General features: G+C 42.5%; 1 protein-coding gene across 7 annotated transcripts; it reads right to left on the reverse strand.

The window, feature by feature from the left end:
• Positions 1-15,777: 15,777 nt before the first annotated feature.
• Positions 15,778-338,420, reverse strand: znf536 (zinc finger protein 536). Of its 7 annotated transcripts, none has more exons than XM_079554661.1 (9): positions 337,979-338,419; positions 294,215-294,307; positions 273,638-273,788; positions 223,253-223,352; positions 184,137-186,394; positions 132,922-133,164; positions 116,637-118,223; positions 89,240-89,328; positions 15,778-15,824 (listed from the first exon to the last, which is right to left on the reverse strand). In XM_079554661.1, the coding sequence occupies exons 5-9, from the start codon at positions 186,391-186,393 to the stop codon at positions 15,795-15,797; spliced, it is 4,206 nt and encodes a 1,401-aa protein (XP_079410787.1). In that variant the 5' UTR covers position 186,394; positions 223,253-223,352; positions 273,638-273,788; positions 294,215-294,307; positions 337,979-338,419; the 3' UTR covers positions 15,778-15,794. The 7 variants fall into 7 exon arrangements, with proteins under 7 accessions (XP_079410787.1, XP_079410782.1, XP_079410783.1 ...); XM_079554660.1 differs by lacking the exon at positions 15,778-15,824 and adding an exon at positions 29,637-29,823; XM_079554662.1 differs by lacking the exon at positions 15,778-15,824 and adding an exon at positions 54,722-54,870.
• Positions 338,421-576,716: the final 238,296 nt, after the last annotated feature.

Genomic DNA, 576,716 nt, shown 5'->3' on the forward strand with positions numbered 1-576,716 from the left:
AGGTAATTACACCTAGCTCAATGTAATCATTATGATCAAAATGATCACATAAACATCCATATGGCCTGCGTCACTCCCAATACATCTACACCTGCATATTAAAAGCCAAACGAGAGTGGAAGTTAAATTTGTGAAAGATTGCTTTCAAACTGGCTAAACTGTTCATCTGCTGTGAGTACTGTAGTCTGAACACGTGGAAGTTCAAATTGTCTTTTCAATATATGTATATACACTAGGGTGGTCCATCAAAGCATGGTAAAAATGAAGTGTCAGATAACCTCGATTAGAACCCTGCATTAGGTTTTGGCATCCGGAAAATGATTTAGGAAGAAATTCTGAAGAAAATGGAAATGTTTCAGAGGTGGCACAAGCTGCTCAAAGTTTCACAGGTTGTTTCACTGTGATTGAAAGCACGCTCGGACGAAATGTTCTTCACTGTGCTTGCCGACCTCACACATCTTTGATATAATCCTGCAGAAAGTCTTTATAGCAATAAAAGTAACCAGATCTTTTGCCACATATGCTGGTGCAAGTGAGCCCATTCATGGCAAATAACAATAGGTTTTCAGGCATCCTAAGTGAGGTGGTACATGGCAGCCAGTCAAATTCCAGGGGTTGCACCCCAGGCCCACCCTCTAGCTCCGCCCCTGATTCATAACATTATGAAAAGCAGATCACCAGCATGAGGCGTTTTTTGAAACTATGGATCTGCCACAAACATCGAGGATTCCTCCAGCAGACTAGGCTAATGATGCAGACTCTCAGAAGGCTAAATTGTGAATTCCAGGAAGATTGTCTGTTGTTGAAAAGGGGATGAAGCTTATCCAAGACATCAACTGTGACAACATTGAATGAAGATCAGAAACAGCACTTACTCCATGGTATCGAAGAGCACAGGCACATCTTGCAACAAGTAACATGTTTGTGAAGGCACTCATTCATCAGGGAGTATCCATCGTAGAAAAAGGTTAAATCATCGACTGGACTGGGTTTTGTAAAGTTGAGAACGTTTTGCTTCTCATCACAGAAGCTTCTTCATAGCTCAAAAAAATGAAAAAGTGGCCTCAAATAAAAAAAGATATGTTGCAAGATTCCGTTGGACTGCCTTTGGCTTCAGCATTTGCTGTGGCATCGTCTCAATAAGCTCCTGCAATGCCAAAAGATTAATTTTCATCCAGCGTTGGATTCATTTTTCATCATTTCAAGATCTTGTATTGATGACGGAAGAGTGTGACCTCTAGGCTAAGCCTTCTCCAGCACATCCCAAAGATTCCCAATGATCTGGATTCAGTGGTGGACAATCCATATGTGAAAACAACATCTCATTCTCCCTGAAGCACTCTTTCACAATGTGAGCCCGATGAATCCTGGCATTGTCACCTTGGGAAGAAGAAATCCGTTGGACTGGTCATTCGGGATGTTCAGGTCTCCAGCTGATCTCATTCTTAGGAGACATAGTGTTGCTGAACCAAGACCAGACCAACTGCAGCAACACCAGGCCATAACAGTTTGTTAAACCAAGGAAGCAACATTTTTAAATGTTTTTTTGGTTGGAAAAGTTAACAATCATTTTTAATACATTGCAACACATAGTACATAAAACAAGGTAATCCATGGATGTTCTGTTTACCCATGTTAACTACATTTGTAACTACATGTTAACTACATTTGTACATTTCTGTCTCCAAATCCAAACTGGATAATGATTGATTAGGCCTTAATTCATAACCTGAGCGTGACTGATGGCCACATGACCTCATTTCCCGCTCTATATTTCCCTGTACATTGCCAAGGTCACAGGTAAACACCCAAGTTTTCCTCTTTTGTCCTTCCATCGTCCGCGCGTCCCTCCCTCTCCGCCTCCTGATGGCCCCATGAATCATCCCGTCTTCCCCATCGAACTCTGCGACGCGTCCTGCCCACCAGCTCCGGGCCGACTTCCCCGATCCTTCTTCATTCCCGCTAACAATTTGGTAATGAAATATTGATTTTTAGTTAGATTCAAATGGATGTTATTAACTTTGCATTGATAAATCGTTCCCCCCCTTTTTTCCCTCCTTCACCGCGCCCTCTCTGTTTTGGATAGAGTGTCGGTACGAGCACCTGATTCACAATAAAGAATTTACTCTATGACCTACACTGTTCCTTTGAGAGACTCTTCTAATACACATACACACATACAAACGGGCCGCTTGTGTTGGGAGCTGTGAATATATACTGATTACCCATGGTGGTCAATGACAATGGCTTATACCGTATTTATTGAATGTTGTGAACTCAGATGAAGTGGCCTTTTCAGAGTGAGTCATGCATGGCATTGCAATGTCCTCTGCAGCCCCAGACAAACGTGATTACTCTATCACAACACGAGGGTCTGCTGCTTTGCTTCTGGAAAAAAAAAGAGAGACCATATCACTGCAGTGTATTTCTGTAACAACATAGACTTTTCTGCAGACATGGAAATAAAAGTGCATTACTGAAAATAAAGTTTTATATTTACAATTATTTCCCAAGACATGGCTATAATTATATTGTCTAATGTCACAATATTGATATTATACATAAGCAGTAATTAACCTGCATTAGTGGAGTGACATTACATTGCAAACAATTCTAGCATAGTCATGTCAATCTGGAATGGCTCTCATTTCAATTGTTTGAGATGAAAAGAGACTTAGCGGAGAATTTGCTGATGATCGGATCAAATGTACCGGTTTTTGGTCAGTCACAGCAAAGTCTCAATATAACTGTTATGATAGCGATCCATTATATATATACATATAATAAAAAAAATGTAAGTGTGCAGCATCATACATTGCTTTTTCCTCCCATTTTTCATCGTGTTGTTGTCACCAATAGAATAGATTTGTTATGCAGATGAATATGATGGTTTGGTCAAGGCCACAAGACACACAAGAAACATAAAATAAATCATCATACAATAAAGTAAGGAGACTATAGACGGAGTTTAAAAATCATTAAAATCATGTATTTTCTACCCCCTACTTGCTCCAGCCATGTCCTAATGTGTAGAATGAGCCCAGACCTATTCACCACAACTGCCTCTAAAATCCTGCACTGTCACTCAAAAAGTTGTTACTTCGGGGCCGAAACTGCAGATACGCGTAAGACCTGAGGTGGCAGTAGCGAGTATAAAAATAACAACTTCCATCTAGTCCCTTTAACAGCCAAAAACCATATGCCCAGCATCAGTTACCAGTAAGAATCCAAGCTTATTGTTATTGTACAATAATGCCATTGTTACAGAAAGATCCATTATGCTAAAACAATAGCCTGGCCAACCAAGACAATTTTCTTTGTGTGTGTCTCCCTAAGTTCCGATGGGCGGTAAAAACTGGCAGTACTTAATTGTGCTTCATCGGCCAGATCAGCAGGTGAAGCACTACCCATTGTTCACCATAGATGAGACGTTATAAAGTTTGCTTCCAATATAACTATCTTTGTGGAATTATCTTCTACCTTTGAGTGATGTCCACTGTTTAAACCTATTCTCAGATTCTTTTGTATTTGGAAATGGCCACTAAAGCAACTAGCCATACATTGAAACTGCATATATACAATGACGTGGTAATCCATAGACATGCTCTCGGTTAACAGTGTTTATACTCTGCGTGCCCAAAATGTTGAATACAGCATGATTCCCTGTTTTGCTTGTGCCACTCCAGTCTTCAGAATGACTGATAACTTTTGAGTTTGGCGGCTGACATTGAAATCTCAGTGACTGTAATTTGTTCCCTTTAGATGTGTTTGTTTTGTCTCTGACAGACTTGGTGAAATGGAACTGTCAGGACGACGACAGACTTTGAACAGGAAGGCTCTCATTTTAACGAAGGCTCCAAATGATGTTCCACGATGCATGCTCAATGGATATGTTTATTGGCACTCTTCACCTGACTTCAATCACACATTTTTGACACGCCCCGACAATGACTGGCTTTTCTGATCTTTTGTCATTTGAATTGTACAATCAGTACAAGAGCAAACCACCATATACTCAAAATTTTGGACAATGATCAGCATCATCTTATAACCAATCCAATCCATAGGTTAATCTTTCAGCTATAGGTATATGTCACCAAGTTCTTAAAGCTGCATTACCCATTTCCTGAAGCTGTTGATTGTCTCACATAAACTAATGCCCCAAGCTCTGTCATTTATCTCAAACTCATCCTGATTGTTGGATGCTACACATAGAGTATAGCAGAGCACTGTTCTGACCTCAGCATCTTGGGTTCGAAGCTCACCTCCAATTTACTGAGGATCTCTCCCCATGCTGCCCTGTCAAATAATGCCTACGGGCCAAAGAAATCACAAAAATAAAGCACCATATTGAAATAATCACAGCACAAAATGCTGCATTAAAGGGACTATACAGAGTTTAAAAATGTTTAAATTAAGTATTTTCCTCCCCCTACATGTTCCAACAATGTCCTAAGGTGTAGAATGAGCTCAGACCTGTTTACCACAACTGCCTCTAAAATCCTGCGCTGTCACTCAAAAAGGTGTTAAATCGGGTCCGAAGTGCCGTCATGCACAAGCTTAATATAGAAGGTGCAGTTACACGTATGACCTGAGGTGGCAGTAGTGAGTATAAAATGGCTAGCTTGCATCTAGCCCCTTTAACATATAGACAAAAAACATTTACTACAATATATGTTTGTTTGGTTACCTCAACTTTAAGATCTGGAGAAGGGTTTTGGCATCCAGATCTTTTATCAAAAATCTTATCTGGAGAGGTTTCTGATAGGTTTCCCTGAAGTAGAATTACAAGTTGGGTCAAATGCAAAGAAGAGTCTTACAGGGTAGCACAGTAGCACAGCACTTCGCTTTCCTGCCAGTTTGTGGGTGTGGGACAACATATGGAAATAGACCTTTGGCTACAATCTGTGGTGACGCGTTTACATGGATCGTTTTAGCAGGCACAGTTCGATATTTGTACACAAAGAAACCAACCTTGTCCATAGTTATTTGCCCTTCTCACTATAAATGATCTATATCTTAGCTGACAACTTCAATCTGGATCAGTCGCCAAAGGGAGTGTTCTTGCACAATGATTTTACTCAAAATTACCACCATTTCATATACATGATGAAACCTCCAGTTTCAAGTTTCTAAAAAATGAGCAAAACATATCATGCTTCTTGTAAGTTAGTTGCTGGATGCCCGGTTATATCCTCTTATTTCCCCACACACGGCAACACATACGCCACTCCTCACTCCCCGCTGCTACCCCCATCCCTCTTCAGTATTAAAACTTAAGATTTGACACAAGATGGACGTGGTGGACAGGCCCGAGCCCAGGGGACAGCACCGGGGTTGCATATGAGGCGTCCGTTACTGAGAGGGCCATTTACATTTCTCTCCGTGCGTTCTCCTTGACAGCGACACAATTTCCTGTTCCGTCTGGCGAGCTCCTGACTGCGAGCGAGGGACTGAAATGTAATCTTTGGGGCTTGCGGCGCGCTCGGCCTCCCCAGAGTATTTTCTCCAACCAAACCCTTGAACTCTTGCACTGGTAATCTTTTATTCCTGGACCTATAGTGCGTTTTTAGCCCGGGAAACAGTCAAGCACTCAAATACAGACCGGCTAATATCCTGACCATGAGATTACTCCTCTCGCCTCTAGCAGGTTGGATTATGCACCCGACGCATGGCAACAAGCGGCTACCTCCTCGTCTGCCTGCCTGCCAATCTCCTCCCAGTGTTTCCATATTTGCCCAAGTTTTAATATGTTCCCAGCCATGCATGCAGCAGAAGATTGCAAAAAGAGAGAGGTGGATTATGTGTCTAAGAGTCTCCACCATGACCTGCTACAGTGGCAGGGGAGCACTGTGTTTGAGGTTATGTTGATTTCTCAGGAGAATGGCCCTCGACGGACTTCCAGTAACAAGGAAACATGGTCTCTATCTGCTGCCACTGTGATTTATGTTGAGACAACAGATCACGGTGCCAGACAGCCCTACACAATATGACACAGTGCACCGGATACTGCCCGGCTTGTTTGTGACAGTGACTGGCACTATTTAAATAGATGTGGGCCTTATCTGGGCTTCCATACCGAATAACACAGCTGCTTCAAGGAGGAAGGTTAGGGTTGCTGGTATGGTATAACGTCTTAAATATATTTTTAACAAAAAATAGGGGTACAGACAATCCAGCGTCATCCATTTTTTGTTTTTTTTTCTTTCTTTGAGACACAAATTGCTTCCAAAACCATTCAGAGGTGACACTCTTGGGATTGTTTAAAGGGCAAAGTCAGATTTAAATCAGGTTAAATATTTGATGGATCTACGCTAATGACAAGACTTTAACCAACGAAAAAGTGTCCCCACTGATCATTGCTTGAGTTTTTTTTGCATATTTAAATTACAGTACGTGTTGAAGAACCATGCTACATTTCAGGATGTTCAGGTCGTCATTTGATCTCATTCTTTGGGCGCATAGTGTCGGTGGATCTAGACCGCTGCAACCCCAGATCTAAATCCAGATGGCGGCTCTCTTTTGGTCAGGTCAGACTCGTTTCCAATCGCCATTGTTCCCATTGATTAACCATGTGCGTATTTTGGGTGGGTTTACAACTTTGTCAGGTGAAGTGAATCAGGCCAGACTGCTCGAGAAATGGATCCCACATATCACTGATGTAGACTCTTACTTCCACGTTAGCGATGATAGCGCTGTATTTAGACAGTAACATTTAGATAGATAGAGCACTAATCCAGAATTGGTGCAATGAAAACCAAATTCATTTTCGCACTGCTCAATACGACAACAGCAGCCGCCTCACAGGGCTTACTAAATATGGCCCACAAATACGCTTGTTAAGTGGTGACGCCACAGCTCTACTTCCGGGTCCCAAGATGTCCCAGAAACTACAAAAAAACCTCTTTAATACCACAATCAATATTTCTGAAACTCAACGGAGAGTTACTGAACATACTTATTTATCAGGCCCATTAGCCAAAAATGCTGTACCTACTGCTACAAAAGTAATATTTACCAAAATCGGTACATCCCGGTTAGCGGAGATAAATGCTAACGGCGCAGCAGCTACGCTAACCCGAAAGTTGTGACTTAAGTAAATATTACTTTTTTAGCAGTAGGTGTGGTATTTTTGGCTAATGAGTCCTAGAAACAACCATCAATATTTCTGAAACAAATTTGCCGGTCTGCTAGTACCCGGAAGCGGAAGTCGTGACGTCACACTGAACAAACGTACAGGTTTTTCCACAGTTTTCAGAAAATAACGTTTATATTAGTTTTGACTAAAAACGAAGCAGGCCACTGAACTATTTTCTATTTTCATTTCATGGTTTATTAAAAGCAATCTTCAGTGATGTACCAAAGAGTGTTCAATTGTGGATTTCCTTCAAAACACGACGCTAATGCTAACTAGCTAACCTGATGTTAGCAAGCCTATGTGTAACTCTGTAGATCTACTCCTAAAACTGATTGATGGACCCTCTGTGGCTTCAACAGTAATGCAAGTCTAATTCTCCCTGGTCACATTGATATTTCTCTATTATTAATTTAACACTATGAATTCCATAAATGTTTAAGACCATCGAGTTAGCGATGAACGCAGTCAACATCGGCACAGATCTTGTAGCGCTTATAGCTGCTTTTTACGATGCCGTGACCTTTGCTGGGCTTCAGAAGATCTACATGCCCCTTCACTTCTCCTCAGCTCGACGCGATGAGGACATATTAAATCAAGATAGGGCCGCTGTATTAAGTAGGGAGACTGTCTCATGCTACATGTAGATAACCTTGTGTTATTAGCTCCCTCATGGCCAATCAATACGCCACTTCCTCGCCGCTGTGGATGAACCAAGTCCCTCACCTAGATAATCATCTCGCACTGTCTGATGCCGAATAATTGGTAGCCTCTCAATCCCAGCCTGCTTGACAAGGCTGGTTTGCATATTAAAAACATTGCGCTAACAGTCTATCATTCTGAAGAGAGAGAATAAACATGCATATACATAACATTTGGAGATAATTGAGCTGGGATGCATTGCCAAACCCAGAGGAACAAAAATAGCTTGATAAAGAGCAGCAAGGGGGACGGGCCTGTCTTTAAGTACGCCGCTGATTACTGCTCTGATACGCATGCACAGTGAGTGAAGGATGGTGTTTATGACTGTTGGAGAAATGATCGTAAAAAATAAGCATGAGAGCCAAGACCAGCGGAGTCCCCGGTGTGAAAGTCTCAGAGGAGGGCAGGCATCATTTTCCCACTGAGCTGTAGAGTCCTGGTGGACACTGCTCACATGGATGATGAAGGCTGTCATGTGTAAATGGAAAACGTGTGTTTGACCATATGTCCACATGCACAGTTCTGCTCTCCAGGTTTGATCTCCGTCTTTATCATAGTTGACACTTGGAATTATCATCTGCTTCTCCGGTGAATACAGTTTGAATTATCATCTGCTTCTCCTGCGTTGCATTTACAACCAGGCTTTTTGATGAAATTCAGTCATTATTTCTGATTTGGTTTGATCATTAATTACAAATTTCACAATACTTCACCATGCTAGAGCCACTGCCCACATCTTTCAAACACTAGTTTTCTGTCTCATTCTGGAGATTATCTTAGAATTGCCTCGGTGACTGTGCAATGTTCAACACCTGTGCACTAGAGTATGTTTATTTATATTCACTCTAAAATGATAAGTATATAACTATAACTATACACAGTGGCATATGAGATGCGGTGAATAATCATTCATTGATCAGATCTAGGTTCCGCAACACTATGTGCCCAAAGAATGAGATTGGCTGACGACCTGAACATCCTACGGGCACAGGCATATTCCAAGATGACTATGCCAGGATTCAATGGCTCACACTGTGAAAGAGTGGTTAAGGTTAATGGGACTAGATGCAAGTTGGTCATTTTATTCTCACTACTGCCACCTCAGGTCTTGTGCGTAACTGCAGTTTCTATATTAAGCTTGTGCATGACGGCACTTCGGACCCAAATTAACAACTTTTTGAGTGACAGTGAAGGATTTTAGTGGCAGTTATGGTGAATAGGTTTGGGCTCATTCTACACCTTAGGACATGGCTGGAACACATAGGAAAAAGAAAATCCATCCATCCATCCATCCATCCATTCATCCATCCATTTCCTTCCTCTTGTCCGTTGCCGGGTCGTTGGGGCAGCCGTTGGAGCTGCCCAAATCAAATTGCACCAGCCCCTTATGGCTCCTCCAGCAGGTGGTGGGTTCACGGGAGGACGGGTCCATGGGAGGATGGCCTCAAGATTAAATGGGCCTGTTGGTCTCTCATAAGGGGCTTCTGAACCGCTCTTTGTCTGACCCGTCACCTAGAACCTGTTTGCCATGGGATACCCTACCAGGTCCACGAAGCTCCCGACAACAGAGCTCCCGGATCATTCGAGCGCTCAAACCCCTCCACCACGTTAAGGTGGCGGTTCCAGGAGGGGAGGAAAATACATAATTTAAAAAATTTCAAAACACTGTATAGTTACTTTATTGTACCAGTAGGGAAATGTGTCCACTGTATTTGACCCATCCTTTGATGCTGCTGGGGCAGTACAGGGGGATCCATCTCCAGATGTGGAGACAGGCTGATGGCCGGAATCACCTGGCCGAAGGGTTAACCTATTGTTGATGGGTGAACCCAGAGCACCTGGAAGAAACCCCTCCATTCACAGGGGTAGAAACATGCATTGTTTTCAACAACCCCATTGAGGATTTATGGATTGCAAATTCATACAATTTCTGGCACATTGAGTCATTGTTTAATAAATTATTTATTAGGTTGGGAAAGAACTGTTAATGAACATGTGTTTCATGCATGAAAACACTGCATGGGAACATTGCATTGGATGAAGCTGGGAAAGAACCTCCTTCCTTCAGATTAGAGGGCAAACTGAGCCAATTTCTGTCATACAAAGGCATACAGAGTCGCTTTATTAAAACACATTTGGCTATTTTGACACATTCAGGATTTTGGTTTTGTGAAAGTTGTTTTTTAAATGAGTTTCTTTTATGCTGTAAATCTGGCAAATCAAGACCAATATCCCTTCACCATATTAGTTTCATTTTGATAAATAATGTAACAAGCATCATGCTGTAAAGCATGTCTTGCATTATCCTCTGGCAAAGATCTGCGTATTCCTCCAAGTGCAATCCATTTGAGCTGACACTGCTCTCTCATCTCCCTGGAAGGAGGAAAGCAAACAGAACAAGAATCAAAACACTTTTTTTTCCAATTTTTGAAGGACTGCGGCGTAACCCAACACTAACTCTGACCTCCTTTGTCTAGACAGAGGAGATTTGAGGTCGGCCACTCTATCTTTGTGGCTGTCAGGGTAAACTTCGGATATAGCTGTCACTGCGTCCCATGGCGGTAGCGAGGGCTTGTGCCATTCTCATGCGGGGCAACATGAAGTCAAAATGAAGTCCAAAATTCTGAATATATGGAGAAGAAATGGATGATTGGATGGTGGGTCGGTCGGAGGCTGACAGCAAGCAAAGTGCTCACCCACTGGGGGCCACTGTTCCTGGGGCAGAGCTATGGCCAGGCACCGGGGGACCACTGCATTGGGAACATCCACATTTGAAAAGGGTGCGAGGGTGCACTGCTGTCATGGGTGGATCAGAGGAAGATGCCGAGACTTGGACCTAGGTTCAACCAGAAACACCCGAGGGACGGTTCAGATGTGTGGCTGTTTGTAACCTCTGTAGCGGCAAAGATGTGAAGAGGCAGGCGAGCAGTGTCAGATCAAGTGTTGATGAGTCAAAGGAGGAGAACTAAAAATAGATGTAGCTGGAGAAAGTAGAATTTGAACAGTTGTTGGATATAAGGCCAAACCGTGATCAAACCCAGGGTCCTAGGTCCACTCCTGAGCCATTCTGAGACAGGCCTCTTCTCTAAAACAGTTCAAATTGAGGCTGACAATGGTTCTATTTAACTGTATTCATCAGACTGTCCTCTTTTTAATTCATACCGCCTTTGCTCTGGCTAATTCTGTCAGATCTCGGAAGCTAAGCACCGGTGGGGGAAACTGGAGCACCTGAAGGAAACCTAGCCATTTCCGGGCTCTTTACATTACCTTGCCTTTCTTGCAGCACTCTCGAGCACAAAGTTGACATAGGCTGGTTAAACAGTGGTGTTTGTTGAAGTCAGGTGTGACCGTGTGGCCACTTGTCCGTGTCTCTGAGAGTATTGACAGTGCTGTGACAGGATGTTGATTATGGAGCCTGCGGGGGGGCTTGAGCCCGTCCGCACGTCAGCTGGGAGTCACCGCAGTCAGGAGTGATGAGACAATCACACAGAGGGACGAGGACCAGGCCATATGTCAGCACATAGCAGGTGACAATGAGCTGTCCATCTGCACTGACAGCTCTAACGTTATCAAGACCGGGCACAGCAGGAGAGGCAGAGCGGGACAGCGTAAACAAAACTTCAGTTTTGATGCGAAACAGACACGGCATTTTCATACACTCGGTCTATACTAAGCCTTTGTGCACATGTTTGTGTAAACTCTCATTACTACTAAGGGGTGGACGATATCGTATCGGATATCGTTATCGCGATTTAATTTGTTTTATCGTTGTGGAAACGATATATAATTTATGTTACGCTCAGCTCCATCAGAGCAACATAAACACTGACTGGAGAACACGGTGAAAGGTGCTTAAAAAGTTAAATGAAATGAAGGATGTAAACTGCTTGAGTAGATCATATTTGCGAGGAAATTAGTATGCCGTTATAATCACTGAATTATCGTCCCAATAGGCGTAAAGCTATATATATTGTGATATAGATTTAAGGCCATATTGCCCTGTCTTAATTACTACATGAGTTTTCTTCCAAAGAAAAGTTTTATTTCATGTAGGTCTACGATTCCGTCTCCCCTCTATGTGACCTTTTCCACCCACATAGAGCATAATCAATCAAATAAGACTGAGGCATCCCCGAGGTCAGGACAATAGTGAGTAAAAAAAGAAAAAAATGACTTGAATAAATCTGAAATGCATTTATTGAAGCTTTCATAACTACTTTATACCCTTTTTGTAGTATAAACTAAAATAACTTGCACATCTAAAGACTTCCTTCTTCTACACTTCCTTCGTTTGTGCTACCGTGACCAGAGCTGCATGTTTGTAACTTCTCCACACGGGCTAACATGCTAATCAGCACGAGGGAGATAGTTTAGCCACAGGCAGGATCAGAACAAGTTTGGTGAAGGAAAACAGGGAGAAACATTATGGAAACCTGACGACGTATACAGCAGTGGTGGAGGCCACATTTTGAGGACTCTGCAGGATTGTAAAACACACACGAATAACTCCAGGTATGTTTTTGATGAGGCTTTGACATAACATAACAGCTATAACATGGTTAAAACCTCAAAGTTCATTCTGCATGATACAGGCTTTCCCAGTTGAGAAAGTTTGCTTATTGTGAACAGGTTTAAACTAGTCTCGTTCTTTCACCTGTATTGATTCAACACGTTGGAAAGGAGAAAAGGCACTCAATGTAATTAACATTATGTGTGAGTGTAAAAACGATGGTCTGACTCATCCGACAACAAACTTTTCCTACAGGTGGCCAAAGTAATGAATCCCTAATGTTATGAGAGATGAGAGATATGTTTCTATGATATCTCATGCTGTTGTAGATGAGCAGTAGAGATGACGCCAGTGAATGAATCAAACTCTCCAATAATCCAGACTGGACTTTAAAAAGAGTTTCCGGCTGCATTATCACTGACCATGCACAGTTAGCCTTATTAAAGAAAGTCATATTTTTAATCATTTTAATTAATACAGCATTATTTCCCCCTCATTTACATTTTAAATTTTTCTCTATTGGATTAAAACTTGAGGAAATGAGCGTGTTCCATTATTTGCACTATAGTCAATTATTCATAAGCTCTGGTGCGCACATTAAAAGATGCAACTAAAATGCTCATTAAATTTGCATAAGTGACAACATTTAAACAAAGTGCAAACACATAGGCTGGGGTCATTTAGCACCTCACAGACACAACGGCAAAGGGCGTTAGGAGGAGGACCTGCTTCTGAATTAAGGCACAAATCTTCAATTGGACTCAGTTGTTCTGCACAGGCTAATTGACTTTTAATTAATCCCACTGATATTTCATCAAGCACAGACGTAGGCACAAAGGTATTTTTTTTACTACTCTTACTTTTGCAAAAGCCTTAGGTGATCATTTCATTTGAATGAACAACTTGGGAAATATTGTGGTGAAATAGCAGATGAAAAACATGTTTCCAGAGGCCTTTAATGGGCCTTTTAAGTTAAACCATTTTCCCTTGGACTACAGTAAACATTTTATATCCCTACTGGTAAAAACAGTGACATTTATATATACAGACTATGCTTTACATACTGTAAATCTGCCGGGCAGCTCGGTGGCGTGGTGTTTAGCGCTCGTGCATCACAGCAAGAAAGTCCCCTGGCCGGAGGAGGCCTTTCTGTGTGGTGTTTGCAAGTTCTCCCCGTGGCAGCGTAGGTTTCCTCTGGAGGCCAGGATGGATGATGTGCACCTGAATGAATAGTGGTGGGATGGTCTGTTGCAGCAGCACTTTTGCTGGTCTTGCTCAAAGGGCAGCCATGGCTACAAACAGCTTACCACAACCACGGATGGAGTGAATGTAAATTGTCCCATGTAGAGGGCTTTGCTTGTGAAAGGTGCCACACAAATAATGTACCTGTTCCTGTCAGTGCAGTCAACTTTCCCAGACTCAAAGACAAAAAGCGGCATCTTAGCCATCTAACCCAGGACATTGTTACCGTCAGATTCCCGGATTCTCCGCGTTCGCCCCGTTCCACTCCGCCCCGAGCACCGCAGCATATGAGCAGATATTTTAACTGTTAAGAAATATTCCACATCGTCCACTCCGCTCCAAGGGGCCGGCGTCGCCAGCCCGCCTCTCTCCAATAATAATACGGATCAACTTTATTTTCAGTTCAGTCAGCGCCCCGTCAGCGTCGGCCGGATCAAGCTCTACATTGCAGACCGCACCAAACAGGAAAGAGAACAGCAACAACACTCGGATATTCAAAGTAAATATCCTCTGAGCGCATTTTATTTTAACGGAAATGTCACTATGTTACACATTGTATCGTCGATATTTCCCTCTGTAGGAGTTTTTGAGAAACACAATCATACGACCTGATTCAGCTTCTATTGGTCTCATTTAGGTAACTTTTGTTAGACCCTCTCTCCCTCGTGCAGGACGGGAAAAAAAATCTTCCGAAAGTGAAAGAGAAGGAGTCTAGCTTCAACGTGATCTCCTCTGTAGTTTATAGTTTGGTTGCCCCTAAATAGTTGTTTATTATTTCATTGGGAGTTTTATTTCTCTGGGCGCTATGCCGCTGCTGTTCGGAGGCAGGGAGGAGCGGTGCGGAGCTGAGCGAACAGGCGGAAGATGTGGAATACTGGGGTTATTGTGAGGTCAGGGGATGTAGAAAGCCTTGACAAGTCCATAAGTGATTGTTTTTTACTCTGATACTTGGACTCGTCTAACCATTAGTATCAGTGCAGTTAGTGTAAAGATAGAAGAGTTAAGATGGAGCACAGAGGGAGGAGAGGAGTCCGAGATAGTGATAGAGAAGTGATAGATTTGCCATCAGATTTCTTGACACGTTTGTCAATACTCTCTCATATAACAGGATTCAGCAACATGCAGGTATGTCCGTTTCACTTCCCATTCATTTCCCAGTATGAGCATGCCAAAAGGCTTATGTTCTTTGAAGAAAAGAAACAGAAGGTTCCCAAATGTTTTCATCCGGATTGGAAAAACAACCTTTATCAGTGATTAATGAACCAGTAAGTTTTAGTTACCTTGCCGCTTCCCCAGACGGGTAGACAATGTGGTTTTACCACGCATGATAAACTATAAAGTACGGGATTATGCAAGTTGCAGTGGCCACATGACTTATGAGGAAGCAATCTCTCTTCGAAAGCAAAATATTGAATGGATTAATTTGGGATATATGTTTGCGTATACTGTATGTACGTCGGTCGTCGGATCATTCTTGTGTTGATCGAATTTGATCTTGCCAGACAGGTGAACAAAATGGCAGCCTTTGTCTCATGAATACTCTCCTGCATCAGTGGACCGCACTGTCTGATCAGTGCTGGCGTGAGACTACTGCAGAGTGTGATTGACAGCTGGCAGGTGCCGGGTGAATGAAGTTGTCAGGCTGGCTCTGATCACCGATGCGTCGCCGGAACAACAGCTGAAGGCTCAGCTGGACGCGCGCCTGAACTTGAAGGTGATCCTTTCGCTTACTTCTATTTGAATGAGTGGGTCTGCTCTCCTAGTTCTGATATGTTCAGATGGTTGCGTCCTTTGTTATCTACAACAGGATGTGTTCATATCTACTTAATAGTGAACTCAGTGCGGTTCTCAAACCCAGAGCCTTAAGGCTGCGAGTTCTAACCACTTCCAGAACTGCTCAGACCTTGTTTTCCCCCTTGCCTCATTCTCCCGTCTGACAATCCACCGATCTCACCCTTCTCCCTAATCAAATAGCTGACCAGACACAGTGCCCAAAAACACCCTTCTCTTGTCCCCTCTTCAGATTGTCCCAAACGCTGCACTGAAGAGTTTCAAGAGAGAGTTGTTTGCTGTCCCGCTCTGTGGTGCCTGCGGTATCTATTAGAGGACCCAGGCAGCGCTCTCTATCACGGATAAGACACCAGATGTTGCTTGCATCTCCACTCATTGCCGACGTAATGGGCCTGAATGCTGTAGTTTGCGACTTCACTGGCATCCATCCTGTGCAATGTGGCTCTGAAGAAAAAAGAAACAGGGGAGAGGGACACAGTGAGCCAAAGCAAGAGAGAGGGAGAGAGAGAGAGAAGTAATTATCTCCCATTACCACACACTCTTTTATTCCCCCCAGCAGCAGCAGCAGCAGCGGAGGAGAGGCTGGCGCAGAAATGACAGCTATCAAAGTAAAGATGGGCGTTGTGTTTCGGCCGCTGAATGGTGATTCACTGTCTGCCTCCACTCTGTCACTGAGTTTGTGTCTATAGACGACGATTAGTGTGCGTAGCCATGCGGTCTTTTGGGGAAGTTGATAAGAAATCCGACTGCATTGGATTATGTGTTTTCTTTGTGTATCATAATTTTGGCTTTGGTAATAATTCCCAGGGCATGTTTTAAGTAAGCCACAAAACCTTGCCTTGGAAAACCCTAACCCTTTGTTAAAGTTTAAGATGACTATTCACCTTATTCAGCCCCGCCCACATTTGTGGTGCAAACATTTCCTGTTTGGTGGTAGCACTTCCCATTTCAATTGTGGTCAATCAAAGAAAGTGACTAAAGTAAAATGGGAATAAATGGGAAGCTCAAAGGAAATACATTTGCGTGGCCACAGGCTTATTACATGGCATGAAAAAGTGATTATTTTTCGTGATATTTTCATGTGCTTTCTGTTGTGACTCTGCATTAAAGGAATAGGCATCCTTTTTTCCATCTGAGATATGATCTTACCTGAGCTTACATGAGTTGATATGTACCTGTCTGGTCTTTACGCGTGCACTCAGTCACACAAAAAGACCACAGATGTTGTTAGCATTTAGCCTCTCCTCCTCTCCTCTTAGTTAGAAGCGACCAAGCACTTCCATGTTTTCCCTATTTAAATACGGTTACGGGAGTAGTAACATGATCCAAGTATAGTTACACTACTTTAAACATGTCGATTTTCTAAGCGGATAAAAAGGGGTTCTATACTGTAAGGTGTAATAACGCCTGAAGAGCACTTTAACGTCTGCGTTGTAAAGTGAAGATATTACTTGTATCGTGTAACTTCTCATGTAACCGTGTTTAAGTAGGGATCACGTGGAAGAGCTCGGTCGCTTCTTTCACCCCTGTTGGGTCCGTAGAGGAGAAGAGAGGCTAAATGCTAACAACAGCTTTGGTCTTTCTGCGTGACTGATCGTACGTGTAAAGACCAGACAGTTACGCATCAACCAGAATCAGAATGGAAAAACTGCGGCCTGTTCCTTTAATGGTTTGAGGATCTGTAAAGAACTGATGAACTGTCAGAAATGTCTCATGTTGCATCAATGTCATACATTAAAGCCAATGTCAGTTTAAGTTAGACCTGCAGTCTGGCCATGAACACAAGATGGCGCTGCCCACCGCGAGTTCCTGAATAAGGTGAATATAAGGGCTGAAATCACTATGTTTTCATTATTGCTTTATGTGAAGATAAGGAACTTTCTGGTATGTGGCCAAGTCCGTATTGATGCTTTTCATGGTCAACCCTTGCCAGGAGCAGTGGGGCCTCAGTAGTTTTTTGTATTAAATGTAAAATGAACATTACCATTAAGAAATATCATCTATCATATAATTTTAAGAGGAATTAGCTAAATGTCTATATCAACAGTATAAAATTGTAGAGAGAAGATGGGTAATGATTCTTACCACGGGTGCGTACCTCATATGTTCCCCGGGTGTGATTTTTTTTTCCCGTTGGAGAGTTGGTAGCTACATCAACCAATCATATTTTTTTTTGCAGGTGAGTTGGTACAACAACCAATCACAAGTCATGAGAGTGAAACGTTATACATAAATCAATCAGCTTAAACCTGCCCTGCCCTAGCCACTAACCTTAAGGGCAGTGGGCTGTTGGCTTATCTTAATCAATTTAAGTGGGGGAACATAGGTACCGGTGAATATATGTTTTTAGCACACCTCAAAAGCCACATGAGGTGCAGTCTGTAGGTCAGTCTCCTGAACATCATTGAGTATCTGTGGATACTGGACCTCCAAAGAGGAGTGCGTGCAAGACAGCTCTGAAATCTCTCAGCTCTGGAGGACTTTTATAAGGAAGAAGGGGCAAAAATCCCTCAATTTGGAATTGACCATTTTATTGATCTGGGGTGCCTAAACTCCCGCACCCCTACACGGTAGCTTTGTGCTGTTTCGATCCAAAGGAGGCCACTTTGGCAGCGATCTGTATGTCATGCACAACCCTGGCCCCAGCAGACGACGCATAAATCTCCTATTGCGTGTCGCTGTTATCGCGCTTCACATTTGATCTTGGAGGACGCGCTCGCAGACAATCAAAATCATAATTATGGATACGGTGCATCGAGGGGGGACACTTTAAAATGTTTCCGAGGTGACCAGCGCTCATCTATTTATTTTTATAGGGGTCTCAGCGTCGGCAACAAACTTGATTTATTTCCCTGTGCTTTTAAGGGTGCAGGACCCAGACATTCAGAAGCAAAGTGGGACGCTGCTGAGAATTTCAAATGCACTTTTAATACATCCCCCTCCTATTGACGTTTAGATGCGAATCTGTCTTTTTTATTTCTGTCATCGCAAGCTTGTATGTGTGTGTTGCAACATTTGTCCGCCCAATCGCGTGAGGATTGAGAGGGGAGGTATGGGTAGGGTGGGTAATGGTGTTTTTTTTTTTCTTTTTTGTGACAGCACCCTGGGTCTAGAGTGGCAATAGCAGAGGATTTTGAGATTGATCTGGTCTGAACTGCACACACACAAGCCCTGAAGAAGATATGCTATATGGATCGCATCCATCCCCCTCTGCTTGCCCTCCCTCCATGCAGCCATTTGATTAATGATCCAAATATGTGAATAAAAATATCAAAACAACTCGTCAAACCCGGGGGGTGCTAGCCGCTAAATGGCTTCAGGAGGGAAGAAAAACTGGAACATTGGCACAGGAAAACGATAATGTTCTTTCCCTGAATTTGTCTGTAGTTTTATTGGATTGTCTGGAATATATTGTAGACTTTGAGTAGATTTGTGTTTGCTGTCGTTTTTATTGATCCAATGTTCATACAAGCAAAAAAAAAGACGAGCTAAACATAGGATGCAACTTTACCACCTTTGGACTTCATAAAAAGTTAAAGGGATGTGACCTGTTCCTGCTCACAAGAATGCGCTGTTCCTAGTAGGCTGTGTGTGACTCTGTTTTGGCTCAGCAACAATGATCTGGACAGGGCCTGTTTGGCCAGCTTTCCCATGGTGAAGTGGACAGTGTTACCTCACAGGGAAATATCTCGCACCCGAATCACAGTCTCTTCAGTCCTGCAAGACTTGAGAGTTCCGTACCAGGTCAACTATCATAAATGCTTCATCCACAAGACTGTCGGGAAGCTGAACTCTCAGCTTTGTGAAGGGTTTGGGAGGAGAAGAAGAAGAAAAAGAAGAAGAAGAATTGACAATAAAGCAAACAGAACTGAACTAAATGTTGATAAAGGGCATGTGTCATGATTGCTAGGAATAAGTATAGAGATTTGGGGGAAATGTTGTTTTTCTTTTTCAACTTTGTGAATTGTTTGGTCATCATGAGAAGGAGTTTGGGAATGGGAGAGTTCAGCTTCCCAACAGCTTGGTGGATGTAAAGTCCTTCAGTCATTTGGACTAGTTTAAGACTTCACAGTCCTTTTTCTGATGACAGGACTTAAGGGGTTTAAAGATCTCTGAAATAATCCTGGAAAGCCAGTCGAACGAGCATGTTCCAGATTATTGTTGTTGAGCCAAGTGTCCATTTACACAATAACACAGTCTTACAATCCAACGCAGGAGTTGATGGTTTGTGTGGATTAGTCGCTGGTCTGGCTCAGATGGCTCGGGCGTGGGAAACTTGCTGGAGGCCTTCAAGCAAAAGGGCTTTATAATTGAATGCAATGTAAAAAGTTACTTGGACTGACTTTGTTTTTGTTTGTTCATAGTGCAAGACCCAAAGTTGATGCAAGTCGCCGTTTTCAAACTTTCTTTACTTGGGTGTTTTTTCCCATACTCTCTCTACTGCCTGGTTAAGAAACCTGATATCACAACACAGTCACAGGATGTTTCTTTCAAAAGCCACAGCGAAAAAGCATAAAGATACACTCCCATCTGAGGAAAACCCATTTTTAAAAAGCCGGAGACAAAATTAACCTTTATTAACAATCCTGTGAAGTTCTAAATTGCATCTAGGGCTTGGCTGGCTTGATAGTTTGGTGTTTGTGCCTGGCCCCTCTCCCTTGGAAAGCGCATGTATGCTTAATTTACAGTGGTGCTACTCTTAGCCCCCCTCTAACAACACGGACCACTAATTGACATTTTCATTAACAGCAAATTTATGTTCCTATTTCTGTCTGTGTTAACGACCATTTCCCAAGGAGTGCTTTGGGCCCTGCTAATGGACATGGAATAAAGGCGGAAACTTGTTTAATTATGATGGAGAAATAGGTCATTCTCGACGTCTCCTCCAGAGTGTCAGCGCGGTGATGGCTCGAGGTGGCACTTGATTGAGATGTTGGGAGAGACCGAAGTGAAAAGGACATCGACTGCTATAAGTATGCTTTGCTATGAGAACTCTGATTGACGGAAAGAATGTCTTGTGGCAAGGTCTACATCTTAATAAAAAAGTCTAACATTTTGTGTCAGCTGCCTCATGTAAAGACATAAAAAAAGTATAATACTGTACTGTATATGCCACGTGCTTAAGTGGCAACAGCTGCACTTTGTGGTTTCCTCAAATATCTGTTGTTTTCAGGCACTCAATACCATGAACTTTATTCAAGATGTGGAGATTAGTCACTGGGTGCTAATGGCATTGAATGATGGGTCAAACACAGATGAAAAGCTCTCGTCAACTGAAAAATGTTGGTCATGTCATTATTAATCAAAAACAACACAGTATTTCATTTGATACAAGACAGATACTTCACAACAGGAATGTCTTGGGTTTGATACTAAGATCTTTAACATCTTGTTTGCAAGAAAAAAGGAAGACTGTATTGATGTCGCACTGGAGAAAAGAAGCCAGGCCAGGAAGCTTTTTTTTTTTTTTTTTTTATAAATCAGCACCCCCTGCTGTCACATTTCAACACATTTTACAGTTTAGATGCTTCATATACAGGATTATAGACAAGAAATTTGGAATAATCTGCCAGAAATATCTGTCAAAAATATCGGCTGTGCATATCGGCAATGGCCAACTAAAATCCCAATCAATCCCAATTAGTAAAACCCATATTGGTTGACCTCTATATGAAACTATTGTCTTGTAGTAGAGTAAACTCCTTTTTGCACCATAGACACAAAGCAGGAAGTCAGAGGCTAAATTAGCACAGTGTTAGCTTAGCAGTCCACTGTTGGTCTCAACCCTCTATCTTGCTGTGATCTTTGGCTGAGACCTGCTTCTATTTAATTTGGTGCAATGTGATTTAGGCTGCTCCAACAGCTGCCCCCACGACCCGGTAACGGAAAAGTGGAAGAAAATGGATGGATGGATGGATGGATGGATGGATGGATGGATGGATGGATGGATGGATGGAACAATCGGGATGTGCGGTGGGGCTTGTGAGAGACATTTAGGCAACAGCAGAAAATGTGCGCTTTAAATATTTCCTTATAATTTTAATGTCCATGGAGAATAATAATCCGCACGAAATTAATGATTGCTTAATGGTTCATTCAGCGTTGCGTGTTGTCCATAAGGGAAGGATAATGACAGCAGATAGCATTATAGGGCCCTCCTCTGACGACAGTAATAGAGACGTCAACAAAATACCCACTCTGAAGAGACGACACTCATCCTCTCACACACACGTACACACAGGCACAGCAGTCCACTGGAGATGCACGAGGGGCCGACATGCGCATAAACAGTGAATTAGATCAGCATCATCCCCATTCAGTGGAGAGGATTTTATTTGCAAGACCACTCCGCCTTCTGATGGTCTTATTGGAAGAGACGGTCAGTCCGGAGGGATGAACGCCACAGGGGTCATTCTCATGAAAGTGTGCCAATGTAGACACGCTTTGTTTTTTTCCTCTACTGTTGGAATAGTGATTTTTGGTCAGCCATTTGTGTGTGCCATTTGTTGAAGTGTCTGATAAAACAAAACAAATTGCATCCATTCATACAATATGCTTAAAAAGGGGGTATTATGCTTCATGCAGTTAAACACATTGTTATCTCTATCTTACCCTATGTGGTTTAGAAAATACAATATTGATCGAAAACAACAAAACAAGCATCGCAATATCTCATTATCACTTCCTGATTTTCACACTACCCTTCATGCTCCCCTTTGCTGTGCAGCTGTTTCAATGAAAAGAAGAAGTAAAAAGGTCTGTAGTCATGGACTTATACCTGAATTTTAAAGGGGCTAGATACAAGTTTGCCATTTTATACTCACTACTGCCATTTCAGGTCATACATGTAACTGCACCTTCTATATTAAGGTCGTGCATGACAGCACTTCGGACCCGAAGTAACAAATTTTTGATTGACAGTGCAGGATTATAGAGGCAGTTGTGGTGACTAGGTCTGGGCTCAGTCTACACATTAGGACAGGGCTGGAACATGTAGGGGGAGGAAAATACATCATTTTAACATTTTTAAGCTCTGTATAGTCCCTTTAACAGTCATATTAAGTCCATTACGTCAGCGGCCTAGCACCATCTAAAATAAAAAGCATAGTGTCTAAACAAGACTTGGAGAGATTAATTCATGCGAGCTGTACATCCAAAATGCTGCTGCTCGAGTCCTGACCAAAACCAGGAAATACGACCACATTAGTCCAGTGCTCCGGTCTCTACACTGGCTTCCTATCACTCAGAGAATAGACTTTAAAATAGCTCTGCTTGTGTGTAAGTCTCTTCATGGTCAGGCACCAAAGTACATCTCGGACATGTTAGAGCCGTATGAACCACCTCGGGCTCTGAGATCCTCAGGGAGGGGCCTCCTGGTGGTTCCCAAAGTCACCACCAAACACGATGAGGCTGCGTTTCAGTTTCACGCAGCAAAAGTCTGGAAAAGCCTCAGTGAGGACGTGACACAGGCCTCAGCTCTGACAATGTTTATGTCCAGGCTGAAAGGACACCTTTTTACTGCTGCCTATGGCAATTGATTGTATTTTAACACATTTTAAAATATAGATATACATAATTTTGTTTTTTTTAATGTAATTTTTAATGTATTTTTTGTGTATTTGTTCATGTAATTTTTCATGTAATTTTTAATTTAATTTTTAATGTAATTTTATTGTGTTATAAATGCTTTTTATTGCATTTTTTATTGTGTTTGGGTGTCTGGTGTTGCTGTGAGGCACATTGAGTACATGTATATGAAATGTGCCATACAAATAAGTCTCTTCATTGCCTTGCTTACGTGGGACCTCGGGAGTTGTTAGAGAACGGGAGGAGCATTTTGGCAGCTGAGTGAGTCGAAACCCAGCTCCAGGTTTTTTTTTATAAGAGAACAACATTGTAACATGGTAAAAAGCTCTAAAAAATAAATCTTTAGAACAGGGTTTATCTCGAAAGGATAACAAAATATTTTACAGATTTTATCAAGTTGACTAAACCTAATGTGCGTATGTTGGTGGGGGAAACCTGAACACCTACACTCTGCAATAAATGCCAAGACAAAGTGCATTGCATCAAAACCTTCTTGTTATAAATCACATAATCTCTGAAGGCGTCCCATATCCATCCTGGTTGTATTTGTCCCTGGTTGAGATTGCTTCCCCGGCATGTTGTCTGCATTCTTGTAGCTGCTACACACTTGTCTGTGCACTAATGGGAAAACAAATATGGGATATTTGTCTAATTCCGGAGACAAGGACACAAAACGCTGTCATGAGGAGGCATCAGGCAGCCCAACGCATTCATCTCACTTTATATGAATAAGCCACTCTCGCTCATGCACCTTACTCATGTGGCCACAATTATCCATAAATTAATAAAAGCTGACTGGTTATTACTTGGAGGGAGCGGGAAAGAGAGGGGAAGAGACAGATGCGGAGTGCGGGGATATTAAGGGCCATACAGTGAACAATCTCCGCATAATTAACAGGAAGATAAACAAAACATAAATTTGGATATTGCATTTATTTGGACTACCACTCAAATATGCGTGAACCACGTTCTTTTAATTAAAAGATAAATCTATGTGACATGCTGCTTCCCAGTTAATTATTCAGTGCTGTACAATAAAAACAAAACCCATTAAATATGCCACGCACTCTATTTCTCCATTAACAGTAAAAAGCGCTCATCCTGGGGACAACATTTCAGATTCAGCTCTGCCTTGGGTTTTTTTGTTTTGGTTCACCGCTTCTTTTCACCCTTTCCTTGTTTCTATGGCTTCCGTGCAGATCACAGCCCTAACTTTTTGCTATTCTAAATATTTGTAAATTACTTCTTTTTTTTCGGTATCTTTCAATGAACTCACAAACATGCCATTATGTTTCCATGTATTAGTTTAAAATGGGACAATGCCCATCAGAGTTTACAAGTAAATATGCCAGAGTTCGTTTTCTAGCTCCTAGCAGCTGGCTGTAAGACTTTTCACAAAGCTACATGCATTACCAATGGTTAATAAAAGCAGTTCATACAAAAGAGTCTGAGAGAACTGCCTTGAGAAAGCTTTCCTCAGAGCGTCTCCATGACTGAATATTTACATTGTTTCAGGGTATATCCCTATCTGATCAAAATAACACAATCTAACACAAAAAATCCTAACTTTATTTGCATCCTTAAAGTTTCAATCGAACTTTATGGATCCAAATCCCCAATGCAGGGGCTCAAGTTACAATTTCATTTAAAGAAGAAAAAAGTAACTTATTTACCATAATAAATCCTTTCCGTCGTTCCTCTGGGGGTAATACAAGTGTTAATGGGATGATTGGGGGGTGTTTCATCTCCCCCTGTTGTCTCTGGCCCGAAAACTACAATTGCAACTTTCTTGCCTCCGGGTTGGAGTCACCAATACACACTAAGGGAATCACGAAGAAGAAGCTAACAGGCTAGCGGGCAAAGCTAACTGTGGGCTAGCGCCACTTTAGCTGTGTTTACAGCTAAGTTTGAGTGAAATAAATTATCTCCATTGTGTAACTGGGTTGTGGCACAATGTACATCATTCTCTCCCTTTGTCTTTTCTGTCAGCGTAGTATTTACTCTCACGGACAATTAATGAGTAAAAAAAAACGCAACATGCTACGACGCCTGCAGTGGTGCTTATGGCCTCTAGAGGCATGAGCTACTTAGTTAGAATTTCCAATCTTCCTACTCTGCTTTTTGATCATGTTACAGTCAATTCTAAACCAGTTTGATTACAACATATATTTCAATTTTTCTGTATAAATTCTGAAGTAAGTAGTAGTAGTAGTAGTGACATTATTTTTTTATTTCATGTATTTTTAAGTGAAGAAAATGGATGAATATAAAACAATCACATACACCATGTTTGAGAGGTAGAGGTTTTATTGCAGAAAAAAACACCAGCGGGAAATGTGTAAAGATACATAGGACTGTTAGGCCTTCAAATGCATAAAGTATCTGCCCAACACATGTGTATAATAAATAATGAACCTCCTTTAAATATATCTAAAAAATATATTAGAGTTTGCAGCAAAACCCCTCATCTCAGGGCTTCACTTATTTTATTATTATATTTTTTTTTTATCTTGGGATTGTGGGCTAGGATCGTAAGCTGAAATAAAGTTGCGATAATATTATTTTCTCACTAGCACCAGTGATTAGAAAAGCGGCGTGTTTAGCTCGGCGAGGATCAAAGAGCGCGGGGACAAAGGGATGGATTATTTTGGGCTTACAGCGGGTAGGGAAAAGCCAATCTCGCACTCAGAAATGGACAAGGACAACTAGTCACAGAGGAAAGACGACAATCGGTGTTGATGATTGCCTCATATCGAACGGGGTGACGAAACCGCCCCGGATCTGCATGCTTTAGTGAGCTCCAGAAGTCACTGGTGCCAACACGGAATGGTTTGGAAACTTCCTTTTGTCCCAGCAATTCATATTCAGTTCCGAACACGCGTAAATGGATGCGTACATTCAGAAAAAAGGCATTGACAATACGCAAGAGTCGCAATGTGCACTATACAAAGTCAACCAAACCCTGTGGCGTTATATTTGTGAGCAAAAAACCTCAACTTCAGCCAGAAATAACTTATATGCAAACAACACAAGAATAATACAACATCACCTTGTGAGTACAAAAGCCAGGGTGACTGAAAGTAACTGCATTGAGGGAAGGGTCACTCCTAAACAATCACCTTCTTTGCATTTGTGTTTGTGAATAAGGAGTTTTCCTACTTTTAGGTTTGTCAACTTTCTAAATTCAAGCGTACGACATACTGTATCTTCACAGTCTTCTTTCATTCATAACCTCCTATAATTCCTCCATCCTTTGACACTTACTCTATCCTCTCCTCCAGGTTGTACAGCAGTGGTCACTAACCTGTAGTTCGGTAGTTACAGCTCGCCACCCCTGGGCAGAAAGCTCTTTTTTATGGTCTTTGTGAAACAATTCTACAATGCTGGTCATATAACTTCTGTACATGGGCTTTTCGTGCACTTAATGATTGAGAATTAAATACATTGAACATAATCATAAAGTAGCTCAATCTCCTTCTCTTTTTCTGCCATGTTTGGTGGTGGTGCTTAGTTATGCTAGGGTGGCAGCAAAGTCAGGTATGAAAAAGTTATTATTTTTAGTGACATTTTCGTGTGCTTTCTTTTGTGCCTCTGCATTAAAGGAATAGGCCACAGTTGTTCCATACTGAGATATGTTCTTACTTGAGAACAAACAACAGCATTTAGCCTCTCGTCCTCTCCTCTATGGACCCAAACAGGGGTGAAGTTAGAAGCGACCAAGCTCCTCCACGTTTTCCCTATTTAAATACGGTTACGTGGGTAGTTACACAATCCACGTATAGTGACACAAAATGAAACCAGCCATTCCGCCTTTGCTCTGCCAAACCCCTCAGACCTTGGAAGCTATGCAGGGAAGGGCCTGGTCGGTACTTGAATGGGAGACCGTTTGGAAACACCAGTAAGCCTGGCGAACGTAGTGAGTGAGTGAGTGAGTGGTGGTGGTCGGAGGGGCCGATGGCGCAGACTGGTTGCCTCGCCTCCGTCACTCTACCCCATGGCAGCTGTGGCTACAATAGTAGCTTGCCACCACCGACTATGAAACCGATGCATTAATTGTATTATTACTATATTGTAAGGCGTAATAACACCTTAGGAGCACTTTGACATCCGTGCATTAACAGTATACAAGTGTTACATCAGTATGGAAAAACGGTGGCCTATTCCCTCAAAAGAGACATATCACAGAAAATAGTTTTTTTGTTGATTACATTAAATCTTATTCAGTCAAAAACATACAAAGAGTACTATTTTGATTCCATCAAGCAGTTTTGAGTGGCAGTTTCGGCTGTTTCTTGCACCACTGAAAAACTTTCTGTCCTATACATTTTTAAAGCCCATAATCCCTCACATTCTGAGCAGTTCTCAAAGTGTGTGCATCACTGTGCCATGGATTTGCTAAGTTCAAGTTAAAGTGAATGTTTTGTATGTTTTAAAATGTGTCCTGCAGAGGGAGCTCCCGGCTGATTCGAAATCCTGACCAGCTTTTCTTTATGTACCAATGAGGGTATAAACATGTAATTGCATTCTAATACATTCAGATACATACTTTTGATTATGTCCCCATAGTGGCTCCTGAAGAGGTGGTCCGAGTTGTGACCCTGCATATAAAGCCCCAGGGTGTTCCATCCCTCCCTCACTTCCACCTCTGTGTGTGTGTGTGTGTGGTATCGTGCGGGAAGATATTGACTTTTTCTCCAAGTCCGGATCATTTCTCTTTATCAAAAAAACATTAACAAAGCTCCCCACTCGCCCCTGTAACTCCCAGCCTCCCTTACACCACCAACACACACTTAACAAAACACCATATTTAGTTCTCCTCATAGTACCAGCAGCCCCCGGCACAACAAAGTACAATCTATTTCTCTCTCTCTTTCTTTTTTTTTTTAAGCTCAAGAACCTAGCGTGATTTGTACAAGATCAAAAACAGTCTTTACTTTCAATGATTTATGTGGTTTTTGCCCCTTAGGAACTGGGCCCACATGAATTCAAATATACACACATAAAGAATTGTTTTGTTCAAAATAAAAGAATAAAAGGTAGCATGGTTAATTGGGGATGTGAAGTTTGAAAGTGATGATTATTTTAGCTTCAAATGCAACCAAAGCTCAAGGAAAACTGGGGCATTGTATAAAATGTTAATACATCACATAAATCACAATAAAATAGTTTAGACAAAAGTGAATCTCGTGACATATCCACCACAAAGGTATCGAGGCTGAACTTCAAGTGCATGTTGCTGATTGGATCAAGCGTGCCTTGTTTAAGCCAATCACAAGGCAGCCTTAGACCGCAGCGAAACAACGCGTTATAATGATAACGGAGTGCCATATTTGGTTAAAAGTCAAGACTGTAAAGATGGAATTCAGATCTCTTGACAGTCAAGCTTGTAGCAAAGTAGTTAGCATTGACGGAACTATTATGGTGATGCACTATAACCCCCATTACAAATAATATCTGCTATGCAACTTACAATGACCATTTGGTTCTTCACATGCTTTTGTCAGCCTATTCAAATTGAACTCTTTTTTTAAGTAGTAAAAAGTTGAGTTTTTAAGTGTCTTCTTTCCCCCATATGTGTGTTTTTATGCTCTTTTGCAAATTACCCTTTTGTGACTGCTTGATTTGTATGGAGTTATAATTACATTTCACACGTTGTCCCAATTGTCTGGAGTATACTATGTTACAGCTTCTCTTAAAGACTACAGACCTTCCGTCTCTTTACTACCCCTACATTGTCATCCATCATCATAATGCCCAACGGTCAGTCAAAGCCCCCTTGACATGGACGCCAGTAAGATTACCCCCCCATCCATGAAGATGCCCCGAAACAGGCCCATAAGATCGGCCTAATGGCTGCTTTAAATACATTCTTTGATTGATTCTTGCGGATGTTACGAAGAAACTAAGGCCGATTGGACAGAAGAGGTGATCGGAGGGGCTGTGTCCAGCTGATGGGACTACAGTGCTTGACCCCCCCATCCCGCCACAATGTACCGTTATGGGGTCGGGTTACAACTGTACGGCTCGTGAGTCGTTTGAATTGATTTCCTCTGCAATGACAGCTCCAGTCAGGCTGGCACCACAGACCCTCCCTTCCCCAACCAACAGGGAGACACGCCACTATTGTCGCCAGCAAATCACAATATGCGCACAATGGCAGAAAACCGGTGTTATGTTCGAGTGTACAGTTGGTCGTGGCGCACGAGTCCATCCCCCATCTTACAGCAAATCTCCCAAATCGTTTGCGCAGATCATTTTTCTGATAAAAGCGTTATTTTTGGAAGGAAAAAAAAGTCTATCTGTAATGATTTTACCCATCCGACTTCCCTTTAGCTTCCCGGTTTCCCATCTGTAGTGATTTGCCTTCAAAGTACAGTTTCAACCTTGTATATCATCTACATTTAGTGGTAAAAATAAAAAAAAGCTAAATCACCATACATAGAATATGATGTTGCTCTGTAAATGTCCACAGACTTGCAAAACACACAAGTTTCATAGTTCTATTCACAGCGTTGTCCAACATTGTCTCGCCATCTTTGGAAACTTCCTTCATGCCTACACCAACCTGCAATCTTTATCACAGCATCCGAACTAGACCACCGAATTCAAATGTTAGTCCAGCTTTGCACATTAGTTCACTCTTGAGCGTCCCCATTTCCGTTAGCGCTTCCGTTTGTCCATGGACCGTCCTGGCTCCTGTTCGTAGACTCCGATTCGTGACGGGAGCGTTTGAAGCGCCTGTCCGGGTACTGGCTGTTGTCAAACGGCATGCGGTGGACGCAGAGTACATGGGTCTTCAGGTTGCCCTTCTGCGAGGCGCCGTAGGGGCAGTAGTTGCATTTGAAGGGGCGCTGGCCTGGAAAAAAGAAGACGAAATTTTTCACGATTAGTCACGTTTTGAGATGTGTAGATTCAAGATTTCAAATTTTTTTATTTGTCGTATGTCCCGCACAAAGTATCAAGTGACTGAACTAAACCTTACATCTTCACGGAACAGGATTTTTTCATTGTACAATACAGTATTTTGATTGATTCATTTGTACCTATCCATAAAATAGGGCTTTTGGTCTGCACAAACTTATTGTAAGGCGGCACGTTGGTGCAGCGGTTAGCGCTCGTGCTTCACAGCTAGAAGGTCCCGGGTTCCATTCCCACCTGGACGGGCCCTTTCTGTGTGGAGTTTGCATCTTCTCCCTGTGTCTGCATAGGTTTCCTCCAGGTACTCCGGTTTCCCTTACCACTATAAACATGTACAATAGGCCAGGATGAATGAGAGTGTGTTTGAGAGTGCGAGTGTGGGACAATGGATGCAAATTAGCTCAAGGCTACAATCTGCCATTGCGTCTTCACATGCATGAGGCCCATTTGTGTTCATTAACATGCACTGACCAGACCAAATAAATAAATAAATAAAGTCAGCAAAGTTTGAAAAAATAAATCTTGGAACCCCTGTGTAAAGACTATGTAATGTAGCTGTTATTGTTATCTTTCATTCCATCATTTGTTCATTGGCAGAATCCTGGAATTCGGTTTAAGCTGTAAAAAACTTGGGCCCGCTCAGGCCATTTACCCTTGAAAAAGTCAGAACAAATGTTCACAGCAGCTTGGTTGACTCCATGTTGACCTGGCTCAGTTTTGTTCTATAATGAAAAACAAATCCTCCAACGCATTATCTCCATTAATCCTCCTAATTGTGTACAACAATGACTACAATACCCATAGTGTAGGACGCCACACCATGGTACTCGTTCAATAACATAACGGATCTCCGCCACAAACAGAAGAAATAAAGGGTGAAGTTAAGGAGAAAGAGCGCTGTAGTAATTTTCTTTTCAGTGCCACCCCAGACGCATCGCCTTTGCTTTTTTTTATTGAAGCAAATACATCCCTCCAAACATTACCCAACACTACACTCACCTCTCTACGCTCCAGCCAGAGAGAGGCCCGGGCAAATTCATCAAGCGCTAAACTTCGCCCAGGAATCGATATGCATCTTCGGTAGAGCATGCATACATCTAGTCTTCCTGAACACAATAGCAAAGTATGTTTTTTTTTTCTTCCTCTCCATCTCCCCGGTCGCCATAGCTCCTGCACAGAATGTTCCTCTTAGATTGAATCTGATCATCACTGCAGCAAAACACAATGGCCCCATAATAGCGGCAGCCGTTTGTTTGAGGGATGCCGATTACACTGCCATCATAACCCACTTCACTTAGCTCATTCACCGCATAGACAAGACAGAAAAGACGCAATGGAGAGACAGAGGAAGGAAAGGAAAGAAGCAAGGAGGGGGCATTGTATAGAACAGTCGTTTCCACACTGCAGAGGTGTCCCCGGGAACATTGTTTGGCCGAAGGTGGAGGTTTTCGAAATCATTGTCTGTACAAAGAAAGCAGTCAAAATACTTCACACGTTGGTAGGTAGGTAAAAGGGAATTTACAGTAAGTCGAACCCTTTAGCTATAAAGATTGATACTTTTGATGTGAGATTCTTGCCTGCTCAGACATACACTCCTGCTTTTTGTGTCTGTTCAAGAGCCAATCAAATCATGAAAAGTGTTTTTATATCGATCCAATCACAGACCACGTTGTCACAATAGGAAGACTGAATTGACCGCATGTAAAATGGAATCTGAAATATACATAACAGGAATCACGGAGATTGTGATTGTTCAGGTTTACTTTATTAGTACCCGTAGGAAGATTAGTCTTGGAGTATTTTCTTCTTGTTGCCGTCTATTGAAAGTCTTTTGACTGAACCAACCATTGCACATTCGTGTTGATTTCTCCTGTGTTTAAAATCAGAAATTTCTCCTTGCACTCTGACAAAAAAAACGATTGTTCGTTTGATGCAACATTAAAAAAAGCTTTTCTCTGATAGGTTAAAGCAGTGCTAAGTAACTTGTTTACCTTAATAAATCATTTTCCTAGTCCAAATGTTAATGGGATTATTGGGGGGTCTTTCATCTAACCCTGGTGTGAAAACCACAATTCCAACTTTCCTGCCTCCGGGTCAGCTCCACCAATACACACTAATGGAATCATGAGGAAGAAGCTAACAGGCTAACGGGCAAAGCTAACTGCAGGCTAGTGCCACTTAAACAGTATTTACAGCTCAGTTTTAGTGAAAAAAAATATCTCCATTATGTCATTGGATTGTACAATATCCCTCTTTGTCTTTTCTGTCAGTGTAGTATTTACTCTCACGGACAATTGATGAGTAAAAAAAACACAACATGCTACGACACCTGCAGTAGCACGTTGGGGCATGAGTTACTTAGTTCTGCTTTAATATCCCCGTGATCCCAGACGACATGTCTTTGTAAAGAATTACGTAGGAAAAGCGTGTATTCTTGCTGGCCAAGCTAGTGGGAACCATCAATACATCAATATTTGGAATGAATCTGCTGTTTTTAATTGTTGCATGTATGGATTTTATTTGCTGTGGGCTTGGGGGCATTGGTGGAGACGGATGGGAAGCTTCCAAGTGAAAAGGTTGGGGACCACTTGCATATAGAAAAGCAACTGAAGTACTGCCGGTTATTAATAATAGTACATTTGCGTTTGACTTTTTTTTTTTTTTTTTCCTTGTGCCTCTTATTCGGCTGGAGATGCTCTAAATCAAATTAACATACGGGGCTTAAAAGAGTGCTCCGGATAGGTGCGCTGAATATCAATAGGTTGGAGGAGGAATTAAGGAAGTCTATTTCGAAGCGGCTAGCGCGCACGCAAGGTTGGTGGCGCGGCCGGCTTCGATGGACACGCCGGCGGAAACACGTACAACTGCATATAAGCAAAAAGGGGAGATTTGTGGGGCTACTTTGTGTAGGGCAATCTGACACCAGCTTTGAGAGGCTTGAGATATTACATTGTTTGCTCCCGAGCCAGACAAAGGGGATTGCGACAAGTTTGGAGGCTTTGGATGTTCCAGTTGTCTGAGTTTGCCGATAAGCGAGTCGGCGACACACAATGAAGGGTCCTCTTTTATTCGCCCGCGCTTTAATTTCACACTCGCTTACATTACGGTAAGTCCGAGAGGCAGAAGATCTCATCCCATTTTACACTTAGAGCGAGTTATGCCCCTCTCCCCCCCCAAACAACTCTACTTGTTTTTGTTGTTTTGTTTTTTTTCTTCCCCCGTCTTCCATTCCCTGTTCTATTTTAACTGTTTGTCCCCGCGGACTTTGAGAATAAATCTAAATAAAGCTTTTGGGGATGTTTAGATAAAGGAGAGGAGATTGTGATTTGAGAAGCACGGGGCGGAAGGAAGTTCGTGCCAGATGCATGCACTTCAGTAGGATTGAGATTGCAGTTAACTTTTCCCGAACTCCGAGATGTTATATGCTTTGCTATGGATTATATATTAAAGGGTTTTCGTACACGTATGGTAAAGGCCCTTCTCAAGCCACACGGACGACTCCAGTGAAAGGGCTTGATTTGCCGTCACTAATCTGTGTCCACTGGTTTGAGCTTTTAACCCAAACAGCTTAAATACTTCAAGCTCACTTTTCTTTCCCGAGATTTGTGCTACTTTGTGAACAAGCACAAGTTTTGTAAACTTTTTTTTTTGTCTGTCATGTGCAAATCTTTGCTGTTCAATTTTAAATCACGATCAAAATCTTTGAAAATGACAGTGAAAGGGAAAAGTGCAGTCACAGCCTGTGTGTGGGGTAGGAAGCTCAATGCAGCTGCTCAAAAACAGAACTTAACACGAAAACAAGAACTCTACAAGCAGAACGATTCGATTAAATTATGCTGGGTTGGAGACACACGGCACAGCGATACCTCGCAATGTTGGCCTTTTCTTAAACAAATTTCCTCTGTATAAGCCCATTTTAAAAGCAACGAAAGCAGCAGGAGTACTGGCAAAAGTATGAACTTTGGTTTCATCTGGAGTCCAGGTCCATTCTACTCTCAGACCGAGGCTGCAGCTCACAGACGGGACAGGCATACCAGCTGTTGGTGTTCCACCACCTCCTAAAGTCAACTTTAACCTCTGAAAACAACAAACAACACAGACCACTATGAGCCAAGTTATGGCACCAAAAGAAGTTAATTTTTACTGTGCTTGATTATAGCTGTTGTTATGTGCAGGGGATAGTAGAATGGTTAATTCAAAAAGTCATAAATCAAAATTTGTCTGAAATCTAGACTGTACAGCTAACAAAAGAAGAGCCACTTTGGAGCCAACTCTTTTTTGATGAGCCAATCCAAATGATCAGAAAGAGCCAAAAATACCATCACTAGAGGATGAAGTTTGAGTCCAAGTCTGATTTGAGTAATTTATCATTATTGCCTAAAACCAGGTCCATGTCACAGACAAGCCTGTCTAATGGAATGGAAGTTCATTTGTTTAGCACTTCTCTCATGACACAAGTCACCCAAAGCTCTTCACATAGTGTCATAGTTCATAAGAACATGCACTCCCAGTCCCAAGTTATCAGCCTGTACACAAAGATTGGCCCAAAAATGTTCCACAAGTTGAAGTTCAGCACAGTTAACACGTTGTTGGTGACATTTGTACCAGCACTTTCAATTTTCAAAAGTGAAGACACAAAATGCTTTACATCAAACAATCAAAAAAAATGCTTAGGGATAGAGGACAACCTTGACTAATTCCTGTCCCATTTAACTGTGGATTTATGTTAATATTGTATGATCCATGTGCAATAGAAAGCACATCTGTAGAAAAAAATATATAATAAAATCAATTAAATGTGCTCATTTCCTGTGAATAAACAAAGTGATGCCAGACATTCAACAAATTTAAACCTCTTTATGCAACAGATTAGACATTGGAATTTTCACTTGTGTATCATTCATTTTCATTCTTCTTTCCTGTAATTCCATCACTGTTTCCAGAACAACAAGTAAGTAGTTTTACCCAAGCTAAACTTTAATGTCAAGGGAATCAACAGCTTCTATTGCACACATGAATGGTCACACAAATGCACGCTCTTTCTAAAACCTCTAATCCTTATTTTTGCTTATTGTTGCATGACTCAATTATGATTTCCACAGATATTGTTGAATCTGTTTGTAATCTTTTTTTTTCTTTTTTTTTTGTCCTGTCATTTTGTTATTTCCACTTATTTACAGGCCTGGCTGTGTCCAAAATCTTAAAATGTGCAAGAAAAGAAAGGAAAAAAATGGATAAGGGAGTTGGGAACAGAATGTGGAGGCAGTGGTCTTGTTTTCATTAGTGTGGCATTATCTGGGCCTGTTAATTAACCCCCTAAGGCCCTGGTGAGGAGATCAGACGAGGAGCGGGTGAGGAGGAGAGAGGGAGGGAAGAGAGGGAGGGCATGTTGTGCCACCCAGCAGAGGTGTGGGTGGGTGAATTAGAGCGGGGGTGGATGCAGCACCATAAAATACATCTGACATCACTGTACATCATATTTCATTCATATTATTGTACATCAAAGAGTGTATGTGTAAATGCTGGGCCAGACATTGCACCATAACCAAGAAATGACTGTTGGATGTTATACATTCAAACTATTATACAATGTTTTATTATTAGAACCAGACACATGTAAGAAGATAACCTCTTTGTGGCCTTACAATGATAAAGTTCTGTCTGAAATTTAGTTATTACATATATTCCTTTTTCTGAACCCATCATGTACACTAAGGGGGTCATTTACCAAGAGTTTGTTTATATGCAAAATGAGATGCACGTGCAAAAGTGGACCAACAGCAGAATCATTCACTCCGTACTCAGTTGTGGTAAGCTATTATTGTAGCCACAGCCGCCCTGTGGTAGACTGACAGAAGTGAGGCAACCAGACTGCGCCATCGGCCCCTATGATCACCAACCACTCACTCAAGCACTACATTCCCTGGGCTTCCTGGTGCTACCAAACGGTCTCCCATCCAAGTACCGACCAGGCCCTTCCCTGCTTAGCTTCCGAGGTCTGATGGGATCAGGCAGAGCAAAGGCGGTATGGTCACCATTATTATTTAATGAGCAAAACCATGTTACCCATTTACATTTTGTTCAATGAGTTGTTAAAACTTTAAACCTAAATATGTCAGGACAACTCAGAATGCAGACAGAACCTTATCATTATTCACATTCAAAGAGACACAATGTTTCAGTATACTGTTGTGAACCAAAGTCTGTGTCCTTTGTGTACGCGTTGCTTTGAAAGACACTACATACTGAAATGAAAACAACATAAACACGACTAGCTTAATGTAAAATGATACACTTTACTGACAAACGTCTATTGACTAAATAAAGTGAGAGATAATGAAGGCAACAGCGGATTTTCGCTCGTATCTCACTTGGATTTCATATTTGTTGGTTGTGACAATATGTTCAATTAACACACAGTTGGATCCCAATGACAAAACGAGGCAATAAAAGAAGAAACATGTTGCTTTCAGAAATCGGCGAGTTGATTTTTGTAATAACTATAATAAAGTACCAAGAACTGTCTCTCTCTCATCAGATGAAGCAAAACACTGAGATTGTAACAGATGTCGGCAGTGTTACTAAAGATAAAATAATTTAATTACTTTGTTGTGTCTATGGAGGAAAGACTCTTCTTTTAAGGAATGTGTTTTGGAGCGCCGTCTTTTGGCAGCAGTGAGAATTACACATACTAAAATCAAGACGCAAGCCAGCATTTTTAGCAAGGCTTGTGCTGTAATAATGGCGGTTTGAGTGCAGATCTTTTTAGAATGGGTTCGGTGATGGTTCATTGATTTAAAAAAAATTGCAGTGGACACATTTTTGAGCTTACAACATGATTAAAACTAAAAAAGAGGATTGATCTTGCATTTTAAGACAGCTCTAAATTTTTGAACCACTGACTCTTGCACACAGAAAAATTGGCCTTCTCCCAATTTCTTAAAGATCTGCAACATTAAACTGCCGAGATTGTCTGCGTGGAAGAGTTGAAATGTTTCCTGAGGACAACCTCAAAGTGGCGCGTGAAATAAATAGCAGCAGTGACACATGGACAGAGATAGAGACCGGAGGAGAGTGTGTAGGCACAGCCACAGAAGGTGTGAGCAATTAAATGTGCTAAACCATCTGTCCAATCACCTGCATGCATGCCCCGCTCCCCCTGCATTACTCAGCAAAGTGCTCCGAAACACGCACAGCAAAACGCACATATAGGCTAGATTCAAAAGGATAACAAGATGTTTTCCAGTCTCATCCTCTAGATTCAAGGATTTCGTGTACAGAATTGGTTGACAAATTTCAGTCATATTTTTTTGTTGATAAACTTTCACATTTACACAGATATTGGGAACATAAATTGTTTTTCAGCCAAACCTATGAATTTAATAAATGATCATGGATGTTTAGGGTCTATAACATGTTTAAAGCAGTACTAAGTAACGTGTTTACCTTAATAAATCTGTTTCGTAGTCCCTGTGGGGGTAATACAAGTGTTTATGGGATGATTGGAGGGTCTTTCATCTCCCCCGGTGTCTCTGGCCAGAAAACCATGTTTGCAACTTGACTGCCACCCGTGCGGAGAAAGCAATACACACTAATGTAATCACGAAGAAGAAGCTAACATGCTAACGGGCAAAGCTAACTGCGGGCTAACGTCACTTTAAACAGTATTTACAGCCAGGTTTGAGTGAAAAAAAATATTTCCATTGTATAATTGGATGCACAGTAACCCTCTCTCCCTTCGCCTTTCCTGTCAGCGTAGTATTTGCTCTCCAAGACAATTAATAAGTTAAAAAATCGTAACTTGCTACTACACCTGCAGTTGCGCTTATGGCCTCTAGGGGGAAGAGTTACTTAGTACTGCTTTAACATTCTAATGCAGTTATACTAAACACCAGCAGAGGGAGCACTTGTTGCTTTTAGGCACGGGTGATCATGTCAGTGATGTAAAAATACAAATCTGGTCGAGAAAGAGAGTTTTACCACGGACTGGATCAGGTCAAGTTTGGTGAAGGAGCTTCACCAAAATCTCTGTATGACGTACACTGGATCGTGGGCTGGCATTTTTTTTATGTGGAAAAGGGAGAAAGACTGAATGTGCAGGATTACTGGAACATGTGTGAATGAAACACCACTCCCAGCATGTTTTTTGAGGATATACCATAGTCAAAACCTCTTAAATAAGTTGATTTAGCATGATATCAGCCCATTGAGAAGGATTTCTAGCTACATTCCTTGGTTGAGTCTTGGAGACAACCCTTTCTAGTTTCCAACAAACCTCATCTCTTCCGGTGTTTCTGGGACATACACTGACAATAATTCACTCTTGCGTTCACTTAAGCAGGGCATTTTAGTCACAAGTTCACCTAGCTGGATGAAGGGATGGAGCTATAACAGACGCTTGGAGAAAACCTACATTGACGCAAAAGCACAAACACCACCCATGAGAGATCGCACATCAGAGATCCCACACATTCCCTTGCTGGGGGGGAAGAATACCAAATGCAAGGCTATTAACCCCATTCTTCTTCTTCCACTGGGTGTCATTTGCTTTTGGTAAGACAAGGTAAGTTAAGACACACTCTTTTGTCCCCTAGAGAAATTTATCCCGCAATTTTGACCCATCTTTCAAAGCAACTTGTCAGGGACTGGGCGCCCTCTGAATAGCAACCAGGACCCCTCAACAATCCAGGTCCGCCAAACTCCAAGATTAGCCTGGTGGTGTTTTATAGGGAGATGCAAATAGAATGTGCTGAATAGGTCTATAAGGATGTTCTCACCTTTTTTACTCAACAAAGCATTCTACAAACAAAAAGTGAAACGTCCAAGATCAGACTTGTTCAGCTTGCCTGTCAGAAGACTTACTACATCACATGCTTAATTCTTGGCAATCGTCGTCTGATTTTTCCCGATACATATTTTTAACTATCGCTTCTCCACCCACACCCGTCTCTTTAAAAATAAATACATTTACATGACATCAAACAGCCTGAAGGGACTCGCTATCCCGCTTCTGATTCCCTCCGATGAATTAAGAGCATTTCCCACAACGTTCCGCCGCGTTGAGAGGAAATTGGCCTGAAGTTTTGGGAATAGGAGATTTGGTCGAGTTCCGAGCTTTAACTAGAGTAAAAAACCAACACGCAAATAACACCAGGGGAGGCACTTAAGGAGAGCCGTGGAGCGAAGGGGAGGCGGGGGGAGAGAGAGGAAGCAAGCTCTTTCAGCATCAAAGCCGCGGCTAAAACGTCCCCACCAGGGAAACAGTCCCAAGTTAAACACTGAGCTGGATTATTAATTGCCGCACCAGAAGGACCTGTTAATAAGGGCCCAAAATAGCAGCTCCTTCTTTAAACTCTCTTCAGCCCTTTCTTCTCCTCTGACTTCAGGCATTGTTTCTCAGGGTGATCTATGCCTGTGCTTAAAGTTCACGTATTAATTAGACTAGTTTTACTCACTCATATCATCTGGATCCAAAGGCGGCTTCTCGAGGCGTCTTGGCATGCCTGTAGTTCGAAGTCAAAAATCACGTTGTGCCTTTGGTTATGTTACCTTTTTGTAAAGAGGGGTAAAACCTCTATATCCACTCTAGTTTCACTTCTTGATTTTCAACCGATCTCACCGTGCGGGCGAGTGTTTTTGCTTTGAGATGAGAGGATTGAGCTAGGCAAGAGATCGAGAGGTGATATGCCGGACCATACGTGTCAAGTTTTGGGTTTGAAAATACAGGGCATTTTCTAGCAACCGCTACAAGCCGTCCCACCAGCCCATTCGAGCCCCAAGACGGGTCACAATACGGTTGTGTCCCGGCCAAAGCGGGAGACTTGACAGCTACGAAATCTCGCAACAACTGCCACTCTGGCTTCTGCGGGTGGCAATTCTCGCAAGGCTAGTGACAGAGTTCAGTTTGGGGAGACAGATGCGTGTTTATTTTTCCTATATATACCTGTATATGGCAGTATGAGTGGTTGCCTTGCGGGGTATGAATAGGGCAGCATTCCTCTCCGTTCGTCCCACCTGACCTCAACGCCGTGACGTCACCCGCCGACCAGGAGCTAGCATGGCTGTGAGAGCTGCATAGTAAAATATAATGTGAAGAATGTCTCTAAGAACAAGGAAATGTCACTGTCTCAAGGCGTCAAGTCCAATGTTCGGAGCTTTCGGAGTAGCATGTGCTCTGTGAGTGGCAAAGAGATCATTATTGTTCATAACTATTGGCTGTGCGCTAGGGTAACTCACATTGTTTGTAGCTTCTAGGCTGTGCGAGGTTGGTGTCCCGGCTGTAGCCCTTGTGTGTGGGAAGAAGGGGCCAAAACGGGACTCTTGACAGCTAGGTGCAGGACCTCAGAAGGAACTTTTTGGGAGCTGCTGTCGTGGTGCTAAGAATGGCTGAGGAGGATTCAAAGATGACTCAAAGATGCGTGAGTGTGTCGAAACACAGCTGCCGCTCTTCCACTATGGTGGCTCCAGCTTCTTTTTCAGATGCCTCCCTGGAAAGGAACCTTATAGGGCATGTGCTACCGGGCAGAGCCTACTGCAGACCAAGGACATGATGAAGGGACTCGACTGTCCTGGGGAACGCCTTGGAATCCCCTCAGAATAGCTGGTCAAAGTGCGCTTGGATAGAAAAGTCAATTTCTGCTCAAACTGCTGCCTTCAGAACTCGACCCTAGATAAAGCGGATGGAGGGCGTGTGGATGGGCAGCCAATGCAACATCACAGTCCAGATCTCGTAGTGTTGGCATGCAGAGCTGTTGATAGTTACTAGCTCTTTTAGAATAAAGATGGGTGGAACCAAAACAAGGTAAACCCCTTTGCTGTAGCAGTACTGTATGTGTGTTTCATTTTGATGGGACAATCCAAACTGGTGCCTCCTCGCTGCGGTACAAAAGTGTTCACCGTCACTCCATTGTGCCGAATGAAACCCCCAAAACCTTTCCCTCGCATGTGTTTTCCCCTTTTCTCTCCCCGCTGTTCTGAGGCGGGCACATCCTCCCATTCCGCCGCTGACCTGCCACTGTACACAGATAATGGATGTCCGATCGCCGGCGTGTCCATCTCCCCTTCCTCGAGCCAGTGTTTGTGAGAAAGCCCGAAGCCTGTCAACCATGTCTCGCTGCAATAAAGACAGAGAAAAGAGACGAATGCCACGCCGGGAAGAACGAGGAGGAGGGTGGAAGGGGGGCGGGGGGGTTGATAGATACGGGGGCCACCTGCCTCTCACTCACTTTCTGACACAAAGAGCATGAGCGCGCCAGGAGCATTAATCACGCTGAACTTCCCCTGACCTCTTTGCGCGGCGATAACAGTTAAAAGTTATGGAAACGCACAGCAACAGATGGGCAGGCAGCCTGAGACACTCAAGAGTCTGTCGCAAGGAACCCCCCCCCCCCCCCCCCCCGAGAGCGGAACACTTTGTTTTTGTTGTGAAGATTACTTTCGGAGAGGTTTGACCAGGGGCAGAAGATGTGAGAAATGAGGGGGGATTGATGGAGGTAAAGTGAAGTAGTGTTCGAGATCAAACAAACAATGAAAAGTTATTATTATCGCAACCTCTTTCGACGGAAACTGAGGACGCCGGTGAATTTTACACTTCAGACTCCGAGGTGTTTGTAATCCCAGGAGAATAGGGTTCAAGACGCGCAACGGCAAGTGCACCACAGCTACAAGATGTTGCACTTTGGTATGGAAGTTTCAATATTTCGCCACACGTCCGTCGCTCTTGTAGGTCTTGTAAATAAAGGGGGAAAAAGCATGGCGTCTTATCAGGGGGAGGAGCGCACTGCAGCAGGAGAGCGCATTATCAGCTCATAGAGTGTGTGAGTCTGACCATAGCTGAGCAGGTGTTCCTCAAGAACTAATGTGCAAAACAGGCAGCGCAATGAATGGCAACAATTGTAATGTACGGAGTTCATGCAGACTATTTCGCAGCCTTTTGAAATCTCTACAGAGCCAGACGAGAGTGGCCTTCAAGTAAATTAGTCCGCTATATCCAATTCTGATGGCGGTTTACTGCATCGCGCTCAAAGAAATTGCGGAGAAAATGCTTCAAATGCTCAGTTAATGTGTCAAACCTGTGCCTCGTTTTTTTCTACTGCATGGTGAAAATTGTCTTCTTTTTTTTTTCCCTTATCCGTTATCCTCAATCATGTTATCTTCATGAAATGGGAAACTGGAAGCTTATTTGGCTCACTAGATTAAATTCAGATCTACAAATTTGTCTGCAGGCTTACCTGTTTGCTCAAATCACGTGGAACCACTGTAACCAAATAATACATGGGTAAAATACAAAAAAAAGCATTGTCTCTGTTTTTCACTGAAGGTACCAACAATACTTGTTTTAAAAGTATGACTTTGTTTGAAAGGCAGGGATCTCCAAGCAGTAGCTCAGGTGCCTAATATTGCAGTATTTTTCCACCTTCCAACCAGCGCCCCAAAGCATTTTGTACATTTCTACATCTGCATGATTAGCCGACCCTTTGAAGCGTTCCCTTTTTTGTTCTTAAGATCTTGTTGAACACCATCTGCAAACCTTTGGGTAAATGTAATAAAGTATAAAGGGTCATGTGCGTCAAATGTTCTGTGTAAAGTGGAAAGAAAAAACAGATTTCTTGAAATGACTTCTCAAATCAAGGACGAATGATTTACTTATCTAAAAAAAAGTTACTTATATGTTACTTATATGTACTTATATAATCCCCGAAAAGAAAATTAGAAAGTGAATTAAAGTAAAAGTAGCTCATGAGGTGGAGAAACTTCAAACCTTTAAAGCAATGCAACAAATGGAAAGAAGAGCTGCCAACACGGTTATAAATATGTATAGATGCAACACACAAATGTCAGAATCAGAAATATACTTCTGATCAGTATCTTGACCAATACCTTTAAGCAAAGCCAGCGTTCTATTGTCATAATCCAACACGGCACTGCCGCCCCGGAGACTCTCGCCCGGCTCGAAGTACCGCAACTTTTACAAACCTTTGCTTACTAACCCCCTGCTCCATGTCGCCCCCTCCGCCTCCCCTCCCTCCCCCATCCTCACCCAGGGAAGCCTATTTGTCCGCTTTAAGTGAAATCACTCAATTCTCAGAGACTTCGGAGACCTGCGGTGTCCAGAGGAGAGAGGGGAGCCGGCGCGAGGAAGAAGAGAAGTGGAGGAGGGGGGGGGTGGAAGGCAGGAGTATACGTGTGTGAGCGCGCCAGAGAGAAAGAGTCCACCTTCCAAATAAGTTCCATTAATCATGGGCCAGAGTCTAATGTAACTAATATTTTACAATTAGAGGAGACAAGATGGAGCTGGGGGCCATCTATCTCCCTTACACCGCGTGATCATCGATTCATAAGAACGGCGGAGAGAGGGGAAAGCAGGAGGAGGCCGACGTTCAGCAACAGACCACAAGCCCAGGCAGTTGTAATCACAGATGCTGAGGAGCAGGCAGCAGGATGCATGAGAATGAGGGGACAGGCTGCCACATTAGCATTTGTTTGTATACATTATGGTCGCGAGCAGCGCTTGTCGGGCAGTTGCACGGTCGTCTCGTAGTTTGGCGACTGCCGTCTTCCGTTGGAGCGAAAGTGAGGTAGAAAGGGTAGAAAGTAACAGTAAACTGAATAGTCGAAATTGGAATCTTTTTGGTGCAGGTGACGTTGATAAAATATACAAGGAAGAAAATAAAAATAGGGCCGCTATATATAACGGCAAATTATTGTTATTGCAATTTTAAGTGACGCTTAAAATTGTCCATTTCGCAAAGTCGGAGGTCTAGACTGAGATTTAGGTAAAAATACAGAGCATGTATAACAAAAACGGCCAAAGATTAGTTTTAGTCTTCCATTCAGCTCTTAAGTTATGTTTTGACACAATTAATAATGAATTAAGAAGTACGTATATTCAAAACATACAGGTTATTTGCGCTCTTCGTGAATAAGATTAATTTAAATTCACTTTTAATAACTGGGAAAATACAAGTCTAAGTTTATAAAGTACACTGCTTAACTAACATTGGTATACAGACGTTTGATTCTATGTATTGCTCATTAGTTATGCACATATTTATTGTGTTATTCAGATTGGATTGAAAACAAATGCGTCAAAGATAGAACATTGAAGTCTAGCATATAAAAAAAAGACACATTTCAATGATGCTTTATACAATATTTTCATGTTGACTACGTGAGGTTTGAGTGCAACATAATGTTGATTCTCTGTATGTGCTTGACAATATTCTTTGCAATCAGGTGCTGAGAAGTGGTTACAGAAGTGACTCCGAAAGCCACATACAGCAGTGCAGAGAGAAAACAGAAAAATGCATCAGCGTTTCAATGGGGAGCTAAGAGAGACACTTAAATGTAGGGCTGCAGCCTTTTGCAAAAGCACTCTTTTACACCTTGTAGATTTAGGACAAAAAGAATATACTGCTTTTACTGCAAAACTGCTGCTTTCAATTTGGACTAAATAATTGAACATAATTGTTGTGTGTTACAATCAAATATTTGACACCATGCGTGTGTCCACATGTTTTCTTTCCTTTGTTGACATCCCACTGTTTTGTCCTTTCATCAGCAGCATCCATGTGAACACACATTCTGAAACATGTTTTAAAAAATATGGCAACCTGTAACATGAATGATCCTCAATGCAAATAATAACTGGACTTCCTTTGATCCCGCACCTACAGACTCCAAAAGCCACCCCATAACCTGGTCTGCTGGGCCCTCTAGTGGCCCGTCCCCTGCACTGCGCCGCTCCTCCTCACACTTCCCCCTGCCACTCTAATGTAAAGGAGGAGAGAGGGGGGAAATTAGAAGCAGCTGAACAAATGAGCAGAAAGAACGGGTTCACGCGCAGGTCACCATCTGCCCGGCGACCAACCCGACGCTGGCGCACTGCAACAGTCATCTAAAAGACATCAATCCGCACGTACGCACTTCGGAGTGCCGCGCAGACAATTATTACAAGGGACGCACGCGGCCGACGCACACTTGCACACGCCGCTGCACAACACGCATGGAGGGAAATGAGAGGAAATGGATACTGAGGAGAGAGAGACAGAGAGAGAGCAAATGATGAGAGAGCGAGTTAAATGAAGGGCAAAGAGCCGTGTTCATCACGCGCTGAAAGAGGTGGCTTCAAATGTTGGGATTGCTTAGGCGAGCTGCAAATGTGCACGAGGGAGAGAGACATGGAGAGGGAGAGAGAGAGACAGGGCCAAGGAGTGAAGGATGACCCCATGTGTCTTTAATCAGACATTTGAGACGACACAAAGATACTCCGATATATGGGCCTGTATACTGTAAGAACATACAGGACGCGGCGGTGCTGCAGTGCTGCGCCGCAGGTTGAGGTTAGTGTGAGGTGTTGAAAAGTAAAGTGCACCAGGAGGAGGTTAGATATGAAATAAGAACTCAAAAAGCAAGGAAAGTTGTCAAAGAGTCCGACCATCACAGTCATGCACTGATATTTGCACTGTGTGACTTATTACCATTTGCAAATCCTCAAATTCATGCCCCTGTTCATTGGGTCTGTGTGTGTATAATTTGTTTATTCAAACTTGAGCTAATTTTACTATATCTTGCTCCTTTATTTGCCTTATTATTTATTTTCTTACTAGTTTATGCTACACTGACAATGGTGTTTTAGTGTTTTGATTGTGTTTATGTCAGTTTTTTTTGTCTATTTGGGGGGAAAAAAGAGAAACAGTGTCAGCCCCACGATATCATATAATATCATGCCTTGTTTTCGATTGTACTGAGGTGCAGCGGCAGTGAGCAACCGACCGTTCCCAGGGATTATAAAAGCAGCTTCAGTCTTTGCTCCAGTCGTGCTCCACTCATGCAGTTCAGTGCCTCATCGCACAAGTTACTGAAATCATAGGCCGTACCCGCACCTGCAGCACACCATTCACTTATTCTGATGTCATTTAAAAAATGATTGTATATTTTCTAAAAAGCAGGTTAATCGACTTGTTGTGTCCACCCCTTTCTTGGTTGTGGCTTTACGTGCTCTAGTGGGGTTTATTCCACTTTATGTAGTGTGTGGCAAACAACTATTCTTAAAAAAATAAATGTTACTAAAGTAAATGTGATGAAACCATTTCAACAACAGATAAGTGCCATTGGGTCATTATGTGCCAAGCAGTGTTGTTAAATGCCTGTTCAAATATAGGACATACCTGTACAATGACACAACATTTCAGTCATCGAGGTGGTTAATGCAATCGTGTATCAATTAAAACAAAATATTAAGTCACTCCTTATTGATCAAATTCACGAATCTTAAGTTGTACGCATATAAAAAAGAAGTGGAGCTCAGTTCATGCAAATGCGCTGTAGGCCAATATTTTCTACCATGTTTAATCTGAACTTTACAAAACTATATATTTCTTGCAGTGGAAGACTGTTTTGACCCGGGCGAGGCATCCATGTTTTCCCCACCAACCACATCTCCTTTCACTCAAGGGAGTGTGTGGTTAATTCTGTCTATAAATGAGGGATATATGTTCAGTTTCCATGTTTCCAAGACCCCCAGATTGACTTCGGCACCGCTCACTGTAACCATTTCCAGCCTTTGCATTTTATAGAAAGAACCCGCTGTACACCACAAGCCCCTGACAGGCAGTGAGCTCCTTCAGTATATCATACGAGCTGTGGAAAGGGTCAAAAGGCCCATGTTATGCCTACACGTTCCCATACGGGCACAGGCGCACTTGTAGAGCACATGAAATACAGGCCGAGCAAATGGTATCCAGACCAGGGCCATCTATAATATCCTCCGTGTGTGTGTGTGTGTGTGTGTGTGTGTGTGTGTGTGTGTGTGTGTGTGTGTGTGTGTGTGTGTGTGTGTGTGTGTGTGTGTGCGTGTGTGTGTGTGTGTGTGGAAGAGTAAGGGCTGGTCGAACAGTTACTTTCTCCGGATGCGGGCTTTATTAGAAGCAGGCTTTAGTAAAGGTCTGAGGCAGGAGGACCCCACATCTGGTCCGCCGCAGCTGATCCGTTTAAAAATTAGTCAGGCATTGACCGGGGCAGCCCCCCAGCAGCCAGGCGCACTGCAAAAAACCTGAAATTGAAGGAAAAACACTGCAACTATTGTGATTATATGTCTACTATTCTTTCACCTTATTGGCCCGTTTTTAACAAATGCATTCATTGGTGCGGTAACAAATGTACAACAGGTTTCACGTGACATCATGTGATTCTGAAGAGGAGTGTGGCCTTGTGAGACGGACTATGAGCATTTTTAGCACGCACAAATAAAGTCAAGTTAAAATCGGGTCATTATGAACTTTTTTGTTTTGTTTTTTTGTTTGTTTGTTGCTTTATTTGTCATTATACATGAACTGTACAAACAAAATGTGTCCTCTGCCTTTAACCCATCCCTCGATGCCACCGGACGACCTGTAGGGACAGCAGATTGTCCATTAGAAGTGAAAAACTGGCACTCGAAGCTAGCATTAGCATGAAGCTAACATTAGTATTACGTTTAGCCTTCACTGTTACATGTATTTGTGCACTTGTACAGGGGGTTAGTGTTGGGGTTACGGTTATGATTAGGGTGATGTGTTTCACTCATACAGGTCTCACAGATATTTTTAGAAACTAGAAGGTCTTGGCTTTCAAATGAGGTATCACACTGGCATATCGGCTGTAAGCTCTCCAGTCAATACGCTTTGAGCTTTGGATATAAATAATTGCTAACCCTAAAACAAAACCTAACCCGAAGCTGGCATGTAAACAGGTTAAACCACTGTGTTCCTTCAGTCTTTATTTGGTAGAAAAATCCATCCATAATTCAACATATGTCTGTCTGTATCTGCGGTTTAAAACTGAAATGGAGGGCAGCTAAGAAATCTATGGTGGTAACTATGGTAACCATTCAAATGCTGATTATTGTGACTTGCTTTAAGGCAAATATCTCTGTAATTACTAGGATAATCATCATTTTCTCATAAAAGCGTCAAAAAGTGGCGACAATTTTCAAAACATGCTTGATGCCAGTAGAAAGGACTTTCAGCCAAAAGATGAATACAGCCGGATTATACAAAGATCCAATCACGACCAAAGTATGACCAGGTTCAACGTTTTGTAAATTTTCCTTTTGGAGATTTCTTTCAAACACTGATTCTCTCCCACAGAGTTGCATTTGACCATTCCGTGTGTTCATGACAAGGGCACACCTGTGGAACTTTTGTTTCTTTTTTCAGGAAAACTACACAACACAATAATGAAAGATATTCCTGCTTTGTCCCGTGCTTGTGCTAAACATAAAATCAACAAAAGAAGTGCTGGAATTCATGTAAAGACCATTACTGATCTTAATTTATTCATGCATTCATACATATAGTTGTGTTAATGTGTGTCTGCATTTTCATTAGCGATAAATGGGACCTGATAAACACATTTAACGGATTTAATTCCTTGCAAATCATTCGAGTTAATATTTGATTTCTATTTATTCAAACTAAAATGTTGGAAAAATAAGACACTCAACCAAAACAAGTTTACAAGCTGTTGCTTCTGTAATTATAGAGCACATATTTATACGATTGGATGACTTGAAATATGCTCACAAACGAGTAGCAAGACCCGACTCCTAAAGAAGGCAAAGAAGTGGTCTGTAGGAAGGATCCTGGCACCCGTTCATACACAGACTCATGATCTTGCTTTCTTTTTGAGGAACACAGAATTTTGACAATACCGTCCTGTAAAAAAATAAGGCCTGTAAAGTAGGCTCGCATACTGTCAACTGTTTACTACAAGGCTTCTGCTCATGGGCATTAAAAGTCATTAAAAAGCATTGAATTGGATTTAAACTGGCATTTCACTATATAAGTTCATCGAAAATACCAACATTTTGCAGTTTTGGCTGAAATTGACAGCATATTTTTGCTGAAAAGTTGTCAGTTTTGTCCAATTCTCTTTCCTCTGTTTGCAAATCCTAAGAAATTAAATATGCGCTGTTTTTTTTTCCTGCATTTGTGCCGATATAATATACTATTTGTGTAAAAACCCAGAATTACCACAATAATGAATGTGTTTCCCAATTGAATTTATCGGTAGCACTTTTGTTTTACTACACTGGCCTATAAAAGCATGGAAATATGAAGGAAACAAACCACTCACCTAATTTATCTCAAGCTAGTATAATTGATCATATCTCTAACCCACAGATTGTCATTTCTATTACCAGGTTGTTACTGCGCTGTAAGATTGTATTTTACAGTGCAGCCTTTGGGGTCCTGCCGCTGGATTAACACCAGCACACGGGCCACGGATCGAGTTTCTGAACCACAGAAAGCGAGAGCAGAAGGTTGGGTGGGGGGGCAACAGGACCGTAAAATATGTGGCCCTTTGAAAAAGCGACTGCAGGAAGCATTACATTAGCGGTTACGTTTGATGTGTAGGAAGCTTCATGTTATTTTTAGTCGCTGAAAAGGGCCTGTTTTATTGAATGTATACACGCTGTTGAGGCACTTTAACTGGAGCCTGATCTACCGCAGACTGACGCTGATCTCTTTGAACTGTGCAGGTCCCGTGTTTACGTTTTAACATCCTCCTTATTGCAGCATCGGATCAGGAAACAACGCGGCTCTGTCTGTGCCTCATATGTGAACGCCGTATAGATGGATGAGCCGAGCCACGCAAAATCCATGCCAGTGCGGAGCGTGTTCTAGTTTCACACCAAACTTAAGGCATGGGATAAATACATGCAAGAATGTAAATAATGCTATTAGTTAAAAAAAAGAAAATGAATTGCTGTATTCTTATTGTATTATCAAATCCTTTCATTTGTTCCCACAGCATCATTGTGAAACGGATTTTGTATCAAATCTGAATGAACGGCATCATCTCTGTTTCATATATTAATGTGCAGACATTTGCGTGTCGTGTGAGACTCATCTCTGTAGGTTTGGGATGCAATCTGCCCTGCTGCCACTAGATGATGCCAAACGGGTCATACACAGTGACGGATATACAGTCTATCAAACACTGTCTTAAGATAAGAGTTTATATCTTAAAGATGTTCATGGGAAAATTCATGGTCATCCAAACTTCTTTTTTAAATGTGAAAATATAGTATGTACATTTAAAAAGCTTTGGAAGATGCAACTGGAACTCTCTGTGTCTCAGCAGCTGTAAATCGCCGGTAAAGCATGTGTTGTCGCTCAGAACCTGCACATAAAACACTTTGCAAGTCATTAAATTTGGCTCAAATGGTCCAGACACATGCAGGGCTAAACCATCTCTGTGAACGTGCAGCAGACCATGTGTTGTGCTTGTGGACATGGCCAGGTACCAAGTGCAAAAACTTAGCAGTAGCTGACTACAAGTGAATGGAAATGCTCTCGTCTGATGACTGTGTCATACTCAAATTTGAAATAATTACTGATGTATTTTTTAAAGATTTGTCCACTATATTATTATATGCAAATGAGCAGTACTCAGTTACATTTATATACATAGGTCTCATAATGAGGAGTGAAATAGTTTGTTTAGAGCAGTGTTCTCGGAAGGACTAGCACCTCATTGTGTTCTCTGAAGGACCAGCACCTCACTGTGGTCTCTGAAGGACCAGCACCTCACTGTGGTCTCTGAAGGACCAGCACCTCACTGTGTTCTCTGAAGGACCAGAACCTTACTGTGGTCTCTGAAGGACCAGCACCTTACTGTGTTCTCTGAAGGACCAGCACCTCACTGTGTTCTCTGAAGGACCAGCACCTCACTGTGTTCTCTGAAGGACCAGCACCTCACTGTGTTCTCTGAAGGACCAGCACCTCACTGTGGTCTCTGAAGGACCAGCACCTCACTGTGTTCTCTGAAGGACCAGCACCTCACTGTGGTCTCTGAAGGACCAGCACCTCACTGTGTTCTCTGAAGGACCAGCACCTCACTGTGTTCTCTGAAGGACCAGCACCTCACTGTGTTCTCTGAAGGACCAGCACCTCACTGTGGTCTCTGAAGGACCAGCACCTTACTGTGGTCTCTGAAGGACCAGCACCTCACTGTGTTCTCTGAAGGACCAGCACCTCACTGTGTTCTCTGAAGGACCAGCACCTCACTGTGTTCTCTGAAGGACCAGCACCTCACTGTGTTCTCTGAAGGACCAGCACCTCACTGTGTTCTCTGAAGGACCAGCACCTCACTGTGTTCTCTGAAGGACCAGCACCTCACTGTGGTCTCTGAAGGACCAGCACCTTACTGTGGTCTCTGAAGGACCAGCACCTCACTGTGGTCTCTGAAGGACCAGCACCTCACTGTGTTCTCTGAAGGACCAGCACCTTACTGTGGTCAGTGTGCACAGACACTGGAGGTGAGGAGAGGGAAGTGTCTGACCCACCACACCCTGAGGGATCTTCTGATCATGAGACGACCCGCTCTCCCTCTAACTGCAGCAGTGTCTTAATCGGCCAAAGTTTGCCCCGGGGGCCAAATACAGCCCTCAGATTGATTTTTGGTGGCCCTCAGGCTTCTTGTTGAATTAGCACGCATCGCCAGAGATGGTACTTTTTACTACAAGTTTCATAATTCTACACATTTAAAACTTAAAAAAAAAACGTTTATATTGTGGGAATTAGCTGTTTTTCAGGTTCCTAGCCTAAATAAAGGTGTCGAACAAGGGTTAAAACTCTGCTAAAGGCACTCCGTTAAAATTTTCACTGATCTGACCTCTGATCTGTGGCCCTCCACACCATATACACTTCAATATATGGCCCTGAATGAAAAAAAAAAAAGTTTGGGCACCCCTGGTCCAGAGCCCTGCACCGTGACAATACAACTTCATTTTATGTAAATTTTAGGCTGATTTGGTTTTCATTCAGAGATTTATGGTACTTTGAGTTATAAAAAGGGACGCTGGAGAAGCAGACTGCTGTGTGCACCTTGGAGTTACGAACATAATGTTGTCCATTTAACTTACATCAAAAAGCCTACATGCAGATCGAACAGAGAGGTCTGACCTGCCCAAAGTCATACGAGTCTCTGCGCAATCTCTGAATCTGAAGGCACCTGAGCTCTATGCTGTCTCCTATTGTGTGTCAGTCCAACTTAGACACATAGACCAGGTGACATGTAAACCCAAAACAGATGGATTGGCCATATAATACTGTTTGATAATTGGAAGGAGGAACAAAAGTCGCTTCCCTGAAAAATAATGAAGTGTACTGTTGCCCCGAAGCCTATACCTTTAGTAACACTGACTTATCTGAGAAGTTATCTCCCTCACTTTCCCTTTACACCCTGTCATCCTGCAGTCCCCCTATCAGTGCACCTGAGGGAGACAAAGTGAAGCAGCTTGTAATTTACTGCCTCTTCCGCTCCATGATCACAGTCTATGAAGCTTCACCGTCGGATTGACTCGGAGATAATAACTTCTCCAAACAGTTTAGCTCATTCTCATCACATCGCGTCGCTGTCTATCTTCCCATCCGAAAACTATACCTTTGCTGCGTAAAAAAAAACAAAAAAAACAAATCAAGAACCACACCACTGCGCCGTGACACAACACGTCTTTCTTTTTTTAAAGTTTGAATACATTTTATTTTTATTATAAGTACAGTTCAGTAGTTACAAAACGAAGCATCTGCCATAAGGATACAGCAAAACAGAAAGTGTAGAGCTCACAAGACGCTTTTGTACAGAATATGAGGAGTGGAATGCTCTTTTTTTTTTTTTTCAGCTGGTTTAGAGATGGAGAAAGAGCCCAAGCTTTCAGACCCTTACCGTTAATTGTCTCGACTGGAAAACGCCGTTAAAAAGGCCGACGGATCTGATTCTGGTCAAACCGTTGTTGTTGTTGTCGTTGTCGTTGGTGTTGTTATTTTTCCAGAACTCCATACATTCCAACACAATGTTACAATACACTATTATCTTTAGATGGAATCCCCTTCTTGGCATACGGAAATGGTTAGATAGAGTCTATATATATATATGTAAATCAAATATGATATTCGGAGGCTGCAGATCATAGGAGGATTTGCATACGAAACGAAAAAAACGAAAAGAAAAGAAAATGGCGGAACAATTTGTCAAAGCCACATAGAGGAGTATAGAAGTGGAAAAATTTGGGACTATACACGCCGCATTGGATTTATTGACTTTTTTTTTTTCTTTTTTTTCTTTTTTTATGTATTTTTTTTTCTTCCTCACAAAAGATGACGTCGAAACGGTTCACAATGCCAAAGGGACGCACAAACACACACCTTCAGTTTAGTTAGTTTAGCTAGTTTTGTACTGTATAAGTTGGTTTTCATAATACCGTCACAGTGCAAAAGATACTTCGGAGAACTCAAGAAAGTTATGGAAAAGGTGGGGGAAAAAAAAAAAAAAAAAAAAAGGTAAAGAAGTCCCTCTATGCGTAACGGTGTTTTTGGATATACGGGGGGGAGGGGCGGGGCGAATATGCTTGCAGCACAGAGACGATTGTCATTTTTTTTTCCCATTTTTTTTTCATTGATCAATACATGGAGAAGAAGGCATTAATGTACAGTACATATTGAAAAGAAAAAAAAAAAAAAAATGAAAACTTAAATCAACCCTACATCCTAAGCTAGCACGACTACATAGCTTTTTTTCTTCTTCGCGTAGAAGCGGTAACAGATGTATCTAAGGCTATACACAATATTTTTTCCAGTTTTTTGTTTCTTTTTTTTCCTTTTTTCTCTTTTGTTCGTCGTCTTTTGCACTCAGCGTAAAGTAAATACACCAAACCGTTTTTTTTCAGTAGTCAGTAACACTGTGCAACAATGATCGGTGGCAGTATCTTACAAACGTCACGAAAGTCCTTGAGGGTTGTTCGGCGTGAGCGAAATTCCAACTAGTTTTACTCTTTTTCTTCGCTACGTCGACAACGTGGCCGTGTAAACTACTTCTTCGATCTCGGTGGATGATTTAAAAATGTTTCCGTAATTTTTTAACTTTTTTTGTTAACTACTACCGTATATCTCTCTATGTACAGGAAGCGTCTAGAGGCGCCGTGAAACAAAAGCCTTCACATCGCGGATAGGCTCGAGCGGCCATCGCTGACCTGGTTATAGCATTGTATTTACACTGAGGGCAGTTTCAAATCAGTCCTTTCCTTTCGCCGTCGTCGGAAGCTAAAACATTGCTCATGTTTTTTTTTACTGCCAGCAATTGCGTGTGATTCCGAAATTCCGGAGTTGCAGATTGTCGTCTGTCCATTTCAATCAATGGGAGATGATGGAAGCCACAATGTGCTTGGTCTCGGTCAACAGTTTTTGTTCGTTTTTTTTGTTTTTGTTTTTTTCAACAGGAGAATACATTCCAGGTTACAATGCAATGGAATTCCGTGGATACATGGTCCTTTTTTTTTTCCTTCTTCGTCTTTCCCACTTCTAAGTCATCAAGCGCTATCGTTGAAATGTCTTTTAGTTGGGGGGAAGAAAAAAGGAATAGGGTCCCAAGGAATGTTTGACAGTCTGTTGGGCCCGGTACATGGATGAAGTGCTAATCGGGGTAGTGCCACTAAAAAAGCAAAATAAAAACATCATATCATAGGAAGACCGACAAAGACAAAAGCGGGAGGGAGGGACATCCAAACCACAGGAGACAAAAACAGGAAGAAGCTGCGGTTACTTTTTAAACGTCCTTTTTCGAAGTTCGCTATAGGTCCGTCGCACAAATGGGTTCCCCCCCAAGGAACTGTCCACGCACAACCATTCTTCATCTCCTCGGACTCTGACGGTAGTATGTGTGTTTCAGTTTTAAATAAAGTCTTTGTCATAGTGTGTTCCTTCATCAACGTCATCATCATCACCACCACCACCTCCAGACTCCGCCTTCCTCTCCTCGTGTCCGGTCGCACGCGGGATCCGAGCGAGGTGCGGTTAGTCATTGAGCGCAGCGTCGGGGTCGCCTAGGTTACTGTTGTTAGGGTGGTTGTTGTTGTTGTTGTTAGGGAGATCGCTGTTGCTGTTAAGATGGTTGGGGTCTTGGGCCATGGGCTGCTGGTCCTCCTCTCCTACCCACAGATGCACTAAACGGTCAAATGAGAGAAAGAGAGGAAGATTAGCGTTGGGGCCCACACACACACACACACAGACGCAAACACATATCAACATCGGGGAGCGAATGTGTTAGTGTGACTTGTTAGATCGCTGTTGTGCATTTGTGGTGCAATGGGATATTCAAATTACTCAGATATTGGCGATCTGTATGGCGTAACGGTGTAGGAAAAACAAAGTTAAACCTCCTTCAGATTTGGCGTCTCCCTCCAGACTTATGGCTCATTTACACCAGCCCTACCCTACTCTACTCTACTTAGTTTGGTCCTACTCTACTTGGCCTGGTTGTGTTTCCATTACTCTGTAGTATCTGACACTGTATGCACCCATGGATTTGGCTCTGCTTTTGGCTGTATCCATGGAAATTGTACCTGCTTGGCCTGGTTAGTACCAGGGCCAAGCTGGTACTAAAAAAAAGCACCAGTTAACTGTAAAATGGACTGGTGGAAACATTTCAAATGCAGGTAAAGTAAGTGGAAACGAGTAAGTGAACACAACAGCTATTCTGGTCAAGATGCTCCCAACACACTTATAATGCTTAATATATAATTAATTATAAAACATTTACAATCTTTTCTACTCATGTGTTAATCATTTATAAGCACTTGAGTAGATTGTTTTTTTGTGTTGAGGTAAGGAAAAGGGTTAGTTGTTGGGTCTTAACATATAGCCAGAGCAACAAAGCAAGCCTTTTTGAAGGCTGGACTGGACAGAGTTTAGTCGAGTCGAGTAACCTTCCTCAAGAGCCGTTTGTTTCATGATCTATGGAATCACATCACCCTGTCTGTATCCGAGGTTAAAACGTAGATGGTTCCTATAGTTCACTAACTTCTTGGCAATCTTCTCCAGCTTTTGCACTACTGAGAGAGCTCCATTCCCGAAATCGGTGTCAATATGTTTGTGAAGGCTCTCATACGTCCAGGAGATACTCAACCAAACTCCAAACTGAGCTACAATAATGCCAGCAACAAATTGTGTGCTTATAAATGATTTACGAATGATGAGAAACGCTTTGTAAATGTGTAATAGCGTGTGGTTATTATCACCAATGATTTTCGAATCACATCACATTGGTTTTTGAAGATAGTGTTGAAAATAGGGATCTTTCTGGTGCTAAAATTGCCACAAATAAGAGTTATCAGTACAAGACAATGCGGTGGTCGGCCATGTGAGCTGGTCACCTCCATGTATCGAGAAAATCTGAAATGGTACGAGCTGGGACTAGCAACAGACTGTGTTTTAATACCGCTGTTAAGTTTCGATACATCTGAGCAGTGGTGGTCCGGCTTTAGCATGTCGACCGCCGCATAATGCTCTCATATATTAAACTATCTTTACATATGTGCATTGTGCGGGTATGTCGCTGTTATTGTTATTCCGCTCATTGTCTTTCCTAATGGAACAATATCTCCTGACGGCGCGAGGTCAGCGGATCCGTGATTGCCTCCTATCGGGCCTGACAGTGCGGCCGCGCCGTCTGTGCAAAGTCCTATCTGTTTTCCCCTTCTTAATTCAATCGGCGGCGTCGCTGTACACAGTCTCTCCGACGCGGCGATGGGGTGTTCAGCGAAATCATCATCTCCGTAATGCTCTCAGATGCTAACACATTATAATTGTGACAACTCGACTCGTTTCGTACTTGTTCCGAGCGAGTCCCGCCGTAAGTGAGACAGAGGCTGGCGGAGTGAAGTGAGTAAATCTAATAATAAAAAGTTTTTAAGAGCGGCTGAGAAATGCTCCAGTGTAATTAGGTCCCACAAGCAGCGGGCACTAAATAATACAAGTTGTCCCCCCAGCCCGTCCCCTCTCTCCTCCCTCTCCTTACACTTTCATTCCCTCAGCAACTTCTCCGAAAATTATTTTGCAATAAAATGCCACGGAACACATTTGCATGTCATGTTCTTTTAAAGTGGCGTTATGAATCTGACAAAACCAAATTAAAACACGGCTTTATTCGCGACGTGCCTTCGCCGGAGTCGGGAGCGGATCGAAATGAATGGGAGGGGGAGGGGGGGGGGGGTGTGCCACGGTAACAGAGGGGAGATATTGAACTAATAACGTGATAAAGTGCGTGCAGATGCATCGCCGGGTAATAACTCCGACTGTCTGTCTGAACTCTGCTGCTTTTAATGCACTCCGCTTGTTTTAGAGGCAGACTATCATCGCTGCGGAATTATTGCCCGTTTTGCTCTTGAAATAATAAACCTGCATTCTATCATTATGTTTACAGCGCGGCAGAGGCCTAGAGCCGCATGCCGCGTAGCGTTTCATTAAAAAAAAAAATAGAATAAAATACAAGCATTGGTTTCATTACGGGGTTTGTTTTATTGGTGGGGAAAATACCGTCAATCTTTACACTCGACTCCCAACTCTGCCGGGACATCACCAAGCACGAGGTTTAAATACATTAGGTCTTCATCTAAAATGCTTTATTTGGATAACCCACGGCAAAAACATTATTGCCAGAGTCCGGAGGAGCCTCATGGGGCGTGTTTGTGTCGCTGGCCTGTTTGTTTATGTATCCGCAAGTTCTCAGAGTTTCGTTTAGCATCGAAAGCATCCGAGAATGTTCCACAGTGTGCCTTTAAACTCGCAGCTGAATCTGGTTTTGCCTTTAGCTCAATCTAAGCTGGACATGGACACTGTTAAGAAAGCACAATCTCTAGTGCTAAGTCAATGAGCTTCAACGGGAAGGTTGTTTGCTCTTTGCTGCTACTTTTTTTTTTTTACTAGTAATGGAATAAAATCTGTTTTGTCCTGCAGCATAAACACAGACATTTGTGGACAAAAAAGGTCTGTGTGTGCTCATTAGTGATTGGATCTGGCAACCCAAAGTTTGGGGCTAATTCTGCTTGGCTCGACATGAAAAACTCCCACACAATACTCCATTCCATGTATTTTCATTGTTTTGTTCAGTACGTGTGCGTTTTCTATACACAAAGAGCTGTTTTATTTTAGTGTAACCTGTTTTATTATCTCTCTCTTTATTTGCATGTTATTCAAATGTCATACTTTATCCTCTTAAGGAAATGTCATAGCCTGAGAACCCTTTTCCCTGGCAATAACTTAATAAACAAAACAAAACCAGTCTGGTTCCTGCCATTTGGATTCATCTGCCATGCCCACCTTTGGCCACAAGGAGGCAATGCAAGCCAGTAAATAAGCCCTGGTTTCTGCCCTCACGGTTCGGTACCTGCACATACATCTCCGAGACTAATTCCACCCATAAAACATTTATGTCCTTAAAAATAACTCAATAAGAAGCTAATTTGCCCGAAACTTCAAAGATGAAAAACAATGTCTCCATTACTCCGCCATTGCTCCCTAATTCTACAACCCATTTATAACGTTTTATTTCTCGCCATAAATACAGCAAAAAATAACAAAATGTAGTTTGTTCATTTCTCATTTCCCCCCCTCCTTAAAAAAAAAAAAGGGAAAAAAAAGAAAGAAATCTCCCCAAGGGCATCTTCCTCTCCCTGCCTTTGACTTCCCTGTAAAGAAAGTTGGTGTAACGAGCTCCAGATTAGGCGGCCATATTTGATTTTCACTGTTCATTAACTAAGCCACCTGGAATGTTATTATTTAAGCGCGCCGCTCCTTCTCCCCAAACAACTGGCGCGGCGGTGGGGGAGACATTTCCCGGCCAACTTTATACATTTAGCATAACTTCCCACTCGCAGCTTTTAATTTCCCATTCGGGCACGCGGCAGATGCACCTCAGACAAATCTAACCCCCCCCCCTTAGAAAAAAAAAATGACAGAAAGAAAGGAAGGAAGGAAGGAAAAAAAATCGACCCAGAATTCATTTATCACATGAATGCAATGTGCTATCTGTTTGAGCGATAGGGATGTGCGAGCGTAGCCTTCGACTTTGATGTGCCGCGGTGACATTGTTATCTATATTGGTAAAAATATCTAGCCATAATGATGTTGGGTAAGAGCCAAAAGAACAGGGATGAATATTAGGAACGGAGGAGTGAGGAGCTTAAGGGTGAAAAGAGCACGGTTTATATACAGTTTTAGAATCAAGACACTATCGACGTGACGAGGTGAAGATATACAGTAGAGTCAGACCTGAACTTAATCTTGAATTTATAGAGTTCTCACGCTGTTTGTTGAAGCACAACATTCTTGGATCTCAAAATGGAATAACCAAGGTGGTTGTGAAGGCTGTTTTGTTTGCTGCAACGCCAGAGATGAGCTGGCACCCAGCATGTAATGTTTTCAAAGATTTTAACACTTCTTAACCCCCACCTGAACCCATCACATTTTCTCCTGTTTGGCTTTACCCAAAGCGTCAAAATGGCAGCAAAAACAAGAAGGAAACGAGCATGAAAACACGACAAAAGAGAGATAAGAATGTGACGAAGAGCTATAGACAAAAATTAGCAAAAAAGTGATGACAACGCGAGGAAAAAGATCCATTTAGATGTGTTTTGTAGTTCTTAGCTTTCAAAAGAGGAGTGACACAGGCTGTGAGCTTTTAGATATAGGTCAAGCTGAACTGAAAATGTGCTCGGTTAAGAGATTGAATTAAGAAAAGGCTTTTTTTTTTTTTTTTAGATGCAAAATAGAGAATGTTGATGTAGTAAGAGTGCCTTGGTTTTTCCTTAAGACAGAACAATTGCTGTCACTCATCAGTTTTTAGGTACATTTATACACGACCATTTATTAAATCAATATAAAATCCAAAACCCTATGAAAGCAAGTTAAATCTTAAAACTATTTCAAATCTTATGCTTTCTTTACACTCCGACGCACTGCCCAGTATAGACAAATCTCTCGCAGTTCATGGAGTAAGCCTGCCCTCTTGTGGCTGGATGTGAGAATGCGCCGGAGTGGTTATTGGAGAGAGGAGAGGGCCTCGGAAAAGCAGACATATGGTGTGAGGACACGCAGCTCCAGGATGCATCCACTGTTAATACATGTGTCACGCTTAACAGAATGGATAAATGGGAAGGAGAGTGGAACAATGGCATACCAGTGCATTTGGAGGATGTGCCACGGGATGGAGGAGAGAGGGAGGGAGGGAGGGGGAGAGAAAGAGAGAAAGGAAGAAAGAGAAATTGCAGAAGGAAAAGGAAAAGAAGAGGAGAAAAAGAAGGAATTAAAGGAATAAAAAAAAAACATGGCGGGAGAGAGCGACGGGAGAGCGTGTGGTCTCACCGGCTACACCTGACATTAGCCGTCTGTGAAAACATGGCACAACAGCCACGTGCCAAGTGAAGCTGGCATTTCGCAGTTGTGCCGACTGGTGCGACCGTGGCGCGCCGGAACGCGGTCGGCAGCCAACACAAATGATGGTGATCAGTTTTAAGTGTCTATTTTTTTGAACGCACCCAAAATGTTACCGCCGAGTGCGTTCCAGGGCTATTATTTTCTGACAACAAAAATACCGCCGTAGGTGTCGTCGGCCCGCAGTGCCATTTTACGTATCGGGAAAATGGCGGCCTGTTACTCGTATATATTGGTATTATTCCAAATTGCCTGAGAACTATAATTTTAAAGTAAGCAATGCTGCTCTCAGAGCTCCGGAGTAAGACATGTGGAAGGAAAGGGTGTGGGAAGACTTGCCGGCATTCTTACAAATACATATTTTAACTTAAGATTTGGTATAAAACATGTAATGTGATAAATCTGAAAGATCTAAGTGTCTTTGGTAGTAGGGTTTTGAATGATGTTGAACTTTTATGAACTCAGTTACTTTGTTTTGTAAAACACCGTGTTAAATATCAACCCTATATATTTCATTCCAGAATATTAACCCTGCATTCTGGAATCTGAGGACTGGACGGTCTGTGATCTTGGCCCGTCTGCTGAGGGATCCTTCGGCCCTGGGTCTCTATAGCCTGTCCGTCTATGGGAGTGGATCTCTCCTTCTGTGGTTTTCCCCAAGGTTTCTCTTTTCTCCTGCCGGGTTTTTGAGTTTTTCCTTGCCGTGCTGGAGAGTCTAAGGACGGGGGACACCCACGCCGCTCGTCGCTACCTCCTATTGGACATTATATTTGCCATTATATTTACCTGAACTTTTAATTGTCATATTTATTGCTCTGTTTTATTGCCTTGATGTTTGGTGCAGCCCTGTGAGGCGACTTCTGTTGTGATATTGGGCTATACAAAACCATTAAACTTGAAACTTGAAATTTGTATAGCTGTGGCCCAAAGTAGTTCCTAATGTTCTTAATGCATATTCTAACACCCCCTTTCCTGCAGGGATGAGTGTACTGTATGTTTCACGACTTTCATGGAGCAATACTGTCACCGTGATGTTAACAACCAACATCCTTCTAGTTCACGATCTCTAACATCTCTAACATCAACACTAAAGGCCAAAACGAATTCCATTCACTAAATCGAGAGAAAAGGGATCGGTTCTTTCGCTGAGGCAGCACGTTTTGACGATGCCACGATGACAGAACCAGACCAATGTGGCCTGGCGCCTGATCATGTGACCCCTCAGTGCCACTGAAGGCACCGCGGTCCTGCTCTGCTCCCCTTCCCCTTCTGCATCCGGGCCTGCACCAGCAAAAAAAAAAAGCAAAAAGCAACAAAAAAAAAGAAGAACGCAGCGCAGCATGTTGTTTCTGGCACCGTCCCGTTTCATTGTACAGCCCGGTGTTTAGGAATATGTAAATACGAACAGCACCAGCCATTCCTGCGCGCCTCGCTTCTCCACGGCGAGGAGGAAGTTAGCACGTGCACCCCCCCCCCCACACACACACACACGCACCCCTCCTTTCTAAAAAAAAACATATTTTTAGATGGTTTTAATGAATACAGGATGTTTATAGTTAGCATTCCCTGTGATTTCACACAAAAGACTCCACTTCCACCCTGGCAAACCCTCCCCTCCTCCTTATCTCACCCTCCTTCCCCCGTCCCTCAAAGCACAGCTAAGGAAGAAAAAAAAAAATTATAATAAAAAAAAAAAAAGAAGCAAATTTGTGGCGAAACGCAGCGGGATTGTTGCGCTCTCAGCTCGCGGCTCAGATCCATATTAGACAAACAGACTGCGGTGTTAAGGTGCAACAAAGAAAGTGACACCAGAAAACTCAGATAGAGAGAAAGAGCAGGAGAGAGAGACGAGCTTACGCTTCTCAAAATGCCACATCAAGGGCAATTTGCGGCTTGTATTTTATGAAATCGCAAAAATAATACCAAAGCTGAATCAATATGAGGTTACCCGGTTTTGTCTCTTCTCTGATAATCTGACTTCGGGGTATGCGTCGGGCTCGCGTATCGCGTCTTGTTCGGCAGCGGGACTTTGAAATGGTATGGTGACACACGATGGAAAAAAAAACGAAGTCGGAAAACTTCAGGTGGAAAAACAGTTCCGTCTTTTGTCGGTCCTTTATGCGTGTTCGCCGACTCGCTTCATCGACTTCGTTTTCAAGCGGGACTTTTGAACTCTCGCGGGGTTGAACGTATGGTGCCACGGAATGGGAGGCGTTTGTCGAAAATGGTGCCCAAATTGGAATAAGAAGGTTGCAGGTTGAGAATTGACACATGGCTTGTCTCTTCTCTGATCTCGCTTCGTACAGGTATGTGTTGACTTTGCTCTGTCAAGTCGAATCTGCTGTGGAACTCTAGACGCCTTAAAGCAGTACTAAGTAACGTGTTTACCTTAAGAAATCCTTTTCGTAGTCCCTGTGGGGGCAATACAAGTGTTTATGGGATGATTGGAGGGTCTTTCATCCCCCCTTGCTGTCTCTGGCCAGAAAACCAAGCTTGCAACTTGACTGCCACCGGACCGGAGCAAGCAATACACACTAATGGAATCACGAAGAAGAAGCTAACAGGCTAACGGGCAGAGCTAACTGCGGGCTAGCGTCACTTTAAACAGTATTTACAGCCAGGTTTGAGTGAAAAAAATGATTTCCATTGTATAATTGGATGTACAATATCCCTCTCTCCCTTCGCCTTTCCTGTCAGCGTAGTATTTACTCTCCAAGACAATTAATACGTTAAAAAAATCCTAACTTGCTACGACACCTGCAGTTGCGCTTATGGCCTCTAGGGGCAAGAGTTACTTAGTACTGCTTTAAAGACGACAGACGATAATGGCGGTAAGTCAAAAGTAGAACCAGTGTTAAAACGATATGTGCGCTTCGCTCCGGTGATCTGACTTCAAGCAAGTTCTATTTACCAACTTGTTTTCGCGGATGAACTTGGAAATCTCATGGCGTGGGAAGCTTTGGTATCACAGGAGGGAGGATGATCAATTTTCACTTTTCTTTGATACTTAATTCATCAAGTTTGAAGCAGACCTTTGCGATCTAGCACCGTCGATTGTTTTAATGTGCCTTTAGGGAAGAAGTTAGCCACAAACAGCCTTGGAAGAGTCCTCAAACTGCATGGAACATTTTTTTTGAGTCAGGAAGTTCAATCTGTTTCAACTGATCCTACTTTCTAGTAATCTCCCAGGATGTTGTTGTTTGAAAGCCAAGGGTTTCCTGTTTCGCCTCTTCTCTACAATCTGCCTTAAAGGATGAACTGGCAAAAAATTAAAAAAATACAAGCAAATGACGCAATTATTATTATTATTTTTTTACTTCACGGCTGCATCGTCTCTCTTAATCGATCTCGCCGACTCTAAAGTGACCTGCAAACACTAGAGCCTGCTCGTTTCCCCCTGTGACAGAATGTGAGAAGTTAGTCAGAAAGGATTGGGCAAAGCAAGAATGATTGCAGTCGTCGTCGCCGCGAAAGCACAATGGAGCGAACGTTAGTGGCCCTCCTCTTTCTATCTTCCCTCTGCAAAACTGTTTCTGAGGCTAAAAGATTGCCGGCTTGATAATACCTCCACTGAGCAATTTAAGCCCAAACACTCCGATGCTACAATCTGTCTTCTCTGCCTGATAGCGCTTTTCTCCCCTCTCCTCTCCAAATTACTTTCTTTCATATCTAATTATATTTGCTAATGATCTTATAAGAGAATAATGGAATGTGCTTGATCTATTACCTTTTCTCCCCCCCCCCCCCCCCCCCCCTCTCTCCTTCCAATACATAAATACAATGCGGGGGTAGAGCGACTCGCGGAGACAGAAGGAGATGTTTTTTGGGGATGTTTTTTGATGAGGGGGAAAATGGGGCTGGGAGCGGCTGGGTCATTAATGGGCGATGAGCGCAGAGGTCATCTCTCACATTCGCCGTGACATTTCTCTCCCCGTCTGACGTGCGCCAACAATCAGGAGCGCCTCAGCCTTTCCCCCCCCGCCTGCCCCGACTGTTACAGCAAGGGGGAGATTCAGTCGCTTCTGCTGTTTTCAGTGGGAGCTGCGCGTCGGTGTGGGATAAGGGATGTGGACACGCCATGGGTAATCGAGGACTGTGAACTTGCTTTTGGGGCATTGACATGTCCTTTTTTAAAAATATATATATATATATATATATATATGTGGGGAAAGGTGCTCGATGAGTAAGGCCTGCACTTGTAAGCGTCTCCCGTCTTGCTTGAGGCGCCCTCCGGTGGCAGCAGGGAGATTATTTCAGAGTGAAATAAAATACAAGACACCATTTTTAGCCAACAAAAATAATGATGATGTTGAGATGTTCTGGTTGAAGTGCATGTGACGGGTTTTAATGCTTTTGAAAATATGACTTATTTAGAGAGTAATATCTGTTGTAAGAAATAATGATCATTGTATTTCAGTGAAGCAGAAATTTTAATGTCCATAAGAAATGTTATTTTTATTTGATTTGTTAGGCTAATGACAGGAAGTGACATAGACAGAGCATAGCAGTTTGACTCACTCATTTCCCATTGACATAACATGGTCGGCGTGGCAACAATTGTTTGCCTTTATCTATGTCACTTCCTGTCAGTGTCCAATAAGGAAGTGAAACTATAAACATCGCAAAAATGGACAAACTAAAGGAAAGCTGGGTACTTTTTTTTTTTCTTTTTTAGCAAAATCTCAAATATAGTTGTGTTAAGTTTTAGCAAAAATATGTCATATACACTTAAAGCTTCAAAGGGCATGGAAAATTAGTTCTATCTGTTAAGCAGGAAATCAAAATATGAGACCGGCCATTACTGCTAAAAATATATTTTGCACAATTTGCTTCTTTAATGGGACATTGTTACACACTTTCTTAATGGTTTGCTGCTTCCGTGTGTCGACCAATTGTACCAACACATCGCACATTATGACACGCCTTTTCAAATGTTAAGAAAAGTTTTAGGGAAGTAACTTTGAACCATCTGCTTCAACACAAGAATGTTAAAATATTTAGCAATGGTAAAACATGCACTATAATATGGACTGCAATATCAGCAGCAGAAATGCATAACTAACTTTTGTGTGGGAAAGGTACACTAGCCTTTGTAGATTACTCACAAAAATAACTCTGAAAAGTCCATTTGAGCTTCAAACCGACTCATTATCTTGTGGTTCTGCTGTCCCCCTACCCCCCTCCTCCCTCTGTCATCTCCCCCTAGGAAGGGCCCGGGACAAGCCCGAGCCATGAAAGCCACTCTGCCTGCAAACCCCACTGCACCCCTCCTTCGCATTAATGGAAGGAAATGGCATTCGATCCCTGTTTGATCTGCTAATCATTTCTGCTGAAATGATAATTAGTGCCCTTCCAATCCCTCCACAGAAGGGGGGAGGGAAGTGGGCGGGGTCAATGCGGGGAGTGGGCAAATGCATACATCAAAAATATGACCCAAAATACGCATAAAAGTGAGTGAAAAAGTATAGCAGCTAAATGGTTCTACAACAGTTAAAAAAAAAAGATATGAAAACCCTCAAACTGAATAAATGTAAACAGATGTCAAAAGATATCAAGACAACTATTGAAATTCGGCGTTATTTTATGCTGATTTTACACTGGAGGGCAAAAGAACCCGCTCTCCTTTCTCACAGGGTGGCTGAATGCTGTGCTTGGCGACGGCGGTCTGTGATTCTTTGGGGCTGACATAATCCTGATTGATTCGTTCAGCAGATAAAAACTGGGTCCACTTCTGCCCTTTATACCGAGGGGGGGCGCAACATAATACTGCCTTTTATTCCGCGACAATGTAACATAATGGCGATGGAATGTGGAAAGGGGGGGAGAGAGGGAGAGAGAAAAATAGGGCCACATCTTAAACGTTTGTGACACACTGCGCTGTGAAAGACTAATGTAAAAAGAGAGAGAAATCATTAGAGGCTGGATTACCCATGTGTCCCGGTGCTAACGGGGTCAAATGCAAGGCGGGTCATTTTTTTGTGTTCTGTATGCATTTGTGCTATGTTTAAAGATTGTCTCTCAAACAGATTGTACCTCGTTTTCTCTCTACACAACCCATTTGGTTTTATAATATCATGAAAGAAAGTAATTAGAAATGTGCTTTTTTTTTTATGTCTGCGTGCATGTCTTTTTTTTTTTTTTCTTGGCCAGAAGATCGTCATCTCAAGACAATAACTTTGTCCAGATGAAAACAGTTTGAAAACGTCTTGCTGCTTTTTTTTCCCCCCTCCTTAATACAATTGTATATATTGGAAATGCATCACATCGGAAGTCACATGATACATTCTAACTTAAGTATCTCCGAACATGAGTAGTTATATACGAATGAGTACTCCACACTTGGGTAATATTATTATACAGGAAAAGCCTTTGAGTTCGATGAGTTCAGCATTTAGTTTTATGAGAACTTTCCTTGTAATGAAATCATATCATTGTACTTCTCTCCGCTACACACCTCTGCCATGTGCAACCTTTGCGTTCACAGACAGGCGCTCTCGAGTTTCCGCTTCGTGGTGAGTACTGTCTGTCGCTCTGCACAGAGGAAGAGCTGTGGTCATCTCATCGGCGCAGATTTTGCTTTTCGACTGGAAGATCCTGTGCTTGCAACATGGACTTCCTTCCTTGCCGTTAAACAGGCAAACATTCAGGCTATGCAGTTATACTGTAAATATGAGTTTGACGCTGGAACGACACTGGAATTTGTCTTCAAATGTGTTTTTTTTCCCAGCAAATGTGACTTTAATGAATGTTTGAAATTATGCAGGTAAACATCAGCAAGGAAAGAAGTAATACTACTGTATAAAAAGAGGATAACAAAGTACCGTGATAGACCCTGCAGTAGTTTGATGCATGCATACAACATTACATTACAACATAATAAATTGCATTTCAATAATCACAGATTCAGGCCTGTTTTCCTGCACTTTATGCTGGGACATGTTGTGCTTTGTCCATATAGAAAAATGTCAGATCAAAAGAGTCAATGTAATGTAAGTTATAATTGAAAATCAGCTTGAATTAGATAACTTTTTTTCCTTAATTACTTTTAGTTCCAGGTTTAGGTTTCATAGAGAGAAAGACACAGCAAGTTGAGTTAGATCTTCTGCTCTTCTTTCGTTTAAAAAAAAAAAAAGGGGGAGTCACACGGGTCACATAGATTATGAAGAAGCGTGAAGATGGGGCAGGTACATGCAGATAGTAGAAGAAGTGTGCAAGGAAACTGCTGCAAATAGAGCTTTATATAGGGCAAGATGCATATAGGGCAAGAAGGAGCTCCGCCCTGATCGAGTCTATAATGTCTGCAGCCAACCTCCTTAAACACCCCGCTTCTCATTAAATTAATCATAGACCCCATTTTACTGAGTGGTGCTTGGGTTTTGTAAATTGAAAAATGTGAAGGTTAACTAAAGGGTGAAGCAGTTACTTAGTGGAAGTTTTGGGGGTAAATGGATGTGTAGTATGGTAGTGTTTTCAAACTTTTATTCAGCATTCCTGGCACATAAAAAAAAATGTGTAAAGGTTAAGTTACTAACAGTTGCTAACTACCATGTGTGCTCTTGCTGAGTTAACATAAACCACTCCATCCCTGAAGAAGTCACATGGCTTGTGCGAAATGGTTAGCATTAAATCAAATGAATCAAGCAATGTATACTGTACAGTTTGTTGCATTAAGAGTCCTCACTATTTACTAAAAATACTACATTTAAGTGTTCTTTATTGTTATAGGCACTTTATTGTACCTAGTTGAGGGTTGCCGCAATATAACTCTTTGCACCCCTGTTATTTGTGCATCGGGATTACAATACACAATCCATACACTGTTTAACCTGTGTAGTGCAACAATTCCCTGTATATGAACAATACAATATACAAAAAAACATGATCTCAACTGAACAGAAGCCAGGCGTCTTCAATGGCAAATTAGGCATTCAGACAGAGCCCCAATCAGACAGGCTGTAATGACAACCTATCCCCAGCTATCACAACCATCATTTATAATCACAAAGAACCTGTCGCTGCTCTTCCCCCCCCATCCCAGGGCAGGGCTGAGGGGTGCCAGGGGGGAGACACGGCAGACTTCTCCTGAGCTCCACAACGCCACAATGGAGCAGAGAAATAAATGACAGCAGTTTAGGATGTGGGGATGGAAAAGGCTCCCAGGCCCAGGTGGTTGGCTGCTACCGACGGGAAGCAATAGAAGATGAGCAGATAATGCAACAGACATTAATTTGCTATACGGAGGTACAGGCACTTGCCATATGTTAAAGCTCAAGTTAGGAGAGCAAAGATTGATCTCCTTAGCAGCAAAAGTTAATGCTCGCGCACGCAAGCTGCAAGTCAATGCGTTTGGAGGTCATGTTCAAAAGTGTAGGTAGACAATTGTACACATTTGGAGTACACATTTGTTGGTTTAACCTTAAACACAAGTACACTTTCATTACGAATTCCAATTCATAACATCTATAAACGCCTTGCCTTTGGATAATGCATATGAGAAGTGGAAAGGCATTAGTCTAGAGTGTTTTTTCTACACGCTCAAAGTTGCTTTACAATTCCACACATTTACTCCTCAAACTCAATGGTGATTACATGCACTGGGCATGAGCGAACCGCAATAGAAAGAGTTTACAGTCTGACGTTCTATCACTGAGATACTGAAAAAGTCAAACAATTCCTCATAACATTTGGACAATGCACTATTTTAGTATTTCAAATATAATTACTAATTTAATGTTTTAAAATGAGTGAGTTTTTGTAGGCACAGAATGATTAAAAATAGAAGCTGGTAATTAGGCTATTGTAGAAATAAACAAAATAACACCCCAAGAAATGTTCTCCACTTATAATTTAACTTAGTTTTTGGGATAAAATGTGCATCATCAGTCCTTCTAATGCCTTCCCTCCGCACACGCAGCACCCGATCGTCACTTGGGCTTGTACATAATGTGAGTGAGAAATAAAATATGGAGCACCTGGCTTCTTCTTAACATGATTTCACAGGCTCTCAGTGGTCTCTGATGATTCAACAGTTGCTGCTACAAACATCTGCTGCCTGCTCTTAGCAGATCTCAATTAGGCCTCACAGCCGCGCACCATACCTTATTTATGCCACACACTTTTTCACACACGTTTTTTTTTTTTCCCTTTACAACATGGAAGTTAAAAAAGAATGCCTGGCATATGTTTTGAGTGGAGATAATAGAAGTTGCAGAACCTCTATGTTAGGGAGGTTAGACGTGTTGGCAGGAGATTTTTAAAGAGCGTGTCCTTGCCAGTACTCACAGTGCTCGAACAAATAAGAGAAAACAGCAAACGCACAACAAACAGTGACAAGCCGCAGCCTAAAGCCTGTTCCTTCGGAGAGCGCGGCTACGTGAATTAGCATGTGTCTGTGTTTTTAAAGAAAAGGAAGGAGCCGGTGTTGATATGATTATGTTAATGTAAACAGGATTTCCTGCCGACTGGAAGCCGTTCCTCTCTCTCTCCCTCTGCCTGACCCGTTCTCCTTGCAAATCTTCCATTTAAGACGAATTCCCCTGAGGAGGCCGCTGCGCCGTTACTTAACGGGATAATTATGATATACGAAACCTTTCCAAGATCAGCCTCCCTCACCACCCCCCCCTCCCCAACTCCACTTGTCTGTGCCTTCTGCCCAAATCTCACTGTTTCTCTGTCTGTGTCGCACACTGGGGCACTCACACATACGTCTTCGGCCTGTACTTTAGCCAGGCATGGGCTTGTGGAACTGTAGCCTTAATATGAGCTGTCAGATTAATTCATTATTCATTTAAAAATCAGGATTCTTTGTCTTTGAACCATCATTATTATGTATTATTTATTAGTAGTGTTAAATAATGTCAACATACAAAGTCTACAAGTCTATAAAAGACATATACACTTCTACATTTCTGTACTGTATATAAATTGTATACTCGTTACGGTCATTGAAGCCATTTTAATAGTCTACTAATAGATGGACTGATACATTGAAACAACCGGACGTTCCTTGTTTCAAACAGACGACCTTTTGTGATAAACTTTTCCAGGGCTGATGTTAGTGACTGATAATCTCACAAGAAGTGACGAAATGCTAGACAACCACACACTGAAGCAACTATGCATATTACTTTAATCTACCTGGATGCTTGAGAATGCCTGTTTTATTGTAAATCTTAAAGTTGTCATATTGTTTGACTCATTTTTGCCACAGGTGCTCCGACAACGCGCCAACTCTTGTGTCACTATCTTGTTTTTATTAACTGCACTACGTTTCCCACTGCTATATCAAATCTCCCATATGCCTTGGCTCTTCACACCATGACCTCACCCTGGAACAGATGATCTTTATATTCCACTTATAACCGCTCCCATATCCCTGTGTGAATAATAGACCCCTCGCCTTTTGATCTCAATCTGCGGCAAACAAATCCAAAATCGCACATGCACTTTTGATATCGCGGCTTGTATAAAAAAAACACACAAAAAAACGCAACAATAGTGAGCAGAAATCACCGTACTCCAAACATCTTATAACCCGGACGCACAACTTAATTGCCATTCGCCGTGGTTGTTTGGTTCCTTATTTACTCGTACAACTTTGTTACCGAGCCACACGTCAAACTATTTACGGCCAGCGTAAGCACTTACGGCTACGACTCTTTAGCCCTGACAATGCGCGTAAACAGAGGAGCGGGAGATCAAAAGTGTTCATCACGGACCATGACAGATGACAGATACGCGCTGAGATTTTCCATGATCCGCGGGAGTGGGTGATTCGGGAGGCACGGCCGCGGACATGGGGCTACTTCATGAGATGGAAAAAGAATAATGGTTAGGGAGATGGAAACGTATGTTTTCTACCACATGACGTATAGGACCAAACCCAAAGTTTAGACTGCGATATAAAGAACAGTGTGTTTACGCCAAATGGTTATTTTCTTTTCAATTGTTCTGCCTTTGTTGTGTGGTATGTGACCTCAGTTCACCAAAGAAGCCGAACAAAAAGTGAAACACGGGCATGTCTTTTTTCCCCAGATTGGTAAGAAGACTTTCTGCGAACATAGGAAAATGTAGTGTCTGCGTTCAACCTATAAAGATTACAGATGGAGGATTATCCAGTGCATGTTTTACCATTTTACTGTGGAAGTTGATGGAAGACCAAGAGCAATCGAATGACACTTACTAAGACAACACACCTTACAGTCCTTGTAGACAAACATTCTGAAAGCGTCAGTTCTGTATTTCACCTCTCACCTCAAGACACTTTGTCGCTGATGAAGCTTTTTGAGGTGAGAGGTGAAATACAGAACCGACGGCTTCAGGATGTTTGTCTACAAGGACTGTAAGGTGTCTTAGTGTCATTGGATTGCTCATGGAAGAGCAAGAGCAATCGAAAAACAGTTACTAAGACAACAAACCATACAGTCCTTTTAGACAAACATCCTGAAACCGTCGGTTCTGTATTTCACCTTTCACCTCATGAAACTTTGTCGCTGATGAAGCTTTTTGAGGTGAGAGGCGAAACACCGGTAGCACAAAAGCAACCCAGATGATGGATTGAGAACGTTTGTCTACAATGTCCACCTAATCATCTTACGGTGCTTAATTTCAGTGTTATTATAATACATTCAAGTATCCAAACTGAGTCTTGTTGGTGACTGGACACCTGGTTGGAAGAAGGATTGTCTTTCAGGGCTAGTCGCTGTTCCTCCACATTAAGAGATCGTTCGTGTACTTGTTTTGAAAGCCTGGACGATATGGATTATTGACACTCACACAAGGCCTTGGACAGAACAGGCTTGAGTTGAACAAAGCTGAAGAAAACTTGTTCTCACGGTGACTTTGCATTGTTTTGTGTTTGAGTGTGTGTGTGTGTGTGTGTGTGTGTGTTGCGCTGGAGAATATGGCACTTCAAAGCAACAAGAACCATCCCACTCCCAATCACCCGTCCAATCAATTACACACCGCCAAACAGTGCGAGTCGGCGGCAGGAGCGCGGTGACTAATTCAGCCGGTTATTTTTCAAATTGCGTCGGACATGTCTTCTCTGCCAACCATTAGTTTGTGTTCTCTGCTAATTGTCCAGTCATAAATAACGCAGATGTAACCAAGATCTAACTTAGCTGGGATCTGCTTGACTCCTTGACCTTCAGTGGGCGACGGGTGACAGATGACACCTCCAATAAGTTTACTCTAACGCTGATGTATCCTCGCCCTGAACTCTCGCAAAGATCACATGTGCGCCGCGCCATAATAGACTATTAAAAAGATGGATGCGCCCAAACCTACTCCCCACTTTGATGTGTAAGGAATTATTAATACGCCTTTCTTCCTTCAACTTCCCCCATTGTTTTGAGCTGAAATCCATAACATTTCTTTGTTGCCCCCCCCCCCTCCCGTTCCGTTACAGCTTGCACTCTTATTTTCCCAAGGCCTCGAAACTTCAGACATGAGAACCCCTGATATAAAAAGCCAGGGAAATTTACCTGGGATTAGCAGCCATTGACAAATAACCTTGCTGATAGATGCACAGTAGATTTGGTTCAAAGCTCTCTCCCCGGCAGCCTCAAAAGAGATTAGTTCACTTCTTATCAGGTCAGCCGCGTCGCCCGGGAAATGTGTTTAAAGTCACATTGATTTATTGAAAGATTCCCCAATACCAAGATATCTCTCGACTTAAGGAGCGTGCGTGTCATGTGAACGTGTGCATCAAATAAATTACAGCCGCTTTAAGAGCCCCGACACAAAGGCGCTTTCGACGAACTTAAAGAGGGGGGTATTACGCTTTCCACTGCCTTTTGAAAGCTATCTCGGTCACATCTAGACCAGAATTGTGTTATTTAATAACCTTAGATTGGATGTTTTGCAAAACCTTTTCAATTCTTACACATAAAAACAGGACAAATGGCCTGCAGGGGGCAGCAGAGTACAGTTCTGCCCTTAAAGGAGCTATACCTGATTGTACAAAGAAACAGGGTCACTTAAATCATGGCTATGTATTTTAAACCTTTTAACTAGGAGGAAATTACTGCTTGTTACTATTTTTTTATTTCTCACTATATTGTAGTTTTTATTTTTTTGTATTTGTTCTTTGGATTTTTCTTATGTATGCTTCTTGTGATGGACCCCAGGAAGACTAGTTGCTACCCTGGTGGCAAGTAATGGGGATCCTAATAACAAATAAACAAATAAACTCACATTTCAAATTGCTGTTTTCTGGTCCAAACTCATCTCAAACGTTCCTAATGCATTTACAACATCAAATTTGTCATATGGACTGAGTTTAAACCAGGTTTCACAACTTTCAGGGAGGAAAACTGTCACTTCACTGTAAAAAATACCTACTAGCCTGACATTTTATGACTGTTTAAAAGGCTTTAAAACCAGTGTTTTTTGGATAAATGTCTGCTTTTACCATAAACTAAAGGACAAAACAAATTTTATTCCAATAACAGAAAATTAAAAAAAAATCAAGGATAGCTCATTGCTTCCCCTAAAACCTAAACACATGGGGTTTGCGCTGGGGCCAGGATGAATTAGAGTGTTTGTGAGTGAAAGCGTGGGACAACCGATGGAAATCAGCGTGGCGTATTGAACAAAATTGATCTTTAAATTGATAAAATAATATGACTTCAAGCAGACTGGATGAAGGATACTAACCTAAACATGCATGAATTACACAAAACACAATAGAAGGTATGTTTTTTTTTTTTAGATAGGAACAACATCATGGGACAAAGTTCTAGGGGGAAAAAAAAGCATAAGAAGCCCATTTACCCCCCCCCAAAAAAAGATAATGCCACTAGGGAGAGCAAAGAGGTTCCCATTCACTTGATTCACTTGCACTGTAGCCCCATTTACCGCATGCTGAAAACAGTGATTGGACAGTGGCGAGGCGCGCTGACAAGGGGCGGTAATAAAGACGCTTTGTTCATCTCACAAGGGCAGAAGTAGCTTTCATTTACACCATTACCTACTTAAGCGTCATTACCAGGGCAAAAAAAGAAAGAACGAGGAAAAAAGGACTGTGGGAAAAGCCAGCGAGGGGAGATCTGACATGTCGCTCAGCACATTCATATCATGGCATTCAATATTCCCCCCTTTTCAATTTTAGGAAATCATTGTTTGGTCAAATTCAATCCGACTGTAATTTTTGGACATTGCGGTAGCCAAATCAGATCATGTCACAAATGATGATTATTTCCGACTTTATTATAACAAGGGAGGAGATGTTTTGCTGCAGAGGTGATCCCGAGCAGGTGGACAGGCCAAACTGGAGCCAACTGAACTGAGATAGCATCAAGGAGAAAGAAAAGGGGGGAAAAAGACCCTACGACAAGAACTGCATATGACATAAGCACAACTTTCACTTTATGTTAACATGGCGCTCCTCATTTGAAAGCTAAGAACCTCCTGAGTCCAGTCATTGAGCTTTAACTAGCATGAGCACCAATTGGGACATGGTCGGGGAGAGGTGCTGGGACGTTTATAGTTAAAAGGCGACTTTTACATCAGGGAAAATGTGTTTTTGTTATTGTGAGGAGATCAGTCTTTAAAGGGACACTGCGTAACATTTTGGACAATACTGTTGCCATCAACACAAAACATGCTCCAGATGACCAGTCCGACACAGAAAAGGCTATTACTGCAGCGGGTAATCAAAGAATGGATTTGGATGAGAACCTAACCTATTTAAATCTCCATGGAGACGAACTAGAGACGTACCCACTCCCAACAAAGTCAAATCTAAGGAGAGCTGAGCCGCTCACAGCAAAAAAAAACATGTTTGTTTGTACATTTATGAGGAATTTTTCAATAATGAAAATATCTGTTATGAAATAAATGCTTGTATTTCAATTTTATTTATTGGGCCAAATTCTGTGCATTGTGGCTTTAATTGTTCAGTAAACCCAATATTTGATACGTTATACGTTCATACGTTTATGAAATGTTTACCAAAAAAAAAAAAAAACATACATTCCCTTTGCTTTTATTTCAAATCAAATGATTTATGCAACATATGGTCATAAAGTGGTTACATTTCAGATTATTTTAGGAATATTTGGCTTCCGGTGCATTCTTCTTTTTCGTATTTCAAAAGCATATTAGTAACTGAAATACAATTATCATGTGATGCCAAGACGTTGTGAGTTGGCGCTGGCTTCATATTCTAAGCAGTAAGAGTTATTTGTGCTCCAGAACAATTCAAAACGAACTACCTTAAACAGCCCGTATATATGCTATTTTAAATCATTTCGTTTAAGCTAATTAACATAGTTTCTTTACCACCCTTCCATTCTCTCTCGTGCCTGTCAGTTCTCCATGCCTTGTCCCGCGCATCCGTCTCTCTCTCCCGCTGTTTGCTTTTAACTCTTGAGGTCAGGCGGGACCCCCGGGCAGCCATCCCGGAATACCGCGCCTCGCTAACGTCCCGCCGAGCTGCCTTCTGGACGGGCTGAGCGCAGGAGCCAGGACGCCAAAGCTAGCGCCGAATTCGGACCGTGCCTTCAAGCTGCCGCGTACCCCGCACAAAAAAAGCACACACACAAAAAAAAAAAAAATCTTCAAAGAGTTTCCGAGCGAGGGTTAAAGTACTATGCGGAATAACCGAAAACAATGTGATATTAAAAAAAAAGCGATATTACGTGCAACAGCAGAACATCAAGGAAGCATCGGCACCTTCTTTTGAACGCATTAGTATAATTACCCCAAACAAACAAGCGCGACTGGCAGCGCTTACTGGCATGTAACGTGCGCCATTGTGTGCCAGATTCCTTTTTTATGCTTCAAAATGATCACTTTAGAATATAAAGGGAACGGGAACAAATATCCAGTTTAAAAAAAAAAAAAAAAAAAGCTCAGGGTGCATTTTAAACTGTAAAGTAAACAACATGGGAGTAACTTTAGCTTAAAAGATGTACAGATAAGGGTTTAAGGACGGATTGTGCTCGCGTCTTTAGTGGTCCACACCTAGCTCGACTTGGATTACAAGGTGGGGCGGATTAAAACAGGACAAAAACAAGGAAAGAAAACTTACACGCAAGTTCAATGTCGCCTTCTGACTGGAGTTTGAATTTGTCGTGTCATGAGGAATCAATAATTCGACACTTAATCTCATGATAATGAAATATTACGGTTAAACTTGTCTGGCTTGACCTGACTTGGCTCTGGGATCAGGCCAAAAGAGACATAACAGGGATGTTTGGAACATCCTATTGGATCTAGTATATAGGGTTTAAAGTATATAGGGTTTAAATTGTGTGTTTTAACACTTTTTTAAAATAATGTCTATATAAAGACAAGACCGTAAGAAGTGAAACGATGGGTTTGTCAGCTACATCCAGGAGTGGGAAAGACTAAACAAAACAGTGAAAACACACTTCGAGTGCAGAGCTGCTCAGAACAGGTCTTGTGATGTGTTCTGGGCTTCAAAAATGTGGAGAACAGTCTTGTGTTCCTCTATGATAGGGGTGTCGAAACTCGTTCGGGTCGGGGGCCGAAATTCAGCCCCCACGGCGGGTCGCGGGCCGCATACATTGTAAAGGACTGAGGCCTCATAAATAACAACATCTTACACTTATTGCACTTTATCAGCCTGTGTCACATGTTTCTCAAAGTGCTACATGAAGTCATTATTCATTCACTTCACACTCTTTGGCAGTAAGTCATTATTGTAGCCACAGCCGCCCCGGTGCAGACTGACTATTTACCACATGGCTATAATATGCTGTTTATATCTACATGGCGGCAATATTCTGTTTATATCCACGTGGCTTTAATATGCTGTTTATATCCTGATCTCTTATTATGTCAGTGCCCTCTGCTGGACACATGTGGAATTATTTCCTTTTTTTTTAATTTAAGCTGCCCCCTAGTGGCTGGAGTGAGCAATATTATTTCGTTAATAATCCATAACTCTGCACAGGAATGGGCTAGAGACTTACTTATTTTTTTGGACATGTTCAGGAATTCATGCTCCTCGAAGAGCCACATTAAATCATCTTGTGGGTCGATTGTTGACCTTGACACATGTGCTCTATGATGTAATAAAATCTGGGAAATACAGATCGGAGCACTTCAGTGGAAAGAAGAAACAACCAAAGTGACAACAGACTTTCTCAAAACTGTGTGAATAGCGAGATACTCCTGATATGGTTTTACCCAGGGATTGTTATAACATATTAAGCCTAATTGTTTTTGATCTATCTGTACTTTTGCAGATTTGAAGTACTTTCCCCAATTTGAGATTTGAGCCCATCAGCGCAGTAAAAGTATAAGTGCAAGTAAAAAGTAGTGACCCTCAAAACGTTAACAACAAGTCCGCTGCCTTCCGTCATTGGTAAAGCAATATACGGGTAATCCACAGCCGTAGTCGCACTTAACAAAGCTCTGAACCTACACGGGGATGGGGATGATCGCGAGATGACAGGGAATCACTGCCCAGACGTCAATACTCAAACGTCGGCGCGCACTGCCAACGCCTCACGGAGATACAATGATCTTTGTCCAAGTGAAAGGCCATGTATGAGCGCACATCCATAAGTGTCCACCCCAGCAAAGATAAGCAGCCAAGACACTGATCGATACATAACAGGCACGCAGTCAAAAACAATATGGCAGCTCGGAGCGGACGTCTATAAAATGTCTTTGTCTGATACGAGAAGAGTCTTAAGTCCGGGAGATAAATCAATCCGAATGTGCGGCGTTGGAACAAATGAGGCGGGGATAAGGGCAAAGCAATTGGCGAGATATGTAGGTGAAAGTTTGTATCATTAGGTATAGTGCGAGCTGTATATACAAAAAAAGTTATAAACAGTACATGTTCTTGACTTAATTGAGATTTTTTTTAGGTCTTAGGTAATTCAAAAGGCAAACGTGATCGTGGGACGTCATTTTTAATCGCTTTTTTCCTGAATTTTGAGCTTTTCTTTTTCCCAAGCTATTGTTGTGTATCTTTATTTACAATTTAATGTCTTTATATTTTTTGCTATTATAAGCAGATGCGCGTTTAAGTCCCTAACCAATGTTTTGGAAGCAATAAATGAGATTATTCATCTTACTTATGCATACATTAAATTTAGGCATTAATTAAAATTCAAAAATAAATAGCCTTTAGTTGCTGTTGGGGGAAATGAGCTCAGCTCATTGTTATTCTCTGTTATATCTAAAACAGGTGTACGTTATTAAAAATATACTTCCTCCCATGGGCGCAATTAGGGCTAAGTGCATTATTTAAATTGTGTAACGTTACAGATAGAGATGTCTGGTCAAATTAACATATAACAAATATGAGATTGGATTTTTTTTCTTCTTCCTTTGGGCGGCAGTGGAAGATAAAAGGTTCCATTCCTGCCTGACGATTTAGACGTCTGTATGAGATTCCATGTCCAGAAAAGCATGGACAATAGAGGATCGTGATGTTATATCGCTAAGCATCGTGGGATTTGCAGAGGGCTTTTCCCATTGTAAACTAAGGGAGATTTAACCTCTTAACCCCCCCGCCTTAACCGAGCATGTTCACTCGTTTGGCTTTACCCAAATCTAAAAGCATCTTGGAAAAAGGCGTCAAAATAGCGACGAAAACGTGCCAGAAAAGCAGCAATAACACAGTAAAAAAGTGACAAAAACACGACTGAAGAGAGATGAAAAAGCCACAAAAGAGTGACAAAAAAACAGGACAAAAATGCAACACAAAAGCAACAAAATGGCGATGAAAGACTGACGAAAACAAGACAAAAAAGCAGTGAAAAAACAAGAAAAACTACAACAACTGCGAAAGCACAAAAAGAAAAGAGATAAAAAGGAGACGAAAAACACTTGGGATAAAAATGGGATAAAAATGCAGCGACAAAGAAGTTGCAATCACCAAACTGGAGAAAATGTGCTCAGTTATAGGGGGGGTTAAGAGGTTTTCTCCACTTTTTATACTGTTTTTAGTTCATGTTAATCTAAGGAAAATGCTTGCAAGTATAGTACCCACAAACATGCCGAATTTCATGGTAACAGTGAATTTATAATACTCCATCCAAAACATGTGTATTTACAGGTTTCTTCAGCCCTGCCTCATGACTTTTCTAGGAGCGGGACTTCATCCGTGGCTTTACTTTGACCACAGGTACACAAACACGTAGTTCAAATACATTAGATCCACTTCCAGAAGATTTACTTGTGATAAAACGCAGCACAGTCGGTTTGATCATTAGCAGCACTTTGTGACAGCTCCGCTCCCCGTGTAACACAGAAACATTATAACCTGGAAAGTTCGGCACTGGGGCTTTAAATAGGTTGACTTTTAAATCAGAAATATAAGCACCGAAGAAGGCAGCAGCCCCCCCGAAACGATCTTTAAAAAAAAAACTAGCGTATTCATTTCATTCTTCGACTGTTATTGTCACATCGAGACAGTGGCTTGTTGACACGGCTCTCGCTGCGTATGAAATCTATCTGTCTATGCGGCCGCGCTGGTGGTTATCACAAAGGCACAGCAGCGAAAGAAGTGGCCAACACAGAAAGAAGAGAAATGGGGGGGGGGGGAGAAAAAAAAGAAAACGTTTTGCGGATCTAAAAAAAAAAAAAAATAAGAAAGAAGAAGAAAAGAATCAAAGTCCTTTGCATCCGAGCTTTGGACAATATCGAGCGAGTGTCAAGGAGGAAGTGTGTGTGTGTGTGTGTGTGTGTGTGTGATGATGATGATGAACCGAGTCGCGGTGTGGCTGTGTGCCTCATCAGAAATAAAAAATAAAAAGGTTTTCCAAATACGCACTCGCACATAAGCATAAATATCACTGGCTGTCAGTCAACTTCAAACAATGCATCGGTAATCTGTGATAAATACAAGCAGCTGCGGAGCCGGAGAAACAGGCGCAGACTCTCCCACCATTACAGCGATATGGAAGTTGAAGCACAAAGTCAGTTAACATGCAAAAGAAGGGATGATTGCCATTCTTTGGAAATTGAAAGGGCAGGCTGCTGTCGAATCAACCAAATTTGACCTTATTTTTGTTTGAATGAGGTAGTGTTTTTTTTTTCAGTTTAGAATGAATGGAAACCCTACACAGATGGTCACATGCAGACAGTGCTCACCCTGAGTACCTGCACCATTAAAGGCAGTCATGGACAAAGTACATAATGTTTCGTGAAAATACAGACATAGGCTTTTTTTTCTCCATATGTGTCAGATCAGAATTACTTTCCTGCAGATTTTACATTCAACTACACATTATATGGTGTTTCAACCAAATTTCTCGTCAAATTCTTGTATAAAGGTACAGATACATAAAATGTACTAGGAAGCAAAAAAGGTAACACTTTATTTTACACTACCTTCATACACTGTACCAAACTAAATGTTGTGTAATGTAATCTCCTATGTAACAATCTGTAATAACTTGTACCTATGGGTTAGATACACAATGGAATAATATGTATTTGTAGTTTGTAGGTACATGATGTCATAAGACATAATTCTAATTCTAACCCTAACCTTAAGCCCTAACCCTAAGGGTCTTGTGCCTTATTACATTATATACTTACAAAGTACTAATACAAGTTATTTCATTGTGTATGTACGACATAGGTACAAGTAACTACAGAGTGTTACAGAGTACATTACATTGTACTAAATTTAGTAGGTATCAAGGTGTAAAATAAAGTGATACTGGGTCTTACGACCTATTACATTGTGTACCTCCAAACTAAAAATACATGTCAGTCCATCTTGTATGTAACTCATAGGTACAAATTATTACACATAGCACATTACATTGTATTAAATTATATATCATAGAATGTACTCAAATCCAGCTTCATTGCACGAGTAAACAGAATCCATCCCAAATGGAGGAGCTAAATTTAAAGATTGAATGGTGTAAAATTGACACAAAATTGGATTCTTTTGCCTTTTTATTCCCTCATAATCCTTCAAAAGTGATTCTCTTTTTCATTTGGCTTCTCTTTGTTTGAATGTCAGTGCTTAAAAAAAAAAAAAAAGCATAGTAACTGCGCTTTGAAACAAACCTCAGTATAGTCAAATAAATTGCTACAAGAACACATACTGCTCGCCTCTTTACACCCGAACACCTGCTGAACACATTGAAACGACTCATGCATGATTAACAACTACAGCTCCCATCAAGCAATGAGTAAACCCTCGCGTGTAAAGTGGTGAGTAGTAAAGTCAAAAAAGGTCACTGGTTCAACTCCTCCGCTGTAATCTTCCCGGCGGTCCCACGCGGCGCGAGAGTGCCGGACATGTAAACAGAGGGAGAACTCCACGTCCCAGAGGCCTTTGCAGTTCTAACGGAGGCGGCTGAGGGGGTCTGCCTCTCATCAATAACGCGGGGCTGTCAGACCTCCCTGTCGACATCACACACCCACACACACGCGCACACACACGCACACACACGCAAACACACATGTACACGCACGCGGCGGCTTTGATCTCTCCCCAGTGGATATATTCTATTTCCTCTCGCCGTCATCACCTGGTTTTGATTTAGAGGTCGGGCCGAGGGAGGGAGCGGGATCTGCTAGGGCTAAAAAGCTGTCAGTCACAATCCCCCTATAACCTCATCTTGCTTGGCTGCGTTTCCTACAACTTCCTTTTCGGTTTCCCTTTTCTTTTCTTTTTTTTTTCGACTGCGTGTGTGCAAAATGTCGGTAATCCCGCAGCCTGTGTGTGCGCACTTGTGGCTACGAAAGACTCGATAAGTGGTTGTAAAGGGGAAACAATCATATGGTGTGTGACAAATCAGGCAGCCAGGGAAGTTTGATTTTTTTTTTCAATATGGAAGAGGAGATTGAGAAGTTGAGTCTTTCTGTGTGGAGTTTGCATGTTCCACTTGTGTCTGGGTGGGTTTTATCCTGGCACTCTGCTCTCCCACATCAACCCAAAGCATGTACTGTAGGGATGTACTTCTCGCACTTGATGAATTCATTTAGAAATATGTAGGACTTTTAGAAACATGACTAATAGTGTGTTTTCTGATGTGTATTGCTGCTGCGATTTTATGTTTTGTTGAGTACTGGCTTTAAACATGTCAAGGAGCATTACCATCTGAGAGAAAAGTATTATTTGATCCGCTGTGGAAACCCCCCCCAAAAAAATGCTTGCATTTCAGAAGATATTTGTAGAGGGTTAGTTGAGCCAATATGAGCCAATGAAAACTTGGATTATTTGTGGTTTGCATTATATAATATGACCTCGATTACATCAGTTTTTGCTATTTGCTTCTTAAGAATATTTAAATTGCTATTTAATTTCAATGAATTATGCAAATGTCTGAAGAAGAGTCCAATACTCCCTATCCACTGCTCTTGACTTCAGTGACACTGAAACAAGGGTCAAGTACAGATGCCAAGTGTATCTTAAGCCAATCTCAACATCTTGGTTTCATGCAAAACCTAAAAAAAAAAAAATCCAAATGCAATCATTGTTCCGCAAATATAAAACCGCATTGGCAATTTCACAGTTTCCTCACAAAACAGCCCTCTCCCTGAAATAAATGTATTTTAATAAGGAAACCGGCATTCCGTGTGTGACAAATCCAGCATTTCTCAACATGAGAAAGGAGAACCGTATAATTCCACCGTGCAGGGAGGCGCAGTACCTCCGGGTGGCCTCTAGATGGTGCTGATCAGTCAGCTGTGGCGGCTCTCGTGTGGCCGCGTGTGTGCCCATGTATATAGATGAGGGTATGTCGCACCGTGTGTGCAAACAACCTGTGCACATGCCATTACGTTTGACGCTGAAAACCACCACGACTTATTACGCGCTAACATTAAAATGGCACGAGCGCAGACCTGTGCTTTAATAAATGAAAGCGCGTGTGTTTGTTTGTGTGTGTGTGTGTGTGTGTGTCCTAATATCTTGTTTTTTAGTAAGACAATAAAAACATTAATTTAGCCCGAAATGATTCCTGACGTGAATGTACAGCGGTGCCCATTGGAAGCCAGTAATGAAGCATGCGCCATCTCGCCGGCTCCTAATTTGACTAGTTAAATGACTCCATTACGTGTCTAACAGACAGAGGCAAATCATTTCTGGTCAGTTGAGGCTCACTTACCCGCATCCTGGAGTAGGGAAATGTCTGCGTCTATGGCTGACTGACTGGTGCTTTTCATTCTCGCTTGCCTTCTCCATTGGGATGGCTGTGCTAGAAATGCAAAAGGGGGGCCTATTGTATTAGGAAATTGTTCTTTAATCTAAGATGTGGGGCCTTTAGCGTCAAGGTAAAAGAAGTGGGGTTAGGAAGTTTTAAATTCAAATAGAAAATGTCAAAAAAATTAAGGTGAGCCACTGAAATTAAATCGGGTATGAATTTGAAACTTGTGCTGTAGATTACTCACATAAATATAAGGGAATGACATGTGTAAAAATGGTAAAAATTGAATATAATAGTTAAGACAAAATCTGAATAAGAGGATAGCGAAAGATTCAAGTTCATGGGTTTATTTTTTTGACATTTTAGATACAAAGATTGTCTTTTTTTGGGCGGGAAAAACACAACTTTCATCTTTGTTTTTGGAGTTTACAGTTCAACAAAAACAGGCTTTTTTGGGAAATCCTTCCGAAAAAAATGTTAATGTTCAAGACTGGAGAGGTCGGTGCCTGTAGGGGCTTCATTAAGTGATGATGTACATTGCGAAAAAAGGCCCTCGCAGTTAGTATTTCCCACATAAATCTGGAGAGGCATTGAATCAGTGAAAAAGCTAAGCACCTCAGAGATGTGGAGATTAGGCAGTTTATTTTGTTTCCAGGTGAACGTGCCTCCCCTTAAGTAAGAAGATGTGTTGAACTTTTCCACTCTCAGACTTTCATCAGGGGCATGAACACCTCCGCCGTAATCGATGTGTGCGGCGAAAGCAAACAAAAGCGCATGTGGCCCCGGCATCGGATTCTATTTTTTGATACCCATTTGTGTAATCATATCCGCTGTCACAAGTGTTATTTGGCTCCTGACAGACAGACAGATCCAGCGGCAGCGCGAAATTAAAATATATTGAATTATTAAAAAGACTACCTGCTGTCCATCACTGTCACTTAGCGCATGTAGGAAGTGAAGTGCCGTCCCAGCAGCCAGTGGGTGGACATCTGTTAACACACGGTACAAAACGCACACACAAATGCCACCCCTCCGAAAATCGCTGCGTTCCGACTTCTTTTCATTTTTTCGTGGTTCGATTTTTTTTTTTTGTCTGTGTGTGTGTTTTGTTTATTGTTGCCGGATGTTCACACTCGCGCACACGGATCACCTGCCATCGCTGCCCATTTCCCCCGGGACTGCGAGCGCTCCCGGTCCAGCCTGTCTCCACTTGTCAAAACCAACATGTGTTACTTCTTTTCTTCATCTCTTTTTTAACCGCGAGGAAATTTGTGTGTTTGCAAACGCTATCACCTTCGCGTCCCCCCGGTTCGCACCCCCCTTCCCCCCCCGACACAATAACTGCCAGGGCGGGCGAATCAAACAAAAAAAACCCCGCCAGAAAAAGCAACATCTGAGTGATGTCAACTTGCAAATATGATGTAAAAGACAAAAAAAATCTTGTCGACATTGGGGTCTTTCTGTGTCTTAAACCTGCTCTCTAGATTTCAAATATACAGTAATTCAGACTATTCTCAAATGTTTTATACAGTGAACTTATCATAGTCTAACTGTGGTGTGTTCCTTTCAATATAACACTAGAGTTAATTTGGTAATGCGTTCACGTGTGGGGGAAAAAAAATGAAAAAAACTAATGCCACAATTTACTCAAAACTACATATGATTCTATGTCTAACAATGCAATGTGTTTTTTTTTTAGGCTGGGCTGAAAATATAGACTACAGAAGCGCAATCTGAAATGGACATGTAACGAAGAGATGAGGCGACATGGGACACCCCTGCCTTGCTGATACACATCTGTCCTATCAAAGCAACTCCCAGTTTTTACATGTTTAAAGCTGAAGTCTTGATTTAAAAGTTGTATTCCAGTTAAAAAACATGTTTCTATTTTTCAGTTTGGAGTTTATTTCATGGGTCAAGTTGTTAATGAGAAAGCATTAATGTGTACCAAATTAACACATAACTAACTGATTAAGAAATGTGGCTGTACGTAAGGGAGAATTCTCAGGTTAACCGAATTTCCACAATCATACCATATTTGGCTTGCCAAAAAGAAGCACTTTACACTTAATTTTTCTCAACCTTTTGCTGCTTTATCAGGTAAAAAATATGATTATATGATTATATTATATGATTATCACTGCCTTCAAATTCTGCACTATAGCAATGCATTACATTAAATATAAATCATACTTCACATCGTCTTTGAAAACATGCAGTTATTTCATCATTTTACTCATGGAGGATGGAAAGACCTTTGGAATTCAACTAATCACATTATTGCAACTATGTCTGCATTTTGTAAGCCATCTGCTTTGTGTCGCACTGTCAAACAAACCAAAACATTGCATTGCCATAGCTTACAACGCCTCTCCTTCAAATCGCATATCCATCTCCCTCTATTTCACTCTGTTGCCCCCCCCCTTCGGGCACACTGTGTATCAATACTGCTCCCAGCTGCTCCTCCTCTGCTCTGCACGGACATCTCCATAGCCCCAGACAGCCGTGGACCCGCACAGACAAGACAGGCAGAGAGACCCGGAGCGACAATGGCCTAAGTCTGCCGGACAGAGAGGGCTTAATGCGATAGGTAATTATGCAGTCTGATCTCACGTACAGGATTTAAGAGCTAACTATACCCGGCGTATCCTGGAGACACAACTATAAATATCAACCCCCCCCCGCAACCCCCACCCCCCGGCGCACAATGACAATGAGCGACAGATAGATGGCCCGATGGATTGATAGATACAAGCGGGGAAGGAGAGAGACGGGAAAGATGCGCGGCTATTAGGCCACTTTAGCCGCTAATAAGCCCCGTGTACGCAAATAAAACAAAGGATTTGATCTGGAGATGACAAGAGTGGAAGGCAGTGCACGAGATAAAATGCTCATAATGGTGCGCGGTTTACTTAGAAGAATGTATCGGTAATGGAAGCAAGTGTGGTGATTTCAAAGATAACGGCTAAAACGTTTGGCCCTGTTGTCACTTTATTTCCTCCTCTTTTTTTCGAGGGAACAAACTGGCATGATAGTTTGAACGTGTGTTTTTATTCTAATGATTGTGGCTTAAATGTTTGTATGTCACACACAAGAAATGCCTTTGACTTTGACTAAATCTATGCTGTATACACTTTTACCCTTTACCTTTTCATTAAAACAATTTTTAAATACCTGTAATATTCTAATATATTTGAACATGAACCATTTGAGTGAGTAATCTATCACTACTACCTTAAATCTACAAGAGATTTACAGCCTATGTATAAACTTAAATAAACTTTGCTGGCACAACTTTTTTTTTATCAATTATAAATCTTGTCTATGAGTTAAAAATATGCTTATATGTAGGTACCTTGATCTTGATTTAAAAAAAAGTGTGCGTGCCAAATGAAACAATTACTTACAGTGTAAACAAGGCAGACAGTAAGTAATTAATAATTAGACTTAGCTACAAAACGTTAAATAATAAACTATCAATTTGCCAAAGCTAATCGAGTATCTGCCCACACTTCACTCATCACTTGACAATTCGCACGCTATTATGTGCATTTTTGTTTGGTAATTTAAAACAATAACAATGTGTTTCGTATAGGCTTTGAAATACACCACACCGTGGGTCAATTTTACCCCGATTCTAGCGCCGAGAAATGGCAATTGAACAGCATTCCCTAGCATTATTCAGAAAAGGATGTTTACAATTCACATCAAACCATACACATTTTTGTTTTCAACTACCAACACAGGATAACGCACCCACTCCGTCGCCGGAGTGCCACCTGTTGCATAAGCCCCTCTCCTTTCTTTCCCTCTTTTCCCTTTCTGTTCTTCATCTTCTTCTATCTCCCCGTTGGTGAGTCTGTTGATCCGCTGAGAGGACAGATCAAATGTGTCTGCTCCGGCGTGCGGCGGTGAAGTGACGGGGGCTGACGGACGTTTCGGCTGGTTTTTGAAGTCGCGAACAGAGTGTCTTTGAAATCCCCCCCTTCCTCAAAGGCGTGGGCGGGGGTAAGGTACAAGCATACGATGAATGGGACAGGGCCTGGCAGCAATTGAGAGAATTTTTAAGTTTGAACTTCAACATCAACAGGTGCTAGAATGAGGAACGTCTGTGGCCGGTACTGCCCTGGGACTCGCTGACAAAAGATATGGTTGCTTCTATGAATCAACAGCTTCTTTCGCTCAAAAAAGTTAGGTGAAGTGTCTCGCCCAAGGGTGACGGATTAACAATTTGATTATTTGGTCTTGGATAACCCTGAATTTCGCTTCTCTTTAAGCTTGTTGCTCTTTATTCTATTTTATTTCATTTACTGCTGTGGAGTTGGAAGCATCTTTTCCTCTTTCTTCAAACAACCTCAACTCAAAAAACAACCCAGTCCAGTTGACGCCTTTGAAAACCACAATAGAATAATTCAGAACCACCATTATTTGTGGACCACAGGCTTGACCGGACAGTGTGAAAGGCAATGCATCATATTGTTACCCTTCAATTCCAGGCTCTTTCATTCCCATCTTTCGCACTTCACACTTACGTCTAGCCCCTCCCCCTTCTTTTTTCCCGCTGTCCCTAAACGACTTCACCCCCCCCCCCTCAGGTGACTCCCCCCGGGCCGGAGCGGAAAGCAGCGTACGCCGTGCCTGTATCCCCCGGAGACGGGCAGAATCCGTGTCATCACAGTCATTAGCCGTCATCAGCCAGCCTTGCCCCGCTTTTAGAGAGTGCCTCGCCTTTAGAGCGGCCCTTGTCCAGCATTTGTTACCGCGCTGAAAACCCCCGCCAAATTAAGGTAAACAATCAATCGACGACTCCGAGAATGCCACCCAGGAGCTCCCGAGAAGAAGTAGGAAGCAGGGGAGGAGGGAGAGGGAGTGGAACTTTAAAAACACCAAATGACAAGCTGGAGAGGTTGCTCGAAAAGGGGGGCTGCCGTTTGCATTCGTTTGTGACGAACTTAGAAAAATGTGACAATTGAAAACGGGGTGAATTATGGATGTACGGGGATGAACAAAAGGAAGACGCACATTGTTTTAGTTTAAGTTTGTGGAGAGGTGTTTGCAAAAAGGCCAGGCCATTCCAGCGGTTTTGCAGAAGTGGAAGAAACTGCTCATTTGACAGCAACTATGTGGATAAAAAGTACTACCCTTCGGTCGCAAAACAGTTGGCATACAGATATGTCATGACGCATTAGACATCATCTCTGGAAGACAACGTAGTCACAGGTATGAAATCTTTAAAGGAACAGGCCTCCAAGCTGCAAGGCCCTTCAATTTGATTTATTACTCAAACTCAAACAATCGGATCTGACTTGGACAAATATACTGTACTTGTGCTTTTGAGCGATCGCCTTGGACGATCCTCAAAGCGAATTTCAAAGTTCAGCCCGTAGGTTAATTGCTTATAGTCATGCAAGACGTTTCGGACATGCAGAAATAAGAACAGCTTGCTTTCGCCATATGCTTGGGAAATCCGACTCCAAACATCGTTGTTATGTCACAGCTCCTTTCCATGAAGTCGACTATTGGCGCCACGCCCCGTTTCCAAACTATCATCCCCCTTTTCTTTCCCCCTCCCCGTCTATATGATCTACACATATACGTACGTCTTCCCGACAGATGGCTTTTGTCGAACCCGCAGTGCAATAGTTAACCTCTCCCTCCTCTCCCTCCTCCTCCTCCTCCTCCTCTGCCTTCCCTTCTTTTAAATGTCTTCCATATAAACAGATTTTGTTGCTGCTCAAAGTGGGCTCAAAATTAAAGCGTATCGTTTTACACACATATTGCATGCATATTACCGAGCCCCAGCTGGTGGCGGGCTGCTCTTAAGAGCCTTATGATTAAGTTAGAGGTTGGGGTATCCGATAAGATTCCGGGCCCCGCTCCGTCGTCTCGCTTTGCCTATTTTAACCGCAAACTTATTAAATGATGAAAACGACGTTATTTTTTTTTTTTTTTGCCTTTTTTTTTTATTATTCCAAGTGTATATGTAATTATTGCCACACACCTGTGACTCCCTGCCATTCGCGACAGGAGAGGAGGGGGAGAGAGCGGTGGGAGGAGGGGGTGGCGTTGTCGTTGAGAGCAGCAGGAGTTCTTGCATAGAGAAAAGGGGGGTGTGGGGGGGGGAGAATATGGGAGGATGGAGAGAAGAAAGGGGGGAAAAAACAAGAAAGCGCGTTAATCAGGCACTTTCTGTCACGGGCTGGAACACTGATATCCTAATGATTCACGCCGCGATGCTGACATCACCAGACGAGAGTGACGAGAGAGGGAGGGAGGAGGAAGGAGGGAGGAAAGAGCACAAACAGGAGCTGACAGAACGGACATGTAGTTAAGCTGCAAATGAGGAAAAACAAAAGTGTCCCGCCGAATCTGTCGGCGGAGACAAGTGGAGACGTTTCAGTTCTGTCTGATGATACGCTGGGTTTTAACACGCAAACAGTAATTCCATTTTCTCACACTGTGTACATAAGAGTCGAGCCGCAAGAAAGTTTGCGTAAAAAAAGGTTCTCATGCCGTCGGCTGTACTGGGGTGGATTGAGCGTTGACGAGGATCGTTAGAAACTTGCAATCTTTCAGCAGCAGATTGGACAAACTCATCCTGTTTTCAAACTTCTGCTACATTATTGTAAGCCTTAGTACAGGTGACAGCTTGAGGACCTTTCTCTACTGCAAAGGTTCTACTGTAAACGTGTGATATCTCTTTTTTAGTGCATGTGATGTTTGCTTTCTTAAAGAGACTAGATGCAAGTTGGCCATTTTATACTCATTACTGCCACCTTAGGTCGTACGCGTAACTGCACCTTCTATATTAAGCTCGTGCATGACGGCACTTCGGACCCGAAGTAGCAACTTTTTGAGTGACAGTGCAGGATTTTAGAGGCAGTTGTGGTGAATAGGTTGGGGCTCATTCTACACATTAAGACATGGCTGGAACATGCAGGGGGAGGAAAATAAAAACTTATCTACAAAACCAATACTAAAACTCACACAAAAACAGTCCACCAGCTTACTTTGTCTGTAGTTTGCGAAATCTTTTCAAAGACTTTCCTGTACCCATGTGCTTAAATATCACTGCCGACATCAAAAACAGTAGGCCTTAACACTTTTGCCATACTATCAATTAGTAGTCTGCAAAGTATTTTTTTTTTCTGCAAGATTGCTATATCCCGAACCCAGATAACAAAGTCTACAATCAGCATGACATCACCATAAAATCACTGCATGTCGAACGAAGTTAAACGAACGCATAAAAGACACCGCCGTTTTATTCCCTCACATGCTTTTCCAGTCCGGTCACATGGCTTATTCGTTCCCTTTGCAATTCCTTACGTATAAACACGGCAACTCTCCCGTAATCCGAACAACTCCCGCCGAAGTTTTCCCCCTGCCAACTTTTTTTTTTCCCTTCTTCTCAAATGTGTAATTTCTCCCCTGCACTCTCTCATTTTATTTATACGTGTGTGGCTGCTCTGCTCGCCGGCTTCCACGAGCGCAGCGGCGGCGGCGGGACCACCCTGACGAGAGCTACGGCGCGCGATACCATCCTCGCAAGACAAAAGGAAATTACCTATTAAGCGCAAGGGGCCGATCTCCCTTTAGCCGCGCTCCAAAAAAGTGACTCACGATGTTGTAATTGTTTACCTTTGACTTGGCCCATAATTCCCCCCGCTCCCTCCCCTCCCTTCTATGCGCACTGTAACATAATATTTAGCCGCAGCCTTCAGAAGCCCTCTACGTTCTTTTTTTTCTTTCTTTTTTTCCTCCCCTCCCTTCTTTCGCTATCTGTTCTAGCGGGACAGATGTCATCGCCCCAAACACTCTGAGTCATTGTCCGCCTCCGCAACCCTGAAAGAAGCAAGGACATCAGCAGAAGAAGAAGGAAAAAAAAAAATGAGAGAGAGCGAGAGAGAGAAAAGGGTGGCGATTGTAATTTTACAATTCCGACGTTTTAGTCACGGCAACTTGAGCAGCGCGTTAGTGAATTGCTCAAGGACAGAAAGGGCTGGAGGGATGTGATATAGAGATATGAATCAAGAAGACTATGGCACTTTATGTGGTTTTTAGTCATTGTGCCGAGCGCCATAAAGGATACTTTGTCATTCATAATTTCTGAAGACTCTGCTGGCACACGGGCGGGGGGGAAGGGGAATCTGCAATCTACGGGAAGGAGCAAATAGGGCGGTTTGCGAAATCTTTTTCAACTTGCGATTGATCAGGGAAGTCAGTGAAGTAAATCATTCAAGTGGGTGAATTAAGAACATGACATTGCGTTCAATTTGGGGCTTTTTATCTTAATGTAAGATAAGATGTTTTGTGGATAGTAGACTTTTTTGACTTCTTGCCCCCACCTTAGCAGAGCACATATACAGTAGAAGCTTCTCGACTGGAGCTTACAGTATAGCCTTTAGGCCAGTGTAACGCCTCAATTGAAAGCTAAGGCCTACACATTTTTTTCGTTGCATGTCATGTCATGTTTTCCTCACCTTTTCATCGCTTTTTTGTCACTTTTATGATTTGTTTTTTTGTTGTGTTTTCTGACGCTTTCTTGTTGCGTTTTCGTCACATTTTGGTTGTGTTTTTGTCTCCTTTTAAAAAATGTGTTATTGTTGCTTTTCCGGCATGTTTTCATCTCTATTTTGACCCTTTTTTTATAGAAGCTTGAAGATTCACAAACTAAAAAAAAAAAAGCACTCCGAAATAGTCCGAGCAGCATTTCCACCAAATTGTACACTGTTGCTTATTTTTTTTTGCTTTCAAAGACAGTTCGAAACTTCGTCAAGAAAGAAGAAGAAGCGCCAGTTTTCAGTTTCTTGTTTTTCCTTGCTGCTAATGTCTTCAAAAAGCGAAGGGGGGAAAAAAAAAAAAAAACAGGACGGAAGTGGTTTAGTCAGTGATGGTGGAAAAACATGGGCTCACGGCTCTCGATCGAAACTTCACTGAGACAAACGAATTGGGCGACTGAACCCAACAAACTTTTCGATGGTTTCTCAAACACTTTCAGCGCAAAACAAGTGCCCTTAGAACTGTAAGAATAAATGAATCTGGTAAAAATGGAGGAGGGAAATGACATGGAACTGTTGAAATCTTTAGGATCCAGCCACTCTTTTGATGTAACAAGTGGGTCAACAGTGGGCAAAGTCATTGTCTCTTGTTTACGATCCTACACTCTTCAAGACACTCTTCGGACAATCTAAGGCAAAACAAGTACCCTTAGATTGTCCGAACTGCAAGAATAAATGAATCTGGTAAAGATGGAAGAGGGAAATGACATGGAACTGTTGAAATATTTTGGATCCAGCCACTCTTTTGATGTAACAAGTGGGTCAACAGTGGGCAAAGTCATTGTCTCTTGTTTACGATCCTACACTCTTCAAGACACTCTTCGGACAATCTAAGGCAAAACAAGTACCCTTAGATTGTCCGAACTGTAAGAATAAATGAATCTGGTAAATATGGAAGATGGGAATGACATGGAACTGTTGAAATCTTTTGGATCCAGCCACTCTTTTGATGTAACAAGAGGATCAACAGTGGGCAAAGTCATTGTCTCTTGTAACGATCCTACACTCCTGAAGACACTCTTCGGACAATCTAAGGCAAAACAAGTGCACTTAGATTGTCCGAACTGTAAGAATAAATGACTCTGGTAAAGATGGAAGATGGGAATGACATGGAACTGTCGAAATCTTTTGGATCCAGCCACTCTTTTGATGTAACAAGTGGATCAACAGTGGGTGAAGTCTCATGTTACGATCCTACACTCCTCAAGACGTTGAGGTTATCAAATTAAGAAAATCACATTTTTCCTCACACATTTTGGCCTCGTTCTCCACGTCACAATCATTCCCCCAGATTTATTCGCTTGGAAAAATCTCGACTTTGCGAACGTCTGTCATAATTCCAGTCAAACAGATTGATCCCGAAGTTTAAACAGGTGTTAGTTTAAAAAAGATTGCTTCCCTATTCCACATCTCACAAGCTTCCAAACCACTTCTTTCCCCTCCAAGTGTTCTTTTTTTTTGTTTTTGTTTTTTTGTTTCTTCTCCATGTCTGTCAGCGCACTTCTGTGTTTTCCACATTGATAGCTCCGCCGCTCAATCCCCGCTTTCCTTTTTGATGTTTCTAGTTAGCTGCGAGAGTTCGACGCGACTCCAAAAAGGTTGTTTGTCTGTGCCAATGCAGCTTCTCTCCCCCACCCAACCCAAAAGATTGCGCGGATCCAAGAAGTTAGGGAAGGAAAGAAGAAAAAAAAAGTCTCGAAATAGCATCTCGGAGTCAGTGTGTTGCTTGGCTTTTTAGCGTAATGTTTTAATAGAAAGCAGATGGTTACAGATGTAGAGGCCCGACAACAAATCTTTAATATTTTAGAGTGGCCTTAGCCGTAAACGTCAAAGCAGCTGTTTGCCCAATACCGTAAATTTACAGCGTTGTTTTGGATTTCTCGTCTTTTCGTGTGAGTGGCAGCTATTGGTTTTACTGTAAATTACAGAAATTAATATGGAAAAGTGATGAAAACGCAGTGAAAAGAGGAGGAGGAGGAGGGGGGCTTTTTTTTTTTTTTTTTTACATGTGAACGCGCTCTCCAACTGTTTGCCACCGAATCAATTTCTCCCCCCTCTGCTCCCCGATCCTGCTGATTCTCCTCTTATTTTAGTTTGTTCCTGAGCAGATCGTGCACTGTTGCCCGTTCAAATGTAAGAGTGATAGTCAGGTAATGAGCGAGAGAAATGGGGAGACGTAAAGGCACGCAAAGGAGTGTGAGAAATATGCCGTTGGTCCCGTACTGTACTTGACATTTGAGAGTGCAGGAAAAACGCAGTTATACAATTAAAAAAGAACGGGATTAGAAATGAGATTGCCGTTTGTACAGCTCAAAGACAAGTGGCTCTTTCTACAAATACTAAGAGTTGCTTGAAATGTTTTCCACCATTCACTGTCACCCACACAAAGGGGTGGTCAGAGTGTCTTGCCCGAGGACATAGGGGCAGCATGCGGTGGAAAATGTGTCACTGTAATGCACATTGTCTCTGCTACTAGTGGAAAAAGGACAAATGTGTGGTGAAACAGAACACTGCCTCTGTGAACTTGATGTTAACGAACTAATTGTTATTTGTGCAGCAAGGTGAGTATGACTTGGGATGTGTTTTGTATGTATCTGTATTTTATTTTCGTATTTAGCTATAAGTATTTGTGTGTGTGTTTTAATGAGTTCGACCCCAGGAAGAGTAGTGGTGTTTCGGATAGGTGTAAATACAATGAACATGGCAACAATATTCAAAAGTTAAAAAAAGGCAGGAAAACAAGGAGCGAGAAGCGAGACCGGGGAGACTTATCTGTATATTTGTATTGTGCTGGTGCTGTGGCCGCTGCTTTAGTTTTAATGTCAGACGGAAGAGAAAGACGCCTTTTCACTCACGCCTCGGCGTCCAGGTGATTGTCATCAATCCACACGCTGGCATTTAAAGCGCCGTCTTCAAATACGACTATTTGAAATGCTAATACGGCCTCGCACGGCCGGACAAATTAAAAGGCACATGCGCCTGTTGGAGTGGGGAAGAATACATGTTTGAAGTTTTAACTTTTCCCTTGTTTGGGTTCATTGGAAGAGTTCACACTGTCAGTGCATTCTCATTTGCGTGGAAGATAATGTGGCATACAGCTATTGAATAATACCTTTATTTGCCATTTTTGCCAGAACCACAAGCTTCTTGCGATGTGCATATTGCATCGTCTGATATTGTGAGGACGAAAAATGTGGGGTTATATTGTGCAGCCCAGAAAAGCAGTGTTGTCTTGACAGAGCCGTTGCTGTCTTTGTGGGGGCCCTGTGCATTGTCTATCTGGGAGAACGTATTTGCTTATAGAGCACAAAAGGCTGCAGTTGCTAATGTATTGTAACAATATTGTCCGTCAATTAGAATCACTGTAATTGCATTGTTTGTCAGTATTTCTTCTTTTTCTTGTAGTAGACTAAACATTCAGCCTTTGTGGGCCCCCTTGTGGACGCGCGGCCCTGCACATTAGCGTGAAAGGCTCTTGAGTTTTGCGAGAGAAGCGCTGCCGTCCCATCCATGTCCTCAGCTCCGGTTTGTGTGTGTGCGTTTGTTGTGTTTCGATTCTTCTCTCTTCTCTCCCCAAGACGACGCGCTGGAGAAAATATGATTCACATTTTTCCTCCCCTCTCTCCATCTCCCTGACGCTACAGTTATTTAAACATCAATAGCCATACGTCTTCTTTAGCGCGCACTCTTTCTCATATTGATATTTGTATATGATCATTACTTTTGGCCCTCTATGCTTTGTTATACAGCGTCAGCTTCAATAGGTGCGCGATCCAATACTGCAAACCTCGGCAGTCAACGCTCAAAAAAAAAAAAAAAAAAAACCCGATAGGCCGGCGGGATTCATTGTGTGCCGAGTGGGAGATTTAATAGCTCGGATGTTAAGGGAAAAAGTTGCATGAAAAAAAAAAAAAGCTTTGTAAACTTTTAAGGCTTAATGGGAGCCGAGTGGTGTTGTGGTGGAGCTAACAGCTTGGGAGAAAAGAAGCCTTGGAAAACTTCAGGTGGAAGCTGACAGGGCTTTTGTTGCACAAGACATGGAAAGCAAAACAAACATTAAAAAGTTGCACCTTCTGTTTCATTTGAATTTGTTTTTCAGAATTAACTAAAAAGGCCCTTCTGCGCAGGAGATGAAGGGACAATAACTCCGGGACTGTTTGATGTAAAAACAGCAAACAGGCCTAATGATAAAATCTTTTCTTTCTTGTCTAATTCGTTTATTTGCTGAATACCTAAAATGTAGAAAATTATACAAAAGATCCTTCCGAATACAAGGGTCATATGTCACTTGTCATCTGGATAATGGATATATATGTATGGGTTTGTTCTGTTGACATGTTGGAAAGAAAGATGGATTTAGCCTTTCAATAGTTAACACTGACAAAAAACTAATCATTTCAATCAATAAATAAGGCAAGGAATTAGAAAGGAAAGGGGATCTTATTTGTGTATATGACACAAGACACCCAAAGCGCTTCTATCAGCAAGTCTTCAAACACAGTTCAAAGCTCATGGAGATGAAAATTATACATTTTGAGAAAACGGCCACTGAAGTTACAATTTCCCATTTAAATCTGCACAGCAGCGTCGAATCAGCGCAATAGTAAAGCCATATTCTTTGTCATTTAAATTCAATGACATAATGATTCACATTACGGGGAGAATATTCGGTGGAAGCGTACTTTACATACAGATTACAATTGCGTCGTAACACCTCTCTCTTTCAGCTACGGTAGCCCCGCTGGGACATGCTGTTGTTTATGAGCAGAAATCATCGGAAGTAGGTCTGTGGGAAATGACACTATAGGCGTGTCGAATTTTTTGGAATATTGTTTGAAACCACATATCACGTTGGCTTGATACTGTTTTCAAAGGCAAGCTGTTAATTTCCACTTCAGGTTCAGGACAGATGCAGTGCCTATATCTCGATTTTCCTGTGTGAAACTATTTGCATTTTCTTTTTTTGCCAGATTTCTACAAGTTTATGTACCTATTATTGACTTTTTCGATCAAGTGCGGCATTCTCCACTTCTATTGTTCCATTTCCTCGACTTTTATGTGGTCTGTATCGGTCTACAGCAGTGTTTGTCAAAGTTTTCACACCACCTCATAAAAGAACTGGCCTTCCAAGTACAACCAGGCGTAGATCAAGATCAAACCAGGACACAACCAGGTCTTAAAAAAAAAGAGTCTTGAACAGACCTAGATTGGACTAAATTGTGAGTACACCTTGTCTCAACCAGAAACATGTTACTACTAAAGCATCAACGAAATGAATGAAAGGATTGAAATTGCAGATGATCCTGAAGAAGCCAAAGAACCAGGGCCCCCACAAGACTTTTCAGATGGGCCCAAAGATATATTGTTGGATGTGTAAGTGTTGGAAGGAAGGGAGATGATAACCAGGCATAGATCAGGATCAAATCAGGACAAAACCAGGTCTAAAAAAAAAGAGACAGATTGGACTAAATTGTGAGTACACCATGTCTCAACCAGAAACATGTAGCTACTAAAGCGTCAACGAAATGAATGAAAGGACTGAATTTGCAGATGACCCCGAAGAAGCCAAAGAACCCCCAGTTTTAGAACCAGGGCCCCCACACTACTTTTCATATGGGGAAAAAACTGGATTGTTGGATGTGCAAGTCTTGCAAGGAAGGGAGATGATGACCAGGCATAGATCAGGATCAAATCAGGACAAAACCAGGTCTAAAAAAAGAGTCTTGAACAGACCTAAATTGGACTAAATTGTTCTACTAAAGCGTCAACGAAATGAATGAAAGGATTGAAACTGCAGATAACCGTGAAGAAGTCAAAGAACCACCAGTTTTAGAACCAGGGCCCCCACACTACTTTTCATATGGGCCCAAGGGAGATGATATCCAGGCAAAGATCAGGATCAAATCAGGACAAAACCAGGTCTAAAAAAAAAGAGACAGATTGGACTGAATTGTGAGTACACCACGTCTCAACCAGAAACATGAAAGGACTGAAATTGCAGATGAGCCCGAAGAAGCCAAAGAACCACCAGTTTTAGAACCAGGGCCCCCGCACTACTTTTCATATGGGCCCAAGGGAGATGATATCCAGGCAAAGATCAGGATCAAATCAGGACAAAACCAGGTCTAAAAAAAAAGAGACAGATTGGACTATATTGTGAGTACACCACGTCTCCACCAGAAATATGTAACTACTGAATGAAAGGACTGAAATTGCAGATGAGCCCGAAGAAGCCAAAGAACCACCAGTTTTAGAACCAGGGCCCCCACACTACTTTTCATATGGGCCCAAGGGAGATGATATCCAGGCAAAGATCAGGATCAAATCAGGACAAAACCAGGTCTAAAAAAAAAGAGACAGATTGGACTATATTGTGAGTACACCACGTCTCAACCAGAAACATGTAACTACTGAATGAAGGGACTGAAATTGCAGATGAACCCGAAGAAGCCAAAGAACCACCAGTTTTAGAACCAGGGCCCCCCACACTACTCCTCATATAAGCGTTGGATGTGCGAGTGTTGCAAGGAAGGGAGACGATGCGGAGGGGAGGCAGGGGGCGACTACCTGCGGGGATCCGGCATCCAAATGAGAACATAATAACAACATCAGAGCGCGCCGAGAGAGGCCCTGTCTGCGGCGCGTGACAACGGTATTACAGAGAAGTCACATAATTAAGAAACGCACTTAGTGTTTTGTCAAAAGTGGCCATCAGCGCGCCGGAAGACGGACGCTCTCCGGGCTCGACACGTGTGCGAGTGTTTGTGTGTGTGTGTGTGTCGTTAGCGCGTTCCCTCAGCTCCGTGCACGAGACGGGACGATAATGAGAGACAGAGAAAGAGAGAGAGAGAGAATAAACAAGGATGAAAATCAATCAAATGATTTAAACGGAAAGTTGCGTTCTGCCCGCGCGCAACAAAGGCACTCTAAGATCTTCAAACGTTTGTCCCTGTCCGGTGTTTGGCGGCGGAACGAGATGATGGGAGGAGAGAAAGAAGCACTGGCACAGGGGAGGAGGAGGGAGGGGGTAAAGGGCATCGATTGTATGAGAAAGGGGGGAGTGTTGGGGGGCACAAAAATAGACCCGTCTTTCCATCTGATGAGCAGCTTGTCCATAGTAAGGAATCATTATCTCTTGCCAAGTCCCTTTCCGGATGTGTAGATATAGTATGGCAAGGTTCGGCCCCCAACTGATTGCTTTTGCCTTCGCTCTAGAATCAAAATGATATATACGTTTCTTGACTTTCCTGAAAGCGTATTAACAAGCTGTTAATAAAGTGATTGAGTAAATAAGTCAAACGCCAAGATGGAATCGATTTAAGCTATCGGTGGTTCCGTCAAGTGACAACCCACTCGAACACAGCGATATGCATTCCTCTTATTTTCCCGTTTTTTTTGGTTTTTTTTCCGTCTTTTCTTTCTCCAAACTACCGGACAGATGATGCGGCCATCTTGAGATCGTTTGTCATCTGTCGAGCGGCACTGACCTTGCAACGCATGCCGACCGTTGCTCTGATATCATCTTTTATGGGCGTGAAAAAAAAAAAGAAAAAAAAAATCTGATGGAAGGATATTGAGGAAGACAGATATAGATGGATGGACGGAGAAGAAAGGGAGGACATGTTTTTTTTTAATCTTTACTGTGATAAAGACATTTACGCGGCAGTTAAATAACACGGAAATCCATTACCGGATACTTCTTAAAAAAAAAAAAAAAAGTGTGACCAATCCTTGTTTAGTACATTAGCATGTGGAGAAGATGATGTCTGTCTGTTTATCCCTCGACATGGACAGATCAACTTGGATTTGATGACGGAAAGAGATTTCTTTCTTTTTTTTTTGTCTTTGCTGTTGAAATGACGGGGCAGCGCAGCCAAACCCTGCTTATCTCTTTTCTTCGTATACAAAAGCATTAATGCGCGCGGGTATGTGCTTGGCTATTGTTCGGTGTTTAAAAGCTTAAAAAGAGGCAATGCTGTTGGTATAACTGGCGGAGTTAGCGACGGCGTTGGAAATCCAGCATCAAAGTTGCGAGGAAGGGGAGAAAAAAAAACAAAAAAAAACCTCGAAATCGTCGTAGAACCGTAGTTACAATGAGCAGCCGCTATCGAATAATCCAGGATGAGTTTTCACATTATAATAGCTTCGTCTTTAAGTATAGTGCTAATCCTATACTTTTAATCCCCCCGAGTACCCCTCCCGACTCCGGCCTCTTTTCTTTCCTTTCCTATCCTAATAATAAAAAATAAAAAAAGCCAACGAAACCATAAATTTCTTACAATTTCTGGAAACTGGCAAATGCGCGGAGGGCTGATTTTTACAAGGATTCCTGGCCAGTGAATCACGCTGCTCCGTGGGCTCATCCTTCTCACAACAGATTATTAAAGGAAAGGGAAAGTGTGGGGTGCAGCGGAGGGCAAACAGGACAGAAGGGAGAGAGATGTGCGATTGGATAGAGATGTAAGGGTGTAAATCTTCATCGAGTTCAGATGGCATGAAGACCGGATTTAGTGTGTGTGTGTTTTTTTTTTCCCGTTGAAGGAATTGGCTTAATGGCTTTATATGGAGAATGTTGTAAAAGTATTAAGTGTTGGGTATAAAGTATTAGCTGCCAAATGTAATACACTGCCTGACAAAAAGAATCAGGCGCCACAAGAATAAGGTCACACGCTCTTATTATTTCCGGACCGGTTTTAGCTTTGATTACAGCAGCGTGATTGTTTCAATAAGCCATGTAAAAAAAAGATCCAGTGTTGCGTTATGTTTTCACCAGGATCTTGTATTGATGATGGGAGAATGTGACCACTGCACAAAGCCTTCTTCAGCACATGAAAAGGATTCTCAATGGGGTTAAGATCTGAACTCTGTGAAGGCCAATCTTTTCACAACGTGAGCCTGGATGAATCCTGGCCTTGTCATCTTGGAACATGCCTGTGCCATCAGGGAAGAAGAAATCCATTGATGGGAAAAAAACAGAATCTTCAGGAAGTCTGTTGATCTTTGGGTACACAGTGTTGCAGTTGTTCAAGTCGAGGTTCAGCTACAACATTATGTGGCCACCATAGAGTCCAGACCTAAACATTTAGATAATGTGGGATGTTATGGAGAAAGCTTTGACTCTCCTCTAATGCAGTACTGGATTAAAATAAATATTGTGACATTGCAAAAGCGTTTTATAACAAAGCTGAAGGCAGTACAGCGTAATATTAGAGTTTGTGACCTTTCTTTACTGTGTTGACCTTTTTTTTTTTTTGGCCCAGAAGTGGAAAACTGAACAACAATGGTATTATTTTGTAGCCAAATAACAGCCAATATCAAAGCAAAAGGAGAATTTAGTGGGTTAGTTGTATACATAGTGGCATATGGTTCCAAAGATCCCACTGAAACGGCCGATTCTAGGTTCCGCTCCGGTAAATCCCTTATTTCCCGATCACCTCACCGGTCCTCAAGACGACTGGACTAACGCAGCTGAACTCGTTGTTTTTTCCATTTCCATTCCAAAAGGTCAAAGCGCGTCTCATCATTTTCAACTTGTGAATGAGCCCGTGCCCCTCCTGCCTCCTGCCCTCATTAACGCATGCACTGTCCCAGTGTTCCTATAGCTGTTCCCATGCACCGAGGCCTGTTGATGCCAGCGGTGAGCGTGCGCCAGGGGCTATACTCGTGCTCCATGTCACCACCACCCCCTCTCCAACCCCAACCCCCACCCAACATGTCACCCAAGCCCGTGTCCACTGCAAGCTGCTCCCACCGCCAAACATATGGGTGCACCGAAACTTCTGTGCCATCCATGAATATTTGATTTCCCGTATACGTGTGCGCCAACGAGACAAAGCCAAAGTAAAGGACAAGCGAGAGAGGGGATTTTTCTTTCGTTCTTTCTTTCTTTCTTTCTTTCCCGCTTGTCACTGCTGAAACGGCTTACTTTGTGGCGCCCTAATTGCCTATCCTGAATGCGGATCTCTCAGCGCTAAACACATGAAATTGAAATGACAAAATGGCAGTGTAATCAAATATATTCAACGATGAAAAATTAAGAGTTGGGGTTTCTTCCGAGACAGGGATCAGGGGGCAGTTATTACCCGGGGGCTGCCTAACAAAGGGCCTTAGTGTTGGAGGGCAGCTTAACGCTCTTCTGCCAGTTACTGTACCTAATATGTAACCATATCTGTTTTAAAAGGACGATTCATATTACTGTGAATGCATGAGAAAACTTGTTCCCATCCTTTTTGCGAGCGGAAATCCGAATCCTCGTAATGGCCCAAACAAACGCACATTCAATTGCGGGTCCCCGGCCTTTTCTTTGTGGCCAAGCGCTTTTTTTTTTTTTTAAAGATGGGAACATTGTATTATTTTTTTGTATTGATATAAAACATCTTTCTGGACAGGACAATGGCGCTCATTGTGAGCGCGGATGGCTCCAAAGGTCAGCAGTGGATACGGCCCCGGCAGACAAGGGCGGCACTGAATGTAAAATTAGGTTATATGTGATCAACTAAGTTATTAATCGCATTAAAATGGATCCCCTCCGCCGGCTGTTTAACTAGGCGGGCGCAAGGGGGATGGAAAAGTAATATAAAAAGGAACAATGGCGCCGTGTTGAAACAAAAGTCATTGTTTTAATAAGCCTGATTTCTACTAGACTGTATGTTTTTTTTCCTTTAAAACCTTTTTATAATGTATAATGTTTATAATCACATCCAAAACATGGTAGTCGCTTTCTTAGTAATTTCATTTTTAAAATTGCCTTCAGGACAAATACAGCTGGGGTAGCAATTTAGTAGTAAAGTACATTTCTATTGCCACAAATTGTTAGTTTTAAGTGTAAATACAGCCCATTTTGATCTATCGCTATCATGAATGTGTGAGCTTTGTCTCTCTCCAATGTGGAAGTGAGAGCCTGGAGCAGCACATACAGTAGTTTTGATTTCTATAGCCCAAAATGTGCATTCAGTATCTCCATGTGAAGTATAGGGAAGTGCATGAGGGTGTTGCGAGAGCTAGAAATGAGTTGGGAAAGCAGCTTTGAAAATGGGAAGAAATTGGTTGTCTTATTTGAACCAAGCGCTCCCTGATGGCAACAGCGGCGTGATATATGCCGTACTGCGTTACTTTTCCATCTTTTCCCTACACATATGTTAACTTAAAGCAGTACTAAGTAACTTGTTTAACTTTATAAATCCTTCCCGTAGTCCCTCTGGGGACAATACAAGTGTTAATGGGATGATTGGGCCAGATAAACATGCTGGCAACTTCCCTGCACCGGGTCGGAGTCACCAATACACACTAAAGGAATCACGAAGAAGAAGCTAACAGGCTAATGGGTAATGCTAACTGCGGGCTAGCGCTACTTAAACAGTATTTACAGCCAAGTTTGAGTGAAAAAAAAATATCTTCATTGTGTATTTGGATGTACAATATTCTCTCCCTTTCTCTTTTCGGTCAGCGTAGTATTTACTCTCACAGACGAGTAAAAAAACGCAACATGCTACGACACCTGCAGTGGCGCTTATGGCCTCTAGGGGCATGAGTTACTTAGTACTGCTTTAAGTTGTACCACATTAATACAAAAGTTAAGTTGTCCGGGTTAAAGTATTTGAAAAACCCTAACATAGGGCCTTTAACTGTCATATTGCATTGCTGTGTGAGCTGCCTATGCCAAAAAAAAAAAAATGGCATGCTTTTTCAACCCTGTCCTGGGCCTCAGCGCTTCATCCAGGTAGCCACCGTAATCCTGATCCGAATCCCTGTAATCAGAATGTGCTGTCTTCCACACGACCCCGCCCTCCGCCCCTCCATAAAACAATGCAAGCTGTTTTTAATCCAAAGCAATGGGGGATTTGCAACTCCACAATGCAGTTTATATCCATCTCTGCCTAGGAATTAAGTGTGATTCTCCGAGCGCTAATGTTATAATGTTGCGAGCTTATTTGTCTCGGCGCTTCTCTTTCTCCCCGACGCGCCGCGGCGGCAGCTTCATGTATTCCGTCGCTGTTTTCCTAAAAAAAAACCTCTCTCTTGTTTATTTGACGTTTATTTATTTGCCATTTTTTTCTGATGTCGAAATCAAACATGTTTTTAGCGAGCGCTGGTCGGGATCACCCCTTTCGCGCCGGGAGAAGCGCTACAACTTATTTGTCGTTAATTGCCGCAGCGCTTTTTTTTTTTTCTTCTCAAACACGGCAACTCCTCTCTCGCCGGAGTGTCTGTCTCGCTCGCTACCTGTGTGTGTGTGTGTGTGTTTTTTTTGTTTTGTTTTTATTAGTATCGCGGCATGCCTCCATTGATGTGGAATAACAGAGGGAATAAAAGTTGACATAGTTTTCGAGTTCTTTTTTTTTTCTTCTTCTTTTTCTTTTTTTTTTGTGCGTGTTGCCCTCCTCCCAATCTCCTACTTTGCGAAGCACCCCCTTCTCTCCCCGCTCGCCTTGTTGTTCTTTATATATCCGCGCGTTTTCCTTGAAGTCGCGGCGGTATTGTCTCATTACTTGTCGACTAGCTGCGTAAGTGTAGTTATTATGCCGACTCGTCTGTGCCTGGCGGTGCAGCTCCTTGCCTTCTTCTCCAAGGCTGCCTTCCCTGGGAGCATGAGATTTTTCTTTTTTTTTTTTTTTTTTTTCTCTTTTCCCTACAACTCCTCAGAGAACCCACCACCACTGAACCCCACCACCCCTCCTTCTTACATCTCCGGGGCGCCTTGGGAAAGGGGGGGGGGCTCGCATTGCTTAAAGAACTCAAAAAAAAAAAAAAAACCTGCAACAAAGTCTACAGGAGTGGCATACAAGAAACGAAACAAACAGCGAGCTAACGAGACGGGAAGCCGAGATCATGTCAAATATATCGGCTTGGAAAGGCCAATTTATAACCCGCCGTTTCATGTTTGGGAGATATCGCGTCGACTAACGTGGCGATGCGCTGGGTGGTAAGGCTAGGCAGGCTTGCATATATACATAAAAGCACTTGATTTCGTTGTACCGGCGTGATCCGAAGCAACCGCGAGAGCAACGCCGCACTCCGCTATGTACCTTCCCTGTTTCCCCCGTCTTCTCAAATAATGAATAGAATAATTGTCATGCAACTTTTCCTTTTTTTTTTTTCTTCTTTTTTTTTGCTCATCATCTCGGCTTTCTTCGCGAGGGCAACTCGACACCGGCCCTTATTCGCTTCTACTGTCTTTCCAGGAAACGTCATAAAAGGCCAATATGATCAGAGGTATTAGCGGAGACAGTTGAGGGAAAGGGGAACCACATGGGAAGAAAATGAATCTTTTTTTTTCCTTTTTTTTCTCCCCTCTTCTTCTACTTCCATCAAACGCACCTTTCAGCAGGTGCTATCTGGGGAATTAGCAAGTAGAAAAATATTTTTAGAGCGAGCGGCGGAGGAGACGGGAGCGCGAGGGAGCAACAGGTGCCTTCTTTAAAGGCTTGACAGCAGCTATTACACTTAATTGCCCTTTGAAAACGACACTATTTGCACTTTTGGGTGACAAGGCGTTAATTCACCTCTGCTCAAGTTAAACTGGTAATATCGGAGCGCACGTGAAATAGCACCTTTTTGCGTTGCCACCCGTCAAGTTGTCAGGTCGACGAGGCAGCGGCGCCGCGCATACCGGCTTTTCCAGACGGCGAGATGTAATGTGTTCTTTAACTAAGAATAAATGGCCGTGTGGGATGTTCGGATCATAAATGTGATATTATGTTATTTCTAAAGGGAAGGTTACAAGACAGACTGTACGGTTTTCAGGGCTTTATATCTTTAAAAAATGACTTAACCTCTAATCCCCGCCTGAACCAAGTGCATTTTCTCCATTTTGGCATCACCCAAATCTAAAAGCTTCTTGGAAAAAGCTTCAAAATAGTGAGGATGGAAACGCAAAGATGACAAGTGGCAAAAATATGATGAAAAAAGACAAAAATGTGATGGAAAAGAGACAAAAATGTGATGAAAAAGAGACAAAAATGTGACGGAAAAGAGACAAAAATGTGACGAAAAAGTGACAAAAATGTGATGAAAAAGTGACAAAAATGTGACGAAAAAGAGACAAAAATGTGACGAAAAAGAGACAAAAATGTGATGAAAAAGAGACAAAAATGTGATGGAAAAAGAGACAAAAATGTGATGGAAAAAGAGGAAAAATGTTTCGAAAAAGACAAAAATGTGATGGAAAAAGAGACAAAAATGTGATGAAAAAAAGAGACAAAAATGTGACGAAAAAGTGACAAAAATGTGACGAAAAAGAGACAAAAATGTGATGGAAAAAAGAGACAAAAATGTGACGAAAAAGTGACAAAAATGTGACGAAAAAGAGACAAAAATGTGACGAAAAAGGGACAAAAATGTGACGAAAAAGAGACAAAAATGTGACGAAAAAGTGACAAAAATGTGATGAAAAAGAGACAAAAATGTGATGGAAAAAGAGACAAAAATGTGATGGAAAAAGAGAAAAAAATGTTTCGAAAAAGAGACAAAAATGTGATGGAAAAAGAGACAAAAATGTGATGAAAAAGAGACAAAAATGTGATGAAAAAGAGACAAAAATGTGATGGAAAAAGAGACAAAAATGTGACGGAAAAGAGACAAAAATGTGATGAAAAAGAGACAAAAATGTGACGGAAAAGAGACAAAAATGTGATGAAAAAGAGACAAAAATGTGACGAAAAAGAGACAAAAATGTGACGAAAAAGAGACAAAAATGTGATGGAAAAAGAAACAAAAATGTGACGAAATGCAACAGAAAAGCCACAAAAAGTGATAGAAAAAGTGACAAAAATGCTTTTAGATTTGGGTAATGCCGAACTGGAGGAAATCTGCTCGGTTAAGGGAGGGGTTACGTGATTAATTAATGTACAAAAAAAGTAAACAACAAAGCAAAATCTACCAAATATAGTGCCTTGTTGTTTATGGTGATGGGCCCTACCAGTGATTTCAGATTCAATCCAATACCAGGTGGGATGGTAATTATATTTATACAGGGGGATCTATTGATATTTTTTTATTGATCCACCCATGTGTAGTTTTTTTTTTATTTTGGGGGGGGGGGGGGGGGGGGGGGGGGGGAATCATACACCCATCCTCTGACATGATCATGATTTGGGGATGACAAAGAAAGAAACGCTGGTTATTTTACAACAGACAAACTGCAGGCAAGCTAGGTTAAGTGTCTCGCGGGAGTCTACACCTAACGTTCGGACAGCCACTTAGAAATTATGTCAGCACCATTCAGTCTTCACTACGAGACAGCCGGGGCTCAGGCTCGAGGAGCATTACCCCGCAGCTACAGTAGGAGAAGAAAGAGTCACAGATAAAGGACCAGGACTGTGGGAAAGCTGGACAGTGGACATGTGAGGAAAGAGCAGAAAGGCATGGGTGGGAGGGGGGGGGAGACCCCTTCGGATCCAGATACAAACTCCAAAACTCTGACCCGACTTTAATCAGTTTAAGCTGTTTACAAGAACCTGCAATTAGATCAATGATGAAGAAATCATTTAAGTGATCCGTCTGGTCCACTGACACAACACAGAGCGTGGGCATTCTCGGACACCCAATTATGTCAATGCACGTCTGGCTTTGGAGAGTGCCATATTAAAAAACGGGATGTAGAGGTCTAGGGCGCATTTCCTATGGTCCCGCACTTGCAATGTGGCTTTTTTTGGGGGGGGAATAAACATTGCGATACTTTCTCTGTTAAAATAAAGTCACCTGAGTGTCTTTTTGTATGTCCCAGAGCAGCTGGAGAGGGAACATAGAACAACTAAATGTAAATCTGTTTAATATAATTGCAAAATCACGCTCCTCTTCTTTTTTCCACTTGAACATTGAAGTTCAATATGTTTCAAAGGTCAATCAGTAGCCCTCGCAGCTTGTCAACACCTAATTTTAGCTTTACTTGATATTACCAACCCTGTGAATAGAATAGAATATTACCAATTCTATTTGGCTCAGCATCACACGTGTTGTACACCTAAGCATCTCCCGCCTTTCTAAGATCCCCGGGTGTCACCTTTGTGCAGCGAGTTCCTACTTTAAGTGCACAGAATAATTACTGGCGTGCAGGTAAGCTATCCGTCTCTCTCATTAGTAACCGCGGGGCTGTCTGGGAGCAATAAGGACGCAGCCCTTTCCACTCGTCAAAGCAGTTTGCATGTTTATATGTGTGTGCGTGCGCGTCTATGTTTGCCGGAGACAAATAGCAACCAAATTCATGGTAATTAACCACCTGATGAGGACACTATTACTGGCAATTACCAGGTTTTGCGTTATCACAAGTTTTAAATGTGTGCATGTGCCGCTGTGTGGTGTGCGCGCATGCAGGTGTTGTGCTCTTAAATGCGGACAGGAATAAAACGCAATGTCCTCCCCGGGCGCAATGGTTGTAATGGTCAGTGTCTCGGTTAAGGTTCATGTACTCTCTAATAACCGACCGGGGAACTGTGGAACAAAGGAAGTAAATGGAGGGGAGAGAATGGCCAGCCAAATCACTTTGCGCTATTCAAAGACAAGGAGGAGGCTGTGGATCCAATTTTGTAATACTGTATCGTCTTTTTTATTTTCTGACTAACTGGGCAAACAAAAATCAAGTGTGACTCTTTTGGGGTGGTTGTCACAAAATACATTTATATCTATTGCATTATCTTTACTTTCTATCTCTGCTGTATTTCCCTGTAATTGAGAGAAAAAGCTGTATTAACTAGATACAGCTTGAAATGCATCCATTGTGTCCTTCAATCCACACTATCAATCAAAAGATCCAGCATGTATGGTTCCTTCGTGGTGGCCATATCACCTTGTGAATGCCCAATCCTGTCAGGTCCTGAAAGCGAAGCAGGATTGGGCCTGGATAGTACCTGTGAGGGGATGCCAGGTCGATTGGGAGCCTGATTTATGAATGAGTTGGTGTTCAGAGTGTCCGGAGTTGCCGATATGTGCGGCTGCACTTCTGTCGATCTGCCCAGTTAACCCCTTGGGCAGCTCTGGCTACATAGGCACAAATCATTGTTGATAATAATAAGAGTCCTTTACCCAACTTCCATTCCTTTAGACTTGTCTCGATGAATTGGAACACCTTGGCGAAACCAGGCCCCTTTCTCGACTGCTGGGTTTGTTGGGGTTGGCCCATTAGTCCGACCACCCATTAGTCCGACGTCTAGGTTGGGGCAAGAGTCCACTGACCTTAAGGTTAGGGCCAGTGGTTGTATATGGCTCTCTAAAACAAAACACAACTAGGTTTGAGATGTCAGACTCAGATGGCACCACTGCTCAATGGTAAATTTTCGGAATAATAAGACATCGGACTAATGGGTTATCAGACCAATGGCATGACACCGGCGAAACCAGGACCCTTTCTTGACTGCTGAATTCGTTGTACGCAAACTATAAACACAGGTATATCATCGGTAATAGGCTTGATTGGATGGGAAGACATCAAATTTGTTCATAGCTAACGTCAACCCTGTGGGAAACTCAACTAGCTGCACAAACGCTTCAATAACAGTGGGTTCTGAGGCACACTTTGATTGAGAAAGTTAATGTGACGAACTCGCCCGGCTATCGGACTAAAGACTGCTACACGAAACGGCATGTAGAGCTTACTCTTAAAACACGAATCACAACTCTCGGTAAACAAGATAAAAAGTCTGGCTCCCCTTTAAAGAGCAGCTTAACATGTTGTCTAATCAGAGCGAGTTAGCTTCAGATCGGCCAATTTAGCTCGTGTGCGCGCGCGGTGTGTGCGTGTCAAAGCAACATCATAATATGTGCGGCGTGTTTGTTTTTCCAATGCTGTTCATTTGTTGAGCCTACCTTTCTTCCACTTAAAGCAGAGAAAAGTGGAAATTACACCAGTTACGCCAACTGTGATCCGCTACATCTGCGCTTCACAGCCAGCCCACCAAACCCGCCATATGTCTTTAATTACCACTAGTGCTTTACGGAACCTGTTTCCCACACACACACACACACACACACACACACATTACAAACACATATCTGCTACATCCCTCCCCCCCCTCCCGTCTCCAAACACTGTGCAAAGACCGGGGGATCTCCGAGCATGATGTTCCGATTTGACCTCCGCACTTGTGGGTTCAAATCCCTCACAGAGAAGGCAGGCAGCAGTCGGCTTCCTTCTGACGGGGGTAATTGGCCACTAGCGACGGGACGAGTGCCGCAATTAAGATGAAAAGGCCCAACTTTAACCCAGAGAGCTACGCACTACGGGAGGACAAAGAAAGTCACGGGGAGTCAATGTTAAATCCAAGCCAGTGGGGATGCTTATTTCATCGTTCAGCCGCTGGTAATAAAACCGAAATCTTTCACAGTATCGGGTTTCCAAAGCGTAGTCGTTCAGACAGTCGTGTTTAAAGTTAAAGACTTTTTATAGACTCCTCTCATGAACTTCTTGTTTCACTTTTGTTAGGGGAGGAGTGAGACTTAAGTCCATTAGCCTTTAGTCCCAAATGATTTACTCGATGACAAGGTAGGCTAGGGCTGCTTGATTAGTGAAAAGAATCACAATTATTTTTGTCATAATTGAAATCACGATTATTCAAACGATTATTTGTTGACTTTAAAAAAAGGTCTATTTTATTTATATATTTATTAATAAAAAAAAACTATACTGAATATTTTCTGATTTCTGAACAGTCATAAAAGTACAAATGATTCCAAGTATGCCTCGATTAAGGAGAGATCTCTGTTTCACACCTGCCCCCTGCTGGCCAGCCCTCACACCTGCGCAAGTAAACTGAGCAGCGCGGCCTGATGACATCATCACACAGCGCTGTTTGTTTTTATGTCAGGCAAAAGCATGAGCCATGGCACGTGAAATGCGAAGGGAACATAATCCCCGCGCCATGAAATAATGCAAGTCTGCTTTGCAAAAAAAAAAAGAACGTTTATGCTAATTTTGTAATCTTTTAGTGTAATAATCGAAATCGTAATCGAATTTCGATTAATTGCACAGCCCTAAGGTAGGCAATGTCAGGCTCAGGGCCCAAAACATAGAACCAAAGACTATTTAGAGAAATATTTAAAAATCAGAGATCAAATCCTTTCCTAAATCAGAAAGACAATTGTTTGACGATGAAGAGAATCGGCCCTTCAAAAAACAAACTTGCCGACTCCTTCACAACAACCTGGTTCCAACGCGATTCCTGAAAACCTTTCCCACTAAGGAGACCTCTCGGACGGCTGTGCTCTTGTTTTCAATTTTTCCAGATATGTGGATCAAATCGTTAACTGTTAATTGAGCGCATATCAATACTGCCGTCGAAATTTTGCGCTATAATTTATGTGCCTATTTTTATGCACGCGTCTCTTTTTAAATGGCACTAATAAATCCTCACTTTCATTAAAAAATAAAGCAGGGAAATCAATTGATCAATAGCAGCATATTCATTTTGATGGGTTATTGACGAATGGAAGCCTTATTTTAATAACATGTGCCTGCCTTCTATGCAACTTCTAAAAACAGAGGGAAACTGATTAGTCAGATCTCACATTATTTGTCAGTATAATATGTCTTTCATATTTTTTACTAAGTTTATATACTGTTTGCGGATTTTCTAAATCATGAAAGGAACCCAATGTAAAACTGTATTAGCTGGCACGATATTGCACTCCCACCTGCATATCCCAAGGAAAAACATCACATATTTGATGTTCCAAAAACACATATTTTGAATGAATTTGATTAATTACATTACTGCTTCTAATTCAGGCCGAGAACAGCTCCGGTGAGGTCATGCGTATCCACCAAAGCAAGTTACCTCATTGGACAAACAGGAGGAATTGAATTTTATGTTATGTTTGGATTGCACTTAACAGCTCACTTTCTGCCATTAAAATTTCGAACAAGACTCGCTGGCACCGCTGCTGCTACTTTGGGCGCACCTGATGCTATGCTAGCGACACTTTGGCACCACCACTCTGCGCTTATCCTCTCAAGTTTACGAAAATAGATAGTGTTTTGGTGTCATCTAGGTGTCTTTTTTCCCGGAAAACAATAGCACTTGGAGAGAGGACAAGAGGGTGCTTGTGAATTGGAAGTAATAGCTCTAATTGACGCTAGGATATACTGCCTTTTTCCGTTTTTTGTGTGTGCTTTTTTTCGATTCCACTTGGAGTTATCTGAGCCTACTTCTCAGATTGTGAGAGGTGCTTGGCCGTGAGCTTTGCCACTCTCCCCTCTGAAAAGTGCTCCTCCAAGTCCTACGCTGGTATCGACACTTCCTCTCACACCTGTCAATCTCTCTCCGCCATGTCACACCTTGCAAAGAGAAGTGTACATTAGACAAACTTAACTGTGGCTACGAACAAAGGAAAGTGGAGCAATGTACAACGATCTCTTTTGGTTCAATCCAAGAACCAAAGTGCAACCAAACCTTCAGAATGTCTTTTTCTTGGAGAGCCCTGGACCGAGACACAATGAAAAAACTTGTAAACTCCACTCTGTAAAGCTTACGTGGTCTTGTAATCAAACCCAATGACCTTTTGGCTGAGAGGTGAGAGTGCTAACAGCTGCGCCACTGTGTTGTCTTCCATTGACTTTACATTACAATCTAAATCAAAGGTATTGGGCAACACCATAACTTCCAGGAGTACCAGGTTTGAACACAAAGTACATGACAAATGACTTCAAGAGTAAATGCTCATTCAACATTCATTGATCATCTGTCAAACTCTGATGCCTTCTTGTTCAGCCATTCCTTTATTTTGGTCATTCAATTGAGAAGTAATCTGGTCGTACTGGCTTGTTGAAAAAGCGGCCACAAAAACGCCGCTTTCTCTCGCCTATCGAAAACTTTTGACCACTGCTGCGAACGGACCGGGGTGGGGCGGCGAGCGTGGAGGTAATTTGAGTAAGAGGACGTGAGGAGCAGTGTTCGCGAGCAGTCACGGCATGTACACTGGTGTTTGAATAATGTAATACTTCATGTTTGATAATGCGCGGCTATAGATAGGTCTCTGGCCGCAGCCAAGTATCGATCGCGTTAAGCACATCTACGCTACTGCAAATAGTGCGGCTTCATATCAATCTCTGCGCGGCGCACGCTCGCTCTGACACCAGATCCAGGTCTGATTACACACACCTCCAGGCCACCGTAGCTGCTAATGACATTATTGATACATCCAATCCCACTGCCAATTTGGGAAGGTGTGGTTTCTTACAAGAGACGTGTGAAATGCAAAGTGTGTGATTTTTTTTTTTATTCTCTTGCATTAGATGTGAACTATTAATTACAGTATGATGTAGCTGTAATAATTAATTGTACTCAAAGGTTCCAACTGAAGCGTATAGATCTGGAAGTATGGACTTCACTATGGACTTATCTGGTTTGACAATCTTCTTAAATCTAAAATGAGCCATTTTTCTCTTGTCTTTTGCTATATACTTTCTATGTCTATAGATATGTTGGTGACACTTTATTTTACGCTACCCTTGATACATTGTACCTAACTAAATTTAGTACAATGTAACAATGTGTAATAAGTTGTATCTATGGGTTAGAGACACAATGGAATAATATGTATTTGTAGTTTGTAGGTACATAATGTAATAAGACATAATTCTAACTCTAGCTCTAACCTTAAGGGTCTCGAGTCCTATTACATTATGTACTTACAAAGTACTAATACAAGTTATTCCATTGTGTACGTACTACATAGGTACAAGTTATTACACATTGTTACAGAGCACATTCGATTGTACTAAATTTAGTTAGGTATAATGTATTATGGTAGTGTAAAATCAAGTGATACCGATATGTTTCACCGTTATGTAAAATAAGAGCAAACGCTATAACAGTTAGGATTTTAGAACAAAATACATCTATATTTAAATGGTAAAAAACTCAAAATGGTATCCGAAACAGAAAAAGTCATGTGATTAAACCCATCTATCTGTTACGTTCATGACATTCCAGATTATGATGATTAGCGCCCTATACAGTATGGTCAATTTACTGTTTGTTGAGCAAAAAATAACCAAAGAAGATGAAAAAGGCACACAAAAAAAAAACAAGTGCACCATTGTGACTGGTGAATAATCAATCATCTTATTTCATTAATGCCACCAAAGAAGAAGACATAGAAGACACTAAAAACTCTATTCTGTTTTTTGTTTCAGGTGGATAGACCCTGTAATTGCAGATATATTAACCATAAATTAAAAGTCCAATTGAATTTGTATCTGTCATCCACATGAATATAGTTCATGAGAGCACACTGACACTGGCTAGGTCTGCCCCCGTGATGTGAAATATTTCTATTGGCATCACAAGATTTTCATTAGGTCAGGGATAACTGTGTGCGAGACCAAGTTTAACTCAACAATACGTCTTTGCTCCAGCTTTTTTAGGTTGAAAACATTGAGGGGAATCAAAGAGTGACGCAAATATGTGTCTCATTGGAACCAAGATGAACGCTGGCTGTGCTTTAATGTACGAGTGGATATCTGTTCTAAGTCACAGCGCAGGTAAATTCAGGTGCATTGTCCCCTCCAGGCCTCCTCTGGGCATACTAATGAAGAGACGGCCACTACAGACGTGCGGCGCGTGCCCTACAACAGCCCGCGCACATTCACCGGAGAATTTCGATATTAATGATTTATGCCATATTTGCATACAAACCTAATGCAAACCCACTCCAGATAATCACATTTTGCCAGGTCAGAATTGAGTTTTATGGATGTCTTTGCGGCCCCCACCGTCCCCACCCGCCCAATAACAGCGGAATGTGTGGGGCTTTTGCTCTTCACACGGCGGATGACCCCCCCCCCACACACACACACACACACAACACAAGGGGCTCACAAGTGGACACGGAAAGAGGAGCGGTAATGGTGCATTTTGTAAAGCGAAACAAGGAGGGCTATTCCCCCCCCCCCAGCCCCAAGCGTGATTTGTAACGTGTATTGAGAATTTACGGGATTTGAAGGAGTGTATCTGGCTGCTGTCACAAAAGTAGCTGAAAAATGGAGCCTATTTACACTTGAACATAATGTAACTATTATAATATCTCTCTAGTCTATGTAAAATACTGACATGCCGACTTCCACCAGGTTAGGAAAAAAAGATTACAGGAATCGGGAATCTTTTTGTGCCGCCCAAATGTGTGCATTCTAAGAAGAGGCCATTGAACTTATTGAGTTTTGCGTCACTCAGGGTCATGCTGCTGCATCCATTCTACCAACTAGAAAGTACTTGGAGCTTGCAGATTGTGTGACTTAACTTGATGCATTTGATTATAGTAAGTAAAACTAGGTGCGCGTGAAATGATAGGGAACAAAGCAGGTCAGATAAGGCAAAATGACGCTCATACGCTCAATTTCACTTTGTGCCCTATACGCGCCTTTGTCCCCGCCACGCTATCATTTATATAACGCCGGGGCTATCTTCAGTGGCATCCAGTAGATTGGCATGATGAATATCTAGTGCCAGGATGTAGGAAACATAATAACTTGTTGCGTTTTCTAATTACAATGAAGCCTGCCTCCGACCAGAACAAAATAACAACATGTAAGAAAGGCTTTTGTTCCACAGAGAATGCCTTATCTAAAAAGGTCAAGCATTCCTAGTTGCGAGGGAACTGCCCACATCGCGTTGCCTTTGCTTTTCACCAGCTCACGCAGACAATAAGTGGGGCATTCTCACACAAAGACATCTCTCCTATTCACTGAAAAAAATAAAGTCACTCTTTAGATATTGTTACCATATGGATCAAATGTTTCACTGCGTCGAGAGATGCATGGAGATCGGTGCCATGGCGACGGCTAATGTTTTGTCAAACGGAAAGGTCAGGCGAACACATGTATCCGCAATGCTTCATTATCAAAGCGGGCCACTGTTATTATAAGTTAATACATTTCCCATATTGTATAATTGAATGCATGTATGTAAATTACTGCAATATGTGCTAGGAAATGTGTTTTTTACTCAAATACAGCCTTTACGGTTATATGGTGGACCTATACATTAATATATCCATCAAATCAAAACCGTGTCTTTTTAAATAAGCTTTAATAATAGTATTTATCAAATCGGGGGGAAATGACCAGATAATTCTAATGTAATGTGTATTGATTCTAATGTACAATGACTGATTTGTCATTGGAAGGATTTTGCTTCACTGCAGCTACACATAAATGGGTTTTATAGCCTTATCTTTTTCGCACACTTTTTGTAGGGTTCCAAACTCAGCATAGACTCTGTATCTTTTTACTTTCCTGCTATACAGACACTTCGCCAAGCAGCCCCTAAACTGTAAAAAGACCATTGTAAAACACTGAAAACAGAAAAAAAATAGGACTTCTTTCTCGCGTCTCAAGGAGCGGCTGTAACCTTAGCAGAATCATGAAAGCTGACAGTTCATTTTTCACAGGGTCATAGATCGACGAGTCTTATAAAGTAATGGGCTTTTGGGAGCCAGCTTTATGAGAGCTAAGATAGTTAAGAGACATGTGGAGGAGATGGCACGGGGAGCTGAGGTCCTGCTCCGGCTCACCCGAGGTTATTCCCCCTTGCACTGCGCGGGAGGGGAGGCGCTGCACTCCCAGTAATATAAACGTGTAATAAAGATTAATCTGTTGCTAGTCGCCAGCCTGATAGCTTCTAAACTTGCTTGAAATAAGGCTGAAATCACTTCAGAGCCAATCTCGCGAACCTTTAGTGAGCGTCTGCTCTGCCTTTGTGGGTGGCATGGTAAAAAATGTATATCTGTTTGTCTTTGTGCGGTTAGAAAATTGAATTTGGGCATGAGACGAGGGCTGTGTGCGAATACGTCTATGTGTGTCTGTTTTATAGCTATTACGGTGCTGGGAGAGGTTAAACACACACTTACCGGATGCATCTGGCCTCTTCATGCCCCCTGCGGACGCTCCTCCCGCGCCGCCTCCCAAACCGTTGAATGCCGGGATGTTGTCGTTGCTGTAGGCCCGGAGGACAGACAGCATGTTCATCTGTTGCTCGATGTGCCCAGAAGGAGGACCACCGCCAGGAGACATGAGGCCCAGGCCCGAATGCCACTGCTTGTCCATCGGAAGCCCTTGGTTCAGGGAAAGTGGGTTCATGCCCCCCAAAGTGCCGCCACTCCTCGGGTCGTCATGTTTGTTGTGGTTCTGGAGATGGTCCGATCGGGGACTTCGCTCTTCGTCCTCCTCCATTTGACCATTCTCATTCCGGTCACCATCCTCTTCAGCCATCCCCCTGCCATCCTCCAGTTCATCGTCAGAGTGGTTCGGCTGCCGTCTTTTGGGGGTTTTAGCGCCCTCATCATCTGATCTAGCATCCTCGGCTGCGCCCGAAGACCCCCTCTCACCCATCTCTTCATCTCCAGTTGGAAAAACTGGATTGGGAAGGTCACCCTCCTCAGCTGATGCCCCGTACCCCTGCAGAGCCTGGTTGCCCTTAGGGGAGCCGTCGTACAAGCCACCGAAGCGCCTGTAGAAGTCACTCTGAAACGGGTTGTACGGTTGGTCCACATGGTTGTTCCAGCCAATGGGGCCTTTCTCGCCATCGTCGTCTTTGTCAAAGATGCTCTTGCCAGACATAGTGGGCGATGCCTCTCTGCCTGGTTCTGCTCTCTGTGGGTGGCCTTTCCCAAGGTGGTTGGCTTGAAGGTGTAGGGCCATGAGCTCCAGAGAGGGAGTGGAGAAGGAGCAGAAGAGGCAGCTGTGCCATGCCACATTGTCATGGATGGTGAGGGAGGCGCCAGGAATGGAACCAGTAGCAGACTCAGGCCGGACTGACACGGACAGGTCCAAGGGTTCGTACTGGGAGCCAGGTTTGCCAGGCCTAGAGCTGGGCTTGCCATCAGCTTTCTCGTCCCTGTCTTGCTCAGTGGAGGCCCTCTTGGCTTTGGGCTCGCCATTATCGTGATAGCGCTGGGCCTGTAGCTGGATGGGGCTGTCCTTGTGGTCCTTCTTCATGGAGCTGAGGACAAAGTTGTCCATAAAGGCCTGGAGGGAACCCTGAAAATGGACGCCGTTCCCGATCATGCTTTGGTAGGCCCGGCTAAGGTCAGAGAAGCTCGCCGGGTTCTCCGATGAGACCAGAGGGGATGGTCCGTCAGTCGGCTTCATGTTCTCAGTTGAGGGGGAGTCAAAATGGCGGTCGATGCGGTCTCGATCGTGAGGTGACATCATACTGCCGGAGCCCCACTGATGTGGCAGCAGTGGTCCTCCCCTGAAGTCAAGGTTGGGGGGCATGCCTTTGAATACATTTCGCAGGACATCCGGGCGAGCAAAGATACCCGCACTGTTCTTGTTGTGGTCGTCTTTGTGGTCATTGGAGGAGTTGTGCCCGGTGGACTGGCCTGAGCTGGCAGAGCCGTTCTGGCGCTCGCGGTGGTGACGTTCCAGGTGGTACTTGAGACTGGCAGACTGGGTGCCGGCGTAGTCACAATGAGGGCACCGGTAGGGTTTCTCTCCTGAGAGGCCAAAAAAGAGAAACAGAAAGAGAAAAGAGTGAATCATTAACCTGATTATTAGATTGACTGGATATCAAAAGCTATTTATTGGAGCAGGGAATGTGGACCCTAGGGTCATGTAACCTCCCTGAACAAGAAAATGAGGTCAAATGAGAAGAGCCTGCAACAAAGATATGCATTTCATTAACTAGTATCAAAAAGTCTAAATTGCATTTTCATTTAATCATTAGCATTCAACATGACCCCGGGTGTAGAAGGTCAGGATTCATAAACTTTTTTTGCCCTCATTTAGCTCTGTTTGGTCAGTGAATTTCGATAATTGCTTCATCATGAATGTATAATGAGAGAACATAGTCTTAAAAACCCCAATACAATTTGCAGTGTACCAGCTAAATCTCCATCATTTTTATGCCATATTTAATTCTGTGTACACGTTGCTCCATTTATCAACGTTTATGTCCATAATAAACAGCTTAAATAGTAATCCAAATACTTTTATCCTAATTAATAGCACAAAACAGACTCTTTCGCTTTACCTTTGAAGAGCTTAAATAGTTTTTGACACATGCAACATGATGAAATAAACTACAAGTGAAAGTAATAATGTGCAACATGGTGCGTTCGACTAACAGTTCCCTGTCTCTGTTATCAGCTGTGCTCTATTTCATATGTTTGTGTGTGTACGGGGACAGCAGAGGGGGGGGAGATGTGGGATAGGCATCTGAATATGGGTCGATCCAGCTACATCCAGCCCGCCAAGTGAGCCATCACTCACATCAACACCATAAAAACATTTCACCATATGGCGCTTTCAGTCCACTACAAGAGATAATATTTTCATCTGACAACAAAACTGTCTCGATCTGATCTGGGTTTGCTCACTGAAGGCTGGAGCTAGGCCTTGGTGTGTGCGTGTGTTCCTTGCCGGTTGGTGTGTGCAGACTGCGGGCTCACTTCGCTGCTGTTTTGGCCTTGTCTGTGACTTGGCGATGAGGGTGCAGTTTCTCGGACATTGGCTATTTGCAGTTTATCTTGAGGAACATAAATCAGCCGCACTACAAGATTACAACAACTACTGCTACACGGCTCCGCACCAACAAGGAAATACGGATGACACGCTCCCATACAAAAGGAAAAGGGGAAAAAAGGTTTGAGTATTAACAAAAAGTGCTGGAACATATGCGGAACACATGCTTGTAGAGGAGAAGCTTAACCATAAAGAACAATATGAATCACTTCTGCACTCACAGATCAAAGTGATTTATTTCATGGTAAAATAGGGGTGAATCTATTGTCTAACATTTACATATATTTATTTATGATGCGAATCCATATTCATGAATGTACTTGATAATAGTATAACACCAGCACATTTCTGCCAGAAGTGGATCTTCCATTGGAATGATGCTTATGTTGAAATAGAACACATCCTGCTAGCAATTATAATAGGCTTGGAGTCTGAGCCAGATTTGGATTCATTAAACAATGAACAGAGAAGGGAAAATTCTAAGCCTTTTTTCCTTTAATATATACACGTATAAAAAGTTCCCTGCATGGAATTTCTGTTTGATTGTTAATGGCGGTTGTGTGAAAAGAAGAGATTAGTGGAAAGAGAAGAATAAAGTGTGTTTGTTCTGCACTGTGTTTATGTGTGTGGAAATGCACATTGCTGTATATAAAGTATATGAGCATGAAGTGTTTAGATTATACACATGGAAACCATTTTATACAAGAAAAAAGGCATTGTTACGCAAGGCTGGTTTGAATGATTTAAGTCGGGCTGTGTAGTAAATCATGGATATAATTAGCAAATGGCATACTGCTCAAGTAATTTATCATTATTTAGAGGGCACCATTCCAGAAAAAGACTCTGCGATCTGCAGACCTACTGCAGAGTTCTCAAATAAAGGGCCACAAACACTAACTCAATACAATATTGATACCGCAGAGAGAAGAATAGGAGGCTATACAAAAGAGAAAGTGAGTGGAAAAGAACAGAGAGGAAAAAGGTTAAAGCGGGCGGGTGGCACAGACTGATCACTTGCACTATAGATAGAAAGACAGTGATTTGATGTTGTTTCTCTTACACTAGAGTGGCTATGAAGCATAGAGTATATTTAAAATAAAGCACATGAGATGAGCTTTTAACCCAATAAGTGCTTCTCCTGTGAGCTGCCGAACAGAGGCTCAGCGCTGATTTAATAAGGAAACGTCCCTGATGCAAATGATCATTCTCAATTCCTCTAACTGGACAAAATGATATTCTAGGAGCCAAATTAGACAGAAATTAGACTGATCTGATTTTTCTCCCTCCACTGTTTTTTTTTCTTCTCTCTCTTTCCTTATGCGAGATTGTTAATGTTGGAGGGGAAAATAAAGATTAATGTATCATCTACATATCTGAAATGAGAATGAAAAGCAGAGAGGATTGTGGGCTTGACACTGCCTTTGATGTTTACGCAAACTAAATGGGAACGCCCTGGGAGAGTGATCAGCGGATTGCAGTTTTCCATTAAAATTTAAGCGTTTAAATATATCTGGAGCGAACGAGACGGGCCGACAAGCGCGCCCTCTCTCCCCCCATGGTGTTTACGTACGTGTATACGCGCGCCATTTGGGCCCGAGTGTGAACACATGTTGGTGCGGGCGTGAGTGCGTGTGTGTGTGTGTGTGAGCGCGCACGTGAGCGAGTGTGCACGTGTGTGTGTGTGTGTGCATCTTGGAGGGCCATTTGGACTGGCTAAGACATCTGCTCCATCATACGTCAGGGGCCTGGTGTGACATCTGGGGAATATACTGTATCCTGCCTTGCAACATTACACACAATTTACTGCTAAAGGTCATTATGTACCCGTTAATCCACTTTTAATTGATATCAGCGCAAACAGCACAACCTCCCAGCCACATGACAGATCACCGCCGCCTCCGAAACCAGGAAATTACTATTTGGGAGTTAAAAATAGAAGGTAAACTTTCTGCTGTGGTGGTGCTGTTATTTTTTTCCTTACTCGGGGCAATTGTATTTTGGGGTGTAGGTGAAGAATGGAGGGTGGTGAGATACAACCAGCTTGCAGCACAAATTAGCATTACATTAGTATGAAGATTGCAAATCCCAACAACAACATATTTCCAGATTTGGCAAAAGTGTTGTTTGCTGGAAAGTACAGACTGTCTTTTTAAAAATGTTTCTGAAAAGTGTTGTTGTGAATGCTCAAAAAAGGGACCTTGCAATGGACTTTAACAATACGTATATGGCTATTAGTAGCTGGTCTCTTTTCAACTGCAGTCAGTGCAATGCCAGTGGAAAAGAGAGTCATTTTGAATGTCTAACCTGTTATTTATGAACTACCTTAACGCAAATACAGTTATTTTTTTATGTATTTTGATTCCAAGAAATATAGATGTATTTTGTATCTGGTATAAAGGGAACAGGTCAGAGAAAATGTGAGGTAGTGAGCTGGAAATCGATACAGGCAACCCGGGAATAGCAACTTCGATTCAAACCATTATTTATTGCTCTAAACCAGCGGTTCTCAAACTGCGGTATGTTATTCTTCTCCACGTGGCACTATAGGAGCCATTTACAATTTTTGAACTTATTCATTCTGATTACTGACAATAATCATGCTTTAGCTAGCTGTTTTTTTTTTTTACATTTTATTTATTCACATCCAGTTTAGTCCAATTCAGGTCTACTTTATCCTGATTTGATCTTGAACTCCAGTAGGCCTCTGTGGTATGAAGTCAACTCTGTCTATATTCATTTTAGTATAGTCGCTTCAAAACGTAGTAATCTTTTCTAAAATAAAATATGAAAAAAAAAAGTGCATATTGATCACGTTTAAAATAGTCGATTACCCTTTCTGCCCGTTTTACTCGGGACCTTCTTCGCACACAGGTGACAGATAGGAGAAAATGCATCACTGCAGCTATGCTATCTCCAACGTGAAAAACTAGCGCTCATAAACATCAGAGTGACGCCTCCGTGGGAATAAATCTTCTTTTCCCTGATTGCCGCGCCGAGTGTGCTCCGTGTATGGGATGTTTTCACTTGATGTTACAAGCACTGATTTCATCTGGCTTCGTACGAACCGTGGTCATAGAAAGAAGTGCAGATAAATTCCCTGAACCTGTACAGAGGGGCAATTAAAACGGCTTAATAGATATGACATACTTGAAGATGAATTTCCTCTCGGTCTGGAAAAAAAGGGGGGATTTTGTCGAGGTTGGATAAGGCGAAAGGGGGCTGCATTACATCTGTTTTAAGTATATCTTTATTAGTAGAGGCCCGTGCTCTTAATGGAATTTGCGGATCAAGTGTAGAATGTAAGGAGCTTAAGGAAAGGGTCAGCGGTGATAAGGTCGTCAATGTCAGGAAAGAAAAAAGGCCACGCTAAAGGAACAGCTATGTGTGCTAAATAGGATTTTGGGACGTATGGAATTTCACCATTCAGGATTATCTAACAGTAGAATTATTTTACATTATATCACACACTGTGTTAATGCAGTATAGAAAGCCAGATGAAAAAAAAAGTCTTTCAGAGGAGCCAGTTCAATTGTTTTAATACATGATTTTAATTCTAGGCACATTGTGCAAAACTCGGCTGGAGTTAATAAGTAATATAGTTTGTAATACTGCCGGCATAATCGTCTTAGACACAATTGCTGTATTTTGAAAAGACATTAATTAAAATTTTGTATATCGTCCAAATGGAGTTGGTTCTATCACTTTTGCTTTTGGTAGTAGACAGTGTTGGTGAGAAGATGAATCATTTTTTAACTTTCTCTCTTGTTTCTTTCTCTCTTTATTTTGAGTCATGGATAATTACAGTCAACATACCCTTGTATTTCAGCCATAGTTTAGGGAAAAACGCATATTCACCAGGAAGTCACAAAGACTGCATATTGTGTTTGTAAAAGTACACCAACGACATTTTTACTCAGCCATTTCTACATTCTAACACGTTTTTGGCTTCCAGTCATCCAGGAGCTTTCCACTGTAGTAGAGGCTTTCAAAGGCAACAACTGTTACTTGCCATGAGGGGGCTAGGGCCAGGGTTAGGGTAAGCAATTATGCATATCCAAATCTCAAAGCATATTTATGGAGAGCTCACAGCCTATATGCCAGTGTGATACCTCATTTGAAAGCCAAGACCTTCTAGTCTCTAAGTCTCTATGTGTATGATCTGTGTGAGTGAAACACAATTTGCATGACATTTGCTGTTCCAAACCCTAATCATAACCCAAACCCCTGACCCCAAGCAGGCAGATAACAGGTTAAACTGTGTTATAACATCGTTCTCTCGTCCAAACATACCTGGAGTGGTATTTCACTACATTTACACAGCTTTGAGTAATCGTCAGTAATCTTGTTTAATTTAGCGGTTTCTTATTCTATGGTGTCAGCGCTTCGTTCCTGGATACAATTGCTGTTGTCCACATTTTAAATCCCATAATCTAACATTATGCCGGTTCAGCGTGTTTATCGCACCGTGCTAAAGCTGTAAACCAGGCTGTAAACTGAATGAGGAAGTTAGCTAAGTTATTCCTGCAGCTGCCACCAGGAGGAGCCCCAGGCAAAGTCTTCACCAGCTCTAGTGCCTGTATTTCATTGTTACTATTTCATTCTTAGAGAGACATCATTTCAAATTATAAAACATAAAATATCAATGCAGAGGCACCCAGAATAATGTGTTTGAGTCTATTTTCAAGCCCCATATTCATAATGTGTCCACTTTAATCTGAGGACAGTTAAAAAGCCGGTTTTAGATTCTCTTTATGAGATGACCCACTCCACTCAAAGACTTTGAAAAGCTCTACAATGACACATACCTTGTTAAAACATTTCCAACACTAGATGCCCCTCTCCCTCTCAAACAGCAAGTAAATCTACACTTTCTATTTCATTGCTCTCTCTTTTCTACTTACTTCCCCCTGCACTCCACTGTAGCTACTGCGTTGACTCTCCTCACCCTCCCTCTTAAACAGCGCGCCTTTAAAGCCTAATACATCACGGGAAGCGCCGTGGCGAGGGCGCTGAGGATGCACTAGATGAATGTTAGGGAGGATCACAGGTCTGGCTTGATTCATCCTGATTACAAGGTTAGGGTAAGGTTAAGTGGCATGGGCAATCCCTCCCTTTCCACCCCTCTCCTCTTTGTCTCCTCACACTAGCCATTTAAAGGTGAGCGGCGAGCCTTATTGCTTATGCCGCCCCGCCTGAAGTTATGTGCGGCTATTGTCAAGAGCGTGGACCTTTTTATTTTTTACTCGCAGCTGCTTACTGCTAAATAGTGCCTTGTCCAGAAGGGGACAATCTGGGCCTCTAATTGCTGTCACTGAAGCCTAGATTCATTATGTGACTTTCCCATTAAAATGTGAGCATTAATTTGTATAATGAAATATCACCCGCTGCAGTGTGTTCATTATGGCCCACACTGTAGCGCCACAATGTTAGCTACCTCCAAAACTGCGCTTAATTTTGCTAATGGATATTTTCCCACTCGCTCTTCAAGGGGAAATTAATACTGTAACGTTAGCTCTTTAACTTTTGTACGAATTCAAATGCACGCCGCTCCATTCACGCCGCCGTTAGCCGTGCATTAATAATCTAAAGGCATTGCGACGCACTGTGCCGCCCGGGCCCGACCCGCCGTGGCAAGCAACTCCATTGTACCATTCATGCTGCGTTAAAGGGCCTGTGTGCGGGCTGTTTCATGAGTGGAAGGTTTGGTGGTTCAAATACCTGGCTCCCGCAGGTGAACTGGTGTTGTACTGTAGGGCAAGACACTTCACCCATCGTGCTGTGTGTCAATGCAATGTAGTGTGTGAGTGACTTAAAGGAACAGGCGACCGTTATCCCATACTGAAATATGTTCTTACCTGAGCTTAGACGAGTTGATACGTACCTGTCTGGTCTTTGTGTGTGCCCTCAGTCACACAAAAAGACCAAAGATGTTGTTAGCATTTGGCCTATCCCAATGTATTCTTATGGCCCCAAACGGGGTGAAGCTAGAAGTCACCAAGCTCTTCCACGGGCACGCACAAAGACCAGACAGGTATCAACTCGACTAAGCTCAGGAAAGAACATATCACAGTATGGAAAAACGGTGGCCTGTTCCTTTAATGGTGGTCAGAGGGTGGAATTGTGACTGGCAGCCTCGCTTCCGTCAGTCTACCTACAATAGCAACATACCATCACCGAGCATGGAATGAATGAGTAATGACTACACCTAGTTGTTTAATTTTTGCATGTTGAGGTCGTTTGGTTTCCTTTTGAGACTAAAAATACTCAGCTGATGTCATGTCACTCTTCCAATAAGTGCTCAGTATCACTCAGATTGCATCCACTACGAAGCATGTCTCACAAGTGGCTAGCTTTATTGTTTTTTTGCCCTATTCTAGACTGCATTATTGAAGACAAAGCAACCAACAATGATGTTTATGAGCACAGAGATCAGGGCTTAATTACTGTTTGTCCGTTTCCCATTATTTTAAGTCCAAATGTGCTTGAAAAAAAGCTGTATTAGATGTATCAGAACCTTTGCTTTTTTGAGAAATGCATGTCATTTAGTTCCAGCCTCCGTTAGCCGAGCATAAATCTAAAAGCACTGCCGCTTACAATGCCTTCGTAAGCAACTCCATTGTGCGACTCACGCTGTATTAGAATGAAAAGGGGTATAGCCGGGCTGTCAAGCGCTAGTTCGGCTCTCGCATTGTCGCCAAAGCGCGCGCACACGAGATCTTTAGCCGCTGTAAAAGTCATCTGCTGGATGTAATCAGGATGTCACAGAGGAGCTTGCTATGATTAGGTTATAGGGATGATTTAAAGGCCACATGTTGGGGATGCATCAAGCTGTTTTTCCCCCATGTGTGGAGGGCTACTAAAGCTGTGCTTAGATAGGCTGCCATCCAGGGTGCGCTTCAGTCCAAAGAAAGCAGCTTACTCGCGTTTGCTATCTCCAGACTTACAGAGATGTTGGTTAACCCTTATTGTCCCCGTTTGCCATTGCCCATGCCAAAGTCATTTTCTCTGCGTTTGGCCAATGAGCCGTGTTTTCAAAGCTAAAAAAAAAGCCTTACATTGAATTTGAGGAAAGAATAGGTAGAATTAAAGGTTCTGTGCTGTATCCAGGCTTTTTTTTGGGGGGGTGGCGTCTTAGCCATGACATTTTTTGAAGTCTAACTAAAGCTACATGTTTCTTTTAAAAAACTATGTTGTAATGGGAAATTGCTAAACAAGGCACAATGGTTACCAAGTTGCTTCACAGAAAGGCGTTCCCAAAATGTTTGTGGTTGTCTTTGGGAAGAGATAATGTGTCCTTCACGTTGTCTGGCTAGATTTCTTACAGGTTATCCAGCTATAATTGAATACACCAACACAATGCTTCACTTACAGTCAAAAGTCGGCACTTATGTGATCTGCTTCATAACTGAAAGCCGTGCATTCAGTTGAAATCATCATAGATTTAGGGCACATCAGCTGCTAGGGGTTAAACTAAGAATGAAAAATGGGGGGGAAATGTTTATTTTCTTAATAAATTAATCATGCCATTACTAAACAAATCTTCATGGACACCAAACATGTTTCAGCTGTGTGTGTGTGTGTGTGTAACAAAAACAAAAACAAAAGTATTACAGCATGCCCCGGTGGTGGATCGCTTTGATAGACATAAGAGTAAATGTAATGTCCGACGTGGAAATCAAATTCCAAGTTGAGCTGATTTCATTTAAGGCTGTTAAGCGCAGCGCTGGCTCTTTCTTACACTAGGATTAGGACATGAAATGCAGGCCAGATCAGAAGGGAGAATGTGAAATATATAGTGCGGATGAAATTAGATTGTCTGTGTGTGTTTTGCCAAGTGGATTAACGTCAGGCCTGCAAACAGGGCTTCCTCTGTGATAAAATACAGTTCTCACGGGGATCTGCGCCGTACCAATGCACATATAACTCACAAGCGCTGAATGCACCACGGCTACACACTGGATCTGCAATAGTTTGCTTCAGTTATAGAGGGATTTTACTGTAAACAACGCAATGGTCTCACTGCGAGAAGGTTCTAGTTTTAACCCTAGATCACACGAGCCATTCCTGAGGTTTGCTTTTTGACTTTTTATGCACAAAGAGAACATATTGAAGGTTGGATTTTAAAGGCAAATTGTGAAGCAATTTGGATTATTCTTAATATTTTCTTTCCTCATTTGCACACGGGTCAGTTGCAGTCCAAAATATTAATATAGATGCAGCGGAGACATGAAGTTCCGCTTGTCTAGCTCTATAATGAAAGGGCCTGACTACTTTTTTTTTTTTGCAAGACTGTACCTGACAGTGGACAATTTTCTTTAAGTTTTTTTCTTTGGGTGGTTTGGTTGTTTAGAACCCACTGGGATGAACATAAATCGGTGCCTATGATGAGGACCAAACCTTTTAAATCTCATATTTGGCAGCCTTTAGTCAACATCTCCATGGAGATGTCTATACAAAACAACTTGATTTGATTTGTCCCCGCTCCCAGTATAGTTGCAGACAGGTCTGAGAAGAGGTGAGCCGCAAAGACATGCTTGTTCAGTTTTTAAATGTATTTTTTAATGACAAAACAAATAATTAATAAAACAAATGTTTTTTTTTTTCTATTTTTGCGAGTGAATTGTGGCTTTAAAGCAGTAACTCTTGTCCCTAGAGGCCATAAGCACAACTGCAGGTGTCATAGCAAGTTGCGATTTTTTTTTGCTCATTAATTGTCTGTGAGAGTAAATACTTCGCTGACAGAGAAGGCGAGGGGGAAAGAGAGATATTGTACATCCAATTACACAATGGAGATAATTTTTTTCACTCCAACTTTGCTTAAATACTGTTTAAAATGGCACTAGCCTGCAGTTAGCTTTCTTGTCTTCTGCGTGATTCTATTAGTGTGTATTGGTTGCTCCGGTCCGGTGGCAGACAAGTTGCAATTGTGGTTTTCTGGCCAGAGACACCGGGGGAGATGAAATCCTCATCCCAGTAACACTTGTATTACCAAGTTACTTAGTTTTGCTTTAAATATAATTATCGGACCTTTTCTTTGTTAATGTCCCACTGACATTCAGAATTCATGCTCCAAATGGGACCCTGATGTAAAGGAGGAAACCAGACCCAAGGAGAAGAATCAGGAACTGAACCCGGGACCTTCCTGATGAGAGGCGACAGTTGCCTAATCAAACTGTTTAGAGACATGGTTCCCGAAAAAATATCGTGATTTTCAACCATTTCTTGCTCCAACAAACAACATTCGCCACAGCTCAAACATCTTTTTTGTTGCTTTTTACTGCATTGGCACTCTTACAACAACTGGGAAAAGTCTCCCGTACTTGTCAGTATAAACCGCGCGCTCAGCTTCCACTCTCTGGCCCGGATCTGACCTGGGTGTTCTACTTTATGCAGGGATCCTCATTATTTGAGGACACACCGGCTCTACACGGCTTTTCTCGTGTAACTCAGATGTGAGGTACAGTGAGTGCCTATTATTAAAGCGGAGCAGAGGGGGCCAGCGGCGCGGGTGGTCTCTCATTCTGCCTTTTAAGTGCACAGAGAAGGAGACTTGCGCTGAATGAGGGAGAATAAAGAGCAAAGCCAGCATTGATTTTTCTCAGCTGTGAGGGATTTCCATTTGGAATTGCGAGTTGTGGTTGCCGCACGTCTGCTGGCACTCAAGGATTACTTGTAAGATACAGTGTGACAAAAAGGTTGGGGATAACGTTGTCAAGGACATTTAAGGGAACGGAATAAGGTGCATTGACAGGGGTGGTTCTAGCACGGTGGGGGCCCAGTGCAAACGGCAGTTTGGGGCCCCAGATGTGTGAAAAATTGAATGAGGTAATCTCTAAGTTATGACATTATCAATTTTCCCTGTCTAATTATTACTCAGTTTGATGGGAGAATGTTGATGATCTAGCAATTTTACAAAGTGATGCCGAAAAAGTTGAAATTCTTATGTTTTAAAATGTAAATGACATAGGAAAAGGGAGAAATCCACACATATTTATAACAAAAAACAAAATAAAAAGATGACGGATATTGTGTAATCTTTGTGTTGAGAATGAAATCTCTGGACAATCCTTTGGAAGTTATAAAATATCAGCTTCAGGTCCCCCAAGTAGATGTGGGGCCCTTTTACCTACCTATATCTGGTTATAGAAACGGCTCTGATAAATAAATAAAAAAAAGAGAGGTTACAAAAGATTCCAATATGATTTGACTTTGCAGTCGGCTGACAAAATACCGATGCCTTTTGATGCTAAAATAAGAGATTCTCAAAGGCGAACCAAAGCTGAATAAAAGTTGTAAAGAGGGGGATATTAAAACTGGTGCATAAAGCCCTGTTTTATGTGTTTGGGATTCTATAAAGATGGCTTAATTTCAGTTAGTGTTTACTGGCTTCCTGTCGGCAAACATTTGGTAACAGCATCTTTTAATCACGCGATTACCATGCACGGGATGGTGAGCGATTTCATCAACTGATCAAATACATATAAATAAACTGTCATTAATCATTAACCAGCAACAGGGAAAGCTAGTTTTCATCTTATCGTCTGCGGATTGCATTTCTATTAGTGTGAAAACCCAGTGGTGTGGGGCGTTTGGTTGTCAGGTCTAATCTTGCAAACTGAAAAATAGGTTTGGTTTGCACAATATACAGCTTTTAATGTGAATTTTCCGACATTATCTAAATCGTTGACCCTGTAAATAAAAAAAATGGCATAAATGATAATATTTATTGAGTTGCGTTTCATATTTTATTTTTATGTTTTGCTAAATAGATTCAATTCATCCCGACTTGTCAATCTGACCTCGACCTTGCAAAGCTTAATTGTTTCGCATATCTTTCCGGGGCCCATAAACCGAACTACCCTAAAATGTTCACTATCACTGTACAACATTTTTTACACAAAGCACCTTTGTCACCCGTTTTATCTGTTTTCCCAGAGTGCTATCACGCTTCTCCACTCCTCTGACAGTCTCCATAACTCACCATACATCCGCCCCCCTCCACGTGGGACCGGGAACCCCCCTCCTGAGACCCAGAGCATGCCCCCCCAAAACTCGGGGCATCACCTTTTTTTCCTCGCGCCCTGCCCAGTCCGGGGCCCTCCGCTCCCAGCCATTGTCCTTTTGCGCGTTTGTCGTCCTCTGCGCGGTCTAATTGTGACTTTAACCTGGATAGTCAGTGGGGCGTTCGTAGCTCGCAGAGAGGGTCGGAACTTTGGCCGCCGTCCACTGTCCACATCATTACTCCTGACTGCTGCCTTAACCTCCAAGCAACAAACAAGGGAGCGACGGATAGTTTGGAGACTCGCTGTTTTTGGCGGGACACGCTGGGTCGCGGGGTCAAAAAATTTCAGGGGGGGAAAAAAAAAGGAAAAGAAAGAAAGCTAAATCTATTGGGTTACATCGTCGCACGCATGTCCCCCCCCTAAACTGTGGACAGGCTAGCTTTGTTTTGGCTTGAAAGTTATTGAGAGTTAGCGAGTGTGAAATTGCCCTCTGAGTGATGTCATTGGAGGACACTGAACCCTTGTTGTGTTAATTAGAGCTCAATGGAATGATGAGTCGGGGAAAAAGGGGCATAACAATGGCCTTAAGCCTTGATGAGGGAGACTGTTAGCCAGAGCGGATTCCTACTCGTGAATCGCTTTATTTATTCATTTTTATGTGCAATTAAAGAAACGGCGACAGGGGGTTTGAGTAGGGGTGGGGGTGGGGGTGGTGGTGGTGGGGATTCGGCGGGAGTGTCGGCACCAAACCGGATTCGGAGATGTAGGTGAGAACGAGAGTGCGTGGACTGATGAGCTGGGATCACTGACTTCTTATGCTTATTTCCAGGACACTGCGATACTGTGATTGGGAAACTGTGACCATCTGTGCGTCACACTCGAGAAGAGGCTGGATGGCGTAGGATTCTCACTACTCCAGTGTCTGCTTGGTTAGATGTGTGACATTCGGGGAGCGATGCTACGTTTGGAGATCAGTTCGGACATTCTAAGAGACCTATTCTATGCTCAGCTGGCTTTAGTGTTTTTTTTTAATCTATGTTATGATGTGGTTTTCTCATGGGCAACATGTCTGGTGTTTGTTTCTTTCCATGTATTCAGTCTAAATCCATCTGAAGAGCTCAAAACAGTCTTCCTCAAGAGTTGATGTACTCCTTTTGCTGAGCCAATTATTGATCATTTCAACCCTTTCATCAGCTGTTGTTTTGTCGTTTATTTCTAACCTATTTTCCATGCGAATTATTTTAAGTTATAAACCAAAAACTGCCAGTGTTAAGCTGTCCAACAACTTTACTAGAATAATGCACAATGTAAGACCTTCAATAAGAAACATGTCAAAGTTATGAGCTTTCATTTGGTATGTCAATTTTGCCCAAAATGTCTCTCAACCCAGTCAGTAAGACAAAAATGTGTCTATGAGGGCTGGCTATCCTTTGTTTTTTTGCATACCGATACTTTAATAATACTGATACTTTTTTTTTTCAATACTGTTATGAAAATATTTGTCATCTAGAGCCAGAAATCATAACAATAATGTAAATGTATTCCGTTAAATACTATTTCTTTTGATTTGTATCATTTATTTGAACTAAAACAACCATATAACTTCCTTTAATGCTGTCCCTGGACCCAACAGGCCTCAAAACTTGGAATCTAAAGATGAAATATATTTTATTTGGTACCTGCTCTCGATACTTCAATATCAGTAGTACCTAAACTTTTGTTTCCATACCACACTGATATCATGTGACGGTACCCAACCCTACTAATAAGACATTTTTTTCTGTATGATCTGATGGAATTTTCTGTGGATCACATTAAGGCTGAAAGATATATCGTTATCGTATTGATGGCGAGAGATGAACATTCAAAACATTCAAATTATAAACAATATAAATGATATAGATTTTCAGCAATAAAACTGCACTCTTTTGTACTTTGTTTTTATTTGTCTGAAAAATGCTTGCTAACCCATAGTTATATCGTATCGATATCGAGATATTAAATTTTGTCCATATCGTTCAGCCCTAGAACATATTGTAAATTCTCCTGTTCCTTTCTGTAATCTTTCCTGTAGCTCAAACGCAACTCAAACCAACACTTTTTCTTCTCAGCCTGAGAAGTAAACTCATACTAAAAAAATATACCTTATTTTGTTTTTTAATAAAGTTTTGTGTATGTTTGTTTTGTCACTTTAAATAGAATCAAGATTTAAACTGCATTAGTAGGTGCAGTTATCTGACTTTTTGCTACACGAGACAAAACTTGCAGGCGAATCTTCATCACGATCACATTCATGCCGCGATTTGTAAACTCGCCGTCTGAGATGCCACAATTCTATCTCCGCATCCATCTCCCTGCACACATCGCTCCTTTCGTCAGGATGTATGCAAATGGCTGGTTTCCCAAAGATAACAAATGCCCAATTCATCAGGTACAGAGCTAATATGCAATCAATTAATCCGCGAGAGATCCATCATATCAGGAGGCAGACGCACTTCAATATGTGATTAGGCCAATGTTCATATCGCCATGTATCAGTCTAGCCCCAGAAGGGATGTCAGTACAAGCGCTAAAGTAGATTTTGCACGAAGTTCAATAAATGTTTCCGTCGTCGGGGGAAGGGGGGGGGGGGGGAGAACTCGCCGATGTCTGCGTCGCACATACTGACCTGTGTGTATCCGTAGATGGACCTTGAGGTGATGGGAGGTGCGGAAGGACTTTCCGCAGTAGGCGCAGTCCTTGGAGGAAGAGGCCAGGCTCCGCTCGCGATGCTGGGGCACAGGGATCACCGAGCTGTGGCCGTTGTGGCTGTTGTTGTTGCTGTTGGTAGAAGCGGCGATGGAGGTGGGGGCGCTGGCGTTGGGCTGCTGCTGAGCGTTCCCCGCCGCCTTCCCCAGGTCCTCCCCGGCATCTGGAGACGAAACAACAGACAAAGAAAAAAAAAAACAGAAGGTGTGTTGAGTGCCACTTTTTTTTCGGAAAACTTGCAAACGCGTTCGAATGTGCGAGCGCAAAGTCAAGACGCATCAAAAAGGGTTACAATTCCCCCCCCCCTGCCCCCCGCCCCTCCCGCCCGTCCTGACAGGAACGCTGACAGTTCAGAAGCTTTTCAGATTCCTAAAACATTCCGGTCTTTTGCGCACGACTTTGGCGTACTCCTCCCACTTTTTCCTCCTTTTTTTTTGTGCCTTTTTATCATATGAAAATTAACAATGTGCAAAATCAGACGGGGAGGGGTTGGGGGGGGGGGTGTTGGAGGTTGGAATCGGCTGTGTCAGCATGGCGGGATCTCCTCGCATCTTGTCGGCGCGACCCGATTTTGACAGGTAGTTGACAGAGATATGATAGGGTGATAACGGATTTGACCCCGCCCTCTTTTTTTCTGATGAAAAAAGAAAAAGGAAATAGTAACAAAAGAACAGCAAAATGATGACACGGGGTTTAGTTATCAACACGTTTGGCGGAGCACGTAGCTAAGGATGACAGCTCGGGAAGGCGTCGACAAAGGCGTAGTGGGAGGGGATCACCCGGATTGTACTCGATGGCCTTGTTGTGCGGAGAGAGAGTTAAGAGTTTTGATGTTCTGACAGTTTCAAGGTGGTTCACGAGCGCCGCGTTTGAAATCCCCTGAAGGACCCCGAAGTAAAGTATAGTCAAAGCCCGCTCGCTAACTGGTATCTTTGCGCCGTTAAACGCAGAACGTCTGCGGCGGTAATGGCGGTGCTTGACGGGTGCCACGACGGTTCAGCGTCACGGGAAGTGCCAGGGAACTGTCACGTCAGATTTGAGCGAAGCGGAAGCGATATCAAAAGCAGCAAATCGGCGAACGTCGTGTCTCGAAAGGCAGCACTTGATCAAACATGCAATATTGTAATAAAGGGGATTCTAAAGTACACGGTAGTGATCTCTATGTGTCAACCGTATTGGATAAAAGGAACTGTTCTGTGCTTATCTGAAAACGTCAAATACCTACATGAGTTTTTTCTTTTTTTCAATTCTACATGCCATGTTGGATTACGAGTGTGCCATTCTAAATATTTTAGCCATGTGCGATATTTGTAATTACAATGGGTAAGAAAAACATGCATACAATTTTAGACTAGCATGATTTCCCTATTTTTCTGTCTCCTACTCTGACGTACTTCCATTTACTGTATTTGCCGTAACACAAATGTGATAGAAATGCACATTGCTGTCTGAAATACTCCATCCCGAGCCGTGTTACTCTATTTACTGTGTGTATAGGCCCCGTGGTAGTCGCACTGGTGTGGGACGCACGGAATACAGCGAGCGGAATCAAAATTCGCCAACCCACTTAGGCAAGGACAACACACAATAAGCAGCATTTTTTAACAGTAGCCTAATCTTTCTTTTCTAACCCGGGCCTATCCCGCCCCTCCTCTGTCGGGCCAGTCAAATCGGGTTTACAGAATGGAAAGACCCAAGTCAGCAAGTCCTCTCTTCCACATTGACACTAAACACACGACTCCATTCAGCAGCGGCGCTATCAGCCTGAAGGCTATTTATCGCAACTCAAACTGAAAGGCAACCTAAATATAAGTCTGGGACAATGCACAGATACTAAATACCAGCTGCTTCTACTTGGCCTTGGCAACTGTGCACTTTCATTTAGTGAACGGCCGAGGACGGGGAAAAGCCCGCAAACGCTTTGGGTTTAAAAGCAGATGTTAAACTGTGCATCGTGGTGTGTGAAATTACCTCTTTATAAGGTTTCAATCAGAAGGCGGTGGGACACACAAAGAGGAGGAAAAAGGGGACTTTGGCGCAGGAGAGAAACCGGTCATATTAACTGTTTAGTTTTCTATAAACGCACTGACATTGGTGCAGGAAAGTGTCGCGGAAGAAATAAATGTCCCTCTGACTCTATAACAACGCCATTTATTTTCCAAAAGCCCCAGCCTAAATAAATTTGAAAACATGCTGCGTTTGCTCAAATTTAGAGCTATAAAGATCATTGTGCCCACCATAGGACTTATTGCATGGCTAGGTGCATATTAAACTGAACACATTGTATGTAAAATATCAAAGGTGAAAATTTAATTTCCTGAATAATTTCACTTGTGCGGCACCCCCATAACTTCATTTGCATTTTCATTTGAATGCATTTAAAGGCTCGCAGACAGCAAATAAATAAATAAAAGCGCTACAATTCCCCCAGTGCGCGGTCCAGGGCCCCACCATACTGTCGCCATAGTGGCCTGCTCATAAACATATTTTGAGCAGTCTACTGTACAGATCCCTTTTTGGCAAAGATTCCTCAGATCGTGTAACAGACACTGGCCCACCTGCCCGCCCCAGATGGGCTAAAATTAAAAAATCTAAAACACGCTTCAGAGCAGGACGACAACAGAGTGGCACACGCCGCAGTGTAGTGTCTGTCTGCTGTCTCTGTCACTGTCTCACATGGACGCCCTTGTGTGTGGGGTCAACAGTGCGCCTGTAATAGAAGACTCACCACTGAGAGGATGAGAGGGGCTCTCCTGGCACAAAGCACTCCTTCAATAATAAATGTGCGCCGGCATCCTCACACAGTCAGGCGGCTCAGACAGGCACTGCTTTAAGGTGCGCGTCTGCCGTAAACCTGATCGCCGCACGTGCCTTTGCGGGCGTGCACGTGCGGAGCCCGGCCTGGTCCAGCCTGCAGCCGCTGTCCTGCCCGCTTGTCTTTAATCAGTTGACTGATCTGCAGCTTTTAATGCGGCTGTTCCAATTACTGTAAAAGTCATCCTGCTCCATATAACCACAAATATTGACACTTTATTGCACAACACATTTATGACATTTTGAAGGTCACCCGTATATTAGGCGTCATCCTTCACAGCTGGGTGTGTGATGTGTGGGCAGACTCTCCCTCGCCTGTTGACATCCAGCAGTAACTATCCGCACTGTATTGATTTCCACTCGCTCGCCTCCGTCTTTTTTATGCAAAGAGGATTCACTGTGGGAGACGCAGCATTAAAGTGATTGTCACAGGTGAGCCTTTGGCTTTATTTATACAAGCCCGTAAAGGCCAGACACTATCATTCTTCCTATTTACATTCTTTTATACAGCGGATATTCCAGTCTGCGCCATCTGTGTGCTTTTATTTGATAAATGAGAGAGACTAATAGACATCTTTAACAGCCGGCCCTTTCATATTTATTTCACCACTTGTGTCAAGAAGTACTTTTAAGTCAAGTTGACAAAACAGTTTAAAGTTTGACAGAAATGGAGCTTCCTTTGTATCAAAGGTAAAGCCCGAATTTCTTAAAACAAAAATATTCTTTAAAGGGAGACGTTTTATAGGCCATTGTCACACTTTGACGGATGCGTTGCCATCCCCAAAAAGCCCCCATGCTGAGTCGACATGTTTTATTTCAGCCAGTCCCTTCTTTAAACAACGCGACTCGTATCAGGAGCGCGCGATCGCTAACGCACATCTCTGAATGAAACATTAAAGCCACTACCACCGCCTCTCCCAAACTGCTGTCACAGAGCCCACTGCTTTCAAAGCGCTGAAGTCGATCCCTCACGCTGCGCCTCGGCCGTCTCCTCCCGACATGACAAACAGAGGAGTGTGACAGTGCTGCGCCGCCGATATCACAGAGGGGGGAAAAAGAGGGATCCATGTATAATTCAGCTGTATCTGATGTGAGACCAGCTCCTCTCCCCTCTGCTTTTACTGGTGTCAAGGCAGCCTAATGGAACATGCCAGAACAAAGGCCCGCAGATCAGATTGGAGCAGAGTTGAGCAGGCCATCTGGGAGGCAGGCTGAGTATCAGTCACTGTGCCGGCTGTCTAGAGCACTCGCACTCATGTACACACACACTTTCCCCACGACTAAATGTGAATGCGTTTGTGTTGTCTTCTTCTGACATATCACCAGGATCTTGCAAAAGAAAAAAAAAAAAAAAAAGAAAAAGAGGAGACCCGCTGCCTCCCCGGGCCACTCTGGGAATAAGCCACCTGGGTACAATTGAAATGTTAAAAAATTGCACGCCAGCCTTCACGAACACTTTTGTCTCCTGCAATATTTAGAAGGCCCAATGAAAACTGGAGGAGGATGAATCCAGCTTGTAAAAATCACAGTGACTGATGGTTATGGTTCGACATCAGGCATCAGGAATGTGGGTATATTAATATAAACATCTGGACGTGATCGTAAAATGCTCATTTTAATAATATTAAACAAAATGTATGGCATGCATCTCTTCAAGATTGCATTAAAAAATGGCACCTTTGCAGACTTCCTGGCAACAATGGCGTTATTTGGTCCATCCTCTACACCACAAAATCAAAAGAGTCGATAGATATATTCCTTACATTAAATTAAAGCCACACTCTGTAACAATTCACCTAATAAAAAAAATAAAAAAATGTCTGTACTGTCAACAGGTCCACCTCTCCTCAGACCTGACTAGTAACTTTGCTCAGAGCGGGACATCAACAGCTCGTTTCCATGAAGATGTTACTGTTCCTTTGGCAATCTTCTAAAAGCGTTATTTCGATTAAAAAAAATTCATTTTTGTCTAGCTGATTCTTAGGAGCATGTTTGGTGTTTTGTGGGCATTGAGTTTTGCAACAGTTGCTGAGGTGACCTTTCAACATAGGACCGTATTATGGCTTTAAAGTGCATGTGACACATTAAACACAATCTCTGCTAAAACATAAATAACTAGTAAGTTTTACTAAGTGGACCTAGTTTTCCTTAGTTTGAATGTGTTATAATGTTTATTAATTCACTTCCTTATAGAACAGGTGACATTTTTTAACTGTTGCTGTGCCAACCACGTCATAGACACACGGCTTCCTTGGAAACAGTCATAAATGGTCATGTTGAAGAGGGAAAACGAAGAGGAAAACGAACAAACTCTCTCAACTTTTACTCCAAAAGCACAAATGTTGAAATATGGATGTATTTTCTGTATTTTAGTTACCGAGACTCAACGCAAAGTGGTTCCACTCAATATTTGCACATATAACAGTGAATGCTAATCGTAATTCTAAAGTTAGCTTTGTGCTAATGCTAATCGCCAATTGACTTGACTTTATCTGTGTTTGCCAGACATGTTCATAGTCTGCCAGAAAACGTTTAAAAGGGTGAAACGATTATGATTTCACGAGGCCACGCCCCCTAGTATGACGTGCTGCTGTCTGTATTTATACCAATGATATATACACTAATTGAATTAACTTTTCCTCACAACTTTTCTTCATTAAACTACTGCAGATATTATCCATCAAACTGTGTCATAATTGTAAAATGATTTAAACCTGTCATATGCCCTTTAAAGACGGTCCAATAGTTTTAGTTCGAGGTAATGAATTAACTCCTATTTATATGCACTCGCCAGCACCACAGAGGTTAAACAATATAGGCTACAGCTGTAAATCAGGCCAATGAAAATGTTATATTTTACATGTAATGCAGTGGACTACTTCAGTGTCCACTTAACACTGCAGTGGTGGTCCCAATAGGATAATGCTGCTTCAATATGAGCTGCTAGGACATGGCCCATTTTTGGTTGAAGAATACCCGCTGTAAATCACATGCGGGTGCTACGTTCAGTGGGTTTTGGGGTGCGAACACGGAGTGACTTTTTCGTAATGGAATAGCTGGAGGATTGGTCCAAAATGCAGGGGACACATTTCCCGTATACGAGTACAATAAACTTACAGCTTGTAAGTATTTTTAGGAATGTGTTTGACATTACCACAAACAGGAATTGGAAAAATCATTGAACATTTGGTAATCAAAGGAGTTTAGATTTGTTTCTTCCACATATTATTCTTGGATTACTTGTTGCAACTTATATTTCTGAAATGCCTTGAGTGAGATAGTGTCCACATTTCATCCCATGTAATAGTTTTTTCATCTAAAGTAAGAAAATATAAGTGATTAACATCCAAATGAAGACTAATATTGTCAATCCAAATCATTTTAACGGTGACATTCAGGCCTGTCACAATAACAAATTTGAAGTTCGATGTATTGAGGCAGGAAAGTATCGCGATAAACGATATTATTGACTCTAACGATACTAGATACTGTCAACTCTCAGGCATGAAAATGACAGTAGACCTTTGTTCTAAAAGTGCATCATCATATCCTGAAATACCTCACAAGCTGCAGTAAACATGAAATATAATATAAATATAACTCAATTTGCTTCAGTTAAAGTTTTACAAAGCTGATAAATAAACAGACGATAAATATCGAGCCCCAAAATATATCATTTATCTGTGATTTATGGAACGATAAGTCGATATAATAATTATCGCGACAGCCCTATGTGACATTATATTATCTACTTGACCGATATTGACCATACTTTCTCGGTACGAATATGCCTACTTAAGGGGGGGCTTTTTAGAGACCACACCCATGTCCCATTATGTAACAGAAGTATTGCAATCATACCCGCAAAAACATCACAAATAAACAGCAAAGTCGATGGCCGGGCTGGCGTGCGGCGTGACAGCGGACCAGTTCCTTAATGGTTCTCTCTCAATCACACTTTGCACTCTAAACGTTCCGCGGTTTTGATTAGTATGATATCACTTTCAGGAAATAAAAGTCGGGGGGGTGGGGGGGAATGAGAGAGAGAGAGACGTGAGAGAGAGAGAGAGAGAGAGAGAGAGACGTTCATCAGTCATAAAAACACACAAGATGTTTTTTGCTTCTTGCCCCGGCCATTATTCTAATGCGTCACGTGACATGCCCGCCTCGTGTACGACCGGCCGGGGGAAAGACGACGAGAGAGAGAGAGGGAGAGAGAGAGAGAGAGAGAGAGAGAGAGAGGGAGAGAGAGAGAGAGAGAGAGGGGGGGTTAAGGTTGACGGAAACAGTTTGAAAAAAAAAGGAGAGATATTAAGAGTGATTGGGCGAGCGAGGGACGAGAGAGAGCAAAAATAAAAAGAGGGGAGGGGGGGGGGAGAGAGAGAGAGAGAGAGTAAAGCGTGATGACATCATTTGAAAGGCATTAGGCTTTTAAAAATGCGCCCGGGGGGACTTGATTTCCTTACAGCAACACAACACCATCCGGCCTGATGCTCCCTCCCTCCCTCGCTCGCTCCCTCCCTCGCTTGCTCGCCCTCTTTCTCTATGTCACCCCCCCACCCTCTCTCTCACTCTCTCTCTCCCTCTCTCTCACCCAATCCTTTTTTTTATTTTTTTTATTTGGACCACTGCCATCTTTGTGCACGTCTGGTTCATGCGAGTTAATCAATTTGAGGTTTAGTTACACTGCTGATGCTAGCATTCCAGCCGCTGCTTTTTTTTTTTTTTTTTTTTTCTTTTCTTTTTTTTTTTTTCAATCCGAACTGGGCAAGAATTTATTAACCAAACACCAATTATCATTAAAGACCACTGCATTATCCCCCGCCTTTTACTACCTGACAAGGAGTACTTAATGAAATTTTAGATTAAAGTTATTTGGGCGCGTGATTTATGGCCGTCGAGAAGAAGTCCTAATGCGGTGGCTCTCGTGGAGTGCAGATGCTCCGGCTGCTAAATATTTTTTTCCCGACGAGGAGCACGCACACAGGGGGATTGGAGGGGGGGGGGGGATAAAGTCTCCAAGGTATTACAACAACCAGGTCTAGACCAAAAAAAGAGAGAAGAAGAAAGGCATGGGAAGTATAAAGGAGAAGGGAAAAGTGTGCAATGAAGTCAATGCTGCTTCCAGAGCTGCACGATATATCGCCAAATGATCGTTATCGCGATATGAGGCGACACGATATTCATATCGCAAGAAACCATAATCGGAAAATAACAGCAGTCGCCTGAGGTCTGAGATTTACGAGTTTTTGCAAATACAGTCGTAACTCGAAAATGAGTAAAAATCATGATTTTACCCATTTCCATCTATAATAGCCTTATATTTGGTCCTGATATCGTATTTTTAAATCATATCATAACACATTTAGATGAAAAAAAAAGAAATTGTGGCTTGATTGGAACGTATCTTGTTGAAAAAGCATTGCAATATTAACCGCAATATCCAAAGATAGTCATCAAATACCACTTTTTCCTCACACCGTACAACACTAGCACGAACCTTATCAGGCGACAAATAGAAAGCGCAAAATAAAATGAAACATCAAACAAGTTTCAAGAAGCAAAAAGGGGAAGAAATAGCTCAACGGCACTGGTTGTTTATCCCTCTCGTGTTTGTGAGATGAAAACAGCGGCAGAATGTGTTACATATAAGGCGGCGGGGTAAACAGGGGCACCAGATGTTCTTTGATGTTAATAATGGCATTTATTATTAATATTAATTAGACCGCATTCAGCAATACATTTGGGCCATTTCCAAGTCAATTAAGCAAAATGGCATGCGGGAGATGTTGAAACGACATTTTAAGGCAGGTGTTCGCCGGTCCCCTAATAAAACATTTTCGCAGCTCCTGAAAAACAAGCTGTTTTTTTGGGGAGGTTTTTATTTATTTCCTCTTTGTTTTGCGCTTCCTCTGTGTTTATGCGTGTGGTGTGAAAGCGTATCTCTAAAAAAACATATTGCTAATTTGTGCTTTTTTGGACTTGTATGCATTTGTCTAATTAAAAGTATACAGTATGTTGTGATTCTGATAATGCGTGGAGGGCTGTGTCCACGCCCAGACAAATGCCTTGGCGCCAGGCGGTCCGCTGCCAGGGGCAGGGGGGGTTAATCCAGATATGGAATCACCATTAGAGCCATCATGATGATAATAGAGAGGAGACTTGGAGGATTAGTGAACAGTGTTGTGAATGACCCACTTCACACTGTAGCTACATCCAAATTTACACATTTTGTTTTGATATGAACAATTGTTCAAGGGAGACACTATTATTATTAAAACTTGTATATTTTTACTGAATAGTGTATGTTTTACAACAGATTTGATATGTTTTTTCGTGGTTAACAAAAGTTTTACTTAGTAACTTCTGTGCTCATGGCTCAATATGTGGCTGGGTGCGACAAGAAGGGCATCCTGCGTAAAACAAGCCAACATATCTTGCAGTTTGCAGAGTTTGCTGTGGCGTATCCCTGATTTAATAAAAGATTATAATCCATATTACAGAGTGTACAGATTGTCACACATTCATGCTAGCTACATCACATGCTAGCCACGCCACTTGCTAATTGCTAGCTGGTAATTAGCAGTTGTGATGACTGCTTTGTGAGGACGGCACTAGGGCGGCCCCTAGTGCCATTGCTCCGCCTTTGCTGTAGTACCTCCATATAGACGCTAGTTCCCCATTGAAATGCATTGCACTTTTGACACATTAAAAGCAACTTTACGCAAGGGCTGAGTCTACAGTGAAGATCCCGCCCTTATGCCCTTTTTAGGAACATGCTTGAGCTGGGGAGGAGGAGTCTGTAAATCCGCCATGATGTACCCCTCGAACGTGGTCACTGTGGTAAACGGGGAGGAGTGAGGAATGACGGTCTATTGAAAATATGTCTATGGCTAAAATGTATCTAAAGTTATATTATGACAATAATGGGTCTAAATCAAGTGTAAATCAAGACAGGAACAAACCATGCAATTTACTAAACCAAATTGAAATTTTACCATGTGAAGAAACCCACTTACCACAGACTGAGAACAAAGCTATAACATATCCCGCCAAATATGACCCTTTGGCAGACCATAACAGGCATTATATATTTATATGTATATTTAAAACAGGCATATAATTACTATGTTGACCAATAAAGTTACATCTATATGTGCACATGTGCTTTGACTTGTGAGAAAGCTAAAATACCAGTAGATTAAACCCACAAACTCTTGCTATAAATTCCGGGAGCCGACTCCTCCGCCACCATGCATTACTAATTATTCATCCTCCTTCACATTATCCCTATCATAATCTAAATCTTTAAATGCACTAAGATATTATATCTCCATTATTTCCGACTCCCATTGTGAGTTGCTTCATCATTCCCACCCCAGTCAAAACGCAGCGTGTCTTTTATAGACAAAGCACACCCATATGGAGATCCAAATCGTCTGCTTTATATGGAAAGCCTAGTATATAAGTGGCCCATTAGAACAGGGGGCACCTGGTGTCATATTTAGCAGCAGTCAAGCCAAATCCCATTTGCCAGAGGCCTCGCAGCGGGGGGTGCCTTGTTGGCGTAATCTAAATAATCCCTCGCTATATGTGTAAGGATAAAAGCCCATAAAGCCCCATTCAGTTTAAATGTAGAGCTCGGAATAGCATCCTGCCACACCTCTCGCCATTCTGTGTGTATGCCTGCCCGTAGCGGTGCCTTTGGCTTGGCACCGGGCCCCTTCCTCTCCTCTCTCCACTTCTTTTTTTTTTTTTTTTTTTCCTCCAAAGCTGCAGCCTTACAATGGTACATTAACAATCTGTGCGTTCATTTATCAGCGCGCGCGATTTGGACTCTCCGTTCATGGCGCGCTGCACTTTTCACGGCTGAAAATTAATGAACAAGCCTCCCCTCGCAACAAACATGCACCTGTGCCGCAGAGATGCTAATCACAAACATTTATATTTATTAGTGAGCGCCCGCACTAAAACTGGAGTTGTGGCGAGGGGAGAGAGAGCGAGAGAGAGGATGGAGGGGGGGGGGGGGGGGGGGGAGAAAAGAGGGTACAGGGGGAAATAAAAGGTCTTTTCTTTAGTTTAGTTCCGAAGCGATTTGTCCGACTGTTGAATGAAAGGGGGTTTTCGCGAGGTGTCTGTTTACGGGAGTGCACGATGCTCACGCTGGGAAGATTATTCCTCCAAAACTATCAGGTTGAAGGGCACTGGAAGACTCCGAGCGCCCGCCCATTCCAAACGCAGTGTCTCCCAGTTCATTTACAATTTTTGTGGTGGAGGTAGGGAGGAGAAGACGGTACAGGTGAGCGGAGCAACGGACAACGCTGACAAATGCGCTTCTAATTAGAGTGCTTATTCTTGTCGACTTTCGCTCCCCATCAGTCTTATCCACCCTATCCCTCTCTCTCTCTTTTTCCTAACCCCCCCCCACCCCAACCACACACACACACCCCGACCCTCCCTCCCCGACTGACAGAAGGTGCCTCTCGTGCTCGGTAAAGGGCTATGCCTCTATGCCCGGCTATGGGGAAGAGGAATGGTGCCATAAGTTTCTCCCTGGCACAGACCCACCTTTGTTTACGGCAAAAAAGGAGGGCATAAAACTATTGGAAATGGGAAAAAAAGCACTCAAGATAAAAACATTTTCTGGTAATGCTAGTGTCATGACTTGGTTTTGAAATCTGCCATTTGGGATGAGAATCATTGGTCGCACTTTACTTAACAGTGCAGTGCGAACATGAATGGAAATGGTAAACAGGGATAATGACGGATAACACGGTTTCCTGCTTCTATATCATTACCAAGAAAGTACTATGTTTCCTGGTGCGGCCTTTGCACTTTTGATACTATGAAATAAAGTAGAATGACAGGTGTAAGCGCTGCTCCCATAAGTAACTACCTTGTAAGTACAGGGATCATTGTGTTGCTATATATATTTCAAGTAACTAGGCATATCTTTTGTCACATTCTCCCATTGACTATTTTCTTTTTTTGGTTCTATCTCTACATATATAAAAACCTGCCCACTTTCACTTGCATGAGCATTGCTGGAAACGTCTCGGGGAGCACTGATGTCTCACTAACTTTATCATTCTAGCAGGGTGATCATAGCCCCGTGGAGAGGCTGGCGTGCGGCGCTCGAGTGCGGGTAAAGTGCGCGCGCATTGTCCACCACTGTCTGGCAGAAGGAGCCGTCAGGAGGCAGATGGGGACAGAGGTGGTCTTTTAGGACAACTGCGGTATTATTAATGCGAGCGCGCGTGCTTTTCGTACACAGATTTATTGTGCGTGCGGTTTTGTGTGTTCGTACGCGTGTGAGTGTGAGTGGAGAGAGCGCCGCGGTGCTATAATAATCAGGGAGTATATTCATCATGCCCCCTCTCAGTCTGTGTTGGCAGGAAGTGGTGTGGTTACCATTAGTGAAGGATGACTAGGTCTCTGTCTGTTTTACTGGGTATTCTGCTGGGGCGCTGTGCATAGGCAAGGGGGAATGCATATTTAAAACAGTGTTGCAATATAGTAAAAAAAAAAAGAACAAAATGCCTTGTAAAGTCATCTCTTATGCACAACCTTTGATTTTGTACATGCTCGGTGGTTTGTATTTCACGGTGGCTGACTGTTTAGTGCTCTCCTCTCACAGCAAGAAGAGTCCATGCTCCATTCCCGGACCGTTCAGAACCTTCCTGTGAGGTGAGGTGTTCCTTCCGGGGGTTCCAGTTTCCCCCATCAACCTGAAACATGCACGAGAGCCTACTCCTCTAGCTAGGTGCTCCTGACCAAAACAAAATGTAGACATGGATTCCTGGCAATTGCACTGTGCAATCCTCTGTCCCTGACGGGTTACCCCCTTTAGCACTGATGAACAGGGCCTTAACCTTATCATTTGTCAAGAGAAACAATTCCAATCAGCACTCAATATTCCTGAAGATAAATTCACGTCAGAGCAAAAGGTTCTCTGACAATCCCAGGTGTGCTCCACCCAAAACCCTTAGTTGGCAATGGGAGGTTCATGATTGTTGTAACCTATGACATGGCAATAGGCCCTTTTCATGGTTGCATCACTATGAGCATGTGCACTAAACGTTAGTCATTGGTTTGCCTATGGTTTAAAGATAAAAAAGATGCAGAAAAAAACTACTTTTACAAACACAGAGTCGTTAGGTGAAGCTTCCACGTCCTGCAGACAGTTTAAAGGTCTTCTAAGTGAATATCCCACTGAAACTTGCTGTCCAGTGCATAATTTTAGAATATTGATTTATTTGCTAGAGATTGGCTGGATTCTCCGTGGGCTTTCACAGAAACCGGGAAGTCGATAGCACTGCATCTAGAGAGAAAAGCAGAAGCATGACGACACGCGAAAAGGGCTTATAGAAAAATACAAGAGATTTACAATGGTCAGAGTTAAAAAAAAAAAAAGAAGTCGTCCCTCCTTCTTTATGAAAACACACCTAATAAGATAAAATATTAGTAGCTGTCACCGAATGCGTGGCATGGGACAGCGCGCCGCTGCATCCACATACATCCCCGCCACCTAAACGTGACAGCCACCCTGTTGCAGCGGGCCATTATCGCTGAATAAAGTGCAACACCTCCCTTAGCCACCATTGATTTCCTATTCATTCCCATGCATGCTAAATCAACAGCCGGCACAATAGGCCCAATCATCAACCTCAGCCTCGCTACTACTGCCACTTCTCCAACTACTATCCCGCCCTGGCCCCACCTGGCACCGGCGCTGCCTCCCTCCCGTATGTACAGTGCACGCTCTGTGGCATCAATGGCGCTCACACCGCAGCCATTAGCAACGATAGTCTCCATCAATGAAAATGAATCAATTAGGCCTCATCAAGGGTGCATATTAAGGTGGAGTAATTATCGGGCGGGGAGTGTACGGTGATCGATAGCCCGGGAGCGTAAATGTGCACTTAAAGACATATATTACCGCAAGGGGCGATGAAGACTTTTAACAAGGCCAGTGAGGTGGAGGAGGCAGCGTAAGTGGGTAAATTTGCTCCCCGTCCTGTCGGGGTGTGTGCGTGCGTGTGTGGGTGTGTGTGTGTGTGTGTGTGGGGGTGTATAGTATATGTGGGGCCGCGTGACGGAGAGACTATAGCAGAACAGGCAGTAAATCCCAGGACCAAGGACGCGGCCCGTTTTTCCTCTTCTATGAACTTGTCCAGTGTCTCGGAAAATGAAATAAAAAGATTTATACTGCGGCGGCAAACATCCCGTCCGCGTGTGGGTATACAGTGTCGGTGGGGCAACGGGACGGCGGCCATTCGCAAAGGGCGGTAGAACGTAGTAGAAGTTATGTTTATGCTCAACTTAATGGGTAGTTTAATTCCCCAAAAATGGTAAAACTTTTACCTGTGTGTTTTTACGTAGCAATACTCTCACTTGGAAACAACATTAACTTTACAACACTTTTCCTGGTCTGCTGTTCACAAGCTGTTACTTTATACCTTTCATGGTTTGTGCCACAGGTTTACTGATTACATAAATAATGCATGACATTCACTATGTATGTTCCCAACCCTGTTATTATCTTTTTCTTTTTTCTTGCTACAGAATCTTTAGCTGATGATGCTGACTATAGTAAGGTTAAGGAATCATCAGTGGTCTTCATGGTGGGTTCCTGTCTATCTTGTACACCCTAAGTGTTTCTGAGAGCTGAATGTAACAAGTAAAGTTCTCCATTGTGAGATCAATAAAGGCTATCTTATGTCTTCTTATGCGTCCCCGAGGTTCTCCAGATCAGAACCTCAGTGATCACTGTCAGTCTGGATACTGGATGGTTTCCAACCGGAGGCACCGCAGGCCCGTGAGTATCAGTGCCCATGGGAGCTTCCTCCACATAAGCTTTATTGTTTTGTTTTTGGAACATTACCTGAGGGACGGAAACACGTCGTGCTGCACAGAATGGTGGATAAAGAACAACAACCTGTGTTTCTTAAACTTTTGAACGTCTTCTTTCTGACTCCAGGGAAGCGCACACAATTTCCAATGGACTTGTACTATGCAAATGGCAATACAATCTATTCTAAAGCCAAACACAGACCATAAATCACGACTTTTATGGTCCGATGAGTGTTCTACATTTCAATCTCCATCCCTGTCTCAATGTACGGGGATACCACATTTACACATGGTTTTGGAATTTAACCTGGGACTGTCTTCACGGGCCAGAGGTAGACACTTGGCACCCCTCCAGTCTTTTTCTGACACTAACTACGCCTTAACTGTTCTGCCTTCCAAGGTAGGGCTACAATCACCAAATCAAAACCAGAGATCTGTGCAAAACAACGGGGATGGAGGATTTGAAATGCTGCAGACCATCACCCTCCGGCCACGCACACACACACACACACAAGCGACACACACAGGCGACACACACTCACAATCCCATGCACAACGCCTATTAAAGAGCACGCTCTGTCCCAGTCGCATCATTTTAATTTGTTATGAAGGTCATTGACAGCAAGTAATAATCACCATTGGGGATCTAACAATTTGCCATTTCGGAACATTGAGGCACTGATGACTCAACTATTAATAGACTGGAGCCCTGCGCGCCCTCGGCCCCCTCCTGCCCCCGCGCCCCCCCCCCCCCCCCCCTCCCCGTCTTCTTCTTAAATGTCTAAAACTATTGGGCTGTTTTGGTACAATCATATCCCATCAGTCAGACAAAAGGGCATATGCGCTTATCTCATCCATCTCCATTTATTTATGTTTTGGGGGGCATTAATTGACATTTACATACAAGGTGGCAAACATTTCGAATATCCAAAATTTCACTATGTTCCTATAACCTTTCTTTCATCAAATCGCCGCTTCATTCACTACCGCTCTTACATATGGAACTTTCCCTATAAATTAATATCACTTTTTAAGGCCATTTAAACCGCTTCTTATTCTAATTGCTTCCTAATTTGTATAGTGTCTGGGCCTGCATATTCCTGCTAATGAATTGACGCTTTTACCCCCTCGTATTTATCCAAACAAGAGACACAATGACAAGTTTTATTATAGCCCAACTCATTTAGCCCGCGCTTTAGCATTACCCCGGCCATTCAGACACGCTGGCATTTGTCGGCAAACAAATAAGTCCGAGCTTAAGCTATTTTTATCAAGCGCTGGCGCATTTGTTCTTTATAAGTGATCGTCAGCGTTCGGGGGGGGTTGTTAGAATGGGGCTTGGAATCCTTTATCTTTTTTTTTTTTTTTTTTTTTTTTTTAGAGGCTCAACAACTCAAGACTAATTACAAATTAATCTGAATCTGGGTATCTACAATGAGAGGGCCCCCAATAAGAACTTGTGGCTTGCTAAGAGGAGCTATCTGTTTTATATTTATGGAAGAAAGAAAAAAAAGCTCAACGCATGGAGAGGAGGGAGCGGCCGGAGATGGAGAGGCAGCCAAAACCCAAAAGAGACAGTTGCACATAATTGCCTGCTTTCTGTATCCAAGCCGCCACATCAAGGCAGCGGATTGTGGATATTAATAATTGATCGTTAGCTTGATAGAGAGGGAGAGAGGAGAGGAGAGGGGAGGCTGGCTCAAGTTTTCAGCGGTGCAAGTTTTGATGGTCTCTCTCCGCAAGGTCTCGAGCGCGGCGTTTGCTGCACTTGTGGGGAAGGTCAAGTACGGCTCGTTGCGCTAAATGAAACACTTTGGCCTAAACAAAAGGAGGTCATATCAATACTATCGCTTGAAACGCCTGTTGTGCTATTTGCTCAAGATCCGCCGCCATAGAGCACGATTTAAGACGCATGAGTTTGGATGTCAGAGGAATGAATTAGAAACACTGACGCTAACTTTCTCTGGCGTGGTGAGTGATTGCTTGTAGATGGCCTTCTATCTGTACCGTTTTGTAAATGCCCGTCTTGTCAGATCTGCAGAAGCTAAGCAGGGTTAGGCCTGGTTAGTACCAGAATGGGAGACGGCGGTGTGGGAATATCCCCAGGGCAGTTGCATAAGTAGATTATGGAGTGAATGAAGAACTGACCCTTGTGGAACCCTTATGATTGTTGCTCCAAATGACTTGTCAAGTTCTCATCTTTGTTCCTGTTGTGGGGATTTGCTTTTGGCCAAAACTGTCCCTCCTCAAGAAGCAAGGAGTACGCAATAGGACTGAGCTAGAGAAGCATCCTGGTGTGTCTTTTCTAGGTTGATTGTGAATGCCCGAGAGAGGGAGAGCGTTCAATTACAACAAATGACTAGATAAAGGTTAACGTCTGATTTTCCTGGTCTACGCTTCGACTTAGTGCAAGAAGTTTAAGGCGGTCACAGAGAAGCTTGTTATTTCCATTTTTAAACCGCAAAATGAGCTTGGTCTCTCCGGCATCGACCCGTGGTCTAATAGCATTGACTGGTTATATTATTTTACAACTCCACATTTTACATTTTTAAGTTCATAAATTTGAATGACTGCCCAACTCGCTGACTTGTTTGCGCACTTTGCCAAAAAACAAGCTATTAATTGGAGCCATGATGAATCACGCAAGAACATAAACGTCGACTGTAAATGCCCTCGGTAGAGCCGTCTAAATCGGGGGCCTTGGTGCTATAAAGCCACACTCCTCGCTTTCTTACCACTGCCTGGCGCTCCAGAAGAGAAACCACCGAGACTTAACAAAGCAAAAGGGGACAAACACGTCTAGTTGATAATGTTTTAATGTTTATATTCCCCATTAGAGCTGGGGAGTATACCAAAAACACTGACATTAAAAAAATCAAAAGATAATTTGTGAATATTTTGTCCAATGTGTCATATGCACAAACGTCTAGACTTAAAGTGATAGTCTGTAAGTTTGCAAAGTGAGGAAATTTGAAAGTAAACAATCAATTCCTCCCCTCTTTAACCAGAAAGCCCTTCTTTATTTGTAAAATGAGGAGAGCAGGAGCAGAATTTTTTGAAAGTAAACTATCAAGCTCCTCCCCCACGTCTCCTGATTGGACGTGACTGGCCTCTTCACAGGAAAAGCTCGTCTCATTGGTCAACGCAGGAGGATGCTAGACTCTGATAAGTTACTGAGATCCGGGAAGGAGGGACTTCACAAAAAAAATAACACATATATATTATGACTAACTTAAAGGGGCTGGAAGCAAGTTCGCCATTTTATACTCACTACTGCCACCTCAGGCCATATGTGTAACTGCACCTTCTATATTAAGCTCGTGCATGACGGCAATTCGGGCCGAAGTGACACATTTTTGAGTGACCGTACAGGATTTTAGAGGCAATTGAAGTGAACAGGTCTGAGCTCATTCTACACATTAGGACATGGCTGGAACATGTAGGGGGAGGAAAATACTTAATTTTAACATTTTTTAAACTCCTTATAGTCCCTTTAACATCAAAAAGTAAAACCAGGTGATCAATTTTGCCCATTTTATAAAATTTGCAGCGCATTTAGACTTCCAGACAATCACTTTAATCCTGGCTCTGTCATCTTGGAACTAATAAAATCCATACTTCCAAGTGTTCCCATGACTTCTCCATTTGCTGTAGCACGCACTTAACCGTTTGCTAAGCTAAATCCGGGTCCTGTCTTTTCTTGGACACGGGCAGCGTATGCTAAAGCGCCAATCAGCGGAACGCGGCGCGTATCGGCAGCACTAAAAGAAGTAACCTGCCTCGCTTAATCACAGTGGGGAAAGTGCCTGTGACTGGACCGCGGTGGGCGCGAGTTAACTTCCTGCTGGGGAAATGAGCTGTGATTTGCTGCCTGGTAGCCGGGGTCCGCTGGTCTCTATTACTCACTCTGTCTGCGAAGCTACTACATTCACCCCCCCACCTCCTCCTCTTCCCGATACCCCCCCCCCCCCCCCCCATCCACTCCGCAAAGTCCCAGGGTAAGCAACCTCTGGGCACCTTGACTGTCGTTTAACTGCTTGTGGCACGCGGCAGCCGAGGAAACGGGTCATTAAATCCAACTAGCCCGGGTTAGCCCCCCCAGTGGCCCAGATCTGTTTCCAATCAGATAGGCTTCTTTTACGGAGCAGGCAGAATGAAGCCCACAGCAGGCATTAGTGTCAGAGCGGGCCCACGCTACTAATAGCGGCTGGCTAACAAGGACCGGGCCGACGCAGGTTTTTACGTTGTGTTCTTATTTATGCATCATCCCAGAGGTATCTTAATGCTGAAATCCCTTCAGTCCCTCTGTGGATTCTTGGAAAATGTGGTGCACACCTGGCTCCGGCGCAGTCCCTAAAAATACTTTAAGTGTAAAGTTGACCATAAGTTGTCCGTGGATATTAATTACCGCTGAAAAGTACAAACTCTAAATAGGTTATTCTAGATATTTAAAATCCATGGGCTAACAAAGGGAGAGCATGTGCTGTGCAGCCTATAAAATGATTGACCAAATATCCTTTAAAATTTTCTCCTCCATTACAGCTGGGGCACAGTCTGATTTCTTGCATTATTTGCCTATAGATTCGCATAGGTTCCCTTCCTGATACAAAAGGCACTTGCTTGGCAACTCTTGCATAGTAGAACAAGTAGCTTTCAAAGAAGGATCGCACAATGAAAACCTCTGAGCTCCAACCCATACAAATTCCTTACATATATCTATTCTGACGAGGGATGCCCAAACGCCCAAATAACTATGTGAACAACACAGGAACTCTTATTGTAAAACATTATTGGCTCCTGTCATAATGTAAAGCAGCAAACTCATGATAGTATACTTCAATAGTGTGCATTTAGTCAGTTTTGGTGACAGTTGACCCCCATTTCCCCCATGTGGGTCCTGAATTGCCCTTTGAGAACTCCTAATTTAGATAGTAAACATCTCCTATTTCAGCAAACTTAGCTTATTCTTTAAGGAAAACTTGTCATATGTTTAATAAGCTCTATTTTATTTCCAAATGATGTTTTGATTTTGTGCATGTTCCTTCTTTTTCTTAATCGCCACCGACATTGGAGTGAAATGTATCCGAACACAGCAACCCTAAATCCTTTTCTACAGCAGGAAAAATCTTTTGCTGTTTCTACAAAAGCGCTTAATAGAATATACTTTAGCTCTGACTCTCGTTTAAGGTCCCGCCGCTCGTCTGACTTTTATTTTTTATCTCCGAACGGAAAAGGGCAGTCGTCTTTCTTTCTTTCTTTTCCTTTTTCTTTTCTTTCTTTCGCACCACGGTAAATACTTCAAATGTTAGCTCGGGGATTGTCTTCGATTTGTCCTTTAGGAAGATACTATTGTGTGATGCGTCGCGCCCCGCCACCCTCCTCTTCCTCCCTCTTTTCATTCATTCATCCATACTCCCTCCCTCGAGCTCCGTCTCCGCTTCCCCCGTTCGCCGCTGCAAAAAAAGCGCAAGAAACGGCGATATAAGAGAGAGGGGGGGGGGGGGGAGAGAATACACACTTGTTGCTCGGACTTTATCTGCGTTATACGCCGCTCCTTCCGTCCATTTCAGGGAATAAGATAAATGAACGACGTACATTTCGTGCACCTGTCCTCCCCTCCCCGCTCCCCGCGCTCACCCCCTCCTCCCTAACGATAAGGGATTTCATTAACGTGAGAATGCTTGGGCTGAAAGAAACATAATTGCTTCAGTGTTGTTGTCCTCTCCGCCGCCGACGCCCTAATTTCCTCCTCGCCTTATACTTGACTGTTAAGTGATCATTATATCAACAGGGGATGGGCCAAGGGTAAAATATTGACAAACTGCGGTCATGCAAAACACAGGATGAGAGGTGCTAAGGCGCTTGGCCATTGTGAATATGTATACCATAAGCAGAGAGGGGAAAGGGTGGAGACTACGAAGAGGGGTAGATTCTGGAAAATGTGTGGACACCTGAGGATTTGGGGAACATGCTTTCACTGTGTATTGTCCTGTATTGAATGGATGCTTTTAATGAATACTTTATAATCTCTCATTCTTTTACATCTACTATCTGTTTTTCTATTTGGTGAGGTTGAAGTGTTGCCATGAATCATTGAAGCAAATAAAGTCAGCTGCTTTTTCAGTGGTTCACAGAACACATTTTAACAGCCAGGACTGCATTGGGACAGTATTCAAGACTGAAATTGGACTTGATGCGGACAAAACCAGGACTAAACCCTTAACAAACGCAAAGCTGTGCACCATGTAGCTCAAAGTTAAAGGTGGACATACTGTATCATGCAAAATAGAGCTTTTACCTTGTTCTTACCTTGTTCCCTCACCAATACCACATCTGGAGTAGTACTTTGTGCCATTCATACAGGTTTGTGTAATCGTGTTGACTTTAGTTGCTTCTTCTTCTAGTGCCAGAGTGCGATACTTCCTGGATTTTGTTTTGCGTAATAAATGGGAATCCATAAGTGGCCTCTGCATTTTCAAATCCCATGAGCCATAACTGAAGCAGTTCTGCACCCAGTGGCTTTAACTTGTTAGCAGCCCGTTAGCCATTAATGTCTTGTGTACCATGGTTAGTTCCACCTTGTGCCAGGAAGGGGCGCTCCAAGCAACAGCATCTATTACTGCATGCCTGTTTCCATGCACACACATTCATTTTAACATGAGAGACATGAGTGAAGTGCTTAATATGTCCACTTTGAATCAGATCTCTAGTCTCCTAGTTCAAACGCTTCAGTTCGGAATCATTTTAAACATATACTTTGTTATTTAAAGCTTTTGCGTTTGCGCAATTACATGCAACTGTTTTAATAAATGCCCATACTTTCCCCACCACAGGCAATGAAACATTTTGAATTAAATGAAATAAAGCATGCAGGGGAGAAGGGCAGAGGACGCGGCGAGGGAGGGGCCGGTGGGCTTGCGAGCGTGGGCGGAGAGAGGAGGAGACCGAAAGGCGCTAATAGAGTGACAGCGGCGAAGCAAAGTGATATGATCAATCGGGAAAGATCACAGCGTCCGCTAATAATTTAAACACCGGGTGCGATCCGTCAGCCCCGCCGCCCTTCCCCTCCTCCGCCCGCCCCTTCCCCCTGATGGATAACTGTATGTAAAAGATACATAATTTTTTGACTTGCCATTTACACAGCATTGCACCTGAAAGCCGGCCGGCATAATAGACAGTTTAAAATGTCAGGGAACTAAGTAAGTAAGAGAGACGGCTCGGCCAGCGGAATCTTAATTAGACGAGCTGTTTTAATGGCGATGGATACTCATACTGAATGGGCGGGGGGGGGCGAGGGCGAGGGGAAGGGAGGTTGGGAGGGTCCAGTGGATACGCAAAGAAACACCACACATGCTGCAGACAGGAGGGAAATTGAGGGGATTCTGACATGACTGGCAATTGGTATTTTTTTTATAGAATAAGGGGTAAAAACAAGCCTAAATTTGAGGTTGTTGTAGACAAAGGTTGTAAATCACCATCTATACTGGACTGTTTTAGACGTTGTTGATGTTCCACCCATCTTTAGTCAACAAAGCTAGTCTCATCTCTCTCAATAGCCTCTAATGTGTGGTGACGATCGCTATCAACCTTAGACTGTAGAAGAGCGATAGACTAAGTGAGAGTGGCTTCCCCCATAGTGTTAAGTGCAGGCTAACTGAAGCTCGTTCATGCTAGCAATTTGGCAGCTTTTTAGAATAGGGCAAGCACATAGGGGTAAGAATGACAAGCCTATATTAAAAAATTAGTTTCGGAATTTCGGACCTGGCCCCCATTTCCTGTTTGGCTTCAGCAGCTAACAGCGATGCTACGTCCATGTTTTTCAGTCTACCAGGTTGATCCCAACACATTGCAGGCTATTGGACAAGTTGAGAGTAGTTGTTAAGAATACTTACAGTATGGTTGGAGTCAATAACAAGGTAAACCACACCCTATATGACAGTATGAGTCCAGCCTGCTGCTATAAGATTGCTGCTGACGAAGCTTGATGTGAGAAGCGTGACATCCGCAACAGTAGAAAAAAAATTAAATCTGCATGTGGAACATTGACGACGACTTGAGAAACAGTAGGGATGGCACGATGTATAACATGATCATCGGGATCATCGTTTATAAAAATAATCGCCACACAAACACGGCCGCACATGTCAGCCTTTTTCCCTTTAACTCACCAGTGACTATTTCAGCTTGATCCAGGTGAGATAAATTATATTTATTAAATTTGGATGTATTTTGTCATTGTGCACCAAATGGTAAATCTATGGACACATTGACCCCGTAATCTGCTGATATTTTCTTAATATGTTCTAGCAAAGTAAAAATAGGGAGTTTCATCACAAGGTATTGTTCAATAATTATCATGATAATACGGTTAATCGTGAAACAAATTTTAAAAATCACCCCATTTCTAGTCTAAAAACAGTCTTTCACAAACATAAGAAGCCATTCTCATTGCAAATAGACCTTAAACCATTCAGATGAATTTTCATTAACAATTTACCTGGAGGTTAGTTTATGGTGCATGATTCAGGAAACCAACTCTAACAAACGCACACAGAGAGAGACATGATCCAGGAATGGAACCAGAGAGCATCTTGCTGTGAGGTGAGAATGCTAGTCAGTTCTCTACTTTCATATGCTATAATGTCATGACTTCAGTGTTCTAGCCATAGACAGCTACTCCACACACACCATCGAGCTCATATTCAATTACAGATGAACAAATCTTCGCACAAATCCACCTCAATCTAATCAGAGCGATTAGGTAAAAGATCCCCCTGTTTTGGTGCGTCACTTCCCGGCACGCGGGTGACCAGTCGGCGGCCGAATCTTGCCGGTTGTGGCGTGGCATCACAGGAATGTTCAGTGGTCGTCTGGAAACGCATGTATAGGATTTACCTATCTATCCCCGAGCAGACCTGGATGTTGAGCCCGAGCCAGCGCCACATGATTGTGTTAATTAATCTGCCATTGTGAGCGCGGGGAACAGCTGCGCGGGCTCTCGTGGCTGCGTTGTCAAAGCAAAACAATGCAATGTTAAGCTTCCCCCACTGAATCTTCCATTACAAAGGCGCTTCCACGACAGGGCTAAATTCATAAATCCACAGATCAATTTTTACCAGCATTAATGGCTGACCTTTAGAGTATTTTTTTTTCTTTTTTTTCTCCGTTTTTCTTACATGCTTCATTTGGGTTTGAAATATGGTCAGAAATGTGATACCTAGGACGCGGGCCAAGTCCTGCCCCTTCTGAACCCCCCCCTTTCGGAAAAAGGAGGATGCGTACAATTGAATAGTAGCAGTGAAGTGACTTTCACAACACAGCTTTTGACTGGCTCTTCAGTGCGAACCATTTGAAGGGATCTCTTTTGTGAACAGAGACAAATCGTTTAAATTCTATTGTTTTATTAAATCGTAAATCTATCCTGGATGAACACAGGAAACTGCACACAGGGCTAAGACCAACATCTTGAGTTGGTTTAGTTTTCCATGTAGGTGCGTCAGGACACAATTTACAACTGTCCCAAAAACGCATAATAAAAACAGGGTTAAATGCCAATGCTTCAGCTGATTCACATGATTCCCTTCTTCCCACTCCCTTTGAAGCTGTTTTGTATGAAAAAAAAAAGCACACACAAAAAAATGTATATGTTATTGCTTGAATGAGCTCAAAATAATCCAAACCAAGATCCGAATGAAATCCAATACACGTTTTAGGTGCCCCCAAACTCGTCTCAGTCTGGAGTTCTTTTTACGACTACGATAAATGAGTCTGTTTCCAAATGATCCCTAAATCCCCAAAATTGCTTTACTTTTTCTGACTTTAAATCAGATTTTGCCGTATATCCCATCACTAATTTTTACCAGCATTAAAGCCACACCGCGTAAGATTTCACCCAAAAAACAAAACTGAAATACAAGCGTTTCTTTTATGATAGATATTTTCACCATTGAAAAATACCTCAAACAAACATGTGCTTTTGCTCTGAGCGGCTCACCTCTGCTAAAACATGACTATACTATATATATACTATATAACTTTACCAAGAGTGGGTGCGTCTCCAGCTCGTTTCCATGGAGACGTCGACTAAAGTCAGCCGAATTGATAGTTAAACAGGTTAGGCCCTCATCCAGATCCATTCTTGCATTATCCATGGCAAAAAATAGCATGTTCTGTGTCGAGCTGGTCATTGAGAGCATGTTTTGTGTTGATGGTGCAGTATAGTCCAAAATGTTACGCAGTGTGCCTTTAATACAACCTTTAGAGTCCCACTAGCATTTGGAAAAAGAAGGATGCAAGGATTTCAATAGTAGAGTTGGCAAGCATAGGATATAAAAAACAACACTCACACACACACACACACACACACACACACACACACACACACACACACACACACACACACACACACACACACACACACACACAAAGCGAGAGAGAATGGAGAGAGGAGTCAAGCAGATGAGAGCATGGAGTCACCAGCTGGGCTCTGGTATTTTAAAACAAAACGTCTAACGCGATTAGCAGGGATCCATCGATCGTGTTAGGTGGCGTTAATTTAGACTCAGAAAAAAAGAGGCATAGAAACAGTGAGAAAAGGAGTGAGGGGGAAAAAAAAGAGGCGCAATAAGCTTTACAGGTCAAATCATAGGAGGATAGCGGGATTCCGAGAATGATCGATGCCTTGGCAATTAGAAGTTATCAGGCAAACACATTCATTACCATTTCTTTGAGTCTAGACTTTTGTGGGTCCAGTAAACAGAATGGATTAGCCCAAACACAGCGGAGCTAGTCTGGTAGGCTTGCGTTACTAATATAATCCTAGCATTAGAGAGGCAAAATCTCGCATTCATCGGGAAATAACATTGACCATGGGAATACATAAATAAAATTAGGTAAACCGAGCTGCCATTGCAAATTACGTCCGCAATAACCGGCTTTGCAAATAAACGCTTTAGCGCGTCTAATAGAGTTCGCGAAATGTTTCACAAGGCAACCATTTTGGAGTATTCATCACAGTTTTCGGCGGATTATATTTCTTTATTGCGCGCGGAAATCACAGCGTTTGTCTTGAGCGTGGCAACCCGAATGCTTCTTCTTCTTCTTCTTCTTCTTCTTTTTTGTTGTTGTTTGTTTCCAAGATGGCTAGGAAAGAGATGGGGAAGTGTGTGCCGTGCCCCCCGTCTGAGGCGCTCTACAGTGGATGGCATGGCCTTGGTGCACACTTGGCGCGTTCCGAAAAGATGGTGATGCACCCCGAAAAAATCATCAAGATGCCTGGCTCCTCGCCCCGCTCCGCAGCCGAGCCCTTCTGTCTCGCAAAAAGCCCTCCAACAGCCCACTGAGCAGGCAAGACGCTAGGAAGGAGACGACCACGGCGCGCAAGCTTTCGGGGAAAAGGAAGAGACGCTTAAGGTACGCTCTGTTCGATGTAAATCAGGTGGAGCTACGTATAATTGTTGGGAGTACGTTATGTGAGGTGTTTGCTTAATAAAAATGGGAGGGGGAAGGAAAAGGGATGGCAGATGAGGAAGGCAAGACTTTTCCCGACTCCGTGTGACACTGTCTCTCAATCTGCGCCCTGTATTAGGCTGCCAAACACCAAGTCAAATAGTGACACTGAATATGGCAGTGCATTCCAAATCAGTTTGCTCGGGCGCCATATTCTTGATAGACTGGACAAATGTTCTTTTTTTCTGACAAGACGTCTCTGTTTCTGAACATACAGCAAAAGAAGGAGTTGAGAAAGATGTCACGGCCGCGGCAAAGGAGCGCGCCGTAAATCTCAAAAGTGGTGATGTATTGTTGGACGTTATGCTTTTTTTTTGGGGACTCTAAATCAGTTTGCGACGGCTCTCGTTTTAGGTGCTCTGTTTCAGTGGTTCAGAAATGGGGCCATTTTGACGACCACCTTCAGCCTATAGAGCATGAAACACGTATAACGACAAATTACAATGGTTACTTTCTTTTATTTTTTGGTATATATTTGCATTTGATTAAATCTAGGCAAAAAACATGCTATATTAAAACAAATGTTAACTATGGCAAAAGCCTAGTTTTAGCAATATAGTGCAAAACACCTGTATCTACAGTACCTACAGTGACTTTACCTCATTCAGTTTTTAACTCAAAAGAAAATGCCATATTAGATCATTTTGAAAGTCTCAGTTCAGCATCAATTATTTTTTAAGTCAATTTTTTAACATGACTTGTGTTGATGGAAAAAAGTCGGAAAACTGGGAAAGTTGATGCTACAACTCTCTCTGATTGATAAACAGCACAATAGTGATTAATTTTGCGAAATAGTGAAACAGCGCCCCCATTCTGACGCTGGTGGCCATAAAGTGTACTGCATCCATATTTACCATTGAGAATGAATGGGAGAGAGTTAGTATTAACCACACGCAGCGCAAACGTAGGTCACTCTCTGACGGGCCAACAGAATTGTTTCGGCGGGCCCCACTTTGGGCACCCCTGCTATAGAGGTAAGTTGTGGTATAAAAGAACAAAAAAGTCATATTATAGGAAAGACTTCTGTTGGTTCTCTTGTTTTGGACATTGATCAATTGGTATGATAAACAACCAAGTCAGTTTTGGATCTTGAACCACCAGTTGAGAACCACTTTTTTTTATTATTATTTTTGCCAAAAATCAACAGTTAAAATGCTGTAAAGAGTGCATGGCCATCTCACAACCAGAGCTCTATTTGTTCACTGATGAAAATAACAAAAGAAGCAGCACACTTGAGGCCTGCGAGGTGAAATTGCTTGCATTTGATGGGGAGACACTGCTGGCAAATCTCTATTATTTAATAAGTTTCCCCTTATTTGGTAAAGATTGTCACCTAGCATGTTTAGAGACAAACAAACCAAACAAAATCATAAATATTTGACTCTATATACGTCTCTCAATAGATATTTAACCTGAGAAATTGTAACTTCAAAAGGCCATGGTCAACATCTATACCTTATCACAGAAGAATGCATTTGTTTCCCTTATTCCTTGGGTACTTTCTTAAGTTTCCAATCCCAAAAAGTAAAAGGCACATTTTTGGATTGTTACAGATGTTTCCAGTAATGAGCCCTAATATTTGACGTCCCCATAAGCAGAAAGGCTGACTGGCTCTTGCAGCACACATCCCATCACACATATCAAAGATCTCCCGGCCGCGCACGTCGGCCCTCACTTGCCAGCCATACAGCGGTTTTTGAAGGCGTGCAGATGGGGAAGGGTGACACGGTGCTAACTCCCGTCTCCAAAAGTGACGCACGCCGCTGCATATCTCACCTGTCCAACGCCATTTTCCCTGTTTATTCCTGGAGAAACCATCAGATGTTTGAATTTACCGCAACGCTGAGCAAACTGGGGAGAGTTACGTGTGATCGGCCCAGGCTTCCGTGCACTTACACTTGACAACTCAACAGGACACTTAGTCAAGCTAGATCTGGGACTTGAGCAACCAGAAAAGAAGGTTGATATCTTGACGCCGCATCGTTTCTCCCTCATGGCTTTGTTAGTGTTTACCGCTAAAATGTTACAGAGTGTATCAAATTGGAAGAAGGATTTTCTTTCTTTTTTTTTTTTCTTGCGCGGTGCTGTCGGCTCCCTGATTGTCGGAGTATAAAAATAATCGTCATGGAAATAGATCTCATTGACAACGTGCCATATTCACACTGTGAGCAGCTTGTGCCTTGTGAACGTTATCCAGAAATGGCCTCCAAAAACTTTTTCCTCCGCAAACTTCCAATCCCTTATCCTCTTTTTGTGCCCCGTCTATCCAAACTAAAAGGTGCCAATTTTAGGGAAGACAAAGAGTAAATTCTGTGTCAAGTATTAGCAAAACAGGTATGAGGAGAGGAAGCAGAAAGATCACAAGGTGTTAAGAGAAGCTAGGATTCCGGGGGGAAAAAAGGGAAGGGATTGTCCAAAACAGCTTTAGGAAAATCCAGCGTTCATCTCTGTGTCTAATATGAAATACCTGATTCTGGCCCGGAGAGGACTGTGTCGGCATGATTACACCTTACAGCTACAACCCGCGCCAGGGGAGGTGGCATTTTTTTGGCCGATCCGTCCCCCCATGAGGGTGGCTGGTGGCTTAGCTCTCGACTTAGCCTTAGCATGTCTTAAGAAGGGGGGAAAGACTGGGAATGAGGAGGACCACAGGGGACAGATGCAGGGAGCAGTCTCCGTGAAAAGCCCCGGATAAACCTGTGTCCTCAGGAGGGAAGAGGGAAGGAGCTGACTGGTGTAGCAGCTGGATGGGTGCCCAGGGTGAGAATAGGATACCTTGAACGGTGGCTTTGGTAAAGACAACTGGAGCAACTGTGGCTGAAAGTTATTCAAACTCGTGTTCTTTTATATGTTTTTGAAGTTGTTCCACACTTTTACTTGCTAGCCTTTGTTTGTTTCCTTTATATCACTGCTTGTTTTTTATCATGCTGAAAATGGAGAAGACTTTGCCAACTGGATTTAACTTCCTGACTGTTCTGATCTGGGGTTGCTGCAGTTCGTCAGGTCTAGGTTCCGCAAAACTATGTGCCCAAAGAATGAGATCACCTGACTACCTGGACATCCTGAATGACCAGGTTATTCTGTCAATGGATTTCTTCTTCCCTGATGGCACGGGCATATTCCAAGATGACAATGGCCAGGATTCATTGAGCTCAATGAAAGAGTGGTTCAGGGAGCATGAGACATAATTTTCACACATGGATCGGGCACCGCTGAGTCCAGATCTTAACCCCATTAAGAATCTTTGAGATGTGCTGGAGAAGGCTTTGCACAGTGGTGACACTCTCCCATCATCGATACAAGATATTGGTGAAAAAGTAATGCCACACTGGGTCTTTTGATTTCAAACAATGGCACAGGGAATGTAATCAAAGTTTAAGGTGGGCCAAAGAAATATTATAGCATGTTCTTTGGTGAGGTAAATGCAGTTGCTTTACATACAGAGTTTGTCACATTTTAATTGAGCAATATTTAGTGTTATCTAACAAAAAATGTGTCAAATGAACCAAATTATTTTGTGAACCTCTATTCTGTACCTTGACGTTGAATATCTCTTTCATGTATCATGCATTGTGGTGTAAGAGTTGAGATTTAACTCCTAATGAGTTGCAAATGGACAAAAATATACACAGTATACACTGTACTGAACTGTTGAAGGGAGTGTGTTTATTAAGTAACACAGACCTTTTGAAATGTGCTCTATTTTTATTGTTGAGGAGTATTGTTTTCTTGAACCTCTACTCCATGTCCTGAGGTTAACTACAACTGAATTGGGATCAAGAAAGTTTTCTGAATTTGAAACATCTATATTAAACATCTATATATTCTCCAAAGAAAGAAGAGTGCTTATTAATAGAATTGCTGCAATGACGATTCATTTTTAATGCCTTTTCTGGGCACCCAAAATAATTCCGTGGAAACCTGGAAATCCTCGAAGTATTGCTTCCACAGACAATAGACCGCAGACTCTTTCAAGAAGATCTTAAATCTTTGAGTGATTTATGCGCAGAAACCCAAAGCTTAATCTGAGTCTGAGAACGACTCTTAAGATCTTCCCATGAAGGTTTACGCTTTATGCGAGAGACGATAAGAAAGACATTTACTTGCTAAAACAACCTTATCATGAGCGCAAACATATGCTCGCTGTGTGGGCCGTCGGGCAATGGTAACTGGAGGGCAGATCAAAAAAATATAAAGGGAACGAGTGCGGCTGATGAGGGGAGCGTTCATTAGGAGAGTTGTAAACCAAAGTGTTGCAAAGAAGCTCATCAAGCACATGTTCGCCGCCGCGTCCATAAGGGAGCTGTACCTGGGGCTGTCGCGTTCTGAGGTGTTACTCTAATAAGACAACAGTCGCTTTTATTTACAGCGAGCACGAGATGACATCAAACATGCATTAACACATCTTCCGTTGTGCCTTTGGTGAAACAGACACCTTTGTTATTTTGTAAACAAAACATCCAACTAACAGCCCCTTTTCGCCGAGCTGAAGATACATTCAAAATAACATATGCTCTTGACGGGGAAAAAAAGAGAAAAGAGGGTAAAAAAAAACACGCAATAGGTGTAAAGCGTCTAAATTGCGATTGCGCCGCATCTTGGAAAACAAACACTTGGCTTTTGTTACCAAGACAACTGAGACAATGCGATTCCGGCGGCATTGTCAGAACTGCTACTTGCTACGCTATGTGTGACAAGCTTAAGAGTAGATCTAGAGGCGTGAACGCACAGATTCCGGCTGCGGTCCCATTGTGGCTCCAAGATAGTCCGGCGAACCGTATTTGCATGCGTAACCTTGCCAAAGACTTAAGCTTTAGCGGGCTAATGTTGTCTCCACGCTTTCCGACAAAAACCCCCAGTTTGAAGTCAGCAGCAATGTTAAAGACTCCATAATGCATTTTTTGCAATTTGACAGTTTGTGTTACTGTCACATCCAATGCTAATGCCTCCGAGCGCAGCCAGCCGGCAATTGCGGCGCTATTCAATTGGAGGATTTAAATGCGATCAGCCACAGCATTTGTTTTTTTAATATATCTATCTGGGCAAACAGCATTTCCATAATAAACCCTTACAACCGGTATTCTCGCCGTTTCTCTTTGCTTTTCTGTATGGCCACAAAATGAATTCTGCTCGGAACCTAATTAATCCACAAAGGTTTCATGTCTTAATCCCCAAAGTCAAGGGGGTTATTGTCCTCGCAAATGAGGTCAGTGTTCCTCCCAGTGGAAATAAGGGGTAGACGCGAAACACGGGGAGTTAAAGGAGAGACTGCAAATGCCCGTGTAGGCCTTCTCCTTCTGTGAATGGAGGCGAAAGCGAGGGGCAGTAGGCCACGGCGACAGATCAGGGCAACAGGACACCGGGGTCAAGTAGTCAAAGAGAAAGGACTGCGGAAGGAGTGTGGAAGTTTCCCTTAACTGGTTGAATTCTGAACAGCTGAACTAATACAGGTCTCATATTCTGCATTTTAGAACTTTGTAGGGGTCTAATCTTCTGGGCACATTTTACACAAAATAAGAATCCATGGAGACAATGTAATAAGGATAACGTTCAGCCAAAACACAGCAGTCTTGGCGATATGCTAATTGAGGCTGTTGCGATTTTGTTTTTGATTGCAGTGTTAGGTTAGGTCCATCAATATGTGTCCAAAAACTTGAATTTGTGTGACTCCACTTGGGGACCAGACTCCAATCTATCAAGCTGCATCAAAAACATTATGAAGAATTGAATAGCGAGTGTACCGTGAAAGCGACCACCGAAACCAAAGCTGGCGCTCGACAGAAGTCGGAGAGGGAGAGCGGAGCGCCTGCCAATCTTTGCTACACCGACCTTTTGATCCAGGTGCACGACAGAACTGCTTCTCATGGTAATTGTCACTAAGGCAAGTCACTGTCAGAGCGAGGCGAGGAGGCATCATCCAAGTGTGACAGGACCAGGGCCACCATACAGCCCTCCGTCTGGTGGATGACGGGAGGGGGGACGTGACACACACATGCCCACACCAAGCTGCCTCAAGCCCAGTCACCACCAGCGGCCCACACGGGGTCTCAATGGGGGGAAAACCCAGGGAATATAGCGCAGAGTCCGCCAAATGCTAGTCCGGCATTTTCTCCACCCGGGGCGCGCGGCGGGCCTTGTCTCAACGGACCGAGCGGGCAGCCAGGGGGGAGGCAGGGACGGTTGACCGTGATAGTCTACATCTCTGTCCACATTTAAGGCCATCCCTGACAAGAGCTTTCCAGGGATCCTTTCGAGTCGTCCAATCAAGGCTTGGCTAAAGGCGTGCGGGGCGGAGGTTGCTGGTCAATGAGGACTCGGTTGGTGACGGGGTTAGCCAATAGCGGGCATGTTGAAAGAAGGGTGGGCCAAAATTGGAGGCTAGCAAAAAGAGTAACGTCCAAGATGACGCTACCAACAGCTTGGCGAAATCTGTCGCAGTCAAAGTTCGGCCACTGTGTGCATGGCCAAAAAATGTATGCATGAGAGAGACCAAAAGAATCATTTGGTGATGTGAAACTTTGTGAAACAATGTTAGAGTTACTTTTACTGTATCGACGGGGTATGCAACATGAAGCATGCGGAGAAACACACAAATTGCTAGCATTCTGTGCAACTGATGGCGGCAACAGACAGTGTCATCCATACATCAAAAGCATCTGTTGAAAAACCTGGAGGTTTTTGATCACCGATAATTACCGTATCTGCACTCCAAGAAGACTTGAGCAGTAAACAAACAGACGTGTTGGAAGAAAAATGGGGGAGACAAAAGAGGGGGGGGACGGAGGGAGCTTTGTAGCCGACGATCTAATTTCCAACTTTTGTGCGACTTGTGGAATAAAGAGGTTTACATTGTCATCTCCCTACTGCTGAGTTTGAAATATGAGTTTAAACTGACACAGGGAATTAAAATCTGTAAACGCTCTTCTCCTTTTCATTTCTTTTTTTCTTGATGCCTAATTTGGAAATCAGCTGTCAATGTTGGTGTTTGTTGATTTTTATCAACTCAAGGGTTATTGCATTTCAAGAATGTGACAATTAAAAATCCCTCAATCATTTGCGTGAGCTTTCGCTGTTTGGCATGCAAGCCCAATAGGAAGTGATGTAAAACTGCCGTGTGAGAAAACATTGTTTCATCATCGTTATTATGACCACTTCAGGCAAGTAGAAGGATGTTTACTATGATAGTTTGTTAGTTGAAATACCTTAAAGTCTTAAAATCTATCTATCTATCTATCTATCTATCTATCTATCTATCTATCTATCTATCTATCTATCTATCTATCTATCTATCTATCTATCTATCTATCTATCTATCTATCTATCTATCCATCCATCCATCCATCCATCCATCCATCCATCCATCCATCCATCCATCCATCCATCCATCCATCCATCCATCCATCCATCCATCCATCCATCCATCCATCCATCCATCCATCCATCCATCCATCCATCCATCCATCCATCCATCCATCCATCCATCCATCCATCCATCCATCCATCCATCCATCCATCCATCCATCCATCTATCTATCTATCTATCTATCTATCTATCTATCTATCTATCTATCTATCTATCTATCTATCTATCTATCTATCTATCTATCTATCTATCTATCTATACCTACACTAAACCTTTTTTTAAATATATTTATTGTTTATCTTCTTAAAAATCTGCGACCTAACCAAGTCTATATTGCTCACTTCAATAGCGCATTGATAACAGCAACTGACTGCAGCGCCATAAAAAACAAGCAGTAACTAAGCTCTATGTATTTTTCTAAGCCTGCTCTTTTTCCCTTATGCTGTGCACACAGCCGCCTGCACGCCTCCCCTTCATCTCAGAGGATATATAGAGGAGAAAAAAGATTTAAAAGGACTGGAAAAAAGCTCAATTGTTTATTGATTTTATAATAGGCTTAGTGCAAGAGAAATAAAGTGGGGGCTGGTGGGGCGGCGTGGTCAACCAGAGGCGATGGCGTGACAAACACTAGGCTTACGAGCAGGTAACAGCGGCGCAAGTCCAAATGCTTGGATATATTGGTTTGAGCCCTTGCAGTTTTTTTTCTCCAAATGCCCGATTGTGGAATTGTTATCCTGCCTTTAAACCAGTGTAGACATAATCGCTCGGCTCACAAACAGGGCACGGCCCTCTGCGTCTTAAAGTGTGTACTTGTGTGTGAGTGGAAAAAAGGAATCAAAAGCTCCTTAAGTGAGTGTGGCCGCATACATCGAAACCGTCAATTTAAAAAGGAATGCAGTGAATATGCCCGGGTTTTCTTGTAATTTCTGATCAAAGCGGACAAGTCCATTTATTTACTTTATGTTTTAGAGATAAACATGTAACAGGCTTATAAAAGTATATGCCTTTGAACAGCGTATAGAGCCGGGTGAGGCAGAAACTGTGTGTCTGTGGGTGCACGCATGGCTCTGTGTAGGCCTGATATATGGATGATAACACTAATTAGCTCGTTTTGTTTGGGGCACAACACTCATTAAAAACCCAGTGGGGCCATTAAAGTTAGCGTCCCTCCAAACCGTCACTACTGCCGTATCCATCTCCCCTGCACTTAGCTCCCTTCTCTCTCCTCTTAATAGCCTTTGCTTCAGGTTGTTGGCTTGAGCAAAGATTAGCTAGACTTGGATGACACCCATTTTACCTTTTGTGCCCTGACAGACCAGTCTTTAACTTTTGATTACCATTTCCCCTTTTTCTAAGCTGCCCCACCACCCCATCCATGCTCTGGGCCCCATCCGTACTCTAATAAGTGTTTACTGAAAAGAAACTGGGGAGGGATTTGCCCCAGTGAGGAGGGGGTGATAGTTGTTTTCAAGCTTTGCACAGCGATGTCGCTGTAATACCGACAAACCTCCCCGTGATTCAGCACGGCTTGCCGTGCCATAAGGCGTCCGTTACTCTGCAGCGGGAGAGACTGAAGGCACAGGCCTGCCAGGATTAGATGAGCAGGTGTAGCATCCCGCTAACAGATACAACACAAAGCCATATTCAAGCCTATTCTCTCTGGGGCTAGCTGTGCTAAAGCTAACAGCTTCTGTTCAACTAAAAGGGGTTTCGAGTCAATCCACAGCACATATTACTGTCAAAATCATGTTTCAGATGGAGGAACATCAGGTGTCTGGAGTGTGGTCTGCACTGGGGTTGATTTCAATTACTAGGTACAAATGAAAATGGGCAAATATGATTCCACAGTTTCATGATGAGAAGACACTACCCTAGAGTAATAGACCTACATTGTCGGTCATGACTGAAGTTGTGACCATTTCAAGTTAATCTATGCACCAACGCTGTCATTGCATTATGAATCGAACACATATTACTCAGCCTGTGACGTTGTTGGAACCTCATTGTTACAGCAAACAACAAGACATACACCTCCTCTTTTCACAGTCTCACATGACCTCAGTCATGCACATAGCTGGCATGGAACCTAACTGCACTAAGTGGCTGGTCATTTCCCCTCTGCCCTCTTTGCCAGGTCGATGAAAGGCAAAGCTCTGCACTATCCAGGTCTCAGGTCTGGATATTAAGAGTGTTGATTAGATATATGAGTTTGCCATTTGCCCACGGAGCGTGGAGTGTCTCCGACAGAGCTGGGGACCATATGGCTGGTGAGAGATTTCCCCCCTCTCTTCCTCTTCGCGCAGCCTGACAGCTGGATGGCTGCTAACTGGGGACGAGGAGGCTTGGCAGCTGCAGCTGAGAGCAACGCTTTGATGCCGCTCACCCTTTTTCACTGCTCTCTCTCCAGTCCTCCTCCTACTCTCTATCTCTCTCACTCACACACACTTTTGGAAGACCTGCTACTACACACCCAGCAGCCAGTGTCAACTTATTCAAACTTTTACAGGGTGGACAAGGGAGAAAACGGCCTGATCTTTGGTTAGCTGTTACCTTATTTGGGAACGTTAGCAGTTCTTTCTTAAGTCCATGACATTTGGGTGACATGTGATTTTTTAATAATTGCAAAGTGCTTGCTCTTGAGACGTGTGAATGCTCTGTCAGAGGGATGACGATGTGAGATAGAAGGGAGGGCACCCATGGGTGGGAGGTGTTGGTCGGGTGCAGTTTGAAGAAGCGAAGGGAGCGGGGTGAAACGCCTCTGGGACCATATTAAGATGTACATCTGGGAAGTACAAAAACAGTCAGCCTGATTTCAACTCTTCCCCAAGTCTTTTGTCTTGCAGTATTTTCTCATTTTGTGTGATAAAAATAATGCATCCCCTGATGTTTACAGACAGACACCTCAACACATCCAAAACCTTCCTTGAACCCTTTTCCAAACTCCTCTAGTACAATCCATACACCCTTATGACACATACATTATGCTTGAGCCTGTTCTAAACAATAACGGCTTTCTTCGCCCAAATGACCTTTCGCAGTCATTCCTCTGCACTGCTGCCAAAGTGTTTTAAATCGTGCTTATTACAAAACAGCTTAGGCTTAGCTGCAAACAAAGGGGTGGACTGCAAGTTCAGGAGGGTTGTGCACTTGATGGATTTCAGGCAACATACTTAGCACTGACCACAAATAATACAGTCTAAATAATGGCAGATTTTTACAAGGAGTCATGCGAACCAGACATCTGCACGACCACATGTCCAACTATTTGAGGCCTGACAGATTCCAGCTAAAGGTCAGCTGGGAGCAAATCCAGCGCAGTTTATAGTTCCGTGGCCATTTGTTAAATTAAGTATTATTCTCCCAAAAAATGCATTACATGTGAGAGACGTGTGACGAAATGGGCGTGTAGAAAGTGGATGAAGTTGTTAAAGAGAAGCTGAGTCACTGCTACAGTTGCATGTCAAAGTAATTAGTATTGTGCAATAGAGGTTTGGTTATCAAAGGTGGCTGGCGACCAAAATACAACTACTACTTTGCTGAAGTAAGAATATAACAGTAACAAAATAATAGTAACGATATATGTGTAACTAAAATGTCGTGACCTAAAGAGTTACCAGAAGAAAAACAGAAGAATCCATCAGAAAAAAAAACTGTTTAAAGGGGATAGTTGCAAGTCAGCCTCATTTTGGACTCACTACTGCCACCTCAGGTCATACGTGTAACTGCACCTTCTATATTAAGCTCGTGCATGACGGCGATTCGGACCCGAAGTAACACCGTGGATTTTAGAGGCAGGATCTGGGCTCATTCTACACATTAGGACATTGTTGGAGCATGTAGGGGGAGGAAAATAAATAACTGTAACATTTTTAAACGTATAGTCCCTTTAAGACTGTTTTGGCTCAACAACAATGATCAGGACAGGGCCCCTTTGAGCGGCATTTCTGCACCAGAGCCACCAAGGTTATCTCCGAAGACTAAACAGGCTGTCAAGACGCTGAACTCTCCTCTCCCGTCCCTCTGCTGCCCTCTTTTGTGTACATGTTTATGGTTTTTGCCTTGTGCATCGTGTTTCTTTACGTGCAGTAGACTTGACAATGACGCTAACTCGACCGAATTAACTCCACCGCTTTTGTCACGAAACCCAATTCCCTCAATGCTCCCTCTCGCGTTCGCAGCGATCAGCGCATCCCTCCCACACCACTTGCCCTAGTGCCCTTCTCGTGCTTCCTTTCCCCCCTCCCTCCTCATACAGTAACCCCCCCCCCCCTCTCTCCCCACTACATCCATCTGACTGTCTTGCCTCCTTCCTGCGCCCCCTCCTCCTCCTCCTCCTCCCTCCTCCTCCTCCTCCTTTGGTCCTGTTGAGCGCGGGCCCCCTGTTGCTGGCTGCTATCAACCAGCTCTTAACTGGTGAACATGGAGGAGAAATGATGTAGCTATAGCCGTGGATACGAGGAGGAAGAGAGAGAGAGACAGACAGAGGGGGGGGGGGGGGGAACAGAGCAAAAGGGGAGAGAGGGGCCGGAGCCGGAGCCAAGAGGGGAGCAGCTGGGCACGGCTAACAGCGAATGATAATGACCTCCCAAATCTGCTCTCCGCTCCACAACAATAGGGTGCTCAGTCGCCTGGAAAATTGTGTTCATCAGCTAGCTCTGCTCACTTACTAATTGACATTGCCAAATATTTTAAGAACAATTGGAATGTGGCAGGGCGAGAGGGCAGAAAAGACGGGAAGGGGGAAGAAAAAAAAAAAAAAAAAGCTTAGAGATCTTAATCCTCGGACTTAATTCCTCCCGTAGTGTTTTAGTTTTTTTTTTTTTTTTTTTCTCCTTCTAGTGGAGCCGTGTTTTAGCGATGAAGAGATAGCAAACGAGTAAGAGGGGAAGAGAGGCGGCATTTCTCATGTGGCTTTCTGCTCACTGTCAGCGCCCTGATGTTGACACAAAAGCCTTTTTATGTGACCTGTCAGAAGGGTTAAGAGGAGGCGATGGAGCGGGGAGGGTTGAAGGGTGAGAGGAGGGGGTGGGGGGCAGAGGATGACGGAGCAGCGGAGGCGGCGAGAAAAAAAAAAAAAAACGGCAAAAGAACGCGGGGTGGATGAGGAGGAGAAAAGGCAGATTCCACAGTCATGGTATCACATGTCTGGCCCTCCATTTTTAATGAGGCAAAGGTCAATGTATTCTCTTGCTCTTTCACGCGCAGGACGAACCCCAATCATGCCCAAGTTAACTTGTTCAAACAGAGCACTAACCCCCCCCTCCGCTCCCTCCCGTTTCGCCGACTCTCGCCCTCCCTCCGCCGGCCGTGAACCCCCGAAAGCCAATCCAACGTCGACTTCACTGCACTTGCCTTTTCCGCCACTGCCTTGAAATTTGTCAATAGCTTGCTTGCCTATAAGACTTTGTAGAGGATAAAAAAAACTTAGCAGTGGCTAAAATTGATACAATCATTGGGAAAACTTTCACCATGTATTGAAATTAAGTTGCGGAAGTTGCGGAATGCACTTTTTTGTGCCCCTTTTTAGCACTAAAAATGGCCCAAATGTTACGAAATCAAACCGTGTCTGCTCTCAATGCATCTAAATTTCTTGGGATAGTTTTATTGCAATCTATTCTGAATGGAAAGCACTAATCATTCAATAGAAAGTTACAGAATTCTTCTTGATTTTTGCTTTTTGGACTCCTTAGCCTTGGTACTGGTGTGTAATTTAAAAAAAAAGCATCCCTACTCTTGGAGACATTACTTAAAGGAACAGGCCAACTTTTTTCCATACTGAGATATGTTCTTACCTGAGCTTAGACGAGTTGATGCGTACCTGTCTGGTCTTTGTGCGTGCGCTCAGTCACGCACAACGACCAAAGATGTTGTTAGCATTTGACCTCTCCCAGTATATTCCTATGGCTCCAAACGGGGTGAAGTTCCACGGGCACGCACAAAGACCAGACAGGTACGCATCAACTCGTCTAAGCTCAGGTAAGAACATATCTCAGTATGGAAAAATGGTGGCCTATTCCTTTAATGTACTGTAGTTATAATCAACACCAGCAGAGGGGGCTCAAAGGGCCTCTGTTGCTAGAGGAAGTGAATCAAATAGAAAGAATGATTGACCTTAGAGGCAGGCAAATATGCTAATCCATGGACAACATTAGGGAGGATCCACTGGTGAGCTGGTGAGCAATTACAGTAGTACGGATCTTTCCTAATTTTTCCATTACACTTGCTTTTTGATCCAGCACACTGGCGTCGAATTGGTCTGGAGTCTGGGGGTTCGTGCCCCCCTTACTGATCTGAAGATCCCCTGGGGTCCCCTACTACCAATAATAACTCACCTTTTTTCAGAATAAGCGGTTTTGCACTTTGTAAAAGGTTCATTCTGTCTTCTTTGATGAAACTATGACTATTTGACAGAAAGGTTTGTTTACCTGCTTTACTAGTTTCGATCACTTCCTTCTGAGGAAGATCACAGGAAGTAAACAAACCTTTCTGTCTTACCAAAAGAACAAACAGTCATAAGTGGCTTTGCAGCTTAAAAATACATACAAATATAACTATAGTGTTGACTTTGGTATCAAAATACTGATCTTAAAGCGGTACATTTTAAACTCTTTCAAACTCCAATTATTGTCATTGTTATTATTTGGTAGGAAAGCATTAAGGGCCCCCTAACAGAGCCTATGAGGCCACCCAGACCCTATACTTTGGCAAGCAGTCTGCTAATCTGTGCAGGGAAAATAGCTTGGCCACAGAATCACAGAATCAGAACAAGTGTCTGGACTTTTATCTCCGAGTGTGGGCTAGCAGAAGAGGGTCACGCATGAAACAAACATCATCAATAACAGGTTTGGTTAAAGTTTTGCATGATATCGACGCTTTGACTATACTTATCCCCAAATAACACTCTTTGATGCCCCGCCCACCCCCCCTCCGCTGCCCTGACCCTAAACGCCTTACCCAACCATCCTCTTCCATCCATTTGCATTCCCCTGACCACAGCCCTGCCTCATTTCACAGGAATCCACAGCATTGACGGAGGCAGACAGCTGTCAGCAGACACAGAAAAGGAACTTGGCATTCTCCCGCCTGGCCCCCCACCACCACCGCCACCCCCTCCCGCCGGCCCTCGATCGCTCCATCTGAACCCTCTCCTAAGTACACATAAACAACCACCGCAACTTTTACAGGCCTTTTTCCCCCCGGCTTCCTTCATGTGCAAACTTACGCCAGCCTGCTCCAAACAACATAGTCATCGCAGGCGCCCACTTCCAAGAAATTCATGTTTGATGGGAATATGTGCAAAGACAACGGTTTTACAAAAGCAGAAACAAAGGGGCAAGAGAAATAAATACCATGCACATGTTGACAACGCACAGATTTCGCTCACGACATCAAACAAGTGTTTCAAATCCATAATCCGACGTTGTTGTTTGATCGCTTGACAAATTAGTGATGCGTGTGGCTTGGACGCAGACACGACAGGACATGGCTTTAACTTTTTTTTTCTTTTTTTTTTAGGGAAACTGCACCTGAATTCTGAAGTCAAGATGCGAATAAACAACAAAGTCGACCGCTCAACCGCTAACGGACATTTCAAAGCAAACTTGTCACTTTGAGCTACAGAATTTCCACCACTTAAAACCATCTACGCGCAGGTTGCGGGTGCTCTGAAGACCGACATTTGCAAAATTTGGGAGAACATAACAAACGTCACACCTTTAAGCCAGATGATTCCGACAGATTGTGCGTGAAATACTTCCGTAAACCGTCATTTCTATGTGCATCTTAAAGGTTGCCACTTGAAACCGCACTCTCCAGTGTGTCTTGACTCCGATGCTAATTTTACGTCTCTCTTTTTAAGCCTTTCTCCTCTACAATTCCAATCTTCTTTTTTTTTTTTGTTGCATTTCAAAACTCAACGTAAAGCCTCCCGCAAAAGACAAGTCACCTTCGCTCCCTTTCCGACTTTAAGCAATGACACCGGAGCAGATAGCTTGTTGATGTATTAGGAATATTAATATGCAAACAGTCTACCTGACGGAGTACGGCAGCCTTCTGTTGTGGAAAGATAAATATTATGTTTTAATTATAAAAACATAAAACAGAAAAAGAGAGAAGGGATGAAGGTGATGGGAAGGGAAGCATGCAAAACAGGGGCTGGTTCCAGGAGAAAGTCGAAGAGAGGATCGCAATGTGGGACTTTTCGGAGCTTTTAAACACACTTTGATTCTGTTGCACCGGCTGTCATCACGGGGGGGCCCTTCTTCTCTTAAAAGTGTCAGTCTCTCATTTTACTAACCCATAATCCGACCCAAAGGTACACAATATTGGTTTTAAAAATGTTTTCAGCCTGTTTAGACTTAATTTTGTCCAGTTTTGCCTACTTTGATTCTGATTTGATTGGAGTGGTTATAGGCCAGGTGGTACTTGGAAGGTCAATTGTTTTACGAGGCGATACTTGGTCTGAAGAACTGCGGATTTGAATCATTTCAGTACTAGGATGGCTGTGTTGCTGTGTTGTATTGTATTGTTTTGTTTGTGTTGTCTTCATGGGACCTAGAGTCTTATAAATAAATAAAGATGAGAAGATGATCCGACATTCTCTATAAACAATCAGATCAGTGGTTACAAAAGTGGGTCATGGAACCGTTTTCAGTGGGTCACAAGCTTTTCCCCCAAAAGCTTTTCTATAATAATCACTGAAAAAGTATAGAAACACCACCTGTGTCTGACAAACGCTCTGCTTCAGAGTTGTTCTTATCATAATTTTGGCTTTTAAAGCTTTTTAATGATTAATAACAATGATTTGTGGAGGAAAAGTACCATATTTTACATTATATATAATAGGTTACATTTATTTGGGTGGCGGGTTGTCATCTAAGGGTGATAGATATTCAGTTGCGAAACATAGCTATGCATCATAAAGGAACAGGCCACTGTTTTTACATACTGGGATATGTTCTTGCCTGAGCTTAGACGAGTTGATACGTACCTGTCTGGTCTTTGTGCATGCCCTCAGTCACACAAAGCGACTAAAAATGTAGTTAGCATTTGGCCTCTCACAATGTATTCCTATAGCTCCAAACGGGGTGAAGCTAGAAGTGGCCGAGTTCTTCCACGGGCACACACAAAGACCAGACAGGTACGTATCAACTCGTCTAAACTCAGGTAAGAACATAGCTCAGTATGGAAAAACAGTGGCCTGTTCCTTTAAAATCCAGTAGTTTTGTTTTATCATTGGATTTATAATTGAACTACCTGGATGTCGTTTCATACATAACAACTAGTTTATTTAGCCGTTCATTTTTTGTCCTGTACAGTGTGACCATGTGCTGCCTCCTTACTGCGGTGCTGTTTTTTACCCCAGTTTGCAAACTGCATTTGCTGTCAACAATGCACTTAATGCCCTGCAATTAAAGCTGATGATGAACATTTAGATTTTCCATACATTGTTCTAAGTTATACAACATAAAATGCCAGTGTCGATAGATAAAAAATAAAAAAAAGGGCTATGGTTAATGCAGGAAACGCTCAGCTGTGTTTTGGCAAAGCGCAGATAGATAGGGTGCTTCAATACTGTTTACTAAGGAATGCATTGCCCTGTCATCTTTCACTCCGCTGCGCCGTCTGTGGCATTTTCTCATCTCCCCGGTCTCTCAACAGTGCATTTTTCCCCCTCTTTTCTTTTCGTGCCGGGGCTTCATAACCGACCGAGGGATCCTAACGCGATCATTAGGACATATAAAACGGGACTGATAAATGTTTCATAAGAGACAAAGCTAGCCGCTGATAGCCACCCAGGAATACCGCGGAGCGCGAACGCCGGGAGGCCTCGAGGTTCTTTTTCCTCGATCAAAGGCACTTCCTCGCAAGACAATCGGAATTCTTGAAAAAATATATAACTAAAAATGGGCCTTGGCTAATTCCCGCCATGGGTAATATTTACAAATTGAGTCTGAAAGAGAGCGAGAGAGGCGAGGGGTGGGTGCGGGGGGGTGTTGGAGAGGAAGGAAGAAGAAGAAAAAAAAAAAAAGGGGACGAGCGAAATCAAATGAACAGAGGAGAGAAAGAAAGAACACAGAAATAAATTGGTCTTTTATATTGTGCAAGCGTGTACAAAAATACTAAGTCTGCATTTATCCGCGACGTGTCAATCAGCGGCGCACACTGACAATTAGTGCATTTGAATGGAACTTTTTATCGTTTTAGCAGACACCAGAGTCCTGACCTACTGTACGGGAAAATACGGCGAGGCGAGGGAAAAAGGGGTGGGGGTGGGGGGGGTGAGAGAACGAATGTGCCCGAAAAACACAATGACTGTCTATTTAAGTTTGGTGACACATAAAAAATAGAGATATGACATGCCAGGCTCCGGAGGATGAGCGGCGGCGGTGGTGGTGGTGGTGGGGAAGGGGTAGGCAGGAGCAGGTTTTGTAACCAGTCAGTTGGGTGATTATAGAGGGGAGAAGAATGGGCCGAATAGGGGGGAAGTGGAAGAGCAAACGGATGTCAATTACAAAAGCAAGAGTAATTTATGCAGAAGAGAGAGAGACATCGGTGGAGAGAGAGAGTGCGAGGCGTGCAGTATACGTTGTGTTTTACGCCGCGCGGTGGGATGTGTCACGAGGCGTTTGAATCGAAGTGGCTGTTTTGAGCAACATACAGTATAAGGTCCTCAGCCAACAGTGAAATCTTCCTCTGTGTTCATGGGTTCTTGTATCATTTCTAAAACTATTCAAATCAAATATTTAAAGGGCACTCTTCAAGCTTAATTAACTTTTTGCAGCTTTTACTACGGATGAAGCTGCTCCCCACAAAAGAGCTGTCACGGCCTACATAAACATACCAAGAGTTTTGTGTTTGGGATGCTCAGTCCCACCTGTTGATGTCACAAGGTGTTGTCAAGTAAAGACAGTTTCACCCTGACCTTCTGATTATCTCAGCAATCAAACTGCATTGACTACAGAATATACATTTCGAGACAAAAACAAGCTTAAAGGATCAGGCCACCGTTTTTCCATACTGAGATATGTTCTTACCTGAGCTGAGACGAGTTGATGCGAACCTGTCTGGTCTTTGTGCGTGCGCTCAGTCACGCAAAAAGAGCAAAGATGTTGTTAGCATTTGGCCTCTCCTAGCACATTCCTATAGCTCCAAATGGGGGTGAAGTTGGAAGCCACCATGCTCTTCCACGGGCACGCACAAAAACCAGACAGGTACGTATCAACTCGTCTAAGCTCAGGTAAGAACATATCACAGTGTGGAAGAACTGTGTGCCCTCAGTCATGCAAAACGACCAAAGATGTTGCTAGCATTTGGCCTCTCCTAGTTTATTCCTATAGCTCCAAACGGGGGTGAAGTTAGAAGCGACCAAGCTCTTCTATGGGCACCGACAAAGACCAGACAGGTACATATCAACTCATCTAAGCTCAGGTAAGAACATATCTCAGTATGGAAAAATGGTGGCCTGTTCCTTTAAGATGTCAATGAAGACTTCCTGGACGAATGAGAGCCAGGAAGTCAAATTTCGCAGGTCTTTCTGTTTGTGTGTTTGAAGATGTTTCTCTTTTTTTTCAAACAGTAAAAAAACTTCTCCCTACAGCAATCCTGGCCTCTGGTATTTTCGATATAGCATGATAACTGCACGTGTTTCAGCATTCACTGATACTTCTATTGGATCTGGAGGCACGTCCATGCTCGCCGGCGTTCATAACCTGTTGAAAACGGCGCCGGCGGAGTGACTCGTTAATAGCCTCTCGGATCAGGTTTGTCACCCTGCGTTTTGCGGATCTCGTTTGGCGCCACTTTATTTCTTAATGACATAGTAATTACAAGTGTAACAGTTTGTCCGCATGTGTAATTACGCCCCCATCGTAACGACGCAATTAGATGAATATCCGCGCTTTATAACCTTAGGCGGCAAGTCGGCAAATCCAATTTCAATTTGTATGGAGTGAGCATTTTGCCTGCTTGTTTGAGCCGCGGTAAAGACCCAAGGATATACAGGCTAATCCCCGCCATGTTAAACGCTCTTCCTCCTCGCTTTTTTTTTTTTTTTTTTTTTTTCTTTAAATAAATGTAGACAAGGGGGGATTCTCAGTAGAGACTGAAAAGAGAGAAAGCCAGAGGGAGAGCCCTTTACAACCGGGAGCAGAGGTAGGAGTGGGTTTAAGCAGACTAGTATGTATTCCTTTAGGCCTTACACGCGTGTGAGCAAAACCTCTTTCTACACAATTAGTAACATTTGTATATGTAAGCATTGACTAGAGGGGCATGACTGGTGCCAAACGATCACTTAAGCTATTTTAAATGTATGTTTGTCTTGTTTTCTGTGATGCGTATGTAAATGTCAGGACGCTTACAGTAATGAGTTTGATAAAGCTCTAAATTGAGATGCATGAATGTAACATAGATACATACATTTTTTTTCTTCTCTAAGTCAAATGAGTATGAGGTTGACTGTACCACTAAGTAATGAATATGGAACTGTGTCTTCTTTGTTTTTTCTTTCTCTCAGCCTGACGGTGGTGCATGCAACACTCTGGTTAGAAAACTTGCAAACAGCCCGTTTATAGAGCCTTTCAAGTGGGGACCTTTTGTGTGAGATCTATGCAATGTGTGAGTACATCAGAATGTAGAGCACACTCTTTCTGCTGTACAGTATACTGTCTTGCTCTGTTGAGATGTGATTGTCAAAATTCCCTGACGTTTTTCAATACTGTGTCACTGTTTGGACCAGTCAGTCGGTTTAGCGGATACCACACTTTTGAGTGTGTGTGTGAATTTGTTGGAATTTTCTGTCTTCCTTGTAAAGGGTGTTGCTGATTATGTTGAAAGTTAAATCTAATAGACAAACAATTCAAAAGAAATGATCGCGAATATTCATACATTCTTGTATTTTTGCTTCGGTACAATCAAAACACCTTTGCTTTTGAAAAATAATGTTCAAAGATGATTCAGTTTCACTTATTTTTAAATTTGAAATAATTCCAAGCACCCCCTGCTATGTCCTCACTCACCCCCGGGGGTCCCTGTACCCATGTTTGGAAAACTGTTCAAAAGGAATAAGGGTGCGCTAATGGGATATAAGGAGCACTCTTTTCATATTAGTGAATTCTGAAAGGTAACTCACTTATTCTATCAAAAGTGATTGAGCGCTTGATTCAACTGAACATGTCTTTGATTAAAAACACACACACACACAAAAATCAACTTATTTCGCCGATTTCAACAAACAAATTACCTGCTACGGCTGCACACTCAGTATTCGTGCCCCGGGATCACAATATCAAACAGAAAAAGCGCCGGATTTAGCTCGCACCTATTTAAAAAAAAACGGAATCCTGCGAACCCAAAAGTGTGCGCCGTGATTTCATTTGCTCCGATCACAACACTGTAACGCGCGACAATGGCGGGTTGATCTGAGGATAGCAAACAAAAAGACAGATGACGGCGCGCATAAATGTAATTATCTCTTTGTTTTCGCTCCAAAAAAGAATAAGGAACATGCTCAAGGTTAGCCGCCGAGCTACGCTATAATAAGAGAGGTCTGTGGAGGACATCGCTGACACAGGGCTGCCCATTTTCCCCCCATCTCTTTGCGTTTTTTTTTTCTTCTTTTTCCCCACCCTATTTTTTTTTTTTTTTTTTGTGCGTGTTTTTCTTTCTCTTTCTCTCACTCATCGCTTTTAAACAAGTGCCGTCTCAAAGACAAAAGCGGCGGACTTGACCTTCTTTCACGGTTGAGATGTTATTGTTGATTACTATAATTTAAGTTTAACTCAGAATCGCCGTGGGTAGGTGGCATGGCAGAGCGGGAGGTGCGTGTGCGCGGGTAACACACATGCTCACGCTTTTGGTAGAATTGCTATCTTTTTCAGCAAGAGAGAGAGAGAGAGAGAGAGTGGAAGAGGAAGAGAAAGAAAGAGAGTTGTGATATTAAGATAAAAACAATGGTACAGTAGCCACATCCTGTAAGCTAGAGAAGGCGTGCACACTTTTATAAAGCCTATAGCACGGCATACGCTCGCGAAAGATAAACCAAAGACGCACAAGAAAATAAGCAGGCAGAACTCCGGCACCTTTTCTCTGCATGATATTCAAACACATTTTTCTCACACATCAAAGCTTTCTAATTTGAGAGTCCCTGAGCTCCCAATGAAAATCACTGCGTCTAAGTTGTGAAGAAAAGACAAGTTTTTTTTTTTTCCTTCCTTTCTTCATCGTTGCTACTTGATGAAAAAAAAACAAAAAAAAACAGGAAGTAGCAAAGAAACAAGCATATTGAAGATTCATTTTCGTATCTGTTTACTTCTCACTTCTTCTTTTTTTTCTTTTTTGTCACAAAAACCGCAACTCAGTCGGTACGAGAGCTGCACGGCGTCTAATTATTTGGTGCAATTTGTCAGATCAAAAAAACTGTCTTCTAAAGATTGTTTGCAGAGATTTGGGCAGTGGGATGGGTATGAGTACGATATTAAAATGAAAGACACTTAAGCTGTTTCAAATGTGTAGGAAGAAGATGCTTTGGGAACGTTCTCACAGAAGACAGACATGTTGTTTATTTCAGCTTAATGTAGTTCATTTTCAGACTGGATGCATTCGGCGGGTGTGGGTGCTACTTTAAGTGTAGATATTGCCCCCATAGAAGGAGAGGAAACAATTGTTATTATTCGTTTTGAGGAAAAGAGCCTTGTGATTTTTCATATAAAGATAAAGAAAAAAGTCTGTTCCATGTAATAATAAAACAGACTATTGTGCAGATTGGCCTTTTTTTTCCCCAGGTGAAAGCTGGCATGTTCAGAGACAAATCAATGTGTTACTTGCAATGTCTCCCCTTTAACTATACTATACCTTGGTAACCAAATCTTTTTTAGTGAAGTAAAATGTATCTCATCTATAAAGTGGCAGCTTAAGACTGTAGCATTCATACATTTAAAGTAGAAGAAGAACATACAACAAGTGGCTGTGGCATGTATAACAAAGCAGTTACTTTGTATCTGATATTCTCCTTTTACTGCCAATTTGTTCCACATATCACAGGATGAGGTTGAAAAAAAGACTATCCATTCCTTACTTCTGACACATCTGTCCTTGAGGGGGATATCCTTGACTTTGCTCATAAACAGTTACTCAAGAAGTTGCAATAAACCGCCAATACAGGTTTTTTTTTGTGTGTGCGTGTGCATGGTTTCACTTGAGAAAATGCCATCTGGTGAAAGGTGGATACTAATGTGCTCAGTCCTTATTAGAATTGATGATAGCTTGAATATAACTTCATTCCCTAACTCTGGAGCTATAAATTAAGTCGAAATTTGCAGTTTTAATAATAATTTCAACGCAAGAGTTCTCTGCACACTCACTGTCAAAAACTCAATCAACAACTCATCTTTCTTAACACGGGGTTGCATTAGAGCCATGCTATAGGAAGACGGATACCCCATGCAGACTACATGCAGCAAGATAGACTCCCAACACTGTGAAAAGACAATTTAGACATATTTTTCACCGAGTGTTGTTGTTTTTAATCCTTCCCTCCTTCCTTTAAAGACATCGCCTCGGGGAGAGGATTTAACCACTTACAGCTAAATCAAACACGCCTCATTATACTTTGCTAACATTTGCTTTAAAAAAAAAAGAAAGAAAAAAAACCCATTGCTTTTTTTTTATTTGTCTCTGATTATTTTAACCCTCTTATTTCTCTCCCTTAGTATTTATTAAACTGGGTGTTAACACAGCACTTCTGAAGTTGTTGAAACGCCACAAGCTGTACTCATCAGATTCAAAGCGCTTAAGTCAAAAGAGACATAGAGAGAGAGGAGGGGGGAGAGAGAGATGGAGAGAGGCCGAAAGAAAGAAAGAAGGAAAAAGAGAGCTGGAGAGAAAGAAGCAGTGAGAGAGGGAGTGAGAAAGACAGACATTAAGAGAGAGAGAGAGGGGGGAGAGGGAGATGAAGAGAGACAAACAGACATGGAGAGGGAGAAAGACGTGCAAAGCAGAGAGAGAAAACGAGAATGCAAGGGGGGAGAGAAACCGCGATGGAGAGAGAAATAAAGAGACAAACAGAGAGGGGGAGAAAGGATGGAGAAAGGCAGACAGGCAGAGAGAGAATGAGGGAAAGAGAGACAGAGGGGGGAGAGAGAAAGAGGGAAAGTTGCAGCATTAAAATTCAGAAGATAATTACATCCGCTACACCCCCACCCTGTTGAGAAAGTGTTATGTTTAATAGTCTCTATAAAGAAAATAGGTTTTTATCTCGTTCTCATTTTCATTAATTCCTAATTGGGGTGGGGGGTTGTCTGTTATTATTTCTTAGATTAAAATAAACATAGCCCGTCCTATGTTCAAACCCATCGCACTACACGGGCACGATAAGGACTTCATGCCTCTGTGAATAAATAAACAATCCCGTCTCCACTGGTGGAATTAAGTTGCTTACCGCCTTAAGCTAAGCCACTGATTTATATTTATATTATTTATATATTTTCCCCCCCCTCCCTTCTCTCAAAAGACTTAAAAGCACATAGCCGCTTTGGCAAATGAAGTTCGCCGATTTCTCGTTTTTGACCTGCTTTATATGTATATCTTTAATTAGTGTCTTGTTTAGCTTAAACCGGCTGATTATCGCGCAGTCGTGACCCAATTACGGCTCGCGCTTCTTAACGCCGGCGCGGTGCCCTGAGGAGCCAGCGAAAGTTACCTTTAAAAACTTGTGTAATCATTAGCAACGAGCCTCCCTTAATCCCACTAAACATATACTTATCTAGCCCCAGCCGGCCCCCGTGTTTGCCGGGGAGAGAGAGGGAGAGGGAGGTGGGGGGTGGGGGGGGGGGGCGCGGCTGTCTTCTCCAACGCGTTTATTAAAGGCATTTATTAATCACTCTGCTTAAAAATGAGTCGGTCCCTGCGCTCCTAGTCTTTACTCATGTTCCGGGGGGGACGTAAGCCGGCTAACCTGCAATGTGGAATGCGATGCCAAAACAGGTATCTTTGAGCGAGACTTGAGGTTTTTCCGTTTAATTTGATAAGGCTCAAGAGTGGTATGGGAATTGGTGTTTTCTTTACTTACAATTTAGAGGGTAACTTTGGGAGAAAATCATATGTGTAATTGAAAAAAAAAAAAAATGGGACAACTATTCAAAGATATAAGTATGAATATTCGCTTGAGTCCAGGGGCGGGTCTAAGGGGTGGCCAGGGGGTAGTAGGCCACCCCTGGATTCTGACCAATATAACAAATATGGAAATTTCCTTGAATAAGCATGAATTTGTGTATGCAAGGTAACCAGTGTGTAGAAATTTAGTTTGAATTTATGCATTCAAATGCATTTTAAAGCTTGGCCAAAGTCAAAACTCTGGGCCACCCTAACTGGGCCACCCCACTCTGGTCCACTCGACAAAAATCCTAGTAGGGGAAATGGCCTGAAACCCAATTCCATAGACAGTTGCATTATTAATTAAAAAATGCAGTAATTCCCAATATAACCAATATGTTACTGCAATGGATCATGATTTTATGGATTTGTGACTTAATATAAAAACAAGACAGAAAGGTTTAGTGATAGAGAAAAGTTCTATAGAAATGTAATATTGACTTTCTTACCTGAGGATGGGGAAGATGGGTGTGGGCTGTCGTCCTGGACGCTGCCTGTCTGCGAGTGTGCCCCTCCCATGGCGCTCTCCTCAGTCACGTTGGACGAGCCAGGGGTGGTGGAGCGGCTGATGGACTGGGACTCCGGGTCGCTGGCGGACCCGCGGCGCTCCTCCAGGGCCTCCTCCATGCTCCTCCGGTCCTTGCCGTGGATGCGCGAGTGGACAATCATCTGGTGGTAGGTGCGGAAGACGCGGCCGCAGTCAGGGCACTCAGAGGGCTTCTCCTTCATGTTGGAGATGCCAAAGTCCATGTTGGGACCTCCTAAACCGGTGAGGCCTGCAGGTGCCTCCCCAACGCCGTGGTGGGGCAAAAGATCACGGTGACCGTCAAAGCCCCGTCCATCTTCCTTCATTGACATCAGAGCGCCAGTGCCGAGCTTGGAGCCCTGCAAGGCTTCAGAGAGTTTGTGTTTGGAGCTATCAGTGGAAGTCATCATGGAATAGTCGAGCTTGTCTTTAGAATAGGGTGTCATGGAACCACCGTTCTCATCATCCTGCCCAGTGTGCATTTGGTGCGGAAGCTGCTGCTCCTTTGGCATGAAAGCTCTGTCCATAGCCATGCCACGAGCCATCAACTGCCAGGCCTGATAGTTATTGAGAGAATCCATCTCAGCCACCTTTGCCGCGGCTTGAAGTCGCTCCATGCAGCTGGACTTGAGTGGGGGCACGAGGTTAAGGCACCCCAGAAGTGAACGCTTTTCATTCTCATCCAGACCATGGCCCATGCCGGCTGCCATTGGCCCCAAGAGCTTTCCTAGCATCTCTTTTTCTTTCATAGCGATGCCTGCTTTAGCCAGCATTTGATGCTGTTCACTGAGGCCCTGCTTGTCTGGTGAAAGAAAGCCTCCTTGCAGGCAGGAGATGTAGCGAGAGTACAGGCTAGCATGGGCTTCCTGAGCGAGACTGCTCATGCTGTTGACTGAGGCGATGTCTTGGTCACTGGCCTGCGGGGGCTTGTTCTTGATGGCGAGCTTGTTGAGATGCACCTTCATGTGGTTCTTGAGAAACCATGGCTCCTTGAATCGGCGGCCACAGATCTGACAGCAGTGCTCGAAGGAGTCCTTGTGCTTGCGCATGTGACCCTTGAGGAACCAGGCCTGGCTGAAGACCTGGCCGCACACCTCACAGCGGAATTCTGTGGCGGCCTGTGTTCCACCAGACCCACCGGAGCCCCCGCCCTGTGTGGATTCAGCGGTGATGTGGGCCTTCTCAACGTGACTTATCAGGTCCTCTTCTTGAGAGGCGGCAAATTCACACAGAGTGCATTTGTAGGGCTTGTGCAGTATGCGGATGTGGCGGTCAAGCTCTTCTTTCTTCTTGAATTTGCCTTTGCAGAAGGTGCAGCGGAAACCTGTGGCTGGGTTCAGCTGATCATCCTGGGCACCAGCAGGCTTTGGTGAAGAGGAGGGCTGGGAGAGGGTCTCCGGAGTGCCCATGCCCGACGGTGGGAGCAGGCCACAGGCTGAGCCGAGCTGTGGCTGAAGGGTGGTGCTATTGCTGAGGCCCATGTGAGGTAAGGGGGGAGTGGGGATGATACTGCCACTTCCTCTCATTTGTTTGTCTCGGAGAATGGCCCTTTCCTCCAGCTCATGAAGGAGTCTGTTCTCCTCGCGGACACGGCCGCGGCCCTTGCCTAAGTTGCCCAGTTTGTGGGTGCGGAGATGAATCTTCAGGTTGCCCTTCTGAGCTGCTCGGTGGTCACAGTAGGGGCATTTGAAGGGCTTCTCGCCGGTATGTGTGCGCATGTGCAGGGACAAGATGCTGTTGAACCGGAAGCGTTTGCCACACAGTGGACAAGGATACTTTCTGTTCTTACGGGCATCATCTTCAATATCATTCATTTGGGACATGATACCCAGATTCTGACCATTAAGGAACTGCTGCAGATCAACACGGCCATTTAGCCCACTTAGGGCTGCTGCATCCAGGTCGCGGTTGAGCTGATTGGCCAAAAGTGCCATCTGACTGCTGATCGGTTGATTGGCCAGGGCTGTGTGGTGGGTCTTCTCATCCAGCGGGGTGGCTGCCTTCTCCTCAGGGATAGGCTGTGGGCGGTGCAGGTTGGGGAAAGCGTGGCCTAACTGGGCAGTAAGCTGATGAAGCTTCTGACTGATGGGATAGCGTCCATTTAGAACTGCACTGTTGAGATGGGCTTCTGCATCAGGCACTCCTGATGACACACCAAGGCACAAACTCGAGTCTTCCATCCTGCAACAGCAAGCACACAACAAAAACAAAAGGTTACTGAGTATATGAGATAAACAATCCATTGACAGAAAATATGGAGACAGGTTAGACTGGATGTCTGTAGATTGATGGACTTGAAGGACTATATATCAGGTATTAACAAAACTTACAAAATGTGGCGCCATTTTAGATATAATAATTACTCTGTAAACACGGTGAGCAGTGTATAATTAAGCTACTTGTGCCCATCCTATCTGAATTCCTCCAATTACACGCCTTAATGAAAGGAAGCAACCGCATTGTCAGGGACGCACTGCAATACTACAATTATGATATCAACAATAGCACTTAAAACCAAGGGGTTACTCTGGTAAACACTCTTATCTCGCTGCCATGACACTTGTAACGGTGCAACACTCTCCGAGAGCAAAACTACATTTGATGTGCATCCTAGGTTGATTGATTTTATTTAGTTCTTTATTCTGTGGGGAAACAGGTGCAAGAAATGTGTTTTGTTTGAGCAACAAAGTCAAGTAAAATTTGAGGGACCGGCAGATGTACAAGCCCCACCACACACACACACACACAGCACAAATGTGTAATGAGAAGAGCTTAGCATCTACAAACAAGCTTTCTTTCATATGTGTAACATCAGTGCTTAAATAAAAAGAACAACGGCCTTAATACTGTTCCATCTGCTCTCCAGATGGAGAGGTAAACATGTATGTGCACACTTCCTCTGGCTGCTGGCAGGGGTCAAGTCCACAGAAATAATAACCACAGTTCTGCTTTGGTCAACAAAATATTGTATAATATCTCATTAAGCTGATTAGTATGCTGCCTGGTAACAGTGGCAGGCTCTCTGCTTTAATGCATGATTACAGTGAACAAAAAAAATCGTTTATAGCAGGGCAATATAAATGCATGTGAGGAAGGTGGTTCTCTCTTTAAAGAACTATACTGTGTACCATTTTGTATCAAAGACAGAGAGGGGCAATAGAGTGTCTGTAACGTCTCTTGCCCCTCGTCTTCCTCCCCCAGTGTGTCTTCACTTCTTGGTCAATGTGTCCAGTTCATTTGTTTGCACATTCATTTGACATTTTTCTCTCGTTTCTCTCCCTCTCTCTCTCGTCAGTGGGAAGTTAGTCGACATAAGGAGTGCCTGTTCTTTTAGACCTTGTCCCCTCCAACACACGCTCCATGGTGGATTCTTATCTCTTGGTCATGAATTAGACACTGTAACAAGCTTCCACTTCTGTTTAAAGGAATGTGACACTGGTGGGCTGCCCTTTGAATTTGTCGCAAGTCTCGTAAAGCAGTTGAAGTGAATTCATCTCAAATATAATGGCCATGCTATGTTCACACAGGCACTGACTTACAGTGAGACGTGCCTCAGTCAAAGCCTACTTAAATGTATGGCTTATCTTATGATCTTATTCTCATGTGACTTGAATAATTCTGTCCTCATTTTAATAGAGCTTGATAATAAAAGAGTATACTGTGTACATTTTCGTTTGGAGAAAAGGATAAAACTTTGTGGGACTGCTTGAAATGACGCAAGGTTCTAAATTGTATTTATGTGACAGTAGTTTTATCAGCAGGCGTGCTTATATCGGGAGAGACCTTATTTGAAAAGGCTCTTTTTACAGAGCGGCTGCCTTTTGGAATAGAAATCTGTGATTTAAACTAGGCTGATGAGCTGTTGCTCATTTGGGGAGATAGCAGCTTGCCCTTTTCTTCAATTTGATTTCTGCCTTTATCTTTAACATATAACAAAGGCAGATAGACAATGGAATAATGTGAAATGAACTGACGAATCCAGTTTGTGTTTTTTATAAACGTATCCTGGCTGACGAGCGTATGCAAATGAGGCACATTAATATGCTCGCCTTGCTCCCAAGTCATTTTATATTTTTTTCCCCTGATTAAAAAGGACATTTCTTATGTGACATCCCCCTCTGCTCATATCAACACACAAATGCAGGGGAATTTGAGGGCGGTGTAGTGAACAATGCACACACATCCAACTCCCCACAACAGTTCCACAGCAGAATGTCCTCTAAAAGACACAGGGGGTGTGTTGTCATCAGACGGCTGCCCACAGAAGGCTTAACAAGTCTATCTATTCTGTTATACTGTTAGACTGCTAACATCCGTGCTGTTACCACTGCACTGCCAAATCATATGTACATACAGTACACAAACACCCAAAGACTCGCATTCTAACAAAACGGTAAATTGCTTTCTTACCACTGTTTGGAGAAGTCTTTTTGTCTGTCACGGAGCTCAGTGCGTCTGCCATGCCGGAGTATTGCGAAAACTTGTCTGTGTGGTAGCTATGTGCTGTTACTCGAACCTGTATAACCTTATCATTTCCTGGCATGAACACTCTGCTGTCTCATTAAAAACTATTGGCTCCTCGGATACCTCTAAAACCACAAAGACTTCCTTTAGCATTTTCTCATGAAGCCTCAGCTGTTGTCTTTATCGTTGCCGCTTTTAATATTCAGTAAAGCTCCACGTGCACCCCCATAAACACACAGTAACGCACGCATTCGCACAAGTGAGTCCTCTCTGTTACTCTTAATGCATTTTTCCTCTCCATTCCTATTCTCCTCGAGCCTCAGCTTAATTATAAGTGGTATCTGTAACACAATGGAAATGTATTTCAGTCGGCATTTGAATGTGCTCAGTTCATTTTGGTCTTATCAATATTAGCCTGCATCATAAATGCATAAGGGATTTATATGTGCTGCGCTCTAATTGTAACCTTATAAATTATTAAAGTGTATGAAAGACAGTTTCAATATTAGGGATTGCCACTAATAATAAATTCATAAGGAAAGCTTCTTAAACCCACTGCGCGTTTGGCCTGTTTGCCGCTGAAGTTCCGTGTCGCCAAACTTTGCCCTGACATTTAATACGAGAAAGTCGAGAATCGAAAAGCCATTAGTTGGACTTTCCTTTGTTATTTTGGCGTGTATCGACACCGAACCCATCGACTAATCACAATGCAATAGCTCATTAAGTCCTAATGAACAAATTCATAGCATTAACAAATCAATCATTATTCACAATGCGCTGAATTCCATCATATTTGCCGGCGAATCATTACCGAGATGAAAGGCGCCACCACACAGGCAGCGATCTGATATTGGAAGGGACAATTTGGATATTTACCATATGTTACACGCGCTGAGATTTGAATGCTAAATATTTAGTGATTACACAAGCAGGCAGGGACATCGAGCTGCAATCAAACGCCTTCAGTGTGTTTTTCAAAGTACAAACAGAGCTTCCTCCGTTATTTCAAAGATCAATTACCTCTGGCTAAAAAGAGAGGAAAAAAAAAAAAATGTTTTAGTTTTGGAAGAACAGCCCAAGATATGAGGGGTGTGTGTTTTTTTTTTTTTTTCCTCCTGCCTGGCTCGTGTTTTTGCCTCTATTGCAGGTGGTCTTTGCGAGGCGTCTAATTAATCCAATAAAAAAGCCGCCTTGTTTTGCTTTTCCCCCCTTCACTCCGCCGCTCTTTTGACTTCGATGCATTATTACTTTCTGTAATGAGGCGAAAACACAGTGAACTGCACATGGAAGACAGTCGCGCGATCCCTGCCAGACTCAATCCCGACTCCATCGCATGCCTAGAGCCTCTTGATCAAAACTCATAACTCGGCACTATCAAAAAGAGATGAGGCTTCAAGAATGGATTGTGCTGTTTCTTTTACAAAAAAAAAAATACAAAAAAATAAAGGAGGAGAAAGTATGAGACAGAAGCCTGGCGAAGGGATCACTCGGAGTAACTTTCCTGGCTAATGTTGAGAAGTACTTGGGAAATGTGAGCGGCGGTGGCAATACACAGATGTTTTTCTTTTTTTTTGAGAGAGAGAGAGTGCTGCAGGTTCTGTGTGCTCTGGGCAGCACTTTCGTCGCAAAGCAAGAGGATCCTATAAGGCTCGATTACCGTGCGCCGCATGCTACTGTCATTTATGTGGGGAATTTGCTGGTACACTTCATTTTTGGGTGGATTTTCGCATACAGGAACAGGCCACCGTTTTTCCATACTCAAATATGTTCTTACCTGAGCTTAGACGAGTTGATGCGTACCAGTCTTTGTGCGTGCGCTCAGTCACGCAAAATGACCAAAGATGTTGTTAGCATTTGGCCTCTCCCAGCATATTCCTATAGCTCCAAACAGGGGGGCGGGATCAACTCGTCTAAGCTCAGGTAAGAACATATCTCAGTTTGGAAAAACGGTGGCCTGTTCCTTTTATCGAGTGCATTTTCTCCAGCGTCTCAATTGGAGCTTACAGCCTATTGGCCAGTGTAACGCCTCATTTGAAAGCTAAGACCTACAAAACTGATTATATATTGACTTGTTTCCTTGTTGCCGCCACTTTTTGAGGGTTTTTTCGATGCTTTTTTTGCCCCTTTTCAGCATTTTCTTTTCACACTTTTGAACCTTTGTTCAAGGGGCTAGATGCAAGTTAGCCATTTTATGCTCACTACTGCCACCTCAGGTCATACGTGTAACTGCACCTTCTATATTAAGCTTGTGCATGACGGAAATTCGGACCCAAATTAACAACTTTTTTAGTGACAGTGCAGTTGTGGTTAATAGGTCTGGGCTCATTCCACACCTTAGGACATTGCTGGAACATGTAGGGGGGATACTTAATTTTAACATTTTTAAACTCCATATAGTCTCTTTAAGATGTTCACTTGACAAACATTAACCTCAACTAAGGATGCTCAGGTACAAATTTGGCTTGATTATTATACTTGTTCAAGGATGGGTCAAATGCTCTATTTTCAAATTGTCTAACATGGATCGCACTATTCCTTTCACTCTGAAGCATTTAGTGTTATATTTCATTTAAACTAAACATCTTTACTGTATCTATTATTTACGAAAGTGAGTGTCTGGTATAAAAAAATAAAAATGATAAAATCAATACATAACTGCCCTACAGTGCCCCGGTTGGGATCAGTGGGTGCAGTAATTTGCATCCACAAAATGCCCTACCTAAAACTATAAACCAGAAGCTGCTTGTAAATGGCAGCTTTGTTTCAGGACGAACGGCATTCAACTTTCTTGGCGTAGGGCTATCATAAAACAAAGGCTTGATTCATTTGAGTAAAACAAAGAAATTTTTCTTTTTGCCTTGCTAAGAAGTATTGTCCACTCGAATCCATTCAAATATGAGCTCGCTCCACTTTTTAAGCCCTTGCTCCGCAGCGAAACAACAGGACTACTTATTTGACAGTATGACCAAATAGGCAAGGTACTTTTAGGGCAGTGTTTGTAAGGATTTGAATATACTGCACTGATTTCACTGCGACCCCAATGTTAAATGGCCTGCCGACACATTGGGTCAGCTGAAGCGGTGTCTCAAACCGGCCAACTTTCCTATTGGGATTACATCCTAAAACTCCTGCGAACTTAGATCTAACCCCCCCCCCCCTCTAAAAAGCGCCTGGTAACAGCAAATTAGGGCACCTCTGCCTCCCTGGAGACCCGGGCCTGCCTATGCAACAAATACCCATGGAGGACCTTTCTTTAAAAACTACTGTAAAATATGATCCCCACATTCAAAGACATGAATAACTCCAGATTAAGATAAATCCCCGTTCTTTCTACAAGCCCGAGAATCAAAAGAATCGGATGAAAACATGGGCTCAATACATCAGCGCCGAATATGAATGGACAGGAGCCTGTGTGTGTGCCTCTCCCCTTTCTTTTTCTCTTTTCTTTTCTTTTTTCATCCCCCTCCCTCCCTTCCTTTTTTTTTTTTTTTTTTTTTTTGCACAATATGTCATTGAGGGGCTGTTTAAGAACCTCTGTCAACAGGTAGTTCAACTTTCAGCTCATCCCCGCTGATCTGCCGGGAGCCCTCCTGACGGCGAGGAAAGAAAGACGCTGTAAGGGAGAGGAGAGAGAAATGCCTCGCTCCTTTTTATCTGCCCGTCGCTCTGACAGCCTTTGCGAAGGGGGATGCCATGGGACGAAGATCAATGCCGGACAAGCGGATTCCCACAGTTCATTGTTCCGGGGCCATCCGAAATCATCTTCCCAAGACAGGCGGGGGCTCCGGGCTTCAGCCCTTTATGATAGCCATCCCTGGTATTATTCCCCCCACCACGATGATGATGACCTGCCGATGTCAGTTATGCGTGTGTGCGTGTATGAGCGAAACGCGGGTACAATGGAAGTCACAGTCAGCGCTGACCGACCCCCACCGCAGGCGAATAAAGCCCCGGCAACGGACGCGGGATTAATAGCGCCAAGCATTTGTTAAGCGGCTGCCTCTGTTTGGGTAAAGAGCGCCCGACCGGGGCCCGGACAACAAATCAAATACAAAGGGAGGAGAGAGAAAAAAAAAGGGGGATTCACGGGGTAATGATGGCGGGTCAAGGGGAAGGGTCCACCTGTGGTAACAAAGCGGCTGGTGGAGATGGGAGGTTGATTGAAAGGGCACTCGATGGGATTCTGCACATGTCTGAGGAGAAAAGTGGTCGATTTTGGCAACATTTGGTAATACGGACCACTTGTAATGTCGAACGATTAAAGTATTATCTTCAATTATAAATCAAATCCAATGGGTGATACCTACTTTTTATACTTGGTGAGAGGGAAATCCATTTTTTACCCTTTTAGTATATTGTGTGGTACCGCTGCATGGTGTCTGCAGCATATTGTTAGCAATGGTAAACCTAGAAGCACCAAATGCGGGAAACAAATAGCCTGGTGGGGGCTTATCTGTGTGTCGCACCGCTCCCTGGACGCTGTGAATAATGCTTAAAAACTCATCCCCGTTAGGAATTGGGATTGTAGGAATGTGTTGGGGAAGTTAGGCATAAGTTCAGACGACAACTAAGAATTCAGAATGAATCAGATCCATTTTGAGGTTTGAAACAGGAACCTTTTTTTACCCCCTCTTTGACTTTTAGTTCAGCTTTACCCAAATCTAAAAAGCTTCTCGACTGGAGTTTACAGCCTGTAGGCCAGCGTAGCGCCTCATTTGAAAAATAAGACCTACAAGAATGATCATATCTTTTTGTCGAGTTGTTGCTGCTTTTTTTTTAATCACGTTTTGCTCTTTTTTGTGCTTTTTTCGTCATGTTTTTGTCGCTCTTTTGTGGCTTTTTTGTTGCTTTTTCATTGCTCTTAATCATGCTTTTCTCACTTTTTTTGAAAGTGTGATTGGTGCTTTTCCGGCACGTTTTTGTCGCTCTTTTGCTGCTTTTTTTGTGGAGTTTTTCATCCTCCTTTTTCATCGCTATTTTGCCGCTTTTAGATTTGGGTAAAGCGGAGAAAATTTTATTGGTTCAAGTCGGTGTTAAACGGATAAGTATATCTGTATATAAAACCATTTCAACGTCATACTGAGCTAGCATTAACATAGTTAGCATCAGTTACCATTAGTGAAATATGTTTATGAATTCATCCCTGTGGCGAATTGGGACGTTAAAATGTTAGAAAAGTGTTAGTTTTATTGCCTCTTTTTTGGTCATTTTTAGTATAGAATTAGCATAATTAGCATTAGCATAGTTAGCGTAAGTAACATTAGTGAAATATGCTTATGAATTGGGACGTTAAAATGTTAGAAAAGTGTTGGAATGAGAGTCCATACTCCTTCACCAAATTGCTTTAACTAAATCTTGGTGAGAAAGAAAGCACAACTGGCTCGACGTTTAAAGTTGACTGAGAGATCAAACAAATAAGTCAATAATATCAACTGCCTGCCCCTGCTAGTGCTTCGGCTCGCCACTCTGCAAGGTCCACCTGCGTGAGCCGCTGTCAAACACATTGTACAAGCCGAGCACAATGGGCACAGTGTGGAGAGGGTATGTGTTATGGCTACAGTCTCTCTCATCACGCATGGCCAGTCCTCACAGAGAGAGAGAGGGAGAAAGAGAATGACCACTGTGTATGTGCCACCGCTTACATCAGCGTCACCCTTCGACCTGCATGTCAGCGCGGCCGACGCACAAAAACAGCAATGGACGCACCAAACAAAAGTCAAGACGTCATCCAGTTAGTGTCGAGTCACCGAAAATGCATCAGCCAAAGTCACAATAAAGATTTACACTTTGGCATGAGGTTTTTAGTTGGAGTTTGAGTTGGAAAATCAGACGTGAAGGCCCTATACCTGATTTCAATGTTGTTGGTATGTCATTGTTTGTAAAATTTTAACATTTAGTTGTGTCTAAACTCATTCCCAACATTCCTGACACATTCATAGCATCCAAATTCTTCACAGGGACGACTGTGAAGGGATGAGCTTGTTTCACAACTTTCAGGGCCACTTTTTCAGGCTCACTGTCACAACAATGCCAGCAACAATTTAGGAGGGAATGTGAATTGCACTACCTGGGTAAAATATCAGGTATATACTGTGACCTCAGGACTAGCCACGGATTGTTCCCATAATACCACCGATAGAGTATTACAAATATGACAAATATTTATAGTCGTCATTACAGAAATGTTTAGGGTTCTCACAAATCAAGGGCACATTGCACGAATGGCCCTACACCCATTTTGTTTATTCTTGAACAGTGTTCTCTTTCAATAAAGCCTAGCAGATATTTGCGAAAAAGACAAAGCCTTGGCGTTAATTCAACCTGGGTGACCAATTTCAGCATAACCTACCTCCAGCCAATGATCGCTTCCGAGAGGGCCACGCCTCCACCTCAGCCCATCAGCGTAAGAGCCGCACCTCCGTGACAGCCAATCATCTACCTCGGCCCTGCTTTTAAGCCTCTATCAATCATTGTTCGTTCGCTTCCCAGCTGCGCTGTGACCCACCTCCACCCCCCACCTCTACCTGCTGCATCTTCACGGGTCTCCTGTACCACCTCTAGTGTCCAGGCTCCGTGGGAAGACATCCCTAACTTCAACCTGTCCCACCATACTGACTTCAGTTCTTACATCGATGTCTACCGCCGGGGTCTGATCACCAAAAAACATTCATGTTAATAAATCTTCCTAATTGCTGCTTTTGTCAGTCTGAGTCTATCCGGGTTGAAATCTAGTGTATCAAATTATAAAGCATTTGTATCTCTCGTAAAACTAGTTAGCATTAGCATAGTTAGCATCAGTTACCGTTAGTGAAATATGCTCATGAATTCATCCCTGTGGAGAATTGGGACTTTGAAATGTTAGAAAAGTGTTGGAGTTTGTACCACATGCTAACTTGTGTAAACTTGCGCCATCTATCACTGTTTGTAAACAACACAAAAAAACTGGTACAGGCCCTTTAATTTCTTGCCCGTCTACCAAACCAAACAAAATCAGACTCTAACCATGAGAAAAAACAGGACCTTAACCATAACGGGCACCACGTGATTGAGAACCACTAGTCTTAATCCCCGAATCAAAATGCACAAAGGGCCGTCTCGCGCGCCGAAGCTAAGACAATGCCGAGTTCAATCTGCTCAGGTGGCGCGGGGAGGAGAAAACAGTTGAATGTCAATACGGCCTAAATAGCAGAATATCAGAAATAATTGCTGTTTTCTTCCGCTCACGCTGGGCCCGTTCTGCCGGAGTTTTGCATAATGACTACGGTGTGGGGTGGGACGGGGGGGTGGGGGTGGTTGTTGTGACAGGTGCCGAAATCAAACCAAGGTGGAGGGAGAGGGGAAGACAAAGGTTCAATTTACTAAGAGGAGACTTTAATTGTTACACGGCTAATTAAGAGAAGAAGAAGAAGGATACGTTTTTCTTTTTTTTTTTTCACACACCGCGAGTTGGCGAGAGCTGAGAGCGCATGGATCGAGTCGTGCCTTGTAGCGAAGTAGGAACGCTGCTGAAACAAATGTAGTTGTTGTGGTTTCTGATTCATGATGTTCAACACTGGCATTTAAAGAAAACATTTCTTTCATTTGGGCTACAGTTTTAAGTTTTGGCCCTTGCTGTTTTGGGGGTTGAACACAAACTTAGATTATTGTTTTCCTAAGCTCTCACTACAGGAGTCTCTGACGGTAGACAAACATTCTTAAGCCGTCATCATCTGTCTTTGGTTGTTAAAGTGTTGCGAAGAGTTTGTCTCTCATCCAAGAAGCTTCGTCAGCAACTAACAAGCTTTATTGGGCAAGCAGGCCAAATATATACTCGTCTGTGGCGGGGTTTAACCTCTTAACCAGCGCCTTAACCAAGCACAGTTTATTCCTCATTTGAAAGACCCGCAAATCTGATCTAAACAGATCTTTTTCCTTGCATTTTTGTTGCTTTTTCCTCACTTTTGTTGTCATGTTTTTAATAATTTTTTGTTGCATTTTCATCTCGATTTTGTCACTGTTTTTAGGCGGTAGTTAATAAGTTAACTTGCAAAGGTACTGCCCTCTTTTTGGAGTAGAAGAAATAGAAAAGGGTTAACATTGAATCATCTCTCATCCCTCCTGTAGAGGAGCTGAGCAGCTCTTTCAGTGGCAGACTGAGACGCCCTCAGTGCAAGAAGGAGCAGGTCCTTCATCCCCACTGCTGCTAGACTGTACAATAACTGTAAAGTAACATGTGCAATAACCCCTTTGTGAAACTACGTGCAATAATCTTTGTATCAGCGCCACTTATTGACAACCTGCTCTTGGACTGTAAACTTTATGATCTGTTCTAATTTTTATCCTATTTTTATTTATTCTTATTTCCTTATTGTTATAATTCCGCCCCTTAAGATGTTTGCTTTTACTTATTGTACATAAGATACCTCTTTGTTTCTACTATTTAACTGTTTGCACATTTCCTGTCTGTTTTGCACGCTCTGAGTGATCTTATTGAATGCCGAATGTAACAAGTGAATTTCTCTGCTGTGAGATCAATAAAGGATTATCTTGTCTTGTAATCACACAAACGCAACTTGTCGCTCAAAACAATTACGCAATTTTAACTTGTGTAGCCCACCCTGTACCTCAAATTGCACCTTCACGTATTCAACTTTTTTTTATTTCTAACATGTATATGCGGTGTTAGCTCCAGCTTCACGGCTCCTCCGCTGTGGGGAGTTTGGGACTTTGTGCTTTCTTTTTTTTTTTTCTTCAACTAAAACAAAAGTCTATGGCTAATTAGCGGCGCTCATTACAGGAAGCGAGTCAGGTAATTATTTTACATCACGCCGCCGATAATTGAATGATTCTTCAATGTCTGACTGTCGGTTTGAAACTATCTCTTCTTCTTCTCCTTATACACTCCCCCCCCCCGCCCCCCCCCTCCCTCGCCTGTCCTCCCGCTTTGTCTTTGAGGCAGATAAGACACGGGGCTGGATACAGGTAGCGCTGCCATATGCTCTTGAATGAAAAAGCGCTCCTGTCGAAGCAAATGGGATTTTTAAATATTGAAACCGCGCCATGTCTTTTTAATATGACCGTGTTAAATCTCTCTTTATTCTATCACTTTGATAAACTCCCCCTCCGTTCTGTCTCCGTCGCTCGGCAGCTCACTAATCTGAGGACTTTTTGAAGGGAACTTTAGCTCTTTTTTTTTTTTTGGAGAAGTAGTCAAAGTTGTTATGCAACCGTGATAAGTTCACTGCAAAAAAATAAACCACTTATATTTGGATTATTGCTTGTTATTTTGACTGCACATGTTTATGTATATTTTAAGGGGAGACACTACTTTTTTTTTTTCATTTTCAGGGCTTGAGCCAAATTGGTCTCTTTCATACAAAAAAATACCTAATCTTCACAATAACATGTTTAATGATTGTACTGATTCAATGTTTCCCCATAGATTAAATTTCAAAATGCATTTTTCTCGCATTGGTGCAACAATACAGTGGGAGGAAAAAGTATGTGAACCCTTTGGAACTTCTTACAATACATTTCTGCCTAAATTGATCATAAAATGTGGTCTGATCTTTATTAAAACCACAAGAATGAGTGAACAGTGTCTGCTTAAACTATTACCACCCAAACACACGTTTTGTTTTTTTTTCTAAACATTCAGAGGAGAAATTCCAAAGGGTTCACATACTTTATCCTCTCACTGTATCTCCACAGAAGTAGCACCTCCTACAGACTTCACATTTTCCAGCCTTGGACTAAACAATTTCGTCAATGGAAATATGGGAAATTGTGTGTATTTTTAGGCATAAAAGGCCTTATTCTTATATGAAAACAGAAAATGACAGAAAAATTGCAATACAATTTCCCCTCATATTCATGCCTGTAATATACAGCAGAAGTTTCAAATTGATATCTCCAAATTTGAAAAGTTTCCCTATTCACCTGCAGTGTCTTTTACAACAAACTAGCCTTAATTTCAACATGGCAATACATTTTCACTGTTAGGAATGTGATGTTTGAGATTTCGATCTAAATGGGATTTCCTGACCAGATAAAACAAGAAGCCTGAATATGTGCCATCAATGTGAACAAACCATAAGTGCGGAATTAAAGACTCTATGCATGTTTTTTTTTTATAAAGTCTGTGCTCAGCTGAGGTCCGGGACTCTGCCCCTGGCACTGGAGACGGGACGATTTCACTCGGTCCCAGAGGAGGAGCGGACTTGTTGTTTGTGTCAGTTAAAGGATATTGAAAATGAATTACATTTTGTGTTTTATTGTCCTTTGTATTATGAACCGAGAAGGCAATTATTTTGTAAACTGTCTGATGTTGCTGTACATTTGTTTGAAATCTCCGATGAGGAAAGGCTTAAGTTCTTGTTCAAGTATAAGCCATTTCATTTGTCTAAGTTTTTGTTAAGCGCTTGGCTTACGCGGAAGAGGACACTCTTTGTTTAATGTTTTTCCGACGTCTGCCTGCATTTTTGTGTCTTATAAGCCCATGCGGGCTGGGCACCTTTGGGTGCAAGACACCAAATAAGAAATAAACTAAACTAAACTAAAACTACTATAAACAAGTAATATGTATCTAAGGAGGTTTATATTGTTAGTTGTAGTCTATAAACTCATTCTTAACTTTCCTGACGCATCTCTAACACCTCAGTTCTGCACAAGAATGAGATCATAGGCACATTACGCAACTTTAAGAGAGCAAAGTGGAGCTTATCAAAACAAGCCTGCTACTTCAAAATAGATAAAACTCTGTTATAACCAGATGCACAGTTCCTAAAAGTTGTTTTTGTACAGTAACTTACAAAAACAAATTTCCTTTCGCTACTCGAGAAAATGAGCGCAGAACCTTTAAATTATTCTCAAATGTTAATCTATTTCAATGTACACAACTCACGTTGCTTTAAACACAAGATAGTTGCACAATAACTTCAACACTTTTTTTTTTCCATTCTCCCTTAAGCAGTGATCTTACTTCCTGTTTAAAAAAAACACACAAACTAATCTTATCAAAAGCAAAAGGAAGTTGAAAACTCCAGTTGGAATGCTAACAATTCTCTCACAACAATGCATTAAAAAAAAAGCTATTGTCTTCTTTTTTTAAGCTTTTTCACATGACTGGATAAAAAACACGATTCTATTCCAATGTAACGCTTCTTAAAAGTGTTTATCGGAGCCAAAAAGCATTATCTACTTTAAAGGCCAGGGTGTATTTATTACGGACTAATTGTAGTGGAGGAAGTGCTTGAGAGGGTGAGCTCCCTGGAGAAAGGGCGGAGTGTTGGTGGTGGTGGTGGTGGTGGAAAAGGGGGGGGGGGGGGGGGGACACTGGGGAGAGCAGAAAGCATGTTTGTCTATATCAGCCATCATCAGAACAACACCAGGGCGCTGCTCTTAACTCCACAGATGGGATGGGATGGGGTGGGGAGGTGCGGGACAGTGGGAGGGCGTTTGTACTCGTGCCAAAAGAGCAGCAGTGATTAAAGCAGGAAGAAAGTTGGGTGAGACCTCGTACGTGTGCGCTTTGGTCGTTTTTTAAAACAGGGTTTGGGGAAACGGACATCAAAGAACACTGTGAATCGTGTTGAGTGAACGTGCTGATCTAATGAGCGAAGTGGAAGTCGGTTTGGGTTTGAGCCTTAAGTTTGACAATGGAAATCACTTGGTGTCAAAAGTTTAAGAACCACTGATATAGCCTAAGAATGTTTAAGGCCATTGGTTTGCACAGAGTGAAGCTTCAGCAGCCACTTTTCCTTCTATCGCGACAAGCTGTGACCCAAATAAACACATTCACTTCAAACTGGATATACAATATAATACAATATAAGGACATACAGTGGGAGGACAAAGTGAATTTCTTACATTTCTGCCTAAATTGCTTATAAAATATGTTGTTATCTTTATTAAAATCACACGAATGAGTAAACAGTGTCTGCTTAAACTAATACCACCCAAACATTTACATTTTATCATAAAATGGCGGTAACATGTAAACATTCACAACTGCGGCAGTTCAGCGAGATTCCCGGGTTCACTTACTTATTCCACGCTGTCCTGTGAATGTTTGCATGTTGTGCCCAATAAAAATATGATAAAATGTAAATGTTTGGGTTGTGTTTGTTTAAGGAGACACTGTTTTCTCATTCTTGTGATTTTAATAAAGATCAGACCACATTTTATGGTCACTTTAGGCAGAAATTCCAAACGGTGTACTCACTTTTTCCTCTCACTGTGTCTACAATTACTTTTTTGGTGGTGCGACCCACTTTTGGACCCCCACCTCACTAATTGACGGCCACTGTTTTAGATTATATGAAGATTTGACTCTTTTTGATGAGTCCCAAGCAAACATTATCAACGTCTCCAACAATATAACAACCTTTTCTCAGTGCATCACGTCCCGCTCGTACTTGCCTGGAAAGTAATTTTGTATCATCACAATGTCATTTCTTATGAGCATTAGTCATAAAGTGCCCCGTACCGTCAAAGTATCAGGCATGGCCTGGCTATTTAACAAGACTAAAGCTGCTTTGGGCATAATGCTCATGGGGTTTGCAGTTAGGAAACAGTGATGTCAGATAAAGAGCTTGTTTTAAACTTATCCAAATCTCTCTATGATTAATACTTGTTGTTGTTGTAGGGAAAATTCGGTTCCCGGAATCAAACCAGGACCTTCTTGCGTTCATTACTCCATATTGCCACCTTTCTGTTTCTTATTCTTTCTGCGCTAATACCCAAAATATACAAGTCTCACTCAGTCTGGGGTGTTTAATTTCACATAGCCCACTCTGAAGTGCGTAGATCTGTGCATTTCTCTCATTCGTCTCTGCCCTCCCTGACCTTCCGCATCATCACCGAGTTATCCGGCACAACAAAAGCTACAGCGGCTACACAACTCATTAAAAAAGACACACATTTTACTATATGGAGAGTGTGCGTGTGCGTTGCGCCTGTGAGGTCGCCAAGTTCATTAAGGCACTGGGTGTTTTATAATGAAAAATGACCTCTGTGTAGTACAAGGGCTGAACTTCTCCCCGGAGACAAGTACAAGCACCTTCTGTGGATAAACTTACACAGTGAGTGAGCGCATTATGTAAAGAAACTGCAATAAATAAATAAAATACAAGGTGAAAGCGTGAAAGGCCGAGGATTGTAGACTGTAGGAAAGCCATAATGTTTTGCATAATATGGACCCGCCTATTAGTTTAATGAAACACAATTAAAAAAAAAGTGTGGCTTAGCTTTACAGGACGACGCAGCTGTTGCCATTAAAATCAAGCGGGTTGCTAAAGGTTGCTTGGACTTTCATTGTTCATAACCAAAATATCTTGACATTTACAGTAGCATTATGAAAATGTCCAACACTGGCAGATGAGCCAAAACAAAACCACCTCGCCCGGCTGCTGCTAACTGTGCATGAGCGCTGGAGGGACCGCATCCACTTCCACTCACCTTCATGTACCTCAAGTTTGTGACTCTAGCTACTTAAGGTTGAAGTGGATAAGGTTAAGGTGGCGCGGACTGGCAGCCACGTTTTTCGAATGAACGAACACCAATCATCAATTCAGCAACTTCACTTCCATTTTTTTTTTTTTCATCAACCACACATTTACTCATATCTATATTCTGAAATGAACAAACCTATAGGTGACTTATTCCTTCCATTTCATGCATCAGTAGAAAACATCAGCCTGGCAACAAGTCAATCAATATCTAAATAAAGAAGTGGTTTCAACATTTCTAAATAAATAAATAAAAAATGCAATGTTAGCCAATACAATTTCAACATTTGAACTCCCAGCACCATGTTTCATGCTGGTCCGACTGGCTATATAATCTGTGTCCAGTTTTCGCTCCAGACATGGGTGAGCATAACTACTGTGCCCACTGCAATCCCCATCTTTGCCCCCTCTCCCCTCAACCCCCCCCCCCCCACACCCACCCCACTACCACACTCCTCCCCCAATCCCTCTCCATATTTTTCTCCCCCTGCATCTGATTAAGTTAACAATGTGCTGTTATTTGCATGCTGATTTTTGCAGACCCCCACCCCGCCTCTTTTCCCCTCCACCCTCTCTCTCTCTCTCTCTCTCTCTCTCTCGCCTCTTCCCCCCTTTACCCCTCAGTGTCGCTCGCCCGATCCTCCGCTCTCTCTGACAAACAAGAGAGGCAGGATCAGGAGTAATGTGATCGCGCAGCAGCCAGCCAACGCAATCTGCCTCAAAGACCAGGTGTGCGCAATCCACCTCCCTGTTAATTCCTGCCCCCATCATTGCACTTGTTTCATTTTTTTTTTTTTTTCTCACACCCCCCCACCCCTCCTTTCCATCCCTTGTTCCTTTGCTCTCCGTCTCCTTTCCGAATCGCACTCTCGCCCGTCCCCGGCGTGTTTATAAGGTTGTATTATAATCAAATCTTGCGCGAGGGAGGCCTGTCTTTTTTTATTAATTACGGGCCGCAGCTGATGTGAATGCAATCCGAAAGCATCTTCAAAATAGGTCGGCGGTACAGTTTGCTATTCTTATCACATTTAAATGTCAACATGGTGCAAAGCCCTACAAATTAGCTCAGGCAGGCTTCAACCCCCATTTAACATTTAAAAAGCGCCATTCAGTATAGGCCCCGGCGAGCGGTTTCAATCAGTTTACATATGCGCACGTGACCGTACATTACGGCTGCTGGATTTAGGAAAAACATATCTAATTGTGATTTTTCTGACAGGTATCACAGTGGGTTTAGATTTGTAATGTTTGTGTATCAAGATTCATTTCACATTTTAAACATGTCCAGGAGCATTTACTTTTGAGATGACCAGAAGTTGATCATCGTTGGTAAGGTTTTTGAAGGTGTCAACAGGACTTGAGTGGGCTTGGCTCAGACACTTCTCCACGTTCATAATATTAGACTTGTATGGAAGGTGTTCAGAGTTTGATAACCAACATGGGCATCATCACAACAGTAAGAAGAAGCCTATGAGATGTGAAACAACCCAGTTCTGTTGATGACTTTGAAAACATTTACCACTTTGAGAGAAGACTTAATGTGGAATGCACGTACATTGTAAGCATGGACAATGTGCATGAACAGAGCTGGGACCCACAATCACCAAATTATGATGAAAAAAACTAAATTTTAAAGGAATAGGCCACTGTTTTTTCATACTGAGATATGTTCTTACCTGAGCTTAGACGAGTTGATACGTACCTGTCTGGTCTTTGTGCGTGCGTTCAGTCACGCAAAACGACCAAAGATGTGTTAGCATTATCGCCTCTCCCAACGTAGCTCCAAACGGGGGTGAAATTGGAAGCTACCCCGCTCTTCCACGGGCACAAAGACCAGACAGGTACGTATCAACTCGTCTAAGCTCAGGTAAGAACATTATCTCAGTATGGAAAAACGGTGGCCTGTTCCTTTAACAAATTCATGTAGTGATTCTATACTTTTTCAGTACATAAATATAAAAAGGGTTTGATGACCCACCAGTTGAGAACCACTGGTCTACGCAACAGAGTTAGTTATTTTAAATATAGTATTACCCCAGGGAGAGAGGATTTTACAAGTCTTTACAATTTGCTAATTGCAGTTTCGTCTTCAATAGCGATTAAAAGTGAGGCCCTACCATACGCGTGTGCAAAGATTTCTCCAAAATCGCCTTTCAAACTTCTCAATTCAGACGTTTAGCCGCCAAGTGCCAACCTTTTTTTTTTTTCTTTCAGGGTAGAAATGAGCGCAGAGGAAGAGAAGAAGAGACGGAGAGAGATGGGGGAGAACAAAAAGAGATATAAAACAACAGAAACAATGCATTAGCTTTCATGAATAATAAATCTAGCTGTCTATCTGAGCTGAAAAGATTCTCTCCTCTTTTTTTTTTTCCCCCCTTCGTATTTTGGGCGCTTCCGCATAAATCCACTGTCCGAATGAATAAATCACAACGAGGGGGACGTTTTCTTGAGCTGGTGCCGATCACTGGTAAATAACAACAATGATTTGAAACACATCTGTTGGCGTGCCGTGCCAGCTAACCCCTATAGAGCGAACGCGAGACAATGGCAGCAGCGGCACTCTTGTTCGACATCGCTGTGGCCGGGCATACCAAATGGAATTTAGCCATCGCAGACATACGCCATCGGAAACAATCAATTGATATATAAACAAACAACATCAGTGAGTAGGAATCGCGTAAAAAACGGACATAAAACGTGCCGCCGCAAACATGCACGCACGGCTGTATTATCCCTATTTCAATAGCAATGCTGGGGATGGATGGAAATGAATTAAAAGCTCAATCCGTGGGACGTGACAGCTGAATATAATTGGAAAAGGGCAGTATTAGGAAAATTAAGAAGCATGGATGGAATTGCAGAAGTCAAACTTTAATAAGTGACTGGACTTAATGAATGTATCATACTTTCGACACTCGCAGTTCATAGTCTTTGCATGTCATTGATGGTAGACGAGGACGAACGTGTTGCCAGAAACCATTCCAACAGCATTTTATATCCGTTTAATGAAGGAAATTGGTCACCAAGTTTAGATTTGGAGGTTTTCTAAGTGTTTTAATTAATACGACAACGTGATGAACCAATTATGTTTGACACCCGTTTCCTTTTTGCAGCTTTTAGACGGAGGCCTGTAAGGGTATTAAGTTGCATTCAACTACATGTCATTCACCAGAAGGAATTGTGGCACAGTAGGTCAAGTTTTCACTCACTGATGTTGCCTTGTCCATGGAAAAGCTACGTCATGAAGCTGCATTGTCAAGTCACAGTTTATTGGATGGATGCAATGGTAAAGGCAAGTCTACAAATCTGCAGAATCTCAGTGTTGCTCTGCTGTGGCACATCTAACTGGATAAAGTTAACAGATAAAACAAGTCAATACAAGCATTCCTCACTCACTGGTGCGGGACTCCAAGGGGCGCCCCTTGGAAAACCAAAGTGGAAGACATGCAACATCTTTATACAAGGCTTTGACAATGACCCTTCCAGCTTTCTGCTAATTCACATCTCATCAACGCAATCAAATCCTCCCTGATCTTCCATTCTTGCCCCCCAGTGAAGCCGGCATCGCACAGTCAGTCTAAACCCTGGGACTAAGACTCGCCTTCAGGACATTCTTGCCTTGTCAAGCTGCTTCACGCCATCCCTACATAGGATCAACTCCATGGCCCAGGAGACACTCTTCCACACATACGAACACAAGCCTCCGAGCAGCTTGTTTCAGTACTTGCTCCGCATCGTTACACCACTGACCTCGGCGAATGTCTAGGAGGGACTGAGTCGAGCAAACAAAGCAGGCAATAACAGATTTAGATAAGAGGATGATAAGAGAAGGCCCCTGAAGGGATATTCGGTACACTTAAGAAGCCTAAATGGTCATGGACAACACTAATACACTCCTATATTGAGTTGGCTCCATATAAGTTACGTATTAGTTAGTCTATCGTTACACTATATAAGAGTTAATATATATTAGGTAGGCTTAATAGGAGAACAAAAGAGCACGTATGGGTCATGGCGAGACTCGCGTATCAACTTACAATTGCCCTATTACATCAGCATAAGTAACTGAATCCTAACTGGCTTATAAGGGAGGCTCAATATCCCTTTGACTTGTCTCCTACCTCCAGGCCTTGTCTATGGTGATGACTCCTTCCTTCCCTCAACCATCGCGAGCTCAAAGCCAGAATGCTCTATGGGTGTGCCTAATGTGGGCTCGCCGAAATGTCAGCGCGTTATATATCCTTTTACGCACAGAGAGGCCCCTAAGGGTTTAATCGACTATGCTGTAAAGTGAGTTTGAGAGCCGAGAGAGAGTGCGATGAAGATGAATATGTTTCATTAGAGGGCAAACACAGCCCGATGCCTGGAATTGGCAGAGAGAAAGAGAACGAGAGAGAGAAAGTGAGGTGCGACTATGACGGAGAGATACTTTAGTTCGGACGCAGTGAGAAGTGCAAGTCTTTGTCTAATTGCTTTGCGAAGAGTTTGAAGTTCGGGGCTTGCTGCTTTTCTCCTCAAACTGTGCAGGAGTTTTCTGAGGTAGACAAAGACTCTCAAGCCGTCGTTTGTACTAGGTTGTTTGAGCGGTGAGGATGGTTCAATCCAGGACATGGACCTCTTGAGAGAGACTGGAACAATGATTTCAATATTTTCTAATGCAACCATTTTAAAGTTGGCAATGCATTCCTGGGTAGAACTAACATTTTGGAAGAAAACAAGAAAAAGCAGCTACAAAGCAGGATATAGTGGAGGGATGGTTGGTATTTCTGGTCAATCTGGCCTTCCAATGATATGTAGTGTTCTTTGGAGTGTTTCGTATGACCCCTAGTTCCAGACATTAGACAGAAGAAAAAGAACATGTACGTAAAGATAAATTGTACATTTATTTCTTAGAATATAAGGCAAATGGTCAATCTGCTTCCCTGTTCAAGTGTTGGAACTTCTAAAATGAATGAGCTAGGTTGCAATAGAAGACCACTTGTCCTTGAAAGTCATAGAGGAAAGTCAAAGCCATATACGATTTAGATTCATCTATGGCTATCCATTCCCCATTTACAGTAAAAAGTCCGGCGCTAATGTACTTACTACTATCACTTGGAGAAAACTTTTCACATTCAGACTCCTCTCATGTTACGTCTCCTGGTCGGCCCTGGATCATCCCCGCCAACCAGACAAGGAAGCTTCCAGCGACTACATGGCGACTTCAAATACTTGTCAAACAAAGAACAGAGCAGAATACGGGGGGAGAGAAGACATGAGCCCCTCCACTATCCCGCGGCCCTCGTTTACCAATTATACTGAGTACCTACTGACAGGTGGGTTGTCACTGTGTCTGCCTAGCCACCCAACAACCCCCCACCACCACCACTACCTCCTCCTCTCCTCCCCATCTTCATCACTTTCCACGGAGCGCAGCAAGAGTTTAGTAAGAACACGCGGCGGAAGAGAGAAGAAACCGCGTAGCTCCAGGCGTGATCACAAGAGAAGAGAAGAGGAGGAGGAGGAAAGCCCAGAGTTTAGCTCCCAGACACCGGCTTTGATTTCGGAAACTGCTAAAGGAGAGTCAGGACAGGTGATGGGGAAGAGAAGGTGAGCTGGATGTTCGAAGAAAAAGTTCAAAAGTATTGCCTGTTTTTTTGGTCTGCTACGTCGAAGAACGATGCACTGAGGAAAATGTTTATCAAAGTTCAATTCGATTTCATTTGAATTCGGGGCCCCTTTGTAAAGTCAGTGGTGAACTTATGAACTTAGGGCCTGAAACGCAAGGCAATATTTGTCACTTATCATAGAAGAAGTTTGCAAAGTCACCAACTGGTCCGGATACTTTGTTGGGGAAAAGAAATGGCCAAACAACCTCAACCCAAGGCGAAATTGTGCAGTACTTGTAGAAGGACTTCACGCTATAGCAACCTGTTAATCTACGAAGATTGTTGCTTCATAGGTCGACTGATACATACAGTGTACTACAAATTTTACTGATTCCAAAATTAATTTATGTACGATGAATTGTATTATCAAAGAATGCTGCTTTTAATGACAATCTTCTTCTTGTTCTTGAGACACTTATGGGAACAATTCATTTGCAATATAAGACAACAAACACTTAAGCATGTCATTTTTTTAAAGGCTATACTGACCAATGTCTCTAATAAATAATATGAAGTCATTCCTTTTTCATCAAATCTACTTGACTTCAGTTTCCCAGGTCGTAAAATATACCATGAGTGTCTCTTTGTCTACAGTTTCCTCTCCCAAACTTCCCAACGGCGCGCAAACTTTCCCGTTGCACTTTTCCACTGACAACTCCGCTAGGTTTACCGACAGGGGTATCTCCCCCACCTACCCCCCTCATCTCTCCTCTCTGTCTCTGCCATCTCACGAAGTCAGCCAGCCAACGAACATGTCGGCGACAAAACATAACCATAATGGCTCATTAAAGGGAATGGAGACAACTTAGGCAAACAAAGCAGCCTTCAGAGGCCTGTCACCGAAACTCCTGTGATGGTACGTCCAAACCGGCATCGGCGACAGGGAGGCAAGAAACTCTCTTCTTTTCCTCCCACGGCAAACTCCCGGCAGTGTTTTGACGGCACTCGACGTGTCTCTATTTGTTTAGTGACAAATCTAATGTGTGCACAGTGGAGTGATAGACTTACCACTGAGCTCCGGAGAGAGGACGGGACGCGCTCAAGACGCTTTCATCCCCCATTTCTTTGAGACAAGGTGTTATTCAAAGGGATGACTCAAAAATCACAGGTTTGTAAGAAATGGCTACACGCACTTGGCGCTGCAGACGATGTTTTATAGGTGTTTCCAATTCTGAGAAGATTCAAGCCGGCATGTGACGGCGTGATTCATAAGAAAATATTTGGTGACATGCAAGTGTAAAATAATTAAACGCTATGAGTTATTGTCGGATGCTTGCGTCAGGTTGAAAGAAGTGATTATGCGACTTCATAAAATGTGTGATTGTGTTAAATTGAAAGAATCGGTCTCAGGCGTGCTCTGTTGAAAAGGTACTATGGCGATGTGGAATAAAAGTAACATGAATTTGTCAAAAGTATGTGGAAAACTTTGACTTGGCGATTGCTTGCCAAGTTCCAAGACGTATATATATGATTTGATCAAAGCAAACTGAAAAAGCGTTCAAAGCAGGCGATCCGTAGCCGCCTCAATAGTAATTATCAATTTAAATGTAGAGGAAACGTTTAAAAAATGCAATTAATTATTAAGACAAAACGACAACACAAGAATAAAAAATAGGAGTTCGTCAAGGCAAGTGTAATTCTAAAGCCAATTAAGAAAGTAAATTAGTCTGGCATTGAAAATAATATTGTACATACAAAACAGCCTAGTTCCTGTTCTCGTGAATCAAGATTACACTTATAAATGCGCCGGGTTTTCTTCCTTAACTCTCCATGCTTAAACTCAATCATCAGCATTACCATTTCCTTCATCATAGCGCACTTTCCATTCTCCGTATTTGCTGAGCTGAAGCTGGTGTGTTGCTAATCCCACAGGCCTCCACTGACCCAGCACCGGCGTATAGTGAAAAGTACAGTGCTATCAGCTCACCGATCCTGCAGTAATTAAAGAAGGCCTGCACCATGTCTAAAGCTCCTCTCCCCTCCCCTCTCCCCGGGCCGGTGCGCTGTTATGTCTGCCGCGCCCAGACGAGCAGCGCTAAGAGGCTTAAAACGCATGTACCTGGATGTTACCGCGCTGCTCTTCAAGTGTGCGCCCACAGGGGATTAAGGAAGCGATCGTGAAAGTTCTATTAGCCACCGTCGTGCAGTGGCCTTGTGACGAGCTTCAATAAAGAACACAATCAATAAAGAAGATTTCCATTGTTTAGAAATGTTTGTTAAGAAAAAAAATATGCAAAAATCTTGAATCTGATTATAAAGGTGCTGTGCCCTATAGGTTATAACTCAAAACATTTGAGTTTGGGCTTCAGAATAGGTCTCTTAAATGTCACTCCTTCATTTCAAGCTGCCGAATGTAATCGATAAGGCTGCACGATATGAAATTCGATGTTTGGAAACTTTCAATAGAGACAGTGTTGCGACTCACTGCATTTAGATAAAATGCTTGTAATCTTTTTCTTCACATTCTGTCAAAACATAATACCAAATCAGGTCCAGAACATGGATAGATTGACTTATTCGTAAAACCATGGTGCAATATAGATATCGTAAAAATGAGAATTTGCAGGTAGTGCACTAATAGAGCATATATGAGTGAAAGAAACATATTGGAAAGGATCAAAACAAAGTGTTCTGAGTCAGCCTGGAAAAGGATGTGTATTATATGTTCAGTAAGATGTTCTATTGGCCTAAAAATCTCCATTAATCACTACAAGAGAAGTCAGATTGTTTGTATTTCATCAATATTATTTGAGGGCACGGCGGCTATTTCAATGACATCTAGTTCTGTGAGGCAAAAAAAAAAAGGAAAAATGCTATTAATACCTCACAAACTCACCAAGGGAAAGAGATCAAACTTGTAAGGGAATACACGAGGATGACCACAGTCTGAACGCTTGGAGAAATTGGGGGGAAAAGTATATGACCTTTTTATTTTGATGATCAGATTAAAACTGATATCACACGCAAAAAAGAAAAAAAAAAGATAGAAAGACGAGGACAGGAAGAGGAGGGGAGGGGAGGGGGGGGAGACTGAAGTGAAATCAAGACGGCCAAAGGGAATTGATGTGGTGAATCAAAGTTCTGGGGGCAGTTGCATCACGGGTAAATAAGACTGGGGCTCAGTAGTGGTGTTTGTATAGAGTACAGTGAACAGTAGTTTGGTAGTTTAGTAATGGTAAATCACATTGTTTTAAAAGACTGGTAAATATAAGAAGAACAATAGCAAGGATAAGAGAGCTTCTAATACTTAGGTAGACATGGGTGATGCTCTTTTTGCTGTGTATCTAACATATAAGCATATCATAGTGGACTGCAGTGAAATTGCATCTTGATAAGTTAAAATGACTGAAGATACGGATATTTTACCTAAATTTAAGTGGAATGCAAGTTTTTTTTCTTAATGTAAGTGCAATACTATTTGTTCCATGGGCAGATTCATACCTTTCTTCCCTACTCAAATCAAGAGCCTATATACAAATGTATTATTGCACTGTGTTCCTTTAATTTTTGCGAATGACATTAGACTTTTGTGATTTTGCGCAACTCGGGGGGGAATAAACTTCCCAGGCCACGTTGGTATTTTCGTCCGACTTGATGTTAACAAAACCTGCTTAAAAACAGTAATACGCGAGGCTTGGCAATCACGGATGCAGGAAGTCTAGCCGTGTTGACACTCGGAGCTTCCTCTACACAAAGACTATTCAAACAGGAATCAGTTATTTATACAACACTGTGTTTCTATCTATTCTCTGCGCGCGCGGTGTGTACGTGGAGAAGGGCTGCCTTCTCCAAACACCACTGTACAATAACAGCGCAGACAAATGGAATATGGTGTTTATTCTAGGGTTATAATGCTAGGTCAACTAAACATTTAAAATAGAGCTGGGAAGAGAGGGTTGGGACGCGCCAAAATGGAGGCAAACGTCTGTCTCGTGACATCTCGCTATTGTGACGGGGTTTTGAATCTGAGTGGATGTTTTTATTGTTTTTATTGTGTGTATTTCTGTTGCTCAATGGGATACATTGAGGAGGACACAATGGTTGACGTTGACAAGTTTGCCTGGGCACCTCTCTCACATCTTAAAGGAACAGGCCACCATTTTTCCATACTGAGATATGTTCTTACCTGAGCTTAGACGAGTTGATGCGAACCTGGCTGGTTTATGTGCGTGCCCGTGGAAGAGCTTGGTCGCTTCTACCTTCACCCCGTTTTTGCGCTATAGGAATACATTGGGAGAGGCTAAATGCTAACAACATCTTTGGCCAGAGCCGTGAGAAGATATTTTAGTCAGGGGGTGCTGAGGGACAAAATTTACCCCAATAACGCGCTTTCTGTGCATATTTCATATTTATTAATATTGCCTGCAGTTCGCCAACTACCCACCAGGGGGGTGCTACAGCGCCCTCAGCACCCTGGGTTCCCACGGCCATGTCTTTGGTCTTTTTGCGTGAATGAGGGCAAGCAGTTCTTCCATTCTGACATATGTTCTTACCTGAGTTTAGACGAGTTGATACGTACCTGGCTGGTCTTTGTGCGTGCCGGTGGAAGAGCGTGGTAGCTTCCAACCTCACCCCTGTTTGGAGCTATAGGAATATATTGGGAGAGGCTAGATGCTAGCAACATCTTTGATCGACCAAACAGGTACGCATCAACTCAGCTAAGGTAAGAACATATCTCAGTATGGAAATACGGTGGCCTGTTCCTTTAAGCGTGGTGTGGTCTTGACTACCTTGATGATTTTGCCAATGTGTATGATTTAGGTTGATTGTCGAAACCGGAACAGCCTGGAGAAACTAACAAGACATGGAAACTTCACACAGAAAGTTTCACATAACCTGAAAATTGAACCTCCAGGGAGATCAGTCACCGCTATCTCAAATTATTCTATATTTCAATGTGGTTCCTATTGAAAGATGCCAAATTAGAAAGTAGAAAACAGTTCTTGGCCTATTTAGACACATACAAGGGTCAAACTGTGATGCCTAATCCTTAATTGTTGATGTAGAGAACAAGTGTAACATCCTTCCTTTGCGATTTTCCTTTTTCCAATACAGAAGAGACCAAAGGTGTGAAACATTCCGTCGGATTCCAACTCTCTCCGTGACTAATTCGCCGTTCCCTAATCTAAAGTCGGTGCCAGTGTGTCAGAAAACATAACATAATTGTCTTTCAGTTTGAAGAAGAACTAAAAATACCGAGACAATGGAGCGCCGAGATGAGCAGAGGCATGGAGGGAGAGAAAAGAGCAACACTGTTTTGTCCTAGAGCTCTGTTTTTTCCCCCCACTTTCCCAGCCCCATCGCCAGTCGCTGCAGAATCAACGGATATGTGAATTAAACCCCATTGTTTTAAGCCCGATCTGCCGCTAAATTTAGGCCCCCCGTTCCCGTGCGATGTGAAAGAATTCTCCGCTTATCTTATGTTTGCGTGTTATATTTTTCTTGCCTTTTTCCTTTATCCCGCATTGTCATCTCCGAGTGCGTGCATATTGTTTGAACAAGTGAGAATGGGCGCCGCCTCTTTGCATGTGTCAAGGGGGGGGAGCGCGCATAGACACACGCGTATAGTTCAGCCATGCGATTTTTGCAATTAGAAAAGACACAAAAATAATTATTCTGCCGCGCAGTCACTCGACATATCCTGAGTCGATGATGCACGGATCACGTGTTTAATAAAAAAGGTTAATCAGTTGTTAATCAGAGGATTAATAACACGTTATTTTCTTTACAAAACCATTAATATTATGCCATAAATATTTAATGTTGATAGGTCTGTTTTTTTGTTTTTTTTGTATATATATGGGCAGGGGGACTGGAGGAAGGCATGGGGGTGGGCGGAATGTGTGTGGTGATGCAGGGCAGAGTGAGCAATACCCGGGCATTAATGTGCATTAATCATGCTTTGGTGAAGACAAATAAATTCATTCATGTTTATTAATACAACCTTGGAGAAAACAATACTCTTTACATTATGCACCCATTTATTAGGGAGAGGATTTATGAAGGCGAGGACCACAGGAGAGCGGCCGGTGATGCGGGGAGACAGTGGAGACTTGATTCCCACTCTTCATATTGTTGCTTTGTTTCGAGGCAAAACATATCGTTTTGAATTGTTTTCAACAGGCTGAGCAACACTGATCTGGACAGTGCCCGTCTGACCGGTGTGGTTATGTCAAAGGGAGACCCACGCACCTGCTGTATTACTCAGGGGTTCCCAAAGTGCGGATCGTGAGCCCCTGGATGAGCGATCAGGGGGCTGGGTTAGGGTTAGGTTTAGAGTCAAGGGTAAGGGTTATGATTAGGGTTAGGACTGGTAAATATGATGTAAGTTGTGTTTCACTCACACAGATCTTACACATAGTTTTAGAGACTAGAAGGTCTTGGCTTTCAAATGAGGTATCACACTGGCATATAGGCTTTAAGCTCTCCTGCCAATGCGCTTTAAGATTTGGATATGCATAACTGCTAACGCTAACCCTCAGATGGCAGGCAACAGGTTCTACACTTGATTTGGGAAAAAATTTGGGAACCCCAGTATAACTCGCAGCCTTTTCAGTCCTGCCATCAGAGAGAGGTTTATGGAGTCTCAATCCGTGCCATGCCCAACCGACTGATGGGAAGCTGCATTTAATAGGCTGTCGGGAAGCTGAACTCTCCCGTTCCTGATTAGGTTTTGGATATGTGCTTTACAAATGGTAGAATGAACCAAAGAGCTGACTAAACTGAACTACTAGCGCTGGAAAGAAGTTATTTAAATGAAGTATAGTAGTAGAAGTAGTTGTAGTAGAACCGGATCAAAATAGGCCACAATGAGCCGGGAGCAAAAGTTCATTAATGTCTAGGATGGAGAATTTACAGCATTTAGTGAAGCAATTGTGAGTGTGTGCGGTCCACTATACCGCATGACTGAAAGGCTTGGGGTTAAACTCTGAGATTTCAGCCGTCTTTTCCCCCCCCTTAACAAATTACCCTGCCCATTTGCTAATCAAAGCAAAACAAATATTGCTTTTCATCCGCTCCATTTGTCTGAACGAACATACAGACGCTCCCAAAATACTCGTTTCCCAGCTCAAATGTAATTAAATTGTGCCTTTAGTGAAAACATGCAGTGGTACTCCAATTAGTTGTGTTTTTTTCTGGGATTTCTTTTTTTTTTTTTTGTCGTCAGAAAAGAGAAAGAGAGGAGAGAGCGGCGTTCGTTTGGGCGTGCCCTGGGCTCCTCGGCTGTCCCGGAATAAGAGTGCGGATGATGATGCTGAAAGGGAGGTTTGAGACCCGTTGGTAATAACATGAAAATGGGCTCTTTCTGGAGAAGTAATTGGCAATATGACTTATGAAATTTGATATTAGGTTCAGATAAGTGATGTGCGGCTGGTGTCTGACTTTCTTATTGGCGAACATCAAAACAATTGTTAACTTTTAAAATGGATTTCACACTTTTTAGAAGTCCATGTTGAGAAGTCCGAAGCAAAGCTGAACTGAGAAAGGTTCACAAAGGCCTAAACCGGGCAAAATCAGAGCCGTTTTGTCTCATTCCTGCGTCCTAATCCAGTCTCTTTTTCTGGATGCACTGCTTCCAAAAGTTTAAAAATGGCAAGAAATGAGAGACAAAGCCGCTGTTAACAATCATCCATATGGTTGATGTACATTACATACAGCACCTGAAAATGTCTGCAAGCAATTATCCGCCGGCCAGTCGGAGATCCAGCGTTTGTTGAGAGACATAAATTGCATTATAAAATGGCGTGTGCGTTTCGTAAGATGGCAGACGCGTCGATGCTTTGTTCATGCGCATCTTTTTGCCTGTATATGCTCTTCCGCTCGCTCATCCCGTTGTCCTCCCCCTGTCCGTTTAAACGCTCTCCCTTTGTCTTTGTCTTAAGCTCCAAATTGTGTTTCTATCGAAGGCTTCTATAGATCGGCCGGCAAAATGTCATCCGTCAAGCTGTCAATGAATCCATCCTTTCATTTAATGATCACCCCACCTGATATGCATTTTACATGGCTCCATATACCTTTAATGGGAATCGATGGAAAGCAAATAACGCTGGAAGCCAGTAAGCTGCATGTCTGACGGACGGATGTGGACGCCGGCCATTTGTCAATACGCACTGCTGGGTTCTGTGCGGCTTTGTACAGTGTACGCTTCGTAACGACAGCGGCCTTGGAGTGCTTTTGTTCTGTTTGTAGTTCTAAGGGATCACTTTAATTCAAATTTTTAGAGTGTTTGATATGAAACTATGAATCTTTTCACTCCCTATGTTAAAGGAAGTATGCCTGCCATCCGTTATGATGAGCGTCTAGAATCTTTCCCCACAAAAAAAGCTTCTCTAACATATATAAAACGTTGTACTTGTTCACTGTACTGTACGTGATTGGGCGTCCACTGTTGCCGCACGCCAACGACAAATCTGAATTCAAAGGAATCACGCTAATTCTCACTTTAAACTGCAAATCAGTCTGTTCGGTATAGCCGCTTGATCTTAAACCCCTCAAAAAAAAATCTTTTCTGATATTCGTAGCTGCTTCCGTCCAGAGCCGCCCCTGATCTGCGGCTTTAACTACAGGCACTGACATGAGATGGCGGAGGATTATTCAGACAAATAATCGCTACAACAAGCCTTTGTCAGGCCACATCCACCCCGATCAAAGTCAGATCCCAAATCGGGCCAAAAACCCCTCTGCGCGTGTCGCCGAGGCCAGCGCGCACGCCTGTCGATACCTTCTCCCAGTTGTCTTCATAAACTAGGAGAGAAGAAGAAATTGAGCGAAAGCGACAGAACGAGCGGCGAGGTAAATGATGAAGGCAGAGAGAGGGAAAGAAAGACAATTAATGGAGAGCGGAGATATGGCGAGGGATGCGGCGGAAAAGGCCAAGGAGGGGAGGGGATGGGGGGGGGGTGGAGAGATGGTCGCTTGCCGCGGGTTCGGTTAAATACTGATTTCATCATACGACCGGGGAGGAGGAGAAGGGGGAGAGGAGGAAGGGGGGGGGCTCGGCCACTGTGGCAGCTCTAAAACACATAACTTTTGTACAAAGTGAAAATCAAATATTAAAAATGACAGGCCTTATAAGTGTGCTGAGTGAGCCCGGGTCACGCAGGGAGGGAGGCGCGGGCGGCTTGTCAGCTACTATCTGTCAGGCCGAATTAGAAACAATCAGGGCCGAGTGAAAGGGAAGGTGATTGTTATTAAGCGGCGGGGCCCAGCGAGCGGGCGCCCCAGATGTGGCCGTGCATATAAAAGAACAGGAAGCCCGCGCTTTAATTCAGGAAGCGCCGCCACAGAGGGGGGAAAGAGAGGGAGGGGGGGGGCGAGAGTGTGTGTGTGTGTGTGTGGGGGTAAGGGAGGGAGCTGGGGCGTCTTATCGTTAACATGCTGGAAGTTACTTTGATAACGCATTAGGGCCTTTTGTGGAATTGCCGGGATGATGCACCTTAAATTTTTCTCCCCCTTTTTTTTTTCTTATTTTTTTCACACACACCCCTCCCCCAGCGGCTCATCAATCTCTGTCTAATGCGTCTCGGCGAAGTGGCAGGTCGGGCCCAGTGAGTTAGGGGGTGAAATGTAGATACGTCCGACCGCATGTAGCAGATGAGCGAGGGGGAGTGACAGGCCCGGCCTCCATATATCAATTACAACCCCAGCACGGGCAAGAGGACGCGCGCCTTAAAAAAAAAAAAAAAAAAACTCTTGTGTGTGTGTTTTTTCTTCCCTCGAAATCAGAATCACCTACCGGCACCCGCTTTGCTCCGCGGCCCAGTTTTGCCGAACGGTGGCTGATTAACATGGACACGACTCGGATTTGACTCCTTTGGGTATGGCCTTAGCGATCTGTCAAGTTGCCTGCCTAAAAGTCCTACGAGACGGGACTTCAACGCCCACAGCTCTCCCCCCTGTCAGGGAAGAAAAAGAAAAAGGGGGGCGCGCTTGATGCCTACAATATGCCACTAAAGGACAGAAGGGGAGGGGGGGGTGCGTCTGACTGATAGAGAGCGACAGTAATCAGCCGAGAGCTTTCCAATCAAAGGCGCATTGGCCGCAGTGATGAAACCGCGACGGCAAACGGCAATCGGCAAACAACTAAAGTCTTACTTAACTTTTAATTAGCCGGTTAATGTCAAACACAATGCGATCACGCCGATGCGAGTGATGGGAAGAGACAAATGCGGCGGTTTGATTCCGCCAGTCAGCCCGAGCCGTTCGGAGAGTCAAGTGGATCCATTGCTCTTCCCCCTCGTAGTTTCACTTAACCTCAGTTACGTGAAATCAATGGGAAGCAACGGCGGGAAGAAAGCGCGCAAATGAAGGAGGTTGTTGAGATTAGTTACTTTCATATATGCGCCGCCGCCTCTTAGTTGGGGGGGAGCGCTTTGATTTGTGTTTACTTTGTAGTAGAGATATCACTTAGAATTACCCCGTGCTTTTAAGGAACACTCATCAGGCGCTCGCAATGAAGCGGTCTTGTCACCGACGCATTTCTCTTTCTCTCTCTCTCTCTCTCTCCCTCTCTCTTGTCATTTTTTATCACTCGGGATCGCTGGAACACAAGGCGTCTCGAGTTTCCACCTCCCAGGTTCTTATTTTTTTTTTTTTTTTTCCTCTCTTGCCTTGCCTTTCCTGCCTGCCTGACTGCCTGGATGCTGTTGCCGCCGATGTAGCGGAGGTTATGGAGTTAAACACAGAGCTGCTAAACGTTCCCCAAGGTAATAACAGGAGGTGTATATACAGTGCACCGCTGTACGGCGACGCCAAGGAGCTGCCGGCGAGCAATAGAGATGTACTGGTGGTATGGAATAGAGAGAGGAGCGCAGGCGGCGGAGACGGGGAGAGAGAGGAAGGAAAAGCAAATGCAGTTATGAGTGAGACAGAACATGGTGGAAACAGTGTAAATACAAATGAAACACAATTTGTTAGACTTGTCTCAAAAAGTGTTGTTTGAACTTACTTAGGAATCTTCTTAGAGACTACTATGCACTATATGAATGATTGGGACAGAAGTCTTTTTCTTTTCTTGCAGGAATAAGACTTCAAACTGGCTAAGGACGTTGCCTGTGATACCGAAACTAAAACGTATCTAGGCAATTATATAAACATTATCTTCACTTGAGGAAATGTATTTCTTGCAAGAGTGCTGTCAAAGCCTTTTACTTGAGTGACTGTACTCTCGCCACTGTATATAGGCGTGTAAGTTGGGCATCATAAAAGCTTTTTATTAAGAAGCTAAATATCCTTAACCTTAAATTGTGTGTGTGTCTGACTTTATCAATGCCAAGTCCATAGTTATTTCACATCAACACAGACATACAGTATAATGAAGACCGTCCTATCCTTGTTCTTTTATACCAAGTCAGATCAAAGTGGAATGGGGTGAGTGAGTAAAAATAAACGCAGCTTGGGTACGTTCAAAGCGTTGTGCAAATGCAAATAATAGACGCTGGCGATGTGACGTCAGGCTGATGTTTTTGGCTGAAGTGTGAGCAGGTGCCTGCACTTTACTCCTGATTCACTCGCGTGCGCACTCAGCGCGAAGGAGTCGATAATATATACACTCTGATGTGAGCATTTTTGTAAAACACCTGTCAACTGATAATGAAATATATATGTACGGTTAAGGCTTAAGTTTAAGAGCTCACTGGTCTGGCATGGTTCAACAAAGTACGTCTAACTTTCGACTGTATACAACCTTCATACAAACTTGCCAGCATCTTATCTCAGTGTGTTGTGCCGTGAAATCTGAGCTAATATTGTTTAAAATGGAACAGAATGTAAAGTTTGCTTTGCTGAGTATTGTATGTGTAATGACAGCTGGCATTTAGGTCGCTAATCTGGATAAATGAGAATGGAGGAAAGCGCTACTCCAAGTGTACACTTTCTTTTCGGGTTGCTCAGCAACGCACAGCTCAGTTATTTTGTTAGTCATACATTCTAGGATTCAAACTCAAATGTTGAAAAGCAGAGGTAACTCAGACAAATTGCTTTAGTTTTCAGGATGTGAAGAATTTGTCCTGGGTGGCGTATAACTGTGAAGGACTTCTACACGCACATTTCAGATGACTTCAATATTAGAAGTAAGATAAAGGTAAAAAGTAATCACAGTGCTGCCATGTACTAATTCATCAATGAAAGTCCTCTCTCTGGTACAAAGAGACAGCAGATTGCATACATGGTGCTGCCAGTGCATATTGTGCTGTTTCTTATTGAATTCCTGACCCTTGCTTTATCAAAGACAAGTATTTCTCTGAGTGTCTAAAGGTTTCTCGTCGGACATTCAATAAGCTTCTTTTCAGTAGGTCTTGTGACCATGTACCTATTTCAGTGCAAAGGAATGTGACACGCCAGAAAAGTATGAAACCACTGTCGACCCTCGTTTAAGTTCAACCCCCGCCTTTTATCGCACAGAAGTGTTAAGCCACCAGAACGTAGATGAGATCTGCTTTATCAAAGCACAAATGTCTAGTCAAATCTGCAGCAGTGCCCCGGGCTATATATCAGCATCTGTTCCACTATGACTGTACAGTAGTGTCCCACAGACTATGGGAGGAACAGCTGAGCCCTCTCACACAGAGCTGAGAGGCAGACATATAAGGTGTGCCCCCCTGGCCTGGGCTCCTCACTGCAGGAGGAGAGGTGAAGCCGGGTGACCGTAAAACCCCACGGCCTTCTCTTAAGAGCTCCTGCATTCCACCGTCCTCTCTCTCCCGCCCACCCCCTCCCCGCGCCCATTCTTCTGGTATTATTTTTTTATTTTTTTTCTGTACTATGAATAAATTTAGTCTGTCCCGGACATGAAAATGTCAAATACCTAAAATACACCTAGGCTAAATAGCATATTAATTTTTAATGCCTGCTCATCCTATGCTGCTATTCTCATATCAGGCCTGTCTGCCAACAGCTGTTGCTGGCTCTCCGGCTGGGAATTTATCATCCATCTAGCTAAAGGAGGGAGAGAGTGAGAGAATAAAAAAAGATGGCAGACATTGTTCCCGAGACAAGGAATAAGGGGAGAGATGCATGCACGTTTTCATGGATCCCTACCTCGCATTTATATCGCCGCCACCTTGCAACTTTTCTTACTTTGATATACGAGTGGGATTCAATTACTCTAATGCCAAACATAAATTGTTGGAGAATTTGCCGCCTTTTTCGGGCCGATGATGTGCACAAGCCCCTCATACATAAAAGAGAAATAAGGAGGCGAGTGGTGACATTGACGCTGGAGGTAGTGACATTGGGGAAAGCGGCAGAGGGAGGCGAGGCGCACTGAAGCAACGTGCCAGAGTGGGTGTTGAATGCCACCCATGTGTGTTTTTAGGTGGCATGTGGTGGATGATTATCATAGATTATCACAATCCAGATTGTTACAAGTTCTGTCGGCGCACATAGCAGCAGTGTACTGTAGCTCAGTGCCTGCGTGTGTGTGCGGCGGCGTGTGTGTGTTGTGGTTTAAGAGAGTGCCTTTGGGGATAAGACTAAATGGTGAGTGAATGACGAACAGTTGGAGTGTGTTCCTGCGCGTGTGCCTTCGCCCGGTGTCTGTTCGCTCGCCGTTTTATCCGTACTGTAAAAAGAACCAAAAGCAGCACAGTTTTGCAAATCAGATGTGGCTGTGTAAAGTTACCAACAATCAGTGATCCGTGTATTCCAGGGGAAGGAAAAAAAACAAAAATTAACATACGCGCCTTCAAGACAAATGCATTATGCAAAGGTAGAACCAACTAAGACTTTGTGTATTTTGGTTCTCGAAATGTGATATCGTGTGAAGACTTTCTATTTGTCCTGACAAATTTCTTCATTTTTTCGTGATTAAATTTACAAGGCACTACGAATAAGCTTGTTATTGTTTATTCTTATTTACTTTGATGGGATACAGTGTGTGGTGAGTCTTCATCATAGTTTTAAGTGTCAGTTTTGTGAAGAGACTTTTTGTTTCATGTAGAACTCAAGAGACCACGGAGAGACAATTCCACATTTAAGTAGTAGAGATTTTGACAATAAGAGCGAGAAAAAGCTTGTGAAGATGGGAACGAAATGTCCTTTGAAAGTCTCTACTTCAATGGATGATCCCTGGATGAATGAGAGCCTCCAACAACATTACCCATATTCCATGGACTCGCACACGACCCATATACACAATATGGTTGTATGGCAGAATGTTCACCTCTTACCTCGCTTCCAAAGCAAAAAGTAAAATAATAAACAATAGAGCTGAGAAAACTATCACTATGTGAAATCTGAGCAAAATCCATAATAAAAATTGTTTTGACAGTCATTCAAAACCAAAATTGTGAGACTATGCGGCTCTATGAGGTATACCATCGATTCAGCTGTGAGCTTTATCCAGCCGTGAGTCGTGATTGGTTGAAAACTATCACCTCCGAATCAATAGGAGATCTTTATCCAGATGTAAAATGACAGTATTGACCTGACAGAGCAAGTGTAATGCCTTCCTCCTCATAGACCTGACCAAAACACGGTGATTCTCAGAAGTAACCACTTTTTGGATCGGTTTACAGATCAATGCCATCAGTCCATCCTCCAGTGGGAAGGAATCATTTTATGTCCCAACTTACCTCCTTGTTCACTTGCCACTGGCAAAGTGTACTGCTGTTGCGGCGAGAGACTTCACAGTCCCTTGTCTCTCTCGGTGTGTTAGTACATAAAGTGTGAGTGGTTGTTTGATGCAAAGTGCTTCGTGTCGTCACAAAAGGAGAGACGCCATGTTGCTCCTGTGATGAGAATACCGGCAGATTTGAAAATTTGAGGTCCTAGATTTGTGTCCTCCTGCTCTGTAAGACTCTGGTGTGCTGGTGTGAGTGCGGACTAAATACAGTTTTCCCTTCTATGATTCCAAATTATGGAAGTCACAACCCGGAGTCACAATTTTCAAGTCAAAATTAGACCCTTCTTTGTAGAAAAGCCTATAACTAGATTCTTCATATTCATTTTTATGATGTTTACTTGAAATGCTCATTTTCTCTATATGCAATAATCTTTTTTTTATTGTGTACTTCAAGCTGTACTCGTGCACGAAAGGTGCTTTAGTTAAGAGTTGGGTTTCGTTCTGCCAAAAGGTAGAGCTTTTCCTTGCACAGTACAGGTTTGGGAAAGAGTATCAAATTGTACATTTTCTGTCGAGTACGACGTTTAGTACTGCACGTCTAAATTTGTCTTTGATTATGAAGATTCAGATCACGGTGCCCCTATACTGACCCTGTCCAGGAGCATTAATATTTGTGATGTCTGAAATATGGCTTCCTAAAGTAGAAGTCTAAAGCGTAGGGTTGGCAGGTTATAAACTCCTGGAAGACGGGGACACCTTTGCGATTCCCGTGATTTATCATCCAGCCCTGACAGAAATACTTTGTGTACCCAGCCTTAAGTGAAAAATACTCTGCTCTTTGAAGGCGTCGTGGAGTGCGATGAGTGCACGGACGTACCTTAACACGCCAACAGCATACTGGACTGAAGCCGCCTGTTAGGATCGAGTGGGCCCCTCTCAGTCACTCCTCACTGGCTAGTGCTTACCGGGATGACCACCTGGAGGAAGCAAGAGGGAGACGAGAGGGGGGGGGGGGAGATTAGCGCCGGGTTGACAATGAAATATAGGCCTGAAGAGGAAGTAGAAGAGGAAGAGTGATGCGGTGTTCGTGACCAAACCAAACGGCTCTTGAATGGTTCGAAAGGACCTCACTTGTGAAAAGGACCCAGTGTTTTTTCTTTCTTTTTGACGCCGTGCGAACACAAGTATCAGCAGAGCAGGCAACACGAGCGCACTGAAAAATGATTCGACGCCGCAGTGGATGGAGGCCTGTTTTCTTTAATTGTGGCACAGTGTTTTGCTCTCGTGACGTTTTGCAAATTGCGCGTACAGTTTCGAGAGAGAAGAGAGGAAGACAGAAAAACACAGAAAAAAGCTTCATTTGAACGGCTCTTTCAAATGAACCGATCCCAAAGATTTGACTCCCATTAAAGAGCCACAAATCCCATCACTGGAGGAGCGTGTGGAGTGAGGAGGAAAGGGATTGGGCGTGTGTGTGTGTGTGTGTGTGTGTGGGTGGGTGGGTGTGTGAGCGTGCGGCGGGGGTCGATGTCAAGATGAAAATGTAACAAATTCAGCCCGGGCGAACGCTGCAGAGGTCAAGGCAACGCAGCCGAAAAAGGTTAAAGATGAAATCAAAGCCGGCGTGCTGCGGTGCCCGGAGGCGCAGCTGAAAATCTATCCCTCCAAGGCAAGGCCACCGCTGACGCGAGCCAGACAAGAAGCTAAATACTGCACGCCACTCGGGGATCTTTCATTTTCAACCGATCAATAGGGGCTTATATTTATCAGGGCCCTCCGAGCAGCTGCCACGTCTGACAACCTGCACTTCATTTTCGCACTCCTCCCTCCTTCTTTCGCCCTCTTCCTGCGCTGACAACACGCACTAAATTGAGACTCATCGACCATGAAAAGGGGCAGGGACCCTGGATTGCCATTAACCCCCCCTGTGTCACCCCGAGACCAGCCAGACGCACTCGCACACTTATTGGCACGTTTGCCCCGGAGATACAATTCTGCTATCATGCTTTGGTGACCATTTCATACACAGAAAAAAAAAAAACATATTTAAATTTCTCCTTTATTGGTTTCCAGTTGCTTCTGTATCTTTAAGACCCTTAAAGTGATAGTCTGTAAGTTTGCAAAGTGAGGAGGGGTAGAGTGAAATTTGAAAGTAAACAATCATGTTCCTCCCCCTTTGACCCAAAATCCCTTCTTAGTTTGCAAAATCAGGAGAACAGGAACAGAATTTTCAAAAGTAAACGGGCAAGCTCCACCCCCTCCCTCCTGATTGGCCCTGACAGGCCGGTTCACAGCAAAAGCTCGTCTCATTGGTCAAAGCAGGAGGATACTAGACCCTGATTAGTTGCCGAGATCCGGGAAGGAGGGACTTTTTGTATAAAATTACGTACTTTATATCAAAATGCAAGAACAGGTGGTTGATTTTGCACAGTTTATACAATTTGTAATACATTTATAGACTTCCAGACTATCACTTTAAGACCAGGGACAATCTAACCTTCTCTTCTTCTTCTTCTTCTTGTAGCTACTGTAGAGCATCGGCGCTGGTATCAGAAGGTACTGCAGCGTGTTGTGTGCTAGTCGTGAGAATCTGGTGGGTATTTTTTGCCCTCTCGTTTCTCTGTGGTGGAAGGTTAAGCAGCGCGAGGACTCAGAGTTAGAAAACAGCACTTCCTGGTTACGAAGGAGCCCAGACGACGAAACCGAGGAAGGTCGAAACAGTAGTCGCCGCAGCAGTGTCAAAGATTACACAGGACTCGAGGTATGTTTTGGATGAGGGAACACCGATGTATAAAGTGCAGAAAGCCCTGAAATAAAGTTGATTATGCGTAATACCGCCCCCCCTTCATCCGCCGCCACTCTTCTTAAAAGAAACATGCCCGATCATTATGGCCTTGGCACGGACACCCTGTCTCCTCTTTTGTTCCTCAAGCTGCCCATGCCACCCCGGAACACTTAAGCGCACATGTTTAGTAGTGCACACATGCTAGCGTGACAACCGTTGATTTGTCTTGGGGGTGGGGGGATGGAAATTTACCTAAAAATTAACAAAGCGTCATGAAAAGATAAAACCGTGTTTTTAGGGGTTGTCTGAAAATAACCGGCTAATCATCTGCACAACAATTTTAGCTGTAAGGCATTCTAAATAGATTATCGCTAGTCCATCTGTGTCATCATTGATTTATAAGGCATTAAGCTGCTTGGGGAAGAGATACGGCCTGGCTCGGTTTGCCGTTTAAAGGGGCACGTAGTCGAGAATCAGGGGCACTGGAGCTAGTTTGGCTCGGGGTCTGTAACCTCCCCTTTAATCGCGAGTGGAAATAGAACGGGCGCCGCTTTTTTCTTCTTTTTTTTTCTTCTCGAAATAGGAAGTATGAATCTCTAAATTTCTGCAACTCGTTTTTTTTGTTCTGCAATACAAAGAGACTGGGAGGAGGGGAGGAAGTACGGCGAGGGGGAAAAATGCACGGAAACAAATAGAAAACACACATGCACATACACACAAGGAAGGGGAAAAAAAAACAAAAAAAAAACAAGGGGCGTCATTAACATATGAATGCTATATGCAAATACTGGGGAGAGAGCAGATGTTGTTGCATTTAATTGACCTATATGTGAATTGCATCCAAACCTTTCAGTGTGTTTTTCGGGGCCCATTGAGTACAGTTCTGACTGGCTTTGCTACTAGCACTCCTCGCAAACACACGAGCGGGGTGACAATGACTTTAGCGCTGTTTAAACATAAAGACAGGCATTGTTATGAAGTAGAACTGCCTGAGTGATATTGGGATACGGTAAAGAGAGAGGTGCTTATCGCCTGAATCAGTCTATTGTGTATGTTTTAAAGGGGACATATCATACAACATTGACTTTTTGAGCTTTTAAGCACTCTGATCTCAATTTACCATCATTACACAGCCAAAAACTAATCTTGAAATAAGTGAAATGTCCTTGAAATATGTCAATTTGTCTTTGATTTGAGAGTCTAATTTCAAGAAATCTGTCCATTGAGTGCAGTGATTTTTTTTAATCTTAATTTAAGTGTAAATATCTTGCCCCATGGACAGATCTCCTTGAAATTAATAATAATTCATCAAGAAAATGTAACTTATTTCAAGATTATTTTTTGCAGTGTAAAATGGTAAATGGTAAATGGACTCAACTTATAAAGCACTTTTCTACCTTTATCAGGCCTAAAGCGCTTTACAGTACGGAACTAGACACCCATTCACTCTCTCATTCATACACCAATGTACGCAGACACTGGAGGCAAGTAGGGTGAAGTGTCTTGCCCAAGGACACAACGACAGTGTGCACTTGCGGGAGCTGGGATTCGAACCCACGACCTTCCCGTCACGAGTCGACTCGCTCTACAATGCACCACCGTCGGCCGTTCTCTACTGAATTTACACTTATCACAAAGCCATTGATTTGTTTGCATGCCGTTGGGTGAAAAAGGAGGCTCGCATATTGTTTAATAACTCCTCCTGACAGCGGACATCGCTCCAATCAAACTTTAAGACACTGCTGTGATCACTGATGAAGTGCAGTAATTAGTCATGAAAACTTCACTTTAGTAGCAACAAAATACCATTAAATGAGGTTATTTATGAACTATTCTGAAGCTACTCTTTTAGCCACAGCTGCCTGGGATTACGTTGTGAGAAACAGGGCTTCTAATATGTGCCAACAGACTCTACGACCCTCCCAAAAGGCAAGGTGTGGTGAGTGTGCTGCCCAATGACACACAAACAGTATGCATTGGTTGAAGCTGGCATTGAACCAAAAACCTTATTAAGCCTAAACCAGTTGTCATGGGAACCAAAGAAGCAAAAAACTACACTCATTTTACTAATCAAACCCTGATGTAAGAGTGCTATAGGCCATAGTGGACATATCTTATAAAACTAATTCCAATGTATAGCCTAATGTACATCTTGTTTTGTTGACTTGACAAATGTTTGTGGTAGAAAAGTTGTTATCACACTTGAATTAGCTACTACCAGTTGAAATAGAGCCCGGTTTATGTGTTAAAGTTATGGTTGCACCTGCGCTAACCAGAAGATGCGAACCAGTCAGTTTCCATCGCAAATGTTGGTGGTTGATGTGAATTAGTGAATGTCGCGTACTCCGTGCTAACAGCAAGGTGCGTTTTAACAACATGCATTTTGGCAGTTTCCGCACCGCACCACCAAACCTGGGACGTTAACACTTCCAAACTGTCCCGCTGCCAAGGCCTCATAAGGCAGAGTAATCTAATTATTCAAAAGTGGAAAACTAACACCTTTTTTATCGTAACATTCACAATTATTTCAGGTAAAAGTATAGTCGGGTTACTTTTTCTGTGGGCTCGATCTCATGAAATGTTGCTTTAGCGTTGAATACTGTTATTGTGCTTGATTTGCATATGTGCATAAATTAAGGTTGCAAGTGCTGCTTGTTGAAATTAGTATGCTTTTTTCCCCCCTTGGCAACATGGGGCAACGGGGAAGTTCAGTGTGAATTAACATGTTATTATTTATCATTATTTTATTTTTTTGTCACTTGTAGCGCAGCGTGAGTGACACCTGTACCACACGCTGAGCTGGTTTAGAGCAACACCATCGCCTGTGCACAGCAACCAAGAAGATCCAAAAGGAGAAATAATAGCTTTAGTTGAAAGGTTTTGAAGAGTGAATTGTGTGTTGCACCGATTCACAAAGAATGGGTGTCGTCTTATTATTTGAGAAAAGTTGCATTAGGGTTTCGTAAACACTTAAATCATGATGGTCACTCTTGGTCACTCTCTCAAGAGCATAAACCAACTTATGAATATGTTTCCATGCTGATGTAAATGATGTAAAAAGCAAGGATTCAAAGCAAAATATTATATCTTTAAATAAAATGTCCTCAAAAAGGTGTCCAGAAATGGGAAAAGTTTTGTAATTGAAACCAAGGGATAACATGATTCAGCCATAGACTATAAAAACATGGACATAGCATTGCCATTAGCTGCTGAAGCCTAATAGGAAATGGTAGGCTCCGGAAGTTCCTTGTTGTAATGGACTTTCCATTAAAACTTTTTGCGCCTTTTTAAAGTCATTAGTTCACACAGTGTTGTCATTCTTATCTTCATGTGTCTTAACACGCACAACATATTCTAAAAAAAATAACAATACAGCTGGTTTCAATCCAGCCAAATTGCTAGCATGAACGAGCCTCTATTAGCTCGTGCTGAGCGCTATGGGGGAAGCCACCCTCACTTAGTCCATCGCTTTTACAGTCTATGGGTTCAGCATGTGGCATTGCTTCTATCTGCTATCTGAAACAGGTTTATATTTTGTATTTTTTTTATTTCAATTTTCCAGAGAGGACATAGTCACCATTTACAACAATGTATATCTTTTCTAATATTGGCCTACAATTTTTTTTTTCTTTTCAAATTTGCAATTATTTTTTCTCCCCCCATAGATTTGTTCATTTGAATGGTTTGTCTTTTTTAAGGCCACATGAAATCCTCTGTTCATCTATGCAGGCTAAAATGAAGCTAAAAGTGGATAAATGACATGGCAGCACAATTACAAGTACAAAGTCCATTATTCTCAGTGACCTGCATAATTCAATATTAAAAACTAATTCCTCCCTTTCCTTACTGTAAAAAAAAAGAAAAAGAAAAACATCTTTGCTTAAATAACAGCCGAGACAACTTATTGGATGGGCCGGATGCCAGGGCCCAGATGGATACCCGGGTCTGCTCCCATACTTTATCAACGCCGCTGAATACACGTAGTGGAGCAGGTAGGGACGACAACACAACAGAACGGAGGGAGAGAGAGCGTTCACGCATTCTAGCCCCGCGATGTTTGCATGAGTGAGCCATGAAAAACACAGATGCTATTTTCATCTGGGCCTCTCTCTTTCAGATTTCTTTTTTCTTCATTCCTTTTTCTTTTATTTTTTTATTCCCAAACCTTCTCTCTTCCTCTACGCCACCACCACCCCCTCCTCCTCCTTGGGAATGTCATTAAATTGTATTAAATAGCCTTTTGTCCAGGGGGCACGGACCACCCGATATGTGATAATACATTAAGGCCCCAGTGTAGCAGCCAGTGAGCCGAGACCATCTTAAGAACAAGTCTCTAGTGTGTGTGCGAGAGCTGAAGAAGGGGCTAAAAAGCAGAGCTGTTCATGGGAGTTTTTTTTAAATGTCGTTCAGACCTAAGTCTTAGTTACCTTGTTTAGCCCCTGGTTTCATCACAATTTAAACCTGGGTTAGCCGTACTTTGGCACAACCTTTTGGACCTGGTTGATTGCCAAAATAACATAGATTGTGCTGTTATTGAGGCCTGAATTAGCTCTGATTGAATCCTGGATTATTCCTGTTTCAGGACTGGTTCTGTTGATCTCACCCTAGTTTTAGTTCCAACTGGGTCCAGGCCCTTTTCAAACTTACTTTTGTCTGGTTTACATGCGGTTTAATTTCTGGATTGATTGACCCTGTTTGTGTTGTTTTGTTTTGAGATTTAGCACTACTTTTGACCTGTTTTGTTTTTGGTTTAGGTTCAACTAATTTTACACCTGATCTTGGCTTTGAGAGTTGGTTTAGTCCTTTGTTTAAGATGATCTAGATTTACTTTTTGATTCATAGAACTGATCTTTTTTTCTTGGTTTTTCAACTTCTTTAGCACAGACTACTCTCTGTTGAGAAATGATGAAGTCCTGAGCCTGATGTAGCCCTCATTTTCACAGTAAAATACACCAGAAAGAAGCTTCTGTCCGCTCATCTGTGACCTCCGTACAGCAAAAACATGTAAATGAGAAGTTGCGGTATAGAAAATATAAAGATGCAGTCCAGAAAAACCTGGGCCTGGGGTGGGGTTTGACTGGCTCTGACTGGCTGCGTGCAATGTGGCTCCCCCTAACAACTGTGACACATACTAATAGAAACATACCTAATAAATTACAAGCTTTCAGGGTCTGGCAAGCTGACATTTTCGGCGTGTGTGTGCGCGGGACAATCTCATATCTGCGGCGGGCAAAGTCGAGGGTCTGCCTCAACCAAATTGCATCACACGGAGATGCCAGCGGATTAGCATAAAAATTAACACTTAAATTTCGGCGCATTGTCAACCCCACTCCTGCACCGGCTGCCTCGACAACAATCAATTCCTCTTAGAAATCTGATTACATTCCATGACGCTTATTATCCCAGTCATGTCGGGCCTGCCTGCCTTGCTTCCATAGCCCCCACCCACCCCCAACCCCCATATCCACTCTCCTACCCTTTTCCACACACACACACACATGCACTCGCAGACTATTGGCATATCTAAAGCACTCACCGATACGCCTGCCCCGGATTGTTTAAACAGAATTAAGGAAATGTATGTATTGATAGGTGTGGCATTTCTGGTGACAAATGGTGTTAAAATCCCATCCCGTCACCGAGAAATTTTCGCCGCTATCTAATGTTTCCGTGCATTGCGTGGTGTGGAGATACTATATATACACAGCATATGAACCTCTTACCCCCTGCCTTTTCTCCAGGTCAGCTTTACCCGAATCTAAAAGCTTCTTACAGCCAATAGGCCAGTGTAAGGCCTCATTTGAAAGCTCAGAAACATGATGTCACATTTTTGTCCTCTTTCGTCTCTTTCTTGTTTAGTTTGCACAGTTTTTTGTTGTGTTTTTGTTATTTCTTTGTCGCTTTCTTCATTGTTTTTTTTCCCATTTGCTTTTTGACATTTTTTGACATGTTTTTTGTCACGGTTTTGTCTCTTTTAGTCATGTTTATTGTCACATTTGATTTGTATTTTTGTTGCTGTTTTGTTTCTTCTTTGTCACTTTTTTGTGGCCCTTTTTTTTTGCCTTTTCAATCGCTTTTTAATTGTGTTTTTGTTGCTTTCTTTTTGGGGTCTTTTTTTGTTGTATTTTCATCCTTGTTTTTTGAAGCTTTCAGATTTGGGTTATACCAAACAGTGGAAAATGTGCTTGGTTCAGGTGGGGGTTAAGAGGTTAAAGGAAAAGGCCACCGTTTTTCCATACTGAGATATGTTCTTCCCTGAGCTTAGACGAGTTGATACGTACCTGTCTGGTCTTTGTGTGTGCCCTCAGTTAGGTACACATCAACTCGTCTAAGCTCAGGTAAGAACATATCTCAGTATGGAAAACGGTGGCCTGTTCCTTGAAGTGTTTTGTAAAAAAAAAAAGAAAAGAAAGGCAGGAGAGGTGGATGTTCTCAAATATAGGGGCTTGTGCTTCATAGCTAGAAGGTCCTGGGTTTGATTCTCGGATGGGGCCTCTCTACGTGGAGTTTCAGTCATTTTATGCTCATTACTGCCACCTCAGGTCTTATGCGTAACTGCAGCTTCTATATTAAGCTTGTGCATGATGGTTCTTCGGACCCGTACTAACAACTTCTTGAGTGACAGTGCAGGATTTTAGAGGCAGCTGTGGTGAATAGATCTGGGCTCATTCTACACATTAGGACATGGCTGGAACATGTAGGGGGGTGATAACTCTGTATAGTCCCTTTAACTGACCACATTTTCTCCAGTTCAGCTTTACCCAAATCTAAAAGCATCTCAGCTGGATCTTACCGCCTATAGGCCAGCATAACGTTGTATTTTTGGTGCTTTTTTGTCATGGTTTTGTCGCTTTTTGTCAACTGTTTTGTTGCTTTTTAATGCATTTTCATTCAGTTACGTCTAGTTTTTAGATTTGGGTAAAGTCAAACAGGAGAAAACGTGCTCCGTCAAGGCAGGGGTTAAGAGGTTAAGAGTTGAAGCATGGCGGTGCCACAAATCTTCCTACGCCAATTATTTCCTCAATGCTTTGAGTCACGGCAACACAACACCCGTGTATATCTGTGACACCATTCAAATAAATCTGCATCATGTTCCCGAATAATCTGTATTCAAAGAGACCACTCTGCGAAAACGGTTGATTCTCTTCTCAAAAAAAATCCATAAAGTCATTGTGTTATTATGCTCTTGAAGTCACCGCGGCAACAATAAAAAAAAAGGCAGCGGCATATAATATTTGATGCGTGACGCTATTGTTGATACGTAACATTCTTGGAGAAATAATAATGAGCCGTAAATTCCGCGTATTTATAATCAAACGCCCGGGCTCGTTTGAAGCATCTTAATTTTAACCGCGCGTCCTCAAAAGTGAAGCGCGCCGCATCACATCAATCCGAAACGATCACTAAAGCTTTATGTTTACAAGAAGAGGATGGAATGATGCAAAGAGAAGAGAGATCGAGCTGCGCAGTTCTCACGAGGCTGTCGCAATAAAATATTTGTCAATAACACTTCTTTTTTTTTTTTTTTTTTTTTACCCGCTGGAGGAGCGTTGCACAAGCATGTAGTAAAAGCACACACACACAGGCGCTCACGTTGGGTGGCTTTGGTTAAGGCTCGTGATTGTTTAGACAAATGGCAGTTCATCGCATCCAGATGTCTTTAAGCTGTGCTCCGCCGCCATCGCCGCTTTCCAACGCACAAGTCGAATGTATACAAACATCTTCTCATAACTGCATTCCTCATCTGGGCCTGCACACGTCACCGGCCTCGCGCTGCTGCCGCTGGACCGTGCAGCCAACAGAGGTGATACTATGAGGATTGGGGTCTCGTAAAATCGGGACTGGAATGTCAAAGTCTTAAAGCTAAAACCTGGTGTGTCGAACCTGGGTGAGTAAAGCATTCACGATTCCCAAAAAAAAAAAGCATTCATATCTGACTCCAGTATATCAATGCCAGACCCGAACGATCTAAATAATTGCAAATGTTTCCCATCTTTTGTGTAAGTTTTGTCCAAACAGCGTCATTGTTATTGCGTTCTTCCTCTTTACAGCACGCTCGGGAACAAACTTTGAGGCAGCGAGGTGGCACATTGGCAGATCTCTATAGCGTTACCCTTGTGTCATGGCGATACAATAGCCCAGAACGTTAGCCAGCCGCCCACGGGCAGAGAGGAGAGGCACCCGAAACGGCCTTCTGAAGTTGTAAGTGGATAACAACTGCTCCTGCTACACCGCAGCAGAGGCGCGGAATAATTTCAACCAGCTACCAACGCCCCTCCACACACATACCCCCCCCCCCCCAGTCTCCCATTCTTATGTTAACACTGCTAAAGAGGAGAGGGCCACACACACCGAGAGAAAAAAAAAAAAAAGTAATCCATGATCTTACACTGTAGCTTTTCAGTTGGCTATTTGATTTCCTTCAGTAAGTCTAAATGATTGGCGGAAAGGGAACTCCCAGTTTGGGGAAGCGGACCCAAAGATCGTGCGGCAACTCTTTGGCGTAACTTGACCATTTTCAAGATTCAGAAATTCTAGAAAGAATATTGTAGAGAGTCCCTGTTTTGGGCCCTTTGCCCCATGTCTCCGTGGATGGGACATAGTTGTGGCTACATCAGGTGCTCCCATGTTCTCAGTGACTTTGGGCCCTGTGTATGTCGATCGTGAAGTATAAACCAATAAGAAAGCTCAACTGGTCCATGACACAAACAAACAAATAAAAAGGAGGTCATGAGTTTGGCCCCTCCCCGCAAATTACCATCGTGCCCCAGTTTGTAATTCAGAAAACCTGGCCACCTTATGATAACAGATTTTTTTTTTTTACAAGCTCTCCTTCAGTCATCTTTGTTTTAGCAGAGCTGTCGGAAATGTTGCCTTAACATTTCAAAAACAATGACGTGCGGCTGATATTTAAGCTCCAAAGAAAGAGGCCACAGAATGAGCTGTTGATACAGGTTTTGGGGCCACACAATCAAAGGCGGCGACAACGACATAAGATTAAAAGTGTTTTGCGGAATAAGCAGTACCCAAAAGCTGATCAGATCAACGATCGAACGAAAAACAGTCCAGCCGAAGAGTACAAGATTAGTACAATTTGAGATGGTACACTTTCTTACACTTTATACAATACTTATCAACTATTATTTTTATTCATGGTTTGGAAATTTGTTTTAGATACTTTAGCCTTGATTTCCCACAGTTTATGTGTCAAAAATACACCTAGGACGGATGTTATGTAATGCACTTCCACAAAACACCATTAGAGGGGGCACAACCTGCTCCTTTTGTGGTAGGTCTGCAATAAAAATGATGGAAAGAAGCAACAAGGCTCAGGACAAGCTTGGCAGTCTCAAGACTTCATGGATCACTCTGTATGGCGTGTATCGGAGTGTGAGCTGGCGTTCTGAGTGCAAAGTACTGAAACATGTGCGGATAAAACAAAACAAAATCACCACATGGTTAAATGCTAAAGAAAAAAAAGGCTGATTTTAAAGCCCGGGACTATCCCTTTAACTTCTGGTGCTGGCAATGGGGGAAGAAAATGAAACATATACAAGGGTGGGGTGTAGATTTGGGCGGAGGGGGCACACATGCATTTGCTTTGTCTTTAAAGAATATTACTTTTCAGAACCGAGTTTGAAGAATAATAAACCGGGTGCTTAACAGGCCTATTTTCCCTGACGGCTAATGCCACGCAGCAGCGAGGCGGGGGCGAGAAGAATTCATAAGTCTTTAAACGCAGAGTAAACACTGCTTTCTTTGTTGATTGTACAGCGCTGTTGTGTTTTTGCAGATCTTTTTTCTCTCTCTCTCTCTCTCTATTTTCCCCTCATTCTTTCCTGCCTTTTCCGTCTATCTCTCGCTCCCGATCTCCTGCAGAAGTGCGGCCGCTGTTGTGTTTGGTCTCTAAACAGCACATGCGAGGGGCACACCTCGCTGACATTTTATAGGTTCAAACCCGAGGAGTGGGGGCCGCGGCGAGAGTCATATTTTATACCGGCGGTTTATTTTAACGGGCGCTTGTAATTAACGCAGCATGTCCTCTATCTCCCAGCCATCTATGCCCGGGCCTTTATTTAAACAACTTTATTGTGAAATGTTTGCGTTCTCAGCGTTCGGGACGGGCCCACACACAGAATATTATTTCATACTTCAAGGGGAAAGTGGGGTGGTAAGGAAAGGCGGGGTGGGGGGTGGGTGCGCTGGAAGAGTTCGGAGTGGTTATTGTTTTTGATTACAGCAAGAGTCTCTTTAAAATGGATCAAGTGTGGAAACTTTGCACACATACACATGGGCCGGGAAGCTGTGAGGGGCCATGTTTGGAGAAAGGGTGTGCAAAGGAGGGAGTAGCTGAACACTGCCTGAAGTAAGTAAGCACTGAACAATAGGACTGTGATACACCAAACACCACTCTTCAGGTACATTTTCGTCTAAAGTTACGAAATGAAATAATTCCGTAACATCTAACGTCCTGCTTGTGTGAAATCCGTGCACTTGTGTCCAAAATGAGCGCACTTGTGTAACACCGCTCCGGGGCCCCTACTCCTTTATGTTTATGTTTTTTTGAATGGAATCTGATGGAGCGATTGAGTGTTTATACTTTGTCAAAATGACCCGCGGCACAACAGGCCGTTCCCCAGATACAAAGTACATCAAAAAATGGCGGCTGCAATCATCCTGTCGTGAAGCGCACATGTGGTGAGCAGCGCCGGGTCAACACATGATACTTGTTTATTCGCGCAACGCTAAATCTGAGGCGATTTCGCACAAAAAAAGGAGGGAAAACTCCATATAAAGACATCGATCTGGAGAGGGGTCGGTGGTGGTGGCGGTGGTGGAATGGGTGCGGGCTGTCAGCACATTAGCGGCTACTTTCTCACTGCTTCTGATTGGACTTGTTCGAGGAGGTGGATGACCCCGCGAGTGCTAACAGCCAAGAGGTAAAGTACCGGTAACTGCTCCAATATGTCCTTTCGGGGGCTACTATGCAAAGGTGTGGTTTCGGAGCAAAGAGTTTGACAGTCTACAAACGTGAGATTCCTTACATGGCCACATGGCTAGAACTGATTAGAAATGTACATAATTCATATACAAGAGAGATGGCCGGAAACTTTGCCTCTTATTCTACTTCTACAATCAGTTGATATACAGAGTTTTAAAATGTGCTGTCATCTTTCCATCGGGACAAATAAACTGTATAAGAAGTCACAAACATACACCCAAACCAATATGTATTGCTGGGATTTGCTGACAAGGGCACACATTCTATTTTTTGCCAAATAAAAGACCATCAGTTAGCTCAAAGTAGGCGAGATGAGGACCTGTACTGACTCACTTGGCCCTTAAATTTCCACATTTCATACATGGACTATAACACGGACGTGCATATGCATAATATTCAAATGCTCTCAACTCGAGCACTTTCTTATTCCACTCTTTGACCTTGATAAAACCCCCATTTTCAATCATTTTCTTATCATCTAATAATAGGGCATCCTCTTTCATAATATCACATCTTGCAGCGCTATAAGAGGCATTAGCTAATAACCCGCTCGCCAACAGATAAGATCAATCTGGTGGATCTTATGGGAAGCTAACTTAAGTATATCCTGCATTTAGCACTATGCGAAGACAGGCCAAACCCAAACACTCAAATGGACCACGTCCACAAAAGGCTAAGTAGAGCTAAGAAGTCATTGGTCAAGATTACTTATGCGCTTACGAATCCATATCCATTACTTTGATTGATGCAGCAAAACGTACTGAGGAGCCCACTTGGAAATCGCGTACGCCTGTTAACTCGTTAGGCTTAACTTGTTTAAAGGCGGCCCCGGCTGACAAAGGGTGTTAAAGAGAGCGTCAGAAGCCCTCTCAACATCAGGGCCAGTGTCCTAACCCCGGGGGGGGGGGGGGTTGAACCCCTGACCACGACCTCTGGAGACCAGCTGCTAATGAGTAACAAAAGGATGATTTATCAGGAAAATTAGGCGAGTTTACCATTTGACAAGTCATGAACGGAAGGAAGAGATGTATAGACCCTCTTAGTGTTTGAAGCATGTTTGAACGTTGGGCGCACAATGTTGAATCAGTATGTTGTGTTGCAAATGCCACAAAATTAGAAATATTGCTTGGTTATCGACATAGACATTTCTCCCGGAGCTAACACCAAGGAAAGGAGTATCCCAGAGTTAACCAAAGACAAAACTCATTCCTAACTTTCCTCACTCCAACATCTCGATTCTTCAAGTAGATGAGTTTATAAGAATGTTTAACTTTCAGGTGGTAAAGCAGACCTTCACTGCGCCGACAATGCTAACAACAACTAGCCTGCTAACAGCAAATAGGTGCTACTTCCAATGTTGTGCTACAAATAGTCCACGATACAGTACGATGTAAACAGTGCAAGGCAGTCTGTTTACCACAAATTTGTCCTCATACAATACAGCAAGGAAGCAAAATCATAAAGTTGGAGACTAATTTTGTCTTTGAAGAAGTGCACACTGAACACAACTAGAGTCTTGCGAGAAGATTTATAACCGAGCCAGTTCTCTGGGTTTCTCTCTTTGAATTCGACATCAGTGCACGAACCTTAGGCTTCTTCGTCCGATCGCTCCCCTGTGCTTGCAGACATACATGGCGTTCCAGCCACAATATTTATCGCATTAAATGTTTAGCGATGCTGCCGTGTCATCATGAAGAAAACACATGCAAAAACATTCCAATTCCCCCACCGGATACGAGTGAGAATGTGGAAACCGCGAGAAGACTTGATTAATGATTAAAAAAAAAAGTTGTGCTCTCTCCAGTCCATGCAGAACACAGTTGAACACCTACAGGAGAACAGAGAGCCTTGCCCCGGGGAGAGAGAGCCAGATAGTCGGCGTGATCGAAACGTGAAACGAAACGCAACGCCGGCTATTTGTCTGGGAAATACAAGCTAAAGAGAATTAAGGCCGTTGCGGAAGTGTTGCAGTGTAGCGCCTTCGGAGACACGTTATGTATCTTTCCAGACAGTACAAATCTCTCAAGCAGGTGGGAGACTCGCGCTAAACAACCCCCCTTAAAGGTGTGTAGAGCGTCTGTGGATGCACGAATAATCTCATTTGCGGTGTTTAACCTCAATCGGGAGAGGCAAAGAAATGCAATTTTGCACCACACCTAAGCCCAGGGAGAAGCTAACCGAGAAGTGTAGCAATAATAGGGGAGTTAGATTACGCTCCCAACCTTATAAGAGTTATCAGCGGCGTCCGTAAACATTTATTTTTGTCGGTTTATTCTTAGTTCCTCACGCAGTCATTGCTTTTAAGGGCATCTCTCGCCACTCCTTGGCCAATATGTTGTGGCGGGAGAGGCTATAAGAGACACTTCTTAAGGGGCGGAGGAGGCCAAACAGATCGAAGAGCAAAGAGCACCTGGATGCAGGCTAAGCTGCTTTATAAGAACACTTATCCTCTCCAGCCTCTCTGATCATCTTTCCTCCACCACTTACTGTCCCCGGACCACTCTTCTTTAGTCTATACTACTTCACTAAATGAAATGGATGCGAGAGCTCCACTGCACACACAGGTAACTCTATAGGAGGGAAACATCAGCCTTCAGGTTAAGTAAGACAATTTTACTTTTTAATGAAAAGGATAGTGAAGACTTTAACTCATCTTCAAATTAAGATCCAAAAGGGTAACACTTTACATTACAGGTCAGTAAGTCCGTGGTACTTACAGTGGTAATTACTAGTAATGACAGTGGTACTAAAAGTGGTAATTACTAGTAATGACAGTGGTACTTATTGTGGTGCTAAAAGTGGTAATTACTAGTAATTGGGGTTAGGGTTAGGAAGTTACAGAGTTACCACTGTATCTCTCGTTACTACAGAGATACAGGGGTAACTCTTAGTAATGAAGGATGTACTTCTATTTACTATGGTACTTACTGGTAATTCAAGGATACTACAGCAGCAATTCATAGGTAGTAAATGAGGTACTTCTACAAACAGAAGTAATTTCTTGTGTGACTATAAAACAACATAAAACAGCATTAGGGAAAACAAGAAGAACAACCTTCATTACTAAGAGTTACCACTGTTTCTAGAAGTACATACCTTGTAATTCTCACTATAGTATCCTTTAAGTACCACGATAAGTACCTAGAAGTACCACTATTATTACTAGTATTCACCACTGTAAACTGCAATGAAGCTCAAGGCTCCCACTCATCCACTTTCAAGTCCAGGTTTTAGGAAAATTAAGGACACTAATCAGCTATGTAGTAACTCTTAAATCCAAACTACTTTGTGTGTTTTGAATATCCTTTTGTTTTAAATGATCAGGCTACTCTTGCCTTTGATACATATTTTTTTAAGTTACACGTTACACCCGTCAAACAATGCTTTGCAGCTTCAAGCCTCCGCCCTTTGTTTTATAAATCACTATCATAAAGCCTGAGTGAAGCCATTTCGGCGGCCCAGGCCTATCTTCACAGTCTATTTGACTCAGTGGCTATTTAAAGGCCTGACACGCACAAACATATCATTTATTTCAAGCACACCAAACAAGGCAGGTCAACAAGTAGAAGTAACCGCTATTCAGTGCCGCTCCATTGATCGGCCCTTTCTCTCTCCAGCGTGTCAGTCAAAGCTTTTCCATTTTTAATCACTGGCCTCTACATCAGAGCTGCTCTCTGGACTGGCACGGGCATGTCCAAAGAATGTGCAGGTGCATATAAAGAGCTGATTGATTTTGTAGAGAAAAAAAAAGACAGAGTTGCATTTCATTTTTTTTTGGGGGGGGGAGATTGTGATTAGTTTATGATTGCATTGAGGATGACAACATATTGTGACTTCTTCTTCTCCTTTTTACATGGATTTTATTTTGTACTAAAGTTGATTTTTTTCCCCCCCGGTGCATAAGTTGGTGGCTATAGAGCATTCATCTTATAACCTGAACGCCAGCTTTTGAATGACAGTACTTGTTTGTGTGATTCTGGTGTGTGAGAGTGATTGGTTGCCATTGGGGCAGAGTGGTAGCAAGGTCTCTGTCAGCTCGCCTCTGGCTGTCTAACAGAAGCCTGTCGATATTGAATCACATTGCTATATTTATAATTTTATAGGTTGCAAAAATAAGGAAAGAATGACAGGCACTTTAGAACATGTTCAGAGTAGAGCATAGTGGCTGGGTACCGTTAAAGGTGCATTATGCAACTTTTTATGTCGGGAAAAAAAAGTTGTGGTTTGTGTGTGTTTGACCTTGTAGTGTCAAGTGGCTGTATGAGTGGTCAGCATGGCGCCTTTACTTTCAATCACAGTGGCCTTACCTCTACAACGCTCCAGAATCAAGTTTTTGGAAGGTTTCCACTGCTGACGGACCTTTTCACCAGAAAACCTACAAAACAATTGATCCTGGAGCGTTGTAGAGACCACTGTGATAGAAAGTAAAGGCGCCATGCTGACCACTCATTCAACTGCTGGGTCTCTGCAAGGTCAAATACACACAAACATCAACTTTTGTTTCCGACATAAAAAGTTACAAAATGCATCTTTAAGCGATACCAGAAAAAGGTTTATGCACTAAGTATCAAAAGCAGACACCAAACAATAGTGACTTGGTTGTTTCACTATTTTTTTTTTTTTCAGTGTTATCGTTCTATATGATGAATATTTTAGTATAGGTATTGAAAATAGTATCGTTAAAGTACCAGTATTAAAAATATTTAACTGTGCTCAGCCCTTATAAGCAGGTTTTCTAAGGTTAAAGGCACACTGCGTAACATTTTGGATTCCACTGTTGCCAACAATACAAAAAGTGGATAATCAAAGAATCGATTTGGGTGAGGAACTAACTCATATTTGGCTGACTTTACTCAAAATCGCCATGGCGACGAGCTGGAGACGTCCCCGCTCCTAGTAAAGTTACAGTCAGAATATCTCAATAATAAAAGTATCTATAATGAAATTTAAAAAAAAATCTGCTTAGTGATTTGCCTAAACAATACATTACCAATTTCTAGTAAAACTCTCCATGTTACCAGTCATGTTTTAGTGGTGCTTCCCCAAAACGTGTATTTATTTTGCCTGCTTTGTCTCTATCTCTGCTCGATCTCTTTGTGTGTGTGGCAGCGAGTGTATCATGAGGCATATAAAACCAGTGTTATCGCGCAGCCCTGTCTATGCCCAGACTGTAGCCAGCTTTGACCTTGGGCTATGCCATATTCATTACATCATTAAGTTACCTCTTCATTAACTTTTCATTGTTTATGGGGGAGGCATCGCAGGGGAGCGACGGGGGTGAGGTGATAGGGGCTTTTAAAAAAAAAAAAAAAAAGAAAGAAAAAAAGTAAAAGTATCCTGCAGTTTGCTATTGTTGCATTGTGTGCTTTAAGACATGGGCCTGTGTTCACTGGACTGTTCTTTAGTGTTCTTCATCTTCTGGGGACAAAGTGGCACAGTAGGTTGAGTTTTGGCCCACGAACTTGAAGAAGCCAGTTTAAAAATCTCTTTCATTGTGTCCATGGGCAAGACACGTCACCCACATTGAGAGCAATTCTGGCATTACAAATAAAAAGCAACACTGATTGGACAAGGAGATACTCATAAAGATTGTAATATATTGTAATGTGAGGAGACCTACTTACATTACTTTACATTACATTACTTTACATAGATATCAAAAGTCTGTACTTGTTTTTTTCTGGTGGCAGGGTGATTTTTCTTTTGCCCTATTGTAAAAGCAAACATTATGTGCACTGTCTATAAGCTAATTCTAAAATATTTAATAAAAAAGAGCAGTGGTTCTCAAAGTGGGGCTCGTGGGACACTGAAGTGGGGAGAGAATATTTAGAATTGTATGTATTTTTGATTGAAATGTTGAATGTTTTAGTGAAATTAAGCCAAATCTCTACTTACCCTATTCGGTAACACTTTATAATGACTACAACTCATTGAATTCATCATGAGCAATTCATTAGTTAAGAATGACTAACACTTCATTCCTAATTAACTACTATGGTTAATGCCTAATTCATAATGAATAATTGTTAATATGCTTGACTTATTCATTGTCAAGTAGTGTTAGTCACACTTAACTCATGAATTGGTCATGATTAAGTGTTAATTCATTCTTTATTAAAGGGGCTAGATGCAAGTTGGCCATTTTATACTCACTACTGCCACCTTAGGTCATACATGTAACTGCACCTTCTATATCAAGCTCGTGCACTTCGGAGGCAGTTGTGGTGAATAGGTCTGGGCTCATTCTACACATTAGGACATGGCTGGAACATGTAGGGGGATGAAAATATTAACTTGTAACATTCTTAAATACCGTATAGACCCTTTAAGTGGTGACTCATCATTTATCAAGGCTAGTGCAGTTATTATAAAGTGTTACCCAGTATTCAAACGAACAACATTAATACAGATTTTACCCGAGTTCCCCAAATGTTTTCCCCATTTGAGCGAGCGTTCATGTGCATTCTCACACTGGAGAAACATTTTCCCAAGTTGCCGAGCACCGCATGAACGCGGCCTATCATTACGAACATTTCTTTTGTGTATTTTATTTAGAAATTGTCTTGTTTGGTCCCTCTGTTGTTGTCAAGCTCTTTGAATTGTAATTGCACATGAGAGGTGCTCTATAAATAATGACTTGACTGGTTTTACCGGTTTGTTTGTCTTTTTTTGTCAGAAATCGGATATCGGGCCTTAAAGAATTCGTCCTCTGCTTTGTTCCCCTTGGAAGCCCTTTAATTCTTGTGTGTTAACAAGTACTGTCTTTCACTTTGTTGGTTTCCCGGGCTATTTTGGGGATACGACAGTTTCAAAAGAACTATTTTTATGTGTCCTCATTTTTTATCAATTTTGCGCCTCTATAGTGGATGTCATGTTTGCCCACTGAGAAATAGTTTTTTTTTTTTCCTCCACACATTGGCCCCCAGCTGCTGCAGTGTTTTAATGGCCAACGCCTGGTGAGAATACGGCCAAATGTGTAAGGGCTGTGTTGCTGGGAGAAAAAAAAATAAAATCCCAAGCAAGCTCAGTTCAAAGATTGTAAATGCAGCTTTTGGCAAATGTAAAAATAAGCACTTAGGAATTAAATGTACTTGCTTTTTTGTTCTGATGTGAAAGCGATTGATGCATATGCTATGGGAGATGTGATAGCAACATTTTTTGGGGGGCGAGCTGGCCTGGTAACCACCACTTTGGCTTTCTGTCATTAGCAATGCATCGACCCGACCACAGGCACAGATTGTATTTTTTTTATACGAGGGAAAAAAAAAAAAAAACATCCTGGCTGTCTACCATTTACTATAGTAGGCCAATTTTAAATGCCTGTATACAGCATGGCTCACTCAGCCTTTTAGTGTTGTTTTGAGAATGTTTGGTCGGGTTCCATCGCCGCTCTTCTACGACATGTGCGGCAGAGATGTGTACTTTGTGATACAAGGCTAGATGCTTGTTAGTTCAAATGTTTTCCTATACAAAAAAGAAGAGGAAGAAGAAAGAATTAGTTAGAGCAGGGCTAATTCAAACGCTGGCTGAGAGCAAGAACGTTTTGGGAACATGCATGATCTTTTGACATCGTGGACTTGAACTAACTGGACACTTTCGGGGGTCTCTTCATCAAAAGAGCAGCATCTTTCCCGGTCAGCGAGTCCAGCAAGTCTCGGCCTAATGTATCTGTGAAACTTAAAAATCCTTAAAAAAAACACACAGTGGGCTAAATGTTGATCATTCAAAGTAGTATGTAAAAGCTAATTCCTTTCTAGCTCACTTTCTTCACATATGTTGTATAGACAACACTTGGGAGATCCCCTATAGCGCATCACGGAGGGCCAACCTCACTATTGTAGCCTAAAGTTAAGAACCATTTTCTACAAATGCCAATGTTTTACGTCAGTGGTTCTTAAGTGGTCCAGCTCTGAGACCCGCCATTACCTTAATGACAAGCTGCGACCAAAATAAAACTATAATTTGCCATATATTGAATAAAATATTGTATTTACCACACATTTTTTTAATGAACAAGCCGTAGATTTGCTTTTAAAACTGAAATTATGTTTAAAAACAACCCAATAATATTAATTTGAACAGACTCCAGTGTGTTTCCGTGTCCCGACCCACCAGTTGAGAATCACTGCTTTACATTATATATGACCGAGTGGGATGTTCTGCAAGGACATTTAAAAAACACTCTATAAAAGACACTATTTCTCGCATTTTTAGAGTACTGTAATAGGTATTTGATCCCTTATTTGCATAATAATATTTCTCAAAATCATATTGGTAGCCAGAGGTTCTGTGCTGGAGGGCCGAAATTGGCCCCCGGGCCTGACGTTGCCTACCCCTGTCCTATAGTCCTAAGTCTAAGGTCCCTCGAACCACTGGTACAATATTCAGTTTTTTTTTACCTGGCTTAACCTGGTTTATCTACCAGTAACTTTCTCCAATTATGCATATGCAAATCTCAAAGGTTGATATTAATGGTGTCCCCAAAAAACTTTGCCACCAACTACAGAAAAATTGAATTTAAAATCAGCCAAGAGATAGCGTGAGTAGTGAGTTTTATCAAAAGTATATGCGTGAACCACACACATGCAAGCAGAGCACAATGAGAGTGATACTAGATATTATCTTGCAGAAATGTGCACAAGCTGAAGTTGCGTGCAAGTCATCAAGTTTAGTCAAAGATACATGTAACTGAAAAGAGATAAGGCCGGCTTATCTAACCATGTGCTTTACTGTTGCTCTGGTTCTGATTTGACTACAGCGTAATGAAACAGGGAGTTTTTTTGTGTTTTTTTTTTTCTTCGTTTTTCCTCGTATAAGAATGCACAGTGATTGAAGTAAACGGCCACTACTGAGAATCAGGCTTGACTCTGAACTGTGCTGTGAGTATTTACCAAAAAGCAACTTATTCTCTTCACTAAAAGCAGCTCCCACATCATAATTACCGCTCCCGCCTGCAGCTGCCATTTTAGCTGCCAAGGTGCCAGGTTGGCTCTTGCCCCTGAAAGATGTCAAGGTCTCTGTGTTTATTGTAGCCAAAGCGCTGTCCTCGTCCTGCCGAAAGCACATGCAACGGCGTTTTCCGGTCTCGGTAACAGTGAGCGAGCGGCGGAGGGGTGTCGGAGTGGAGCGAGGAGATGGATTTTGTCTCTCTGACAGGTTACATCCAACCTGTTTCCCTTCTCCGTCTCCGAGACAGTTGTGTCTGCCTCACAGCATTACTGTCAAGCTGATCTATGACGGAGGCACTCAAACTTCCCTCTTCTCCTGTTAGCCTTTTGGCGACGCTCACGCAAGCCAGGTGACTTTTTTGAGTATCCTATTAGTGCTATGGCGCAGGTCCAACCAGTAGGGGTCAGCTGTCAGTGCAGGCTTTGTGCTGCTCCCAAGCCCAGATAAAAAGAGAAGCCATACTGCCATTTCATTACTTGAGTAAAAGTACAGATCAAGTATTACTCAAATGAAAGTAAAAGTTGCTAACTATTATGTAAGTGAAAGTACAGAAGTATTTAAAGGAGCACTTAGTAACTCATGCCCATAGAGGCCATTAGCGCAACTGCAGGTGTCGTAGCAAGTTACGACTTTTTAAAGTATTAATTGTCTTGGAGAGTAAATACTACGCTGACAGAAAAGGCAAAGGGAGAGAGGGATATTGTACATCCAATTACACAATGGAAATATTTGTTTTCACTCAAACTTTGCTGTAAATACTGTTTAAAGTGGCGCTAGCCCGCAGCTAGCTTTGCCCGTTAGCCTGTTAGCTTCTTCTTCGTGCTTCCATTAGTGTGTATTGGTTGCTCCGGTCCGGTGGCGGACAAGTTGCAAGCATGGTTTTCTGGCCAGAGACACCAGGGGGAGATGAAAGACCCTCCAATCATCCTATCAACACTTGTATTACAATTATTGATTGTACATCTGCACAGCGCCCCCTGCTGATCTGGAGTGTTCATTATTAGGCTTTTAAAATGAACACATGGTCAAATTTACGTTTTACTTTGGAGTCTTTATAGAAATATAGTGGAGAAGAGATATTTATCTTTCAAATGTAGTGGAGTAAAAGCAATAGGTTTTTAAATGAAGTACCGTAGTTGCTGGTGTAACAGATTGGGAGTCACACTTTCGTCTGTCAGCCCCTGGACAGCTGTGGCTATTTTAGTTGCTTATACTACTGGCCTGCTTGAGTGAACAAGAAAGTTATTTATCTTCCCCCATTAAAGTTTGCAGAAAGAAAATTGCTAGAATCTTCCAGGGTAAAAAAGAAATAAAGAAAAGAACATAGTTTGGATTATTGTAATTATGTACAGTACAGCGTTTTCAAACGAAACTATACTGTGTGCAAAAAAAGCAAAACAAGATTTGGAACGGAAAGCCAAAAGATTAGATAAAGATAAATTGAACAGAAAATGAAAAGTTCTGATTCAGTTGCTAAAACACTATTATTGCTCATTAAAATATGGACTAATTGGGAATAAGAGAGGGATTATAACTTTTCAACTTTCATTATGATAATTTTAGCATCAAAGGACAAAACTGCATGTTTATTGACTCATTTCTCAATTAAATGAGCTGTAACTTTTACGGCAAATACCGATGATTGGACCATTTCAGAAACGCAAAAACAGTTCCAGAAGTCTTTTTTTTTTCTTCTCTCTCTCTTACTGCATGACTTTAAAACGTTCGGGATGACGCACTGCGCGGCCTGGCTCGGAATGATTTGGACTTGGACGGCGAAAAAAAAACAAAAAAAAAACGTGTAGGCGGTTTTCACAACTGGAAATGCGAGTTGGAGGGCGGCACGGGCGGAGGTGACGAGCCGGATCGATGGCGTTAGCCCGGGCGCTAAGTGTACGGCGTGTCGTCATCAGACCGCAGGCGGACCTCACGCGTAGCCGCAGTAATCAGAGTGCAGCTTCCCCTATCTTGACAGCCCCGCGCCACTTGGGAAATGGGGCGGCGAGCGTGCGCGTGGGGAATATGTGTGCGCGCACTCTAAAAAAAAGGAAACGTTTAGGAGGATTTGTTTAGGGTTAACTACTGGATCTACTTACTTATTTATGTTGTACTTGTTTTAACACATTGCTTCTTACTGCAAGGAGAATTATCACAAGTTAAAAGTATTGACCGGAATGGCTGAAATACTACAAATGCCATGTCAGAAGATCCATTCATTTTCCACCAAGATCTTGTTTTGATGATGGGAGAGAGGGACCACTGTGCAAAGCGTTTTGGGAGGAGGAGATGTGGACTCTGTGGTGGCCAATCCATGTGTGAAAATGATATCTCATGGTCCCTGAACCACTCTTTCACAATATGAAATGAATCCTGGCATTGTCAGCTTGGAATATCCCTGTGTCATCAGGGAAGAAGGAATCCATTGATATTGGAATAGCCTGGTCATTCAGGATGTTCAGGTCGCCAGCTGATTTTATTCTTTGGGCACATTGTGTTGCCAAATCGAGACCAGACCAACTCTTTCGACACAAAGATTTACCCAGTGTGTTTTTACTTGAACTTTATTTTCACTTAGCAAGATCATTAATCCCTTCCTGGAACCGCCACCTTAACGTGGTGGAGCCGTGGTGCAACCGAAAGATCCTAGGAGCTCTGTGAGGCCGTCCTTCTTTGGACCCACCACCTGCAGAAGGAGCCATAAGGGGCTGGTGCAATGTGATTTGGGGATGGATGGATGGATGGATGGATGGATGGATGGATGGATGGATGGATGGATGGATGGATGGAAGTTATAATATCTAAGAACGTATAACGACATCCTGAGGCAAACTTATGAAATCACTGCTGCCAATCAGTTGCCTCACCTAAACGCCTCCAATGACAACGATTGGAGCTTGAATCGAACGGACGACCTCCGGGTTTGAAGGCAACAAACACTCTACCGCTGAGCCACGGCTGCCTCGTTAAATCATGTCGATTTTGTTTTTTGCAGTGCGAGACTGAGAGAAAGCGAGAGAGAGAGAGAGAGAGAGAGAGAGAAAGAGAGAGAGACCTCCAAGCCCCAGGGGTAGTGTGTCACATAAGCTCCATCACAAGGCTGCTTTATTGGGGCTGGCATGGGTCAGACCCCTACTGTCATCTTCAAATATGCCTGCCACCTGCTCACGCACCCATATGTGTCCACCGGCACACACTCATGCATACACAACGCGGCGCACATGGCTCAGGCAAAAGAATCCATCCGCTGTTTCCTGGTTATAATTGCGACAACAAGCACCGAATCTGGACGTGTCACCGCCATTTCCCCAGGACCCCGGTGTTGCCTAAATAACGCCGCTTTCAGTTATCGCTTTCAGACCTTTACTCTCACCATTTTGTTCTGCAATTTTTTTTTATTTTCCTACCCCATCTTTCATTATCTTTATAGAGCCCGACACGTGAAAGATTGTGCATTTTGGTGTGGCTTTGTTCCCACTGTTCCAAGATATGCGATGTAAATGCATGCAAATCCTCTCTTGATCATGAACCTTTTCCTCAAAGTCTAAAGGGGAATCCCTGGACGCAACACTAACCTCCTCATTGACACTGAATTATGTCTCTGGTCCATCTTATGTGCAAATCATAAAACAATATCTTCCTTTCAAATGCATGTAACAGTTCACTCCGGTTTGTCCTGTCTCTGTAACGTCTACGACACACGAATTGGAGTCTATTTTTTGATGGATCACGCAGGGGCAAGACTGGCAGTGAAATGCCACATTAAGCTAGATAAAAGGGATGAAAAAAACGGTATAATTGTCCAGTTTTAATCACACTTCAGAGTCTAAAGGCGGAACAAACAGCGCTAGAAGGGCATCGGATCCATTTCAAACACTGGTGAAAAGTTCTAGTGCTGCTGCAGGGTGTCTCTTGGACATATTCAGCTGAAAAAGATCGAAAAAGGGCCCATTAAAGGCCTATGGTTGCGATTCAGTGTGACTCTACACGCGTGAGGCTATCCTATGTATTCATTTATTTGCATAGTTTACAATACAGTTTTACATGTCTTATCTAGTCTTTGATTTTGTGAAGTTTCCATCATGATATATATGCTCTTACTTCCAGTATTTTCCCTCTCTCTCTCTCTCTTCCCTTTAATCGTGGGGTTAGGAAACAAGTTTCAGAGCCCTTTCCAGTTTTCTTATTTGCTTAAGAGACTCAAAGCTGTCTGAAATTCTTTATCTGTCTCCTCTCTGGGAGCTTATGCCACTGTGCCTTCAGATTCCACATGTCTAAGATATACGCCCGGGCCTGTGTGGCATGTGCCAGCCACTTTCTCCGCCAATAATATAAATTAGCAATGCAATAAGATTCGCAACAGCGCCACAATCAGCCCTGAATGCATAAGCAAATCAGTTTTGCCTTTCAACCCTTGCCAGTTTTCCCTTTTATAATTTAAACACACATGAAAATGCATGGACGGAACAAACGAGAAGTGTGTAATTATTTGTCTAAGAGTCGTTTTTTCGCGCCCCCCCCCCCTTCCGCTGTGTTGATATATACGTCGTCCCCTTTGCTCTCGTTTGGTCGATGTCCGGCGTCCATCGCGACCCGAACGCGCATTGATTTTTTTTTTAATTTTTTTTTGCACGTGCGCGTGATGTGCCTTCGCCGCCCGTGTTTGTGCGCTCCCTGATGGAGATAAGTCTGAGTGGTTAGGAGCGAACAGATGTCAGGTGGTGTGGGTTGCCAGGAAGACAGCACAAAGCCAATCACGACCAAGCCAATTCCCCTCCAAAAAAAAAAAAAAGAAAAAAAAAAAAAAAAAGAAAAAGCAGTGGCAAGAGGGAAAGACCTGCATCTAACAACAATTTATGGCATTAAGACTGGCGCTTGCCACCCTGCCTGAACCCCGCTCGCCCACAAAGCAGACAGAAATACACATGCGCCCGCCCCGCTTGTCATCAGCCTAATTGGGAATATGTATCTGCTGCGGTGGTGGTGCTGGTGGTGGTGGGAAGATATGAAAGATTGCGAGAGGAACTAACAAAATGGCGTCTGTAATATGATCTGCCCTTGTTGCTACAGTGGCTTAATCATTCATAAGCTTGTACAATGGAGGGGCTGGCAGGCATTGCGCAGGCTGCACCGGGGTCTTTTGTTTCGGATTGTGAATTATTCTTAACTTCTTTGGGAATTCATAAAGCCAGATGTCTCAAGTCCCATTAGAAGAACATTAACCCCGTGTGACACGTACAGTGACCTAGTTAGATGCATATGACAGAAAATAACAAAATATGTGTGAAGAATTCGTATTTTAAATGGTGGATGTTACCTAAACATGGCAGTTCAGTTTACAGCATTTGTTTCTGAACTTTGTTGTTTTCGAGATTGACTTTCTAACACAACATAGGGCACCGCGATCCAATTTAAAAATGTACCTTTCAAACAAGGTATTATGCATATAACCCTTTAGCATTTAATGTCGATTAGAGCAAAGATTTTATAGGCTAAAACTATCCAAACTCTTTAGCAACAGTCATTTTTCGTCCCACTGAAAATGGTCCTGGAACCCACATTTGGGTCCTGACCCTCCAGTTGAGAACCACCCGCTCTAAAGAGTTTCATTCTTTCAAACAATGTTGATCCAAAAAGTAATCGTATGCAAAAGGGCTACACAAAGCATTGTAAGTGTGCTGTTCTAAAAACTCCTATTTTGCCTATAAGCAAGGCTGCGCCACAGAGCTTTAATTCTTAAGCTACTCACTGCTCCTAATCACTTTTTTTTGTTTTTTTTCACTTCCTTCGCTCAATCTCTCCCACAATCGTCAGCCTATTATTCTTTTCCTTTCTCCATCGAACACAATCATATTAACACTAAGTTCCTTCATGCGCTCGGATAAAAGTGTAAAAGCTAATTTGGGCGCGAGACACACAAATCTTAATTCTTGGGAGGAATGGGGGGAAGAAGAAGAAAGAAAAAAAAAGCAAAGCGGGTGAGTCATGCAGAAAACCATATTCGCCGTGTATGATAAACAATAGGATTCGGGAGAAAAAGACGCCCACATGCGCGTTGGAATAAACACGGGCATATCAGGAAGAAATCTTCGCATGTCCACTACAATGCGAAGATGCCTTTAATGCCGCGTTTTAAAACAAAGCAAGAAAGCAGCTAAAGCCATTCCAAGTAGCCTCCCGACACTGATAAACTGTAATCCCTCCTGTTCTGGTAGCCAAAGCTTCATCTCTCGCGCAGCAGTCCCAGTAGGATGGGGGGGGGGGGACAAGTAGACACACATGTATATCCCATTGGGCAGGGTACTAAAGGGCCCAGGCTGGAGAAGAATTGGCCTGCGTTGGACTCTGGGCAACAACAAAAAAAAGGCACAGCAGACTGCATCGGGCGTCCCATTTGGGCACGAGGAACAGGGGTGACTGGCAAGACGGAGCAAGCCTGGATGGACTTGAAGCGGAGTTTTGGTCTGATTGTGATTGTCCAAATAATTAAAGTCTCTAAGTAATGTCGACTGTCTGTTGGGTTTGAAGAACGCTTAAAGATGTCGGTTTTAAAATGCTTTTGGGGGAACACTCCAGACAAGGAGATTGTAGACAAAGCTTCAGTTCTGGATGTTTTGTCCTTCACCTCAAAGGGCTTTGTCGGCAACTAAAGAGCTTTAAGCAGCAGGATGAACGTGTTCGATTCGGGAGGGGTTTACCTTTTAATTGGTCTCACCGGTCACTATTCTCAAAAGCTACGGTTTCTTCACAAAAATGGCCTCGTTCATACCTTTTTCAAACCATCCCCTTGGCTACAACTTTCAACGCAAGATAGCAACTCTTTGCTAACCGACGACTTAAGCTAGCAATTATATGTCCGATGTTCAAAAGCTCATTATTATCTCAAACATAGCCAGTTAGAAGGTTTTTTTTTTGTCTTTTATCATTTTATTCATTCATTTGAGATTAAAAGTATTAAATCATAATGACTAGCATAACTTATTTAGCCCACTTTAGCGTCCTCTTAATTATTTGTTTTTGTTGGTTACGACTTATTTTTTCCCAGTCCATACAGCAACACTTGTCTTAGCGCTCTATAGATAAAGATAAGTCACAGTATAGCCATGACTGACAGTTCCTCAGAGATCGCTTGTAACAAATCTGTTGGCCTCCTGACCTTCCTGGTGTTTTGAAGGCTTCGTCGGCAACTAAAGATCTTTTAGCAGCAGGATGAACGTGTACGGTTAGGGAGGGGTTTACCTTTTCATTGGTCTCACTGGTCAATATTCTCAAAAGCTACGGTTTCTTCACAAAAATGGCCTTGTTCATACCTTTTTCAAACCATCTCTCCTCCTCCAACGGAAGATAGCAACTCTTTGCTAACTGACGACTTAAGCTAGCAGTTATATATACTCAATGTTAAAAGGACGTTTTTTTTTTTTGTCTTTTATCGTTTTATTCCTTCATTTGTGATTAAAAGCATTAAATCATAATGACTAGCATAACTTATTTAGCCCACTTTAGCCTCCTCTTAATTATTTGTTTATGTTGGTTACGACTTTTCCCAGTCTACAGCAACACTTGTCTTAGCGCTCTATAAAGATCAGTCACAGTAGCCACCACCGTCCTTGCCCATGACTGACAGTTCCTTAGAGATCGCTTGTAACAGATCTGTTGACCTCCTGACCTTCCTGGTGAGTTGTAAAAACCGCCGCTCCATTCCTTTTAACACTTTAACGGGCCGCGCTCGCGCTGCGTCGGTGTGTGCGAGCATATGCCGTAAGTGTGGTGTAACCCTGAGGTTAAAGAGCAATCTGAAGCCAATTAAGCGCTTCACTACTAGAGCCCTGCCTCCTGGAATGCACTAGGAGAGAAAAAGAAGAACAAAAAAAAGCATTGACTCAGTGCTTTTAAGGGCCCTGCGCAAGTGTGCGAGAGTGTGTACTTGTGGTATCTTGAGACGTTTACAGCGCAGGTTGGCTTGCTGGTAACAATTAAGTGTCAGGGAGCTAATGTAGGGGTTTAAAAGTTCAACACACTCTGAGGTTTAGCTTTCCAGGAGCTTAGAAGCAACAGTTGGGAGAGATACCACCAACGGAGAGCGAGCGAGAGCGAATTACAACATGAATCTGTTTGTCTCCTTGTTTGGGCAGCCCATCAAAGAAATCACAGGGAAAAAAGAAGAAAAAAACACATCTCTCCACCCGCTGCCCTTCCCTTCCTTTCCTTTACCGTGACCCTTATTAAAAGATGGATGCGTGGATTGTCGGCATCTCACTTTGATCCGAACTTTTGTGGTATGCCAGTGGAAAGCGCCACTGTACGTGCGGAAGGAGCCTGACAGCTGCTTTGTTCACATTGTGTCGGTGAAAACGTATGAAAAACTAAAGGAAGCCGAGGTTCAGTCAAGTGCAAAAGTGCAATGAAAGAAACATGAAGGCATCAGTGGTAAAATTCCTTGTTGTTGCTGTGTCCTGGGGCAAGACAGTGCAGCCAACGAGGTGAAGAAGTTGCGGCAAAGCAGTTAGCACTTTCGGCTCACAAGGTCTTGGATTCTATTCCCCCCCGAGCAAGAGACTGTTCGAACTTTGCCTTGCATAAATGTGGCTAATTTTCATGTGGCATTTTCATAAAGACAGTACAGTTCTGCGCTGTTAATAAAACTCTTAAGATAAAGAAAGAGCGAAAATGTATTAACTGCACAAACACTGCCTGCCGTGCTCTTTTATTACACGAAATGAACTTTTTAAAAGCAAACAAAGGGTAAGCTTATAGGGGAGACAAAGTCAGCAGCGAAAGGGCACGCGAGGGGAAGCCAAGGAGGGTTGGGTCGATGTCCGTCCCGCTCCGGTCAACCCCCAACCCCCCCACCCCCCCTCACCGCGCTCCTTCTTTTCCCCCTATCCTCCTCCTCCTCCTCCTCCCAGAAGCCCTCGCCATCCATCAGAGCGCAGGCGGAGGGGATCGGGCGCAGAGTAATGAGCCGTAGGCCCCCTTACACGTGTTGACGCGCCGCTAAATAAGATCCATTTACCTAGGCCTATACGGCATGAGCAACCTCCCGTCGATACTTCCGCCACTGTCTTCAAGACTTGACTCGCAGTAGGGGGGCGGGGGGGTCACGCCACGAGAACATTATGTGAAAACAGTCAAGACGAACGTTGTCAGAACTTTTGTCCACTGCGTTTGATCCATCCTTGAAATTGCCAGTGGGACAAACTGACAAAACGCAGTGGGGCTTGGGGGGAAGCCCGGGGAGCCGTTTCTTGCTTGACGTCGGGCCAAACCCACCAGGACATGAGGAGAACATGCTTCGTCCGGAATTTGAGCATGGGATCACTTTAATTCAACTCGCCACCAGTTGGTGAGGAAACAGCAGTTGTACAACAAACTATTTGGATAATTTGGTTCATTTTGCCAAATTACTCCATGTTCTTTTCTGTGTGTCCGTTGTTTCTCTGTAATAAAAAGTCAGCCTCATAATATACTGGCTCACAGGATGCAGTTTAAGCCTTTGAGGAACATAAGGGGACAAAACACATCCGAGACTACATAAAAGCGACAAAAGGAGACAATGACACTTAAAAGGTGAAGGTTTGGAGAGTAGAATGACGCGATCTGGCCCGGAAAATGACTTGAATGTCAAATGAATCTATTATTGTTCAGTCTGTTTACACCTTAATCCTAGTGCAACAGGAACAACAGGAGTGGCATGTGACTATGACAACCTCTGATGCAGTCCTCTAGGTCCTCAACCCACCAGCTGGATGCCACGTACTGACTGACTCGCTCGGATTTAACTGTAAATCTGGATGCGCCCGTATAAGTGTTGGTGAGAACCCGATCCCCCGTCTTCTGAGCGCGTGTGGGTCACAGCGGCAGTGGCAGTGCGTGGGGATGTGGTGGTGGAGGTGTGTGTGTGTGTGGGGGGGGGGGGTTGGCTGTGGGCAGGAGCGCGGCGTGGCGATCCGGTTACCCAAGACAGACAGAAGCAATCGTTCTCCGGTTACAGCGCGCTCTCCGAGACTCTCAGGGCATCACTGTCAAGTGTCGGGGCCATCAGGGAAGTCTCGCTTTAGACGATTACACCCGATCTGCTACTGATGCGGCTCTGTGTGGCTGTGGATGTGGATGTGTGCGAGAGCGTCAGTGTGTGTGCGAGGGAGGGAGGGAGGGAGGGAGGAGGTGACACAGGAAGGGGGGGACAATTTGACCTCTCATTTGCAACAGCTTTAGTCCATGGTGGTTACGACAGTGTGGGATTTCACGTGGAAGTGTCACATGAAAGGGCTGCTGCTTATTATTTCAATCATTACTGATTAAGTATTTCAGTTGTTTTGTGGAAAAATAAGTCAATTGTGGCCATACCCTCTGATGAATGTTCAGTCTCAACCTACACCAGGGAGAGTGGGGTGTGAGTTAGTCTGTGGTGTTTCCTGAAGGGTCAGTCAGTCTACCCCAGGGCAGCTACATATGTGGCTTACAATTAACAAGTATGGATGGCAAAATTGTCCTTTGTGAAACGCTTTGAGTGGCATGTTTCATGTGAAAAATGCTCTTTCCCTTTACAGATCAGAAAGGAAGACCAACTACGAGACTATAGGTCAGTGGTTCTCAACCTTTTGGAGCTGCGACCCCCATAACAACAGTTAAAGGGGTTCGTGACCCCCACTTGGGTCACACCGTGTATAGGAATATTAGCCTACATTGTATATAAAAACAAAGAAAAAAAACTACGAACAAATAATGTCACTAAAAATAAAATAGCAAACACATGCTACAATAAAATATTAGATTATATGCTAATGAGAATATGGCTATTATATCTAAATGATCTTGAGACCTACCAAATTTGTCTCACGACCCCCTGGTTGAGAACCACTGCTATAGGTCATTGGTTCCCAAAGTGGGGGTTTTGAATTTGAGATGATTTTGAGACAATTCTTTTTTCTGGCATTGAACATGATATATCTTTGATTGAAAACAGTTAAATATCAAAAATACAGTGTTCCAACTAAAATTAATAAACCAGATTTGAAATGTTTTGCACTATTATTATTATTAACTATTATTATTATTAACTATTATTATTATTAACTATTATTAAAGCTAATTTTACATTTTGCAGAAGGGGGTTCCGAGTTTTTGATTGAATGATTTTGGGGGTCGCGGCCTGAAAAGTTTGGGAACCCTTGCTTCCCTCTTCATATTATACGACTTGATAAAGACATGTAATGCATGCATTGATATGTAAAAGATACATTTATATATTTTTTATTGAAAGTTGTATTTATATCTTTTTTATACTAGAGCTCACTGATCAACGAGTGTAGAGATCACCCAAACTAGGGCAACTAGTCATAAGATATTAGATTAGTTGCAACATCTTCACACAATCGGTTGAAGCAGAGATTTCCTCTCAGACACAAACACAATTATGGAAAGTATGGCTTTCACCTATTTGCTTCTTTTATAGAGAAAAACAAATCTAAAAATCCATCTTGAAAGTTATTGTTTGATAAAAGTAATGCATTGGAATGTTGCCTGCGTGTTTTGTCTGACGCCACTGACGTTAACTGTACAATTTGGAATCCCAATAAAATGCATATGCGATTTTCATACCAGTCTTGGAGGAATAATACATTTTAGGGCACAAGCAGCTGGTCATATAAAATCTGACCTTGAGCTGAGAATGGATTCCAATGAGCCAGACTTTTGGACCATAAACTACATTTTTGTGTGTTTTTTTTTTATTTTTATGGCAACTTTCAAATGGCAGATATTTGAGATCTCTCATTTTCAACCACGCCGTCTAATTTGAAGTTACCGATAACGTCATTTACACTAAAGGACGTGAGACTACGCGGACCATTCTCATCCCCCCCCGGTTTCAAACGGTCCTTGTCCCGCTCGGTTTGTCTGCGCGTCCACTGTCCTGCCATTTTCACAGCAGCCTAAGTGTCTAATGGTGCATTTCGAGGTGGCATTAAGCTGAACAGGAAAAAAAAAAAAAAAAAAAACGAGGGGGAAGGGACAGAGAGGGGGGGAAGACAAGAGAGCAGCTTGTTCAATGCAACTGGTTACAATGGTAAAAAGGTGTGCGTCATAGCTAGTCAAAGGGGGCCACTGTACCGAGGCGAAACAATGCAGCCTCTCATGGCAAACATGGCATAGATACGTGGATGGACCAGGGTACTTTAAACTCTTCGAGATCTGTTTGCTTAGTGAGTTTTGATATCTTAGAATTGAAAACAAAAACAACAGCTAGGGTCAGAACATTTGCTTCATTTCAAGTGCAATGTACAAACACCTTAACTAAACAGGGGGATCCGGATGTCCTCCCTCCAAAAAAATGTTTTTAAGGAATTGACAAAATCTTCCATATTTGTGAGTACTTTAACAAGAGTTTAGCTCAACCGCTCAAAAAGTTTGGAACAATATCTGATCAACAGTTTTCCTGACAATGATTGCAATTGCCATTCAGTTTGCAGTGCATATTTTAACCTTTGAGAAGGAGACTGCAATTAGCGCAATATGAACTGCTAGACTCATACGATCACATGCATTCCAGGACATGTTTTGTGGAGGTCGAAACGACACGATTGGCAGGTTTCCGGCTAACCTTGTAGTTCAACATTACAGGCCCCATGAAGTAAAGTTGCTTTGTCTGTTATTCGCTTGATCATTACGCCCGACATTAAGGCGATTTACTGTCCAACCCTATACAAACGACACATAAAAACTACACAAACCTTTCTGAATTCATGCCGTCTGAGGTAAGATTCTTTTTCGTGTAGAATGTATAAATTGTCAAAAAAGGAAAAAAGCGAAAAAGGCAAGTGTAAGGGGAAGGAAGAGAGAGGACGGAGCAGCGGAAACAGATGAGTGAGCAAGCCTTCCGTGGCGCTGTCGGGGCCAAAGAGAATGCCACTAATAATGAGATGTCTATTTTACCCACCAGCTCTGTGTGTCTCTCTCGCTTGCTACGCCTGTTTTCCTCCGGCCCCCATTATCAGTGCACTTGAACCCGGGGATAACAATGAGTTCACAGAGATTGAGAAGTGCCGAGGTCCTTAATTGTATGTATTTAGTCACGCAAACAGAGGCAATGGCCTGAGAACGCCTAGTTAGCCAATGACATCATTTAGCCACACAGCCACTTTAGCTCAATGGGGGCTGCGGTGGCGTGCGGCTTTCTGTCACTACACTGAGCTACGGCTTCCATGCTTCAGCTATCAACAATTATATCCGAAGCTATGTGTTTTATAATGCTCATCGACAGTAACGGCCCACCGGAAAAACCCGCTGGAAGAACATTTTCCAATCATCGTTTTCCCCACAAATGCCTTTCAAAAATAATTCCGTTAATAATATTGACATTTTTGGAAGAGTCTATGAGTATTTTATTTCCAAGAGTAGACATTTACTGAATATGGGAGAACAAAATGCTGAAGAAAAAGATTAGTTGTTCATTCAAGAAAAAAATAGTAACAAAAAGACATGCTTTTACTTTCCGTTGCTAATTTACTTGACTTGCCTTGTACAAGACTGTTCGGACCTAAATAAAATAAACTGAACTTTAATTTACTCGGAGCAAATTGATAAAAAAAAAAGCACTTTTTATTTTTATGGCAAGCGGCATTATTATTCTTCACGTTCAACACAATTACCGCACATTGCAACGCTCCAAAAATGGTGCCAAAAAGGAGATAAAGAATGAGTTTGGACATGGCTATTGTTTCAAAAGTTTGATTTCATTATTGATTCAGATGATGGGCACTTTCTGAATGATTACTTGGATTATTAGTATATCAGAAGAAAAGGACAAAATGTTCGTATTAATCTTCAAATTAATCTCCAAGCCCAAGTTGTTAAATAGTTCTCTTTGTCCAAAAAGTAATCCAAAATGTGTTCACTTTACAAAGATTGAAAATTGAGAAAATGACTAGTGTTACAATTGAGCGGTTGCCAGCATCAAATGGCTGGCTTTATTCACTGATAATTCGCTGTTCATTTCGTCGCGTTGTTTTGGTTTCGCCGTGGCCTCAATCTCCGTCAGCCGAGGCGCTTACACGTGTGGGTCCAGGTAAAGGCTGACCCCTCGTCTGGAGTGTGAGCAGCCTGTTTGTTTGCATGCATCGCGGTGACAATCAATGGTGCTTTCTGGCATCACAAAGACGATGATGGCAGTGTGGTGTTAGTGTGCCTCACTTGTTCGCCACAAAGAGCCTATGTGTGTGTGTGTCTGTAAAGAGGAGGGGTGCTTCTCAAGCAGGGATGTCAGCACTTGAAAAATCAATCACCATCTGGGCTCATTTCATACAAAGGACAGAGGGAAGAGAGGATAACTCACAAACGCACGCACACACTTGCAGCATCTTTCATTTTGAGCAAAGACAACAGAGGGCAGGGATGCAGCAGCGAGGTGCCCCACTCGTCTGCCGCCTTTCAGTTTTAAGTGAACACTTGAGTCCAGCCCTGGATCCCGCTGCTATAAAAGCAGGTGCAGTTTCCCCGCGGGCTGGTCTCCCTGTGTGCGGCTCAAATGGGAGGTTAGTGCTCTCTGGGGGAGGGCAGCCTGAACAGGGGCTGTTTTGGTGGAAAGTCCTGGCCGCGTTGGGGCCTATCTAAGCCATTAGGCCAGTGCTATGTGAACACAGAGCATCAGGCCACGGCGCAAGGTCACCCAAAGCAAACAGGGATAAGAGCAAAGAAAAGCAAAGATTCATCTGCTTGAGTTGGCACCTCAGGTCAATGGGTTTAGCTCCTATTCACCACAGCAACATTCATTTACTGATGCTGCTTTAACACGTTCACAACTTCACATAAGGCACTTCCATAAGAGAAGTGAAGGCTTTATACAAACAGGATTTTTTTGAACTATGCACAAAGCATCAGAGGTTGAATAGTGTGTGTGTGTGTGTGTGTGTGTGACAGCGGCGCTGCTCCTTTCAGTAGCACAGCTGTGTGAGAAATACCAGCGACAGAGGCTGCTGAGGCAGCGAAAGCATTTAATACTCCACAAACAGTTATCTAAGCCCATGTCCAATAGCTAGACACCACTGTAATGTGACCTACATACTAAGTGAATAAGAATTTTTTGTATGATGGTCGGGTGCAGCGGGAGCACAAGGCACAGGGGGAGGGGGTGGGAACGCAACTCATTCAAAGGACACTAATAACACAGCGAAGTATTGCTTTTAGATTCCATTTTGCCTCTTTTGGTGCCTCTCTTTTTACCCTTACTGGGCAAAATATAACAAAATATAATGTAACAGGACACAATGTGCCTTCCAGCGCTTTCAGCTCCAGCTTTTTGTTAAAGATGCCTTTGAAAAGTTCATGCAAGTCAAACAGAGGCAGGTTTTCTTTACAAATAAAGTAAGTGGACTTCTGCATGGGATTAAAGCTGCTGAATAAACAGCAGGTATTAGAAGTGAACCACATCCAAACTTTTCATTTAAAGTGTAACAACATGAGGGAGAGAAATTCAAATCATCGGCAGGGCCTTCATATAATGAGACCTTTATGACGTTATGACGCTGGGGCTGTAAAGGTCTTTGTCAGTCAGTTGAATGACTCTCAGATAATGCTGCTCATTGTGGAACTTAGAGCTCGCTTTTACTGATTTTAGATGTCCTTTTCTGCAGCACAGTGGCTGAGCGGGTAGCACTCTTGCCTCACAGTAAGAAGGTCGCGGGTTTAATCCCCTGATCATGCAGGTTTCCTAAGGGTACTCCGGTTTCCCCCAAAAATATGCCCAATAGATTAATCCTCCAGCCAGTTGATTTGGCTCCACATCTGGATTTGGGTGCTGCACTGCGGTCGCCCACTGGTCTATACGGGTTGCCCTCGCGAAGGATCTACACCTACACCTTAACCTCATATTACATTTTTTTTTTTTAAAGTAATGTGTTTGTCAAGTATTTTGATTGAGGTGATTTAAGATTTCAAATTTAGATTCACGCTGCACTTTTTTGAGAAAAGACTGTAAGCAGGAATTGCTAAACTACAGTTCAGGAATCATTGTGTTTCGGAATATGTTTCCAGAGATCTAAACAACAGGGGTTAGCAGGTTTAAAACATAATGAGGCCCCATGAAGACAGAACATATTGTTATTTGCACAGGATACTGCAAGGCCTGAATAAGTGTGGTCTTGGCCATTTGCTGCACTAATGTGTATGTGTACAGAGCTTTTCTTTCTCAAACATTTAAGTGATATCATTCTTTACATTGGAACCCATATTTCCCTATAAGTAAAAGGCAATTTCTCTTTTCAAGTTGCGCTATTCTTTAAGTGACATAATAGGAATTCTTCCCGCTCGCACTGCCAAACCTTGAGAAGGGCACCGTTTGGGCGAGTAGCAGGGCAGTAAATTAAAAGCCCATTATGCATAATTTGAGGCAGAAATGGACAGATTCACTTCAGAACAATTTTGATAGGTTTGGTCCCAGCCTCGGCCTAAAAATTGATGAATGAATAACAGCGCACGTGCACGCCGCTCACACAAGCGCGCAGCCAATCTGCCTGGCCACATCCACAGAGCAGGTGTCCTTAGTAATGCACCATCGCGCACTTGGATCCCCGCATCTCCGAACAGAGGGAAAAATGGGAGGAGGGAGGGAGGGAGGGAGCAGGGAGCGGGGAGAGGGAGGGGAAAAAGTACATGTTGTCTGCCTGGTGTTTATTTGAAGGTTACAGAGTTGTTTAAAACCAAAGATGTCTCAGTGTTGCCTTATTTGTCTTGACTGACAACCACAGCTCGCTCGACTTGTTATGGAACGTACCTCGATTCTTTGCGGAAAGCTTTGGCCAAACGCCTACTCTCATTATTTTTGGGGGGGGGATGATCAAAAACACTGACAAGTTATATTTTCAGAATCTATACAAATAATATTTATTTACCCTCATCCGCCCCACACAAAAAAAAAACAGGCTGACAGGGAATGGAATAAGAACTACTTAGTAAAGACCATGCTTTTTGCACCCCGCTGCGCCTCAGCTACATGCTACATAAATAACCATTATGAATCACGCTGTTTGGTCTCACCCCGCCGTTTCTCAAACAAGATGCAGTCTCCATTTAGGCACAATGGTGACGAGGGAGCCTCCTGTGAGAGAGAGCGCGCGCCGGGCCAAACGGTACGACAAGTAAAAAGCGCAAAAAAAAACATCTATTTGCCTTTCATTTGGGGGGGGGGGGGGAGGAGAGAAATCGGAGAGGAATTGTTGTGCCGCGGCAGCTTTTTTTGGGCTGCAGCCGCGGTCCGCCGTTTGCCGTTGTTTACTTTCCGCGACTAGTCTGCCTAATAGGCTCGAAAACCTAAGAGAGGCCAGAGGGCGCAGCGACTACAAAACAGCCAGATGAAAAGACGGAAAACGCTGCACAAATTGCTCTCCTATTAGCTTACACAAAAGCAAGGAGTTTAAGAGGTTAGCGAGCTATTATCACGAGGAAGAGAACCGGTCCTTTGCCGTTGATGTTTGCCGAGGTCAGGCGCGATAAAGTCAGGTTGGAGGAATCCATAATGCCAATTAGGAGCGCTAAGTCATGCCATTAACCGTGTCAGGGAGATGCACGCCTGTGGTCGGGAGCGTCCTCCTCCTTGGCACCGGTTCAGAGGGCAAAACTTGGGTGGTTTTCCCTCTCTAAATGGGGTCCGCGGAGATCATATTGTACTCCGCCCGGCGCTACGTTAAGGCGACGGCAGCGTAAAAACCGCGTAACAGAAATCAGGCGCTCCATTGAAGACATTCTGTTGCGGATTCTGCACTTAAAAAGTTCAGGATTGTCCGGCGAGCTCGTGGGTGGGTTTCCTATTCTTTAGCCATTCTTTCTGTTTCACTTTGTCCCGGCGTCTTTTAGCGCATTAGGAGCCATTGAAGTACAACGGCTACTATAAAAATTCATCAGGATTAAAATGACCTCACACGCAAAATTAAAGTTTCCTCAATGGGCTACAATGAGGGGCTGTATCTTTCTTAAGACGTCCAGGGCTTCCTTGGGAACAGGATTGTTTCTCGACAAAGTGGTCCCCTACTCAACAATGAGCACCTTTCAGACGCACACAGCGACTGCCTTTAGAGCCGCGCCGAGAGACGGATTTCACATATCAATCAAAAGCGCGAGGGAGGGGTGAGAAAAGAAGAAGTAGGCGAAGGAAAAAAAAAAAAAAAAAAGGGCCCTCGTATTGCTGAGAGTGGGTCCTTCAGAAACACAGGCGAGAGGAGTATATGCTTTCTCTCTCGCCGCCAGCGTTTATAATACCAGAGAGGAGTGAAGGGGAGTCCTCCTTAGCACCTTCTTTTCTTTTTTTTTTTCTTCTTTCGTTTTCTTTCTCAACTCGTCCGCCCTTTTATGGAGGCTGACTGAAGCATGGTTTTGTGGACCGGCCTTGAAACGCTAAGAAATAAGAGAGCAACGGATGTTTGGTGGAAGTGGCGAGAATAAACGGAGCAAATGGAATACTTCTCGTGATCGAAAAACGTTTGAGGCGGGGCCCTAAGATGGCACCGTTTCAAAGAACCTTGAGAATGTTGGCCACGGCGGGTCTGGAGAAGTCGCGGCCCCTCCGGAGGAATTCGGTTTGGATACATTTAAAGTTGGCACAAGCAATTTAAGGCATTCGCTAACTCCTATTGAGGTCACAAATGATGGCACTCGATCCCATAAAGGTGAGAACAAATAAACAAAGCAGAGACACTGTTATGCTTTTTCTCCTGAAGAGTGTCTCTAGACCAGTGCTTCTCAACTCTTATGGCATCAACACCATTGCATTTTGAAAGTCTCACGACCCATTGAAAGCGGTTTCACTTCTCGGTCCCGACCAGTTGAGAACCACGGACACTCTTAAATGACTGCAACTCTCCTACCAGACAGTCGCCTTCGTTTAGAGCGAAAGGTTGCAAAGTCAACTCCAGTTAGAGTTCAGTGAGAGGAACAAAACAAAAAGTAAAAAGCTTTCCTATGTGGCAAACACTGACGAGCGGCCAAATGAGGAATAAAACAGGACTTTTGACTTGCCTGACTCGGAAATATTACTCTGACAACGTCTTTGACCTTTTCGAACAGTTCATAGGTTCTCACCGTGAATACGCTCGGATACCATCTCTCTTGCTTGTATCCCGTCTTGCCGTGGGGGTGGGTGTGCCATTCTTCCACCTGCGCAGTGTCATAATGAGCCCATGAAGTGTGTGCAGCGGGCCACAGCCACCCACTGAGCCAGCCATGCACACCAGCGCGGCTAATCACACTGAAAATGAATAAGGTGTCAGCGCCGGTAATTCACAGCTGTATTAAAGGCACGCCAGCCCAGATATAAGCTACATAAAACAAATTAAATATAGTATTCTATTATAAATATAGACTGCTTTTGACAGCAGGATGAACGGGCGCGGCTTAAAGGTCCCCTTAATAGGTCATGGGCTGCGAGGTTCACCCTCTACACCTCGGGTAAGAGAGTATACGCCAAGGAAGAAGGGGAAAGTTGAGGGAGCTTAAGCCTAAAATAGCATTACTTGGGAAATTTGAGACAGCTTTACAACAAATATAGTTGAGATGGCCGGGATATTTCAAAGGTAAACAGTGTCTGCAGTTGGTTTGTTTGAAGGTCATGTGAAGAACTGGAGAAAGGTTACGGACATACAATGTGTCCTTCGAAGACATGGCCTGGAATCCACATCTCCGAACCATAATGATTTACTAAGGCACACACTGTTTACAGGTTGTGTGTGGGATAAAGATGCAGCCAAATGGAGGTGAATCTCAGAAACTTAGAACTTAGAAATGAAAGAAGCCCTCGGAAAAAGAGGCGAGGAGATACTTAACCTGGATATGGATGGGAACCGACAATGGGATTATTTAAACATCTACTAGTTCTTATCACTCTAAAAGAATGGTAAAACTTTAACAGCTAAATGGAAGGTAAGTTCCATGTAGTTTTCTCTCAATTGAAGAAAGATTTATGGCATGATTTGTGAATTTTGTCACACTGGCAGCAATAGAAGAAAAAAAACAAAGGAAAACTATGCAAACTGAAAACTTTGGTCCTTTTGGAAAGTACAGTTGGAGCTAAACAATTAAGTAGAAAGTATAAAATGTTTGTGAGTTCTGGTCAGGTTTCAGTTTGTATTTCTTGCAAAATAAATGATGTAGTTGTAGTAGTATGTAGTAAAAATAAACACAGTCCTCAGAAATATGTCAAAAGAGTCATTTGTTTCATTTCAATCTAAACAGCAGAGGAATGTCCCGTTGGAATGGTTTGTGAAAAGAAACAAGTGCTTTTCCAACTTTTCTTCAACTTGATTCCTTCTCAGTGCAGCATCGCACCCACTGTTATGTGTGGCAAAGTGTGCTATTTTTAAATAAGGGATGCGGTGCGAAGGCGTTGAATTGGGGACGAGGCAAACTTGCACCGGGCCATGACACAGACTTATGTTAAACCTAATTAGATCATGATAATAGCTTTAGGGCCCCAGTGATCAATGCCAGAGCTCTGCCACATGAACTTTTCCTTAAGTTTCCCGCTGCGCACCGCTCCGTTCGCTCATTTTTAACGCAGACACAATGCTGAATATGCAACATGTAGTGTATACTGTGGAAAAAAAGACGAAACAAAGGCTCACTTTAGCTAATATGGCTTGAAAATGTTACGGTCCATGTAAGCAGTGTGGTTTGGATGGATTTATATATTCTGACCATATCTTGAAGAAAAATATATATAATTACTCATATTGTGTAGCCTATGGAGTTGGAAAGCGGGGAAAAAATTTACTCCACTATTTATAATATATATTTTTTCCCCATTCTTATAATTAGATTTACAAAAAATGATCGTAATGTTCTCGCCTTCAGCTTGGATCGCATGTTAAATCCATCCAGGTCCATTTCAAATCATCTCCCACACCCAAGTACTTACAACACAAAAATACGCGGCTGATTGCAAAGTGCTTTCGGACAACAAAACTTGGAGTCTGGTCTGCCGCTTCCAGACTTCTCAAATCACTCGCCGCGAAGGCAAAGAGGATTTCTTATGCCTCCATTACAATCCATTATTATCTAATGCAATTTGGGTAATGTAATCTTTCAACACATCTGTGTCTGCTGACATGCTAGCTAGCTAACTCGTGATTAGTCCTGATACCGGATGCTTTGGGAATCCCTGGCCGTATCGGTTGTGCTTGTACCGGTTATGAACTCCCGGAGAGTCTTGCTCGGATTCCAACTTAGGAGAAAGTGTAGGGGAGTTATCGGAGAGATGAGAGAACTAAAAATAAAAATGACAAACAAAGCAATAGCATCGACTGAAAGGTGGCATGAAGCTAACTGATGTGATGCTATACTTGCTAATGATCCTCACTTGCTAACAATACTTTTGAGAATACAAGGCTTTCACTGTCTTGAGCCTCGGGGTTAATATTGCACTCCAAATACCCCTTGAATCTGATAGTGTTTTTGTAGGTACAGTTATGCAAAATACTATTACACTATGTTCTTTTTTAAAACTAAAATCCTACAAAAGCATAGGTCTACTTAAAGGAACAGGCCACCATTTTTACATACTGAGATATGTTCTTACCTGAGCTTAGACGAGTTGATGTTTACCGACCTGTCTGGTCTTTGTGCCCTCAGTCACGCAAACCGACTAAAGATGTTGTTAGCATTTGGTCTCTCCTAATGTATTCCTATAGCTCCAAATTGGAAGCTACCATGCTCTTCCACAAAGACCAGACAGGTACGCATCAACTCGTATAAGCTCAGGTAAGAACATATCTCAGTGTGGATAAACAGTGGCCTGTTCCTTTAAAATCAAATCAAATCAAATTTACAGCAAGGAATGATGAATAAAGAACTGTTTATGCACAGAGCAGGTCCTATTGTTTAAATGTAATGCTTTTTGAAGCAACTTTATTGTCCAAGACGCTTTTAATTAAAGCACAGATTTGTGGCATTTCATTATCAAAGACGCTTTAGATAATAAAAAGCCACAGATCTATGCATTTATTATCTCTAACAGAGGAATGAGGACGGGCAACTTTAGAGGAAAGATTCTTAAGAGCCGATGGATAATTAACATACATTTTCAGCAAAACATATACATTGAATGTGTTTTGGACCAAACTTTTAGTATTTGCTGAACCTAAATTCAATCCCAGCTGAAATGATGGTGCATTTCATTGCATGACTTTTAATGCTTTTGAATTCCTTCAGGAAATAATGTTAGTGTTCCGTTTTATCTTCTTTTTTTTTATTCTGAAATGATACCCCTTGCTAAGTGCCAATGTACTCGCAATGGTACCAATCCCCCAGGTTGGGAAACACTGATGAAAGGAACTCAGACCAGGCCAACCAGAGCCATACAGTGTGGGAACTCAAGACTGCATGGAGGAAACATGCCTTGAGAATATCCTAAATAAACAGAAGCCAGTTCAACAGCAGTAGCGTTATATAATGATGTGCTGCTTTGCCTTGTATATTTGGGTGAACACAATGTCTATGCTTGCAGAGGCAGTATTTGTGTCACTAACCGGGAGTTTGTTTTGTTGCTATTGCTAAGCCTTTCTGCTTTTCAATACTCGGGCCTAGTCTCCCATGACATAAAGGATTTCATGAACAATATCTGCCAGAGGTCAGCGTGATTCATAATCTATTAGTGTTGGGTCAGTCTGTCTTTGGGGGGCAATGCCGGCTCGGCCCGTCCTGGTTTGACGTGCAATAGGCCCAGCTGCACTGAAGTGACCAAGGCAATTGTAACAAAAACATTAAAAAAAAAGAGGATGAAAAGTGGCGAGCTGATAAAAATATGACTTTGCAATATGTCCTCTATAAATGTATGAATACGGGATGTTTTGCCCCCTGATGCATCGCGTCACTAAACTGTAAAATTGTCAGTTCATTTATGGGATGAGGTATAAAATCTGTCTTTTGTACAACCAAATATCTCATCCTCGTGCACTATCCGTACTTCTATAGGATCTGGGCCACTTTGTTTATGTTGTAACTGTGGAAAAAAGTGGCTGGTGGCTCACAAACGCAAACACGCCACCAGACACACTTCAGTCAGGCGGACTCCGGGCAGCCGTGGCTGACTGAAGAGCGAGTGGCTAATTCGCGAAATTGTAAATTGGCCTTGTCTTTCTGCGTTTGACTAATAAAGGTATTCAGGAACATCACTTGCTTTATAGACTTAGCTGAACGAAATCGACCAATCATATCCAAAGTGGGCCTGTCCGCAGCTATCATCTCCTGTCTAGACACAGGTACGGGGGGATGATAGAACGACCCCCTCTAACCGCTGAACAAATGCGGGTTTAACGTCGTTTCAGAAACAAAGTCCCTGACAAAACGCGCCATCCGTCTGTTTAGCGCCGCATTAAGCTTTTTCCGAGGCGACATCTATCTCTCGCCACCACCTTGAGGGCATCTTTTTAGCAGAGGAATTTAGCCATTATGTGGCATTAACCTCATTAGAAAACACTCTTTAGCTGCTCCAAGATAAAATTGATTTACAGCTGCCATTTCTACCAGTGCTCTCGATCAATGGTTAAACTATCCCTTTTATGGCCGCGCGCACGCTCTCTGCTGTTCCTTTCCCCGGGTTTTCTTTAACTGCGCTTTAATTTCACCCCCCCCCCCCCCTCCGCTCCTTCTATACCCCCGCTCCTGTCCTTGTGCCAGGTATGCAGTCACCAAACGGAGCATGGCCTTTTCTAGCGAAGGGATTGATGCTTTTCAAAGGTCCTGTACCTGATTTCTCACATTTTGAAACTGTGACAAAGGAAGCAAGATAACTTTAAAGGGACTAAATGGGACTAAAAATGTTAAAATTGTGGATTTTCCTCCCCCTACATTTTCCAGCAATGTCCTAATGTGTAGAATGAGCCCACACCTATTCACCACAACTGCTTCTAAAATCCTGCACTGTCACTCAGAAAGGTGTTACTTCGAGTCATGCACGAGCTTAATATGGAAGGTGCAGTTACACGTAAGACCTGAGGTGGCAGTAGTGAGTATAAAATGGCCAACTTACATCTAGCCCCTTTACACTGTAGGCTGTGGTCCATACTCATTCCTGACTTTTTCCAAACATCTTCAAAACATCCGGGTTCTTCACAAAGATGAGTGTATTTCACAACTTTCAGGGAGCAAATGGGAGCGGCACGGACACGCTAATGCTAACAACAACTAGCCTGCTAACACTGCTAACACATCCAGGGATTTAATCGCTAAAAATAGTTCAAAACACTAGTGTTCTTCTCTTGATATTTCACAAATTACTGTGAATAGAATAGACTTCAAAGGGCAAAACATTTTTCACTCCCCTACAAGCAAAATAAAAAAAAATATACAGTCCTTTTTAATGAGAGCTGAATCCTGAATCTCATTTTGATCAATAATCTGACTCTGTTTTTCAGTAAAAATATCCACGCCATGTTTTTACTACAAACATGCATGTCAATACAACGTAGTGACACGATTAAATAAAAGCAGATGCCGACTCCTCACAGAAAGGCCCCATCCAGTCCGTTATTCGAACCCTTGACCCTTTCGCTGTGGGGTGAGAGCGAGAGCGCACTCAGCCACCGTTTTTCCTCCTGGGCGGGCAAAACCGGCTACTCCACCGCCACGTCTAATCACTTTGAGTGCAAACATTTTTCAGCGGTGTTGACTGCTATGCTGATATGTTGTTTCTTGTTTTGATCCGCCGTACGTCTGTGTAATGCTGCACTTACGAAACCAAGAATGAGATCAGTTCGAACCATTCATGTAAAAAAAAAAGGAAAAAAATAAATAAAATGGGTAGATCGAGATCAAATACAGCCATGAACGTCACATCCTTAGCTTTTTCTCCGTTCCCTCCCGGTCAAATAGCGGTGGATGCATGTTTTTAAGTGGATAAACATGATATGATCCTTGAACCAATTAAGCGTAAAGTGGCGGAGTCTTTAGCTGCATGTCGGCACGCCGCGCTGCCGATGCGTGGGTGGTCTTAATTGGGGTTACATCTTAACAAAATGTTGTAGTGTATTTGCTTTACGCTGTAACCCGGGTCGCAGTAGTTATTCATAATTTAGGAATGCGATGAGCCTGAGCAGCTGCATGGCTCCGTGTTTAAAAAACATGTGCTCTTGGATTGGAGGGGCTGGAGACACAGGGGTGAGAGCAGTGTCAGGCTGTGGAAAGGAAGAGAGAGGACGAGATAATGCATGGTACAAGAAAAAAAAAATGAATCATTGAACTATAGAATGTCTTGGTGCATTGGGTAAGTGGTCTGACTGAAAAAAAAAAAAAAAAAGAACACCCAGTCTTTGACCAAAGCGTGCCCCAAGAACATGACAGGTATATTGGCCATGCTCACGGCCAACCCAAGCAGAAAATCCTCAATATCTTCCAATGTCCAAGTGTGTGTCCAAGCTGTCAGTGCCTGCCCTCCCGCCTTGAGCCCTGACAGCTCCGGCTCATGTGGACGTTTAAGCGAAACACGCAACGTTGTATTTCTTTGACGAATCAATAACTCTGCCATTTTCAGCCAGGCGCTCACCTACCGTCCTCCTGCAGCTAAGGGAGGCTTCTTTCCAATCTCCCCCTCCTCTCCCCCCCCCTGTCTGTGAGCATTGATCCGACGGAGAGGTATCAAGCACCGGGATGGAGTGATACGCCCCGCTCCCCTCCTGCCATGCCCTCCTATACTCACGGCATATTTGGACACATGAATAAAATATGGGCTTTGGCTTTTGTTTCATTTCACCAGAATAAAAAAGTCATAATAATAGTGGTGATAATTTCAAGCGGCTTGCCTTACATGCAACTACATTGCAAGTAACCTGTGTCCCTTTACGATCTTTTTTACACACTTATTACTAGGGATGCACCGATACCACTTTTCCTAGAACCGATACAAGGGCGAGTACTTCGATTTGAGTACTTGCACGACACCGAATACCGATACGAGTACAAGGCACTTTCTTCAACACACTTTTTATTTTACATTCAATATTGTTTTTCATTTTTATTGCACTGCCCATCATACACAGAACAGCCCATATCCAAAAGCTCCCCAAGGCTTGTGCTTTATTCATGTATCTATTTTTATTTAACAAAAGATGGTTGAGATGGTTACTTATTACTGCAGCTAAATGGTCTTTTTTCACCTTTACTACAGCTCTGTGTAGATAGAGCCCCTGTGCCAGAACTGTTAGCCGCTAGTCAGCCGCTAGTTAGCATCATTAGCCTGTATCTTGGAAACACTCCACACAGCAGCACAGACAACATTTAGCTCTGGTTAAATCCAGCACAGACTCTGATTTAGGGAGTTTAGTCTGTCATAAAATCAGCTCTATGTGGAATATTGTATTTCCACTAAAGAATTCTCTAGTTTGTTGCTGTCCTGTAGGAGAGCCGGCCACACGTCAAGTGGTATCGGTTTCTGGTATCGGGACTTCATGAATGAGTACAAGTATGAGTACCGGTACAAGTATGCATTACCCTCGCTAGCTGTCAATCTGCCTCTTCTGGCTTGTTGTGGTCAAATGCCAGCACTAGAATCAGAAAAGTGCTGCAGCTTATTGTGTGGTCCAGTGGATGTTCTTGGAAGTCATGGCGAAGGAAATGACTAAAAGTAACTAAAAACAGAGTCAAAACAGATCTCCAGGTATGTTTTTGATAGGTGGACAACAATGTAACATGATAGAATTCTTAAGGGTATCGATTTTTCCTTTAATATGTGAAAATAGGCTCTTTTTTGGTATTTCATGTTGAGCGATAATGAAAAAGTTGTTCTTCATCAATGCTGAAAAGCAATGCAATAGAAATGTCTAATCCTCAGCCTGCAACAGTGTACAGAGTGCAGTTCAATTATGGCTTAAAACAGATCAGTCTCCCTCAAAGTTGATTATTCATGAAACATAATGCATAGTGAAGGCAATTTGGGGGCTGGAATGGTTGGTGGAACAAGGTTTACGAAACATTTTCTACCGGTGGAAGAGAATTCTCAGCCCTTGAGGAGAGGGAGACAGCCTGAGCGCACAGGATTACTTGAAAGGTGAAACCAAACACAATCCCTGGTATGTTTTCAGTAAAAGAACAAGCGGGAGTAAAAGATCAAAAATGTTAGTTTAGTAACACGGGAACTGTGAAGCACAGCCAGACAACGTGCGGCTCGTCGGCCATCCCTGACAAACTCCCCTTCAACTTTTTTTTTTGACATTCGAAAATAATATCGCCGCTAAATTACGCGGACATTTCTTCTTTGTCGCGCGGCCCCGTTTTACAAGCGCACACGGGCGGGCAGGGAGACACATGTTTCCATCCTCCCACTTGCATGTGAATTATGGCAAATCCATTTTAGTGCCGAGGTCCAAATTTAGCAAAGGGGATGGATGAAGGGAAGGTGCTAGGAGACAGCTTTGCCATGCTACGTTTACAAATCAGGACAGTCAATCTGAAAGTTTAATATCATCGAAATAAATCACTAGGTCATGCTTGCACGCACCTTAGCCAGATATGCACGCGATAACGGCCAAGGCATTTATCACAGCGGGTCTAGAAATAGCTCTTGTATGGACTAACCTCTCTGCACAGGGCATGGCCGGGTCACTTCGGTTGGGGTCAGATTTGGAGAGTTTCCCAAGCTTCAGTCAATTTCCATTTTGCAATACGGTAATTACGTACTCATCACCTAACTTATATGTATCTGAAATGGTAACTAGATAGACAGCAGCAGGCAGCTTGCACTTGAAGATAGCCCAGATAAGTAATTGGGATTAAGTAGGTATAATCTGTTGATATGCCAATGCAGACCTTCTGTAGATCCACATACAACGGACGTCCCGGGCCAAATGTTCTGTGCCACTCCATACGTGCATGTGCGCGTGTGTCAGTTTAATGATGATCCCTAAAGCATTAGTGGCCATCGCCCTGTGCAGCATGACATCATGGGACAGTTAGCACAAACCTGTTCCATTAGCTTATTAGCGCACATGGGCCCAACTGTTTAGGTGTTGATGCAATATGTGGTGTTTGGAAAAATTTAATCTGGATCATTTCGTAGATAGATAGATAGATAGATAGATAGATAGATAGATAGATAGATAGATAGATAGATAGATAGATAGATAGATAGATAGATAGATAGATAGATAGATAGATAGATAGATAGATAGATAGATAGATAGATGTGAATGCAACAATAGCTGTTTAAAGTTGAATAATGCACAATATTGTGTATAAGTTAATGGCCACAATTTGGTCCCATATCTTTACAAGGAATAAAGTTAAACAATTTTGCATCCTATCGTCCCTATTGATACGATTTTTTTTGTGATAGAGCTATTTGAAAAAGTATTTGTTGTCGGCCATACACTCAAGCACAGGACTGTACATTGAAGACATGGGTGATATATCACTTAAAACCACTTGTATCTCTTCTCTTCCCCACACCTACATTACCCAGCCTGCCCCCTCCTCCCTCTGTCTACTCAGCCTCCATCCCTCTCTCTCCCAGTCTCTCCCCCTCCCTCCCTGGTTGTTCCCTGAAAGCCCTTAGTCACCTCAGTCGTCTGGGGTTGGGGTGGGGGCGGGTGCGCGGGAGGTGGCGGCGGTGGGTGCTTCCTCAGACAGCGTGACAGTGTGCTTAGCTTCGTTAAGCCTGCTACCGCTGCTCCTTCTCCTCAGCTCCTGGTCGCCGCTGATCGGAGAGCCCTGGGACACACACACACACATACACATAAGGGAGAAGATGAGGAAAGTGCTGAGTTCACTGCCACTACCACCCCCCCACTCCCTCCCTCCTCCTCCTCCCCCAGTCTCCGATCCACTGAAGGGGTTTCCCTCCTGGAAAGAGGAGGGGAAGGTGAATCGACTGCTGCACTGCTGGTAGTAACCTCGCAGTGCCTCGAGAGCGGCACTGGCTGAGGCGCTTGTTCAGTGGCCCGTAGGTGAACTCGCGCTTCCCATTGTTACACACTAACAGAATAAGAGAATATTGAGAAGAATGACAGTAGGTGTCAATTTTCTATAGATTTTGAAGAGTTCAGAGTATAGCTAATATATAATATAAAATAAAACTATGCCTACATTTTCTGTAAAATAGAATAAGAAAAAAGGTGATTCCACACTTTCCCTGTGTGAGAACTACGCCAAAACCAAGGCCAAAACCAGTCTTTCGTCATCCAATTTCTCAATATACATTCTGTTTATAAGACCTTTTATTTTAAGTGACTAATAATCAAAAATATTCAAAAACATTGCATGCTGGGCGCTAATTTATCCACCCAGCTCTTTTTGATAACATAAATTACTGTGTTTCATGAATCTCAATGAGTGATTCCAAACCTTGGGCTCAGGACCCAAATTGTGAGTCTCAACCAAAGAGGGCCTAACCATGGAAAATAAAGGCATATATTTTCATTAATTATTATTGCAGATTATACTTTGGAACTATTGAAAAGACTTTCCATAATATCGAACATTTTCTCAGGTTGGGAGACAGTGTTGGTGTTGCAAATGTGTCAACTGGTAAAATAGGGGAACTAATAATCTAGTATAAAAAATGAGTGAATGTATGTTGAATCAACTATTTTAAATGTGGGTGAAAGTACGTACTTTGGATGTTTTTAGTAGGAGACCATGGGAGCACAATGCAACAACAGAGCCACAGTGGACAGGTGAAAATATGTAAAAGAGTGTGCACAGTCCCCACTTTGCGACTAAACTCAGCGGCATCAACAAAATCGAGTGAACTGCACTTTAATTAAAATAATAATAAAATAATTAACAGCACTCCAAACTCTATAAATTATTTTAAGGTGATTTGTGCTGGGGGCTTAAGATAATAGCATAATTAGTTTTAGATAGAGAAAAAGGTCCCCACTGGCACTTAATGCAATGTTAACATGCTCGACTTGTACACCTTAAACTTGCCATTACGGCTGCGTTTAAAACATTATGCTGATTGGTACAAAGTGCAACACCGAAGTCTGTCTTATCAGTTCCCCGCCAGCGCTGGCTCCTCGCTAAAGCCCCCTCATCCAGAAAGTTGTTTTAAACGTCTGTGGTCCCAGCGCGCATTAACACACCGCGGTAAAAAATGCCTCCTCTGCCGGTATATATTTCATACAGTAGATCCTCCAGGCCATTAAACAACATTGTGACACCGCGGTTATTTACTATCCCGGGCGTTTTCCCCCCGCCACGTTTAATCAGAATTACCTAAAAACCTGCTGAATCAGAGACAAACTGGCTTTTTTCATGCTTTGTTTATGTCTATTTTTATGTATCTTTGCTTACTTAATCTTAAAAAGAGCATTTTTATGGAAGGATATGTTATGGGGGAAAGAAGAGTCACCGGAGACGAAGAGAAAATTACAGAAGTAGTAAAGCAGGGGTGCAGGTTTGTCAAATACAGAAGTGTTTATAGTCTTTATGATAAAAGCTCTGGTTGGTTTGAGGGAATTGGACGATGTTTCAAAAGGTAAATTGCACTAAACAACTCTAAGGTCATGTACTGTTAACAGGTAGTATTTGAAGTAGTTTGTAAACTCAAGTCGCCAGAGAAAATCTATATGAAAAGGAGAAACAAGTTCTCCTAAACTGTCCAAGAATGCTTATGTTAATACGCGAAAAGTCGAGGAGAGATTGGGTAACCTTGCCTACATATGACGATGCTATGATCAATTAAAATCTTCACTTTTCTGGCATACATTGTGCTTCTAATATGCTAAAATACCTGTTTGGAATCAATCTCCTTGATACATTAATGGAAATAAAAGCACCTTTACCAGTTTTTAACCAATCAGGTAGTTTACAGGAAGTATTTGAAGTAGTTTGTAAACTCAAATCACCATAGAAAATCTGTATGAAAAGGAGAAACAAGTTCTGCTAAACTGTCCAAGAATGCTTGTGTTAATATGCGAAAAGTTGAGGAGAGATTGGGTAACCTTGCCTACACATGACGATGCTATGATCAATTCAAATCTTCACTTTTCTTACATATATTTTGCTTATAATATGCTAAAATACCTATTTGGAATCAATCACCTTGATACATTAAGGGAAATAAAAGCACCTTTACCAGTTTTTAACCAATCCTGTAGCTGTATCCTTTACTCAGACTGTCTTATTTAAAGGATCTCAGAGTAAAGCAGTGCTCTCTTTTTCTCTATCTGTCTTCTTTTTTTTTTTGGCCTTAGAAGTGGTTTACCTTCGATTTCCTTTGCTGGGAAGGGATCACTTGAGACAGTAGGAGGAGGCGGATTGAAGGGGAATAAGACGTGGCTCGATACAAGTTAACTTTAATGGCGCGCGGAGACGAGATGGAGGGATTTGCGCGGCACGGCGAGAGGGGGCCTTTTCCGCGGCGGTTGCGAGAGTGTTGACAGCTGTGTTTGGTGCCGGGGTCAGGTACGCACACAAACAAGCGTTCACACGGCAGGGAGAGATCAGCTGTCTGCCGCTGAAGGAAAAGCTGGATGGAATAATGCGCTCCTCACCATAGCCATCTGATGTTAATTTCGCGCACGGGCCAGACCCTCCGCAAGCTGGTCCCTAAGCTGCTACCAAACACTGGGACACATGTAAAAGGTGTGGCGTCCTCTGGAACTGATGGGCCTGCTCAGACTGGAAGCATTGCATAGTCCCGTTTTGGTAATGGGGGTGTAACGATCTGTAAAATTCGTCTTTTCTCCAAATGATTTCACTGTATGAAATTGCAAACTTTGTGTCTTAATAGCCGTTCAAGTTCAAGTAGTAAGAAATACACAGACCTTGAGGGTAATTTTCTCCATTTCTGTAAAAAAAAAAAAGAATTGTCTTGATGTGCGCTTTTTCCGCCGGTGTTTCTCTATTTCGCTATTGTCTAAATAAGGTACACCTCGGATGCGCTGTGAATCTACATACGCAAATGCACCCTTTATTCTCTCTCCCCCTCTCTGTCTTTGTCTCGCCCTGCCACTCTCCACACACACTCATGCACACACTCATGCACACGCACACACGCACACACACACACACACACACACACATGCACACACACGCACTCTCTTCCATGGTACACACAGTGGGATAAGTCATGAGGAAATTGATGCCCATGTTTTGTGGGACCACCTGTTCATCCTGGATACAAGTCTGAGAGCCCAGTAAGGGTTAACTCTGTTTGTGGGAGGGAGCCAGGAGCACGCCGCCGCCTGTGTGTGTGCGTGCGCACGGTGGCCACAGAGGCGTGCGCGTGAGCGAGCTGGCACCGCCCCCGTCTGAAGCCTGCCCCATGAGTGGCAGACTGGCTCGGGCTGTCCGGCTGGGAGGGAGCCTAGCTATGGCTGGACCACCTCCCTATCGGCATATAGGCGCACAAACACACACCTAATCTCCGGCACATTCCACCGGGAGCGTCAGGCCTGGCCTTTAGACACAAAAGTTCTTCCATCATCTGTACTTCGTTGTACTTGGTTTCACCTCTCATCTCAAGTGGCTTCATCAGCAACTAATAGCGATTTAGCCAAAGGTTGTATCAATTATATACCGATCTAGCAGGGAGAGGTTGGGGTGGTACCAATAACACGGTACATCCCTCACAACTAAATATGGAAATACTCAGCCTGCTGTTAACGGGTCCTTAGTTGCTGACAAAGACTCTTAAGGTGAAAGGTAGACACTAAAACATCCCAATAAAGATGACAGCTAAAGATTGTTTTTCAACAAAGGAAAACTCTTCTACAACTGAGCGCTTACGCAAACAGCCCTGCCCTTGGCCAACCTGAAGTAGCGGCGGAATAAAAGAAAATATATGGATGTCAACAGAAGACGCTTATCTGTTCACCTTGAAGCTGGCGGCATATTGTCTTTATGTTTAATTACTTTGAATGTTTGCGTTTTACGGCCAATCTGCTGTTCTGTTGTGAGCAAATCTACACAATATTGTCTTTTCGTCAACCAATTACATTTATTTGTGCTTTGAAATGATTAACTACACGTTCATCATTGCCCTTGTGAAGCATCGAATATGGGATTTTGTAAATGGCCTACGGGAGACTTAACTCGGGCAAAAGGTTATAACTGTATTTTGAAAGAATTAATATGGACATCATTTTAGGGACTGTTCTGTGTGTAAATATCTAAGGAAGTAGAAGGTCATCAGAAGGTTGGGGTTTTTTAAGGATAGACTCCAACACTGACACTGTAATAGGCCATTTTGCTCTCTTCATCTGAAAACAAATAAATTGCCTGATTTTTACATGAAAGCTGCCTAATTAGATTTACATGGGCAATTGTAACTTTAAGATGTCCCAAACTGTATCAAATATGTCAACAAAATAAAGTTCCTCAATGCAATAGTCAGATTGTCGCCACAAATATGGCATTTTTTTTACCACTGTATTTAGTTCAAGGCTTTGGGGTGAAAAATGTGATAGCGATATAGCCGAAAATATGAAGAGCACATGGTATATGTCCAACTCTATAAAGAGGTAACTCCCTATTTATAGTGACGCCCTGGTGGCCTCCTTTAGAGCAGGTGCATCGTGCAACCTGAATTCAAAGTTCAAGTAATTAAGGCCTTTTTCCCGTATGCTTCCACTTACAGCATGAAGGCCAAAAACAGTAAAACTATCAAACCTGTACCATAAAGCATAGACCCGAAGCCGAATTGCTATTGTAAACACAGACTGACCTCCTGTCAGCCCCAGACAAACACCGGTGCACCGGAGCCACCTGAGCAGACAGCTCTCATCATTCTCTTAAACAGAGGCGTACCACACACAACAGACATCACCTCCAGGGAGGCACAGATGCCGACGGAAAAACCTGCAATCTCGTCTTTAAACGAAAAGGGGAAAATATTTTAAGGGGCAATGAATTTGGTGGAGCTGAATAGGATGTTGCTACATGTTTTACTAAAGGAAATATAATGGCAGACTATTATTAGATCACATTAATCACGAGTGTGCCAACGGCAGTGACAGGCGCGCTGAAAAGGATTGAAAACGCTGGTAATGGATATAAATTACCCATTGTGTGATAAAAGGATTTTTTCTTCACTAAGAAGGTAAAAGGAATAAAACAGTGTGAGAGCCACTAAACGCCGGGCGCCTGTTTGTGTGTGTGTGAGTGTCCTGCGCGTAATATGTAATAATACCGGGTTATCAGAGCGGGATTAAAATTTTAAGGGAATCAGATAGTGACAGTGCGGCCCGGCATTAAAGACGTCGCGGCGGCAGAAGAGAGGGGGATTAAAAACAGATGAAATTGGTTTGTAGCGCGCAGATGAAAGCGGAGGAAGGAGCGGGGGAAGGAGAGTGTGTTTTGACGGAGGTCTGTCAGGGCTTTTGGCACCGTGATAATGAGTCACATCTCCCGTGTACTGTTATTTATCGCCGACTTGGCTCGCAAACAAAAGATCAATAATTTTGAGCAAATCTAATGTTGTCCTCGCCGCTAATGCGCTCGTCCATCACATCTGCCATCCCCACCAAGGAGATGGACTGATTCCCTGTTTATTTGGAGATCAAATGCAATTATATCACATGGCTTTAATAACAGAGGAAGCCCACCCCCAACCCCAACCCCCCCCCGCCGCCCTCGCGTAAATAAGTGCAGCGCCTTGGATCACGCCGTGCATATGTGTTCATAGGATATAGACACGCTCAGAGGTGTCACGTATGTGTAAATGATAATACATGTATCCAATGGGCGACAGGATGCGCTGCCATTTTCGCGCATCAATCTTCATTTCTCGCTCAGACCTTGCCGTTGAAAGATGAAGTGTGTCAACGGGCCGTCCCCCCGCAACACAGAGCGCACAAACATCCGTCACCGCAACGCCGCCCGATGTTCGCCGGTTAGCCCCGCAGCACACGGGCGCGAGCAGACAGCCGATCCTTCACTGACAACTAGCCCTGGGTGAGACACTTTCCAGCCACCTGAACTCAATCAGGCCCCAGTAGAGGAAGCATTTGGGTATTTCATTTCATCTCCTTCCCCTTATTCACTGCAGCTACATTTGATTTATCTCTCCATGCCGCGCACGCCAACGCAAATCGCATTCAGAAGTCACTTTGAGTTCACTTTGTTTCCGAGTTGCTCCTCCACTGATCCTGCGCCGGTAATATCACAACTAACCGAGTTTAAGGGCCGATCCGCCGCGTTCCCCTCGGAGTCCAAGACACAAAGTTACTCCCTATCTTATCCGGCGACCATTTGCTGCAGCCCGGCATTAGTTGGAAGCGGGTCTCCTGATTTGGCACAAGTAGATCAAGTGCGCCCCAAGCCAATATCTCCAGTCGTCCCACAATAAAGGCGGTGGCAGGTGTAGGCCGCTAAGCTTCTTCACTTCTCCCCGGGTGAGGTGAGAGGAGCTAAACAATGACAGGCAAAGGTCACCTGGCCCACGCCGCCCCGTCCCACTGAGGTGTTGACCCAAGCCATGCACCCCCCCCACCAGGGGAACAGAGGGGGAGGGAGGGGGTGGCAGGAGCCTTGGAGAATGTCAAGCAAGAGCTGTTGGAGAGAAAAGCTTTGTAGTCTGATGTGGAGGCATTGATCTGTGCTCTTCGGGCCTGTTTTGATGCTAATAACTGTTTGCAGAGGAAATTATCTTTGGTCTCTTCATTTATACTTTATCTTCTTTATCTTTCTGTTTAGGATTGTGTGTCCTATCTTATTATTTTAGGATCACAAATGCAACCAGAGTATCAACGTTCCTCACAATTCATCATTTTGTACCTCTGTATTGGCATTAGACATGATGATATGGCACCTCAGTTTTGCTTCCATTCCAAACGAAGCTTTATGACTAATGGTAATCACATCTAACCTTAGAGTAAATTAAATTTCTTCATGACTAAAGCACGCACAAACAAATTTGAAAAACAGAGCGAAATCCTAATTGATTGAGCGAACGCAAAGCACGCGGTAACAGTGGCATCACTACAAGAGCGCAGTTTGCCAACAGGCGCTTGTATTAAAACCCCACCAAACGCCACACTTGGTTCGTGCCGACAATGCCAGGCGCTCAGATCTGGTAAAGCAGGTCAGGACCTTGGCAGAGGGAATAATGAAGGCTTTGACATAAGGCAGAGAGCGGGGGGGAGGCACACCACGCACCAAAGCAACCCCAAGAAACTCATTCTCTCCCTGGCCTCGGCCCTCGCAGCGGCCTGCCTCCCCTGCGGTTGGCATACCCAGACACCTTAGCAGCATGGCACGCTTCCGACATGCGCGGGGCAGTGTCAGGGCAGAGATAAAGGTCAAGGTGTCCGCAGGGTGAGGAGGAAGAAGACTTGAAAAGATAAGCGTTTCGGTTATTGGCTGTGATTTGATGAATTCATTCAACAATACATTTTATTTTCCTAATACTGTATGCATTCAAACACCAGAAGTTTCCTGTGTTGCACAAATGAGGTGGGCATTGTCACAGACCTCCTACAAAAGCGGCACGAATCGTCATCTCACTATGTCAATGGCAGAGATATAATACATGCAAACAGACTAACATAGTGCTAATGACACAACCACACATGCTCATCACTCGAACAGTATGACTCAAGCTAACACAAGCTAACAGGTCAGCCCCCTCTGAATCAACCAGAGCGGATAGAAAAATAGGTAATACTACACGCTGGTTTTCATCTGTCTGCCGAAATATATTTACACCTCAAGGTTGAAAGACGTCAGAGCTCCGCAGTGACACGGATTCGATATGAGAAAGCTTTTGTAATCATCATCAACACTCCCGGTAAGTAATCACGCCGCCACATTTCCCAACATGAATATGGCTGGGGCCGCGATGATCAAGTGGTGTTAGAGAGAGGTTCACGCCGACCATTTGTGACAGCGGAAAATGCCGGATTTTGTTTACGCACGATAACGGAAAGATGTGGGCTGGATGTAAAATGGACAGGATGGTGGTAGTAGCATGTATTTGTCATGCGGATGTACAAAACGTTTGTGGCATAGAGGTTCACATGGCAGAGCAAGGTTTGTTCTTGGTTGCAGCCTGATCGTGTCCAAGTCAAAGGTTGGTGGTGCCTCGTACAAACTGCAATGTTCTTCCTCACATGCTCACATGGGGTCTGAGAGCCCTTCCCCTGCAAAATCTTCACTCAAGCATTCTTATTCATTTTAGAGTATTTTAACACCCCTTTGATATCCGCTCTTTGTATACCCTTATTTCTCGAAATCCTCCTGAAGATAGATCTAGGGGAGGGCGCATTTGGCCCATAGTCCAGACGTTGCCCCTGTGGCAGGTGATTCAAGCCCGGCATATGCTAATGTGAATCAACTTTTGCCGATGACCTGGTTTCATTTGACCGATTGAATTTTGGGCCAAGTCAGCAAGATGCCAACCAAAATTTGGACACCCCTGATAAGGCCTCGAGAACAATTGGTGAAGTAGGAAGGACATGTGCGTCTTCTGTATGTTTCTTCACATCCTCTCCTCATTAAATTAAGAGACGACAGTGGTGCAGATGGGTGGAGTGGATCGTCTCGTGAATGGAAGGTGGCGGTTCGAATCCCGCCGGTGCACACTGCCGTTGTGACTTTGGGCCAGACACTTCACCCACTTTGCCTCCAGTGTCTGACACTGGTGCATGAACAGGAGTGTGAATAGGTGTGTGATTCCATGATGTAAAGCTCCTTGAGTGCCCTATTGAAGGTCGACAAGTGCTATACAAAGGTGACCATTTAAATTAGTGTATTAAAGGAACAGGCCACCGTTTTTCCATACTGAGGTATGTTCTTACCTGAGCTTAGACGAGTTGATGCGTACCTGTCTGGTCTTTATGCGTGCGCTCAGTCACGCACAATGACCAAAGATGTTTTTATCATTTGGCCTCTCCCAGTATATTCCTATAGCTCCAAACGGGGGTGAAGTTGGAAGCTACCACGCTCTTCCACGGGCACGCACAAAGACCAGACAGGTATGTATCAACTCGTCTAACCTCAGGTAGGAACATATCACAGTATGGAAGAACTGTGTGCCTTCAGTCACGCACAATGGCCAAATGCTCTCCAATATACTGGGAGAGCATTTGGCCTCTCCCAGTATATTCCTATAGCTCCAAACGGGGGTGAAGCTAGAAGCGACCACACTCTTCCACGGGCACAAAGACCAGACAGGTACGTATCAACTCGTCTAAGCTCAGGTAAGAACATATCTCAGAATGGAAAAACTGTGGCCTGCTCCTTTAACGCATTACAATTAAAATACCTGAATATCTACATCAATCCCACGTCATCTGATCAAAAGTAACTGAAATAAGTTGCTATGTCTTTCTTCAGAACGTGGAAACAAAGCGCGTCGAGCGTGTTGTTTTGGTTGCCTTTCTCCCGGTCGCGAGCTTCCGTTCAGTGCTGGGGGATCCTCTGACATGTATTATCTAACGGCAGACTGACAGGAGGCCGCTGTTCCCAGTATCTCTGCCTCTCTATCTGAAGCGCAGCATTCGGAGAGCTCTCGCTGCCGACTGACACCATGCCGCTTGCCTTTAGTTCCCTTACACCTATCTCTCTCCCCTCTCCCCGCGTCGCCTGTGGGATTTGCGCGCACTAAAGAGCCGTGTCAAAGAGCTCGACAAGGGCTGACGACTCCCTCAGCCAGCCCTGTCATGTTCCCCGCGCGCCTTATGCATCCGCTCTCTCTCTCTCTCTCTCTCTCTCTTTCTCTCAACTCCGCAATCCTCTCTTGACTCGACTTCTTCCCAAAGCATTTTAACTTGTCACTTTTTTTTTTAAACACACATATCAAAGGCTAGGATAAAGGAGGGGGGAAAAAAAGAGACAGATGTTTTATTTTTTTTTCCCCCTCTTGTGCCATTCTCCGGGAGCACAATGCGGCGTTTCGGAGAAGAGAGCAGAAAGTAAGACGAGCCAAAAAGAACAATTTGCCGGGATCCCTTCGCAATCCCCACTGCAAAGGCGACCGGCAATACATCATTTGTATCGATGCAATATTAAATTTCAATATCGCATGTCAAAAGGTACAAAATGATAGATCATAGCCTAAGTAAATGAATTATTAAAGGGCGTACGCCGTCTGCGCTATCGGCTTCTCTTACAATCAGCTGTGTCAGAGGAGTAGACGTGGCGATACCGGCGTCGTTACAAAAGCATTTTGTTCCCCCGGCTTCTCTATATCTTTTGTCACTTATTAATGTTTGCAAATCCTCAATTTCTGCATTTCTCCGTAAAAGCACAGCGTATATGAAAGTGTTGCAGATAAGAAAATGGCAGGGCTTTTTTTTTAACGACTGTTTGGACTACAAAGTGGTTCTTTGGTTCTCTAGAAAGGCGGCCTGTTGAACATCTTTACGACCTAGTTTAAGAACCGATTTAGTCCTGATTTAATGCTGCTTTTCCCCCCGGTTCAGTCCTCACACTTGTGTTAAACGTACACAATTGAATTTGGTGTGCGGCTCTTTGCAGAAAAGAGAAAACAATGGCGATGTGGACCCCAAAAAGGAATTGCGGAATCCAGGGATGAAAGAGTATTTGAGTGAAAATGGCTTGTCTATTGGTCAACGGTATGTGGGGTTTCATGGTAAAAGGACTCATTAAACTAAGTGTGTGAGAATACAGGACTACTTTGACATGAAAGAAGCTATTCCAGGTGTGTTTTAGATGAAGAAGCAACATTTGAACATATGGCATCAATGCTGTTTTCTCAGGTGAACTTTGAACAGGCTCGTGTTTCATAGTCAAACACTTGCTAGTCTAGACGATTCTGTCCTCATGACTTCTTTGTGGAGATCTATCAATTGAAACGAACCCCTCTGGATATGTTTTCGAAGAAGGGACACCGACATGGTAGACATCTCAAAAGTCTTGTCCAAAAAGTAGCCTCTTTACGCCAGGAAGTACCAAGCAACAGCCAGTTCCTGTATGATTGATGTCGTCTTTCTTCCAGTACGGGCCCCGTGAGCTTATCTCTGCACTCTCCACTGATAGACCCACTTGGCTCGTCGCACCGCTGTGGCACATTGCAGCGGGTACGGAGGGGATGTAGTGTTTTGACGCTAATTTACAGCCGGGGTCAGAGTTCGAGCGGCTGACACCACATCAAATGGAAGCTGACAGGTAAAGAGGGGAGCGAGGAGGGAAAGGGCGACATGATGGAGAGGTACAAAAATGCTTGTCCGACAAGCTTCAGATCTTTTTTTTTTTTTTTACACAAGTGACACGCGACAGGAGCGGTTTTACAACATCGACCGAAAAATGGGGGGGAAAAATGAAATTGTGGGTTGCGAAGTGAAGGGAGAGGTAAGAATTGAGTTGTCCCAGGATTAGGAAGTACACAGTTTTAGGAAGACTAAGTGTCTGCTGGTATTGACTATGACATATATTACCTTGCAATAGTTTGTTTTGGCTATGTGGGTCTTAAGTAGTTGGTCCTCACTCATAGTTCAGGACTCAAAAGTGGGTCAGGAAACCATTTTTAGTGGGTCGTGTGCTTTTGTCCAAAATGTATAACTTTTTTTCTCCAATTATTGTAGATAAACTGCCTGACGCTACAACGAAAGGTCACACGCTTTGATATTTTGTTGAACCGCCATAGCTTTGATTACAGCACTGTGGCATTAGTTCAGTAAGCTCCTGCAATGTCAAATGATCCAGTGTTGCATTCATTTTTCACCAAGATCTTCCGCAGCACATCCCAAAGATCCTCAATGTGGTTGAGATCTGGACGATGGTTGGTGGCCAATCCATGTGTGCACATTATTTTCTTGCACCCTGAACAATGTGAGTCTGAGGGAATCCTGGCATTGTCATCTTGGAATATGCCCAGAAGAAACCTGTTGATGGAATAACCTGGTCATTCAGGATGTTCTGGTCATCAGCTGATCTCATTCTTTGAGTGCATAGCGTTGCTGAACATAGACCTCACCAACTGCACCGACAATAGATGATAACAGTTTCATCCAGGTAACGTCGGAATCACAAAGAGACCAACAGAAGGCGAGATGTGTCTCCATGTTCTGCACTCTGTTCCTTCTCAGAAAACATATCGTTTCTCCAACTCTTCTGTCACTGAACTGTTGAATTCTGAAGGGAGTGTGTTTGTTAAGTATTACTGACGATTTGAAATGTATTGTCATAGAACTATTGCTGATCTTGTCTGAACTGTTGGGACTGACACACAGCGTGATGTGTTAGGCTACGTCATATGAATTGACCTTTGGGACCAATAAAGTTTTCTGAATCTGATCATACTGGTCTTTGTCTCTTCTTGGATATGACAAAAGGGACTGCCGTACGCTTTGCCCGCTTTACCCACCGCCCACTTGCAGCACCAAGTATTTTCTAGCGGAAGCCGTTCTCACAACCGGAGCTTTTGTAATTTTCGCCCCTTGTGAAGATCCATCTCTCCGCTGTGTCACAGGCTGTTAATGAAAGCTGCCCTTTAGTTCAGTAGGAGCGGGAGGTCTTTATACTTATGTCCGCGCTGACCCTGCCTGCGCCCGCTCTTTACCATCGCCGGTGCTTGCGTGTGTGTGTGTGTGTGAGTGCTCTGTCCTGATCTCTCATTCCCGTTCCCGGGGGGGTTTAATTGCCGCGTCCAGATTGCCGGGCCTGGTTAGTCCCTGGTCGCCCCCAATGAGGAAGTCACAGCCTCCACTTAGCCTCCCAGATCCCGTGCAAACCAACACAGGGCCCCTCCGTGTTAGCGTGCTACGGGTTGGCAAAAATTCAATTTCGCCCACCCCCCCTCCCTCACAGTCATTTTTGTCTTTCGTTCTTTCTCTCGCGTTCTCTTTCTTGTGTATTGTAGCCTGCCGTCTTGCCCTTAACGACGCTACCCCCATTCTCCTCCCGTCTCCCTTCGACAACACAGTGGAGTCGTTAGGACCCTCTCTTCATTACTTCAAAAAACCAATCATTAGACACCAGAGTATATACGTAATTAGAAAATCACTTCCTTTGCAATCCCGGCTAAGTAGTTTACATACTGTAATTACAGGGACAAAATCAATTTTTAATCATTTCACTGATTGGGCTCATCAGCTCGGTAGGAACATTGTATCCTGCTTGTTGTGCGAAAGCAACATCTGGGCTAAAACAATTACCCTTTTGTGTTGCCGAGCGCCTCTGAAAATGCCTTGCTGCCACTTCCCCATGTCGTGGACGCGCCGCTCCTGCCTCTCCTCTGCACTCGTCTTCTTCACTCGTCTGTTCCACTCGCTCATTCGCTCTTTCTCTCCCTCTCACTCTCTGCCCTTGACTTGGACATGGAGGATCACATTTAAAGCTTTATAAATCAATACGCTATAATAAGCTGCTCTTGACGGAGGGTGGGGGGGAGTGAAAAGCAACATATTGCGTTTTTTAACACCTCCCGTGTTTGGTGCGCGTTCTGGTGCCCTTGTTGTTATTGTTGTCATGTTTATTTTTCTGCCTTTTTTACATTGTTGCCTTTTAGAAAACAGATTTTGTTTAGCCCTGGAGAAATATCACTTTATTACCACGTTTGCAGAGCCTACAATATGTGCAAAGGGGGATGTGAAAGAAGCTTTTAAAGAGAGTAAGTTATAAAGGCGGGGGAAGGCGGTGCAGTGTGTTTTTATTCAAGGAAGACATAAAAACATAACGTTAAACTATGTCTTGTGTCTGGATGTCTCACCCTTCAGCGGCTAATAAAATGCTTTGTATTCTTGTCTGAGAGAGGCCTAATCGATCCACATTAGTCTGAACTCTCTCTCTCACTTTGAAAACTCAGGAAATCTGATTTCAGAGGGATAAAAAATCGGTTAATGCATTGATCACTCAGGCTGTATGCAAATCACATTTGCCTCAATTTTTTTGCCGATCAATAGCATTAATTAACGGCTTCGTTTTAACAGCACCCCACAATCCCGTTAGACTTCATGTCTAACCCTATCCTTCTATCTTTCTGTCCCTTTATCCTTCTATCTTCCTATCTTTCTATCCCCTGTCTGTATCCATGTAAATGAAGCGTGTGTGGCACAGGACATAAATCAGCAAATTCAATTTGACCATGAGCTGGTGCTAACAGTAAAATACGAGCGCTAAGGCGCGCTCAGGTAGATCATCCAGATTGGCCTTAATACCATTTATTTATCACAGTCTGAGATGTGCACTAGAGGAGTTTACTTCTGTACCTCGGAGTTTCGCTGCCAGCTTCAGTTAATTGAAATAATATGCATGTGTGTGCGCACAGAGGGAGTGCCCTGTGTGCTAACTAGCCTAGCTGCTGCCAGAGCTGTAGTGTGTGGGATTAATAATGGACGCTTTTTGAAATTATTATTATTCCCAAAATGCTCTTTTGTGATTTGCTTTGAAGGGCGTGCATGTACATGTGTATGTGTGCTGAGGGGGTGTTAAGTGAGTAGGGGGAAGGTGCTTTGTGGAGGGGGCTTGCTTGCTCATTTGGAGAGCTTTTCCAATTATACAATTAGTGAGGAATGTAGGCCAGCGGCCTTGGTGTTCTCCTCTGCCGACCCAGGGAGCAAGTGCTTTACTTTAGATTCATCTGCCTCATTCACATTTATCACAATAGCATGTAGTTATACACAGTGCTGCTGCGAGGAGCGCTTTGAGATCTGTAGTTGTTGATGTCACCACAATGAAACCCTGTATGACCTATTAAAGCACACTGCGACCCCCTCTGACCCCTGGGTTGCATGTGAAGTGGGTTGCCTGTGAACAATCTGCCAGGCCACACTGGTGCTGACAGATAAAGTCACAGGGTCCGGCCTCTTTGGTCGAGTCCTGTTTGTTTAGTTTTTGTGAATCTGTTTTAGTAAACCAGCAGGCCGCTCCTCTGTGCCACTTCTCCCCGTGCACACTGAACACATATGTGTGTTAGTGGGACACTCGGCCGGCCACTGGATCTCCTCATTACGGCATTTTCAAATGCACTGTATTGTACCATGATTTATGAAAACACCAACATGTTTTATCATTTCTGATCTGCACTGGGTTTCAAACTAGCAACAACAGCCAAGTACCATCTGTTAGCATGCGGATTTTCTCTAATCTCTCTTTACTGATTACGCGAACCTCTTAAATAATTATCCCACAATGTAAAAAAAGCTAAATAATTATAATCATTAACTCGCACCAAGGCTGCCACTCCTCCATCAACTGCAGGCTGTCAGGAGAGAGATACCACAGCAGAGATGCCAATCACGCCTTATTTAGACCAGCGGGAAGGAGGGCACACAACATGACAATCTTAACCCAACTCCACTCAAGAGGTAACGGTGAGAAAATGGACCCTTCTCAGCCCTCCGCCCAGGCACCCGCTTCCCCTTTTGAGAAGGTTGTTTATAGAAACAGGAGAAAATGGAGCAACGTTCCAGTATCCAAACAAATATTTTTTACCGAAGTGTGAGTCATTTTGAGAGAAAAAAAATCACGTTTATTGCTGGGATTAAGGAACATTTCATTTTTTTCAATATTAGTTCTTTGATGCTCATACCTGAAAGACACTTTTTCTTTGAGCAAAACCATCCTTTGCTAGATGTTTTAATAAAGATTTATTCCAGGAAAGAGGTTTATTGTTTTTTAAACTTAACAAAATTGCTCTAATGCACTTGTGACAGTCATAGCCTTGGAATATTAAAGAATCATTGAATCTTGCAATACATTCAGGCAAAGAGCAGCTTGTTTTCTTCTGCTCCCATTTTACGATGAATAAAAATCTACATCCGCAATCTATATTTTTTTCCCCCATATCTTGTGTTCAATCTATACTCAACCATTGTGCGGGAGGAAAACTTACTGTTCTGGTGACAATGCCGTGGCAGCAGAAGTCAAGCAGCCTTTGTGTAACAGGTGTGGCTTTGTCATTTACAAACGCAACCTATTCATTTCGAATTAGAGCAAGACACTCAAAGTTCATGACCTTAATCAAAAGGCATTCTGGGAAATGAAGGAAAAGTCAACCCGCTGATTACAAAGCGCGTCAAAAAAAAACATTGTCTATTTTGATAATACCTATTGGCCTTTATGTGACTTTTGAAAACGGCACATGTTATGATTCCTGCATGGGAATAGAAGTGAGATAACGTCTGATATCTGAGACACAGGAAAAAATGCATTCATAAAATAAAAATGGGGTCCGAAACTACTTATGCTACTTGTAGATCTAATTGTAGGGACTGTGCATGTCATTAAATGCACAGAAACACTCAAACATTCAATTGTATGTGGCCTGTTCACATCCATGACTTCCCCTCTGGGCTCTGGGCCCAGAGGGACACTAGTGTACACACAGTGTACGTGGTTCCATTAGTGTGTATTGGGGCCTCCGACCCAATGCAGGGAAGTTGCAAGCATGGTTTTCTGGCCAGACACCAGAGAGAGATGAAATAATTATTTATTAAGGTAAAGGGGGGAACTGAAACACCTGAAGGAAACCTCCATAGGCACTGGAAGAATATGCTACCTTAATTTTATTCATATTGCACTTTACATCCCCCCCCCCCAAAAAAAAAAGTCTTGTACACTCTCATTGGGCCATAAAGATAAAATTAAACTAATAATCAAACCCGGGACCTCTTGCTGCGAGGCAAGCTCCCTAACCGCTGTGCCAAGTTAGTTAAATGCATCTTGAAATGTGATAATGCTTGTTATTAAAGCAGTACTAAGTAACTCATGCCCCTAGAAGCCATAAGCGCTACTGCAGGTGTCGTAGCATGTTACGTTTTTTTACTCATTAATTGTCCGTGAGAGTAAATACTACGCTGACAGCAAAGACAAAGGGAGAGAGGGATATTGTACATCCAATTACACAATTAAGATATTTTTTTTCACTCAAATGTGGCTGTAAATACTGTTTAAGTGACGCTAGCCCACAGTTAGCTTTGCCCGTTAGCCTGTTAGCTTCTTCTTCGTGGTTCCATTAGTGTGTATTGGGGCCTCCGACCCAATGCAGGGAAGTTGCAAGCATGGTTTTCTGGCCAGACACCAGAGAGAGATGAAAGAATTATTTATTAAGGTAAACAAGTTACTTATTACTGCTTTAAGTGAAATAACAGCAAGCAATACAGAGAGCAGTTTAGTCAAAGTTGTGGGCCAAGACAATGTTCAAACTAGCTGGCATTCGCAGTTGTAGTTATAAAATGTGCACAAAATGTCTCATTTAAAAAAGAGCCCAAAAATATAAACTGTATCATTATAAGTCATTGCTAAATCAACCAATTTACAACCCAAATTTGCATTAGCCTTAGAAGTCTTATCTTCATGAGGATTTTTGAATCACTGTCTTGCACATTCTTTCCCACATAACACGATCTTGACTTGCTCTTATTCTTGCCTTTATTGACACATAAGCCCCAAACCCTGTCTGTTTCCCTCATATGTGCACTATCTTAAGTTTACACGCGCAGTTAAAGGCATGCCTTTACTGGCCTGATGTTTTACACAGGCCAGGGGGACAGCTGCCTTATACATCTGAAACCGCGGCGAATCTTTTTCAATAAAATGTTATAACATGAATTTTCCAGTTCCAAGAGAAAAGGTTTCCATTGATTAGCACTTTACAAGCAATCAATTTTTACAAACCGGCCTGACCCCAACCTCTTTTTCTCTATTTCTGCGAAAGTGGAGTCTCCGGACGACGGCGAATTAAAAAGAAAACAGAGAGCGGAGCGGACGAGTAATTACTGGAGAGAGCAGGAGGAGGAGAAAGACAGTGTGTGGGGTTTTTAATAGAGGCGGGTGCAGATATAAGCACAAAAGCAGGCATGCAGGGAAAGTATGTTTAGAAGTGGCCCGATGGGGGCATGAGGGGCCTGTAACTGTGGGTTTGGTTGGAGAATATGGAGAATATGGGGAACAGGGCGATGTGGTCATTCTTATATCTGATTTTGTGGCCACTAAACAAACGTTCACTTGCTTTGTTGAAAACCACATGTATTTATTTTGTTTTGCACTTTTACAGATTAAGTCGAGACTCTACATTATATTAATCTACTTTAGTTTTGTCTTATAAAGATTAGGCGTTTAATGCAAAAATATGGTCAAAATTGTGACGAAATCTATATAATGAATAGAGACAGATTGGATAGTACATTGTAAACATTTTTTTCAATTTCAGCTGTTTTAACTTAATAAATCAGTCTAGAATTTGGGTATTCAAAAATCACTCTAAAAGCTAAAATATTGTTAAGTACAAGATTGGACAGTTGGAGTCTGCATCTTTCGGCGAAAACGGGCCCTCAAGTTTCTTTGCCGTTTTCACCAGCTGTATCTTTCTTTCCTTTTATTTGTCTTTATCTTTCATTTAACCAAGAAAGTCCCACTGAGATTTAAGTTGTTGTCCTTTTTCAGAGGAGTCCTGACCCCAGAGGTGACCCTATTGTAGGCCTTTTAACGAATGTCCCCCCAAAGGAACCATTTACGCAATGACACCGGACCTGCTGTACTTTGATTTTATTATGTATCTACTAAATTCCTCATCTGTACCTTGACATATGTATGAATCATGGGCTTCGGTTAGCTCTCTCCATCCTACACATGGGATTGGGGGTTTACGGACTACAGCAGCACTGATTACAGACAAGCGCGCCAAGTGAGCCATCCAAGACTCACCCTCACTTGTACCTGTCACCTAGACTTCCATCGCTCACACAAGCCCCCATAAGATTGAGGAAAGATGGGGCCTTCTCCTTCCGTAAATGGCTCGCACCTGTTATCCACGTCAACTCCATCTCCGTGTTGTCTGCTCGAAGGTTTGAAGGCGTTCTGGCTTCGTGACAAGCAAAGGGCCGTTCATAATACGAGCTCATATGGAAACTTTTGTCCATCATTACACGGTATAAACGTGATGGTTTGATAATTTCATATCGTTATTATTGTTAAATTGCACATGCGCTCATGAAGGATTGTTATTAGCGCGAGAGGAAGTAGGTTGCAAAGCTGAATTCCTGGAGTAATGAAGAATAACATACAACGTAATAGCTTCCATATTAGAAGAGAATGGGGAGTGTGTTTTTTTTTTTTAAAGGTGCACTGCTAACAAAAGGGGAAGGATACAGAACATCTTTCCCGGGCGACAGTGGCCCTATGACCCGAAGACTGGTGGTTGGATCCCAGTTTAACTCTGTGCTTATGCTGTTGTGTCATTGGGCAGAACACTTCATCCTATGAACAATTTTCTCTCAAAAAACTCAACAGAAGACATTTTTAGTCATCGTTAACCTGTAACTTGCCATCCCCCTGATCAGGGGTCTAGGGTTAGGGGTTAGGGTTATGATTAGGGTTCGGAACGGCAAATGTCATCTAAGTTGTGTTTCACTTTCTCATATCTCACACATACTTTTCGAAACTAGAAGGACTTGGCTTTCAAATGAGGTATCACACTGACATATAGGCTGTAAGCTCTCCTGACAATATGCTGTGGGATTTGGATAGCTGCTAACTCTATTCCTAACCCTAAGATGGCAGATAACAGGTAAACTCCTCTACTCTCACAAGCAACTTTGGCCACTTTAGTTTAACAAAATCTACATCTGCTTTGTTTATAGTGAGAGAATTAAACATGCGCTGGGCCTAGATACCTGACTTGATCTGATCTTGATCCAGGGCCTTGTGGTACTTGGACGGTTGATGTGAAAAGTTTGAAAACCACTGATGTAGATAACTCTATGTACATACAGCAAGAATCAATCCATTTCTAAATAAAGTGTTGCTATACTGTGGCCAGTGAGCAAAAAGAAAAGGCCCTTCCAAGCACACCAATGGCGCACACTCAAACAGAACATTCACTCATTGGCAAAGTTGGTTGAAGTGTCGCGCCAAAGGACACGAAGCGACAGTAGATGCCGCAAGTCGGAGATGCATGGAACCATCAACCTTTGGAGCTGTGGCCAAACGCTCTAACCACCATCCCGTTAGACAAGCATGAATAAATCAGTATCAGTAGAAAAGGCTTTACCTGTCATTATGAATCGAAGTTATTACATTTTACTTGAGAAGATCGCTTGCTAAAGAGGCAAATAACTCTCTGACGGAAAGCCTCGCCAAACCAGTCAGCCCATCCGATAGACTTTTCGCAGATAAACAAAAACAAACGACGTGTTCGCGTTCGGTGTGTGGGCGAGAGTGAATGTGACAGACACCTTTAATATCCTCCGCTCTCTTTAGCGCCCGATCGATGGGTGCGATCGTACCTGTTTGACGAACCCGATCGGAACGGCGGATGTCAGGGAAGACGCTTCGCGGGACAGCTCCGAACAGAAGGCGTTGGAGAGACGAATCCAGATCTGCAAACACAACACACACCGGGGGAAAATTCACGGTTAGAGATATTTGAGGCGCGACAAGTTTGCGACAACATGCTATACCAACCCACGCGAATTCAGCCATTTCTGGGAGTTCCTGTGTTAAGATTTCCCGTTTCGCATGTTTACTGGTAATCACATAGACATAGATAAGGTTCAATATCACTCTTTTGGACTGATTGTTGGTTTGAGATCACTTGAGACACCTGGTCGAGCAAGGCTTGCAGCAGACGAAGAAGAAGAGATGTAAATCAATCATTTTTCAGCCCCTTATGAGAGACCAACAGGCCCGGTTTGAACCATGGCCGAAAATGGATGGATGGATGGATGGATGGAAATCATGACACTGCGCAAAGCCTTCTCCAGCACGTCCCAAAGACTCTCAATGGGGCTAAGATCTGGAAGATCCATGTGTGAAAATGCATTATTGACTTGGTAGTTCAAATTCAGGTGACAGATCTTCCTTTAGGGACTTAAAAGCATCAAAGCAAAACCCAAGTCATTACCATCTTCAAGCTACGGCATTACATGTGTTACGTCATAGAAAAGGAGCATCATCCAGGAGTCTTTGTCTATAATATGGTTTACGGGAAAAATAGCACCACGGTAAATAAAAACAGGAAGCTCTCATCTCCCAGCTGCCAGTGAAGCCCACACAGCAGAGCAGAGAGCTGTTATGTGATCCAGCCTTGAAGCCCCGCCGCTAAACTCCACAAAAATAATCAAGTCGGCACAAAGTATGCACGGAGAAGGCTGCCACTCCCCTTTAAAGAAGAATGGAACGCAGAGGTAAACACAGAGGATATGAAGTTTGTGCCGCGCTCCCACTTCAAAAACTAAGCTTTGTTTAAAATTCATATTTCCTTACAGCTGCCGAAAACTCCCTCGGTTTACTTTTCATTCTTTGTGACATTTACTTAAACCTGTCGGAGTTTGCTAAGATAATAATCGGCGACGGTTCCTGTTTTGTATGTTGACGTGAATCTTAAGTGCGAAATTGCTGTTTCTTTTTTGCATTGCAAAGCGAATGAATGCATGTCAATCACGCTCTTTTTTAAAAATGATTATCAGATAGACTAGTATAGCCAATGAAAATTCAAAGTGATGTGTTATGCTAGGTCCTGTAAAAAAAATGTTAACTAACATGTTGAACAACTTTAAATAACCAAAAGGATTGTGGAGTTTGTACCGGAAAAAGAAAACTTGTTTTGGTGATCCACAAATTGCATTGCTGGATTCTGTTCTGTTAGGTGTATTTAGTATTAAGTATTACATATATTCGAAAGCTGTTTTGAATAAAGCATTAACAATATGTTACAAAACCATTTGAACACTGTATGTTCCATAACATTTGAGCAAAAATCCTTGGAAATGTTTTCATCAAATTGTGGCAAAACAAGACTAAAATGGAACTAAACTAGGAAGATCATGACTCAAACTAAACTATTGCATATTCTTAAGTTTCCCTTTTTGTTTTTTGTTTTGTTTTTGGCTTTATCAGGAAATAAATGTGTTAATCTCAGTCAAACAGAAGACCTCAGTGATTTTGCGGGGGAAAAAATGCAACTATTGTGTCACCTACTATTGTGTTGATATATTGATATATTGATATCTTGGTGATATATTTATATATACATTTTATATCAGAGTCCACTAAATCGATAGAGCTGGTCATTTCTAGATTCAGACAACCAATGGTCTCTCTCGAATTGTACTTTTTATATAGCTTTTGGCAAATTTTAATTAATCAGTCAACTAGAAGACATTCAATCCGTGTCTGCAATTACTAACATGGCAGTGTTTAAAAAGAGGACCTGAATTCTCTGGATATTGGGGAAGCAGAGGGAAGGGGGGGGGGGCTGCACAGATGTGGAGGGTCTTCCAGGAGGGCCACCCAGATCCAAACTGCACTATCTTTTTCTTTTTTCCTCCAAGGCAGCATCCCGAGGAGAACTCCAATAGACGCCAACACACGCGCTCCCCTCACACTACTCCACAACGTTGCCTTAAGTCACAAACTAAATTGGCTCCCAGGGGCATAGCGACTACCTTGTTCACCAAAGGCATTGTGTATGTTTTGCGAGTGCTTAGCATATGCTGCCGTAACCTGAGCTCGCTCCCTCTTTCTCTCTCTCTCGCGCTCGCACAATCGCGCACGCTCGCTCACACACACTCGCACTTGCCAGAAGTCGCTCTGTTTTCTCCCTTTTTACGAATTTCCCATCAGGCCCTTAATTAAATTTAAAATAGTTCACATCTACCTATTAAAGCATGGAGCGCAAAACCGCCCACCAGACGAACCTCGACAGAGACACCGGGTTGATGGAGGCTGAGGGGGGTGGGGGGGGGGGGGGCACAGGTTGACGTTAGAAAGCAGCTCTCAGATCACACGCAATAAGGAATGTCACGTCGGCGCTTGATTCTGTCATAGGAGATTCTGAGGCGTAATATGATGTATGTGTGCTCAGTGCGGTGTTGTTTCAATGCACTGCCGGAGCTCGCGTGGGTCGGTTGAAAGGGCAGCGCTGCTTTAAAAGTGCATTTTCCCTCCTAAATAGCGGTTAATTGCTGTTTTATAATCAGCCTAAATGCGGCGTTATTAAAGAGGTTCGCAGACAGCGCTCAAAGGGAAGCGGGGCAGACAGGTAATTGTTCCCGCCGAGTGAAATATCACAGCTGAAGCTACTGACACTTGATCGAATGTGCAACATCTATGATTTGATATTAAAGCGCAGTCTGCAGTAATGAAAAAGGCTAACGTTTTAAGACAGTGTAACCTTTGCTGTGTTTACCTTATTAAAGAGTGTGCTAGCGCAGTGCACACAGGGGGAAAACAATGTGTATAAAGCGCCAGTGTTTAAGCAGGCGAACAGTAAAGTAATAGGCAAGAGCAGTGAAGTGTTGATTCTACAAAAGATGTGAAGGGAAAAATGCACCTTAGCACGCACGCACACACAAACATACAAGTAAACAGCCCCCGCCCCCTCCCCCCCGTCTCAATATACTCCCACCGCACGGCCCGCTGCCTGGCAGCCCAAGTTAACATTTTCAGAGAAAATATTCCTTGCCTCCAATAGTCCGATGTAATTCATTTTCCATCTCTGTTCATTAATCATTGTTAAAATTAGTGATCCATTTCTTCCACTCTGCCATCTGCACTCAGCTTCCTAACAAACATGACACCTCAGCGCATAATAAAAGCTGACAGCTACGAGGAGGCCTTTCCAAATAGCTTTCTGCATATGTGCACCTCAACGACTGATGCTGCTGTCAGACAAAAGTAGGTTATTTAGGCCGCTGGCTGGAGTCTCGGTGCAGTCACGCACATGCAGACGTGTAGGAGAGTATACGGACATGCACTTGTGTTTCGTACATGTACAGATTTTTTTTTTTTTACGCCGCGCACGGAGAGGCCAAAATCACCGGCGCTAATAATCTCCCCAGTCACAGTCACATGTAGCCTTTTCAAGCACATACACAAAACAACAGATGTGCCTAATCTTCAATGGAATGTGCTAAAATCCCGATAAGGAAAATCTCACTCATATTTTTTTTTCCTTCTTTCGAAGGGGGCGAAGTGAGGAAAACTAGAACACCAAACGCAGCAACATTGCAAACATATTGTAACTTTGCAAGAAAACATGTTTAGAGCTACGCAATCGCTCTCTCTTTAACAGTACTTTTCCATGACAGCTGAAAGTATTTTATCTGCTCGCTTCACTTTTAATTCAATTTTACACAGATTCCTCAGTGTTATTTTTTTTGTTGCCGTTGTTTTCTGGAATTGTACATCCAGTTTTTATCAACTTTGCTCTACAAATGAACTTGCCCTGCTTGTATACAGTATGTGAGCCTGAAAAGTGAAAAAGAAAAAGCCATTCTACAGAGGCACTGCCCTGTGGGGTCACTCCGGACCCATAAACACCTCTCTAATTCTCATAAAAATACTTGGGAAGGGAGGCAGCATAAGGTTGCAATGCCGCACGCACACAATCCAGCGACAAAGTAGCAATAGAAATCAGACTACAGATTCAAAATCTCGACATTTTACAGAATCCAGGATACTTTCAAGGTTGGGTAAAGTGGGATCAGCAGGTGGGTCTCAATGTGAGAATGTTTGACACTTTTAAGGATTTTTTCTTTCTTTCCTTTTTTTTTTTTTCCCTCTTACACTCTGTTGTAACTCATTTAGATCCCGATGTGTTACTTACTGCACCACTTTCCATTCGCGCTGCATAACTTTTCTCCCGCAAACAAGTGCCAAATCAAAAAATAATAGCAAATCATAATTCATGTTAAGAAATGATAATGGAGCAGATGACGTGTCTGCGCATTTCTCTCTCCTTCAAGTTGATTTTTTTTTTCTTTTCTGTTTTTTTTTTTTAGGGGGCTAATTTGGACATTTAAAGCGCCATTTTGTAAACCAAAGCGCTCACTCCTGTTTACTCAAATGCATTAGAAGAAGAGGATGATTAGTTTTAAGCATTTATTGACACACACACACACACACACACAAAAAGGAGGTTTGTGTTTGTGAGATGATTTGAAGAATTTTGATGAAGAGCAGCCCGGGTTGGAAAGCACAGATTTAAGTCAGGAAATCTGTTTTGCTACAATAAAAGGACATTATTGCAGAGGCAAATCCGCGTGAAAAAAACATAAAAAACTCTTTAAAAAAAACATTAATATTTCTGAAAATCAACGGAGAGTTACTGAACCTACTTATTTCTCAGACTCATTAGCAAAAAATGCCACACCTACAGCTAAAAAAGTCATATTTACTAAAGTCACTACTTTCGGGTTAGCGTAGCTGCTGCGCTGTTAGCATTTTTCTCCGCTAACCTGGATGTACTGACTTTGGTAAATATTACTTTTATAGCAGTAGGTACAGCATTTTTGGTTAACGGGCCTGATAAATAAGTATGTTCAGTAACTCTTTGTTGAGTTTCAGAAATATTGATTGTGGTATTAAAGAGTTTTTTGTAGTTTCTCGCACATCTGCGGACCCGGAAGTAGAGCTGTGTGTGTATTTTATGTTTGCTAACGGAAACGGAGTCAGTTGGGCATTTAATGTCTGCGTCTGTGACAGAGGTGGGTTAAAAGATATATTTCATGTGTTTAGTCAGGTTTAAAGTGTGTTAACTATAAGTTCCCAGCTCAGTGTATTGCTATTTATGCTAAGCTAATTCTAGTATTATCAGTTATGTGCGTAAATAACTAGCTACTCATAGTAATAAGTGTCCCCTGTTAGATCACCAGACTTTAATAGCAAATTGAAGCAACATTAAAAGTTCAAGGCCCTTCATGTGTCCAACTTCGCTCCTTTATAAGAGTGTTGGCTGGATGAGGAATCCAGAAAATGAGTTTATACAGTCCTACAATCCCGAATAACGTCACTGTTGTAAAAGTAAAAATTATGATTACACTAATCACAAGCATTATCCCGTCAACTTAGTAACAATGAAAACCTGTCTTATCCACTCTGTATTTGTAATATGATGGGGACATTAGCCAAAGCAGTCGTGCAAATGGTGGTAAAAGTACATGTTTGTAACACATGTGTACTCAGTGTATAGTATTTTCTGTGTCCTAACCTTTCCACCTGTGTCACTCTGGTTGACCAGTTCAGCCCACATCGAAGCCTGCTCTATAACGCTCCGCTGTCGCCCCTTCCTCTCCGTCCACGCGCGCCAAGGAGGTGTGTGCGTGTTTGTGTGTGTGCCCCGAGGTGCTGCACATCCATCTATATAATGCCCTCAAAGAGAAGGCTTTTTCACACCGCTAACTGCCAAGGACTACGAGGGGCAGCGGCTCAGCCATGATTCAGCTGTTAGCCCAACTGGCGTACTACACTAACTCCTCCCACACACACACACGCACGCACACACACGCACGCACACCGTCCCACTAGCACCATCAACCACAATATGTTAGCGGGGAGTAACACTGGCAGTGCAGGCAGAAGGAACACCTCAGTGAAATCAGAGAAGGTGGGAAGTGGGATGGATGTGGGAGATAATAGTGGCATTGCATTTATGTACAGCATAACCCATCATGAAAGGGACCTCGAATTAGCTGGTTCTGATGACGACTTTTTGAAAACCTTTGCAAAACACAGTCAAATCAAGGCGGATTTTTTTATGCTGGATCCCCTTCCTGTCACGAGCAGCTTAATTACAGTGACGATAAGGGTTTAGCTTTTAGATGATTAATATTTGTTTTGGATTGTGGAGAAATTTGTTCACTAAGGTTGTCACACTCCTTGCCAGTGTGAGGGTCTTACATTCTTATATTTCAGTTTATTTCACAGAATATACAGTGCTAGCTGAAATTGGCAATGAACCGTATATGGGCACAAGTGTTTTGTGTTGAGAACTTCCACGAGGTGCATTGAGTTGCCTTGTGTGTGAAATGCGCAGTATAAATAAACTTGTCTTGCCTACAGTTGAAAGATTCATCTAATACTTCCTACTCTACTACATCTCTGTAATGTAAAAAGTAAATTTGACCTTGTGTTTTGTTTATTTTAAAGGCCTTACTCCAGAACAATAGGTCGCTCTGTGCAGACGTTCTGTCAATGCCATTGGCTCACAACAAGGAAGCAGGTTTGTCCCCATAGTGTTGCCTTAGGGGTCGTAATTTCAGGCACAATTTTTGTGTTTTTGAAGCTGCAAAGACCTTTTTCATACTACGTATTTAAACTGATTTGTACTTTCCACTTCGAAGAACAGTAGTATCTGTACTTTAGCTCAAATAATGAAATCAAGAGCTTTGACCACCTCCGTCAGCCAGTCTGAGCCCCTCCAATCACTCACCCACTACATTCACGCACAGGCAAGATGGATGAAGTGTCTTGGACAAACTGCTCCACCATCTGAGCCACTGTCGCCCCAAGTCCATCACCTCAAACCACCGTAACGCTTAGGCAAAGGTGCGGCAGTTTCAAACGCAATAACCCTCATCGACAGTAGCCGGAAATGTTTTCTTCTCTGGATCACTGGGAATAACCGTGATAACAATTCTCCGAGGCTTGTTGCAACATCTTCGCCTGAACATAGTTTACCAAAAAAACGGCACCGGAGCCTTTCAGACAGGAACCCTCTCCAGCCTCGCCCGCGCTGATTTAATATTCATTTGTTGCACCGAGGCCACAAAACAGACAGCCTGCAGCGGTGATTGGAGGGCCAGTGCTCAGAGACAGACGGCGCGCACAAGAGCAGCTAAATCATCTTGACATTCACCAAGAAGTAGCCACACAGAAAGCTAGCGCCGCCGCGAGTTCCCCCATCCACTAATTTGGTTCTACTTAACCCCTAAACACCCTAGCCGCTCGCGCACAAACACACACACACACACACACACACCCACACCCACGCGAGCGACACGGTGTCACGCGGTTCGTCCCCAGCGTTCCCAGCTCGTGTGGATCGCGGCGGGCTGATGAGGCAGAGAGGTTCAGGCCCCTCTGGACTGATTAACATCATTTAAGAAAAAAGAAAAAAGGTCTTCCTTTAGCTTTAGCGGCTCGCCTCTGTGACCCGTCTCTCCCTGGGAGGCTCCACTGCTCTCCATCACTTTAACAGCTCGGCCCAGCGACTACAGCGATGTCACTGGGCCCATGAGATGATGGGTATCCCTGCTCGATCAAGTTACTATATCTACTCTAATTTACTTACGCTGGCATGGCGGTTAGCTTTCAAGATGGGTTGGGAGATTAGCCGCTGTGGAACCAAAATTGCACTTTGAAATATAGATCTTTGTTCAGGTCGCGGCTTGTCTTGATATGTTGACAATGGGTGCCAAAGTTGCACCTTGATATAGATCCTCAACAAAATAATTACGATATATATATAAAATTCCTCCGCCTGGAACCGCCACCTTAACGTGGTGGAGGGGTTTGAGCACCCAAATGATCCTGGGAGCTCTGTTGTCAGGGGCTTCGTGCCCCTGGTAGGGTCCTCCAGGGCAAACAGGTCCTAGGTGACGGGTCAGACAAAGAGCGGTTCAGAAGCCCCTTATGAGAGACCAACAGGCCCAGCTAGAACCATGAGGCCGTCCTTCTGTGGACCCACCACCAGCAGGAGGAGCCATAAGTGGCTGGTGCAATGTGATTTGGACCCGGAAACGGACAAGTGGAAGAAGATGGATGGATGGATGGATGGATGGATGGATGGATGGATGGATGGATGGATGGATGGATGGATGGATGGATGGATGGATGGATGGATGGATGGATGGATGGATGGATGGATGGATGGATGGATGGATGGATGGATGGATGGATGGATGGACAACGAAATTGCCGCTAGCTGCTCTTTAGACCTCCACAAAGGTGTTTCCCAAAATGCATACGATTCTTGGAGTAGTTTAGCCGATCATGTTAACGTCTTAGCTCCAATACCAATGCCACAAGCTAGTTCGAAGATATTTTTCACGATATCGTACATCACTACAATGGTGTTTTCTGGCACTCTCCACAGCTTTGCCTCCTCCTGGTGCCGCAATTCACCTCATCAACCTCTCAAGATCAAAGTGGGTTCCCCTGGCACACGCCGCTGTGCTCATGAGTTAGGATTGTTACCTGACTTGACTGCACTAATTGTCAAAAAAAAAAGATGAAATGAGTTGTAAAAGAAAAGTTAGTGAAACCTATTTGGCGTCATGCAGAATACGAAGCTCTGTGCAAACTCCAAGGAAGGCATTTAAAGTTGTAATGGGAAAACTGAGAAGTATGGCACTTGACCATCGTATTTGAAAGACAGATGCCCATCCTAACACAGCCCTGCCTTTTTATTTGAAACTTGGAAAAATGAAGATCTGCTCGGGTTTTTTATGCCTCCTTGACAGACTTAAAAACCTGACTGGGAAGAAAACTACATGTGTTGTCTTCCCCGACTTTTGCCAAATATCTCCGCGCTAAATTAATTTACCACATGACTCGCCTGCTATAATCTCTATCACTCTTGGTTGAAGAGTAAACTTGAGGCACTTTGGAGAAAAGTCTGGGTTTTCCCAAGACGGCTGCCTGTTAGCTTTGGATGCTGTTTTTGAAAATGCGTGGACAGAAGGACACGCATCCGTACGTCAGGTGCCATATGATGCGCGCCTTTTTCCACCCGCCGTGTAGAGTAAATAAAACTAGGCCTGTTTTATTTGTGCGTCTCCCCCCTCCATGTAAATTATATAAGCCTTGCACATGGCTTAAAATTTTGTAAAGCTTTTCAGAAAATCCTACTTATGGTTGCCATTCTGTGCCAAAAAGTTCATCTGGCCTGTAAATTTAAGCATGGATTACAAATATTCAAATCATGAGCTTACTGTTCAAATAAACATCTCCAACAGGGAGGGGAAAAGTTGCAAGGCATACACTTTCGGCATAATTCCTTCGCTGGCACCACCCCTCCCTTTGCTCCTAATAAAACAACCGCAAAAAATCTCAGGGGAAGTCAAGAAGAAGAAGGGGTAGAAGAACAAGGGGAGTTTGGAACTTGGTGAGGGCCTTGTGCAGAATGCTGTTTGGGCCAAATAAACCATTAACTATTAAATAAAATCATAAAACTCTTCAATCTTTTCACAAATAAGAATGCAGTCGATAGAGTCTTGTGTACTTACTACTTTTTAATTGAACCTGTTACTTGCCGTCCCCATTGGGGAGTAGGGTCAGGGGTTAGAGTTAGGATTAGGGTTAGGAAAGGCAAATGTGATGTAAGTTGCGTTTCACTCACAGAGATCTTACACATAGTTTTAGAAACTAGAAGGCCTTGGCTTTCAAATGAGGTATCACACTGGTATATAGACTGCAAGATCTCCTGTCCATACACTTTGAGATTTGAATATATAAATAATAGGAGAAAATAACTATAACCCTAACACTAACACAGATAACAGGTTAAAAAAAGACTTTAGTTGAGTTTATTAAAAGGTCAACTTTCATGTTATGTGCAATACAGTAATCTGTAAAAAATAACTCCAGACATTTCATACAAACAACAACATAACTCATTTTGCCATATTGGAAGAAAATGTTCGGGACCCCCTAACTGACATGGGACCCCGTGCATTCGCCCAGACCTGCTATGTCAGAAACGTCCCTGAGAGGAAAAAAAAACGCAACAAAAAACAACAGAGTTGAAAGTTCGGATCCTCCATTCATCGCGCTGCTGGATAAACACAGTTGATGAAATATGCAATTAATGTAATTGTAACCACCTATGCAATTGCGGAGTTGCGGGTGGGCTGGAGCGGCGGCCTCTTTGCTCCGTGCCACAGGACAATAGTGCACCTTATTACAGTTTTTTAAAGAGGGGAGGGAGGGGGGAGGGGGGGCTTAGCCGGTCAGCTGCTCGCCACATGGTAGAAATAATAGGGGCCGAAGTCACAATGATTTGAGTTTTTTTTTTTTTTTTTTTTGCCTTTAGCTCCGCTGATCGCTGCACTTTATGCCCCGGACAATGCAAATACCTGGTCAGCTATGGGATCTCCGAACGCTATTATCTGCGCTACACTCATAGGCTATTAAAGTTGTGGGGAAAGAAAAGAAAAAAAAGAGGGAGAGAGACAAAAGCATGAGTCATCAACTTATGCACAATGAATATTCTTGTATTCTTAACACATGACTGGGCGCGCAGAATGACCTGCTTTCACATGAAATTAAAACCAGCAAAGGGGCTCAGAGGAGCGGCTCTCTTACATGCTGCGCTGTGTAGTAGATTAAAGGAGGCAAATGTGGTAGTGTTTGCGGACTAAAGCCTTATATACTAGCAGCTTAGTGCATGAGGCGGGGTGAACGTTGCTGTTTATGGTATGGTTGTTTTTGATGCAGGGATAGAATACCATAAACCGCAGTGCATCATACCAGGTTACAGAATAGATGGTCGTTGCACTTGCAGTCACTGGGCAGGTTGTTGTTGCAGTCTATAGTGGAAGTTGAAAGTTCTGTCTTTATTGTGTACCAGTTAAGGCTCGAATGCAAGGAGATTCATATATGTTTTGTCTGTGGTCTTACTGAGCTGCAGAGTGAAACTTGCACTAAACACAGAAGCAAGGACGATTTTTTTTCAAGTTCTCTCCCAGTTGCCAGATAAGGGGTCACGTCTGGATCATATCACGGCACAAAACTGTACGATTGTATTCACTTTAAAGGAACAGGCCACCATTTTTTCATACTGAGACATGTTCTTTCCTGAGCTTAGACGAGTTCATACGTACCTGTCTGGTCTTTGTGCGTGCCCTCAGTCACTCAAAACGACCAGAGGTGTTTTTAGCATTTGGCCTCTCCCAATGTATTCCTATAGCTCCAAACAGGGTTGGAAGCTACCATACTCTTCCATGGGCACGCACAAAGACCAGACAGGTACGCATCAACTCGTCTAAACTCAGGTAAGAACATATCTCAGTATGGAAGAACTGTGCGCCCTCAGTCACGCAAAAATACCAAAGATGTTGTTTGCATTTGGCCTCTCCCAATGTATTCCTATAGCTCCAAATGAGAGTGAAGTTGGAAGCGCCCACGCTCTTCCACGAGCACACACCAAGACCAAACAGGTACGTATCAACTCGTCTAAGCTCAGGTAAGAACATATCTCAGTATGGAATAACGGGTGCCTGTTCCTTTAAGGCCATCAAAGTTGGTGAAACGAGTAGAGCGTTCGTCCCTTTTGTGTGACAATCCTTTCACTATTGCTAAACAAAACATAATCTGCACATGGTGTTTTCTGCCCCGTTTTCCCAGCTTGTAGCGTCTTCCTACAGCTTCCACATCCGCGCACACAGAAAGCACGAAGTATTTGCGAGATACTCTGGCTGGACTCGCGGCGCCCGACGGACCAGGCCCGATCGCAGACTGACAGCCGCTGTTATCCGCGGGATTAAAATAGCCTCTTCTCCGCTGCCCGCCCCGGCCCGCCATTAAAGTCTTCCACATTTGCAAAATTGCAAACAGATGCAACTCAAGTACCTGCAAATAATCTGCCAAGACCAATTTCAAAAGGGAGATTTCAGAATATGTGGGAGTCATTAGAGGGAGTATTATTTCGGCGATGAGCGCGAGAGGGCCAGCCGTGGATCACCCAACCAGATGGGTTCTGCTGCTGCCTTTTATTCGGCGAGAAAAGACGCCGCCGCCGCTCGCGCTTCATCTCGCCCCCCCCCCACACACACAAATGAAGATATATAGCACGTATGAAACAATTACGGCGGAATATTGGAAGTTTCAGAGGCGACCAAAGAATGTCAAATTTCCCTTTCGACTTTCTCAAAACAGTCTTTTCATCTTCTTCCCAGTGAGGATGCTTTGGAGCGAGGAGGGGCTGCATGGCGAGGAGTTGTTTTTTTTTTTTTCCTTTTTCCTCTTTTAGTCTGTTGTAAACGTGAACACAGACACAAAGATCTAAGGCTTTTTATTGTTTGCTATTGAGTGTAAAATATGAAACGGAATTAAAAGGTAAGACGCCTTTAAAGAGCCCTGTGGCGTATGTAAATGAAATGTGTTCCGCCGCCCGTAATTTGCAACCGCTGCTGTTGTGTTGTTATTTTTTTTTCCTTTTCTTTTTTTCTCTCTCTCCCCGTCGTGGCGTTATCTGAAGTTTCTCCCGTCTGTAAAGTGATGCACAACAAAGCGCTCCCCCCCAATTAAAGATGATTTTAACACCAAGAACTGCGGCAAAAACTTTATTAGACTCTCTAGCCTCGACAAAAAGCCACCCGCAAACACATCGTCTTAAGCGTCAACTACTGAATTATGCATTCATCAAAACACTTTGCCTTTAAAAACGCTTATATCAAATGCGATCTGATTAGGTGACTGGTTATTATTGCAAGTAGAGAGAGAGCGAGAGGGGGGGAGTAACAATCGGGGGGCAAAAAAAACAAAAAACGCACTTTTAAAGAAATGATCAAAATCTCGCAAGCCCTTGAAACAATGCACATTCAATCAAGTTCTTCGTAATTGTAACAGTAGGAAGCATTTTAGGCATTCCACCCACAACAAGCAGCCTTTGTTCTGCTGTTATGAGAGAAAGTGCAGGGACACAATCAAGCGCGTGAGAAAGTGGAGGATTCGAAGGCAATGCCACCCCGGACTTTGTGTACCACTATCAGGACCATGCAACAGTATGTGTATGTATGGAGCGGCGCGATGATGGCAGTAACATCGCAGTACAGAGTGGAGTGTGGGGAGCGCATTGTCTCCAGTTCGGCTTTACCCAAAGTGAAAAGCTTCTCGACCTGAGAGCACGACTCATTTATAAGCTAAGGCCCACAAAGCGTTTTTTTGTTGTGTCTTTTTTTTTTTCTGTTTTTGCCATATTTTTGCCTTTTATTAAATTGGGTTATAGTTGCTTTTACAGCAGGTTTTTTTGTCATGTTTTTGTCACTTTTTTGTCACTCTTTTGTAATGTTTTTGTCACTCTTTTGTCACATTTTTGTCACTCTTTTGTCACTTTTTTCTTGAGTTTTTGTCACGTTTTTTGTCACTCTTTTGTCATGTTTTTGTCACTCTTTTGTCATGTTTTTGTCACTCTTCTGTCATGTTATTGTCACTTTTTTGTCATGTTTTTGTCACTCTTTTGTCATGTTTTTGTCACTCTTTTGTCATGTTTTTGTCACTCTTTTGTCACTTTTTTCTTGAGTTTTTGTCACGTTTTTTGTCACTCTTTTGTCATGTTTTTGTCACTCTTTTGTCATGTTTTTGTCACTCTTCTGTCATGTTATTGTCACTCTTTTGTCATGTTTTTGTCACTCTTTTGTCATGTTTTTGTCACTCTTTTGTCATGTTTTACTTGAGTTTTTGTCACCGTTTTCTGTCACATTTTTGTCACATTTTGTCACTCTTTTGTCACATTTTTGTCACGTTTTTTGTCACTCTTTTGTCATGCTTTTGTCACTCTTTGTCATGTTTTTGTCACATTTTTGTCACTCTTTTGTCACGTTTTTTTTGTCACGTTTTTTTGTCACTTTTTTCTTGAGTTTTGTCACTTTTTTGTCGTGTTTTTGTCACTTGTTTATTGTGTTATTGTTCATGTTGGCAGCAGTGAAAAGAGGTAAAGGATCATGGGAATTGTAGTTCACCTCTTTATCGACAAGCTTCAGGATTACGGTGAAAAGGTTTCAAGTGAGTTTGGGATTTTCATGATAGTCAAATACACCTGCAAAACTTGTTTCTTATGCAAAATCAACTTTTTAGAGCATTTAAAGCGTGTTACAATGTTATTCTCTCATCAAAAACATACCGGGAGCGCATCTTTGAGAAGTCTTTCCACACCTCTCCATCTCTTGCTAAACTTAATCCTTTCATCACGAAGTAAACACACTCACCATGACATCACTACAGCCACCCGAGCCAGAAGGGACTTTTTTTTTTTTCATTCCTTTTTTTTCTTTTGTCTTTATTGAAACAGCTGCGGAGGGGCTTACGGCCAGAACGTGTGAAAAATCCGGAAGTGAAAAGAATGGATTTTTTTGTTGTTCCTGTTTTAGATAGCAAGATTTGCATTTTCTGACCAACAAAAAATGGCAGAAAAGACAAAGGGTGAGAGGGATATTGCACATCCAGTTACACAATATTTTTTTTCCACTCAAACTTGGCTGTAAATACTGTTTAAGTGGTGCTAACTCGCGGTTAGCTTTGCTCGTTAGCCTGTTAGCTTCTTCTTCGTGATTCCATTAGTGTGTATTGGGGCCTCCCACCCGGTGCAGGAAAGCTGGAAGTGTGGTTTTCTGGTCATAGACACCAGGGGGAGATGAAAGACCCCCCCCAATCATCCCATCAACACTTGTATTACCCCCAGAGGGACAACGAAAAGGATTTATTAAGGTATACAAGTTACTTAGTACTACTTTAAACCTCTCAATTATCGTCTATATCACATCCTTTACACTTTACCGTCTCAAAATGAATGCTATGAACATTCTTTCCTTCTTCCACAATCCCAGCATCTGTCCTCAATTGTGTCATAATGAGCGCTCGAGAGGCCAAAAGTTGTTGACTGAAATCTAGAGGTTCTTAGCTTTCAAATGAGGGATGGCATGTCCACTACATAGTGAAATTGAAGCTTGTGTCCTCACCAGTTGCCGTGCCTTTCGCTAAATCCTTACGACCACATGCTAAAAACACTACCTTTACATATTCTTGATCAGATTGAGATGATGCGATTAAAATGCTAAGAGTACCCTTTTGTAAAATATGTATTCGTAATCCTTGAATCCCTTTCTCCCTTATGATATTGCCACCCAATACCCTCTTATGCCGTCATATCCCATGCCGCAGCGATTTTCTCTCTGTCTGTCTCTTTTTGAGGTCACCAGTGCGATTTGATTCCCGATTCTCGCAGCAAACACCAAAAAAAGAGAGAATTTGTTAATTGAGTGGTAGTGAACATGTGCCCCCCCCCCCCCGCTCGCGAGATGACAGATGGATTATAAAAACTTCAAAGGCGAGCGTTTGGAGCACCGGGGGAAGAGATGCTAGGTATTTGAAGCATCATTCTTTACCCAGGAGACAATGAGTGCCTGACACGGTGCATACATCAAGGAACAGCGCTACGCCACCAAGACGTACAAGCCTACGAGCCCCTCCCGGTATCCTCACTTCCTCCTATATACTCGCGCTATATATTAAACATCCTGTTTGGTGCGACTTGGTTGGTGGGAATATCGCAAGTTGGGGGTAATGCCAAGAATGGAACGTGGAGAAACTACGGTAAACAAGGTGGAAGGTTTTGCTCAAATGCTCCCTTCAATAAATCTGACAAATATCTAGAAATAAAAACAGCTGATAGGTGTCTTCAAAACCTGCAATAAAAACAAATCTGTTTCTGGATTAGCTGGCCTTAAATTGCCACATTTTCCTCACTCCCGTGTTTGCGTACAGACGAAGAGGGAGAATGCCGTGTGGCGATGCCTATAATCATCTTATAAGCATGATTTATGTAGAAGGCCATCTGCTTTGCCTTACTTAAGCACGGAGGCAACCTTTAATAATATAAGGACACGAGGAACGGATGGGGGGCACACACTGGCGACGGGATTTACGGCTCCTTTAATGGGGGACGAGGATTTGGGCTCTGTTTATCGGAAGACTGGCTTATTTTGTGTGCGTCTACGGCAGTTTGATCACTTATTTTATCAGAGAAGATGGGTGCTGTCGGTAAAATAACGGACTCCAAGTTTTCGCGGCAATGCAATGTTAGGTGACGCAAGAAACTACAATATATCACAAAATGACTCAGGTTTTACAACTTCCATTCAAACAAGCATGGTAGCTTGAAAACATGCAAAAGTTCAATTTTAGTCAGATTTTATTGCCATGCTTTGGTCCTGAACAACAACATATTGCTTAGGTTAATGGTTTACATTTAATGGAATGTGGTCAATGGGATATCGCACATTTGTCCCTCATAATAGTAGTAGAAGCTATATTAATAGGTGCGGTAGTAGCAGTGGGAATAGTTGTTGTAATATATCACATAATGGAGACTTTAAATATCCAACATGAATAAGTTCTCTCTCTCCCTCCTCCTCTTCCTCCCCCTCCTTCCCTCCTGTCCATGATCCTCGACAGCACAAGTTCAGGTGGCCGCTAATCACAGCTGACCCCTCCGCGGCACCGTTTAACCCCGGGGCCCCTCCCCGTGACTTGACCCGGGGGGAATTAGCCGGATGACTGTAACACACACCCACTTGTATAAGAAAAGAGAACAAGTCGTCATGGTTACTTTGGTCAGTTTGACAGAGCAACGGAGAGGCATGAGAAGAGCTCACAAAACTGGATATCACGTTCGAAATATTGAAATATTGAAAAGTGGGGGACATTTTTTACTTACTATTTTGTGAACGTTTGATTTAGAAACTGCGATATTGCGAACTGTATTGAATGTTGTGATATTTTAAATACATGAGGATGAAAACAAGGCTAGAATGTGATAAAATGGGGAAAATGTGGACTAAAATTGGACTTTCTGTCACTTTCTGTCATATTGATACTGATATGTTGTGGCATACGTACAATACTGTGTCACCCAATGTTGTGATCATGATAATTTGTTGATATATCGTGCAAAAATTTTGATTCACGTACATTTCTAAGACATTTCTATTCCCAAGTGTGTCCACATCCTTCCCATTTGTATCTTCTTCAAACTCCAAGCAACAGGCGAACTATCAAAAATCTCCCACGCCTGTTCCGGAACACGAACGCCTCAAAGCCACACGGCGTTAACTTGATTGACATCCGCGGTCCCTCCGCTAACCTCTGACCTCACCGTGACCTGGAAACGGCTCCGGGGTCGACCTCAGCTGCGGTGGTAGACAGGGGGGGGGGGGGGTGTGAGGGTGTAGGGTAACCAGCGCGCTATATTCTATTAAAGCAAAAAAAAACGCCGCACACGCAGGCTCTCCGTGTGGTCACCTTTTCACTGTCCATCAGGATTGTGGCTCTAATCCTAGTGGGATCATCTCATCAATGCTCGGGCTGTTTATGTGTAATGGATCTCGTCTAAACCCTCGCCCCCCCCCCCCGTCCAACTCTCCGCTCCCAGACCACCTCCGGCCATGTCACTGGGAGTTCGAGCTATGCGGATACATCGCATGCTTGACATTGTAGCCTTTTAACTGGGCATGGGCTGTGAGACAAGTAGGATATGCTTTACTGCTGTCACTCCTGCCGGGTAAAGGATCTTGGTGACGGCGCTGCCGACAACTGGACTGGGTTGTTTGACAATGTCTTCTAAAAGTCTTCTTCGCACAATCTTAATAATTGAGCTGGTTTTAAGTGGTCTTCCTAAGCGTTGGGGTTAGGAATCCACAAACTCGCCGCATCTGCATAAAGAAGCCTCTGAGAAGAGAGAGACGAACCTTACTTTTTCCTTGCAGTGCAGTAAATTACCGTATAATTATCAGGCATATTTAAAAAAAAGAGGTAATTTGTGAGCGTACTGAAGAGCGCACCGTACTTTCTGCATCTTATTATAAAGGACTTTGATTGCTCGAGATCCGGAACAAAGAATGGTTTGCGCACAATGGTATTACACAGCGTATGGATGATCCTTTTCGCAAGTCGGCGGCGAAAAAGAAAATGTACAAGGATGCGAGGAAGGGTTTGTGTGAGTTAGAAATGAGTCGGAACAGTTCATTCAACTTCCTCAATGTCAAGGCGTTTGAGAACATCCGGGGACAGGAGTTTTAAATTTGCACCATCTATGAAACTACGAGATTCCGTTACACGACAAATGTCATCTCCCAATGACCTTCCGGCAGAGGAAATGGAGCGCTAACCACTGTGCCATAACCCAATTGTGCAGGCCTACTATTGAGAGTCATGTGAAAGGTGCTTGTTTAGGGTCCACAGGCCACGGGACAGTTTAGGCGTGAAAGAGCGTGAAGGCCGGATGGAATACAGCAAACTTCACGATGCTACTCTCAAGGTGCATGCTCCCACAAAAACTGCCTGTTTTCACATAACTAATATTCATGTTCTAATTCCGCCTCAAGCTCCATTGATGTAATTTTATGCCTGTTGTTTTCTGCCTCCCAAAACAGCCCATTGTCTCCCCTAACAATCTTTTAGCATTAGCTTTTGTCCGTCCCTTAGCTTTTGTTAACTAATCACACGGATATAGTTATTAAGTCTGCTCAGAAGTTGACCCTACTTCTTACACCACTTAGTCTGGGGGCGGCAGGACTGAAAATAAATTCAGTCCCGCTGTATAATTTTCTTGACAAACCTGTCATAGAAAGTGTATAATTGTTTGTCCTTCCTCCCCTCTTTTCCCTTTCTCTCGCTCTCCTCTTCCTCCCTCCCTCAAGCCTCGCAGCGTGGGTAAAGCGGCGGCGCACGTGCTTCTCCCCTCGCCCTCATTACCAGCTAACTACGCCGTTTGATTAAAAGCGTGTACGGAGAGGAAGAGCGAAACCGCCGAGTGAGGAAGAAGGGGGGGGGGGGGGGGGGGGGGTAGAAACAGGCCGAACCTCCATAATTAAGATCACTTCACAGATTACCTCTGGCAACAAAAGCGCGGCGAGCGGCTGCCCACAGACACAGAAATTGGATGAAAAAGAGGAGTTGAGGAGGAGACTGACCTCCGCTGAGCTCGGCGCCGAACGGGGGGGGATCAGATGGCCCCCCCGGCGCTAACACTCGCACGTATAAATACACACGACAGGTACCGGTGTAGATGTGCCGGCAGAGGAGACAAACCGGGCTTCTGCTGAACTAACGGGCTGCATTTGTGGGAAACCTGCTCAAACCGCTTACTGGTGAATGGCTGTGATAATGGTTGGTATATTTTGGTAAGATTTGGGGGACTTTGATGGTGAACGAGCTGCCCAATGGATATCGCAGTACCAATTTAATCCCGATATTTTGCAAAACCGTTTTAGCGCAATCAGTTCCATTGAAAATACTTCATCAAGCAAAGTTTAAATCGAACTTTACTTGGAAGATCGAACGAAAACTTTCAGATGGATGACCTCAGTGATCCCCTCATGGAACCGGCACCTTAACGTGGTGGAGGGGTTTGAGTGCCCGAATGATCCTAGGAGCTCTGTTGTCGGGGGCTTCGTGCCCCTGGTAGGATCTCCAGTGGCAAACAGGGCCTGAATGACGGGTCAGACAAAGAGCAATTCTGAAGCCCCTTATGAGAAACCAACAGGCCCGTTTAATCATGATACCGTCCTCCCGTGGACACACCACCTACAGGAGGAGCCATAAGGGGCTGGTGCTGGTGGATGGATGGATGGATGGATGGATGGATGGATGGATGGATGGATGGATGGATGGATGGATGGATGGATGGATGGATGGATGGATGGATGGTCCTCAGTGATTTTGTGATATATCATGGCTCTGTGCGTTATGGTCTTCTAGTATCATGACAACGATAATTTGGCAACAATGAAATGATGGCTTCAGATTGGCCAAAAAATGGCAAGCAGCTGCATGATGAGGCTGCACAAGAATCCCGCTTGAATCGAAATACCTATGGAGTCTTATTATGTATAAATCCTGCCAACCCTGTAGTTTAATAAATCACAAATCCAAGAGCAATCATTACCCATCAGAGAGCATTCAATTCGAACCCCCCCCCCCAAAAAAAAAACCGTGCAGCCCTACCAAATGACGAGAAGCCGGGACTCGGACCTCAAACACAAGAAAGCTGTGTATACACCAGCAATAAACTAAACTTGCTCGAAATTTGATGACACGGCGAATTCCCCATTGACCAGTGATGACTCATATAAAGCTCTTTTCAAGCTCCGACAAACTCTCCCATGCAGCCGGCCCACCCACCCACAGCGCCAGGACAACGTCACGGTAGAACTGCTCTGGATTAGCCATCGGAGATGCTTCCTCCGCAAATGTTGGGTTGAGGTGGGGTTTGTTTCTCTTCTCCCCTGGACCCCCCCCCCCCCCTCCCTTGTCCTGATTACCCAGCGGCCCCCGAGGGCTCCCAGGCGCTCCGGCTAGATCCCTGTGATTAGAGTCAATACCCCCCCCCCCCCAACCACCACCAACCACCTCAACCCATCTCTCCCGCACCTCCTAATTCGCCAGCTTTGCTTTGGTTCGCACGGCTGATGGAGGCTGTAGCTACAGTAGGCGGTAATGGACACTTTATTGAGTAACTTTTTGAAAACGAAGTGTGTAAATGACATTAAAAAGCGTAAAAACTGTTTCCAGTAGTCGTCCAGTGGTATTTAAGTTCATGGCATTGGAAATATTGTGTCAAGGGCATTAAAAAGCTTTCTATTTTGACATTTTAAAGAAATTTAAGATTGTTTTTCTTTTGTTTCTTGTCAGATTACATCACAACTAAGACAATACATCAGATTTTCTTGCTCAAACACTCCTTTCAACACTTGCTTTTTTACCCTGGAGTTATCATTCAGGTCACTACTTTTACTTCTACTTCAGTAAAAGCATTTCAAATGAACGGTACTCTTATTTTTGAGGACAAATCGCGCCATATCTACCCATCTCTGACCGAAGCAGCGCAGCCCAGAGCAGAGAAATGCGAAGGAGAAACCGGTTCACACAAATTTAAGTGAAAAAAACAAGGTGCGAGAGGTTGATGACCGGGCACAGTGGGCGACAATGGGTGACAAGAGATTAGAGCCTAAAAAGTCTCCTAAATTACATGAAAAGGAGTTGCTTTAGCCTCTTGGCGGCGATATAAAATAAGTATTAGGGGGATTGCGGCCTCATTTAAAGTTATGAATGGTGCGCCGGAGCTAAAGGTGAAGCTTATTATAGCCCTTGTAATGAAATTTACAAATGTGGCCGAGTTGCTTTTTCCTCCCAGAAAACATAAAGGTGCTACTGTGGAGATTTATATAGAAAGTTATTGCAGAAAACGGGTCTCCGCAAGAGGCTGGACACAGAGGCAGGGATTGCAGAAAATACATACACATTCAGGGAGTGGAAGTAATGTTTTTTGCATAAGGAGGTGCACATAGTCCGTAAATTATTGCATTTTAATTGCAGTTGAGTCAAAAACTGCTGGATTTACTTGAAATAATAGATGATTTTTCTTGCAAACAATGTGTCTTCTTCAAAGGCTGGACTGTTTTTCCACTTGATGGACTTAATAAAGAAGAAGTTGTTTATCCTGTCAAAGTTAAAGGGGAGGTATTATGCAATTCGAGTTTTTAGAGCTTTACAATCTCATCACAAACAAACCTGGACCTGTGTTTCAACCCACTTGCACAGCTTTGAGTAATCTTTGGATCCAAGCTCTCAAAAAAAAAACTCCCAAAATGCTCCTCCTGAGGTCCTACGTATTGAGGAAATGCTCTCTCCTTTGCTAACCTTATCCCTCATCACAAAGTGAAAATGCTTGCCGTAGCATCACTACATATTGATAAAGATGTGTGTGACAAAAAGCAATCTTACAATCTTGACTTCAGGCTGAAAAAGTTTTGCCTAATTCTGTAATACAATGTCCAAGTATGGGATAAGAATCTTGCCCCGGGATACAACAACAGTGTGCAATGCCGGATATCAAATGAAACAGGAAAGAGGCCAGAACTCACCGGCAAAAGCTCTACACGACTATATCTATAAAATACATGAATGACAAACTCGGCTGTACAATGTCGCGCCACGCGCCGCTCACTGAGATAATGTTGGACGTATAAAAGTAAGTTGTTCTTGGCTTGCACTCCAGCGCCGAGTCCATCCTGCGATCATTGATGATTGTCATTCATCATCACTCTCCACCCATTTCCTGTCATCCAGAGCCATCCCACTAATAAAACCGATGTGACAAATGATTTTAGGGCGAGAGGTGAATCTTTAGCCGCTGTTATAAAGCAATGAGACGACGGGCCAATTGACACCGGGGTCTAGGCTCACTCCGGCGCGCGGCGAGATGGGTTTGGTGGAAAAGCAGCGCTGCGGTCGTGAGCGCGGCTCTGTCTATGGGAACTATGTTTTAATCATGTTTGGGAGTCATCTGCTTTTGATTAAGACAAAATATGGTGTGTGACACGGGGATGCGGCCAATTTTGAGACTATGAGGCTTGCATCGGCTGCTGGAATGAATTACCGTTGTAGGAAACTTTATGCAACGTATAAAAATAGCTTAGGAGCCATGCAAATGTTTGACTCCATACATACAATTTGTTTGCCGTGCATGGACGACTTCAGTGATTACTAAGATTTCTAGATGCCAGTAAGTGTCTTACACTTTGTTGGTTAGAAAACGATAGATTTATCCCAAACTATACTCAGTCCAGTAGCTGTGAATGACTTCTGTCCCTTTAAAACCCTCCTTCCTGCGCTCCCAAACAAAATAAATTCACCGGCTCCATGGATGCAGCAACTGTCGTATATCGACGTTAGTATTAGAAGCTTGTTGGTGGTATTTTTGGTAAGGGATGGGTACGCTGAACTATGAAGTGGGAGTTGGTCGAGAGTTTCCTGGTTACACCATTGAATACTTGCATCAGAACAATCCAAGATTAGTCAAACTAAAATGGCCAAGTCCAAGTATGTGTTTGATGAGTAAAACACTGTAAAAAGGACAGGAAAAGCATTTAGGGTGTGGGATTTTCCATGATGGGAATGAAAAATCTGTCGGAAAATGCCCAAAGAGAACATTCCATAGAGATAGCAAGATTTCCAGATAGTTAAATGGTTTAACACAGTCCTCCATTAGTTGGGACAACAGCGCAACTTGATTGAGACAATCTCCTACATCAACTTTTTTTTCCAATCCTGGCAATAAAAAAAAAACAATCGTCAATCTGTACTTAGTTCAACCCCAGAACCTAAGACGCCACACCGCGCTTCGAATTAAAGCAGTAATCAAAGGGAAAAAAGTGTGCTCACTTCTCTTGTTCTCTCTTTCATGGCCACAGCAGAGTGACAGAAGGTTACAACTCGCAGATCTGTCGAGCACAAGTGACCCCCCGGTTTTGGGGACACACATTGCGAGCGGCTGAGCGGGCGAGGAAGGAAGAGCGAGCGAAGTGTGATTTCACTCCCACCCTTCGAGCCTATCAGTGTCATCAGCCACACCATGGATGCAAACGCGCGGAAAAGCTGCGTGTGCTTGTGTGGACTGCAAAAAAAAGATTGAGATTCAGCACGACTTTCCAATCAGAATATGTAGTTTTGTTTTTGAACTCGGGGATTGGCATCTTCTTTGTCACGTCTACATCTACGCAACGTCATCGTACTCGCTCTAAGTAAGCACCAAGTTGAGCAAAGTACCAGAGATTGCTGACTCTTTTCAATATATTTCTTTGCATAGTAAAGGATCGGCCAATGAAGTATCAGAAATTGCATTGAAAATAATTGTTTGGTCTTCACACGTACGGTATACGGTGTACGGATCATGAAAGTCCTCGGAAACATCAAGAAGCCACATAAACATACCTTTAAGCAAATAAAATCGACTTAATCCAAGAAGTTATTTCAACTTGCGTGGACTTTCTTTCGCAGTGTGTTGCTTTCTGCCAATGCTGTTTACCAAAGCCCATCCACAGACCCCACTTGTCTACTCAAGTCTCCCTTATTACTCCGATTGGTGCGCTACATAAGAGATGAATTCTGACGCCAAGAAAACAACTGCGCTTCACCATCACAACCAATAATAACAATAACTATAAAGACAAAGTAAAAAAAAAAAAGAAGAAAGAAGGAGGCGGAAGAGCCTAGCGGGGAGGCGACGCTAAGAACTTGATAAGGTGGGCGTTTTTTGAACATAAAATTGTCGCAAATCGCAGGAGATCTGTGTAAAGGCCTCTGTTTCAGCAGGGGTTGGAGCTCATCTTCTTGACTTTAAAAGAGGTATTAAAGCGAAAAGGTAAAAAAAAAACAAGCACAGCGTCAGGGGAATTGTCTCACGTCGCGCCGATCCCTCTCCTCGGCACACTCAACCTCGGTAATAACGCGGATAAATAATAGATAAATAAGTATTTAGCTCCCACCTTGAACGCCGCCTGTTTAAAGTGGCGCATGAAAGGGATGACAGCGAGCGGATACAGGAGAGAGCTCGCACCAAAGCGCACATGTAAAGTCTGTTTTGCTAATTAAATAAAACGCCAGGTGGGGATGGCTGATTGTTTGCGCATATGCAGAAAAGGGTAAGGGTAAAGGAATAGGAAAAGGAAGCAAGGAAAACATCAAATATTGACAAGGAATTCCATTAAAGAGCCCGCTTTATGCAGTAATCTTACATGTGCAGTTTGTCTGCCACGTCCACGCTCAAAACGCCAGCCCACACTCTGATGTACGTCAGAGAAATCAGCAAAGCCCCTCTTCGACTTTAAGTCCGGACACCTTCACCAAACTTGATCGACGCAGATTAGAATGTTTCTTTGTCCAGATCGTAGAACTAATAGTCGGCTAGTCTACTTTTCAGCACTCGTTGGCCTGCTCAATGTAATTTACGCTATAGCCGTTAGCATTTAGCCATCAAACATCGCAAATGGCAGATGTTTTCAGGTGTTGGTAACCCGCTGACCACATTTAAGGGATGTTAAAGCCTAGTTAGAAATCATTAACGAATGTACAGATCTTTTGAGATTTTACTTAAGACAAGAATTAGCGTATAAAAGTGGCATCTGAGCTAAATGCTAAATCACATTCAGTTAAGTTTCTGCTTTTTGTGGGCTCGGAAACACATCCAATGGCCACTAGACATCATGTTATAATGTGTTGAAGCAGTACTAAATAACTCTTTCCCCCTAGAGGCCATAAATGCAACTGCAGGTGTCGTAGCAAGTTGCGATTTTTTAACATCAATTTTCTGTGAGAGTAAATACTACGCTGACAGAAAAGGCGAAGGGAGAGAGGGATATTGTACATCCACTTACACAACATAAAATATTTTTTTACTCAAACTTGGCTGTAAATGCTGTTTGAGTGGCGCTAGCCCGCAGCTAGTTTTGCCCGTTAGCCTGTTAGCTTCTTCTTCTTCGTGATTCTATTAGTGTGTATTGGTTGCTTCGGTCCGGTGGCAGTCAAGTTGCAATTGTGGTTTTCTGGCCAGAGACACCAGGGGGAGATGAAAGACCACCCAATCATGAAGAAGAAGAAGACGAAGAAGACGAAGACAAAGAAGAAGACGAAGAAGAAGAAGAAGAAGAAGAAGAAGAAGAAGAAGAAGAAGAAGAAGAAGAAGAAGAAGAAGCATCCCATTAACACTTGTATTGCCCCCAGAGGGACTACGGGAAGGATTTATTAAGGTAAACAAGTTACTTAGTACTGCTTTAACTATAGAGAAACCACAGAAATTGTATAAACAGACATGTCATACCTCGCCATACTTTAATATAGGGACTGGCTTCACCATTCACTATTTCAAACAGGTCCGTGAAGTCGTTGGGTAACAGATGTACACGTTTGTAGAAACAAGCTCATACACCCAACATCGTTTCTCTGATTTCAAAGGTTCTTGTAACTAAAGCATGATCTGGAATGTTCCGCAGTGTGGCTTTAACTGACGCTAAGGGGTATAAAGTAGTTGTAAAAGTCTGAATAAAGCACAAAGTAGGACCCTTAAGTTGCAAAATTTTCCGACAGTAAAAGGTCTCTGGCTGTTTATGCGATGTTAGTGATCTCCCTGCCCGAAAAATAAAAAAAAATGTCGGGGCTGTTTTGCTACGCCATGTTTCCAAATAGATGCAAAACACAAAATATATTTACTCTATAAAAACTGAAAAAATAAGAAAAAAAGCTGGCCTGTCTGCGCCCGTATACGGAGACGCGGTCGCAGCCAAGCCGAGCGTTTACAGAAGGCTGTGTGTTTAAATGCCCGGAATGCTCATTTGCCTTTTGGCCTTATGTGTTTACTTTTGCATAAACGGAGAACAGTAATGTGGTATTAAAGGAGGCTCCTCCAGGGGAAAGTTTCTTCAAAATGCAGCCTTTTTCGCTTAAACACTCCCTCCAGTTCGCTATATTAAGAAAGCGCCGTGATTAATGCTGCATAGATTTTTAATGTGTCTTGATTAAAATTAAAGAAAGGAATTAGAGGGGAAAAAATAATTTGCGGTAGGAGACATCCGAGATCCCCCCTCAACCTATTTCTATACCCCCCCACCTTACTCAAAATCCTGCAGACTCAAAACCAGCACTGTACTAAAGCCACATTTTGTAACATTGTGTAAAAACAGTTCAAAACATAACTGCAGCCTGTGATAAAGCAGCATTTTGACATGATCTTCTCATTAATGCAATCACTTACTATAGAGTATGGTAACATTTATGGTAACACCTTCAAGTAAGCATTTGTAAATACTAATATCATTCTTTTTATACATTTGCAAAGCTTTCCTAATAAGTTGTGATCATTTATAAGCACCCAAATACTCAAATTATTACCTTAAATGCTCACACCATGAATGTCATCCCTTTAGAATTATACAGTTCTTTCTGTGGTCGGAGTAGTTTTGAGAAAAGTGTAAAGTTTTGAGCATTCATAGACCAAAACAGAAATGGTAGTTTTTCCTTGATATAATGTACAGAGTAAGTGCTGAACAAGAATATGTGAATAACTTTTGGCAAAACATTTTATCAGATAGAACCTCACAATTCTGAAGGGAAGGCATGTTTAGATCCTGCAGAACATCTAGTTTTCCTAACATCGATGTGCATTGTTGCAATGGCTTATAAATGATTAACTAATGCAAAACAAACTGTTTAATAGTGTGTAGTTACCAAATGTACTACAAAATGTGGTATCATAACACAACGAAGTGAAAACTGAACTGTTAACTTACACATTAAAGGCACAATGTGTAACATTTTGGACTATACTGTTGCCATCAATAGAAATACTCCTAATGACCAGCTCGACACAGGAAACGATATTTCTTTTGTGGGAAATCAAAGAATGGATTTGGATGAGGACCTAAAAAATGTAAATCTCAACATCTGCTGCCTTTAGTCGACATCTCCATGGAAACGAGCTGGAGACGTACCCACTCCCTGTAAAGTTACAGGAGAGGCGCTTGTATTTTAATTTTATAAATTGGGTAAAATACTACACGGTGTGGCTTTAAGGCCCAACAAGCATCTAGAACAGCGGTTTTCACTTAAAATATATCAATTCAAAAATAAAATGGTTGAGCTTTACGCCTCATGAAATATTTGACATCTCGAGTGCCACCAGACCTGGATCAAGATGAAATCAGGACTAAACTGAGTTGAAATCAGACTGAAATGGGGAAAACAAAGTATGTCTAAAGCAAAAAAACACAATGACGCACCACGTGAAGAAGCCCAAGCACAACCACTGATCTTCAAGTGGGAAAAAAAGAAGCAAATAATCACAAAATTCCACATAGCGAGAACTAAAACAAAAAAAACCTGTCACACGACTTCCTCGATCTGCCCGATAATCTGCCCGGGCTCCCCCGCGCCGCCGCGCTGTCAGAGGGAATAAAAAGCTAAAGTGTTCGGGGCGTGCGATTGAGTCTTTAATTCAGCCCGATGTGACATTAAAACGCCTTGCTTGACTTGCACCGCCGGTGACAAATGTACCGGCGGCTAATAGAGGTGCGCAGACAGGCCCGGCATTTGGGTGACTTTTATCAAACCGAATTTCAGGAGGCGACGGCGCGCTCCCGGGATCAGCCGCGGTGGCAGGAGGGAAGCCAGTGGAGATAGTGTTAAGTACATTGTTCCTGAAGTCTATGGCTGCCGTCGTTGGTGCTGTGTCTCTCTATCGCTGTCTCTCTCTCACATCAGTGTAAGGGGAGGTCCCTCGCCCCGGCCTGTCAGCGCTCTAAAGTCATTTATCTATGGGATCACAGTATCTCTCATTCCTCGAGATCGCTTTGAAAGGGAATGTTGGTCAAAGGAAAGCTTTTTTAGCAATAGTAGTGGTGGTAGTTAGGGTGACCACCTCTCTTTGGTCTCACTGCACACACTCACTTTATTCCCCCCTACTCAGATAATAGCCCACTTTTTCAATAAAGTTATAAAGATAGATTTACATAGAGAATGACAAAGCGCTGTTTCCGAGTCATTAATGGATTTGTGCCAGAATGCAGGCCTTGAAATGTCACTGAAAACCATTACAGTCGTTTGAAGTAGGCATTAAATCAACATTTCTTGGTCTTCTATGCCATATATTTATGAAAACTACAAAAAGTATGGTCCAAAGCACTTTCCAACTGCATGTTTTGATGACATTTTTCAGTGTTAAGTTTGTCCATTTAACACAATATCAAAATTTGACTCCATGCCTCGGCTTAATCTAATGTTTTAGAAATGATGAATGCCATTGAAAAGAGCTTAATTTCTCATAAAATGTAGAATATCGTGTCCTGACTTTCTTGATTGCAATATTGCGTGACGTTGTGGGAAAAAAAATATCAAAGGAAACGCTTCGATGCTGTCTTTTCTTTTAAAGTGATAGTCTGTAAGTTTGCAAAGTGAGAGATAGAGTAACATTTGAAAATAAAATAAAACAATCAAACTCGTCCCCTCTTTAAGCAGAAAGCCCTTCTTAGTTTGCAAAATGAGGAGAGCTGGAACAGAGTTTTCAAAAATAAATGCTCAAGCTCCTCCCCCCTCTGTCCTGATTGGACCTGACATGCGGGTTCACAGGAAAAGCTCGTCTCATTGGTCAATGCAGGAGGATACTAGCCTCTGATTAGATGCGTTGATCCGGAAAAGAGGCACTCAACAAAAAATTATATATACTTTTAATTCATTTACACCAAAATGTAAGACAAGGTGGTCGATTTTGCACATTTTATAACGTTTGTAAAACATTTAGACTTCCAGACTATCACTTTAATCTAAGCTTGACTTTCTCATGTCCCACCGCATCACTTGACCTGTCCCACTTTCACTACTATTTGAGGTCAACCCAGTAGCAGCAGTAGCAGCAGTAGTAGTAGTAGCAGAAGTAGCAGTAGTAGTAGTCATAGTATACAGCACTTGCAGGAGCTTGAAGGAACCCCGACCAACTGTTGCGCGCACCGTGACTCGAGACCCTTCCACTCAACCACCCAAAGCTCTCCCCTCAGTGTCGGAAAGTGCGAAATAGCCGCGATGTGGAAAGCTGGAGCGCGGAGTAAGACCTGACAGGGAGGACGTAGGAGGTAGGAGAGAGGAGATAAGGGGATAAGGACCCTCGTGAAGGGCGCTCGGAGCGGCTGGGGCTGCTCAGTGCCGCGGTACTTGAACTCATGTGTAGTGCGCTGAACTGTGGGCCACCTGTAAAGCGCTTTGACACACGATCCACTCCCGGCCACGCGCAAGTGGGAGAAAGCGAACACACACACACACACACACACACACACACCGGAGAGAGGAAGGGAGAGGGAGCGAAGAAACAGTAGCTCAGCGCAGTAAAACCACGAAAGCATTGGTAAAGATTTAACACCCGATAAGAAACGAGACTGACTGCAAAATGGAGGAGGGAACTTCAGCCTGATTCAAATCCCCTCAGAATCGGCTTTACCGGCTTGGGAAAAAACAACTTTGTCCACTTAGAGGAACGCAGAAACATGGTCGAAATGGCATCACGCAAAGGAACAATGCATGTTAGACTGCTTTTAATACATTCCTGTCTTTGGAAGGCACTTTGAATTGACTCTGTGTGGAAAATGCGCTTTACATTACAACATAAGAGGTCAAAAGAATCCCCGGTTAAGCTGAAATGTACCTCACAAGACTTGCCCTTTTCATCATTATATAACATTGTGATTTTAACCTCTTAACCCGCCTTAACCAAGAGCATTTTCTCTGGTTCAGTTTTATCCAAATCTAAAATGTTACAGCCTATAGGCCAGATTTGAAACACAGATTCTGCTAAGAAAGCTAAGACCTGCATAACTGATCGAGAAGGATCTTCATCCTCGCATTTTTGCCGCGTTGTCGTCACTTTTTTGACACTTTTTTCATTGCTTTTTTGGTCCGATTTTTTGTATCTTTCAGTCACTTTTTTGTCTCTTTTTCATCACTTTTTCACCCCTTTTTTTGCCACGTTATAGTCAAATTATTGCCTTTTTTTCATCACTTTTTCCATCCCTTTTTTGTCGCTTTCTTGTCTCTTTTTCATCACTTTTTAAAATCTCTTTTTTGCCTCTTTTACATCACTTTTTTGTTGCTTTCTTGTCTCTTTTATTTCTTTTTCATCACTTTTTTTCCTCTTTTTCATCACTTTCTTGGCTCTTTTTCATCACTTTTTCCATCACTTTTTTGTCTCGTTTCCATTACTTTTTTGCCTCTTTTTTTATAATTTTTTCATCACTTTGTTGCCTCTTTTTCGTCCCTTTTCTCTTGCTCATTTCTGGCTTTTTTCTTGCACATTTTTGTCACATTTTTGGTCCGTTTCATATGGCTTTTTTCATCCTCATCGTCTCATTTCTGCTGCTGCTTTGACACTTTTTCTCAACAAGCTTTTAGATTTGGGTAAAGCCAAACTGGACAAAATGTGCTCAGTTCTGGTTCAGAGGTACCTCTTTCTGAGACGTTTTAAGACAATGAAAAAGCAACAATGTCACCTGGAGCCGGTTCCCACGAGTCAATTTAACAGGGTTGCTCGATTTCTAATTGCAAGAACTAACAGAACTTAAACCACATGGTAAGCAGGTAATGACTGTAATGAGACTCCATGGAAAGTTTTTTGTTGTTGTGTGGATTGGATACTGTACTCCCAATGCGTTTGACCTTTACGGAAATAAGTCACTCATATATAAGAAACCAACAACCTGCGCCGTCCCGCGACCGCTTTTGTCCCATGAAACCACAAGAAGCCACGTTTTCGCACCACCAAAAGTCAAAGAGAGGAGCGACCTGATATTTAATTAAGCTCTTTAAACGGACGCCCTGCTGCCTCGGAATTACCGCGCACAAAGGAAACGCGAGTGCAAACTTTTATGGGTAAAACAGAACTGGGGGAGGACAAGCTATCAACGCGCCGTGCAGGTAAGAGGCACAAAAGAGCAGAGCCAGAATAAAAAAAAAAAAAAAAAAAACGGTGCTGCTCCCTGATCAGCCATTGTCAAAATATTTGCGACAGCGGAATTCCAGCCGGCGAGCGCGAAACGGGCGCACACACACACACAGATGAGGAAAAAAAAAAAAAAAGAGGGGAGCCGTCTTTGCCGCGTAACAAGTACGGGGGAGCAGAGGAGCCTAAATCCCCCCGCGGGCTACAGAATATCCCGCTATTGTAGTCCTGACCTGGCGGGGAATGTACCGCTTTCACACTCACTTCTCATCCCATTTGTAGCAGCGCCGCTGACGTGCCGCCGGGCAATACGAGGCAGGGCAGAGGGGAGGCGGTTCTGCTGGTGCGCGGACACAATATGACGATTAAGTAATGTCTGAAGAGCATTGTTCACCTTCACTGTAGATGAAAAGAAAAAATGTTTTGAGTAATGTTAAGTTTTGTGCCCGGTTTGTCTCATTCAGAAAGAAACCGATCAACTTTTGCCACTTTTCACAGGGTAGTCACATGTTTTGAGATTTTTTTTTTACAAGGAATCGGCTCTTTCTCATCAGTATCGATTGCCAAATTTGGGTCTCAACTTTAACTTTTTGACACATTCACCCCTTTCAAACATATAAGACGTGCATTTATCCACCTCATGTTATTCTCTCCCCCCCCACACACTCACTTCGCTCACCAACACCTTCTCCCTCTGCTGCCAAACCACTCTTTTTTTCCTCCCTCCCTCCATCTCTCTGTTTTTTTTTTTTTTTTTTTGTATTTTTTTGTTCCACGAGGCAAGTTTCATTAAAGATCCAATTATGCAAATCAGGTGCTGGAGAGGCAGTTGAATATGCACTATAATGGCGTACAGTAATCGCCCGACACAATGTACGGCATCCGGGGCTAGATTTACGAGCGCAACAGAACCCCGCAACGCCTCCGTCCTTTTGGTTGAAAACCTCTTGATCATAATTAAAGGTGCGCTCGGTTCGCTCGCCTTCTCCTCCCTCCCCTGTCCCCTCCATCTGCGCTCGCTTCGGCGTACTTCAGCGCTGAGCTTGTTATCGGGGGGGTGGGGAGGGGGCCTGTCCGGCGGAAGTTTGCGAGAGAGGTCGCGGAAGCTAAGAGTGGCCTGTGAGCTCAGAGCGTGTAGGTAGATGTACTCGCCTTACAGGGATATGTATTTACTGGAGTAACTTAAAAGAACATTCTATTGGGAGAAGTGGTAGTGTCTGAATAACTTTTCTGGTAATTATACTTTGGTAACACTTTATAATAACTACACCTTATTTAGCCTTAATAAATAATGAGTGAACACTTAATTCATCATGAACAACTATAATTAACACTTAATAACTACTTAACAGTGAATACGTGAAGTATGTGAAGAACTATTCATTATGAGTTAGGCATTAACCATAGTAGTTATTAAGTGTTAGTCACACTTAACTATTGAATTGTTCATGATTAATGAAGTGTTAATTCATTTATTATTATGTTTTTTTTACTTAGACCTGATTAAAAAAAAATAGTATTTGAGTAAATCTACTAGCAACAGATTTACTCAAATCTACTAGCAACATCAGTGTTAATGTCATCTATTTTGAGGTATTTTCTTTGGAAATATGTTTTTTGTTTACATTGTTTTTATGCTATGTCTGGGAATAAAAACATTAATCCTAATGATGTCAGTGCTCAAGTAGTATTTTCATGTTTCATATTAGTATTTTTGACTTCTACTTGGGGGAAAACAACATTGTTTAATTTTTCGGGACAGTTTAAAGCATAACAAAACGAGTGAACCAGATGAAACATTCAGCAAAACACAGAACCACAACTTCATTTTTTCAAAACTGCATATGTGCTTCAACTTAACCACTAGGGCTGTGTGTTTGTTAAACAGAAGTTTCCCTGCACGGACAAAAGTTTGCACGGACAAGAGTTGTTTGAGTGTTGAGGAACATTTGGCTTTCACATCGAGGAGCTTCATCAGTAACTATCATTTGGCAGCAGGGTGCATTCATTCTCAAACGGGGAGGAGTCTACCTTGCAATCATCCCGCCCATTTTTTTTTTTTTTTAGAGCTACTCTCAACCAATCACAAACCACAAAGAAGTTTCACACTCATCTCCTCACAGCGTCCGCTCACTTGTTGGATCCATGTCAGTTCTAGTGGGACTTAACAAGGGGTCAAGGAAGCCAAAAGCGCACTACAGCGAAGACACATCAGACCGGAAAAAAAAAAGAAAAGAAAAAAAAAAAAGCGCGAGCCTCCCCTCTCATCAGCGGCGGCGGAGGCATTTACCCGCGTCTTAGTTAGCGGAGTGCGTCAGAATGCCAAGCAGTCAACAATTCTCTGCTTCCTAGAGCCGCTGATTGATGTGTGCTCGCCTGTTTGCGTTAAGCTGTTGTCTCCGGAAATGACACGCATCGCAATTCCGACGCGTCAAAGAGAGAACGGAGGAGGGGGGGGGGGGGGGAGAAGCAGGAGGAGAGGCTACTGACAGTGCATCCCGAAAATCTCCAACGCTAACTAACTTCTAAGATAGGAGAGAAGAGATAACACTTGCCGACGCCGAGTGTGGGAGATAAAACACGGAGGATTCCACAGGGTTAAGCTTCTCAAGGCTGAAAGTGGCGGACGGGCAACTCCCACGTGCGCCCACCTGCAGCAGGAAACTTTCCCTAAACTTCTCAAGCAACTCTCCCCTGTTATCTCTCTCCTCTCCTCTTTGACAAATGTGGACACTATTTGCCTAGATTATGGCAACACTTGAGTTTGAAGGCAGTGGGAAAAGGACAGGCATTTGTTGAATGGGGAATACAAGTTAAGGCTGGTTTAAGGGGAGACACTACAGGCAAAACTCATTTTTTTCAGTTTTCAAGTTTTGGGGGTGAATTGGTCTCTGAACATATAAGCTTTCACCTGGAAACAAAAAATATACCTAATCTTCACAATAACATGTTTAAATATTGCTTCAATGTTTCCCCGTAGCTTTATAGAGGACAATGCAATTTCAAGGGCATTTTTCTCTCATTGTGGTGACACTATCTCCACGTCAGTAGCTCCTAAAGACTTCAAATTTCCCAGCCTTGGACTGAACGATATTTTGAAGATTTTTTCAGAGGGATTTTTTTAATACATAATTCCTAGCCTGATTTATTGAGTTTTGAATGTCAAAAAATATGGCGAAAATTCAATTTCTTACACATTTTTCCACTAAAAAAACAGCTTATTTTTAAACTTAACAAGATATACAAAATCCCTCTTTCAAAAAGTCTTGGTAACTAATTTATCAATAAAATAAAACCATACATTTGAATGTAGCTCAAACCGTTTTCAGATTTCGTCGCCGAATAGATGGGAAATTTGGGGCAACACATTGACAGAAAACTTATTGCAATATTTTTTTTTTCTCACATTTATGCCAGTAATCTACAGCAAAAGTTTCAAATTGATTTCTGTAGATTTACATTTTTTCCCTATTCACCTGCAGTGTCTCGAAAGTAAACCTGAATTCTGAGTAGTTGGAAGCTACTAGGGTTGTAAGGTGTGTTACATACAGGGAATGTGCTCGCGCCAACCATTGAATCCAGTGCAAGATCCCATAGAAGCCAAATCTTAGTCTTTGTCTTATAATACTGTAGATAAAATCAGCCAACACTGCAGTTTAGACATCTTCTAACCTGTTCTGTAATGCATGTGATCTTTGGGTTAGACGTTCACCATGTGTTCAATGGTAAATGGTAAATAGACTCAACTTATAAAGCGCTTTTCTACCTTTATCAGGCCCAAAGCGCTTTACAGTAAGGAACCAGTCACCCATTCACACTCTCATTCATACACCAGTGTACGCAGACACTGGAGGCAAGTCGGGTGAAGTGTCTTGCCCAAGGACACAACGACAGTGTGCATTTGCGAGAGCTGGGATTCGAGGATGAATCTTGATTTGAAAACATAAATGAACGTCAACTTCAAAACTTTTTGAGGAAAATCGCAAATACCTTTGATGATAAGAACTACATTGACGGTCCTATATGAGGTGTTAGACATAGGTTTTGTGAAAGAGTCAGACTGAATATCAATGAAACAAAACTCCAGGTCAGTTCATGAAGAAACAACAACATCACACGATCAAAAGTTTGTATGAAATAGATTTAGCATCGGCCCTTCAGTAAAGACAAACAATGCCAGTTTTAGCTACTGTGGACACACATTACTATAACAGACTTCTGACTTTCTTCTCCTCTTGGGAATCGTCCAAGCCCCCCCCCCCAGGCTCCACCACCTGACCCCCCTCGGACATCTCCCCCTCCTTAACCCGTCTCCTCCCCTGCCCCGCGGGCAGACAAACAGACGCTCCCGTGATGGCACCCCGGCCTGAGAACCGGCGAGTCCTGCCCATCCATCAGCAACACGTCTGCGCCACACTCTTTATTCTTAGATCAAACTCACCTCCGCCATCTCTCCTTCTCCCTCTCCAAACCCTCTCACTTGGACACACACAAAAAAATGATAGCTAGAATAAGAGTGCAGACTTTTAAACAGCCGTCCACAAGCTTTTGAGCCTCCGAGACCTCTTTCAAAACGATCGCAGCCTACCTAACTCGATCTAAACTCGAGAAAACAACGCTTTGTCTTTGAACTCGCTCGAGCAGATGTGTGGCTTTGTTAAATACAGGAATCGAATGTCTTTTGGAATATGTTTGTAGGTGTCCAAACTACAGGGCCGCCTGGTTTTATACACAAGAGACGCCGGGACGTTCATTCTCTGCAGAAGAATTCATAACACCGCCTCGCCGATTTGATCATTTCAGTCCGACAATTGCATTTGAGTTCATACAAAAATACAGAAATGAACAGAAATGACTTGTTTTGTTTGCCTAAAGGTGTCAAATCGTATTCGAGAGCAGTGGTTCTCAACCTGGGGTTCGGGAAATTGACGATGTTTCATTTCAAAGGGTCGCTGGATCATTTGCATCATGAGCTTAAACAGGACTTTACACACTGGAAGAATTGCCTTACATAAGAAAATGACTTAAAAGGGCTTGACCTGAGAGTATTGGAGATTTGGAGTATCATAAAAAAATATTTAAAAAATCCAATAGAACAAGCATTCTTTTTCTCGATTTTTGTGTCTGTGTACATTAAAGGCACACTGTGCAACATTTTGGATTCTACTGTTGGCACCTCCTAATGAACAAGATCGACACAGAAAATGCTATTTCTGCTGTAGCTAATCAAATAATGGGACCGAACCTCATATTTGGCTGACTTTAGTCGACCATCTCCATGGAAACGAGCTAGAAACGTCCCCGCTCCCGGTAAAGCTACTCAGATCTTAGGAGAGGTGAGCCGTTTGGTCAATCCTTTTAGTGATTTTTCAATGATAAAACGATCCGTAATAAAACATATGCTTAAATTTTATTCTATGTATTGGGTGAAATGTTACGCGGTGTCGCTTTAAGCTAAGTTTGGCTAATAAACACTTGTTCCTATGACAGTCTTTCTTCAAAATAGTCCAAACCTACCACAAAAAGGACATTTCTAAGCCACTTCTCTTATTTAAGACTCCCATCTGCTTCAAACCCCAGCGTGCCGAGAATAACTGATAAAATTACAACTATAAAACAGGTTGAGAAGCACAGTTTTAAAGCGGTTTTCATCTCCTTTTGTCAATGAGATAATACTTCCTTGCGCACAAAAGACGGCAAAGACCTAAAGAATACTTCATACCCCCTGCTTTAAACACCAACGCAGCGACTCCAAGCTTTGATATTAATTGACAGCGCATTCATTTCTCCCCGTAATGTCCTCCGCATCTCTGTTTGCTTTTTTTTTTTTTTTTTAAATGCCGTTCGATAATGCCGTCAAGTCTTCAAGCACTTTCTTTTCATCTCTAAACTGCAGCACGGCTTTGCTTGCGCTGGTGATTTTCAAAGAGCAAAAACGCATTCCCGGTTAAAGCTAAACGGGCAGTATAGTGGATATCACCATCGTGGCCGTTTACAAATTCATTTTTTCCCCCCCGAATCACACCCTAAAAAGAAAAGAATGAAAAAAAAAAGAGGAAAGATGGGTGGGGGGGCTAATCACGAGCAAAGGGCAGCCGCACTAACTTCATAAAAGTTTAAGGTCAGACATGTCTCTTTCCATTTATCACCACAGCCGCATAAATCAGAATTGCAGCTCCTTATAAAAGCAGGACATTATGCTCGGGGGGTGATACGCAGGAGAGGAGGGGAGGTTTTATCTAATTATATGTTTAAGATGAGAGGGATGAGGACTATTCTTATACGGCGCTCAGGATCAAGTGCACTGTATGGCATGAGAGTTGTCAGCACTCGAAATGAGACGCTTGCAATGGCGTCGCACAAGGTCAATTTTGGGATTAGATTCAAGTTTTTGAAAGGGGGAATCCGAGCAGCACGAGATGAGGAATAAATGGCAATATATACAACAACAACTGAACAGGATATTTTAGCGTGAAAAGGGGATGAAGCCAGGAGTCGAGTGGCCCTGAATAGAAGCTACAGGCAAAACCCCAAGGCCATTGTGTTATTCCATTATTCCATGTATTGTAGTCATTCCATAACTTTTACAGGAGCTTTTTTTTCTGTCTGATGAATTCGAAAAGTTGAAAAGGTTTCCCAGCATGTCGTTTCAACCCATATTATGACATGGCTCTAAGTCTTCGACGCGCTCGCTGTGTTCGCCTCGCGCACTCCACAGTCCCTCCCCGCTCCCCCGGATCACAGGGTCACGGCGCTACAAGTCTCAAACCGAACTAACGCCTGCCTGCTATACAAGCCTCGTTTGCACTCGCCGTGCGCGGACGGACGGGCGGGCGGGCGGGCTTACGGACGGAGGGAGTCCCCGTAGAGCGCAGTGGAAATGAAAGGAGAACCACAGGCTCAATGATAGACCCCCCTCTGGTGTAGTCTCTGCCCAGGAGGTGTAAGAGTGGAGAAGGGGGAGAATAAAAAAATAAGTTAATTACGGGCTAATCAAAGGCCATTTTTTTAAGCCCGTGCCGAACGATTTGGTTTTGGGGAAGCTCTTTGATTCCTTCTTCTATACACATCCTCAAATATCTACTTTCAGTCATCAGTCGGCTTTATTTTCTCTTATTTGTATCTATTTCAAGCAAAGACGTTTTAAGAACAGTTAAAGGCCGTACACCTGGTTTTTCGGTTACAAACAATGAAAAAGAGAGCGAGTCAATTAAAAATGCCAGTGGAGAACTTCTGACACATTTTTAACATCCCAATTCTTAACATGGATGACATCATGGGTGCGTTTCACAACTGGCAGGGTCACTTTTCAGGGTCACCGTCACAGAAAAGCTAGAAAACCAGCGTGCAAGTTCATGAAATTGATACAAATGCTATGTAATTAAACGTACATTGTTTTACAGTACACTGAATTAGGGCAAAACTAATAACAACAAAAATATAGGTATAAGGCCTTAAACAAAATACAGTTTTAAAATAGTATACCAGGTAAATCTTGTGCAACTCACTGCTGCCACTTCATTGCCATAGCACGAGTCTAACTATGATCTTACATATCGAAATAACAATCCAAATGTGCGCAATAGTGTGCCGCAAACCCAACTGTTTTGACACAGCAATTAGTCATCTAAACCTTTCCAAAAACTGACCCACAAAAACCCACTTGTCCAGCCACGCTGCCATCACCAGCACAAGGTATAGAACAGACCAAACTGAGGAAAGGAAAAGGAGGGGGGGGCGGAGAGAGGGAGGGGTGCCTTCACAATGACTGCACATATCAATTAATGGCCGTATGATGAGCAGAGCTGGCCTGATCTGGCCTGCCCACCGCCGCCCGGGTCCCAGCGGAGCGGGGAGCACTGGCCTCCTCACAGGCTGTGCAGCTGGAGCCCGAGCCCCTATAATTACATGAGAGGGTGGTGGCGGTGGTGGTGGTGGTAGTAGCGGAGGGAGGGGGGGGGGATCAGCGGCGAAAACGCAACCAGCCACAGTTCAATCCGCTTGTTTCGATGTATGACGTGCACGTGTGTGTGTGTGTGTGTGTGTGCGTGTGTGTGTGAGAGAGAGACGCCCCACCGAACACACATGTACTCTTTTAGAAACGACGCGAAACTGACAACTTGCCATGCTCTTTCTGTGGATTTTCGATGTATATAATGTGCGCGTGTGTTTTACCGTCGAAATGATGTTTGCGAAAATCGAGTTGTTTCACGTTTCTCCCCAAAAAAACACAAAACAAAAATGAAAAAGTATCCGCATATGAAGCACCAGGCGCTCCTTTGAATATATCTATACCAACGTGTGTGTGTGTGTGTGTGATGCTCCCATTGGAAAACTGATGTATGTTTTTTTTTACATGACAAAACCACCTGTGTATCCAAATAGACAACTTAAGACTATACCCACAATGCAAATAAATATATATAATCCACTTCTATCAATTTAACAATGACCGCTGTGACCACTAAGAACATACAGTCAGCCAGTGTGAACCAATGCGTCGATTTCAGTACATAATGTGCACTTCACTTTCACATCACTTTGAAAATCCAAACCTCCGCTGTAGTTTTGCTCCAAACGCATGCACTGAAACACCCATCTCCAGCATCTCCCCCCATCACAACATGAAAACTAGACGCCACAATGAATTTGCTCGCCTAATACGTCCCACTATTGACGTAGCTGCTGCTTTTCTAACATAGGTTCTTTAGAAAAAACCTCATTCAAATTGACCTCTCCCACTGCCAGGTTACTTTGCCACAAACGTATATACGGGGGGGGGAAAACTATATGATTGCCACACACAGCGCCACAGCGGGATCTTCCTCTCCTCTTTCCAAGCCCAAGCTCATCTCCCTTTGCTTCACGTTGAATTTGTGCGACCGTTTCTAAACGCTTTGGTCTTCATCAGAATAATTGCACCTGTGCTGGAGCTGACAGGGCTTTTCGCTGCGGATTGACGGACAGCGGCGTTTCGAGGAGACCCGCAAACTGACTTGACTTGGTGCCATCCTTTTTTGCGTGCTCCTCTCCTTCTCCTTTCTCTATTCTATTCTGTCATTCTTTGTGTGTGTGTGTGTGTGTGTGTGTGTGTGAGTGTGTGAGTGTGTGTGCGTGTGTGTTTGTGTATGTGAGTGTGTGTGTGTGAGAGAGAGTGTATTGGCGCAGTCAGTCACGGCCCGTGGACCTTTTAGCAACGCTGACACACTCACAGGTGGGAGATCAGCTAATGTCGCCTGGTAGATTGCACTGTTATGGGGAAGGGAGGGGGAAAAAAATAAATATCACAATGTGTTCGCAAATCTGACGCCGCCTTCTGAAGAAATCCATCTCCGCAAAAAAGAAACAAATTCATCTTTTTTGGGTCCGATATTATTTATGATAATGAATATGTTGGGATGCTGTTCTAAAATTTGTTTTGTCGTATTCGAAACCCCAAAACAAGCAGTGTTCACGAAAAGTGAAAAGTGGCCCTAATTACTGTTTCTTAAATTTTTAAAGAAGGCACACACACAATTTAAAAAAAAAGGCCCTGGGAAGGAAAAAAAATAAAAATCACAAAACATATGACTCTGATGAGAAAGAGTCTGGGAACAGTGTTGCTTTCCAAATCCTATCATCGTAAAAGAATGACAACATTTTTCTGCAAGTTGCAGCAGCCTCAGTGCAGGAAAGGGCGCACAGGTCTCGGCTCATGTCTGTGCTGTCAGCTGAGCAAAGGGGACACTGATCTATCGCCATTTCATCTGCAATAAGGCAATAAAAGGAGCGGACACACACAAAAAAAACGCGTTTACGCCCAGACACTGTTTCAGACATAATATCCGCCCTGTGTGCATAGCGTCAAACAATGACAGCAATCTAAAACTATCGCCTATTTATCCGCACAAACGAGCGCACAATGATGGAAAAAGGCAACAATAAATGGATGGGTTTAATAATTCTGGAGAACTTTTCTTCAGAAACGGGCGCTGTGGACAGGAGTTGGGTGCTTTTGGAGGATTCGGGGAGAGATGATGACACGTGTGGCGGCGGCTATAAGTGGCCGAATGAGCCGGGTCAGAGCACCCAGAGGTCAACTCCAAGGAAAAAGAGGTCCTCCCCACCCAAGGCGTGCGTCTCACACACTGGCTGCAAATGGGATTACAAGCCTCGTATCGCTAATGATTCAATACGGGGGGACACGGGCGTGTGTGGGGACGGGTTTATATATATATATTCAAAAACAAGGAATAAAAAAGTCGTGGTGGAAAGGAAAGCGCGCGCCAGGGGAAAACATGTGTCAGGGGTGTAAAGTTTTTTTTTGGAGAGGGTGGTGGTAGGAAATGAACAAGTGCATCGGACTCGTCCCTGACTCTCACAAACACACTCACGGGGGGGAAGTCAAGCTATTATTACGCGCGCCGTCATTTTATATTTCCAGTCTGCTACACTCGTGCCACAAATCACCCTCAACTTTCTTTCCCCCTTCTGTGTCCTTACAAACATTAAAAGTCGCGTTGGGGGGGGAACGAGCAGCGGTTTGACCAGGAAAAGGGGGGAGAAAAAAAAGAAGAAAACACGAGGCTTCTCCGTTCGCGACACGTCCGCTATATGTCTGCATGTCACTCCTCAAAGCGTAATGCAGAGGCAGCTTATTCATAACAGGGGTCGATCATAGCACAAAATGGCAGGTCTCAGCGACTCGTCCTCTCGCCTTCCATCTCACAAGTTGTTGTTTTTTTTGACACATGCGGCTCCCCAAACTTTTACGGTCCTACCTTTAACTCTCAGTAGACTTAATTCTAAAAAAAAAAAAGAAAAAAAAAAAAGTTTTCCAAAAGGCTGAACTCACTTCACTTTCCCCCTCATTCGGCGTGTGTGAGGCGTCCACGCGAGCAGCCCCTGTTTTATGTTTTACGCACGGGGTTAAACAAACGTGTTAATTGCGCCTTGGAATTAAAAAACAAAAAAAAATAAAACGCGTGCCTTCGTAAGGTTGATGCAAAGCGGTCCAGACCTCGGTCTCTCGTCCCCAGCTGCTGCTGCTGCTGCTGCTCATGTTGTAAAAAAAAAAAAAAGTCGTTGTTTTTTGACGCTCGACACACGCTACGGATAATTGCACTGTTATTTTCTAATCATGATTGGGGAGACGCGAAGAGCCCCCGCTGCGATGCTCCTTTCGCGCACAAACAAGACAACAAAACTCACTTTCCACGCGCACTCCCGTCCTGTAAAAATGAAGTGTAAAAAAGAATAACACACATCCAACACTTTCTTCTTACCTTCTTTTTTTCTTTCAAATTGGCGAGGTGCCGGCGGGGTTTAAGTCCTGCGCGTCAAGGCTGCGTCGCGACTAGTGTTCTTTGAATAATGAAGCATGTCCATATGATTTGAGAGGGGATCATATTGTTGCCGGATGACGGGAGGGGGGTGTTGGAAAGTGCGCTTTTTTTTTTACAGTTCGGACCTGTCCACTCCTCGAAACGCTTGTCCCTTTTCACACAACTGCTCCACCATGCAGCCCGCGCATCCACCACTTCTCTCCCACCACCACCACGCTGCTTCTTCTTCTTCTTCTCCTTCTTCCTCTTCTTTACTTCCCCCCTGCCCCTCTCTCTGTGTCGCTAAAAGGTAAACGTTTGCATTGATCCGCCAGGGCACGCATCAGTGGCGACAGCAGCAGCAGCAGCAGAAGAGCCCCCCTTCATCCATTCAGCGCGCACTGCCCCGGTCTGTTACAGCGAACAGGCGAGAGGCACACACACACAAAAAAAAAGAAAAAAAAGAAGCTCCATTGTATAGTGCAAGGGGGAAGAGGAGCGGACTGGCTTTTGGATACACACAGCCCCGGCTCTTGCGGTATTCGCCTCTCTCGGAGTCGCGGGGTAAAACGCAGCAGCGGCAGCAGCAGCAGCTGATGAGCCCCAGCGGTGAACGCGTGGAGTAACCTCTATGTCGCCGCGCTCTCGGGAGGGAAAGGACCTTTTTCTTTTTAAACACCTCTTGTTTGTGTCGGGTTTGTTGACCCCGCAGTGAGCGTAAACTCTCTATCCATGTTTAAGAAAAAAAAAAAAACCGTTGCCCTATGACAGAAGCCATCACCGCACTCTTCGCTTTGGGCACCGCGCGTTTTCACAAATCCCAACCTATATACTTCTCCTTTTTTTTTTTATGCTAAAACAGGGCAGCACACAGTAAAGGCACACTCACAAAAAGTCCCCCCCCCCCCCCCCTTAAAAAAAAAAAAAAAGCTTACCTTTAAAAGTCAACTGTTTGCAAGCGCCGGTCCTTCTTTCTCCGCGTCTTTAGAAAAACTCCAGGATAAATGAGCGGTGCATGCGCGTCCTGAGCGTCAGTCAGCGCTTAAGAGAAGTAATGAGTGATAAAAATGACGCTCATCTATCTGCACTGTAACCTTGTGGCGTATTTAATGTAAATAAGCCCCGTTGTGTTGCCAATCCCCGCGCATACAGACGCACAAGCGCTCCTCGGGGACTCGCTTTTGCCTTTTTTTTCCTTTTTTTTTCCCCCTTCTCTTTTCCCCACACTATGTATTAGCGATTTATTCCTTTGCCTCGGAGCGCGTTATAAAAAAAAAAAGAAGAGAGAATAATTATTTGAGAATGTGATATATCAATAATGCTACACACCTCTCTCTGAAGATTGTTTTGGAGCGAGCGCGCTAAAGGGAGGCAACCTGGAGAGATTGCTTTATAGGTTTTTTTGCGTTATTTCCAGCTGCAAGAAGTTGGCACAACTTTTATGGAGCGTCAAAAAAAAAAAAGAGAGAGATATGGAAGAGTGAGAGGGGGGGGAAAAGGAAGAATTAAAGACGTCCCTCATAGGCCGGACTGAGGGGGGCAACTAAAATACCTCTCGCCGGATGGTTTTGTTATAATATGCTTCTATAGGGGGAGGAAGAGAGTGAATAATGCAATTACAGATTCAGTGTCCCCAGCCTTGACAAAAGACAGGGCTTCAATGGGGGCTTTGTTAACGGATTATATAATGATTATGGGGTAATTATGGGAACGGTTTGGTCATAATAATAATAAAAAATAAAAAAAAAGTATCAAGTGCTTCCCCTCCACCACCACCACCATCACCACCACCCCCCCGTTTGCAACTTGTTTGGTGGACAGTGTAAGAGCAGGAGGGGGAAAAAGGATGAGACTGACAGAGGGGCAGCGAGACAGAGGAGAGGGGGCAAAACGGTGCTGCTGACAGCTAGTGGCAGGATGACGGCAAACAGCTCTGCGATTATTCAAAATGTCGAGCCGAGAAAGAGGGAGAGAGAGACAGAGAGAGAGAGAGAGAGAGAGAGAGAGAGAGAGAGAGAGAGAGGAGGGGGGGGGGCGCATTAATGCCACTCACAGTGAGATGTGTATCAAATGCCCCGAGAACCGGACATGGGCCCACAATGGAATATCTCGGGGTCATATTCATATAACACCAACACCCCCCCTCCTCCTCCTCCTCCTCTGCTCCCCCCCCCACCCCCAACCATCCAGATTCTCTCCTCCCTCTCCCTCTCTCTCTCTCTCCTCCGTTTTTACGCACGACACCAGTCTGCGTCCCCCCTTGCACTTGCCACTTGTGCCATGCTGTATGTGTCAGAGGGAGGAGGAGGAGGAGGAGGAGAAGGAGGGAGAGAAAGAAAGGGAGGGATGAATGGGGTTGGGGGGGGGGGGCACATGGAAGTGGACACTGTCTGACACTGAGCACATGACACTCCATCTGGGGGGCTGAAGAGTGTCTGCACCTTACGCTGTACTATACAATACAATACAACATAATACAATATAATACACAACCGGCGTGTTCAGGATGTTTCTATAATACATTTTCTCATCATTCTCTTTTTATTTATTTGATCAAAGCAGGAGTGGGCGGGCAGTAATTAGGCCCACACTGGACACTATTCACATTTGACGATCCATTTACCCTATCATTATGATTGCTTTATTTTGATATTAATTTGCTCCAGTGCTTTATGGAAATCAGGCCATATAACGCGCTGTAAACAAAGGTGTCCAACGGTTTAGACACATTTCTGTCTTCTGTTGCTTTTAACCGATAAGTTTCTTTACTTATAACAACTTCTACAAGAGAGTTGCTGTTGTGATATAGATATAAATATAAAAGACATTTCTTTCTTCTTAGATGTAAAGGTTTGGCTGTTGCACTCAGGTGGACTGATTCTCTCCATATTTATTTGAGTCTTTATGTCATTGTACGTTTGTTTCTCTTTCATTCTTTCTTTGTTTTTTTCATTTACCAAACTATGCATATCACTGTATTTGTGCTGTTGACCATCAGTACTAATAACTTACCATTTGACATTCAGAATGTGGTAGTGTGAAGTGTGTAAGAAAAATGTATACAAAGAAATAAACAGATAAAAGTAAAATGCGTGAAACTATTTAGACGACATACCGTATTTCAGTATGCGCATTTTCTCCAATTCGGCTTTACCCAAATCTAAAAGCTTCTTGACAGGAGAGCAGTTTGAAAGCCTAAGACCTACAAAAGTGATCGTAACTTTTTTTGTTACGATCGTTTTGTTTTTAGTCACATGTTTGACGTGTTTTTGTCTCTGTTCTTGTCATGTTTTTGTTGTTTTTTTATTGCATTTTCTTCACATTTTTTGTTGCTTTTTGCCATGTTTTTGTCTCTTTTTTTGTCACATTTTTATTCTTGTTTTGTTGTTGAAGCTTTTGGATTTGGGTAAAGCCGAACTGGAGAAAATATGCTCGGTTCAGGTGGGGGTTAAGAGTTTAACAAAAGCGATTTTTACACACACCAAAAAACAATAAGATTAAAAAACATATTCCACAACTGTCTCCGTGCAACCATACTGTGCTTAAGGGCCAGGAGTGAGTCTCACGTGTCCAGACACTTTATTTTCATCTTTTCTTCATGAAATTACCACTTCACTGGTGCAAAACTATGATTAAGACTTATTACACTATCAAAGCAACAACTTGAAAGACTGTTGATAAAGTAAACCTTTTTTCCGCACAGAAACATCACTGTCTCCAGCTGCTCAGATTCATCAGATCATTTTAAAGACACACTGAACGCAGAAACTTCACTGCGCCACACATTAATAGATAGCCTAAATAACGTCTTTCTTCCTCTTCTCCCTCCGTACGTATCTCTCCGCTCAGAAGATACCCCACATTCATTATGCACTATGAAAATCTAATTCGCATGCTTTTGCTTTAAATGCTTATATACGCAATTCAGTTTGATGCCTATGAAATTTTGTTCCCCTTCTCTCCCTCTCGTCTTTATTGTTATTAGTATTATTATTATTTCTGAGCATTTCCCAAAGTAAAAGCAAGAGAAAGACGGAGAAATTAGCATAACCGTTCCCCATCAATAATATGGCTATCTCTATGGGAGCGATAGCAGCCGAGCAGTAGGGGTGTCCCTTTGGCCGATTCTCCATGGATCACCAGCGCGTCCTCAGCTCCTTTTGAACTTGTTATAGCAAGTCAAGTGATTCTTTATCGGCTGACAGGCCCGACAATGCATCGGGGATGGGAAAGCAGGTCAAAAGGAAGTGGCCATATGGACTTAAGCATGCAAATCTCTAACAATAAGTTTTTTTTTTAGCTGAAGGCCCTGTACTTGGTCATATATCTGTGTGTGTGTGTGTGTGTGTGTAAGCAGCATTCCACAGCAGGGACTGATAGTATGGTGACAATGGGTTGTACGATAGAATAAGAACTTGCAATTTATTTAATATTCAAGACTAGACTAAGACTTAAGACTTTTTTTGTTTGTTTGTTTAGAAGCTACGAAAGAGGGAGGGAGTGAAGTCCAAACTCTTAACTTTCTAACTCAATTCAGTTCACAGGATTATAAGAACATTTCATAACTTTCAGGGAGCAATGCTGTCACGCCAAAGTAAACAACAATAACTAACTTTACAATCCATGATCAATATCAAGGTTTTATACACAGAAGTGGTCTTCTTTTACACAATCCTGAAGGACAAAGTAAATGCTGTTGGGTTTTCATATGAGTGTATTTTGAGGATATCTTTCTTTAAAACAAAAGTAAGTCATGACAGGTTTTAATTTGTCAGTCAAGAAATCCAGCTCAAGTAAAGTATTTTACTTAAATCTAAATACACAGCAAAACAACCATTTTGGCTGTTGCTGTTACAAAGTAGGGGTCGCGGGACACTGCAGTTCGAGAGGATTTAATTTAAATTCATAACATTGAATTTGATGTATTTATGATTGAGGACAGTGTGAGAACAATAACCACTTAACTGCCACTTTAGGGTTAGGATTAGGGTAAACCTAACATCCAAAATCTCAAAGCGTATTGACTGGAGAGCGTACAGCCAATATGCCAGTGTGAAACCTAATTTGAAAGCCAAGACCTTCTAGTTTCGAAAAATATGTGTGAGTGAAACACACCTTACTTTACATTTGCCGTTCTTAACCCTAATTATATCCGGATTAGGGTTAACTAACCCAAGGCCCCTTGATCAGGGGGGACGGCAAGCAACAGGTTAATCCTAACATCAAAATATATCCAGACATACATTCCTGAAGACGTTGAATGTTTTGCTGCTGAAATGATTAGAAATGCTATTTACAGTTTGCAGAAGGGGGGCCCCCAGGTGTTGGTCTGGTCATTTTGTTGGTAATTTCCCGAAAAGTTTGGGAACCCCTGCTCTACTTAACCTTAAGTGTGAAGTTTTAGCTACTTTTAATGGTTGTACACTGTGTACACTGCAACAGGTGCAACACGGCATATAACGCAAAAGAGAAGGGGTTTCGTTTTTATTCTTACATTTGTATCTTCTTTCTTTCTTTAAAAAAAAAATCAGGACAATGTACAATTACATTAAGCCCGAGAGCAAAGATGATTGTCCCAGACTGTAGTAGCCTTTTCAAGCTAAGTTCCATCTGGACATGGACATGCCTACGCGTTTCAACAGCACATGTAGTGTCTTTGTCAGGGATTCAAGTCAAATGCATATACAGTAGCTATAAAGTGTTTGTGCGGGAAAATGTAATGTAATCATTTCACATCATTCAAATAAACAGTTTTGAATCCCATTGTACCATTTCTTTATGTTGTCTCTATGTAGGATTACAAAGGAGATATGAAAATGTGTTATTGTGGCCCTGGAAACACATTTCTTTCAGATGAGTATATATATACACTATGAAGTAAAGTGCATAATTGGATCATTATTTTACCCTTTTGTAAAATAGTGAAGCAAGCAGTTTTGTTATGAATATATTATGTAAAGATGGGCTGGACTTATTGGTCACTGTCAAAATAAAATGCCCTCTTGCGACTTTTATTTCATAACAGAGAAATCAAAGCAGGAATACGGTAAAAAAAAATCAAAGCTGGTCTTTATTTGGAGCACCACCATCTGTCTGTCCAATGTAAATACGATGTCTTTTTCCCCCTCAAACATATTTTTGGACTCGTCTTGATAGACACATTACATTGGGGGGGGGTTGGGTCGGAGTCATCACAGATTTGGGTCGTGCCGTGGGGATATTCGGGCGGCGGCGGTGGAGGAGAAGGAGGAGGCACACATTGGCGGGCCGTCCTGGGAGGGTCATCGCGGCCTTATTACTGCCGTGTTAGTGCCCATGTTTCAGCTGAAGAAGAAGATGGCTCCGCTCCCTGCCCCTGCGCTCGGGCCGCCGTCCAAGGCAGCGTGCTCCAAAAAAACAGAGACACCACTGTTGAAGATTAAGATGTTATTCCACCAGCCCTGGCCCGAGCGCCCATCTCTCTCTCTCTCTCTCTATACTCTCGACTGGCGCGCCCACATTCAACACATGCCTGCTGCTGCTGCTGCTGCTGCTGCTGCTGCCCGAGTCCGCGGCCAGAGTCCCCAGGGGCGGCGTTGCTAATTTCCACTATTAGCGAGATAGACAAAACAATCTTAAGAGCAGCACCGCAACATGATAGCAAGTTTTTTTTTTGTTTTTTTCAAATGTAAAAGTGATGGGAAGTACACAGTGCATTAGCAGAGTGAGGTACATTTAGTTGATTTTCACTCCCCAATCTACTTTTTATTGTTGTATAAATATTAACCGCTGAACCGAGCACATTTCCTCCAGTTTGGCTTCACCCGAATGTAAAAGCTTCTTGAAAATAAGTGAAGTGACAAAAAAACGTGCCGGAAAAGCAACAATAGCACAATCAACAAGTGACAAAAACACAACTAAAAAGAGACGAAAACATGGCGAGAAAAGGCGTTGAAAAAGCACTGACAAAAAGCAATGACAAAGTAACAAAAAAGAGACAAAAACGCAAAGAAACAGTAAAAAAAAATACAAAAACACGACAAAAACACTTCAAAAATAATGTGACATTAACGCGACAACACAACAAAAAAGTCCCAATCAGTTTTGAAGGTCTTAGCTTTCAAATGAGGCGCTACACTGGCCAAGCTCTCCAGTCGAGAAGCTTTAAGATTTGGGTAAAACACTCAGGTTCAGGGGGGAGTTAAGGGGTTAAAAACAGCTTCAAAATAGTGACAAAAATGAGGATGGAAAACCTGACAAAAGAGTGACAAAAACGTACCGGAAAAGCAACAATAACACAATAAACAAGTCACAAAAATATGACTTAAAAGTGATGAAAAAGCCAGAGAAGAGCGACTAAAACATGCCGGAAAAGCATCAATAACACAATAAAAAAGTGACAAGAAAGCAATGAAAAACATACCCTACAAATAAACTATGAAAATACGACAAAAACGCTTCATTACCCTGGCCTATAAGCTTTTAGATTTGGGTTAAGCCCAACTGGAGGGCAGGGAGTAAGAGGTTAAAATCATTTTTAGTTCAACTTGACGTCACTGAGTGTTGTAGTTTTGAAGTAGCCACATTCAGTACAATTGTTGATGTGCCTCATTATTTCCAAAAGTATGACATCAAAATTCATTTATCATGACTAAAACATGAATAAGCTTGTGTCCGTGGTGCTTCCCATAGAAATAAAAAGGAGAAGCGGCGTTCGATCCAAACGTACGCGGACAGCTAGCAAGGCGGCATGTCAGAGTTCGTTCTGTTCAATGTATTTTTCCTAGTTAGCCATTAGCCATCAAACATCGCAAATTATGAACCATCCAGATATTCTCAGCTGTTGTCAACCCATCGACCTTATTTAGGTGAGGTCAAAGCCGAGTTAGAAATCATCAATGAATGTACAGATCATTTCGGATTTCACGTTAGCGTAGCGTTAGCGAATTAGCACATGAACGTGCCATCTGCTTCATGATTTCTATGGCACTACCTGATAAGTTTTTTACACTTTCATTGAACAGATTTGACCCTTACAAAAGAAGAGAAAGAAAGATTTCCCTCAATGCAAACCACCTTCCTAGAATGTTTATGAATACAGCCTGCTGCTTACAGTTATAGTTGCTGATGAAAGCCGCCTTTTCGACTATGGAAAACTCATTGATAGGGAATTTACAGTAACATGTTGGTACAATTTTGGCACCTCTCTACACGTCTTAATTTTGTTTTCATTTTATTAATTTATTTTGTATATCTGAATGTCTCAAAACCTTCACTCTATTTACCTTCATCCTCTGATTTCTCTCGCCAAACGCTGCCCTCACACTGTCCGTGATGACTTCATATTGTTCCAGTTAATATGCACACACACACACACACTGGAGACTTTGGCGACAGAGGGAAAATATGACTTTCATTCCCTTCAAAGTTGTTTCACAAAGCCTAATTTGTCGGCAGCCTCTGACGATCAAATGTTTTCAGTCACTCTCCTGCTTTAATGAGAAGGGACTGAGTGCAATCTTAAACACTCCCTGAACCCGCCTTAACTGCAAACCTCTGACAAAATTAAGCCTCACAATTTGTTTCCGTTTTGGCTCTCAAGTGGCGACAGACGCTTTAAATAAAAGATCCAGGAGCTCCTCTGGCCACCGCGATCACTCCCATAACTCTCCGCTCTCCGATACGTTTTGGCACTTCTTGTCATGGGCTGCTATACAGTGGCCGGGTCAACGGGGCTGCCTGTTTGTCAGCTCCCATCGTTAATAAAGCGCTTACACAAATACGTCCCAGGCAAATGTTTAGAGCCACGGACTGAAGATTTCATCACAGACGAAATGTGTGATTCTTTAGGGAGCGATGTATGGCTGTCCTTTCGGGAGATCAAACTCGCCCCGGGCCTGATGAATGCGCAGGGGCAGGAAGCGCGGTGGCTTTGAGCGATAACTGTGTGATTTTTAATTGAAATCATATGAATCGAACGTCTGCAAGGATAAAATATATCTAAGTAGAACCAGCTGACTCGCATTGATGAGGAACAATGATGAGCGGCTCGTGGAGGACAACAATGTGCTTGTTTTGATACTGATGCAATTTGTGTTTTTTTCCATGACTAAGGCAAAGTTTATATTTAGGATGTGGGTTAGCGGTAATGGGTTCTCAAAAGATTACGAAACAAAACTCTTCTGCCCATGTCGTAAAGCTTGGAGTTGGGTTTGAATTGTCCAGATAAAATGGTGTATGTAGTCCATGTCCAAAACTCTGTGTGTTTAAAGTTCATACACCTTCACCTTGTAAATATTAGCACTCAAATGTCCTTTCTTTATGATAGCTTGAGGATGAGACAATACTGGGCTGAATTGATATGACTTACTTTTACATATTATTACATATTTCTCAAACATACCAATGCTTAAGAGTCAGGTGCCCCATAGCCTAATTGGTAAGGCTGGGGCACATGTGCGGGCAGCGGTTGGCGCTCGTGCTTCACAGCTAGGAGGTCCCAGGTTCAATCCCCAGCTGGACAGGCCCTTTCTTAGCCAAAATATCACAAGATATATTTAGTCTGGGAACCACCAATTCATTTTTTCGTTGGAGAGGTGTGGTTTACGATTGCCCATAGCCGTTTATTGGATGCTATGAATGTCTCTCATATGCGCCTGCACGTAGCCACAGCCAGTCGTATCATCGTATCCGATGACGTATGACGTACCCACTGTAAACGTTCGAGCGAAACTATTTCGAACAGGGTCTAAAGCTTGATCGAAAGATGGTGTCGCGTCTGCGGCAAACTACAAGCTCCTGTATGTCAAATAGTGCGTCATTGTGCGTCATTGCCGTCCCTCCTCGTTCTGTGATTGGTCCCCAAATCCATGCGGCCATGGTCCCCAGGCTGTTGTGCAGTGCAACAATGATTCGAGCGCACCGTTTCTGTGTGGAAATTTCATGTTCTCCTTGTGTCTGCATAGGTTTCCTTCGGTTTCCCCTACCACTAAAAACTTGTAGGTCAGGATGAATGTTTGTGAATGCAAGTGGAGAGCAATGGATTGAAATTAGCCAATGGCTATAACCCAGCGAGGCGTCTTTACAAGCATGAGTCCCATGTATGTTCATTGATATGTACTGTCCCAACCAAATAAACAAATACAATATATTTTTTAAACATATTCGCTGGACTGTCACCCTTTATTCATCTGTTTATTGTTTTATAATACTTAAAGAATGAAAACAATCCCCCCGCTTCTGTCCACCAAGAAATCAAATGTGATTTTTTTTTTTAGCAACAACAACAAACTATTAAGAAATTAATGTTGGTCTGAGGTCAAGACAAGTCAAAATGTTCAATGTCTGTTCAATGTCACTTTTTCCCTTTGATTGAATGCTAGAGATTTTCAGGTGGGCAGTAAGTCTTCCTGCACTGTACTGCCCAACAAAACCCTAGAATTTGCATCAACAGCGAACCAAATACTTTTATGACATATGGTCTAATTCAAAACATCTCAGCAGTTTTGGATTCTTGATCATGACCAAAACAACAAAACCGCCATCTTGTCGCAGCTCAGAGTAGCGCCGCTGCTCCTCCACATCGAACAGAACCGTATTTCAATCTCAAGCGGCCCATTCGTTGTTTGTCAGTCCACTTAGATCAACCACCCAAAGTTTTATGCCCATATTCATCCCCGTAATTACTCATGTATCACTGACATTAAACGAAGTGACCGCCATGATTTATCCAAAGGTGATCTGCGCTTGTCATTCCAACTTTGCATCCATTACGGCATCGTCCTCTCTCTACTGTAAAGCGACGCCGGCCGCTTTCATAGAGCTGCGAGGTGCCGTCTCCTGTCCCTCACCTTTCTAACAGACTCCATATTTCCTGAATAGTGCGCCATCATATTTTACTATTACCTATCAATTGGTTTCTAATGGTGGTAACGAGGCAGCTAGCGGGATGGTGACAGAGCGCTAACGGCCTCGCAGGGAACATTAAGGAGGCCGGGTTATGCTGTGGGCCGTTAACTACCTACAGGCGCTGGCTAATGGCTCCAAATGACCTCCTCAGTGGCTATTAGCACATAATTAGAAGCTGCAGACCAGTGGTGACCTCGGCTGGACACACGTGATTACTCCTCTCCCGCGCTGGCCCTTTAAGATGACTGCTCCCTGCACTTGGACACTTCTTATGGCTCTTTCTCCAAACCTTTGTCGGATTTGTTCAGTCCATTATGGGAAGACGATATAATGTACAGTGACAAGGATGGTAAGCGCTCTCAGAAATGAAATTATTACTGCTAAAGCCGCTGTCAAAGTTGTGAAGGAAGAGTGACAGAAGCGTTCATGTCTGGGTGGGGATTTTTTTAGTGGTGCTGGTGTTCCAGTTGCCACCTCTGTCAACTCAAAACATGCACAGTAGGCAAATCCTCTGGCTGGGTGCCCTTGACCGAGGGCTGGAGATTGATTTCTGGGCGCTGCACTGCCGTTACCCACTGTTCCTGAAAGGTAGGACATGGTAAGGGTGGACAATAAAGAACACCTTTATAGATACCTTTATATTGGTATATATACCAATATACTTTGTTTCTGTAGCACGTTGTAAAAGACACTATTTTCAAAGGGCTACAAAAATGAAATAGCACCGTTCTCAAATTGGTGTGGTGGGACCCAATCGTAGAGTCATGGGGAGGAGCTTGGTCGCTTCTAACGTCACCCCTCTTTGGCCCCATAGAGGAGAGGAGGAGAGGCTAAATGCTAACAACATCTTTGGTCTTTTTGCGTGACTGAGCGCAGGCGTGAAGACCAGATAGGTACGAGCTCAGGTAAGAACATATCTCAGGATGCAAAAACAGTGGCCTGTTCCTTTAAAGAGGTGGACGTTGGTGGGTCAAGTCTACTTTCAGCAACACTATGTGCCCAAAGATCAGCTGACCTTAACTTCCTGAATGACCAGGTTATTCCATTAATGGGTTTCTTCTTCCCAAGATGAACGATGTCAGGATTCATCGAGCTCACATTGTGAAAGAGTGGTTCAGGGAGCATGTGACATCATTTTCACACATGGAGTCCAGATCTTACCCCTATTGAGAATCTTTGGGATGTGCTGGAGAAGGTGGTCACACTCCTGATGATGGGAGAGTGGTCACATTTTCACTTTGGTGAAAATGAATGCAACACAGGATCTAGTCCAAATAGGTTCATTTGGTCTTCTAAAAATGATGCTACTTTTATTCTTAAGAGGTTGTGAAGGTTGTATTTCCTTTTTCCAAGTCTGGTTTGCTGTGCAAAGAAATCATAACGCCGAGGCTTCTTCCACATGTAATAAAACGCCACACTTTCTATAGACCTAGTTCTCACCTTGTTGGCTTGAATTAAATGAAAATTTTTCCCATAGGTTTTCAATCTCTGTTCAAAATTTCTACATTCCTCTTAAGAAGAAATCGGTACAGTTGTAGCCGAAACCACCATACCAACAATACGGTCTGGCTATAAGAATAAAAGGAGCAACACTGGATCTTTTGGCTTTGCAGAATGTGTACTGTAATTGAAACTAAAGGTGGTCCAACAAAATATTAGAGCATGTGATCTTTTGTGGCGACTCCTTTTTTTGGTCAGGCAGGGTTTGTTTTTGTTTTTTTTCTGTTTGCTCTGCCCCATAAAGCTTGGGAACCCCTGCATTACTTCCACAAACTTCGTCGTAGATATTTGAGCCAGATAATCCGTACAAGCCGTCTTTCCCTACTCTTAGAGATCATTGCTTCCTCTTTAGATATCCAGTTGTATGTATGGCTCAACAACAATGATGTGGACAGGGTTCTTTCAGAGATAAACACCACACAGTCATCTCATATTCAGTCCTGCCATCGGGAAGAAGACTGCAACCATCAAGATAATGCCAAACCAAAGCTGGCAAAACAAGCATTCAAGTGGCCCTACTGAAGTGGCCGGATCAATATTCCAGAAGCTGAAGTAAGCTGGTACTATAGACTTGGACTAGAATGTCTTTTGAGCAGTACAGTGTGCAACCTATATCCAGGGAATTACAGTCAGTTCAGATCACATAGCAGCACTCTTAAGTCATTCTTGTCCATTCCTCCTCCCTCTCCTCTCTCTCTAATGCTCGGCAGGATTACACCGGCTCCCCAGTGGCACGACTACCACTAAAAATTAATCTTTTTATGGTGCCCCGGTACCAAAATACTCCTCTATACGGCGAGTCTTCGAAAATTACCTCCACTCCACTCATACCTAGTCTTATTATGGGTGCAAAAAGGGTTTCGGCGCCAGCGGAATTGTCATTTTTCTTAAACCTTGCTCAGGAGTGCTTAGAGGGCTTGCAATTGCCGGCACCTCCTTGACCTGATTCGGAGAGCGCTTCCTTAAATCGGCAGATAATGGGACGTGAAAGGAGAAGCTAAACGGCGAATAAAAGCTCGCAAAAGAAGTGCTTGGACACAGTAACTATCAATGTACACTTTAGCGGGAAGCTCCGGTTACCCGCGCAACAAAGGCAGCGTTTTACTGGGTTAGCGTCATTCAGCGGCGCTAAGCAAACAATAGGAAAACAACAAAGAATGTGCTGATTTTTTTTATGTGTATAAAGGGGGGGGGAATGCAACACAGTGCTTTAAATTATCAGTGAATTATCTCTGAGCCTGTGGGAATTATGCCGGCTATTTGTAACAAGCAGTCAAGGACAAGCAAGCCTTGTGTTACATCTATGGCACTGAACACAAGAAATTCCTAGCCGACATTAATCTTACCAGGCCATCTCCTCGAGCCTTGAAAAGGAGGGATATTCAGCTTACGTCAGATCAGAAAGTTTATCCTGACTTGATCGGGTTTTGCGAGTTTATTTACGCACTTAAAAACAAGAACAACATTTGACTTTTGATGTTCCTTAGAAGAAAGGCATCTCTCAGTGAAGTAGACTGTTTTATATTGCCTTTTGTATATGATAATATTAAATACATGAAACACTCTATTCCTGATTTTTCTCTCTCTAATAGTGTAATAAAAATAGTTTTGTCTCTTTTTTGTATAAACAAATACCTTTCTGTGCATCTATTCAGTGCATCTAATTATAAAACCTTTTGTATCAGTAATGAGCCAGCTGCCTAGCTCTTGTTGTTTGGTTAAGGTTAAGAAACTTTATTAATCCCCATAGGGAAATTCATTCGCTGCATTTGACCCATCCTAAAGGAGCAGTGACCTGGCTGGAGGATTAACCTATTGTACATGTTTTACATGGTAGGGGAAACCAGAATACCTGAAGGAAACCAGACAAGGGGAGAACATGCAAACTCCACACAGAAAGGCCCCATCTGGGGATCGAACCCCAGACCTTCTACATTGCCATGACAGTGTGTATTGCTCCCTGAAAATTGTGAAACATGCTTATGAAGTCATCCTTATGAGTGTTGAGACGTAATTGCTTTAGGAAAGTTGGGGATGAGTTTGGAGCACAACTAACAATTTATATTTACATTTTTGATTTGTCTGTGTCGTCTTGTTTATAATGTCTTTTTACTTCCCTATCTGAGAACAGCAACCTGCCCTGGGACTACAGATGAAAATGAGCCATTGTGGCTAACTCTGGCATATTTACATGTGGACTTTGAGGACTCATGTTAATTAATATGCACTGTCCCGTCTTTAATAAATAAATACATATATATTTGTAAATAACATTTTCTCTCTTTCATTGTTATAGCAAAAATATACGTACAGATGGCAACGAGTCCTTGTTTTTTCCCTCTTTTAAGTTGTTTTTGGTGGACAATGAGCATGTTTAGCACACACAAACAAAGTCAAGACAAAATCGGGTCCTTATGAATGTTTGTATGTAGAAGTAAAAACAACACTTGAAGCAAAGCATTAGCATGTAGCTACCATTAGCATTATGGTTAGCATACTGTGTGTTATGATGTACTAATTTGGGTTGTTAAACCACTTTGTCCTTCTCCGTGTCTCTGCATCTTTATTTGGTAGAAAATACATAATTCAGTGTTTGTTGAAGTAGTTGTGGAGCTTTAGGTGAAAGAGTAGTTCCTTTCCCTTCATTGTTTTCCCGCTCTGGAAGCTTCGAACTAACCATTTGTGGGCAAAGATGCCGTCTGTATATATAATGAAGCTGTGAATGATTTCATTATTGTAGTAGGGTGAAATACATTGTGCTCCCAGTGTGTTGTGTTGCAGACATTTGTGGGGGAACAAAAGAATTGCTGTGTGGCCTATGCAGTGTATAAGTGTAACGAATATAAACATCAAATCATACAATTTTATTTAGAAGGCAGCAAATTTCGGGCAAAGAACTAGAACTTTACATACAGAATTGTTTCCTACTTACAGCCCTTTAGGAGTGGGAGAGAAGAGAAAGGAAAACAAACGCAACTGGCACCGCCACCGTCTGACACAATGCGCCCAGCTGTGGGTCACATGCTTGGCACAGAGCGGAGATGTGAGGGGAGGCCAGTGGTGCGCACTTAGGCTCCTGTGTTGTCGAGTTCTTCAAACAAATGCACGGGAATAACATGAGGGAAAAGCAGGTCAAGAGGTTTATTGAATAAGTCAAATTTCATCCTCTGAAAATGAAAAACCTAAAACATACACAATCAGACAAACATTCAGTGAGGTGCTTTTTGGACCGCTGTCATCCGCTGCTCCTGGCATGTGGCCCCAACAGTGGTGAAGAAATCATCCCAAAGTCTGAAATCACTGTAAAATTGCTTTGACTTGTCTATTAGTTATGATGTCAATCTAGATAATAATAATACATTTTCAGAGAATGGTTGCTATTAGCGAGTCACAAAATATGCTTTGCAAACAACAACATAATCACAGACTTGACAAACATGTTCTGATGTCATTCTTGGATTTGCTTTGCAGTTCATATTAGTATGTCTTTATTGCCCATTGCTATATGATTATTTGTTTGTTTTTAACCATGGCATCTCAAGCAAAACGAAAAACCAATGTGTGGACTGTAAAAAAGACAAACACTTCCAGTCTTTTCCTGCATGTCTTTTCCTCATTAGCAAACAAGCATGTACACACTGCATGAATAAACTCTGCATGCCTCCCTCTCCGCACTCCTACAAGTGGACGCCGCTAAGACTCTCCTCCACACAGCGCTCCCCGGAGGCAGAGCAACACCGCTGCAGCACACGGGCAGAATCGGGGCAGTGAGGGGGCGTGGCCTTACACGCAGGCCCCGCCCATTTGAGGCCTAGCCAAAAGGTCTCCGGAGAGTCCAGACATCCTCATTTCCTTTCCCGTGTCACTGGTCATAAGAAGCTCTTTGGGGCATGAGCTAACACACACACACACACACACACACACACACACACATAGTTGCACACTTAACCGCAGCCTTGACTGAATTAATTTGTTTTCATTTGCCCTCTGTCAGCACTGCTTGCTTCGTGTGCTGCGGAGAGATCTCTTAAGCAAAAGGGCTCCCTATCAGCCTGTTGGATTTCATCTCCCAAATTACTGCTTCTGCGGCTGTGGCAAATGTCCTGCTTTCGCAAGATATCACGTTTAAACCACCGTCAGTGGAATAAAAGCCATGTATGCTGTGCGGATGTTTTCCTTCCAGATATTTCCTTCAGATATTTTAGAGGTTTTAGGCGTGATTGTGCAACTGTGGTTTTAGCCTTAGTTTAATACTGGTTCCTCGTGGAAAACATGGATGTCTTGCGGAGGCCTTCTCTCAGAACGTGACTCTCGCTTCTGTAAATGATATAAAAATGTATCGTGGTCTAGTCTAGTCTTTATAGAGCGAAATCCATTTGCCTACTATGCAAAAGTCTGCGAAAAAGAGAGATTGCTACATTATGTTTGCGCCACATTATTATGTGAAATAAGTAGTTCTAAACATTACCACACCGCTCTGCTCCCTGAAAGGTGCTTATAAACTCATCCCCACAAAGAATCAGTACGTTAGGAATTCTTTGAGAAATTTAGGACCACAACTAACAATTTTCACTTAAGTTGCTCCCTCTTTTTATTTTGAAAAAGGGAACATATGCTTTGTTTGGAACAATGTAGTTTTATCTGCATGGGATTTAAAGGAACAGGGCCACCGTTTTTCCATACTGAGATATGTTCTTACCTGAGTTTAGATGAGTTGATACGTACCTGTCTGGTCTTTGCGCGTGCCCGTGGAAGAGCGTGGTAGCTGCAAACTTCACCCCCATTTGGAGCTGTAGGAATACATTGGAAGAGGCCAAATGCTAACAACATCTTTGGTCGTTTTGCATGACTGAAGGCACACACAAAGACCAGACAGGGACGCATCAACTCGTTTATAAGCTCAGGTAAGAACATAACTCGGTATGTAAAAACAGTGGCCTCCTCCTCGAATCACCACCTTAACGTTAAGACCCCTTCTTAACGTTAACCCCTTCTTTGAGCACCCAAATGATCCGGGATCCCATGGCAAATAGGTCCTATTTGACGGGTCAGACTAAGAGCTGTTCAGAAGCGCCTTATGAGAGACCAACAGGCCCAGTTTAGAATTGTGAGGCGGTCCTTCCGTGGACCCACCACCTGCAGGAGGAGCCATAGGGGGCTGGTGCAATGTGTTTTTTGGCAGCTTGAACGGTTGCCCCCACAACCCGACAACGGACAAGTGGAAGATGGATGGATGGAATTTAAGGCTTATATATGTTTCTGTATATGCAATATTTCAGGCTATAAAACACTGAGGCAAAAGTTTCAGAAAGCAGATTAATAAATAATGTATTATACAGAACCTTGAAGATATCAAGTTTAAACAGCCCATAACCACAATTGTCAATGAAATAACAGGCATCAGCTGAGGAATCCCAAAGTCGGCACATTCTTTCTCCAGTACCATTTACATAACAGTGCTGAATAAAACACTATAGAGTAGTGTGTTGGATGGTATGGCAAGCGGTAATGGGGGCCAATTATTGTGGCAAAAGCACTGCGTCCAAAAATAGGAATTGGTTTGGATGTGTCCACTTTTCGGTGTGGGGGGGGGGGGGGGTGTCTAACAGAGTGTGGCAGCAGCTGTGCAATGTGTGGCTGGTCAAACATTAGTGATGCACATAAACAGACACCAGTGCATAAGAGTGAACAGGAGACTGATAATAAGCATCTGGACCAGTGAGTCTCCAAGATATGTATCTATCTGTCGTTCCATCTAGGGCCATGAGTCCAGGCATTTCTGCAGACACACAGCTAGAACTTAAAACAATTGCTGCCAGCGATTATCAAGAATTGCACTGCCTGGCCCAAAAAATGGTCACCACAGAACAGAGGTCACTCGCTCTGATATTTAGTTGGACCGTCTTTGATTACAGCACACGTTTGCTGTAGCACTGTTTATATGGTAAATTGTCCTAACTTATATAGCACTTTTCCAAATAAATTAGGCACTCAAAGCCCTTTACAGCAAGGATCCACTCACCCATTCACACTCTCATTCATACAAGGTGGGTGAAGTGTCTTGCCATAGGACACAACGACAGTGTGCACCTTCAGGAGGAGCGATTTGAACCCCCAACCTTCCGATCATGAGACAACCCTGCTACCATCTGCCCCAGTGTCAAAAGATCCAGTGCCGCTATTAACTTTTCACCAAGATCCTGCATTGATGCTGGGAGAGTGTGACCAATGAGCAAAGCCTTCTCCGGCACATCACAAAGATTCTCAAAGGGGTAAAGATCTGAACTCTGTGGTTAGGGACGAGCAGTAAATCGAAATCGCAATCTCTACTTTGGTCAATATCAGTAATCCACATGGGGCTTAATAATCGTCAGGCATCGAGTTTTAGAGTTTTGATGAGACAATCGTAAGGGTTGACGGGTTTGTATGAAAGGTCTGTCCAAGTTCAGTTTGTATCAGCTACATGTACTACTTTTTTAGTGTGATATAATAAAATCTAATCGAAAATTGAGATCGAGCAATATGAATCGGGAATTCTTTTTTTTTTTTTCATATCGTCCAGCCCTGTCTCATGCTCCCTGAACCACTCCTTCATTGAGCCCGATGAATCCTGGCCATTGTCATCTTAGAACAAGCCCGTGCCATCAGGGAAGAAGAAATCATAACCTGTTCAGATGGTGAGTGATCTCATTCGTTGGGCACATAGGCTTTCTGAACCAAATCCAGACCAACTGCAGCAAGCCCAGATTATAAATGTTAGTTATAAGGTGACTTTTTTGGGGGGTAGTGTACTTTGTCATTGAGGAAATTCAAACAGTGATAAAGGAAACAAAACACACGTCTAAGTACAACATGTTATTTTATGCAGGATCAACAACATCATTATAGAGCTGTCTCAATTTATGCGATGCGATTTTGTCAACATCATAACACTGTTTGTATCCACACTCCAAAATGATCCAGCACAACACAGATCTTTGAAGAAACAGCACTAGTAGACATAGGCCCTGCAATGTTTTCACTCGCTGAATCTGTGCTACATCAGCGACATTATGAGCACCGAGCACTGACTAACTGTTATTTCCGCTTTATAGTCCCCGATGAACAAATATAAAAACACACATATCTTAATGTGGACACTCGTAAAAATTAGATAAAGGTTACGTCTCGAGCCGGGGATGCAAATCCAAAGAGACAAATGTGGCAGAAGGAGCGCTTCAGCCGGTAAGAGAAGAGCGAGATGTCGGAAATTGCACTTCTCTGCCATCTATTTCCTGGCGATGGCCGCAAACCCCTGGACACACTTAATCAGGAAAAGGGCACACCTCCGAGTATCCATTCTTTTGTAATGGCATTACACGGCACAAGTAAGATTTAGAGATCCCTTAATGTGCCCGAGTCTTCTGCATAAAAGTATATACAAAGGTTAATATAGCAATAATATGTTCCTGGAGGGCATTGTAATCATTATCTCTCTGGTGGTATCAATTAGAAGCACTTTACTGCAGGTAATGACTAAGATTCCGGTACAAAATGACATTATTATTATTATCCCCATCTATAATTTCAGAGTGGATACACAAGACATGGGCGAGGGGGGAAAAAAAGAGAAGCATAAGTTCAACCAAAGGTAGGCTTAAAAAGTGAGAGGAGAGAGAGACTGCAGTGGGAGGCAGGAAACCGGAGCCGGGCTGGGGGCGTGCACGTGCGGCGGCGGCGAGGAGAGTGCACGTTCCTGGATGTGCTGCCGAGAGTTTCAAAGGGCCCAAATAATACACAAATAAAAAGCTGCTTCCTCTTATTCATAGCTCCAGTGTCTGTCCCAGTTTCCTCAAAGCAGCTTGTGTGTTGTGGAAAATGAGGAGCAAGCAAAAAGGAAAAAAAAAAAAAAAAAAAAAGCAGGCGACCTAGGAACAAATATTTGTATTTCTCAAAGCAACCAGCCATTGTTCTTACTCTAGCGGTGGTGTTTACGTCTGATTTCGGTGTCGGGAAAAGGGTTTCAAGACAGTTTCTTTGAGTCTTTGGCTGCGCGGTTTGAAAACCTTTGCATTGGTATTGTGAAGTCACTCTCGATTCCTCCTCGTTTGAGCAAAAGGTCTGAGTCATTAATAAAATGTCTGAGTCGAGTCATCAGAAAATGAATTAAAGAATCTTCTCTTTTTTCTCTCTCGCTACATTCGCTCCGTTCGTTCAGACCTGTCCAAAAATAAAAAGATTGCACACTCTAATATTTTGTTGGACCACATTTAGCTTTGTTTGCTTCAATACACTTTCTATACACTTTATTTCCATTCAGTGTTGCATTCATTTTTCACCAAGACCTTGTGTTGATGATGGAGAATGTGATCACTGTGCAAAATGTTCTCCAGCACATCCCAAAGAGTCTCAATGGGGTTAAAGGAACAGGCCACCGCTTTTCCATACTGAGATATGTTCTTACCTGAGCTTAGACGAGTTGATGCGTACCTTTCTGGTCTTTGTGCTTGTGCTCAGTCACGTGTTTGGCCTCTCCCAATGTATTCCTATGGCTCCAAACGGGGGTGAAGTTGGAAGCTACCACGCTCTTCCACTGGCACGCACAAAGACCAGACAAGTACGTATCAACTCGTCTCAGCTCAGGTAAGAACATTTCTCAGTATGGAAAAACGGTGGTCTGTTCCTTTAAGATCTGGACTGTGTGGTGGGCAGGACATTTGTGAAAATGATGTGTCATTCCCCGTGAACCACTCTTTCCCAATGTAAGCACGATGAATCCTGGCATTGTCATCTTGGAATGTGCCTGTGCCATCAGAGAAGAAGAAATCTATTGATGGAATAACCTGGTCATTCAGGATGTTCGTCATGCAGCTGATCTCATTCTTTGGACACACAGTCCTGCTGAACTTAGACCTGACCGACTGCTGCAGCCCCATCAGAACAGTTAGTTACATCCAGGAGATGACTTTCTGTTTTTGGTCTGGGAGTGTAAAAGATAAAGTTATAAAAGCATGTGCAGTGCCAAGAAGCAGTATCTAGTCCAATGGCTGGCTGCTTTTTGGTGACAACACTAGGGGCCGCCATTGCTGTAGTACCTCCATATCGCCGCTTGTCTCCCATTGAAATGCATTGGACTTTAGACACGTGAAAAACCCTTTAGAGCCTGGTCCCTACTTTTCTTAAACTTTCTACAGCTAGATATTCCTCCTGTGATAACGATGGGTTAGTTACAATTAAAGGGACCAGGCTGGTTTTCTAAATTTTTTCAAAATCTTGTAGTAATGAGGGCCGGACTGTTAGCATTGGAGCAGCGCGAACTACACGTCACGCAAGGGCCGAGTCTACAGTGAAGATCCCGCCCTCATGCCCTTTTTAGGCACATGCTTCGTCAGAGCTGGAGAGGGGGAGTCTGTAAACCTGCCTTGATTTCCCCCTCGAGTGTAAGTGAGCAGGAGACCTCTATTCTTTTAAACGGTCTATGATCTAGTCCAACGCCAAGTCGTCAGCCCACAAGTTGTTGTCCAAGTCAATCGTCTGAACCTCAAGTCGAGTCACGGCCACTCAAAAACCCACACGGTGTGAGTCGAGTACCAAGTCCTCAATTGTGTTTGAGTCGAGCAAGTAGATGAAAAGCCTGAGTGCACAGTAGTCACAGCCAATGGGCCAAACCAGGCACTTTGTCCTTCCTGCTCAACACATGATTCAATCAGGGTTAACCAATGCTAGGTATATCAGTCACATAGTAAATGGTATGCCAAATGCCCACTGTGTTGCCCGGGGGCACAATAGGCACTTAGAGGTAGGTTTGAAGCAATAAGATCGAAGAGCTCCAGTGTTTCTTTGCTCTGATAATTTATTTGGAGTTAGTTTGAAGCAAAGCTGTTCATGGCCATACTATCAAGGGGACTTTCCTGGTTCAAAAAAAGCACTATATTGAAACATAGTATACAATATGGAAGTGTTTTCATAAATCGTTTCCATACAGAGCTGAGATGGCGACTGTTATTATGTGTACAGTTTTTCAAGTATCACAAAACTCTGATTTGCAAACCCTTTTCGTCATCTCTCAACTTTTCTTTCCACTGGCATCAGTTATCGCTCGTTCTCTGCAACAGCTTTGCATTTCTCCATTCCATCCAAAGACAACAAAAGAAAAGGTCCAAATAAAAAGTTGCATGTTTATGAATGCTCGCGTCTTGTGACCTTTGCGCTTAGCTCCAAACATTCATAACGAGTGCTCTTCGCCTTATTGACCCCCTCATCAAAACCACGAGAAAATGAGGAATACACAAGACGAGAGCTCGGGCTCGTCCTGCCCGGCATTAAGCACTCACTTTTGATTTAGCTGTTTTATATTTAATAAGCACACACAAGAGCCTGGCGGGCGCCTTTTTTTTGTTGTTGAGGAATTTAATTGGACGTCGGTGGCATCCATCACAAGGTTGTCATGGCGTTGACCTTTCCACCGGGGCTATTCATAACCAGGAAGTTACACGAGCCGGCACGCTGCCTCCTCCGCCCCACCCACCACACTGACACCCTATCAGTCACAGCATTTGCAAATTATGAGCGCACATGGTCAACTCATCTGCTCGTAACGCTTAAGATAATATTGGAGTGGCTTCCGATGAGGCGGCATTCAGAGCAGAGTGGAATAAGTTTGATTGATTTGGCGTTCCTGTGTCAGGCCAAATTGAAGTGAAAAGTTAGTTAAAAGAAATGCTTTGGATTTTAGAAAATAATGGTATTGTTTTTTTCATTTGTAACGTGACATTTATGCATTTTCTGTTTTGACTTTTCTTTCAAAAATTTCACATTAAGAAGGGTTCGTTCCTGGGCAGGGCCTTTCCTATGTTGGGTTTACATGTTCTCCCTGTATCTGTGAAGGTTTCCTCTAGGTACTCCGGTTTCCCCTATCACTAAAAACATGCACAATAGGTTAATCTTCCTGCCAGGTGATTGTGATCATTAGCCTGGCCCGACATCTGGAGATAGGTCCCCGGGTGCTGTGCACAGCTGCCCACTGCTCTTTATAGGTTGCCCCATGCAGCTGCATCACATGTAGAGGACACATTTTCCTACTGGGAATGTATCAGCACTTCTGATCACATAATCTCTGTCTCAGATTATGAGGTCTAACCTGGCAAGAGCCAGACTGATTTTCTATTACTAATACCATTAACATTGATTTCAATCTGGGATCGTTCCAGCACAAATCATTTGGGGAGAGGACAAACTTTTGGCCAGCGTTTGCAGTTGATTGGATCAAGCGAACTTTGTTTTAGCCAATGACAGTCAAGTGTCAAAACAACAAACCACAAATCTATTAAATATTAAGTTTTCAAATATGTAATGTGTTTGAAAGTCTGTGGCAGCATATCTGCTACTCTGTCTTTGCTGCACTGTTACTGGCAGGTGATTTGCCCACACCTATGGTGGTTTGGTTTCCAAACAGATTGGCAGCAGCAGCACAAGATGGATTTGCGGGGTGTTTGTGAACTCAAAAATGCCGTGAGATTTCAGCTTGCAGACAAGGTTATACGTGACCAGCAAATTGTAGAACGTGAACACACCCTACTGTCCTCATGGTTTGAAGACTGCCATAAAAGTGGAATCAATCTCATACATTTTTAATTTTTCTTCAGTCTTTTTCATTTCTCATTTGGATTATTTTTTTCATTCTGATTGGATTTAAACAGAGAACTGGATCCTCTTTTTGTGTCGGAACAAGAACTTTAACATTGTGGTTATAACATATCTTTCAGGGGATTGGGATTGAATCTATGTTCCTACTCTCCCACAGAAATGACTTCCCTCTATGGAGTGTCTGAACATACACCTTGCGACTGGGTGAGGTGCTCACTCACTAAGAGGGAACTCAGAGTAGAGCTGCTGCTCCTTCTGCACATGTTGCATTAGGAGAAGGCATCAGGAAAGAGCTAAGACGCCCTGGAGAAACCATGTCACTGATGATTATTCTTGCAATTACCCTGGTCCTGATCCTTCTCACTGACATTACATTTAATCTGACCAAAACACGTGTGATGTGGCTCATGTTCGAGCTCATCGCAAACACAGCCAATCTATCTCCACATCACATTTAGACGCTGTAGTTATTTTACTCCCCGTACGGATTTGCTTTTTGCAGGAATTGGCCTAAAAGGTGCAAGGACACGGGCATTAACTCACCAAAGCATTCCGGCAAATCCCCGCATCTCACATTTATCACTGGAACGCCATTTCCACTTAATGGAGTCAAAGCTAAGCAGTGACTGATGAGAGCCCAGATATGTGGTCAGTGTGAAAAATTTATATTAGGTTCCTAAACTATCAGCTTAGAGGAATGTAGATAAGAGCCTAACGTAATTAAAAGTTTAGGCCAAGCAATGCACTACGGCGAGGCTCATCACAGAACAATTTAAGGAGCACTGTAATCAATTTTTGCACACGTAAATCGGCAAAAATGCTCAGCGGCTTCTAGTTTTATGTGCTGCGATTTTTCATTTCATATATTTACTCAGCTACTTGTGGGGAGCCAGGGAAAGCTGTAAATACAAGAGCATATTTTGCATTAAATTTGCCAGACGATTTTTTAATAAATCCTAGTGGTTAAATAGTATAAATTCTGCATGGTCCTTGTCCAATATAAGCTGCATATAAAGGCAGAGGTGGAAACATTGGGTTTAACACAAAGGTTGACTGAGGCTGCGTTCTGACTGCAGACTAAAACAACCCAAAGTTGATGTATTTGTTTTTTATTGTTGCCTTATGTGACTTGAATTCAAAGTTTCCATAACAACACAGATCTGATTTATTAAAAAGCAATCCAGGACTCTTTCATATGTGCGTCCCAAATCTGATATGTGTCTGATCTTTTGCAATGCGACTTCAGATTATATTCATCTGACCAACAGCTGTTAAAGAGAAGCGCTCTATGTACTTAAATGTCAAGATGTCAAGATGATTGGCAATATAAGTGCACCATAAAATTCACTTTACTCAAATCAGGTGTCAACCGAGATGGCATAAAGGTGATGTGCTGTCATGACAGCACATGCCTGGTTACCTGTGTACCCCGTGACCTGCAGGAGAGGACACGGGGAACACCCTGGAGGGGGAGCGCCTCGGAATCTAGAGGAAGTTTGCCTGTGATGACTGCACTGCATATAGTGGAAGCAGATGAATGGATGGAAACTCATTCAATGGTATTTTATTCTTTGTATAAATATAAATTAACTTAAAGGTGCATTATGCAACTTTTTTATGTGGAAAAAAAAGTTGAAATTTGAGCGTATTTGACCTTGAAATGACCCCGCGGCTGTATGAGTGGTCAGCATGGCACCTTTACTTTTCATCACAGTGTTTTCTAGGACACGCCAGGATCAATTGTTTGGAGGAGGGTTTTCACTGCTGATCCTCTCACCCGAAAAATCTACAAAACAAAAGTGGACAAATTGGAGCTCTTTCTAACCTACTCTGGACCCCTTTTTTTTCTTACCGAACGATAATGTCACGGATAATGTCACGGAGAAAAGCAAATCTCTTTCGGGATTCGGCGACTATCAGCCAAAATAGTGTTTCTCTGTGACTGTCTCTTGATGGATGTTTGGCGAGTCCCATAATGTAAACACCCGATGGAGCGGCCGGTGAGTCAATAGAAGTGTGTGTTAGCTTGTGTGTTAGCTTGTGTGTTAGCCATTTACGAAGCTGTGTTGCAGATGTCAACTCCATTCAACTGCATTGTGAAGTAACTTCTCTTATTGCTTTGATATTTATATTTCTTTTACTGCTAATGTTGCATGGGCGGATTAGCTCGGAGAGAGGGGGCGGAGTTATATTTCTTACAAAAATAGTTCTCCATAGAGTGCTCCATAGAGGTACATTTTATGATATAAATGCCTATACTTTATTTTGGGATGGCTAAAATAGCATGATACAGATCCTTTAAGTCTGTAATTCTCCCTCTACCTTGAAAAGAATATAAAATTGTATGGCGACGTAGCTACTTTTACCGAAACTGCTACCTTCCACCTGCCAGTAAAGCAACAGTAACAGAGACATTGATATATTGTTTTCGCCCTCTTTACTTGCAAAGGCCAGCTCTATTTTACAGTAATATACTGAGGCCAGTGAAAGGACACTGAGCCCCTGTGACCATGTCAATGTCATAGCCCCATCGCCACTTCGCATGAAGTAAACAAAGTCAGTCCGTAAGCTAGCTCTGCACCACGCAGTCCTATTACGCAAACGCAATTATCCCACACGTTCTGCAGAACTTCTGGGATTGGAAAATAAGATTAATCACGCTAAAGTGCTAACATCTGGATTTGCTCCCAGCAGGATTCTGTCACAGAAGAACCTGTCCTTTAAACAGATTCGAAACATCTATGTTGTGAAAATACGCCATCAGCAAGTTCTTCCTTTGAATTAGACACATAGGAGCAGCGTCTGCTTCTCCACTCACGTAAATATGCTTTTAAGTGAACCGCAGGGTGCAGGCAAATTAATGTAAACACTTCATAGTGGGTACTTTGATGTGCATAAATTGTCATGGTAAGATTTGCTAGTTTACATTAGTTTATATAGAATAGCACACCAGCTGGCGGCTACGGGCTAATCTCCTATACTCCCGTATAGCCTAGCGCACATGTGTCCCATTGGCTACGTTTCAGCCTTCCCCTCTTTATCTAAGCACTTTGGCATTGTTTGGTATACGCTGTCACTCCCCGCACTGTTCTCTAAGAAAGATGAAATTGTTGCTGACCAGTGCACCTGCAGTTGGCGAGCAGATGATTAAGCCAGCGCTGCGTTCGCTGTCACACAATGCTTTGAAATGCCACACATCAAAAATCCTGTTTGCCAGACTATGTTTATAACACCGCAACAGTTTACTCCACAGCCCGAGCGATGAATACGTGTTTCCGACCCTCATGACGAGCATTACTCTTATTCCGGGCCGCGTTTTTAATCATGGTAACGTGAGGACTATGGGAACTTTGGAAGTGGAGGGGGCGGAAAATGGCGTGGTGACAGGTGGCGTGATTCAAATCGGCCGCATGTGTAGTGTTCGGCGTGTATACAAGAGATAGGTCAGCCATAATAAAGTGTCTGCGTGCGGTTTACGGTGATTCAAGGAGAAATGATGCTCTCCAGATTGGAACCCAGCGAGACAAAAGCGGGAATGCTACTATGTCTGTTATGAGGCTTGTTCCAAATGTGGGGGCTAACGTGAACAATCAGAAAATGGTTTGAAGAGGGCAAATCAAAATCACGCACAGACCCGAGGAATGGCACGGACGTCTGCGCAATCAACGGGGAGAGACAACAACAGGGCCCGAAGCAGAAAATGTTACGGGTCATACGCTAATAATTTAACATGCTCGCACACTTCCTCAATTGAAAGGACTTGAGAAAAAAATACATATTGTAGGCATGATCCCGAAGACGAGAGGCAGAAATGACACACATGTATTAACAGATGTATTAAAGCAACCTTTGTGCTTTGGGGTTTGCCAGCAATTTGCTAAATAACTCCCAACTCTTCACCTCCTTTCACCGTGAGACAAACTCCTTTAAACAAAAAAGAGTGAGACAGAAAATGAAGATTATAGCTCTCATTTCAAGGTAACATATCCAATGCATTTGACTAACAGTGATGAGAGTATTATGTATTATGGGTCTGTAAGCAGGCTAAGTCCCTGTAATTAGAAGGTCAGAGAGACTAGTTTTTTGTTTGTTTTTATGGGAAAACAGCTTTGGAAATGTGCACAGCAGACATTGACGGTATTGTGTGCAGTTCTGACCCAGGTGCAGCGCCCCAGTGCCCTCAAAGCACAATGCTTAATGTTATTTTAATCTGATAACTCCTGTCTCCATCTGCCTTCTCATGTTTCCACGTCCTGGAGAGAAGTGTCCCTTTCAAAGTCTATGACATTAGCAGGAAGAGCCGGTGTGGGTTACACTGTCCTTAAGACATTAAAGTCAGCCCTTTGTCTCGGACTGAGCTTTAATGCCTAATGCCCGCTGTGGTGATGAGTCACCGTGAGGGGAATGTGTGGGAGACTGGCACATGAACATGCTGAGGGATATTAAATATGTTTTTGCCACTTGGATGTTATGTGTGTGAGCCTGATCTGGGTGGTTGTGTCTGTCCCTCAGAGATGATAACCACCTAAGCTCCTTCAACACTGACTTTGTAACTCTATCTGTCCTTACCCTCCCAAAGAAATAATATCGCTGCAGCTACTCCCTACATAAAGAGGAGGCAAGCCTCGCATAATCGTTTGCGACCAGGACAAACTTGGCCCATTGATATCTGTGTATTTATTACGCCTATGGCAATATAAGGCCGAGCCGAGTGAGATATCAGCTTACCCAGAGAGCTGCGAGAGCGCGAGTTTAAGATAAAGGATATTTAATATCCCGTGCACGGATCTGCGGGCCCTAAGCCTCTAATAGCACTTGGGGTTTGTGAGCAGGTAATGCCTTCATCTTTGTCTAAACACACTTTTATGGACTTTAACTGTAATGATATAAAGAGAGAGGGGTCACAGATAAATGTAGCGTAATGGCTCAAAGCCTGAGATTAGCCATGTATCCTGTCTGGGGGATAATGCTTCAAGGCAGTTTCTCCAAAAGGTGTTATCTGAAGCTGAAGAGAGACGAGCGGGGAACGCGCACCAGCGTATACACGCCACACACACACTATATTCAATAATAACCTCAGCTTCATCACTGTCGTTTTGCTGCCTTTCTTTTAACCACGTTTTGCATTTTGTCACATCGCGTTAGACTCAGCGCCGCTGACGTTCACTGCTGTAATGAATGTGTGAAGCCAGTGCACATGTACATTATTGGGACAAACATTACCAGGAGCCCGCCTGTATTTCAGGATACATTACCTTCTCTTATTTGGTGTCTAAATGATAATGAGCATTCAAATGATAGCCTATATCATTTACATGTGAACATGAATTAAAAAAAGAGCGGGCTGAGAGTGCACGAGAGCACGCCCTGCTCGAGAAGCACTCCAAGGCCATTTAGAGAGCGTTTCCCTCAGATCAATCAGGTGGCCTCTCATTCCATTAAAATGGAGAAGAAATCAAACAAAAGCTTCATAGTTTTGTGAGTGTGGGGAGAAGAATAGTGTTGTTGTCCTAATTATGCGGCAGGGCCATGCATTATTTACACATTCAACATACATCAGCGGGCCGGGATATGAGTAAAATAATTTATGACAAGATCCTTCTCCTTTTCTCCTCACTCTGTCCTCCATTTCTACTCCCCACCCCTCCTTTTAAATCAAACTTCAATAAAATGCACCACCCCTATTCATTTTGCATGAGGCTCTTCTGAAAAACATCCAGGACGACGAGGGCTGTTATTCAAAAATTCTTCAGACAGCGCAGGGTCAAAACAACAAAACAGTAGCTGAAGAGAGTAAGCCTGTACCTCACCTTGGTTTGTTCTGCCGCGGCCACATGCACGGGCTTCAATGGTTAGGGAAGTAAACCTGGATCTTTCCAGAGCAGAAATGTGCCTGATCAGCATGTGTCAGGTGATTGTAGATGTGCACTGGGTAACTTTTCTGACCTCCGCATGGCTCTCACATAAAGTATCTAATAAAGGTTTGATTCGATTTGTAAAGTCAAGAGGCCACGCTGTACCTGCTAAACTTCATTCACAGCCCACTGTGCAATGACATAATGCCAGGACTGTGAGGGGTGGACCCATTCAGTGGCCTTTTCAACTCTGAATGCGGGTCAGAACTATTGCTCTTAAAGATATAATGGGAATAACTGAGCAATTTATATTCTATATACCTAGAATTTGTTTAAATTTTTTTACTGGAATAACATGATAATAATTAAATGCTGCTAGGTTGGTTGGCTGGTTAGAGATATTTTTTTGTAATAAGGAATTTTCAAAGCAGAATCTTAAAGGGTGGGTACTATGCAAAATCGACTTCTTATATCTTTTCACCATTTCCTCCAGTGGAAACAGCTCCCAATAAGCTCCTCCCGGGCCTTTCTGTGTGAAGGTTGCATGTTTCTCTCAACGTGTCTGATTTCTAACCATCAACTGAAAACATGGTAAAAATGGTAAATGGTCTCAACTTATATAGCGCTTTTCCACCTACTTTAGGCACTCAAAGTGCTTTACAGCAAGGATCCACTCACCCATTCATACTCTCATTCATACACCAATGCACGCAGATACTGGGGGAAATGTGGGTGAAGTGTCTTGCCCAAGGACACAAAGACAGTGTGGACTTTCAGGAGGTGGGATTCAAACCCCCGACCTTCCGATCACAAGACGACCCGCTCTACCATCTGCGCCACCGTCGCAGATGGTAGAGCGCCACAGTAAGTGAATCCTCCAGCCAGGTGATTCTGACCAATAGCCTGGCTCCACATCTGGAGATGCCTCCCCGGACGCCACTGTCCAGTGGCATCAAAGGATGGGTCAAATGCAGAGGACAGAATTCCGCAGTTGTTACATAGTGAGGAAGGAAGCACCTTAACCCCTTAAAGGAACAGGCCACCGTTTTTTCATACTGAGATATGCTCTTACCTGAGCTCAGACGAGTTGATACGTACCTGTCTGGTCTTTGTACGTGCCTATGGAAGAGCGTGGTTGCTTCTTACTTCACCCCGTTTGGATCTGTAGGAATATACTGGGAGAGGCCAAATGCTAACAACATCTTTGGTCTTTGGTACGCATCAACTCATCTAAGATTAGGTAAGAACATATCTCAGTATGTAAAAGCAGTGGCCTGTTCCTTTAAGGCTAGTAGCTAGGGCAGGGTCAGGATTAAGCTGACTGATATATGTATGATGTTTCACTTGTGATTGGTTGACGTACCAACTCACCTATGAAAAAAAAAAAGTCACACCCAGGGAACATAGGTAAGCATCCATTCAGGTGGGGTTTAAAAGGTTAACTGGATGTGTGCGTGTACATATGTGCATATATAGTATATATATATATAATTGTGTTAAAGGAGAAGTCCATAAGTTGTGTGAGGAGATGAGGAGAAAGAGCCTGATCTGACCTGAAAGCCCCTCCTCAGTCCCTATGCACAAGAAAGCTCATCTCTTTGGTCCACAGTAATTCCAGCAAGACTCCAAATTTGAAGCTGAGATCAGCGAAGGGAGGAACTCTAGAAAAACATATACATAGTTCACATTACTTACGTTACAACAAAATGCAGGCACAGAAGGTCAGTTATGTGTGTTTGAATGTGTAATACATTTACACTTACAGACTGTGCCTCACGCCTGTGGATAGATGCGACTTCACGCGGACACATTCTTACTGTACGCCTGGGCCACCTTTGGCGAATGACACATGCAATAAAGTATTTGTTAGGGATGGGCCCATCTATCATGTCACGTAGGCTCAAAAAAACAGGCCAGCTAAAAGCACTGGCGAGTCCCCCTCCCTTGTACCCTGCACACGGGGCAGAGGGGAGGGGCGGGGTAACAAAATTTATATCATATTACACTCTGAAATGTGACCTGCTAATGACATCAGGGAAATTCAATCAAGTCCTTGCCTCAGTATTACTTAAGGAAAACCAGTGTCCTTCCTGACGATGTGGAATCGGAAAATTGAATGAAAAAGAAGAGAGAGAGAGAAAAAAAAAAATAGCGTGCTTGTTGTTTTTGCGTACTGCCTCACTGGACGCGAGTTTGATTTAGAGTGACACGGGCACAACGCGGGCTTCCCTCTGAATAAACAAGACTACGGTGGTCGCTGGATGGATTTGTGTCGTCGTGAAAGATCGGGTAAATCAAATCCACAGACCGTGCGTGTGAGCGTAATATTGTTTTTGGGTAATGGCAAAAAGGAACATATTTTGTATTATTCATTAGATGCATGATTCTTAGGAGAAAATGTAATGGATCCTCCAGGACATTAAAGGATCTTCACCCGTTTTCAAGTCGTGTCAAGTCAGAGCTGGTTGAGCCTGTTAGCTGCTGCCCCGACTCGTTTCTAGCTCTCAAAATACATGCCATATATCCTTCTTCTTCACGTGAATAAGATGGCGAAGTGAAAGAGGGAGGATTGTGTTTTGAGCTGGTGTGTGATTCATATCTGTATCATTACTGGGCCAATTATTTTGATATAAAAAGTGACACAAAGCTCACGAGCGTCGACATATATAATCTTTTATTTTACTTCAGTTCAACTTTACCCTCTAAAGTCTTCTTACAGCCTATAGGCCAGTGCCTCATTTGAAAGCTAAGACCGGATCTATTTCCTTACGTGTTGTGGACACTTTTAATGGCTTTTTTTATTGGGTTTTCCCCCATGTTTTTGGCTGATTTTCATCGCTTTTTTGTTGCTCTTTTGAGACATTTTTTTTGGTGCATTTTTCATCCTCGTTTTTGTCACATTTTACTTGCCTTTTCATCGTTGTTTTTATACCCTTTCTGTTGCTTTTTTGTCACATGCTTTTTCATTGCTTTTGTTGTCACATTTATGTCATTTTTTTTAAGCTTCTATTACGCTTTTGTGTTGTGTTTCCATCTTTGTTTTCATCTCATTTGTGTTGCTATGTTGGCGCTTTTTATTTGACCAGGAAGAAGCAAGAAGTTTTATTTGGGTAATGCCAATCCCCAGTGTAGACAGGGGTTAAGAGGTTAAAAAGTGGTGCCATTATTCTAGGATACGTGAGCAACTGCTGTCAGTGGAGGGGGTCTTTAAAGGGACTATACAGAGTTTAAAAATGTTAAAACTATGTATTTTCCTCCCCCTACATGTTCCAGCAATGTCCTAATTTGTAAAAAAAATCCTGCACTGTCACTCAAAAAGTTGTTTCCGTCATGCACAAGCTTAATATAGAAGCTGCAGTTACACGTATGACCTGAGGTGGCAGTAGTGAGTATAAAATGGCCAACTTGCGTCTAGCCCCTTTAAGACCGACCAGATAAACGAATGAATATGTTTTTTTACAATACCTAAAATAATTATGAGGCTCAAACAAAATATACTCTTTATTTATGTATAACATATTTTAATTTCTGAGCATGTATAGTCTTTGGAGAGTGTGCCCGTATTTGTTTCAGTGACAGACATGAATATCAACCATGAATCAGGTCAGAACATTTGCATTGTGACGCTCAGTGAACAGTAGACTATTAAATTCCATCCTGTTCTTTACCTCATTTAAACTGTTGACCCGTAATTCAAACCAACTTTATTTGTAAAGCACTTAAAGGTAAACAACACAGTCAACTAGAGCTGCATCCAAGAACTAAGATACAATAGGCCTATATAATGCCAGAGTGAACCCCCCCCAAAAAAGTAACAAATGACAAGTAAGATTACACAAAGTCAACATGTCGAGCTGTGTTTAAAGCCACACAGAAAAGGTGCATTTTAAGAAGACAAAACAGACAGTGACTCAATCTATTAACCTGGCAAAAGCCTGACTGATACATCGATCTGAAATAACTCCTGCTGAAGTCATTGTAAGTCAAACATTTGCTGCAAATTGATTAAAAAAGTGAAGAAGGTCCCGGGTTTCATTCCCACCTGAACAGGGCCTTTCTGTGTGGAGTTTGCATGTTCTCCCCGTGTCTGCGTAGGTTTCCTCACCACTAAACACATGTGCAATAGGTGACTCCTCCAGCCAGAGGTTTCTGACCACCAGCCTGGATCCACATCTGGAGATGGTCGTCAAATCAAAGACAAATTTTGTTGTACATTTGTTGTATGACAAATAAAGCACCTTCACTTACTTTACTTTACCAGTCAAGAACCATTACATAGTTAAAAACATCAGTGTTAAAGGGATAATTCAGGATTTTTGACATGGGGCCTCATTTCCTATTTATCCAGAGTGTTGTTATCTGAAGATGTATTAATTGTTATTATTCATGCAGTCCTTATATTTGAATAATTTAGTGGTGCTAGGCTAGTGCAAGGCTAGCGCATGTCTGTGGTAACTAGTAGCCTGCATTAAAAGCAGTCTGACCCACAGTGCACCAGAGGCAAACCACTTATAACACCAGACTACCCATATAAATGCCTGTGTTGACTGAATCAACAATTTAAAATAACTTATATTGAGAAGCATCAGCTTCCTGGTTGTAAGCTACGCAGCGGCGGAGTGATATGTTGGGTTACCAGATCTACAGTTTGTTTACCTTGTTTACTGCACGTGGAATTCACAAAGGAGCTTTCTACAAATCAGATATGGCAACGTTTGGAGGACTATCCCATGATGTTGAGGAGGTTTTTAATGCAGGTTACTAGTTACCATAGACATGCACTAGCCTAGCGCCACTAAACTCTTCAAATATAAGGACGGCATGAATTTAAAAAATAATAATATCTCCAGAAATCAACAACACTCCCACAGGCCCTATGTCAAAAATCCTGAAGTATCCCTTTAATGTGGATCTGGAGAAATAAATCCAGCTTGTATTGCACTGTCTACAGTTCAGAGTCAGATCGTTACAAAGTTTAACGTAAACTACTGAAAGAGAGTGTGTCGGGCGGCGCGAGTCGGACAGATAATGACTCTGTAAAGTGTTCAACCAATCCATTAAAAACTACACCTGCAGGAATGACAGTGACAGGCAGCTAAAGCTAAAGCAGCTGAGCACTGTAGCACGTTTGTGACAGCTGTGATCAAACCAAGCTCTTCACCAGGGGACTTGCATTCGTCGCCTTTTACTGCTTCAGGAAAGTTTGTGTTTTGTTGCACTGTTTGTACGCTGTTTGTTGATTTGAGCTTGTTTGTCTCTCTGCCTGTCCGGCGCTGAACAAGACGAGCCGGCGGGGAGTTGCGATAGCGGGCATGCACGCCGCGCCGCCTGTTGAATCACATCATCCGCCGCAGAAAGAGAAGGAGGGGTGGGGGGAGGGGGGGGGGGGGGGAAACCGAGAAGAAATGAATATTCCTCACCTGTCTGCTCGTGTTGACTCCTCTTGTTTGGATTTCACAGTGGGGGAAAAAAATAAAGGCGTATATTTACTTTTAATTGAAAGGAAATTAAAGACGCATCCACATCCGCGTGTGACAAAGGCAGATCACACGGCGGCGGAGCGATGATAGCTTTTGTTTAAGATGGATTTCATAAAGAAAACCCCCCACTGATAATGATGAGGGGAAAAAAAATATCTTGGACATTTCTCCAAATACAATTACCTCGGCATCACCTGATTCAATCAAAAGCATTTGCATTCTGTTTGCATGCAGTGTTCCGTGAACCGGTAAACAAGCAGCCCGAATAAGCCTGATGTCTTTTCATGCTTACGGTTGCTCCTCTGTTTGCTACATTTTATTCTGAATATTTGAATCCCTATGAATTGGTAAGTGACTTGCACAGACGTACACAAAGACGAGTGGAGGAGAGAGCGCAGTCAAGTTTGAGTTTGATTTTGTGATAGATAAATAAACAGTAGTTTGATAATGTTTTTTTGCCAACGTGTTGTTTTTGCTGACACTGATAAAAAGTGATCTTAAAGAGTGATGACTTATGAGTGAAGTGTTATTCAGAGGGGTATACTATGAAGCTGGATTAGAGGGTTAGCGTGGTAAATTTGCGGGATTTCAAAGTTGTATAACTTTCTAGAGGGGTAGATCTCCCTGGCCAGGTTTAGTTCCCAGCTAAGATAAGAAAACAGTTTGATGACCAGAGAAGAGAATCCTCCGCTTTCTCACCCGAACTTTGCAGAGGGGAAAGACGAGACAATTCCTTTTAGGCTATACCAAAGTGTGCACGAATTTTATGAAGTAGGGACATCGTGTTGTAACTTTTCCAGCACATGTGGCTGATTCATATTGTAGATGATTATATGAAAACAGCATTGTCGTTCTCATAATACTGGAGAGAGTTGTAAGTAAGTTGCAATAAAGGTTGTTAAAGGAACAGGCCACAGTTTTTCAATACTGAGACTTGTCTAAGCTCTTACCTGAGCTTAGACATACATACCTGTCTGGTCTTTGTGCGTGCCCGTGGAAGAGCGTGGTAGCTTCCAACTTCACCCCGTTTGGAGCCATAGGAGTACATTGAGTGAGGCCAAATACATTGAGAGAGGCCAAAGACACGCAAAACGACCAAAGATGTTTTGCGTGACTGAGGACATGCACAAAGACCAGACAGGTACGCATCAACTCATCTAAGCTCAGGAAAGAACATATCTCAATATGTAAAAATGGTGGCCTGTTCCTTTAACAAATCTAAACACTCCCTATTTGTGCTGCTTGGTTCAGACTTGTGCCGTTCATGACATCGTATAATATATTTGTCATGGTTTAGAGATAGATTTTGATTTTTAGATGATGTCTTCAGTGATTGGCCGCATGGCGCTGACTCCTCCTGTTTCACATGAATGCGCTCACAAATCCTCCAGGGTCAACTTAACCGACTGCTAAAGCGCTTTGTACCACTTATCCAGAAGCTTCATGCCTTGGTTTGTCGACCCGGGTTAGAGGAACTAATCCAGGACATGTTCAACCAGCTTCCTAGTATAGCCTTCTGAGATGGTAAGGTTCTCACAGTATGTAGCCACAACTGCTCTGGGGCTGACTGGCTTAATCATAAATCATAAATCAGATCCGAAAATTATGTGCCCAATGGCCTCTGTGCTCACTCGCAAGCTCACGGCAATTTGGGTGAAGCATCTTGGCCAAGGACACCACAGTCGTTACAAATGATCAAAGACAAGACACTACACGGAAGTGAGAAAAGACATAGAGCTCCAAACAGTTTGGATTTAAATATTTCCTGTATTAAAAACTTGTACTTGTGGATCGTATCGCTGTACTTCCTGGGCCTATCCACAAAAACAGTTTAAAGGGGCTAGATGCACGTTAGCCATTTTATGCTCACTACTGTCACCTCAGGTCATACATGTAACTGCACCTTCTATATTAAGCTTGTGCATGACGGCAATTTGGACCTGAAGTAACACTGTTTTGAGTGACAGTGCAGGATTTTAGAGGCAGTTGTGGTGAACAGGTCGGGGCTCATATTACACGTGAGGACATTGTTGGAACATGTAGGGGAAGGAAAATACATAATTTTAACATTTTAAAACTCCTTATAGTCCCTTTAACATCTTCTCTGTGTGCAGCTATGGTGACAATATTCTAAAACATGCGCCTGATGTCGGCCTGTTGAAAGAAATTCCCACCAAAACATTCATTTGGCAGGTGCTTGGATCCATTCATTTGCCAATTTTATGTTTAATAAAAGTGTCTCATGCATAGGGTTACATGGGCCCCTGCTCTCCATTTGAAATTATAACATCATGGAATTTCTGAAAGGTGTTGGCATGGTAATAGGATAGAAACAGCATGGTAATAACTTGGTAATTACATTGAAATAGGACATAAACTGACAATTTAAATGGTAAATACTCCCTTATATCTTAAACCTTGTGCAGTATAAAGACTTAAGTGTAACAGTATACAAACAGGTCTGCAGTGCATTGTCCATAATTCCCCTTCTACCATGCAACTTCCAACCACCAACAATATTATGAGGAATAAGATGAATAATGCATTTTGTTTAATAAATTCATAAGACATTTAGTAACTTCAGTCAAACTAAATCTTTAAGACCAAGACAAATATTTCAATTTGTTGTCAAACGTAACCCTGGTTCGAGGGCAGCTTTGCGGAAGACTACAAAAAGGAAGCGCGCATGTTGCCGGTGTCCCCATGTCGCTTGGCCGCCACGCATGGCAGATTAATATTTGACAGAGCCTGATGTGTGCTTAAGTATGTATCAAAGAAGACGCGGCGTTCCCGGGCCTACCAGGGGATGTTGTAGCTGGCAACGCGACAAGAAGCACACGGCCAGACTTGGCAACCAGACGATCGTGTGCTTACAGCAGTAGGATACACAGGATACAGGGGGAGAGCGGGAGGAGAGAGGGGAGCGAGTGAGTGATGAGAGCAATGTTCACCGCTAATCCCTGACCCTTATCTCCCCGGACATGAAACACAGAGGCCTCTTTTTTTCAACCAACTTGGTAACACGTGATACTGCACAGAAAGGCAACGGCGGTCGAGAAAATAGAACAAGCAGAATGCAGAAAGGGATGCTCGGAACTGTTTCTACAAAGCATCGATATCTGTCAGTGGATCTTGAGCCGGGTTTGATCATTGTAAATGGTCAAAAGTCCAACAAAAGGTTTCAATAAATGAGAGTGTGAGACAGAAGCCTACAAACAGATTCCTTCCCTTTTATACATTCTGTTTGTGTGCACTTATAGTCATAATTATGCCCATCAGGCTTATAAAAAGGTGCATTATTACTCAAGGCTTGCTGATTGTGAGGATCAGAGCTGCTAAAGAACAGACTGAGGAGTAATTTGACTGGTTATTCAGTGTGGAAGGAATTTAAATGCAAAGTAATGACATGGTAATAGGATGGTAACAAGGGATGGCAAGAGATAAGTCATTAATGCTTTATAAGGCAACTGACTATTTTTGTTAATTTCAGCACACTTTACATATGGCCTCCTCCTGCACATCAGTATATGGTAAAGAAGCTTGTAGTCCTCACTCAGCCAATCAGAAGAGATCACCCTACATCACAGATCCCACCACTGTGGCATTTGACCAATCAGCAGAGACCGGTCCCGCTCTTAACTTCCTGTTTTCTCTGTTTTCTCTGTAAAAAAGACCCAATTCATGGTACATTTCTTTACATAACTTGAAAACTAACCATGGTATGTTGATGAAAGTCACACATTTTATTGGTGGATAATTGTGCTTAGTGATGATATATGTGTTGGTTTTGGAGGATGTAGTGAAATAAGTGAAATTACAGCATGAAAAAGGCAGGCACCATGTTTGATCATACGCCCTGTTCACTTAAACCTAAAGTGAATTATTAGGTGCCCATTGCACCTATTATTCATAGAATTCATTTTATTATTTTTAGTAAAACTTTTAGGCAAACAATATTGGAAGTGACTGACCCCGCCCACTGCACGTAAAGCACAATCACATTACAAAAACTCTTGCCTATGATGAGGTGTGATCAATCAAACATCAATATCACAAAGCACAACGTTTCCGGAGACCTGAAAGTACTTTTTGTATATATGTTGTATATAAACCTTTGCATTTCCTTTTACTGAACTAACTTTGTTTTTTTTTTTTTACCAGTTTAGGGCAAGGAACCAAATATGGTAACTTTGTTTTCTGCATGACACTGAAAAATTTAGAAAAATGTTACAACAGAAATACACTTGTGTTATGTCCCCAATAACACTCTTAAAAGGAGCTATCCTTGATTTTTTAAATTTTCTGTATTGGAATAAATTTGTTTTGTCCTTTAGTTTATGGTAAAAGCAGACATTTATCCAAAAAACACTGGTTTTAAAGCCTTTTAAACCGTCATAAAATGTCAGGCTAGTAGGCATTTTTTACAGTCAAGTGATAGTTTTTCTCCCTGAAAGTTGTGAACCCTGGTTTAAACTCAGTCCCTGTGACGAATTTTGATGTTGTAAATGCATTAGGAATGTTTGAGATGAGTTTGGACCAGAAAATAGCAATTTGAAATTTGAGTGACCCTGTTTCTTTGTACAATCAGGTATAGCTCCTTTAAGCTGATAATACCCAACCGTGTTTCCTAGTAATAACAATCTTTCACTTTTGAAGATTGATTTTTGTCCATATCTACAAACAGTAAGATCTACGTACTTAATTTATCTTTTTACGCCAAAGCATCCCAAAAGTATTCCATTCCTACAAATCCATCGCAAATTAAAACCTCGAATTGCAATGTGTAGGATTGTCATTTTTCTCTATCTTCCCGTATTTGTTGTAATTATCTCGTTCCTCCTCGTCCTCCGCCCACTCAGAGCCGTCAAGCCACTCATCTCCATCGCGCCCCGGTGCAGCCGCGCTCCGAGCGGGTCAAAGGTCATATTCATCTGGAAACACTATCACTCCCCTCGATCTGCGGTAATGATCGTGTCCGCGCACTCTTCAGCTGATGGACGCGCAACGGAGCACTCACCGCGCACCATGACTTGTGACTTTACGCTTATTTAATGGTACGCGGGGAATGTATGAGCTGCTATTCCGCTGTAATCATGCTAACGGTTGATAAATAATGTCGCTTTACTTTCAGACGACGACCCAACTGCTTTTCTTCCTCGTCTTTCCTAAAGCAGTTTCAAAAATGATCGACTTATTTTGATATCCGTCGATCAATCTGTCTTCTTCTGCTTTCCACGGATCGTCTTTTGCAAGGAATTCATTTCAAGTGCATCATGATTTGATAGTTGGATGTGCATGCAGGGAGTCCTTCCTACATTTTTTTTTTTGGGGGGGGGGATTTTTGGCCCAAAGTCTTTATTTGATGGAACAGAGTGAGCGAGGGTGAAGGACATTCAGAAAATTCTCAGAAACCCTGGACTTCATGGTTTCTACAGGTGGCAGCAAATCCACTGTAATGCATATTTCATTTGTAAGAGTTGTAATTTCGAGCGAAAGATTTCAGTCAGCACTGCAGCTTCATTTGTTTCATTTTGTGTGTGTGTGTGTTTTTGACAAATGTGTGCAGGAAAAAATAGTTGAGCAATATCATTGAGAGGGTTCTGTCTCGAAGGAAAAAATATTAACTTTAGATGTAAATGCTTTTTAAATGACTTTTAATGCTTTTTAATGCCCTGTAGAAACCCTGGATTGACAGTCTGGCAGTCATACTCACTAGGATATCGGGGCAGCAACGGACATTTTCAGTGTCTCAAGAAACACATAGCAACAACCCAAAAAAATGGTTTTGCAATATAGGGCTAAGGACTTGGCGATATGACATGATGTGCTTCTCAACGCAGCTCTATATACTCAAATACTGAGAGTTTTCCACAGTCACCCCTCCTTTACACCTATACGTCTGTGTCATGCTCTGAGAGAGTGACGTGTCAATATCAGCACAGAGAAGCGTGAACTTTCAGAAGCAGCAGATATTGCAGCATTAGCTAGATAAGAATGATACTTCTTGCACATGAATCGTGATCAAACTGGAAAAGTGATAAAGTGATAAAGGAGCAGGCCACCGTTTTACATACTGAGATATGTACCTGAGCTTAGACTAGTTGATGCGTACCTGTCTGGTCTTTGAGAAAGCGACCAAAAGATGTAGCATTTGGCCTCTCCCAATGTATTCCTATAGCTCCAAACGGGGGTGAAGTCGGAAGCTACCACGTTCTTCTACAGGCACACACAAAGACCAGACAGGTACTCATCAACTAAGCTCAGGTAAGAACATATCTCAGTGGCCTGTTCCTTTGAGGCGAGGCACTGCAGGTGAATAGGGAAACTTTTTTACATTCAGAGATATGAATTTGAAACTGTTGCCTTTGGATTTCTGGCAGAAATAGGAGAAAACAAAATGTGTTGCAAGTTTTCTGTCATTTTGCTTATTTTCAGTGACGAAATCTGAATAATGGATTGAACCTGGTTTAAATTGATGGTTTTATTTTGTTGATATATTAGTTAAAAAATACTTTTTCAGAGGGGTTTTTATCTTGTTATCTTGTTTAGTTTTAAAATAAATTGCATCTTAGTGGCTAAATCTGTAAAAATGTAAATGCTGCCTTGTTTTGTTAAAGCACTACTAAGTAACTCATGCCCCTAGAGGCCATAAGCGCAACTGCAGGTGTCGTAGCAAGTTACGTTTTTTTACTCATCAATTGTCCGTGAGAGTAAATACTACGCTGACAGAAAAGACAAAGGGACAGAGGGATATTGTACATCCAATCACACAATGGAGATCATTTTTTTCACTCAAACTTGGCTGTAAATACTGTTTAAGTGGCGCGAGCTCGCAGCTAGCTTTGCCCGTTAGCCTGTTAGCTTCTTCTTCATGATTTCATTAGCGTGTATTGCGCCTCCGACCCGAAGGCAGCGAAGTTGCAATTGTGGTTTTCTGGCCAGAGACACCAGAGGGAGATGAAAGACCCCCCAATCATCCCATTAACATTTGTATTACCCTCAAAGGGCCCACGAAAAGGATTTATTATGGTAAACAAGTTACTTAATACAGCTTTCAATTCGTAACTCAATAAACCTGGGTGGGAATTAGAAAAATCCCTCTGAAAAAGCTTCAAAAAAAGTCGGTAGGTGCTGCTCACGTGGAGATATTGTTACACCTAATGTGAGAAAATGGCCCTTGAAATTGCAATTGTCCATAATATCTGTGGAGAAACACTTTATGGTGAAGATATTTTCTGTTTCGAGGTGAGACCAATTTTGCCTGTAGTGTCTCTCCTTAAACGGCAAAAAACAAACATCAGAAAGAAAAGCAATTAAAAAATAGTGAAAATGAAACAAGGTGTAGCCTTCACAAATACTTTCTTCACGCCTCACTGTACTGTAAATGGAATTACCTTGAGAGCTCACAGTGATGTCTTCCTGATGATATTACGTCGGCTTAGGCTCCATCCACGTACATTACATTACATATTGAGGAATATCAAACACGTGGCCCCGGGGACTGTGCACATTATGAATTATGAGCATAAGAGCACACGCTTATATGGGACGGGGAAATGAAAGAGTAGATATAATTTTACGCCTGCGCTGCGCATACTGGAGAAGGGAATCGCGTTATGTCAACTACTTGTGGATATTTCAAACACACCTCCGCATTCCCCCGTGCATTCTATAGCAGCTTATTTCCAACACAATATGGCTGCCTCCTTTCAAGATCAAGTCCCCAGGCATTGAGAAGTAATAGGCTCCGATATGCTTAAGAGGAATGAAAGACAAAGGGGCGGTGTGCGATATCATAAGACAACTGTTACTGTTAATTGGTGCGCGTTGCACAAAGAAATGTTTTAAGTTGAATGGCGCCTTTGAGTAGTTTAAATCTCCCCTCTGCGCCACTTGTTGTGAAGGCGCACGAATAAATGTGGCAAATTTATGCTCTTAAAACATCAGAAAGCCTAAGGGGCCCATATGATGCTAAATTACTCCTGTTTTAGCTTTAAACCATGTTTGATTGTTGTTCCTGTCTAGGAAAAAAAAAAAAAAACACACCTGGGTTGTGCTTTGTTTACAAAGTGTGTGTACCGGTGAAGAGCTCGATATGCTAAACGGCCAGTGTGTAGAACAGAAGAAAAGCAAAGAGAAACTTTGAGTGCGCTGTTTTAGATCAATGCAGCATTTTCTAACCAACAAAATAAGGTAGTGATCAAGATGTGTCGGGAATTAGTAAAATGTATGGTTTTCATTGAAGGTCAGTAACTATGGTGTCACACAGTTTTGAAATGTTTAAACAAAATACATCATGGAATAAAGAATACATTTTGTGGGAACTTTTTTCCAACATAAAGTGTGACTAAATAACTGGCCGTGCTAATGACAGACATTTAGCGATCTAATCCTTTTCCTTCAAATGGAAATGTTCTCTATTCCCATTGAAATGAATGGAAGAAGCCGGTCCCTATATCAAAGTATGGCAAGGTATGACATGCCCGCTTCATGACATTTATATAGTGTCTGTGGTTTCTCTATATCATTAACATATACAATGTTTCGTGGTTATTGGATGTATACCGAACCCCACAAAAAGCAGAAGCTTAATGGAAAGTAAAGGAAGCTCTTCAATCCGTTCTGGCTCGACTCCCAAATATCCAGAAATTAAAATTGAAGCCTTGGAATGCGCAAGGAAGATAGAGTTATGATAGAGTTATGATAGAGTTATGATAGAGTTATGATAGAGTTATGATAGAGTTATGATAGAGTTATGATAGAGTTATGATAGAGTTATGATAGCTGCTTCACTCACGCATTACATACGTCACGACCAAACGCTAGCGAAAATCAGATCCAATCGTATCAAAGGAGTTCCCACCTGATAACGGAGCTCAATTGTGAAGTTCTAGACCCTTGTATGAAACACAATGAGCACGAGGGTATGGTAAAACCAGGCTAACAAACACCCAAAGACAACTGTTTGCTAACACTAGCATGTGAGTTTCAGAGAGGCTTTATACAAATCAGTTCGTCAGCTCACTTGTCGTATTTCTGGGCCAGTTCTTTCTGACAAGACTAGGTTAAAAGGGACAAGCGGGACGATGGCACAGCGGATAATGCTCGTGCTTCACAGGGCCTTTCTGTGTGGAGTTTGTGTGCTCTCCCTGTGTCTGCATAGGTTTCCTCTGGGGTGCCATGCCATTAGTCTGACGCCCCATTAGTAAGACGTCTCATTAGTCCGAAAATGTACCATTAAACAGAGGTGCCATTAGTCCGAAATCTCTCTAAGCCAGTTGTGTTGTGGATTAGAGAGCCATATGGAACCACTGGCCCTAACCTTGAGGTCAGTGGACTCTTGCCTAAACCTAATTTTATTTTTCAACCTCTACTCAATGGGACATTTCTGGACTAATGTGACGTCGGACTAATGGGCCAACCCCTTCCTCCGGGTACTCATGTTACCAGCACCACTAAAAACATGTGCGACAGGTGAATCGTCCAGCCAGGTGATACTGACCATAAGCTTGGGTCCCCAGTCGCCCACTGCTCCACGGGTCCAGTGGCATTGAAGAATGGGTCAAATGCAGAGGACAGATTTCCCTACGGAGACAATAAAATGAATCTTAACAAAGCCCAGACTTTTGCTTAAAAGTAACAACAGTGCTTCAGACAGTGCAAATGTTACCATGGGGAGTGTTAATGTTTTGACCTCCAAGAACGGCACAAAAAAACGACAGCCCTTTCGAAAAAAAAGCATGAAACCCTTATTGTAATTATTGACACTCAATACCAAAGCTATGTTGTCCCAAAGTATTTTAAACAGCCTGACTAGTACTTAACAAATAGGACTGAAAAAACATGGTGGCGTGTGATATCATAAGACACACTGTTACTGTTCACCCAATGCAAAAGAAAATAATCGTTTTAAGCTGAATGGGGTCTTTGAGTCGTTTGTCTAATCTCAATTCCCTTATTTGCTACTTGTTGTGAAGAAACAAATAAATGCATATTGCGAGTCCATCATGTTAAATGCACTTAAAACATCAAAAAGCTTAACCACAGTTTGAGCGAAGAAAGAGGGGGAGAAAAAAACAGCTGAATTGACGGCACGCCACTGAGCCGTGGTGTAATAACTAAGAGGACTATTTACCCTTAATTGATATGGCCTTTCTTACCATGAAAAGAACAATTATTTCTCGCGCTGCATGCCTCTTATGCGCACAGTAAGCTATCAACACAAAAGTGCCCAGAGTGGAATGGAACAGAAACCACTAGCTTAAAAAAGAAAAAAAAAAGAAAAAAAAGTCATTGGTCTTTTAATCTCTCTTTCCTCTCATTTCCGTTTGATATAAAAAGCGGCGCACAGAAACAAGCGCGGAGATGATAAAAATATGGCGGCGTAGTACAAATTTAATATATCAATGGTATTTATAAGGCATTAAAGTCAATGGCACATGGCAGGCATAAAACAAAGAGTCCTTGTTAAAAGTGTCGCATAATTTGGGTGGGAAGGCGACGTTCTCAAAGTCATCCAGTGAGACAGAAGTGGGGGAAGAAGAATGCAGTGGCCAAGTCCCAATTCAAGAGATGACTCTATAGAAGTGAACTGTATAGTCATCCAAACATCGTAATGAAATAAATGTCTACATGCAATTTTATTCACTGGGCTAAGTGCTGTGGCTTTTGAGCATTTAAGCATTAAAGATGATTTATTTTAATATTCTTTATGCATGCCCTATAGGCCAACAGGCGGCCCACGAGATGATACAATCCAGAGTATGTGAAAAAAAAAGTATCTAGGCCATTCCTGTGCGGAGTTGTAATTTTCTAAAGAAATAACCAGAATGCTCACTCCAGCCACTAGGGGGCAACTTAAATTAAATAAGGAAAGAATTCCACACGTGTCCAGCAGAGAGCACTGACATAAGAAGGGATCAGGATGTAAACAACACATTATAGCCATGTGGTAAATGGTAAACAGTCTGCCCCATGGCGGCTGTGACAGGGACTACGAAAATTATTTGTTAAGGTAAACAAGTTACTTAGTATTTCTTTAAGTGTAATACAAATGCAAGACGAGGATACAGTTCTGTCAGGCTCATTATTATTCATTTATTGAGAAAAGTTTCCTCAATAGTATTTTCCCAATCAAAACATATTTCACTGGAGCTTTTGTTTATGGACCCCGGAGATACACTCCCGATATATGCCTTATAGCTTTATAGTTTTAAAGTTTTTATAGCTTATTTTTTATCTAAATTCTGTGTTGTATGTTTTGTGAACCTGATTCTGATTATGATAGGCTAATCGCACAGCAGCTTATCCACTCACTGAAAGGACTCTGCGCCTGCAAAAAACATAATTATTGCACAGAAAGAATTACCTTCGCAGTGCGTCCATGTAGTCTTTAGAGTAGAGTCAGAACTCTGGCAGAGTCCAATAGCTATAATCAGGAGAGCTGAAGTAGCTACTTTTGTTGACGCATAGTAAGTAGCCATGTGCTCAAGCCTTCAAAGTAATACAATAGAACAGGGAAGGCCTTTATACACCAATAGGACTGGCTTGTGTTTGGTGCATCTTCTACTGCTTGCTGTGGTGTTTAAAGAGGCTTAAAATACTACTTGCTGTTGATACGCATTACTTTGTATCTCAACAAGATAAAATGGGCAGATTCTGAACTGATTAATAAAAATGAAGGGAGGAGAAAAGGGATATAATAGCAGCAGTTTGCATGTGCATTCGTCTATGGGACTAATTGAAAAGATGTTGTGTTTTTTTTTTTAATAAATGCTGCTTATTAAAACTAAGCGTTGGCTGATTGTAGGACCACGGGGTATCAGGTAATTACACGTGGCGGGGGAAAGCCTCAATGTTAAAATGAATCCAATGTGAATGCGGCTCAAATACACAAGAATATTTTTAATGCGGTGTGTGGCAAGATGAGGTCTAAAAAATATACTTAGGTTAATAAGCTGCTCATTGCAAAGGAGAGGCGTGAGGTGAATTTGGTAACCCAGGCTATGTGATGCAAGTGGATACAGGAGCCAGAAACATTTCTCAGAGCAACACATAGGCCAGAATTTAAGCTTAATTTGGGAGTGTTCAGTATTGTCTTATTCGTCAGCAATACATGCAAAGGCCATATCGCCTCTGCAAGATCTCGTCAAGCCTCGGACACTAAGTGAGTGAGTGAGTGAGTGAGTGAGTGAGTGAGTGAGTGAGTGAGTGGTGGTGGTCGGACTGGTTGCCTCGTTTCTGTCAGTGTACCCCAGGGCAGCTGTGGCTACAATAGTAGCTTATCACCACGGAGTGATAAGCCATGGAGTGAATGAATAACGCAATGTAAAGTGTATTTCAGTGTCCAGAAAAGCGCTATATAAAACTACTATTGTTATGTTTTATACTGAATACAAATTATATTCTTGGTTCTACAAAGTTAAAAAACACAATTTGCATATTGCAAAAATAACGATTTTACAGCAGGCGTATGGCAACAAAACCTATTAAAACAACAAAAAAAGGTTTTAAAACAATGCACCTCCTGAAACGTTTGTCGACTTCCTCACGTGATGGGATTTATGGCTGTTCAGAAAACTGTCCACATAGTGACCCGCTTTGCACATATTTCTTAGATGTCTTAGAGTCTAAGAATAATTTGCTAAGAGGGTCCTTGTGCCACAATTAAAGGCTAAATTAATTCAGAAAGAATATTAAGACACAAGAGCTTTTCAAAACATCTGGTTTGGTGAGAGACGTCACATCACTTGACCTTTGAGCTTAACACCAGCTGAAGCTCACTGCCCTAAAAGAACAACACACACAGAACCTTTGTCATTTTTCCTGACAGGCACCAGGGGAAAAGTAGCGTGAGAGCATATTGTATCATATAGTGGTTTTAATATCGCCCCACTAAGCATCTCTGTTAATGACCGGCTATTCTTAGTGCCTTTAAGTGGAGGTCTCCCTTTGTTATTAATGACACATGACTAATATTATGCAGCTAAGCTGATGAGGAAGATGATTTATTTGAGGATAAAACATTTATGCTGTGCACGTATATGTAAGAATAAACGACAAACGGCAACTAAAGGTCTTTTGCCAGCATTTTGTTTTTGTATTTATTTATTTATTTTTGTACTTAAAAAATAAAGTCTATTTTTATCTACTGTATGTATCATTTCAAAGGAGAAAAAGTCCTCAAAGGCTTGTCGATAACAGGGAAACGGAAAATGACTAAACATAATGAGACCAATGACACCATTTTGAGCACTTTCCTCATTGAAAAGAAATAATATTTTTGATTTGAATTCTATAGTGCTGTGGAAATCGTTTTTATTTTACATCACCCGGAAACCCATTGATAGGACCCAGACCAGTGCAATGGGGTAAACGAAATTTAAGTATTGCCCATTTACGAGTTGTTTAGATTTGATTTTGTTTTTTTTATTGTTGTACATTAAAAAGAACTGTCTGAAATGTAAGAATTGAAATAAGGTAAATGTGGTGGCAGTATGAAAAGTTTCCGAATTTCAAAATACAGACTTTTACAGAATATTGAATAAGCTCCCATTAGGCCGATCATTCCGTTCAACAAATACTACACGAAAAGCTTGTTATCTTTTTGTGCTGCTCCGGATACAATCTAAGTGGCAAAAGTGAAATTATGACTTTTCTGAGTTTCCGTTGCGGTGTCCTCACGGAGCCCCGACCATGTGATCCCCGAATGACACCGTCATTTGGAGAATATACAGTTTTGAAAATTGAAGTTATGAAATGCTTTTATTAAATAGGCCTGATTCGATTATAATTAGATTGCGCCATTGTCCGTGTTAAGTCACGAGGCTGCGGCTCTGCCTTGTACACTCCTCGCATTTGATCACTTTATTTACTTTGCGTGCGAGTGGAAAACGCGGCGAACATAAAGCAATCAGTGACCGTGATTTTTTCTTTTTTTTTTTACAAGAACCTGGGCCTATTAACTGAACCGCAAGAACAAGAGACAACACAAAATGGCCCCTCGATTTGATATAATGTATACAATGAGCTATCTCCGTACAACATCTCCCGTGGAAGAAATGAAAAAACAAAACAAAAAAAACAATTAAAAGAGATTGATGGAGAGAGACTGAGGAGGAGAACTGGGTGGGGTGCGGGTGCGTTGGATTTGATTGTCTGTCGCTCCCTGTTTGCGTACCTCCTGGTGGCACAAATGTCAGCTTTGAGCAGTTTGCGGACTCCCCACTAAGCTCTTGGACAGGCGCGCTTCCAGGCCCGCTCCGTCTTCTGGACTGTTGGCACTCTTGACCACCCATGTGTCATTCAAAGCGGTGCCACTCACTCATACGGGCCGTGCTAACGGGGTTAGCGGGCAGCAGCCGGGAGGACACATGCGTGGGGCGTACAATGGAGTTTTGGTGAGAGGAGAGTCTTTGCGATTGCTTTTCGAGTTGTTGTGTTATAGACAACGGGGATAATTAGCTTGTTTGCAGACCCGCGTCCCTCCGTCAGACGCCGTAGCCTGTGTGCTTTCATTACGCGGCTTTTGAAAAAGAGTTGCACCTGTTTTCTTTGAGGTGAGCCCCGTTATTCATTTATTTATACATTCATTTGTTTATTTGGTCGGGACAGTTAATGAACACACACGAGATCCATTGACTCCGGATCGTAGCCAAGTTGCTAATTTCCTTTTCTTTTCTTTTTTTTGATCAACTTTTTATTGGTGTGATGCCATTATTGCATTTACAATTTTATCAGTATACAGGCGTAGCACACTTTTTTCCCCATTTCTTTTCCCCAATCCCCCTTGAGATGGGCATCATATCCATTGAATCATCAAATGATACCAAAAACAGATACACTGAAGGCAATTCCTTAAAGAAAGATCAAAACAGAACAAATAGAAAAATGAAAACACGAGGGAAAAAAATAGAAGATAAATTTAAAAAAAGGACAATACAAAAAAATAAAAAAATAAAATAAAATAAAATATGACCCTGTCCAGGATATACAACCACAAGTGCATTGATATATTATTTGAAATACAAAGTGCTAATTTCCTCCGTCAAAAGACATCTGCGGAAATAGCAAAATATACATAAAGTATATGTATGCCAAGTTGCTCATTTCCATCCGTTTTCCTGCACTAACCAAGCTCATCCTGCATGCTATTGAGCAGTGGTTCTCAACCTGGGGGTCGCGAGACAAATTTGGGGGGTCGCCAGATCATTGAGATAAAATATACATATTTTCATTAGCAAATAATGTAATGTCTTATTGTAGCATGTGTTTGCTATTGTACCAAAATGCCATTATTTGTTCGTAGTTTCAAGAATTTCATTTCAGCCATTTGTTTTTTTTCTTTGTTTTTTAAGAATTATGGCTAATGGCGAAGGCTAATGTTCCTATTTCCCACGGTGTGACCCAGGCGGGGGTCACGAACCCCTTTACCTGTTATAATGGTATTGAGGTTGCCCTGTTGTACATGTTTTTGGTGGTAGGAGAAACTGGGGCAGTCAGAGGAAGCCTACACGTGCACAGGGAGAACGTGCAAACTGCAGAAAGGGCCTACATAGATTGTGAATCCTATAACCACAGCAAAAAGAAGACTAAAGCATGTCTGATATAAACATTACAGATATACAGAATGTCAAAAGTCATCTGAAATGCAGCACAAAAAAGGAAAATGATACGTCATTGTTATTGTAATTGCAACTTTTAATAGACACCAAGGTCAGAGAAAGAAGCAACCGGCACTAATCAATGCATATAACTTAAATAAACTCAAAATAACTATAATAAAAATACTACCTACTATTATAATAATCTGCGCTCATTCTCAAAATGAAAGTTCTGATAATGATAAAAAACAAAATATGTTCTTCAAAAAGTCTAATTGCAAAGTGTGACGATGTTGGCAGCTTTCATCCATTGCAATAATTAAAAATCAACAAGGACTTTATATTTGATTCACTAGATTTTTGAAGAGTTTATATAAAGAAATAGCCTATTTTCAGATTCCGTATTTTTAAAATACTTTGAAGCCAAGTTTAATTAATATTTTGACATTTCATTGCAAAATTCATCATTATAGTTGTTCCTGATTAGCCAACAATGAAACAAATGAGTCGATCATTTTCAAAAATAGACAGTATGGATGATCGCAAAACAACAAGAGGAAATGACTGCTTTCGTCGCATATTTTAAAAATATTGTCAAACAAGACAATCAAAAATCCCAAAGTGCCGAATCCGATACCAGATTTCCGCTTGAATTAATACGGCCCAACAATGCGGGGAGACAACAGCTCGCAACATGATGCGAAGGGTTAAAGGCTATAAAAACATTTAATTAGCCGCGGATAAGAACAGGCGAGAACAGAGCGATCGGGCGGATTGGACGGGACGGAAGCATTTGTCTCGGAAACGCGCAAAGTTGGTACACAATGTCCCAACAGAAGGAGCGGAGCACTGATGAGTTTGGTCGCCTTGTCCAAGTGATCCCCCCTAGATAGCACTTGTTGGGCTGGGCCAATTTTCCACTGGCTGGCGCGGAGTCACGTTTGTATAGCAGAATGTATGGGAGAATGTGGGAAACAACACAAAGTGCAAACGGCAACGCGAGCAAAGCTGTGAAGCTCAGGCCGGACATGATGAAGGGGGAAAAAAAATAATAATAAAAATAATAAAGTGCTTGATTGGATCAGACTTGGCAAAAGGGCAAAGTGATCGTCAATATATATAAAAATTAATTTTAAAAAAACCCATAAAACTTAAATAATTCAATTAAAATCATGATACAAAAGGCAAGTTCAAGCTAAAAAAAAATGAATCTAATGGGAATAAAATCTAGGAGATAAAAAGAAAATGTCAGAATAGGAGTGGAGGGAAAATATCATGTAAAAATGGTACTTGCATATTATATTGTTTAATTATGTATTATTTAATGTATTTATGCACACATTCTTATCTTTCCATATAGCAAAAAACAAAAACAAAAAAAGATTTTCTTCCTGTCCCAACAAATTACGGCATAATAGTAATACTACTACTACTACTACTACTACTACTACTACTACTACTACTACTACTACTACTACTACTACTACTACTAATAATAATAATAATAATAATAATACTAATAATAATAATGCATTGGTTTCATATTCATGCATTTCTGGACACTCAAAGACGCTTTACATTGGTGGTGGTAAGCTACTATTGTAGCCACAGCTGCCCTGGGGTAGACTGATGGAAGTGAGGCAACCAGTCTGCGCCATCGGCCCCTCCGATCACCACCAACAACTCACTCACTTCATTCGCTAGGCTTCCTGGTGTTCCCAAACGGTCTCCCATCCAAGTACCGACCAGGCCCTTCCCTGCTTAGCTTCTGAGATCTGATGGGATCAGGCATAACAAAAGTGTCTTGCCCAAGGACACAGTCACAACATGTATCAATAAAAGAAAAAGGTTGATACATTGGCATGTGCTCTGTGACTGCTATATGTTATTTACTTGTATGTTCAAGGGTAAATGTAATTTAAAAACCAAAGCAATCAGAATTTCAAATAAATGTATCCAAATGTAATTCTATTTAATCACATTTTTATTAAGTGTGTGGTCAAAGAAATGTTCAATGTAAATGTCGTGAAATGAACTGAACAAACCTTTGGGAAATGGCGACACAGCAGAGCAGGCAGGGCCTATAACTCGACAAATTCACCCAGCAAATCTAAAAAAAAAATAAACCTCTCCGTTGAAACCAATTGCTGTTTGTCTCATCTTTTCATTGAGGCATTAACTATTGAAGACAACTGCCAGCAAAAGTGATGATGCCAAAAAAGAAAGAAAAAAAAAAAAGGTAGGGAGAGGAAAATAGAGACACAGCTAAAATAAAAAGTGCTGCTACTGTAAAACGCAGGTATTGTTTAAAGATAAAGAGGGGGGAAAAAACGGGGAAGAAGCAAAAGAAGGGAGAGGAGTGACAATGGCGTCGATAAACTGAGCTGGCAGGAGCGGGAGGGGAGTAAACACACAGCTTTAAACCCGACACGGCGAAATGTTCAAACGGCTACATGTGTTAAGGTTATGAGCTCTGATAGTCTTTATCGATATACTCGGCTTGAAAAATATTCATTATTTTATGTTTATCTGTTTTATCTGTTTATCTGTACTATTGAAAACGTTTTAAGTCTACTTAAGTAATATTTTAAAGGAGCATTTAACTTATTTGGGAAAAGGTTTTGGCTGCTTTTCCCGCCTCATAGATTTCATCATTGTGTGTGTGTGTGTGTGTGTGTTTTTATTATTATTATTATTATTATTATTAAAACAACAATATGCAGTCGTACTGTACTGTACTGAATATTTGTCTCTCATTTTAGTTTAACTTGGTCATATGTTAATTTTTTCCTTATTTTTCTATCTGTGTTTTAAAGCCACACCGCGTAAGATTTCACCCAAAAAACAAAACTGAAATACAAGCGTTTATTTTATGATTGATATTTTCACCATTGAAAAATACCTCAAACAAACATGTGCTTTCGCTCTGAGCGGCTCACCTCTGCTAAAAACATGACTAAAACTTACCAGGAGTGGGTGCGTCTCCAGCCCGTTTCCATGGAGACGTCGACTAAAATCAGCAGAATTGAGAGTTAAGCAGGTTAGGCCATCGTCCAGATCCATTCTCTCATTATCCACTGCAAAAAAAGCATTTTCTGTGTCGAGCTGGTCATTGAGAGCATGTTTTGTGTTGATGGTACAGTAGAGTCCAAAATGTTACACAGTGTACCTTTAAATAGCCATCTTTTTTCTTTTCTTTTTTTTTTCGGAATAAACAATAAAGGATACACTGAATAAACCTTCTTCAAAATGTGTTATGCAAAACGATTATTGTGTTTATTGTTTGACCTTTGTTGATCTGTTGGTCATTTAGATGATTAGGTGATTTGAAATGACTTGGCAAAATGTTCAAGATGTTGCCTAAATACTAGGGCTGAACGGTATGGACAAAATTTCATATCTCGATATTTATGCCAGATATCTTGATATCTATGCGATGCGATATAACTATGGGTTAGGTGAAAAACAATAATGTTTCAGAAAACTGAAAACATAATAATAAAGACTGCAGTTTTATTGATAAAAATCTATATCGTATATATCTTGCTTTTTTTTTATTTTAATGTTTTAACTGATGATCTCGATATCGATACGATAACGATATATCTTTCAGCCCTACTAGACACCACATATTTTGAGAATATAGTTCGGGCATCTCGACCACATGTGTATGTTTGAGGAGACATAAACCACTGTCTGGCGGCCTTTGGGTTAGGTCACAGAGCCATGCCCGCCTTGGCATCGTGAGATCAACTCCTCGCTGCGATCCGCAAAATACACATTTCCTCTTTTTTTTCTTTTTTTTTTAAATGGAGTAGGTTGAAGCAATAAGTGCCTACCCCATATTCAATTCAATGTACATCTGCATAACATAATAAATGATAAAGTCTAGATGACATTGACTTCAGATACAAGCAAGTCCTTCCAGAGCACTGTACTGTCCTCCCACTATACTGTCCTGAACAATGAAAGAAAAAGAAGCAAATATGAAACCACTCTAAATCTTTTGCCATAAAAGATACAAAATATGTAAAAACAAATATTGGTCACACATTTTTTTATTTTTTTTTTACAGCTAAAGCTTGGTACCTAACAATGTGATAACATGGCAATTGTGGTAGCAGCACTGAAACAAGACACAGACGGAATTTCTTTAGTGTCATCAATACAAAATCCGATGCACCCAATAATAATAATAAAAATCCGCTTGGACGTTGCTGCACATCGAAAACTGGACCAGAAGAGTTTGGATCGGACACATCGGAGACTCTCTATCTCCGTGTGATCCTCGCCGCCAACTCCAATAATCAGCTTCTCCTCCAAGTATTTATCAGATCGGGCGCTGACAAGATTACATCGGGAGCAAATATGTGTCCCTATTATCCTGCCAAAAAGGAGGGCCGCGGCAGACTGACAATAGCGAGAGGTGACGGAGGGAGCCCGCCGAACGAGCCCAGGCATCGGGGAGTGTGCAACCGATATGTACGGGCGCGCGGGAAGGTTGTTGTCAAGTTGGAGAAAGAGCGGCAAAAGCGGCAACTCATTATCCCAGCGCCAGCCTCTAAAAAAACATCACACGCAAACACACTTAGCTCCTCTGTTCGCCGCTTTTGTCTGCCTCTCTGTCTTTGACTTATTTATGAGACTTTACAACTTGCCTGGCGAAGATGCCGAGCGTAGCAGTTTATGTCTAATTTAGTAAATATCCTTTCGCCAGTCAGGCCTGTCAGCCATTGTTTTGCTCTCTTCCTCGTGTTTTCGTCTCGCTGAGGGGAAGAAAAAAAAAAAGAGTGGAGCCAGGATTTTGACGGCGATATTCTCTCTGATTGCTGCCGGTTTTGTTGTCTGCGCTCAAAGTTCAGCTCGCGAACTCTGTTGACGAGACGGTGAATGAAACATGTTTGGAGGATTGGGGTGGTGGTGCGGAGAGTGTCGACCCATTATTGTCATTATGGAGGAATAATTACAACTATTGTTTGTGCTCTTAGTCGTACTGGAGTTTTCCAACAAACCCTAATGATGTACTGGCTGACTGTGGGTCTCCTAACAATGAGGTGTGCTTATATTGGTAGTTAAAATCCCACAATCATTTTGTTGTATCCTTTGAGACACTTTTCTTTGCAGTTGAGGTGAGAAGCCAAGCTGATTGCTGGATGGCCTGTTGGATCAATTTACTCAGACCCTCGACCATCTTTGTGTCTCTGGGCAACAGCAGTGATGCCAAAGATGCAGCCTGTGGGCCACATCTGGCCCCCAGACTTTTAAAATCCGGTCCCCAAGGCAGTTGACAACTTACAAATTATATTTACCGACTAAGACATCGTGCTGTAACCAGTGGCCCGTCCTGCTAGAGATTGTCACGACTGATTATCATGACGAGGCTGTCGGGATAAGGAGAAAAACGTCATACTTTTATGATTACTGTTGCACATTTAAGTCTGCTAGCATATAAATGGTAACTGGTAATTCAACCTGGATAGACTCAAACTGACAAAAGCAGCGATTAGGAAGATTTATTGACATGTATATTAGTTTTGGGGATCAGACCCCGGCGGTAGACATCCATGTATGAAAGTCAGTATGGATGAACAGCTTGTAGTTAGGGATGTCTTCCCCGGGAGTCTGGACACTGGTGGTGGTATGGAAGACCCGTGAAGCTGCAGCAGGTACAAGCTGTGGACGGAAGAGGTGGAGATGGGGCGGAGGCGGGTCGCAGCGCAGCTGGGAAGCGAACGAACCATGATTGCTGGGGCTTAAAAGCGAGACCGAGGGCGACAATTGGCTGCTACGGAGGTGCGGCTCTTACACTGATGGGCTGAGGTGGAGGTGTGGCCCTCTCGGAAGCGATCATTGGCTGGAGGTATGTGATGCTGAAATTAGTCTACCAGGTTGAATTAACGCCATACGGACTCAACTTATATAGCGTTTTTCTACCTTTATCAGGCCCAAAGTGCTTTACAGTAAGGAACCAGTCACCCATTCACTCTCTCATTCATACACGAGTGTACGCAGACACTGGAGGCAAGTTGGGTGAAGTGTCTTGCCCAACCTTCCGATTACGAGACGCGCTCGAAGAAGAAGAATCTTTGCAAATTTTCCACAAACCACATATGCCCACATGTACTTACACAAGATTATGTGGCGTACATATACTGACCAAAAGGGTGTGGGCTGAAGCTTCTATTTGCCACCTTTGTCCACCTCTGGCCTATAGCTACATGGGTAGGCACCCTCACTTCTCTTGCACAGGAATAAGAAAAAGAAAATGTATGATTTAACTGTGTGTGTCATCAGAACAGGCAGGAATAAAAGTCAAGAATTTCCCCCCTGTATTCTCTCTGATTGTTTTCGCCATCTGATCTCAAAGTTTAGCTTGTGAAGTGCGTCTCCAAAAAGGGCAGGTAAATGATGCACGGGCTCGCTGTGCAAAACGCGCCGCGCCCTCATTGTCATTTAATGCACAAGGGCGGATAACAGGCTGCCAAACAGACAAGTGTCTCCTTTGGCGTAGCCTTCGTTAGCGATCGGAGCGCCGCAGTGTCGCCGTACAAAAGCCAGGCAGGAACAAAGACGAATCCCGAGTCCTGCAGATGAAATGTATTTTGAATGTTTTATGGCAAAACAATCTGACACAAAGTAATATTCATCTCCCCCCAATCCAATATTCTTTTTGGAATAGCGTTAGCCGGTATCTATTATATCTTCCATTGTGTTCCCATCTGCCCTTTTCACGATCTAAATTATGTGCATTAGTACGTAAATGGGCTAATGCCTGTCTGTATTTAGCTGGCTACATGCCGCGAATATATTCTCTGCTTCAAGAAGTAATTGGTAATTACAGTGGTCATTTAGGCAATCACTGTCTCGCCGAGATTCATGTCATTCTTAAAAATAACTAGCTCTTAACCTTTGACAGAATCCTACAGAAACTCTTCATCATCGCCCCCCGCTTTGATTAATTTCCACGCACACACACGAGAGAGCGGGGCACAGAGATGGACGCACACCTAGACAAAGTACAAAGCGCATATAAATCTTGGGCTGTAAAAGAATAGAAATGAACCGTTTTCTTTTTTTTTTTTTGCCGAGAAGAAGAAAGAATCTCCCACCTCCGACACCATTAGTTCCATTCCATAAACAGTAAGACTACACATATATACAGGTCATTTAACTTCCCCCAGCCCCCTCCTCATATAATCCCCCCCCCCCATCTATCCATCTCCTCTGGATCCATCTCACCTCATTGACAGTAAACAGTCTTTTCATCTTTTCCATACGATCTGCAATGTTTGCTCACACCCGCCTCTCTCCTCCACCACTTTGAAATCCCTCTCAGGTCAGACACAGTATGTATGACTTTTGCTAATACCTTTGGAGAACTCTGCATCGGAAAGTAGAGGTTTAAAAGGAGCTCTCGCTGGTCCTCATAGGCCCCCGGGAAGCTTGTGTCCAAAAGCACTGCCTGCTTTTAAAAACTGCTGTGCGCACATGTTGTTTATTTGTGTAAAACATGACTTTTCCATCTTCAAAATGTGTCCACTGGTCTGCTGCCATCTTGTTCAGTGTTTACACAGACCAAAGCAAATTAGTGTTTTTTTCTTTTTGTTTTGTTTTTTCAACTTTAAAAATTGTGAGAGTAAATACAGATCACACACAGAAGGTCAAGTGTATGTCCCTTTATGTTTGTAGAACAATATATTAGTTGGAATAATAAATGTTCCATTAATGCCTTGCAACATAACTACAAATGTATCACTTCCTCAGCCCTACAAACTGTTAAAGGGGGGGTATTAAGTAAATATCCCTTTTTTAAGCTTTTTATCGTGTTAGTGTGTGATTCCCTCCTGAAAAACACACCTTCAGTGTTGCAACACATTGATTCATGTATTTTTGAGTAATCTTTGAATCTCCTGCCAGCAGCCATTTTCCTGCTGTTTTGCTGGAGGGGACGAGGCCCCTCCCATGTTCTCATCCTCAGTTCAACCCACAGCACCCGCCCCTGCAGATAAAACTTTTAATTTATCTATTCCAAATACTTTTGTAAGAAACCCCCAGCTCATGTTGTCTGTACTCATTTAGATATGCATAAAAAAAAGAATAAATTTAAAACGCATTAAAGGGGGAGTGCTCATGGGCGTGTCAGACAGGTACAGAGTTTCTTAAAGAGACAGAGGCGAAATCGCAGCGTCAGGAACAGTGTTTTTGTTTTTTAATATTTGCTGCATTTTCCAAACAATTTTGGGTAGCATAGTTATTTGAGTATGCTGTAGACTGGTACTATGTGCCTGAAAAAAAAACATAATACCCCACCTTTAAACTTCTTTATTCTGTTCAATAATATTAATTTCAGGCATAGACCCCAGTAGCAGTCATATTGACATAGAATGAAAATGCAACTTGCATTGAAAGTAAAATGTGTTTTAACTGATGCATTATAAGGTGTTGTTTAGTGAGAAAACCAGGCGAGAAAAATGCAGTAAATATAATGTTAAAGGGACTATACAGAGTTTAAAAATGTTAAAATTATTTTTTCCTCCCCCTACATGTTCAGCATTGTCCTCGTGTGTAGAATGAGCCCAGACCTGTTCACCACAATTGCCTCTAAAATCCTGCACTGTCACTGAAAAAGGTGTTAACTTGGGTCCGAAGTGCCGTCATGCACGAGCTTAATATTGAAGCTGCAGTTACGCATAAGACCTGAGGTGGCAGTAGTGAGTATAAAAAAATTACCAACTTGCATCTAGTCCCTTTAAAATGTTGATCCACAATGAAAACTTAACCTCGAGTCATCTTTGAGTAATCCTGCACATTCAGTCTGTCTCCTTCCCTCCAACAAGAAGGTGGTTAGAGCTCTTACACCAAGATGGTTCTAGGTTCAATCATGTGTAACAAAATGACATTCTACGTGTGCAGTTTTCTATTAGTACCTTGAATGACAATACAGCTATCTATCCTTTTACCGACCGTCGTTTTACTGTTGTGCGTTGCTTTTATTGCTATTTTATTTGCAAAGTGCTTTGAGCTGCTTAATCTGTTACCTGCCAGTTTAGGGTTAGGTTTAGGGTTAACAGTAATCCAAATCTCAAGGCCTATTGACTGGAGTTTACAGCCTATAGGCCAGTGTGATACCTCATTTGAAAACCAAGACAGGCACTTCAACCTTATAATTTCACTGCTCATTACAAAGCATGACTATTGTTACTAGCGTTGGGTAAAACTCTCCAACGTGCGTTTAATTTAAGACAAAGGATAACAATTCTATGGAGTCTGGCGGCATTTTGAAAAGCACAAATAACGCATAATATTGGACCCTTAATTTTCCCTATAACCCCCCCCCCCCCCCCCCCCCCCCGCTGCAATCGCCCCCATCTATCCGTCTCCTCTAGATCCATCTCACCTCACTGACAATAAACAGCCGAGTCTTTTCATCTGTTCCATCCAGTCTCCTGTATACTCGCTCGCATCAACCGTTTCCTCCCTACCACTTTAAACAAGACTCTATAGCCATTTCCGTGCATAATGATCCCCCATATATACACTGTTTGCTGCTTACCATGAGGGCGGGCGGGCGGGCGGGCGGGGGAGTTTGCATTGCATGTAAGGGAACGCCGATATTACCATTGAGATACTTACTCTGATGCCCTCCATTATGAGCTCCAACTCTTTTAGAATGCGGGAAAAATGTATCATCGTTTTCTTCTTCTTTTTTTTTTTTTTACACCAACGGCATATCAGCAATTTTACAGTAATAAGCCGTCCGAGTGACGGTTTCATAAATCCCGCACATTCTTGGTCTTATGAATGTTTAATGCGAGGGCAGATGACCCCGCTCTATGATATATAGGCTAAATGGCGCTGGGAGATAACATCCGTTTAGGCGGCCGAGTGAAATGTGTTGATGTAAAGCTTCCCCCGCTGAGTTGTTTCCAGCACTTTATTGGCATTTGTGGTGATTTCTGATCCCTCTTAATTACCCCGACAAAAAATGAAGTATGGGCTTAATCGTAACTTGGGGGATTTGGGGGAGTTTTTAAAGGTAACGCGCAGAGAGGTGAGTTATCGCAATGGTTTTAATGGCGTCTTCTCTCTACATTGATGACACACATACAGTATTCGCATTGAGGTCCCGTGGGTTCAATTCCAAGGCAGTGTCACTGTGGAGTTCGCTCGTTCTCCCTGTGTTTGCCTTCCCCAAAGTAACTTAGATGAGCTGCTAATCCTTGGTGCTCCTGACCCCCGTAAAATCTGGGCAAAGTGTATAATGCCAACAACAATTACAAAGGGGCTACATTCACACATAACATAGCATTATTCATACACTTCATACATAGATAACATCTGTGTTTGCTCTGTAACTTACACAAGAGTAAAGTAGGGCTGTCACGGTATGAAAATTTAACCTCACCGTTATTGTGACCAAAATTGTCACGGTTTTCGGTATTATCGCGGTATTTTTTTAATGTGTGTTGATATGTTCAGAAAGCATTGATAGTCCTAAACAAACTGAAATAGTTTCAAAAAAGTTTAACAGCGCTTATTATATAAAAAAAAAATACAGACAAAGCCTTGTGCAACTTTTCACATCAAAGTAAAGTAACTATAATGATGTGTTGTTGATCGTTTCGAGGGTATTACATGTACTATTTATAGCACCAGAAACTAAGAATATTTTTGAACTAGATAAACCGTCTATATCAGGAATATTGTTCTCAGTTTATGTCCTTCCCGTGAGCTTTCGCTTTGCAGATTTGGGAAAATGCCATCAGACAGTGATCATTGTTAAATTCATAATACTGCGGCGAGAGTGAATCTATTGCAATCTGCCACTGGGAACCCCTAATGCATTGTGCCATTGTGCGGACTGCGGAGGTATCCGGACACGGCTTATATGCTGGCGGTGGCGGTGGTGGCGACTCGTTACATTCTCCCTCAACATGAGGTTCGAAGTATGGTAAATGGTAAATTGTCTCAACGTATAAAGCGCTTTTCCACCTACATTAGGCACTCAAAGCGCTTTACAGCAAGGATCCACTCACCCATTCATACACAAGTATTGCTGCCTTTAGCAAACACTTTTTCCTGCACGTTCCGCAAATAGGAAAACGGCCTTCTATCAACTGTCCTTCAGCTTTCTTAAAATACCCAAAATGTGTCCAGACTTCAGCCTTGGTCCTCTCTGAAGGCTGATAGATCCTGCGCGTTGTCGTCTCGGACATGATTCCAGCTTCGAGAAAGTTTTGTTTTGGCTGTAAGCTACGGAGTGCGCCTGCGCAGCAACTTCAGCAGATGAGACGGCAGTGACGTTTTGGGCCTCAGCCCTTCATCATACTTAAAGGGACCAATGGAGTTTAAAAATGCTAAAACTAAATATTTTCAGCCCCCTACATGTTCCAGCCCTGTCCTAGTGTGTAGAATGAACTAAGACCTATTCACCACAACAGTCTCTAAAATCCTTCACCGTCACTCAAAAAGTTGTTACTTCGGGTCCGAATTGTCGTCATGCATGAGCTTAATATAGAACCTGCAGTTACGCATAAGATCTGAGGTTGCAGTAGTGAGCATAAAATGACCAACTTGAATCTAGTCTCATTAACAAAAATGATAACACACATATACATATAGATTAATTCATTTTGAAAATTATACCTCGAAGTAATCTCGCGACCCGAGCTCATTGCCTCGTGACCCCTCTAAGGGTCCTGTCGCCCACTTCCCCACCGAGAACCCCAGTGATGGTGCAAGTGTTTCGCTGGGGGCACGATTCAAACAGCCCCAGTTCAGCATTGCCAGTGCATTGTGTGAACTTTCGCGTCCTGTTGACCATGGAGCTTGGGTGCTCTGTCCGAGAGAGTGTTGCATTGGGGTCCCTGCCTGGGAGTGTGTCATGGCACAACGCTAGCACTTGGCAGTACAACCAACACTGTCTTGTCTTTCCCCTAAATCTGATGTGTCTGTTTGGGATTGGGTCTGTCCAACAGTCAGCTGAGAAAGTCAGAGACCGGTTGGAGGACTCCATGTCAGCAATCTGCACAAACCTCTTCACACACATTATAAACTCCAAATAAAGACAGTTCTCTATATTGTAACAAACAGATTTTATTTAACTCATGGAACACTTGTGCTTTTTCCCTGTGTGTCTTCAAGCGAATAAAATCTCAATTCAACGCACATACTGGATTAAAGAATGGGGCAAATTAACGACAAATTTCCAAAGAAGGACGATAAACTTCCACGTGAATTTGAAATCCTTGACTATTCAATATTTTGTGAATGACGAAAGAGAAATAAATGTCCTGCATCGAGCATCACAGAAGGATCTTGAGAGAAAGTTTGTCAACAAGCAAGCAGCTTTTGTGACAACAGCAGGATCCAAAGGCAGAAGCACACAGAGATAAACTCAAGATAGACAGATAATATTTACAGTGCTTTACTTATGCGCTCCATAAAGGAACACGCTGAACTAATGTCTTCGGGGGGAAAATGCCACAAAACAAGGTGAAACAGGGTAATATCTGAAAGTAGCTTTAAGAAATAAAACAACGGAGTAGTCCTTTTGTACACTGAACCTGAAAATGTGATTTGCACAGCGTATAATCCCTGCCTTCTGCACCGTTTGTCCTCACTCAGTCGGAGAAATGAAATGAAGTCAAAGAACAGTCCCTGTAATATTAATGAGCGAGTGGAGTTTGCATGCTGTCATTTGAAACCCTGCACTCGGTGATATACTTCATGAATTTTTATTGTACTAACTTTACAAAAAACAACGAAAAAGTACTTGCTACATGACTGACATACAATGATTTAAGTTTATCTCTCTTCTTACCACCACCACCACAGTGTCGAAGCCCAAAGGGGGAGATAAATTACATTCATAAAGACAATGACAGCTGGACAAAGTATTAAAGTTATAGTGCACAACGTATAAAAATGTGTGTGAGAAATTTCGGGACGGCAGACCTTATTCCCTGTAGAAAACAGTCAGCACATCGTGGTTTGGAGAAGTAAACAAAAAAGGCTGTGTTTTATGTGTGCTTCTTATCTGGGTCAGTAAAACACACTTTTATAACTAACAAGGTATGAATAAAAAACTGAAACTTTGCTAAAATGAAAATACTTTTTTTTTTTTATGGCAATTTCTGAAAAAATAAGCTATTTATTAATTATTTTTTTTCATCAAAACTGTTCTGAAAATACATTTGGCTTTTAAAAATGTTTAGATCGCTAATGCTGCGTTCCAGGCAAGCAGTAACTGGTAAAAACATCACAAATTGTATTCTACTATTTTACTTTAGATACAAATTGTCAGATAAAAGTGACCTCTGAGCTAAATGCTAAATCAAATTCAGTCAAGTTTTTGCTTTTTATGGGGTTGGGTACACATCCAATGGCCACTAATGGTGCGTTCCCAGCACCAAACTCGGAGATGACCAGAGTGCTCCGAATTCAGAAACGAGAAGAGTGCAGCTAATGACAAGATGACAAAATAAAACCTCTGCACCATTGAAATGAACTTTACTTTTGGTCACGGCCTTAAGTATAACGCTATGTAGCATGTTTTTAATTATAGTATCTAGTCTGTAGAAACCTTCATTTAACATTAGCATCTCATTAGCTAACTGTTGTAGCATTATCCGTTTTGTTTACATGTCAGTGTATTCAGCTGGAACGCTCTAAGGTCATGAGTCGCCATTTTCAGGTGGGAAAAATATGAATTGACATAAATATTTTGGCGATCAGACCCTGGCAGTAGAGATCTATATACGGATTATAGTTAGTATTGATGGGTAGGTAGAGTTAGGAGCCTGGACGCTGGTGGTGGTATGGGAGACCGGTGAAGGATGTAGCAGGGTGAACCCATGGACAGAAGAGGCAGTGAAGGGGTGGAGGAGGGTCGCAGCACAACTGGGAAGCTGACAAGACATGAACGCTAAAGTTTAGGACCGCGGGCGATGATTGGCTGCGATGAAGGTGTGGCTCTGTGCTGATAGGCAGAGGTGTGACCCTTGCAGACAATCATTAGCTGGAGGTAAGTGATGCTGAAATTATCATCTAACCCTAACCCACATGATCCAAAGATACGTTAAAATAAAAAGAAATGATCATGATAAAGTAACCACAGACATTATATAAATGCCATGAAACGGATAAAGCGTACCATGCCATACTTCAGTATTGTACCTAGCTTCCCTATACATTTGTATGGGTGTATAAATGGGTCAGAGATTCGGTGGCAAACAAAATGTACACATTTGAAGGGACAGGCTCAGTTAGCTAAAGGTATTATTACAGTTGAACTACATTGCTTCTGTAAGCCTCGTGCTGTTTACCTCATATAGGTCCAGTTTATGAAATATTACTCAAAACACCCACATAACCAACCTGTCCGAGTATGGAAAACTTTTTGTTCAGATTTTGTCTCTGCATCAGTCTCTGCTTTAATATTAATGATAGTTTCACACAGAGTCACCACAGTAAACACAGTGAATATGAAAGCCTGTGTTTATCTCCCAAATCCAGCTCATATTATCAATATTAAACCATGATGACAGTGCTGACCTTTGATGAGACAGATAGCCGGTATGCAAAAGGGAAGAGGCTTGTGCTACACTTTATTGTACGCTGTTGTTATGAAAGTTCACTACATTTCGATTTAAACACTGTTGAACATCACAGCATTAAGGACATCAAATGAAAAATATATTGCAATTACTGTAGAAGATTAGTAAATTTGAGATTTTACACCAGTTTTAATCTCAAAGTGTAAAATCACACAATAATAAGATGTTTATTTTATGATACTTGTTGGATTTTGCTCTGATAAAAAAAAAAACAAAAACACAAAGACATGACAAAGCTGGTACCATTGTAGTGCTCTCATTCTCCTTTCCAGAAGGAAAACACCATCTATAATGCAAATATGGCAATCCCCTTTGTGGAAGATATCAACCACAGAACGTTCTTCAGTCAGGAAAACTTTTTTTTTGGACTGTACTTTCATCAGTACAAAACATGCTCCTGATGACCAGCTCAACACAGAAAATGCTATTGCTGCATTGGGTTATCAAAGAAAGGATTTGGATGAGAACCTATAACCTGTTTAAATCTCAAATTCTGCTGACTTAAGTCAACATCTCCATGGAGACGAGCTGGAGACGCACCCACTCCTGGTAAAGTTACAGTCATGTCTTAGTAGAGCTGAGCCGCTGACAGCAAAAGCACATGTTTGTTTGTTTGGACATTTATGAGGATTTTTTCAATTATGAAAATATCATAAAATAAATGCTTGTATTTCAATTGTATTTATTGGGTAAAATTCTACGCGGTGAGGCTTTAAAATGTGAAACTAATATATGATATAGACTTATTACAAAGTGACATATGTCAAGCCTTTATTTGTTATAATTTTGATGATTATGATTTACAGTCCATTTTCAAAATCAGTTTTAATTTGGGTTTTTACAAGCTGTGAGCCAAAATAATCAAAATTATAACAAATAAAGGCTATATCTCACTGCCTGTTTTGAGTTTATCCTATATTAGTTTCACAGTTTAAGTTGAATAACAGAAGTGAATGCACTTTTTAACGATATTCTACTTTTCCGAGTTTCACCTGTAAATATAAAAGAAAGATGGAGAAAAAAAAGCAACTACTACCACAACAACTTAAAAACAAAAACAAATTCTAGTCTTGGACTTACATTTTGCAGGATTTTTACAATATGTTTCACTAAAAACAACTTCACTCAAGCACGAAACAAAAATATCAAAACTAACTACAAAAACACTACCCTAAAAAAATCTTTGTATCTAATATGTCAGCAAAATAAATCCAAGCATTAAAGGTGCATTATGCAACTTTTTATGTGGAACAAAAAGTTGATATTTGTGCGTATTTGACCTTATGGTGACCCAGCGGCTGTATGAGTAGTCAGCATGGTACCTTTACTTTTTATCATGGTGGTCTCTACAACGCTCCAGGATCAATTGTTTTGTAGGTTTTCTGGTGAGAGGGTCCGTCAGCAGAGAAAACCTTCCAAACAATTGATCCTGGAGCGTCCCAGAGACCAGTGATGGAAAGTAAACTCATACAGCCGTTACTACAAGGTCAAATACACACAAATATCAACTTTTTTTTCACATCGAAAGTTGCATAATGCAGCTTTAAACCTGGCACTTTCTAATATACAGATTTTGCCAATGAAAATATATAAAAATGCCTCATCTCCATCTGATAAAGTGAAGTTTTTCGTTATATTTATTTCAGTAATCTACTGCAAAAGCCTTCAGTCTCTTAATTGAATTTGTGTTGCCTTTTCACCTGCAGTGTCTCGCCTCTTTTCATATTGTACCACACGAGTCTGAGTCTGGAAGGCCATAGAGGTGATGGATGTGACACAGCATCTGACTGAGAGGGAGACCTTTTTGCAGAAAACGTTTATGCATATGAATATTGATAAATGCATTGTTCTCACGACCCAAAACCCCATCGTAGCGTTTGCAATTCAAGCAATTCACCAAATAACAACATGTACTTAAGATCGCTCTGAGTTAATACCATTATAGCATTTTCTAATGAGAGCCAGTGATCAAGATGTGTTTGAAATCATCGCCAAATATTTGCAAATAAGCACTATACCCCCGTGGTAAACTCGCGGTTTAGACAGCGCAGTTATCGCACCTCGCTCTCCGTAAATGCTGTAATCACTCTTCCTCTGCACAGTCCAATATCTGAGCCTGAAAGGTAGTAACACTCGTGCTCACTGAATTCCCTTTAGAGGGGGGTGGGGGGTGGGGGGGAATTATCACTGATGGATATAATTTTAGAGTAAAAACGAGTCAGAGAGGCAGCGAGCGGATATAAAAGCAGATTATGTTTAAGCAGTAATCAGGACGGTGAAGAGCTGGGGAGATTTTAATATGTTTAAATGTTCTTAATTGGGCGCGGAGTGGAGTAGGGCCCCTCTGAAAGTATCCACCCAAAACAGTGCTCTAAAGGTAAAAAAAGGCAGATTGGCTGTTATTGAATTGTAATGAGAAGTGGGAAATTGGATGTGAATTCCCTTCGCGCAGTGGAGGAGGAGGAGGAGGCAGCGGTATCGGGGTCGGCCGTTTGAAGACGCGCCGCACCTTGTCTTTTAAATAAGGTAAAGGGGAGGGCCATAGTTAAAACTTAATGGAATGTGCACTCGGTTTGTGCGATGCCAGGGGACGTGTGCCAGCGCTGGTGTGCGTTTGGCGCACGCACACAAAGAAGCAACACAGGAGAGAGCAGGAAGGAAGTAGTATTTACTCTTATTTATGATGCCGGCCTATATAGGACATAAAAGTACTTAGATTTGCTGGTACCTTCAAAATAGTTCCCGGATCGTTTACCGCAAAAAATAAAAGAGAGAAACGGGCGAAAGTATTCTATTAGGGGGTCAGGCCAAGCACCGGTTATTGAGACTTCACTGAAGAGCGGGATTAGGAGTTGAACTCATGACACGGAGTTAACCAGCTTCATGACATCACATACATAACCTTTGTTGGGACCTACAGTGTTCTTCTGAAACACTAAAGAGGCAGCAAGAGCCCCCACACCTGCAGCACAGTGGAAGCGCTACAGGAAACAAGCAAACGAGGAGGTATCTGGGTAAGACTCACAGCTAAGCCACACAAGTGTCTTCTATTCTCACTTATACTTCTACTATAAAATGGATTATGTTTGCCTGCTACACTCTTCGATGGTGAAAGACTGTTGTGGAGCCGAGGGAGCTGCAGGAGGAAGAGGAAGGAGGAAGTGGAGGAACTGACCAGTGCAGGACACCACGCTCTGAAACAGGGACAAACCCAGGAGGCGGTGCGCCGTTTCAGACGAGCCAGCCGGGTTTTCTCCAGGTTCTCCGGTTTCCTGGTCAATTTGGCCCACAAAGGCGGCGCAGGACTGACTGAACACCTGAATACAATTTTGTTGTACAATGACAAAAAAAGCACTTACTTACTTGCCTTTGCTCAAATAAAGTTACTTAGGATTTGAAGATCTGGATTTTGTGTATGTTACTTTTTGATACAAGTTCTATTTCTGTTTAGATCTAAAATATGCATAGCCTTTTATTTGCACATTATGTCTGTTTAAACTCATTAAAGGTGCATTATACAACTTTTCATGGGAGGGAAAAAAATTATATTAGTGCATATTTGACATTTCAGTGACCCAGTGGCTGTATTGGTGGTTAACATAGTTCTTTTACTTTCCATCCCAGTAGCCTCTAGGATTATCCAGGACCAATTGCTTTTGGGTTGCTGGTAGGTTTTCACTGTTGATGGGAATGAAAGCCACCCACACACTCACTTAAAGGTCAAATACGCACTAATATCCTGATGTGCCTTTAAAAGAACAAAGCATTTAGAATTTAACCTGTACTGCACTTAAGCTCATATTAAAAAGGGTATAAAAGACTGTTGTGGAGCGGAGGAAGCTGCAGGAGGAAGAGGAAGGAGGAGGTGGAGCTGACCAGTGCAGGACACCACGCTCTGAAACAGAGACAAACACAGGAGGCGGTGCGCCATCTCAGAGGGCAGCCAGCCAGGTTTCTTCTGAGTGCTACAGTTTCCCCATCCTCCGAGGTCATGTGGGTCAGGTTGACACACAGTGGCAGCGCGGCTCAGCTGCAGCAGCTCAGGCATAGACTGTAAATATAATGGACGTGCCCTACTCACTCCTCCCCGTTTACCACAATGACCACACTCGAGGGGGAAATCGTGGCAGGTTTACAGACTTCCCCTCCCGAGCTCTGACGAGGCATGTTCCTAAAAAGGGCATAAGGGCGGGATCTTCACTGTAGACTCGGCCCTTACGTGACGTGTAGCTCGCGCAGCTCCAATGCTAACAGTCCGACCCTCATTAGTACAAGATTTGGAAATTTGTTCTTACGAAAACCAGCCTGGTCTCTTTAATTGTAACTACCCAGCGTTATCACAGGAGGAATTTCTAGCTCTAGATCATAGGTGTCAAACTCTGGCCCGCGGGCCAAATTTGGCCCGCATTGTAGTTATATTTGGCCCGTGAGGCTATACCAAATGACTACTCGAGCTGGCCCACCGATATTATACTTTTTTTTAAGTTATATATTGTATAGTAATAAGTGTTGCTTGTTCCATATTCAATGTTAAAGCAAATCTTGTTTGGGTCCATATTAAAAGGTTCATTTGTTCAATGGTGGCCCACGACTTTGTTCAAGTTTTACATTTTGGCCCACTGTGTATTTGAGTTTGACACCCCTGCTCTAGATAGTTCAAAAAAAATTGGGACCAGGCTTTAAAGTTGTTTTTAACATGTCTAAAGTCCAATGCTTTCCAAAGGGGGACTGGCGGCCATATGGAGGTACTACAGCGATGGCGGCCCCGAGTGTCGTTGTCAAAAAGCAGAGCAGCCAGCGGCCATTGAGCTCAGGACTAACACCTGAACACTATTTCGTTGTACGCTTGAACAATAAAGCACTTACTTACTTACTTATATAATAGGTTTTATGCTTGTTTGTTTTCTCAACAAAACAAAAAAAATGTCTGTGATGAATCGAATCGTAATCATAGTATCTTCAAAAAAAACTTCCTGTGCCCATGTCCATCAAAAGAAGTGTATTTATTTAAAAAAAAAATACTATACTGCTGTAAACGGGATGTCAAACCTACAGTATCTCATGCACTTTAACTTTTGGCCACCCGGCTCTGATAGACTTGCAAGATCATGCTCAGAGTTGCCACTGCCATGTCCTTATGCGGGCCTTGCGGGAATTACACCCAGAAGAAGCGCTCCAACACTCTCTGATTCTCCACTGTGCCGGATATTATCAAGATGTCACACAGGGAGAGGAAATATTAGTGTGGCGCACATCACTGCCAACACAAACTCTCGTCACAAAAAAAAAAAAGGCAAATCGCTGGAATCACTGCTCAAAAACCCAGCGTTTCCATGCACTCTGTCCTTTTTTTTTTTTTTTCTCTCCTTCTGAATTGTAAAATCAGCTTGGCAAAAGGAAGCGGCACCGTAAAATTCAGCTGTGGTTTTCTTTCAGCCAAAGCGCTTTTCTTTTGTAGGATGGTGTGTGGGGGGGGGGAGGCAGGGGAGGGGAGAAAAGCCTAGGTCTTAGCAGTGAGAGCAAGAGTGTGGGGAAAGCATGGGTCCATCTGGCAGCCGGTGCAGGGGGCTTTGCGGAGATGGGTTCCAAGACACAGCGCTACAGAAGGGTCCTCTCACACAAACACCTGCAAGAATACCTCCGAGAAGATCGCATTGTTCGACACAAACGGCCGGGGCGCATGCCGCTGCTGCCACCTCTGGACCTGGGCGACAGAGGGCAGGCGTCGTACATTACAACTGGACATGTTTAGTGGGGTATCAGGAGGGGGAAAAAAGAGGACATTTTCGAGGGGAAGTGGCTTCAAAATGTACAAAGAAATGTTTAGAATGAAAAAGAGGAAACCTTCAAGTCTCTCACACTCCAGGAACATGCCACCTCTACCATCACTGTCCACTCCATGGGAACTCGGGGATAGAGGAGCGTATTATGTTTTATGTGAGAACTGGGTAATTAATTGAAATTTATTTGAAATCGCCATCTTGACTTTGGTCAATCTCTATAATCGTCGCGGGATTTTATAATCGTCCGATTTACAGCCATATATTTGGCAGAAACAGAGCCTAGTTTGGACGAGACAATGGGAGATTTGGGGTGTTTAATGATATTAGAGGAAGGCACTTGGTTTTGTTTGAGCTGAGGCTTGAATAAAAGGTGCATCTTATTAAGAGAAAATCTAATTAAATGGACAATTAAAGAAAAAAGATTAATTATTTTTGCCATATCATCCAGCCCTATGATATCATAAAGCAAAAGATAAGACTTGGTGGAACTTGTCTTATTATTTGCAGTAGAACAAGAGGTCAGCAAGTAGCAGAGTCAAGTAGTCAGCAAGTAGTAGAGTCTATTTTGTTTTTATTTATTTAGTAGTTTTGCACATACTGCAAAGAATCCATTATAACATTAAGATATACTCATAAAAGTGCAGGAAGAGGCAGAAAACCAAAATGAGCTTATAATGACGCCTCCACCTATATAAAATTAGTATAGTATAGTAGAGTATAACATTTGTTTGAGTTGGTGTAAGGGTTAAGGTCAGGGTTTAGGATTGGCCATGAATAAGCGTATTAGTAATGGCCTATTGCTGGGTTGCAGGGTCTAGAATGTGATGATGTCACCGGACCCAGTGGGGGACAGGAGCCAGTTTTTCCTATTAACAACATTACACTTTCACAAGTCGTAGCTAAAAAGAAAATGTAAATTAGAAAAATGATCATTAAAATCAGTCACTGTGTCCATGATCTCTCTGTACAAGATCAAAAATGTCCTCAAAAACAAATAATTGTTTCCTCTATAAAATATTATAAGCCCTTAGAATGCTGTGATGTCACCTGAAACCCAGCAATTAGTATGTTACCACATAAAAGTAGAATTAGAAGTGTATTAACACACGGCTTATTATACTTTTATCTTTACAAGCATATTATTAATGCTTATTATTATTAATACTTAACAAGCACATCTTAATATAAAGTGTTAAAGCGTTTTTTTTTAAACATTGAATTCAAGTATTAACACTTTACATGACGACCCGGTAATTGCTAGTAATTGCAGTAGTAATTACTACTGTAATTACAGTAGTAATTACTAGCAATTACAGTAGTAATTACTACTGTAATTACAGTAGTAATTACTACTGTAATTGCAGTAGTAATTACTAGCAATTACAGTAGTAATTACTGCTGTAATTACAGTAGTAATTACTAGCAATTACAGTAGTAATTACTAGCAATTACAGTAGTAATTACTACTGTAATTGCTAGTAATTACTACTGCAATTACAGTAGTAATTACTACTGTAATTGCTAGTAATTACTAGTATCTAATATCAATAAAAGTGGTATGGTAATTAAAAGAAGTAGTTAATAGTATCTCCCAATAAATGCTAGGTATTAGCTTTGTAATTACTAGTAATAAATATTAATAAAAGTGGTAGTTCTTCTGTAACTAAAGTAGTTAATAGGTAGCTATGCAGAAAACCTAAAAAGTATTTGCCCAATAAATACTAGTAATAAACATAAACAAATGTGGTAGTTGTTGGGTAGTTAAAGTAGTAGTAAATAGTAACTCTGCACAATAACTGCTAGGCGTCTGCCTTGTAAATATTAGTAATAAATGTAAAAAGTGGTTGCTATTTATTTACAGTAGTTAATAGTAATTTAGTTATACTGGCACTTCATAGTGAATTGCATTGGTGCCACCTTTGTAATTAAAGTAGTAAGGGTAAATTATGTTCCTATAATTAGTACATAGCTACAGTAGTAGCTATTGGGCAATTAATGTGGTAAATAATTGGTGTTACTAGCACTAATGTAACTTTTCTATCTGCATTAAGGTGCGGAAAGCACACTGGTCTTAACAATTAATAATGTGCTGGATTGTGTGAATGTGTGGGATAAATTAATTGAAAGAAAAAAATTTGATTTATTCATATTTTAATAATATTACAAAACAACACTGCAGCAATAACAATTTAGAAAGATATTACCATACATTTCAATGCAATTCTACAACAAGAAGACCTGTATGCCCAACTAATAAAAACAACTAATGACAACAAACAACTACCAGTAACAACATGAGTACGTACCACATTACTATCTGGTAGTTACTACATTTCCCGGGTCTGCCGTAGGACATACCATTAACTACCAGTAACAACATGAGTAGGTACCAGAGAACTATCTGGTAGTTACTACATTTCCCGGGTCTTCATCTGACATAGGACATAGTGGTAATAACCAGTAACAACATGAGTAGGTACTAGAGGACTATCTGGTAGTTACTACATTTCCCGGGTCTTCATCTGACATAGGACATAGTGGTAGTAACCAGTAACAGCATGAGTAGGTACCAGAGGACTATCTGGTAGTTACTACATTTCCCGGGTCTTCATCTGACATAGGAGATAGTGGTAATAACCAGTAACAACATGAGTAGGTACTAGAGGACTATCTGGTAGTTACTACATTTCCCGGGTCTTCATCTGACATAGGACATACCATTAACTACCAGTAACAACATGAGTAGGTACCAGAGAACGATCTGGTAGTTACTACATTTCCCGGGTCTTCATCTGACATAGGACATACCATTAACTACCAGTAACAACATGAGTAGGTACCTGAGAACTATCTGGTAGTTACTACATTTCCCGGGTCTTCATCTGACATAGGACATACCATTAACTACCAGTAACAACATGAGTAGGTACCAGAGAACTATCTGGTAGTTACTACATTTTCCGGGTCTTCATCTGACATAGGACATACCATTAACTACCAGTAACAACATGAGTAGGTACCAGAGAACTATCTGGTAGTTACTACATTTCCCGGGTCTTCATCTGACATAGGACATACCATTAACTACCAGTAACAACATGAGTAGGTACCAGAGAACTATCTGGTAGTTACTACATTTCCCGGGTCTTCATCTGACATAGGACATACCATTAACTACCAGTAACAACATGAGTAGGTACCTGAGAACTATCTGGTAGTTGCTACATTTCTCGGGTCTTCATCTGACATAGGACATAGTGGTAATAACCAGTAACAACACAAGTAGGTACCAGAGAACTATCTGGTAGTTACTACATTTCCCGGGTCTTCATCTGACATAGGACATACCATTAACTACCAGTAACAACATGAGTAGGTACCTGAGAACTATCTGGTAGTTACTAATTGGTATACAAAAAAGTACTGTTATGGCACCGGTGCCGAAAAGCAGGCATCATTAAAGTAGTGTTTTTTGACCCAGCTTTGGGGATCCACTGTACAGCTGTGATCTTTTTTCTGGTTCTATTGCTTGTCAAAACGATGGGCAGCCAACGGAAAATAGTATATCCAGTCATCATGTCTTCCTTTCACCATCATGGCATTGCTGAGTAGGCACAAGTGAAGCTGTTCTCTGGAATACACATAATGTTTACAATGTAAAGTTCATGTTGAAACAACTATGTCTTTTGGAATACAGGTGTTTTACTTACTTTTGCTTCAGGGTTGTTGGTGTGCGTCTTTAATCAAGGATCCAGGATAAAATACAAAACCTAACAATTGAAAGCAGAACATAGGTAAGAAATTAAAAGTTTTTACTCAAATTCTCAAACATGTGTTGGATGAGCACATGTACACAAAGTGGGAAGTAATATCCCACTGTATTTACATGTATAGTCCTTTTATTTTTGGTTTACTGTGTATACTTTTTGTACACCGTTTGCCCCCTTGAAGTGTGTGATGTGAGTCACTGTATACAAGATGGCTCTATTTACTATATAATGGTTTGCACATTTCGTGTCTCTTCTGCACACCCTGAATGTTTGAGAGCAGCATGTACCAGTGAATTTCCCCATTGTGACTAAAGGCTTATATAATCTTACAGAGGTTTGAGTAAGTCACCAAATGCAAGTCTCGAGTCAAGTCCAAGTCGTGAAGGTCCAAGTCTCAAGCAAGTCCAAGTCAATCGGTCATGGGGTCAAGTCAAGTTAAAGCTTTTGTCAAGTCAAGTCAAGTCTTGCTTTAGCCGGCAAGTCACCTCAAGTCACAAACGCCAGCGTGTCTACTTTTCATGTGTTTAATCTTGAAAATAATAAGTGCTTTCTCAAGATACTATAATTTAGGCTAAAATCAAACTTTTTAAAATCTCATGGATTTGGATTTAAAGTCTAATTAATATTTAAACGCCAAAACATTCCAAATATATGTATTATAAATAAACAGTCTATGTACAAAATTGCTGGGACAGCATTTTAAGGAAGGGGGCCCGGGGGGGGGGCGACTTAAAAAATATGAAATATAGTATTTTAAATATGAGCTGCTTTTCCCTGCAGTCTGAAATATAAATATAAAATAATATTTTTATTTTTCTTAGTTTCTGGCAGTTTTTCTGTCAGTGGTTCCCCTGTAATGCCCCAGCCCCTGTATACTCGGATTCGCCCCTGCTCAAAATAGATTCCGCGTAGCCTTCAGTCCCGCTGTCACTGGGCTGTGTGCGGATGCGTAAACTAGTCACTAAATGCTGTAAACTGTGTGTGAACGAATTAAAACTTCGAAAAGCCCCGAGATTTCTGTTGATTTATCAGCTCTTACGCATCGTCGTTCTGGAGGCTCCGTCTGCGCTGTAGGTACAGCCCATTGTTTCAAACGCTTTCCTGTCCGTAACCTCTTCACTCTGTTTAGAAAACTTTTAATGCACGTATTTCGACGTCGTATTTCCTCCTGCCTGTGAAGCGCTGTGTTGGGTAACCGAACACGCATGTGGCTAATTACCATATGTAAACATAGATGCGCCGCTTTTACGCAATGAACCTTGATCTTTCGACAGTTTATCTTTAATGCTGGTGCACCAGCAATTACAGGTGGTGAAATGTTTCATCTGAACGTGTCTATTTCAAAATGCCCCCTGGCACAAGATGGGCATACCCCGTGCTATGTTACACCCCACTATGAATGTGCCAAACGAATCTTCTCAACTCGCACTGTGCCAGGAGCAGCACACAATGTATGGAGCGAAAACGCGCGCGACTGCCCTGCTTGATCCCATTTCATACACTCGTAACATCCACCAGCGCCTGTAAACACCCATGCAGCTATCAAATAGCTTTGGCTAGGCTAACTTCAGCAATATATGACATGTACTCAAGCTTAAAATTATCCAACCGCTCGCGATTTTTTCCCCCTAGGATGAGAAAGGTCACATTTGAGACACCGCTAGTTTAAATTGATCCAAACTACCCGTTGACCTAAACCTAACTCTAACCTTAAAAACAGTAAAATTAATGGAAAAAGCCCTGTCCCATCCTTGGAAGAAAACAATTTATGCAACCGCTCACCTGTCTACACTCCACCTAGGTTCCCTCCTTCAGGCGCCTGCAGCTGTATTTTACCATGTCCGCATTGCGTTCGTTAGGCTTTAGCTGCGCTAACACCGCGCCAGGACCTCACGACTCGTGTAAAATATACAACATGTGGCCAAACGCTGCCACAGAGCTATTTTTGTCATACTTCGCTGTGAGTAGTTGATCCAGCGTCGTAGCATTGCAATACAGAGTAAGCCTGCCCGCTGTAGCGCGCATGCGCTTTATCCTCCCGCCGAAATTTTGAATTGTTTCAGGTTTTACGTCACAATAAAGTACATCCGCGGCAACAATACGCAACAACTGACCATATAGTTCTATGACCATCACGCACGCCTCTGAAGATTCATACTTTGTCTATGATATGGTGTTTTGGGCTCTATGCCGCTTTACTTCTTCCGACACTTCCGGGTTCATGCCATGAACATCTTCCACTGCTAACGCCCCCTACTGTGTCTGAGCGGAAAGACACCAACAAACTTTCTCTCTCCCCATTTCGAGAAAGCAGAGATACTTCAGCATCAGCGACATTTGATTAGATTTGTAATTTATGCACAGCAACAACAACAACAGCAAACAATGTCTTTTCAAAAACGATTTTTATAAAAGTTAGAGGAAACACTGAACAAAATGAAATTTTCACAAATGAAAAACAAAAAAATGTTATGTAGCTGAACTCTTTCAAATATATTACGTGACTTAAAGGAATAGGCCACCATTTTTACATACTGAGATATGTTCTTACCTAACCTTAGCCGAGTTAATATATATCCGTCTGGTCTTTGTCCGTGCGCTCTGTCACGCAAACGGAGCACATACTCAGCCTCTCCCACATGTCATATAGCTCCAAAAAAGCTCACAATAGAAGCTACCAAGCTCTTCCACGTGTTCCCTATTTAAATAAAGTTACGTGAAGTGTTTTCATGCAAAGTATATTTACACAGAAATGTAGCACTTCGATTTTATAAGCAGATAAAAAGGGGCACTATATTGTGAGGCATAATGATACAGGAGCAAAACGTCCGCGCAGTAACTCCTAAAGACTTCCCCCGCTCACTTCCGTCAATAGAAGCTGCGTGACTTGTAGAGAGCTCGCAGAGAACAGTTAAAGAAGCATCGATAACTTGTGAACAATGCCTTTTACGTGCATCGTGCCGGGCTGTGATAATAAGCAGAAAGTATATAGTGTAGTAATGTTTCACAGATTTCCAACTCACCCCGGACGACGACACAGGACTCAGGACCTCCTCCATGAGGTAGGAATGCGAGAGCACTTTCCGAAAATATATTTTCTGCTTGTTGTAAAAGGCTCTCTACAAGTCACGCAGCTTCTATTGACGGAAGTGAGCGGGGAAGTCTTTAGGAGTAACTGCGCGGACGCTGTGCTCCTCATATCATTACGCCTCACAATATAGTGCCCCTTTTTATCTGCTTATAAAATCGACGTGCTACATTTCTGTGTAAATATACTTCGCATGAAAACACTTCACATAACTTTATTTGAATAGGGAACACGTGGAAGAGCTTGGTAGCTTCTATCGTGAGCTTTTTTGGAGCTATATGACATGTGGGAGAGGCTGAGTATGTGCTCCGTTTGCCTGGCAGAGCGCACGGACAAAGACCAGACGGATATATATTAACTCGGCTAAGGTTAGGTAAGAACATATCTCAGTATGTAAAAATGGTGGCCTATTCCTTTAAGTCACGTAATATATTTGAAAGAGTTCAGCTACATAACATTTTTTTGTTTTTCATTTGTGAAAATTTCATTTTGTTCAGTGTTTCCTCTAACTTTTATAAAAATCGTTTTTGAAAAGACATTGTTTGCTGTTGTTGTTGTTGCTGTGCATAAATTACAAATCTAATCAAATGTCGCTGATGCTGAAGTATCTCTGCTTTCTCGAAATGGGGAGAGAGAAAGTTTGTTGGTGTCTTTCCGCTCAGACACAGTAGGGGGCGTTAGCAGTGGAAGATGTTCATGGCATGAACCCGGAAGTGTCGGAAGAAGTAAAGCGGCATAGAGCCCAAAACACCATATCATAGACAAAGTATGAATCTTCAGAGGCGTGCGTGATGGTCATAGAACTATATGGTCAGTTGTTGCGTATTGTTGCCGCGGATGTACTTTATTGTGACGTAAAACCTGAAACAATTCAAAATTTCGGCGGGAGGATAAAGCGCATGCGCGCTACAGCGGGCAGGCTTACTCTGTATTGCAATGCTACGACGCTGGATCAACTACTCACAGCGAAGTATGACAAAAATAGCTCTGTGGCAGCGTTTGGCCACATGTTGTATATTTTACACGAGTCGTGAGGTCCTGGCGCGGTGTTAGCGCAGCTAAAGCCTAACGAACGCAATGCGGACATGGTAAAATACAGCTGCAGGCGCCTGAAGGAGGGAACCTAGGTGGAGTGTAGACAGGTGAGCGGTTGCATAAATTGTTTTCTTCCAAGGATGGGACAGGGCTTTTTCCATTAATTTTACTGTTTTTAAGGTTAGAGTTAGGTTTAGGTCAACGGGTAGTTTGGATCAATTTAAACTAGCGGTGTCTCAAATGTGACCTTTCTCATCCTAGGGGGAAAAAATCGCGAGCGGTTGGATAATTTTAAGCTTGAGTACATGTCATATATTGCTGAAGTTAGCCTAGCCAAAGCTATTTGATAGCTGCATGGGTGTTTACAGGCGCTGGTGGATGTTACGAGTGTATGAAATGGGATCAAGCAGGGCAGTCGCGCGCGTTTTCGCTCCATACATTGTGTGCTGCTCCTGGCACAGTGCGAGTTGAGAAGATTCGTTTGGCACATTCATAGTGGGGTGTAACATAGCACGGGGTATGCCCATCTTGTGCCAGGGGGCATTTTGAAATAGACACGTTCAGATGAAACATTTCACCACCTGTAATTGCTGGTGCACCAGCATTAAAGATAAACTGTCGAAAGATCAAGGTTCATTGCGTAAAAGCGGCGCATCTATGTTTACATATGGTAATTAGCCACATGCGTGTTCGGTTACCCAACACAGCGCTTCACAGGCAGGAGGAAATACGACGTCGAAATACGTGCATTAAAAGTTTTCTAAACAGAGTGAAGAGGTTACGGACAGGAAAGCGTTTGAAACAATGGGCTGTACCTACAGCGCAGACGGAGCCTCCAGAACGACGATGCGTAAGAGCTGATAAATCAACAGAAATCTCGGGGCTTTTCGAAGTTTTAATTCGTTCACACACAGTTTACAGCATTTAGTGACTAGTTTACGCATCCGCACACAGCCCAGTGACAGCGGGACTGAAGGCTACGCGGAATCTATTTTGAGCAGGGGCGAATCCGAGTATACAGGGGCTGGGGCATTACAGGGGAACCACTGACAGAAAAACTGCCAGAAACTAAGAAAAATAAAAATATTATTTTATATTTATATTTCAGACTGCAGGGAAAAGCAGCTCATATTTAAAATACTATATTTCATATTTTTTAAGTCGCCCCCCCCCCGGGCCCCCTTCCTTAAAATGCTGTCCCAGCAATTTTGTACATAGACTGTTTATTTATAATACATATATTTGGAATGTTTTGGCGTTTAAATATTAATTAGACTTTAAATCCAAATCCATGAGATTTTAAAAAGTTTGATTTTAGCCTAAATTATAGTATCTTGAGAAAGCACTTATTATTTTCAAGATTAAACACATGAAAAGTAGACACGCTGGCGTTTGTGACTTGAGGTGACTTGCCGGCTAAAGCAAGACTTGACTTGACTTGACAAAAGCTTTAACTTGACTTGACCCCATGACCGATTGACTTGGACTTGCTTGAGACTTGGACCTTCACGACTTGGACTTGACTCGAGACTTGCATTTGGTGACTTACTCAAACCTCTGTAAGATTATATAAGCCTTTAGTCACAATGGGGAAATTCACTGGTACATGCTGCTCTCAAACATTCAGGGTGTGCAGAAGAGACACGAAATGTGCAAACCATTATATAGTAAATAGAGCCATCTTGTATACAGTGACTCACATCACACACTTCAAGGGGGCAAACGGTGTACAAAAAGTATACACAGTAAACCAAAAATAAAAGGACTATACATGTAAATACAGTGGGATATTACTTCCCACTTTGTGTACATGTGCTCATCCAACACATGTTTGAGAATTTGAGTAAAAACTTTTAATTTCTTACCTATGTTCTGCTTTCAATTGTTAGGTTTTGTATTTTATCCTGGATCCTTGATTAAAGACGCACACCAACAACCCTGAAGCAAAAGTAAGTAAAACACCTGTATTCCAAAAGACATAGTTGTTTCAACATGAACTTTACATTGTAAACATTATGTGTATTCCAGAGAACAGCTTCACTTGTGCCTACTCAGCAATGCCATGATGGTGAAAGGAAGACATGATGACTGGATATACTATTTTCCGTTGGCTGCCCATCGTTTTGACAAGCAATAGAACCAGAAAAAAGATCACAGCTGTACAGTGGATCCCCAAAGCTGGGTCAAAAAACACTACTTTAATGATGCCTGCTTTTCGGCACCGGTGCCATAACAGTACTTTTTTGTATACCAATTAGTAACTACCAGATAGTTCTCAGGTACCTACTCATGTTGTTACTGGTAGTTAATGGTATGTCCTATGTCAGATGAAGACCCGGGAAATGTAGTAACTACCAGATAGTTCTCTGGTACCTACTTGTGTTGTTACTGGTTATTACCACTATGTCCTATGTCAGATGAAGACCCGAGAAATGTAGCAACTACCAGATAGTTCTCAGGTACCTACTCATGTTGTTACTGGTAGTTAATGGTATGTCCTATGTCAGATGAAGACCCGGGAAATGTAGTAACTACCAGATAGTTCTCTGGTACCTACTCATGTTGTTACTGGTAGTTAATGGTATGTCCTATGTCAGATGAAGACCCGGGAAATGTAGTAACTACCAGATAGTTCTCTGGTACCTACTCATGTTGTTACTGGTAGTTAATGGTATGTCCTATGTCAGATGAAGACCCGGAAAATGTAGTAACTACCAGATAGTTCTCTGGTACCTACTCATGTTGTTACTGGTAGTTAATGGTATGTCCTATGTCAGATGAAGACCCGGAAAATGTAGTAACTACCAGATAGTTCTCAGGTACCTACTCATGTTGTTACTGGTAGTTAATGGTATATCCTATGTCAGATGAAGACCCGGGAAATGTAGTAACTACCAGATCGTTCTCTGGCACCTACTCATGTTGTTACTGGTTATTACCACTATCTCCTATGTCAGATGAAGACCCGGGAAATGTAGTAACTACCAGATAGTTCTCTGGTACCTACTCATGTTGTTACTGGTAGTTAATGGTATGTCCTACGGCAGACCCGGGAAATGTAGTAACTACCAGATAGTAATGTGGTACGTACTCATGTTGTTACTGGTAGTTGTTTGTTGTCATTAGTTGTGTTTATTAGTTGGGCATACAGGTCTTCTTGTTGTAGAATTGCATTGAAATGTATGGTAATATCTTTCTAAATTGTTATTGCTGCAGTGTTGTTTTGTAATATTATTAAAATATGAATAAATCAAATAGTTTTCTGTCAATTAATTTGTCCCCCACATTCACACAATCCAGCACATTATTAATTGTTAAGACCAGTGTGCTTTCCGCACCTTAATGCAGATAGAAAAGTTACATTAGTGCTAGTAACACCAATTATTTACCACATTAATTGCCCAATAGCTACTACTGTAGCTATGTACTAATTATAGGAACATAATTTACCCTTACTACTTTAATTACAAAGGTGGCACCAATACAATTCACTATGAAGTACCAGTATAACTGTAAATTACTATTACCTACTGTAAATAAATAGCAACCACTTTTTACATGTATTACTAGTATTTACTATGCAGACACCTAGCAGTTATTGTGCAGAGTTACTATTTACTACAACTTAAACTACCCAACAACTACCACATTTATTTATGTTTATTACTAGTATTTATTGAGCAAATACTTTTTAGTTTTTGTGCATAGCTACCTATTAACTACTTTAGTTACAGAAGAACTACCACTTTTATTGATATTTATTACTAGTAATTACAAATCTAATACCTAGCATTTATTGGGAAGAGATACTATTAACTACTTCTTTAATTACCAAAGAATACCACTTTTATTGATATTAGATACTAGTAATTACTACTGTAATTACAGTAGTAATTACTCCTGTAATTGCTAGTAATTACTACTGTAATTACAGTAGTAATTACTGCTGTAATTGCTAGTAATTACTGTAGTAATTACAGTAGTAATTACTACTGTAATTACTAGCAATTACCGGGTCGTCATGTAAAGTGTTACCGTATTAATTTAAATTATTACACAAAATATTTGTGGGGGCTGTTTGCATGACAGATTATGCACTGTCGTCACGTCTGAGGCTTTGGTAGACAACATGTGATGATTGATAATAATAATAATGTTCATCTGTTGTTGATCTGTGGTTTAAATTGTGTGTAGCACGCCTGGTTTTTGGATTAAAGGTATCCAAAGAATGGAGGGGGTTTTTGAACAATTCTCAACACAAATAAACAAATAATGTCACAGCATGACAACAGAAGCCCGATACGTTTCAACGTTGAGTTATGGAAATTGTCATTATTTCATCTGCTTTGATACTCCAGTAAAGGTTCTGTTTAAAATGTAAATAATGAAAATCTTTTATAATTTGACAAAAAAAAAGAGGCCCAGTAGTTGCAGCAGTGCATCATACAATTACATAAGCATGTGCTAACTGCAGATAGCACCAGGGTGGTTTTGGTTTACCATATAACAAAAAAAAAAGTCGTCTTATTATTTAACAAGGAACAGGACAGCATTGTAAGAATACTGTTTGTACAATAAGCAATAAAACAATTGTAACCCGCATTTCCTGAAGCAGTTTTTATTTTGCGGGTCTGCTTCCCGTGCAGCCACAGCCCCGTTTCCTTTTACCTGTGGGGTTAATTCCAGGTCGGGTTTTTTTTGCAAAGAACTGAACCATCACAACCTTTCAAAATGTAACCTTTCAACTTTCCACTCTTATGATGGCGAGCTATTGACCTGCCGACGCGGTAGAATTAATCGAACCTGAACTGAACTGAAAACTCAAAGAAAAACAACCTCTTTGAGATGCATTCTGCATTCTTGTTTTGTTTCATTCCACATTTTTGTTTTGTATTGTTTCGTATTGTTTTGTAATTATCAACAATATATATACTTTCACAACCTCCTATCTTTATTATTATATACCATATATATATCAATTGAATACTATATTATATTGAATACTTGAATATGTTCAATATACTTTTTGAAATGTAATTCCTTCCTGTGTATGTGTTTTTCATTCACCCACTCTGGCTCCGTGGCCGAATCTTCTTCTGGCACAGTTTTACAGTCGATCCTTCTAGCCTTAAGGCGTTACACAATTGTTAAAGCAAAAATATAAAGTTCAAGTCATCCCTTTGCCGACAAGTTCTTTCCTTTATATTAAATAACAGCCAAATGTCCAGCAGTGAGTTCAAAAGCAAGTGTGTGTGTGTGTGTGTGAGAATCAGACGTGGGCTTTATTCCCCCTCGCGCTGGACTGGCCTTGTTAAGAAGAGTGAGCACACGAGGACCGTGTCGCCCAATTTGCCGTCCCTCTATACTTTGTGTGCGTCGTCCATCGATTTCTGTGAGTCATTTCTCAGACCGGGCTGCCATCATCATCCTCTGCTCCCCGTCACTCCCCTCACTCTTCTCCCGGTCCTTCCATTTATCAGAGCAAACTCTCTGTACGTCTCAGCCACGGCATTACTGCGAGCCATAAAAGCGCGTAACACAGGCGTCGCATGTGCTCGGTACAGACAGATGTTTTATGGAAATTAGAAAAGCGGACATGCTTCAAGCGCACTGATGACAAATCCTCTCTGAGCTTTAATTAGGAGCGCTGTTTAAAAAAAAAGAAAAAAAAGAGGACAGTCTATGGGCACGTACAACTTTTAAAGTGTATTAAACGCCGCAATCATATTTAAAAACGTCATAATCTGGCTATATAATTAGAATTTTATGCGTAATTGAGAGTGCGAGCCACAGGTCAAGGTGAGCGTTAATTCTCGCCGCACGACGACGATGCCGGCGCAGTTAGATTAATGAAAAGGGCAAAAAAAAGTGCTATTATTAGTATTAGGCCCGAGATGTTCTGGTGCACAAACAGCAGCTGAAACTCAATCTCCTTTTCCAGGCTCGTTTCTCACGTTCACACAGAGATAATATGGAAATGGATCTGTTTTTAGACTGATGCGCTATTGATTAAGCGGCTGCAGCTTTCTATTTTTGTAACGTCAACTCTTAGTGCTCTGTTCAGACACAGTAAACTGTTAAGTGTCTTTAATGTTGTTATTTTTATTGGGACGCACTGGTAGTGGTTGTTTTTTAGTGGAGAGATTTACTGTCACTTTGATACAGCCAAATATGAGGAGTGAGCAGGGGCGGATCTAGAAAAATAATCACGGGGTGGGCAAGCAGGGTCTGGGCTCATTTCTGGGGTGGCAACATATTTTACAATGTCGAATATTTATAGCGGGGATATGCAAGTCAAAAAAATAAATAAATAAATACAAATAGCATTGTTCGTAATATAAGTAGGGGGTTTCTAACTCTAAAGTTGAAAAAAGTACATCACATGGCATCAACGATGAGGCAGCTGGGGTGGCAAGACCTTTACTAGGGGAGGCAGCTGCCACCCCGTGCCACCCCTCTAGATCCGCCCCTGGGAGAAAGCATTTTATTACTCTTAGATATGAGACAATTTTATGTAAAACATAAAAATAGTAAAATAATGGACGCTTGTTGAAACTACAGTGCTATTGTGCATCATCACTAAGAAAGAAAGAAAGAAAGAAAGAAAGAAAGAAAGAAAGAAAGAAAGAAAGAAAGAAAGAAAGAAAGAAAGAAAGAAAGAAAGAAAGAAAGAAAGAAAGAAAGAAAGAAAATAATAATTAGAGCTGCATTTATTTCTTTCCTTTCCTCTTTTTCCATATGAATGATGAGTATACTTGCAGAACAAAATGTAATTTCATGTAAAACAAATGTATTTTCAAGTTCCCAATGTCATTTTGATGCTATTCCGGCTCTGTCAGAGAGTCTAAATCTCGTCTCTCAGCACATAGCATGCTTTGGAGTCATAATTATGGTTTTCAATATTCATAAAATTTGGTTTTAACTTCAAACCATGCATTTTGTGATGAGAATTTTTATTAAAAAGTGTGAATAGTACTTCAGGTAGCACTTATTTCTTGTTGACGTTTGTAGTTGTTATATAATATTTATTGTCATAACGTGTTCATTGTCTTGTTTGTCTGCAGTAAAAAGAACAAAAATGAACACAAAAGTCCGACCCATGCCAGAATCGCGTCGGTTTATAGAGAATTGCCTCAACAGTGAACTTTACACTCAGAAACGTTAGAGTAGAGAGCAATAGGAAATGCTTATCCTTGCACTGCCAGCCTCTCTAAAGGCTTAAAGAGTCCTACAGAGTGGAGTAAGAGCAGCCTAAAACAGAGCAGTGCGTATCAGGTGACCACTCGACACGGGTCAAGCTGCTGGGACGATCCACTGGAGGGGACGGGGCCGCTGCTAACAAGAACACTTCTGCTCTTCATGACTTTAAGTGCAGCAGCCATTAGAGGAGCAGTGTTCACTCTGACTCAAGTGTGAAATGATATGTGTGGCGGATGAGCGCATCCAGCAGCGATTCTCAAAACGTGGTACCGGTCCCACTGCTGGTATGGAGGCCGCTCCTAGTGGTGTGCAGTGTCCTGACAACTTCCAAGTATTTATTTTCTTGTCGAGGTAATTGTATTCATCTTTTCGCTCTCCCTAGTAACAAAACGGGAATCAAAGTAAATGCAGAAAGGCACAACTGCCCGGCGATACTTCCTCTCCCTATTGATCTTACCACAGCTCAAACGGTCCAGATAGCGGCTCTACACTTCTCCCAGGACCCTGCCCATCGTGTGGCGCAAGATAAAGGCTGGCCAGGCACGGCAAGTTGCGGGCCAAAAGTTTGAGCTGAAGAAGAGCAAAGACGGAAAAGAGGGAAAAATTGAGGAAGTTTAAGCTGTGGAGCCCCTTCCCCTGAAGGCAAGCTGGCCTGCCATCTGTGCAGGCTCTCTAGCCATCGCCACCACCCCTGGAAGAGGGAGGCGAGAGGCAGCCAGGGATGGAGGGAGGAGAGGAGACGGGCTGCGAGCATGAGAGGAGGAAGAGGCTATCGGAAAGACCAAAGCAAACGGGGCTAAGGTGTGATCTCTGGTCAGCGCGAGGTCTTGGGTCAACATTTGGATATGTTTTGTTGTGGAGATTGAGGAGATAACCGCATCACATCATCTCCAGGGCGGCAAACTTGGGACGTCTCCGCTCCGGGGGCCCTGACAGCGGACACCGGCTTTTGCTCTTCTGCCTCTGCCACTGACTCCACTTTTTAACCAAAAGGATCCTAGTTCTGTTGCCTTTTTTTTTTTTCCCCTTTTCCTTTACTCCCCTTTCCTGGGAAAATCTGCCAGAGCTTATACATCGAAGCCAACACATGAACTTTCAATCAGGGATTAGCCGGATTTTCCAATGTGGATCTTCTTTTGTGAATTTGGCCAGCGTCGCCTGTGTCGTTGGCAAAGGCAACGTAAATAGAATATGATCCCTGGGCCAAGGGGATTGCCTCGCTTATTTCAAAGAAAGACTTCAAACCCTGGTCCCACTTACGCCTGCTCTAACCAGTGTGATGTTTCTGCCCCTTTTTTTTTTTTTTGAAGTGCACTCTATGCATCAGACCACCAGAAAAGGTCCAAGCACGCGACACGGAGGGCAGGGCTGCTGGTCGCGCACTCCGGCCCCTGAACCAAAGACGTAAGCGAAGAGAACATTGCGTTGTGGAGAGTCGAAGTCTATCTAAATGTCAGTCGCTGTTGAGTGCGGTTCGGAGTGCTACAACCCCGCTATCTCTATCTTCCTCTCCACTCACCACTGTCCCCTGCTCTGACGGTCCAGTCTTCACAGATCTAGATGCTAATCCAAGCTTACCGTGCTGGCGGCTCCGATAAGAGGGGCCCCGCCATAGAGCTGCGGCTGTAGACTGCAGTGCTCTATCAGGCCGGCCCATGTGTCCGAGGCCACCGCTGAAGTTGGACCAAGAGCGAGCGAGCGAGCGAGCGGGCAAACGAGGCTTTTCCGCACACAATCAGGCGGCGTGTGGAAAAATCGCGCGCGCCAACAGAAAAGCGCTGGGGCCGCGTGGGAAGACGTACAGAAGAAGAAGAAGAAGCACATACAAAAAATAGCAGATTTAAACTTCCGGCGCGGGCAGAAGTTTTATCTTCCAAACAAACAATGGGCGAATATGCCACCCAGCAGAGCATTGTATTTGTTCTTTAAATGTCAGAGTGAAAATCCCCCCCCTTTTCGACTTTGAAGCTTGATAGGCCTTTAATCAGGCTGCTGTAGCGCTGGTGCATCCGCCGCCGCGCCGCTTTGGCTGGGGCCCGCGCGACAGACTTAACAAACACTCTATGTTTACTCAACGGCAGTAAAAAAGATTATCGGGAAAAACTCGCCCGTCTCTCGCTCTAGCCGTTTGCTTTTTTTTTTTTTTTTTCGACGGTGTTTCTTTCGCGCGGCGTCCCGTCAGCTCGCCGCGTCGCCCGCTGAGCCGGGGTCCTCGCGCTCAGGTAGACGGGCGTCCCGCTGGGCGCTCGTGCCGCCGCCGACGCTCCTGACGGGTTCGGACTTGTCACTTCGCGAGGATGATTAGGACGGGCCCGGGCGGCGGAGGGTTTGATATGCAGATGCGGGCGCGTTAAAGGCAGGGGCCAGACAGGAGGGCAGAGTGGAGGAGGTTTTTATTTTTATTTTACAGGGGAGGCTGACGGGGAGATGCAGGGGTTAAAGATATACTCCCGTCCCCTCTCACCTGCTCCTGTCCCTGATTCGTCTTTATTCAGCATGGAGATGTGTGTCACAGATATAATTCTTTATTTCGTTTGTGCCGGTTCTCCATGTTGACTATACTGGGATTTGAAGAGGACATTTCCTGCACAATAGGCTCTGTGCATGGATTGTTTTTGGCTAACTTCAGGTTGGCTAGTGTAGGGGAAAGACTACTTCCTGTACACATTTTAATGTATTTTTTTATTTACATAATTTTAACGTAAATGTAAAAAATAATATAAGATTTAAAAGATGGAAGAAAACTTAAACATTAAGCTTAAGAGACACAAACAGGAAACACTTGTTACCCTTGAAAGTTAGCCTCATGTTGCTATGACACACTCCGTGCCCTGGGGCTGATAAATATTCTTTTGTTTTGTTTTTTGGCAGCCCTCTTAGTTATACTTATAGGGCCAGATCTTGTGGCGGCGCACGGGGCGGCGCAGGCTCTTGGCGAATTATTTTCCGAGTGGCGGCGATATGTGCCATTCGCCTCCGCCACCTGTGAGGGGGCGTCACAAGAGGAGGTGACTGCACTGATGGAAACACGGCTGACATTCACTTCCTCGTTTACATTGCGCTGGCTTGCGTTCTTTCTTAAGCCTTAGGCTCTCACAGGTCAAACTAAAAACTTTATTTACCCCATCGTGAGCTAAACGACGTTCACGTCTCGAGAGAAAAAGAGCTACAGCGTCCGCTGTGGCGCGGATCGGCCGCGCTTGGCGTGAACGCGATGCAAAACAAAAGCACATGTTCACCCCACACAACCACTCTCCTGGACGCGGAGTCGATCTGGTTGGAGGAAAATGTGTATGTCTCAACCCACTTAAATGCGCTAAGTCTGGAGTGGCAAGATCACAAAGTGCGCCCCGACTGAGCGCAAAATGTCACGCTATCGTCTCCGTTTTGATGCACAAGATCGGGCCCATAGTCTTTTGGACGTTTTGGGAATTTCAGTCAAATTTGTCAAAATGTGATCGTTTTGGGTGTGTACGTATGTTCCCCGAGTGTGATTTTTTTTCGTAGGTGAGTGGTACATCAACCAATCACAAGTCATGAGAGTGAAACGTCATACATATAACAATCAGCTTAAAGGAACAGGCCACCGTTTTTCCATACTGTGTCTTACCTGAGCTTAGACGAGTTGATACGTACCTGGTAATTGTGCCCGTGGAAGGGCGTGGTAGCTTCCAACTTCACCCCCGTTTGGAGCCATAGGAACATGTTGGGAGTAGCCAAATGCTAACAACATCTTTGGTCGCTTTGCATGACTGAGGGCACGCACAAAGAACAGACTGGTGCATATCAACTCGTCTAAGCTCAGGTAAGTACAGATCTCAGTATGTAAGAACAGTGGCCTGTTCCTTTAACCCTGACCCTGGCCTATAGCTATTAACCTTAAGGATAGTGGGCTGATGCCTAATCGATTCAACAAAAGTAGGAGAACAATGGTACCGGGGAACATAGGGCTGACCCCGATCATTAAAAAAGTAATTAGGTACTACTATTACAACAATTCCAGGTCAATAAGTACGAAAATAAGTGCCTATACCAGCCTGGCTTGACCACTGCTCTGGACGGGTTGCCCCGGCGGCATCGGAGGATGGGTCAAATGCAGAGGACAAATTTCCCTTCGGGGGGACAAGAGAGTACAGCTTAATGGATATTTAGTGTTGTATAGTTTGAAATGTCAGGGCTGGACAAGATCCTGAATTTGCCTGGAGTGGCTTCTGCCGGCAGTCATGGGAAGGAAAAATTACAAAGAGAGTACGGGCCACGTGCCGGCACCAAAACATCACATTCTTCACTGCAAAAAGTGAATTTCAAGCATTGGCTTAAATGAGTTGCATTGAGGAAATGTATCTTGTTTTGAGCGGTTTTCACTCATTTAGACACTTTTTCTGATCGGACCAAGTTTACTTTGCTTGTTGGAGGACATTTCAGACCAGTTCTAAGATAAATCTCGCTTGAAATAAGAAAGTAAAATTGCCAATGAGACAAGACCAATTTTCTTACCCCATTGGTAAAGAAAATGACCTGAAATAAGGACGAAATGTATTGAAACGAGTCAGAAACATCTCAGGACAAGTGAAATAATCTAGGACAAATGCCCAAGAACTTCTTAACTAGTCAAAACAGCTAAAATTTGGATTATTGTGCTCAAATTGAGATGTTTATACTGATCTAGTTAATTACTTCTTGCAGTGTTGATATGGTGAGAGTAAATTTAAAAAACTGGGTATCGCTTTAGATTAAGGTGTGCTCAGTAAGTATTAATAAGCATTAGTAATAATTTTAGGGTAAGGGTTAAGGTCAGGGTTAGGTTTAGGGTTGGCTATAAGCGCATTGTTAATAGCCCATTAGTATTTTAACAGATAAAACGTATAATAAGCAGTGTGTTAATACTTTACAAGCATATTTCTAACGCTTAGTGCCTTATTAATACTTATCGAGCACACTTTAATATAAAGCGTTATCCAAAACTGCTGTAGATCCTTTTTTACATTTTTACTGTTGCTTCATTTTTGGATCCAGCTTTACCTTCTTTGGATGTTCATTTCTAATAAAGGAAAAATGACAAAACAGTAAAAACGGTATATATGCCACTGCGTTTGAACACATTTTGGGCTCAGAACAGGTCCGATGATGATTATGAGCTTTAAAAATGTAGAGGACAGTTCCATGTATCCTCTATGACGCAATAAAATATGGAAAATAGAGATCGGAGCAGTAGAAGAAGAAACAAACTATAAGAACAGGAATACTCAAAATTGGGTGAATGAGACAAAATACGGCTGTAAGTTTCTGACAAGGGAGCGGCATTTTAACATGTTTAGTAGATTTTGCATCGACAAACTGAACGGAAGTCCACCCCATCTCACCCACGGATAGATTCAGTGTGAAGTTTGCACGTTTTCTCCTTGTCTGTGTAGGTTTTCTAACTTTTTTCGCCAATGCTAATACAAGTGTCTGATTAGTGCCGTGTTTGCTATACCGCTCTCTGAAGCTCCTTTTGGGGCCTTAGGGTGCGCTCTGTCTGTGTGTGGGAGTGCAGCGAGCGAGGGACCCTCCTCTTTGCCCACCTATCTCTCCCCGGCTCACCCCCCACTCTCGCGCGAAAAAAAAAAAAAAATCGACCACCTCCAGCACGTCTCGGCGAGGGGTGGGGCTGACGGATTAGGTGCCACGGCTGAAAACCGCACTAAATTGAGCCCTCAGTGTTTATTTTTACACTTTGCATTGTAAATTAAAAAAAAAAAAAAAAAGAAGAAAAGAAAGCACGGGGGGGGGAAGAGCAAAATAAGTCGGATGGAATTTTTGAGACATTGTCTGCGCTACATCTTTTTTCATATTTGTTTCCCTGCAAATGAGATTGTTCTCCTTGACTAAGAAAGCAAATGTTACAGCCCAGAGCACACAGGAAGACGAAGCATGAGAAATCTGTGCAATGTGTATCCGCGCCTGCGAGAGTGTGTGCGTAATGGCGCCGCTCAAATGCACTTGATCTTTTATTTGGTAGCACTTTTCCTCCAAGTGGTGCTCACATGCAATTATAAGGCACCATAAGCACTTTCTAAATAGATTATGGGCAAATTGTAATCATGATAATCTGTATGTAATATCAAACGCTACTCAGTGACATTTTGTTGGGGCAACCTTGGAAGATGTGTTTCTCTACAACAGGCGTGGTGCGTTGAGACTTTGGGAAGAGCAAACACTGTGTTTCCCAGTCAAGGCCAGACAAGGAAGCACTTATGGGCACGTCTGTAATAACTGTTAGATTTTTGTTCAAAGGGTGATGTCACTTTGTGTTATCTGACTCAAAAGTGTCACAAAAAGTAGTATAAATCATGTAGTTTGAGTAACATACACTTAATATGTATGTATGTTCAACTTCATGAGGTGAACAGTTCAAATTCAAATGCCAAATATTTTCTGACAGTTTTTCCAATGATTAAGAATTTCTGCTACACAACTTGTTGCAAGGAAAATGCTGGTGCGACGTACAGTATGTACGGCATTGTTATTTGGTTGAACACAGCCCATTAAACCGAAAACAAAAACTGCCACACAACTTTATTTGTCCAAAAATGGTAAAAGTGGCAAAAAGCTCTTCAATTAAACAGACGTGATTTTATGTGTGGGGTGACAGTGGCAGAGAAGGTTAAAACGGTTGCAGTTTGACCTGAGATCAAACCAGTGCATACAGTTGTGTCCTTCAGCACTTTACAGGCACAAAAGGCAGAGATCATCGAAAATCAGTGTCTGCGATTGGCCAAATAAGACCTGACCAGAGCCTAGCCTGGCCAATGCCAGACTGCTGTGTGTGCTCGAATCACTTCCAAATCTTCGCATGGATTTGGGGACTAATCACAGAACGAGGAGGGACGGCAAGATGATGACGCACTACTCCACATACGGAAGCTTGTAGTTTGTTTAGAGATATAAAAAAAAATGTTTTTAAAGTTTATTTACAGATCCAACATGACAGCAGCAGACGCAACGTCATCTTTCGATCAAGCTTTTGTTCTAAATAGTTTGGCTGGAAAGTTTACAACAGGTATGTCATACGTCATCTGATACAATGATACGATTGGCTATGGCTACGTGCAGACGCATGTGATAGACATTCGGAGCGTCCATGGACAATCATAGGCCACACCTCTCCTTCGAGAAAATGAACTGGTGATCCCCAGACTAAATATAACTTGTGATATTTAGTATTGGTGTTAGCCAGGCAAACCGGAGCCCACTTAATGTATAGAAACATAAGGCATAATAACACTAGATTTTAAGTGAAGTAAAGTCATCAATAAAGATGTGCAAATGAAGAAGAAGGAGACAAAAATTAGAAGTCTCTCAAATTTAGAGAGGAAAAAAGTGATCGCTTCAGTGGTGGAATATGTAGTGAAGGTCAGGTGCTCTTCAGGATCAAAATAAACATTAGGCACAAAAATCCAAGGTATTGGAGTGCCTTGGATTGTTCATGTTTTTTGTCTCTCAAATGTATTTCTGTCCAGCTATAACAAAATATTAACACAGAAACAGCTATTTGACTGAGTGCTCTGGTGTCCAAATGTATTCCAAAAGTTTGTATAGGTGCTCTGGGAGAGGGATCCAAATTGCAAAAAATCAGCAAACCCAGGCACTCCAAACAAATACGAGCAGCACGAGGAAGTACTTAAACGGCCTTTATTTATATGGCCAAGTCAACATGTTTCGACCACCAGGTCTTCATCTGGGCTTAATATAAAATTAACGGGTTTCGGGTGTGGCCCTAGATGTTCGAGCAACCACGCCCAAATCAGTGTGCCACACAGTAAAAAACTACAAAGACACGGACAACAGAAAACAGACACAACCATAAAAAAGAAAAAGAAAAACTTATTACAAGGAACCAGATAAATGGAAGTCCTCGTTCAAACCCAGATGTGTACAAGCTTTCAATGTATGAATCCAGAAAGCCTCTGATTGAGTTTTAATAACCTATCCCCACCCCCTTTCCAGTGGTTTAACAGTTCAAACAGAGAGTTAAGTCTCAGTCGCTGTGTCCTTGGGCAAGACACTTCACCCACCTTGCCTCCAGTGTCTGTGTAGACTGGTGTGTGAAAGAGAGAGTGAATGGGTTCCTTGATGTAGAAAGACGCTATATAAATGTATTTACTATTCAATACCTTCAATACACAGCAAAGAGTCAATCGGCATAATGTTGTTGATTAAAATACCATTGGGTAGTTCTGATTGTTAACTCTAATCACTTATTTGTGTTCTGCCTAAAATGTTAACACACTTCATGGTCTCTGCGGCAACTGCAAATGAAAGTAAACTCATCAATTTCAGTAAAGTGATCCTCAAACTTATGAATCTGAACAAACTTATGGCAGACAGGAAACTAAGCTACGCCTGGAGTTGGACCCAAGTCGTTCCAAACTATTGCGATGATCAAATCTTCTCCACTATTACTCAAACACGTGCATCATTTACATGAATGAGACCTTAAGGAAACGTTAAGTGATCAGATTGCACATATTCATATTTTTTCATTAAAACACGCCCTTCGGAGCTACGCTATAGTATGTTCACACACGTACACTTAGCATTGTTTATGTTTATGACTCATTTCACCAAATAACTTTAACCGTCCGCCGTTCTCTCCCGCGACCCAAGCGATCACACATGTATCATTCATATGTGACACGTATGAAGAGCTTTATCTCCGCGTCGCTGTAGGGATGACTCTAATTATATAATGCAAATAGTGGCTGCCTGCGAAAAGCAATCACACAAACAGCAACGCCTTGCCTTGTATGTTATTCCATATGCCTGCGTGGTGCGATTTTTTACAGATCGTCCCCATTCCGCCGCTGACACTGGGAGCGCATTATTTCATGTAAATGTTTTGATAATGCGCCTTGGATATAGAGCTTAAGGAACGCGTGGGGTTCGTCATTACGCTTGACATATGGACGTTAATTTTTCCGCTCGCTGCCGCTATTAAACAATGAATGAAGTAAAGAAGAAGGGAGGAGAAGAAAAAAAAAAAAGAAAACACACAGCGGAAAGCCCCAAAACAAAACATGAAGTCGTGATTGAGCGCCGAGTCTTAGCTAATATGTACATGTCGGGGCGTGAAAAATGTCTCTCCCTCTCTATTTTCTCTCCTCCACAGTTTTGTGTATGCAAGCAAATGCGCCGTGTGATCTCAAACGCCAGCGCTCAAAGTATGAGACCCCCCCTCTCTCTCTCCGCTTTTAAATTAGCGACGACAACTTAAATATATCCCCCCCCCCCTCCTCCCAAAAAAAGAGTTGATTAGGCAATTCAAACGCACACAAAAGGCAAAGCGTATCAACCGTACTTAAGATATGGGCCAAGATGTCTCTCCACTGTTACTCCTCTCTCTCTCTCTCTCTCTCTCTCTCTCTCGCCTTTTCCATCTCTCCCATGTTAAGAGGCGTCGCCAAATAAGATACTGCTCCTAATGCGTTCAACTATATTACTCTAAATGCTTTCATCAGACGAATGCTGCAAAAATATGCGGTTTCATTATCTTTCAAATCGCAACGTGATGAATCCACGCCAAAGGGGCCCTCCCTAAACTGCGCATTAGCATCGCGGACCCATATATGTGCTTTGATTTTCTTCCTCCTTTTTCTTTTTTTTTTTTTTTTTTTTTTTTTTAATAGTCTCGGATTAGAAGTAGGAATCCGCAATCACTCGATCTCTCCGTAGTTATTTGTATCAACGTCGCGCATCACTACCTTAAAGTCTCCATTAATCAATCTCCCCTCTCTCTTCTTCTTCTTCTTTTTTTTTTATTGTATCATGCGCCGACGACGAGATTGCTAAATAAAAAGACATTTCTGCACAGAGAGGGGGGAGAGAGAGAGAGAGAGAAAAAGAGAGAAGGGAGAAGGGAAGAACAAGAGGGGGGGGAAAAATGCAACTGTATTCATTGGACCTTAAAATGTTTTGATGGCTTCTGGGAGACACATTATATTTACATAGGAATGTGTCATTAACGTCAATGGTGCAGCAGAAACTATTAAACTAATACAAAGCTAAAGCCAACAACCTTGAGGATTTGATTAAGGGGCCTTTGTTGGGTTTTAAAAACGCTCCATTCTCCGGTTAAAACAAAAGACTGATGGATTTGGCTGCGGTTATAATTCAGCTGTCAACTCCTATTGACGCCTGTGACTGTCGCAGCCAGACGACATTTACATACTTTATATATAGAGCCGAGCGAGGGGTCCGCACCGCGCACTCCAGAGCGGGAGCGCACGTGCACACACACACGCACGCACGCACACACACAGGCGCGCACGTATCTTAGTGTTTGTCCTTCATTTCAAATTAGCCTGCTGTAATTTTCTGCTGCGGGTGTTGTTTGCCGTTTTGGAGAATAACAGATTTAGAGAAGATTTAAAACAAGTGAGGATAAAAGGAGAATTAAAAAGACATTGGGAATGAAATTTAAAACGGGATCAGTTCAGCGCTGATCTCAAATCGGACGTTTTACGCGGAGATCAAGTGGCGAGGTTAGCATTTTGGAGCGACATGTAGCGGGCAGCATGACTGTTATCAACACGATGATGAGTGAAAGTAACTAATATTAAAATGAGATGTTAGAAAGGGGCACTTCCTAGTTTCAGTCGCTTACAATTACAACAAGTACATCTACTTAAAGCAGTACTAAGTAACTCATGCCCCCAGAGGTCATAAGCACCACTGCAGGTGTCGTAGCAAGTTACGTTTTTTTACTCATTAATTGTCCGTGAGAGTAAATACTACGCTGACAGAAAAGAAAAAGGGACAGAGGGATATTGTACATCCAATTACACAATGGAGATCATTTTTTTCCACTCAATCGTGACTGTAAATGGTGTTTAAGTAGCGCTAGCCCGCAGTTAGCTTTGGCCGCTAGCCTGTTAGCTTCTTCATGATTCCATTAGTGTGTATTGGGGCCTCCGATCCATAGGCAGGGAAGTTGAAATTATGGTTTTCTGGCCAGAGACACCAGGGGGAGATCCCATTAACACTTGTATTACCCCCAGACGGACTACGGAAAGGATTGATTAAGGTAAACAAGTTACGTAGTACTGCTTAAAGCGCTTGTGTGGCTTTATTTGCTTTTATTGTTGAAAAAACCTACAAAAAATGACCAAACAAACGTGTGTGTGGGCTCACCTCTCCTAAGACCTGACTTTACACTAACTTTAAAGGAAGTGGGGTATATCTCCAGCTCGACTCCTTAGAAACTATTCATACCTTCTACTTTGAATACTTCTAATGACTTTGCTGAGCATCCTTTACTAACATGGGACTAATATTTGGCCTGTCTCTACTTTCAGTTTAGTGATGAAGTCAAGCACAATCTCAAACAAGCCAATTGGGCACATGTTGACTTGAAAGAAAATACAAATGATTCTGTTTTAGTGGCCAACAATCTTTATCACCAGCTTTAGTATCACTCAGGAGGTCATCAAAACCCATCACTCTTTTGAGGCCTGTAACCCCCCTTTTGGGCTGCACTCACACCTGTATGACTAAACCAAACCACTAATATCATCATGTCATGTGTGTGTTTAGGTGATACAGAATCTTTTCATCAGGAGAAGTTGAAACAGGAGCCCCCTGATTTAGCGGTCCTATAGAGTCGTTAATGTTATCAACTGAGCTTCATGATAAAAATAAACCATTTTGGCGGGAACCAGCAAACAATGTCGCTGGTAAATATCAAACATACTGTCAAATATTCCACATTTTGAAATTTCCATTGTTTTATCATGATGGAGTGCACCCCTATTTCCAGAATGCTCGGTGGTTTTGATGACACGATCACAAGGCAAGTTTGTTTTGTGGCGGGGCGACTTTCACCCTAGTCAAAAGACCTGGGGCCGAACTTCCCGATCGGGGCCCAAAGTAGAAAAGTCCCAGTCAAATCCCAGTGTTGTACATCCTATATGACCTAACAGGGGCGTTTGGGCGGTCCTCCCTTGGAATACCTTGGATATTTACAATATTATCAGCATTTTTGGTTCATTTTTGGCTCACTGGTTTCTAAAAATATCTCAACACTCATATCTGGTGTTGCCTAATCCTATCTTTTTACTGACTTAAAGGGATATTTCAGGGCCTCAATTCCTAGTTGTCCAGAGTGTTGTTGATTTCTGGAGATATATATATATATTTTTTTTTATCCATGCAGTCCTTACATTTGAAGAGTTTAGTGGCGCTAGGCTAGTACATGTCTATTAGAGTGCGGATCGGGCTGATTTTTTCTGTCCGAGCCCGGCCCTCGTCCGACAGAGCAGTGATCAAATCCGAACCGAGCCCGACAGGCATTAAGATATTTGTGTCCGAGTCCGACCGAGCCCGACACATTTAAAATCCCAATATTTCCATAAGCCTAATGACACAGTAGGATACGATATTGTTTGTGTGGAAAAAGTCAGATTTTATCCATCAAAAGGCATTCGGAACGTCAACACAGATGAGCGGAGCACGCACGGCCACACGCACGCACGTACGCGGAGCAACAGTTTTGCCTGTGCGGTCACTACACGTGTTTCGTTGTCACAGCAGTTCACAACTTCTTAAAAGCATTACTGCGTGCGCACTGCGCAGTGCATAAGCGGGTTTAAATGCCGCATCTTCTATTTATTTATTTATTTATTTAGTTTTTTGACAAATGAACGCTTGCTATGCATGAAATGAAACAGACCCATTTTATTTTCATTTTTTATTATCGTGCTGATGTGTCCGAGTCCGACCCGAGCCCGAAAATAAGTTCTAAATATTTGTCCGAGTCCGACCGAGCCCGTCGGGTTCCGACGGGTCCCGTCGGACGTCGGACGGGTTGCAGCACTCTAATGTCTATGGCCCAGTATGGCCCAGTAGCCTGCATTGAAAACAGTCTGGCAACAAGCACAGTGCACCTGAGTCAAATCACTTATAGCACCAGACTAACCATATAAATGTCTGTGTTGACTGAATCATTTTTGATATAACCATTTTGCATTTAAAAGAAGTTATATTTGAGCAGCATCTGATTCCTGGTAGTAAACGGCGGCGTGATCTGCTAGGTTGCCGGATCTTATTTACTGTATGTGGAATTTACTAAGGAGCTTTCTGCAAATCAGATATGGCAACATTTGGAAGACGACCCGATGATTTTGAAGAGTTTTTTAATGCAGGCTACTAGATACCATAGACATCTGCTAGCCTAGCACTAGCCTAGCACCACGAGTCTTCAAATATAAGAACTGCATGAATTAAAAAAAACAAAATCTCCAGAAATCAACAACACTCTGGATAACTAGGAAATGAGGCCCTATGTCAAAAATCCTGAAATATCCCTTTAAGGCTGATGGCCATTGCTTTTTGAACAGAGGATGTCTTTGTAGGGCTTAAGAATCTCAAGAGAAGGCCGTTATTACAAAGGCGAACACATTGATCGGTTTGTTGAAAACTCACTAAATCCCAAACAGGTCAAAGGTCAGACAGTTGCCATGACCTTGTGTTTAATCTTACATTGTGCGTGACTTGTTAAGGGAGTCCTCCTCCGGCAGACTCTCTGTAGTCATTTACTCTAACGGTAATAGCATGATAATATATGCTTCTAAGTAGATGGGGGGGCGAGCGGCATCATATTTAGCACCTAGCCTCGTCGTCTTTCCCCTGATCATATTTTCAATATAATTATGAAATCTCACCAAATGCATGTGGGGCTGCTCCGACAAATAGGAGCCGTGGCAAAGCGAGACCCTATTTGTGTTTCATTATCTGTTGGAACATATTTTACAGTCACGGGGAGATATTTAACATTGTTTTATCATACCCCGGAGATATCTTACACACCGATCTAATTAAAGTCACCACTTTGCCCAGTATCCCATTTAAAAAAAAATCTATATATTCTATATAATTATGAAATGATGCATTATTTAATATATAAACCCCAAAGCTCCTTGCAAGTGGCGATAATTTTAATCAAAAGAAAATGAATAGATTTCCCTTCCCTTGCTCTTGTTTGGAGGCTTAATTGGAGAATAGAGTAAATCTTGATTGTTCCCGGAGTTTTTCCGGCCAAAATGAAAAATACCAGCGAGAGAATTAGTATGAAAGCATGCATGAAATCTAGTTTTAAATCATTTACGAGCCACGGAACAAAGTGAATGTGATTACACTGACTTAGCTCCGACTTATAGGCCGCCGCTTAACAGAGCCCGCGTGTGCATTGGCGGCGCACGTGCACGCGCTCCGGTACGCGTGCACGTGAGGGGCGGGCGAGGCGGGGGCGCGTGTGAAAGAAGGCTGTATCATCGTTTTTTTTTTTTTTTAGCGGGAATATTACACTGAAACACATTGTTGTCCGCGGTATTGTTGTTAAAGTAGCCCATTAAAATGCAAGCATGTATATTAAAGAGCAGCGCGGGCTTTTTGATGGATAGCGCCGCGCCTATGAATAAGTGCGCATATTGATTGGGCGAAAAAGGTGAAAAGCAGTTTGACACAATTATTTCTGAAAGGCCCTGGTTATCCCGCATGATTTAAAAACCATTTTAAACGCCTGTCACTTACATTCCCCCGTGCGAGACCCCAATGACTCCTGAAAATAATAATTATGTAAAATGTCCGGCCGATATTGGATGTGGCAGGCTCTAAGCGGACGCCGCGATACGTATTGATATGCATCTATAAGGCGAGATAAAGAGAGGGGACGGCGTTAGGGGAGCCGCTAAAGAACACCGTGCCTCTGTCTCCATTCTGCAAAACTACAATGTTTTAGAAAGAATGGATAGAATAGAGGCTTTTTCTTATGGCTGCTTATGTACAAAGAACAAGAGCATCGACAAGGAGGCAAGAATTTCCACGAGCAACGTGAAGGTATCTTAATGTTATGCTATGAGCTTTGTACCATGTTGTGTTGTTCCCAAATATGACAACACACCAAATGATCTTTCTTTTGCACCTGTTTGAGTGATTACTCTAGATTTCAAGATACCAGCATCTCCATGAAGCACTTGTTAAACAACCTAAGAAGAGATGTGGTCAGGCAGAGGATCTTTAAGATATTTCCCCTTAGAGGGCCAGAATGGGAATGCTTTGAGCGGACGCAGGTTCAAACGCAGTTAGCATGAAGAACGATCAAATGCAAACAGATCATTGTGGAAATATCAATTAATTGTGAAGCTTTTTTGGAGGACCACAGTTGCACAAATGGATCAAAGTACAGTAGATACTCCTTTGAAATACACAGCATCTCATGGACTGAATACAATATACTTCGAGGGCCAAATGAAGTCTGCGGACCTCACTTTGGACATAAAAAAGCACAATGTAAGAAAAGGTACAAGTAAAAGCCACTTAAAGGAACAGGCCACCGTTTTTCCATACAGAGATATGTTCTTACCTGAGCTTAGACGAGTTGATGCGTACCTGTCTGGTCTTTGTGCGTGCCCGTGGAAGAGCGTGATCGCTTCTTTTAACTTCACCACGTTTGGAGCCATAGGAATATACTGGGAGAGGCCAAATGCTAGCAACATTTTTGGTCGTTTTGCTTAACGGAGGGCACACAGTTCTTCCATAGTGTAATGTGTTCTTACCTGAGTTTAGACGAGTTGATACGTACCTGTCTGGTCTTTGTGCGTGCCCGTGGAAGAGCGTGGTAGCTTCCAACTTCACCCCCGTTTGGAGCTATAGGAATACATTGGGTGAGGCCGAATGCTAAGACTAGACTGGTACGCATAAACTCGTCTGAGCTCAGGTAAGAACATATCTCAGTCTGAAAAAACGGTGGCCTGTTCCTTTAAGATCAACACGCAAACAGTCTACGCAAAATGTCGGATGCCGTCCTCATACACCTCGTGGCTATTTTGTATTTATACTTCGTCCACATAGAGGAGACCCATCCAGACGCAGGACGAACACGAAATCTCGCCCAGAGCCACCGTGCCAATGGGCGAGACTCGTCACACTGTCCACATAATTAAAGACAAAGTTAGACAACGTCCCTGCCCTCGTGCTGACAGACCAATCAACGACTTCTTGTCAAGGAAACAAAAATATTATTATTAGGAATTATCGCGGGCCGACTAATTTGGCGTGATTGCGGATCTTGGATTAACAATACGGTGACAATATCAGCCGTGCAATCATCTGCACTCACGCAACACGGCGGCGGAATGACAGGTAAGGATTTTCTCCTCTGAAAGGGCTTTGAACGGAAAGCCATTGTCAACTGTTCATCCCCAATCTCCGCACTCTCTTATATTTGCTGGATTAGAGTGTAGAAGTGGAGATTTTTCTTTCCCTTTACGTTTTTTTTTTTTTTTTCAATTTTAATCAGCGTAGATAAAGTCAACACGGCCAAGATTCACTTTTTTCCACCCTCGCCATTGTCGCCATGCATAACCATAAAGGGGACCCGAGCCGTAACCGGTGGCTCGCAGTGCGTTTGAAGTGTTAATATTTGAATGCGCCAGCAGACAGCCATCTGACGGTAGTGAACGTGCATCCTAATAGACAATCATTCTGCGTGGAGATGAATTTCTGGGTAATCAGCGCCTCGTGTAATCTAAACAGCCTAGCATGTTGCGCCGTTAGCGGGTAAACAGTTCGAGAGGTGACAAAAGCGGGCGTGCATTAGGTGTGTGTGATCACTGATTAATGGGGATTTTATTTTTTTTCCCCCTTGTCACAGAGTGGTCCGTCCTCGCGCGTTTACCGGCGCCTTAAAGCGGCTTTTCTTGTAATGCACTTACCTTAACGCTGCATGGATTTAGGAGACGTCCAACGCTCGGGAGAGAGACAGGCAGGAGAAGGTGTGACATTGGGTATATTTAATTTGAAAAGACTAAAGAAGCAAAAGCAAGAAAAGGGAGGGAAAGTTGCTTTGGGGCTGGTGTTCTCAGCAGCTGCTATTGAAGTGGAACTCGAACGGTAACCGAGAACACTTGGATTAGGTATCTGAGAGCCTGTATCAAAAACAGGCTGGAGCATTTTGAAAAGGAAAAAAATATGATATTGTCAACACACCCTACTACAGGGGCAGGCAAGCTTTCTTGGTACAGGGCCGATTTTCTTCATTGTTAAAAGACCAAGGTCCAAACCTGCAGATTTCATCCCAAAGTAAAGCACCACTTTCTACAAATGCCAGTGTTGTATATAATACATGACTTAATTGGATGTTTTGTTTGGAAAAAGTAGTTTAATTCCAAAAATGTTAAAGTACTCTCTTATGTGTGTAATTATATTTCTCAAAATCATCTTTGGGGCCAGAGGTTCTATGCTGGATGGCCGGATTTGGCCCCCAGGCCGGACGTTGCCTACCCCTGCCCTATTATTACAATGGAAAGTTAATGGAATTTAAACAGTACAGAATTAGTTGAAGAAGAAAACTTAGGAGTGGGTTTCAATTACTAGGTGTTCCTTTAAGGCCACCGTTTAATGTTTTAAATATGTTCTTTCCTGAGCTTAGACGAGTTGATACGTACCTGTCTGGTCTTTGTGTGTGCCCTCAGTCATGCAAAACGACCAAAGATGTTGTTAGCATTTGGCCTCTCACAATGTATCCCTATGGCTTCAAATGGGGGTGAAGTTGGAAGCTACCACGCTCTTCCACGGGCTCCACGGGCACGCACAAACACCAGACAGGTACGCATCAACTCGTCTAAACTCAGGTAAGAACATATCATTGTATGGAAGACCTGTGTGCAAAGAGACTGCTTTTAATAAGTAGCTTAAGGAGTAGACTTCAAACTAGTAACCAACAAAAATGTCTTTATCAACATGGCCTACATGTGTTCAACATTGCAGCACACTAAACAGAATAACATGCAGTAAATACCATTTGAACGTATGATAAAATGTCCAAAGCTCTTGGATATGTTCCAAAAGTGTATTTAAGAGTCACGTGAAACATGTCCCTTTTTTGCTGCACTTCTGCCTACATTGTGTAGTTTGTACTTCCAGGGAATCCTCAGTAACAGGCGTCGAGTTAACTGCTCTCAGACAGGAAGTGTGCGCCGCTGTCTGAGCTGTGCACCATAACTGTGTGTGTTTGTGCGCTACACTTATGAGCGCGCTTTTGTGTTTTAATGCACTGTACTTTCCACTAGCATCAATCATTCCATACAATTAGCCCAATTCCCGCTCAATTTTCTGCTTTGTGAGGAGAGCAACATTGCTGACTGCACAGACAGCTGTCTCTGACCAGCGCGCACGCCTCGCACACACGGCCTCGCGCGCACGCCGCCGCTCGCTAACATGCTAAGGCGCTAACACGCACGCAGGAAGGCGGGCAGAGGACAGCAGGTGTCTCGTCAGGAGCGAGCGGGGATTCTGTCATCAGCGACTTTCCCTCTACCACTGGGCACACCTCGCCTCATCCTCCCCTCCTCCTCCTCCTCCAGCGAAATCAGCCTCAAGTGTCATTTGTTTACCATAGCAACCGGATTAAATTAGGGGAAGTGATTAGGGCTTATTAACAGCCGAACACTGTCAGTATATTCTTATAATTTGGTATGTAAACACTTTGCCCTTGTAGCGCGGCGCTCTAGTAGAAATTGCTTTGTACGGCGGCGGCAAGGGGGCCCCGGAGCTCCGTCATAATAAAAATATAATTATGAATCCGACAATAGCCACTCAGCGAACAGCGGCCCGCCTATTCTGGTCTTTTGACACCCACCCGACAGGCGCCCCGTAACAACCCCCAAAGAGCCGTTGGATCGCTCCTTTTAAAAGAACTCCCAGGTATACCAGGGAGAGCGAGTCGAGACACTTGTGCCGCAACAATGGGGGGGAGAAAGGGGGGGCTCTTCTTCATTTTTCACCCCGCTTGATTTGAACTAATAAACCTGGCAGAATTAACATCCACACTTCATGTAATGAGGTGAGGGCTAAGGGGAGGGGAGAGCTAGAGAGTTTCTCCATATTGACTGCCGGGCGCCCTTAGCACCGCTTTGCATTTAATACCGTACTCGGGGCCAAAGTGATTGTCAAATTATTTCCTTGTTGTGCGTAGAGATATTTGTAATTAATATTAAAATTAAGCATTGCGCCGTCGACGTTTGGCGTCGATTGTTATTATTAGAAACGGAGCGGAATGGGTCCCCGCGCCACTTAGCTTGTTACAAAAATATTTCTCTCACCTTTTATCCCGACGCCAATCGCAATTTCGCGCTGTCCCTTAGTTACCTCTCGTTCAACCCCCCCCATTCGCCGCCCCGCGCCTTCCCTCCTTTAAGACATCAATTATACACCCACAAATTATGTTTTCACGGGGTGTCCCACTGGTTTTTTTGCGGCGGAGTGCTTTAGAAAAACACAAGATCATTTGAAACAAGCACCTACTCGGGAAGAAGAGAGAAACACAGAGCTGTGGAGAGCGTGTGAGAGAGAGAGAGAGAGAGGGGGGAAAAAAAATGATAGGAAAAAAAGAGGAGGGGTGTGCTCTAGGCCAAGACAATATGAGCAGGTGCAGCGGGGAAAATGAGTGCCATAAACAAGCCTAGGTCCTCGTAATTTATCATTAATCTCAGTGCCGCCGCTCGCAGGGCCAGGCCTATTCTGCATGCTGATAGCCATGTCATATTTCTTATCACACGTTTGTTTATGCTTTTATCCTTGTTTCGCAGGCTTTGCACTTAGCGCCGCCGCGGCATCAGCCATTACCACGCACAGGGGGAAGAAAGGAAAGAAGGAGGAGGAAGAAGGAGACGGCGGAGAGAATGATCCATGCGAGTGTCACTCAGACGCGAGCCGCGACAGAGGAGAGCATGACGGTAAAAGAAGAGGGGTGTGAAGAGTGATCAAGGGGACCTCAGCCGGGGTCGCGGAGTGCTTGGTGAATACGGCTCGGACAGGTGTAATGGATGGGTAATCTGTTGCGCATTCTGCATATATAGTCGTCTGCACGATTTGGGTGAAGAGCATAAGGGCATATCTAAGAGTTTCCACACTGAACAAGGAACATCCCAAAGGAAAAGAGAAAACTGACTCTAAACTAAGCAAAAACTGTGGCAGACTCCACGCACCAGTGAAGCAGTCCACAACCTACTGAAGCGGTGATACACATATGACAACCACTGGTCTAAGGGATGCTTTTTGAAATGTACGTTAGAATATTTGCAAATAAGTTTTAACAGGCGGTGTGTAGAGCGATCCTATATCACCTAAATGGTGCATAATAGGCTTATACTCTAGCCTGGAGCTCCAAACCTACTAGATCCTCCTCCTTCAAGATCGAGAGGAGGGTCCCCTAGTGTGGCACTGCTGTTGCCCACAGGTTACAGGGGTTACTGACAGCTGAGGAGAAATGTCCTTTCCAGGGACAATAAAAGTTGGCCTTGCTTTCCTGAACTTTAAAACAATGTAAGCTTAAAGCCTAAAGCTTAAACGCCCACCGTTTTCACATCCTGAGATATGTTCTTACCTGAGCTTAGACGAGTTGATACGTACCTGTCTGGTCTTTGTGCGTGCCCTCAGTCATGTTGTTAGCATTTGGCCTCTCCCTGCATATTCCTATACCTCCAAACGGGGGTGAAGTTAGAAGCGACCACGCTCTTCTACGGGCACGCACAAAAACCAGACAGAAACGCATCAACTCGTCTAAGCTCAGGTAAGAACATACCTCAGTATGGAAGAAACAGTGGCCTATTCCTTTAATACACTGCCTGACAAAAAAAAAAAAAGACTTGAATTTGACTAACTGTTATGATCTGGAGTTGCTGCAGTTGGTCAAGTCTTGGATCAGCAACACTATGTCAATGAGATCAGCTGACGACCTGCACATGACGTTATCCCATCAATGTATTTCTTCCTCCCTGATGGCACGGGCATATTCCGAGATGACAAGACCAGGATTCATTGGGCTTCCATTGTGTAAGAGTGGTTCAGAGAGCATGAAACATCTTTTCACACATGGATTGGCCACAACGGAGTCTCAACCCCAGTGAGAATCTTTGGGATGTGCTGGAGAAGGCTTTGCACAGTGGTCAGACTCTTATAATCAACACTAGATCTTTTGACATGCAGAAGCTTATTGAAACAATGTCACGCCGAATACATCCTGTAAGCAAACCTAAAGGCCTGTCACCTTTTCTTCTTTTCTTGGCAGCATTAACATAATGAGAATGACAGAGGAGCCAAGGCCTAACCACGGACTTAACCAAGACTAAATCAAGTTAACAGTAACCGAATCGGGAACTAAACTTGTCAAACTTCTCACCAGCTTTTGAAGCTTTTCCTCAAGGCCCATGCGAGCGAGTTTTCATGTCCCAAAACAGTACTGCTGAACAATTTCAAAGCCGCTCTTTTGTGCTTCCATAAAACAGAGACAGATTGCCGCACAAATCAGTTCAACTTTACCGAAGGCTCAGATGGGCATCAAGTCTGTCCAAATGTTCTGTACATTGACAACACACACCAGATTTATCATGAATTTCTCATATTGGACTACTTCATTAAAAGACGCTCCCACCCTGTTTGCTTGAATAATCAACCGGCTCACTGTATCTAAAGCAACAACATGATCTAGTTTGGCAAATGCTAGCAGGGGCCGCGCTGTTTGAGTGACTGTCTCGATGTTTATTTTTCATCAAAGTTGGGACGATTAGAATGTCTTTTTCTCCCCCCCCCACCCCCCTCTTCATCCGCATTTGAATTGGTAATACTGCCTCTTTGTTTACTCTGCGCAATTTACTAATGAAAAATATGTGCAGAAGTTATTGATTCATGACCGTAATTGTTTAATTATTAATCAGTTTAGTCTTATATTAGCATTTTAAATGTAGCAGACAGCTTGAGAAACGCGAGGCGCAGGTTCGAGTTTGTTTTGTTTTTCGTCATGTGCCATCAGAGAGTGAGGCAAACATCAAAGAGCCCCTCGCGCCCGCTCAAACATGTGCAGCGGAGGCCTACATGTAAAGACGGGATGGTGTATGTAGGGACTAAAGTCTCCCTGAAATGGATGCCAGGAGTGATGAGACGTGGGAAGATCAGGGATGCAAGAACACGCTCAAAGATGAAGATAAAGGCCTACGTTGAACTTCGGTTTGGAAATTAAGATCTTACGCAGTATATTCTGACAGGAGTAATGAAAGGTGGCTCACAAGAAGGTCCTGGGTTCGATGCCCGTTGGTTTATTGCAGGGGTCGACAACTCTGCTTTTGGCAAAAACTGGGCCAGACCTCCAGTGGCACAAACGTAAGCATTGTGCCGTACAAATAACAATCGTTCCTCTTAAGCCAAACTCACACATGCACCCTTTTCAGGACAGTCAGGAGATTTTCCAAAAATCCTGTGATTGTGAGTGTAATCTTTCAGATGTTTCGGACAGTAGGCTTTACTGAGCTAGACAGCAAACAGTGTGAAATGGAAGAGATGAAATTTCCGGAGCCGCAAATCAATCTCATAATGCAGAGACCAACAAAGAGCTTCACATATGTGCCGCTACCAAACCCCTCTGCCATCTTCCAGCATTTGATAAACTTTATAACTGAAATGTGACAGTGAAATCCAAGAAAGAAGAAAGAGAGAAGAAAGAGAAATCTATTCTTCCATATTAAAGTCTGTGACGGAGTGGACAGAGAGCTGTAGTCAGGCTTGGCACTCAGTGCTGTAGACATCAGACATGGTAAACTTTCTGTGGACTTTCTCCTCACAATGGAGGGATATAAATGCATAAAACAGACTGGAAAAACTGGCGGTCATTGAAATTTTGAAAAAATGGCATACAAGTGATGAGAAGTCCCAAACTTTTCAAATTGCCTATCGGATTGCTTTGTCAACAGTCAATGAACTAGGAAGAACATATATTTTAAATAGTTGGTGGTGGTCCAAACTCATTCAATCAAGACACTGACCACTTACTTACGACATGAGGGGCTGAAAGGAAAACATAATAATGGACAGCACAGTTACAAGACTCTTTCTAAAACGCTAAACTTAACTTCTTTTCTTTCCTGCCCTCAGCCCGACGGTGACACTTATTGCACAGACTTGTTCCATGGCATAACTTGAACCCCCTAACAATCCAACCCATTGCTTTAGAAGTGTTGATCTATTCTGAAAGTTATGTCCATATGACGTGAATGCAACAATACAGTCATTCTTCTTCCGGAGCAGAGTGCGCGGGCGGGACAATGAGGACGTGGGAACACTATACATCAAGCCCCTTGTTTCAGCGCTGGGGGGAACGAGGTCAACGCGGGACCAGCCCATTCAGGGTCATGGTGCACGCTTATCAATTTACCCACAGCGCCATTCCACATTCAAGAGTATAATTAATGATGTATGAAGAGACTAGGCCATTTTCAGCCGTGGAAACATCAACACAGTGCTCAATATCCAAATGACACGCTCCATTTGAAGAGTGGGACACCTGCTCTGGGTAGAAGTGACAGCAGACTTGGAGGTATGGCATCATAGAGCATGCATTTAGACTTTTAAGGCTTAGTAAAGATGATGTATCCGTCCAAGAGTTTCCTACATAGTTAAGGTCTTCACTGTCATCAAGTACTTTGGATTGTTGGAGTTTGGGATGATTCGCCTTTCTTCTCAGAGGCTTCTTTGCACATTAAAAGGTGAAACATCATTTACTCAAACAGCCCAGTGCAGTTGACGTTACAAACTTCACTACATTGAGATTGAAAAGGTGTATTGATCAAACCATTCAAACGCTTGCACAAACCTCGTCATCTACTAATATCAGCAGATTGAGGAATACATGGTTTGCCCAAAGCAAACATGGCGGCTTATCCAAATGCACATAATTGTTGAAAGAGGCCAAATCAAAGTCACACAAGAACAGAGAATCAGTGCGAACTGCTGTAGAATCACTAAATGTCCTTAATCAGAGTGAGAGAGGTTAAAAACTTGGAAGGACGCACTACAAATCAAAGGTGAATGGACTGTTCTAGTACTTTAAATCCACTGCTTTGGGAGGGGCCCGAGATTAAAGAGTCTGCAGACCCGGGGATGACTGTGGACAAGTGCATCTTTTTGATGGATGAAATGATTCAGAAGAGCTAAGCCACAAAATACAGGAAAGAAGCAGCTAAAAGATGGACTAAACGTAAGCTAACGCTAGCTAAAGCTACCCTAATGGTGGATTATGCTAGCAGTTGGCAATCTGTGAAAATCACTGATTACAACCGCGCTATGATACTCCTGTTTCCAAAGGCTGTACCCTCTCTAGTCTACCAAATCAGCTGCCGCGGTCTGTTCATGTTACGTAAACGCTCAGAGCGCTTTGGCCCCGGGGAGGAAGTCGCTCCCAAAATGGTGGCTGACACTAAGTCAAATATGCTCCAAAAAACGCGACTCCGAGACAGTGAAAAGCCACATTTGAGAGCCAAAGTGAAATGCTGGATAAGGTTGCCATCAGTCTTTCACGCATTATGATGGATGACTAATGTCGAGAAGAAGTTTGCAAAGTGGAGGAGCGTAGAGTTTGTGCGAGTGAATTGAAACAAATGCGTGGATTTGGATCTCACCTTGGCACGGTCCCATCTGACAGGCGCAGGTGGGGGGAGCAGGTGCCTCGTCTCTGTGACCAATCCCAGCCATTAATGGATCAATTAGGTCCAGGTAGAAGAGGAGGCAGCTGGAGATGATCGGGATGAAGGCGTCTATTTCGCTGAGAGGATACGAAAGAGTGAACTATTAGTAACCCGTCGGAGATTGAGTCCAAATTTAGAAGGGCCTAATTAAAAAATGTTGTTGGCTTTGCGTGAGCATAGATTTTCTAGGTTTACCAATGAGAAGGACTGAATGATGTTTTTGTTTGTGGCTTTGTTGAGCTCACAGCAAAATGGTCCCAGATTTGACTTCTTGGCAAAGTGGGACCTTTCCATATGGAGTTTCAGTTCAGTTCGCTTCATTGTCAACTCTACCACATGTAAAGCAGATGTAAAGAAACAAATTGAGTTCCTCTTAAAGGCTTGGTGCCAAAAATAAAGTTAACACTATCTATATATGCTGTATATCGTTCTATCCAATGTACACAGTAGGGGGCATCAGAGAGCTTCATTTGTGTCATTTTTGATAAACAAAGCTGCGAACATGATCTGTTTTTTTGTCATAGAAATCACAGAAATGTCTTCAGCTATCTGAAGCCCAACGAATTCTGGACCTGGTTTAAAACAAACCCATTCAAAGAATAGTATGTTTTGTCCTTTTCATGGCATGTATTTAATGTCTGTGGTTTCTTTATCATTAACATATTATAAGATGATGTTAATTAGCCGTTGGACGTGTATCTGACCCCACAAAAAGCAGAAACTTAAAAGGGACTCGATGCAAGTTGGTATTTTTTATACTCACTACTGCCACCTCAGGTCTTACATGTTACTGCAGGTTCTATATCAAGCTCGTGCATGACGGCACTTCGGACCCGAATGAACAACTTTTTGAGTGACAGTGCAGGGTTTTAGAAGCAATAGTGGTGAACAGGTCTGGGCTCATTCTACACATTAGGACATCACTGGAACATGTAGGGGGAGGAAAATACTTAATTTTAACATTTTTAAACTCCGTACCCTTTAACAGAGTTTGAGTTAGCGTTTAGCTCAGAGGACACATTTGTATGCTAATTTGTATTTATAGTAAAACCTCAAAAGTACATGAAAGGGACTAGATGCAAGTTGGTCAGTATGCATTTATGCTCACTGCTGCCACCTCAGGTCTTACGCGTGACTGTATTTTCTATATCAAGCTCGTGCATGACGGCACTTCGGACCGAATGAACAACTTTTTGAGTGACAGTGCAGGATTTTAGAATCAATTGTGGTGAATAGGTCTGGGCTCATTCTACACATTAGGACGTTGTAGGGGGAGGAAAATACTTAATTCTAACATTTTTAATTTTTAAACGTCCCTTTAATATATATATATATTTTTTTGTAACCAGGCTTTGACCTAAATGTGGTCGATGGGTTGACAACAGCTGAAAACATCTGAATCATTCATAATTTGCGATGTTTGGTGGCTAATGCTAACGGCTATAGGAAAAATACACCGAGCAGGCTAACCAACTCTGAAAAGTCTCCCGGACTACCCTACTTGCCAAGATCGAACGACGCTTCTCTTTTTTTTATTTCTATGGTTTGTGTTATTATTGTGTTATTATTCAAATGTTTACAATTTGAATCATGAACATCAAAGTCTTAGGTTGGCCTTACCGCTCCCGCCTTTTCTCTAATGCACGCCCTCTTTTGCGATGAAGCCACTCGTTAACCAGTAATTTACTGCACTAACAGGACAAGTCTGACATCTGCGAAAATCCCCCATCGAATATTCTATACCGTCACAAATATATATTTTTTTGCCATTGAATGCGATCCAAACCATCAACCGGCTTATTACCATTTGGCACGCCCTATATAGTAATCAGCATCTGTGACTGTGCGGATGACACCCTAACAATGTACACGCTATACCCGCCAAGTGCATGTGTGACTGCATTAGCCTACACGCAATTAACACAAATGTACATCAACTGTCATCTTTGCAAATGTCACTCTCACAGTATCGCAGCTCTTACTAATATATCTTAATAACGCAGCGATGGCGTGTAAACCCCTGTTAAGTACTTCATTAATGACCTCTCACTCTGCATGAAGGCCGCGCCGTCGTTTTTTTACTATATATATGAGAGCACCTCCTTTTGTGTGCCAAATCTGCATTTTTGAGCATAATAAATGTTATTTCTTATTGAAAATATGTAGAACGAGACTTTATTGATTTCACAATGAAAAATCCTCCTGTTACGGCAGCTCTTAAAGGAACAGGTCACCGCTTTTCCACACTGGGATATGTTCTTACCTGAGCTTAGACGAGTTGATACGTACCTGTCTGGTCTTTGTGTGTGCCCTCAGTCAGGCAAAACGACCAAAGATGTTAGCATTCGGCCTCTCCCAGTATGGCTCCAAACGGGGTGAAGTTGGAAGCTACCACACTCTTCCATGGGCACGCACAAAGACCAGACAAGTAGCCTACGTATCAACTCGTCTAAACTCAGGTAAGAACATATCTCAGTATGGAAAAACAGTGGCCTGTTCCTTTAAGGACACACAGTTGGGTAGAGACAGTTAAAATAAGGAAAATGCGTAAACAAGTAATAGTACCATGAATGTATGTACAATGAATAAAAAAACACATTGCGCTGAAAACATGAACAATCAATGCTGAGGTGCTCAAAAGTTACCATTTTAATCAGGTTCGACAGAGGTGATTGGCCACGCTTTTCTGGTGGTATTTTGGTGCTCAAATTGTCTCCACAGAAAATGTTTTTTTTTTTCAGATAGCCTTCATTTTTCCTATGCTTTAAAGAACTTGGCTCCAGTCTCTTTGCTGTCCAGTGCCAAACATGGTGTCTTGTTTTGCGACAGTAATTTGTGCTGGATTGCTCTATAACGTCCACATTATTTTAAGTTTGTTAAAAAGTGAGAAGTGCTCCGATTACAGAGTCCAGAAGTGTTTTAAAAAAGCCTGAAGAATGCACAATAAGACCTTTAAAGACATCCAAGCGCTTTATGTAAAAGTGCTGCTTCAATACAATGTAAAAAGCAATTATTAAAAAGTGCATATGTCCGCAATTTGTGTTAGTTGCTCCAGCGCTTGCAATGAAGCTATATTTACACAATATTGAATATTCAACATGCAGACACACTTAATTCTGAAGGATTATCTAGGCCTGTGTGTGGTAGGCTACTTAATGACCTAGTTAGCGAATGGGTTAAAGCTGAGAGCATCAAAATAGACATTAGCAAGACAAGCACATTACTTATTAGTGTGTTTCTCGCTGCTACCGCTATCTCCCCCCTCCATCTACCGTTTAATGTTATGACAATATTACCATGGTTATCTCAAAGGGGCATCTGCAAGGTTGAGTATCTCTGCGTCTCTCATTTTCTACGCACACACACATCCTTTTGCACATCATTTTTTTTAAAGGAGTTTTATTTTTAGGTCGGCCGTAAGAGCTCCTCTTTGAACTGTTTTCATCCAATCTATGGTTGACCATAACTGGTACCTCCTTAAATGTTACGGCCTGATGAAAGGAGAGGCTTTCACAGAGCCAAATGAGTTCCAGCGCGGTCCTGGCCCCATTTCCACAAGTGCAGACAGCAACCTAGACACGCTGCAAATGTGCGCAATAAGTGCAGAAGAGGTTGGAATCCCAGGACGAAGTTTGCTCCACTGTTTGACTTCTTGAAAGGTGTACTTGCAAATGTTTAATAAAACAACAAAAGGAGTACAGTGGGATTAGACTGTCTTAATGGCTCACGGGCGTTGAAGGGATATTTCAGGATATTTGACATAGGGCCTCCTTTCCTAGAGTGTTGTTGATTTCTGGAGATATTTTTTTTGTAATTGATGCAGTTCTTATATTTAAAGAGTTTCGTGGCGCTAAGCTAATGCAAGGCTAGTGCATTTCTATGGTATCAGCTAGCCTGCATTAAAAACAGTCTGACACACTCCACAGAGCACCTGAGGCAAATCACTTATAACACCAGACTAACGATATAAATGTCTGTGTCGATAGAATCATTTTAACCATTTTGCATTTAAAACAACTTATAATTGAGCAGCATCAGCTTCGTGGCTGTAAGCAACGGAGCAGCGGAGTGATTTTGCTGTGAAAATGCCATCATTCATGTGATGTAAGGTCAGTTATATTACAAAAAATATTCAAACGACACAGACATTTATATGGTTTGTCTGGTGTTATAAGTGATTTGCCTCAGGTGCTCTGTAGAGCGGGTCAGACTGTTTTTAATGCAGGCTAGCTGATACCATAGAAATGCACTAGCCTAGCACCACGAAACTCTTCAAATATAAGGACTGCATGAATTACAAAAAAAAATATCTCCAGAAATCAACAACACTCTGGGTAACTAGGAAATGAGGCCCTTTGTCAAAAATCCTGAAATATCCCTTTAAGGTTAATAGGTCTGCTGTACCGAAGAAGTTGTACAGTTTTAATGCACATGGTCCTTAACCAGTCAAAAACCTTACCTGTGTACAGTGTAACTGTAATTGATTCATCTAAATTGCATGCTACTGTACCATTAAAGCCCAGAGCACCTTGTGACCTTGCATGCTGATGTCTGACAACATGACTTATACGACTTATTTTTAAGCATTAACCTGTTAACTTCACCTTAGCCTGCGCATAAGCAGTCGTTTTACATGATTACAAAAGTATTACAATCCAGGTGTGAGTTTAACCCCAGAAAGAGGCTTTTAATAACTTCTGTGTCATTACTGCAGAGCTGTTTGAGTGACTGTGCTCCACACACTTCCAGCCCCTCACACTCACAGACATTTGCCTAATACAAATGAATGTGCAGTTAGCGACAGACGTGCACCGTCTCCCACATTAAACTTTGTTACCTGCTCTGACTGCGCCGCTGCCAACGATCGGATTGATTCTTGAGTTCATTTACATGTTTTTACTTTCCTCCCGACATCAGCACACTTCTCCTCCTCCTCCGTGCGGGATGGTGCGTGTGCGCGCGCTCGCCACTCCTCTCCGCCGCTGTCTGCGTGTCATAGTGTGTTATTACAGGGAAGCGAAGGAGAAGCTTGTCTTTTTCAAGGAACACCCCCAGAACTAATGTTCCACACCTGTGCACAGTGCGCCGCTCTTTATCCCGCATCACAGGTGCACTGCATTAATTGTGGGAGAAACCATTTCATTGGCGGGTGGGGGTGGGTGTAGGGGGGGGGGGGTTATGAGGGCTGGCGAGGGGTCCTTCTCCACCTCCACCCCCCTCCCTCTTTCCCCCCCATCCTCACTCTCTTCTCTGGCGTGCATTCAATCACTCAATATTCACATCTGAATTGCTTTTAGCATTGAGGGCTGTGAGGTTTTCAAAGCATCTGCGTGGCTGATATCAGAGAAAGAGCACCACCCATTTTTTTTTTTTTTTAAAGAACTGATTTCTTTTATGGAAGTTTGGCAGGAGTCCCAGAGCGTGTTTGGATCTCGGTGTGTTTTTATGTGCGTGCATGTGCCAGAGTTGGCCTTGCTCCGGAGCTTAATAAAAGGGGGAAGCGTTGCCAAATGCATGTAACGTTTGTAATGTTCCTTTGTGCCGAGCAGGAGACAGTAACAGTGGCTGTGTGCGGGTGTATGTGTGTGTGAGGGCTCCACACCTGCAGATCGCGGAGGTCAAACAGGTGAGACTGGCCGCTCCAGTGAGAATGGAGCCACCGCCACCACAGAGCCCTTCCCATTCAGTTTCTCTGTGATATCTCCATTGGTTTGGATTGAATAACCACATTCTCGATGAGGAGATCTGAAGTTTTATGCTGTAAACAAAAAATGAAAAATGTGAAGCAACAAATCAATCAGCTCATTTTCAAGAAAGACTGACCAGACGATGCTTTGTCTGAAATGAAAAGTGTTTAAATCACATAAATACCCACCATTTATTTCACTGCTTTCACTATTGTTTGGCACACTAGAAACCTTTTATGTTATTTTTTCTAGGCTGGACAGCACAGCATGAAAAGGGGGTGAACGTGGGAGAGACGTATCAGCAAAATGTCAGCGATGGGAGTTGAACCCACAACGGAGGCCCAGCAAAGCACTGAACATGTGTGTTGCCTGAGCCACCGAAGACCTGTGGAGCATGACATTTATTATCTTTTTTTTTCCAAACGCAAGGGGACTCCCAAAAGTTTTCTACACATCAGAAATTGAGTTTGACATTAACTTCACAGCATATAGCCTATAGTTATTGTTACTTATACATTTTCTGTCTAAATGTATGAGTAACATTACATACAGTATTGCAATATATTGTAATGAATCAAGTACATTCATAATGTTACCCCATGGCATGACTTTGCCTGTAATGAGTCTATATCAGGGCTAGGGCTGCTCGATTATTGAAAAAAAAATAATCACGATTATTTTTTGTCATAATTGAAATCACGATTATTCAAACTATTATTTGTTGCCTTTAAAAAAAAAGTCTTTATATTTTCTGTTTTCTGAACAGTCAGAAAAGTACAAATGATTTCAAGTATGTCTCGATTAAAGAGAGGTCTCTGTTTCACACCTGCCCCCTGCTGGTCAGCCCTCACACCTGCGCAAGTAAACTGAGCAGTGCGGCCTGATGACGTCATCACACAGCGCTGTTTGTTTTTATGTCAAGCAAAAGCAAGAGCCATGGCATATGAAATGCGAAGGAAAAAAAATCCCAGCGCCATGAAATAAGTCTGCTTTGCAAAAAAAAAAGAATTTTCGATTATGCTACATCTGTAATCGTTAAGTGTAAAAATCGAAATTTTAATTGAATTTCGATTAATTGCACAGCCCTATTAGTTTCACATTTTACGTTGAATTACAGAAATAAATTAACTTTTGCATGATTTTCTAATTTTCCGAGTTTCACCTGTAGACAAAGTGACTGAAACATCTTGCCCATGGACACAACAGGATGTACAGCCACTACTGCCCCCTATAGTATGAAGAAGAGAACAATGGTGCTCAACTTGCCTGGCTTCACCCATCATTTACCAACAATGACCATCCCTGAATCCACGTGTTTTCTCATCAACAAAATGTAGAGCATGAAATGTTATTGAGGCAGGTGAGCTATTTGGTTTTGAGGTTAATGTTGTATTGACAGTGTTTTCAATGTCTTGCAGCTGGCTCTGACACCAGGAAATGCCAGGCTAGAAAAGGCCTCCATTTTGCTTTCAAACAATTATTAAGTCCAAGCTTTCAGAGGTCAGCTGTCTAACACCTCCCATTCAGTGACGCCATTCCTTTGCATAAACACTTCCTTCACTCTCTCTCTCCTCCTTCTCTTCCCTCCCTCCGCCTTTTCCCGCGGAGCAGATTATGACTGTCTGTCAATCAGTCCATTTAACATCTGCGCCGGGTAAGAGGAGGCAGACAATAACACATCACGGTCACTGAACTGAATATCCCCCAAGATTTTCGGACCAGGCCTGATGCGATTTTCTTTTTTCTCTCTCCCTAGAATTTTTTCTCTTTTTTTTTTCTCATCCTTTACATTTTTCTCTTCTTTTCGGAGGTCCAGTAATGAGTAACAAAAGGTCATTGGAGCATTGCAGCTGCTCATCCACTCGTGCTGTAATGCAGGCTCTCATGGCTGATTACCCCTCCAATGGTCAAAGGTAGAGAGGCAGTCAAAACAATGGGCACAAGGCATGGCTAAGATATATGACCGGGAGTGGTGCGGTCACTGAGAAATCACCCATTTAGTCTTTGAAATAAAAACGCTCTATAGCTGTTGCTGTTACATGCAGCGACGAGGGGAAATATGACACATTTTTCTCCCTGTGATCCCCTCAATTGACCTTCCACGGCATCATCCACAATGAGTCAAATCACCGCTAATTTTATTCATTTGATCTCCATATTGTAATGTAAAAGACTTCCACAAGCTTTACACTGTCACTGTTTTGAGAGAATACACTGCGTTCCAAATTATTATGCAAATTGGATTTTTGTGTCAAAAAGGTAAAAAAAAAAACAATAATAATGAAACTCATGGATGGTATCGTGTCTTGGGGCTCTATGAATCACTGACATTAATCTCAGAGACCTGGGATAATTAGTTGTCGGGTTAAGGCCAGTTAAGGGAAAAACTACTGAAAAAGGGTGTTCCACTTTATTATGCAGATCATCATTTTTAAGCAATATGGCAAAGAAAAATGGACTTTCTGCTGATGAAAAGCGTGAAATAGTTGAATGCCTTGGTCTAGGCATGAAACCTTCGATATTTCATGAAAGATTAAGTGTAATCATCGTACTGGTAAGAGATTTGTGGATGATTCAGAGCACACTCCGTTTTGTGCCGATAAAGGCACAATATGGACGGTTTCTGCCAGACAAACACATCAGATTAGGAGAACAGATGCCACAAAGCAGCAGACAGGTATTTGAAGCTGCTGGTGCCTCTGGAGTCCCCCAAACATCAAGGTGTAGGACCCTCCAGAGGCTGCAGTTGTGCATAAACCTTCTATCCGGGCCTCCCCTAAACTGTTAATTGAATGCTGATGAACAGAAACGGCTGCAGTGGCTCAGAAATACATGAGGACTCATTTTCAAACAGTCTTGTTCACTGATGAGCGCCGTGTAGTCCTGGATGGTTAACTCAATGGAGTAGTGAATGGTTGGTGAATGACCACAATGTCCCAACAAGGCTGTGACGTCAGTAAAGAGGTAGAGGAGTCATGTTTTGGGCCAGAATCATGGTGAGAGAGCTGGTCGGCCCCATTAGGCCCTTTTAGGCTCCCTGAAGGTGTGAAAATGACCTTTGAAAAATATAATAGTTTTTGACTGACAACTGTCTTCTATGCTACAAAATGAAGAGCCGTGCTTTCCCGAACAAAATCCTCTTCATGCATGACAACGCACCATGTCATACTGCAAAGAATACCTCTGCATCACTGGCTGCTATGGGCATAAAAGGAGAGAAACTCATGATGTGGACCCCCTCCTCCCCTGACCTCAACCCTGTTGAGAACATTTGGAGCCTCAACAAAAAAAACTTCTATGAGGGTGGGAGGCAGTTTTCATCCAAACGGCAGCTCTGGGAGGTTATTCTGACATCATGCAAACAAATCCAAGCAGAAACTGTCCAAAAACGTACAATTTTAATGGATTTAAGCATTTTAAAGCTGCTATCACACAAGGGCTCCTATGTTAAAATATAACTTGACCGTTAATATTTTTTTGATTGAAATAGCTTTTGATTTCAGTAAATATGACCTCCTAATGCTACAAATACAACAAATGACCATTTTCAGTTAACTACAAGCTTTAAAATGTATTGAAACGATGAGTTGCATAATAACTTGGAACAGTGGATTTTGAGGTTTTTACTATATTTATTTTTGAAAAAAATACTGTTATCACTAGGAAATTTTTTCCACCACATTTAAATGATCCTCTACCAGGTACAGACTTAAAAATTATGCTGACTCTCATTTGAGTTGACAATTTAGAAAATCTTAGAAAAATGTCATTTGCATAATAATTTGGAACGCAGTGTAGAGTGTTTGCACTTTCCTGCTGCCATGCTTTTGCTTCTGCTCACCATACATACACTTGGCTGATGTTCTAACAGTTAATCAAATGCATCATACAGATATCTGGAGGTTGACCCCATGACTGGTGCTACTGTGTTTGTTTGTTGCTTTGTTTGTTGCTTTATGTCATTATACCTGAACTGTACATTCACCTATTGCACATATTTTTTGTGGTAGGGGTTACCCGGAGGAAACCTACGCAGACATGGGGAGAACATGCAAACTCCACACAGAAAGGCCCCCTTCAGGCGGGAATCGAACATGGGGCCTTCTAGCTGTGAAGCACGAGCGCTAACCGCTGTGCTACCATGCAGAGCAGTATAAATAATACAAGCACTGTTTCTTCCATAGAAATGTCTCTGTTCTTTTAAAATCCTCAAAAACATGTACTGCAAAAGACTGTGCTGTTAAAGAGTTAAGCCTGGTACATCGCACTGTTTTCTTTTGTTGTGTCTTAAAGGAACAGGCCACCGTTTTTCAATACTGAAATATAGATATGTTCTTACCTGAGCTTAGACGAGTTGATACGTACCAGTCTGGTCTTTGTGCCCGTGGAAGAGTGTGGTCGCTTCCAACTTCACTCCGTTTGGAGCTATAGGAATATGCTGGGAGAGGCCAAATGCTAACAACATCTTTGGTCGTTTTGTGTGACTGAGCGCATGCACAAAGACCAGACAGTTATGTATCAACTTGTCTAAGCTCAGATAAGAACATATCTCAGTATGTGAAAACGGTGGCCTGTTCCTTTAAGAGTTTTTGACGTCACATTGTAAGACTTGGTGATTGTCTTCGCTGTGCAATGGTTCAAAGAGAGAATCGTAGCTACGACCAACGATTGTCATGGCGAGTTTCAAACTCCAGACAGCCTGTGTTTAGCTCGTGCTAGTGCCGCATGCTAGCAGTGGTTATTTATTTGTAATTTTTGTCCCTGTCTGACTGTATGATCTGTGTTTAAACAAGTGATTGTTTGTCGCAGATGCAGTATACACCTGGCTTTAGGAGCACATGACACATGCCCGCTTTGTGCTGTGAGATCAAGTCCAGGCTCTGAATGGCTGAATATCTGTCCCCAATCTTTACACTTCATGCCAAGCTAAACCTGTCAAATACAGTCAACAGGTTAAGAAGTAAACTTGGTTGCAGGGGTAAGATCATGGAATTAATTAAGGAATACATTAAAATGTTCTAAAACAATACATCAATTAAAAAATGTATGTTCAAGGAGATGCTGCTCAAAAAAATAAAAAATAATAATATTACAAATTGTTTGTCAGAATGGGAAAAATGTTTAGAAAAATGTTCAAATTAATTGATTTTGAAATACCAAAAAGTGTGTTACAACCGCCGCTTTATCATAAATCTTCCAGTAATTATTTCAAAGGGGCTGGGACTATAAGACAATGTTGTGAAAAAATATGGATGAATAAATAAATAAATGAAAAAACCCACAACTCACTTAAACAACCAACATGTTGAATGTTGGTTGTGATGTATCTTACAAAGACACCTCAGACACTCCATCTGTACCGGAAAATTGACAGCCTAAGCCTGTCCCTTATTCCACATTGGAAACATTACGACATTATGGGGAGATATTATGAGTTCAACCACCACCTCAGCTGAAGGAGCAGCATCTCTACCCAAAGTTCATCCCGCATGACTTAAATGTCAGCTGTGAAAATGCTCTGTAAGACTAGTCTACGCTGACACACACAAGTCTGTGGGCGAAAACTCAGCCATACAGTTTTAAATGTAAACAATTGGCCAAAGAACCATGCCCCTCAGCCGCTACATTGCGTCCATTCACGTGTCTATTTATTCGTTGAAATTAAGAAACAGCAAAAGCCATTCACGGGGGGGAAAAACACGCCGCGTCCCCGCCCCTCCCCTGCATCAAACGGCCATTTTGATCTCCGCAATTGACCTTCCGTGGCATCATTTACAACGAGCCACATCGACGAGCGCAAAGTGTTAAAGCCGCGCCGCACTCGGAGACGCGCCGCGTAATCACCCGGGCCTCCTAATGCGTTTCCCGGGCACGCCGGCATTACCCGCGCGCTCGCTCATACACTCACGCGCCCGCATAATAGCTTTAACTAGACCAAATTGTCCGGCCTTCATTTGGATGTCTATGACGAGCCGTATTCTCCCTGACTCGCCCTTTGACAAAGCGGGGTCATTCCGCCCAGCAAGTGAAAATGAAGCCCACTAGATATTGTTTGATTGGATTTTGCCTTTTCAAGGTTTCACGATCATTACAGGAATTCATTTGAAGTGTTGCCGTAAAATGAAACGGCGCGACCCTCCTCCCGCGTTTAATTATTCTAATGCCACCATTCTTTTTTTCTTTTTTTTCTTTTTTGCGCTTTTTTCACCCCCCGTCTGTCTGTCTGCAAGTGTGCCATTTCGAGAAATTAAAACCATCAAGCTATAGCCTTAAAATGAAACCAGGGTGGACCGATTCTCAACAGTTATTTTGTTTCCTCTCCGCGATCTCATTTCCCTGCACATCAATTTTTTTCGACTCTTCGTTTTTTTCTTTTTTTTTATATCCAAATCTCCCTTCCTGACTGCCCTCTCCCTAACTTCCTGTGTCCTCTTTCCTTCTTTCTTTCTGTCTTTCTCATCTCCCTCTTTCCCCCCCTCCCCTCCTCCCCAAGCCCTCCACTTTTTAAACACAAGCCAGCGCATTTGGTTCCAAACCAAATGTGTTCATTCCAACATTTCAATAAATTGAGTAGGGGAGGCATTAACGTTAATCACGCGGACCACATTGTGCTTTAGACACGTCGCCGGGATTATGGATTACTATTAGCTGGATGGAAACCGATTCTTTCATTTGAATTCCGACTTCCTCGTCTTCGCTAAAATTAAAAAAAGAGAACTAATACTTCTCGGGACAATAATACGTCTTCTTGGACAGGACTTTGCTTTGGTCCCTCCCCTTCCCCCCCCCTGAGCACCGCCGCCCGTTTTCCTGATCGGAGGAACACCCGTGATCAGGGAGGGACAGACAGGCACATCTTCCATATCACAAGTATATAGAGCATTCCAAATAGCCCATTCATAGGCTTCAGTCACGTGACTTTTTTCCTTTTGTGGACGTCTTTGTAGGACCCTGCAATCAAGGAAATATTTAGTTTTGAGTTGCTGTAAATTGCTATAGCAACTGTCCTTTTTCTTATCACTTGAGATACAAAACAAAATGACTTTGCTCAAAAAATGTCCCTGGTTTGACATTTTCTGTTATGTTAAAGGGATATTTCAGGATTTTTGACAAAGGGCCTCATTTCCTGGTTATCCAGAGTGTTGCTGATTTCTGGAGATATTTTTTTTTGCAATTCATGCAGTTCCTATATTTGAAGAGTTACATGGCGCTAGGCTTGTGCAAGGCTAGTGCATTTCTATGGTATCAGCTAGCCTGCATTAAAAACAGTCTGACCCGGTCCACAGTGCACCTGAGATAAAAATCACTTATAACGCCAGACTAACCATATAAATGTCTGTGTCGATAGAATAATTTTTGGAATATAACTGACCTTGCATCATGAATGATCGCATTTTGAGACCATTTTCAAGGAGATCACTCGGCTGCGTAGCTTATACAACCACGAAACTGATGCTGCTCAAATATAAGTTATTTTAAATGCAAAATGGTCAAAATTACTCTAACGACACAGACATTTATATGGTTAGTCTGGTGTTATACGTGATTTGCCTCAGGTGCTCTGTGGAGTGTGTCAGACTGTTTTTAATGCATGCTAGCTGATACCATAGAAATGCGCTAGCCTTGCATTAGCCTAGCACCACGAAACTCTTCAAATATAAGAACTGCATAAACTACAAAAAAAAATATCTCCAGAAATCAGCAACACTCTGGATAACTAGGAAATGAGGCCCTATGTCAAGAGTCTTGAAATATCCCTTTAAAACTTCCTCATTTGACAAGCTTAAAATGTGACAGAAGAGCTTGGATTTCTATAACTGTGCAAACATACTGTACCTCAGTAACATGAGAGAGTCCAACGTATCTGTGGACTCTCTCATGTTACTGAGGCTCTGAATAAAAATGGCAACTTTTCCCCAAAATTTTCTCCATGAAATTGCCACTTCACTGATATAGTTTACGATTGGCACAGGCGCTACACCCTCAAAATGAGATTTAGTTGGAACAAACAAAAACACTGTGATGTAATGGGCCTTTAAAACACTATATTGCAGATTTTTTTTAATTATGATTTATAGCTAATATCACTGTAATTGCTCCAACAATCTAAACAAAACAAAGAAGTTTAACATAATCTCTTTCAGACAATGAAAACAGTCAACAATGGTCGATTTCCTGCCCTCCATTTGAGATTTTGGCACGTCCAAATTCTAAATGCAATGCAACCTATTTCCTTTGGCTGGTCCATACCTCGGCGGCAGCACATGAAGAGTCTGGTGAGTGGTTGTCTTAATAAAAGCCACAGTTGGGCATATTGGACGTGGGACAGTGGAGCAGATTGCAGCTGGGCCGCACAAGTGCTCTCAAAAGATTAGTCCTTAAAAACTTGTCGGCATGGCTTTGTTCTGTGTGTTCTGCTCCTCTGAAGCAACATGATGTAATGTTTTTCTTTCAAGTAAGGGGCTGAACTAATGACAGTAACTTCAGACATGTTTTTTGTATTTTCGCAGTGTAAAGCCGGGAGTTTGGTTATAAACAGTGAAGTGGGTTTTGGTGTGTATGTGTGTGGCTTTTCTATTTCTAATAGATCATTATGAAAACACACTACATACAGGAGTTGTGTTTTATTACTTTAATGCCTGTTTGATCCCACTTGTATTCCCTGGTACTGACTTTCTGAGGTCCTGTTCACTGGACGGACATATCTGAAAATTGCTTTGTGTACAGTAATTCCTCATGCCTATGCCTCATTTTGTTGTACACTGACATTATACGAAAGGTTTAAGCTTTTAAAGTGGAATATTGGTCTAAACGTTACAGCGAGTAATAGGATGTTAGGATGGTAATAGACTCTGTGCCTTTGGCTAACTTCCTGTTGGCCAGTGTAAGGTAAAGACTACTTCCTGTCCATAATTTAAATTAAATTAAAAAATATAATCAGATTTAAAAAACAGAAGAATACTTAAATGAAAGTCCAAAAAATTACTTCAGATGCGGTGATTTTATCATTTGTTAGCGTTAAACTGACGTTAGCTTTTAGCTCCAAGGTTAATACACGTCTCCTCTGCCGAAGTATTCACATCCCCAGTAAAGTTTTTCAAATCTTGCAGGTAATTATCCAACAGCTGCATGTTTTCTGCCACGTAATGTATATAATATATATTCATTTCAACAAGACGCAGCTAACAGGAAACAGTTGTTACCCTGTAAAATTCACAGAAATGCCATTAGCTATCTGAGCCTAACCCTACATTTTGTCAGCCGTCGAATCCTGGGCCCGCTCAAATTGAATGTTCCATCCCCATGCAAGTTGATAGGGAAATGGTGCAATACTTAAAGGCACACTGTGTAGAATGAGCTCAGACCTTTTCACCACAACTGCCTCTAAAATGCTGCACTGTCACTCAAAAGGTCCGAAGTGCCGTCATGCCCGAGCATAGAACCTGCAGTTACGCACACAGCCTGAGGTGGCAGTAGTAAGTATAAAAATGACCAACTTGCATCTCATCATTAACGTCTTATGAGATGAAGTTTGGTAGCCACTGGATGTGTAACCGCCCCCACAAAAAGCAAAACATGAATTCGAGTTAGCATTTAGCTCAGAGGACACTTTTATACGCTAATTTGTATCTAAAATAAAATTTCCAAAGGGCTATACATTCATTAATGATTTTTAACTAACCTTTGACTTTACCTTAATGTGGTTGACAACAGCCGAACACATCTGGAATGTTCATAATTTGCCTTGTTTGATAGCTAATGCTAACAGCTAAAAACAAATACATTGAGCAGGCTAACGGACTCTGAAACATTGCCTGGACTAGTCAACTTGCTACTGTCCACATAGTCAACATTAGCATTTTCCTTTTTATTTCTATGGTAATAGGGATAACAAGAAATAATGTATTCATCAGTCCTGTTTCCAAATTAATACCAAGGAAATACCATTTCCCGGTAAATAATCATGGAATTACTTAGATTACCACACTTTTAGGCCCCATTCTATCACTGTTGTCTTAAGTACGGTGCTGTACCTAATGATGCATTTAAGTTCTCCAATTAATGTCAACAATTTCAGACAACTGATGTAATTTTAAACCTGTTTGTGAAGTGTATTCTAAGAAAAACTGAAGCACTTTTACATCTTAGGATCCCCTTTATACATTCAGCGTCACTGGTGAATAAATGGGCGCTTGTTCTCGCGCGTACAGCATGCTCGTGGGCTGCTCTCAGCGGGAGTTGGTGATGTATAGAGTGGCTGGTCATACTATAGGCATATGTAACAGATGGCGTCAGCTAAGTGTCCATATTGTTGCATTTATTTCACCCGCGCTCAATGAATCCCTCCATTGAGCGAACAGTTGATCAAATCCGAACAGACTTATTCAAAGGTGTGCCTCCAAAAAAACTACTCATCCAGTGATTTTCGCCCAAATAACAATTAAAACACGCTTTGAACGCGCTAGTCTTTGATAGATAGCATCGTATTAAGGTTTCGCAGTCATATCAATTAAGATGAATTTTTTGGAGACGGTAATGACGGTTTTTGCTTGTTAGTTGCTGCTTTTGCCAAGGAGTGAGTTGAAAGAGAGAAGCAAGTGAATAGACCCTCCCAGCCCCCTCTTTCATCTCAAATAAGCCTATTGGGACTATTTTGAGAGAGCCAAGTCCCACTCATAATTCACACAGTCACATATTTAACAGGAGGAATCATTTGAAGCCACCGCTTTTGTCTTCGCTTTAGGAAATGTTCGGCCGAAGCTGGAGTGAGAGGCAGAGGGTTTTTGACTCTGTACAGACGCCTGCGCCGCCTGGAGAGGGGACCGTGACATTAGGAAAAACGCATTTAAAACCACATTGACAAGCTCTTATGTTCTATAAACAAATGAAAATATTGTTCATGATTTTAGATATAAAGTAGACACAATAATCCATTCACAGTTCAGAGACTAATTTAATTTAAATATGTCAAATTGAAACTTTCGCTATAGAATGCTGAAAGAAATATGTATTGCAAGTTTTCTGTAATTTAATGTTTTTGTACTAAAATAAGACAATACATGCAGTACATTCATTTTGTTGAAATTCTAGATACTGATTTTTTTAAATTGGACAGACGGCATCTCGTCATGGAAAGGGGCGTGGCCTCGCCAAGGGGGAAAATAGAATATTTTGGGAAACACAATTTTTCACGCTTTTCAGCCATTTTCTGGTGGAATATGAACATATTTATCATAGACAAATAAAGTCAAGTGTAAAGTCAAGTCCATATGGATATTTTCTCACAGCAGATTGTTCTGTAGAAGTGAAAAAAACGGCAGTCATAGGAGGCGCTAGCTAGTGCTAGCATTAGCACGATGCTAACATGTAGCATCATGTTAGCTTTCTCCATTTTCTTAATGTATTTATGGACTTTTGAACCACTTTGCTCCTCTCCATGTCTTTGGATCTTTATTTAGTAGAAAACTATATTCATAATTCAGCATTTGTTAAAGTAGTTTTTGAATAATTAGAGAGAAAGTTTAGATTTTTCAACAAAAAAAAATCCCCTTAACTGTTCCAGATTCCAGAGATGCCGTCTGTATGTACAGTATGTGGCAGGTTGTGGCAGGGAACAAAAATGAAGAACTGTAGCAAAAGTAGGGAGAACTTCACATAATTGTACTATACATACATTGTATGTTTTGGCTTGCATATCAGTATGACGCACAACAGAGGTTATTCATCCCTCCTCATGTTGTAGCATTGCCAGACTTGAACGTCAAGATGCCTGCCTATTTTTCATCCATCATCTCGGACACCATTGTTTTGTTTTTTTTCCTCTAAATCAAGTATTCACTAAGACTGTATAATTAACATATATGTTTAAATATGCACAGAAGCAATTCAGAAGAGACAAAAAGTACAAGGAGTAAAAATACTAAGGAAAGTTAATAACACAGTTTTGTGACTTTGGGCAATATGAACTGAACAAAGCAATTGAATGTGATTGCACAGCATCACTAATCCTCCAAACAGGTGAATGAGGTCTTCCTTTAATACCACCTCTGTATTCCAATTCAAATATGCTCAACCCAGTCTGCAGTGTGTCCTACAAGTGTGCGTACGTTTGGAGAAAATATACTACAAGTCTTTACTAGAGACGGGGCCAAAAGTTGTCCTTAAGTCAGATCGTTGCTGCTTTCTTAACTCAGATAAAAGTGAAATGGTTTCTCACACAAAAAAATCTGTTGACTTAAAGTAGGCTGAGAATGTGCAAATGAGCATCCTCGCTGTCCTTGGGTGTGCGAATGTGTCCTTTGTATCTTTTCTACAGACGGGCGCAGCCAGTGCCAGATACCATCATAATGTTGGACAGGTGTACTACATGGTAATCAGGGATTTACGAGAGCGTGCATGTGTGTGTGTGTGTGTGTGTGTGTGTGTGTGTGTGTGTGTGTGTGTGTGGTTTTGCATAGAAAAGGGAGAAAACAAAAAAGGCAGAAGCACTGTGTTGATATACTGGGGCTTCTGCACCTCCATCTTGTGACTTAAATCTTAGCGCTGCCTATACCTCAATGCACTCCTAATCCTCGAGCATAATTTATTCAAGTTTTGTCGTCTTAACTTGTGGTGGAATTGTTTTGTCACAGCGCGATTCTGTTCTCCCTATATTCCCTATCCAATTTGATTCTTATGAACGGCCTAACCAGCAATCCTGCTAAAATGATGTCTTGATAAGTTAAAGCAGAACTAAGCAACTCATGCCCCTAGAGGCCATAAGCGCCACTGCAGGTGTCGTAGCATGTTGCGGTTTTTTACTCATTAATTGTCTGTGAGAGTAAATACTACGCTGACAGAAAAGACAAAGGGAGAGAGGGATATTGTACATCCAATTACACCATGGAGATAATTTTTTTCACTCAAACTTAAATGCAAATGCTGTTTAAGTGGCGCTAGCCCGCAGTAAGCTTTGCCCATTAGCTTGTTAGCTTCTTCTTCATAATTCGGTTAGTGTGTATCGGTGACTCCGGGTCGGTTACCATCCCATTAACACTTGTATTACCCCCAGAGGGACTATGAAAAGGTAAACAAGCTACTTAGTACTGCTTTTAAATTACTCCATTTAATAGTTATTTCACCTTAATTTGAGCATTTTTGACTTGTCAATTAAAAAATATGCCAGTTGAATAAGAATATCTTCACTTAAATAGTGTGAGGAAAGTAAATTTGCAATCCAATTTTAAACAAAAATACTTGTTCTATTGGCAAATTGCTACTACTCAAATCAAGGACAATTATACATGTTGAAACATGATAGATGTGGACTCTTTAAACAAGGTCAAGTCTAAGCCGACCCTCCGTCTTTCCTCCTTTTTTTCGTCCCATTTTCTCAGTAACATGTTAATCCCCCTGTGTTCCTCCCTCTCTGTGCCTCTCCCGGTGCCGCTGGAATGACGGGCTGTCAGAGGACACCGAGTGCTCTGGCCTGGTTAGTTAATGTGTTAGTTACAGACACACCTGCTTGGCAATGGCCCATTAGAGATGTGTCGACTCCAGCCAATAAGTGTGGCCAAGACAAATGAGCCAGTCGATCGGTCAGTCAATCAAGTAAGTCATCAAATTTGCACTTCCTTACAAGGGGACCGACCACATGATGCATCGCAGAGGCTTTTTATATATTATTAACGTTTTGGGTAATAAGGCAGGGGTAGGCAAGTTTGCTCGGTGGAGGGCCGGTTTTCTTCATCGTCAAAAGACCAAGGGCCGGACCCTCCAATTGAAGCAATTGACGTAAAGCATCACTTTCTTCATATGCCAGTGTTGTACATCAGATACACTGGGAAAATGTCCATCTTAAATTAGATACATTACTTAAAATTGCTTGAATAAATTTGAGTTGGTTTGAACTAATATAAGATCAGATAAAAATGCTAATGCCAATTGAACAAATAGAAATCCCACTGGAAATCAAACAAATTAACTTTTACTGTGAAAATTATTTGTTTTTCACTTGAAATCATACAAAACAATCTGAATTAAGAAAAAACTTGAACAAAACGTGCTTTGGCAAGAATAGGTTTTATCTGCTCTAAGGCCAGACCAAATCTACTCAAACTTTAGATTTAATCTCTTAATCAAGTAGATTTAAGTCATTTCTTCCTTGATGATTATTCTTTTAGGATTATGGCCAAAAAAGGTGCTCTGTTAAGACATTTTAAGGAATTGACAGTATTTTTCACATTTCTAGAATACTTTAACAGGCATTTGATCTCCGATTTGGGTCACAATATTTCTCAAAATCTTCTCGAGTGCCAGAGTTTGATGAAAGAGTGAGGCGACCTTGAGTGAGGCGACCTTGAGTGTCCAGAAAGGCATTTATTTTTTAAATTAGGTCCACAAACAAGGAAATGACCAAAAATGATCAGGTTCTTCCACTTCATCCATCAGGACGACTCCGGCCCCTGGTGACCAAATCAACTAGGCATCTCCATCTTGTCCTGTCTCTTGCCATAACAAGACAGTTCCTCAGGGTCATTCCCAGGTTCTCCAGCTCTTTGTCCAGCCAATGTTTTAGGTCTTCCTCTGCCTCGCTTTCCTTCCATGGCTCCTTGCATGATTACGTTCTCCGCTCTGATCACATGTCCTGAGAAAGACAGTCTGTTCCTCTTTATTATGTTCATCAGAGATTGCTTTCACTTGTTTTTCTTTCAGGACCCATTGGTTTCTTTTCTTCGTTGTCCAGGGAATACGTAGACGCCTCCTCCACGGCCACAATTCAAAAGCCTCTGTTCTCTTTCTGTCTGGCTTTTTTATAGTCCAGCTCTCACTTCCGTAGGTCGCTACTGGAAAGACCAGGATGATCAGGTTTGTATGGACTTAAAAAACAAAGGATGACCTCCTGGAAAAGAACAGCAGCACTTCATGACATCAGCAGGTGGAACAGAATATGCGCGAACTGAATATGAAAGATTACTCAAACATGTGTGTGGATGAAACAAATATCCCACTCCACCTTGATGAGGCAACGGCATGATAACACGGTAAAAGGCTCCAAAAAGTTGGTTTGGCAACAACAATGGGTCCTTTAAACATGGCTGGCCACAATGCACCAGATCCTTCTTCATATTTTCATATTTAGATCTCACATTACCCTGGATATTGCGCTGCCCTCGTAGATGCACTCACATTAGCACGTAGCGCTGTCAACCTAAATGATACTTTTCACCATCTTTCCATTTGCACCTCCTCCTCCGCCCCTCGCCTTCCTGTGCCTTAAATTATTCAGATCTCTCTACATTTGATTTAGCATGCCTCCTGTCTGCCATTTCCCCCCTCTTTTTTATACATTTCATTATGTTGTATGACTTTAGACCCACTGGCTGGAAAATGACAATTATTTTGCTCCAGCAGCCAGCTATTAACAGAGCTGAAGCATACATGGAGTGGCGTGCCGAGCGGGGGACTGCGGCGCAGGCGTACACACCGGTACATAGAGGTGCGGCGTATCAAAACATGTGGTATGCAGTAAGTATGATGAATGATAGAACACATTATAACGTTACAATGAGGTCTTGATGGAGAAATAAAGCAGAAGTGTAATTTAAAGGTGCTGTACTATGATTTATTCTGGTTTCCTTTTACGGAAAGGGAATAATATTTTGTACAGGATTTTTCACAGACACTGTCACACAAGGAAGACTTGCCCAAAGACACAACAATACGTAGAGCTAGATTCAAACCACAGACTTCAGATTCGTGGTCAAATACACTATCCACTGAGCCACTGTCCTGGTACTCACAAGGCAAACCCAAAGGTGGAATGGTTTAAATGCAAAAATAATAAAGAAGTGACATTTCTGGGGGGCTCGACAGGCTTTTATCACGTGAGGCTCTTCCTCTATTTCCCTATGAGTTAGTAGCAGCGTCTTGTCCAAATAATTATATAGTTCAAGATTACGTGGCACTGGCAGGCGGGGAATTACAGCTGGACAGTCACTAACATCATGTTTGTGGTGTTGGTTTTTGATACTAGCTATTAGCTCTGATAATATACTCCTTAAAGGAGCTAGATGCAAGCTGGCCATTTTATACTCACTACTGCCACCTCAGGCCATGCTTGTAACTGCAGCTTCTATATTAAGCTCGTGCATGACGGCACTTTGGACCCGAAGTAACACATTTTTGAGTGACAGTGCAGGATTTTAGAGGCAGTTGTGGTGAACAGGTCTGAGCTCAATCTACACGCGAGGACATTGCTGGAACATGTAGGAGGAGGAAAATACATAGTTTTTTGCATTTTTAAACTCTGTATAGTCCCTTTAAAGGAATAAGTCCCGCAGGGGTAGGCAAGTTTTCTTAACGGAGGGCCAATTTTGTTTTCATTGTATAAAGACCAAGGGCCGAAGCCGCCAATTTTAGGCCAAAGTAAAGCATTACACTGGAAAAATGGCCATCTTAAATGAGATAAATGACTTAAAATTGCTTGAATAAAAGGTTCTTTATGTTGAATTTGAGACTGTTTGGACTAATCTAAGATAAAGATAAAGATATAAATGCTGATGCCAATGGAACAAGCATAAAACCCACTTTGAAATCAGACAAATAAACTTTTACTTTCAAAAAGATTTGTTTTTCACTTGAAATTATACAATATAATCTGAATTAAGGGAATAATGACTTGTTCCATTGGTTTTATCTGAGACCAGACCAAATCTACTCACACTTTAGATTGAATCTCTTAATTCGAGTGTAGATTTCTGTCATTTCTTCCGTAAAATTATTTTTATTTTAAGTTGGACATAATATGACCTAATTGGTTGTATTAACAGTATTTCTCCCATCTAACCTTAAAAATGTTAAAGTACTTTCTGATTTGTGTCATAATGTTTCTCAAAATCATCTTGAGGGCCAGAGGTTCTGTGCTGGAGGGCCGAATTTGGCCCCCGGGCCTGACGTTGCCTACCCCTGCTTTAAAGCAAGACACTGCGGGTGAATAGGGAAACATTTTAAATTTAGAGATATCAATTAGAAACTTTTGCTGTAGATTACTGGCATGAATAGGATTTTGAAATTTAAAACTCAATAAATCAGGCTGGGAATTACATAATAACAAATCCCTCAGAAAAAGATATTTTTGTTATATTGTTACTCTGTAGGTGCTACTTGGAGATATTGTTGCACCAATGTGAGAAAACGGCCCTTGAAATTGCACTTTCCTAAATACACCTATGGAGAAACATTCAATTAGTGCAATAACTAAACATGCTATTGTGAAGATACACCGCTGATCTCTACAATAAGAGAGGAGGAAAAGTGACCACCATGGAGCCCCTTGCTTAAAAGCTTATTTTTGTGTAGCCCATTGGCCCCTCCAACCACTAATCACTCATATACCACATTCAAAAGCAAGGTGGGTAAATTGTCTTGCCCAGTGACACAACAAGTTGAAGCCAGGACATGACCAGCCGACCGGATCCATGGACAAACCCTCCAACTGAGCGCACTGATCTGTACTGCATTATGTACTGTACTGGAGCTTCATGGATGACGACACTGTGATGTACCACGACATCAAAGTCTGGGCAGGGGTTTTGACAGTGGAAAATAGAGACAAACCGGTACATTATTGATGAGGATATTACTTCACAACAAGGCCAACAGTTCAAAGTAGTCAAAGAATTTTGTGTAACATAGGCCAACTCAAGCCATTTATACTATTTCTATACTCTATACCGGGGTAGGCAACGTAAGGCCCGGGGGCCAAAACGGGCCCTCTTTCATCGTCTCAAATCGGAGATCAAATGCCTGTTAAAGTATTCTAGAAATGTAAAAAATACTGTCAATTCCTTAAAATGTCTTAGCAGAGCACCCTTTTAGGCCATAATCCTAAAAGAATAATCATCAAGGAAGAAATGACTTAAATCTACTTGATTAAGAGATTAAATCTAAAGTTTGAGTAGATTTGGTCTGGCCTTAGAGCAGATAAAACCTATTCTTGCCAATGGAACAAGCACGTTTTCTTCAAGTTTTTTCTTAATTCAGATTATTTTGTAGAATTTCAAGTGAAAAAGAAATAATTCTCACAGTAAAAGTTTATTTGTTTGATTTCCAGTGGGATTTCTATTTGTTAAATTGGCATCAGCATTTTTATCTGATCTTAGATGAGTTCAAACCGACTCAAATTTATTCAAGCAATTTTAAGTAATTTATCTAATTTAAGATGGACATTTTCCCAGTGTCTCTGATGTACAACACTGGCATATGAAGAAAGTGATGCCTTACGTCAATTGCTTCAATTGGATGGTCCAGCCCTTGGTCTTTTAACGATGAAGAAAACCGTCCCTCCACCGAGCAAACTTGCCTACCCCTGCTCTATACGAATAGTCAAAACAATGAAACAAATACTTTAATTAAAACTTATCAAGACTGCGATGTTTTCTATGTAATTTGTGCGAGACCTCTTGGCTGAGTATAGTCTCTCTTGGCAGTGGTCAGGCACATTACATTTACGTTTACACTATACCAAGAAGTTGCCCTTTATGTCTGTTTCCCCACTGTAATTTGCAAGCCCATTCTTATATCAGTGGTATGAGGCAAGAAGCGGAAAGTGCTGGCTTGGGCTGCATGAGGAATGATCCAAGAGAAAGAGGCACACAAAGAGAGAAATCCATCAATGCAAAGTAATGCCTTTTAAATGTACCTTTAGCGCGGCGGGGTTAGTGAATTCAACCCATATCTAATGGTAGCTTGTTTGGCCTTTTCATCAATTCTGCATAAATATATATGAGCCACAGGGAAACATACAAGGGCCCTAATAGAAACGAATGAACTACTCAACCATATATTTGCCGTGAGAGATATGCAGCTTGTGATTGGAAAGGGCATCCACTATCTGCAATATTGATAATACTTTTCAAATTTCATCTGCTTTTGTTTGCGTTCTGCGGCCGCCTGTTTAAACACGGGGAGAATTATAATGAGGCCAAACATTATCTCCACACAGTTGTTCTGGGCTGAACATATAACTTTATCACTGAAATGATTCCCGCACTTTGGCTGCGTTGTAGCGTTTCCATTAGAGCTTGGCTATCTGACAGAACTCCAACCAATCCTGGGCGACAGGGGCCCACGTGCGGCGGCCAAGCGCTGCCTGAATCTGTGACATTGTGCGACGGATGTCTTTGTGTTTGGAATGTGCCAGCGTGTTTAATTCTAACGATCGCTGATCAAATACACAAGAGGACGGCATGAAAACGGCCATTATACGATTCAACATCGCAGGCTTCATATTGGTACAGTATATACCACAACAGCAACCAGTACACATTTCAAGGGTTCAGAGGTCAAAGACTTTTTAACAAGGTGGGTGATGTGTCTTGCCCAATGGATGCTCACTGGAAGAAGCTTGGTTCACAATCACAATTTTCCACAGTACATTACAATAATAATATTGTGGGCTAATAGGTAGTGTTCATGATTTAGACTGTGATCATAATGTCAGATGGAGGGCAGGGCCAATACAACTCTATGGGAGAAATACAGTTGTAAGAAATCTTTTCCTCTTCAGTGTTTGTTCGTGATTGGATTCACAAACCTGTGATATTATTTTTATGTCTGAAAGTCCTTTCTATTGGACAACATCACGCTCCTGTTTTCGCATTTTCACTTTTTGACGTTTTTTTGGAGAAAATCACTGGACATTAGTTTATATGTGCTGACAGAGGAGACGATGAACTTTGTGATAGTTTTTGTTTCATGTGGATTCCTCCAGTAATGACTGAGATATGAGCCAAAAAACAAAGACATAAAAATATGCATTTTGTCAGTGACCACAGTTACCATAGTTACCGTCAGTTGCTCCACCCCAATGTTGAACTATAGGCTCTTGAGAATGTTGTGATGTCACGTGAACGCTACCTATTATTATAACTCATGGTAGGGATGGGCGGATGGATTCCATAATATCGATATATTGATGCCATATTGCTATTTTTCAGGTATCAATGCTAATAAGTAAAATAAAAGCTGCTTTAGCAACACACAACAGGACGACTTACTTTATTGTTCTGAGCCCAAACACCCACAGCAGAGTTTTGTACTGACCCAGGATATCAGGAACCGCAAGTTTATGTTCTGTTTGTGTTCATTTCATTCTTTGTTGTTATGTAATTAATCTGTCATTGACATACTTAAACCAGGTAAATGCACATTTTAACATAGCTTACATACTAATAATGAGTTTTGGAAATGTATAATAGGGCTGCACGATGTTGAAGTGACTTGCGATATGCGATACGGCTGTGCAATATCGCGATAACGATATTATTGCGATATTTCACCAAACACAGTATGTTCCATTTTTTTTTCTCAGCAAATTGTGTCAAAAGAAGACTTAAAAAAAACACCCAATCAGGACCAAAACAAGGGTAGAATTTAACAAAGCTAGTTAATGTTAAACTAAAACTGAACTTTTACACATGACTTCAATGCATGAGTTTGAGTTTGCAAAAAAAAATGGGTCGATCTCAGTCAAATGAAGGCTATGGTGATGTTGCGATATATTGTGGCTTCTCGCGATACGGATATTGCATCAGCTAATATCGTGCTACGATATTTTTCGCGATATATTGTGCAGCCCTAATGTATAATCAGTGAAATTACCAGTATCTGTATTATTGACACCAAAAGTAAGTAAGTTAGTGCTTTATTTGTCATTGTGCAACCATACAACGAAATTGAATTCAGGTGTTAGTCCTGAGCCGGTGCTACTGAGCCGCACCGCCACTGTGGGCCAACCTGACCAGCATGTTTTTTAGAGGCAGAGGAAACCGTAGCACCCGAAAGTAACCTGGCAGGCTGCCTTCATTGCTCCTCTGATTGTCTGAAACGGTGCAGCGCCTCCTGGGTTTGTCCCCGTTTCAGAGCGTGGTGTCCTGCACTGGTCAGCTTTACCTCCTCCTTCTTCCTCTTCCTCCTGCACAGCTTCCTCCGCTCCACAACAGTCTTTCAGCTTAGCAGTTAATCTGTTTTATTCTCCAGTGAACGAACATTAGCCAGAACACAAGTAGGAATAGAAGGCATGTATGGCTTAGCAGTGAGTCTTGCCCGGATACCTCCTCATTTGTCCCTTTTTTGTTTCCTGCAGCACCTCTGTTGGTGTCATATTAATTTTTTTAAATGTGGCATCACCCATCACCAATTCAAAGCTTTATACTTTTTGTTCCAGTTTAACTTCTTTTTTCAGGATTTAGTGATAGTCTTGTTTTGACACACTTTGCTTTTTTTTGTTTCTGTTTGTTCCCTATTGTGCTGCCCTATTTCATACGGGTACTGTTTTAATTTTGATTTTAAAATTTCCCTTGGGTAAAATTAAAATGATTAAAATCACTCCTAAGGTGCTGTTATTTATAACACTGGACTGAACACTTGGACTATGTCACTGCTGCCCTTCACTGGCAAATTGAGGGAGGTGAATATTCTGGAAGCACTGCTTTAACTACATGACACTAAGGTATATTTAGATAAAGTAGCAAGTAGGAGCAATGACCGACCTTTGGGAAAATGACTTGGATTGGCCAGTGAACTGTTGTGTGCGTAAAACAATCATACAATTTGATGTCATGTAACAAACAAACAAACATATCGTGGCCTGTGTTATGGGGATTTCTAGCTTCTCCAATGTGATAAAATAAAAAGATACATTATTCAATATATTCTCATCTTCGATACAGTAGCACGCTATAATTGTCAATGGAAGAAAAACATAAATCTCTCGTATGCTCCTTTGCCCTTTCATGCAAGACGTTAAGGTGGAACATTGTGCCTCTATCTGACGCCTGAATGGAGGTCTGATCTGCGCAGTTTAAACCAGTGATGGCACAAGGATGACCTTTTACACTGCAACACTGGAATTATAGGGCTAAGATGATTCACAAAGAGAAGAGATACGGCGCTATCCATAGGTCAAAGATTCAAAGACACCACTCCGCAATCAGAAACTAATTTGATTTGCTCTATTGTATCAGGTAGCCGAGTATGTTTAGAAGAGACGGCCATTTAAGTAACATAACCATATAAAAAGATTTGTAGCGTCAGATTGGTATCAGCCAATATGAAGCGTTAAAAGATCGGATTGGGAGTCCAAGAAAAGTGATCTGGACCTTATTTAAAAACGTTGTGAAATTTAGAGCAGAAAATCAAATCAACTTTGCAACACTTCTGTATCTTATGATGTATAGAGAAAGCAGCACACCAGACTCTCACACAAGAAGCTATATGTTGCCAGAATGGCACATGCACTCTCTGATGGCATTATGGTAATGGATAGGCGGGCCCAGCTGGTATATCGGGTGGCAGCAGTGTGAGAAAAAGAGGAGGGTTATAATGTGCAAATATTAATGATCCTGGTTTTGAATCTTTTGTGTATGTGTGTGTGAGAGAGAGTGTGTATGTGTGGTCAGAGTGCCAGAGGGTGCGATCCAACAGCCTGGATTTAATCACTGGGACCCTTCTCCCTAAGATGACTATCATGGTGTGCCAGCTCCACTGAGCGCCTCTGATATGTCCATCCCTGGTGACGCCGCTCGATCTGGGCGGCCACGCTTGGCCAAGTCGACCAAGATCACCATAAGTCCGCGCCAGGCAGCGGACCAGCGCTAGTCTTAGAGCTCCGTCGCCTGCCCGTAACCCCAAACAAAGCTTCAGTTCAAATAACCTCCCCAGCCGACGAGTATGGGAGGATTTGGGGGGGAATGCTCTTGGATGGAAGACGGGCTCCTTACTTTCTGCTCTCTGTCTTTTTGTAAGATGCTTGAAACGTTGGCCAAAAGCACATTTTGCAAATATGCCCATGAGCAAGACCCTTCTCTCACATTGCCCTCTGGTCTCATTGCAAAAGAATATCATATTTACCAGTCAATCAAAGAAACACATTCCTTTTGCCATCTACAGTGGGAACCATGTGCTTACACACACTTGATAAAAAGACACATTTCTCTCACTGTCTGACATGAAACCAGAATTAACTATTTTCAGCTCCATTAAAATTTTAGCTATTACTTTTTACAAAACCAAAAGTTTACATACATTTCATTCATATTTGGTAGCATTGCCTTTAAACTGTATAACTTGGGTAAAATGTTTTGGATATTTTTCCACAAGCTTCTCCAATAGTTGGCAGGACAAGCAGAACTGGTGTGACTGAGACAAATGTGTAGCCCACCTTGCGTACACAAGGTCAGCTCATACATTTTCAACTGGACTGAGATCAGGACTTTGTGATGACCACTTCAAAAAATTCAAGATTTCAAGATTCAAGATTTTTTATTTGTCAAACCATGTGAATGATTTGAAATTATGTTTCTCTCATTCGTGATTGTGGAGTGGGGGGGAGGGGAAGAGGGGTGGGAGGGCAGAGAGTTCAGCTTCCTGATGGCCCTGTGTACGAACGAGTGGAACTGACCCATAGATTCCGCAGTCTCCTCCCTGAAGACATAACCTTGAAGAGACTGTGTGATGGGTGCGAAGGGTCCCTGGCGATTAGACATTGACTTGGTTATCCTTAAGCCTTCATGATGTCATCTATTTTGAGAAGTGCACCAGTCCCTCCAGCAGCAAAACCACCCCACAGCATGATGCTGCCACCCCCGATTAACAAGACAAAAACATTTCCGAAAAATCTCACTCTCATTCTTAGAAATATTATTTTTTTAAATTGTAATTGACCTAAAAAAGCAAAGGTTAATTCTGGTTTCATGTCAGGCAGTGAGAAAAAGTGTTTTTGTGTATGTAAACATTTGGTTCTCACTTTATGTAGAAGCCCCAACAAAATAACACCGGGTTTGATTCCCAAACCGTGTGGGCTGTTCCATATAGACTCCTCATGTCTCGGTGCACAACAGGCTAATCCTCTTGAATACTCTCTGGCCATGACTCTAGCTCAGGATGCTGCTGCTCCTCACCGGTCACCGCAGCGCCATTGAAGGACAGGTCAATAATCCCGACGGGGACTCTGCCAATCACACACATTCACAGCGGCAAGGAGGCTGCAGTGTCCAGCTAACATTATTAGAAGGTTATAAGACAATTATCATCCTATGACTTGTTCTGGCGATGCTGACATGTTCGTGGCGGGCTAGGCTATGGGGTTACTGAGTTTTATATGTAATCAATTGGCTTATTTGTTATTAGAGGGCATTATACTTAAATACTTTGCTTTCTTTGTGGTTTGCCCCTTGCCACTATCATAATCCAATTGCGATTCTCCTCTACACCTTCAACAGAAATCATTTTAACCTCAATTTTAATATACATACAAGTGCAGGCACTGAACCGCGGCTCGCTGCCTGCCCATAACCCCATACAAAGATTTAGTTCAAATAACCTCCCTTATGTGGCCATGCGTGCGAGGGATTTTTTTGGGGGGGTAACTCTCGGATGAAAGATGGCCTCGCTTACTTTTCTCCAGTCTTTTTGCATGACGGCGCTCGGTCTATGATATCTGCTGTTTCTACATGGCTAACCCGCTCTCTCTCTCTCTCTCTCTCTCCCTCTCCGACTCTCCGAGGCCCTGTGAGAAGCAATCATGCAAGACTGATTCCCGCGCTTTCTTAAGAGGATATATAATACAGTTCACCTCTGCATACTTCTGCCGCTGAGAACCTTTTGAAGACGCGTCGGCAAGCCACCTAGGAGGATCATGTTTTATAGAATAGGGCGGAATCAAGCAGAACAAAATGAAATTATATCGAAAGAGAAAAGGAGAATACAGCAGAATGGAAAGGGGAGTTTTAATGCAATATCCACAGCTTATCTCCGAGGCCCCTGTCGGCCCCTGCGCCGCGATATCGACCCGGGCTTTCCATAAAAGAGTGCGAGCCGGCGTGGTGGGACTGTGGTAACATTAGCCACTATGATAAAAGCTTTAATTATTCATTCATATACATTTTCTTAAAGGTCAGTACATGGCAGTTACAAGGAACGGCTCTGCAGGCCCTTGGAGAAATTTGCACTTTCAAGAGGAAGAATGTCAAACCCGTAAACAGAGCTAATAATTACTTAAGACTGTGTTAAAATACACTGATATTTTTCATATTGTTCCGCACGTTTTTATGCAAGTTCACAATCCTCTTCTTTGACCTTTAGGACTTTGTAAAAACAAGGCTTTCATGTTTCCAGTTAAAGAGACTAGATGGAAGTTGACATTTTTATACTCACTGCTGCCACCTCAGGTCTTACGCGTAACTGCAGTTTCTATATTAAACTCATGTATGATGGTTATTCGGGCCGAAGCAACAACTTTCTGAGTGACAGTGCAGGATTTTAGCGGCAGTTGTGGTGAATAGGTCTAGGCTCTGGACTGGAGCAAGTAGGGGGATGAAAATACATAACTCCCTGTAAAGCTAATGTTACATCATAGTTTTAAAAATGGCAAAACATTTCCTTGAATGGGTAAAAATCAAGGGTTTCTGCAGGGCATTAAAACACACTGAAAGTCATTAGATCAATTGTGTCAAGATTAAGTCATTAGAGTCATTAAAAAGCCTTAAAAATGATTAAAACTGGCATTATATCTAAATTATATCTATATTTTTCCTTAGAGACGGAACCCACAACAATGACACTGCTCATCTACATTTACTGCAGCCACTCGTCAAAACACAAAAACTATCTCAAACAAATTCCACCGCAGTTCTTGACACACTATTTTGCACCAAACGTTCCCCCTCGTCTCCCACTTAGTTTTGAATATGAACATTTTCCTTCATTCACCTGTTTGACTGAATGAAATACGCCAATATTTTTTGTATTTGAGGCATTTAGAGTATAGTATTCAGGCATTAAAATGGCATTAAAAAGCATTACATTTGACTTGCTGCTGCCTGGAGAAACCCTGAATATTGGACTTGAAATAAAATTGCCAATGAGACAAGCTTTTATATTTTGTTTCATTCTATATTTTTGTTGGCTTCAGTCGGAGTTGCCGTGACGATTTCCAATGTATTTTGCTAGTTTTAAGAGATCCTCCGATAACCCGCACCCAATCTCTTCTCTGTCACTCACAGATTCTAAGCTAGAATTAGACTTGCATGTTCACCCACAGAAACTCTCAACCTTGGTCTAATCTCAAACAAAACAGCACATTTTGAGCATAAAGAGTATTTATCTTTTGTAACTCATTGGCAATCTTATTAGAAGACGAGTTGAAACCTACTCCAAATCCACCTTGTGCTGTTGTGTCTCTGGGCTCATCACATCCATTGCACATTATAGCTACTGTATAAGCCAAAACGTCATTGCCAAAGGACTGTGTTGGTATGTTGAGTTTGCTTTAGCCTCTGTAGTGCCATCAGTGTCTGTGTCTGCTGAATACAAATTCGCCGAAACCATTCTGTCATTTGTTCGCACTCGCCTCTTATGCAGTTGCTAGATGTGATATTTATTCATCTGCTCTTATGCCTTACTGTTAGAGTGGCCACGCATATTCAAAATGGATTTAAGGGCTAAACTGTGTAATGATTTCTGGGAAAACAATAAATTGAGGTTCCAAATAAAGGCCATTATGGAAATGAGATTACGGAGCAATTGAATTAGGCTGTAATCACCGTTTCTATATGTCATTACAATGCAACTTTATACAGCATTACGGAGCGCCTGGGGCTAGCGATGATAAACACTGTTTCTTTCAGGGGTATTTCAGTAAGTCCACCAGGGGAGGGCTTAATACAGATCCACTCCGAGCGGCTCCACCTCCGCTACTTTATTTCTGAATCCGCATTATTCCCGCAGGGCCGGGCAATAAAAATACATATTTGCACATTTAACAACTCGCTCCCTTGCCTAATACCGAAATACGACTAGAGACAAAAATCCTTTGAAATGAACAAGCTATAGCAATGTTTTCTTTGTGCATGGAAGTAATGTGATCAGTTGCAAAGAAGCGGGAGCCTGTTTTTTTTTTCCTTTCTTCTCTGTAACAATGTGTTTTGTAAGTCACAGTGGAGAAGTAAGCCAGCAAAGTGGAGTTTAGAGTCATTTACTGTACATTTATGGTCTTTATCTGGTAAGAATTGCATTTAAAACAAAAGTCTAGGGAGCTTTCCTTTTGGTTTAAGATGAAAGGAAATGAGTGTGGCTCAGCTGGGAGAGAAAAGTGGGGCTTTCGGAGTGGAGTTTGCGTGTTATACTTGGATTCGGGTTTCAACCATCAACCAAAAACATCCACACGAGGCTAGTCCTGACCAAACCAAGGTCCAGACAGGTCGCCCCAGTGGATTTGAATGGGTCAAATGAGAAAGGCACACTCCTCTACAATGACAATGACCCATAGAATCCACATCCTCTGCTGTAAACAGTCTCAAATCAAGTCTATTTTCTGTCGGAGTCCAGCCGGATCAAGCTCCACAGTTCAGATTGCACCACACAGTGAAGGGAACGCCATCAACATCTGGATTTTCCAAACTAGATACCTTCTGCTAATACCTATTTTACACAGTATAATCCCGATATTTCCATTCTTTAGTTTGTTATCACTTTAGGCCACATAAACAGCGTCACAACCATATTAACCTTATTGTCTAACCCTCTCAAATAGGAGGGGAAATAACTTCAAATGCTTCAAAATATGCTTAAATGCTTCTTAATGGTTTTATGTCACAAACTCATAGTTGAAGTTATAGTTGAACCCCCTGATAATGCATTCCAGCTCCCAAGGTGAATGCATTGCACATGTTCTTAACAGCAGGGGAAACCTTTATACCTGAAACCAAAGCAGGTATGGGCAGAACATGCTAACTCCACTAAGAACCGGGATCAAGCCTGGAACCTTCCTGGTTTGAGGCAAGAGCACTCCCTACAGTGTGACTGTACAGTGTTCTGGATCAGCTTGGAGAGAGGCTTGTCTAAACATTTTCACAAATTGCTTTTTCAGTTGGTCCTTAAAGGGGCTAGATGCAAGCTAGCCATTTTATACTCACTACTGCCACCTCAGGCCATACGTTTAACTGCACCTTCTATATTAAGCTCGTGCATGACGGCACTTTGGACCCGAAGTAACATCGTTTTGAGTGACAGTGCAGGATTTTAGAGGCAGTTGTGGTGAACAGGTCTGGGCTCATTCTACACCTTAGGACATTGATGGAGCATGTAGGGGGAGAAAAATGCTTATTTTTTAACATTTTTAAACTCCGTGTAGTCCTTTTAAGTTCAGAACGAGTCTGAGGTTTGGTCCCCGCATTTGACCGATCTTTCAGTGCAGCGGTGTCAACCCGTCAGGTGCAGCAAGCGATTACAAATCAGAGACATCTCCAGATCACGAGGCAGCCTCATAGTGAGGAGGTAGACAATGAATTGTAAATGAATGCGCAATTTTCTTGTCATATTTGGTTAAAAGGACACAATTACAGATTTATTAGTAAACCAGGTCAATCAGAACCACTTCCAGCAGGGTACAGAAACTTCAGAACTTCTCCGCTCATCATCTGTACTCAGTGTGCATTTGATACAGTACGTAAGGACCATTTAAATTCCTTTGAGAGGGTCTATTAATCTTAATCTCTGCCTCATGTTGCGCGCGGCACACACAAGCCCGGCCGTATGCGCCCGCTTCGCCAACGAGAGCGCTCCCCCTCCTGTCGGGCTGTGTTCCGCGGGGATTTGTCAGCTCTCGTCAACCAACCGTGTCAACCGTGACAGTGGTCCAGATGTCTGCCGCTGCCACCGAGATGACAAGGAGGAGGAGGGGGGGGGGGTGTGGGGCGCAGGAGAGGAGAGAGAGGTGGGAGACCGGTATCCCTCATCATCCCGACAGACACGACAATGGGACATCCATCCGTGAGCCATCACAGATTCACAACAGCCCGGCGTGACAAGCGCTAATAAAGTGGATGTTCTTTGCTCACGGCACTTGAGGGAATACATAAAAGTTTGCGCGAGACTGGCCCGTTGTTGGTCAGTGTACCTGTTGAAGCATGTCTGAGCTTATCGCTTGTTTCCTTATGTCGGGAGTGTTGACCGCCTCTGACAGCCACTCAAACGGCTTCGATACAAGACGCCTGATGTGTGTCTGCGAGGGGGAGAGACAGGGTTTTCGGTTGACTTGCTGACCGTAACTTATCAATGACTTCGCATAATGGAGAAGCTGTTGATTTCACACTGTATAATGTGATCTGCAAATGATTGAATGTGGTGATATGAGCAATAGAAAGATTTGGCTGCAACTAAACCAGGTCTGCACGTTAGATTACGCCTTTCCAATGCGTATCCTCTCCTCTGCACCTGTCAGGTATTCAGCTTGGGCCGCACTCCTTCACTCAATAGACCTCTTGACCTTCGCAGACACTTCCCTGCCAGGTTCTGATCTCATGTAAGTATGGTTTTGTCTCTTTCTGAGTCTCTCCAGGTTGAAATACAATGATCATCCTTATGATTCAGGAACCTTGAGCGATATTATGGCACTTTCGTTTCACAGCAATATCATTACAGGCAAAAAAATAGAAGTGTCCTGAAAAAAGGTCTGCTTTGCTTTTTGCTGGTAATATGTGCAACAGCCCAATAACAATCTTACATTTTGTTGGGTTGAAAATGCAAGATTTCATTCTTCTTAGTTTAACAAGTGGTTCTGTCCCTAATCATCACAACATACTTTTACTTGGGCTTGAATAATATTATGTTTGAAGTTAAAGAACTCTTACTACAGTATGCACTATGCAGAACAATGGTCTTCAACCTTTTTCCTCCTACTGGACAAAACAAGGGATTTAGATTTTTGATCATATTTCTGCCGCGTGGAGAACCTAGCGCTCTTTGATACCAGCGCCAGAGCGGAACCATCGGTAAATATTCTCTTTCTCTCAGGACACGGACAGTTTTTCACCCACAGTGGGATATATTAAGTTTGTAGTTTATCCTGTGAGAGCTTAAAGGAACAGGCCACTGTTTTTCCATACTGATATGGTCTTACCTGAGCTTAGAAGGGTTGATGCGTACCTGTCTGGTCAATGTGTGTGCCCGTGGAAGAGAGTGGTCACTTCTGACTTCACCCCTGTTTGGAGCTATAGGAATATACTGGGAGAGGCCAAATGCTAACATCTTTGGTCGTTTTGCGTGACTGAGGGATGCACAAAGACCAGACAGGTATGCATCAACTCGTGTGAGCTCAAGAAAGAACATATCACAGTATGGAAAAATGGTGGCCTGTTCGATGTAAAGGAGAAGCTGCAAAGGAGAATCTGCAGCTTTATAGAGCTCTGGCCTCACAGCACGCCTTCATCTTTTTTCTAAGCTACGCCCTCTAGCCACAGGCACTGACACAGCAGTTGTGTGCATGCAAGATGACAGTCTCCTCTGGGCGAATACTGTTGTTGCGCCAGACGAAAGATGGGCCCTAAGTCTACGAGAAACAGAAGCTTTATATTGACATATGACAAGATTTTACAGAACTTTTAACATAAATCAGATAATCCCATGATTCGAGCTTGAGTGAAATTATTTGAAAGTCACTACTCCACACACCTCTGATTAGATGTATTACTTTATCACTCTGCTTCGACCCAACATTTCAATCCTACTTCTATTTTGAGTAACCAGATGTGTGCCACTTCCCCACGTCCTCTCTGCGCTCCTCCTGTATTAGCCTGACTTCACGTGGCTGGCGTGGCGGGGCAGAGATCCAGCGGTGTGTGCCAGAACGAGCACGGCGAGGGCCCGGCAGCACCAATCAGTCCGCACCGCGCTTGTCAATGGGCTCATTAGCACTCATTACGCGGGGCTCTCGGGCACCTGGGCGCCCTTCAGAGCTCTTAGGGCAGTGGGGGCCGTGGGGGGGATGGAGGCAAGAAGGCTAACAAAAGAGATGTGCTTTGTCTCTATGATAGCAGAGAAAATCAATAAGTCAGTGTGAGGCAGGCGGCAGGATAAAGAGGAGCTGAGAGACGGCCCACTGCAAATGTAGTATGATAAATATGAAATACAAATAAGTCGCATGGCAAAATCACACAACATGTGAAATAAGATCTCCTCTGGGGCCAGGGCACTCCTGTAAAGGAGAATCTGAATAACAGCAGGACTTTTCTGGTCCAATTTAAAAATAAATGATAAAATAATCATGTCTGACAGTCCCCTCCCCCCCAATAGCCAACATTTGAGAAATACAAAATATCTACATCAACATGCATGTGTGAATAAGGCGGAGGTAAGAGTAGGATATACAAGAACATATCTGTCTTTATGTAAAATGTGTTTAAAAAAGAAGCTACAAACAACGATTACAAACAAGGGCCAGGTCTAACCATGAAGATGCAGACAAACCCAGGTTATATTATGCTCCATGTGCAACTCAATTGTAAAACTCGAAACATTAACAGAGCCAGGCACAGTAAATTCGATCATCTAAACACAGACAATGCCGTTTTGACATTGGTTTATCAAAAGGAAGCATTTGGAAGAGAACCGAATGCAGGCCTATTAAATTAGGTGTCAGCGTCTCAAGGGCTAAACAGTAGTTTTTGTTAGCTTTACACAATATCACTTAAAGTTAATCTTTTCTCGCATTAATGTCGAGCATTTCTCTTGTAATCACACAATCAAGCACGGAAGTCGGATGTTCCCAGTTGTTTTCCCCATTAGGGTGAGCATCCGTGTGCATTTTCCAGCGGTTCCTGCATGAGGATCACAGCATAACTACTATCCTTAAGGTTAGGGCTAAGGTGAGGTTAAGGTTAGTTAGTGAAGTCCACTATCCTTAAATCCCGTCTTAAAAACCCACTTTTATTCTGTGGCTTTTAACACCACATGAGTTGTGTGGTCCTCTGTGTCTTTTATTTGTTGTATTTTTTTAGTGTTTTTTTATCTAATTACATTTTTTTATTTTTAGTTTTTTTACTGTTTAATGTTCTATTGTCTATTTTTTAAAACTACTTTGCTGTTTCTGGTGTAATGGCATTTTATTCTCTTGTGCAGCACTTTGGAAACTCTTGTTTATGAAATGTGCTATAGAAATAAAGTTGGATTGGATTGGATTAAGGTTAGGGCTAAAATGAGGTTAGTGTTAGCTTGTAAACTCCACTATCCTTAAGGTTCGGGCTAAGGTAAGGTTAGTGTTAGTTTGTGAGCTCCACTATCCTTAAAGTTAGGGCTATGGTGAGGTTAGGGTTAGTTTAGGGTTAGGGTTAGTTTGTAAACTCCACATAAACTTATGTTTTTATTATTTCAGTGGGTCATGTTTCGGAGTCAGTTCCATCTGATGAGAATAGGTAGAAACAAACCCCTGAAGTTTTGTGGGGGGTCTAACTTCCATGGTCTAGCCTTCCAAACAACCAAACAAGTGTTATACCACGGCGCTTTCTAGTGTTTTGACCTGGGATGAATGTCAATAGGCTACTTATCCTGCTTGGGAAGTCAACTCTCCGTCAATTTACACAATGTAAAAGCAAAATATAGCGTGTTTAAACAGCAATAGAGTAAGAGCACGAGCCGCACGGTGCACGTTTCAGTTCAGTCGACTATTCCCGTTCATGTTTTATCCATAAAAACATCAGAGCGGTAAAGCCAACACACCTCTCTGTGCCATCAGCTTGTTTTCCTAAAAGCAACAAGTCTCACACAGACAGTAACAGGTTGTAAAAAAAAAAAAAAAAAAAAAAAAGAAGCTCCCTTGGCTTCCCCGCGCTCACTTGAAAGCTCCTGTCTGATTATACTTAGCTGCCAGCGCGGCTTTGTACCTGCGCTGCTTTTGAGACTTTTTACTCGTACTACTTCAAGAAAACTATTCCGAGGTCTCCCCCCTTTGCCGAGCACTAAAATATTATCAATACCAGCGAGTGTCAGAGTGAGAAAAGGGGGGGGGGGGAACTGAGCGGAGTACGCGGCGTTACTTTACAAGTGGTTCAGAGCGCGCCAAGAGCCAGGGGACACAGGTGGATTGTTTGAAGGGAGGAGCGCTCACTTTGACACCAATAAAAGCAGACAGAAGTGTCGCAGAGGGGAATTTGCACAGGGATTACCCAACGCACATGCTCTAATAAGAGAAAAAAAAAAACTGTCAAAAAGATATAGTAAAACAGCAATGACTAAATATTCATCTCCCCCGAGCTCGCCGACTCTGGCTGCTACTACTTTGAGAAAAACTCCACCTAATTAATGAAGAGGGAATAAGATAAGAGGCCCTCAGAAGAATTAAAGAAATCTATTTTGGTTTGGGTTCCTCGCGGGAGAGGGTAAAATAATGGTTCCTGTGTTTAAGTCAAATAGAGCCGTTTGGTGTTGCACATGATAATTAAATACACTGATAATACTTTGTTTTAGAACGTCAGAAGGCCTGCAAAAGGGCCTCAGATTAACATGTTGGGGTGGCTGCACCGGGCACCTGTGTGTTTCACTTACCAGAAGATATTTTAGGCTGCATTACAGTAGAAACCTGTCCTAAAACGGGATTGAATGTCGCTACTAAGTTGAGACCATTTACCATTTACTTACAGTACCTCACCATCTGTGCCAGGGGTGTCCAAAACTTATTTCTATATTTGCATATTGAAGCATGAAGGGCCAGTGCCACGGGTCGGTGTTGCAGTGAAACCTCTGACTTGGTGTATTTAGCAGAGGTTTAAACCGTGTCCCGCACCTTTATTTAGGCGTAAAACCTCAATGCCAGCTCTGCTTCACAATAGTTAGTTAGTTGTTAAAGGAACAGGCCACCGTTTTTACATACTGAGATATGTTCTTACGTATCAACTCGTCTAAGCTCAGGTAAGAACACATCACAGTATGGAATAACTGTGGCCTATTCCTTTGAACCAACTAACTATTGGTTAGTTAGTTCATTCCATCTCTGGAATGAACTTCCTCTGTCCTTGCACTCCCTTGACTCTGTGGAGAGCCAATAGAATTTTTTACTGTTTTAACTGTAATTCGTTCCACTGTAAAGCACTTTGTGACCTCTGTCTGTGCAAAGCGCTCTATGCGTAAATAAAATTGACTTATTTATTTTAGGCGTCAAACCATAATGCCAGTTCTATATCACACATTTTTTGAGGTTTTAATCATGTGGAAATATTAAACGGGTTGGTGCCATATCTTGCCAATTTGTCAAGAACCCTGAGGGTTAATCCTTTATCTATCCATCTATCCATCATCTTCCACTTGTCCAACTCCGGGACGTGGGGGCAGTACGCCGAGCTGCCCAAATCACATTGCACCAGCCACCATGGCCCCTCCTGTGAGGGACGGCTTCACTAACCGGGCCCGTTGGACTCTTAAAAGGGGTTTCTGAACCGCTCTTTGACTGACCTGTCAACTAGGGCCTGTTTGCCATGGAAGACCCTATCAGGGGCACAATGCCCCCGACAATATAGCTCCCGGATCATTCGGGTGCTCAAACCCCTCCACCATGTTATTCCAGGAGGGGTTCATCCTCTATAACCCTTCATTTTACCCCATAATAGTGAAAATCTTTGAGAATGAACTTGATAGAACTAATATACCGTAGATGTATGACAGAATTATGATTAATTTCCCATTGATACAAAAAGAACATTATTATAACAACTATATGTGGCTTTAAACAGCTTACATGACATGGGTACGACTGGTCACGCCATGAAAAAGTAATATTTAGTCACACTCAATAATCAGTGCAAATGATGGATGCTGTTATTCCAAAGTAGCTTTTCGGTTCAATAATATACAGGTCAAAGGGGGAAAAAGCCAAAATTGTATTTCAGAATCACAAGAATCTCAAATACTCAATTAAACATAGTGAAGGCTCATGAACTGTATTAATTCAGAGAGATTTCTTTCTTTTGTTTTATAAATAGCATATGCAGGCAAGTTGTTAAAGGTTGGTGCAAAAGATGTTAGTGCTGCCGTTTTGATGCATCTTCCTGTTAAAAATTCTTATATTTAGATTTGGTCAGAGGTTGCATTTAGAACCGCTTTAACTAAGCCACTGCGCGGTTGTGAAGCAGAGCAGTTCACATTAAAGGTAAGTGCATGAAAGTCAACAAAATGCTCCTCTGGTGTTTACAAAGAAGCATCTAATCACACACAACAAACAACGGCAAATGAACCTGAAGTCACCGCATTGAAATAAGAAAGCGGCGACAATCAAAGACTCGCTGAATCGTGCACGGAAAAAAAAAACATTACTATTTTAGTCCGTTCTATTTTTTCTTCCGCTGCTTTTGTTTTTTTTGTGTGTGAAAAGTTTGTTTTGAAAAATGTGTTGTTTGCACTGCGGTGGGTTAAAGGTAGGACGGGAAGCGGCTCCTTAGGGAAAACGATGGGGGCATTACAAAGCACAGTGCTGAGATACTCAAAGCTCGGTAAAGTAGGCCGGTGTTCCTTTAAGGTGAGACACTGCAGGTGAGAGAGAAAATAAAGAAATGTACAGATATGGGAGTTTGAGCTCGATAAATCAGGCTCGGAATGTGACATAGACAAATCCTTGCGAATAAAATGGAACTGTTGACGCAACTACAATTTGTTTTTGTAAAGCTGATTTTGGATCATTCCTGACCAGTGATGGGGTAATTTATTATAAAAGTAACTTTTTTTAGTAACTGAGGAATTTGTTTTTGTTTGTTGTTTGTATACTTTATTGTCCCCGTAGGGAAATTTGTCCTCTGCATTTAACCCATCCTTCGATGCCGCTGGGGCAACCCGTAAGGAGCAGTGGTCGATGGCAGTGCCGCGCCCGGGGACCCATCTCCATGATGTGGAGCCAGGCTGATGGTCAGAATCACCTGGCTGGAGGATTCACCTATTGCACATGTTTTTAGTGGTAGGGGAAACCGGAGTACCCGGAGGAAACCTACGCAGACACGGGGAGAACATGCAAACTCCACACAGAAAGGCCCCGTCCTGGTGGGAATCGAACCCGGGACCTTCTAGCTGTGAAGCGGAGGCGCTAACCTCTGTGCTACCGTGCCGCCAACAATTTTTCTTTTCTTTTTTTTTTTATAATATTACAACATAATAATGTTGCAATAATATAACATATTACTTCAACAAAATATGGTCATATATTAGTCATTACAATTCAATTGATGCACAAATGAAAAATACCACTGTTAAGGGGGAAAACAATTTTTCAATTATTCAAAAACAACTTTAACAAATGCTAAATTATGAATATAGTTTTCTACCAAAAAAAAGATACAAAGACATGGGGATGAGCAAAGAGGTTAAATAGCCCATAGATACATAAATAACGGAGAATAGCATTGCACTAATGCTAATGCTAGCTCGCGCAAGCTACGATTTTCCCAATCTGCTGTGAATAAACATCCATATGGACCCGACTTGATTTTTTACTTTATTTGTATGTGATAAAGTTTATATTTCACCAGAAAATGGCGAAAAAGAGTGAAAAATTGTGTTTTCCAAAAGATTCTGTTTTCCCCCTCGGCGAAGCCACGCCCCCTTCTATAATGCGATGACGTCTGCATCTATGGGGATAGCGAAGGAAAAGCACTTTTGTTCGTGACATTATTATATTTTCAGTTTATATTTTGCCCAATGTAACTCAAAAGTAACTCTACATTTTTTATTTCATTTTTAAAGCTGTAATCACTCATATAGAATATATCACAATTTAAAAGTAACTTACCCAAACACTGTTCCTGACCCAGTCTAAACATTTCAGCTTATGTGTCTTGATAGTGGTCAGTTTTCCTCAGCACTGAACACCCTGTACTTCTGGACCCTTCAGGTCGGTTACAGCTCCTGTAAATGACAGCCATGGTAGATAATGGATTTCTGGTGGCATCATGCTTGATTTCCTTCAGTCTTTCAAGTTTGCTTAGTAACGAAACGTTTGATGGTTTTGTGGTCCTGTAGATTTCTCGTATATTTTTTTTACATTTCAAGAGGGCGGCCTCCCTTTGACAATCTTTCAACAGTCCTTGACTTTTCAGTGTCTGACTGAAAGACTAATGCATAATAAATCTGCACACCTGATTCAGAGTGTGGTCCTGCTTTGTCCTCACTTCCTCTTATTACATGGATGGCCAACACTTCAATCCAACAGCCTTTCAGTTTTACACAGTTGAAATGTGAAGAATAATAATAATATGCACAAAATCACAATGCACATAAGAGAAAGAAAGCTTATATATACCATTTCCGGTATAAATCTATGGAGACAGTTGAATCAGTGTAGTAATATAACACTGAGGCAATTTCTTTGTTTCTAGGTGAAAGTTTGTCCCGCAGTGTCTTTCCTTAAAAACAGTAACGGGAGGAAGTCGCCAGGGACATAAATTTTTAGCGCCTTTACAGGAAAGGAGCACGGAGCGGGAGATGGGACGCGGTGATAAGGAGGTGGTGGTTTTAAAGGCGTGTAAAAGCAGGGGCGCGGAACACTATCAGAAAGACCTTTTGTTCTCTTCGCAATGTGATAGTGTCGCTCCTGAAGAAAGGGAGAAAAAAAAAAAAGGAAAGTCAATTGAACGCTGGTATTGAGTGGCTGCATGAATTTGATTTCATTCCAAGCGGCATTTCTAATAGTTATGCTGCTCAGGTGTCACCAAAGATGAAACACAATTAAGGGGCCTCGTCGATCTGATAAAACATCCCGCGTGGAGAAGACTGCCAAAAAGGCCCATGAACACAAGGACTCGAAATGAGGCCAGTAAGAATAGATGGATTAAAGCGGGTGATAACGTTTTCTTTTTATAGCATTTTGTTGTACGGTGATTTGCCACCTGGTCAGCCTCACAGGAGGAAGCATAGGGTTTGATTCCAGGACAGATAATTGTGGCTGAAGACCTGGAGAAGGACGTCCAGCGGTACAGTTTGATGGGCGGGTCAAATGAAGAGGGACGATCAAAAATACGAAGCAATACAAGAATGTCTTAGAAGAGTGAAATCAAGTTTAGCCCATTGGAGTTTATTTCTATTTGCAGATATTTGTGTGGGGGAAATAAAGGCCTCTGCGTCATCAGCTGCACATCTTGAGCTATGTTAGGGATAAAGGTAGGGAGAATACTTTGAAATTGTAATTAGTTTCAGAATACTGAATACTTGCCTTAAAGGGACTATACGGAGTGTAAAAATGTAAAAAGTAAGTATTTTCCTTCCCCTACATGTTCCAGCCATGTCCTAATGTTTAGAATGAGCTCAGACCTGTTCACCACAACTGCCTCTAAAATCCTGTCACTCAAAAAGGTGTTAATTCGGGGCCAAAATATGCCATCATGCATGAGCTTAATATAGAACCTGCAGTTATGCGCAAGAGCAGAGGTGGCAGGAGTGAGTATAAAAAATGTAATGTATTCTGTTACTTTATCCAATCAGAGTTCCTGAATTCTTAGAAAACTTTCACAATAATTTGTATGATACGACACGGCCCCCGTGTCAACCCCGTTTCACGCAAAATATTGGTCTGGGAGAGACCGCTGTTGTACCATTCGCCATGGGTGTCTGTCCTGCCCACGTCCAGCCCCCGTTCAACCAGGGATGAAGCTGAAGATTACACAGAGCGCACCCTGTTGGTGTGAACATTAAAGTCTAAAGCCTGTTTTTAGAAACACAAGATCGAGCCCACAATGTGCATTGTTTGATTAAACGGGCTAGATGCAAGTTTGTGATGTTATACTCACTACTGCCATCTCAGGCCTTATGTGTAACTGCAGCTTCTATATTAAGCTCGTGCATGACGGCACTTCGGACCCGAATTAACACCTCTTTGAGTGACTGTGCAGGATTTTAGAGGCAGTTGTGGTGAACAGGTCTGGGCTCATTCTACACATTAGGACATGGCTGGAACATGTAGGGGAAGGAAAATACATCATTTTAACATTTTTAAACTCTGCATAGTCCCTTTAAGCTGAAATGTAATGATTGTGTACTCCCATGTTTTCTGTACTCTATTATTATTGCCCTCAAATGGAAAAAGTAACTGTACCAGAATACAGTTACTCAAAATGAGTATTCTCAATATATATTCTAAATACATATATTCTGTTACAAGTAGCAACGATGTTAGATGCTAAAAAAAAACAGCTTGCTGCGGCGGTTTGATCCATGAAGGTGTGCAATATGCTTATACACTTGGGAAGAATGTGGATGTTCAGAATGAGTTTTGATGGAAATGAACAATTTAAACAACAATCTGAAAACAAGAGGTAACGGCAATGGGCGACCAAAGGGAGAACTTGTTTGTTTGCTGCTTTGTTTTACTATGTGAATGTTGCCCAAGTGGTCCACAAGCTTGTTGCTGCAAGGCCAGAATTTGTGACACAAGATTGACTCAACATGATGGATGGTAGACGTGCACTTCAAACGATTTTCTTTTAAGTAAAAAAAAAAAGGCTAGCATCTATTTATGAACTACAGATGTTAAAATAAGAAAAAAAGAGGAACACAATATGGGAAAAGAGAAAGACAAATAGCCAGCTCCCTGCTACGGGGGGATAAGGCCTCAAAATATGTTTAGGAAAAATAATCAGTATCCCAGCAGCACTGTTTAGAAAGTGGTCTGCAGCCGCGCTCCCCACTCGCCCCAATAAACAAGAGGCCGACGGGACGCAGCGGAGGAATCATGAAAAAAGGCCAGGGAATATCTTTTTGCATATTATTTTAAGTAACTGTTCAAATTTCATTTCAGAATGGTAATCCGCAAAACAAATATGTAGCGGCATATTTTAAAACGGGAGGCATCGCTCGCTTCAATTTCCTATTGTGGTGTTTCGGGGGCGTGTTTGCTCTTTGTGTCTGTTTGAATTGATTTGCACAGCTCGGCAGACAAGGGCTGAATGCTCAGACCAAGAATCCATAATTTCATATGATCTGATAGTTGTGCAGTATTAGATTGATTTTTTTTTTTTTTTTTTTTTTGCCCGCTCTCCCCTCCTCCTCCTCCTCCTCCCCACATGCCTCTCTGCGGTGTTGATGTTAACAAACAAGCCGAGCTACCTGCGCTGGCGGAGGAGGCGGCGGCGATAATGTGGAGATGGGGACATGTTTGTTTGAGGAAGCAGATCTGTTTGCCGTGGCTTGTTTCCTCACAGGCGACTTCTCCAGCGGTGGATCCGAGTCGATACGGTTCTGTGGCGCAACAACCACAAAAGATATCAACACTTCGACAACAGGATTAGGTGACAACTTTTTGGAGTGGTTTTGGGCAGATGTTGGGTGCGTGTTGCGGGGCGGAGAGAGGGGGGATAATGCTGCGGTTAACCCGGAAACTTTTTGTCTTGCTTTTGCATTCGGAAATGAAACGATATACGCACATTTCTTTACAAACTGCCATTCGTAGCAGTCCATGTTCTTCAGGAGTATTTATGAATGTCAGCAGATTGGAAGAGTTCTGAGAATGTCACTTGCATTTCACCGGGGAGGTCCGTTTAGCTGATACACATAGGCCCAAACTTTACTGTGTTCTTTTACCGCTTAAGCCCCACCTAAACCGAGCTCATTTTCTTCAGTTTGGCTTTACCCAAATCTTAAAGTTTCTCAAGTGGAGCTTACAGCCTATAGGCCAGTGTAACGTTTTTTTTTTTGTCTAGTTAAAGGGACTAGATGAGTTGGTCATTTTTATTCTCACTACTGCCACCTCAGGTTTTACGCGTAACTGCAGTTTCTATATTAATTTACTTCGGACCCGAATTAACAACTTTTGTGAGTGACAGTGCAGGATTTTACCCCCAGCTCACATTAACTCCGGTCCTGATTCAGTCCGGGTTTGCCCCAAACTACCACTCACAGTGAGTCCGGCTGACACGGTGGCTCCGCTGGCTCCGGTGCCAGATGCTGTGCCAGGCACAGAAACGGCACTCGCGAGAACAGAAGTCCATGTGGGTTCACGTGATAAGTAGTTCCGTATATAGGTAGTTTTTAAACAAAAGCCGTATTTGCCAGTAAAACGACTCTCCCCAGTGAAGTGGATGCTTTGCTACACACTAGTGCCCCTGTGTCACTGGTAATGGAGGAATGTTTACATTTACAACGTTACGCTCGTGTGGTAAACAAGACCAGATAAGACAGGTTTTATTTTGAAACGCACCAGATCTTCTTTCCTCACGAGACCTGACTTTCTGTTTGGCTCTAGTTTTTCTGTCATCTTCAGCCTCTGGCAAAAATAGACTTCTTGCGGATTCTTTCCGTTGCCGCCGGACTGCCTTGGTAACCGGATCTGGACTTCTCAGAGCAGTGTGAGTGTGCAACATTGGTTTGAATGACTTTCTAAGTTTGCGGAGGCCGTACCGGACCTTAAGCAGATTCAATGTGTTTTTTGTAGTTTTTTTTTTTTTAATCATATTTTTTTTGCCTCATTTTCGTAGTTTTTTGTTGTGTTTTCCTCTCTTTTGTTGCTTTCTTCATCGCTTTTTTCCTTGCTTTTCTTAACGCTTTTTTGTTGTTATGACTAGTCACTTTTTAGTCATGTTTTTGTGGCTTGTTTATTGTGTTTTTGTCACAGTTTTGTTGCTTTTTTTTCCACTATCTTTGATGTATTTTCATCTTTGTTTTCATTGTTGTTTTGACGCTTTTTTCAAGAAGCCTTTAGATTTGGATAAAGCCAAATTGGAAATAAATGCGCTCGGTTCAGTAAGAGGTTAAAGGTTATGTACATAGGACAGGTTAGATCCAACCACCACCTACCACTCACTCACACTTTCTTTTACTTTTACTACTGGTCTATTGTACATGTTTTTAGCGATAGGGGAACCGAAGTAACAGGAGAAACACAGAAAGGTCCTCTCCAGCCTTGGATCGAACCCGGGACCTTCCAGCTGTGAACGCAGGTGCTAACGGCTGCACCACCGTGCCGCACAATTATATATTCAAGATTTTGCTAATGATATCTGTTTTTACCGATCATGCAACCATGAGGACAACAAGCGAGTCTCAGGTCCATCCTCAGAACATGGAGTTTTGCCTCTTCCATTTATCAATTTCAACTAATTTTGTTCACATTTCAACTTTTCTTCATAAAATTGGCACTTCTCTGGTTTAAAACTCTGATAATGAACCACTAGCATTGCCCCATCAAAATAAGCAATAATGAGATAAACATGAAAACCTGTCATGTTCTTTAATTTGAGGATTAACGTCTATTAGGTAAATTACGAGACACGGAAAACATGTCAAATGAGATGATAGCGTCTTAATGCTAATGTTCCATTTGTCCCCAGATGTCAGAACTCAGAGCTGGGAAAAGCCGTTTTTCTCTAACATCATTTTATAAACTTGAAGTGGTAATATTTAGAACCCTACAATCTACAAATCAGTTTCAGCTGAGGTCATAAAGAAATAAAAAGGAGAAGCCGCGTTCGATCCTAGCGCAGACCTATGTGGTCTGTGAGTCTGTTAGCCCGCTCAATGTATTTTCCCTATAGCCGTTAGCATTAGCCATCAAACATCGTAAATTATTAACTATCCGGACGTTTTCAGCTGTTGTTAACCACATTTAGGTGAGGTCAAAGCTTAGTTACAGTAACAAAATGTAGGCCTAAGCATTTGTACTTCTTTTATTTCTATGGATGAGTTAGCTCTTATTTAACTTTGCCCACGGAAGACATTAGCAACATTAGCAACGTTAGCATTACAGAATCAACTGTACATTTTATTACTGCAGAGATTGCACTGCTATCACACATAGCAGACAGGCAGTAGAGGATAAGTAAATAGTTAAACAGCGTATTTGTGTTTTTGTTTACTTCTAACCCAGGGTCCCGCCTTGTTGTTTTACCAGAACATCAGAGCCAGAAGGGAGTTCCACTTCCACTTGGACTGTTCAAGAAAATTCCATCTCTGAGGACAACTGGAACACAGCATGGACTAAAAGGCTAGACCGCAGTATTATATGCAATTTAACCTTCACAATGTAGCACGGATACAATTTAGCCAATGTCAAAGTCATCTTTATTGTATTGCAAGTAAGTAAAAAAAAAAACATTAAAAATGCAGCTCAGCTTGAATTGAACACCAACACAAACAGATGTGTTTTAAGGGCGGTGTTCGGAGTAGCTCTAATGTTTTGGGAGAGACTGTTCCAAAGTTTGGGAGCCACACATAAGTGGCCTATCTCCTTGTGTCTTTACTGTAAACGGGATCTGGGCAGACAAGAGCTCAGAGAGATACTCAGGGCAAATCCATGATGGCATTTAAACACAGGTTAAGGCTGCGGCACATGTAGCTGAACACTGCTGTGTGTTTAGGGCTGCAACTAACGATTATTTTGTGCACAATTAATCTATCAATTATTTTTAAGATTAATCGATTAATCGCTTGGCTATGAATGGTGTAGGAATCTTTTTTTTTCTTTTTTATCACATAAAGCTAAAGTGGCGCCACTTGAGGACATGTTGATGGAGTAAACTTAAAGTTAATGTTTGTTGGAGGCTCTTATTGCTAATTCTGCTCTCTCATTGGATGAAACACAAACAGATATTCATGAAATGTTCAATGTACAAAACACTGCATACACAAACTATTAAAAACAAAGTAGGTTTTCTTCAAAAATACTACATTTTCATGTAATGTTTGCACTATATGAGTCTGTGTGAACCAGAAACGATTAATCGATCACTAAAATAGTTGTCAACTATTTCAATAATGGATTAGTTGTCGATTAATCGATTAATCGTTTCAGCCCTATGTGTGTTTGAGCCCAGGTTCGGACAATTTGCAGAATGTCTCTCCTCATTATTCCCCCCCTTTCATCCCGCGCTGTCCCATCCGACAAAGCCTCCGGACAAGAATCTGTATCCACTAAAGCAAATAGCGACTATACCCGAGAAATTGGCAGCACTATTTCCTTTGTATCTTTACGCGCTGTTGTAGTGATGAAAAATGGACGTATGGAGATCTGCTTTAGCAATGACAAACAGCTCCTTATCTAGCGACGCTCACCAGCTGCAAAAAAAAAAAAAAAGAGAGAGAAAGGCGCATGTCGCACGATTTATACGCCGCAAAACAAAGAATAAAACATATTTGCACTGTGCAGTGAAACAAATGAGGTTACGCGCTATATCAGAAAAATCAATACAATAACAGGGCCCGGTGTGCCCCGCCACCCGTGTGCATGCTTAATAAGCCCTTGCCGCTAGGATACAGAAAGTTACGATGTCAAGCGCACCTTTTATTTTTCACCCCCCCCCTGTCTACCTTTCAAGTCGCTCACGTGGGATTTGCAGGGGGAATGTGCGGTGTTAAGTCCTAAAAAACCACAGTTCAGAAGAGGCTTATGTTAAATGGAGACACACTCGCCCCCTAAGCATTAAAAAGAAGAGGAGATTTGCGATGCTATCAAAGTGCCTTAACTTCTACCTGTCACGGACTTAGCCTGAACACACCTACAGGCTCCCGGGGCTGGAAAAAAACGGTGGAGAAGAAGTGGAAGGGAGCGTTTGATTTTGACTAATATCCTTTGAGCATTCCATCAGCGGGGCGACAAAGCGCACTCGAGCCTAGGTATTAGCCTCCCTCTTTCCTTACTTCGCTTACTTTCCTTGCGCACTTCGCCTAGTTCCTCCCCGTTTCTACCTGCCGCCGTCTATTTTAAGCCATCCACTTCCAAGGCGGCGTGTCAAACAAGCCCGAAATCCCTGCTAATACTAGTTACCCCCGGAACACTGATCTTACTGTTTGGCTTTTAGCTTAGACAAGTTCTCTCCGTCGCCGCTTCCTCCTTTCCTTGTACGGGGGGAAGAAAAAAAAAAGTTGAAAAGTGTTTTGACATTTTGCTTTTTTACGTTTTGAGCTTATTAAATCGGCAGAATGTGTCTCCGTTGTACCTGGGATTTTTTTTCCCCTTCCTCTTTCTTACACTCTTTGGAGATAAGCCAAATTAATATGAAGTCGCCAGGGCCGGTTTTTTAAATGCTTTGGAGTGTTATCCAAAGCTTAGCGCTCCCATCTCTCTTTCTCACGCTGGAAGTTATCGCAGGACCGTGATAGCCTTTAAACTAGCAAGGTGAAGTGCTTTAATTAAAACTAGTAGCGTTCCCCGGGAGAACAGAGAGGGAAATGGAGAAGGGAGGGCGGTCTTCATCATTTATCAAAGCAAAGGGCTTTCCCACCGGTGGCTAACGCAGGGCCATAGAGAACAGACTCGTAAGTACAGGGGAGGAAATGGTCACTTGTTCATGTAAATGGTGTGCTGTAACCTGCAATGTTTACATGTGCTTATTTTAATTGGATACATTACATAAGTCTACACCACCATAGGCCATTAGGTAAATAGACTAACTTTTACATTATACTATAAGGAGGACAGTACCGGCATCTTATATTTAAGATGTACTGTATATACCATGAAATTGTTTTATCAAACCTCTTATTTCCTTTGTGCTTTTCTCTAATCTCCACACAGATGGGCACTGGTACACTGATATCGGGGAGATTTTCACCAGATTCACACAGCATTATTCATACAGTACGTCTTCTATCCAACTTAAAGCATGAGCCTGTGAATCTGAGGATGAACAGCTAACAGAGTTTTGTTGTAAGAATGTATTTGTATGAAAATAGGTGCACTTTACCTTGGCTTCACAACAAGGACAAAAGACTTGTGTGCCATCATGTGTGGATGCACGTTCAACACATGCAACACAACACATGATTATATTTAGACACAGAGGGATCTGGACTATTGTCCACACATGATGACATGACAAGAGACCTACTCTATTCTGAAGGCTAAACAAACATTCTTGTGGATCCTTCTGGACGCAGACATATTATAGCGTATGTGAGTGGCTTATTGCTAATAAAAAGTCAACTGTGGCAGCCACACTGCAGCAGTGCAGTTAACACGAGAGGGAGGGGGCACTATGCAAGCCATGTAAATCAATCTGAGTTATATTGCGCTAAACTTTATGCAATATAGCCCCAGCTTTCATTGCTTCTGTAATGCACATTTACATAGAGTCTACACAGGCGCTGTGATAGCGCATGTACATACACATGCAGTACAGTCGTGCACGCTGCTGTGCACAGCCCTCACACAGCTGTGTGTGTTTCCTTGGCAGGGTTTTTCACTGAGTCAAAGATAATACAATTCCTTTTTTTCTTATTTCCTTACGATACATCTTTCAGTTCTGCCTTTTGCGTGCATGAAATTCATTTTCTAATGGAAATATTTGTTTTGTAAATCAAATATGTATTATGCACAGAATGCAAAGCACAAATTAAATTATGTTAATGAAATGAAAGAGATATGAAATGCATATTTCATGGACAAAACATAACCCTGCCGAACAGCCATTTCTTGATAAAATCTTTAAACACAATCTCATTCGGAGAAAGACATATTGCCATGGCAGATAGCACCTCATTAAAACGGTCTCCTTTAATATCAGTGCTTAGTATATATGGGATTGTAAATAACCACTGGGGAAGAGGAACCAATAATGAAATACTGTCTTTAATAGCTTGCCATTGATGTCAGCATAAAAAGTCTTCTAGTGGAATATTGGAAATTGGGTGCGCACACACATATAGTCAAAAGCTGTAAATGATTGCATATTCAAATAGAGCTGACTAAGGCAAAGATGATATAGATATTAGTAATAGGCAGAAAATGATGCTGACCTCACATAATTCGGCACAAAAAGCCCGGACTGTTTTAAATTTTATATTGGTTACACTTAATGAATAATAGATTCTGTGGCTGTTGTTGTGCACTCCATGATGTTAATAAAAGCATAAGAATAGGGGGGTGCTCTGCCCAGCCGACTAGCAAATGAACTAGACTGGCTTTTCAGCACAAATAAATACAGCAATAAATACAATGGGGGGTGGGGGGGGGGGTAAAGAGGAGAAGAGAAGAGGGAATAGGATGGGAAGATAAAGTGAAAAGATGAAGAATACAACAACAACAACATGGGGAAACAGCATCTTTGTGATTTAAATATGCATATGGTGTCAGTGCAAACATGATTAATCTCTAGTTTTCAGTGCATGGTTGTTGACTCTATGTCCGAACTGGGTTTTAAGGTCATGCTTTTTAGGATTGTTTCAGGGGAAAAAAACATTAACCATTTCTCTTACATATTTAGGCGGAAATGTTTACTATATTTGAAACAAGCAAGATAAGGCTTTCATTTGACATTATGCTTTAGGGCTGAGTTTTGAGTCTCAGCCCTGAACCATGGTCCAAACATGGTCTTATTTCCAACAACTACATGGGCCATTAAAGAATGGGTATGATGCTTTTTGCAGGTATTTGGTAATCGCTTCCCTTGGCCTTTCTTCCTGGTCGAATATAGACGCACTGTGACCAAGCTCCTCCTCCCATCACTCAATCAGAAGGTACTGTAATAAAGGGTTTCCTGACTATGTAGAGTCTCAGGAGGAGCTCGGGTAAACAGAAGAAACATTGTAAAAGCTGCTGCCTGGGAATAGTCATAAGTGAAAAAAGTATGTTTTTGATTAAGGAACAACATTATTACATTATGGTAAAAGCTCTAAAAAGTCCATGTTGCATTATACCCTCCCTTTAAAATTTTAGAAGCAGTTTATGGTTTGAATAAAGGAGGTTCAATAGTTCGCATTTTTCTTCGCAAATGGTGGCCAGACCAAGTGGGGCCTTTCCATGTTCTCCCTGGGTCTGAGAGGAGGTGGGAATGAGATGAGATTGGCCTTTATTGATCTCAATGGAGATATTCACTGGTTACATCAGCTCTCAAGAAACTTAGGTGAGGTGCAAAATAGACCGGAAAATGTGCAAACCAGAATAAGTGAGTTATGGGATGGGATGGCCCCGTCTTACCTGTCAGAGCTTCTGTCTGTTTATGTCCCAAAGAGGACGACGAGGTCGGCAGATCAAATGCTGCTAGTTGTTCCGCGATCACAGATGAAAACTAGGGGTGACCAAGCTTTTGCTGTTGCGGCACCCACACGTTGGAACAGTCTTCTCTTGAGCGTTAAAACAGCTCAGTCTTTGAATGTTTTTAAATCTCTTTTGAAGACCCATCTGTTTGCACTGGCCTTCAACACAAGCTGAGCCCGATTTTCTTTGGTGGTTCTTGTTATTGCTCTTGTTTGTTATGTAATGTATTTTCACTTTGTTGAAACTTCGTATTGCCTGTGTACAGCACTTTGGGCAGCGATGGTTGTTGTAAATGTGCTTTATAAATTTGACCTTGAATTAAAAAAAACCTTTAATGGGCAAAAAGCATAAATAATCAAAATTAGGACAGAATATCAAAATTTCGGTTGTTGTCCATGATGGATGTGAACTTGGCTAACACCCTCCTGTCCCTCATTTCCTCCACAGAGTACAGGGGGCAGCCCAGGACTGAGCTGGCCCTTGTGACCGGCTAGTTCAAGCTAAAATAAGGTCAGATGGAAATTGCATTCTTACCAGGAGAAACAAGGGACAATGCAAAGCCTTGATTCTATTAATGTTAAGAACTACCCGTGTTTTCTTGTAATTTACTGTCTTCATCCTGGGTTTGTGCATTTATTTGTTTATTTGATCATGGCTCATGTATGTGAACATGTTACGCTGCATTGCATCCATGGGCTAATTTCCATCTGTTGTCCTGCAGTCGCCGCCCACAAACACACTCTCATTCACCCTGGCCTCTGAGAGAAACCTAGAGTGTGCTCGTAGAAGTATTTCTTCATTTTAAGCCCAGCCAGCTAAATAAAAGTACTTCTTTGTGCTTGTGTGTGTCCTGGGTTTGCTGCTGTTTTACAGTTTGTAACGCAGAGCAATCAGTCATATTGCTGCATGTTTTTAATAGTTCAAATGTCACAGAGAAAGGCCTCTCTTAGCTCAATAATCCAACTCTGGACCTTCTTGCAGTGGCTGAGAGTGCCAACCGTACAACTACCATTAAGATAAATCATAGCACCATGAAGACAAGATGACAGTTGTATGTACTGTTTCCATGTAATTACCATAATTATCATGTCATTAGACTTTTAGCCAAGATATCCCATTGTCGTGTTATACAGAGCTGTAAAGTGCTAATCCTCCAGAAAGATAATCCCGACCAAGATCCAAGCAAGAGAGATGATTCCGGGTCAACTCGCCCTGATGCACAGGCTTAAGGTCGGATGAAGTGGAGCGAAAAGAAAATACTCCAAAAATATCAATTCCTTTTTTTTTTCCTTTTACCAAATTTGAAATACATTCTTTATTTTTGTTGCTATTTTTGAAATATAACGTACGACTTGAAAGACGTGAATATCTAAGGAGGATGAAAGTGGGGCAGATGGATTGTGGGACTCTATAGAGCCGCCTGTCCCAAATGAAAAAGCAAAGCGCTGATGAGCACGAGCCGAGGCAGCATGTGTTTTAATCTGGTTGTAACAAGGGCACGGCTGGCTATTACTAAGCACCTTTCAATGTCACTGCACTGCTTTATCCAGTAAAAAATAATCAGATTAACACTTTTTTTTTTAATTGTGTTTTAGATAATTGTCATTCTGTTCATCTCCCCCTGCCCACATGCACACAAAGCAGAGAGAGAGAGAGAGAGGGAGGGAGAGGCACAGAGGCAGGACAAGGGAAGAGAAGGTACGCATGCTACAATAATAAAAAAAATTAAAAAGTGTTGGCTAAAGGGTTTTTTAAATACGCTTTGATTCAGTGTGTATGCAAATGAGGGATAATGATGCGGGTTAAAAGCCCAAACCTCTTCGTAGGCAGAGGTCGACATTAGAAGTCGACGCGCCGGTGTTCTGGATATCTGTGGCCAGGGCGGTGTACACTTGGCGAGCCCGTCCTGACAGCTTGAGGTCACGCTCTCCCCCCCCTCGCCGCCACAAACCTCACACCACAAAGCGTTTCAAACCTTCTTCCTCGTTAGATCATTCAGTCTTTATTCGCTCTCGTTTGCGCCGGAACAATCTTATCTGCGCTCTTAAGGCCTCATTTTGATAGAAGTCCGTAATCAAAGTTAAGAGGAGGCTATTTCAAAAGGGGGCTGTGGCACACTTAGGAGGGCTCAAAGAGAACAATGTCGACACACTGACACAGCACCATGTATACCGCTATATATGTGCTATTCGAGGTCTTAAAAATAGTTCGGAGCAACTTTCAGGTTCTGTGACTCAAAATAATGTGTATGGAAAACGTAAGTAATTCAGCTTCTGTGCACATTTGATGGAATTGGGTTGTTAAAGGAACAGTTCACCGTTTTTCCATACTGAGATATGTTCTTACCTGTACTTAGACGAGTTGATGCGTACCTGTCTGGTCTTTGTGTGTGCCCTCAGTCACGCCAAACGACCAAAGATGTTGTTAGCATTTGGCCTCTCCCAATGTATTCCTATAGCTCCAAACGGGGGTGAAGTTAGAAGCGACCAGGCTCTTCCACAGGCACGCCCAAAGATCAGACAGGTATGTATCAACTTGTCTAAGCTCAGGTAAGAACATATCTCAGTATGGAAAAACGGTGGCCTGTTCCTTTAAAATCAGGGGTAGGCAACGTCAGGCCCAGGGGCCAAATCCGGCCCTCTAGCATAGAACCTTTGGCCCTCAAGATGATTTTGAGAAATAACTTTACACAAATCAGAGGTACTTTAACCGTTGTAGAGTTTAACCTCTTAACCTATGCCTTTAACCAAGCACATTTTCTCCAGTTTGGAGTAACGCCTCATTTGAAAGCTAAGACCATCAAAACTACTACGATACATCAAACTCTACGATTTTTCCCTCACGTTGCCGCGGCGTTGTCTTCACTTTTTAGTTGCATTTTTTCTGCCTGTTTTTTGGTCGATGATCTTGATCTCTCTTGATGCTTTTTTTTTTTTACTGGAAAATGGAATCCGGGAAAGGTCAAACTGGAGAAAGTGTGTACTTAAGTACTGTAAAAAATGTGAGAAATACTGTCAATTTCTTAAAAATCTCCAAACAGAACACCAAATGAGGTCATATATTAGGCACAGCATTGGCATTTGTAAGTTTTACTTTTGGCTAAAATTGTCAGGTTCGGGACCTTGGTCTTTTTACAATGAAGAAAATCGGCCCTTGACCAAGCAAACTTGCCTACCCCTGCATTAAATCATCAACTGGACTGGGATTAGTTGAGTTCTTGTATTCACAGAAGCGAAACATCCTCAACCAAACCCAGTCCAGTCAACGATTTAAGCTTTACGATGACGAATACAAGGAATGAGAGTAGTTCTCCAGTCAAAATTATGTTTAAAATAAGCTTTCGTTGAGTACAAAAAATGGATAATTCATGTCAGAAAGCATTGCTAAAGACAGTCAAGAGGTATATTTCTACGCGATCAGATGTTTAAAAAGCACACCAACCTCTGAGGCTGGTTCAAATCCACAAAATCCCGTATTAGTTCATAGGGCTTCAGTTCCATTGGACCTGAAAGTAGAGTGATGACTTGCTAGCAGAGGGTGCAGAGATACAAGATTGCTCAAATATTTTGGATCAAAAGTCATAAACTCCAGGCTCAACATTCTGGTTACGAACTTTGCAGACTAGAGTTAGAATTATCAAAACAAAAACTGATAAAAGCTAGGGACAAAAACTTTGACTAAGTTTATGAAAGGAAATCAACATGAGGAGAGTGACTTACTGTAGCTGCAGACGTAAAGCCTTTCTGAAATTGTAAAGGTAATGAGGAAACTGAATCCTAAATGACCCGCATTTACAGCAGAACTCTGGACCTGATTATCTTACAATGCACTGTACAATAAGGCTCATTTCTGCAATCACACTCTCATTCAGAGCTTGAAGGAGCAAAGAATACATACGGATTCCATTTTCCAGTAATTACTTGATTAACTTCTTGGACAAATTCACAGTCGACCTACTATTATATTTTCAGCAGCAACCTCCCTCTCTCTTGGTACAACTGCGTTTTTTGCTACTTTCTGTAGTCTCTGTGTTCCAGTTGTTTTACTGGATGCTTTTGTACATCTTTGTTGTGTTTTTGTGGGGTCCAGTGGGATATTTTTACCGCAGAGAGTCCATCGAGAGTCCTGAAGAAAGCAGCTTTTTAAAAGTAAACAAACAGCTAGCTTATGAGCTAAAGACATTTGAGACCTACAAATGTCTTCTTTCGAAACACTGAAGAGGCACCAAGAGCCCCCCACACCTGCAGCACAGTGGAGGCATCACAAGAGGCACTACAGGAAACAAGGAAGAGACAAACGAGGAGGTATCCGGGCAAGACTCAAAACTAAGCCACACAAACCTTCCATATTATTCTGGCTAATGGACGTTCACTGGAGAATTAAAACAGATTAACAGCTAAGAAGATGGTGAAAGTTGTGGAGTGGAGGGAGCTGCACAGGAGGAAGAGGAAGGAGCTTAAGACACCACGCTCTGATCGTTTCAGAGGATCAGAAGAGCACTGAAGGCAGCCAGCCAGGCTTCCTCTGGGTGGTAAGGTTTCTACGACCTCCAAAAACATGCTGGTCAGGTTGGCCCACAATGGCGGCGCGGCTCAGTCACAGTGGCTCAGGACTAATACCCGAACACTATTTTGCTGCATGGTTGTACAATGACAATAAAGCACTTACTTACTTACTTTTCAAACTCAAAAAGTGCATTATTTATCATTATACTGTACACGTTGTTCAAAATATTACCCAGACAGACGGTCAGAAATACTTCTAATAATAATCTCAACCTTGAATAATTTCTCTTGTCTTTCTCTTGTCCTGGAGAGAGGATAGATCAACAGAAAACATATTTTCAGTATTGGTCCCTAAGACATGTCACGTTTAAGTCTGGAGCTGTTGTCATGTTGATGTAAGAGGCTGCAAGACACACCTCATTTAGGACGAGGTATATTGATTACATGATTACTCTAATGGGATGTGCGACAGGCGCCAACGATCACCCGACTCGCCCAAACTCAAAAAAATATGACACAAACTTAAGTGAAAGAATTGATCGGGGGCCGCTGGAGCCTGACGGGGCCCGCCTTAGCACTGCACTGTCACTGGACACAACTCTCTTTAAATCTTCGGCTCATGTTTCAAAACGCCACGACAAGCTAATGTGACTAATGCGGCACAAGTTCTTAAATCAGGGAGTAATTAGCTTTAAGCATGGCTGTCCACCCCAATCAAACAAACAGCAAATCAACCTGGAGATTTAATGCCCTACCTTATCCTCAAAATAAAACGCTTGGACTTTAATATTTCAAAATGCTTCATTATCTGTTGTATCATTACTCTTCTGCAAATTGCAGTAAGTGTATCTGTATTTTATATCTCCTTAGGGAGATTTGTCCTCTGGTTTATGGTCAGGAATATCGAACTGGAGGATTAAGAAAACAAAGATGTGTGAATTTAAGGGCCTTTAAGTGCAAATGACACATTGGACGCAATCTTTTCTAAATGGTAAATGGTCTCAAGGTACATAGCGCTTTTCTACCTTCATTGGGCTAAAGCGTTTTACAGCAAGGAACCAGTCACCCATTCACTCTCTCATTCATACACCACTGTACGCAGACACTGGAGGCAAGGTGGTGAAGTGTCTTGCCCAAGGACACAACAACAGTGTGCATCTTCAGGAGCTGGGATTCCACTCTACCAACAGCGCCGTCGTTCACTAAAACATAGTGAACAAAAATGGTATGTTTTGTCCATATAATGAAATTTATACAATTTCGGTGGTTTATTTAAAGGGGGGTAATGTGTAAAAGTCACTTTTTAAAGCTTTTTATTGTGTTAGTGGGTCATTCCCTCCTGAAAAACATACCTTCAGTGTTGATTCAGAAGATCCATGTATTGCCAGCTCCTACTGTTTTGCTGGAGGGGACGAGGCTCCGGCCGGGGACGAGGCCCCTCCCATGTTCTCTTCCTCAGTTCGGCCCACAGCACCACCCCTTTAGACTTAGCTTTTAATTTATCTATTTTACTTTTGTAAGAAACCCCCAGCTTATGTTAAAAAATAAATTTAAAAAACAACAACAACGTACTGAAGGGGGAGTGCTCATGAGCGTGTCAGACAGGCACAGAGTTTCTTAAAGAGACAGAGGCGATATCACACTGTCAGGAACAGTGTTGCTATGAGGGAAAATTATTTTAAGTTGTTATTGATACTTGCTGCAGTTTCCGAACAATTTTTGGTAGCATAGTTATTTGAGCATGCTATAGACTGGTACTATGTGCCTGAAAAAAAAACATTATACCCCACCTTTAATATTAACATATTATGAGATGATGTGTGTCTGACCCACAAAGACAACTGAATTTGAGCTAGCATTTAGCTGAGATGCCACTGTTATACGGTAATTTGTAAAGCAAAATCTCAATAGGTCTTGACATTCATTAATGATTTCTAACTAGGCTTTGACCTCACCTTTATGCGGTTGAGGGGTTGACAACAGTTGAAAACATCTGGATCGCTCATAATTTGCGATGTTTGATGGCTAATGCTAACGGCTATGGCTATAACTTATTAACTGTCCGCATACATTAGACTCTAACGCTGACAGGAAGTGCCGTGCCAACCATGTTATATCAATGACTTGCTGTATTCCAGGAAACTAACTGTGATTCTTCAAATTTACGAAATCCGACCTCAAAGCGCCGCGCTGTGATTATTACTACGGAATTATCCATCAAACTGAGATTAACAGATTAACATATGCACTTTAAGATTGTCACGCCTTCATCTACCAGTAAAGACAAGTGAAAAAGCTAAGAATCAAAGGAGTTACCCAATCCTGCAATCACAGGATTCAATACTAAATGTTATAACACACGGTAAAGAGTCCATTTAAGTGAGTTTGGTTATTGAGAATTTATAGCTTGACACAAGTAGAGTCACAGCGATTTCAAAATCCCCCCACTTTAATTCCAGTTTCGTCTTCCTCTGCAGTAAGTACGTGAAATTTGGTAAATGCAGACAAAGGCCATATTGTGATGAGTTGACGCATCATTTCGGAATAGAGGGGAGACAGACAGAAACAATAGCACAAAGAATTCCCATTTTGTAAAAGCTTAAAAAGAACCAGGAGAAAAAGGGAAAGTTCTGGGGGGGGAAAAAGGCGTAGAAATTCAAAAATGGGGCAGCGCTTATATTGGCAATTAGCACCATTCTTCCGCTCCCTCTTTGAATCCTTGAAGAAAATAGTGTTGAAGAAGAGATACCGTTGGTAAATTTGGTGGTAGAGAGAGGTGACCTTGTTAGGTAATTAACATCTTATTCTGAGTTTAATTAGACAAACTAAATCAATTCAACCTGCGCTTGAAAAGAGGGCGCCTGTGAAATCCGGGCTGGGAGAAGGGAAGGTAGGCTCTGTTTTAATTGTATGAAAGCACTAAAAATGCACCTGTTCGCCGGCAAATTGCCTCACTCATGAAAATCCACCGGGAGACGGCAGCCCTATTCAAAATAGCATCAAGTTGTTAAGACAGCTATTTATGTGCCTGGGTACATGGAAGGGAGAGGAGGGGAGGAGGGGGAAATCCGAATGATGTTCTTGTTGTTGTAGTCCCTCTTGTTAAGGATTCTAAACAATGCCTCAGAAACTTTTTAGATTTAGCGCGCGGCGTCTCTGTTGGCTTGTCTTCGCCAGCCAAGCCCCTCGTCTTAACCCCCTTTGGTGTTGCGGCGAACGCGCGCATTTCCTTCATGTTTTCAGCCTCCTTTCTCTCTCTCAGTGCTCTTGAATCCCCGAGCCGCTCGCTTTATTTGCATCTACTTCCAAAAATAAAACCAACCGTCTGCGCTTCCTCGTCAAGCGCCCGCGATGAGTGACAGGCCACTGACAGCACGCTCTATATGAATCATACTCTCATCAGGGCAGTAATGAGAATGTGTCCAGAGGTCGCCGAGTTAGCGTGGCGGGAAGCGCGGGACCGGTAACCATGACTGATGGCATGACAGTGGCTCCAGACATGGGCTGTTCCACCTGTGGGCCGGACGCGACAGAGGCAGAGCAGGTACGGGGGAGCGCGAGACACTGCCAGGGCGCACACCTACTGACCGCCAACGCGAGACCTTTGTCAAGCTATAAGGGTTCAAACAGAACGTGAATATATAGATAGCCAGCGTGGAAGCATCATTTCATACTCTAATAAGATAAGTGGAATACAGAAAAACACAGGCAAGCCCTTACTTTGACGTGTAAAGAAAGGTATTCTCATTAACCCCTTACCCCCCACCTTAAAGCAATACTAAGTCACTTGTTTACCTTAATAAATCCTTTCCATAGTCCCTCTGGTAATACAAGTGTTAATGGGATGATTGGAGGGTCTTTCCCTGGTGTGTCTGGCCAGAAAACCACAATTGCAACTTGAATAGAATCCCGAAGAAGAAGCTAACAGGCTAATGGGCTAGCGCCATTTTCAACAGTATTTACAGCCAAGTTTGAGTGAAAAAAATGATTCCATTGTATAATTGGATGTACAATATCCCTCTCTCCCTTTGTCTTTTCTGTCAGCGTAGTCTTTACTCTCATGGACAATTAATGAGTAAAAAAAAGCAACTTGCTACGACACCTGCAGTTGCGCTTATGGCCTCTAGGCCTCTCGACTGGAGCTTACAGCCTATATGCCGGCGTAACGCCTCATTTGAAAGCTAAGACCTACAAAACAGATCGTAACTTTTTGTCGCATTGTCAGCAATGTTGACAAACAACGTTTTGTCATGTTTTTGTAGTTTATTGTTGCTTTAACGTCACTTTTTTTCAACACTTTTTTGATGCTTTTTTGTTGTGTTTTCATCACATTTTTTGTCACTTTTTTGTCACTCTTTTGTGGCATTTTTGTTTTCCTTTTCCATCACTTCTTTATTTTTTGACGTTTTTGTCCATTGTCTTATTGCTGCTTTTCCAGCCCGTTTTGGTCGATACTCATTTTTTTGGGTCACTTTTTTGTTGCGTTTTCATCCTCATTTTCGTGGCTATGTTGACACTTTATTCGAGAAGCTTTTAGATTTGGGTAAAGCCAAACTGTGTTCGGTTAAGGCGGGGCTTAAGAGGCTAAACAACGTAACAATCCCATGGATGGCAACACCTTGGCTGTTCCTAAGCCTGCAAAAAATGAGTAAATCGACCAATAACTTGCAGATACAGTATTTACAACCAATCTAAATCACAGTGCACAAGGAGATCCTAGGAGTAGTAGTAGTAGAGAAAAGTAGGAAAGTTTGGTGATTGGATTGGATCTGGTGAAAATTTGCAACGATTACAAAGTCGAGCATAACCCCTGGATTTTAGGGTTAAACTATAGAGAGATGAAACGAAGGAAAACGGAGAAAAAGAGTTCAAATACATGATCCACTTGATTACTGTCTAAATTAAGGTTGATCAACGCGAAAGTGGCGCCGGTAGATCGCGACAACCTGCCTTCCCATATAAAGAGATCAGTCTATTTTCTGAGACAAAGAGCGACCCAAAGAGCCTTAAAAAATCAGTATCTTCAAATCTTCACATCCTCACTTCAGACGCACTCTTTTGTTTATGGAACACCCATGTTTGTTTCACTTTGCCTCTTCAAAGAATGAAAACCATCAAATCTGTATTTTTTTTCTTTCTTCCCTCACCACGATATGCAAATGAAAGCTCGGCATGAAGGGAACAGGCCTATGTATAATAATAGTAAGTGCTTGTGAAGTGATAATGATCAAGTAGAAGTTGGAGTTTTCCTGTGCGCTGTGTTTACCGGCGTATCCGCGGCGTCTCTCCACAGAGCGTGTCTCTATTACGGCACAAAGGCAGCGCGTTATCGCCGAGCAGACTTGGCTGTTTGCACTCGGCTTGATACAAGGGGATAATGGAAAGAGAACCTGTTTTTTATTCGGGATGCAGATAAGGACAAATACAGTAGCTAAGCAAACAAACAGCAGATGCACCGAGAGCTTAGCGGGAGTGGGATGAAACAGGCAGGAGAGAGTGGAGTGAGGGAGAGAGGCCTGCTGCTGCTGCTGCTGGTGGTGGTGGACGATGAGAACAGAGGCATAAAATCTGAAACAAAAGTAAAAGAAACTAACAGGAGTCAAATCAACAAATATCTTCTATCGATTTAGTTTGATCATTTCTTGTCCTACAGAAAACACTTTGATCTAATTGGATTTTTGCGCATAATAGACCTGTGTAACCCGTATTTTCAATGTCCAAAAACCATCAACAAACCTGTTTTACAGACGGTGCCGTTGATTTGTTAGCATCCTGTTGGCCCAAAATGGTGGCTCGGATATGACATGAAGTGCTAAATATGAAATCTAAGGCAGTGGTTTCCAAAGTGGGGTCTGGGGGGCCTTAGAGGCACTACAGGGGGCCCCCCAAAGCTTGTCTGCAAAACAAGTACGATGAAAAAAGTTTATTTTGATAGGAAAAATACATTTATCTGGACAAATGAACCAGTTTAACCCAGTATTTAGCCTACTGTCATTACTAGAAGCTACTTTTTATGTAACTTTAGCTGCAAAATTTTAAAAAAATCCTTTGAATGGAGTAAACTATTATGATTTGGGGGCCCCGAGAGATTTTCTGATCAATAAGGGGTTTGCGATGTCCCGGACTTTGGGAATGGCTGATCTAAGGGAAATCACGATTATGCATGATATTATTTACCTGTCCATCCATTCATCTATATAATCAATGAATGCTACTTTGGACTTAAAGGAACAGGCCACCGTTTTTACATACTGAGATATGTTCTTACCTTAGCTTAGACGAGTTGATGCGTAACTGTCTTTAAGTGTGCCCTCACTCACGCAAACAGAGCACAGACAGCAAAAGCAAAATTGTACGGCCAAAGACCAGACAGGTACGCATCAACTCGTCTAAGCTCAGGTAAGAACATAATCTCAGTATGCAAAAAACGTGGCCTATTCCTTTCACCATGTGACACATCTCGGTAAAAACATTTGAGATTTGAAGATATTGGCTGATTCAAATACACATAATTATACAAAACAAAAATGCCTTTATCAGTGGTAGGAAATGTATGTGTTCCATTGACTGAGAAATTAACTCTTAGATTTATTGTGAGGTCATCCTCCCGTGGACCACCACCTGCCGGAGGAGTCATAGGAGGTTGGTGCAATGTTTTCTGGGCAGCTCAAATGGCTGCCCCTCGACCCGGAGACGGACAAGTGGAATTAAATGGATGGATGGATTTATCCATGCTTGGAAGTGATTTTACTTTGAGCCTCTGGATGTCAAATCCCTGATATACTGCAGTGCGTGGTAAAATAGCATATACTATTCCATATCTAAGTGAAAGAGCCACATGCAGGTGTCTACAACATTTAATCAGTTGTGCAAAACTACTGTCATTAAAACTTATGCGCTTTATATCTATACATTATGTGTCTTTTTGCATCTTTTTACATTTTGGCAGTCTACCATAGCTGTTTATCTCCATGGGGTGTTGGCACAGAGGTTTTGATGGCCCATAAGGAGCATTTCTTACTTAGTATTTCTCATAATGCATTCCATAAAACTACCAGATTTGTTTATTGTGTTTTCTTCATTGTTCATTATTTTAGTCTTGGTTTGGTGGAGACGGTGTGCACCTGCCAAGCCCCTGCGATTTATAAACATTTGTACAACTATTGCGTGCTTAGTCGAGTTTCCTCCAAAAGACATGCTTTATTTTTTCTTTTGTTTGTCGTCCCTGTAGAATTATGCGCCGGCAAACAACGCTGCCCTGATTGCCCCTCCTAATAACTCCATCCCGACCTCATGGCCCCCTTTCTGAGTCCAGCCCTCTTCTGTGTTACTTAAATAAAAAGGAACAGTCTCTACACGGCCCGATATGAAAGAGACGAGACGCGGGCAGGCCACCATGAAAAGACCACTCCACCTTGCACGAGTCCGATTGGCGGCGCTTCATCCTGCCGCAATTACACCGACTAATTAGACTTTCACCATTTTCCTGTTTGAACTGTGAAGAAATGACAATGGCGGCCGTGTGAAAAGCTCTAATGTGGAGCGTAATGGCGTAAAAAATCCTGGGGGCCTTAATCCTTCGCAAGCGTGTGCCCCCTATGATAACACAGATGAGGGAATCGCAAAACAATATATGGGCTAAAAGTTGAGAATATGTCACTTTCTCCTTCCTTTGTCTCTTTAATGCCTCTATGGTGAGGTTCTGGGGCATGTTAATTGGTGGATGTAGAATTTCCTTCATATGGTTATTCTACGAAAACGGAAAACATTTCAAGAAAGACGAAAAAACAACAACATTGCATCCAACACAACAGATTTTCTCGTAGAGTATATATTATTTAAAGGGGGGTATTATGCAAAATTGACTTTTTCAAGCTTTACATCATGTTATTATGTCATTCCCTCATTAAAAACATGCCTGAAGTGTTGCCTTGGCACATTCACGTATTTTTGAGGAATCTGTAAAAACTCTGATGGCAGCCATTTTAGGGATAGCTTTGCCTGAGTCCTCCAAGGAACGCCCCCACCTCCTGGAGACGCCTCCGAGCTTTCGTCACCAGCCGAGTAACCAACCACTGCTCCTCAGCAGAACCCCCTCCCCACTGATGCCACAGACAGCGTGTGGAGGGGGCGTGTCGGAAAGGGTCAGAGGTTCTTAAAGAGACAGAGGCCTATTTCAAGCCATTCACTACAGCCATTTTGAGAGAGCAATTTTATACAAGGCAGTTATTCTAATTGACTGCATTTACAGACCAACAGAAGGTTTCGTCATCATTGTAGTGTGCTATAGTGATTGAAAAAAGTGCTATGTGATTGAAAAAAAGCATAATACCCCCTCTTTAAGTTGGGCAAATATCATTTAGTACTGTCAGTCATAGCACTGTATTCTCAAAATCAATCAAAGTTGTGCTTTTGTTTATAAGGCAAAATAAAGATATAATCAAATAATAACACAGTGGGTCCTCAGTATTGGGCCCATCACTTAGTTTACGGCCATTATAATAATTACAAATGTATTTATTTATTTATTTATTGGTTTATTGGACATCCCATGCCTATTGTACTTTAAATTATAGCAAATGTTTGTTATGAGTTTTTGCCATAATCTTTGTGTTTTAGTTCTAATTTGACAGAAAATGGAGGAGAATAAATAGAGAAATCTGACCCGGACAGACCCCGGCACATTGATGGCACAGTGGCTGAGCAGTTAGTGCTTTTGACTAACGGCAACATGCACAATAGGTTAATCCTCCAGCCAGGGGATTCTGACCATCAGCCTGGCTCGGCATCTGGAGATGGGACCCGGGCACTGCACTGTAGTCGCCCACTGCTCCAGATGGGTCGCCCCAGCGGAATCGAAGGACGGGTCAGATGCAGAGGACAAAATTATAAGTAGTAAATACCATAACCTTACCTTAAAAGGGCTAGATTCAAGTTAGCCATTTTATACTCACTACTGCCACCTCAGGTCATACATGTAACTGCAGCTTCTATATTAAGCTCATGCATGACGGCACTTCAGACCCGAATTAACACCTTTTTGAGTGACAGTGCAGGATTTTAGAGGCAGTTCTGGTGAACAGGTCTGGGCTCATTCTACACATATGACATTGCTGGAACATTTAGGGAGAGGAAAATACTTAATTTTAAAAAATTTAAACTCTGTATAGGTCCCTTTAACAAACCATTGTATGCTCCTTTATCAACATGGACTATGCTCAGTGAACTGTGTAACACTGGTGTATTCTGCTCAACAATGATCTGGACAGGGCCCATTCGACTGATTTTCCTGTGGCAGAGACGACAGGCCCATCTCAGCGAGAGACAACATGACCATCTCTCAGCCTCTACAGTCCTGCCTCAGGGAGAAGACTGAAGTCTCAATCAGTGACAGGTCCAACTGACTGACAGCTTCATCCACCAGGACACAAATTAATTTAGATTTTGGTTTAATCTTAATAGATTGTGCTGTGTTGAAAGGGTTTAGTAAAATATAGCAATAACATTGTCATAATATTCAGACAGTTATGGAATATTCCAATTGTCTTTGTATTGTGCAGTTCTAGTTAAGGTATTTGCTGATAATACCGACAAAATAGTGTGATGTTGGCATCAAATCTGATATCAATATCAAATCCACACACAAATGTCCCACATAAAAGTTAGCATTCGCCCCCAATAACAGCACAAAGCAAAACAATGTGAGCCAAAAGTCGAAAATGTCACTTTCTCCTTCCTTCATCCATGCCTCCCACTTTTTTTTTTTTGTATTTCCAAAAGCCTTTTTTTAATTTTATGCCATCTGGCCCTCTCATCTTCCACGGTGGAGAAAAAAAAAAGAAAACTAATTCATGTTCCGAGTCATCCGCATGATGAATAGTGGAGGTCCAGGTGCTACCGGTGTAAAAAAGGAAAGAGAGGAGAGAGGGAGGGACGGCGCCGGAGAGACAGAGATCGATCGAAAGGCAAAGACGGAGTCGGAGAAATGCCAAATTATATGTGTGCACTAATTATGTATGTACGCCATTATAAACAAAGTCTCATTACGGAGCGCAGCCATTGCACATTTCACAGTCTTAATCCACAGATTCTCTTAACTTCATCAGCTTCTGGAGGCCGACACTTGCCAAAACAATGCAAATATACAACAAAACGGAGGACGCCAAACTTGACAATCGTTAGAAACATGAGGAAAGTGGAATCAGACAAACTGCGCGATCATATACATATTTGTGAATGTGTAAATACAATCCAAGAACATCAATAGTAAAACTTTCACTGAGAAGTTTTGTTTGTAGTCTTTTCAGAAATGACATTGAAACAATTTTATGTGGAAAATGTATGAAGGACAAACTCTCATTTGGGAGGTGTATTAAACTGACTTTTTGAGCTTTATTATAGCTTTATTATATTGTTCCCTTATTTTCATATAAGGTAACAATATAATAAAGCTCAAAAAGTCTGTTCTGTTCAGTAATCCTGCATATTCAGTCCAACGTTTTCCTAAAACTGGCTTCCTACCAGCCGATGTCATGAGGTGGTCTTCTACATATGGTCACAACAGTTTCACTGAATAGAATAGAATAGAATAGAATAGAATAGAATAGAATAGAATAGAATAGAATAGAATAGAATAGAAAGGAAAGAGCAGATAGAAAAGGAAAGGAAAGGAAAGGAAAGGAAAGGAAAGGAAAGGAAAGGAAAAGAAAAGAAAAGAAAAGAAAAGAAAAGAAAAGAAAAGAAAAGAAAAGAAAAGAAAAGAAAAGAAAAGAAAAGAAAAGAAAAGAAAAGAAAAGAAAAGAAAAAGGGTCTACCTCGCACTGCACAATGATGGCAGAAAAATATAGTAAAATACATAGTAAAATTACATCATACTACCTCCACAATGATACATGCTGTACTATTATCAGCTAATTCCAGATATTAGCACTTATTAATATTGCTTTCTTGTGTTAATGTCTCCGACTTCAAAAAGCCTGAAAATGCAGCATGGCGATCCAAGAGTTTGCAAGCTTGCTTTCACAGCAAGAGGGTCTTGAGTTCAACTCCTAGGCTGATGGGGCCTTTTTATGTGAAGTTTGCATGTTCTCCCTGTGTTTGCATATACGTTTCCTTCGCTCCACCTTCTCTTAAAACCCCTTAAAAGATTCTGAAATCTGCCTCAAACTAAATAACTTTGGCTTATATACATGTAATGCACTTTACAGGCCGATGTCACACGTTTCTCAAAGCACTACACTGTAGTCATTATTCATTCACACCATACTCAGAGGTGCTAAGCAAGCCACAGCTGCCCTGGAGAAGACTGACGGAAGCAAGGCTGCTAATCTCAGCCATCGGCCCATCCAAGCTGGGATTCGGACCTCCAACCTCTCGTTTATTCGTGTCTCTCTGCCACCTGAACCATAGCCTAATAAATAAATGACTAAATCAAAAATAATTACATTGTTTAGTCAACCCTGACTTAAAGAGGCTTGAAATAAACTATATTTTCCTTTTATGTGCACTGAGTTGTAAGAGAAAAGGTTTGATGTATGGTGCAATGTTTTGTCTTAATTCCTCATTGTGGCCCAGTTAGGACTTTCTATTCCTCTTGAACACACCAGGTGAATAGTAATGTCAGCCTATAAGACGCCTATACATTCAGCATTGATTTCAGACAGTGCCTCACCTTTTTGTGTAAAGGCTTAGTGTCTCTAACCTAAAACCTGCCACTGTCAGACTGCTCACTCTGCGTCTGTTGGCCTCATTGTCTCGCTGCCTTTAGGTCTCTCTGCTCTTCCCCTCGGCCCCCCCTGCTCTGCTAAAGTTTTCTATTGAAGCACATTCAATCACTATAATGAATCTGAGTCCAGGCAGCAATCTTCCTCACATAAAGAAATTCTAAGAGGTTATAGAATTTGTAAAAATGAATAGCTCGCGGGTGGTAAATGGCTGTGCGCAGGAACGTACATGTGTCTAGGCGGCTGTGGGAGAGGAGCGCGTGTCTGTTAGGCGTTTATTTGCTGTGGATTTGCAGGCTTTGAGATGTCCTAATGCTAAAAAGAGTTTCATTTAGTGGCACTTTTGGGCTTCTCCTTATTTCATTGGTTGGATGTAAAGTGCCTGGTATTGCAGAGAGCAGATTGTAAAGAAGCATTTAAAAAGACACTATGGAAAATATAAGACCGAAAAAGATGTGTTTCGCCTGATCAGACCAGTTTATTTTTCTTTTGCATTCATTGTAATAAATAAACTAGCTTCAAAACATTTCTGGTGCTTTTCAGGGAAGAGAAACAAATAAACAAATTGGATTTAATTGGATGCAAAGAAAACCAATCAGGGATGCAGGGTATAGGGGTAGGTTTTGTGCAAAGGTGGGCCCAGGCTATGAGCTGGGGGTACATAAAATTGAAAACTACGTCCAAAAATGACCGTCTATACATAAGAGATCTCTGACGAGTAGTTTGGGTAGCTCTTTCCAAGTTGCTCCACATTTCTACATTTGATGAGTTATAGTTAATTAAAGACAGATATTTTCATCATTGAAAAATGCCCCAGAAATGTACAAACAAACATTTATGAGGCTCACCCCTCCTAAGGGATGACTGTAAACTTTACTGGGAGTGGGTGCGTCTCCAGCTCGTTTCCATGGAGATGTGACAAAAGGCAGTAGAATATGGGATTTAAACAGGTTAGTTTCTCATCCAAGTCCATTCTTTTATTACATACTGCAGTAATAGCATTTTCTGTGTCATTGGGAACATGCTTTGTTTTGCCGTAACAGCACAGTCCAAAATGTTACGCAGTGTACCTTTAATGTCTTGGCGAAACAACTCACATGTATCAAATTACGAAGTACTTTATGAAAGTATTTCAACCTTGAAAAACAGACAAAAGCAGCGATTACAAAGGTTGATTGACATATGTATAGTTTTGGTGATCAGACCCCGGCAGTAGACATTGGATATCTGAATTAAAGTTAGTATGCATGGGCAGGTTAGAGATAGAGATGTGCTACCCCGGAGCCTGGACACTGGTGGTGGTATGGGAGGCCTGAGACGGATGCAGCAGGGGGAAGCTGTAATAAAAATAATAATAATAATAATAATAATAACTAGAAATGCAATGGCTGCGCCATTGCGATTGACTGCGGAAATGCGGAAAGCGAATGCAGAAATTGCATAAACTCTTCAAATTGCATAAAAATGGCTTAATTTGCATAAACTGGTAAAATGCATAAAATGTCATGTTGCATAAATTGTATAAACTGCATAAAGTGGTAAAATGCATGAATGTGTTAATTTGCATAAATTATGTAAATTGCATAAACTCTTTAAAATTCATAAATCCTAAATGGCATAAACTCTTAAGTTGCAAAAACGGTTTAAAATGCATAAAGTGGTTACTTTGCATAAATTGTTAATATTGCATAAACTTTTATATTCCATAAACTGGTCAAACTGTTGAAATGGCCTCAGTGCTTGATTGGCAGAAGCTGCACAAATGGCTGAAAGTCCTGGAGTCTCCCCATTGGCTGGATTCGCACATACACACTAATGCAAAAATTTCAAACTCCCGTATAAAAAAACTGGAAATCTGCAGAAGGCCAATTTTTTCTCAAAACCCACAAGTTGCATAAGCTGAACATGCACAAAGTGCAGAAATTGCAGAAAATGCAGAAAAAAGTGCAGAAAAGCATGGATTTGCAGCAGCCCCATTATAAGTCAATGGGAAAAATCTCCGACATTTTGGCCGATTGCGGAAAAACCGTAAGTTGCAGAAGTCCCAAAAGTAATAGCACCCTTCTCCTCAACATGCGGAACATTTTGATGCATAACTTGCATAAATTGCACAAAGCATGAAGGTGCTGAAAGCTCTAGAAAATCGGGAAAAAGATGGAAGAGGAATAATAATAAAGAACATGAAAACCAATAATTGACTGCGGAAGAATTCCGCAGTCAATCAATAAAAATATTAATAATAATGCACTGGTTTTATATAGCGCTTTTCTGGACATTCAAAGACGCTTTACATTGCACTATTCGTTCACTCCATACTCGGTGGTGGTAAGCTACTATTGTAGCCACAGCTGCCCTGGGGTAGACTGACGGAAGCGAGGCAACCAGTCTGCGCCATCAGCCCCTCCGACCACCACCAACCACTCACTCACTACATTCGCTAGGCTTCCTGGTGTTCCCAAACCGTCTCCCATCCAAGTCCTGCCAGGCCCTTCCCTGCTTAGCTTCCAAGGTCTGACGGGATTGGGCAGAGCAAAGGCGGCATGGCCACTGTAGATAGAAGAGGCGGAGACGGGGTGGAGGCGGGTCGCAGCACAGCTGGGAAGCGAACTAACCATGAATGCCAGAGACTTAAAAGCAGAACCGAGGGCGATGATTGGCAGCTAAGGTGTGACTCTGAGGTAGGTGATGCTGAAATTCGCCACCCAGGTTGAATTTACGCCTAGGCTTAATTTTGCAACAACTCAATTGTCAAACATTAATATAATAAAGTAGTGGTCCTCAAACTTTTTCCTCCTAAAAGCACAAGCATCAGGGTTTTTTCCGCAGACCATGTGTGAATCTGTGCGTGTGTGAAGAAGTGTTGAAGTGAAAAAGACACCATATTCAAAACCGGGAGGCCTTATTAGACGGCAATTAATGTGTAAATAGTGGGTTTTATTTAATACTGTTTATTTTAATACTGTGGCCAGTTTTGGGACACGATGGGTTGGGGACGCTTGTAATAAAGTACTGATAAGAGCTAAGTTCATATTATTTGTCAGTGTTGAAACATTATCTTGGCATCTGAGTTTCAAGCATGTGCGCTACTCATGACAAAAAGGACGACTAAGTGAAAGGAGTCACTGAAGTATCTAAAGACTGAGTATCTCACTGCCATTTTCTATTTTTAAAGATTTAAAGCTCTCAAGGGAAAAAAGGTTGGAGACCCATGCCCTACATGTCGGCCAACGCTCGGCACATTAGAGATCAGATGGCAAACTGGTTAGCATTTTTGCTTCACAACAAGAAGAAAGCCTCTTTTGTTTGGTTGCATTCTTCTGACTCAACTCGAGCTCTATATGCATGTAGTCAAATATTACGCCCTCACAAGCAAAGGATGGGTCAAATGCAGGGGGCACATTTTTATGGAGCAGTTAAGTACACCTGCCTTGTGCTCATAGCAGGCGCACCAGCAATTAAAAGCAGTGAATAACAACCAGTGCAAAAAAAAAAAAAGGAAAGATAGCAGCTACATTCCATGACATGCAGCATGAGTGATGAAATGCAGATCACCCACAGGTAGATCTTTGGGCAATTCACAGTTATTTGGGCAAAGAAGGGAAGCGTAACATTTTCACAATATGAGAAATCCAATATCGTTTATAATTCTGGAGCCCGGCGTCGTCCCCCGGCTGCGGACATCACACTGTGTGCCATTATCTGACAACAAAAGCAGTCGCTGTACCTGAGCGCTCTGGTCAATACCAGAGACGGTGGAGCGGCGATAGAGAAGCCAGCACGGACTGTGGCTGTAATAAACTCTTAAGGCCTGGAAGAGTGGCCTTTGAGTTTGTGCCATGGGAGGCGATAGACATAGCAATGGTAGTACTGGCTCAGCTTTGTGTGTATGTAGCAGTATTTGCATGTTTAGCAGTTCATATCTAAGTTAAGTAATCTTTCTATCGTTGTGAATGTTCTGCAAATCACACAGTCACAACCAGAATACAATGGTTTTCTTTTGTTTTTCTCAATAATTTGTGCAATCCATCTGTGTATACTGTATCAGCTTGTGCAATGAGGAATGGAGTAGCCATGTTGGCGTGTGCTTGGCTATAGAGTGTGGCGTGTGCAGGGTATATAGACATGTATGTAACATTAAGAGCATGTGTGGGGATATAGACATGTATGTAACATTAAGAGCGTGCATGGGGATATAGTAGCTTTATGAGTGTATGCAGAGATTATGGACATGTATGCCGCCTTATTTATGTTGCTTTATGTATGTAACCTTATGTGTACCCACCATGTTTAGGGATATAGATATGTATGTAGCCTTATGAGCATGCGTGGGGATAAATACATGTATGTAGCTTTATGTACTGTATGTTGTCTTATGTACTGCATTTACCGTGGCGGCACGGTAGCGCAGTGGTTAGTGCTCTCTCTCACTTCACAGCTAGAAGGTCCCGGGTTCGATTCCCACCTGGACGGGGCCTTTCTGTGTGGAGTTTGCATGTTCTCCCCATGTCCGTGTAGGTTTCCTCTGGGTACTCCACTTTCCCCTACCACTAAAAAACATGTACAATAGGCCAGGATGAATGATGTGTATGAGTGAATGAATGATGGTGGTCAGATGGACTGTTGGCGCAGACGTGTGCCAGGGGAAATTGAAGCTACAAACGTCGCTTTCCACCACCGAGTATGGAGTGAATGTACAATTGTCTCATGAAGCGCTTTGTGACTATGTCTGTGAAAGGCGCTACATAAATAAAGATCTTCTTCTTCTAGCCTTATGTATGTAGCCCTATGAGTAGGTGCAGGATATGGGGCCTTATGAGTGTGTGTGCTAATATAAACATGTATGTAGCCTTATGTATATAGCCTTATGAGCATGCTTAGGGATATATACATGTATGTATGTAGCCTTATGAGCATGCGCGGCGATATAGACATGTATGTAGCCTTATGTATGTAGTCTTTTGAGCGTGTGTGCTGATATAGACTTGTATGTAGTCTTAAAAGTGTCCGTGGGGATATATTTATAAAATAAATGTTGCCTTATGAGCATGCACAGGGATATAGACATGTATTAGCCTTATTAGCATGCGTGGGGTAATAGACATGTATGTAGCCTTATTAGCATCCGTGAGGATAAAGACATGTATGTAGCCTTATGTATGTAGCCTTCTGAGCGTGCGTGGGGTAATAGACATGTATGTAGCCTTATTAGCATGCGTGAGGATAAAGACATGTATGTAGCCTTATGTATGTAGTAGCCTTCTGAGCGTGCGTGGGGATATAGGCATGTATGTAGCCTTATGTCTGTAGCCTTATTAGCGTGCGTGGGGTAACAGACATGTATGTAGCCTTCTGAGCGTGCGTGGGGATATAGGCATGTATGTAGCCTTATGTCTGTATCCTTATTAGCGTGCGTGGGGTAACAGACATGTATGTAGCCTTATTAGCATGCGTGAGGATAAAGACATGTATGTAGCCTTATGTATGTAGCCTTCTGAGCGTGCGTGGGGTAATAGACATGTATGTAGCCTTATTAGCATGCGTGAGGATAAAGACATGTATGTAGCCTTATGTATGTAGCCTTCTGAGCGTGCGTGGGGTAACAGACATGTATGTAGCCTTCTGAGCGTGCGTGGGGATATAGACATGTATGTAGCCTTATGTCTGTAGCCTTATTAGCGTGCGTGGGGTAACAGACATGTATGTAGCCTTATTAGCGTGCGTGGGGTAATAGACACATGTGGCCCGGCACTGCTGTGTGGCGGTGATGGAGCCCAGTAGCTCATCAGTGTCAGGCCTGAAAAGGTTGTGGGATGAATGAGAGCAGAGAATCAAAGAGAGATTACACGTCTGACCATGTATCATCCTCGATATATTGAACGCAGCCTTTGTGGAGATGGGTGCCGCTTATAAAACGTGGCATTGTGCGCCGGCTGAAAGAGCGTGTGGGCTCAACTCCATGACTAATCTGTCCCCCCCGCATTATTTTATTCAATCTTCCTCCGACTTTATGTCTTTGACATTTTTGCTACACTCAGTAACTTTGACTTGAATGGACAATTTTAAAGATTTTTAAAAGGCGTTTGCACGGGCCCGTTCAGCGCCAGAACAAAAAAGAGTCGCTCTTTGTTTCAGTGCATAATTTATGACTAAAAATGGTCCTCCGACTAATTCTGGCGGGCAGGGTAAAGTCTTGAGCACATTTTCTCTCCACTCAATATTGAAAAGAGCGTTGAATTTCTAAAGGGAAACATTTGATAATGCATAAAAGGATTCTCATTCTCTTTCACTGCGCTATAACCCACTTCACCCGGCGAACTCACTTAGACAAAAAGAAGCCACCGGCGCTCGCACACGTACGGTACATGAGCCTCACTCAACTCGACTGGAGAGAGATGTCAGTGCACTATGACGCTCAACAGCGGCACCCACTACAGGGCTGAAGACGGCTTTAAATCCCGTCGAGAGTAATTATTATCATGATCATAATTGAGGCTCAGACAACAGGCTGAATTAGTTGGATCACTTTAGGACACAAAGTACTGGTTAGTGTTTGTTTGCGGAGAACGTTAAAAAAGTAACTTGTCGCGGGTCCAAATCAGTACACGAGCTGAGTGTGGCCTGTAATGATGGTGATTACACTGCCAAGGAGAAATGTTTATGCACATATGCCTCTGATTAAAATAACCCATGTGCTTTACAGGCTTGCGGGTGGCATACGCACTAAAGAACAAGTACAAGTTTTTTCTCTCTCTCTCTCTCTCTTCAGCTTAAACTTTTTTCTGTTCACATATTTAGCCCTAGAAACGTTCTTTTGGGTACGTCAGCATTGATATTTTGTATTTGACAATGTGAAATAATGTTTATGTGAAAGAAAGACAGTAAGGAGTGATGGTCAGGATTTACAATTACCCTGGAGTGCCCTCTGCAGGCATTAGTAGGAATAGCATGATGCTAATCGAACACAGTAAACCCAATAAACGAGTAAAATTCAGGAAATATATCACTTTGGCAGAAGAAGAAATGACCAAGGTGAACAGGGTTACTCAAAGCTGTGCAGTAAAACTGTAGTTTAGTAAGATAGTAGTGACTCGTACTCCCAGATTTATTCTACAAACACCGAAAATCGACCACAGGTTTCAAAGTAAAAAATGATAAGCATCTCCACTCAGAAAAAACGAGAGTCAAACGCCTAAGCTCCTTATTGAAATGAAAGAGAAGCTAATTACTCTGCCACCAGAGATAATGTATTCACTGGACTGGACAACAAGGACTGGACGTTCTTTCACGGTCCTGGCCCTGTCTGCAGAGGGACTCCATCAGCCCTGGGTCTATCTATAACATGTCCATCTATGGGAATGGGATCTCTCCTTCGGCTGTTCTCCCCGAGGTTCCTCTTTTCTCCCATTGGGTTTTTGAGTTTTTCATTGCTGGATAGGAGAATCTAAGGACAGGACGGGGACATGTTTCCATCTGCAGCTGACGCTTATTTGGACGCTACCTCCATCTGGACATTGTGTTTGCCTGGACACTGCATTTGCTTGGAAAAAATATATATATTTCTTTGTTTTGTTTTTGTTTTAATGTTTGATGCAGCCCCGTGAGGCAACTCCTGTGATATTGGCCTATACAAAACAATTGATTCATTGATTCAAAAAGCCCAGCCCAGATTATTTTATTTCCTTGTCAGAAAGCTTATATCCTTTGATGTGAGCAGAATTCCTCTTAATGCTTTTCTTACCAGGGCATTGTGTTGTTTTATGCTGTTCTGGAATGGAGTGTAAGTCAGGGCCTTCAGTAGCAGCCTGGGTGCACTCACTCAAACGCATATGAACTGATCGACCATAGAAAGGCGCATTGATAAAACACGTGCCATTATGTTCGCCAAAGGATGTATCAACAACGCAAACCAAAGCGGCTGTGCCTCCACCCCAAAACAAAACCAAAACCCTTCGGGAAAACTCGTACTAGACACTCGTAGGCCTACAAGAAACACGGAAACACGCGACACATGACAGGCGGAGACCAGCGAGCATTAATATAACGTGGAAACAGGGCGAGACATCCAGATCCAAAGTAACAAAAAGATACTGGACTTATAGTTTGGTGCTGTGTGAGATGGGCAGGGATGCCTTTTTAGCGCTCGTAGTCTCGTACCTGTTCCCTGCCCAAGTCCCAGCGCAGCTGACACGGGGAATCTCTTCTCCTGTCCGGGGAGCCAAGCGTCTACGTCCCGCTCTCACTCCTGGTGCTTTGCCATCGAAGCTCGTCATGACAAAGTGGCGCCAAATATCCGCAATAAACAAATCCACTTCGGACATTTCACAAGAGAAATGTTTTGTTTGTCCGGTTTAGTTGAGCTGCACGTTTTCTGATGTTTTGGAAAGTCTTGCCCATGCGCAGTTACATCAGCGGTTTTCCCAGGCGAGGAAAGCTAAGGGGAAGCTACTGAGACACAGCAGGGCCTGGGGACGCACTGACATTTTGATTGGCTCATAATTCTGTCAATCAGGAGTGCGGCCCATGGTGCGGCCTGACAACACAGGGGTTTCTCAAACTGTGGAGCAGGCCCTGAGGCGGAGCAGCTCTCCAGAGGTGTTTAAGGCACTTTTGGGTGGGAAATTACAATTACACCTCAACATTACCAATATAAGCAACTGTACTTTATATAAATAAATTACAAATTAAACATACTATTAAGACATTGTACACTTCTTTTTTCTTCGTTTGGCCAGGGCTAGCGGAGAAGGCCCTGATGGCACACCACCAGGTGTAAGCATCATTGTGGAGGATGAACAAACTGATTAAAAAGCTGCCCTGTGGTTTACATGGCCTGGACTCAGTGGATATCACTATGGACAAAAGGATGAGAAAGCATATGAGAACCAGTATATGAGTGCACTTAAAGGGGGGGTATTATGCAAAATCGACTTTTTCAAGCTTTACATCATGTTATTATGTCATTCCCTCATTAAAAACATGCCTGAAGTGTTGTCTTGGCACATTCACATATTTTTGAGTAATCTGTAAAAACTCTGATGGCGGCCATCTTAGGGATAGGTTTGCCTGAGTCCTCCTAGGAACTCCCCCACCTCCTGGAGACGCCTCCGAGCTTTCGTCACCAGCCGAGTAACCAACCACTGCTCCTCAGCAGAACCTCCTCCCCACTGATGCCACAGACAGCGTGTGGAGGGGGCGTGGCGGAAAGGGTCAGAGGTTCTTAAAGAGACAGAGGCCTATTTCAAGACATTCGCTACAGCCAGAGAGCAATTTTATACAAGGCAGTTATTCTCATTTACTGCATTTACCGACCAACAGAAGGTTTCATCATCATTGTAGTGAGATATAGACTGGTGCTATGTGATTGAAAAAAGCATAATACCCCCTCTTTAAGAGCTCCTTCAGTGAGCGAATGGTGATGGTGCTCCACTGAACGTCTGAGGAGCTCTTTTGATTCCTGTGGTTGTGCACTATTATAATGAGAACTTATTTGAGTTTCGTTTTGGTTACAAGGGTCAGTAGCAGAGCACATGCTTGCTGTCTGTCCATTTTAATGTGGCAAATGTCCATAGCATTTACTTTCCTCATTTGGGATCAATACAGCAATCTGACTATATCTATCTGGGTACCTGGCAAGACTTCTCAATCCTTTTTAATGCAATATACAACAACTCTTTGTTTTCCCACAACTGAAAATGGCATGTTATAAACATAAAAAGCATGTTTTACAGCACTCCAAACTAAAACCACGTATTTGTAATCCAAGCTACTTTTTTCTGATTAAACCACAAAAACACACACTTCACTGCTCTACTTACCGCGCTGTCTCTTTCTGGACTATTTCTCTCTCTCATTTTCCGCTCCTCTCTCCACCGCACACACACATAAAAAAAAAAAAAACAGTCCTCTTTACCTTCAAAAAGCCAGCGCAGAGCAGCCGGCATGAATAAATACTCTAAGTGCTTATATTTCTATTCCTGCTTACCCAACTGCTAACAAGAGCCAGTTCACAGTCAATGAGCTACTTGGGCATTCATGAGGATCACTGACAGTCACTTTGCATTCAACGCCAATCACAAACGAAAAAAAAAAAAAGAGAGAGAAGAAGTCGCACACGCGCTAACACACACATAAAGAAAGTCTGATTACAAGAGGCATTTCGCGGCGCTTTAGCATTCCCCAGTGTTTTCACCAAAATAAAGCAAGCAAACGGCGCACGCACACACACGCGGTTTACCCTCGCCGCATTTAGAGGTCGCCGGCATTAGGAGATTAGGTAAAGTAAGCAATCATCATTTGGATATTTGATGATGAAACGATCCTGTTAAATTGATTATAGTGGTGCCGGGGCCAGAGAGGGGGGGTCGGGGGGGTGGCAGCCACACCTGGGCACATATGGAGTCCGTGAGGATGGGTAATTCTCCATCACATGTCATCGGCGGACCACACCTGTCCTCCTCTAGAGCTGTGTCCTTCATTTGTACGGGAAAGGCGGTTGTATTGTGCGAGGGGGGGGGGGGGGGGAACAACTGGTAAACTCTAATGAGAGGCTGGACAAAAGGTGTTGTTGCGGAAACAGAAAGATGCCTTCACTTTTGGGCTTCACAGTCATGTAGAACATTTGGAGAAGGCCCGGAACGTCACGGTGTAGAAGTAGAAAACACTGTGAGCTCTATTAATAGAAACCGAAGTGGCATTAACAGTTTTACTGTGTTGAAAGTTGCAAAGATTACAGTGTTTTGTTCTGTTTTTGATAAAGCGCCAAGCATTGTGCCAAACAACCAACTGATGAACTCCCTTCTAATTCACTCACAAGGGCGTCGGCAACCTAAAAAACAGAGCGAAGTTGACTTTATTAAACAAACTCAGACAACAATTGAAGAATAATGTAACAATAGGTTGCACAACATTCTAAAGAGCCCATAGACATAGACGGCATCGCGTCATCGAAGGGGGCGTGGCCTCGCCAAGGGGGAAAACAGAATCTTTTAGGAAACACAATTTTTCACTCTTTTAAGCCATTTTCTGTATATACTAGCTGAGACCCGGCCTTCGGCCGGGCCTCGCTAGTCTCCACATTTGATATTCAGAGATTATGAGTTATTACAAAGAAATGTCCAGTATAGTCCCTATAACCCGTCACTCAGTATAGCTGCAGACCCGCATTTAGTAGAGCAGTGGTTCCCAACCCATTCCTAAAACTATGGCCACTACAAATGTGTAAAGTAATGAATGCAAAAAATAATGTCAAACAAACTGCAATTGGAGTGTTTGATGCACCCGTACTCCTTTCTTATAAACTACATCGACAATATGTTCACTAAACTCAGGGAATAGAAATCAAGAAACAGTGGAATAATTATGGATAAATATTAGGGGTTCAGCTCTCATGGTTCGGTTCACGGTGCAGGACCCGTGGTTTGGTGCATCATGGTGTAAGTGCAATCTAAAAAATAAGGTGTTTTTTATTAGACAGTATTTATATCCTTATAATACAATTGGAAATGCTTTCAAAGCCGATTTATAGAATGTAAAGAAAAAATAGAAAAGAAATGGTACAGCAGCAAAGGTAAAAAAAACATAAATTAAAAAAAAAAAGCAACAGTGCAGGCCATGCGCTCTTTAAGTGGTAGTTTCACTTTCGCTTTCCGCACACGGAGGCTGAAGCACTCGGAGCAGCGCGTTTCATTTGAAGCTCGTGTTTCTGCGTGTACTTTTTTTCGGAGACCAAACTTTGGAGACGGAATATGACCAGGATAGGATCTTACGCATGTGTCTGCGCTTCTGACATGACGCAGCACTGGATCCATAATGAACCACAGCCTCGGTCACTGCAGGAGAGACTTAAACAAAGACGCGCAGATGTCCTGTGTGTTGGAGGATGTACCTGTACCTGCAGAGCGTTTACAGCTGCAGTTTAGAGGTGAGTGACGATGACACATCGCCCTGTTTGGATGCGCGCACACGCACGGCAGTCAGATCTCGTGCACTCGCGTTGTTGTGACGGCGGGTTGTCCTCGGACAGCAGCACCGCGGTCCATATGGACCCGTGGCCAATGCCCGCGGCCGGTGGGACGGTCACGTGGGTCCGACCGCGGATTTTGGGGAAATGAACATGGCAAGTCTTATATAGCGCTTTTCCAGACGCTCGTCGGTGTACAATTTGTTGCAGTATTAATTCAGTCCACTGCGCACATCAGCCCCCACCACCAACCACGCACACACTCACTACTGTCGCCAGGTTCCCAAACGGTCTCCCATCCCAGTCCTAACCAGGCCCTTCCCTGCTTAGCTTCAAAGTCGGTATGGGAAATAAACATGGCGGCGCCCATTGAGATAGCGTTTTCTATTATAGATAATATCATATACAAGTAAAGCCAAGTCTAAATCGGGTCCATATGCATGTTTAATCACAGCAGTTTGTTCAGTAGAAACGGAAAAACGGCAGTCGTAGCAAGCGCTAGCTAGAATTAGCATTAGCACGACTGCTAACATGAAGCATTCTCCGTTAATATAAATTATGTATTTATGGGCTGTTGAACCACTTTGCTCCTCTCGTCTTTGTATCTTTATTTAGTTGAAAACTTTATTGATAATTCAGCATTTGTTAAAGTAGTTTTTGAATAATTAGAGAAAGTTCAAATTGTTTTCCCCCTTAACTGTTTTCAAACATGACACGATGGTAACTGTGGTAACTGGCGAACTGCAGATTTTTTCGGTTTTGGTTAATATCTCAGTCATCATTGGAAGAATCCACGTGAAACAAAAACTGTCTCAACGTTCATTGTCTCCTCTGTCAGCACACATGAACTCATGTCCAATTATTTACTCTGAAAGGCGTTAAAAAATTATGACAAACTCGGAAACATGAGCGTGATGTTGGCCAACAGGAAGGACTTTCAGAGATAAAAATAATATGTCAGGTTTGTGAATCCAGACGCTATCAAATACTGATGAGGAAAGAGATTTGTTCATTTTCATTTTGGAGATTTCTTACAAAAACTGTATGTCTCCCATAGAGCTGTATTGGCCCCTGTCCTCTACCTGACATTATGACATCATCACATTCTACATCGTGAGCGCCACTTATTGACGTTTTGGAGCATCGGACCGAAATGTTAGAAGGAATGAAACATGGTCAGATAAGGGAGGGAGGAGCTGCTTGAAGGTTTTGGCGACAAAAAAAAATCACATTTTTACAAGAAAGATAAATTTTGACCCATGAGTCATCAGCAGCATCCTCTCAATCACATCCCCGCATCCTTTAGTGTCAAGTTGCATTCGGTTGTTTATTGGATAAGCTGCGGTCGCCTGGTACAAGCACGGGAGCTGCAAATGGATAACTCGAGTATAAAATAATAAGGCTGGAACTGTCATCGATAATAAAGTTTTTTCCTCTTTTCCTCCCCTTTTTTTTTTAAATCCTGAACTGAATTATTGAACAGCTAATTGCCACAAAGAGCACAGAGCCATAAGGCAAAGTGACAGATCCAGTGCTTCCGTTGCCAATGCTCTTTTAGTGAATATTTAAAATGTTGGCAAACAGTGACATACGCACCTTACACATCCTTACAGCCCAGGAACACAGCCAAATGAGCCACATCACTGCCGCTCAATAAGGAAGTGAGCAATTAACATATCTCCAACTATTTAGGCTGCTCATTAGCTCTGCTGGTTAAGGCTTAAATGTGTCACGCATTACTTTTAAAAATAGTACATTTGCTTCTCAGGATTAAATAGTAATTCAAAGTTTGTTTTCGTAACTGGGAAAAAGGCAACAATTGGGGTGCATGTTTGAGCTTTTCATGACAAGTTTGTTGAAGAAAATTAAAATGAATTGAAGAAAATGACTGTGTTTTGAATAGATTTGAAGTGCTCCATTTAGTATACGGTGATTTAATAGCCATCATCAGCTGTTGTTGGGTGGCTGGACGCATCTTCAGAGCTGAGGTGAGGAGATCAGTCAGTTGGGAGGAGCTCGGAGTAGAGCCACTGCTCCCTCACATCGAGATGAGCAGCTGAGGTGGCTCAGGCATCTGTTTCTGTTGCCTCCAGGTCGCTACTCTGGGGAGGTGTTCCTGGAATGGTAGGAGGCCTCAAGGAAGACCCAGGACACACTAGAGGGGCTATGTCTTGGAGCTGGCCAGGGAACACCTTGGGATACTTTCAGAAGAGCTGGAGGAAGTGTGCGTGGATAGGGAAGTCTGGACATCTCTGCTCAGACAGCTGCTTCCTAGACCTAGCCCTGGAAAAGACAGAGGAAAGCGGATGAATGGATGATAGCCATCTTCAGGCAGGTATTAAAGGAATAGGCCACCGTTTTTACATACTGACATACTAACCTTAGACGAGTTAATATATCCCCATCTGGTCTTTGTCCGTGCGCTCTGTCACGCAAACGGAGCACATACGCAGCCTCTCCCACATGTCATATAGCTCCAAAAAAGCTCACGATAGAAGCTACCAAGCTCTTCCACGTGCTCCCTATATAAATAAAGTTGTGTGAAGTGTTTGTAAAAAGTATGTAGTATGTAAAAACAGTGGCCTATTCCTTTAAGGCGAGACACTGCAGGTGAATAGGGAACATTTCTAAATTACAGATGCTAATTTGAAACTTTTATTGTAGATTACATGGCATAAATGTGAGAAAAAAATATATTTGCAAGTTTTCAGATAAAAACAAGGTGTTTTATGCCTAAAAATGCCCATAATTTCCCATCTTTTCAGCAACAAAATTTGAAGAACGAATTGAGCTACATTCAAATTTATGGTTTTATTTTATTGATGAATGAGTTACCAAAACTTTTTCAGAGGGGATCTTGGATATTTTGTTTAGACCAAAAATAAGCTGTTTTTGTAGTGGAAAAATCAGTAAAAATCAATTTTTCATCTTATTTTTTGACATTCAAACTCAATAAATCAGGCTAGGAATTAGATATTAAAAAATCTTCAAAATGTTGTTCAGTTTGAACTCTTTATGTGCTACTGACGAGGAGATAGTGTCGCCACAATGAGAGAAAAATGTGTTCTGAGAAAAAGGCCCTTGAAATCACGATTTCCTATATAAATCTATGGGGAAACATTGAATCAGTGCAGTATTTAAACATGTTTCTGTGAAGATTAGGTATATTTTTTGTTTCCAGGTGAAAGCTTATATGTTCAGAGACCAATTTGGCCCAAAACCTGAAAAAAAATTGGCCTGTAGTGTCTCCCCTTAAAAAATCACACAAATAATAAAGCCAGTTTTTCAAGAATTGTCACTACGGTATGGTAATATCAGTAAACTGGCGGGTCTTGATCAAGGAGGAATACCTTAATATTGTAATATTGACAACATAACGCATTTGTTTGTTCAGTTTTCACTTGCTGCATAAGTCAGAATGAACTAAAATGTCTTTCCAATCACACTTCTTGAGATGGCAACAACTTCCTGTTTTCTTCAATCAATAATCAAAAGGCCCTTTTTATATAAGACGACAGTTAAAAATTGCACATGCCACCAAATCCTTGTGCCTATTGCATGTCTTGTTTTCTGTACACTGAAGCATCTAATTTTTAAAAGGACACAACAAACTAAATGACATCCACTGTGCAGTTGTGTGATAGAAGCCGCGGTGACGTCAGCAGTGCTCCAGTCTGCAGCTGCATGTGCTTATGTGTTTGATTAAACCCGCACTTTATCAAGGACATTATTACAATATTACTGGGTTCACGTCTTTATGTGCATGGAAATGAACAAAAACTCCACTATTTCCTCTAATTTTATTTATTTACGCTCTCAGTCTGATTTTTGAAGTTTTACTTTGTGGATTTCGTTGTTTCCTATAAGGGATTGTTCTCAGTTTGTGAAAATCCATCGAAATAAAGCTCGGGTGCATAATAGAAAAGAAGAAGTTGAGCATTTGACCTAGATTGTTACACTTGTTCTGAGATGTTTCTGACTCAATTCAATACATTTTGTCTTTTTTACTTCAGGTCGATTCATCTGCCAATGGGGTTAGCAGTCTGACGTGTCCTCAAACAAGTATTCTTGGTCCAATCGGGAAATAGTCGAAGTGAGTGAAAACTGCTCAGAACAAGACTTCTCAAACAAAGGAGACTAGATGCAAGGTGGTCATTTTATGCTCACTACTGCCACCTCTGGTCTTATGTGTAACTGCAGCTTCTATATTAAGCTCGTGCATGACGGCATTTCAGACCTGAAATAACAACCTTTTGAGTGACGGTGCAGGATTTTAGAGGCAGTTGTGATGAAAAGGTCTGAGCTCATTCTACACAATAGGACAGGGGTAGGCAACGTCGGGCCCGGGGGCCAATTCCGGCCCTCCAGCATAGAACCTCTGGCCCCCAATATGATTTTGAGAAATATTATTATGCAAATAAGGGATCAAATACCTGTTAAAGTACTTTTTATAGTGTATTTTTTATTTTTTAAATATCCCACTTGTTCATAATGTTAAACAGTGATTTTCAACTGGTGGGTCGGGACTCAAAAGTGGGTCGCGAGCCTATAGGGAACTTTTTTTCAATATTTTCCATTTGAAACTACACGGAAACACACTGGAATCTGTTAAAATAAATATTATTGGGTTGTTTTTATCATAATTTCAGTCTTCAAAGCAAATCCACGGCTTGTTCAATAAAAACATTGGTAAGTGCAATATTTTATACAATATATGACAAATTATAGTTTTATTTGGGTCGCAGCTTGTCATTAAGGTAATGGCGGGTCTCGGAGCCGGACCACTTTAGAACCACAGATGTAAAACATTGGCATTTGTTGAAAATGGTTCATAACTTTAGGCTACAATGATGAGGTTGGGCCCTCGGTGTTTTGGCAAAGATGAAAATCGGCCCTCCGTGACACAAACTGCCTACTGAAAATACTTAGTTTCAACATTTTTAAACTGTGTATAGTCCCTTTAAATCCATGTTTGATGTTTAGTTTTTGTAGTGTGAAAGTGGTAAGAGCGCTTATCTCAAGTTTAATTTCACAGACCATGTATGTGTAGGGCCTTTCTGTGTCTGCATGTTCTCCTCGTGTCTGTACAGTAAAACATACTAGTTGTAGGTTTATGTACGAGATCCTGGCATGTGGAGAAGTCGATAAAAACATGATGCCAAGTCATAGTGTTATGAAAATCATCCGCCCACCTGATGATGTCACGAGTTGGTGCTTCTCTGTAAATTTGAAATCCACAACTTTAGTGTTCACATTGCCTCCACACCAAATCATCTTGGCTAACGGCTGCAGCTATCATCATTTCATCGGGGATCGACTCAAAAAGAGACAAAAGCAGCGATTGGAAAGACGTATTGGCATAAACATTTTTGACGACCAGACCCCGGCAGTAGACGTCGATATCCAGATGATCATAGTTAGTATGGATGGGTAGGTTAGAGTTGGGGATGTCTTCCACCGGAGCCTGGACACTGGTGGTGGTATGGGAGACTGGTGAAGGATGTAACAAGGTGAAGCCATGGACAGAAGAGACAGTGAAGGGGTGGAGGTGGATCCCAGCACAGTTGGGAAGCAGATGAGCCATGAACGGAGGTTTAAAGCTGCGACGAAGGTGTGGCTCTGCGCTGATAGGCTGAGGTGGAGGAGATGCTGAAATTAGTCTTCCGGGTTGAATTTACACTCATCCAGCACTCATCCACAGTCCAAGAATGCTTCAAAATCCGGTCTTTCCTAAGGGCCTTCAGAGACGTAGATAACCTTACAGTGGGTTCATTGACACTTCCACAGTCTGTAAAATATAACTCACTAACTTTCGCCCATGCATTAAATAAACGCAGAGGAAAAAAAAATAAAAAATACGCTGGCGGTAAAAATCAGAAAACCCGAGATGTAAAATATAGCGCGAGATGATTGATCTCCAATTTGGATCAGGCTCTCATAATGAAACTTCAGCCCATTCCTGCCTGTTCCCTTTATTGCTTAAGTAGTGCGTACGCCGGAGTATACTTTTCCTGCAGCAAGGTAATAAAACATTTTCACCTCCATGTACACACACACACACACACACACACTCACAATGAGCCCGTTATATCCGTCCGCATGTAACTCACTATCACAGCTCCGAGGCCCAGGGGGAGGTGGAGCGAACCGTGCTGGAAAAGCCCTGGGTTTAAAGTGCTAAAAACGGCCGACTAAAAACACAAGATTTATTCAGCACAAGCCAAAGACCAAGGGGAGAGTTTTAACACATTTACAGCACGGAGCCCTCTGAGGAGAGACGCGCCGGTGGGTGGTGGTTTTTCGGCGGCTTATTTCAATACGAGTTTGGAAGCCCTCGCGCGTACATCCGTAGTCCCACCGGCGCGCTCATTTCTCTTATCCGTACACCCACCTTTTTCCTTGGGTTTCGGCGCGGCTCTCCCCGGACGCCCATTCTACATTAAACAGCTCTTTGAAGACAATTGAGCTGAGACCCGCGCCTGATCAAGGCTCCCTTATCCCTCCCAGCACATCTATTATCAAAGCCCCTCGTACCATTACCGTCATTATACACTATGTATTATTATTATTATTATTTTTGAAAATGCAGCGACTAGAGGGAGAGAGAGAGAGGGAGGGGGGAGGAGGGAGGGAGCGCGGGGAGGGAGAGGCGAGGGCCCACCGTAAACAAATCTATTATTGGTGATGAATTGCATAATAACGCCGCCGTAATGCTGCGCTCTCGCAAAAGTGGCGGAAGGTGCTGAACTGGAAAAAGTACCCCGTCGGTGAAATTTGAATAAACAATAGCGGGAGAGAGGGAGAGAAAGAGCGCGAGGCAGAGATTGAGTGGTCGTTAGATAGTGTGTGTGTTTTGTTTTTTGACTCGAAAAAAAAGCTAAAGACTTAAGTTTAGTCACCACGGAGCGCGGGGGCCCCCCTCTCGCCCCGCGCGCCGCCCCATCTGCGCGCTCTCACATCTATTACTGCCAACTGTCAGCAGCATTTTAATGTGCTCTTTAAACGCCATTATTAAAAAGATGTCAGATCGGCAACACTGGAATTACCTAAGTTAAACAAAAGTACAAGAGAGGATGAAGTATTACGCGGTGACAAAGTAATAAGCATGCGGTGACTTTGTGGCTTTATACAGTGAGTATAATCTCTGCCCTTAACTGGTGTAAGTTTAGATCAGCGCCTCTCAGCAGGTCGGGACCCAAAAGGGGATCACAGGATCATCTTCAGTTAATCACGGGCCTTTGCCTTTGCCTAGATGTCTGAATGGGTTGGCTCAACCGTTTCTTGAACACTGATCTTGAACATTGAGATCATCCAATCAAATGACTCTGGAGGGGCTGAAATCACAGCTGAAAACCAGAGGGGCCCAGGCTTTTACCATAGTGGCTCCGGGACTCTGGAACAGCCTTCCCTTAAATGTTAAAAAGGCCCAGTCTATTCATGTTTTTAAGTCTTACTTCATACTTTTGCGCTAGGCTTCAACATGAGCTGAGCAGGTCTTACATATTATTATTATTATTGTTTCATGTTGCATTTCTTGTAACTGATTTTACTCATTAATCACCCTTGTGTATAATGTTTGTTGTATACAGCACTTTGGGCAGATGTATGTTTTTAAATGGTCACATTTATTATAGCTTTTCTACCTTCATTAGGGACTCAAAGAGCTTTACATCGAGGAACCACTCACCACTTTACACTCATGTATTGATACACTAGTGTCAGACACTGGTGGCAAGGCCTGGGAAGGGTCTTGCCCAATAACACAAAAACAGTGTTCATCTGAATGACAAGCATGTGTTGCAAAGTTGTAATGCAAGTCTATCAGTAAGGAACTTCAAGGAACTTTCCAATTAGGCTTCCCACTGCTAATGGCAATGCTACTTCCATGTTTTTCACAGTCGATGGGGGAGATTGACAGAGGAAAACCGGCCAATCTGTGCCATTGGCCCCTCCTACCAACCACTCACGTGTCTTGCCCTAAAACACAATGGGAGTCTTCCCCTACATGAGCCGGGATTCGAACCTGCCAATCCGTTCTCACCTTCAACATCACATCCTGGTACAACTTTCTTACAGCTACAACATAAAACAAAGTTCTCCCAGATCATAAAACAGGCCACCAAAATCACAGCATTCAAGTCCAATAATGTCTCACTAGAAAACAGAACAATCATTCATCCGTAATAAACATCCTGAACTAGTAGCATCAGCATTATTGTACAGTAGCCTATATTTGTATGTATTTGTGTTGTGTGTAAATTGGTCTGTGGTAACACTTCTACTGTGGTACATCCCTGAACTTCAGTAGTAATACTTAAAGTGGTAGTTTCAATGTAATAACAATGTTAAGTACTAGATATGTACTGGTAAGTAATGGGTACTTAGAATTGAAACTACCAGATACCTTATGGTAGTAGGTACTGGGTACCTTTAGTGGTAAGTGATATATAGAAAGAATTGGCATAAAAGTGGGTCACTGTAGCTGGTACTGATATGATTGTTGCTTATGATTGTGATGACTTTATAAATGATAAAAAATCATTTTAATAACACATGAGTCTTTTTTATTTTGATTACAGTGTTTCCCCTGTGCTTGAATCTTGTTTCTAAATGGTAAGCTCTGTATTGCTACAGTCTTTTCTGGGTTACTTATTCCATATTAATAATAAAGAAACGTGTTTCCTGTATGTTGTTTTATGTTGTTTTATAGTAATACAATCCAAACTAAATCATACATAGTTTCTAGAACTTTTCTAGATTTGTATAAAGAAAATTGTACCTGTTTTAATTGATATTTAGAGCATTTTTTTGTAAAAACTGTATTGTTGTTCTTTGCAATGAAACAGGGCGCTCATGAAAAAGAGAGTCTTGTACTCTCATTGGACCATCCCTATATAATAATAAAAAAGCACGAAATGAGACGAAAACAAGGATGAAAATGCAACAAAAGAGCGACAAAAAAGTGACAAAAAAGCCACAGAAAAGTGATTAAATAGTGATAAAAATTGGACAAAAAGCTATGAAAATGTGGCAAAAATATGACACATTAAAAAAACAATGAAAAGAAAGTCAAAAATGGATAGATTTGGGTAAAGAGGTTAAATGATTGAATGCCTTTTAAGCTTTGTCAAATATGAATTTCTGCCTCTATTGGGACAGACAATAAAGATCTTTTTTTTTTAATTGTTTATTTTTGTGCATGTTAATGAACGTACATGGGTCTCATGCATGTAAACAAACCACACCGGATTGTGGGGCTTGGGCTAATTTCCATCCGTCATCCCCCATGCGCACTCTCAAACACACTCACATTAATCCCGGCCTATTGTACATGTTTTAATCTCTGTCTACTCTGTCTTTCTCTGTCTACCATGTATCTACGGACGGACACGTGCTACAAAGTTTTGAGCCACTGTCCTGCCTCTGTTGTGCAGCTGAGGCGACAGGGGGTTCCCGTGACTGAAGAGGGACTATGGGGCTTCAGGGACTGTCCCCATGAGCTGTTTTGGTGCGGCGAATATAACCTAACACCCTGTATATCACGTGTGCCTGCAATAACGCATTACGTAAACCGATTGTTCCAAACGTATAACGCGCCACTACAGCACATCCACCCTCGATATTCTTTTTTTCCCCCCCTTTTGTCAAATCATATCCTTCCCGTCTCCTCATTCGAGTGTGAGCGGGGCCCTTGTCTGGAGAGTACTGACAGCTGCCACACTAAGTCCCGTCTCTTTTTCTCTCACTTTCCTCTTTGTCCTTTTTTTTTTTTTTTTTTTTTTTTCGGCAATAGAAAAATAATACGAAAAAAAAAACACGCACACAATGAATCAAACACACATAAAGTTGCTAACACCCCCACCTCGCGTGCTGCTCCGCTATGCTAATTTGAATATATTTTTGGGTCAATTGTGCGCTCGCCAGAGAGCGGCTTCCACGCCTACCCTTTGCCGAACAATTTAAATTTTTAATATTCCATTTAATTTATATGGGCCACCACCAGCGAAGCCATCCAACAATGCCAACAAAAAAAAACGCTTTCTTTTCTTTTCTTTCATAGTAATTCCATTGGCCCCATGCCCTTCGCTCACCTGGCTGCCTTTCCCCCCCCCCTCCTTTATCTATCTTAAAACCATTTCACCTTAAGAAATAATCAATAAAAACAATTATGTGATCCAAGTGTAGCGGGCAGCCCCTCTCTTTTGATCTTTTTTTTTTTTTTCCTCCTTTCCTTCTATCCTCAATGTCTCCTGCCGTCACCTCTCCTTGGTATAATATTTAATTATACTCCATAATTTATGCAGGTTATCAAACTCGGAGCGCATCATTTTATGTACATTGTGTAAATTGCTTTTTTTTTTCTTTCTTTTTCCTCCTCACTTTCCCCACTGTCTTCTTCCCTTTTTTCCTTAGCCGCCCGCCCGCCCGCCCGCCAGCCCGCGCTCTGGGTTAGGGGGAGAGGGTGTATTCTTTCGCAAGGCAGAGATATTGGAGCCCGAGTGCAAATGTGAAATGAATAAACAGGCGCGATTTCTTCTTCAAGGGGTCTAAATGAGATCTGCGCAAAAATAATTTCAACTAGGACCATTCATCAAGCCCGAGCGTAGCCAGGGATTTTTTCTTTTCTTTTTTTCTTCTTCCGCTGCTGTCCGTGTTAAGGGGAGGAGAAGCGTGCCCCTGGCAGATCTTCTGGGTCTATCCAACTGCTGAGAGACAGAATGACGGAGATTAAGATTGAAAGACAACCAAATAAATAGTGCGACGAGGAGGGGGGGAGCTTTCTTGAGGAAAAATCTGCGCTGGTGAGCCGCGGTGTACGTTTTTACACCGCTTCCGTTCACTCCTAATCCATCTGTCTTCCGTCTAATCTCCCTGTCAAGAAAACATCATGCCAAATTTAACCCCCCGCCAAAAATACCAGGGCACTCGACAACTTTCAGCAGTCACAGGCGAGGAGCGGCTGCAGGCGAGAGAGAGAGGGGGGGGGGTTTGACTTGAAACGGTGTTTTATCTAAGGGGAAGTGTTTGGGTATCGCTTTAATCTCTTTTTCTTTCACTTAAGACACCCCAGAAGTGTCATTTAGAGCGGCAATAGAGTGGTAAGTGGTAGAAGCAGGGGTAGTTAAGAACTGGATTTGAGTACATGAGGAAAAATACAGATACTTCGATGAAAGTAAAAGTTGCTAAGTCTTTTTTTTCTTTTCTTTTTTACTCAAGTGACAGTACTTAAAGGAACAGGCCACCGTTTTTACATACTGAGATATGTTCTTACCTGAGACGAGTTGATACTTACCTGTCTGGTCTTTGTGCCCTAACTTTACCCCGTTTGGAGCTATAGGAATACATTGGGAGAAGCCAAATGCTAACAACATCTTTGGTCGTTTTGCGTGACTGAGCGCACGCACAAAGACCAAACAGGTGCGTATCAACTCGTCTAAAAAAAAGGTGGCCTGTTCCTTTAAATATATGCCATAAAAAGCATTTAAGTATTGAAATGTTTGAAAGCAACTTTGCAGCTTCAAAATGACAAAAAACACAACGGGTACAAAACTTCTTCCTTATTGTCAGTCAGCGGGATTTGACAGTGCCCCCTACTGTTCTGGAGTGAGTATATTAGGCTTATGAAATAAACAAAATACATCACAACTTAAGTTTTATTCCAGTGGAGTAAAAACTATATTCATCTTTTAAATGTAGTAGAGTAGTTCTTAACACATACGATGCTACTAAGGTACTGATCCTCAACCACTCGACCACCTCTGGGTTTAAAGGAACAGGCCACCGTTTTTCCATACTGAGATATGTTCTTACCTGAGCTTAGACGAGTTGATGCGCACCTGTTTGGTCTTTGTACCCATCAAAGAACTCGGTCGCTTCTAACTTCACACCCGTTGGAGCCATAGGAATACATTGGGAGAGGCCAAATGCTAACAACATCTTTGGTTGTTTTGTGTGACGGAGCACACGCACAAAGACCAGACAGGTTCACATCAACTTGTCTAAGCTCAGGTAAGAACATATCTCATTATGACAAAACGGTGGCCTGTTCCTTTAAGATCAATCTGGATAGAGTTATAATTTTTGGTTAATTGTTCATTTCTTTGTTGGGACAGTGCATATTAATGAACATACAGTGCGTGGGACTCATGCATGTAAACACGCCACGCCGGATTGTAGCCATGGGCAAATTTGCATCCGTTGCCCCACACACTCGCACTCTCAAAGAAACTCTCATTCATCCTGGCCTATTGTACATGTTTTTTGTGGTAAGGGAAACCTAAAAGTGGTTATGACAAAATGACAAAAAATCTGCACAACTGAATTCTCTCCAGCATACAGTTCTTCTTCAGGGGAAACCGGAGTACCCGGAGGAAAACTACACAGACACGGGGAGAACACGCAAACTCCACACAGTCAAGCAGTGGAGTTAGCTTGTACTTCACAGCTAAAAGGTCCCAGGTTCGATTCCTAGCCCCATCCAGGTAGCTGGGAATCGACTGCGAGCTGTTGCGCCACCGTGCCGCCCCGTTACCATTCAGTTTAAGAAAATATGGAAGGTGGAAGTCAATATTCGGTGTCCTTGAGAGTCTGGGAAGGACCACAGTTTGTGAAAACATTTGGAACCAGGCAAGGGAAGGGAGAGAGTTCAGCTTCCTGACAGCCCGCGGTGAATGAAGCTGCATCCATAAGCACAGAGCCTCTTCATGAATGACTAATCCTTCATCTTCACATTGGGTTGCTCCCACTTTCATTAGAGTGGTGGGAGATTTCTGCCCCGGATGCCCTTCCTGTCACATTACTATGAGAGGAGGTGGCTGTACAGATGAAATGTGTCGCTCAGGAACACGACAATAGTAAGTGCTCTGGCGGAACTGGAACTGGTTACCCTCTGGATCACAGGTGAGCGCTTGAACCACTTCGCTAGTGCATCCTCCTGTGGATAAGACTGCGAGAAAACTCAGCCCGGGCTAAATTATGACTAAACTGGCAAAGGTCCCAACAGACCCCTTGCGGTACATACTAGAAGATAAAAAACAGGTCTGACTGCACTTGGTCCTGCCGGATGAAGTGACCTTTATTGATTTATCTGCCAAAGACAAATTTTACTGGCGTCCAGAGCCGACCGAGTGTTAATTTTGGACCCTGGCAACAAGCCTGCATATCCCTCTAACTATTACCCGGCACAAGTGGGGCCTTTAATAAGATATGTGGTCTGAGCTTCATCCTAAATCACCGACTAAGTATCGCCACAACACTGCGAGCAGATTCTTCCTCAGATGAATCACAATTATGAGCCACAACACTAAATTAACGACAAAGAATTAAGAAAAAGTTACAGTGTTTACATGGGGAACAATTTGATGATTTTGGACTTGATTTTTCTATTCTATTAACATTAAAAACATGTAATATGAAACTGGAGCTGCCAGATACATGATCCATTGTTGTGCATATTCTCATCCTATTACTGTGTTGTAAAGTAATGTGCTACCATAAATATTACTCAGGATATACGTTTTACTAATCCTACAGTAATAGCTACAGTATAATATATAGACTGTACACAGACACATGTATAAGGCCCTATAAACTTCCAAGAAGCTGCCTCTTCTTTAGATATTTTACTTGAAACTGTTATTGAGCTTCTGCTTTAAGGCACTGATTATGAATGGGGTATAAAGTAGAGACATCAATCTGAAACCTTTCCCGGAGATTGGTATTAGAAGCATTACATTTCTGTAATGTTGTGTTTCTATATAGAAATATAGATGAAAAAAAGTTATGGATAGAACCAAACTTATGTTTTTATTCTGTTGAAACTTTAGTCACACATTTGTTTTCAGTGGACTACAACACAATTTAGTTTTTTTGTAATTTTTTAAAGGTATTTTTCAACACTATTGGGTGAAATGTTACCCAGTGTGGCTGTAAAAGTAAAATCAATATGTTTAAAATCCTAATTTTGCCATGATTTTTACCGTTCAAAGCTCAATAAATCAGGCAGGAATTCAATATGTTTAAAAACTTCTTCAGAAAAAAAAAACAATAATATAATAATCCAATCATATAATCCAAAATATTGTACAAGACTGGAAGGTCTGGAGTCTGTCGGAGCTACAAAAGTGAAGACTATTGTTGTTGAGTGTTAAGAGAACGGGTCCAATCTGTATATGTCTCCCGTCTTTAGCCACGGCCTTGCCCTCAGCTGTCTCCCAGAAAGGAAATGACCATATTTGGATAAGATAAGATCTCACAACGGAGAAATTCACTTGTTGCAAACGGCATTCAATAAGATCACTCAGACTGTGCAAAAACAGACAGGAAATGTGCAAACAGTTAAATAGTAGAAAAACGAGGTATCTCATGTACAATAAGTAAAGCAAAAATCTAAGGGGGCGGAATTATAACAGTAAGGAAATAATAAATAAAAATGGGATAAAAATTATACAAATTATATAAGTAGAATATTGGGGTGTAAAGTTACAGTCCTAGTGCAGGTTGTCAATAAGTGATGCTGGTACAGGGAATAAAGTGCAGCTGATACAGAGATTATTGCACGTAGTTTTGCAAGGGCGTTATTGCACATGTTACTTTTACAGTCTTTGTCGTTGTACAGTCTGACAGCAGTGGGGATGAAGGACCTGCTCCTTCTTGCACTGAGGGTGTCTCAGTCTGCCACTGATAGAGCTGCTCAGCTCCTCTACAGTCTCGTGCAGTGGGTGGGAGGTGTTGTCCATGATGGAGGGGAACTGGGTTAACACCCTCCTGCCCAGGACTGAGCTGACCCTCCTGACCAGCTTGTTCAGTCTGTTCTCGTCCCGATCACAGTGTCATCTCGTCGCCTTTTGTGCTTCACATGGATGCCAAATATGTCACTATTTGTGAGCGGATAAGCGTGGGAAACCATCCGGTACACAGCAACGTTTTAGTCAACAAAACGTCATAAAACATGCACCACAAAGGGTCTGTTTGATCTCATTAAAACCAAGATGTTAATGGAGGAAACGAGCTAAGAAGTGAAAAATCGATGTTTTCACCTGCCGTGTCTCGCTGGCACCGGCAGTGTTTTATGACTCTATTTAAAAGTTACTTTTATAGAAATCCCACAAAGGACGTAACACAGTGCCATGCTTTAAAAATAGTCAGCTTCCAATTTGCTCTAAATGTTTCGCAAACCTAAACAGCTGCGATTCCCCGTAATGGTTGAAACAATTTGTGATATTTTTGGGCCAATAGCCTACTTTACCTGTGCCGCAGTGGTCCCCTCTCAAGGAGTCTGCGCTGCCAGCTCTTTTTTTTTATTGTAAATCACGGCCTTTTAGCGGAGCCTCTCCTTCATCTGAGGGGAAAAGACTAATTGATAGATTGCAACCAAAATCAGACTAATTGCACGGGAGGAAATGAAAAGTAGCGCTGTCACTTTAAAGAGGCTGGTGTTGCTCGGAAGCGTTTTGGTGAGACGTTTACGGTCAATATAATTATTCCAAAGTAAACGTTACTCTTAGTTTAGTTATCTATACTCTTACTCTATACTCCACCTCGGGTTGTAAAAGTTACATTTTCCACCATACATTTTGAGAGCATGTTTACAGCTGTGGCGGCAGGTGGGGCAGATCGTTTTCTATGACGAAACCCAGTGGAAATATCTTGTTCGTGATTGGAACAGTTTTACACTCCATGTCCTAAATCATACAGAAACGTGCCCCAACAAAAGCTTCTTCAATTTGTGTGCTCTGAACAGCTGCAGAAGAAGTCGACGGGGATGTTGTACATTATTAACCGGCCGAAAAACGCAATGCTTGGTATGTTATGAGGTTTGTGAATGGACAATAGGCTGCGTTCAACATCACAACATTGTAAAGAGCTTGGAGGAGTTTGTATCTACGTGCCGAAATGTAAAGATCTCTGCCTATCCACCAAAACCCCCCCACAAAAAACAGTTAAGAGGTCCCTCCTGCTCACTGCGAGGTAGAGGTAGAGGTGTGGCAATGGCTACATTAATGGCATAGCATACAGCTCCAAACTATAAGTTAGAAGCTACCAAGTACTTCGACAATAGTACTGCCCCTTTTTATCCGCATAGAAAATCGACATGTTTCATTTTGTGAGTAACTAGACTAAACTCTAGAAACTCAAAGGTTGTTGTCTTTAACATCTCTGTATTAAAGGGGCTAGATGCAAGTTAGCCATTTCATACTCACTACTGCCACCCCAGGTCATACGTGTAACTGCAGCTTCTATATTAAGCTTGTGCATGACGGCACTTCGGACCTGAATTAACACCCTTTTGAGTGACAGTGCAGGATCTTAGAGGCAGTTGTGGGGGAGGAAAATACATCATTTTGACATTTTTAAACTCCGTATAGTCCCTTTAACTTGGGCCTTTTGAATGATTTTGACTTAATCCGAGGAGAGCCCGAGCACGTGATGGAAATTCTCACACAGCAGTTTCTTGGTCGAAGGTTAACTGCAAACACTGTAGGAGAGACATGACCAGTGTGGGGCAAGTTACTTTAAAATTGTAATTGTTTGTATTACATATCACTGTTTCAGAAATGTAGCTGAGTTAAACTACTTTGAGTTACTTTTTTCTCTTGGCAAAATATAAACTGAAAATAGTAATGCTACTGAGCAAAAGTGCAGTCAAAGATCTACTTTTCCTCCACACATGCAGATCTTATACACCAACTTCCAACTTGATTTAGCATGATGCTGCTGCAGTTTGTTTGGGTGAGTTTTGGCTTTTTCGTTCAAACATTTAAATGCACTTGTATCTCGAGTTACTTGAATTATGATGACTCATATATTACCATATTATGTTTAAGTGATATGTTATATTCCTTAGTTACTGAAAAAAGTAATATGTTTTTGTGACTCATTACTTTTGTAATACGCTACCCCCAACGTTACCCCCAACACTCGACATGACTGTGGGTAAAGGTTTGGCCAACTACATTTTTATACAATGCATTTAAACCCCCACAAGAAAAGGGAAGAATCAAAATCACATCATACTTGAAAATATTCAAAACAGGCTGTTTAAAGTTATTATTCAAGTCATTTAGGACCAAAAAGACACAGTATCCAGTGTTCAAAAGTTAGCAGTATTGACTTCATCAACAAATGAACAAATAATGATTTAGCTTAGTTTAAATTAGAGGCAATTGTAACTAGGGCTGAAAGATATATCGATATCGAGATATGATCATTTAAGATATTAATATTGAAAAAGCAAGATATAAACAGTATAGATTTTCTTAAAAAAGACTGCACTCTTTTGTACCTAACCCATTATTGTATCGCATCGAGATCGAGATATCTGGCATGAATATCAACATAGGAAATTTTGTCCACATCGTTCAGTCCTAATTGTAACCGAACTTTGCTGTTTTTGGTGATATGTCCAAGTGTTTGTTGCTTTATTACTCGTGTTTCGTAACCCCCTGTACGACATAGACATACTGCAAAACTGAAAGCACAAATTCAGCCTTAATATATTAAATAAATCACACACTATATGCTCAACTTTGTCAGTGAGTTGGGCAAACATATATGCTCATAAACCTTCATTCACAGATCTTCTATATGCAGGCACAGGACCTGAGGTGAGAAAAAAGGGGTGAACTTATAACAAACATTGTGTATTCCCTCAGTTCATATTAGTCCTCATTTCCTGTTTGCCTTCGCTTTGATTTGACTCCGCTTCAGACTATGTTTAAGTAAATTAAAACCACTTGAGCATAACCTCTAATATCAGATATTTATAGCAGGTATGTATATAATTTTTCTATTCCCCGAGGCTATAGCTCTTTAGTTGTTCATTCTAACCTTAGACTAATTACCCTCCTCAGCCTTATCGGAGTGTGCCAGAGCAGTAACAGGGTGGGCCCCAGCCTCCAGAGGTCTGTGAGGAGCACACACGAGCACACACACACGCACACAAACACGCACGCCGCTCTTCTTTAATCTCTACAGTGTTTTAAATGTCACTGACCTGGGGGCGACGCACGCTCCGTCTCCAGCACACATCAATCTCCCTCTACAGCAGCTAAAGACACACCAATCATGTCTCAGAGCTCGCCCTGCCCTCCCCTCTCCCCTCGCTGCACAGGTGGGCCGGCGCGGTGTCGAGGCAGTAAAACCGCTAAAGACCTGTGCGCATCAGTCAGTCAGGCGGTCCACACACCTCGTTCACACGCGCACCCGTTTGACTGACAGGTCCGACCATGTGGTGTTAAGTGCACAGCAAGCGGAGAGGAGATACATATGAAGGCGAGTGACATTGCACCAACCCGCTGCCCGAGTTGTGAACACTCCGACATGTTTCGCAGCTTTGGACAAGACTAACCTCCTGCAGAAAAGAGTTCAGAAAAAAACAAAATACTGGTTTAAAAGATAAATGTGTGTTAAAGGAATGGGACGCCATTTTTAAATACTGAGATATGTTCTTACCTTAGCTTAGAGGAGTTGATATGTAGCTGTCTGGTCTTTACGTGTGCCCTCAGTCACATAATCAGAGCACAGACGGCGCTAGCATTTAGCCTCTCTTCTCATCTATGGATCCAAACAGAGGTGAAGTTACAAGCAACAAGGCTCTTTTTCGTTTTCCCTATTTATATATGGTCACATGAGCCTTTACACGATCCAAGTATAGTCACACACAATTAAACATTTACTAACATTTTCTAAGCGGATAAAAAGGGGGACTATACTGCAAGGCGTAGTAATATTACTAGGGACCAATAGGGACCGGTGCAGTGGGGATCGGTTCAATGGGGATCGGTGCAGTGGGGATCGGTGCAATGGTGATCGGTGCAATAGAGATCGATGTAATAGCGGTCATGTGTTTCTCAATTTCAATTAAAAGAGGCTCTGTAATGGGAGGATGTGCAATACATTGGGAGGATGTGCAATACATATGAATTTGGTTCTTTCCCACTGTCATTGTTCCACTGTCTGTGTTAAGTTGTCGTTGTACATGTCTTTATCCTGTGCTGTATGTAAATGTCTGTGCTGCTTTTGTGTATAGTCTGTGTATATAGTGTATAGTTTCTGTGTGTTTGTGACATCAACCTGCCAGGGGGTCTGCAGATGGAAATTAGCCTAGGGCTATAATCTGGCATATTTACTTTTTTTTTTTTTTTTTATGTTCATTAATATGTATTGTTCCCCCGTTCTCTTAAATTAAATAAATAAACATATCAACTCGTCTAAGCTAACATATCTCAGTATTTAAAAACGGTGGCCTACAGGCTTGTGTATACCTTCCTAAAGCAGCCATCAATTTGGTAACAAGTTTCTTTCTGTATATTTTTGGCTTACAGCAGTGCAGGGGTGCTGTGAGGGGGTGCTCGATGGTGCTTTGAGGGGTGGAGGGAAGGATCGGAGGTCAATTCTCTTTGTCATGGTACTGTCTGACGATAGACTGTCTTGTAAACTTGACTTTGAAAAACAGTCTGAGCTGGAAACCCGGAGAGACTCGGATGATTTAAGCGTACTCCTATGGTTTGTCTGAACCCAAAGGTTGGGGTTGCAAAACACTGGTTCCGAATGACCCCATGTTTCCCCCTCCACTGTCAAAGCAGTCGCATTGAGCTGTGGCTGCAAGGTCTTTGGTGCCAGTCGTAGCAGCAAATCCCATGGGGCTTGTACAAAGTAATAAATGCAGTCAATGTGAAAGAGCCTGTTTGGATTATAGGGCTCCTGAAGCTGCTGCGTCACAGGCAAAGAAGGCATCATCTTATTATTTCTATTTACTAGCATTTCTTTTTCGAATATTTACATTTTTCTTAACTCTGACCAGACTTTCCCTTAACATACTAATAAAACCCTTTCATATTGCTTTTCCTTATCAACTTTTTGATCTCATAATGTGATCCAGCAAGTGACTTGGGGTTTTATTTTGTTTTATTGTGTGCTGTGTTTTTATATTGGTTTTATCTTTGCAGTGCATTTTAACTTTATTTATAGTTTTAAGGACCCGCCCTCGTCACATGCTTTTACCACCTGGTTTTTATCACATGGTTTTACCCCAATCCCTGAGAGGCAACAATCACAGCACCTGTGTCTGGCGGGAACGGAACAAACAAAAGGCGCACGGTGGAACGAGAAGAGGGACGAACGGACAGACAGACGGAGAGTGAAACGAAAGGAGCGACGCGGCCGCATGGGCCGCTGCGCCGCCGCCGCCGCCGCCGCCATCACGGCGTGGGAAAAAGACGCAGACAGAGACGGACGGACGGACGGACGGACGGACGGACGGACGGACGGACGGACGGACGGACGGACGGACGGACGGACAGAGAGAAACGAAAGGAGCGACGCGGCCGCATGGGCCGCTGCGGCCGCCGCCGCAATCACGGCGTGGGAAGACCTGGAGAATGAGGAACGGAAGCAGGACGCACCGGAGCAGGAGCAGCAAGGCTGCGGCGCACCACCACCAGTTGGAGAGCAGGACGGCACACGCATCGGGGACCACGAGCACGCTGGGACCGCAAGTGTTACGAGGCGACGTACACGCAGGGGCAGAGGAGAACTCTGCCTCCAGTGTAAGTACCCTTTGGGAACGTAGTAGCACTTGTCGGATAAAGCTAGCCGGAGGATATGATTGGTTAGAACTTTTGACTGCCGCTAGTTTTGTCCGCGTAGGTGTCTCAGCGTGCGGAGAACGGGAGCCAGCCGGGAGGGATCGAGACTAGTGAAGGAGTGTTGTGACGTTGGACACACGCAGGGGCAGAGGATAACTCTGCCTGGTGTGTAAGTATTGTAGCGACACTCCATCCGTGTAGCCTAAGGCCTTATTGTCTCGGACCCCCGTGCTGGCGTATGCTTTGCAATTACAGGTGACCCGGTGCGTGTGACCAGAGGATCCACTCCCTGGGCTGAGCGGAGCAGGAGGAGCCGAAGCACTTTACTGGGGACGGTGCCCCTTTTAGCGCAGTTTATCTTTTTTTTTAGCCCACCTTGTTTTTAATGGACTTTTAGCATAACGTTTTTACCTGTGGGCATTTTTACTGTTTTTTTAAATCATTCTGTAATAAATTTTAGTGCACCTGGCCACTCTTCTGTCCTCCTTGGTAGACAGTGTGCTCTCACCCGGTCATTTCACCCCCTTTCCGTTACAGTAGTTATTTTTCTGGTTTAATTTCATTCCACTGCACACACCTCCATAGCCCCCCCCCTCTCTTACATATAAGTGGCGTTGTCGGCAGGATCTGGGTCTCGAGCACACTTGTTTGCCAAGGAGGAAGTAGCCATGATGATGCCGGTGTATCCTGGTGCCCCCTGGCTCCCCAAGTTTAAAGGGCCAGGGGACGAGTTAAAACTGTGTGACTGGAAAGAGCAAATGGAAGGGTTGTTGGGGTCTCAAGAGCTAACTGAGCCTAGGAAGGTTGCTATTGTTTTGGGAGCGTTAGCTGGTGAAGCTAAGCGTCAAATTAGTGTCCTAGAGGACGAGGAAAAAGACACAGGATTGGTGTACAGGGTCCGCCCTGAGCGAGGTGGTCGTGAGCGCACTTTGCACAGAAACTCTTTAAAATTATGCACCTTACCTCTAGCTGTAGCCCCACCGGCAGCTGAGGAACCGCCCCAGGACCAAGGACCGGTTTTACCTGTGTTTTATGGACTTTTACCCTTCAGAGGAGTCCAGGTCGAGCAGGACATTGTGGACATTGCCCCTAGACGGTCAACTCGTTCCACCCTTGGACAACCACCGGCACGGTACAGAAACTGAACTGTTTATGTTGCAGGGACTGACAACCTCAGAATGTGGGGGGATGTGATCCAGCAAGTGACTTGGGGTTTTATTTTGTTTTATTGTGTGCTGTGTTTTTATATTGGTTTTATCTTTGCAGTGCATTTTAACTTTATTTATAGTTTTAAGGACCCGCCCTCGTCACATGCTTTTACCACCTGGTTTTTATCACATGGTTTTACCCCAATCCCTGAGAGGCAACAATCACAGCACCTGTGTCTGGCGGGAACGGAACAAACAAAAGGCGCACGGTGGAACGAGAAGAGGGACGAACGGACAGACAGACGGAGAGTGAAACGAAAGGAGCGACGCGGCCGCATGGGCCGCTGCGCCGCCGCCGCCGCCGCCGCCATCACGGCGTGGGAAAAAGACGCAGACAGAGACGGACGGACGGACGGACGGACGGACGGACGGACGGACAGAAACGAAAGGAGCGACGCGGCCGCATGGGCCGCTGCGGCCGCCGCCGCAATCACGGCGTGGGAAGACCTGGAGAATGAGGAACGGAAGCAGGACGCACCGGAGCAGGAGCAGCAAGGCTGCGGCGCACCACCACCAGTTGGAGAGCAGGACGGCACACGCATCGGGGACCACGAGCACGCTGGGACCGCAAGTGTTACGAGGCGACGTACACGCAGGGGCAGAGGAGAACTCTGCCTCCAGTGTAAGTACCCTTTGGGAACGTAGTAGCACTTGTCGGATAAAGCTAGCCGGAGGATATGATTGGTTAGAACTTTTGACTGCCGCTAGTTTTGTCCGCGTAGGTGTCTCAGCGTGCGGAGAACGGGAGCCAGCCGGGAGGGATCGAGACTAGTGAAGGAGTGTTGTGACGTTGGACACACGCAGGGGCAGAGGATAACTCTGCCTGGTGTGTAAGTATTGTAGCGACACTCCATCCGTGTAGCCTAAGGCCTTATTGTCTCGGACCCCCGTGCTGGCGTATGCTTTGCAATTACAGGTGACCCGGTGCGTGTGACCAGAGGATCCACTCCCTGGGCTGAGCGGAGCAGGAGGAGCCGAAGCACTTTACTGGGGACGGTGCCCCTTTTAGCGCAGTTTATCTTTTTTTTTAGCCCACCTTGTTTTTAATGGACTTTTAGCATAACGTTTTTACCTGTGGGCATTTTTACTGTTTTTTTAAATCATTCTGTAATAAATTTTAGTGCACCTGGCCACTCTTCTGTCCTCCTTGGTAGACAGTGTGCTCTCACCCGGTCATTTCACCCCCTTTCCGTTACAGTAGTTATTTTTCTGGTTTAATTTCATTCCACTGCACACACCTCCATAGCCCCCCCCCTCTCTTACATATAAGTGGCGTTGTCGGCAGGATCTGGGTCTCGAGCACACTTGTTTGCCAAGGAGGAAGTAGCCATGATGATGCCGGTGTATCCTGGTGCCCCCTGGCTCCCCAAGTTTAAAGGGCCAGGGGACGAGTTAAAACTGTGTGACTGGAAAGAGCAAATGGAAGGGTTGTTGGGGTCTCAAGAGCTAACTGAGCCTAGGAAGGTTGCTATTGTTTTGGGAGCGTTAGCTGGTGAAGCTAAGCGTCAAATTAGTGTCCTAGAGGACGAGGAAAAAGACACAGGATTGGTGTACAGGGTCCGCCCTGAGCGAGGTGGTCGTGAGCGCACTTTGCACAGAAACTCTTTAAAATTATGCACCTTACCTCTAGCTGTAGCCCCACCGGCAGCTGAGGAACCGCCCCAGGACCAAGGACCGGTTTTACCTGTGTTTTATGGACTTTTACCCTTCAGAGGAGTCCAGGTCGAGCAGGACATTGTGGACATTGCCCCTAGACGGTCAACTCGTTCCACCCTTGGACAACCACCGGCACGGTACAGAAACTGAACTGTTTATGTTGCAGGGACTGACAACCTCAGAATGTGGGGGGATGTGATCCAGCAAGTGACTTGGGGTTTTATTTTGTTTTATTGTGTGCTGTGTTTTTATATTGGTTTTATCTTTGCAGTGCATTTTAACTTTATTTATAGTTTTAAGGACCCGCCCTCGTCACATGCTTTTACCACCTGGTTTTTATCACATGGTTTTACCCCAATCCCTGAGAGGCAACAATCACAGCACCTGTGTCTGGCGGGAACGGAACAAACAAAAGGCGCACGGTGGAACGAGAAGAGGGACGAACGGACAGACAGACGGAGAGTGAAACGAAAGGAGCGACGCGGCCGCATGGGCCGCTGCGCCGCCGCCGCCGCCGCCGCCATCACGGCGTGGGAAAAAGACGCAGACAGAGACGGACGGACGGACGGACGGACGGACGGACGGACGGACGGACGGACGGACGGACGGACGGACGGACGGACGGACGGACGGACGGACGGACAGAAACGAAAGGAGCGACGCGGCCGCATGGGCCGCTGCGGCCGCCGCCGCAATCACGGCGTGGGAAGACCTGGAGAATGAGGAACGGAAGCAGGACGCACCGGAGCAGGAGCAGCAAGGCTGCGGCGCACCACCACCAGTTGGAGAGCAGGACGGCACACGCATCGGGGACCACGAGCACGCTGGGACCGCAAGTGTTACGAGGCGACGTACACGCAGGGGCAGAGGAGAACTCTGCCTCCAGTGTAAGTACCCTTTGGGAACGTAGTAGCACTTGTCGGATAAAGCTAGCCGGAGGATATGATTGGTTAGAACTTTTGACTGCCGCTAGTTTTGTCCGCGTAGGTGTCTCAGCGTGCGGAGAACGGGAGCCAGCCGGGAGGGATCGAGACTAGTGAAGGAGTGTTGTGACGTTGGACACACGCAGGGGCAGAGGATAACTCTGCCTGGTGTGTAAGTATTGTAGCGACACTCCATCCGTGTAGCCTAAGGCCTTATTGTCTCGGACCCCCGTGCTGGCGTATGCTTTGCAATTACAGGTGACCCGGTGCGTGTGACCAGAGGATCCACTCCCTGGGCTGAGCGGAGCAGGAGGAGCCGAAGCACTTTACTGGGGACGGTGCCCCTTTTAGCGCAGTTTATCTTTTTTTTTAGCCCACCTTGTTTTTAATGGACTTTTAGCATAACGTTTTTACCTGTGGGCATTTTTACTGTTTTTTTAAATCATTCTGTAATAAATTTTAGTGCACCTGGCCACTCTTCTGTCCTCCTTGGTAGACAGTGTGCTCTCACCCGGTCATTTCACCCCCTTTCCGTTACAGTAGTTATTTTTCTGGTTTAATTTCATTCCACTGCACACACCTCCATAGCCCCCCCCCTCTCTTACAATAAAACACAGCAAAGATAAACCGGGATGTTAGATACACTTATATCAATAAAAGCACCGCGATAGCATCTTTCATATTCACATTTCTGTAAACAAAACACATGTACTTCTTGCGAGGTTTTTTGACTGACAGGTGGAGGGAGCAGCCCGAGCAAATTTCATCACCCTTACAGTACTATCCGCACAATAAAGGCGGGGAAATAACCAATGCGCTTTCTAATACTCCCAACTGACGCGTCCGGCTACATCCACAAACATAAATATCTAATGAGAGCCGTCTGAAGTGTGCCAGGGGAGGCATTAGCGGGGTCTCGTAGTAGTCTTAGCAAGTTGTCTGCGCCCCCCACACGCCTCCCCCCTTTTCTCTTTTTATTTCTTATCTGCTTTAACAACCGCGTACACGTCTAGTGCTGGGGAGGCTGTGTGTGTGTGGCAAAGGTAAAGGAGGGGAGGGAGGGAAAAAAATGCACGTCTAAGCACAAGTGCGGAGAGGCAGCCAGCATGTCGCAGCTCTGTTGGAAATGACATCATAGCGGGGGTTAAACAGCCACCGTTTACCTTGATTTATAACGCTCCCGCTCCGCAGCCCTCCTCCCTGGCTTCCCCCCGCCGCCCGGCCCACGCACACACACACGCACGTAAGGGGTGAGGCCCGGCTGCTGGGCCAAGCTAGCGGGCCGGTGGGGTGGAAATGATGCGGTAAAAGGAATGGAAATTAATCAGTTGATAAAAGAATAACTAGAATGGAGAGTGAATGGACAGTTTTGGTTGGTTAGGCGCGGTAGAGGATACAAAGGGGTCAGGGGTAAAGAGCTATGCATGTTGTCGCTTTTCTTTCTGTCAATAAAGTTAATTTGTCTGATATTCAAGCGTGGTTGGGTATGGGCTGATTGCAGGTGTGGGTAGAGATTGTAAGTGTTTCATATCTCATTCGAATTCCTTAATATCAAATGGAGAGTAAACCCTAAGGCTCAGGCTTTTCAGGCTTGGCTCAACTCAACACACATCTACGTATTTCCACTTGGTGCCAACATTACAGGACCTGTACCTGATATTTTTCCTGGTAGTGGAATGAAACTGGTGTTTTATCCCCTTTCTGTAGGTTGTTGAAAGGTTTGTGAAAAGACATCTAGTCATCTAAGCATTTTCCTACCCATCAGAACCTTGTGAAGAATTGGGATGTGAAAAGTGTTTAAAGCAGTAATAAGTAACTCATGCCCCTAGAGGCCATAAGCGCCACTGAGGGTGTCATAGCATGTCGCAGTTTTGTACTCATTAATTGTCCGTGAGAGTAAATACTACCCTGACAGAAAAGACAAAGGGAGAGAGGGATATTGTACATCCAATTACACAATGGAGATACTTTTTTTTCACTCAAACTTGGCAGTAAATACTAGCCAAGTTTGCCACTAGTGGTGCTAGCCCGCAGTTAGCTTTGCCCGTTAGCCTGTTAGCGTCTTCTTTGAGATTCCATTAGTGTGTATTGGTGGCTCCGACCCGTAGGCAGGGAAGTTGCAATTGTAGTTTTCTGGCCAGAGACACCAAGGAGAGATGAAAGACCCCCCAATCATCCCATTAACACTTGTATCACCCCCAGAGAGACTACGGAAAGGATTTATTAAGGTAAACAAGTTAGTACTGCTTTAAACTCAAAATAAATTTACAAACAATATTTAAAAAAGTAATCCGGTATACAGTAGATCCTTTAAGTGGAAAAACAAAAGACATTTACAACAGAAACTGCTTATGATGTGGTGAAAGAGTTGCAAGTTTTATTTGCAGCCGACCGTTAGCATTAGCCATTGTAGCTTCAAGCTTTCCTGCTTCTGACGGCGGGATTTATTAGTCACAGCCTGTACATTTCTTCTCTATAGAGCAAGCAGTAAACAAGTAAACAGCTTAAATTGTGGTTCTGTGTTTTAGACTGTGAAAAGCAGTGGAAGGGCACACACGAGTAGAGCCAAGTAAATGCTAACGGAAAAAAAGCCTTTTATTGGGCCTAATTTGATCCAATGTAGCTCCACAGCAGGGATCTCCAACCAGAAGCTCTCCAGCCCTTTATTGGGAGCTCGCCAAAGGCTTTCTACATGCGCTTGACAGGCCACATTTTAGAGATATTTTCTAGTTTGTTGTGAACAGAACTATACAAAGCCGTTGCACTTCGCGGAGTTCATAAGATAAGAAGATATTTTATGAAGGTAAATGTCATGACCATGTTAATACTGTCATGGAATCTCCATGGCGGAACCGAATACACACATAAACTCCACACATGGATTGGGAAAGATCACACCACAGCACTACAGCCCCATCGCCTTAGGGTCGACCGAAGCTTAAATTCCTCATGTCTCCTATAAAACGCTGTCCGCTTCTTTGACAGTCTCTCACACACACTCCACAAAGGAGCCATTGAAGGGGGCTCGTACAGTCCCCGGGTTGAAGAGTATGTCTAATTTTGGTCAGAGTTCATTAGGAGACACAAAAGTGGAGAATTGCGGGGACAGTGGCAGCGGCGAGTGCTATATGCCAGGCCCGATAAGCGCAGACACCGACTACAAAGGCGCCGCGAGCTTCAGAAGGACGGATGAAGGGAAGAGAGACGCCAAAAGTCCTGCGCCCTAACAAAGTATGGTTTTAATACATGCATGTCAGTGTTTGTTAATGTGACCCGGCGAGTCTTCCGCGCACCAATATTCAACTTTAATGTGAGGGGAAGAGAGAGTGGAGGGACAGTAATGGAACGCAATAGAAAAAGAAATAGTCTAAGCACTATATCGAGGGTATTAAATTGTCATAAGTGAAAGCTAAGTCAGAATTTTTTGTCAAATGAAGCCACTGGAATTTGTCATAATGCTGCTCTGCGTAGAAGTCGTAAAGGAAAGGATTTAAGGGATCTTTGAATGAAGGCGCTTACATATATGTTGTATTGAAAGTGTTTGGAATTTATATTACAAATTAGCCAGTCCAGTAGAAATCAATACGTTACCATGAATTGCATAATAACTGAAAGAAGCACCAAAGGCTGTTTCTTTGTGCATTTTGTCATGCCAATTCCCCACTGTCCTGCAAACACTGTATTTCCAAATATGTGCCACATTTTTAAACATATCGACAAATCAACATGCCAATATCAGCACTCTTTTTTTCTCTCCTTTCACAAAAAAGTTATGAATGAGCTGGACAGAACAGTTAATGGACCAGATAAATGTCTTTTTTTGTTTTCAAAGGGGAGTATGTTAGATTTTATGGGGAGGCTGAGGTGGCTGTTGTTTCTACTGCTGTGTCTGACAAATGAATCAAGCCGAAACTGCTGTATGAAGAAGGGAAGGGACAGTGCATTATTAATCTATTGAAAAGTGATTAGTTGAGAGCTAAAAGCAGCAGACTGTGATTGGCTGACAGAGGTGACAGGAGTTGCTTTATCAGGAAAAGGATGCATGTTAAAGATGGGGTATTTTTTGGGTATACTTTTTGCGGGTGTTTCACAGTACAGTGGTCCCTCACTATTCACCTTATTCCGGAGCCTCGCGTGGGTGCCGCCATGAATTGTGCCCGCCCCTTTTCTCCTATCTGTTAACATGGGGCTGGAGAAGTCCAGATAAAATCAGTCACTACACGAAAAATAAGCCGTTTTTCGGCCGCGCTGAGAAACGCTGCAGTGTTGACATGTTGGTGCAAATGAACATCGGCCATTTTACACAAATCAATCGACTAAACATCAGATTTGAGCGGAGAATATTTTCCCACGTTCTCCGTTAAAATGAACGGGCTTCGCGCTCGACCGGAAGTGTCTGGACAACGGAAGTGCCGAGACAACGCAAAAAGTGGCAAAAGTGGGCGGGGCGGAATAAGGTGAATAACGCCTCGCAGTTTTTTGCGGATTTATTTTTAGTAGATTTTTGCGTGCTTTTTTAGAGTGTATGAACCCCATTCACGCATTGTGTTCTGCGTCCAGATTGAGTTGTCGTAGAGTGAGCCTCCTCTCGCTGCAGAGAGGATCTCTGTCAGTGTCAGCGCACACCGCAATACGAGCGATCGCAATCTCGTCACATCCATTGGCCGTGGTAGGCATTTTACGTTTTCATATTTGATAAAGATTGTATTAAAATCCGAAGATCGGCAAAAACAATGTCCATAGACAGCGCATTGCTTCTCTTGCTATCATCTATCATTTTATAAAACCGAGTTAGAGACCCGGATGCATCAGCTGTTGCCGACCATTCACCAAAACATCCGGCGAAAATTGCGGAAGTAAACAATAACAGCGATCGCTCGTATTCACAGCAACACAGGCCGGGCATGAGCGGGTCCGACTCAATGTTTACTTTCTCTGCACTTTTCCACAAAAATAAACCACACTAGCATGTGGTGCTCACCTCAGCTAAACACTCGTCTTCTGAAACCTGAAACTGCTACGATAAAACTTTGGTCTTAGCTACGACGAACAAACAACAGACCCAAAAAAACGCACAGTGACACCAGGCATAAGGGAGAACCCGTGTGAGCTAGTGAGAAAAGTGCATAGCGGTGAGGGTTTTTACTGTCTTAACACATATATAATAATTGTAAAAAATAAAGTTGACTTCGCAAATTTCATTTAGTACGGGTTAACATAACCCCCGTGATAAACGTGGGACCACAGTAATGTCAAACACATCTTCATTACTATTTCAATCTCGTTGGTTAGAAAATGTCATATCGATATAAAACAGCAAAATATCCAGTAGATTCACTTCCTGATTTTCAACCAATCCCATAAAACCTGCTCCGCTTTGCTGTGCAGCTGTTTCAATAAAGAAAAATAGACCACGTGACCCATGTGGAAGCTATGGTGAAGCTATGGGAAGTATTTTTTTTTACCACACGATGAGATTCATTCAGCTTAGCAAGAGAGCAAGATGTGAGGAAACCATTCATTCAGCTAGCAACTGGTAAATAGGGATATTCATCTGTTGCCTAGATGTAAGAGTCTGGTCGTTTCAGGGTGGGACTAATCAAGATAGATAAATGCAACATGTGACCTGTTTTTGCCTTCAATATAAGTGGAGGTAGTTGTGTTCAAAACAAGCTTGGCAAAAAGTCATTCAGTTTTCAAGAAAAGATTTTGGAGCAGCCAAAAACAAAAGCACAGAAAAAAGATACAACCAGCATTTTGAATCTTTTCATATGATTTGTTGCATCTCTACAGCCCGTCCCAACGCTCTGATTGGCTGTGCGAGAATGCACCTGAGGGAAATCCAATCACTATGGAGCAATACCAGACAGTCTATCCATTTTATGAAGGAAACATGAACAGGCCGTACAGCACTTTATCTGATGTAAAACCACATTGACTAAACCTGCAGAAGTCCGTGGTCATAAAGCTCATCGAGTGTGTGAGAATACGCGCGGGCAGTGATGGCCCGTGAGGAGGCTGTTTTTACTGTAACCGGGATGCATGCCGGTGCGCGCTGCTTTAGCGCCCGGCCCTGAGCTGTAAATGGATATTGGAGATTAGATCTTTCATCTGGAGAGAGCCATGTCATTTTCCTATTTTTCTCTCTTATTGATTTTGGCCACTCTCAGCTCCACATGAGCAAAGCCTTTCAGACTGGAAAAAGGCCAATCGCAGCTGTTCATGTTCCCGCTGTATAGATCGGGATATATTATAAGAGATGCTAACGGAGAGGTGGAGGTGTGGGAGACGGATGTGTATTATGGGGAGCACTGGTGTGTCCTATAAGGCATTCACACCTGCCATGTGTTTTATGTACAAGAGGATGCGGCAATTAGATAGAACAGGTGGGACGGTAATATATACATTTTATTGACCATCCACGTATTTTTGTGCTATTTTTTTCAGATTTGACAATTGCCTTTGTTCAACAATCCCTTCCTCTGTCTTACACACACACACTGGTTCTTTCAAATGTCAACAAAATCACATTCATTTATCATCCTTAAAGCAGTACGAAGTAACTCTTGTCCCTACAGGCCATAAGCGCAACTGCAGGTCTCGTAGCAAGTTGTGATTTTTTTACTCATTAATTGTCCGTGAGAGTAAATACTACGCTGACAGAAAAGGCGAAGGGACAGAGGGATGTTGTACATCCAATTACACGGTGGAATTTTTTTTTTTCACTCAAACTTGACTATAATACTGTTTAAGTGGGGCTAGCCTGCAGTTAGCTTTGCCCGTTAGCCTGTTAACTTCTTCTTCGTGATTCCATTAGTGTGTATTGGTGGCTCTGGTTTGGTGGCAGTCAAGTTGCAATTGTGGTTTTCTGGCCAGAGACACCAGGGGGAGATGGAAGACCCACTAATCATCCCATTAACACTTGTATTACCCCCAGAGGGTCTATACGGAAAGGAGTTATTAAGGTAAACAAGTTACTTATGCTTTAATCATAAATTATTATACAAAATATTTTATGTTTTTCGAGTTGCAAACCGGGCAGCATTTTGGAGGGGCATCAATTTATTACATTATAATTATACATTTATGATCTATAGCAACATATAATTAACTCAATTTTGTTTTAAATATTTTTTTTTCCCTTCTGATCACTCTCCTGTGGACTCGGCTTAACTCTACTATTTAAGAACTGCACTCAAAAGCATTCTAAGTTGAAATGTGAAGTAATGTGCATTTAGAGTAAGAAATTGACCTTGACTTGATAACAGTGTAGTTGAAGCACATTATGTTTAGGCTCCTATACTGCACTTAGAATCTGACTTGGTTTAACGCAGGACAAGCCACTAGAATAAAGATGACACTCCTCCACTTTACTTGGCATTTGGTTTAAACCACAATCCTTCCCACTGTCAGGACCGGTCACATTCCCCAGCAGCAGCAGCAGCTTGGAGCTGGCGGAGAGAATGATCAGAGGTTTCAGTTTCAGAAGTTGAGATATTATAGTGGTATGGTAAATACCTATAATTGGATCTAAAATGAAAAAAAGAAAAAGTAATGCACTGTCTGTGGTGGTCTCACTCCATGTTTTGGTTTTAATCTCCAGAGATGAATTCCAAGTAAATTGGATGCCCTTCCTTTCGCAAAAACCCACATCCTGGATCTGGATGCACTGAGCAATGTGGGTGAAGTGTTCAACAACACAGTACTGACCAACCTATGATATGTATGCTGGGGAAATAGAATCCAACTAAAGTGTGCTAAAATTATAGTAGCTAAATTCTGGGAAGATTCAGAGACACAGCTTACTGTTGCCTTTTTACAGAGAGACATACGCTATAGCAGGGGTCCCCAACTGGCTGACCTGGGTCCAGATCCAGACCTCCAGAGGCTTTAGTCCGGACCCCAAAGCCTTTTCATCCCCTCAATATATATTCAATTTTAAGGCTGAATTAAAAAATATCTAAACAATTTGAGTAACATTGAAATACAATGGCAAAATTATTGACTCATTGATCAGCCCTGTTATATAAATAGACAACCTCTGCTCATGTTTGAACATTTCCAAGAGCAATGACTGCATCTGTCGGGACCCTGGACATATGTCTAAAGTTACAAAAGAAAAATGTGCGGACCTCGAGCAGATTTAGTTGTGGACCCCTGTGCTACAGCATAACAACCTGATGTATACAGTCTAATATTTATCACAGGAGAGAGTCTAAGAAATCATTATCGCCACCGTCTGGCCATCAGGTTTTGAAGAGGGTGATGTTTTTATAATATGGTCAGAAACTAGAGGGGATTTAAAAAATAATAATACTGTGCTCCATATTCATATTGGGGGTCATGCATCCAGACAAGTACTAAAAAGTAAATGCAAGCTGAAACATTATTGGGCCCCAAATGTAAATAAGAGAATGCTGTGTGAGTAAAAATTAAAAAAAAAGGAAAAAAAAGAAGTAAAAGAAAGAAAGCAGTATATATTTTGTGTGTGTGATGAGTCCCATGTGCCTGTTTGTAGATAGTTCTATGGTAATGTCCCTCTGTGCTGAAACAGAAAGAAATGACTATTACTATCAGAGTTAAAGACCTAACAATCCTCTGCAACACTGATTTACAAAGTCTGAGTGTAAAGTAGAAATGGTTTGTGTTATTTGACGTCACACGTTTTCACAACATTTCAAAACCTAGTCAGATTAATATGCACATCTTCCACACTCGCAGCATCAGTTTTTTTTTTCTATGTCGAAACGTATTTCGCGTCCTGCTCCACATAACTTCACTCCGCAACCAAAATCCATCAAATCCCAGGTTCAAGGACCACTGCAGCTGTGAGCTAATTCCTTTAGCTAGCACCGTACATCCCATAATGACCATCCCCGGAATAAGCCCCCGCCCCTCCCCTCCGCGGAGCCACCCTAGCATTGGGGAGCTAATGAAAACAAATGGCTTTTCAATGGGCAGACAAACCTATTTCAAACATTCATCATCAGCCTCATAGATTTCTAAAATCCCATCAACTCCGTCCCTGGCCTCTACCTTCACTTAGTCTGCGCCTCTCGCCCCTTCTGTCCATCCGTCTCTCTCCCGCCGAACCCCCACTCATTGTCCGCCATCGCAAACTTTGTAACTTTTCAGCGTCATTTATACTGGCTCCCCTTGTAGGATTAGCCACCTGACAGTTATATTCGCGCCGTTGACAGGAGGAGGAAGTGGACGGGACTGAATTACCCGGAGACGGGGAGAATGAATGAAAACTTGCAGCTAATTCCGTGCACAAACGCTCAGAGGTGCGGCAAACAAACTTTTCGCATTTTCCACAGCAAATAAACCCAAATTTGATTAGATAAGATCAGACTTTAATGATCCCTGTGAGGAAATTGGCTTGTTGATGCAGCGTCGCACGGAAGAATATAGCGAGAGATAAGGATGGGACAGATGTATAGATAGAAAGTATTTGTGGAAAAGTAGATTTTTTTTAGATTTTTTTTTAAGGCAGGTCTGCTGGGACGGTGATGGTAAACGGCGCAGACAAAGGAACGTGGGAGATGGGGGGGGGAGATATGGGGCAGGTCATGTGTGTGGCGGAGGAAGCAATTCAGAGCATGTCAGACAGAGCAGAGCGTGGCCAATCAAGCTTTTGTCTGCTCACAATAACAAAGACCATGCAGTAACACTATTAGCAGTTTTATGTTATACTTACTGAAACGCTGCAAATAAAAATGTTTGGAGATGAAGTCATTGGGGAGAGAAAGAATGAGATCAGCTCACTACATGAACAACCTAAATGACCAGGTTCTTCCCTGATGGCATATTCCGAGATGACAATGCCAGGATTCATCGGGCCCACGTTGTGAAAGAGTGGTTCAGGGAGCAGATGGACCAGCCACCACAGAGTCCAGATCTTAACCCCAGTCTTTTGGATGTGCTGGAGAAGGCTTTGCACAATAGTCACACTCCCCCATCATCAATACAAGATCTTGGTAAAAAATGAATGACATCACTAGGGCTGTCACGATAATTACTATATCGACTTATCGTTTATTATCGTCATCGTAATATTTGTTATTTATTGAACAATATGTTTTTGGGCTCGATATTTATCGTCGATACGTTTATTAGCATTTCTCCCCAATGTTTTCTTGCAATGGAGTTACATTGTATTTCATGTTTATTGCAGCTAGGATATGATGATGCACTTAGAGAACAATGGTCTACTGTCATTTATATGCCTGAGAGCTGACAGCATCTAGTATCGATAGAGGCAATAATATCGTTTATCGCGATACCTCAATATATTGAAATTTCAAATGTATTTTCGTGACAGGCTTAGACATCACAGAGGCTTTTTGAAACAGCAAACGCATGCAATGAAAGACCATGTGACCATAGTTTTGGGACGACTTTTTGGTAACACTTTATTTTACACTACCTTGATACATTGTACCTAACTACATTTAGTACAATGTAATGTGCTTCGTAATGATGTGTAATAACTTGTACCTACGGGTTAGATACACAATGGAATAACTTGTATTAGTACTTTGTAAGTACATAATGTAATCGGACACGAGACCCTTAGGGCTAGGACTTAAGGTTAGGGTTAGAGTTACTTATTACATTATGTACAAATAAACTACAAATACATATTATCCCATTGTGTATCTAGCCCATAGGTTCAAGTTATTACACAATTGTTACAGAGCTCATTACATTGTACTAAATGTAGTTAGGCACAATGTACTAAAGGTACAATGTAATATGCTTTGTAACAATGTGTAATAACTTCTACCTAAGGATAAGATACACGGTGGAATAATGTGTATTAGTACTTTGCAGGTACATAATGTAATAAGTAACTCTAACCCTAACCTTAAGTCCTAACCCTAAAGGTCTTATTACATTATGTACATCCAAAGTACTAATACACATAATTCCATTGTGTGTGTACTACATAGATACAAGTTATTACAGATTGTAATAACACCAGATTGGTGAAGTTGGAAGCAACCAAGCTCTTCCACGGGCACAAAGACCAGACAGTTACGTTTCAACTCGTCTAAGCTCAGGTAAGAACATATCTCAGTATGGAAAAACTGTGGCCTGTTCTTTTAAAGAGTACTTTACTTTCATCTTAGGGGAATTTGTTTTCTTCATTTGACCCGTGCTTCGAAGCAGCCGGGCAAAGCAGACCCATCTCCAGATCTTGAGCTCGCCGATTGTGAATGTTTTTGGTTGATGGGGGAAACAGAAGGAAATTCATTCAGACATAGGGAGTATATAGTACAAACACCACACAGAAATGTCAGGGAATCAAACCCGGGACCTTCTTGCTGCCATGACCACATCTCTTCACGCATTTCTGATTGAGGACTTAGCCTACCTTTGCACATTGTGAATAATACTGTATATAGCAATCAAATGAACCACAATAGCTTAAGATGAAAAAAATCTGATTTATCTCTTTCTATTTCTTGTTGATGTCTGGTGGACATTAGCTTGAATCTGTACTTCTTGTAGCAGAAAATCTTGCTTTTAATTTGATCCAAGTCATCCAATGTAATTTAATTTTGTCCTTTGTAAGACAAAATCAATGATCAGAGAAGTAAAACAACACCAGAAGAAAATGGATCTTCGGTTTTGGCCAGTATGTTTGTACTATTAGTGGTCTTGACTCTGGGCCATCTCTTTAAGTATGTGATTCATTAAGTCCTTGTGCGCTTGCGTGTATGTGGCAAAAGATATTAAAAAAAATAAAAACAAAAAATCTGGCATGCTGTTAGATCTTTAAACCAGAGAGAAACAGTAACTCAGATAGTTGATCACTGACAGGATGCCAACTGGAGAAATAGTTGGCTGGTCGCGCTCTCATTCCGACATACTTCCTTGAGTGAGTCAGACTAACTTTGGAGTTGGGTTGAACCGAAGACGCGCTCGTACTCCGAGAAGTCCACAGATTGTGCTTGAATTTACACAGATTGGCCGCGCGCAAAGTGAGCCATCAGCAACTGCAAAGACTCAAAAGCCATAAATTCGTGGTCATCACCATTAGGCGAATCTGACAAACGGCCAGCAGCAATTTCAACACGACTAGCTTACCACTCCTGCCAAGAGAGCGCTTCTGGGTAAAAATAATTACAGCAAGAGGACTAGATGGAACATACCTTGGGAAAATAACATGAAAATAGCAGCTTAGAAATTGAGTGACGAGTTCGGAGTGACACGCAACCTTGACCTGACAAAAGCTAAAGTGGAAAAGAGCTTGATCCATTTATATATCCTCCGACAGAAAGATAAATAAGAGACTTACTGCTTTGTAAACAAGTCGTCCATAATGAAATGCAGGTGTGGGGGTGAAACACCTGTGTTGGCATTAACTTCACAGTAATGTATGTGTGAGGTAAAACGGCCCTGCTGTGCACCTGGCCGGGCTAACAACCCAATTAACTAAACTTATCCGAGTGTTGGGCTAAGGCCTTAAGAGCGTAGCATTAAGACCGGAGGCTGACACTGAAGTCAGCCGAGGGGAACAAATGTGCAGGAATGTGTAAATGTGTTGCTAAGTGCAGTAGTTGGTCTAAGGATTCAGCACAAAACAAAATGGTGTTTAACAATTTGTCTTTCAAGAATAACCTCATAAACGATTTTGAAACAAGACAAAGTGAATGCAATATACCAAAATGGACACCAGGATTCACCTCCAACGGGTCAAACAAGTTCGAACACACTTTTAGAAAAGTCCATTGTTCCACTTAGGGCTGGGCGATATGGACCAAAAGTCATATCCCGATATGTTTTGGTTGAGTATCAATATACGATATATATCCCGATATGTTTTGGTTGAGTATCAATATACGATATATATCCCGATATGTTTTGGTTGAGTATCAATATACGATATATATCCCGATATGTTTTGGTTGAGTATCAATATACGATATATATCCCAATATGTTTTGGTTGAGTATCAATATACGATATATATCCCGATATGTTTTGGTTGAGTATCAATATACGATATATATCCCAATATGTTTTGGTTGAGTATCAATATACGATATATATCCCGATATGTTTTGGTTGAGTATCAATATACGATATATATCCCGATATGTTTTGGTTGAGTATCAATATACGATATATATCCCAATATGTTTTGGTTGAGTATCAATATACGATATATATCCCGATATGTTTTGGTTGAGTATCAATATACGATATATATCCCAATATGTTTTGGTTGAGTATCAATATACGATATATATCCCGATATGTTTTGGTTGAGTATCAATATACGATATATATCCCGATATTTTTTCCGCAAAGTGAGAGCTGTGAAATTAAATGCTAAGTCAAAGTCAAAGCGAAATGCGTATAGTTTTATTGAAAACTCACTATAAAATGTAAACACACTGTATAACATAGCACATTAGGTGCACATTTAAATGAAATAGCCTATTAAATAAAATAGGGCAGCATTTGTATATAAAGAGATAACAAAATAAAGTGCTCAGTTTAAGAATAAGATTTTTTGTTTTGTTTTAAATCAGCTTGAGATTACCTGTTTCTTTTTGTTACCTTAATAGCTTATCTGAATTTGAAATATCCCGATATACACTTCATGGTCTAATTCCATACCTCATTTAAAAACATATTGATATATCTTAAATATCAATATATCGCCCAGCCCTAGTTCCACTCAAGAATAGTTGGACTATAGATTTTAGGGAGACAGTGGAGCAGTTGGTAGAGCGGGACGTCTCATGATCAGAAGGTTGGGGGTTCGAATGTCGCCTCCTGAAGGTGCACATTGTCGTTGTGTCCTTGGGCAAGACACTTCACACACCTTGCCTCCAGTGTCTGCGCACACTGGTGTATTAATGAGTGTGTGAATGGGTGAGTGGTTCATTGCTGTAACGCACCTTGAGAGCCTGATGTAGGTGGAAAATACCATATAAGTAGAGATCATTTACCATTCAGATTTAGCTTCGGACAAAACATAAACAAAGCTTATTTTTATATGGATTTCTACCACCTGGCTCTGGTTAACTATTATGTTGTTGTTTTTTGTGAAACCTTGCAAAGCAATGACACAAAAACGGCACATAATGTTGAGGCTGGCGTCCTTGTTTGTGAGCCCGTGATTGACTGCAGGTCACAGTGGGCTCATCATAGCGTTTCACCCCTGCATCACAGCAAAGGAAACCCCTACTGCCAGGTCAAAGAGGCAGCGCACACTGTAACAGCTCTGCTCACTGATGAACAATGATGATGTCATCAGCGTGTGCCAATCCTGATCAGTCTGGTGGATCGGTGCCAGTCTGCGGGTGGCCGTGGCAACCAGATGCCACAGCAACAATGCCGCTCAGCCGGTTAAAAAGGGGATGATGGAACATGGCAGGTGCACTCTGGTGGAGGCTGCAGAACAGTGCACATATTTCTGACACTGATTGACATTTTGCAATAAAAGCTGTATCAGAATGGGCTTTAATTTTCCTGTTTGAAATTGTCCAAGTAACCAGTTTCTGTTTGCAGAGAGCTTATTTGGGGACTCGTCCGGGATCATCTCCTTTGTCCGTTTTAACACTCAAATGTGTCCATTTATTCCCATAATTCCAATGGACAAGGCGATGAGCTTGTGAAAGATTATGCTCTGGTTCACTTCTTGTTCGGAGATTGTGAGTGATTTGATTCTGACTGATTTCCACGCCAAAGAGTTGAATGAATAAAACTAAGCTCCAATGTTTAGGTATTTTTAATCTACTCTATTATTATTACAGCACCAGCATAAAAAAAGCACACATTAATAATTTGAAAGGACACAACTGGAATCACACTGCTCTAACAAGACAATGGAAAAGGGTTTCTTGTACTGTTTGTGCTACGTATATGACCTCAAATTTCCTCCATTAAAGGGATATTTCAGGATTTTTGACATAGGGCCTAATTTCCTAGTTATCCAGAGTGTTGTTGATTTCCGGAGATATTTCTTTGTTATTCATGCAGTTGTTATATTTGAAGAGTTACGTGGCGCTAGGCTAGTGCATGGCTAGCGCATTTCTATGGTATCAGCTAGCCTGCATTAAAATCGGTCTGACCCGCTCCACAGAGCACCTGAGGCAAATCACTTATAACACCAGACTAACCATATAAATGTCTGTGTCGATAGAGTCATTTTTGGAATATAACTGACCTTCCATCACATAAATGATCGCATTTTCAGGGACTATTTTCTTGCCGCGGCATAGCTTACAACCATGAAGCTGATGCTGCTCAAATATAAGTTCTTTTAAATGCAAAATGGTTTAAATGATTCTATCAACACAGACATTTATATGGTTAGTCTGGCGTTATAAGTGATTTGCCTCAGGTGCACTGTGGAGCGGGTCAGACTGTTTTTAATGCAGGCTAGCTGATACCATAGACATGCACTAGCCTTGCACTAGCCTTGCACTAGCCTAGCGCCTAACTGCATGAATTACAAAAAAAAAATATCTCCAGAAATTAGCAACAAATCCTGAAATATCCCTTTAACCTCATGAACAGCAAATAATCCTACAAGCTCAGTAAAAAAATAAAGTAAATTCCAAAAGTGTTAGGTAGTGATGAATTCAGCAAAATTGGGTTACTGCAGCTTGAAGCCACTGTATTTCTCTAATAACATTTCTAACCGCTCTTTGTGTGTGTAAATAGCATACGGCTCCTTGATAAAAAGAAGCAACACATGCACTACTTTTCAATAGAAAGAAAATACGACAGATTGCTCTCAACTTTAAAACCTTTATGTAGCCTTGCTTTTTCTTTACTGGGGCTCCTTTTTAAGAGGACCCACTCTTTAACAAGGGTCTAAGTGTGGATGTGTTTTCTTTAAATGAAGCTCAAGTGCAATAAACAACCTTATGGGGAAATGGTAACTTTTATTTGCCGGCGCACAAGCTGTCTGGGAGATGCTGCAGATTTGGAGCCATTTGGTCGACACTGTTGTCCTCTGTTTGACTCATGATCCCACTTCCTCCCGCTCATTTCTTTGTGAGCTCCTTCTTCTTCATCACTCCCACCTTTGTTGATCCACAGAGTGCGAATTAACCTTGCTGTAATTACATGAATAGGGTCAATGTGCACTGAGGCTGGAGAGGGTTGGACGTGGTGAGTGTGCCGCAAATGAACAAGAGAAGATGAATAGACGGGTACAAAGCTACCCAAGTAAATAGTTGCAATGTTTTCTAATCGGAAAGTACAGAAAATATTGCGAGGAAATGACATTGCTCACCCATGCAAGGGTTGGTTTGATGCTTCACCTATTCACCTTTCCCATACTGACCGACACAAGAGAACATTATTTCTCCAATGCTGTTGCAAAAACAATTAAAACATAAAACAATTCCTTAGAATGTTAGCAACGATGAGAGAAAGAAACAAAAAGGAAGAAAAGAGACACCAGTTTTACACTGTGAACATAATGCACAATTGTGCCGTTTAAACATGCTTTTGGGCTCCTTAGCATTTTATGTTTTTTCATTTAAAATAATGTGTGTATGTGAGTGTGTATGGAAAAGAAACCTGATGAGTGAGGACTGTTCTTTTAAAGCAATACTAAGTAACTCGTTTACCTTAATAAATCCTTTTTGCAGTCCCTCTGGGGGTGTGTTAATGGGATGATTGGAGGGTCTTTCATCTCCCCCTGGTGTCTCTGGCCAGAAAACCACAATTGCAACTTGACTGCCACCGGACCGGAGCAACCAATACACACTAATGGAATCACGAAGAAGAAGCTAACAGGCTAACGGGCAAAGCTACCTGCATGCTAGCACCGCTTTAAACATTATTTACCATAGATACACTGTATATAAGGGCTAGATGTCTCATACTGGCCAATCGAGAGCGACGTCCACACATGGCGGCCATCTTGCCACAGGGATCTCTCTCACTCATAACATTGTGTTTTATGTTGCACGGTTTGGTTTGTTATAAACCTCAGAGATGAAAATCTTTAATTCAACATGTTCCAGCATTCAGAAATATAGCCACGTTAATAAGGTTTGTAAGAAACCAAACCGTTTGTAAATCCGTGAAGATTTCAGCAAGATATGAGGATTTGTGTTCGTGCTGATCACTCACTTACTTGAGCTTGCCAGAAATCTTCCCTGAGGCAAGATGGCCGCCTATTATGCCGGAAGGGACTCTGCCTTAAGACATCTAGCCTTTATATATATATCTATGGTATTTACAGCCAAATTTGAGTGAAAAAAAAATATTTCCATAGTGTAATTGGACGTACAATATCCCTCTCTCCCTTTGTCTTTTCTGTCGGTGTAGTATTTACTCTCACAGACAATTCAAACGGTATAAAATCACAACTTGCTACGACACCTGCAGTTGTGCTTATGGCCTCTAGGGGCAAGAGTTACTTAGTACTGCTTTAAGCGTCTGGTATGTAGCCGGGAGCGCCCTCCACTGGCAGCAGAGGAAATTTACCAAGATAAAAGTAAAATGCAAGCCACAGCCATTTTTAGCCAAAGGAACAGAAGCCAGTAATTTCTGTGCTTTAAAAATACTGGAGGAAACATCCGGGATATATCTATTACATCACACAAATCGGAACACGTTCTGTAGTAGAAGAAGAAACACTACTCAAACCTTTATGAATAAAACAAATCATTACTTCAGGTCTGTTTTTGCCAAGGGAACCTCCATAAAGTCGATTCTGAATGTGTTTCCTTGAATTGGGTATCAGTTCGTCCCCTATAAGCTCAAGCATCGGCAAATGGGCTAAAAAATTTGCTGGGGTAATTGTTTTTATGCGTTACAATAAACTACATTTTACATGTTTAACATCTTATCAGCTTATTGCATGTTCACAATAGATAATATTTGCTGAGGACGGCTTTCGGGGGCTCGTCCGGGACACCAGCTATTGTCTCCTTTTAAAACCGCAAAAACAGTCCTCTTCATTCATAAACGCCGCACCGCGCGAGAAAATAAGATTACGGCAGATTATTCTAAGTGCTGCCATGTTTTTTTTTGTTAATCCCTGCATATACTCCTAATGTACCGCATTGTATGTATAATGACGGCGCAGACATAAGGCCCATTCCACCAAACACACAAATCCAGTCAATAGTTTTATTATTTTTGCAAATCAAATTCGAGGCTCCCAATTCTAATCCATTTCTTGTTGCCGTTTTAATCACACAATGGTGCGGGCCTTAGACTTAATTATGTCACTGCATCTTAATAGCCGACAGTGCGCCGTTCAAAACCGAGCATCTGCTGTTAAAACAAGGGACATTTATATAGGCAAACACTGCTAGCAACACAAATTAAATATTTCTCTGGCTGCCATGTGATGTACGCCGCATCCCTGACATGATAGCAACGAATACGACGGGGGAAGGGAGGGGGGGAAAAAATCCACATCAAAATAGCAATTTTATACTTAAATTAATCATTTTTCTATGTATCAGAGTGGCGATGTGTTCAATTTGCCGTTTTTGTGTTTTCCCCCCCTCTCTCTCTCTCTCTGTCTCCCTCTCGCTTTCTATCTCTAGGTAGGAGCCCTCAGCAGCACAAACCCGGAGTGTAGAACAGTTAATAGTGGAGCCGCAATAACAATAAAATGTCATCAATCTGTGGGCGCCTCCTGCCTCTGTCACACCAAGTTTGTACAGAGTAATGACATTAGGCCCGGAGTCGCAAGCACACTGCTCTCTTAAAGGCACAGCGCCATCACCGGCATCAACAACAGCACAATGAAGGCAAACATGGGGGGGGAGGCCCGATGGCTACGAGCGGAAAGAGGTAAAGAAAGTTATTTGCAATTATACTCGAGCGGAGTACAAAGAAAAAAAAGTATGCAATTCTTAGCCAATAGTTAACCAAGACCTTGCAAGAAGATTGATTAAACCCCGTCCGGCAGCCTACATAATCTCCTAGCTAGGTCAAGTGTTTCTCTGTTGGTGTTGCACATGTTTGGCGTAGGCAATTAAGCACCCGCTAGATGATATTTTACACACACACGAAAAAAAAAAAGAGTCTGAATTAATTTGGGGGGAAATGTAGAGAACACTAAATAAAGCTGCTGGAATGAGTTAAAGAGCTAGTTTCTTCTCACTAAATGTCTTCTTGTACAAATGTTGCGGTTTACAGGCAGACGCTAAGTTGATTTAATAGCAGCGGCATTAGTCACCTGAGCGGATGATTTGCGTTGCCAGTTCAGACAGGTAATATTATTTATCCAAAATGCAAAAACAAACACCGCTTCATCACGGTGTCGAACTGTTTTGAGAGCAGACTTTCTTTTTTTTTTTTTTTTTTTGGTGCCGGTGTTCTGCGCTAGTGAAGGATCTCTGTAAGAATAACGTGTGTGAAAAGCTTTGGTGATTGAATCGTTTGGGGGTGTTTCGGAACAATGTGCTTCCCTCACTGCAAGGCTTTTCTGGGTTCGATTCGTTTGTGGGGATGTTCGGAATTAATTGGCGTGTTCTCCTTGCCCAGGATCAATTGGTTTTAGTGTTTCTGTGAGGCCCTTCCTCGAACCGCCACCTTAACGTGGTGCAGGGGTTTGCGCACCTGAATGATCCTGGGAGCTCTGTTGTTGGGGGCTTGGTAGGGTCTCCCATGGCAAACAGGTCCTAGTTGACGGGTCAGACAAATAGCGGTTCAGAAGCCCCTAATGAGAGATCAACAGGCCCGGTTAGAATCGTGAGGCCGTCCTTCTGTGGACCCACCACCTGCAGCAGGAGCCATAGGTGCTGGTGCATTGGGATTTGGGCAGCTCGGACGGCTGCCCCCACGACCTGGCAACGGACAAGTGGAAGAAAATGGACGGATGGTTTCTGGTAGGTTTTCTCTGCTGATGGAAACATCTCCTAGCTTGGCTAACGCCAGACTGCTGTGTGCGCTCGAATCATTTCGAACTCCACAGCAGCCTGGGGACCATGGCCGAAATTTTCGCATGGATTTGGGGACCAATCACAGAACGAGGAGGGACGGCGAGACGATGACTATTATTATGCTATTCGACATACAGAAGCTTGTAGTTTGTCTAGGGAATAAAAAAAAAACTTTATTTACTGATCCAACATGACAGCAGCAGATGCGACGCCATCTTTCGATCAAGCTTTAGACCGTGTTCTAAACAGTTTAGCTCGAAAGTTTACAACGGGTACATCATACGTCATCTGATACGATGACACAATGATACGGCTGTGGCTACGTGCAGACGCATATGATTGACATTCGTAGTGCCCAATAAACGGCTATGGACGATCGTTAACCACACCTCTCCTACGAGAAAATGAATTGGTGGTCTCCAGACTAAATATCATTTGTGATTTCCAGGCTAACAATCTCCATGGTTACGCAGAGATACCATCCAGAAAACCTACCAGATCCTTGAGCGTCCAAGAGGCCACCGTGACGGAAAGTAAAAGCACCAAGCTAACCACCCATACAGCTGCTGGGTCAGTGAAAGGTCAAACACGCAAGGAAATCAACTTATTTTCCAGCTAAAAAGTTGCATAATGCACCTCTAATAAACCAGATCAGGGGATCCCGAGCTGTTGGTCTCGTGATCTTAGGGGGAAAGGGTCACAGCATGGTCACGAGTAGTTTGGGAACCCCTGATCTATTCATTCATTCACAGAGAAGATTGGCAAGCACAAAAAAAGCCGCAATTTCTAACGGTAAATTAGAATCATGCTCTGAGATAATCTGACACCGCGGCTGTGTCTTTGCAGAATCAATACTGCACAATACACTGTTCTTTTGTTGTTCTGCATTACCACTAGGACACAAAGTAAATAAATGTGTGGCTGGTGTGGGAATTAAAAAAAAAAAGAAAAGTTACAGGGACTAGATTGGAGACTGCAGAATCACATGCTTTACAGTACATTGCTGTTTGAGTACATCACGTTGCCCGAATTATCGAAACCGTTCATCTTGTGATTTAAATCCGATTGCTTTTGATCTGCCAGTCCTACCTACACCTAATGTCAGAAGTGTTTTTTTACTCTTCGTGGAGCCCATAATCATAAAAGCGTGTCGATAATTCCCATTACATTCTAATCAGTAGTGTTTGTATGAGTGTGTTGGCGCCACTCGGAGGTGCCAACGTGTGCTCATCGGGGCGTGTTTACTCCTACCCATCTGCATGCCCGCTGGTCACGCATCAGCCAGAGCCCCCCCCCCCCCCCCTCCCTTACCCCACACCCACCCCTCCTCGCTCATACACACCAAATGGGGAGGAGGTGTGTGTGTGTGTGTGTGTGAATGAGGAGACAAAAGTGTAAGAGGTCGCTCAGTAAGAATCCGAGAGAGAGGGGGGGAAAGAGACGGAGGAGGGCACGGCCAGGCGGCATTAACCCCGTGCCGCCTGAGGGGACGAGCCGTGCCACCGATCCTGTTTTCTAATTCACCCCTGCTGCCGGAGCTAATGCCAGCCTCTACCAGTTACCCCGCAATCTGCTCAGGGGACCCCCTCCTTCCCCTTCCCCCCCCCCCTGGAGCCCCGCACCCCAATGCCAAAGTCTGGGCACACGGCCGGGGCACGCACGGCCATCCGAATGCGGCTCGCGATTGTATTAACATAGTATTTATCTAATCTGGCAGCGTTTTTTAAATATCAAGCTTCGTCGAATCAAACATTGAGAGATGGCGGCGAAAGGTCATCCATCCAACTGTGTCTTTATTTACTAATGACAGAAACGCGTCGGAAAGATATTAAATGAAACAAATGATGTTGCCTTAAAAAAATAGGTTAACTTTCGTCGTATTGTTCTTGCTAATTTATTTTGGTTTGACAGCGAGTGTTTGATTTAGGTCTCGGTATCACGCCGGATCATTTTTTAATAAATTGCTTTCACCTTGTCTTCATTTGTTCCCATTATCTGTCACTGTCAGCTCCCTGTTTATCGCTGGCTTTGTAGTGCCACCTTTCCCATTTCTACTTCAACACAATGTTCTATTTCTCAGGTTGAAAGACACGCTGTACAACAACCATTAAATATTCAATGTGGTAATGACTGCTATTAAAAGGAGGCTGCTAAATGAAGGAGGTTACAGCCTGAATTATATTATCAAGCTGCACCAGGTAAGATCAAAACACGTATTGGTTTGAGGAGAAGCGATGTCCAAATCTACCTTGTGAGGCAGTTCAGAGGTTCCCTGTTCTTTTCCTCACAGGTTTCCTCTGGGTAAGTACTGTAGAATTTTAACAGAGAGTTTCAATGAGGACTTTAGCTTGGATTTTTTTTTGGAAAAAAAAAAAAATCAATATCCTTTAATAAACATGATGCTAATTCTCTTTCTAATGAGGTGTGAAGTTTTATATAATGATTTTGTTTTATCACTGTAACCCCCGCCTTCACCAGATGCATTTTCTCTCTGATCTTCGTATCAGCTTTACCCAAATCTAAAAGGTTACCGCCTATAGGCCAGTTTAGCGCCTCATTTGAAAGCAAAGACCTGTAAAAACTGAGATTTTTCCTTGCATGGTCACTTTTTTTTGGCGTTTTCTTCACATTTTTTGCCACATTTTCATTGCTTTTTGTCACTTTTTACTTTTCTGTTGCTCTTTTGTGTTTTTTGCTCTTGCGTTTGTCACTTTTTCCAAAAACATTGTCACGCTTTTGTTGCATTTTAATCCTCGTTTTTGTCTTATTTTTGTGGCTATTTTGACGCT

The sequence above is a fragment of the Gobius niger genome (assembly GCF_951799975.1).
Source record: "Gobius niger genome assembly, chromosome: 4".
NCBI lineage: Eukaryota > Metazoa > Chordata > Actinopteri > Gobiiformes > Gobiidae > Gobius > Gobius niger.

Coding starts and splice junctions, on each gene's coding strand:
- znf536 (XM_079554656.1), bottom strand. CDS start 186,393: ATGGAAGACTCGAGTTTGTGCCTTGGTGTGTCATCAGGAGTGCCTGAT. Junction 133,165..184,136: donor CCCATCTTCCCCATCCTCAG/GTAAGAAAGTCA, acceptor TTTCGTCTCCAG/ATGCCGGGGAGGACCTGGGG. Junction 29,824..116,636: donor GAAGAGGCCAGATGCATCCG/GTAAGTGTGTGT, acceptor TCTTTTTTCCAG/GCCAGCGCCCCTTCAAATGC.